This window comes from Acipenser ruthenus, chromosome 57 (genome assembly GCF_902713425.1).
Source record: "Acipenser ruthenus chromosome 57, fAciRut3.2 maternal haplotype, whole genome shotgun sequence".
Lineage (NCBI taxonomy): Eukaryota > Metazoa > Chordata > Actinopteri > Acipenseriformes > Acipenseridae > Acipenser > Acipenser ruthenus.
In genome coordinates this window covers 3,244,953-3,753,773 of record NC_081245.1, presented here as the reverse complement: position 1 = coordinate 3,753,773, position 508,821 = coordinate 3,244,953, and the positions used below count along the sequence as shown (strand labels likewise).

General features: G+C 39.6%; 31 protein-coding genes and 1 pseudogene across 62 annotated transcripts in view; 18 read left to right on the top strand and 14 right to left on the bottom strand.

Moving 5' to 3' along the window:
- Positions 1–868: 868 nt before the first annotated feature.
- On the top strand, positions 869–5,631 carry LOC117407681 (zinc finger protein OZF-like). Its single transcript, XM_059017535.1, has 2 exons — positions 869–968; positions 1,269–5,631. The coding sequence occupies exons 1-2, from the start codon at positions 869–871 to the stop codon at positions 2,549–2,551; spliced, it is 1,383 nt and encodes a 460-aa protein (XP_058873518.1). The 3' UTR covers positions 2,552–5,631.
- Positions 5,632–12,963: 7,332 nt separating this feature from the next.
- On the top strand, positions 12,964–14,747 carry LOC131724782 (gastrula zinc finger protein XlCGF26.1-like). The gene is made up of 2 exons (XM_059017534.1): positions 12,964–12,979; positions 13,328–14,747. Exons 1-2 carry the CDS (start codon positions 12,964–12,966, stop codon positions 14,617–14,619), a joined length of 1,308 nt encoding a protein of 435 aa, XP_058873517.1. The 3' UTR covers positions 14,620–14,747.
- A 133-nt stretch (positions 14,748–14,880) lies between these two features.
- On the top strand, positions 14,881–32,300 carry LOC131724857 (uncharacterized). 7 transcript variants are annotated; one of them, XM_059017817.1, is made up of 5 exons: positions 14,881–16,849; positions 20,008–20,142; positions 20,341–20,469; positions 20,662–20,771; positions 30,511–32,300. In XM_059017817.1, the coding sequence occupies exons 1-5, from the start codon at positions 16,513–16,515 to the stop codon at positions 30,787–30,789; spliced, it is 990 nt and encodes a 329-aa protein (XP_058873800.1). In that variant the 5' UTR covers positions 14,881–16,512; the 3' UTR covers positions 30,790–32,300. The 7 variants fall into 7 exon arrangements, with proteins under 7 accessions (XP_058873800.1, XP_058873799.1, XP_058873797.1 ...); XM_059017816.1 differs by adding an exon at positions 26,379–26,679 and having other exon boundaries at positions 20,008–20,469; positions 20,665–20,771; positions 29,169–32,300; XM_059017814.1 differs by adding an exon at positions 26,379–26,679 and having other exon boundaries at positions 20,008–20,469.
- A 3,023-nt stretch (positions 32,301–35,323) lies between these two features.
- On the bottom strand, positions 35,324–46,169 carry LOC117407629 (oocyte zinc finger protein XlCOF26-like). Its single transcript, XM_059017827.1, has 4 exons — positions 45,921–46,169; positions 45,286–45,483; positions 38,197–38,517; positions 35,324–37,514 (listed from the first exon to the last, which is right to left on the bottom strand). Exons 2-4 carry the CDS (start codon positions 45,443–45,445, stop codon positions 36,886–36,888), a joined length of 1,110 nt encoding a protein of 369 aa, XP_058873810.1. The 5' UTR covers positions 45,446–45,483; positions 45,921–46,169; the 3' UTR covers positions 35,324–36,885.
- Positions 46,154–56,023, top strand: LOC117967246 (gastrula zinc finger protein XlCGF28.1-like). The gene is made up of 3 exons (XM_034914671.2): positions 46,154–46,999; positions 49,658–49,978; positions 51,174–56,023. The coding sequence occupies exons 1-3, from the start codon at positions 46,708–46,710 to the stop codon at positions 51,869–51,871; spliced, it is 1,311 nt and encodes a 436-aa protein (XP_034770562.2). The 5' UTR covers positions 46,154–46,707; the 3' UTR covers positions 51,872–56,023.
- Positions 56,024–56,547: 524 nt separating this feature from the next.
- On the bottom strand, positions 56,548–96,893 carry LOC131724860 (zinc finger protein 79-like; annotated as a pseudogene).
- On the top strand, positions 71,735–87,913 carry LOC117407711 (zinc finger protein 664-like). The gene is made up of 2 exons (XM_059017787.1): positions 71,735–71,819; positions 83,489–87,913. Exon 2 carries the CDS (start codon positions 83,544–83,546, stop codon positions 84,861–84,863), a length of 1,320 nt encoding a protein of 439 aa, XP_058873770.1. The 5' UTR covers positions 71,735–71,819; positions 83,489–83,543; the 3' UTR covers positions 84,864–87,913.
- LOC131724854 (zinc finger protein 664-like) lies at positions 89,826–96,906 on the bottom strand. 2 transcript variants are annotated; one of them, XM_059017807.1, is made up of 5 exons: positions 96,774–96,906; positions 96,221–96,418; positions 93,141–93,461; positions 91,707–92,422; positions 89,827–91,104 (listed from the first exon to the last, which is right to left on the bottom strand). In XM_059017807.1, the coding sequence occupies exons 2-5, from the start codon at positions 96,378–96,380 to the stop codon at positions 91,087–91,089; spliced, it is 1,215 nt and encodes a 404-aa protein (XP_058873790.1). In that variant the 5' UTR covers positions 96,381–96,418; positions 96,774–96,906; the 3' UTR covers positions 89,827–91,086. The 2 variants fall into 2 exon arrangements, with proteins under 2 accessions (XP_058873789.1, XP_058873790.1); XM_059017806.1 differs by having other exon boundaries at positions 89,826–92,422.
- Positions 96,907–100,479: 3,573 nt separating this feature from the next.
- On the bottom strand, positions 100,480–105,927 carry LOC117407706 (zinc finger protein 22-like). Of its 3 annotated transcripts, none has more exons than XM_059017776.1 (3): positions 105,591–105,927; positions 103,717–104,178; positions 100,480–102,594 (listed from the first exon to the last, which is right to left on the bottom strand). In XM_059017776.1, exons 1-3 carry the CDS (start codon positions 105,925–105,927, stop codon positions 102,011–102,013), a joined length of 1,383 nt encoding a protein of 460 aa, XP_058873759.1. In that variant the 3' UTR covers positions 100,480–102,010. The 3 variants fall into 3 exon arrangements, with proteins under 3 accessions (XP_058873759.1, XP_058873760.1, XP_058873761.1); XM_059017777.1 differs by having other exon boundaries at positions 100,480–102,591; XM_059017778.1 differs by lacking the exon at positions 105,591–105,927 and having other exon boundaries at positions 103,717–104,309.
- Positions 105,928–106,239: 312 nt separating this feature from the next.
- LOC131724868 (gastrula zinc finger protein XlCGF7.1-like) lies at positions 106,240–110,620 on the top strand. Its single transcript, XM_059017847.1, has 4 exons — positions 106,240–106,305; positions 106,598–106,697; positions 107,676–107,873; positions 109,381–110,620. The coding sequence occupies exons 3-4, from the start codon at positions 107,714–107,716 to the stop codon at positions 110,175–110,177; spliced, it is 957 nt and encodes a 318-aa protein (XP_058873830.1). The 5' UTR covers positions 106,240–106,305; positions 106,598–106,697; positions 107,676–107,713; the 3' UTR covers positions 110,178–110,620.
- Positions 110,621–132,448: 21,828 nt separating this feature from the next.
- LOC117962815 (zinc finger protein 566-like) lies at positions 132,449–148,988 on the bottom strand. Its single transcript, XM_034919133.2, has 6 exons — positions 148,916–148,988; positions 148,493–148,671; positions 147,167–147,365; positions 144,749–144,946; positions 138,095–138,535; positions 132,449–135,647 (listed from the first exon to the last, which is right to left on the bottom strand). Exons 2-6 carry the CDS (start codon positions 148,649–148,651, stop codon positions 134,644–134,646), a joined length of 2,001 nt encoding a protein of 666 aa, XP_034775024.2. The 5' UTR covers positions 148,652–148,671; positions 148,916–148,988; the 3' UTR covers positions 132,449–134,643.
- A 787-nt stretch (positions 148,989–149,775) lies between these two features.
- LOC117971132 (zinc finger protein 90-like) lies at positions 149,776–159,056 on the top strand. Of its 2 annotated transcripts, none has more exons than XM_059017810.1 (4): positions 149,776–150,173; positions 154,305–154,601; positions 156,916–156,960; positions 157,612–159,056. In XM_059017810.1, exons 1-4 carry the CDS (start codon positions 149,846–149,848, stop codon positions 158,085–158,087), a joined length of 1,146 nt encoding a protein of 381 aa, XP_058873793.1. In that variant the 5' UTR covers positions 149,776–149,845; the 3' UTR covers positions 158,088–159,056. The 2 variants fall into 2 exon arrangements, with proteins under 2 accessions (XP_058873793.1, XP_058873792.1); XM_059017809.1 differs by having other exon boundaries at positions 154,305–154,670.
- A 3,189-nt stretch (positions 159,057–162,245) lies between these two features.
- On the top strand, positions 162,246–174,221 carry LOC131724827 (zinc finger protein 883-like). Of its 2 annotated transcripts, XR_009320333.1 has the most exons (3): positions 162,246–162,610; positions 168,391–172,865; positions 173,487–174,221. XR_009320333.1 is itself a non-coding variant. In XM_059017700.1 (2 exons), exon 2 carries the CDS (start codon positions 168,399–168,401, stop codon positions 170,412–170,414), a length of 2,016 nt encoding a protein of 671 aa, XP_058873683.1. In that variant the 5' UTR covers positions 162,246–162,610; positions 168,391–168,398; the 3' UTR covers positions 170,415–174,221. The 2 variants fall into 2 exon arrangements, 1 of the variants encoding a protein (XP_058873683.1); XM_059017700.1 differs by having other exon boundaries at positions 168,391–174,221.
- A 4,834-nt stretch (positions 174,222–179,055) lies between these two features.
- Positions 179,056–186,436, top strand: LOC131724849 (zinc finger protein 30-like). Its single transcript, XM_059017789.1, has 3 exons — positions 179,056–180,868; positions 182,622–182,912; positions 183,941–186,436. Exons 1-3 carry the CDS (start codon positions 180,541–180,543, stop codon positions 184,630–184,632), a joined length of 1,311 nt encoding a protein of 436 aa, XP_058873772.1. The 5' UTR covers positions 179,056–180,540; the 3' UTR covers positions 184,633–186,436.
- Positions 186,437–193,645: 7,209 nt separating this feature from the next.
- On the top strand, positions 193,646–203,039 carry LOC131724842 (zinc finger protein 892-like). The gene is made up of 3 exons (XM_059017771.1): positions 193,646–194,444; positions 196,332–196,790; positions 201,924–203,039. Exons 1-3 carry the CDS (start codon positions 194,108–194,110, stop codon positions 202,550–202,552), a joined length of 1,425 nt encoding a protein of 474 aa, XP_058873754.1. The 5' UTR covers positions 193,646–194,107; the 3' UTR covers positions 202,553–203,039.
- Positions 203,040–212,304: 9,265 nt separating this feature from the next.
- LOC117971124 (zinc finger protein 501-like) lies at positions 212,305–323,725 on the bottom strand. Of its 9 annotated transcripts, XM_059017790.1 has the most exons (4): positions 226,327–226,646; positions 225,544–225,629; positions 221,567–221,764; positions 212,305–216,092 (listed from the first exon to the last, which is right to left on the bottom strand). In XM_059017790.1, exons 2-4 carry the CDS (start codon positions 225,608–225,610, stop codon positions 215,056–215,058), a joined length of 1,302 nt encoding a protein of 433 aa, XP_058873773.1. In that variant the 5' UTR covers positions 225,611–225,629; positions 226,327–226,646; the 3' UTR covers positions 212,305–215,055. The 9 variants fall into 9 exon arrangements, with proteins under 9 accessions (XP_058873773.1, XP_058873778.1, XP_058873777.1 ...); XM_059017795.1 differs by lacking the exons at positions 221,567–221,764; positions 225,544–225,629; positions 226,327–226,646 and adding exons at positions 244,751–244,948; positions 323,601–323,725; XM_059017794.1 differs by lacking the exons at positions 221,567–221,764; positions 225,544–225,629; positions 226,327–226,646 and adding exons at positions 244,751–244,948; positions 245,839–246,340.
- On the top strand, positions 226,763–238,324 carry LOC131724838 (zinc finger protein 300-like). Of its 2 annotated transcripts, none has more exons than XM_059017754.1 (5): positions 226,763–227,472; positions 230,255–230,572; positions 230,674–230,805; positions 231,733–232,029; positions 232,746–238,324. In XM_059017754.1, exons 1-5 carry the CDS (start codon positions 227,145–227,147, stop codon positions 233,123–233,125), a joined length of 1,455 nt encoding a protein of 484 aa, XP_058873737.1. In that variant the 5' UTR covers positions 226,763–227,144; the 3' UTR covers positions 233,126–238,324. The 2 variants fall into 2 exon arrangements, with proteins under 2 accessions (XP_058873737.1, XP_058873736.1); XM_059017753.1 differs by having other exon boundaries at positions 230,674–230,880.
- Positions 247,095–249,133, top strand: LOC117967237 (zinc finger protein OZF-like). The gene is made up of 2 exons (XM_059017779.1): positions 247,095–247,555; positions 247,730–249,133. The coding sequence occupies exons 1-2, from the start codon at positions 247,195–247,197 to the stop codon at positions 248,746–248,748; spliced, it is 1,380 nt and encodes a 459-aa protein (XP_058873762.1). The 5' UTR covers positions 247,095–247,194; the 3' UTR covers positions 248,749–249,133.
- LOC131724865 (zinc finger protein 300-like) lies at positions 254,704–264,651 on the top strand. Of its 2 annotated transcripts, XM_059017842.1 has the most exons (4): positions 254,704–255,200; positions 261,250–261,570; positions 262,003–262,134; positions 263,185–264,651. In XM_059017842.1, exons 1-4 carry the CDS (start codon positions 254,873–254,875, stop codon positions 263,316–263,318), a joined length of 915 nt encoding a protein of 304 aa, XP_058873825.1. In that variant the 5' UTR covers positions 254,704–254,872; the 3' UTR covers positions 263,319–264,651. The 2 variants fall into 2 exon arrangements, with proteins under 2 accessions (XP_058873825.1, XP_058873824.1); XM_059017841.1 differs by having other exon boundaries at positions 262,003–264,651.
- On the bottom strand, positions 268,368–275,800 carry LOC131724861 (zinc finger protein 239-like). 3 transcript variants are annotated; one of them, XM_059017825.1, is made up of 4 exons: positions 275,077–275,253; positions 274,739–274,787; positions 269,626–269,946; positions 268,368–269,017 (listed from the first exon to the last, which is right to left on the bottom strand). In XM_059017825.1, the coding sequence occupies exons 1-4, from the start codon at positions 275,119–275,121 to the stop codon at positions 268,554–268,556; spliced, it is 879 nt and encodes a 292-aa protein (XP_058873808.1). In that variant the 5' UTR covers positions 275,122–275,253; the 3' UTR covers positions 268,368–268,553. The 3 variants fall into 3 exon arrangements, with proteins under 3 accessions (XP_058873808.1, XP_058873807.1, XP_058873809.1); XM_059017824.1 differs by lacking the exon at positions 274,739–274,787 and having other exon boundaries at positions 275,077–275,796; XM_059017826.1 differs by lacking the exons at positions 268,368–269,017; positions 269,626–269,946 and adding an exon at positions 272,174–272,872 and having other exon boundaries at positions 275,077–275,800.
- Positions 275,984–286,594, top strand: LOC117967238 (piggyBac transposable element-derived protein 4-like). 5 transcript variants are annotated; one of them, XM_059017699.1, is made up of 4 exons: positions 275,984–276,310; positions 279,110–279,307; positions 285,984–286,097; positions 286,195–286,594. In XM_059017699.1, the coding sequence occupies exons 2-4, from the start codon at positions 279,148–279,150 to the stop codon at positions 286,251–286,253; spliced, it is 333 nt and encodes a 110-aa protein (XP_058873682.1). In that variant the 5' UTR covers positions 275,984–276,310; positions 279,110–279,147; the 3' UTR covers positions 286,254–286,594. The 5 variants fall into 5 exon arrangements, with proteins under 5 accessions (XP_058873682.1, XP_058873681.1, XP_058873680.1 ...); XM_059017698.1 differs by lacking the exons at positions 285,984–286,097; positions 286,195–286,594 and adding an exon at positions 280,043–282,178 and having other exon boundaries at positions 275,988–276,097; positions 276,216–276,310; XM_059017697.1 differs by lacking the exons at positions 285,984–286,097; positions 286,195–286,594 and adding an exon at positions 280,043–282,178 and having other exon boundaries at positions 275,988–276,127; positions 276,216–276,310.
- On the bottom strand, positions 287,551–296,338 carry LOC117407712 (zinc finger protein 16-like). Its single transcript, XM_034012901.3, has 3 exons — positions 295,544–296,338; positions 292,065–292,523; positions 287,551–291,550 (listed from the first exon to the last, which is right to left on the bottom strand). The coding sequence occupies exons 1-3, from the start codon at positions 295,878–295,880 to the stop codon at positions 290,949–290,951; spliced, it is 1,398 nt and encodes a 465-aa protein (XP_033868792.3). The 5' UTR covers positions 295,881–296,338; the 3' UTR covers positions 287,551–290,948.
- On the bottom strand, positions 309,823–323,725 carry LOC117407762 (zinc finger protein OZF-like). The gene is made up of 3 exons (XM_059017733.1): positions 323,601–323,725; positions 318,894–319,085; positions 309,823–314,056 (listed from the first exon to the last, which is right to left on the bottom strand). Exons 2-3 carry the CDS (start codon positions 319,051–319,053, stop codon positions 312,585–312,587), a joined length of 1,632 nt encoding a protein of 543 aa, XP_058873716.1. The 5' UTR covers positions 319,054–319,085; positions 323,601–323,725; the 3' UTR covers positions 309,823–312,584.
- Positions 323,726–327,013: 3,288 nt separating this feature from the next.
- LOC117962881 (zinc finger and SCAN domain-containing protein 2-like) lies at positions 327,014–334,394 on the bottom strand. The gene is made up of 3 exons (XM_059017819.1): positions 333,693–334,394; positions 330,536–330,856; positions 327,014–328,597 (listed from the first exon to the last, which is right to left on the bottom strand). Exons 1-3 carry the CDS (start codon positions 334,018–334,020, stop codon positions 328,068–328,070), a joined length of 1,179 nt encoding a protein of 392 aa, XP_058873802.1. The 5' UTR covers positions 334,021–334,394; the 3' UTR covers positions 327,014–328,067.
- An 806-nt stretch (positions 334,395–335,200) lies between these two features.
- LOC117971130 (zinc finger protein 300-like) lies at positions 335,201–361,294 on the bottom strand. Its single transcript, XM_059017533.1, has 7 exons — positions 360,475–361,294; positions 356,377–356,697; positions 355,325–355,771; positions 354,391–354,575; positions 345,841–346,177; positions 338,819–339,139; positions 335,201–338,208 (listed from the first exon to the last, which is right to left on the bottom strand). The coding sequence occupies exons 1-7, from the start codon at positions 360,800–360,802 to the stop codon at positions 337,763–337,765; spliced, it is 2,385 nt and encodes a 794-aa protein (XP_058873516.1). The 5' UTR covers positions 360,803–361,294; the 3' UTR covers positions 335,201–337,762.
- Positions 361,295–363,361: 2,067 nt separating this feature from the next.
- LOC117967257 (zinc finger and SCAN domain-containing protein 2-like) lies at positions 363,362–373,261 on the bottom strand. Its single transcript, XM_059017828.1, has 3 exons — positions 372,207–373,261; positions 369,252–369,572; positions 363,362–368,667 (listed from the first exon to the last, which is right to left on the bottom strand). Exons 1-3 carry the CDS (start codon positions 372,532–372,534, stop codon positions 368,222–368,224), a joined length of 1,095 nt encoding a protein of 364 aa, XP_058873811.1. The 5' UTR covers positions 372,535–373,261; the 3' UTR covers positions 363,362–368,221.
- A 4,039-nt stretch (positions 373,262–377,300) lies between these two features.
- Positions 377,301–388,383, bottom strand: LOC131724866 (zinc finger protein 239-like). The gene is made up of 3 exons (XM_059017843.1): positions 388,056–388,383; positions 381,211–381,531; positions 377,301–380,521 (listed from the first exon to the last, which is right to left on the bottom strand). The coding sequence occupies exons 1-3, from the start codon at positions 388,381–388,383 to the stop codon at positions 380,160–380,162; spliced, it is 1,011 nt and encodes a 336-aa protein (XP_058873826.1). The 3' UTR covers positions 377,301–380,159.
- Positions 388,384–393,762: 5,379 nt separating this feature from the next.
- Positions 393,763–416,601, bottom strand: LOC117407679 (zinc finger protein 501-like). 3 transcript variants are annotated; one of them, XM_059017716.1, is made up of 4 exons: positions 416,327–416,584; positions 413,353–413,550; positions 410,281–410,844; positions 405,248–407,870 (listed from the first exon to the last, which is right to left on the bottom strand). In XM_059017716.1, exons 2-4 carry the CDS (start codon positions 413,510–413,512, stop codon positions 406,861–406,863), a joined length of 1,734 nt encoding a protein of 577 aa, XP_058873699.1. In that variant the 5' UTR covers positions 413,513–413,550; positions 416,327–416,584; the 3' UTR covers positions 405,248–406,860. The 3 variants fall into 3 exon arrangements, with proteins under 3 accessions (XP_058873700.1, XP_058873699.1, XP_058873701.1); XM_059017717.1 differs by lacking the exons at positions 405,248–407,870; positions 410,281–410,844 and adding an exon at positions 393,763–395,523 and having other exon boundaries at positions 416,327–416,601; XM_059017718.1 differs by lacking the exon at positions 410,281–410,844 and having other exon boundaries at positions 416,327–416,586.
- A 1,376-nt stretch (positions 416,602–417,977) lies between these two features.
- LOC117407687 (zinc finger protein 502-like) lies at positions 417,978–443,387 on the top strand. Of its 3 annotated transcripts, XM_059017706.1 has the most exons (6): positions 417,978–419,303; positions 421,017–421,101; positions 423,337–423,534; positions 437,413–437,730; positions 438,315–438,665; positions 443,039–443,387. In XM_059017706.1, exons 1-6 carry the CDS (start codon positions 418,887–418,889, stop codon positions 443,044–443,046), a joined length of 1,377 nt encoding a protein of 458 aa, XP_058873689.1. In that variant the 5' UTR covers positions 417,978–418,886; the 3' UTR covers positions 443,047–443,387. The 3 variants fall into 3 exon arrangements, with proteins under 3 accessions (XP_058873689.1, XP_058873688.1, XP_058873690.1); XM_059017705.1 differs by lacking the exon at positions 443,039–443,387 and having other exon boundaries at positions 438,315–441,103; XM_059017707.1 differs by lacking the exons at positions 437,413–437,730; positions 438,315–438,665; positions 443,039–443,387 and adding exons at positions 430,341–430,572; positions 432,527–433,377.
- Positions 443,388–447,035: 3,648 nt separating this feature from the next.
- LOC131724858 (zinc finger protein 583-like) lies at positions 447,036–456,425 on the top strand. The gene is made up of 2 exons (XM_059017822.1): positions 447,036–447,606; positions 452,740–456,425. The coding sequence occupies exons 1-2, from the start codon at positions 447,279–447,281 to the stop codon at positions 453,555–453,557; spliced, it is 1,146 nt and encodes a 381-aa protein (XP_058873805.1). The 5' UTR covers positions 447,036–447,278; the 3' UTR covers positions 453,558–456,425.
- A 4,647-nt stretch (positions 456,426–461,072) lies between these two features.
- On the top strand, positions 461,073–470,861 carry LOC117971029 (zinc finger protein OZF-like). The gene is made up of 3 exons (XM_059017783.1): positions 461,073–461,642; positions 468,863–469,174; positions 470,069–470,861. The coding sequence occupies exons 1-3, from the start codon at positions 461,315–461,317 to the stop codon at positions 470,767–470,769; spliced, it is 1,341 nt and encodes a 446-aa protein (XP_058873766.1). The 5' UTR covers positions 461,073–461,314; the 3' UTR covers positions 470,770–470,861.
- A 26,751-nt stretch (positions 470,862–497,612) lies between these two features.
- The window catches only part of LOC117971031 (myosin heavy chain, fast skeletal muscle-like), a 21,581-nt gene continuing 10,372 nt past the window's right edge, over positions 497,613–508,821 (top strand). Inside the window, exons 1-22 of the mRNA XM_034918959.2 lie at positions 497,613–497,821; positions 498,195–498,338; positions 498,430–498,586; positions 498,897–498,924; positions 499,010–499,124; positions 499,216–499,308; positions 499,414–499,477; positions 499,571–499,669; positions 499,762–499,865; positions 499,940–500,078; positions 501,020–501,138; positions 501,231–501,380; positions 501,476–501,646; positions 501,732–502,035; positions 502,393–502,466; positions 502,592–502,679; positions 502,765–502,882; positions 502,992–503,115; positions 506,726–506,862; positions 507,199–507,454; positions 508,345–508,587; positions 508,680–508,821. The exon at positions 508,680–508,821 is cut by the window's right edge and continues 35 nt beyond it. Coding sequence (XP_034774850.2) covers positions 497,618–497,821; positions 498,195–498,338; positions 498,430–498,586; positions 498,897–498,924; positions 499,010–499,124; positions 499,216–499,308; positions 499,414–499,477; positions 499,571–499,669; positions 499,762–499,865; positions 499,940–500,078; positions 501,020–501,138; positions 501,231–501,380; positions 501,476–501,646; positions 501,732–502,035; positions 502,393–502,466; positions 502,592–502,679; positions 502,765–502,882; positions 502,992–503,115; positions 506,726–506,862; positions 507,199–507,454; positions 508,345–508,587; positions 508,680–508,821 — 3,073 coding nt within the window. The 5' untranslated portion in view covers positions 497,613–497,617. The remainder of the gene's footprint in view (positions 497,822–498,194; positions 498,339–498,429; positions 498,587–498,896; positions 498,925–499,009; positions 499,125–499,215; positions 499,309–499,413; positions 499,478–499,570; positions 499,670–499,761; positions 499,866–499,939; positions 500,079–501,019; positions 501,139–501,230; positions 501,381–501,475; positions 501,647–501,731; positions 502,036–502,392; positions 502,467–502,591; positions 502,680–502,764; positions 502,883–502,991; positions 503,116–506,725; positions 506,863–507,198; positions 507,455–508,344; positions 508,588–508,679) is intronic.

Here is a 508,821-nt window from a genome sequence, read left to right as displayed (position 1 = left end):
GGATATCAGTCTCAAGCTAACAGTCAGTGAAGATGGTCGTCAGTGTCTCCGTGTCGTTCTTTCAAGACGAGCTCGCCTCTACCATCGAGCACGCAGTGAAAGCGGCTGTAGACACCGTCTTGTGCGAAATCACAAAAGTTGTCGGCGGCAAATTCACTGAATTCCGAATGGAAATGGCTGGAAAGGAGAAAGAGAATGAAAGTCTGAAGCTGAGATTGGAAATATCAGAGAGCGAGTTGAAAGCAGTGCGGGAATGCATGAACGCTGCAGATGCAGACATTAAACAACCTCTCAGAAACATGAACCCCGACTGCAATGAACAAGACTTTCAGAGGAACGAGAACCAGGGATTATTCACCAGAGTTCAAGGTGAGTTTAATAATGTTATGGTTCTTGTATGCCTTCCGGTCATTTAAAAATAAAATACAATTAAATACAGCACTACTGTAATGATTGTGTTTCCTTGAAGAAGGCACCGTTCACAATGTTGCATATATAATATCCATGATGTGTTATTTCATACAGTTATAAACTCCTCAGAATTACATGATTGTATTTATTTGTACAGTGAGAGTTAAAAGCATGTATAATTTTGTTTCACACAGATTCTGGAGAGAGACGTGCTTTCAGTGAAGCAGAGGAGGGTCCAGTGATAGAAGCTGTTTACACAAAAGAGGAAATCTGTGATCAGGAGTGGTGTGGAAGAATAATGGAGATTACAGACCTGACAATTGTAGAAAGTAAAGAGATCCCTGAACTTGAACCTGTCCACATTAAAGAGGAGGCTTTAGAGCTGGAGTGTGATCACATCACAGAGGAAGTTAGTAAAGAAAATAAAGTCAATACACTGGAGGAGAATATAGTTAAGATGGAATCTAGCCGCTGTGAGGATTATCCTCCTGAACAGATCTGCATGAAACCCAATCAGCCTGTCTCTGAAGACACTGGTTCTAGTGTTGGAGAAGAGGGCACTGTGCTGGGGTCCATTCAGAGGAAACATCACCCCCCTCAGGAAAGAGATGCAGATGGAAAGGAGGAAGGAGCGATGCCGTCCACGAGCAGCACAGCCTGTGAGTAGAATGTCAAAAATACAGTTTATATAAGAATTGCAATTGTTTTGTGAAGGATTAAGAGTTTATCATCTTTCTTGCTATTCATTGTTCTAATTGTTAACAGTGATGGATGTGAGGTGCAGCCTTGCAGGAAAGTGGCTGTGATTCAATGCTGTGCAGTAACCTTGGCTTCTGTTTCCTGCGCTTCTAAAGCAGATCTAGGAAGACGCACCTCCACTTCAGCACCCCAGAGCAAAATCTCTACTGATGGGAAACTGCAGCGTAAGCAGAAACACAGAGAGTCGACTCCCCAAGATGATTATGTGAAGAAACTGAGAACTCGCTCGGTTCAGAATCTTTCTGCACAAGATAGCCGACCACTTCCTGTGGGATATACAGCGACTCCACATCCTGACAGTTCTGCAACCCAGGGCAACTTCATTTCCTTACAAACTCCACAGCAGGTTCCTTCAGAGCAAATTTTGTATCACTGTTCTGAATGTGTCACCAATTTCAGTGATCGGGAAAAGCTGAAAACACACCAGCGAATTCACACGGGAGAGAATCCGTTTCACTGTGCTGATTGTGGGAAGAGTTTTAATGAGAAATGTAAACTTCCGTTACACCAGCAAATTCACACAGGAGAGAAACCATTTGTGTGTTCTGACTGTGGAAGGAGTTTTAAACAGAAACGTAGACTGCAAACACACCAGTTAACTCACACAGGAGAGAAGCCGTATGTGTGTCCAGTATGTGGGAAGAGTTTCAATCGGAAAGACAGCCTCAGAACACACCACATAAAAATCCACATGGGAGAGAAACCATACGAGTGTCCTGACTGTGGGAGGCATTTTAATCACAAATGTAACCTTCAAAGACACCAGCGAATTCACAGAGGAGAGAAACCGTTTCACTGTGCTGATTGTGGGAGGTGTTTTAATCACAAACGTAACCTTCACAGACACAAGCGAATTCACACAGGAGAGAAACCGTTTCACTGTGCTGATTGTGGGAGGAGTTTTAATCAGAAAATTGACCTTCAAAGACACCAGCTAACTCACAGTACAGATAAACTGTTTCAATGTGCTGATTGTGGGAAAGGTTTTAATCGTAAACATAGACTTAAAGCACACCAGCGAATTCACACGGGAGAGAAACCGTTTCACTGTGCTGATTGTGGGAATAGTTTTAATCAGAAATGTAAATTTCAGTTACACCAGCGAATTCACACGGGAGAGAAACCATTTGTGTGTTCTGACTGTGGGAAGAGTTTTAAACAGAAACGTAGACTGCAAACTCACCAGCGAATTCACACAGGAGAGAAACCGTATGAGTGTCCAGTATGTGGGAAGAGTTTGAGTCGGAAGGACAACCTCAGAACACACCTCATAACCCACACGGGAGAGAAACCTTTTGAGTGTAGTGAGTGTGGGAAGAGATTTGCAGAGTCAAAAAAACTAAAGAAACACAGTCTAGTTCACAGAGATGTTGTCAGGTAGGACACTTACAAAAAAAAAAAAATTCAGTTTTCTTAATGAAAGCATCTCAATCACACCAGAATACCAAAGCAGACCCTGCGTCTCTCTCGTCGGTTTCAAATGCAGAGAGCTGTGAAAATAAATGAATTCAACTCAAAAAACCCCAAGCCTGCTGTGTATGCAAATGATTGTAGCCCTGTTTCCTACAGCAGTGCTTCTGAAACTGGGGAGGCACAGAATGTATCCTGGGGGGGTTGAGAAAGCTCAGGCAAACATGTAAAAATGACCGCGCACATCTTAACCTGTATATATATTAAAACAAATGCTACTGCTGACACCTCCTGCCACACGAAGTACCGCAGACGAGAGGAAGGGTCCCAGGGTGTCAGCTTCAACAACATTACTGGGGAGTGGCTTCCAGACCCTCACCAGTCTCTGTGTAAAAAAAGTGCCTCCTATTTTCTTGTCAATTTAAGGGTCCATATTTCCAATGACAGATGTTAGAACATTAGTAGCTACACAACAACCCTGCAGTTTTGCAATTACAGACGCACACATTTCTTGGGCGAGTTCCTTCGTCAAGTAGCAGCTTTGTGAAGTTCCCGGTGATTCTAAAGAAAAATCTTTCAAGTCACTTTGCTGGTCAGAGATACTTACATCTGTCATTGAAAATATGTCATTGAAAACTTGTGCATGAATTGCATTCAGATATAAAAGATGATGTAATGAGCTTCGTATCTTCTCACGACGCCATCAGATCTAAGATGGAGAAAAGCTTCGACAGCTTTGAAAATCCATTTACAAACTTTAATACTCAAGCTAAATGGAAAAAAACAATTAAGTGAAAAATGAGGTGTAGTGGAGTCTGTTGAGATCCCTCTAGGAGTAAGATTTGACAGCAGAAGAAACCGGGATACAGGCACATATGATCACGATCCTGTAACTGACAAGTGTATCTATATTCCATTGTTAGAAACTCTAAAGTTTATATTTAGGATTCCAGACATTTGTAATCCTATTGTACAACCCTGTGAACAAAACGCGGTTTATAAAGATTTTTGGTGACGGCAGCTGCTATAGAAATCATCCACTTTTCTCTCGGCATAAAAATGCATTTCAAATACAACTTTACTAGGATGACTTTGAAACTGCAAACCCATTAGGATCCAAGCAAGGGATACATCAAATTGGAAGCTTATATTTTATTCTTAGAAATCTTTCTCAAAATGTAAATTCAGCACTAATGAATATTCACCTTGTTTCACTGTTGCACACACAAGATATTAAAAAGTATGGATTTAATGCTATATTACAACCTCACGTTGATGATTTAAAAATTCTTGAAAGTACTGGAATTAAAGTTCCCTTTTCTGAAGAACCAATTGATGGTACAGTTGCTCAGTTCACAGGAGATACCTTAGGGGTGCACACACTTCTGGGGTTCAGGGAATCTTTCAGTTCAGTTTTTTTCTGTCGACTCCGCTTGATTGATAAGAATGCGCCTGAGTCAGTATTCAGCGACGATGATTCTAACATCATATTACGTGACAGAGTTTTGCATGAACAGCATTGCAATGATCTGTTAGCAGACCCTACATGACCCTCCTCCTTTGGACTGAAGCGATATTGTTTGCTGAATGACTTACAGTTTCTTTCACATTTCTGATCATTTTGCTTTTGATATTATGCGCGATGTCCTCGAAGGCGTCCCCCAGTATGAAATGAAGTTGCTTTTTGGCTCTCTCTCTGACAGTGTCATCTCCAAGCATGACATCATAGAATTCACTCTTAGAATTATGGTTTCTTGGAGAGAAAGAATCGTCCAAGGTTCAATCTAGAGCAGTCTGGCAATGGGATAGAGCTCAGTGCTATGCGGGTAGCAGTGTGGAGTAGTGGTTAGGGCTCTGGACTCTTGACTGGAGGGTCGTGGGTTCAATCCCAGGTGGGGGGACACTGCTGCTGTACCCTTGAGCAAGGTACTGTACCTAGATTGCTCCAGTAAAAACCCAACTGTATAAATTGGTAATTGTATGTAAAATGTGATATATGTATAATGTGATATCTTGTAACAATTGTAAGTCGCCCTGAATAAGGGCGTCTGCTAAGAAATTAATAATAATAAACTCAAGCACCTAATTGCAGAACATCATGAGCTTTTCAGAGACCTATACCCACAATGCAATTCGATTCCAAAGCACCATTTCATGATCCATTATCCCAGATGCATCAGAGAAATAGATCCATTATTGCATTTCTGGGCAATGAGATTTGAGGCAAAGCACAAGTTTATTAAAAACAGTGTTAAAGAATTTCAAAACTATTATCAAATCACTGGCCCAAAAACACCAAATAGCTACAGCATGCCACTGGGAGTCTTTATCAATAAAGACTATTGAATGTGGACCTCTTAAAACACGAGCTTTAAATGATTTTCCTTAAAACGTTCCATTTGATCTTCAGACTTCATATGGCTTTGAAGAACCTGATTTGCATGCGGTTCCAGTGAGTTATTTAATGTAGATGCCAACCACAACATTGTATTTTGATTTGAAGTTCTATAGTTTTGGAATTGAAATAAGTATCGTGGCATTTTGAGGGCTGGTTATGCAATGGGAATTTCTATAAATATGGAGATATAAAGGAAGATGTAAATATCACTCCTTCCACAGAAGGTGCAGGTTTGTCACTGCTTCCATTGAATTGTGGAGATTTAGAAATCGCAGCCAAATGTGTGTTCACAAAGAACGTCCAAAATATGAGATCCAAAGGCAACCAAACCACTCACCATGGACACAAACTTTTGGCTGTGATATCAAAATCTCCCGAGTTAAAGTGAAAGAGTAACAAAATGTCATGTTCTGGAGTTAAATGCATTTGTGTGAATTACAAGTTGGGCTACAGAAATAGTACAAAATAACCCAGGATGGCAGTGAGGACATTTTGATTTGTAAAATGATATTCAAGTGTACTTTTTTTTCCTTTACCATCAGTTATTCTTGTGGATGAACACTGTTTTCTAAGAGTAACTGACATCCAAAAATTATAAACTGTACTTGGTGTCCAAAAGGTGTATTTTGTGAAATAAATGCTTTGATTTAATAGAGTCATGTGCCTGGATCCCTTTTTAGAATTTGTATGAAGTGTATTTAATTAGTGCTTTGTCTTACAAGTATTCCTATAGCATAGTATTTAATCTATGAAGCTGAATATTTCTGAGTGAGTTAAAATTACTAAATAGCAGTGTGACATTTACACTTACACCACAATATAGTTAAACTTACACTGAATGAGATGACATTTAAACTCCTACAGTGTTGAAAACTTTACTCTCTAGCAGGGTTAATTTCTTAACACTTTCCAAAGTGTTCATTTAACACGGAAATCGAGGGAGCCATATGTTCACTACAAAAGTGTCAGAGTTAATTATGGGTTAATCCGGCCTTCATTGGAGGTATATTTTAGGAACAGCTTGTGGCACTGGCAAGATACAATTAAATAAATAAATAAATAAATCCATAGTCATGGTCCAGGACGTTAAACAGAATATGAATTATTAAACACATAATCAGAAAACAAGTGATTCACATGATTGATTGTATAATAAAATTACTCTGCTGTGAACTTGCTCAGCACATCGCTACAGTTGTGTACTTATAAGCAATGTGAGTACAAAATAACAAAACCGGGAAGATAATGTTACTGTTTCTGACCGGGACAAAAACATGAAGTCTGAAAACTGGCAAGCCCGGCTTTACCGGGGCGTCTGGTCACCCTGGTCAAGGAATCCATTGCCGTTGTCATGGCAAATTTCGCCCCCCTGCCAAATTTGTCCCCCCCTGAGTCATGTGACATATTAGCGTACGAGTCACGTGACGATCAGATTTCGTGATGCAGAAATGATAGGGTAAAACATCGGCATTTTACTTACTGAAAGTTACGTTTGCTTTTTTATTGTCATTTATTCGTGTTATATTAATTTTTTTATATGTATCAATGTTTTTTGTATGATAAATGGTTGTGTATTTTATTTGATTGCTCTTCACGTGATTACATAATAGCTTTTACAGTAAATATAAAATACATTAAGTCTTGTTTAATTACATATATATATATATATATATATATATATATATATATATATATATATATATACATATATGCTAATAAATAATAATAATAATAATAATAATAATAATAATAATAATAATAATAAAGTTGAACAGCTTAAATGATCACAACTGGCAAACGTTATATTACAATTGTAACTTTTCAAATAAAAAAATGTTTATAACAAACAATAAGTTAGAAGTATAGTCTGGTAATAATTTCTACACATTTGTGGGTAGTCATGTTGATGTTTATAGTCTTGCTGTACTTATGGATCACAATCAGGGAGTTGTCATGATTACACATACAGTTGCAGACAAAATTATTTTTTTAATTGTTGTGAAATGTGGTAAGGTCGCGTAAAAGCCTTTTGTGTTTAGATGACTTTGTATAGTTATTTCATACACTGCTATACCAGATGTTTCTTTAGATCCTTGGCTGTTAATGGTGGATTTTTGCGAGCTGCTCGAACAGTTCTTTATGCTATAGTCGTACTTTTCCTGGGACGTCCATTCCTTTCCATGCTTTCAGTTGAATTAGTCTTCAAATACTTCCTGATTATTGTGGATTTTTGTATTACAATTTTTTTCCCCTCAACTCTCTTTATCGATTCCCCTGCTGCTGTAGTAGTTACTGTAACAAGTGCTTTTCTCGCATCTGGATCCAACTCCTTTGTTTTACCATGCTGTGCTGAGTGCACAAACTATTTTGCTTCAGTTTCTGTGCGTGTTTTACAACTAATGGTTTTTTTTATATATAATATTGCTAAATTGATAAGTAGTGGTTTCTAATTGATTAATAGTGACTAACTCAATTAAGACTAACCTTAACTTACACAGACTTTAATTGAAAATGTGCCAATAAGTTTGTGATTAACAAATATTGTTATTTACACCAATATGATTAATATAGGTTATACAGTAGCTTCAGTGTATATTGTGAGAAACATTTAGGGAATGTCAAAAATTAAAGGAATGAACAGGTCAAAAGATTTAATCTTTAGCATTATTCATGCATGGTCTTGCACTAAATCTGCAAACACATTTCTCTTAGTTTAACCATATAACTTGTCATTAAAAAATGAAGTAATACACCCTCATGGTATGTGTTGCCACTTCCTACAGTGTTTGTCAGATCATTGGCATCGTCCTGGAATGGAGCCTGTCATTCTCAAAGCAGGTCTGCAGATTGGTGGTTGTTCATTTGTTATCAGTAATACTGTATATGCATTTGTTAAATATGTATGAAGCCAAATTATATCATATGCTATAAAGTAAGAATGTTTCTTCCATAACTTCAAACACTCAAAAGTACAAATTTGGAACTAGAAGCAATATGATTGTTAACCACAACATATTGTCCCTGACTTTAGTGTGTATAATTCAGGCTCTTAACTAATGAAGCATACAGGATGTCAGATTTGTGTAAATGCTAGAGTAGAAGTCAATCTAGATCCGAGTTGTCCAGTCTTAGTCCTGGGGAACCCTTAACAGAGCACTGCAGGGCAAGCAGAAATCTGCACTCAGTCATTTTAGTGGGTTGTGTATCAGGTGTAGTTGTCCAAACCAGAAAGACATTCACAAAAAAGGCACATGTTGAAAAATGTAGCAAACTTTTTTTTCTGTATTCTTCACAATAAAACAAGTACATGATCAGATTGCATATTTCCATTGTAACGTGCGATCCAGGACTTAATGCGTAAGCATTAGTGGAAAAAAAAACACTAGACTGCAGGTCAGCTTTGGTAAAAAGCCCCGTCACCACGTCAAGGTCCTGACCGATGGAGTGGGGCGTTAGGAGCAGGTTTAACAGAACTTTAAAATGCCTTCTCACATAACCCTCAAAAAAAGAAGGACTTTAAAGAAGCTGCCTGTCGAAAAATGACATCACCAATTTATAGTGACGTGTGTTATCAGTAAATCATACGGACATTTCATGCTCTCAACTTCTATAATATGTAATTGTCTAATATCAGTTAATAGGAATGGAAATCGAATTTGAAATTGAAGCATTAATGTCTGAAACATGTACACGTAAAATGTGAAGTTGTTTATCACTTCAGAATTACATCTACTGTACTTTTATATCATGTTACACCCACCTTATTTGGCACAATATCACTTCAATACAGTGAATCAGCCCCTCCCCAGCTGGTTCAATATAACTACATTAAACAAGGTGGGTGTTAGAACTGACATCCAATTTACTTTTGATATCTCTGCCCTGGAAATACTCAAGTCAGGCAGTAATTCAGTAGTTCAGAAACTAAGACTACCATACCAATCAAAAATGAAAATTAAATATATATATATATATATATATATATATATATATATATATATATATATATATATATATATATATATATATATATATATATAATTACACACACACACGTTTATCATTTATTTAGATGTACATCTTCAAAAATACAGGGCGGCTTCAATAACTTATAATGTATTAATATTAATTTTCAATATTTCTCTATTTTTTTTTACCTTTCAAAACGAATGTACTGGCTTTCTTTCTGATACCCCTCTTCTCCTCTTTGGTGGCTTGTTCAGGATACTCACCTGTGCTGAGGTAGCGATATACCGCTCTCAAGTGATCCATATCGATTGATAAATGTAGTTTTCTGAGGGGGAAAAAAACACAGTATTACAAATTTGTCCTGTAAAAAGAGAAATTATTTGATTACAATTGTACGACGGCGCCAACGAACTCCAACTGTCAGTGTCAAGATCTGTGGAGCAAAAGCAGTGAAGCGCTTAGCAACAGAACGCTGACATGTCACATGACTCAGGGGGGGACAAATTTGGCACGAGACCGTCAGCTTCCATCCGGGTGTTTCCAGCAGGAGGCGCCAATCCGCTAACGTGACGTCACGACGCGCTCGTCTCCATGGGAGCAGGGAGGAAGCGGAAGTGTGTGCGGGTTTGTTTACATTGTGTGTGTGGGACTGCGTGGGGTTGTTGAGCTGCAGCAACAGAGAAACTTGCTCAATAAGTCAAGTGCTGACTGAATAACAAAGAGAGGCTCCCAATATTATTCATAATAAAAGCGTGAATACAGAAAGGATATCAGTCTCAAGCTAACAGTCAGTGAAGATGGACGTCAGCGTCTCCGTGTCGTTCTTTCAAGACGAGCTCGCCTCTACCATCGAGCACGCAGTGAAAGCGGCTGTAGACACCGTCTTGTGCCAAATCACAAAAGTTGTCGGCAGCAAATTCACTGAATTCCAAATGGAAATGGCTGGAAAGGAGAAAGAGAATGAAAGTCTGAAGCTGAGATTGGAAATATCAGAGAGCGAGTTGAAAGCGGTGCGGGAATGCATGAACGCTGCAGATGCAGACATTAAACAACCTCTCAGAAACATGAACCCCGACTGCAATGAACAAGACTTTCAGAGGAACGAGAACCAGGGATTATTCATCAGAGTTCAAGGTGAGTTTAATAATGTTATGGTTCTTGTATGCCTTCCAGTCATTAAAAAAAAAAAGAAATTAAATACACCGCTACCCAGGGCCGGATTGATCTACACGCAGATAACGCTATATTGTAGGGACCCCCAGCAGAATTGGGGCCGCCGTTTGTTTGGGACATTTGACAAAATCTGCATGTTATTTTGTTGTTTTATGACGGGTAGGCTTTCTCGAGTACAGCATACCCGATCGTCCTCAGACCCTCTCCATTCCAGTCACAAAATCTACAGCGCCATGTCCTGTGTGTATTACAAATGAAATAACAATACAACACTAACATACCAATGTTAACATTAGGATTTTTTTTTTTTTAATCCATTACAGAATAGGTCCATTTTGGCTAACGTGGCGCTGTAGATTTTTTTTTTTTTTTTTGACAGAGCGGTAAGGAGGAACATAAGTGTGTCAAATATAGATATTGTTTGAGATTTGTTCTGTATTGGGGTGCAGCTGTGGACGGAACAGAGAGTCGTAACGCCACAAGTAAAGTGTTTAGAGAGGACGAAAAATAACTGAGAGAGAAGCGTGCTAGCAAAGCTGTAACTAAATCCAACTCCTTAATAATAAACGTGTGTATCGAGTTGCCCACAACATTATGTTTCCAGATACATTAATACATAAATATGTGATTATCATTTTTAGTAGTCGTAGTAATAATAATATGCCCTGGACGTGTTTTCTCACGCAAGCAGTCTCTGTAAGTCGCCTTGGATAAAGGCGACTGCTAAATAAACAAATAATAATAATAATAATAATGTACAATACCAAATGCCCCACGCGCTCTGCCTCCTGGGAGAGATGCGTCCCTTGTCCTACTACGTCAGAGGCTTATCCAAATGCGCAGCATGCCTGTTTACATTTTAGAAACTTTTTCATTTGGGCGGTTGGAAATTTAGAAAAAAAAAAAGTTTGGGTAGAGGTGTTCACAATGCGGGAGGCTGAAGGAAATTCAAATGTGGATGTCTGCAGTTGACTAGAACGGTTTCAGTCCCTAGTGTTTGTTTCCTTCTGTAGGAGGAAATCTACAAAGAGGTCTGGAAAAACAAACAAACACTGTTTTTGCTTTAATTTTATATATATATATATATATATATATATATATATATATATATATATATATATATATATATATATATATATAATTCATTAACAACAAAGTAAACTTATCACTATTATAACACATTCATTTTAAATCACGGGAAGTAATGTTAAAACTCTACAATGCATTAGTAAGACCTCACCTAGAATATTGTGTTCAGTTCTGGTCACCTCGTTACAAAAAGGATATTGCTGCTCTAGAAAGAGTGCAAAGAAGAGCACTCCACATTGAATTGAACATCATTATATATATATATATATATATAATATAGCAACCAGAATTATCCCGGGTTTAAAAGGCATCTTGTATGCAGACAGGCTAAAAGAATTGAATCTGTTCAGTCTTGAACAAAGAAGACTACGCGGTGATCTGATTCAAACATTCAAAATCCTAAAAGGTATAGATAGTGTCGACCCAGGGGACTTCTTTGACCTGAAAAAAGAAACAAGGTCCAGGGGTCACAAATGGAGATTAGATAAAGGGCCATTCAGAACAGAAAATAGGAGGCACTTTTTTACACAGAGAATTGTGAGGGTCTGGAACCATCTCCCCAGTAATGTTATTGAAGCCGACACCCTGGGATCCTTCAAGAAGCTGCTTGATGAGATTCTGGGGATCAATAAGCTACTAACAACCAAACGAGCAAGATGGGCTGAATGGCCTCCTCTCATTTGGAAACTTTCTTATGTTCTTATTTTCGAAAAAAAAATAAGGTACTGTATATAAATGATAGACATTGACAACATGTTTTTTCTATTCTTTTTAATCCCTCGATCATTCATCCATGACCACGACACGCTTGAGTGACTGTGACTGAAGCAGATGCACTTAATTACCTAATTAGTGAGACAGTTGATTGGACACTGGATATGGAGCGATTTCAGCTGTTGAATTGCAAGCTTGAGTAAAAGCAATTAAGAAAATCACAGAAAAAAAACAGTATGCCTTTGGCTCGCCATCTTGGGTGCTCACGCTGCCAGTGCTTTCAAACCTGGCGAGACGGTATAACCAGACACACTCTGTCAATAACAGCGCCACCAACTGGGAGACCAAGAGTCACAACACCTGCCCGAGATCGACAGATCATTCTGCAGCATCTTCATGATGTCAATTGTTAATCAGCACCATAAAAAGTCACTTCACCTGCTTGAAAACAGAGTTTGTCGTTTTTCAATTACATCTAGTGAATTTTATACAAATATAAGGGATACGTTTCTTTTGATGCTCAGTGTGAGTGAGTGTGTATATATATATCATTTAATTTTTTTTTTTATCCCATATTTTCAATTCACAGGCCAAATTCTGATTTGTAATATCCAGGTAACTGACAGGACTCGTTTGAAACTGGATCTGAACACGACTCTCTCTGGCATGAATATCCATGATGTGTTATTTCATACAGTTATAAACTCCACAGAATTACATGATTGTATTTATTTGTACAGTGAGAGTTTAAAGCATGTATAATTTTGTTTCACGCAGATTCTGGAGAGAGACGTGCTTTCAGTGAAGCAGAGGAGGGTCCAGTGATAGAAGCTGTTTACACAAAAGAGGAAATCTGTGATCAGGAGTGGTGTGGAAGAATAATGGAGATTACAGACCTGACAATTGTAGAAAGTAAAGAGATCCCTGAACTTGAACCTGTCCACATTAAAGAGGAGGCTGTAGATTTGGAGTGTGATCACATCACAGAGGAAGTTAGTGAAGAAAATAAAGTCAATACACTGGAGGAGAATATAGTTAAGATGGAATCTAGCCGCTGTGAGGATTGTCCTCCTGAACAGATCTGCATGAAACCCAATCAGCCTGTCTCTGAAGACACTGGTTCTAGTGTTGGAGAAGAGGGCACTGTGCTGGGGTCCATTCAGAGGAAACATCACCCCCCTCAGGAAAGAGCTGCAGATGGAAAGGAGGAAGGAGCGATGCCGTCCACGAGCAGCACAGCCTGTGAGTAGAATGTCAAAAATACAGTTTATATAAGAATTGCAATTGTTTTGTGAAGGATTAAGAGTTTATCATCTTTCTTGCTATTCAATATTCTAATTGTTAACAGTGATGGCTGTGAGGTGAAGCCTTGCAGGAAAGTGGCTGTGATTCAATGCTGTGCAGTAACCTTGGCTTCTGTTTCCTGCGCTTCTAAAGCAGATCTAGGAAGACGCACCTCCACTCCAGCACCCCAGAGCAAAATCTCTTCTGATGGGAAACTGCAGCGTAATCAGAAACACAGAGAGTCGACACCCCAAGATGAATATGTGAAGAGACTGAGAACTCGCTCGGTTCAGAATCTTTCTGCACAAGATAGCCGACCACTTCCTGTGGGATATACAGCGACTCCACATCCCGACAGTTCTGCAACCCAGGGCAATTTCATTTCCATACAAACTCCCCAGCAGATTCCTTCAGAGCAGATCTTGTATCACTGTACTGAATGTGGCACCAATTTCAGTGACCGGGGAAAGCTGAAAATACACCAGTGTAGTCACACGGAGGAGAAACCGTTTCACTGTGCAGATTGTGGGAAGAGTTTTATTAAGAAATATGACCTTCAAAAACACCAGCGAACTCACACAGGAGAGAAACCGTATGAGTGTCCTGATTGTGGGAGGCTTTTTAATCAGAAAGGAAACCTTCAAACCCACCAGCGAATTCACACAGGAGAGAAACCGTTTCACTGTGCAGATTGTGGGAGGAGTTTTAGTCATAAACAAGGACTTCGAAGACACCAGGTAACTCACAGTACAGGTAAACCATTTCACTGTGCTGATTGTGGGAAAGGTTTTAATGAGAAATATGACCTTCAAAAACACCAGCGAACTCACACAGGAGAGAAACCGTATGAGTGTCCTGACTGTGGGAGGCGTTTTACTCAGAAAGGAACCCTTCAATCACACCAGCTAACTCACAGTACAGATAAACTATTTCATTGTGCTGATTGTGGGAGGAGTTTTAGTCAGAAACAAGGTCTTCAAAGACACCAGCTAACTCACAGTATAGATAAACCATTTCACTGTGCTGATTGTGGGAAAGGTTTTAATCTTAAAACTTTACTTCAAGCACACCAGCGAATTCACACGGGAGAGAAACCGTTTCACTGTGCTGATTGTGGGAGGAGTTTTAATCAGAAAGGAAACCTTCAATCACACCAGCTAACTCACACAGGAGAGAAACCGTACGAGTGTCCTGACTGTGGCAAGAGTTTTAATCATAAATGTAACCTTCAAAAACACCAGCTAACTCACACAGGAGAGAAACCATTTGTGTGTTCTGACTGTGGGAGGTGTTTTATTCAGAAATGTAACCTTCAAAAACACCAGCTAACTCACACAGGAGAGAAACCGTATGTGAGTCCAGTATGTGGAGAAGTTTCAATCGGAAAGACAACCTCAGAACACACCACATAACCTACCCGGTAGAGAAACCTTTTGAGTGTAGTGACTGTGGGAAGAGATTTGTAGAGTCAAATAAACTAAAGAAACACAGTCTAGTTCACAGAGATTCAGTCAGTCAGGACACCTCCAAAATAAAACAATTCAGTTTACTCAATGAAAGCATCTCAATCACACCAGAATACCAAAGCAGACCCTGCGTCTCTCTCGTCGGTTTCAAATGCAGGCAACTGTGAAAATAAACTAATTAAACTAAGAAAAATCCCAAGCCTGCTGTGTATGCAAATGATTGTAGCCCTGTTTCCTACAGCAGTGCTTCTGAAAGTGAAGTACTGCAGACGAGAGGAAGGGGGCGCAGTCAAGAAGCTTTGAGAACCGCCCATCCACAGCACCTGTGAGAGTTGTGTGTGAATATTCTGCAGTGTTGGTGGAAAACAAGCTGCAGCTTTGGACAGTTAGGTTATTGAGATCACTGCGATGTCACCGTACAAGCTGAAAATTCTTCCACTTGCTTTGTTTCTAGTGGTAAGAGGCTGTGTGGTCCAGTGGTTAAAGAAAATGGCTTGTAACCAAGAGGTCCCCGGTTCAAATCCCACCTCAGCCACTGACTCATTGTGTGACCCTGAGCAAGTCACTTCACCTCCTTGTGCTCTGTCTTTCGGGAGAGACGTAGTTGTGAGTGACTCTGCAGCTGATGCATAGTTCACACACCCTAGTCTCTGTAAGTCGCCTTGGATAAAGGCGTCTGCTAAATAAACAAATAATAATGCGTTTGAGTGAGTTTGTGGTCCCAGTTGTATTTGTACAGGACTGTATTAAAGGAGACCTTGAATCACTGCCGCTGTGCTGCGGAGGGTTTAGAAATCGAATTGCGTCTGTCTTTATTGTGTTAAAATAAAGCCATTTTGAATTAAACTAGGGACAGCTTAACTGAGACATGCTCTATCTACAGCGACGACATCACCTAGAATTTTAGGATTGAGATATAAAAAAAAAAAAACTAGATGAACATAAACATAAAGAAACTACACAATGATATCACAAAAAAGAAAGCAGTAGTTTTTCATGTTAGATTTCAAAATTTCTTTCCAGTGTGCCAGTTTTTTGCATTTAGTGTGTGGAAAACTACAAAGCTTCATGCAAATCAACATTTTGGCGTAACATTATTCAGCAGGTTTCATTTCGGTGCTTTGAAGCAACATGTGTTAATTCTATAGGGTGGTGAGGCAAAAGGTTTAGCTATAGCTGTGTATGCAAGGTCACACAATCGACAAAAACAAAACCTAAATAAAATGCTGCTCACATGAAGGTAATGAACATAACTGTGGAAAGTGTTCTTTGGGGTCAGAATGTAATGCATTTTGTGGCTGATGGTGGAAGCAGTGCACCCTGGGAGGCGGGGTGACACTCCCCCGCCTTTTATTTAATTTTTGTATAATACATCACTCTGCTGTGAACTTGCTCAGCACATCGCTACAGTTGTGTACTTATAAGCAATGTGAGTACGAAACAGCAGAACTAGGAAGATAATGTTACTGTTTCTGACCGGGACAAAAACATGAAAACTGAAGCCCGGCAAGCCCGGCTTTACCGGGGCGTCTGGTCACCCTGGTCAAGGAATCCATTGCCGTCAGCTTCCATCCGGGTGTTTCCAGCAGGAGGCGCCAATCCGCTAACGTGACGTCACGACGCGCTCGTCTCCATGGGAGCAGGGAGGAAGCGGAAGTGTGTGCGGGTTTGTTTACATTGTGTGTGTGGGACTGCGTGGGGTTGTTGAGCTGCAGCAGCAGAGAAACTTGCTAAATAAGTCAAGTGCTGACTGAATAACAAAGAGAGGCTCCCAATATTATTCATAATAAAAGCGTGAATACAGAAAAGATATCAGTCTCAAGCTAACAGTCAGTGAAGATGGACGTCAGTGTCTCCGTGTCGTTCTTTCAAGACGAGCTCGCCTCTACCATCGAGCACGCAGTGAAAGCGGCTGTAGACACCGTCTTGTGCCAAATCACAAAAGTTGTCGGCGGCAAATTCACTGAATTCCGAATGGAAATGGCTGGAAAGGAGAAAGAGAATGAAAGTCTGAAGCTGAGATTGGAAATATCAGAGAGCGAGTTGAAAGCGGTGCGGGAATGCATGAACGCTGCAGATGCAGACATTAAACAACCTCTCAGAAACATGAACCCCGACTGCAATGAACAAGACTTTCAGAGGATCGAGAACCAGGGATTATTCACGAGAGTTCAAGGTGAGTTTAATAATGTTATGGTTCTTGTATGCCTTCCAGTCATTAAAAAAAAAAAGAAATTAAATACACCGCTACCCAGGGCCGGATTGATCTACACGCAGATAACGCTATATTGTAGGGACCCCCAGCAGAATTGGGGCCGCCGTTTGTTTGGGACATTTGACAAAATCTGCATGTTATTTTGTTGTTTTATGACGGGTAGGCTTTCTCGAGTACAGCATACCCGATCGTCCTCAGACCCTCTCCATTCCAGTCACAAAATCTACAGCGCCATGTCCTGTGTGTATTACAAATGAAATAACAATACAACACTAACATACCAATTTTAACATTAGGATACTTGTTTTTTTTATCCATTACAGAATAGGTCCATTTTGGCACACGTGGCGCTGTAGATTTTTTTATTTTTTTTGACAGAGCGGTAAGGAGGAACATAAGTGTGTCAAATATAGATATTGTTTGAGATTTGTTCTGTATTGGGGCGCAGCTGTGGACGGAACAGAGAGTCGTAACGCCACAAGTAAAGTGTTTAGAGAGGACGAAACATAACTGAGAGAGAAGCGTGCTAGCAAAGCTGTAACTAAAGCCAACTCCTTAATAATAAACGTGTGCTGTTGTGTTAAAGTTGTATCGAGTTGCCCACATCATTATGAAAAGTAACCGGAAATTAAACACGTAGAAGAAAGCTGACGTTCTTTAGTTTGGTTGCCGGTTTGCTGAAGAACGTGAAACATACTTGCTTTGTCTGTGTTTCCAGATACATTAATACATACATATGTGATTATCATTTTTAGTAGTAGTAGTAATAATAATATGCTCCAGTCGTGTTTTCTCACGCAAACAGCTTCCTGCTAATGTAGCCACATAGGAGGCTGTGTGGTCCAGTGGTTAAAGAAAAGGGATTGTAACCAGGAGGTCCCCGGTTCAAATCCCACCTCAGCCATTGACTCATTGTGTGACCCTGAGCAAGTCACTTCACCTCCTTGTGCTCCGTCTTTCGGATGAGACGTAGTTGTAAGTGACTCTGCACCCTAGTCACACACCCTAGTCTCTGTAAGTCGCCTTGGATAAAGCAGTCGCCTTGCCTAAATAAACAAATAATAATAATAATAATAATAATAATGTAGAATGCCAAATGCCCCACGCGCTCTGCCTCCTGAGAGAGATGCGTCCCTTGTCCTACTACATCAGAGGCTTAACCAAATGCGTTCGGCATGCCTGTTTGCATTTTAGAAACTTTTTCATTTGGACGGTTGGAATTTTAGAAAAAAAAAGTTACAATAGAGGTGTTCACAATGCGGGAGGCTGAAGGAAATTCAAATGTGGATGTCTGCAGTCGGCTTGAAGGGTTTCAGTCCCTAGTGTTTGTTTCCTTCTGTAGGAGGAAATCTACAAAGAGGTCTGGAAAAAAAACTCAAACACTGTTTTTGCTTTGATATATATATATTAACAACAAAAGAAACTTATCACTATTATAACACATTGAATTTAAAGCACACAGGCAATAACAATGTGCATTATAAATATCATATGGGAGATACTGAAATTGAAGAAGGAATCTATGAAAAAGACCTTGGAGTTGATGTTGACACAGAAATGTCTTCATCTTGACAATGTGGGGAAGCTATAAAAAAGTCCAACAAGATGCTCGGATATATTGTGAGAAGTGTTGAATTTAAATCAAGGGAAGTAATGTTAAAACTTTACAATGCATTAGTAAGACCTCACCTAGAATATTGTGTTCAGTTCTGGTCACCTCGTTACAAAAAGGATATTGCTGCTCTAGAAAGAGTGCAAAGAAGAGCAACCAGAATTATCCCGGGTTTAAAAGGCATGCCGTATGCAGACAGGCTAAAAGAATTGAATCTATTCAGTCTTGAACAAAGAAGACTACGCGGTGATCTGATTCAAACATTCAAAATCCTAAAAGGTATAGACAGTGTCGACCCAGAGGACTTCTTTGACCCGAAAAAAGAAACAAGGACCAGGGGTCACAAATGGAGATTAGATAAAGGGGCATTCAGAACAGAAAATAGGAGGCACTTTTTTACACAGAGAATTATGAGGGTCTGGAACCAACTCCCCAGTAATGTTGTTGAAGCTGATACCCTGGGATCCTTCAAGAAGCTGCTTGATGAGATTCTGGGGATCAATAAGCTACTAACAACCAAACGAGCAAGATGGGCTGAATGGCCTCCTCTCGTTTGGAAACTTTCTTATGTTTTTATTTTCGAAAAAAAATAAGGTATATAAATGATGGACAATGACAACGTATTTTTTCGTTTCTTTTTAATCCCTCGATCATTCATCCTTGACCACGACACGCTTGAGTGACTGTGACTGAAGCAGATGCACTTAATCACCTAATTAGTGAGACAGTTGATTGGACACTGGATATGGAGCGATTTCAGGTGTTGAACTGCAAGCTTGAGTAAAAGCAATTAAGAAAATCACAGAAAAAACCAATATGCCACGTCTGTCGAGAGCAGCGTCTTCGTGCGATCGGCATGTTGGAGGCTGGACTAGGGCAGCGTGCTGTGGCTCGCCGTCTTGGGTGCTCACACTGCCAGCGATTTCAAACCTGACGAGACGGTATAACCAGACACACTCTGTCAATGACAGCGCCACCAACTGGGAGACCAAGAGTCACAACAACTGCCCGAGATCGACAGATCATTTTGCAGCATCTTCGTGATGTCAGTTGTTACTCAGCACCATAAAAAGTCACTGCACCTGCTCTAAAACAGTTTGTCGTTTTTCAATCACATCTAGTGAATTTTATACAAATATAAGTGATACGTTTCTTTTGATGCTCTGTGTGTGTGTGTGTGTGTGTGTGTGTGTGTGTGTGTGTGTGTATATCATGTAAGGGATAACACACGCCAGGGTGTGGGTTGTGTTGCATTTAACAGACGGCTGTTAATTTTAGTCATCAATAATTTCTCTCAATCAGCATTTTTCAATTCACAGGCCAAATTCTGATCTGTAATATCCAGGTAACTGACGGGACTCGTTTGAAACTGGATCTGAACACGACTCTCTATGGCATGAATATCCATCATGTGTTATTTCATACAGTTATAAACTCCACAGAATTACGTGATTGTATTTATTTGTACAGTGAGAGTTAAAAGCATGTATAATTTTGTTTCACGCAGATTCTGCTGAGAGACGTGCTTTCAGTGAAGCAGAGGAGGGGCCAGTGATGGAAGCTCTTTACATGAAAGAGGAAATCTGTGATCAGGAGTGGTGTGGAAGAATAATGGAGATTACAGACCTGACAAGTGCTGAAGGTAAAGAGATCCCTGAACTTGAACCTGTCCACATTAAAGAGGAGGCCGTAGAGCTGGAGTGTGATCACATCACAGAGGAAGTTAGTAAAGAAAATAAAGTCAATAATCCTGTGAATATAGTTAAGATGGAATCTAGCCATTGTGATTATTGTCCACCTGAATTGGTCTGCATGAAACCCAATCAGCCTTTCTCTGAAGACACTTGTTCTAGTGTTGGAGAAGAGGACAGTGTGCTGGGGTCCATTCAGAGGAAACATCACCCCCCTCAGGAAAGAGCTGCAGATGGAAAGGAGGAAGGAGCGATGCCGTCCACGAGCAGCACAGCCTGTGAGTAGAATGTCAAAAATACAGTTTATATAAGAATTGCAATTGTTTTGTGAAGGCTAAAGAGTTTATCATTCTTGCTTTTCAATGTTCTAATTGTTAACAGTGATGGCTGTGAGGTGAAGCCTTGCAGGAAAGTGGCTGTGATTCAATGCTGTGCAGTAACCTTGGCTTCTGTTTCCTGTGCTTCTAAAGCAGATCTAGGAAGACGCACCTCCACTCCAGCACCCCAGAACAAAATCTCTACTGATGGGAAACTGCAGCGTAAGCAGAAACACAGAGAGTCGACACCCCAAGATGAATGGGTCAGTATGAAATACCTGCTACCAGTAGACACTGTAACATTGGTCCAAGCTTATCTTTATTATTAAAACCTATTTATTTTTAAAAAGAGAAGTCATTATTATTTAGTCATTTAGCAGGTGCCTTTATCCAAAGCGAGTTAGAGACTTGGGGGTGAACCGTGTATCACAGCTGCTGCTGCAGAGTCTTTTATAATAAGACCTTGTTTGTTTGACGTCTCATCCGAAGGACGGAGCACAAGGAGGTTCAGTGACTCGCTCAGGGTCACACACAGTGAGTCACTGGCTGAGCTGGGATTTGAACCCGGGAACCTCCTGGTGTATCAAGCCCCTTTCTTTCTTTAATCACTGGACCTCCAAGCCTAAGTTAAGCCCGTGTTTTTGATTAAAACTGTACCCTTTCTGTCTGAAGGTTTCAGCTCAAGTATCCCATTCTACTGAAAGGTGCCACAGTTGCAGAATTAGGATAATCTGATTAACAAATGTATCCATCTTTTTTTTTTCAGTTTATTTCGTGTATAATTTATGTCACAACAGTTTGGGACTGACAAAGACAATGTTTGGGAGTCCTATTTCAGAAACACACACATTCGCTTCCTCTTAATCATGTTATCAGTAATTATAAGTAACTTGGTTGCAGGGTAGACATTGAGCTTCTAGTTACTGTTAGAACTGTTCACTGCATTCTTCCATAGTTTACCCTTCTGTGCGCACAATTTCTGTAGAATGCAGACTGTGCTTATATTCCAGTTTGTTTATACCTCCCATATCTAATGTAAATGACCCACAGTTGTGCACACTCATGTGTGTAATGTCTGTCTACTGTTTCTGTCTGTCGCAGTGAGTGCTGGGTGTGGATGGGCGGAGGTGGAGGTGTGTGTGTGCAGTTCAGTTAGCTTTTATTTGTGGTATTTACTGTTTCTGCTCTGAGCTGACTTTTTTTTTAATCAGCAAAGCAGTCAGGATGGCTGGGTCAGGGGAGAGGAAGCTTGTTTTGAAAAGCAAGCTCATCGGCATGGTGTTAAAGTCTAATGAGTCCATACCTCTTGAAGGGTGTACTCTATCTGTGGGAGGTGTAGTGTAGTCTGATGAGTCCATTCCTCTTGAAGGGTGTACTCTCTCTGTGGGAGGTGTTGTGTAGTCTGAGGAGTTCATTCCTCTTGAAGGGTGTGCTCTCTCTGTGGGAGGTGTAGTGTAGTCTGGTGAGTTCATTCCTCTTGAAGGGTGCGCTCTCTCTCTCTGTGGGAGGTGTAGTGTAGTCTGAGGAGTTCATTCCTCTTGAAGGGTGTGCTCTCTCTGTGGGAGGTGTAGTGTAGTCTGAGGAGTTCATTCCTCTTGAAGGGTGTGCTCTCTCTGTGGGAGGTGTAGTGTAGTCTGGTGAGTTCATTCCTCTTGAAGGGTGCGCTCTCTCTCTCTGTGGGAGGTGTTGTGTAGTCTGATGAGTTCATTCCTCTTGAAGGGTGCGCTCTCTCTGTGGGAGGTGTAGTGTAGTCTGAGGAGTTCATTCCTCTTGAAGGGTGTGCTCTCTCTGTGGGAGGTGTAGTGTAGTCTGGTGAGTTCATTCCTCTTGAAGGGTGTGCTCTCTCTGTGGGAGGTGTTGTGTAGTCTGAGGAGTTCATTCCTCTTGAAGGGTGTGCTCTCTCTGTGGGAGGTGTAGTGTAGTCTGAGGAGTTCATTCCTCTTGAAGGGTGCGCTCTCTCTGTGGGAGGTGTAGTGTAGTCTGGTGAGTTCATTCCTCTTGAAGGGTGTGCTCTTTATCTGTGGGAGGTGTTGTGTAGTCTGAGGAGTTCATTCCTCTTGAAGGGTGTGCTCTCTCTGTGGGAGGTGTAGTGTAGTCTGAGGAGTTCATTCCTCTTGAAGGGTGCGCTCTCTCTGTGGGAGGTGTTGTGTAGTCTGAGGAGTTCATTCCTCTTGAAGGGTGTGCTCTCTCTGTGGGAGGTGTAGTGTAGTCTGAGGAGTTCATTCCTCTTGAAGGGTGCGCTCTCTCTGTGGGAGGTGTTGTGTAGTCTGATGAGTCCATTCCTCTTGAAGGGTGTGCTCTCTCTCTGTGGGAGGTGTAGTGTAGTCTGAGGAGTTCATTCCTCTTGAAGGGTGCGCTCTCTCTCTGTGGGAGGTGTAGTGTAGTCTGGTGAGTTCATTCCTCTTGAAGGGTGTGCTCTCTCTCTGTGGGAGGTGTTGTGTAGTCTGGTGAGTTCATTCATCTTGAAGGGTGCGCTCTCTCTGTGGGAGGTGTTGTGTAGTCTGAGGAGTTCATTCCTCTTGAAGGGTGCGCTCTCTCTGTGGGAGGTGTTGTGTAGTCTGGTGAGTTCATTCCTCTTGAAGGGTGCTCTCTCTCTGTGGGCGGTGTAGTGTAGTCTGAGGAGTTCATTCCTCTTGAAGGGTGTGCTCTCTCTGTGGGAGGTGTAGTGTAGTCTGAGGAGTTCATTCCTCTTGAAGGGTGCGCTCTCTCTGTGGGAGGTGTAGTGTAGTCTGGTGAGTTCATTCCTCTTGAAGGGTGTGCTCTCTCTGTGGGAGGTGTTGTGTAGTCTGAGGAGTTCATTCCTCTTGAAGGGTGTGCTCTCTCTGTGGGAGGTGTAGTGTAGTCTGAGGAGTTCATTCCTCTTGAAGGGTGCGCTCTCTCTGTGGGAGGTGTAGTGTAGTCTGGTGAGTTCATTCCTCTTGAAGGGTGTGCTCTCTCTGTGGGAGGTGTAGTGTAGTCTGGTGAGTTCATTCCTCTTGAAGGGTGTGCTCTCTCTGTGGGAGGTGTAGTGTAGTCTGGTGAGTTCATTCATCTTGAAGGGTGCGCTCTCTCTGTGGGAGGTGTAGTGTAGTCTGGTGAGTTCATTCCTCTTGAAGGGTGCGCTCTCTCTGTGGGAGGTGTAGTGTAGTCTGGTGAGTTCATTCCTCTTGAAGGGTGTGCTCTCTCTGTGGGAGGTGTAGTGTAGTCTGAGGAGTTCATTCCTCTTGAAGGGGGTGTACTCTCTCTGTGGGAGGTGTTGTGTAGTCTGGTGAGTTCATTCCTCTTGAAGGGTGTGCTCTCTCTGTGGGAGGTGTAGTGTAGTCTGAGGAGTTCATTCCTCTTGAAGGGGGGGCTCTCTCTGTGGGAGGTGTAGTGTAGTCTGAGGAGTTCATTCCTCTTGAAGGGTGTGCTCTCTGTGGGAGGTGTAGTGTAGTCTGATGAGTTCATTCCTCTTGAAGGGTGTGCGCTCTCTCTGTGGGAGGTGTAGTGTAGTCTGAGGAGTTCATTCCTCTTGAAGGGTGTACTCTCTCTGTGGGCGGTGTAGTGTAGTCTGAGGAGTTCATTCCTCTTGAAGGGTGCGCTCTCTCTGTGGGAGGTGTTGTGTAGTCTGAGGAGTTCATTCCTCTTGAAGGGTGTGCTCTTTATCTGTGGGAGGTGTTGTGTAGTCTGAGGAGTTCATTCCTCTTGAAGGGCGCGCTGTCTCTGTGGGAGGTGTTGTGTAGTCTGAGGAGTTCATTCCTCTTGAAGGGTGTGCTCTTTATCTGTGGGAGGTGTTGTGTAGTCTGATGAGTTCGTTCCTCTTGAAGGGTGTGCTCTCTCTCTCTGTGGGAGGTGTACTCAGTGAAATTGAGAGAGGTTGTTGAGAGAGGAATCGTATTAGATCATGTATTTTTCCCCAGTTACCCCCCTTTGCAGTTCCTGCTAGAAAAATGACCTTGTCAAATGTCCCCCGTTTTTTTTTTCTTTTGATTTACGGGACATGTATAAATAATATATTTCGCGGCACGTTAATTTAGATTTTTAATAAACGCGAAATTTGCAAACATTTCTCGTTTTTGCAGTAATGTCAAGTTTAAAACGTCTTCCGCTGGGCTGCAAATCTCAGCAGCTGAAACATGTTGTTTCATTCAGGAGACTGGTGTTTTATGATTTTAAAAAACGTCGAAGAGGATCTTTAACATTACGCTCTTTTAAGTGGGATGGCAGTGGTTATGTCAGTTAAGCAACTTCCGACTCGATGAAGTGTTTCTGAGGGGTGATTGAAGGTGACGTTGTTAAAAACTGTCCCAAGAAAGAGAGTAGGGAGCAATTATGTCATTGATGAAGGCAGTCTTACCGATTCCTCCCTCGCTGGGCTCGCACAAACCCCGGGAGGGTACAGTGTTCAGAGTATTAAGGATTTCCTGGAGCAGATGAAAGGAGGAAGGGGAATTGATGAATTGATGTTGAGGATTCCTCCCCACCCCCCTTGACATTAACCCTTTGTGGTTCATTGTCGGACTGGGTCGGAAAAAAAGGCTTATTTCATGAATAGTCATACATGGTGTCAGGTATCAGATAATGGGGCGTTCATAGTAAACAAGCTGGCTGAGTGCGTCAGCGCACAGAGACTATCATGGACATTTGCAGAGCTTTTTTCAGATGTTATAGTAATAAAATAATGACTTGGATCACATTATTGAGGAGTTTGGTGATAAAACGAGTGATCCGGAGATGATCGATCGGTATGTACGACTATTATTATTATTATTATTTATTTCTTACACAGCTGAACGCTATAGCAAACGAAAGGGTGGGGCGGGGCTGGAGATGCCTAGTGTGTGCTTTGTTGATATGCAGGGCCATTTAAACCCGTTTGACTGTGAAAAAAAATACTTTTAAACAGCGCGTATAAAATTAACTGCGCGTGTGAAAATTAATTAGACCTGGCGTGCCTGATGCGCGATTAATAAATGGACCGCAAAGGGTTAAGGGCTGTAGAATTGCTCTGAAAAAAGGCACGCTTCTTGAGTATATCTCGCAGAAAAGTCTCACATAGACTGCTGGGGAAATCGGGTTGATTTGGGGGAAAAAAGAATAGAAAGGAAATGTTGTTTTTTTTTTCAGTAATTTAACCAATGTGAGGGCTGAGGCGGGCATTTTGTTTTCTGTGTGGTTTAAACCGAGCTCTGTAATTGTCTGCTACGTTCTACATGGACGCCTACTCAAAGTCCAGGCGGTTATTGACGGTAGAGCTTGTTTTTATTAATGTTTATGCACCCACTGATGCCAGGGAGAGAGTAAGCTTCCTCTATACGAGGACGTTTTTGCAGCGTGTAAAAAAAATAAAAAGGAAGATGTGTTATTTTTAGGTATACAGCTAATCGTAGGTTAGATAGGAACCACATTGAGCCTCATCCCCGGTCTGCCAGCATATTGAACTGGTTTTTAATGAAAAGGATAGGCAATGCACTTGGGTTAACACTAGAACTACCAAGGAGGTCAATTTGACCTTTTTTTTTTTAAATGTCATTTACTCCGCCTGTCTGGCAGAGACGGGGCTATGCGTTTATGACTTTTCCTAAATATATGTATTCATTATCCTGACAAAGAAAGTATGAGACTTGCAAAAATAAGGGAGATATAATACCTTCATACCTAGAACTACCAGACTGGTCAAATTGACCGCTACATAGAAAACAATTAGATTTTGCTTATACAGTACAGTAATTATTTGTATTAGTCAAGACTGGGCTGGTGGTGTATTGAACTGTGATTTAAATCAGTCTGCAGTCCTTCCAGGAATGTCTTCTTTTAATCTCTAACGGAAATACTCGGGTCTCGCAGGTGGCCTGTGTGTTTTTACAAATGTATCGGATCTTGCAACCATCAACTCTTTCATTCTTTACAAGGAACGCAGGGGCAAGAAGAGAACGAGGAGAAAACACGTACTGCCGCTAGCCTCCGAACTTCGCCACAAACGTTTTGAGCAGAAGAGGAGTGGAAAGAAGGTGCCGGCAGCTGTGGGCAGCGACCGCGGCGCAGGCCGCAAGCGACGCCAATGCCAGGTTGCCAAATGCAACGGGAACAAGACTGTTGAACGCTGTGCCCAGTGCGCGAAGGCGGTGTGTGGCACGTGCACTGCCTACGTGGAGAAGCGCAGCTTCTGTGTGGATTGTACAGACGCCTAGGCTTCTTTGAGAACGTAACCATGTACGATCCCCTTTTTACTTCACCTTGCAGGGCAAACAGGTTATCAAATCTTAATCTAATCCCTAGGTTCAAAGGAGAGCGGTTATCTAGTTCAGCGGTACCCTGCTTCCAGGAGAAATAGAATGATTACAATACCGTTTAAATAGACAAGCAAGACTTGTGTGATCAGTCGGCCAAATCCTTTATTTTTTTATATTTCAACACAATATTAAATTTCAACAAATGCGCATTTAAATGATGAGATCTCATAGGGGGGATATAGTATCAAAATAAAAAGTTAAATAGTGTACAAAAAACATTTTTGTACACTTTGTTCAATTGTTCCTACCACCTGGTGAATATGGAAGCCGTGTATTTGTTTCAGCAAGTTTGATCCTCCCTGATGAAGCAGGAGTGAAGCTGAGTTGAAGTTTAACCTCTAGAATCTGATTAATTCTTACTTTACCTCCGGGGGTAAAAAAAAACAAAACAAAAAGACATACAGGACAATTATTCAGTGCAGATCGCTTTAACCATTTAATATATCATGAATCTACATCATGGATCACATTCATCCTGTTCACTTAATCAGTATTCAGGACAAAACATCAAATATGCTACTGCCTTTATGCAACTTAGTTAAAAGTTTAACTTTCTTCTTACAGTATTTGCATTACTTGTATTTCTCTTTCATGTTCGTATATATGCACACAACTTATTATTATTATTTATTTCTTAGCAGACACCCTTATCCAGGGCGACTTACAATTATATCACATTATACAGATATCACATTATTTTACATACAATTACCCATTTATACAGTTGGGTTTTTACTGGAGCAATCTAGGTAAAGTACCTTGCTCAAGGGTACAGCAGCAGTGTCCCCCCACTGGGGATTGAACCCACAACCCTCTGGTCAAGAGTCCAGAGCTCTAACCACTACTCCACACTGCTGCCCTAACGTATATACATCCTTAAAAAGACTTTATACTTTCTCGTTCCGTTTAAATAAACTATTAGTAGACAATACCGTTTGCAATATCCTTTGTTTTCTTTGAAATAAAAATGATTTGTTAACGTGTGCTGGTAAACTCGGCTCAAGATACTATACCGTATTAATAGTATCCAATACTATTAGTAATAATAACACATAGCTGGTTTTTCAACCACATGTATGAATTACAGAAATAAAGCCCCTTTCTTTAAGCTTGTTACACATTAACACACGCATTTCACGTGTACGTTATTCCATCTCTTACAGAAAATATAATACAAAGTGTCCATTGTTTCTTTTCATTGGTTTATATCGTTTACACAATCCTGAGTGGTTTTAGTATTGACACTTCAATCTACTAGCATGTGTTATATACAGAAGAAAAAAAAAAACACGCGGAAAATATAAATTACCGGGACTCACTCCCCCCCCCCCCCCCCCCCAAACCTCCAAACTTGGCTCAGTGTTCATCATATTACTCTATTTTTTAATAATCTTTAAGGATTACTTTGTTTTTGATTATTTTCTACTTTATTTTAAACTACTTCCGCTCACCACGCGTTCAGGAACGGAAAGTGAAAGAAATTAATTTTTAGGAGGCCTTCAACCGTTTTTTTTTTCTGTAAGGGACCGTCAATAAATTACCGACTGCAAGAAAATTCTGATTACTTAGGGATCATCTCACAAAGCACAAAGTTACCAGGGTTACAATAACGTGCTGTGCCGTTGCGATTGTATATAAAACCCATTTTTTTATTTATTTCCATAGTTTCGGTTGCATATTTGCACTTTTAAGTCTGTATATAAACCCATTAATTAATTAATTTTTTTTTTTTACTTTAATTATATTGTTTCGGTTGTATTTATTATTATTATTATTATTATTTATTTCTTAGCAGACGCCCTTATCCAGGGCGACTTACAATTGTTACAAGATATCACATTATACATTATTTCACATTATACAGATATCACATTATTTTACATATTATACCCATAATATAACCCATTTATACAGTTGGGTTTTTACTGGAGCAATCTAGGTAAAGTACCTTGCTCAAGGGTACAGCAGCAGTGTCCCCCACTGGGGATTGAACCCACAACCCTCCGGTCAAGAGTCCAGAGCCCTAACCACCTCCACACTGCTGCATTGTACATATATAAATAATATACCTGCATGTACACTTATTTCTTTTCAAACGTTTATTTATTTATCGTTTTTTTTTTTGCAGTTGTGCTTTATATAATATGTCTGTATATAAACCTGTTGAAATTTAATTTATTTAAAATGTTTCGATTGGGCAGATGTTTTAATACAAGGTGCCTGAATAAAACTAAAAAAGATCAGATTGTTTGTCCTTTCGTTATAAAATTTATGATGTTTTTAATACAGCGGTTACATTGACAGCTCATGGTACTTCTAAGTATGTGTTCAAGTCTTAAAGCATTTGGCGATGATGTCTACCTGATCAGACATTTTTAAACTCTTATTTTCTTCACTGTCTTATCACAGCTTGGTTTCTGTTCGTGTTCTGCTCCCTTCTCTGAGACTACAAAGTGCATACCGGCATTTTAACACTGCGTTAATTCATGTGGAGTGAAGTCCAGCCCAAACCAAACGGCTCTTTGAGGGCCTCAATTAGCGGACACAAAGCTGCAGGGGGCGCTGGTGAGATGGCGTTTTCCAGAGCTCGGTGCACCCACTCGCTATTTCTTTGGGCTGGGGGAGGAAGAGTGCAGAGAGCAAAGTGATTGCCTGAGGACGGAGGCTGGGCAGAAGCTGACTGGAGTTTTATAAAGGAACCAGGCGGTGAGGTCGCCGCGTTTCCTGCAGAGTCTCCCTCAGCTGCCCGAAGAGGAAGCCAGCGGCAGGACAGATCGTGCCAGCTTGGAGAGCCCTGTATAAACCACCAGCGGCAAAGATCAGGGGATCTGCAGAGGAGAATCTTCCATACCATCATGGCCATTCGCTCCTTTGTGAGCATCATAAACCCTGGGGGGGACAGAGTCCTGTCCTTTCTGCACACAGAGGAGAGACTGTTTAGCATTGCTTTTTTAATACTGCACCAGATTAAACCCTGGGTTTACTGCTCTGAAAGGGTTGCTTGTTTGAGTGAGGTTTCTTTTCTGTGAGATGTTTTTATTTGTGGTTTTAAGTAACTTCATTATAACAAACTCCCCCCCTGTTCGGTCTATCAGGTTGTTCATTATAATAGGGTGTGGCAATTTGCTGTATCAGAATAATGAGGAAACGTCCACATTGAATTGAACATCATTATATATATATATATATATATATATATATATATATATATATATATATAATATAGCAACCAGAATTATCCCGGGTTTAAAAGGCATCTTGTATGCAGACAGGCTAAAAGAATTGAATCTATTCAGTCTTGAACAAAGAAGACTACGCGACGATCTGATTCAAACATTCAAAATCCTAAAAGGTATAGACAATGTCAACCCAGGGGACTTTTTTGACCTGAAAAAAAACAAGGACCAGGGGTCACAAATGGAGAATAGATAAAGGGGCATTCAGAACAGAAAATAGGAGGCACTTTTTTACACAGAGAATTGTGAGGGTCTGGAACCAACTCCCCAGTAATGTTGTTGAAGCCGACACCCTGGGATCATTCAAGAAGCTGCTTGATGAGATTCTGGGATCAATAAGCTACTAACAACCAAACGAGCAAGATGGGCTGAATGGGGCCTCCTCTCGTTTGTAAACTTTCTCATGTTGTTCTTATGTTCATATAAAGTCTGCATTCTAAAGAAATTGTGTTTCCAAAAACAGTGAAGTATATTTAAGTCGAATGAAATGATTTTTTTTTTTTTTAAATTTCCAGGCTCCACTGCAATTGAAACTGAGAATTCAAGAATGCACGATTGCTAAGAAGAGGAGGAGCAACACAACCAGGCAGTGGAGACACAAAATAAAGCAGAACCCAGAACTGTATGAAGAGCACAAGAGGAAGGAGGCGGCCCGGGCGCGTTTGTACCGCTTAAACCAAAGCCCAGGAAAAAAAGAGCTAGAAAAGGAGAAAGCCAAAGAGAGAGCGAGAAAATGTAGAGAACGACAGAAGAAAATAAAGACGTTATCTTTCCCAGAAGTCAGCAGTGCGTAGCGTTTGCATTCCCGTATGCTAATTCCCCATCCCGGGTTTTATAGAGAAGAGAATCTCGGGATTTGGGAAATGCTTTTGTTTTTTATTCATTATTTCCCTGGTTTCGTTATGTGTGCCACTCTGTTCCATTTAGTATCCAGGCAACCAAACCCTGCTGCTGAAATTAAAACAAAAAAAATAAATCAATTTGGAAACTTTTTAAAAGATAAATTTATGTACCGACAAAGGAGACCAGGCAGGTGAAAAGCGATCTGTCCGACGCCTTTAGCGTCTGAGCGATTTCCGCTTCATGAGAACGACTAGCCCAAACTTGGGTGCGAGTCGCTGTGCTTCTGAACAGGTGATCGAGGCAGGAAGACAACCCCGAACCACTACAGGTTAATACAGAGCATATTATAAGTTTTTGTTCGAACGGTATGTTTTAACAATGTGTTTAGTATTTCTTCTGGCTTTACATTCTTTAAAACACAGTACAGTTATTACAACATTTTAACACACATGCAGTTTCACAAATGTTCAATTTGTATCCCAAAGATCAGCCTGCTTCCAGTAGCTGTAACAGACCTGGGTCAGTTTCTTCTCTCAGTGGGTCTGTCAAAACCACCACAGGTGTGTCTTTAATAGCCTGATACCTGCAAAAACTTAAATCTTGTTAGCAGAGCGTCCATCTCTGCATTCCCATTCCCATCATCAGTGGGAAGACTTCAAATAAAACTGTTTCTATCAAAGAGACATCAATCTCTGCCGCATAAGCCTTTCACTCAAAAAAGGTGATCGCACCTTGTGCAAGGGAAGACAGGTTTAAGATTCATTCATTCCTGACAATATATATTATATAATATTGTAACCAGGCAGGGAGGGGGTTAAAATCCCCCCCCTGCCAAAAACATGTGCGCATGCATGTTTGTTTAGTTTAATTATTGTTTTATTATTAATTATAGCAGCAGTGTGGAGTAGTGGTTAGGGCTCTGGACTTGACTGGAGGGTTGTGGGTTCAATCCCAGGTGGGGGACACTGCCGCTGTACCCTTGAGCAAGGTACTTTACCTAGATTGCTCCAGTAAAAATCCAACTGTATAAATGGGTAATTGTATGTAAAAATAATGTGATATCTTGTAACAATTGTAAGTCGCCCTGGATAAGGGCGTCTGCTAAGAAATAAATAATAATAAAAATAATAATAATTATTCCCTGTTCCTGGCTATCATTGTAAATTAGAGCCAGGTGCAGGGTATTTAAGGGAAGCAGCCAGTCTCTTTAGGGCTGCTGTGTGTGAAGAAGCCTGCCTGTACAGCTGTAATTAAAAACAAAGGTGGTGTGTAAACCTGTTTGTTTTGTGAGTAAACTGTGTTTGTTTTGTTTTGTTTGTGCCGGTAAACAGCTTAGCTGTCCGGCTTATTACAGAAGGTTCCAGTTTGTGTTTTAGTTCGTGCTTGTAAGAGCTAGGGGTTTGTTTTCAGTTTTCATATTTTTGTTATTAAAAATAGCGCATCTGCACTTTAAAACCTTCAATCTTGTGTCTGGGTCTGTATTCAAAAGGGCAAAACGAAACTGAGCCACAAATATTATATATATATATATATATATATATATATATATATATATATACACACACACACACACACACACACACACACACACATTATTACAATCATAACCACACCTTCCTATTGCCTTGTCTTTAAAAATATAAACCTTTCTTTTTAATGCAACACTGAAAAATATTAAAGCGACCTTTATTTGATGAGTATCTGCAGCCAGGACCAACTGAAACAGATTACAGTTCTGCATTACTTTAGATAATTGTATATACATTTACCCACATTGGTGAAATATACATAAAGTGCACGCCAAATAAATATCAATTCTCAAATGAACGTGAAATACAAAATATAAATCACAGTAAAGAAAATAAAACTCACCCCTCCAAAATATCCTACAGCGCTGGGAGAGGCACAGGGAGAATTGACTTTGCCTTAATCATACACACACACAAAACCATTACAAACCAGTTGGTGATACTGCAACACATCCTCCAGGAAGATAATAAAACTAGTAACAGTACCAGTAGTATGAGCACAACCAAAGTTATGTTTTTATAAAGTACTAAATTATCCTGATTATACAGAGAGCTGTAAAGAGTCACCTTATAGAAAACAAATAACCTACACAGCTGGTATAAAGACACACACACAAACTACTAAAAGACTAAGAAACAGTAACAAAAACACGTGTATAAGAAACAGTGGCTGTGCACACTCCTTGGCGAGTTCTTACTGTGGCGACACAAACGCAGGAGTAGTTACACCGGGTCACCCTTCTCTGGAGGAATTCACAAACGTGGACGTATGCTGGTAGTCCTAATCACAAACAGCGTTGTGGTCCAAAGCAACAATGAACACAGTTTTTATAAGGTGAGCAAATTGGATACAATGAACACACAATGAAGCAGTAGTCCTACCTGCTACATTTGTAACCGAACCTTCACACATACCGATTATTATTAATTATTTCTTAGCAGACACCCTTATCCAGGACGACTTACAGCTGTTTGTATCTTGTGGCTGTGCAGTAGTGCTGCGTGTGTGAAGACCGCCCAATACCAACTGAGCTACCAAGCGATTAGAAATTGGAATAAACAGTATATAATATGCAAACATAGAGCTGGGAGTGTTAGCAACATGCACGCTGCTTCAGGACTGTGTTATTGCAGGGTGCGGATTTACCCTTCTTCAAATAACTTCCACCCGAGCTCGGCAGCAGCGCTTCCTGCCTATGCGACACCGCACTGCGCAGCCAGACTGCTGGAATTGCACATGTGTGATTTCAAAGAGAAACGGACAGGAAATAGCAGCAGTAACTGAGAGCATTAGCTACTATACACACAGCAGCAGCAGGGAATACAGTTAAGAGTTAAGCAGCGCCACCTTGTGGGGTGATTGAACAGTAACCACGAGAGCCCGGAATCCGGGAAGGGGTTAGAATATATCCACGCTGTGAATTTGAAAAGAAAAAACAGTTTTAACCGCAGACGTTTTTACATTTTCTCCGGTCTACTAGAAACGAGTTTGAGATCGACTGGTCGACCGCAATCGATGTCCTGGGCACCCCTGATCTAGAATATTGTTGGGACCAGATTGCCTGTATACTTTAACTACTCCATAACACTAACACTAACTCTCCTCTCTCTTACCTTGATACACTGTAATATCAACACCCCCATGTGACTGTTTTTGACCAATCAGGAGAGATTTTTTAAAATACCCTCCTCCCTCCCTCCCTCATATTGTATCTTCATGAATTAAATGGAAAAAGCAGCCCTTCCTTGGAAGAGTAAAATGTATTTTTTTAAAATGTTTCTGTTAATTTTCAATATGTATTTCCCTCCCAATCACGTTCTGACTGTCATTATTATTATTATTATTATACATCCCTATTGTTTATCCTGAACACATTGGGCTAGTCCAGTTTTATAACTGCCTTCACAGGGCAAATTCTGAGAGGGGCAGAGCTAGGCCAGAAGAATGGAAACATTCTCTTAGTAAATCTGGGAGAAAACGAAGGCTTCAGCCAATTGAAATTGTTCTATGTTCCATTGAGGCTTCACACAATGCAATTGGCTGGATGTTTCAGTGCTTCATTGGGGATCAGTTGATTGAGTGATTTATTGGGGTTCAGGTGATTGAGTGGTTTATTGTGTGGAGTGGTGGTTAGGGCTCTGGACTTTTGACCAGAGGGTTGTGGGTTCAATCCTCAGTGGAGGACACTGCTGCTGTACCCTTGAGCAAGGTACTTTACCTAGATTGCTCCAGTAAAAACCCAACTGTATAAATGGGTAATTGTATGTAAAAAATAATGTGTAAAAAAATAATGTAATTGAATGTAAAAAATAATGTGATATATTGTAACAATTGTAAGTCGCCCTGGGTAAGGGCGTCTGCTAAGAAATTAATAATAATAATAATTGGGGTTCAGGTGACTGTGGTTTATTGGGTTTCAGGTGATTCAGTGGTTTATTGGGGTTCAGGTGATTCAGTGGTTTATTGGGGTTCAGGTGATTCAGTGGTTTATTGGGGATTCAGGTCATTCAGTAGTTTATTGGGGTTCAGGTGACTCAGTGGTTTATTGGGGCGTCAGGTCATTCAGTAGTTTATTGGGGTTCAGGTGATTCAGTGGTTTATTGGGGTTCAGGTCATTCAGTGGTTTATTGGGGATTCAGGTGATTCAGTAGTTTATTGAGGTTCAGGTGATTCAGTGGTTTATTGGGGTTCAGGTGATTCAGTGGTTTATTGGGGTTCAGGTGATTCAGTGGTTTATTGGGGTTCAGGTGATTCAGTGGTTTATTGGGGATTCAGGTCATTCAGTAGTTTATTGGGGTTCAGGTGACTCAGTGGTTTATTGGCCAGACTTCATGTGTGACAGGCTTCCACAGTGCTGTCATCAACCACTGTGCCTCCAAACAGTATAATTGTTCCTTTGAGGACATGCAATTGTATGGTTTGTCTTCTTTACAATAAAAATAGTCTGGGCAAAGATTGTCAAAACTATCAAAGTCTTTATTGTGGAAACAGCAGAGAACAGAATAGTCTCTTCAGTGGCTGCAGAGTAGATCTTATTCAGAGTATAAGTTTAGTTTCTGAGTGCTTCTCTGGCATGAGAGATGTATTGGCGTCTGCAAGATGGTATGTCTGAGCACAGAGTCATAGCAACATACACAACATATATGCCAACTTTGCAACCACATTTCAAGTCTAAATGCAGATAGCACATAACAGTTGCAACACATTTGAATTGCTTCACTCTGCTCCCCTATATCTCCTCACTATCTACTTTACTATCTCCTAGCAATCAGCCAATAATGCATTGCCCATCTCTCAAGTCTATACCTTACAAGCCAAGTGTCATATAATTCAAACACATCTATCTACCTCCTTTTACACACAAGACCCAATGTTATGACCTGTGATACATTCCAGGGCATCTGCTGAATTCATGTCAATTAGAACCAATAAACTTTTAATTCTAAGCTTACACAATCAACATTTATTTAAATCTAAAATATTTCAACAACATCTCCAGCACACTAAATTCAGCTCCTTGTTATATTTATTAATCTGGTTATTTAGAGTTTCTCTTGCAGCATTTTAAAACAAATGCATGAAAGGATCAGGCAACACATCCTGAGAACAACTACAGTGCAACACAGACTTTCCTGTGTTTAAAAAGGAGGGTATACTCATGTGCACAAGGTTTTTCAAGAAGTTTTTTTCTGTTTATTTTGGATTTATTTCATAGGAGGAAAACACAACATATGAAGGTAATATTTCAGTTTTTGGAGTAATTTTTTTAAAATGATTTTTTGTAAAGCAGAATATGGGGATGGTTTGTTCAGTGAGTTGAACTCTATATTTTAAGATGGTGTCCCTTTGTATGTCCCCCTAGATGTGATCTATAATAAAACACTTTCATTATTTGAATTATAATTCCAAAAGGGGGCATTTTCAAGGTGTGCACCTTTGGCATTAATTCTCAGGTTACTGACAAAAATCACTTTTCTGATTTCCATTGTGAAACTGTATATTGGGAGGGATTATATTGCAGTCAGAGCCTGTCAACAACAAAACCATGTTTGTTTGAGTTATGAAATTCAGAACTGACTCGAAAGTTCTGGAGACTTGGTCACTAGTGGGGAGTTACAGATAATAATCCTAATGTTCAAACTGAGAGACTCAGCAATGCAGGAGACGAAAGTGTAATCTTGTAGATGCAATTACAATCTATTTCATAGATTACTAATGTGATCTAACAAAATCCTAATGGTCAACAAGATGATGAACGGTCCAAACAAGATGCAGTAGTTCATATGTTCCATCCTTGAGTGTAAGTTTTTGATCTGAAGGGATTAGGAGTATTTGTCAAGCAAGTTTATTCTTTTGTTTTCAATAATTTTTTTTTATTTTTGGCAGATTTACTCCTGGTGTTTAGGTGTCCTCAAGTGGCTGAAATTCTGTGAATTCTCTTCAGTGTAGGGATAGGACTTCACTCTTGTGTGAATTTGATGCTGTATTATAAGTGACTGAAATGCTTCAGACATTCACTACATTGATAAGATTCCTTTCTTATGAGTCTGTTGGTGGACTTTCAAGGACCTATAATTTGTGAAACTCTTCCCACATTCAGTACAGTGATAAGGTTTCTCTCCAGTGTGAGTGCGCTGGTGTGATTGAAGATTTCCTAACTGTGTGAATCTCTTCCCACATACAGTACAGTGATAAGGTTTCTCTCCTGTGTGAATGCGCTGGTGTGATTGAAGACTTCCTAATCGCGTGAAACTCTTCCCACACTCAGAGCAGTGATAAGGTTTCTCTCCTGTGTGAATGCGCTGGTGTGATTGAAGACGTTCTAATCGCGTGAAACTATTCCCACACTCATTGCAGTGATAAGGTTTCTCTCCTCTGTGAACACGCTGGTGGATTTTAAGGTTTGATAAACGACTGTATCTCTTCCGACACTCAGTGCAATGATAAGGTTTCTCTCCTGTGTGAATACGTTGGTGTTGTTTAAGATTTTGTAACTGCGTGAAACTCCTCCCACACTCAGTGCAGTGATGCGGTTTCTCTCCTGTGTGACTGCGCTGGTGGATTTTAAGATGTGATAAATGACTGAAATGCTTCCCACAATCAGCACAGGGAAACAGAGTCCCTCCTGTGCGATTCCCTTTAGCAGCTAGAGAAAAAAAAGAGACCAAGGTTATTGTAAAGCATTCTTACACAATCACTTCTGCAGGGCTTCCCCTCATAACCATGACCATCTCCTAGAGTGAACTCTGATGAGAATACAGTCAAACCTGCTTAATATCACTCCTGTTAATACCAGCCTCCTTTTATTATCATCACATTGAAATTTGCTGGGCATAATATAGTGGGTGTCAATAAGTACAAATGCTTGAGAATATCACTTTGATTATTAACACAGTCCGGTTAATATCACTCACATGTACCAGTTACTGATTTCCACACCACTTAATATCACTTTGAGGAATAAAAGTATAAGATCAGGTTTACATGCAAGTGCTGTATTGAAATGTTTCTTCTGGTGACACTTAGCAACCCGACTGGATTTGGCATCACCCATTGATGAGTCATGTGATCCCAGCACCACTATAAAGCTGTGGGAGCAGCACAACTGCAAACAGCATTGGAAAGAGGAATGATAGTGGGTGCACATCTAGCAGATGCCACAGTAACAAGGACAGTTATGTTGCAACTTGCAAGCCATTGGCATAGTTGTTAGGTTAAATTGAGCGAGAATGACCAAACATGTCAATCTTCAGCACACTTCTACAGTTTAGTAACCAATTTCTGCAAGGTTAATAGACAGCTCAATGTTGCTTGTTTTGTAGAATTACCTTTAAATCCCAGTTCACGTGCAGGTGGACAATCATCACACAGGCTGGATCCCAGCTTGTTGTTCTCCTCAAGTGTACAGACATTATTTTCAGTAGGAACTTCCTCTGCGATGGGGACACATTCCTGTTCTATGAATTCCTCTTTAATAGGAACACATTCCAGTCGAGGGAACTCTTCATCTTTTACAAATGTCAGCTCTGTAACCTGCTTTAGACTTGCACACCACTCCTGGTCAAAGGACTCCTCTTGTGTGTAAACTGCTTCTATCCTTGGACCCTCCTGTGCTTCAGATTCAGGGACAGCACGGCTCTCTTTGGGATCTGTGTGAAACAAAATTGCAACTCTTGCAACCCTTGTCACTGGATCATTCTGATGGAACAATTTACAAGGACAATGCCTGTTTATTTATTCATGAGTACTTTCAATAAATACCAGTCATACTTTAATGCTAACATATGGGGTTACATTAACCGCAACCTTAAATTTGAACTACTGTACAAATACTTGGTCTTACAATATTGTAAAACAGCGCTGATCACAATCTCTATTAGCTGAATTTCTACCAAGGCAGTATCCTGACTGCTATCATTGGCCGTTTCAAAAGCTACTCATATTAAACAGCCAATAATAATATGTTCCACGAAGGTAAACCCACCAGTTACACTCAGACGTCAATCTCCCAGTCATTATTTGCTGTTTCAAGTTCTACTCAAATGAAACAGAACTGAAATGTGGCTCGAACGGTTGTGAAGGTGGCTCAATTTTTATCATACTGTATTTTAATAATTTGACAATTCAACAATGTTGCATTTTACCACCTTGACAGAATTTGCGCAAAAATGGCAAGTGAAATCTGATGTGTGGGATTAATCTGTATACGGTAAAAAAAAACAGAGGATCAGCTATTTAAAAAAGTGTTTGGCAGCCAAATAGTGATCTGTGCCGGCTCGAGTCAGTGTTTCAGATTTGGGAAGCGACACAGATACAGGTACGCCACTCAACACACTTTCCAACACTGGCCCAATTTACAAAGGAAATGTTATGTACAGTGGTCAATGTTTTGTTTTATGTTGGGATTACATATTCTGTATGGGGAATGTAAAAATAAGAACCAAAACAGTGACATTCCCCTCCTCCCCCATTATACAACACCCCCTTTTTCACATACATTTTATTCAAAGGTTAAATTGTACAATACATTTTTTTAACTTAAACCATTGTACTGTGATAAACATTTTATATTTAAGTAAAGTGCCATGTCTTTCAAATAATACTTAGCAACAGTCTTTCCTGTGACTGTCTCTACTGCTGATGCAAACAGTGTCATTTAAGGTGTGGTATTCTTTTGTCAAAATAAATATATATATATATATATATATATATATATATATATATATATATATATATATATATATATATATATATATATATATGCTTAAATAATTTTGTTGACACACTGTGTTATTTGCAAGATTTATTGTGATTATTTTTAAGTTCACTTAGAAAAATATTTTCTTGACTGGTGGTCAAAGTGGCCACCTCCTCAAACAGTTCATTTCCAACCCTGCTTTCAAGGTCATTTTAAGTCTCAAGGCTTGTTGCCTTGAAATTGTTTAACTGTTTTACTTTGTATAAAAGTTGTGGGTCTCTGTCAGCTCAGAAATGACATTAGGTTCAGTGTATGTTAGATACATTAACTTTGAAAGTTCCCTTCATTTTTCCTGTTCCATCTAAAACAGCCCTGAGAGCTCTCTTTGGTTGATTTGACCAAAAAATAATCTGTTTTCATGTATATGTGCCTTGTGTATTCTGTAAACCCAGCTTCCACACCATCAAAAACAACACATCCATCTCATGCAGTGGAAGTTTGACTCTACTGAGCAAGCCTAGCAGTTCAACATCACCTGCTTTAATATTATTTATTATTTTTAGCTGTATTTTGTATTAAGTTGCAGAGTACTGAAAGAAGAGAACTCATCTGAGCTTTAACAACTCATTTCAAAACCTTTTTTGTGTGTGTGCAAAATTGTGTCTAACATATTTACCTTTAAGTATTGTAATATAAAAAGCTATGTAGATCATTGTTTTATTTGATTTCTTTTTTGACCTGTGATCACAGGTGGTCATTATTTAAATGATGTTTTTTATTAATGTAATGTCTATTTTGTATTTGAATTAAGAGATATGGAACAGGAAAGCACTGTGGATTCTGTGTCATTCTCTTATATTCGTTCTGCGTTGCTAAACCTGACCACCAGTGTTCTCAGTTCTGTTTTGGACACACTCAAAAACCTGGGTGTAGAAAACTTAGATGATTTAAAATTTTTAACATAAGATGATCTCCTGGTGATCCTCAAACCAATAAAAGTTTGAAAACTCATCACCAGCTTTACAGTCACATGTGAGTATATTAAGTTTTTTTATTAAGTCCTAAACTGTCTTCTAGAAGCAACAAAAAATAAATGATACGACTAATCACGAATGAAGCAACAAGGATCTGCAAGAGACCTTCAAAGAAAAATCTTACGATGAAGCAACAAGGATCTGCACGAGACCTTCAAAGAAAAATCTCACGATGAAGCAACAAGGATCTGCAAGAGACCTTCAAAGAAAAATCTTACGATGAAGCAACAAGGATCTGCACGAGACCTTCAAAGAAAAATCTCACGATGAAGCAACAAGGATCTGCACGAGACCTTCAAAGAAAAATCTCACGATGAAGCAACAAGGATCTGCACGAGACCTTCAAAGAAAAATCTTACGATGAAGCAACAAGGATCTGCAAGAGACCTTCAAAGAAATCTCACGATGAAGCAACAAGGATCTGCACGAGACCTTCAAAGAAAAATCTTACGATGAAGCAACAAGGATCTGCACGAGACCTTCAAAGAAAAATCTTACGATGAAGCAACAAGGATCTGCACAAGACCTTCAAAGAAAAATCTCACGATGAAGCAACAAGGATCTGCAAGAGACCTTCAAAGAAAAATCTCACGATGAAGCAACAAGGATCTGCAAGAGACCTTCAAAGAAAAATCTTACGATGAAGCAACAAGGATCTGCACGAGACCTTCAAAGAAAAATCTCACGATGAAGCAACAAGGATCTGCAAGAGACCTTCAAAGAAAAATCTCACGATGAAGCAACAAGGATCTGCAAGAGACCTTCAAAGAAAAATCTTACGATGAAGCAACAAGGATCTGCAAGAGACCTTCAAAGAAATCTCACGATGAAGCAACAAGGATCTGCACGAGACCTTCAAAGAAAAATCTCACGATGAAGCAACAAGGATCTGACAGAGACCTTCAAAGAAAAATCTTACGATGAAGCAACAAGGATCTGCACGAGACCTTCAAAGAAAAATCTTACGATGAAGCAACAAGGATCTGCACGAGACCTTCAAAGAAAAATCTCACGATGAAGCAACAAGGATCTGACAGAGACCTTCAAAGAAAAATCTCACGATGAAGCAACAAGGATCTGCACGAGACCTTCAAAGAAAAATCTTACAGCGATTTATTTTCAACTTTTGATTGAGGAATGGTGGACAGCTACGCAGTTATTTTATAAAACCTTTAGCTAATAAAGTATCAGAGTATAGTATATTTTTTTTATTTGGTATTTTTTAGCAATATACCAGAAACATATGACTAACAAGAAATGTCTTGTGAAGACGATCTGAATTCAGAATTACATTTTTAATAATTGTACACAGTCTATATCTTGAGTGATTTTCCATGTTTTCATGTTATAGTGTATGTGTGTGTGTGTGTGTGTGTGTGTGTGTGTGTGTGTAATAAGAACATAAGAAAGTTTACAAACGAGAGGAGGCTGTTTGGCCCATCTTGCTCGTTTGGTTGTTAGTAGCTTATTGATCCCAGAATCTCATCAAGCAGCTTCTGGAAGGATCCCAGGGTATCAGCTTCAACAACATTACTGGGGAGTTGGTTCCAGACCCTCACAATTCTCTGTGTAAAAAAGTGCCTCCTATTTTCTGTTCTGAATGACATGGTCTATACCTTTTATGATTCTGAATGCTTGAATCAGATCACCACGTAGTCTTCTTTGCTCAAGACTGAATAGATTCAATTCTTTTAGTCTGTATGCATACGACATGCCTTTTAAAGGCATGATAATTCTGGTTGCTTTTCTTTGCACTCTTTCTAGAGCAGCAATATCCTTTTTGTAACGAGCTGACCAGAACTGAACACAATATTCTAGGCGAGGTCTTACTAATGCATTGTAAAGTTTTAACATTACGCCCTTATCCAGGGAGACTTACAATTGTTACAAGATATCACATTCTTTTTACATACAATTCCCCATTTATACAGTTGGGTTTTTACTGGAGCAATCTTGGTAAAGTACCTTGCTCAAGGGTACAGCAGCAGTGTCCCCCACCTGGGATTGAACCCACGACCCTCCGGTCAAGAGTCCAGAGCCCTAACCACTACTCCACACTGCTGCCCAATAACGCAATGGTTAGAACCCCCATTCAGCCTATCAGGACACAGATATTTCCCAACCCATTTTGTAAAAAAATAAGTACGTTGTAGTTTGATAAGCATTATGACCTGTTTACATTACTGGGGCATTCAAATATCTCTGAAACCTTTATGACAGTAATAATGCTCAAGATATTTATCCCTGTTAAAAGTAATCAGGAAATTATCTAAAGTAGCAGTTAATGCTTTTTTTTTTTATAGAAATAATTTTGTGATTCATTTTACTACATAAATGTTAAATTACTCACACTTCTACAGTAGATATCTTGTGATTTAATCACTGTCTATTTATTTGCTTATCTTTATTGCCTTGTCTTGTTGAGAACAGTCATGTACTGCAATTTCTGTGATTTTATTTTTTTACTGTCTTTAACAATGTGAATGCCTTACATATGTTTTGTACATGTATTGTGCCATGTACAATACAATCATGATGAATGTTAAAATATATTTGCAATAAGTAACCTTTATCTTGTTAGAATCTGAAAATTAAATTGTAAATTTCTTAGCATGTGTATAATTACAATCTATTTTAAGCCATTCATTTGAAATATACCCTAGCGCTCGTTCTACGTTTAATACGTTATACAAGTGGGAAAGAATATGCAAAATATTTGACTGTATTATTTTTTCCTGTCTAATAGGTGCATCTTCAAAATAAATCCAGACAAAGGGACCAAAGCTGAACACAAGCCATCAAAGAGACAATGTGCTGTGAATCCCAGAGTTCTTTCCCTCATTTCTGCAATTGCTGATTCTGAATGGAGAGAATGGAAATAGAATTGCCTTAGATCAGAGGTACAGCCTGGAAGTAAGCAGTTAGTACTGAAATCGAAGGTTCTGAATTCAGTGTTCCGAGTTCCGAGTTCCGAGTTCTGAGTTCTGAGTTCCGAGTTCCGAAACCAGAAGCGTGCCATAGATGTGTTCTTTAAAGATCTTACTACCAATTATTAATGAAGTCTCAGTTTTCTTGTTGGTTTGTGTTTGGCTCTTCCTTGCTGCTCACAGCACACAATGGACCCTCAAAACAGAAGCAATGTTGAAACTGACTATTTGCATAACAAGTAATTTACAACAGAGTTCCAGAATGTGGAAAAGTGCAAAATCTACACAGGGTATGAAAATGAACGAGGAAACTGAGATGCAAGTCATGACATTTAAAATGTAGTTTTAACTTGACACAGGACATTTAGAATGGTGGGGGTTTTGTTTTTGCTTATTATTTGGTGTGACTACGAATGTCGATAAAGGTTATGAGTTACTGGCTTCTGTAGGATGTTGTCTTTCCATATTGGGCACTCAGATTGATATTTGAAGCACTCATATGTTGTCACTGCAAGGATGAAAATAAGACTCCCATTGCATAGCAGTTTGATCCATTCCAGGTTTTATGAGCTGTAGGCTTCTGTATATAATTAAATACCAGGTGCTGAATATTTCCTTATTTTTAGTACATTTGCACAGATAGACATGTGGAGTTCAAATATTACAAATATATTAGCTTATCTACATCAGTACAGTTTTTACAAGAGCCCTGCAGCTCATAAAACCCGTACTGGATCAAACTGCTATGTAATGGGAGTCTTATTTCCATCTCTGCAGTGTTATGGTTCCAGAACGCACCACTGTCCTTTCCAAAGTACATGTGTTACTAAGGCCCAGATTAAAACTTAAACCCATCCGCTAGTAGCAGATTAAACCTGTACTCAATGGTGTTTTCTTTTTTTGTCAGAATTTGTGGGTAGGTCAAAGTTTTGATTAAATCTGGGCTTAAATTCAGGTGGAAAGAGAACACTGCAGCTCTTGAAGACTACGGTTGCCCCCCCCCCCCCTGTTACACACCATGCTTCGTTCATTTTTCTCCACTGGTGGACAGTTATGGCGGCACTCAAATAACACAGTTCCTATGCCTACCTTTTATGAGATGTTATTATTATTATTATCTTTATTTAGCAGGCGCCTTTATCCAAGGCGACTTACAGAGACTAGGGTGTGTGAACTATGCATCAGCCGCAGAGTCACTTACAACTACGTCTCACCCGAAAGACGGTGCACAAGTAGGTTAAGTGACTTGCTCAGGGTCGCACAATGTGTCAGTGGCTGAGGTGGGATTTGAACCGGGGACCTCCTGGTTACAAGCCCTTTTCTTTAACCACTGGACCACACAGCCTCCTCAATATACAATGTGTGACCCTGAGCAAGTCATTTAACCTCCTTGTGCTCCGTCTTTCAGGTGAGACGTGGTGCGTTGATGTGGTAAACTTACTTTCTAATCACCCTGTATTTCATTGTAATTAAAATTCTGAATATGGTACCAAAATAAAAGTGCATCTTCGTCTTGCTAACAGGTGAAATTGACCATGTTGTGCCAGTACTGGCATTTGCAAAAGGATTTAGGGTCTCTTTAGTGGGGAATGTCAAAAGCTTTCTGATGAAGTACAGTGTGCAGAATGTTTAACTACAGAATAATATAACAAACAGAAGACATGACTCCCTCACCCCAAATGTAATACATTCCACAGGCGTTCTTCCCCTCTTTCAATAAAGCCCCCCTCTATAGATCTGCATTCCAGTGTCACTCACCTCTCTCAGTGATGCTAGAAGGTGGCGTTTCCTCCTGCAGGATCCGCTCATTGGCCTGGTCACACCCCAGCTCAGTCACTTCCTCCTTGATCTCAACAGTCCCGTCTGCAGAAACAACCCATCGAATAGGAAGCTCTGGGCTGATGTGAGCTGCTTCCATCTCAGAAACTTCCTTTGAGTGAGGCTGATCCGCTCTCACTGAAGAAAAGGAGACAAGACTTTTTAAAATTTTAATTTAAATTCCCCTGTACTTTGGTTTGCGCACCAGGCTGAGATAGCTCACAAAAGGCATGCATATGGGTTTATTCCATCCCTACACCACGGGACCATTCTACAATAGATATGTCAGTTTTATTAGGTAACCACACATACCAGACTGGTTGACAATGCAGGTAATAAATTGCAGCCCTATTTGCCACCTTTCGTGCAATAACTGCAATAAATTGTTAACATGTAGAAGTTATTATGGAATAAGACCCACATTCCTCCTGTGTTATCTTTGACTCTTTCTAGCTGTACCTGAAGCCTCATCAAACTCAGCTGACTTTTTCTGAAGTAGGATGTCTATTGTTTTTTTCCTGCGTTAAATGTTTATTGCCACCCTCGTAAATTACGCTAAGTTAAGTGTTGTTTACCTCTCTCTGCAGTCGGCGTAAGTAGTTGATGTTTCTTTCTTTAATCGATCACAAGGCTAACTTTTCACATCTAAACCGCCACCTGAACTAAAGCAATAAAGATTTTTGTTTTTAAAAAATCAAAGAAAACCCGTTGAAATACGCATATAGCATTCAAAGCTTATTGAAGACGCGCAGTACAAAGAGAAACAAAACTGGCGCCATTTCGGATCCAAAACCGGACATTGCATTGGAAAAACACAACGTGGATCCTCCGGTATCCGGTTTCATTACCTCTTCTCCTCGCCACGACCCACGGCAGGGAGGCCAGCCAATCAGTCTCGCAAGATGGGTGAGAGAGTGTTTCTGCAGCCAATAATACGCGAGGAATCCAACCAGGCACGCCTACTTCTAGTGTCGTTTCCATTTCGTTACAGGAAATTGAAACTTGCTTTGTTTATGCAGGGGAGAGAGATATAGAGAGAAATGGGTGTAGCCGCTATTGATAGTACATAGTTTTATATCACCTGCTCTTTGAAGTGTTTAGGTTGGGTTATAAGGTTGTGTGTTAGTTTATTTACCTGCACTGAGTTCTGACACAAAGAGTCTGTTTTCTGTGTCATTTAAGAACCGCAGCTACACAGAAGTTGGAACTGAGAAACAGGGCGACAGGATTCAGAAAAGTAGACGTCTGTTGTTTCTTTAACACATCAGAAAAAGTGGTGATTTTATATGAATGGAAATTATACAGTAAATTAAAAGCAACGAGGATTCTGCTACTCGAGTCTCAAGCTAACAGTCAGTGAAGATGGACGTCAGTGTCTCCGTGTCGTTCTTTCAAGACGAGCTCGCCTCTACCATCGAGCACGCAGTGAAAGCGGCTGTAGACACCGTCTTGTGCCAAATCACAAAAGTTGTCGGCGGCAAATTCACTGAATTCCAAATGGAAATGGCTGGAAAGGAGAAAGAGAATGAAAGTCTGAAGCTGAGATTGGAAATATCAGAGAGCGAGTTGAAAGCAATGCGAGAATGCATGAACGCTGCAGATGCAGATCTTCAACACCCTCTCCAGAGGAATGAGAGCCAGGGATTATTTCAAGGTAAGATATTTTTTATTTATCTTTTTGTATCAACTGTTTGATGTGCAAATGCTCGAGTGGTAGCGTGTTGCACGTTAGCGCAAATATTATTGGGCCACATTATGATTCATATACAGCAGGCGTGTGTGTCATCTTTATTTAAGAACATAAGAACATAAGAAAGTTTCCAAACGAGAGGAGGCCATTCGGCCCATCTTTCTCGTTTGGTTGTTAGTAGCTTATTGATCCCAGAATCTCATCAAGCAGCTTCTTGAAGGATCCCAGGGTGTCAGCTTCAGCCTCTCCATTTGTGACCCCTGGTCCTTGTTTCTTTTTTCAGGTCAAAAAAGTCCTCTGGGTTGACATTATTATTATTATTTATTTCTCAGCAGACGCCCTTATCCAGGGCGACTTACAATTGTTACAAGATATCACATTATTTTTACATACGATTCCCCACTTATACAGTTGGGTTTTTACTGGAGTACCTTGCTCAAGGGTACAGCAGCAGTGTCCCCCACCTGGGATTGAACCCACGACCCTCCGGTCAAGAGTCCAGAGCCCTAACCACTACTCCACACTGCTGCCTCATAATACACTGAAGTTTTTTATTTAGACAGACTGGGATTTTATCGTGACAGGTATAGGTGGTTAAAAGGTTTATGGTGCGATGTGTTCTCTGTGAAATATTTTTTTTAAACGTATCAGTAAACAACCATTTATCTGTGAAAATAACACATTATTTAGTAACATGCATTATTATGCTAAACTTTCAAGATACATTTCATTCTGTAATAAGCCAATTAGGCTGAGTTTATTGAATTTGAACTGGAGTGTGAGTACGCAACAGTGTTAAAAAGAGGAAGTGAAAAAAAAAATCACTGCTGAAGTGACTCTCTAAAGAGCAGCGCTGTGCAAGCATTTCTCTCACAGCGGCCCCCCCCAATACCCAACAACACTCAATCTATCATTTTATATAGAAAAAAGCAAAAACGGTTCTTTTCGACTGCCTGAAACCGTGCACTGCACTGTGGTAGAAATCGGACAGCGTCTGGGAAATCATTATGTTTCATTAAACGTCAAAGGATTCCTAAAATGAACCGAATTAATTTGTGACACTGTTTGCCTGATTTTGGTTTATGTACGGTTGAACCCGTCATTCCTATCGCTAATATATCCATAAATACAACATAGGAAATACATGAATTCTGCATTTCTCAATTTATTATGATGCTATTATTGCACTAAAATATACATACAAATAGAAAATGTATATAGTGGTTATTTAAACCATACATTCTCGGTATAACTGAGAACATTACTAATTGCTTAACTTGTATCCAAAATATATATTGGATCAGTGCCTTCTCTGTAAACTAATAGTGTAGTTGTACGTAATGGCAGTTTATTATTGATAGTTCGGTTACATTTTAACAATGCCTTGACTTTAAAGGCAACGAGTTATGCAGATCTACCATTAGATGGCAGTAAAGAGCATGAAGCGCTTCATGTGATTTCGGATCAGTGAGCCTTTCGGTGAACCAATGGTTCAGAGGGCTCAGCGATTCACAAGGCTTCACTTTTCCCATCACTAGTGCAAACTAAACTGCTTCCCTTTCTGTCAGCTGGCTAATCTTCTTACTGACAAAATCCAAACATTCACAATAGTAAAGTTACAGAAACACAGATTCAAGTTCACTGATTCACAGTCTCTTTGTCAGGACTCGGCTCTAAACAGGTCCTCACCCTCGCACAGCCACACAGGCTTGTTTACTCAGGATTTTTATACCCACCTTCTCACAGTAAATTACACACAGCTGTCTCAGGTTAGCTGATCACTTAAACTGTCAACTCTTTACCTGTTGTGAGGCATTCTGGGAAACAAAGTCTTCTCACAGACTTTAAAAATGGTAGGACGGTATTTTTTTACAATATTGTTTGGAATGAAAAGTATAAGGGTCAGTTGAACAGAAAATGCTTTTAAAATTCCAGTCTAACACGTACGAATAATTGAGGGGTTTACTTTGATACAACCCCTGATCAAGGCAAATAAGGTTGATAGGCGTTGTAATGCATTTGATAACAAATATAAAACATGGAAATGTGGGTAGGGTGAGGTGTTTTTTTATTTTTTATTTCAGCCTTAATTTGAAGCATTGATCACCCCTCTAACACAAATACTTTAGAAGCAATGTTGGATCCAGCCTCATTCCCAGCTCCCCATCCTGTAGTGTCTGTAAAAGTAGAAGTCTCTAGAGGCCATCATTCCTGATTTGTATCTATTGTCCAGGAGCCCAGTGAGCTCAAGCAGACACCTGCAGGGCTGGCCTTTGTCTTCCTGGTAGCTCGCTGTCCACTTTCACTGTCAAGCTCCTGGGTGTAAAGAGTGTATTCACTTGGTTGTGTTATTAGAGGACACTCACTGTATTCCTTAGCTGTTGTGGGGTTTGCTCCAGTGAGGGTAAATATTTTTTATTGGGGAATTAAAAACAGGGTAATATAAATGGGCACACAATATCCATTTAAAAATAAATAAATAAAATAAAAAACATCTCCTCATAAATTGTTCCACCAGAATGACCCAATGACATCTCTCAGTAGATTCTGACAAGGGGCTGGCTTTGTAGAGGAACCTGGCTAGTAAGTAAGAGTTATTGAGTACAATTTCCTTTCACACAGATCCCAAAGAGAGCCATGCTATGCCTAAATCTGAAGCACAGAAGCGGCAAAGGATAGAAGCAGTTTACAAACAGGAAGAGCCTGTTGACCAGGAGAGGTGTGCAAGACTAAAGCAGGTTACAGAGCTGGTGTTTGCTAAAGATGAAGAGGTCCCTCGACTGGAATGTGTTCCTATTAAAGAGGAATTCATAGAACAGGAATGTGTCCCCATCGCAGAGGAAGTTCCTACTGAAAATAATGTCTGTACACTTGAGGAGAACAACACGCTGGGGTCAAGTCTGTATGATGATTGTCCACCTGAATATGAACTGGGATTTAGAGGTAATCGTACAAAACAAGAACATTGAGCAGATTATTAATCTTGCAGAAACTGGTTACTAAACTAGAAGTGTGCTGAAGATTCATAGTTTTGGTCATTCCAGCTCAATTTAAAGAGTAAGTAGCAGGTTTCCGAAAAAATAACGTTACACGTCCCCACGTTTTGCTACAACTGATTAAATAATGAACCTGTAATTTATTGTCATTGTTAACACCCTGACAACTTTTTACACTTAGACCTTTAAAGTCTGTTTCAAAGCTCTTTTCAAAGTGGCCGCTCTAGTCCATCGATAGTGTCAAGATTATTGCCCACATTGTCAAACAGGTAACACAGCAATAATCACCCTTCCTGCATTGATTTAGAGAAGTGGTTTTCAACCCCGGTCCTGGGGACCCCCTGTGTCTGCTGGTTTTCATTCCAACTGAGCTTTCAATTACTTAACTAGACCCTTCATTGAAATGATAATTTGCTTAATTAGACCTTTTTAATTGTTTTCAATGCTTAAACAGTTGCAGAGTTCAAGTTACTTATAAAATGTAATAGCTAACTTAACAACACGTGAGGCGATATATTTCGGAACCCCGCTACTTACTGTATAAGCTATCAAGGCTGCCTAGCCACTATGTCAATGGCTTGCAACATAACTATCCTTGCTGCTGTGACATCCACTGTCATGCCTCTTTCAAATGCTGTTAGATCTTTGCATGTCCCTGTTTCTGGTAGACTGTTTGCAGTTGTGCTGCTCCCACAGCTTTATAGTGGTGCTGGGATCACATGACTCATCAATGGGTGATGCCAAATCCAGTCAGGTTGCTAAGTGTCACCAGAAGAAACATTTCAATACAGCACTTGCATGTAAACCTGATCTTATACTTTTATTCCTCAAAACGATATTAAGTGGGGTGGAAATCAGTGACTGGTACATGTGAGTGATATTAACCGGAGTGTGTTGATAATCAAAGTGATATTCTCAAGCATTTGTACTTATTGACACCCATTATATTCTGCATGGCAAATTTCAATGTGATGATAATAAAAGGAGGCTGGTATTAACAGGAGTGATATTAAGTGGGTTTGACTGTATCTCATCAGAGTTCACTCTAGGAGTTGGGCATGGTTATGAGGGGAAGCCCTGCAGAAGAGTGAATGTGTAAGAATGCTTTACAATAACCTCTCTCCTTTGTTTTTTTTCTCTAGCTGCTAAAGGAAATCACACAGGAGGGACTCCATTTCCCTGTGCGGATTGTGGGAAGAATTTCAGTTGTTTATCACATCTAAAAATCCACCAGCGCGTTCACACAGGAGAGAAACCTTATCACTGCACAGAGTGTGGGAGGAGTTTCACTCTGTTACAAAATCTTAAAAGGCACCAGACCAGTCACACAGGAGAGAAATCTTATCATTGCACTGTGTGTGGGAGGAGTTTCACTCTGTTGCAGAATCTTAAAAGGCACCAGCACAGTCACACAGGAGAGAAACCTTATTACTGCACTGAGTGTGGTAGGAGTTTCACAGTGTTACAGAATCTTAAAAGACACCAGCAAAGTCACACAGGAGAGAAACCTTTTCACTGCACTGAGTGTGGGAAGAGTTTCACACAGTTAGGAAGTCTTCAATCACACCAGCGCAGTCACACAGGAGATAAACCTCATCACTGTGTTGAATGTGGGAAGAGTTTCACGCGATTAGGAAGTCTTCAATCACACCAGCGCAGTCACAGAGGAGAGAAACCTTATCACTGCATTCAGTGTGGGAAGAATTTCACACGATTAGGAAGTCTTCAATCACACCAGCGCATTCACACAGGAGAGAAGCCTTATCACTGTGCGGAATGTGGGAAGTGCTTCACATATTTAAGTTCCTTGAAAATCCACCAGCAGACTCACAAAAAATAAATCAGGACCAAGCATTTTTCAGTGAGATGCTCCCCCAGGACCAGGTGTTTTTTTGGCTGTAGTTGACTCTCTTCCTATCAAAATTCACAAAAAATCATTTTTTTACAGTAGCATCTTGCAAATGGGTGTCTCTTTTTTCAGAACACTCTGGGGAACATTTTAAAGTACTTCTGAAACCATATCATCTTTTTTTTTTTTTTTTGACACAATGTATTTTGTTTTTATGTGATTTCTATTATGTATAAAAACACGTTATTCTATGACCCGAGGGACCTTACAATACTTCCTGAAAGCTTTGTTGAAAAATATTGATGTTTGGGCAGATTAGAAGACATAGTTTCACCTGAGTGAATGCAATGACATCATACACGTTTATTCTCAGGGTCTTTGTAAGCAATAATGGACACTACTCTCGATTTTATTTTCTCAAAATAAATATTTATAAATAATAGTTACTCATTCGATTATCAGTAATAAGAAAAAAATGCATGCGATACATTTAGTTAATGAAATAGTGTGCTTTATCCACTCGTTTCTTGATATTTGTAAATGTTGTAAATGCATATATATATTAAAGCATAAGACAGAATAAATGTTCTAATATAATTATAAGTCAAATACATCAGATTTGCAGTGTTTCCTGTAAACGATTACTCCAAAAACTGAAATATCCCCTTCATATGCTGAATGAAATTTAATCAAAAATAAACATAACATAGCCTGGACGTCGCGAGTTCGAGTCCAGGCTATTCCACAGCCGACCGTGGACGGGAGCCCCCAGGGGGTTAATTGGCCGAGCGTCGCCCTGGGGAGGGAGGGTTAGGTCGGCCAGGGTGTCCTCGGCTCACCGCGCACCAGCGACCCCTGTAGTCTGGCCGAGCGCCTGCGGGCTTGCCTGTAAGCTGCCCAGAGCTGCGTTGTCCTCCGACGCTGTAGCTCTGAGGCGGCTGCACGGTGAGTCTGCAGTGTGTAAAGAAGCGGGCGGCTGACGGCACACAGCGTGTGTTCATCTTCGCCCCTCCCGAGTCAGCGCAGGGGTGGTAGCGGTGAGCTGAGCATAATAAAATAATTGGGCATTTCAAATTGGGGGGAAAATAATAAAAAATAATTGGCAACGACTAAATTTAAAAAAAAAATAATAAATAAATGAATAAATAAATAAATAAATAAATAAATAAACATAACAAATGTAATGCAGGAAAGGCTGTGTTGCACTGCAGTCGTTATGAGGATGTGTTGCCTGTTCCCTTCATGCATTTGTATTAAAACGCTGCAAAAGAAATAACCTGATTAATAAATATAACAAGGAGCTGAATTCAGTGTGGTGGTGTTGTTGAAATATCTTTTTAGATTTAAATAAATGTTGATTGCTTGCCCTCAAAGGAAAAGTAATACTGTTTGAGGGCGCCGTGGCTGATGCTAACACTCTGGAAGCCTGTGATGCATGAAGTCCGACCATGAGAGAGCTTCTGAAGATAGGTTAGGATGGAGGGGGATTTGATTCATTGACTTGCTGTCTGAACTGATACAAGTTACAAATATAAACAATCCCAATGGTGTATATACAGTTATGGGTAATGGGGATTCTCCAGGTGTAAATGTTTGCCAGTCCATGTTGGAGCCTGGCAGGTTCCATATGCGTGCTTCTGTATGTCTTGTTGCTCTACAATAATACATGAATGATAAGTTAGGCTACAGCACTACTGTTCAAATTTGTCCCCACCTCTCCAGTCTCAGGTACAGTCGTTGCTGTCCCCTCTTCAGCGCCAGGGATTAACATTTTTCACACACACACACACACACATATATATATATATATATATATAACAAGCAACCACAGACACCCATCATCAGGTAAGATAACACAAGAGACATTCTTCAGGTGTTTGAGGTCTGCTGTCATGCCAGTGTGTCAGGGGGGATGCATGCTGGCAGGTCTAGGAGACCGATGCATAATGGTAGGGGTGGCACCAACAACACACTGTACCTGTAAGAATCCCACTGCCATGGGCAGTGTATGTGGCGTCCATTTGTTTGATGTGCTGTCAGTTTGTTGGGTGAGGAACACAAGAACATAAGAAAGTTTACAAACGAGAGGAGGCTGTTCGGCCCATCTTGCTTGTTTGGTTGTTAGTAGATTATTGATCCCAGAATCTCATCAAGCAGCTTCTTGAAGGATCCCAAGGTGTCAGCTTCAACAACATTACTGGGGAGTTGGTTCCAGACCCTCACAATTCTCTGTGTAAAAAAGTGCCTCCTATTTTCTGTTCTGAATGCCCCTTTATCTAATCTCCATTTGTGACCCCTGTTCCTTGTTTCTTTTTTCAGGTCAAAAAAGTCCCCTGGGTCGACATTGTCTATACCTTTTAGGATTTTGAATGCTTGAATCAGATCGCCGCGTAGTCTTCTTTGTTCAAGACTGGATAGATTCTTTTAGCCTGTCTGCATACGACATGCCTTTTAAACCTGGGATAATTCTGGTTGCTCTTCTTTGCACTCTTTCTAGAGCAGCAATATCATTTTTGTAATGAGGCTGCATGCAGGGCAACGTGAGGGGTAGTGGAAATATATGGGCGATCGTGAGATGCAGGTGACTCAATGAGATATCATTGCGTAACACAGTTTTGCATGGGTAAAGTGGGTGCTGGGCCAGCACTCGCATTAATAGTAACATGGAGACTGGGGGGAAAAAACAGGACACAATTATTATTATTTATTTCTTAGCAGATGTCCTTATCCAGGGCGACTTACAATTGTTACAAGATATCACATTATTTTTACATACAATTACCCATTTATACAGTTGGGTTTTTACTGGAGCAATCTAGGTAAAGTACCTTGCTCAAGGGTACAGCAACAGTGTCCCCCACCTGGGATTGAACCCATGACCCTCCGGTCAATAGTCCAGAGCCCTAACCACTACTTCACACTGCTGCCCAATGATATCACCACCAGCAAAATTGAGGTGGACAAGGTCCACTGTTATGAAACTTTCTTTACATGGGCCAGTGGAATATGCTGTGTCATGTCAGTTTGAGAGGGCAGCACCAACAACATGAATCAACCAACAGTCTTCCAGTGTCATACTGGATGAGCAACAGAATACAAACAGATATTTAATGGGAGGGATGGCCTCACCATCACTAGATACACAGTGCTGTCATACCAGTATGTTCTGTGTTCACCATTTCTCCAGTGTCTTAAGACTATGTTGGCAGATTGCACACATGTGCGTTCTGTAAATAGCCATCCTTATGCCGTGCACCTTCCCCATGACACTGGCAGCCTCCCAGTAGGTATTGTCTTGTTTTGCATGTACAGTGCTATTTTGGGGGCTTAAGGGGTTAATGGAAATGCAGTCTGGGTTAGATGGAGCGCAACTTTCAAACTGGCACCTCTATTAGATTTTCAAGTTACTTTTATCATTTATACTTCCTCAAGACACAATATACTCAATCACAGAGTCACAGATAAACGTATTGGCACCCTATGCTTATTACACCACAGTCCAAGGTAACAGATTAAGGACAAGATCAAACAAAAGCAACATAGACAATTTCTAGTAATTTAACAAATCATCTTTATAAAAAAGACAAACTTATTTAATGTAAAGTATTCGTTCATTACAAAAAGTATTGGCACCCCTGCTTTAGTATTGTGTGTGTGTCCTCCTTTTGCTTTTATTACAGCTTTCAGGCGTTTATGATAATTCGTAACCAGTATGTTACACCTTGTAGGTGAAACCTGGGCCCATTCTGTCTTGTATATTTCTTTCAGCTCAGCCAGATTGGATACACAATGCTTGGCTACAGCTTTTTTTTTAGATCAGTCCAAAGCATGTGGATGGAGATGTTGTGATTGCGAAGGCTAATGTTCACTAAATGCTTGTGTTTAATATGTTTTCTTGAATGATCTTATTAATTGTAGGGTGCCATTGAAGACATTGGAAAAGACGTCTAGTCGACATAGTTGGGTTCATATATATATATAAGTTAGCTCGGTTTATATATATCAGTTATTATTATTATTATTATTTATATTTTTATAGTAAATACATAGTATAACTATGTCATCGTAACCCTGCTTCCCAAGATATAGAAGGTTTGGTGGTACAGTGGTTAAAGAAAGGGACTTGTTACCACTTTCAATAGAGAAACACAACAAAACACTGGAGCAAACAAACAGGCACGGTGGCCAAAATAATAGGTTCAAACAAAAGAACAATAAACACACCCTGATATCACTGATATTACTTTAAAATTTAATTAACAAACCAAGAATTGGAAGAAGTATAACGAATCAAATAAAGAAAAACTACACCTTCAGTGGCAATGTTAAATTCAACAGCTATAAAGTTGTTTAAGGCAGAAGGATATTTGATACAAATTACTTTTTTCTTAATTAAAAAAGTTTTACGTTTTTTTTTTTTCAAATTAGTTAGTTAACCCATTTTAGAAGCGCAATAAGGTACAATATCACACTTCAGGGTGTGTGATATACTGTAATATCACCAAACCCTGGGTGGTTGAAGCCACTTAGATAAGATCACACACTCTGTTGTGCCTTATTGCTTACTTAGAATGGCTTAAATTAACAATATATATATATTTCACACCGTGGGTTCCACTAAATGCTTGATAGTGCTGTTTAACAAACAAAGGAAAAGAATAGACTACTTGAGAAATAAAAAGTTTATTAAGAAGCTAAATACTTTGAAAAAAAAACGACTAGATATGAGCAATACTTCAGAACCACCTACACATACTGTATATAGACAACAAATATCACTACAAGCATTTAAACAACATTATGATTCTAAGCTATGCACTGCAAATTCAATAAATCATATAGTTACCTTCCTTTATGACTTGGAGGGATGTATAAGTCTCTTTTCAAGAACTAAAGCAGTCCTATAAGTAAGAAGAATACCAATCCTGTGATGGTCGTTGCTCCGCGGTCCAGCCAGGGGTTTAGACGTGAAGAAGCCAAGTCACAGTCCTGCCTTTGTAGCGCTGCAACAGTCTTTCCCTTCTGGTTTTAATAAAGTGTTTAGCAGTTGACAAACAGAGTTTCCTGGCAGTTTCCAAGTACAGGCATTAGTTACTGTGCTAATGCAGACAGGAAATGGCGAACTTTCAGTGACCTGTATGTAACTTCAAGATTCACCCTCTTCTGTGGAAGAGACGTGGCTTAACCAATCATATAAACACTATATACTTTTTTTTTAACAAACAGAGGGAATATTTGTTGAAACAAAGGCAATTAAGTCCTGGCACAGAGCCATGTGTCCCCATCAATAGAGGTTTATTGATTAATTAATAGTTGCAGTTTCAGTCTCTTACCAGCGGGGGTGAGAAATAGTGAGTGCTTCTTTGGAATGTGTTAAAATTTGAAATTCTGATGTCTGATTGGAGTGTTATTATTTTGTCTATTTCAAAGTCTAAAACGCAGGATTTTTATATATATAAGGCAGGCTTGTTTGTTAAAGGATTGTTAACTCAATGCGTTATAAATACCTTTTAAAATCACATTAATCTCCTCAGTGGCAAGTTTTTTGTCTTGTGAGAATTTCCTGGTTTTTAAGGTGTTCCACCAGACTAAGCCTTTCTCAACATTCAGCATTCAGGGTTTCACTGCTGTGTAAATTCATTGGTGTTTTCCTTCCTAATTCAGGAAAGCGCTTCCCACAATCATTACAGTGGTGTGATTTCTCTCCTGTGAATTCGCTGGTGATTTTTAAGATGTTCTAACCGAGAGAACCTCTTGTCACATTCAATACAGTGGTGTGGTTTCTCACCTGTGTGACTGCGCTGGTGTCTTTTAAGGCTCTCTGTTTGATTGAAACTCCTCCCACATTCATTACAGTGGTGTGGTTTCTCTCCTGTGTGAGTTTGTTGGTGTTTTTTAAGATGTGCTAAATAATTGAAACGCATCTCACATTCATTACAGTGATATGGTTTCTCTCCTGTGTGAATTCGTTGGTGTTTTTTAAGATTTCCTAATTCAGTGAAGCTCTTCCCACAATCATTGCAGTGGTATGGTTTCTCTCCTGTGTGAATTCGTTGGTGATGTGTAAGATGTTCTAATCGAGAAAACCTCTTCTCGCATTCAGTACAGTGATGAGGTTTCTCTCCTGTGTGACTGAGCTGGTGTCTTTTAAGGTTTGATAAACAACTGAATCTCTTCCCACAATCAGCACAGGGAAATGGAGTCCATCCTGTGTAATTTTCCTTGTGAGTTTTAGGAGATCCTAATTGCCAGGAACTATTCCCATCTTCAGTAGAACAAGGCAGGGTCTTCAAGTTGCCCTGGGTTTCAGAATGGTTCAGACACACAGAATGTGCAGTCTCTGTACTCTCCAGAGTAAGTGGTTGTCTGTCTTGTACAGAGGGAATTTGAACTCTCAGTTTGTCTGCATTCTCTTCTTGTGGTATCGTCTCTCTGCGTTTCTTGCGCTGCGGTTTGCCACTAGAAGAGTTTTTGCAGTGGAGTGATGGAGTGGAGTCATGATCTCCTTCATCTATATTACAAGCTAAAGAAAGAAAGAGAGACAAAGATTATTGTAAAGCATTCTTACACATTCACTCTTCTGCAGAGCTTCCTCTCATAACCATTTATTTATTGTACATTACAATTTTTCTAACAAACTGCAGCACTGTATGTGGCAGTACAAAATATATTGTACAACTTTAGGGTGTTGTTTTAAAGTTTAACAATTCGTATTGTCGTTTAAAAAAAAAATTGCTATACATTTTTCCTGCTTTTTGTCCAAATGTAAAGCATACTGTGAAAGCAAGTGTGATTGCGTGTTAAGTTACAGTAATTTTAGTAAGTTACAGTTTTATTTCTCCATTGGTAGTATGCTTCCATATAATAATGTGCCTCATCGTATACCGTGACATTGATGTTACCATGGTATTTTTTTTTTACGGTTCATACAGTTGACATTTTATTCCAGCCCATCTTAGCAAGATGTTAAACCCTCTGCAGCCTCCATTGTGTTCGACTTCCCTAGTGGTTTCTGGGTAGCTCCCATTGGCTAGGTATCCCTTCAAGGCTACGTAACCATAGCAACCAAACTGCACCAAACTTGGTATAGACAGAAGGCCATTACGATCCTGCCAGACTCTGTTTACTTACACAGCTTGATTGACGTTCTGTTAACTTTGATAGCTTGTGACACCCGTCACACAAAATAAATATTAATTGAGTGGTCCGTTGAAGAGCACCACTGTCATCCTGGCCAGGAATTCAGAATTTGTGTCCAAGAATAAAAAAAATAAAAAAAAAATAAAAGTATGTTTGCTGGTTCCCTTTTAAGGTTTTGTTTTCATGTAGAACTGCATTAAGTTAAAATGTTCAATGTGTTTGCTTAGATTTTTTTAGTTTTAAAACATAGGAGGCCAGTGGTTAAAGAAAAGGGCTTGTAACCAGGAGGTCCCCAGTTCAAATCCCACCTCAGCCACTGACTCACTGTGTGACCCTGAGCAAGTCACTTAACCTCCTTGTGCTCCGTCTTTCAGGTGACGTAGTTGTAAGTGACTCTGCAGCTGATGCATAGTTCACACACCCTAGTCTCTGTAAATCACCTTGGATAAAGGCGTCTGCTAAATAAACAAATAATAATAATAATAAAACATTTTCTTCTACTAAGCAACTTTGCTGACAGTGAGATTCACCTTGCTGTTTATCTGGAACAAGCCGTTGTTTTTTTTACAATTCTACTGCAAGCTGTTTCATCTTGCAGATTTTTTGCTGCTGCATGGAACCTATTTCGTTTCACATTTTTTTGCCAACTGGATCGCCTACGGACAGCCACGCAAAGCCGGCGAGACCGAACTGATTGCTATTATTATTTTTCCGACTAGTTTATGTTGTGCATGGTTTTGTTTCTTTACAGCATGGAATTATAATCAGTCTTCAGATAGAACTGCACAGCGTTGGCAGCTACAGAGAGACGTATTATGAGCAAGATTCTGAATATCCAAATACATAGGCTCCCGATGATGAGGCAATTCACAATGCAATCCCATTAGAGACCGAGGCATGGAGTCACATGACAGTACCTGTAGAGGAGTCACCTGTTGAGTTCCAGTGTGAACCTTCATCCCCAGCTGCTACATCACCAAATCAAGGAGTAAAAATAGCAGTTTTATGTCAAGATTACTGCCAGGCAATTCTGCATCTGTTTTAGGGTTGGTACATACTTCTGTCGCAGGTCAGTGATATGTCAGGCACAGACAGCTATAAAAGCTGTGGAGCTTCACTCCGACCATGCAACAAATGTTGACCAAATGCGATTTCAGGTCGCAAAAGGCTGTACGACTTTCCAAAAAAGACGCATGTCGCAAGAGTGCGGATGACTGTATTGTATTACTTGTATTGTAACACTTGAATGTATTTGTATTTGCTTGCGATTGTAAGTCGCCCTGGATAAGGGCGTCTGCTAAGAAATAAATAATAATAATAATAATAATAATAATAATAATAATAATAATAATGACGTAATACAGCAGTGTGGAGTAGTGGTTAGGGCTCTGGACTCTTGATCAGAGGGTTGTGGGTTCAATCCCCAGTGGGGGACACTGCTGTTGTACCCTTGAGCAAGGTACTTTACCTAGATTGCTCCAGTAAAAAACCCAACTGTGTAAATGGGTAATTGTATGTAAAAATAAAATAATGTGATATCTATATAATGTGAAATAATGTATAATGTGATATCTTGTAACAATTGTAAGTCGCCCTGGATAAGGGCGTCTGCTAAGAAATAAAAAAAAAAACCAGTTGCACATGAACCAACCTTTACAGATCGATACACTCCTATGTGGATTACTTCAATTCCGGTCTCCATCTTTGAGCTGGCAAAGCTGGGAATGCAGTTAGCTTGTTGCTCTGCTTTGACATTTTCACAACAACTAGAAAGGTACAGTTCAAACTACATGCATAATATCAGTTGCTGAACAATAGTGAGCTGATGTATGCAGTCTTAGCATTGCTATCTACCTGGTGCAACATTATTTTTTAAATATTTAGATAAATGTGTTATGTAACTGTGTCTCAATGCTGTTTGTTGTACTCTGAAGACCTATTTAAATAATAGACATTTAACATCATGAAAAACCTGTCGAGCACATTTCAGGATATTTACATGTACATTAGGTCCTGTAAACAGTAAAACCTATGTTAGTCTGATCATAAAAATAGTCCAGTATCATGTGTCACAATAGCTCCGGTTTACATTATTTTAGAGAAATAAACACTGTTTCCATGTAAATTAGGTAATCAATAGTATTGTCATACAGTGACATGATGTTGCCACAAACAGGTTCCAAAAAAAGGGGGTGGGGGTAATTATTGATGGGGAATGTAAACAAACTGGACTGTCAACAGCTTTCTGGTGTAGTATAGTGAAGATGGCAAACTAAAATGAATGACTCCCTTATATAGTGTATTTCACAGGCGTTCTTCCCCTCTTTCAGTAAAGCCCCCCTCTATAGATCTGCATTCCAGTTTCACTCACCTCTCTCAGTGATGCTAGAAGGTGGGGTTTCCTCCTGCAGGCTCCGCTCATTGGCCTGGTCACACCCCAGCTCAGTCACTTCCTCCTTGATCTCAACAGTCCCGTCTGCAGAAACAACCCATCGAACAGGAAGCTCTGGGCTGATGCGAGCTGCTTCCATCTCAGAAACTTCCTTTGAGTGAGGCTGATCCATTCTCACTGAAGAAAAGGAGACTTTTAGTTTGTCATTTCAGACTGCATATAAAGTGCTTTTATTTCAATTGGTCACAAAACTCACGCATTTTGGAAATTATGTATGAATCCCATTTATTAAACTTCACATATCAAGCAACAACCTTAATGTCTCTACATGCATAAGACTTTCCCTGTAGTTAATGCAGTAGACCGACAAATTAACAAAAAGTATACACTTGAGGCTAATCTGATAGAGAAACGTTTGTTACACGAATCCCTGACCACTGAATTGCTCTACTGATTGTATTGTATTTTATAACTGCTCTTATCCGGAATGTGATATTTTGCAATGTAATATTTTGTAACAACCATAAATTGCCCCAGATTAGCCCCCTAATCTGCCAAGTGTTTAACCTGTAGTACTTTGTATTTAATCACATCCTGATGTAACTATCACTATTTAATCACATCCTGATGTAACTATCACTATTACCTGCTGTATTATTGAATTGTGGTTTGTCACACTTGTACTTTGCTTGAACAAAAGTTATTGTATTACTTGCTCTTATTGTATTACTTGTATTGTAACACTTGAAATGTATTTGCTTGCGATTGTAAGTCGCCCTGGATAAGGGCGTCTGCTAAGAAATAAATAATAATAATAATTAGGGCATCTGCTAAGAAATCAATAATAATAACAATGAGGTAAAGTATATAATGACCTGTACGTGTTGGCACAGAGGCCGTGTCCGAATAAATCTCTTGTACTTGTTAATTTAGAGGTTGTGATAAGAATCGCTACGTTAATCGCATACGTTGTCATGGATGAAGCACAACATTTTAACCACGCTGCCGGCATGCATGTTCAAGTAAACATGTTGTAAGAGAGTAAAACAATGCGATATGCAACATTGTGAACAGTGCCTTCTTCACAGTGTTAACATTTTGATGTGAGCTGCTATTACACTCTTTACGGTACACATGCAGACACTCTGCAAACAGCTCATCTCTCCAAGGGGGAAAGAAATAAACCCGAAATCAAGTTCGTAAATAACTTATTTTATTTCATGTAAATGTACAATCCCGACAAATACAGGTCAATAATTATTCTGTATATATACAGTACCGGTCAAAAGTTTTAGAACACCTCCATTTTTCCAGTTTTTATTGAAATTTAAGCAGTTCAAGTCCAGTGAATAACCTGAAATGGTACAAAGGTAAGCGGTAAACTGCCAGAGGTTAAAAAAAAAAGTTTAGGTTACCAAAAACTGAAAAATAATGAACATTTCAGAGTTATACAAAAAGGCCTTTTTCAGGGAACAAGTAATGGGTTAACAACTTACAGCTGTTCTGCAGCAATGGAAGTAAATTAAGCCTTGAAAGTTGATGCTAACAATTCCTACAGGTGTCCCAACTTTTGTTGATTACTTACAAACCCTCTGTCTGTATAAAAGCAGTGTTGGAACAGACTGTGTTACTACACCCTCTTAAGCATTATTTGGACAGTATTGTACTGCAGGAAGTAGTATATTGCTCTCATTATGGCGAGAAAAAGGCAATTAACAAAGGAAGACAGACAGACCATTATAACCCTTCAAAGTGTAGGTCTTTCCTTTAGAGAAATTGCAAAGAAAGCCAAGGTGTCAGCGAGTACAGTTTCCTACACCATCAAAAGGCACTTGGAAACTGGAGGAAACTCTGACAGGAAGAGGTCTGGCAGACCCAAAGCCACAACAGAATCAGAAGACAAGTTTCTGAGAGTCAACAGCTTGCGTGATAGGTGGCTCACAGGACAACAGCTTCAAGCACAGCTTAACACTGGTCGAAGTAAGCAAGTCTCAGTTTCAACTGTGAAGAGAAGACTTCGAGCTGCAGGTTTGACAGGTCGAGTGGCAGTAAGAAAGACATTGCTAAGATGGCAAAATAAGAAAAAGAGGCTTGCCTGGGCCGTGAAGCACCGCCAGTGGACTACTGAAGACTGGAAGAAGGTCTTATGGACCGATTAATCAAAATTTGAAATCTTCGGTTCATTCTGCAGGGTTTTTGTACGCCGTCGAGTAGGCGAAAAAATGGTTCCTCGGTGTGTGACACCAACTGTCAAACATGGAGGAGGAAGCGTGATGGTCTGGGGCTCTTTTGCTGGATCCAGAGTCGGCGACTTGCACAGAGCGAGTGGCACCCTGAACCAAAACTGCTACCACAGCATTTTGCAGCGCCATGCAATACCCTCTGGTATACGCCTAGTTAGTCAGGGGTTCATCCTACAGCAAGATAATGACCCAAAACATACATCCAGGCTATGTCAGAACTACCTTAGAAGAAAACAACAAGACGGTAGGCTTCAAATCATGGAATGGCCAGCACAGTCTCCAGACTTAAACCCCATCGAGCTGGTTCGGGATGAACTGGACAGAAGGGTGAAAGCAAAGCAACCTACAAGTGCAACACATTTGTGGGAACTTCTGCAACAGGTTTGGGAAGAACTTTCCGAACAATATTTGATTTCCATTGTAGAAAGAATGCCACGAGTGTGTTCGGCTGTTATATCTGCAAAAGGTGGCTACTTTGATGAGTCAAAAATTTAGATTAAATTTTGTTAAACAAAACGATTCCATAATTTCTTTTTTATCTCCAATTGTTTATTTGTTCTATGCTTTAATTTCAGAGTACATTGAGACATTAAACTGCGTAAATTTTAATAAAAACTGGAAAAATTGAGGTGTTCTAAAACTTTTGACCGGTAGTGTATATATATATATATATATTAGCTCAAAGAGCCAGCTGCCCAACGTTTCAATATGTTGTAAATACTTTCTCAAGGGAGCCTGTGTTTGAATCAAAACATTGGAGGTATTTATAGGTTTTTGACAGTGTAGTATAGTGAAGATGGCAAACTAAAATGAATGACTCCCTAACGCAGTGTATTCCACAGGCTTTCTTCCCCTCTTTCAATAAAGCCCCCCCTCTATAGATCTGCATTCCAGTTTCACTCACCTCTCTCAGTGATGCTAGAAGGTGGCGTTTCCTCCTGCTTGTTATTGTTTACATTCAAATCCATGATTTATTCTTACATGATGTCATGGTGTTCTATATATTGTGACATCATTTTTACTTCTATCTTTGAATCTGTATTAATTCTAATTAACACTACTTTATATAAACGCATATTTTTATTATATCATGCGATGCTGGCTCTGAGGATCAGTCTAGATTTGGCCTCCCCAGCGCATCAGCATGCACAACTTTTGAATGAATTTTGTTTATTTATTTAAATGTTATATATTTATTTAAGTTAATTAGCTCATTTTTTCTGTTGAGTCCCGCTGGCATAATCGTGTTCAGTCTATTTATCCATTTACTTTCTTTTATTCTTCTATATGTCGCATTGTCTAATTTTAGCTATTCTTTATATATATATATATATATATATATATATATATATATATATATATATATAAATTAAATCGATCCTGAATTCCGATTCCAGATTCCCGGTTTCTAACGTTCATCCTGTCTTCTAATTCTACACTGCATGCCTGTGACAATACAAATCAAACTTGTGTGTGTGTGTGCGTTATTCAGTTTCTGTTTTGAAATGGATGTGTACAGTGCTGTAAAATCAAAGTGAATTCAGTTTTGTTTACCTCTTTCTCTCTTGCAGTCGGCGTAAGTTGCGGTTTCTTTCTACTTTCAAGTCTTGCGTTTCATATCTAAAGCGGCTCTTTATCTAAAACAATTCAGTTAAAAAACAAACAAACAGTACAACCCGTTAAGATAGCAAGCAGTTGCACAGTCTCATCCAAATACAATGCCGCACACACGAGGAGCAGCAGCCTTTGGAAAAACAGAACCAAGAGAGAGCGCGTTTACTATGCAGAACAAACTGAAGCCATTTGGGATCCAGCTCAGCGTGATCTTACATAGTGAAACACAGCGCTGTAGGAGCCAACGTGGCGATCCCGGTATCCAGTTTCATTACCTCTGCTTCTTATCATGCTCCCGCCCTTTTTGACAGGGAGGCCAGCCAATCTGGGTTCAGGGTGCTTCCGCAGCCAATAATACGCGACGGTTCTAACCAGACACGCCTACTGCTAGTGACGATTACATTTAATTCCAGAACGTAGAAAAATATGCTTTGTTTCTGATCTGTAAAAGGTACAGTAAGGTGTAATAGATTATGGAAGCCAAGTTATATAGGCAGCGAGTTAGAGCCAGTTAAAGAGTTTAGAAGCGGTTCAGGCACAGGGATTAAGATTGTGTACAGGAACAGAGAGATCATCACCAATCGAGGGTTTGCAATGACGTGAGAGATGCCACGACGATTAAGGAGAACATTTTTTAATACAGTATAAGGGCAGCAGTGTGGAGTAGTGGTTAGGGCTCTGGACTCTTGACCGGAGGGTTGTGGGTTCAGTCCCCAGTGGGGGACACTGCTGCTGTACCCTTGAGCAAGGTACTTTACCTAGATTGCTCCAGTAAAAGCCCAACTGTATAAATGGGGAATTCTATGTAAAATTAATGTGATATCTGTATAATGTATAATGTGATATCTTGTAACAATTGTAAGTCGCCCTGGATAAGGGCGTCTGCTAAGAAATAAATAATAATAATATAAGGTTTTGGAATGAGATTACATGTTTTAGTGAACCCACCTGCTGTACCAGTTAAGCGGTGTGTGCAGCGACGGCCTTACATGACAAAGTCCCGTCTTTGTCGGAATTGTCAACTCTAACTGTCAAGAAATCTTTGTTATTTTGTGTTTAATACCCATTCTTTTTTCACTGGAAGGCTGATTTTTAAAACATGATATTTATGTGCAATGGAAAGTAGATCCCTCCATTTAGATTGTAGTCCTCTCTGTATTTCAAAGGAAATTTTTGGTTTTCTATTATCTGTGTGCTTGTTTTAAATACATAAATAAATATCATGTTTGTATATATCACCATAATAATAATAATAATAATAATAATAATAATAATAATAATAATAATAATAACTTTGACCAAAGCGTTTTCATCACTTCATGTAAAAGTGAGATTTAATTATTCTCCAGGGAAAATAATATAAATAAATAAACACGTTATTACTGTAATAAATATTTTGCAGACCGTTTTTTCTTCTAAGTGTGAATGTGTCATATAGTTATCAAATGTATTTTCTGACAGAAATTAATGTTTTGATAATCAGTTTTACTAAAAACATAAAACCGGATCCCTGATGTTTGTATCTGGTTCGTATCTCTCTCTCTCTCTCTCTCTCTCTCTCTCTCTCTCTCTCTCTCTCTCTCTCTCTCTCCCTCTCTCTCTCTCTCTCTATATATATATATATGAGAGAGAGAGAGAGAGAGATACATAGATAGATAGAGATTATTTGAAGTGTGGATTTGTTGAATAAGTTGCTCTGTCAGTTTTCATGTTATTTCTCAGCTCTGTACTGTAGTGAAGCTTGGACCCTGGAAAGGAGGGGGAGTGCTGTGTATTATTGTGACTTATTAGGGTTGAATTGAAGAAACTCTTGTTTTTATTGAATAGGTATCCCAGCTACAGTACCGCTTAAAAACGCTCGGTGAAGCTGCGTGATGACGTCATCACCAGCGTGCTCTCACAGGTTAAGGGTTATACAGTGCTTGACAATATTCTCAAATCGCATGTTGTTTTCTCATGCTGTTGTCTGTGTGATCGTGTAACAGCAGCGTGTGGGTGTGAGTGCAGATTCAAGTCAGTAACTGTTAGATCATTTTCACAGGCCAGTGTTTTACTGGAATGTTTAGTTTGTTTGGATTTTGTGCAAAGCTGCCTGCACGTTTATTTCATGTGTGTGTTGTTTGACCTCACCTGGGCAACAGAACTGGCAAAAAACATACGCATTCATTAATTTAACATTGTAAACTAAGTTTGTATACATGTATAAAAGTGTGACTTGTTTACAAGGTACGGTTGTTTGTGAAGAACACATTCATGAATAGAGTTACAATAATCTGATGCTTGTAGGTCTTTCACCATTGGGGCTTTTTGCTTTCAAAAATGTTACGTTGTGTAAAATATAAGTTATAGACAGACCAGCAAAGAAAATATAAACTAAACCATATATATATATATATATATACAGTATGTTCTGAAAAACGCTCGCTCAGTGCTGCCTAACATACCAGGTCCTCATTTATTGTTATTTATTTTATCTAAATGCTGGATTGCTGTTATTTTCCTTTTTTTAAGCTCTTGTTACATGGATAAAATGTCTTTGATGTGACACCGTTTTTAACCATAGCCTGCTGAATGCTAGCGCTCTGCGACATCCAGCAGAATTTAAAACAATCAGCTAGCAGTAACCTCGCCCTCTCGGTCACACTGCGTTCGGACCCCCTTTGACTGACGTTTGTTATCATTCGAGTGTCCTCCCACCAAACTCCAGCCTTCTCTCATTAATGCTCCCTCCCATTTTCTTATCTGTCTCTCTTTATTCATTTTTCTAGCATGAAAAAGAGGGGAAACATTTTGTTTTGAAAGGGAAAAACATCACCAATTATTTCCCTTTCTTTTCTGCCACGATTACCCATGCGGTTGAGACTGCCATTAATTTCAGTAATTCTTTACAGTTTGGCCAGTCTCGGCCCAGAATAACTGGGTGTGGTCACCTTTCCGCCACCCCCACTACGAGGTGACGTTTTATCGGTCCTACCCATAAATATGCTTTTATGGTGGGGTATGTCATCTCCTGTATGTCATGGATACAGGAGATAGCCACCTGACCTTGTGGCTTCCATGACACACCGCCTAGGAGAGCTGTCCTAATTAAGGTCTGCTCACACCCTGTGTCCACTAATGCGTGGGTACCCACATTCCCTAAAACCACATTAACAATACAAGGCCCCTCCTGACCATTTTCCCCTCGCTTACCTATTTCAGGTGCCCAATTACATGCGGCTGTGTCACACTCCATTACAGCAGGGCATGACCTGGCCAGGTGTCCCAGTTGATTGTACCTAAAACAAGCTGGGGTGACAGAGGGCACATTGGTTAAATATCTGTCCCGTTGCTGGTACTGGCTCCCGATCACCGCTCGCATCCAGTTCAAGACTCTTGTACTAGCCTACAGATGCCTTGACCAGACTGCACCCAGCTACCTCCAGACCCTCATCTCTCCCTACACCCCCACTCGACCTCTCCGCTCCGCCTGCACTAGAAGACTAGCTCTACCTCCGCTACGCTGCCCTGCCTCCAGAGCCCGCTCCTTCTCCACCCTTGCTCCGCAGTGGTGGAATGACCTTCCTACAGATGTCAGGACTGCCCAGTCCCTGACCACATTCCGGCGCCTCCTTAAGACTCACCTCTTCAAACAGCACCTGTAGAACTCCTCTGTTTGTATCCTGGGACACTATCACCCTTCATGTAAATGTGCTTTATTTTGCTCTTATCAGCCCCTATTTTACTGCATTTAAGTACTTCAGAATACTGTAATCTGCCAAGTGTTTAACCTGTAGTACTTTGTATTTAATCACATCCTGATGTAACTATCACTATTTAATCATATCCTGATGTAACTATCACTATTACCTGCTGTATTATTGAATTGTGGTTTGTCAAACTTGTACTTTACTTGAACAAAAGTTATTGTATTTCTTGCTCTTATTGTATTACTTGTATTGTAACGCTTGAAATGTTTTTGCTTACGATTGTAAGTCGCCCTGGATAAGGGCGTCTGCTAAGAAATAAATAATAATAATAATTAGGGCATCTGCTAAGAAATCAATAATAATAACAATGAGGTAAATAATAATAATAATAATAATAATGGCATGGGGCAGGGGCAGCACCTCTACCCCAGCTGCGGATCAACCTTGGTCTCCATGAAGGGGAGGCAAGGGGGCCCATTGGGGTCGGCGGTCTCGGAGGTCAGGATCCCGGGGCTGATGTTGGTGGAGGAGAGAGAGGAGGAGTTGTTCGGCTGCACTGGTGGATGGGAGCAGTGAGTATCCCTGTCCGGGCGGAAACCAAGGAGTCTTCAAAGTCCTTGGGCCAGTTTCGAGGCTTTTTCCAGGGTGTCAGGGTTGTGGCGTCGTATCCAGACTTGGGTTTCGGTACCAATAACATGGCAAAGCTGCTCCACTACCACTGCCTCCCCCATTTGCAGACTAGTCATCTTGGCAGGGGTCAGCCAGTGCACCATGTGGTCATATAACCTTTCCACAACCACCCTGGGGCGTGTATCTGGGGATCTTCGGTACTCCCCAAACTGTACCTGGTGAGTGTCCGCGGTGATGTTGAGATAACGGAGAATGGCCAGCTTCACCAGGTCGTAATTGTCCGCGTCCGCGTTGCTCAGTGCCTGGTATGCTGCCTGAGCCTCTCCGATCAGGCAATGTCTCAGCTGGCTCACCCAGAACTCCTGCGGCCATGACGTGGTGGTGGCTAGCTGCTCAGATGCGACCAGGTACGCCTCTGGGTCGTCCTCTGCCGTCATCTTCAGCGCCCGAGCTTTCGGAGCCGTCATTGTGGGTGCTGCTGTAAGGTGTGGCGTTAGTGCCACCCCTACCTTCTCAAGGAGCTCAATGTATCTCTCCTCTCTCCTTCTCTCCTCTGCCTCCCGTCTGCTATCCAGCGCCTCCAGCAGCTCTGCCAGTGCATTGCGGTCCATGATCCCGTGTTCTGACACCACGTCTGGCAAAGTGGTTAACAGTGTGCAGGTGATCAATAAACAGATAATTATAATCGAGGTGCAATGTGTGTTTAATGGTTGTATTTTGTAATCCAAATGCCTGATGGCGAACAACAGTAAATGATCTCCGGGTTGGCCCCAAAATAATAACAGTCCAGTTTTAATTCACCTTCACGTAACACAAACACAAACAACCGTCCACATTGCGTGCTCTAGTGCTTGTGATGAAAATACAGTGTTGTCCAGGTTTGTGCCTTTAGCAACAGCTCCTGGATCATGTTTAGCTATCTAAATAATCACAAACAGTATTATTTTGACACGACAATAAACAAAACAAAACACTCACGATTTTCTCCACACAAAACACCTTCCAGGTTGCTCTCTAACCAAAACGAAGGAACAGATAGCATTGCTTTGACCCCTATTTATACCTTCACTCATGACCCCTTGGTAAACGATTGCAGCTGCTCCTCCCACGGCTGCCACATAATTTCCCTTCCCTAAATGACCGACTTCCTTTTAACCCCGGGAACGAAATGTTAGGCCACGTAGTCCAGAGTACTCTGTTCCTGTTACTTAGCACCCTCACAGGTCAAGAGGGAGATTTGCCAGCAAGCACCGTTGTCTTTCTGTCACAGGAAGCACTGTAATCTCTGGTTTGTTTTGATCGTTTTTGATCAGTATATGTCAAACGAGCTGTTTAAATTCCGTGCTCTATCAAACTGTAATCCGCCATGGCTGGCAATCCCTCCTGTGATGTCACTGGCTGGAGAAGGCAGAGGGAGAAGCACGTGGCGTGTTTTGAAGTAAGTGATTTCTCTCATGCAAATTGTTTGGAAAATGTCACATTTTAACATGAGATTCAGAGATTTGTAGTTGTGACTTACTGATAATGATTATAACAAAGTAATGTATATACGATTTACATTTAGCTTTTACGTCAGTTGTCCAGTGTCCAGTTTCCTAGCCGGTTTGTAATCCTAACAATTACAATAGGGCTCCAGCAACTTTGTTGCTTGGACCCCTAATAATATTATTATTATTATTTATTTCTTAGCAGACACCCTTATCCAGGGGACTTACAATTGTTACAAAATATTACATTATTTTTACATACAATTATCCATTTATACAGTTGGGTTTTTACTGGAGCAATCTAGGTAAAGTATCTTGCTCAAGGGTACAGCAGCAGTGTCCCCCACCTGGGATTGAACCCACGACCCTCCGGTCAACAGTCCAGATCCCTAAACACTACTCCACGCTGCTGCCAATAATAATAATAATAATAATAATAATAATAATAATAATAATAATAATAATAGGTTTCCAGCTATTCTTGTTTGGAAGCCTAATAATATGCTGAACTGTACCCGAGTATAGATGCCCCTGTTTTCTTGTAAATACGGTATAATTCCACAGAGCTGAGGCTAGATTGGTTAGGAGCGCCCCAGCGCGTCCAATCACCGGAGGCTTCCTCAGGACAGAGTGACCCAGCAGCCAATGGCAGGGGCGAAAGGGGGCGGGTTTGCCTTCGCTTCGGTGCCTCACAATATTTTTACCTGAAGGACCGAGAGGAGGGCCGCATAGCTGAATTAACGAGTAAGTTGTTTTTAAATACAAATTATTTTTATTCCATTTGTTAACAGGTACATAGACTTACATCTTATTGTACTGAAAACAACTTGTTTCATGTATTAATATTTTAAGAAAGAGAGTACTTTTTATTTTTTCGTGGTTAAAAATAATAATAATTGTGTGTGTGTATCTCACTAATATGTAACGCGCAGACATAGTTAAGGTTTGAAAGAAGTTCCTGTTTAAAGTCGATTTTACAACCAGCTCAAAAGGGGAATAAACTGAAAAATGTTTGGCAGGCTGAACAAACCCTGTGAACGGGTTAGCATTTGGTTTAATACTTTTTGAGATACAGAGTGGCGTAAGAAAACAGATGATTTTATTTATTTATTTATTTATTTATTTTTAGAAGTGAGTAAGACGGGTTTTTATACACCTGTATCTCAGAAAGTATAACAAATTAAAGAACCACGCTCGCATACACTTTGTCCCGGGGGTGTAGATGTGCGACGGGGTATTAACATTTTTCGGAGGAGTCCTAGTTTTACAGAAATTGAACCCCAAATATAACTATCTGACGTCATTGCTAGGCAGAGTGACTTGTGACTGTTCCATTGCACTGAATAGGGAGACATGGAACATATAGCTCAGCACACACGGGTCACATCTGTGTTTCTGTCTGGATTAAAACTGCTAATCAGTGATAATGTTGTTTTTTTTGTTTGTGTGCTTTCAACACTTGGGAAAACTAGTAATATGCTTTTAATTTAGGACATACTATTTTCATTTCCCCCCTCTCTTTTGTTGTTATGGTACGGTCGTGGCGTTCAATGATTCTGTTCAATTCCACAAACACATCTATGCTGCTATCGGTATTAAAACTGTGAACTTATCTGTGCTTTTAAATAATGCAACGTGAAAAATGAAAGTGACCCTGTTGTATAGCGTTACTTATTATACAATTAAGATTAAATTAAACAGGTGGGGACGCAACCTCAAGCATGTAGCTACTACAGCAATTACAAGCAACGACAATGTTACAGTACAGATTTCATTCAGAGGTACGTACTGATGTCCACATTTAGCAAAGTTTAACAGTAACACAATGCTGTTTGACAACAAGACATGAATGATAACATGCTCCTGCTTACAGTTTTTAAAAGAATATTTCGAAATGAAAATGATTTTGTAAAGACATGGATGCGTTTTATACGTTTATTCCTACCAAAAATGACCTCTCTGGAATGTCACTTGTGCTGCGTTAGAAAATAAACATACTGCTCCGTATCACCTTTAGTCTTTTCATGACTAGCTCCAGTTGTGTTTTTTATGTACTCGTGCTGTATTCGTGTCGTTTGCTTCGCTCCGTGGTGTGCATAGCCCTTAAGTGAGTGGCGTAGCTGTCAGCCACGTGCAAAAATCTTGATCCGTCACCAGCGCCCCCCCCCCCAAAAAAAACCAAAAAACATACACAAAACATAAATAAAATATAGTGGTCTAGGGTAAGGTTTTTCATTAATCGCCAGGTTTTTCAGCAGGGGTCTCCCTCGTATGAACACTTAGGGGTTGACATGTATGTTAATAGTTTATTAAAATGATATGATATTGCAATTAATACAGCGCTTGCCAATTTCAAGCATGACGTAGGGCAGCAGTGTGGAGTAGTGGTTAGGGCTCTGGACTCTTGACCAGAGGGTTGTGGGTTCAATCCCCAGTGGGGGACACTGCTGTTGTACCCTTGAGCAAGATACTTTACCTAGATTGCTCCAGTAATAACCCAACTGTATAAATGGGTAATTGTATGTAAAAATAATGTGATATCTGTAAAATGTGAAATAATGTATAATGTGATATGTTGTAACAATTGTAAGTCGCCCTGGATAAGGGTGTCTGCTAAGAAATAAATAATAATAATAATAATAATGACAGAGTTGTAATTGATAGGAAAACATTTTAAACTCTGGCAGTTGTGTTCCACAAAGGGAAGACCATCAGCCATGGTCACTATGTATCCTGGGTGTGAAAAGATGAGCAATGGTTTCAGTGTAATGATACGCAATGCACACAACGCATCAGACTGCCTAAAAACCTGCAGGATTCTTACATGATTCTATCTAGAGAGAGTGGACAGAGCCATACAACATGAAGAATCACTGCCCTCAGCACTGCTGTTCAAAGTTGACCCCCGCCTCTCCAGCCTCGGGTATTTTCGTTGCTGTCCCCACCTCTCCAGTCTCAGGGACAACATCAATGACATCAGCAATGACATCACTAAGCACATGAGAAATTCTCCTCGAAGACTGGCCATACAGACATAACACTGGGAAATCATAGTCCTTGTGATTGGTAACATGTTCGGTAACTGCTGTCACAGATGGTTCCGGCACGTCCCTTCTGTGCTGTAAGTCATTAGATCCTTTTGCATGGAAGGCCTCGGTTGCAAGGGTGTGCGGTTCTTTGATGGACCCAGATTCAGTTAAAATGTGTTTGCCCACTGACGATGGGAATGAAAATGTAGAGATGGGAGCCCAGCTAGCAAGATTGAAGTTTTTGCAGGTATCACGTAAAGTCCCTGGTTGCCCACACCTGTGATGTAAAACGCTGGATACACAGGCCTGTCGTGGTGTTTGCAGAACCAGTCCGAGTTGAGCCTGGTGCAGAGTTCCAATCCTGCTGGGAACGTGCAGAGTCATTCGACATGAATTGGATGATTTAAACCGGCCTGTATTGATTGAAGTAATATGATATGTGCTTTGTCAATAATTATAATAATACTGTATATGTTCCTTTTAAAAAGATCTGCATACTCTGTAGAAAACAATGGATAGTTTTCACACAATGAGCCACTGACTCATAGTGTGACCCTGATCAAGTCACTTAACCTCCTTGTGCTCCGTCTTTCGGGTGAGACGTAATTGTAAGTGACTCTGCAGCTGATGCATAGTTCACACACCCTAGTCTCTGTAAGTCGCCTTGGATAAAGACGTCTGCTAAATAAACTAATAATAATAATAATAATAGTTGTTGTGTGCAGTCTATGAAAGCACCTGCTGGAAGGAGGCAAACTTGGCAGGCTCTTATCATAAGGCCTTGTTAACATATTCCAGTTTTATGAGAAAAAGCAGCTTCTTTTGTTACTTTACTTTCATTACTTCATGTCTCCAAATAATTGGCAAAAGGCTAGGATGTCTTAAAACCTGGATTTTGTATGAACAGAGAAAGAGGTCAGACTTAATTCAGTAAAATAATATTACCATTTCTAGGAGCAACTGTTATACTGAAGAAACTGAATTAGAAATACATGTTATAACATCATTTAGTGTTATACAAATAACATTATTATTGTTGAAAGAACATATTACAGAAGTTCAGTACTAACAGGGCAGCAGTGTGGAGTAGTGTTTAGAGCTCTGGACTCTTGACTGGAGGGTTGTGGGTTCAATCCCAGGTGGGGGACACTGCTGCTGTACCCTTGAGCAAGGTACTTTACCTAGATTGCTCCAGTAAAAACCCAACTGTATAAATGGGTAATTTTATGTAAAAAATAATGTGATATCTTGTAATAATTGTAAGTCGCCCTGGATAAGGGTGTCTGCTAATAAATAAATAAATAAATAAATAAATATAATAATAATAATAATAATAATAACTGACACTGTCAGAATATTGTAATAATTGTACTGTGTTTTAAAGAATATAAAACCAGCATACATAATATTGCAGCAAATTCTGAACAGGTTACAATGATTTGAACTAAGAAAACTGAACAAGTGTTAATGTTAGAAAAAAACCTTGTCTATGTGCCTTTGTTATTAGTGCACATACACTCGTGGAAGTCTGTAACCTTGAAAGAAAGGCATCTTGGGGAACTAAACATGGAGGCTAGGTATTGCAAATTAGCAAAAACAAAAGGGTAGCCCTTTTTAGACAGAACAATATTTGAAACTAAAAAGACCTATTTGATTTTATTTGATTGTGTTGTTACTAAGCATAGAGGTTTTAAATAAAATATTCTGGTCTAATAATAGAGTGACAAAACTCTGAAGAGAAATAATAGGTTTTAAGTACTTGGATCTAATAAGAAACATAACATTTAAACTAACAACTGTTTGCTTGTTTAAGGCTCAACTGTAATACAATCAGACTGTAAAAGCAGGAGCGAGCATTTAATTTAATCAATTGAAGAATTAGTTCAGTTTCTCCAACTAAACAAAAAATCTTTTAGACATTACAATATCCATTAAATTTTAGAATATAAATGTTTCGTTTACATAAAGGTTTTACTGGAATAAAAAAACAGGAACTGTTAGATTGGAATATTAGACAAATAAAGTGTAAACTGTATTCAATCATTTTAGTACACAAAAAACCTACAGAAAAATAGCCGCGCCCTTATGTGCTTGCAAGCAGAGCGGTGCTAGATATGGAAAGTTATTTTTGGCAGTGAAAGTGAGATTTACTTGTAGTCCGCAGTTTTGAATCCAAGGTCTTTCTATAATAAGAAAACCTAATAGAATTCCATGAATTAGGGGAGTTGTGTCCAGTCACAGTTCTTATCAAATAAGTAGCGACTTTCTTTTGGAGAAAACTGACTTCATGCGGTGAATTTGGAGAAGTGCTTTCAATGGTGTTTCATATTAATCAAAACAATAGTCTTGGCAAGTAAAAGGGTTTCTGAATCCTGCTTGAGCAGGCAACTTTTAGAAACAGAGAGAGGTCGGGCATACGAGAACGACACAGTTGAATAAGGCTATTATACTTAACATGTTCATTATAGTTTAAAATTTAAATGAAACTAACTGAACTGACCACTGTATGCTTATTCAAAGACAGTCTTTGTCCCATATTTTGTTAACACACATTTGTATATGAAGTAAAACTGGCCCATTGACAACACACTGAAAAGGTAACATAATATACGGCTAAGAGGGACATATATTTTTTAGAGCTGGTGTTACATGTTAAAAACATCTCTCACATATACACATATACTTGCATTATATTATAGCAAGGATTCTGTGAACTTTGGTCCACCTGACTTTTTAGAAAAAGGAGGAGTTGGAAAAAGAGAGCGATGAAATCATGTTCCAATGTTTTTTGACAAAAAGTTATATCCAATCAGTTTTGAAAAGGAGTTGACCAGGTCCTTCTAGAATGTATCATTAACTTAAAGGTAAGAAATGTCAAGGCTGAGTGCTGATTCGATATACTTGGGACTTCTGATGTATTCAATGGAGAGAACATCCTATATTAGCCCAGAGCAAGACCCCATTAAATACCATTGATCTTGCAAGCTGACGTGATCCATGCTCTGAAGATCTCTGAAAAGCCGATTGCTGTTTGGTTGTATTCACAAGTCTCTGCCTTTTGAAGACAGTTCTTATTTTTCAATATATCCTACACTACACTTCCATATACTGGAAGGTAAGCATATGTCCTGTAGTGACTGTCAGTGGCGCATTTGAAAGGTAACAGCTTGGATTAATTACCTTTCCTTTGTGTATTTATTTAATATTTTCTATCCTTTAAAAAGAAAAAAAAAATTACATTTTTACAGAAATTCCTCTAGTCCTAGACGCGCCCCCCACTTTGCACATTATGGTCTAATGTACGCGCTGTCAAAACAGTAGTCGTTTATTTGAAATATACAGAGAGAAACGCTGCCTGTGTGTTTATGACTCACACTGTCGGTGTACACCTCAGTCCTGCTCTATGAAAGCATTTCCCACTAGTTTTTATTTGGAAGTGTGGATTTGTTTAAGTTGCTCTGTCAGTTTTAATGTTATTTCTCAGCTCTACTGTAGTGAAGCTTGGACCCTGGAAAGGAGGGGGAGCGCTGTGCATTAGTGTGACTTATTTGAGTTGAATTGAAGCAAGTCCTGTTTTTACTGAATAGGTATCCCAGCTACAGTACTGCTTTAAAGCGCTTGGTGAAGCTGCGTGATGACGTCTTGTGGCAATGTGGTTAGTTGGGTACAGATGTAGGAGTGATGTGGTGCGCAAGGAAGAGACAGACAGTGATAATCCAATCAGAAAATAGATTTAATTTGTAATCCAGGTCTGGTGACCAAACAATAATTTCAGACAATGCACAGCAATGTGTATTGCACTGTTCAAAACAAAGGGTTTGCAGTCCCAAATAATTAGTAGGGTTACATGCATCTGATGCTTGTAGGTCTTTCACCATTGTGACTTTTTGCTTTTAAAAATGTTAAGTTGTGTTAAATGTAAGTTATAGACAGACCAGCAAATAAAATATAAACTAAACTCTTTTGCACAAAAGAGCCAACTTTGTCAACGGAAAGTGTGTTTGAAAACAAACAGTGGAGGTGCTTATAGGCTTTTGATGCTGTGGTGACTACACTCATTTCTATTTAAATCTATTAATGTGTTATTATTATTATTATTATTATTATTATTATTTATTTCTTAGCAGACTCCCTTATCCAGGGCGACTTACAATTGTTACAACATATCACATTATTTTGACATACAATTACCCATTTATACAGTTGGGTTTTTACTGGAGCAATCTAGGTAAAGTACCTTGCTCAAGGGTACAGCAGCAGTGTCCCCCACCTGGGATTGAACCCACGACCCTCCGGTCAAGAGTCCAGAGCCCTAACCACTACTCCACACTGCTGTGATGTCATTTCCTACATAGTTAATGATGTAACGATCTACTATTCCTTTCTATTTAAACCTCCAGGCATCGCGGTATTGATTCTATTTATCCATTTATTGTCCTTTATTCTTCTGTATTTAAAATGATCTAATTTCTTCTAAAACTACACATTGTAGCTCATTCATGGTATGTTCAGTTTTTTATAAAGTGTTGAACTATTGATTAATTTACTTTTTATTTCTTATTTTTGATAGGTGATTCTGTATTTTATATTATTATTATTATTATTATTATTATTATTATTATTATTATTATTATTATTATTATTATTATTATTTCTTTCTTTCTTTCTTTCTTAGCAGACACCCTTATCCAGAGCAACTTACAATTGTTACAAAATATCACATTGTAAAGTATCACATTACAAAATATCACAATACAGATAAGAACAGTTGTAAAGTACAATAAAATCAGTAGCAAAGATCAAATTCAAATAAGAGCAAAAGATAGAGAATGCAGTAAATAATTACATGCAAGAGCGGGTTCAACAAAGAGCAGTTAACTTATATTACAAATATATTAATGTTGAACCTGTCTCTCGTACAGATTTTACGTGGTTACATTTTTGGCAAAATATACCATGACGTTTTGCATGATGAGTTTCTTATGACTGAATATCTATTTTCTGTATTTGCGATTTTGCTTTTATCTTTACAAATGTATTTGCATACATAACCTGTAAAAAGCAGGTGTGTTAATGTCCTTTTAATGTGTCCATACAGTACTAACACGTTTATGTTTACTATGGACCACAATGGTGGATTTTCCATGCGTGTTGTTTATAGCTCGAGAAATATGTCTCGTGTAAAATGCTTTTTTTGGTTTCCATTCGCTCAGTTTATTTTACTCGAGTAAACCTGGCTTTTCACGCGACGTCATGCAAACGAATAAGAAAGGTGGGGGTTGATATGTAAATTAGCTATGTGTAAAGTACGCTGTTTTTGAAAATTACTTGTGATATTTTGTGAAAATGTGGTTTCCATGCGCAGAAAACGGGTACACATGTGAATATAAGCTGCTGTAATAAAGCTAAATACCCTGTGCATATTTGGTTAATAATGTGTTTTACTACTCTTGCCAAAACATTTTTACCCAGAGAATTGTGAGGGTCTGGAACCAACTCCCCAGTAATGTTGTTGAAGCTGACACCCTGGGATCCTTTAAGAAGCTGCTTGATGAGATTCTGGGATCAATAAGCTACTAACGAGCAAGATGGGCTGAATGGCCTCCTCTCGTTTGTAAACTTTCTTATGTTCTTAAATTGTTTTTTAAATGTAATTTGCGGGGTGTCATGTCGTTAGTACTGAATCCGTTTAACATAATTTATCTTACGACTCATGTATTAAAAATTAACTGGGAGGTATAAAATGAAACTACCAATACAGGTATTGCAGATCACCATGGCTGAAAACCGGTGGAGACATAGGATTCTAAACCTCTGTGCCACACATCTTCCACGTATGCTCCAAAGGCTGTCTGGATTAGGAACAGTGGATGTTTTCCCTTTGTTTTGGAAGCTTGAACCTCCAAACATCCTCTACCAGCAACTCTTTTGTTATCTAATGCCACTGGCTAACGAAAGGATTGTTAGGACACATACTTGTCCATCTTGCTGGTTGGAAGAGGTTGTGCTTCATCATTCTTTCACAGATCTGCAGTGGATAGAGTCATTTCGCGTCACCACGGCAAAATTCAGCATTATAGCGGAACTGATAAAGGAAGATCTGCAACCAAAAAGGAATTACATACTGCCTCCTGTGCCAGTGGGAAAAAGAGTGGCGATTGCTCTGTGATACTGTCTAGGCTGGCATCCTCAGCTGAGTGCAGGGTTAGGGTTACTCAGCTGAGTACAGGGTAGTTAGCAATGTGTTTGGGGAGCATAAAACCACAGTTAATCGCTGTATTTACAAGTTTGTCAGCTCCCTTGCTCAGAGGCACTGCAACATGTACATAGCTATGCCAGATGTAACTGAAGCAAAATGCATTGCTCTGCTGGACCGTCCTGCTTCTCCCAAACGGCACCTCCTTGCTCGTTCCAGCAGGTAGGACTGCTTCCGTTTTTTTAAAATTTGTTCCTAGCATTAAGGGGCGTCACTGTATTATAATCCTTAGCATCATATTATCCATTATCCATTCTGGTTCTTTTACACTTTACTGCTGCATTTGACCGTTTGGAAAGTTGTGTTGGGATTTCTGGTGCTGCTGTTCGTTGGGTCAGATCCCATATGTCTGAAAGAAAGCAATTCGTGCCAATGGGAGGTTTTGAGTCCAATACTTGTTTGGTGTCCCTCAGGGCTGTATATTGGGGCTTCTTATTTAGCATTTGTTGGAAAACATGGATCGAGAATTGATTAGCAGTTTGCTACGCATGTGGACTGGCAGAGCTATACTGGTGTTCTTTTCTGAAAAGAAACTAATATTGCAGATAGCAGACTGTTTGGTTCAAATTGCATGTACTGCTAACAATTGATAAGAGACCTTGTGTCTACAAGCTTCTTGTCCAACATTGACTGCAAGCTAACAAGATAACAATGCTGTGGACCAGAAGGTGCCAGGCTCTAAGACTTTTGGGAATACAAAGCATAAAGGAGCTAAAAGGCTCCCAGGGACTGCCGTTGGACCCAAAGGTTCACAGGGAGAGTAAGTGATAATGCCACTGGACTCAAAGGGTCTAAGGCAAAAAGGAGAGAAAGGAACAAGGAAGATGACAAAAACCAGATGTATGGACCTTTTTGAGGCACCAGGGGTCTGAAGAATGCACTGAGTTCAGAGGTCGTCACACTAGGCTACACACACAGACACACACACATCACACACACACACTCACACTAAATGAAATATATGGTAACAGGATAATGAGTTGTACCTTTTCTATTGGTTAAGTGTCAGAGAAAGAGGAGGAGAGAGACAGACACCTATGCAGAAGGGTATTTAATGTCATGCAACAATTGTAAGAACGAGTATTCTGTTTGTCCTGTACCTGGGACCAGACTCCCTGCATATTTCAATAAACCTAACAACTGATTGAAGAAAAGGACTCTGTGCAGTTTCTTGAATCTACTTACTCACCATCCTTTTTTAAGTTACATCAGCATTTATATGCTACCACTCGACCAGATAATTTGTCATCATGGTGTCACTTTTCATTCTTATGCTGACGATACTCAAATTTACCTGCAGACTAAACCTGGCACTGATTTCACTGTCTCTGGACTTGCAGATTGCTTAACAGAAATTCAACTATGGATGCAACATACCTTTTTACAGTTGAATGGTGATAAGACTGAAGTAATGGTACTTGGCTCTCAGCATTAATTGAGTAAACTCGACAACTGTAGTGTGGTTATTGATGGGCTTGAGATTAGGTCTAGCTCTGAAATGAGAAGTCTTGGTATTATTGTTTACCCTAGTCTAGCCTTTGCGTCCCATGTGCAGAATGTCACCAGGCTGTCATTTTTTCATTTACGTAATATTGCCCGATTACGTTCTATCCTGTCTTTGTCTGATGCCGAGAAGTTAGTACACGCCTTTGTCTTTTCTAGTCTTGGTTATTGCAAAGTATGCTTGCTGGTGTCTCTTAAGAGTGTTCTCAACACCGGGGACCTCCTGGTTACAAACCTGTTTCTTTAACCACTGGACCACACAGCCTCCTGTGTATGTTCTGTATTTTAATGTGGTAGCCAACTGGCAGCACGAGAGGTGACACCGAGGCAGTTTGTGAGGTTGAAGAATAGGCAGTTTTATTATTTCCTTAAAGTTCAAAAGACTCAACAGAACGTTTATGAAAATAAACAAAACAAAAGAAAACCTGCCCACTAATTTCACTTCCTCTCTATTGCTTGCACGAGCTGTCCTCGTTGCAAGGAAAAACGTATTGCTTTAGCAAACAGAGTCCAGTCAAAGTTCCATCCAGTCACTGCTGGTAACAGTAAATCTGGTCTCGGAACAGAAAGTCTCACCAGGTAATTGTCACTTGTTCACTTTCTTTATAATCCACAAGGGCTGTCGGGAAATGTAGTTTGCAATCGTTTTCTAGGTGAACAGGTAAGTCTTCCAAGTAGTATATCTCTTGGTACCAAAAAGACCGCACCCCGTGTGGTCCACACAGGAACAACAGGTGAGGATGCTCCTTTAGCGCCCGCCTCACAGTCTTTGCGATTGCCACAGCACCTTGTGTTCTTTTGGTTCCTTTGTCGCCCTCTGCTGGTGAACACTGACACCGACAGCCTGCTGCTTGGCTGGTCATGTGACGCTACCAATGCACAGAGGACACAGAAGACTGTACAAAAGGCAAAATAAAACAGTACAAAAACTACAAATAAAAGGTGCCCCAGAGGGCGAGCGCTAGCCTTGTAAACAAGGCGTCCCGCTCCAGGAACCGGCTACACTGCGTAACCTTCGCTATACATCACATGGGATCACAATCCCCTAATTAACCTACTGATGAGTCGGTATTCATACAACGACTCCTGCTGCTTCACACGGCCGGGCATTGCCTTCACAAGCACCGTTTGCAGTTTCAGGGTTGTGTAGCTGTGGTTCCTGCAGAGCGGACTCTCTCCTCCTGAGTGTACGCAGCGCCCCTCTGTGTAGCATGGCGTTGCAGTCGCCCAGAACGATCCCCACCCGAAGTTTTTATGCTAACAGACATTTAGTTGAGACCCACCCACATGATTAGTTCTGTGGGTGCTTACAAGCACCAAAAAGTTTACATGCAAATCTTTCGTTGTACTAAGGGGAAACTAAATTATCAAATCTGTCAAATTTTTCTACAATAACCTTTGTCTTGTGTGAAAGAAATGCTGTAATTTTATAAGCATATCTGAACATATTTGAATATTTCTCTGTTTAGAACTGTCTTTGTTTCCTTGATTTTCGTCCATCTCCTTCATTTCACTCAGTACAGCACATTTGTGAACATGGTAATGAATGGAGTCTGGAGTTGGTAAGTCAGGTTCATAGAATTTAACAAAGGGATTGTAACAGGTTGAATTTTTTTTTTTTTTAGGAAATTTGTTCAGAAGACAATATTGGGTTATCCTTGTGAAAGAGAAGATTCAACAATGGAGCCTGTCCATATTAAATTGGAGAGTCCTGCAGTAGAATTAGTCCATATTAAAGAGGAGAGTCCTGTACTAGAATCAGTCCCTATTAAAGAGGAGAGTCCTGTACTAGAATCAGTCCATATTAAAAGGGTTATTCTCAATTCTAAACCCTTAAGCAGCTTGCAGGGCTCTCTTCCCTGTCCTGGATGTGGGGAGAGTTTTAATCCTGAAGGAATCCTTGAAACATCTCCTGGAAAGACTCTGCATCGCTGTGCTGGATGTGTGAAGACTTTCAGGGAGTCAGGAATCCTGAACGGACAGCAGCAAACAGGCACTGGAAAGACTCCATATAACTGTCATGAATGCGGGGCAGATTTCAGACACCACAGCACCGTGAAACACCACCTGCGAGTTCTGAAGGTACAGCTGGGTTATCCTTGTGAAAGGCAGGATTCAGAGATGGAGCCTGTCCACATTAAAGAGGAGCTTCCTGAACTAGACCCTGTCCATGTTGAAGAGGAGGGTAACCATTTTAAAACAAGCAGCTTGCAGGACTCTCTGTCCTGTACAGAATGTGGAAAGAGTTTCAGTCAGTTACAAAACCTGAAACTTCACCAGCGAATCCACACTGGAGAGAAACGATATGTCTGTGCTGACTGTGGGAAGAGTTTCAGATGGTCACAAAGCCTGAAACGTCACCAGCAAATCCACACTGGAGAGAAACCAAATGTCTGTGCTGACTGTGGGAAGAGTTTCAGTCAGCCATTCAGTTTAAAAATACACCAGCAAATCCACACAGGAGATAAACCGCATCTGTGTAGTAAATGTGGGAAAAGTTTCAATCGGTTAGCACATCTTGAAAACCACCAGTTAATTCACACAGGAGAGAAGCCATATCACTGTGCTGACTGTGGGAAGAGTTTCAGACAGTCAGGCAACTTTAAATTGCACCAGCAAATCCACACTGGAGAGAAACAGTATATCTGTGCTGACTGTGGGAAGAGTTTCTGTCAGTTAAGATATCTGAACAAACACCAACGAATTCACACTGGAGAGAAACCTTATGAATGTGCTGACTGTGGGAAGAGTTTCAGAGATTTACAAAACCTGAAACTTCATCAGCGAATCCACACTGGAGAAAAACTGCATGTCTGTGCTGACTGTGGGAAGAGTTTCAGATATTTACAAAACCTGAAGCTTCACCAGCGAATCCACACAGGAGAGAAACCACATGTCTGTGCTGACTGTGGGAAGAGCTTCAGCCTGTCAAGCAATTTGAAAAGACACCAGCGAATCCACACTGGAGAGAAGCCTTATCACTGTTCTGATTTTGAATAGAATTTCAGCCTCATAGACAGCTTGCAGATACACCAGCGAATCCACACAGGAGAGAAACCAAATGTCTCTGCTGACTGTGGGAAGAGTTTCAGTCAGTCAAACACATTGAAATACATCCGTGAATTCACACAGGAGAGAAACCTTATCGCTGAACGTGCTGTGGGAAGTCTTGGATGTCTTCCTGTTCTCTTTAAAGACACAATTGCAAGTTGTGAAAGTTTAGGCAGAATGTGAGTGTGTGTACACCTGCACTCCAAAATTCCAGTTTTTAAACAGCATCTTAATATAAAAACTGTGGTTAATGTCTACAGATGATACAGATCTATCAATAGTAAACTGTTCTGAAGCCGTTACATTATAAAGTACATTTCTAGTATGCAATAATGCTGAGAGGGTATCTGTGTACATTGAATATACAGACGCTTCGGGGCGTTGTGTGATACGAGGTGAAGCCGAGTGCCTCCAACCCCTGAGAAGTCTGTATATTCAACCCATACGGTGTGGGAGAAATTCATAGTTGTAATTGAATGTACTTTGTAAAAATGACATTTGAAATCTGAAACTATGAGGCTTAAGATACTGTGATGTTAATTAAGTTTGCCTTCCCCCAACCTTCTCCCATAACATTCTAGGTATAATTCAAAGGACTAGATATTAGTAATGGGGTTGTACAGATCTAAACTGGTTTTAGTTTTGATTACTTGCTGTTTCTTGATAGCTGATTCATATCTGTTAATTAAGAATGTCTGTCTGAAAGCCAATATACCATTTTCTTCCTATAAAGGGTTAAGAAGTACGACACCTGGTGGTTACGAGGTGCCATGACTTTCTCCCATGACTTGAATTGTTACCATGAAACATGGAACGTTTGTCCTTATTTTAAAAGTTTAATGAAAAACAAACCTTTACAAGGGCATAATGTGAACTTGTTTAACAATCTCAGGGTTTTAGATTTACTAAAACTATCAGATTGAAACGTAACAAACAAGTAATATCTGATTTAAATTGGTTTTAGAAGCATTTTAACAAATCTTGCGTACACAAGTTTAAGAGTTGTTTAAGTATGTTACCCAAATACAGTTGAAATGTTTATTGTGTTTCAATGAAGTTTAAAGTGAAAATAATTCTTACATTATTTTACTTTAATTATTTTATAACGTGTTTAACATGCTTGTAACAGTAATTTAGTTAGGAGAATGAAACTGACATTTTTATCATTCTATGATCAATATAACTAGTTTTGTTCTATAAATGCTTTGAATCCTGGTCTCTCTCTCTCTCTCTCTCTTTCTCTCCATGGAGGAGGGTCGCTCCCCGTGTTAATGACACACATTGCTTGTGTAAAAGAAAGTGTCATTTAAACTTTGAAAGCCAAATGAAAGGACTGATTTCGGTCAGGGATTAGCTTCCTGGTCTTACCCGGAAGTGATTGGATCACCAAAGTAAACTCTTCCTTGGGCGCTATATTTAAAGAGAAACATGTATTAACTTGTTCTGTTTGGACTCTTGGATTCGGACTCATCTCGCCATGAAGTAACCATTGAGCCTTCGCTTGCAATGGGGACCCATTCAAGCATCGTACGTATCTTCATCCTGAAGAAGACTCCTCGCCGCTACATCCTGCAACTCTACACGTTACAACTGCATTCCAGCTTTGTTTTTCAACAAGGACATAAGAACATAAGAAAGTTTACAAACGAAAGGAGGCCAATCGGCCCATCTTGCTCGTTTGGTTGTTAGTAGCTTATTGATCCCAGAATCCAATCAAGCAACTTGAAGGATCCCAGGGTGTCAGCTTCAACAACATTACTGGGGAGTTGGTTCCAGACCCTCACAATTCTCTGTGTAAAAAAGTGCCTCCTATTTTCTGTTCTGAATGCCCCTTTATCTAATCTCCATTTGTGACCCCTTGTCCTTGTTTCTTTTTTCAGGTCAAAAAAGTTCTTTGGTTCTACATTGTTAATACCTTTTAGAATTTTGAATGCTTGAAAATTATGATTGATTTGAGATCCTTAAATATATATATCTATATATCCAGTTTGAACTACAGGTCCCAGAATGCATACCAAACGTGTCAGTCTGTAATACAAGGTGAATGAGCATTTAAATATACTGTATACTGTGAGTGCAGCAATAAATAACGCTTAAACCCTAGCTGTTGGACGTACCTGGTATGCTCTTTTTTATTATTTAAATAAATGCTGGATTGTCATTATTTTGCTTGGGGTTGTTCATCGAAAAGCTCTTACTGGGTTTGGTATTTCCAATTTCATTATGTTAGCGCTCTGTGACATCTAGCAGAATTTAAAACAATATGCGTGAAGCTTTCGTTTCTGTTAAATGAAGATTGATTTAAAAAAAAAAATCAAAATATATATTGATTATCAGGTTTATTACTTTCTTGTGTTTCATGAATTAAGTGTTAAGGATTATAATTAGTTTTTCTGTTAGCAACACTGGCATCTGAGCAGTGTGTTTTGTAACAATAAAATGCAAATTGCCCTTTTTAACAACATTTTTGTGATATTTTCAACAGAGATGCAGAATCGCATTGTAAGTGCTGTTTAAGATTACATTTAATAAAATCACTTTGTAACTGCAGTTTAATACCAATGTTCAATGTCCCGCTGGTGACCAGGCCCTTTAAATCTTTTTACTCAGGCACTGTGAGAGACAGCTCTGCTTGCGATACGTCATTGGAAAGAGGAGATGCAGACCTTTAAAGGGAATAGGAAACACTTTTCGGTTTGTTTGTAAATGATAAAATAGATATGGAAGCAATGTCATCTCGGGTTTGTTTTGATTGTCTATCAAATTGTAATCCACCATTCCAAATAAATAAATTAGTATTTGTATTATAAAGTATTATAACTTATTACTTTTGGGAAAAAAATGACATATTAGTAGTTATCATAGATATAGAACCTTTTTATATCTATGGTAGTTATACTTCACTATAAAAAAAGTCAATCATGAGGATAGAGTCGAAATAGTCGGGTGTATTTATTTTATTTAGTAATATGACAAAATCAAAAAGCCTTGGGGGGGGGGGGGGGGTTGTAAAAAAGTCAGTCTCCTAAGCTGTTCATTAGCTGTCAGACCTCCTCTATTACCCCCCTTCAATCTGGGGTTTTATTTAACAATCAAAACACAGCCGTTTCGTAAATCAATATCTTCACGTAATGTTAGTGACTGTATTACTGGAACAAGTCAAAGTTTAAACCACAACTAAACACCTCTTCTCTGTCTCCACTCCTATGTGTTACCTTATAGAGAATGAGGTTCCTTACCTAGGCAATATGGCCGCCCGGGTTGCATACTGCTGCTGCCATGGGCGTGTCCAGCCGAAGCCTTCTATATCCATGAGCTATTGATAATAACCTGTTTGCAAGGCCGTAGGCAGGCACCCGAGGCGCGTGCCTCGGCTAAAATCATACCACAGTAATGAGTATTTATTTAGCCCCTTTTACACGTTGATTTGCTGCAAATTAAAATGCATTTCATCCCCTTTTTGCATTTGAAGTAAGTGGGATGCTTCAAGGTTTATTTCAGACAGTGCGCGACTGACACTGGCAGTTGAGTTGAGGATGTGTCGAGTTAATTGGGCTGCGGTTTGCAAGGAGCCTGGCAGCTGGCCAACAACATTTGGGAACTCTTTTTTTTAAAAAAACAACAAAAAAACAAACAAACGTTTGACCACCCTGCATTTTCCTGGAATTAAATGAAAGTGTCGCTAGCAGTAGGCGTGTCTGGGTGCTACAGAAACACCCTAATCCCAGGGTGTGTTCACAGAGATAATTCTGCGTAGATTCTGGATTAGCCATGTTGGCTCCTACAGCGCTATGTTTTCTATGCAATTTAACAGTAAAATATATTATCAAATTATTTTTGCATATTTTCCGCATATTTTTTTGCCATCAACAACCCTAAATCGGAGCTGGTGGTGTTAAATCTAATATTCTTCAGGGTGATTTGTCCTGGTACAACCCATTTAGCACATCGACACTTAATCATAATATTGACATCATTTATTTGATAAATAATTGACTGTCATTTGTCTTTGTTTTGTGTTGGGGATGATTCCACCTCATCTGAGGAAGGTTACACAGAACAAACAGAAAGCAGCCTCTTATCCAACTCAATCAACAGCAATACACAAACATGTCCAGACAACAACACCAATACAAAACACACATGAGCAAAGAGACTAAATAAAGTGTGGTACAGCAGAACGAAGCAGACAGGAAATGGAAAGGAGTTTAAAAAGAACAAATAAACCGCTGTTGCCTAACTTATCATTCATGTATTACTGTAGAGCAACAAGACATACAGAAGCACGCATATGGAACCTGCCAGACTCCAACATGGACTGGCAAACATCTACACCTGGAGAATCCCCATTACCCCATAACTGTATATACACCATTGGGATTGTTTCTATTTGTAACTTATATCAGTTCAGACAGCAAGGCAATCAATCAAATCCTCCCCCCTCCTAATCTTTTCATTGTTCTGGAGCAGTGGTTTTCAAACTGGGGTAAGAAAACTCCTGTAATGGCGGATAACGCATTTTTTACCAGTTTGTAGTACTTAGCAATCGAATCAACAATGTTGAATCTCCTTTCAAATAAAACCACAGCCGTACTGGTGTACGATTCCTTTCTGCTGGACGAGTTTAACTCTATAAAACTCAGCCAGCTGCTGACTGAGCGTTGAGCGCACATGGCAAATTTACATATTTAAATAGCAGGGCGGTGGTGACTACAGGGCTAAAAACAGAAACACAAAAAACTGAAAAGATTGATGTTGCTTCTTTTAAAATGTGTAGAATTTACTCAGTAAGTTTACTAATGTTCAGTGTTAACAGTTTAATCAGATCAGTGTTTTATCTATGTTTTTGTAAATAATAGTGTGTGGCACAGTGGTTTGCAGTGCTCATGAATAACAGACACAAGACAGTTCACAGTGAAAAACAGCTCTTTTACTTGAATGGTTGCTTGAAGGAAAAATAATAAAATAACTGGCCCTACACAACGATGTGTATGGCACAGTTAAAACCACGGGGTTCAGTCCTGAAATAATAATACCACACACTATACACACACGATCACAATATCCAACAGCGAGTGCTCCTAGTGCAAGTGGTGAATTACACAGCAATTAGTGAAACAGTAGTGCAGTGTAGCCCGGGGTTGGTGCTGGCTGATAGTGACAGCTCCCGAATTTTAGTTATAAATTACAAATGTGACAATTAATAGACAGAGGTTATAGAAAACACTCACAGTTATTTTTCACTCGCACGTACTTTACAGGTCTTTTCACAACCATAACAAAAGCAAGATTGCTCTGCCACATCCCCTGATATACCCTCAGTCACGGCCCCTCCGATAGCGAGTGCAATCGTTTTTCCTCCAATCCACGATTGACACATCGCCGACCGCATTAAGGCGATGACTTCTGGTATTGTGACTCCGCTCCCTTTCTGGATGGCCGACTTCCGATTTCCCCTGGAATGAATTGCCAACCCATCCAGTCCGGGGCACACTGTTCCTGTTCTTTGGCAGTCAAGTGTAATCATGTAAAAATAACTAACCCAACAGGTTAGCAAGCTAAAAGATACAGACATTCACCACTGAACATGCTGCAAAGTTCAGAAAATAAACCATATGCATACATTACAATATGGTTTGCAAATGCTAGAAAGCAAACGTAAAGTTCAAAGCCAAACGATGAAAGAAAAAAAGGAAAATAAAACACTAACAAAACTACAAAGAAAAGTGCTGCTATAAGCAGGGTTTCGCCACCTCCGCTAACCTGCGAGCTACAGGATTATGTGATGTTCTCCTATTCCCTCAATACTTTAGTGGGGTTGCCCAGATCCCCCATGAGCTAAAATAAATAACGTCCCAAGGACTCTACTTTAGCAGCATGGGTATGTGATAACTTATAGTATAGATGGCATCTTCAGCCATATCTGCTTTTCTGTTTCTCTACTGATTTCTGATTCCCTGCCGATTTCTGATTCTCTGCTGATTTCTGGTTCTCTACCAGCTGCTGTATCAGGAACCGGCAGTTTCTTTTTATTCTCCGTCCGTAGGCGTCTATGACAATTCTCCGGTCAGAGCTTCCTCTTTGTGTCATCAGCATGATTGGCAGGCGATCCCCCTCCGCAGGATCACACATGCGCCCGATAGCCAGCACAAACCTCCCGTCACAGGGGTTGTTATATTGCAGTCAGAGCCTGTCGACAACAAAACTATATTTGAGATGTGAAGTTCAGAAATGACCAAAGCTTAGCATTGATAGGAGGCTGTGTGGTCCAGTGGTTCAAGAAAAGGGCTTATAACCAGGAGGTCCCCGGTTCAAATCCCACCTCAGCCACTGACTCATTGTGTGACCCTGAGCAAGTCACTTAACCTCCTTGTGCTCTGTCTTTCGGGTGAGACGTAATTGTAAGTGATTCTGCAGCTGATGCATAGTTCACACTCTAGCCTCTGTAAGTCGCCTTGGATAAAGGCGTCTGCTAAATAAACAACTAATAATTGACTTGAAAGAGCTGGAGACTTGGTCACCAATGGGGAGTTACATATAATAATCCTAATGTTCAAACTGAGTGACTCAGCAATGCAGGAGACAAAATTAATATTTCAGATTGCTAATGTGACATAACAAAATCAGAATGGTCAACAACATGATGAATGGACCCAAACAAGATGTAATGGTTCATATTTTCCATCCGTGAGTAAACGTTTTTGATCTGAAGTGATTAGGAGTAACACTTTAATCAAGCAAGTTTTATTATTTTGTTTTCAGTAAATATTTCTGTATTTTAGTCAGACTTACTCCTGGTGTTAAAGTGGCTGAAATTCTGTGAATTATTTTGTGTCCTTCAAAACCCAGGAAATGACTGAACTTCTTCCCATTTTCAGTGCAGTGATGAGGTTTCTCTCCTGTGTGACTGTGCTGGTGCCTTTTAAGGCTTGATAAACGACCGTAGTTCTTCCCACAATCAGAACAGCGATGCGGTTTCTCTCCTGTGTGACTGTGCTGGTGTCTTGTGAGGCTTGATAAACGACTGAATATCTTCCCACACTCCGTGCAGTGATAAGGTTTCTCTCCTGTGTGACTGCGCTGGTGTCTTTTAAGATTTTGCAACAGGGTGAAACTCCCCCCACACTCCGTGCAGTGATAAGGTTTCTCTCCTGTGTGAACTCGCTGGTGGATTTTAAGATTTTGCAACAGCGTGAAACTCCTCCCACACTCAGTGCAGTGATAAGGTTTCTCTCCTGTGTGAATGCGCTGGTGTGATTGAAGATTTACTAACTGTGTGAAACTCTTACCACACTCAGTGCAGTGATAAGGTTTCTCTCCTGTGTGAATGCGCTGGTGTGATTGAAGACTTCCTAACTGTGTGAATCTCTTCCCACAGTCTTTACAGTGATAAGGTTTCTCTCCTGTGTGAACACGCTGGTGAATTTCCAGCTGTGATAAACAACTGAATCTCTTTCCACAATCAGCACAGGGAAATGGAGTCCCTCCTGTGGGATTTCCTTTAGCAGCTAGAGAAAGAAAAGAAACCATGGTTATTGCAAAGCATTCTTACACATTCACTCTTCTGCAGGGCTCCCCCTCATAACCATGACCAACTCCTAGAGTGAACTCTGATGAGAATACAGTAAAACCCGCTTAACATCGCTCCTGTTAATACCAGCCTCCTTTTATCATCATCACATTGAAATTTGCCAGGCAGAATATAGTTGGTGTCAATAAGGATAAGTGCTTGAGAATATCACTTTGATTATCAACACACTCCGGTTAATATCACTCACATGTACCAGTCACTGATTTCCACCCCACTTAATATCGCTTTGAGGAATAAAAGTATAAGATCAGGTTTATATGCAAGTGCTGTATTGAAATGTTTCTTCTGGTGACACTTAGCAACCCGACTGGATTTGGCATCACCCATTGATGAGTCATGTGATCCCAGCACCACTATAAAGCTGTGGGAGCAGCACAACTGCAAACAGTCCACCAGAAACAGGGACATGCAAAGATCTAACAGCATTTGAAACAGGCATGATAGTGGGCGCACATCTAGCAGGGTCACAGTAGCAAGGACAGTTATGTTGCAACTTGCAAGCCATTGGCTTAGTTGTTAGGTTAAATGGAGCTAGAATGACTAAACATGTCTATCTTCAGCACTCTTCTACAGCTTAGTAACTCATTTCTGCAAGGTTAACAGGCAGCTCCATGTTGCTTGTTTTGTAGAATTACCTCTAAATCCCAGTTCACATTCAGGTGGACAATCATCACACAGGCTGGATCCCAGCTGGTTGTTCTCCTCAAGTGTACAGACATTATTTTCAGCAGGAACTTCCTCTGCGATGGGGACACATTCCTGTTCTATGAATTCCTCTTTAATAGGAACACATTCCAGTCGAGGGACCTCTTCATCTTTAACACATGTCAGCTCTGTAACCTGCTTTAGACTTGCACACCACTCCTGGTCAAAGGACTCCTCTAGTTTGTAAACTGCTTCTATCGTTGGTTCCTCCTGTGCTTCACATTTAGGAACAGCATGGCTCTCTTTGGGATCTGTGTGAAAGACAATTGTACACGTTTTTAACTCTAATGATGTCACTACTATCTCGTGCACGACTTACTATCTTGTGTGCATTTTGTGTTATCGTGCTGACAAGATAGTAAGTCGTGCTGCCGAGACAGTAGCCTCCCTTTCTAATTTACACCATGTCCCTTTAGGGATTCTAGTAATGAGATCATTGAAAGGAGACAATATGTTACACAAGCATTTTCCAGCCAATCAACCCATGAACTTTATACATCTTTCTTATTCATTTATGACAGTGACTCGTGTAAACTTCTAAAGGATATCTATGAGGATATTTCAGAGAACTTTTGAGTCCCCAGCAACCCACTGGTGACTACACATGTTGTCTGAAGTGAACCCACCTACTGTACCAGTTAAGCAGTGTGTGCTGGAAAGCCTGGTCAGAACATGGGTCAGGTAAGAGCGCTGTGGCGGCCTCACCTGACAATTTCCTGTCTTTTTACCGTCAAGAAAAACATAGTTTTGTGTTCAATATCCATTCTTTTTTCACTGAAAGGCTGATTTTTAAAACATGACATTTATATGCAATGGAAAGTAGATCCCTCCATTTAGATTGTAGTCCTCTCTGTATTTCAAAGGAAATTTTTGGTTTGCTATTTATTTTTTATTTGTTGTGCAACTCTTAGTTTTTGTATAAGAAATTATCTGCTATTATAGCTGTGGGGAAGCTATAAAAAAGGCCAACAAGATGCTCGGATATATTGTGAGAAGTGTTGAATTTAAAACAAGGGAAGTAATGTTAAAACTTTACAATGCATTAGTAACACCTCACCTAGAATATTGTGTTCAGTTCTGGTCAGCTCGTTACAAAAAGGATATTGCTGCTCTAGAAAGAGTGCAAAGAAGAGCAACCAGAATTATCCTAGGTTTAAAAGGCATGTCGTATGCAGACAGGCTAAAAGAATTTAATCTATTCAGTCTTGAACAAAGAAGACTATGCAGCATGATAAGTTCTGTGCTAACATCATATAATGAGTTAAATCTGATACATTCTGACTCAGCACAGTCAGGACAGCACAGGACACAAGACTCAGCACAGTCAGGACAGCACAGGACACAAGACTCAGCACAGTCAGGACAGCACAGGACACAAGACTCAGCACAGTCAGGACAGCACAGGACACAAGACTCAGCACAGTCAGGACAGCACAGGACACAAGACTCAGCACAGTCAGGACAGCACAGGACACAAGACTCACTGACCTGTGCTGTCCTGTACTGTCTTCTGAACAGCGCTCTGCATACCTTGTGCCACAGAACACAGCAAACCCAACTGTAAACTAGTGCTGCTGGCACAAATATCCGAACGAATATTTTTTGACATGTATTCGGATACAAAAATCATGTGTTCGTATTCGCTAGAAATGATAAAATACCTTGCACTTATTTACCGTCTCACCAGAATTTGCGAGACAATTTCAAAAAATGGCAAATGAAAAAGAGCTCCATGTGATATGTGAGATTAATATATCTAAAAAAAAAACACAGCAGCTGAGGAGCCTCTATTTAAAAGTTTTAGACAGCAAAAAGTAAAGAAACCAGATTATGCGTGCTCACCTTTAGTGACCTCTATGGAACGCCATCTGGGACAAAAATGTGTTGTGCTGCTTTAGAATGAGTCAGAATCTCATAGGACAGAAAAAAGGCTTTTTAAAGTTGAATTTCAGTTTTCGTTCAGCTACAAAAAGCCACAAGTAAACCCCATGTTATTACTTTATGAAAACGCGTCGATGGCCGCTGTTTACTGTGAAGAAACGGCAATGGCAAGGAATGAAAAAAAATGCGTTGTCAACTTTATGTACTATTTATTTCAGGAATAAACAAAACAACGTTTAACTTGAACTGCTAGTTGGCATCCTTTGTTTTGTAGTTAATTCACTGGGGTAAAGTAAGCCCTACACATTTTATTCTTTACTCCTGGGATATTTTTCTATTTTAACATGTTAAGTATTGTAAGGTCTTGATGTAAAATAAAGGCACACACACACATACAGAAGCCACGCCCCCTGCTGCTATGCTGTGTCTGTCTGCGTTCAGAGCAATATAATGGCTTTTATTACTTTTTGAAAAAACGAACTAATATCCGAATGAATATTTAAATTATGAGCGCTTATCCGAACATGTTCGTCACAGCACTACTGTAAACACTGCCCATTATATCACTGTGAAGAAGCAATAGGCAGATCTGCCTGTGACTGTTTTTGTGGGTAATCCAGAGGAAGACTGCTTTGACATGTTCACAGCTAGACAGGTACAATCCAAACTACATGCATAATATCAGATGCTAAAATATTGAGCTGATGTACGCTGTCCTGGCATTGATATCTACCTTTGAAAAAATTTTCCGGTGCAAATTATTTTAAACTATTATTTAGTGTTATATAAATAAAATGCATTTTACTTAACTCTAGAAATATTAACCATATAGAACTAAAATAATCTGAACATAATTTATTTTATCTTGCTAAGATAAGACTTCATTTCAATTGAAAAAAATAAGCAAGAGAGTACATTTGGTCATGTAGGCCTGAATATTAAACCCTAGGTTAGCCTGAATGGGAATGTAAACAAACTGGAATGGCAACTGTGTTCTAATAAAGTAAAATAAACAGAAGGTTTAACTAGAGGAATGTAGATCCTCTGCAAAATGAAGAAGCCAAAACAGAAATAAATGACCCCTTAATGTACTGTATTCCCCTATTCCCAGCATTCCAGTGTCACTCACCTCTCTCAGTGATGCTAGAAGGTGGCGTTTCCTCCTGCAGGATCCGCTCATTGGCCTGATCACACCCCAGCTCAGTCACTTCCTCCTTGATCTCAACAGTCCTGTCTGCAGAAACAACCCATCGAATAGGAAGCTCTGGGCTGATGTGAGCTGCTTCCATCTCAGAAACTTCCTTTGAGTGAGGCTGATCCGTTCAGACTGAAGAAAAGGAGACAAGACTTTTAGTTTGTCATTTCAGACTGCATATAAAGTGCTTTTATTTGAATTTAGTAAACTATATCATGTATTAATCCAATAGCATTTAAAATCACACATCAAGCCTTATTTGAAATGTTCTTGATATCTGCTGCACCTTTGTAATATGAATTCCACTGTGTGATGCAACAGACTGAAGCAACTTGCAAAATACATGCATGTGGTGCTATTCCACCCTTAAAAAGGTGCCTCCTATTTTCTGTTCTGAATGCCCCTTTATCTAATCTCCATTTGTGACCCCTGGTCCTTGTTTCTTTTTTCAGGTCGAAAAAGTTCCCTGGGTCAGCATTGTCTATACCTTTTAGGATTTTAAACGCTTGAATCAGATCGCCGCGTAGTCTTCTTTGTACAAGACTGAACAGATTCAATTATTTTAGATTCAGTTTGATTACACGACGTCAGTTGTTTTTGAATTCCGTTTTGAAGTGTATACTGTAGCATGAATGAAAAATCAACGTGAATTAAATTAACAGCAGTTCAGTTGTGTTTACCTCTCCCTCTTTCTCTCTCCTCTCTCCTCTCTCTCCCTCTCTCCCTCTCTCTTTCTCTCTTTCTCTCTCTCTCTCGTAAGTCGTTGTTGTTTCTTTCTTTAATCGATCTCAAGACTTCCGTTTCGCATCTAAACCGTCAATTTAACTAAAATCATTCAGATAAAAAAAAAGTCCAATCCGTTAAAAAATTAAACAAAATACAATGACCCGCGCACTCGCAACAGCTCTGAATACAAAGTTCATTGAACACGCGCAGTACAAAGCAGAGAGACGAAACCGGCGCCATTTCGGATCCGCAACAAGCACGTCGCATTGGAAAAGATCGCAGTTCGGAGCCAACATGGCGGAAAGCGCGATCCAGCTTCAGAACCTCCCGTCGCAATCCCGCCTTTGTTTCGACAGGGAGACTAGCCAATCAGGCTCGAAAGCTGGGTTCGGCTTGTTTCGGCTTGTTTCGGCACGCCTACTACAAGTGACGCTACCATTACGTTAACAGGGAATTGAAACGCTTGCTTCGTCAACGCTGCAGAGAGAGAAAGTGCTATGCAGCCACAGCTGATTTTAAAGTACTGTATTTAAGTTGGCTAAAACTGTTAACTAATGATTTATATATATTTTTTTGGTTCGTTTATTACCTGCATTGAGTTCTGAAACAAAGAGTCAATTTGGAGCGCGTCAGCTGTACACATTTAAATTGGCAATATGATTCTGAGAAAAAAAAAAAAAAAGTGCTTTAAGTTTTATCAGAGCCCTGCAGGATTCTGAAAGACTGAAAGTTATTCCTTGCAAAGTAAGGCGAGACTGTCCTGTGTTTTCTTTATCACACTAGAAGTAGTGCTGATTGTATATGCATGTTAATTCTGCAGCAAAACATAAATACATTTAAAGAAAAGAGGATTCCGCTACTCGAGTCTCAAACTGAAATCAGTGAGGATGGACGTCAGTGTCTCCGTGTCGTTCTTTCAAGACGAGCTCGCCTCTACCATCGAGCACGCAGTGAAAGCGGCTGTAGACACCGTCTTGTGCCAAATCACAAAAGTTGTCGGCGGCAAATTCACTGAATTCCGAATGGAAATGGCTGGAAAGGAGAAAGAGAATGAAAGTCTGAAGCTGAGACTGGTGTATTGGGTGCCATTTGGTGTATTTGGTTTCTAACAGGGTAGGTTATTTCTGTGACATTCTTTTTAACTTCCATTTGTTCCAGGTGCGTCAACAATATTAGTTTTTCTTGCAGCTTTTTCTCAGCATCTATAAAGAATCTGTCCTTATATCTTGGGTGGACTAAATTTCACTGATCTATATTTCTCTGGCCCCCAGCCATGTGTTCTTCACAGTTCTAACTCCACTGTCTAAATCTGTATCTGTGCTCAGAAGTCTATTTAATGCTACCATGCATGGGATAACATTCAATGCAGATGCTGACGACGCAGATACTTCATGTGTTAATTCCTCAAAAGGTGCTAAGACTAGCACTGCCTTTTCAATCAACCCCCACTGACACATGGTGATGGTTGCAGGAATTTCATTGTCGACAGCATGACCTCCTAGAGCACGTTTCTGCTCCAAAAGGCTTTGTAGCATATAGAAAGTACTGTACCACCTAGTATTTCCATCCTGCTGTAACCTCTTTAAAACGCATTCCCAGTTCAGCATTTACTCCCTGTAGACGGGACTAGGCCAGTGAAGAGTATTTGAAATGTCCAACAATTTTATGTCCAAAAGCCGGTTTGTCGAAACGTTGTGATAACTTCCTTCACAACAAGCTGAACTCCATGTGCTACACAAGGTAAACTTGGCAAACCAGAGTCTAACATTGCCTTTTCCATGTTTCTTCCATTATCTCTGACAATCACATTTGGAATTTTGGTCCACTGAATTTTCCAGTATTCCAGTATAAGTGGCCGGGTGGGAGTCGCTAAACTCCAGGGCACTGAGTACTGCCTTCTGTAAATTGTAATTCTTGTCAATCCATTGGCCTGTTAAGTTCAGCATTGACATCAGCGAAACATTGGAGCTCAAAACATCTATCAAAGCTTACAGAAAATATATCATCCCTTTCAATGAGCATTTGGATGTTTATTAAAACAGCATTGTACATTTCTGGCAGTGCAGTATCGGATATATACCTTCTGCTGGGCAGCTTGAAATGAGACTCCAGACATTCAATGAGATGGTGAAATCCAGTGTCTTTTACAATTAAACAAATGATCATCCATCCATCCATTATCATTAACTGCTTACTCCTTTACAGGGTCGCAGTGTAAATAGTAACAGGATTAATTATTCAAAAAACACTAATTCCATTCATACATGCTGCTTCTCCTTTATATGTATTTGTTTAACCTGAATGAATACCATCTTTATTTACAAACACGATTGTTATACTATTCTACTGTTTACTCATTATTATTATTATTATTATTATTATTATTATTATTATTATTATTATTATTCACAAGTCCCTAACTGTTACCAATAAAAACTGAAAATTAGCATTACCATTTTCTCTAATAAGATTACCGAACATATGGCTACAACAAAACCCTTGTCCCGCACGTCAAGCTACGGTAACTTCATTAAGGGAAGTGCCCTAATCTAAATACAGCAGTACACCGTCATATATCAAATACACTTGCTCAACAGCATTGCACCATACACAACAAACCACCAGCAGAACAATAACAGTAAAACACAATAACATGCATTTAAATATTACAGTCAGGGTCTCGCCCTCACGTTTCCCTTCACCTCTCCTTTTTTTGTTTCGTTGCCTGCAGGGCACAAACCAAGTCTGCAGGGCATGAAACAAAAATCACTGGGAAACACAAGGTCAAAAGTCCATCTTTATAAAAAGTCCTGAACAGCGTCCATGTCCCATTGCTACAGTAAACGCACCTTGTCTCTTTGGCCTCATAATCCCAAGCACAAGTGAACTCTGTTGTCCTCCACCGAAAAGAAAAAACTTCTGCAATGACCAGGTTTCCTGCTCTCCGACTCTCTACTGAAGTCTCTCCAGGTGGAACAAAGCATTCACACCACCCGTGTTTCCACCATTATTCAGACGCCTTACAGCAATCTTGGAAGTTCTAACAGTAGCCTCTATGGTCCTCCCGATGACTAAACACCCGCCCCATGACCTCTCGCCAGTTAGCTGGCTGCAGTCCAACACAGACTTCTTTAATGCATTAATTATGCTGTATGTCTCGGGTTTAATTGGTCCACCACAGACGCACATATTCCAAGTTAAAATACAGTTTCTTATTTCAGCAGGATCAGAGGTTCTTACTCGGGTGTGAATGTGTATTTTTTCTTCAAACACGTGAGATATTGTTATATTAGAATGGCTCAGTTTAACAATATCTTTTATGTCTTGGGTTCCACTAAATGCTTGATAGTGCTGATTAATACTAGAACCGCTGCAGTTATACTCGTATCTAAAACCAGGGCCGGGTGTCATTATGAAGGTTACATTTTAATCAGCATCAATATTAAAATAAAAGACAAACTATCAGATACAAACAAAAGTTTTATTCAAGCACGTCATATCAAACATCGGCACAGCCGAAACACTGTATTTACATGAACAATTAAACATAAAAGGGTTTATTTTCTAACGTTCCATATATAAAGCACTACTTCAAAAAATGAAAAACTATATATATATATATACAGTACTGTGCAAAAGTTTTAGGCAGGTGTGTAAAAAATGCTGTAAAGTAAGAATGCTTTCAAAAATATACATGTTAATAGTTTATATTTATCAATTAACAAAATGCAAAGTGAGTGAACAGAAGAAAAATCTACATCAAATCAATATTTGGTGTGACCACCCTTTGCCTTCAAAACAGCATAAATTCTAATTAGTTAATTGATAAATATAATCTATTAACATGTCTATTTTTGAAAGCATTCTTACTTTACAGCATTTTTTCACACCTGCCTAAAACTTTTGCACAGTACTGTATGTATAAACATTTCAAAAGAAACTAGTGTGTAAACAGGTGTACACAGGTATTTGTACACACAAAACTGTAAAAACTATTTTTTGAAATTTAAAACTGAAGTAACACATGTTTTCTCCTGTGTGTTAGTCGGTGCAGCACTGAATCCAGGCTGAGCTGCTACAGCCCGCTACTTCTGATGAAAATGTTTCTGCCGAAGCTCTGTGGCTAGCTTCAAGATGAAATCTCTCCTACTGATATTTTCCCCGGTGCATTCCTTGTACAAAACAAAGGAATTGATGTCTGCCAGATCCAGCTGAGATAACAACAGGCTTGTATATGAAAATAAAATAGAATATTATAGGTTACATTCAAAATAAAAACATGTATTGTAAAAGGCAGTCACAATGACTGCTTTTGAAGTTCTAGGTGGGCGGGATTATAACTTCCTTATTTTTGCGATCCTGCCTTTCAAACGCTGTCAGGGTATTTAATGCATGTATTTAGTTAAAGTCATAAACAGACAACTGCATAACTTTCAGACACGCAAAGTAATTTAAATTTGAAAACCGCAAACTGTCAAAATGACTGCCGTGGCGATTCTAGTGTTAACAAGGAAAAAGACTACTTGACAAAAAAAAAAAAGTTTATTCAGAAGCTAGATAGTTCTGATACTACTTGATATGAGCAATACTTCAGAAACCTACATCGAGTATCACCGACACATGCTGCATGTAGACAACAAATACCATTACAAGCATATAAACAACATTAGAATTCTAAGCTATGCAATGTGAATCCAATATATTGTATGGTTGCCTTCCTGTGTAACTTGGAGGGATGTGCAAAAGTATTTTTTGATGAAATAAAGCAGTACAGGCATTAGTTACTGTGGTAATGCAGACAGGAAATGGCGAACTGTCAGTGACTCATACAGAACTTCAACATTCACGTGGTATGGTACACTTAACTCACACACTCAAAAAATACCTAATTTCTCACCCTTCACCTTTATTAATATAAAGGGCAGAACATAAAACAATTCTAAACTTATTTACAAAAATAGTCAAACAAAATACTATACAGCTGTACCACACATACAACTACAGCACGGTTTCTCTCAAGTGAATTCGTTGGTGTTTTCTAAGATTTCCTGATTCAGTGAAGCTCTTCCCACAAGCATTACAGCGATATGGTTTCTCGCCTGTGTGAATTCGTTCGTGTCTTTTAAGACATCCGAATTCAGTGAAACGCTTCCCACAATCATTACAGTGATGAGGTTTCTCTCCTGTGTGACTGCGCTGGTGTCTTTTAAGGTGTGACAAACGACTGAATCTCTTCCCACACTGAGCGCAGTGATGCGGTTTCTCTTCTATGTGAATGCACTGGTGGATTATCAGCTGTGACAAACAATTGAATCTTCTCCCACAATCAGCACAGGGAAATGGAGTCCGTCCTGTGCGACTTCCATTCAGAGTTTTAGGAGAGCCTAACTGATAGAAATGTGCAGTCTCTGCACTCTCAAGAGTCAGTGGTTGTCTGTCTTGTACAGAAGGAATCTGAGCTCTCGATCTGTTCACATTTTCTTCTTGAGGTGCCGTCTCTCTGCGTTTCTTGCATTGAAGTTTGCCGCTGGAGGAGTTTGTACAGCGGGGTGATGGAATGGAGTCGTGTTCTCCTTCATCTGCTTTAGAAGTTAAAGAAAAAGAGACAAAGGTTATTGTAAAGCATTCTTACACATTCACTCTTCTATAGAGCTTTCCCTCATAACCATGAACAACTCCTAGAGTGAACTCTGATGAGAATACAGTCAAACCCGCTTAATATCACTCCTGTTAATGTCAGCCTGTTTTTATATAATGGGTATCAATGAGGACAAGCAGAATTCATTTTAAAACTACCTAAAACATCAACAACGTTCAACAGCAGATGATTGGGGAAGCAGTGACAACGTGATTGAAAATGGATTTTCACTGCTCCCCTTATTGTTTAGTGAAACTTTTCCTTAAAGGTGTTGTTGCTGAGGTTTTAAAATCAATGATCTTAACTGCCATTTTCACTGCTCCCTTATCATTGAATGCTACCCTGCCCATCACATCTATGCTAAAAGTTTAATCTTGGAAACACCTGTTTCTACTGCCTCCGATTGAGGATTGCTATGGATTCATCTTCCCCGCTGGAGTGAGCAGCAGCGTGTGCGGCAATCGTGCAAGAATATCGGGAAAGGACACTGGCTATTTTGAGGCTGTTCTGGGGTGTTTCTGTGTTCTTATGTCAGGTTTTTTTATTTTTTTATTAATTAGTTAGTTGTGTATTTTAAATATTTATAATTCTTCATTTGCTTTGATATGTCTTCTATGTCTTTCCATCTGTATTTTTATTTTAAAATTTTATTTTTTCAATTTAAGACTTAAATATTATATTTTGTTTAATTTCTGTAAGTTGCTTTGGATAAAAGTGCTAATAATAATAATAATAATAATAATAATAATACTAATAATAATAATAATAATAATAATAATAGGTATGTTATACAAATACCAGCTTAAAGATACATTTACTAATGTAAATACAGGTTTACAATTAGGTAACATAAAATTGACCAATTTGCATCATAAGAAAACTGTGATTTCCCCAAGGAACTGAACCATCCCCAAACAAACAGCCTAAATCATTTATTCACTGTTCTAGTTTGAATCTAGATGTTTGCACGAAAATGTGTAGTAAAGCAAACACTCTCCAGTGTGCACAGTCCATCTCTGTTTGTTAATACTCATGTGACTGCATTGCTGTACTCAGCTTTACTCACAGGCTGTGCTGCTCGTGGACGGCATCGCTCCTTCCTCCTTTCCATCTGCAGCTCTTTCCTGAGGGGGGTGATGTTTCCTCTGAATGGACCCCAGCACAGTGCCCTCTTCTCCAACACTAGAACCAGTGTCTTCAGAGACAGGCTGATTGGGTTTCATGCAGACCAATTCAGGTGGATTGTCATCACAGCGGCTAGATTCCATCTTAACTATATTCTCCAGTATACTGACTTTATTTTCTTTACTAACTTCCTCTGTGATGTGATCACACTCCAGCTCTACGGCCTCCTCTTTAATGTGGACAGGTTCAAGTTCAGGGATCTCTTTACTTTCTACAATTGTCAGGTCTGTAATCTCCATTATTCTTCCACACCACTCCTGATCACAGATTTCCTCTTGTGTGTAAACAGCTTCCATCACTGGCCCCTCCTCTGCTTCACTGAAAGCAGGTCTGTCTCCAGAATCTGCGTGAAACAAACGTGCACAAGTTTTTAACTCTTCCCTTCCTGCACAGGCTTTTCAGAACTCTACTGATAAACACACCAGGGTGAATCCAAGCTGATCGCATTCTGAGGAGGCGGTTGCTCAAACCAAACAGGACTTTTATGAAATAAGAAATCACAGATATTAGGTTGAAGTCTGAAGTATTGTTTACACATTCAGTGTCTTATTAAAAATACAATGTCTACTTTGAAAATAGTGTCTATTATTAAATGCTGTGTATATTTAAGTCTTATGAATTAAAGCAACTGCTTCATTTAAAAAGATGGAAATGTACGTCTCATTTTTAAATGATCAGCTTGTATTTATATTCTAAGCGCAGTTCTCAGTTGCAGTTCATGACTGAACAGTACTGAATACTCTAACAGTAGTAGTTCTTAATGTATTATGTATGTTTTACTTATATCCTCCTAAACTTTATATTTGATTTACGGACATTTGATTTTTTTATTTTTTTACTGTGTTGACACAATTAAATGCGGAACACCTCCGAGGTATTAGTACTATTTGTAGTAGTGATTGCAATAATAATAATAATAATAATAATAATAGGCCTAATCTACCTGCTACCAAACCAGTCATATTCATGACTGCTCATGAATATGCATGACTGCTCATGAATATGCATGGTAGTGGCAGTTTCTGACAGCACTTCGGCGATAAAGAGCTCTCGACAGGCCAGGTGAAAACATCGATCATAGAAATAATAACACGTATGTGTTTAGGAGGGGTGTCTAAATAAATTTATGTGAATCGTGTTTAAAAATGCAATCGTTTTAAAAAGAGAAAGTTTGGAATAGGAGAGATTTCACATTATACAGATAGGGGACATGATTCACTGGTTCGACGGGGACAGAAGAGAAGGCGGAGTTTACTATCTTGTGTTATAGAAGATCTTTGACAGCAATCACTCAGTCAGGCAAAACAAGTCGATAGATAGATAGATAGATAGATAGATAGATAGATGCATGCTATTTTTAGGGTTATCATCCCGTGGACTTTATACCTTTCAACCCCTAAGTGAGGATTAACCTCTCAAAATGTGTAGATCTAAAACAAAACACAAAATAATGTAGTGAACCTCAGTTCCCGCAGGCAGGCGCACCACACAGGGCAAGACAATCCACACACAGGCGGAGGGCAGGCACAAACCCGGGTCCTCTCGCACTAAAGCATAGCGCCGATACCGCTGTAGAAAAGAGCCGGCTCCTTTGCAAGGAGCGTATATCGGGCTTATGTCCTTATGTGTGATGACGTCACCTACCAGCCCTGCTGCTGCCTTCCCCGTGTACGATGCAGTATTAAGGCTCTATATCTGATTTTAGTTGTGGTCTACAATTTAAAATACAGATGCTAACCAATAGCTTCAATTTACCTTTAACTCTGGTGAATAATCCCTGGTTCTCATTCCTCTGAAAGTCTTGTTCATTGCAGTCGGGGTTCATGTTTCTGAGAGGTTGTTTAATGTCTGCATCTGCAGCGTTCATGCATTCCCGCACTGCTTTCAACTCGCTCTCTGATATTTCCAATCTCAGCTTCAGACTTTCATTCTCTTTCTCCTTTCCAGCCATTTCCATTCGGAATTCAGTGAATTTGCTGCCGACAACTTTTGTAATTTCCCACAAGACGGTGTCAGCAGCCGCTTTCAGTGTATCCTCGATGATAGAGGCGAGCTCGTTTTGAAAGAACGAGACGGAGACACTGACGTCCATCTTTACTGATTTTTAGTTAGACTGGGAAAGTCGCATTCAGATATATTGCAGCAATTCTTCTGGTGTGATAAAAAAGCGCGTACACAACAAACTCGTCTTACTTCCGTCTTTCACAATCCTGCTGCAGAGCTCCGCTAGAAGCGGGTTTGTTTTCTCAGTAAGTAATTATGCTGACAAGTTAACTTCTCTTCAGCTACGGCTCACACGCTGACTGTGGATAAAACTTCAATGCAACCTAAATAGTCTAAACAGCAGGAGACGCAACACTGTAAATTCACCAGCGACCGCTGCAATGCTCCTCAGCGTAAACAAATCACTAAGTTCTGTTTCCTGTACTGAAATGGAAGCGTCACTGGCTCGCCTCCCAGTTGAAGCAAGGTGGGATTGCGATGAGAAGGAGGGTGAGGGAGTATGAAACTGGATACGAGGGTTCGCCATATTGGCTCCTATTGCAATATGTTTTACTATGTAATGAACTGTTGTTTGTACAAAATGGCGCCAGTTTCACTGCTCTGTGTTTGCGCTGCGCTTGCTCAATTGGTTTTGTGGTTCCAAAGCTTACGCTAGGCGCATGGGGTTTGTAGTGTTTGGTTGGGGCTTTAATTGTTTTGTTTATTTGTGGACCGCACTGTATTTTTTTTTTTAAGTAACTGAGCAGTTTTCATTGTAGATACTATTTGAGACGGATCTGATCCGAAACAGAAGACTTGAAATGGAATAAAGAAAGAAACAGCAGCCACTCCACGTAAGCAAAGAGAAATAATAAAGAGGTAAGGATGAACAAATAATTTATTTTGAAATGTAAGTCATACTAGTACAGTAAAGTACAGCACACTGTCTGCCTATCCATTTCGAAACGAAACTCAAACACTGAACAACAGCAAAACGAAGCCCGGTTTTAGTTTGTTATTCATTTTTACAGCGTATCCATGGAGGGTCGGGTTGGCATTAAACATTTGATACAGTAAGCAACACTAGACATCCTAGGAGGCTGTGTGGTCCAGTGGTTAAAGAAAAGGGCTTGCAACCAGGACGGTCCAAATCCCACCTCAGCCACCGACTCATTGTGTGACTCTGAGCAAGTCACTTCACCTCCTTGTGCTCCGTCTTTCGGGTGAGACGTAGTTGTAAGCGACTCTGCAGCTGATGCATAGTTCACACACCCTAGTCTCTGTAAGTCACCTTGGATAAAGGCGTCTGCTAAATAAACAAATAATAATAATCCTACTTCATAAAAAAGTCAGATGAGTGTGAAGAGTCAAAGAGAAGATGGGGGATGCGTGCTGTGCTCTAGAATCACCACTGCTGATGTGTGGTTTATTCCATAATAACTTTATTTTCCATGTTAATACTTTACTGCAGTTATGCACGAAATGCGACAAAAACCGCAAAAATAGTGCTACTATTTATTACATGTGTTGTTAAGCAGTCTGATGTTAATGGTTACCTAAGATAACAAACATTTCTATTGTAGAATGGCCCCATGTGCTTTTTGTGAGTTACCTAAGTTTGCTGCATAAACCAAAGTGCAGGGGAATTTAAATTAAGATGGAAATGAATATCAGGAACATATAGAATATAGTTTGATATGTAAAGTCTAATAACATTCGAATGATTCTTATTGTCTTCTAAAGCGGAACAGTCAGTCTTTTGGATGAGTGGGTTAGAGTTTAGATTAAAATGAGTGCACTTTATATGCACTGACCAATTACCAGATTTCAGTGTAAGTCTTGTCTCCTTCTCTTCAGTGAGAGCGGATCAGCCTTACTCAAAGGAAGTTTCTGAGATGGAAGCAGCTCACATCAGCCCAGAGCTTCCTATTCGATGGGTTGTTTCTGCAGACAGGACTGTTGAGATCAAGGAGGAAGTGACTGAGCTGGGGTGTGACCAGGCCAATGAGCGGATCCTGCAGGAGGAAACGCCACCTTCTAGCATCACTGAGAGAGGTGAGTGAAACTGGAATGCAGATCTATAGAGGGGGTCTTTACTGAAAGAGGGGAAGAAAGCCTGTGGAATACACTGAGTTAGGGAGTCATTTATTTATTTTTGGCTTCTTCCCTGGACTTCAGCAGAAAGCTCTTTACAGTTCAGTTTGTTTACATTTTCCATCAGTAATTTGCATATTCCCCAAAGATAATTCTAGCTGTTGGGACACAAGCTTCTTCCACCTTGACACCTGTATGCCACTCAGTGAAGCAGATAGGCATGCTCTGTGTACTGCCTGCAGCAGAAGGAGGTTATAAACATTGTCACTCAGTGAAGCAGAAAGGCATGATCTGTGTACTGCCTGCAGCAGAAGGAGGTTATAAACAGTCACTCAGTGAAGCAGATAGGTATGCTCTGTGTACTGCCTGCAGCAGAAGGAGGTTATAAACATTGTCACTCGGTGAAGCAGAGGCATGCTCTGTGTACTGCTTGCAGCAGAAGGAGGTTATAAACAGTCACTCAGTGAAGCAGATAGGTATGCTCTGTGTACTGCTTGCAGCAGAAGGAGGTTATAAACATTGTCACTCGGTGAAGCAGAGAGGATGCTCTGTGTACTGCCTGCAGCAGAAGGAGGTTATAAACATTGTCACTCAGTGAAGCAGAGAGGCATGCTCTGTGTACTGCTTGCAGCAGAAGGAGGTTATAAACATTGTCACTCGGTGAAGCAGATAGGCATGCTCTGTGTACTGCCTGCAGCAGAAGGAGGTTCTATGTAATTCAATATTCAATATTTGACTTTATGAAGCAGAATTAGTTCATTTCCACAGGGTGATGCCAAACATTTGGCCACAGCTGTTGATCCAAGGCTGCGAGGACACAGCTTCCTGTGCTGAAGCCAGGCATTGGCTTCTATCACTAATCCATGGGACCGTTTATGTTCAATTTTAATAACATATATTCTACTCGGCTCAACATAAACTAAACTCAGAAATCTCGTTCTCGTGTGTAACATATAAAATGCTGCGGTGTTGTGTTGCATTTATGGATACAGTTACCAACGTTTCCAAAGCATAAATTATAAAACTCTGTTTAATAGAGTTTTGTTTGCGGCGCTTGTCTACAAGACAAGACTCACGGTCAGCAGACTGTCAGGAAACATAATTTAGAACATAAGAAAGTTTACAAACGAGAGGAGGCCATTCAGCCCATCTTGCTCGTTTGGTTGTTAGTAGCTTATTGATCCCAGAATCTCATCAAGCAGCTTCTTGAAGGATCCCACGGTGTCAGCTTCAACAACATTACTGGGGAGTTGGTTCCAGACCCTCACAATTCTCTGTGTAAAAAAGTGCCTCCTATTTTCTGTTCTGAATGCCCCTTTATCTACTCTCCATTTGTGACCCCTGGTCTTTGTTTATTTTTTCAGGTCAAAAAAGTCCCCTGGGTCGACATTGTCTATACCTTTTAGGATTTTGAATGCTGTAAGAATGCTGTACAATAACCTTTTTCTTTTTCTCGTTGTTTCTCTAGCTGCTAAAGGAAATCTCACAGGATGGACTCCATTTCCCTGTGCTGATTGTGGGAAGAGATTCAGTCGTTTATCAGACCTTAAAAAACACCAGCGCTTTCACACAGGAGAGAAACCTCATCAGTGCACTGAGTGTGGGAAGAGTTTCAAACAATTAGAAAGTCTTGAGTCACACCAGCGCATTCACACAGAAGATCAACCTTATCACTGTGCTGAATGTAATAAGAGATTCAGTTGTTTATCAGGCCTTAAAAAACACCAACACAGTCACACAGGAAAGAAACCTCATCACTGCATGGACTGTGGGAAGAGATTCAGTTATTTATCACAGCTTAAAATCCACCAGCGCAGTCACACAGGAGAGAACTTCCATCACTGCACTGAGTGTGGAAGGAGTTTCACACGATTAGAAAGTCTTCAGTCGCACCAGCGCATTCACACAGGAGAGAAACCTTATCACTGCTCTGAGTGTGGGAAAAGATTCACACAGTTAGGAGGTCTTCGATCACACCAGCGCAGTCACACAGGAGAGAAACCTTATCACTGCACTGAGTGTGGAAGGAGTTTCACACGAGTAGGAAGTCTTCAATCACACCAGCGCATTCACACAGGAGATAAACCTTATCACTGCTCTGAATGTGGCAAGAGTTTCACATATTTAAGTTCCTTTAAAATCCACCAGCGGTCTCACCAAAAAGATCAATATTATCAATGTAGTGAATGTCAGAAAAGTTTCAGTCACTTATCAAGCTTTAAAAGACACCATGAAATTCACACAAGAGTGAAGCCCTACCCCTGATCTGGATGTGGGAAGAAGTTCATTCAGTTACAGGGTCTTGAAGGACACGAGAGAATTCATATAATTTTTGACACTTGAAAACACATTAACACCAGGAGTAAATCTGACTGAAATACCGAGATATTTGCTGAAAATGAAAGAATAAAGTTTCTTGATAAATAGGGTTCTAACCTTGTCTGGTGCACTCCACATATTGGGAACTCCTGGTCTCCATATTGCTGATCTATAACCCAGAGATCATTGATATAATATTTTCTGATGCCAAAGCCCAAGTCATGTGGGGGACACTGCTGCTGTACCCTTGAGCAAGGTACTTTACCTAGATTGCTCCAGTAAAAACCCAACTGTATAAATGGGGAATTGTATGTAAAAATAATATGTAAAAAAAATAATGTAATTGTATGTAAAAATAAAGTGATAAGGGCGTCTGCTAAGAAATTAATAATATAAATATATTTGTTTTTTTGTTGCCTTTCTAGTTTCAGTGAGTTATGCTTATTTTATTTAACAGCCCCTCCACTCCGGGGGTTAGTGTGTTGTCCTGCTCTTTGTAGCAGTGATTCATGTTTGTGTGATAAAAATAAACAAAGTTCCAGACAAGGGCTCCAGGGCTCCAGCATGACCACACAAGACGGTCATCCTCTTTAAACACAAGAACAGAATGGCAACATGAGTTTACTGTTTACTGAACCACTCCCTGTGGGAGTGGTTCAGTAAATTTCCCTGTACAGCTGGAGGAAAAAAAAGAGATTTCCTGCCTACGCTGATCTGAGGCAGTGTCCACTGTGTTAAGGTATGAAGTTTTTTTTATTTTTTCACAGGCACAGTAGCCGGTAATCAGGCAATCAGCTGTGCTCTGCACGCAGCAGCTAGTCTGGATGCTGTCACAGACTCCTGTCCGGAGGAGGCTGTGCTTGAGTACACCGCTGTGTCTATACCAATGCTGGCTCTGTGGGAGAGGTTTCACCCTCTCCTGAACGTTAAAGAGTTCTGAGGGGACTATTCATGTAGTATATAGTGCTGCAGAGGATAAGCAAACCTCTGAAGGGTCCATTGGAAACCATTTACCAGTTAAAACAAGGGTAGATAATCAATAAACATCACAATCCAGACAGCCTTCTTGCTGGACTCAACAATAGCATTCCAGATATACTCGGCACAGAGAGTACTCCACGAGTAATAGATCCAGTCTATGGCTACACCACGTGGAGTAAGACTGATCTCATCTGATCCCAGAAGCTAAGAAAAAAAAACAGTTGCAAGATTATTATTATTTGTTTATTTAGCTGACGCCTTTATCCAAGGCAACTTACAGAGACTAGGGTGTGTGAACTATGCATCAGCTGCAGAGTCACTTACAATTACATCTCACCCGAAAGACAGAGTACAAGGAGGTGAAGTGACTTGCTCAGGGTCACACAATGAGTCAGTGGTTGAAGTGGGATTTGAACCGGGGACCTCCTGGTTATAAGCCCTTTTCTTGAACCACTGGACCACACCACCTCGATTACTAGTTTACAAGATTATTTTGTTTCTCTCAATACAGAGTAACACCATCTACCACAATTGTCAGCATGGATCAGCCATGGCACACAATCCAATCAATTGTTGAGTGGGATATATAGGCATACTCGTCCATGACAGTTCTTATTGTCTTGTTCTTAGCTCCTCACTGAGCCTAAGGTTGGATTTCTGAGATACTGGAAATAGCGGAAGTGGTGCTCTGCACCTGCAGTGGAGCAGTGATCTGCTGTCCAGAACAACAGGATGATGTTTACACCATACTTTGCTATTGATGATAGCTGCAGAAGACTGAACGGCAACACTAAAGAGCTATAGCTATCTGAACAAGTACAAACCCTACTTGGTTAAAATAAATAAATAAACACATTTTAAATTAAAGGTCATACAGATGAATACAGAAGTCATCCTCTGAGTCTTTCCATCCACATTTATTATCATACCTCAGCTACCTGCTTCACAAGGGTTCTACCTAACCCCAATCAATGTTTACATTGCTCCAATCTCCAACTTGCTACTTTGCTGGCAAGTTCTGCAGGTCCCACCCTAGGGTGGCTAGAGGGGGGCTTAGGTCGTCCAGGGTGTCCTCAGCTCACCATGCACCAGGGACCCCTGTAGACTGGCCGGGCGCCTGCGGGCTTGCCTGTAAGCTGCCCAGAGCTGCATTGTCCTCCAACGCTGTAGCTCATGGTGGCTGCATGGTGGGTCTGCAGAGTGAAAAGAAGTGGTCGGCTGATGGCGCACGCTTCGGAGGACAGCGTGTGTTCGTCTCCACCGCTCCCGAGTCAGCCCGGGGGTGGTAGCGGTGAGCTGAGCCTAAAAATAATTGGCTATTCTATATAGTTCACTCAGTGTGGAGTGCATTATACTACAAAGAAAGCATATTACAGGTAATCTGAGTTTTATTCCTAGTCACTTCTGTAGGACCATATGTAAAAGGTTACACTTTGCTGTAATGATCTAACACAATAAAGAAAGTTAAGAAGTTTGTAACACTGTAGCCTGGAAAGGGGAGACCGGCTCGCCAGAATTCCTAAACCTTGAACAGGCCTCTGAATAAATAAGACACAGCTGAGCATGGATACACCTGGTTCTCAAGGTCGGATGTTGGCAGAACAAGTGTTCTCACGGAACAGTGAAGATGTTCTTTGATCCAGTGAGTTGTCAGAAAAAAGAAGCGTGTGGAGTAGTGGTTAGGGCTCTGGACTCTTGACCGGAGGGTTGTGGGTTCAATGCTAGATGAGGGACACTGCTGCTCTACCCTTGAGCAAGGTACTTTACCTAGATTGCTCCAGTAAAAACCCAACTGTAAAAATGGGGAATTGTATGTAAAAATAATGTGATATCTTGTAACAATTGTAAGTCGCCCTGGATAAGGGCGTCTGCTAAGAAAGAAATAATAATAATAATAATAATAACATCTAGCAAGCAAAGTCACAGAATGGGAAGAGCAGGTGTAACATCTTAACTGCAACGCTGCCTCCAACATTAAGAAAAGTCACAAAAGAGGAGAGCAACGGACAACAGCCTAACATATTAGCTCATCGCCATATAACTTAAATACAAAAAAGAACGTAAAGAGAACTGTACCAACTGGATCGCCATCGAAGAGAGGAAAGGTCAACAAACACTGAACCAATAGATTAATGAACTGATTTGGTCTGCTGGCACTGGTCAAATTTACAGCAAGAGATTCCCACCAAGATAAATATTATCAATGTAATGAATGTCTGAAGAGTTTCAGTCACTTATCAAGCCTTAAAAGACACCATAAAATTCACACACGAGTGAAGCAATATCCCTTTGCTGTCCCGTATTCCTAAGCCTGGATGAATAAATATGAGACAGCCGGGCACGGGCTGGCTCTCAAGGTCAGATGTTGTAAAAGGAATAATTCTGATTAAGAGTGAAGCTGTTCTTTGTTCCAGTGAGTTATACAGTCAGTCAGAAAAAAAGAAGCGTGCTATCAACACCTACCAAGCAAGGTCACAGAATGGGAAGAGCAGGCGTAACATAGCTCATCGCCATATTCAGAAGGAACACCCCAGAATTTGGTTGAAATTGTAAGAAACTTAAATACAAAAAAGGATGTAAAGAGAACTTGACTGTCGGCTCATGTCAAAATTACAGCAAGAGATCCCCACCAGTCACTGAGTGTGACTGGATTAGTCTGACCAGGAATACAGACAAACTACTGCAAGTGGAACCACAGAAGACTTAATCATAACCTGGATCAACTGCAAGACAAATTGGGTATTCCACGTTCAACCAAAAGAAATTTGACAGAATCTATATGTGGGAATGTAATACATGTGTAAGCAGAGAGAGAGAGAGAGAGAGTTATAAAGTAAAACAAGGTGTGGCCATAAGTCGCTGTACTGAAAAGACTAGGGGCAAGTGTAATAGCTGGTGGAATCAATTTAATTTAACAATTTAAATTGGTGATAGAATAGATATAGAATGACTAAGAACAAATACAATGGGTGTTAAATTTAGGTGCTGTGGATTCTAATTAAGGGATATAATATAATCAAACAGATTGCTAAAGATTGATTATGATTTCGTAATACAGTATCCTGTTAATTAGAATTTACTGGGTTTGTATTTTTAAAATTGTCCTGCCTCCTATATATTCAAACAGTCAAACTATTTTCATGTTATATTCATGCTACTTGCTTACTGATTTAAGAACATTTCTGTTTTAGAAAAATGAATATAAATGTTGATGAATGCTTGCTTTTACTTATAATTGACATGTCACATTGAAGCTGAATTATTACCTGATTATCATCCATTGTTAAACTTAATGTATTCATTACACCGTGTAACAAATTTTTTTTTGGTTCCTGGGTAGTAAGTGTTATTTCCTAATTGCTTATGCCTCAAAAGTATAGAAAATGGCCATTATTCCCCACAAACTTTGCTTTTGTGACCAGGACAGTGATATTTTGAAATTTACCTATTTTCCAGAACATTCCAGATAGATTCAGTGCTGGGTGAAATAAATATATTTTTGTAGGATGGTACAGAGGGGAAAAGAGAGCCATGAAGTTCGCTATCCCAAGAATTTGGCGGGAACCCACTGACCACTCAAGCAACTGCTACTTCTGCATGGTGGACCCTTCCAAGCGGACCGAGTTTTCTGTGGGGAGGAACAACGTCAAGTGGGAGCCACTGGTGGACCCCCGGAAGGTGCTGATGCCACCACTGCACATCAAATTGGGCCTTATGAAACAATTTGTCAGAGCTCTAGATAAGGAGTCGGCAGCCTTCAAGTACCTTCAAGACTTCTTCCCTAAGCTGTCTGAGGCAAAGGTCAAAGCCGGTGTCTTCGTCAGACCACAGATAAAGAAGATCCTGGAGTGCAATGAATTCCCCAAGAAGCTCACTAGTAAGGAGAAAGCGGCTTGGAACAGCTTTGTCGCAGTGGTTCGGGGCTTCCTGGGCAATCACAAGGCCGAAAACTATGTGGAGCTGGTTGGGACTCTGGTGAAGAACTACGGCACAATGGGCTGTAGGATGTCCCTCAAAGTCCACATCCTTGATGCTCATCTTGACAAATTCAAGGAGAACATGGGAGCGTACTCGGAGGAGCAAGGCGAGCGCTTCCACCAGGATATACTGGACTTTGAACGCCGCTACCAAGGACAGTATAACGAGAACATGATGGGAGACTACATTTGGGGGCTGATTCGTGAAAGTGATTTACAGTATAATCGTAAATCTCGAAAAACTACTCACTTCTAAATCTTTTGTAGTCATTTTTGTATTACTTTAGTATAAATACATGTTAATTTGGATTCATATGTTGTTTTTTTCTGACTTTATGTGAACGAAAAGACACAAATTCGCCCGTTTTCTCATTGGAAATAGGTAAATTTCAAAATATCACTGTCCTGGTCACAAAAGCAAAGTTTGTGGGGAATAATAGCCATTTTCTATACTTTTGAGGCATAAGCAATTAGGAAATAACACTTACTACCCAGGAACAAAAATTGTGTTACATAGTGTTATTCTGACATTAATTAACTTTCTTACTTCTGTACCATATTACTTCACTCACTTTGATAAAATGCATAGACTATATAACTGTTGTGTTTTTGTTCAACTGCGTTTCATTTTCTGATCTTGAGCTTGGTTGGAAGTAATTAATAATTAAGAGTGCTAATTAATTAAAACCATTACACGTCAGCTATTTACTCTTGTGTATTGTAAATGTATTTACTTTTAATTCTTCCTACACTTCAGATGAAAAACTCATAGATGGAAAATATAAACTGCCGTACTCCTTCGAATTAAGACACCCTCGAATTTAAAATGCAGCCCAAATTTCCTACTCTCAATTTGAGGGAAAAATAAAACCTAAAATAAATATGTATTTACAAAGAAACAACCTCAATCACGCATATAGAGGCAGTTTGAGGCTGTCTGCTGTCACACAGAGCATTACAGTGATGTGCTGTTTCTCATTTCCAGTCATGATTACTCACACCTGTTTTAATCCCAGTTTGTGAACTGTGGTATTGCTTGGCATGTCGATAAATACGGGGGTATGATCAGCATTTCCAATCTGTCCAAGCTGGTGCTGTTTGTTAGAAATGCTGAAATCATAAAAGCTTCTCTATGAATTCCTCAGGAAGCGAATGACACTTCTTTGAAAATGTCTGGTTGTATGTCATGGATGATTCGAGTTTGGGCAGTAACGTTTTGGTTTGTCGGTTCTTGGCAGTATGTCACGTTGCTGTACTAGGGTAGTCACATATTTAGTTGGTGATTTTAATCCATACATCACTACTGTACTCAAATTTAAGACACAGGCTATTTTTGAGAAGCAGAAAATGGTTAAAGTGTCTGAAATTCAAAGGAATATGATACTACATCTTGTTTGGACCATTCATCATCTTGTTGACCATTCTGGTTTTGTTATGTCACATTAGTAATATATGAAATAGATTCAACTTTTGTCTCCTGCATTGAGGAGTCTCTGTGAAAATTTGGATTATTATGTGAAAAACTGCACTAGTGAACAAGTCTCCAGCTCTTTCAAAATCAATGCTAAGCTCTCGACAATTCTGAACTGCACACCTCAAACATGGTTTTGTTATTGACAAAGGCTCTGGAACACAATAGAAATTGAAAAACTGATTACTATCAGTAACCTGAGAATAAATGCTAAAAGGTGCATACCTTGAACATGCCCCCCTGTTGGAATTTTAATTCAAATGATGAATTTTGTTTTAAGTGTTTTATTTTAGATCACATCTATGGGGCCACACAAAGAGACACCATCTTAAATTGTACAGTACAACTCACTGGACAAATCATCCCCATATACTGCATAGAAAAACAATTCCTTTAGGGTCCGAGCTATTTTCATCTGTTTTTTTTTCTATTTTTACTGCTGTTGATTTGAGGCTATAACTCTTTAACTATAAAGACTATAGGTACATGTCATACATGAAATGAATGTGCACAGACTAGGCTTCCATAAAACAGAGATTCTGAGACTCGCCCAGTTCAATACAGATAACAAAAAACACAGAAAAAAGAGACGCTTCTTAGAAGAAAACATTATTGTTTGTAAAAATTATTTTAGCATGGCCAGCTCAAATCTGACAGTGTACAATGAAATTTCATGTAGGGAATGGTGGGGGGGGGGGGGGAATGAACAAATTGGATAATAAATACAATAATTATGGTCATATGTACAAAAGCAACCAACCAATGTCCTTTTTTGTATTTAAGTTACATGACGATGAGCTAATGTTAGGCTGTTGTCCGTTGCTCTCCTCTTTCGTGACTTTTCTTGCTTAATGTTGGAGGCAGTGTTGCAGTTAAGATGTTACGCCTGCTCTTCCCATTCTGTGACTTTGCTTGCTAGGTGTTGATAGCATGCTTCTTTTTACTGACTGACTGTATAACTCACTGGAACAAAGAACAGCTTCACTCTTAATCAGAATTATTCCTTTTACAACATCTGACCTTGAGAGCCAGCCCGTGCTCTGCTGTCTCATATTTATTCATCCAGGCTTAGGAATACGGGACAGCAAAGGGGTAGGGCTTCACTCTTGTGTGAATTTTATGGTGTCTTTTAAGGCTTGATAAGTGACTGAAACTCTTCAGACATTCACTACATTGATAAGATTTCTCTTTTTGGTGATCAGAGTGGTGGACTTTGAAGGACCTCAAATACGTGAAACTCTTGCCACACTCAGCACAGTGATAAGGTTTCTCTCCTGTGTGAATGCGCTGGTGGATTTTAAGGTCTGGTAAACAACGGAATCTCTTCCAACACTCAGTGCAGTGATGAGGTTTCTCTCCTGTGTGAATGCGCTGGTGTGATTTAGCACTTTCTAATCGTGTGAAACTCTTCCCACACTCCGTGCAGTGATAAGGTTTCTCTCCTGTGTGACTGCGTTGGTGTCTTTTAAGGCCTGATAAACAACTGAAACTCTTCCCACAATCAGCACAGGGAAATGGAGTCCATCCTGTGTGATTTCCTTTAGCAGCTAGAGAAACAACGAGAAGAGACAAAGGTTATTGTGCAGCATTCTTACACATTCACTCTCATCTAGGGCTTACTCTCAACCACACATTCAAACCCGCTTAATATCACTCCTGTTCACACCAACCTCATTTTATTATCACTAGAATAAAAGTATGAGATCAGGTTTACATGCAAGTGCTGTATTAAATGTTTCTTCTGCTGACACTTAGCAACCCGACTGGATTTGGCAACATCCAGTGATGAGACATGTGATCCCAGTGTGAGAAAGACTGCCAGTGCATTCTCACTAGTACCTAATCTCCTACATTAAACAACCACATTAAATCCAAGCAGAACTAAAAAAAAATAGCATTGATAGTAAGGGAAAGCAAAAACGTTCTTACCAGTGTGCTGTCTCGCTGGAGTGTGGTCCGGTGGAGCGTGCATTCCTGTAACAAAGAAAAAAAATACAATAAAATTAGTGTTTAAAAAAAACAAGTCATTTTAACATTTCATATGACAAGGTACCGTTCCCATGCAATGTTCTGTCACTGTATTGTGGGTTACGAGTTATGCTTGGAAAGGTAGTTTCAGTTTTGTTTGGGGTGGTAATGGTGACCGCGGTGGCCGGTCTGTGCACAGCTATGCGAGTGACGCACTTTAGCATCTAGTTAAAATAGTGGGCGCGTGCCCACTGAAATGGACAATTCACTGTAATGTTAATTGAACACAGTCTTCAATACCGTATTCCTTCAAATTTAAGACGCACTTTAAGCATTCTTTTACTTCTCAAATATCCTGCGTCTTAAATTCGAGTACAGTATCGTGATGCATGTATTAAATTGGCAACAGACAGGGGTTGTTTTATTTCAGCCTGAGCTGAAACCTAATCAGAAGTGTCTGTATAATGATTAATTAACAGTGCTGTGACTAACTGCCTTCAGTAGGTGATTAAACTAGAGCTATTGGTTGGTACTTCTTTCTTGTTTCTTTATTTTCTTTGTTCCTGTGTTTCGGTCCTTCTCCTGACTGGCCAGTTTAAATAAAATCTTTTTTTTTTCATCTCTGGTTGTTCGCCTCCATCCTTGGAACTTTCTGCCTTCTGCATCACTAATCTGTAAGCTGCTCATCTCTGAACATAATATCTAGCAGACAAGACTGAGCACACCTACCTCACACCCAGCACCACTATAAAGACTGAGCACACCTACCTCACACCCAGCACCACTATAAAGACTGAGCACACCTACCTCACACCCAGCACCACTATAAAGACTGAGCACACCTACCTCACACCCAGCACCACTATAAAGACTGAGCACACCTACCTCACACCCCAGCACCACTATAAAGACTGAGCACACCTACCTCACACCCCAGCACCACTATAAAGACTGAGCACACCTACCTCACACCCAGCACCACTATAAAGACTGAGCACACCTACCTCACACCCAGCACCACTATAAAGACTGAGCACACCTACCTCACACCCAGCACCACTATAAAGACTGAGCACACCTACCTCACACCCAGCACCACTATAAAGCTGTGAGAGCAGCACAACTGCAAACAGTCTACCAGAAACAGGGACAGGCAAAGATCTAACAGCATTCGAAACAGGCATGATAGTGGATGCACATCTAGCAGGGTCACAGCAGCAAGGACAGTTACGTTGCAACTTGCAAGCCATTGACATAGTGGTTAGGGTAAATTGAGCTACAATGACCAAACATGTCAATCTTCAGCACACTTCTACAGTTTAGTAACTCATTTCTGCACGGTTAACAGACAGCTCAATGTTTCTTGTTTTGTATAATTACCTCTAAATCCCAGTTCACATTCAGGTGGACAATCATCACACAGGCTGGATCCCAGCTTGTTCTCCTCAAGTGTACAGACATTATTTTCAGTAGGAACTTCCTCTGTGATGGGGACACATTCCTGTTCTATGAATTCCTCTTTAATAGGAACACATTCCAGTCGACGGACCTCTTCATCTTTAACACATGTCAGCTCTGTAACCTGCTTTAGACTTGCACACCACTCCTGGTCAAAGGACTCCTCTAGTGTGTACGCTGCTTCTATCCTTGGCCCCTCCTGTGCTTCAGATTTAGGTATAGCACGGCTGTCTTTGGGATCTGTGTGAAAGAAAATTGTACAAAATTGGAACTCTTAATCACTAGCCAGTTTCCTCTACAAAGCCAGCCCCTTGTCAGAATTCTACTGAGAGGTCATTCCAGAGGAACAATTTTAGTTACGTTAGTATTTTTGTAAAGTTGATGTGGTTCTGCAGTCTGAAGTGGGTGTGTGTGTTGAAGTGTACATGTATATCCATTGCTACAGCACCAGTCATCTGGAAAGAGTTGCATGTTCTATGTCTTAAATGATGATGGCAGTCTGCGGTTGCTTGTGTTGTCTGGTTCCTTTGGTTGCTTGTGTGGGGGTGGGAATGGTGAGTTAGGGTTTAAAACCCCAACGCCACATTTCCTTGCTTTTGTGGCAGTGAGTTCAGCCCTAACTGATGCATTAACATATTTTTTTGCAATGAATTTCCTTGCTTTTTTGAGGAGTTTTTATTTTCATTGTAAACTACAGCACTTCTGTAGAGGTGTTCCATACAGGACTGCTGCATTTCACCACATTGTATTAGACACTGTGACAAAGCACAACTCACTCGGGTTCGTTGCCCCTTTAAAAATACGACCCAGAACAATGAAATGGATTTTTAAGCGCTGGTGCGCTATTTTTAATAAACACAAAAATCAAACACACAAAACCAAATAAACACCTAGCTCTTATCGAGCACTAACTACACACACAGGAACCTAACTAACACAGGACGGCTAAGCCGTTTCCCTGCCCCAAAACTTAATTAAACCACACAGGTTTGACACAGCACTTACTTCTGTCTGACTGCTTGGAGACAGAGCACACTATCTGCCTCCTTCCATACAACAGCCTAGAACAGACTGGCTGCTCTCTTTAAATACCCTGCACCTGGCTCTGATTTACAATGATCACCAGGTGCAGGGGATAATTAAATAATAAAACAAAACAATTACATCAACCAATGTGCATTTGCACATGTTTTCTGCAGGGAGGATTTAACCCCCTCCCTGCTGTCTCACACATCCCCCCCCATGTCTTTTCAAGACACCGGCCATACCACGGCCACCTCCCTCCACCCTTAAAAGACCACCCAGCCTCAAGTCCAGCAATGTCCATTGCCGCCCTCTTCCACGGGCGGGCTTGAGGATGGGTCGGTCCTTCCGGCGCTGCCAGGAAGGGACCGCAAACCGGCGACACGGGACCCCACCGGGCTAACAGGGCCGACCGAAGCGTAGGCCGGGGCACTGGAGGATGCCGCAGTGGACACAGGTCTTCCCCTGGGAACTGGCGCAGTGATGTCCGATCACCCAGGGGGAGCGAAGCAGCTAACAGGGGGAGCAACAGCGACGTCTGGCAGCAGCCCAGCGACGTCTGGGTGCTCGGGGAGAGCGGAGCAGGTAACCAGGGGCAGAGCTGAGGCCAGTGCTGCAGACTCCTGGGCTCCAGGTCCAGCACAGGGAGGTCCAGGAAGACCGGCAGGGTGTCCAGGAGCAAGGGGTGAGGGACTGGACGCAGCGGCGCCGAACTGGACTGTAGGGGTGGTGGTCGGGGCTGTGGTGGAGGTATGCTTTTCACCTCCTCCCCTCTGGGCTCCGGAAGCGGCGGCTCCTCCCCTCTGGGCTCCGGAAGCGGCAGCTCCTCCCCTCTGGGCTCCGGAAGCGGCAGCTCCTCCCCTCTGGGCTCCGGAAGCGGCAGCTCCTCCCCTCTGGGCTCCGGCAGCGGCAGCTCCTCCCCTCTGGGCTCCGGCAGCGGCAGCTCCTCCCCTCTGGGCTCCGGCAGCGGCAGCTCCTCCCCTCTGGGCTCCGGCAGCTCCTCCCCTCTGGGCTCCGGCAGCTCCTCCCTTCTGGGCTCCGGCAGCGGCAGCTCCTCCCCTCTGGGCTCCGGAAGCGGCAGCTCCTCCCCTCTGGGCTCCGGAAGTGGCGGCTCCTCCCCTCTGGGCTCTGGAAGCGGCAGCTCCTCGCCTCTGGGCTCTGGGGCTTGAGTCAGTGGGGCACCCCCTGCCTGCTCCCACCTTTGGAGCAGCAGGTCCAGCTCCGTCGGCTCCGGATCCGGTAGCCCCAACTCCTGTCTCCACTTCTTTGTCTGCTCTTTCTGAGCAGCGGTGTTATGATTGATCATTGCGATCAATTCTTTAAAATCCATTTTCTGGGTCGTAGGGGTGCCCACACTCTCTGCCCGCATTCTCCACCATATGTGACAAAGCACAACTCACTCGGGTTCGTTGCCCCTTTAAAAATACGACCCAGAACAATGAAATGGATTTTTAAGCGCTGGTGCGCTATTTTTAATAAACACAAAAATCAAACACACAAAACCAAATAAACACCTAGCTCTTATCGAGCACTAACTACACACACAGGAACCTAACTAACACAGGACGGCTAAGCCGTTTCCCTGCCCCAAAACTTAATTAAACCACACAGGTTTGACACAGCACTTACTTCTGTCTGACTGCTTGGAGACAGAGCACACTATCTGCCTCCTTCCATACAACAGCCTAGAACAGACTGGCTGCTCTCTTTAAATACCCTGCACCTGGCTCTGATTTACAATGATCACCAGGTGCAGGGGATAATTAAATAATAAAACAAAACAATTACATCAACCAATGTGCATTTGCACATGTTTTCTGCAGGGAGGATTTAACCCCCTCCCTGCTGTCTCACAACACGTTAATGCAAAGAGTGCAGACTCAGGAACAAAATAGTAAAACAATGTTGATCGTCTGTATCTACACTGATGCACAATGAAAATACAACAGTCTAGGTTTTACATCAATAGCTCAATGGGCACATACATAATGTTATTTGCATTTTAAATAGTGAGCAGATAGGTTTGTTGATTGAGTAGTATTGTTCCTTGGGATAACAAAATACTGAGCTCAAGTCATGTGATTTCATAAAAATGACAGGTCCTCAGTATTTCAGTTGAGTTAATTGCCAAAATGAGAATCTGTATAACAAGCCATTCAAAGACATGATTTTAACTAACACAAGAACAGCAAAAGATACGACCATGCCCTGCTTGAGTAATGAAGATCGTCTGGTTGCTATCGGCATGAGTGAAGGCAGGTTTGTCTAGTGTGGGCAAAGGTACCTATACCAGGGATAGCTCATTCAAAAGGGAGAGGTGACAAACTGACCGGAAGAGTCCAGTGACTAGCTGTGTTACAGTCCTGTGTGCCCACAGTTTGATATTATGAATAGGATATTATAGGATCACATCGTAAGGGAATCCAGCCGGAGACCCAACTAGACCGTACTTTCCACCAGTATGAATTGGCTCTTGGCATCGTTGAGGGCGAGACAGCTGCTTCGACACAATCGCTGTGTGGGCCACTGCTCCTTCCTGTGGACTGGGAACAGATCAACCAGCCGTCCAGGGAGTTCACCACCCTGATCCCTTGCAGCCGCAAGGGAGCTAGGATGGCATCCATGCACTCTGAAACTCTGGAAGACGCTCCCCTGAAAGACGAAGTGGAGACACTTCCTGTGCACTGGACGAATAGGGACGTGGAAGTACGTGTCCTTTCGGTCCACTGTTGTAAACCAGCCGGCTGGCCGGACAGACTGGAGAATGCGACTGTGTGAACCGAGCCACTGAAGTACCAAGGGCTGAGCGTGCACAGAGTTAACGAAGCACCGGGGGGAAACTAATGCAGCGGTGCCTACCCGAACCGCGTGTAGTCAGCTGGTCAGTACGCGGCACGTACCAGGGGAGACACACAGGCAAAAGCCACAGTGGGCGAAAGCTCAATTAGTAAAGAAAAAAAGGAGTATGGAGAACACACCTTTTTATTTTTAAGGCCCGATTCACCAAGGTGGGCGGGGCAGTTGGAGGAACATACAGCTGACTGGATGGTTTTTTCTGCAGCGCAGCAGAAACTCAATCACAGACACAGGCAAAGCAGGGTTGTTCAAGATGGTCAACACACAGGTGGACGCCCAACAACAGCACGTAAATGATTTATTTATTTCGACCAAGTTGCGTGAACCACAGCTGGCAGAGTCGCTCAACAGCAGCAAGCTGAGCCCCAGCGGAGGAACGGTGTTCTCCCTGAAGGTGTAGGTTGAAAGACAACAAACCCGCACCCTAATACTGCACAGCCAGTCACAGACAAGACAGCAGGCCATGAAGAAGAAACAGACCTTCAAAATTGGAGCTGCTGATTCCAGGACAGCGGCATGCCAGCTCTCAGCACGAATGCAAGGGAACTGCAGTCGACTCAGAACAGCTCTTTCAAAAAATACACTCGGGTTAGTGACACAAAACCTTACTGTAGGTGAGAAGCGAAAGAGGAAGTGAGCTCCGCGGCAGGCGGGACCGAGGACGTCACTGCACGGAAGAGCCTATCAGCAGCTTGACAAAAAATGCTCAGAGAACACCGACCTATGGCAGGCATATTCCACAAGTATTGGTTGGTGGTCGTCGAATTTAAAGGGAACGCATTTAAATCTGAATTATACTAGGTGGGATTTGCAAACACAGGCAAGTACTTCCTTATAGCCTGGATAATTAGTTAGACTGGTATAAATTAGGAACATTTAACGGACACTTTAAAAGCGTCTTAAGATACATTCTAAACATGACCGCACCAATACAATTTACTAAAAAGTCATTTAAAGAGATGAAAGCAATACCATAAATAAAATAAGCAAGCTTACGTTGTAAGATACGACTATTAATGCAGGCATCGTGCAGGCATCGCAAAGTCCAGAAACAAAACAAAACGTTATAACGTTTTGCACCTTATAAAAAGTTTGAGAACCACTGGTCTGGAGGACGAATTGGACTGGTGTAATATTAGGACAGTTGAGTTATTAACAACACTCATTAACACTCTAAATGTTTAAGAAAAATTCTCACCAGTAAAATTTACTAAAAGGTTATATACAGAGTTGGAATGACCAAGCAATACCATCAATAAAATTTTACCTTACCTTGAAATAATCCCTGGTTCTCATTCCTCTGAAAGTCTTGTTCATTGCAATCGGGGTTCATGTTTCTGAGAGGTTGTTTAATGTCTGCATCTGCACCGTTCATGCATTCCCGCACTGCTTTCAACTCGCTCTCTGATATTTCCAATCTCAGCTTCAGACTTTCATTCTCTTCCTCCTTTCCAGCCATTTCCATTTGGAATTCAGTGAATTTGCCGCCGACAACTTTTGTGATTTCGCACAAGACGGTGTCTACAGCCGCCTTCACTGCGTGCTCGATGGTAGAGGCGAGCTCGTCTTGAAAGAACGACATGGAGACACTGATGTCCATCTTCACTGGTTTTAGTTTGAGACTCGCGTAGCGGTTGTACTATAGCTGCAATTTTTACAGTGGGGTGCTGAGAGCCATTGAACAGAACTGTATGGAAGCCATGCTATCGGTTTCTATTGTGTTAAAATGTTAATAAAACGAAGCCAGCATCAACACCTGCTTACAGTCTACGAGAAAAATGGGTCAAAATATAAAAATCTGGGTCAACATTATCAACAAACGAAGGCGACAGAGAGCACAGAGGAGAGCAGCAACGACAACAACTGATTAAAAAGAAACGCAGGTCTACGTTGTGGTGTAAACTTTGTTTTCAAAGTTTCTGTATGAGGCAACAATACATTTCCCGACAGCGTTTCAAAACAGCTATTCTGTTCATCAGTATTACCACCTTGTTCTGCCTTGTATAGCCTATATACATAATTGTATGATGTGTAAGTGCAATTTTTGATTGTTGTGATAGGCTAAGCAGCCACATTACCACTGAAGAAAAAAGCCTGAACACACACACACACACACACACACACACACACACACACACACACACACACACACACACACACACACACACACACACACACACACACATTATATTATATACAGTATATATATATAGGGAGGCTGTGTGGTCCAGTGGTTAAAGAAAAGGGCTTGTAACCAGAACGTCCCCGGTTCAAATCCCGGCTCAGCCACTGACTCATTGTGTGACCCTGAGCAAGTCACTTAACCTCCCTGTGCTCCGTCTTTCGGGTGAGACGTAATTGTAAGTGACTCTGCAGCTGATGCATAGTTCACACACCAGAGTCTCTGTAAGTCGCCTTGGATAAAGACGTCTGCTAAATAAACAAATTTATATATATATATATATATATATATATATATATATATATATATATATATATATATATATATATACTCTGTGACACCTAGTGTGCCAAATGCAGTCCAGATCAGTTTTGAAACGACCGAGAAAACATACTGCAACTCTATAATGCACCGTATTTAACAACTGTAAACCTAAATTGTAAATATTCTAACAAAAAACATCAGAAAAATAAACACGTAATAATACTACACACCTACAGTCTGTTTACCGTAGCAACAACAGTGTCCCTAAGACCAGCAATATGAGATTATATATATATATATATATATACAGACGTGCTCAAATTTGTTGGTACCCCTCCACAAAAAACGAAGAATGCACAATTTTCTCTGAAATAACTTGAAACTGACAAAAGTAATTGGCATCCACCATTGTTTATTCCATATTTAATAGAAATCAGACTTTGCTTTTGATTTTTTATTCAACATAATATTGTAAATAAGAAAACAAATGAAAATGGCATGGACAAAAATGATGGGACCGCTAACCTAATATTTTGTTGCACAACCTTTAGAGGCAATCGCTGCAATCAAACGTTTTCTGTAGCTCTCAATGAGAATTCTGCACCTGTTAACAGGTAGTTTGGCCCACTCTTCCTGAGCAAACTGCTCCAGCTGTCTCAGGTTTGATGGGTGCCTTCTCCAGACTGCACGTTTCAGCTCTTTCCATAAATGTTCGATAGGATTCAGATCAGGACTCATAGAAGGCCACTTCAGAATAGTCCAATGTTTTGTTCTTATCCATTCTTGGGTGCTTTTAGCTGTGTGTTTTGGGTCATTATCCTGTTGGAGGACCCATGACCTGCGACTGAGACAGAGCTTTCTGACACTGGGCAGTATGTTTCGCTCCAGAATGCCTTGATAGTCTTGAGATTTCATTGTGCCCTGCACAGATTCAAGGCACCCTGTGCCAGGTGCAGCAAAGCAGCCCCAAAACATAACCGAGCCTCCTCCATGTTTCACTGTAGGTATGGTGTTCTTTTCTTTGAAAGCTTCATTTTTTCGTCTGTGAACATAGAGCTGATGTGATTTGCCAAAAAGCTCCAGTTTTGACTCATCTGTCCAAAGGACATTCTCCCTGAAGGATTGTGGCTTGTCAATATGCATTTTAGCAAATTCCAGTCTGGCTTTTTTATGTTTTCCTTTCAAAAGTGGAGTCCTCCTGGGTCTTCTTCCATGGAGCCCACTTTCGCTCAAAAAACGACGGATGGTGCGATCAGAAACTGACGTACCTTCACCTTGGAGTTCAGCTTGTATCTCTTTGGCAGTTATCCTTGGTTCTTTTTCTACCATTTGCACTATCCTTCTGTTCACTCTAGGGTCAATTTTCCTCTTGCGGCCGCGCCCAGGGAGGTTGGCTACAGTTTCATGGACCTTAAACTTCTTAATAATATTTGCAACTGTTGTCACAGGAACATCAAGCTGCTTGGAGATGGTCTTGTAGCCTTTACCTTTACCATGCTTGTCTATTATTTTCTTTCTGATCTCCTCAGACAACTCTCTCCTTTGCTTTCTCTGGTCCATATTCAGTGTGGTGCACAAAATGATACCAAACAGCACAGTGACTACTTTTATCCATTTAAATAGGCTGAATGACTGATTACAAGATTGGAGACATGTGTGATACTAATTAAAGAAACTAATTAGTTTGAAATATCACAATAATCCAAGTATTTATTATCTTTTCTAAGGGGTACCAACAAATGTATCCAGGCCATTTTAGAATATCTTTGTAGAATAAGCAATAATTCATCTCTTTTCACAGCTTCTTTGCTTTATTCTATGACATACCAAAGGCATGCAAGTATACATGATAAAATAGCTTTTAATGTCATCACTTTTCAGGAGGAATGAAGCATTATTTCAATGAGCTGTAAGGGTACCAACAAATTCGAGCACGTCTGTGTATATATATATATATATATATATATATATATATATATATATATATATATATATATATATATATATATATATATATATATATATATATATATATATATATATATATATATATATGGTCCAGTGGTTAAAGAAAAGGGCTTGTAACCAGGAGGTCTCCAGTTCAAATCCCACCTCAACCACTGACTCATTGTGTGACCCTGAGCAAGTCACTTAACCTCCTTGTGCTCCGTCTTTCGGGTGAGACATAGTTGTAAGTGACTCTGCAGCTGATGCATAGTTCACACACCCTAGTCTCTGTAAGTTGCCTTGAATAAAGGCATCTGCAAAAAAAAACATTTACTGTATAAAATTGCAGTTAAATTTTAGTTTTTTTTCTTTAAATTAGCTTAGTTTCAAATACTACAACTGCAAATGAATAAATAATAATAATAATAATAATAATAATAATGTGTTATACAAGTACACTACTTAAATTGTTTGTAATTATTCAAAACATTTCGTTCCTTTTTTGAAAAACGAAATGACAGGGACCGCAAATACTTAAAACAATATTTATTTAAAACTCAGAACATAACATGTAAAATGCAATTGTGTAACAGAACAACTATAATAATAAAAAGTGCAGAGAGGGGGTTGCACAGATCTCTCTTTTCTAAAGTGTTTGAGAGACAACTTTCACAGATAATGTCAGGTGTGAGGGGAGGCTGGCATATGTATATACTTCATGTGTTTCCGCTTAGTGCACTCTGAATTTGAATTTCGCCCCACAATGCTGTGCGAGCTCTCCTTTCTTGCTGTCCCCAGTTCACACCTCGGTTGTCAGACATTGTTTTAGAAAAACAAAATAAAAAAAGACTATTCAATGTTTTTAAGCTAATCATGGGTACAATCAAAATATTTATTTAAAAACAACCCAAACCAATTTCTATGCTGAACAATATCTGGCACAGCTGGGAACATGACAGTATTGGTAACCAACAAACAGAGTACAATCCAATGGTCTGATGACACAAAACACAGTGAATAATAATGATAACAAGCAGTACAGCTGTGTGTTTTGCTTCGTTGTAATCCACAAGTTGGTCCCGAAATAATAATAGTTTTAACGTTACTTCGCTTGATTTCAATTCAACTTTTCACAATATATCCGAGCATTTTGTTGGCCTTTTTTACGCCGAGGTTACGAGCAGAGGGGGAGGGAATGAGGGACAATGGAGGGAATGAGATGGTGGGGGAAAGAAAGAAAAGGATTTCAGTTTTTGATGGGTTGATGAGGAGGAATCGGCGTGCCATCCTGGATAGCAACCAAACTGATATACGAGAAGCAAGGTCGAGGGTAAAGGACGGAAATGAAAAAAATCTGTGTGCCATCAGCAAATGAATAATGGGGGAAGTTAAATAAGGAAAGAAGAGCTTCAAAGGATGAGGTGCACAGGGAGAATAGCAAGGGTCTGAGGCCCTGGGGGACACTGACAGGAAGAGGGGAGGGGGGGGGGGGGGGAGGGAGGTGAGACTGTTGAAAGAAACAGCAGAGGTGCGTGAAGATAGTTATGACTGGAGCCAGCCAAGGGGAGTGCCAAGGTTAGAAAGAGTGGAAAGGAGGATGGGGTGATCGACTGTGTCAAAAGCATAGGAAAGATCAAGGAGAATGTGAATCGAGGAGAGGTCAGCATGGGAGGAGTTAGCCATTCTGGACAGGAAGTAGGACAGTCTCAGTGGAATGGGAGGGACAGAAACCAGATTGAAATCAAGAGTAGACGGAATTGGAGAAATAGGGGAGTAGAGAGATTGGGCGGTAATTAGCACGGCAGGCAGGGTTGAGAGAGGGTTTTTTTAACAGCGCGATGATGATAGCTGATTTGAAGATGCAAGGAAAGAAAAGGCATGATTTCCATTACACGAGAGTAGATGTTAAAACTTCATGCTGATTTGAACTCGACTCTCACCAAGATAAGCACCAACTAAGACGTAGCATGTCGTATGCAGACAGGCTAAAAGAATTGAATCTATTCAGTCTTGAACAAAGAAGACTACGCAGTGATCTGATATAAGCATTCAAAATCCTAAAAGGTATAGACAATGTCGATCCAGGGGACTTTTTTGACCTGAAAAAAGAAACAAGGACCAGGGGTCACAAATGGAGATTAGATAAAGGGGCATTCAGAACAGAAAATAGGAGGCACTTTTTTACACAGAGAATTGTGAGGGTCTGGAACCAACTCCCCAGTAATGTTGTTGAAGCTGACATCCTGGGATCCTTCAAGAAGCTGCTTCATGAGATTCTGGGATCAATAAGCTACTAACAACCAAACAAGCAAGATGGGCTGAATGGCCTCCTCTCGTTTGGAAACTTTCTTATGTGCTTATACCAGTGGAGAGAGAGGAGTTAATGAGGGAAACTAAGTAAGGGAGGATAAGAGGGAGGAGTGAGGTATGAGGGAGGCAAGGGGGGGGGAAGAGGTAGGGTGGGCCATCGAGAGTTCAGGTAAGGATGTGGGGGAGAAAGCAGTAAAAAGGGCATTACAAGCAAGTGGAGGTGGGATGGGAAGCTGGGGTAGAGGCTAGCCTGGGGGGCAGTCAGGAGGGATAGGCAAATAGTACTGATTTTGGTGGTTAAATAGTGAAAGAGTTCACTCGCAGTGAGGGTTGGGAGGGATGAGGATTGGGATGAGAGAGGGGACGGAGTAGATTTTTGAGGGTTAAGAAGACCTGTCGGGAATATTGAAACTACTAAGGGATTTCTATGGAAATGTAAGTAATGCCCAAGGAGAAGAATATACAATTTCAAGCTACATTAGTCTCTGAGCTGGAATAAACTGCTATCTAAATGAAAACAAAACTGGGGAATTTGTCAATATACACACTAACCCTGACTTTAAGTAATGTATTTTTAGCGGTTTATAAACGCTACAGAAAACACAAAAAGGAACTTCTGCACATTATCCAACCCTCTCTTATACAGACCTTGAAAAGTTATGAAATCTGAGACGGCATTGAATACATTTTTTTCTCCCTCCATTCTGCTGAAACAGATGAGAGAACAAAAAAGGTTTCAGTGCCGTCTCAACACCGCCTCCTGGTAGATCGTTTCAATACCAATGTACCAATGTAATTCAATACATTTAAAAGATAACTATTTACTTACTTTTGCATGTTTCAAATAAACAAAATGTACTCAGTTTTACTTGGTGTGTAGTTCAAAGTTATAAATAGAACCACTTTTTCGGTCCCTTTATTGGTGTAAGGATATTTAAGACAGAAAAAAAAAAAACTAAACATTTTTTGCCCTAGAAATTATTTCTTTTTTTTCCAATCCCACTGTTTGACCTGGATTGTAAATGCAGTAAGGCCCTTCAGGGTGTCTGTATACATCCAGCAAATGGACTTCTCGGGTGTTGGAGGCACTCGGCTGACACAGAATATTTGCATTTGAACTTGATTCAGAATGAAGTATTGTTTTATATAGTAAACCAATGCTTCTGGCATGGCAAGTATTTTGCATACAAAATACTTGCCTTCAAAAGAACAGTACTTTTCTTTGTTTGTTTAACACCTTTCTTTAATAAACAGCATGTGGGAATTCTAGGTGTAGCACTGTACAGAGATGCCATAGGTTCTGGTTGTGCCATTTGCATGCATTTTGTAATTAGTGTTCAGTAAGTACATATTGAACATTTTATGCTGAAACACCTGTCCGATTGTCGGTTTGCAATTACTAGAACTGTAACTTCACAACAGCAAGGTTTGCCTGGTTTCTTAGAGCTTCTTAATTGTTAATATGAAGTATTGTGGTGTACATCTCTACACTCAGCAGTTAACCTTAAGTTTGCCACCCACTTTTTAAAGTTAGGCGCCTATGATTAAGACACAAAATTCTAGGACTATTGCTTCTGACATGGATTAACACTGAATTGTTGTACTGCTTTAATAATGAAATACTTGCCTATAGGTACAAAAACTGACTCAGTGTTATTGAATAAGCAAGTGTACTGGTCCAGAGCCTATTTATATGTGAAAAGTGAGTATGATTTACATTTTAGCTATTATGTTATCATAAAGTTAAATAACTTAATGCAAAAGCTTTATTTTTACAGTTGCTTATTAGTTATCAACACTGAAAATGGTCAAACTCCTTAAATTAGGTCCTTCAGTATTGTCAAAATGGTCCTTGAAATTTGTAACAGAAAAACTGTATGAACCCTGTAAATAGTAAGCAATACTTTATTTTGAGAAAACATTCAAATACAATTTGTATGCATCAAATTTTAGATTTCTGTAATATATAAATTGACCTGCCTTACACAATCACCCTTTTTCAAAAACAGAAAACGTTATAAGAGACATATTCAGTATTTTGAAACATACATATACAATTTATATTATTCCATGGTTCACTTACAATCTAATAAAAACAATTAAAAAAAACAAGAGTTTAATGAGAATGCATGAAGGGGGCTCCCGAGTGGCGCATCCAGTAAAGGCGCTCCGCGCGGAGTGCAGGATGTGCCCTATAGCCTGGAAATCGCAGGTTCGAATCCAGGCTATGTCACAGCCGACCGTGACCGGGAGTTCCTAGGGGGCGGCGCACAATTGGCTGAGTGCTGCCTGGGTAGGGAGAGCTTAGGTCGGCAGGGGAATCCACGGCTCACCGCGCATCAGCGACCCCTGTGGCCGATAGGGCGCCTGCGGATCTGCAGCGGAGCCGCCAGATCTGTGTTGTCCTCCCGCACTATAGGTCTGGTGGCATTGCTGTGGATCTGCAGTGCAAAAAATGACGGCTTGGCAGGAGCACGTTCCGGAGGATGCGTGTTCCAGCCTCCGTTTCCCGAGTCGGCGGGGGGGTTGCGAGCGGTGAGCCGAGAATACAGATAATAATTGGGCAAACTAAATTGGGGTGAAAAACCAGGGTAAAATAATTGACGACTAAATTTAAAAAAAAAAAAAAGAGAGAATGCATGAAGGGAACAGGCAACACATCCTCAGAACAACTACAGTGCAACACAGCCTTTCCTGCATTTAAAAAGGAGGGTATATCATGTGCACGGTTTTTCAAGAAGTGTTTTCAGATTCATGACATAACATATGAAGGGAATATTTCAGTTTCTGGAGTAATTCTTTGAAATTATTTTGTAAAGCAGAATATGAGGATGATTTGTCCAGCGAGTTGTACACTACAATTTAAGATGGTGTCCCTTTGTGTCTAAAATAAAACGCTTAAAACAAAAAACATTATTTGAACTACAATTTCAAAAGGGGACATTTTCAAGGTATGCAGTCATTCATTCTCAGTTTACTGATAAAAATCAGCTTTTTTATTTCCATTATGAAACTGTTTATTGGGGGGGGCGTTATATAGATCCTGTCAACAATAAAACTATGTTTGAGCTACGACATAACTGACCAAAGCTTAGCACTGACTTGAAAGAGTTGGAGAGTTACATATAATAATCCTAATGTTCAAACAGAGAGAATCAGCAAAGCATGAGTCAAAAGTGGAATCTTGCAGACGCAATTCCAATCTTTTTCACAGATTACTAACGTGACGTAACAAAATGAAAATGGTTAACAAGATGACGAATGTTCCAAACAAGATGTAGAGTTCATATTTTCCATCCGTGAGTGTAAGTTTTTGATCTGGCGTGATTAAGAGTAACACTATTTATCAATCAAGTTTATTCTTTAATTTTCAGTAAATATTTATGTATTTTACTCAGATTTACTCCTGGTGTTTAACCCTTTGTGGTCCTATGTCTGACCCTGTCCGACATCATCAAAAAGATGTAAAACACAGGTCTATAACCGTTTTTTGGAAAAAGCTGAGAAAACCATTCAATGGCCGAGTGAGACTGATAGGAGCCGAAAAAAAAATAAAAAAAATAAAATAAGGGGCAGATCTGAGCAATACACATAGCCCCGGCACCACAGAGATAACACGGACATAAACAAATAAGATAGCTGCTTCTGCATCCAGCGCTCAAAGAATATCACAGACTTTTGCAGAGCCTTTTGAGATAGTAATAAAATAATAACTTGGATCGTATTATTGAGGAGTTTGGTGATAAAACGAGTCATCAGGAGATGATTTATCAGTATGCATGACTATGAAGAGGTATGTGAAAAATACAGCGAACAAGGTGTGGGGCGGGGCTAGAGATGCAGTACCAAGTGTCCTGTTGATATGCAGTGCCTTTTAAACCTGTTTTATTGTGAAAAAATACTTTTAAAACAGCACGTCTAAAATAAACTGGACCCGACGCGCTGAATAAATGGACCGCTAAGGGTTAGGCGTCCTCAAACGGCTTCAATTCTGTGAATTCTCTTGTGTTCTTCAAGACTCATTAACTGACTGAACTTCTCCCCACATTCAGTGCAGGGATAGGGCTTCACTCTAGTGTGAATTGTAAGGTGTTTTTTAAGGTGAGATGAGTGATTGAACCTCTTCTCACAATCACTACAGTGATATGGTTTTTCTCCTGTATGAATTCGTTGGTGTATTTTAAAATTTGATGATTGAGTGAAGCTCTTCCCACATTCATTACAATGATAAGGTTTCTCTCCTCTGTGACGTCGCTGGTGTGTTTTAAGATGTTCTAATTGAGTGAAGCTCTTCCCACATGCATTACAGTGGTGTGGTTTATCTGCAGTGTGAGTTTTTATGTGTTGTCTAAGATTTCCTAAATCATTGAAGCGCCTCCCACAAACATTACAGTGGTATGGTTTCTCTCCTGTGTGAATTCGCTGATGTCTTATAAAGCATTGTAATCTACTAAAAGCCATCCCACAATCACTACAGTGGTTCAGTTTCTCTCCTGTGTGAAAGCGGTGGTGGGTTTTAAGGGATGAGAAATGACTGAATCTCTTCCCACACTCAGTACATGGATAAGGTTTCTCTCCTGTGTGAACACACTGGTGCATTTTAAGGTGTGATAAATCACTGAAACTCTTCCCACATTTAGCACAGGGAAATGGAGTCCCTCCTGTGTGATTTCCCTTGTGAGTTTCAGGAGAGCCTAACTGACGGGAACTCGTCCCACCTTCAGTGGAACAAGGCAAGATCTTCAAGTTGCCCTGGGTTTCAGAATTGTTCACACACACAGAATATGCAGTTTCTATACTCTCCAGAGAAAGCGGTCGTCTGTCTTGTAAAGAAGGAATTTTAACTAAACAAGTTCCCAATTTGTTCACATTTTGGGGTGTCATCTCCCTGTGTTTCCTCTGCTGTGGTTTGCAACTGGAAGAGTTTCTGCAGGGGGGTGATGGATTGGAGTCGTGTTCTCCTTCATCTACAGTAGAAGCTAAAGAAAGAAAGACAGGCAAAGGTTATTGTAAAGCATTCTTAGTCATTTCACTCTTCTATAGAGCTTCCCCCTCATAACCACGAACAACTCCTAGACTGCATATTTTACAGAATAGGGTCAAATCAGCTTAATATCACTTGTTAATGTCAGCCTCCTTTTACATAATGGGTGTCAATGAGGACAAGAAAACTAACTTTTTAAACTACCTTTAACAAAACATATGAACAAGTGTCCACAGTATATGAAGGATTTTCATTGCTCCCCTTGGGTGGTATGGCTTTTTATTTTTAATTTAAATTTTACTTTTCATTGTTTGTTTTGTAGTTAATTCAGTGGGGTAAAGCAAGGCTGTCACAACCTATTCTTACTTCTGTGACATTTTAAAAACTAATAAAAGTGTTGCATATAATGCTTTGATAAGGTTTTGCAAATTAACGAACACTTGTCTGAATCTTGAACGGATTTCCGAACATGACAGTTCCATGTTCGACCCAGCACTATGTCCGCATACAAGATACCAGTGTCGTAGGAAATAAGTTGACCAGGAAAAAAGTTGATCGCGCAAGCACAGTAAAGCAAAAATAGACAAAAGTAAGGCGGGGCTACAGTTTGATTAAAAGGGGCGGTTCACTGCATGGCTTTTTATTTTTATCTGGCCGTTTTATTTGCTAACCTGTGTATGTTGGTGCGTGTTCGTGCCACTGTCTTTTCGTATGAACTTTAAAATGTGTGATCGACGGCTCTTTATACGGTAAAATGTTTTAAATCTGTCTTTTTATGTTTCTATAACATCGTTGTCAATCAGACGTAGTTTACGTGTGATCGCGGAGTTTATTTATATATAAAATGATTTTACACGTCAAAATGTTGTCAATCTTAAAATGTTTCAGTAATATAATCTAATGACATGCTGCATCTATAATATTAGTATGACAAGGTCGTATTTTTACATTTTAATATTAGTATAGCTGTAACTTTACTACAGTTTAGACGTGGCTAAACTTAGACATACCACTGCCAATTTAAATAAAAAAAAAAAGGTTTTAAGGGTTGTGGTTTTTAAATTGGGATAGGGTGAAGAAAATTAACCACAAATAGCCAGACTAAAGTTTTTTTTAGAAAGGAATTGTGTCGTGTTCTCAGGTTGGGAATAAAAAAAAACAAAATCTCATGTTGTTTGCACACAATACATTAACATAAATGCATTCATTCTTCGTAAATGTGACAATTGTATTCCTTGCAGTAGTATATAGTATTACTAAGAGATAAGATTTGTGAGGAAGAGAGATCATACAGTATGTGTATATCTACATGATTTTAAATCGTGATAAATCACTTTGGTTATCATAGTGATAATGACATTGAACTAGTCTCCTGTTCCTTTTCTGTCCTAATTATACAAAGTACTGTATGTAAAAAATAAATGAAAGAACAAATATAAAATAATAATGCTGTACAACAACGTTTTTCAAGTACATCATGTGATTGATGTGCACCGTGGCCTAGTTAGTAATCGCAGCATGGAGCTTAACTTTTTCCATGATTGAAACTCATGCTTTAACTTTTGGACAATCGCTCGCATACCTGCTGTCCATATTGTAGTGCTTCCCAAAACAAAAACACCTCCAGAAATGCAAAATAACGTCAATATGTAACACATTTTGCTAGTTAACGTTTGTTACACAAACAGAAATACACAATCAGAAATGTACAATCATACAATTCATTTTAAATTATTTATTTGCTGCTTATATTACAGTGATATTCACATCCCCTTATCTAGCGTAATACTGCCGAATGTATCCGATCTACATGTTAATGTAAATTATACGTACAAAAGTCATTTTAAATTATGCATTTTTGTTAGGCTAATATATCGGATCTAAAGCGATATTCACATCATCTTATCTAGCAGCATACTGCCGAATAAATCCGATCTACTAATCGATATAAATTATACTTACAGTCATACAATTCATTTTAAATTATTTATTTGCTGCTAATATATATTACAGCGATATTCACATTCCCTTATCTAGGGTAATACTGCCGAATAAATCAGATCTACTAATTGATATAAATTATACTTACAACATTAATTTTAAATTATTTATTGTTCATTAATATATCCGATCTACTTATTTCCTGGCTCGATCTACATATTTCCTAGCCTAGGCTCGTTTACATTAGAAACAATGGAACCTCCCCTTTAAATTCTAGAGCTTGATCAACTTTTTTCCTGGGACACCGGGAGTAAAGAAGAGTTTCATGAGGGATAGGGGGATTTTGATGACAACTCAAAGTAAGTTTTCATTTTGTGAAAATGACGATGATGATGATGATGATGATGATGAAGTGGTGGAGCCGAAGCCATACAACAACACACCCCGCCATTCATCTCTGCATGCATACAATTATTTATTTTTTTAATTAATTTTTTTTACTTGAAAGGTGGTGTTCACTTTCTGCCGATTCCAGCACAGGACTTTCCTCTTTAATGTGGACTGATTCCAGCACAGGACTTTCCTCTTTAACATGGACATGTTCCAGTCCAGGGGCCTCCTCTTTAACATGGACATGTTCCAGTCCAGGGGCCTCCTCTTTAACATGGACATGTTCCAGTCCAGGGGCCTCCTCTTTAACATGGACATGTTCCAGTCCAGGGGCCTCCTCTTTAACATGGACATGTTCCAGTCCAGGGGCCTCCTCTTTAACATGGACAGGTTCCAGCACTGTGACTTCTTTCTTAATGTGGACAGGTTCTAGTACAGGACTCTCCTCTTTAATGGGGACAGGTTCGAATTCTGGGGTCTCCTCTTTAATGCGAGAAGATGCCATTTTTGATGCTTGTCCTCTACCAAGATGTACCAATTTCATATCAGTACCTGGAAAAAAAAAGAAGAAAAAAAAATGTTTTTTTTAAATGTCACATACGATTCATTACACATCTCGTACAAATTTGTCCTAAATGACTCCTATTGACCAAAAATAATTTGTTTTCAATTTTGTTTGCATTCTGATCTGGTATGCACATTACAACATGGCATCTAATGCAAGATGCATTGGTGGTTACCATGCACTCCTTAAATCAAAGTAAAAAGAAAATAAGTATAGAAGCAAAGCCTAATAAAGCTGTAAATAGAGCTGAAGTGAACCTCGACAACAATACTGCTGAAGTGGCCTTAAGATTTAAAGAAAAAATACAGCCTGAAAGAAAAGAGCATGGGATATCAGTCTTCAGATAGAAGTGGCTGTGCTGCTGAACAATGTTGGCCGCTACAGAGAGACATAAATAAACAAAACAATTTCAGGACTATCAAAAACATGGGCTCCTGATGATGAGGCAATTCACAATGCCATTCCATTAGAGACTGATGCATGGAGTCACAAGACAGTACCAGCTGCTAAATCACCAATCGTGGAGTAAAAATAGCAGTTATGATTGCTGCCAGGCAATTCCCGATCTGTCTTACAGATCGAAACAACTCAATGTGGATTACTTCAATTCCGATCTCCATCTGCAGATCTGCAACATCTTTGATGTGACAAGGAAACAGAACAGGATCCTATTGTATGACAAGCACACAGCTGGCAAAGATGGGAATGCCTGTTTGCTCACTGCGGTGGTTTTATCACTGCAATTTACTCAAGCAGCTACTTGCGCAAAACATTGACATTGCAACAATGGTGATTACAATACTAGATAACTGTGTTGGACAAAACAAGAGCCAGACCACATTGATGTTGGACTGCCTGCTGAATAATTATTTGTATTTATTTATTTTATTTTTAACAGCCACAGAATAGAACAAATACAAACATTTTCTTTGGGGATTGTGCCGAAAGACAGATTTGGTCCAAGTTATTTCTAACTGTGTTACTCAATGGACTTTGGACTAGCTCTTTCTAGTTGTGTCAAAGCTCCCACTATAAACATGGAATCCGAGACCTGAATAACTCTGCTTTAAAAGCAGGTGCAAGCATTTGGTAACTGTCGAGATCCAGGCCGTCTCTGAAACTGTGTTGTGTGCTTTCAGTTAAAGGAGGTGCCTAGAAAGAGTGGAATTCCTATGGGGTTTTATTTTTTGGCCACCCACAGTCTGCACCCGTTCATCTGATTATTATTATTACATTTCTTGGCAGATGCCCTTATCCAGGGCGACTTACAATTGTTACAAGATATCACATTATGTTTTACATACAGTTACCCATTTATACAGTTGGGTTTTTACTGGAGCAATCTAGGTAAAGTACCTTGCTCAAGGGTACAGCAAGTGTCCCCCACCTGGGATTGAACCCACGACCCTCCAGTCAGGAGTCCAGAGCCCTAACCACTACTCCACACTGCTGCCCTATCCATCACTCTCATTTAGCGTTCAGTCAGCACTACAACAGATTGATTCTATTACAAAATACATACAAACGCATGGGTGAAAGCGGCCAATGATTATTTTGACTGAACCTCCTGCAGAAAACCAATCTTGTGGCCAGGGGGTCTGGGGGCCGCCCAGGCTCTGGGGTTGTATATGTTCACGGATGCATTCCGAGCCATTTTGGACCACTTTCAGAAGCAAACTGAACTTCACTTTGTAGAAAAAAAACTTACAACTTTCACTTACTACTTGTCATTTGACCAGATGGATCAACCTGATAAAAATCACACATGAGGCGAGTTAACAAATAGTTTTTGAAATGTTACTCAAATATTTTACATATATGTAATTTTATAAAACCTCAGCTGCATAAATCACACAATCGCTGCTTAACTCAATCCAATGTCGTAAATACAGGGCTGTGGTAGTGTGTCCCGCCCCTGTGTGTATTTTGTGTTTTATGTTGTCAGTTATATGTGAATATAGTGGTGCACGGGATATAAATGGGTCATATAGTTGTATTTAGGCACAGGAATTGCACAATCACTTCACGTGCAGATAAAATATGTATTAATAACAAATTAGTTCACGTGCTGGGATTCAAGTGAATAATTAATTAGTAAATGAATCCCAGCACAACTGTATAAACAGTTGCACAATTCACTCAATCAGGGTTATGTGTTCGTGAGTGGAGAACGGGTGTAGAGAGATTAAAATAAGAAAAATAATAACAATAACAAATGCTACTTGTGCAAGTCCTCTCGCACGATACTTGTTTAGTGTTCGTCCACCGTTTGTCTGTCTGTTCGTTTGGCCATTGTGTCCTTTATTTTCAGTGTTTTGTTTTCTGTTTAAACCTTTTATTTACAATAAACCGACTCAAGCAAGCTCACACACATTTTCACCTGGCAGTACTGTGTGTTTCTTCCGGGTCTGACGTCACCTACCAGCCCTGACCCCTACCCCCGTGCACGCTACACTCTGCCCTGCCAGCCTCAAGTGCGCCCTCAGACTTGCTCACCAGGCTACAGGCTTTCAACTCTATATGTCACAGGATGGCTTGAGCGGTGACGTCAATTTTCAAAGACCTAATTTAAGGAGTTTTCTCGATTTTCAATGTTGATAACTAATAACCAACTGAAAAAATAAAGCTTTTGCATTAACAGTTTACTTAACTGTATAATAACAAAAATCTAAATTACACTCACTTTTCAATTATAGATAAGCTCTGGACCAGTAAACTCTAATTCAGTAACGAGTCAGTTTTGTTACCTACAGGGGACTGTTTTATTTTAAAAGCAGAACAATGCCGTGTTTTAATCAATGTCAGAAGCAATAGTCCAATCATTTTAATGTCTCAATCCCAGGTGTCTAACTTTGTTAAAAAGTGTGTGTGTGTGGGGGGGGGGGGCAAACTGAAGGACTAACTGCTGAGCATAGAGAGGCACATTTCTGTCTATATAATTTTTTTTTTTTTTTTTTTTTTTACAATTAAGAGACTCCAAGAGACCAAACAAACCTTGCTGTTGTGAAGTTACTGACACATTTGGACAGGTGTTTCAGCATAAAACGTTCAATGTACTGAGCATACATTCATTACAAATACATGCAAGTAGCACCAAACGGCACAATCACAATCACTACTAATGGCATCTCTGCAGTGCTACAACACAAACTCCCACATAGTGCGTTAAAGGAAACTGAGAAACAAACAAAGAAAAGCCGTGAGTAAGGTAGTGTGGTAGAATCCTGGTATACTTGCCTCAGGCGGCCAAGGAGAACACACAAGAGACTGGGGTAGAGAGATTGACGTTGTTACACCGACACAGGCGCGCAGGATTTAATTAATAAACACAAACAAAAAGTAAACAATAATGTCATGTGACGCTACCAGCAATGGTAGTGCACAGAGGACGGTACAAGACTGTACAAAAGCAACATCACTTAAACAATTAATTAAATCAATCTCTTTACAACAATCAACCAAAAATATACAATAAAACTACATATTTCCCATGTGCAGGGCTTCCACCCTGCCACAGGTAGTTCAAAATACTGATTTACTATATGGTTTTGCTGAATAAAACAAATTTCAACACTATATATTTAATAGTGCTGGGACAAACATCCTAATATTCGTGTATTCAGATACAAAAATCAGATGTTCGTATTCGCTAAATGACAAAAATACCTTGTACTTATTTACCGCCTCACCAGAATTAGCACGACAATTTAAAAAAAACAACAAAATAGAGCTTTGTGTGACATTGTATAATATATATATATATATATATATATATATATATATATATACACACACACACACACACACACACACACACACATATATACACACACACATACACACAGCAGCTCTTGAGCCTCTATTTAAACATTTTACAGAGCAAAAAGTAAACAAACTAGATTATGCGCACACGCACTCCTAGTGATCTCTATGGAAAGCCACCTGGGACAAAAATGTGTTGTGCTGCTTTAGAATGAGTCAGAATATCATAGGACAGAAAAAAGGCAAGCAGATCATTCTGAAATGCATCGCTTAAACAGTACCCAACTTCCTGAAAATGTTGTGTAGCAATTTTCACATAGATTGTATATATTATCAAGGCTTGAAATTAACGTATATTTGGTAGCATTTTGCTACCCCAAACTCTTAATCTTCTACTAGTTTTTTTATGCAGTAGTATTTTTCTGATACCTTACGCTGCAATATATGACCGACCGAGTGAACATGTACATAATTACTAATACTATTTAATTATTATTTTTTTTAACACATACATTTAGTATCTTTCATAAAACGGGAAACCATTGATAACAGAGCTTCCTGATAGATGACTGAGGTTTGTACCGCCCCATGTAGATACGCACAAGGCACACAATGCAATAGACAGTGGAGTACAAATACCTACAGTACTACAGAACAACGTGGATACAATTTAAAAGGTAGGAAGTTTATTTTATAGCCCAAAAGTCAAATTAAATAACTGTTAAAAACATCACAATTTTATAAGATAACAGGTAATGACCTAACAGGATATTACATTTATTCAGTGTCTATAAAATACTAAATTTAATCTGTTAGTGAGATTATTTTGTTATAATGTTAACCCTGGTTTCACCCACGCTAAACATGAACACTACAATTCTATGAAAACAAAAAAAAGAAACAGGCGCAAATAGCTAGTTAGAACGTTACCATGGACCAAGTAACGTCTTCCATGTTTTATCAGTACGAACAATAAAATAATCTCGAGGTGCATTCATTAATCTATCCGATTTCTTTTTATAATAGATTATCACTAACAAAGTATCGCTCCCGTCTTTCAGTGGAAGAGGACTTCTGTCTCTTCTGCTTACCATTTCTTAGCAGACCATTTCTTAGCAGCCGCCCTTATCCAGGGCGACTTACAATTGTTACAAGATATCACATTATACAGATACCACATTGTTTTTACATACAATTACCCATTTATACAGTTGGGCTTTTACTGGAGCAATCTAGGTAAAGTACCTTGCTCAAGGGTACAGCAACAGTTTCCCCCACCTGGGATTGAACCAATGACCCTCCAGTCAAGAATCCAGAGCCCTAACCACTACTCCACACTCTTCCTTTCTACACTGCAACCCTGATGGCCACACCTGTGATTGTTGGGAGGGGCAGAATTAACCACATCCCTGCCAAATCTTAAATTCACCCACACACTATTTACACAAGCAGGGCTTTTGTCCTGCCATAGACGTTAAAACTTGTATACTGTGTAGTTAACAGTTTCCTTCAAAACCATCATCAACGTAACTATCAGTTCACAAGTAGATCTTCCCCCGACACGTTGCTAAGGCTGCAAGTATCATCACCTGGTTCAGAAGCATGTTTGCAGTAGAAAAAATGCAAAGGCAAAACGGCGGTGATGATGGGGATTGGCAGTAAGGTGGGAGTGGATGAATGTTCAAGTGTGAGGCGGGCTGAGAAAGCGCAGTAGTACTGAGGACTTGTTTCGTACAGGACGTTGAATTAAAAGTTGGCATATGAAAGGGACCCTTTCCTTCGCTTTGTTCATAGAGATACAGACATAGCATTAACCGTTTCATACCGGAATTATGATATTTGCAGTGTAGGAGAACAGGAACGGTATTAAACCCTACTGTAAATGCTGCCAATTACATCATTGTGAAGAAATATGCTGATCAGCCTGTGGCTATGTGGATAATTCAGTGGAAGACTGCTCTGACTTTTTTTTTAATATGGTAGAGCTATTGAAAGATATTTAACATAACTCTGTAGAAAAACGTTACACACTTAAAATTTGTCTAAAATAACTAGTCTGAGCATAATTTCTATCATGTTTCCGAGACATTTCTAAATTCATTTAAATTTCAATTGTGTAATCTTTAAGCAGGGAAGTATATTTCAAGATATAGACATCTGGTCTTGCAAGCATTAAACCCAATGTCAGCCTTATCAAACAACAATCCAGTTACTCATATATAATAGTTCCAGTTTACACAATTTTAGAGAAAGAAATGCTGTTTCCATACAAATTACTGATGGGAAATGTAAATTGAACTGTAAAGAGCTTTCTGCTGAAGTCCAGTGAAGAAGCCAAAAATAAATAAATGACTCCCTAACTCAGTGTATTTCACAGGCTTTCTTCCCCTCTTTCAGTAAAGACCCCCTCTATAGATCTGCATTCCAGTTTCACTCACCTCTCTCAGTGATGCTAGAAGGTGGCGTTTCCTCCTGCAGGCTCCGCTCATTGGCCTGGTCACACCCCAGCTCAGTCACTTCCTCCTTGATCTCAACAGTCCTGTCTGCAGAAACAACCCATCGAATAGGAAGCTCTGGGCTGATGTGAGCTGCTTCCATCTCAGAAACTTCCTTTGAGTGAGGCTGATCCGTTCTCACTGAAGAAAAGGAGACAAGACTTAGTTTGTCATTTCAGATTGCATATAAAGTGCTTTTATTTGAATTTCTGCAGAAATCACACACTTTTGTAAAACTATATTATGTATTAATCCAATAGTATTTAAAATCACATATCAAGCCTTATTTGAAATGTTCTTGGTATCTACTGCACCTTTGTAATATGAATACCTCCGTGACCTGCAACAGACTGAAGACACTTGCCATGTGGGGCTATTCCACCCCTAAAACATGGGGATTCTTCTATGTAAGTTTGTTACATTTGGCAAACCTTTATTATCAGACAAATATCTACAACATGATACTTTATTAATGAACATATCAAGGGGGTTGAATATCCCTACCTAACCCTACATTGCATACCTATGAGGGGTGTGGCAGCACCTCCTGGCTTGAAATACAGGGGTGCTGTGCACCTGCTGGTGCAATGACAAATCCTGCTAGTTCTGTGAATCTGATGAGCTGTGTGTGCAGTGCACTGCGCCTTTAACATTGCGTTGGGACACAAACGCTAATAAATCAATCAGTGCTGAATGTCACAACAGGGGCGGGATAGTTTATAAACCACATGGTTGCAATCTCATTGGAAAGCATTAGAAGCGTGTATACAGCAGAACGGTGATTCCAGAAAGAAATGATTTTTTTTTTCTTCTTTTTTTAAAACTTTCAGTGGCACCACATGCTACAATCAGCTCACCACAAATGGCGCCAACTAGGGGTGCTGCTTTGTACAGCAATATTAAAAACAGGTCAGTGTGTCCGTGTGGTATTCTGGATGCGCGAGATGAAAAAAATGATCAGCATGACACCAGAGCGCAAGTCAACCTTCGGAGCCTTCTGACTGTCCTGGTCTGCGACGACTACTATGAATACAAACTGTTCAGCCTGTCTTTACCATATACTGTTATGATCCACATAAATACTGCAATTTCGAAATGTTTATTTGTACTTTTATTTGTTTACTCTAAACCTTTAAAGAATGTTTTTTCATTAACATCTTTAAGATAATAGAAACCGAATGCACGGCTTCCATCATATACAGGGGTTAGAGGTTTGATCAGTGGCTCATCATTTATGGAATCATAATGGAAACTATCATAATTTATGGTTGCTAAGGAATAAAAAAATAAATACAAAAATAAACATCTATCGGCTCCAGAATTGAATGCTGCTTGAGTTATACGAGGTACCCTGGCACTAGAGCGCTACACTCGCACCCTTGAGCGTTTTGCGGTCGCGTAACGAACATATTAAAGAGCCCAGGACATGGAATTTGACTTTTACCAAAAACATAAAAAAAATAATATGAACAGGTCTCACTTGAACATATAACTCACGTTCATTTAAATTATGTTTAATCACGCTACAATTAATCAAATAATACCCGCAAATACACAGAGGGCAATCTCCATTTCCTGGTTTGGGGGCCAGTGACATCACAGAGGGTACCCACAGGATACTTCCATCTGCCAGTATGGCTGACAGCGACAGTGAAAGTGAGAGTAGCATCGTTTTATCAGTTTCAGACCCCTCTTATGAATGTGAATCATGTAGTGACGGATCTGACGCAGAGAGAGGGATTGTCTCCTGTATCAGAGTCGTATGCCTCTGAATCAGAAGGGTCAAACTCGGAGAGAGACTCCAACAACACCAACGCGGACGGACCAGAGGGACAGCAGATGTCCGAGGAAAATAAGCGTCTTGGCAATGCAGAATGGTTAATAAAAACCCTTGTGTTTAACATAGATTGATACTTAAAAATGTTTCATATTACCCTTAACTGTATAGTTATGTCAGTCCTTTAGTTAACAATATTGATACATTAATTATTGATACTAGGAAAATAAAAAAAAACTGTTAAAAACGATGCAATCTCTAACATTGACAACTAATTTGAGGCTGTGTGGTCCAGTGGTTAAAGAAAAGGGCTTGTAACCAAAAGGTCCCTGGTTCAAATCCCACCTCAGCCACTGACTCATTGTGTGACCCTGAGCAAGTCACTGAACCTCCTTGTGCTCCGTCTTTCGGGTGAGACGTAATTTTAAGTGACTCTGCAGCTGATGCATAGTTCACACACCCTAGTCTCTGTAAGTCGCCTTGGATAAAGGCGTCTGCTAAATAAACAAATAATAATAATAATAATAATAATAATAATAATTTCACCCTTAGTCATTTAAATAGCCCAGCAGTTCGATACTTACCCCCTCTCATTCCTGGCATGACTGTCTGAACTTTCACACTTTCTTTTGTATTTATTTTTTTCTGAACTGGCTCTGTCTGGCATGTTGATGATGAAAGATTTGCTGGTTGTTCCAACACAGGACCTTCCATGGCTTCACCCTGACACCATTCTGAAGTACCATCATCCTCTCTTTCATTCGACAAAATTGAGTCCACAACCTGAAACGAATCACTGTCACAAACACAAACTAAAGCAAAAGTATGTTATGTATTCTTTCACTATTGTTGTATCGACTCAAAATGAAAATTAAGTATCACTTTCTGATACCGCATCAGTACCGCCACAGACAAGGCAATTTGCTTCTGTGTAAAGATGCCTTGAATCCCAGGACAGCCCCCCTATGATGTAACACTACTGCTGTTTTCACCAACATGTGAAACTCTAAACAGTTGTTTTTATATTACCGAATGTATACATTGCATCATTATGTTGCACATTGTGCTTATAAAGACCCTGTGCTGGCACTAAGTTTAGTTTTTTCAGAAAAAAAAATTAATTACTAGTAGCATACCGGTGTAGTGTTAGAAAGTGGTACATCGTCAGAAAGTGGTACGCGTACCAAAATATGACCCGTGTAATGTCAGACTTTGGTACATGTGCAATCAATTGCGATCTGATGGGTGTTTCGTTAATGTGAAAAGGAGGTACACTGTTCACTTCCTAATGAGTGTTTGGCAGCTGTGCATAAGTGGTGTATGCTTATTTAACTCTTTTAGGACCAAACATTTCAGTGGGATGCTACCCCAGGACCAGGCATTTTGGCTGTATTTGACGCCTATAAAATTACACAAAAATTGTTTTTATTTTTTTACAGTAGCATCTTGAAAATTGGAACATTATAAAGTACTTCAGAAACCACAATTTGTAAAGTATTTTTTATTATGTATTCTGCTTAGAGATACACGTTATTCTATGACTTGAGGGAACTTGCAATACTTCCTGAAAGTTTAGTTGAAAAATATTCATCTTTGGGCAAATTACAAGACATTGTTTCACCTGAGTGATTGCAATGACGTAATACACGTTTATTCTCAGGGTCTTTATGAGCAATAATGGCCATTACTCTGGACTATTTACTCAAAATATCTCTTCTAATGGTGGAAAAATTATAAATTAAATTTAAAAAGATGAAAAATAACGAAAACAGCATAGCGTACCAGATTTGAATGGGCAATTCCGTGTTTTCAAAGCGGGAGTTGTTCAGGCTTGCGCAGTGCGCCGAGTACCACTTTATCCGCGTACCTGAAAATAATACTACACCAGTAGTGTTTAATGCAAAACTTACCCGAGACTTCTCCCGTTTCTCAAACGCCTTTCTTGGTCGTTTCGCTTGGGGATCCACATCAATGCCAGCAGCTTGTGTTTGCTTCAGAATGGTTGGAACCGCGGTTGGTTTTAAAATACGCCTTCTTTTGACATCCAGGCCCATCTCTGCCATCATCATCGGTCTTTCTTCAAAACTGTCTGGCGGGAAATGCACACTACATATGTAGGTGTACTGCCAGTTTGACGCACACCACTCCGCTCGGGTTGTTTGGACTTTTGCCTCCCATATGCGCTGCATTTTTGTGTCTTTCGGAAAACGGTGAATACTAATATTCTTTTGCTCGTTTGCCTGATTGGAGCAACCAGCTACAACGCAAATACGAGGCATTTTATTATTAAAAATTGGCCTGACTGTGTGAATGTCAATCTGTCTTCTGCTCACCTTCTCCCTCTGTGATGTCACTACCGGTATCCTGAGGCTGCTTAAAAAAAGAGACAGGAAGTTGCACGTCACATTAAAATTTGAATTGTATTAAAAATAAAAAACGGTATCACTGCCAACAATTATATATCGCGTTTGCGAATACTTATTTAGTCATACATTATGTTTCTTAAAAATGGTTCGGAGGGTGTCCTAGACACTTTAAATCACACGGTTACGCGGTCCTAACCTGCTCTACGTCTTTGGCGGCCGCCTCGCCTGTAGATATAAATGTAATTCAGATTAAAACTGTATTTTTATGCAGTTCAGTTTCCAAATTGACACACACTGTACTGTATTGTATTGTAGTGTGTCTATAAAAGCAATGTGAATTTAGTTAAGGTAAGATAAGTTTACCTCTCTCTCCTCTCCTTTCTGTCTCTCTCTCTGCAGTCGGCGAAAGTTGTTGTCTCCTCTTTCTCGAGTCTATCTCAAAACTTTTGTTTCACATCGAAACCGTCACTTTTAACTGAATCAATTAAGATTTTAAAAAGCAAACAAACAGTTCTATCCGTTAATATTCAAAAAAAAAATACAGCGACCCGCAGCGCGCGCAAACGCCGTTGGAATACAAAGCTCCTTGAGCACGCGCGGTACAAACAGTAGACGAAACTGGCGCCATTTGGGATCCTCAGTAAGTTATTACATAGCAACGCACAACACAGGAGGAGCCAACATGGCTATTTCAGTATCCAGTTTCCCATAGGGAGCCAATCAGTCTCGCAAGATGGTTTTGAGTTTTTCTGCAACCAATAATACGCGACGATTCCAACCAGAAACGCCCACTACTAGTGACGCTTTCATTTCGTTCCTGGCACTGCACACTTTACAGCATTTTATCAGCTGCAAAACTAATTCAGCTACTCGAGTCTCGAATTAAAATCAGTGAAGATGGACGTCATTGTCTCCGTGTCGTTCTTTCAAGACGAGCTCGCCTCTACCATCGAGCACGCAGTGAAAGCGGCTGTAGACACCGTCTTGTGCGAAATCACAAAAGTTGTCGGCGGCAAATTCACTGAATTCCGAATGGAAATGGCTGGAAAGGAGAAAGAGAATGAAAGTCTGAAGCTGAGATTGGAAATATCAGAGAGCGAGTTGAAAGCAGTGCGGGAATGCATGAACGCTGCAGATGCAGACATTAAACAACCTCTCAGAATCATGAACCCCGACTGGAAAGAACAAGACTTTCAGAGGAACGAGAACCAGGGATTATTTCAAGGTAAGCGTGTTTTATTTTTTGATGGTATTGCTTGGTTATTCAATCTCTTTAAATAACTGTCAATTTTATTGGTGAGGTCTTGGTTAGAAAATGTCTTAAGACACTTCAAAGTGCGTATGAGTGCTGTTACTAAGTATTGCCCTAATTTATACCAGTGCAAAATTCTCCATAGCAAGCAAGATACAAAATACAGTGACTTCAGTCCTAATAAGAGCAAATACAAAACACAGTACGATTTGATATCGGGGCAGTTCAAGAGCAGATAAGTGTTGATAGTTACATCAGGGTTAGATAAGAGTGCAGGTGAAATACAAGATACTACAGATTGGGTTCAATGCAGGATTAAATACAGCAAAATAGGGAGCAGATAAGTGCAAGTTAAAGTGCATTAAAGGCAGAGTGCTATATTGTCCAGAAGTGAAGAGTTGAGTTTTACAGGTGTTGTCTGAAGCAGTGTGTCTTGAGGAGGTGCTGGAAAGTGGTCAGGGACTGGGCAGTCCTGACATCTGTAGGAAGGTCATTGCACCACTGTGGGGCGAGGGTGGAGAAGGAGTAGGCTCTGGAGGCAGGGGAGCGTAGAGGAGGTAGAGCCAGTCTTCTAGTGCAGGAGGAGCGGAGAGGTCGAGTAGAGGTGTAGGGAGAGATGAGGGTCTGGAGGTAGCTGGGTGCAGTCTGGTCAAGGCACTGGTAGGCGAATACAAGAGTCTTGAACTGGATGCGAGCGGTGATCGGGAGCCAGTGGAGTGAGTGGAGCAGTGGAGTAGCGTGGGAGAAGAGAGGCAGAGAGAACACCAGGCGAGCAGCGGAGTTCTGGTTGAGCTGGAGCGGACGGGTGGCGGACGCAGGGAGGCCAGCCAGGAGGGAGTTGCAGTAGTGCAGGAGAGTACCAGGGCCTGGACCAGGAGCTGGGTGGCGTAGTTGGTGAGGAAGGGTCAGATTCTTCGTATGTTGCTCAGGAAGAAGTGGCAGGTGCCTGCCAGAGTGGAGATGTGCTGGGAATTAGAGAGGCAGGGGTCCAGGGTGACTCCAAGGTTCTTGGCTGAGGAGGAGGGAGAGAGCGTGGTGGATTCCAGAGGAATGGAGATAGAGAGATCAGAAGAGGGGGAAGATGAGGAGGGCAAGAAAAGGAGGTCAGATTTCAAGAGGTTGAGTTTGAGATAGAGCAGACAGACAGGTAGAGATACAGGAGGGGGTGGTGGGGTCAGAGGGGGGGGAGGAAGATCTGAGCATCATCAGCATAGAATTGGTATGAGAAACCATAGGATGCGATAAGGGAGCCCAGGGAGCGGGTTCAAAGAGAGAACGTGAGAGGACCCAAGACTGATCCTTGGGTGATCCGTGCTGAATTACTGTATAGTGGAATGATGATGTGCAGAAAGTAGACTTTTAAGACCATAACAGCGCTAAAATAAAAGTCGATAAACTTTCAAAAACTGTAGAGACTCGGTACGTAAAATAAACAAACGTACAAATGTGTTTTTAATTTTAGTGAAATAAAAAAATAGAATAATGCAATGCTGTTATCGAACAACAACAACAATACTACAAATATAATTATATATATATATTGTGAGGAAGCAGGTGGAGTGAGACAGCAGGGAGGGGGTTAAAACCTCCCTGCGAGAGAGAAAAGATGTGCGAATGCACATTGGTTTAATTTAGTTTGCTAATTGCTTTATTGTTTTGTTTAATTGTTTTATTATTAATTATCATCCGCACCTGGGCGTTATTAAAAATTAGATCCAGGTGGGGAGTTTAAAAGGAGAGCAGGCAGTCTGCTCGAGGCTGCTGAGTAGAAGGAGGCAGAAGAGGTGCTCTGTCTCTGAGTAGCCAGAGAGAAAAAGTAAGTGCGGTGTCAAACCTGTGTGTTGAAGTTTGTGGTTTTGGGAAGGACGGGAAAACAGCGTAGCTGTCCCGCGTTAGTCAGGGTGTTCCTGAGAGTTGAGTTAGTGCTCCAAGAGGAGTTAGGTGTTTATTTTGTGTATTTTGTTTGATTTTTGTGTTTATTAAAAATAGCGCACCAGCGACCCCACCGGTTTGTCAGGGGCGACCGGAACGACAACCGGGGCACTGGAGGCTGCAGCAGCGGGCAGAGTTCTCCACCTGGTCCCCTGCTCCGCTCCTCCCGGACACTAAGACGTCGCTGCGCTGCTCCCAGACGTCGCTTATGCTCCCCCTGGTCACTGCTTCGCTCCCCCTTGCTGACCGGACGTCGCTGCACTGGGTCCCAGCTGCAGACCTCTGCCCGCATTCTCCACCATATGTGACAAAGCACAACTCACTCGGGTTCGTGCCCCTTTAAAAATACGACCCAGAACAATGAAATGGAGTTTTAAGCGCTGGTGCGCTATTTTTAATAAACACAAAAATCAAACAAAATACACAAAATAAACACCTAACTCCTCTTGGAGCACTAACTCAACTCTCAGGAACACCCTGACTAACGCGGGACAGCTACGCTGTTTTCCCGTCCTTTCCAAAACCACAAACTTCAACACACAGGTTTGACACCGCACTTACTTTTTCTCTCTGGCTACTCAGAGACAGAGCACCTCTTCTGCCTCCTTCTACTCAGCAGCCTCGAGCAGACTGCCTGCTCTCCTTTTAAACTCCCCACCTGGATCTAATTTTTAATAACGCCCAGGTGCGGATGATAATTAATAATAAAACAATTAAACAAAACAATAAAGCAATTAGCAAACTAAATTAAACCAATGTGCATTCGCACATCTTTTCTCTCTCGCAGGGAGGTTTTAACCCCCTCCCTGCTGTCTCACTCCACCTGCTTCCTCACAATATATATATATATATATATATATATATATATATATATATATAATATATATATATGTATATAAATACTAATATCAGGGTTTATGTAGTTGTAAAACTCAATACAAATAATATATTTACTGTTTTAGTAGCTGAAGTAGTATTTTTTTTGCATTGTACTTCTAATATTATTTTTGTTTTTAGAGATGGAGTAGCTGCAGTGGGATTTATTTTATTTCTAATGCATTATAAAATTACACTTTAAAAAAAAACAAAAAAAACCAGCTATACCAAAGAGAAACAGTGGATTTTAAAATGATCAAAATACTGTTATCGTTATATAATAATAATCATAATAATAATAATAATAAAGTTCTTTTGGTTAGATAACAGTATTAACTGCTTTTAAAAAAGAAAAAAAAAACTTTTGTTGCTTATCTGACAAATAAAAAACCGTGTTGACAGGGTTAGTATTATTAAGGAGTTAATGATAAATTAGAAATAATACATTATAAAACTAAAGTAAGGTTTAACCTCAACCACTGTGTCATTTCCTTGTGTTGAGGGGTAAAGGGGTAACGGATTTGCGATAACAAAACAAATTAATACATAAATGCAATTAAGTGTTTTTAATAAGGGGGTTCACTATAGGTTTTTTACAGGTACTTTTGAATTTTCTGCATATACACCTCCAAAATTATTCCACAGAATAGAACTCACACAAAACAGCTAGTTGCATTTTCAAATCACTTGACTCTCACACAGGCAGCGCAGTGCAAAGGAATATCTCCTAGAAAGTGTCCTGAGGGCATCAGGTGATTCTTAAGGGTTAGGTTTAGGGTTAGGTTTTAAGGCTGGGGTTGCTTAAGGTTAAGGTTGGGTTTGGGTCAGGGTGGGTTGATTTCGTAGAGTTGCCGAGCTCTGGAAGTGAAAGGTGGGAGTGCTTGGCAAATGCCCTCCAATCATCTGATGCCCTCAGGATATTTTCTAGGGGATAATCCTTTACACTGCCGCCGCAGCAGAGACAGACTAACAGCGCCACGCCCACTGAAACGCCCATAAAACCACCTGATTTCTTGGTATCCAGTGGCCAAATAGCATACAGGCGTCATCGCTGGGCTTCTGGGTAGTGTAGTTTTCAAAGCAATCCATTATTTTTAATAGGAGAATAACAACGGTAAAGACAGCGTGCGCAGATCGACCCGTACATAATAAAAGCAACACTTGGACCGATTAAATTGTTCCAGTGGATGGATCCAATGACATCTTTCAGTAGAATTCTGAACAAGGGGCTGGCTTTGTAAAGCAAACTGACTAGTAAGTAGGAGATCTAATTTTGTGCTCTTTTCTTTCACACAGATCCCAAAGAGAGCCATGCTGTCCCTGAATCTGAAGCACAGGAGGGGCCAAGGATAGAAGCAGTTTGCACACTAGAGGAACGTCTAAAGCAGGTTACAGAGCTGACATGCGTTAAAGATGAAGAGGTCCCTCGACTGGAGTGTGTTCCTATTAAAGAGGAATTCATAGAACAGGAATGTGTCCCCATCGCAGAGGGAGTTCCTACTGAAAATAATGTCTGTACACTTGAGGAGAACAACACGCTGGTGTCAAGTCTGTATGATGATTTTCCACCTGAATGTGAACTGGGATTTAGAGGTAATCGTACAATACAAGAAATCTATCGCTTCCAGCAGGTTCAGAATACAGCTGCACGAATTCTGACAGGTACAAAAAGATTTGAACATATTACACCTGTTGTTGGCTGTTTGCATTGGCTGCCGGTGAAGTACAGAGTTATTTTTAAAATTTTGTTAATGACATTTAAGACTGTCTCTGGAAATACCCCTGCTTACATTAATGATATGCTTTTAACTGATATGCTTGTCTCTGGACGCCAGCTGAGATCTGCTGATGCAGGGCTTCTGGTGACTACAATGATAAAACGTAGGTCTTGTGGTGGAAGAGCCTTTAGTCATAATGCACCTGTATTATGGAACAATCTTCCAATTGGAATCCGTAAAGCTTACTCAATAAATGCATTAAAATCAAAGCTTAAAACACATCTTTATGCAGAGGCCTTTTTGTAGATTGGGATGGCCTATTTTAGAATTTTATTAGTATGTAATGTATTTATTTATTTATTTTCCCATTTGTTTTTTGATATTTTATTGTATATTATATTAGATTCTATTATTGTATAGTATATTTATTTATAATGTGAAGCGCTTTGGGATGCCTTGGCATGAAAGTAATGTTGTAATGTTGTTGAAGCTGACACCCTGGGATCCTTCAAGAAGCTGCTTGATGAGATTCTGGGATCAATAAGCTACTAACAACCAAACGAGCAAGATGGGCTGAATGGGGCCTCCTCTCGTTTGTAAACTTTCTTATGTTCTTAAAGGCGCTATACAAAATACATTTGATTGATTGATGAGTTGATTATTAATCTTGCAGTAACTGGTTACTGAGCAGCAAAGTGTGCTGAAGGTTCACATTTTTGGTTATTCCAGCTCAATTGAACCTAACCATTATGTCAACGGCTTGCAAGTTGCAACATAACTGTCCTTGCTGCTGTGGCATCTGCTAGATGTGCATCCACTAACATGCCTGTTTCGAATGCTGTTCGATCTTTGCCTGTCCCTGTTTCTGGTAGACTGTTTGCAGTTGTGCTGCTCTCACAGCTTTATAGTGGTGCTGGGTGTGAGGTAGGTGTGCTCAGTCTTTATAGTGGTGCTGGGTGTGAGGTAGGTGTGCTCAGTCTTTATAGTGGTGCTGGGTGTGAGGTAGGTGTGCTCAGTCTTTATAGTGGTGCTGGGTGTGAGGTAGGTGTGCTCAGTCTTTATAGTGGTGCTGGGTGTGAGGTAGGTGTGCTCAGTCTTTATAGTGGTGCTGGGTGTGAGGTAGGTGTGCTCAGTCTTTATAGTGGTGCTGGGTGTGAGGTAGGTGTGCTCAGTCTTTATAGTGGTGCTGGGTGTGAGGTAGGTGTGCTCAGTCTTTATAGTGGTGCTGGGTGTGAGGTAGGTGTGCTCAGTCTTTATAGTGGTGCTGGGTGTGAGGTAGGTGTGCTCAGTCTTGTCTGCTAGATATTATGTTCAGAGATGAGCAGCTTACAGATTAGTGATGCAGAAGGAAGAAAGTTCCAAGGATGGAGGCGAACAACCAGAGATGAAAAAAAAAAAAGATTTTATTTAAACTGGCCAGTCAGGAGAAGGACCGAAACACAGGAACAAAGAAACAAGAAAGAAGTACCAACCAATAGCTCTAGTTTAATCACCTACTGAAGACAGTTAGAGTCACAGCACTGTTAATGAAAATTTATACAGACAGTTCTGACTAGGTTTCAGCTGAAATAAAACAACTCTCTCTCTCTCTCTCTTTCTCTCTCTGGAATCACCTCATCCTTACATACCTCTTGTCCATCCTAGCCCCTCCCTGCCACAAACCATTTGACAGGTAATCTAATAAATAAAGAGAGACATTAGACCAATATTTATACCAAATACATACTCAGCAATATGAGAAAGTGCATCACTCGCATAGCTGTGCACAGACCGGCCACCGCGGTCATCATTACCACCACAAACAAAAGTGAAACTACCTTTCCACGCATAACTCGTAACCCACAATACAGTGACAGAACATTGCATGGGAACGGTACCTTTTATTATTATTATTTGTTTATTTAGCAGACGCCTTTATCCAAGGCGACTTACAGAGACTAGGGTGTGTGAACTATGCATCAGCTGCAGAGTCACTTACAATTACATCTCACCCGAAAGACGGAGCACAAGGAGGTTAAGTGACTTGCTCAGGGTCACACAATGAGTCAGTGACTGAGCTGGGATTTGAACCGGGGACTTCCTGGTTACAAGCCCGTTTCTTTAATCACTGGACCACACAGCCTCCTTTTCTAAATGGCCTGTTTTTTCTTTTAAAACACAAATATATTTTCTATTTTTCTTTGTTACAGGAATGCACGCTCCACCAGACTACACTCCAGCGAGACAGCACACTGGTAAGAATGTTTTTGCTTTCCCTTACTATCAATGCTGTTTTTGTTTTTTTAGTTCTGCTTGGATTTAATGTGGTTGTTTAATGTAGGAGATTAGGTACTAGTGAGAAAGCACAGTCTTTCTCACTCTGGGATCACATGTCTCATGAGCTCATTATAATAAAAGGAGGCGGGTATTAAGCGGGTTTGACTGCAGTCTCATCGGAGCTCATTATAATAAAAGGAGGCGGGTATTAAGCGGGTTTGACTGCAGTCTCATCGGAGCTCATTATAATAAAAGGAGGCGGGTATTAAGCGGGTTTGACTGCAGTCTCATCGGAGCTCATTATAATAAAAGGAGGCTGGTATTAAGCGGGTTTGACTGCAGTCTCATCGGAGCTCATTATAATAAAAGGAGGCGGGTATTAAGCGGGTTTGACTGCAGTCTCATCGGAGCTCATTATACTAAAAGGAGGCGGGTATTAAGCGGGTTTGACTGCAGTCTCATCGGAGCTCAGTATAATAAAAGGAGGCTGGTATTAAGTTGGTTTGATTGTAGTCTCATCAGAGTTCACTCTACAAGGTGGTTGTGGTTATGAGGGTAAGCCCTACCTAAGAGTGAATGTGTAAGAATGCTGTACAATATCCTTTGTCTTTTTCTCGTTGTTTCTCTAGCTGCTAAAGGAAAACTTACAGGAGGGACTCCATTTCCCTGTGCTGATTGTGGGAAGAGATTCAGTCGTTTATCAGCCCTTAAAAGACACCAGCGCATTCACACAGGAGAGAAACCTTATCACTGCACTGTGTGTGGGAGGAGCTTCACGCGATTAGAAAGTCTTCAATCACACCAGCGCATTCACACAGGAGAGAAGCCTTATCACTGCTCTGAGTGTTGGAAGAGATTCCGTTGTTTATCAGACCTTAAAATCCACCAGCGCATTCACACAGGAGAGAAACCTTATCACTGTGCTGAGTGTGGCAAGAGTTTCACATATTTGAAGTCCTTGAAAATCCACCAGCGGGCTCACCAAGATAAATATTATCAATGTAGTGAATGTCTGAAGAGTTTCAGTCACTTATCAAGCCTTAAAAGACACCATAAAATTCACACACGAGTGAAGCCCTACCCCTTTGCTGTCCCGTATTCCTAAGCCTGGATGAATAAATATGAGACAGCCGAGCACGGGCTGGCTCTCAAGGTCGGATGTTGTAAAAGGAATAATTCTGATTAAGAGTGAAGCTGTTCTTTGTTCCAGTGAGTTGTACAGTCAGTCAGTAAGAAGAAGCGTGCTATCAACACCTAGCAAGCAAAGTCACAGAATGGGAAGAGCAGGCGTAACATCTTAACTGCAACGCTGCCTCCAACATTAAGCAAGAAAAGTCACGAAAGAGGAGAGCAACGGACAACAGCCTAACATATTAGCTCATCGCCATATAACTTAAATACAAAAAAGGACGTAAAGAGAACTGTACCAACTGGATCGCCATCGAAGAGAGGAAAGGCCAACAAACATTGAACCAATAGATTAATGAACTGATTTGGTCTGCTGGCACTGGTCAAATTTACAGCAAGAGATTCCCATCAGTCACTGAGCGAGACTTGGTGTTTCTGACCAGGAATGCAGACAATGTAATAATGTATAAGCAAGGAGAGAGTTATAAAGTATAACAAGGTGTGGCCATAAGTCGCTGTACTGAATAGACTAGGGGCAAGTGTAATAGCTGGTGGAGTCAATTTAATTTAACATTTGGAATTAATAAGAACAAATACAATGGGTGTTCCATTTAGGTGCCGTGGATTCTAATTAAGGGATATAATATAATTAACACTAGCACTGCCATAGCTGCTTTTTGAACAGCTTTTGCAATTCAGATTTAAATATCTCTGCGTATGTGAATATCTCGTGCATGTCTGTTCTCAAGTGTTACTAAATATTTTAATTGAACACTTTTCAGGATATTGTTTTTTCTCCCTATCTGTAATAAACAATTTGATTGTAATTATTGGTTTGATCTTTTCTTTCTTCAAATTAAAAAAAAAAGAAGCTTTGTTGCTTATATGAAAATGTAAGTTTGTTACTCCGGGTCCATAAAATAAAGATGTAGAAATTGAATAATAGTGTTTTTGAAGTCTACCGTGTTCATTAAATTCACAAATTGTTATAGATATTGCTTTAGATTTATTATTACGAAAGACAATATATCTTTTGACACCAATCTGTACTGGAGATCCGGACAGGGTTCTCAATTTGTATTTGATGAAAATCAAACATTTACATTATTAACCACTTGACTACTATTTGACGTACCTGGTACATCCTCTAAAACATTCGCTCTATGCTGCCAGACATACCAGGTACCTCCTAATTAAAAACATGTTTTAAAAAAAATAAATAAATACTTGCGATCGATCATAGAGAAGTTCTTACAAATGTCGACCCAGGGGACTTTTTTTGACCTGAAAAAAGAAACAAGGACCAGGGGTCACAAATGGAGATTAGATAAAGGGGCATGCAGAACAGAAAATAGGAGGCACTTTTTTACACAGAGAATTGTGAGGGTCTGGAGCCAAGTCCCCAGTAATGTTGTTGAAGCTGACACCCTGGGATCCTTCAAGAAGCTGCTTGATGCGATTCTGGGATCAATAAACTACTAACAACCAAACGAGCAAGATGGGCTGAATGGCCTCCTCTCGTTTGTAAACTTTCTTATGTTCTTAAGTCATATTTGTTTGGTGGTTCCAATTTCATTATGTTAATGTAATAAAATACATTTGATGTGACACAGTTGTGAAATGTAATTTCAGTCTGTTCCAATAACGACTCTGGCGGCTACGGCTGTGTGATACATCAAGAGTGAAACTGTGCGCAACTTTTGTTTCTCTGCAATGAGGATCAATAATAAAAAAAGTTTTCCTTTGATTCGGAGCTGTGGTACCGTCTAGCATTTCATGAAATCAGCTTTGAAGTGACGCATCTTCTGCATTTTGTTTTGTTGATGTTACAGTACAAGAAAGTTATCTCCTTCTGAGGCTATCATATCGACACCGTTGAAACTTACCGTGTGTGGTGGGGAGCAGTGGCGGCTAGTGAGGTCTGTGGCAGGGGAGGCGGGAGCACGAGTGGAGAATTAGTGAGTTTAAATTGTGAGTTTTAATTATGTGCGTTGGTGTGTGTTGGTGTGTGTCAGAGGAGCCTACCTGTGTATATAAGGGTGTCACAGAGCAGCTCACAGGTTGATGGTGTCAGTGTGGAAAAGGCTTCCTAGGTGGGTGGTTTGCTGAAGACGTATTATTCTCCCTCCCTTTCTCTGATCACAGGGCGTCACACAGCAGGGCAGACTGGGTGGATGGCTGTTTGAGGTCTACTCTGTCTTTTTCAATCCATCCTTTTCTCTCTCTGGTCTGTCTCCCTGTCTTTACTGTTTCACTGCTGGTAATCTACTGTAATAAACAAAATAATAATGTAATATAATCTACTGTATTAATAAAAAAAAAATCGCTTGTTTGTTTTAAATAGTTTTTTTGGAGAATTATAGGCAGGTGGCAGTGGAAGAAGCATCAAGTTTCAAGACAGCCTTTGTTTCGCACTGAACTGTTGCAGTTCCTTGTTCTTCCATTCGGATTGTGCAATGCGCCAGCCTCAATCCAGCAGCTCATGAACAACGTTCTAGCTGGACTCCTCTACAGATGTTGGGTGGTGTACCTAATGACATTGTGATTGACTCCCCCACCTTCGAACAGCACCTTAAGGATTTCCAAGAAGTATTGAGCAAACTGCAATCTGCAGGTCTCTGTGAGAGCTTCTTTTGCTAGGTTCCTTCATTATTATATTAAGAATGAGCAGGTGATACACTTATAGGAGGCTGTGTGGTCCAGTGGTTAAAGAAAGGGGCTTGTAAGTAGAAGGTCCCCGGTTCAAATCTCACCTCAGCCCCTGACTCATTGTGTGTCCCTGAGCAAGTCACTTAACCTCCTTGTGCTCCGTCTTTCGGGTGAGACGTAGTTGTAAGTGACTCTGCAGCTGATGCATAGTTCACACACCCTAGTCTCTGTAAGTTGCCTTGGATAAACGCTTCATGTGGCTGCTGCTGCCACAACCTACTTCATTCAGTTTTTAGATTTTGCTGTTCGGACTTTACAAAAGAAAATGCTATTTAAAATCACAAACACCTTGAAATAAATTAAAACATCTTATGATTGTAAAAACTACTTAGTTTGTGTGGTAGAAATTCTATGAGAAACCAGTCTTGTAAATCCATATAGTCTCCCAACTAAAATATTAAGGTCATTATAGAGACAGTATTTAGAATATGTAGTTAAAATGTGGTATGGCATAATTGCAAATATTTTTAAAAAATGGCTTTACCTGTATTGGCTTTTAAAGTTGCTGTTTTAACTGATTAAAGTACCTTTTGTTGATAGTTGAAATGAAATGTAAAAAACATGACCACACTGAAATAAACTTAAATATCCTACATTTAACCCTGTACTTTAGAGTACTGTAATCTGGGGCCAATGTTGGAAATCCTGAGGTATTTTGAAGTGATGTATGCGCATCTGCACCCCCCGATTCTGACTCGAGTTCTAAATCTCAAGCACTGATTGTAGTCGCCAGAGATCACTATTTGGCAGCTTGGGTTGCATGGACGTGCTAATCTGGACTGTTTACTTCTTGCTGCCAAAAAAAAGAGCAGCTCTGTTGAGTCTCTTTTTTTTTTTGGTTTGTGTATATTAATCACACACATCAGACAGAGCTGGATTTTCAATTGACGTTTAAGAAACTTTCGCGCAAATTCTGGCAAGCTAGTAAATCGTTTCAAGACAAAACACAAATATTTACAATTTCTGTCAACTATGTAATGTATGCCGGACACGGGCATGGATTTTTGCCTTCATGTACACGTGGAATAACCCAGATGGGGTGTACGATGTAGCTTAACAGACTGCACATAAATGAATTTGCTCGGGTGAAATAGACTGAAAACATCTCTAACCTAAAGAGCCTTCCCAGTTGAAAGCTAAAATGGCTAATTACCATTTCTCATCTAGAAAAACGTGTTGCAATACTTGTGATGTTTTGTATCTTGAATAACCAATGAATGCAACCAAGTGTAATCTCGTACCGGATATCATTATTTGTGCAGAATCGTCTTTTATTAACCCGACCTAATACTTTAAATAGCTGCTGATAAATTGCAGTAAAATCAGCAGCGGCAACGTCATAGTAGTGGGCGTGTTTTTTTGAAACCGCCGCTTATGATTGGTTGCAGAAACGCTCCAAACCCAGCTTGCAAAACTGATTGGCTAGCCTCCCCGTCGGCGAGTTGAGAAGGGCGGAGAGGGGATGTGAAACTGCATACTGGAGTAGCCATGTTAGCTATTATTGCGTTTTATTTTACTAAGAAATATCCTTACTGTGGATCTGAAGTAGCGTCAGTTTCGTCCCTCTGCTTTGTGCGGCTCAACGAGTTTTGTATTCCAAAGCTGCTGCTCGCCATGTGTGGGGTCACTGTGTTTTCTTTGATCTATTAACAGATTGCACTGTTTTCTTTTTGTTTATCTGAATGGTTTTAGTTAAAGTGACGGTTTAGATGTGAAACGGAAGTCCTGAGATCGACTAAAGAAACAACAACAACTTTCGCGCCGACTTGCAGAGAGGTACAGAGGAGAGAGGTAAACCAAACTTAATTTATCGTAATTTAATTCACATTGCTTATTTTTAAAACGTACTGCAATACAGTAGACTGCATATCAATTTCAAAACGGAATTTGAAAACGGGACTGCTCAAAAATGAAGTTTTAATTGTAATTACATTTATACGGGGACGTCGTTTCAGAAAACTTCTGCCGGGGGGTGGGCTGGGGTCACGGAGGTCATTCTGTGTGTATTTTCTCAATAGCATTATGAATGAGAACAAAATTAAAATAAAAACAGGCTTTGGGACCGTTTACAACGAGGCAGCGTGCTGCGGTTTGTCAACATCGTTCTTATTCTTAAAATAAATTACAAATGTGTAATGCAGGTATTTTTAAAGCACGCCACTGGTTTATAACAAACTCGGAAAATGTCGTTCCACTAGATCTCGTTTTTTGGTAATGAAGTGTGTAAGGTTACGACCGTCGTGTTCACAGAAACTTGTATGTTTTAACGCTAACCTAATTGTTCTGCGGCCAGCTTCCGATGTCAAAATCAAGTTACGTTTTGAAAACTGTAACAGTTACATACTGTAACTACTGCTACATTAAACACACAGCGGTACAATATCACGTTATAAAAACATTTTAGAGTAGCAGCTAGTGGCATTATACTACTCATTTCAGATCATTATTTTTATTTATTTATTATTTTCTCATCGGGCCAATTCAGTTTAACAATGTATTTTACAGCGTCCATCCGAATGCATCCAGAGGCTTGCAATCCAATACCAGCGCTCAATAATCTTCTATTGAGTAATACATGATCAACCGTATCAAAAGCCTTGGAGAGATCAATAAACAGAGACATGCCTGTTGATTTCTTATCTAGAGCCATTGTGATGTCATCCGTGACTTTCAATGCTGCAGTCCTGGTACTGGGACTCGACCTGAAACCACACTGCATATTGCATCCAAATAACATTTAATTGATTACTGACCAAGGATTCTAAAATTTTTGCCAAAATTAACAAATTTGAAATTGGTCTGCAGTTATTCAAGTCGGATGGATTTCCAGCTTTTAACAGAGGAGTAACTTAAGCTGATTTCCATACATTAGGCAGTTCATAGGACTGAAAAGTTATAAATACAAGTAATAGGTTCTGCAGTAATTGCAAGCAGCTGTTTTTAATACAATTGGATCTAGACCACCAGGACCTGCAAGCTTCCTACAGTCAATAGCTTGTAGAGATTTTAAAATAGCAGTAACCTGAAAAGAACAACATTGAAAAATGGTAGACCATGGCGAGGATAGACTGTTGCTTTCTGAGCTGATAAAAGTTCAGAATTAGAGGCTTCATTATTATTTAGCAGACGCCTTTATCCAAGGCGACTTACAGAGACTAGGGTGTGTGAACTATGCGTCAGCTGCAGAGTCACTTACAACTACGTCTCACCCGAAAGACGGAGCACAAGGAGGTTAAGGGACTTGCTCAGAGTCACACAATGAGTCAGTGGCTGAGGTGGGATTTGAACCAGGGATCTCCAGAAAGCTATTGACAGTTCAGTTTGTTTACAATCCCCAGCACTAATTTATCAAACTGACTTCGAGGTATGTTTTTAATGGATTCAAATACTTAAGTTTTTTTTTTTCAGAACTTGAATTATTCAACGATTCAGACACTCAGTGTTTACATAAATCACAATTCGGTTTTTTTATTGTGATAAAATGGCTGCCGTTTCTTTTTTTTTAAAATTGTGTTGGCGTATGGATATCTACCAGTGATTTGCCCCTTTCTTAAAAGAAGTGCTGACCATGCTGTAATATCAACACCCCATGTGACCTGTTTTGACCAATCAGGACAAAGTATTCAAAAAGACCCATTTTATAACTCTGAAATACACTTCTGTGCTTAAAGCTTACACATTTTAAATTAATTTAGCTATATCTCAGAGATTATGCACAGACAAGTTATTTTAGACATATTTTGTTAAGTATCTATTTCAATAGTTCAACCATATCTCTTCGTCACAATGATATAATCGTCAGTGTTTGTAGTAGGGGTTGCTCTGTTCTGTGGTCCAATGCAATCAAAGCACTGAATCTTGTGTCCTTTGCTGTCCTGACTGTATGCTGAGTCTTGTATCCTGTGCTGTCCTGACTGTGCTGAGTCTTGTGTCCTGTGCTGTCCTGACTGTGCTAAGTCTTGTGTCCTGTGCTGTCCTGGCTGTGCTGAGTCTTGTGTCCTGTGCTGTCCTGACTGTGCTGAGTCTTGTGTCCTGTGGCAGTGCCCTAGCGCTCTGGTGTAGGTTCTGCATACTTTGTCAGAGTCCTGATTAAGATCCAGATCTTGGAACACACAGTTTTATTACCATATGAATTTGATTTTCTTTAATTATGCAATCAATAGAGATAAATGCATCAAATGCAGCAAATCACTTAACCTCCTTGTGCTCCGTCTTTCGGGTGAGACGTAATTGTAAGTGACTCTGCAGCTGATGCATAGTTCACACACCCTAGTATCTGTAAGTCGCCTTGGATAAAGGCGTCCGCTAAATAAACAAATAATAATAATAATAATAATAATAATAATAATAATAATAAATTAGAGCCAAGTTGCCAGATTGCATTAAAACATTGATTATGTAGTTATACGCTGACAATAGTGCTAGTATGAATGCCAATGTGAATCTAAAGCCTGAAGGTTTTGTATCCTAGCAACGCCCTGATGTTGGTAGACAGCCTTCGAGGCAGCACCAGCGTGCGTATAGGGATGCTCTTCTGCAGCCAGATCCTCCTTTTTTTCAAACCTCATTGAGGAAGGTCATGGTAGCCTAGGGATCTTTTTTCTATTAACACATGTTGGAGCCAAATATAAAGTCTACTGTATCTTATTCTAAAGACCAGTGTAATACATTTTTGAATTGTTTCAAACCAAAGTTGGTAATATTAGACACCAGCTTTCACGCCCCTCTATACCTGTACTGTCTTGTTAAACTCCATGCTTGAGTTTGCTGGGATCCTCCTTTCTGATTTTGTTCAGGTTACTCCATCAAGCCTGACTGCATTTGTTATTAAAATGCGACCCACAGCATGCTTCTTAGACCCTGTTTCCACTATCTAGCTTTTCAGTTCTTTGCCCATTGGAAACTCAAATCATAAATGATTCCTTGTGTTCTGGGGTTGTGTTTTCGGCGTTTAAACTAGCTGCTGTTAAACCCTTGATTAAAAAAAAAAAAAAATCAGTGATGTGTTAATGGCTACTGATTCAGGTGCATTATCCATTCTGGTTCTTCTAGACTTTAGTGCTGCATTTGATTCTGTTAACCATGATATTCTTTTCGAAAGTTGTGTTGGTATTTCTGGGTGAGAACTTTTTTTTTTTTTTTACAGTTGAATGGTGATAAGACTGAAGTAATGATACTTGGCTCTCAGCATTAAATGCGTAAACTCGACAACTTTAGTATGGTTATTGATGGGCTTGAGATTAGGTCTAGCTCTGAAATGAGAAATCTTGGTATTATTTTTTACCCTAGTCTAGCCTTTGAGTCCCACATGCGGAATGTCACCAGGGTGTCATTTTTTCTTTTATGTAATATTGTCGATTTCATTCTATTCTGTTTGTGTCTGATGCTGAGAAGTTAGTACATGCCTTTGTCCCTTCTAGACAATAAATAATAAATTAGAACATTAATAAATGTTCTAATATAATTAAGTCAAGTAGATGGGATTTAGTGTTTTCCCGTTTTCTTAAACAATGTGATGTTTAGTTTCTGCGTGGTGCTTGAAAATGTCTCCACACTTAAATAAAATACACAATCTCTGTGACATCACACGAAGAATAAAAAAACAAGCAGCCAGTGAAATGCAGTATCACTCCCCTATCCAATGATATGTGTTCTCTAACAGAAGGACTTCAGTATGATCATGTTTACATGATCACGGTCCTTGAAGGGTTAAGGAATGTATCGCTAGAAAATAGCTTTGAGCTTGTGATGCAGAGGAAATGAATTCACACCAGTCTGTTTTATTTGTAGTAAGGAAAAGCTTTAATCACGAGCTTGTGAGGTTACACAGGTGATAAAACACAGGGTAAGCTCTCCAATCAACAGTTTACAACTCCTTTTATACCTCATTACAGTTACAAATTCAGTCCCGCCCCCCTCCCCGTTATTGGGTAAGTTTTGCCGCATAGGCGTGCATCTCCAGTTGTCATCTGTTGATTGGTACTACTTCTACTGCAAGGGCCGGTCTCCACCTGTAACAAGGGCAGGTTGTTCTAGAAGGTTCCTTCTTGCCCCCTAAAGTTGTTTGACTCTGTTTAAGCGTTCAGTCTGTCACGTACACAGTTTGGTTTCGGTAAGGCTTCCTGTTCTGCTCTATGCAGACAGCCTGTGGTTAAGCTTGGCTTCCTGTTCGTGCTAAACTAGATCTGTGCAGACAGTTAATCGTACAATGTTTAACTGCCTTTGCTACTGCAAAAGCTTATAAGTACTTATGTGGAGTAGTGGTGAGGGCTCTGGACTCTTGTCCGGAGGGTTGTGGGTTCAATTCCAGGTGGGGGACACTGCTGCTGGACCCTTGAGCAAGGTACTTTACCTAGATTGCTCCAGTAAAAACCCAAGTGCACAAATGGGTAATTGTATGTAAAAATAATGTGATATCTTGTAACAATTGTAAGTCGCCTTGGATAAGGACGTCTGCTTAGAAATAAATAATAATAATACATTAACATTTGGCTGACCTAAAATCCTACTTCAGCTTGTTTCTTCATTGTCAGATAATCTAATTTAAGAAACAGCCATGGTTTAACATTGCTAATTATAGCTTTATTAAAGGCAGGTAGCGGGGAAAGAAATAAACTCAACAGTAATTAAATACGTAATTAATTTGGCTTACTTACTTAGGGAAAGCCCAGCCTTCGGTCTGAAGAATGAAGAATGCAGTGCTTTGCATTTCTTGTTCTGTACATGTTTGAGTGGCAGTGTGACCTTTTAATGGTGTTGTCTCGTACATTATCAATGGAATTACAGCAAAACTGGAATAGTATCCCACCATCCTCCCTATAGATGATACGTTTTTTAGCTCTGTCTTGTACTGAAACATTGCATTATTTTTTCATTGGTGCAGCCGCTGTATTGAGTTTCAGCAGAGACACGCGAGTGAAGTCACATGATGAAAACTCAACTTGGCTGTATGCAGTGAAAAAAAAAACCAATGCCTTGTATTATAATAAGTAATTTACAATCTCTAGAAACCACAGCAAAAAAATACTACAAACTGAGTTCAATACTCAAATATTTTTCTAAGGTTTAAACACCTGCCTGGCTTAATAAGACTAACATAAAATATATGCTTATTCAGATGCAGACCTACGTAGGCTTGCCCACTGATGCAGTTTAGTTTTACAGCTTGCTAGCAATAGAGATAATGAAGCAATGGATTACAATCCCAGGGACACAAAACGCTTGCATGACTAATCCAGAAACCCTTATTTTTGTTTTTCAGATCAGTTTATATTTGTACCTGACAATTTTAATTTCTGATCGTTTTTTGAGGTCATGAAACCATTGCTGCTAAAACAAAACCGATGGTCACACCGTGGAGCCCACTATACAATTAATGTTAAATACATTTCATTAATTTATTTTCTTTGAGATGCACTATGGTTTAACGTAATACATTCATTTTCCTTCTAAATAGTAAATCTACTAAATAACCAATGACTTTTAAAACAAGTATTTGTACTGGTATATTTAAAATAAATGTATTTATGGAATATGTGAAATTATACAAAAACATGCATTGTGTTTTTCAGGTACTGATATGAAGGTGGTGCATCTTGGTAGAAGGCAAGGACTAGATATGGCATATTCTCATATTAAAGAAGAGCTTCCTGGACTGGAACCTGTCCATATTAAAGAGGAGGCCCCTGGACTGGAACCTGTCCATGTTAAAGAGGAGGCCCCTGGACTGGAACCTGTCCATGTTAAAGAGGAGGCCCCTGGACTGGAACCTGTCCATGTTAAAGAGGAGGCCCCTGGACTGGAACATGTCCATGTTAAAGAGGAGGCCCCTGGACTGGAACCTGTCCATGTTAAAGAGGAGGCCCCTGGACTGGAACATGTCCATGTTAAAGAGGAGGCCCCTGTGCTGGAACATGTCCATGTTAAAGAGGAGGCCCATGTGCTGGAACATGTCCATGTTAAAGAGGAGGCCCCTGGAGTGGAAGCTGTCCATGTTAAAGAGGAGGCCCCTGGACTGGAACATGTCCATGTTAAAGAGGAGGCCCCTGGACTGGAACATGTCCATGTTAAAGAGGAGAGTCCTGTGCTGGAACATGTCCATGTTAAAGAGGGGGCCCCTGGACTGGAACATGTCCACGTTAAACAAGAGGTAGCCAAGCCTGATGATTTATTACATAGAGAGTCCTCTCAAGCCATGTATGCTAATGGAGAGGAGGGGACTGAGCTGGGTTCCATTCAGAGGAACCATCACATCTCCCAGCTGGAGGCTATCCAAATAAATCCTGCATCACAACATGCACCAAGGTCACCTTCACCCTGTGGGACAACAATGTTAGAAAAAGAACATGAATGTGGAAAGAGCTTCACTCATTTAGGAAACTTCAAACACCAGCAACTTCACACAGGAGAGAAACCACACCAATGTATACATTGTGGGAAAAGTTTTGGTTATTTAGGAAGCTTCAAAAAACACCAGCAAATCCACACGGGAGAGAGCTCACAACAGTGTAATCAATGCGGGAAGAGCTTCTCTCGGTTAGGAAACCTTAAGCAACACCAGCAAACTCACACAGGAGAGAAACCACACCACTGTATACTTTGTGGGAAGAGTTACGGTCATTTACCAACCTTTAAAAGACATCAGAGAATCCACACAGGCGAGAAACCACACCAGTGTAATGAATGTGGAAAGAGCTTCTCTTGGTTAGAACACTTTAAGCAACACCAGCGAACTCACACAGGAGAGAAACCACACCACTGTGTACTTTGTGGGAAAAGTTTTGCTCAGTTAACAACCTTTAAAAGACACCAGCAAATTCACACAGGAGAGAAACCACACCAGTGTAACGAATGTGGGAAGAGCTTCGCTCGTTTAGGAAGCCTTAAAAAACACCAGCCAGTTCACACAGGAAATAAACCACACCAGTGTAATGAATGTGGAAAGAGCTTCTCTTGGTTAGGACACTTTAAGCAACACCAGCGAACTCACACAGGAGAGAAACCACACCACTGTGTACTTTGTGGGAAAAGTTTTGCTCAGTTAACAACTTTTAAAAGACACCAGCAAATCCACACAGGAGAGAAACCACACCAGTGTAACGAATGTGGTAAGAGCTTCGCTCGTTTAGGAAGCCTTAAAAAACACCAGCGAGTTCACACAGGAAATAAACCACACCAGTGTAATGAATGTGGAAAGAGCTTCTCTTGGTTAGGACACTTTAAGCAACACCAGCGAACTCACACAGGAGAGAAACCACACCACTGTGTACTTTGTGGGAAAAGTTTTGCTCAGTTAACAACTTTTAAAAGACACCAGCAAATCCACACAGGAGAGAAACCACACCAGTGTAACGAATGTGGTAAGAGCTTCGCTCGTTTAGGAAGCCTTAAAAAACACCAGCGAGTTCACACAGGAGAAAAACCACACCAGTGTAGTGAATGTGAGAAGAGCTTTGCTGAATTAGGAAACTTTAAAAAACACCAGCAAGTTCACACAGGAGAGAAACCTCACCACTGTATAAATTGTGGGAAGAGCTTTACTCGGTTAGGAAGCCTTAAAAGACACCAGCGAATTCACACAGCGGTGAAACCATAACCATTGTGCTGAATGTAGGGGAAAGGTTTGATTTGGTGGGACACCTTAAACCACCAGAAAACTCATGTAAGACAGAAACCCTGTAACTGAAGAGATGAACTTCAATTGATATGAAAACACATATCAATTATATTGGTTATTACACACACACAGTACCTTGGAAATGTTATTTAAATACGGTATGCTGGAATAATTCAGTATTGTTTAACTGCATTTAAAACATGTAACACAGCAGCTTGCAAGATATTGGATTTCAAAGTCCTTTGTATGATTTTACAATTTAAAAGTGCAAATGAAGATTAAAATCACAAACATAAATTTATTATATTAATATGATTGTATAACCAATTAATTTAGGAGGTATACGACCTACAAGAAAAGTCTAATAAATCCATAAGAACTGAAGGTCTCCCAACTAGTATAGATTACAAAAAAAAAAACAATAGTCATAATATGTGTTGTACAAAAAGAAAAAAAATGACTTGGAGTTGTTCATTGAAGTGAACATGTTTTTGTGAAACAGTACCAGGCCATAAAACTCACAAGAGCTGCTGCATTCCTGTAGGTTCATACACATTCGTGTCGCTGGCACTGAAACTGTGGAATTAGCTGCCACCATCTGCAGGAGGCACCACACATAAGACCAGCAAAAGAACAGGAGATATTTGACACATTATTATTACTATTATTATTATTATTTATTTCTTAGCAGACGCCCTTATCCAGGGCGACTTACAATTGTTACAAGATATCACATTATTTCACATTATACAGATATCACATTATTTTTACATACAATTCCCCATTTATACAGTTGGGTTTTTACTGGAGCAATCTAGGTAAAGTACCTTGCTCAAGGGTACAACAGCAGTGTCCCCTACTGGGGATTGAACCCACAACCCTCTAGTCAAGAGTCCAGAGTCCTAACCGCTACTCCACACTGCTGCCCCACATAAATTAAATATTACACTTCATGAAAAGTCATAAGACTGGATTCTGGAATGGAAATGGAAACAGTCATTTTTATAGTAAATACTAGCCAGCCTGTGTTTTTACTTCCTTTCCCATTGGAAAGGCTGTGCATTTGAGACCACATAGTTCTCATGAGAGTGTGCTAGCGACAGTACAGTAGGAGTCTCTGATAGTATGTGGTAGATACAAAGTGAACGCTATGAATGAAACACAATCGACAGCCATGGAAACGAGTTCAGCATCACCCTATAGAATAACTCACTGTGCTTCATAAAGTCGAATGAAACCTGCTGAACAATGTTAAGTTAACATATTCAATTACATAGCGCTTTGTAGTTTTCCATAGTACTTGTAGAAGAACTGACACAAATCTAAATGTGACATTTCTAAATCTTACATGATATGCCATTATGGTTTCCGGTAGACTTTCTGTATCATTTTGTAGTTTCTTTGATTACATGATGTTAAATAAAAGATCTAACAAAAAGTGCGTGCATCAACTGAGAAACAGGATCATATTTTATAAAAGGGATACACACCTAAAAACAAACTTAACACACAAAAACATAACAAACAGGAAAATCAGCTTAAATAATCCAGATTTCCTTCCATTCAGAATGTGCTTTGCCTGGTCAGGCTTGCTTCTGTTCAAAATAAAAACAGCAGGTGGTACATTTTATGGTCCCACATTATGTGGTACTCGCCACAATGTGCCTCTTGATTTTTCAGACTCCTTTGTTGTTTCATCGCAATCCTTTTGTAGCTGTTCACGCATGCGGTTGTCAAGAGATCGATCCATTGGCAAAACTGGAGTTGCTTTTCCCTGGCTTTCCAGCTCTGACATCATATTTTTGAAATTCTTCAGTTCGTGCTGCTGCAGTTGTGAGGAGAGCAGTTTTGATTTTTGTTTAAAAGCTGTCACAGAAGTAATCATTTCAACAATGTTGTCTCGTTTCCTTGCAGCTCTAAATTGAGTTTGTTCAGCTGAGCAGCAACTTCAGTCAAAAAATCCAAATCTAACAGCCACGCTTCATCTTCCAGCTGCTTGTATTAAGCATCTCGAGGCCAGAAACTCCTTGATTTCAGTTAATAGACCCCTAAATCTCTGCAGAAATGTTCCTCTACTAAGCCAACTTACATCCATGTGTAGCAAGAGCTCTGCGTGTTCAGCTTCACTTTCTTCCAGTTGAGACCTGAAAGGCGTCCCTGCAGACAGTGAAAGAAAGGGTATTGTTCATTTCCAGACCCTTGCCAGAGCACACTACTGCATTACACTGTAACAAAGCATTTATGTTTTTGGCAAGTTGATAAAATACAAGTGTTTTCATTTTATTATATTATACCTTTTAGGAGGTCTTTTTTCAACAGGAGTATTTTTTTTTAATAAATTATGTTACCTTAGGTACCCTAGGGTAAACTAAAGGGATTTCTTCACAATTCAACTTTAATTATTAAACCTGTAGTTATTATACTGTGGAGGTGTGTCACAAAGACAGCAGGAGTGGGTGGCGTCAGACCAGAAGCAGGAAATAAAACGACAGAGAGGTGTGGTTTGGTGGAGCTGAGCGAATGGTTTCGCTCTGCATTTAATAAACAGAACAGAAAATAAAAAGGTTGAACAAACAAACACAAACACAAAACAGGACACGGCACTTACGCCAAAGTAAATAGACAAACAAAACGAACTAACACTTAACAAACGGTGAGAACAAACACTTTACGTTTTTATTTTGTTTTTATTTTGCTTTTCTTTCTCCTCCTCTCTCTCTCCCGTTCTCCACTCTCGAACACCCAACCCCGAGTGAGTCAAACGTGCATCTATATATACTGTTGTGCTGGGATTCAATTACTAATTAATTATTCACTTGAATCCCAGCACGTGAATTAATTCTGTGCAACCCCGTGCTCACATACTATACTTTAAATGCACGTGAAGTGATGTGCAATCCCGTGCCTAAATACAATTATGCAATTTAAATACTCGTGCTGCACACACCCATTTATATCTCGTGTACCAATGACTATACACCAACATTAACACACGCAACATACAACATATAACACAGAAAATACACACAGGGGCAGGCACTTCGTCACAAGGTGGAATTTATATTTTCTGAATATTTGTGTATCTAACTTTTAATGCTTAATCAGCAGGGAGCATTTGCGTTCATAATCTGCTTAGCTACAGTAATTTAGTATCAAAATAACTATAAAGTTTATATTTGAAGTTTTTTATGTTTATGCTAAGCTGAAGCAAATTTCAGAAGGAACATTTTGTGGCTTTCTTTACAGAAGTAAAGCAGACACCTCCATCCTGTCACAAACTCATGAGATGTCTGGGCAGACAGTCAAAAGTGACAGGTGTCTAGTTTAGATACAAAGAGAGATGGAAAATAAGTTTGTATGTGCGGGTAAGGTGTGAGCTAACAGGGTGAGCATATTGGATATTGAACAAAAAGATGGGAGGGAATCACCCATGAGGTTTGTGTATAGATATGTGTTTTTATTAATTAAGTATTTGCTTATAAGTTTTCATTTTATTCCATATATAGAATATTGCTTCGGCTTAGGACTCAGGGTGCAGTTCCGCTTAAATGTGTCTATAAGATATGTTTCTACTTCTGTAAAATCATGGCATGCCATGACAGCGAGTGAGGAAATAAGTCTTGGTAAAAACAACCCCTTATATGGAAACCTCCTGAAACCGTCTATGTGATGTAAGTGACTGTATAACTGCGTGCTGAAAGGCTGCATCATTAAGTCAGACTTGTGTTTTGAACGCATTTGCTGGCTTCCTTTGCACATCGTATTAAAGGTTGTTGTAAGACCACTGCTCCTGGTTTCCTGTGTCAAGTCCTTTCAAATACCTACTACAATACTCAACATAACAATTATATAATAATTCAATCATGAATCGGTTAATTAACATATATAACTGAGCTTATATATCAAAATAGTACCACCCCCCCCCTATTTCCTAATTATTCTGCAAACACATTTATTATTATTATTATTTATTTCTTAGCAGACGCCCTTATCCAGGGCGACTTACAATTGTTACAAGATACCACATTATACATTATTTCACATTATACAGATATCACATTATTTTACATACAATTACCCATTTATACAGTTGGGTTTTTACTGGAGCAATCTAGGTAAAGTACCTTGCTCAAGGGTACAGCAGCAGTGTCCCCCACTGGGGATTGAACCCACAACCCTCCGGTCAAGAGTCCAGAGCCCTAACCACTACTCCACACTGCTGCCCTATTTACATAGTTACTATAACACAGATCTAGATTTATAAAGGAATAAAATACAAACTATTGCACTAACATAATGAAATAAAAACACAGTATAAAGCAAATAGTTATTTTCACAGATTATATCAAATAAATGGAAAGCATTAATATATCCAATGAAATACAGATTACTGTACATGCAGGTACAGTTCATACATCGATAAACGTATTTCTAAAGTTTAAAATATCACAAAATGAATTGCTTTCATGTATTTGTATTTTTATTTCAAAGGACAACGAAGACATCGAATACAGTTTTTGTTGGGCTGAGAGTGACAGCTGCAACCCCAATCAAATCCACCATCTTCAAAGTGAACAGCCTGTCAATCAAGCTGTGCAACACTGCAAACGCTTATATAGATGAGAGGGAAATACTTTTAAAAAAATAACATTACAATTACAATACACCCTCGCTATAAAGAACATGCTGGGGTCCAAGCCTTTGTTCGTTATATCGAGGGGTTTGTTATAGCGAAAGTACAAGCAAAATAAACGATAAACTGTTGGAATAAGTTACAGATGTCAGTCCTACAGATGTCAGGACTGCCCAGTCCCTGACCACATTCCGGCGCCTCCTTAAGACTCACCTCTTCAGACAGCACCTGTAGAACGCCTCTGTTTTTCCCCTGGGACACTTATCACCCTTCCTTAAATGCGCTTTACTTGCTCTTATCTGCCCCCTATTTTACTGCATTTAATCCTGTACTTCAGAGTACTGTAATCTACCAAGTGTTTAATCTGCAGTATTTTGTATTTAATCATATCCTGATGTAACTGTCAATTTTGCTTTGCCGCATGTTTGCTGAACAAGCCAGAAAAACAGCGCTTTTTGACAACCTACATTCACGACAGAGATATGCCTGCGTCACCGCTTCTTTCAAACGATCAATACAGTTTCCAGCTTTGTTGTAACATCAATTATTTACAGCGCTCTCTTTTTATTAAGACAAAACAATTGACTTCACTGCGGAGGGGGCATCCCATGCGTACAGACCAGGATGTTGACAGTGTGTGTTTATATGATCTTTTTAATATATTTTATTTGGGGTCCAGGGGCCAGGTCCGTTATAGCTGAATGTTAGTTATAATGAAGGGTGTTAGCGAGGGTGTGCTGTATTTAGTAAATCCCCAAATCCAATGGAACCCTCACTTTTCTAATTAGTTAAAAAAAACAATCTGACTTAATTGATTCACTGTATAGAACTAGCGAGGAGAAATTACGATGTAACCAACTTAATTATTTTAACCTACCACCGGCCTCTCTATAATATTTGGTCAGTTGTACTGCAGTTGTAATGTTTATTTTGAGTATGAGAAGAGATAATGGCAAAACTAAAAAAACACCCGATACGCATGCCAGCGTCAGTGACACACTGTTGCTGGAGGTGAAAAACACTCGGTGTCTCCTGGCGCTGGTGTGTAACACCTGTAACATGTTAAACCAGCGCTCAGTGTGTAACACCTGTAACATGTTAAACCAGCGCTCAGTGTGTAACACCTGTAACATGTTAAACCAGCGCTCAGTGTGTAACACCTGTAACATGTTAAACCAGCGCTCAGTGCCGCACCGCCGCGGACCAGCAGACCATTGCGAGCTAGCAAGCCAATATAGAAAGTGTCACATGACAAGTGTTCGTGTGGTGTTTTTGCTTGCTGAAATCATCTTTAGAAACTTTATTTTTATTTTTGATGGCGCACATTGTAAGTGATATTCTGGAAGACGAGGCTCCCTTTTCAAAGCGCGTAGAAATAAGCAATCATCAGCGACAGTGCTTCCCGGCAGCTTTTGTCGAAATTCTCTTTTTATATTTATTTTCTGTTAACATTAGTTTATGGATAATCTTGTTTGCTTTTAAACCAATTAAATTGTTACAAAAAAATAGACTATTCTATAGTCCATTCATTTTAATTCCGTACATGGTCTTGTTGTACTAGTGCTCAAATACACACTCCCTTTTTTCTTTATATATTTACCCGAAACCTTCTTAATATAATTTTAGGAAATTACATGTCAGCGCCGTGCTTGCATCCAGAGCGCGTCTGCCGATGAAAATAAAAATACGGCTAAAAACAAAACAGTATTCGGTTCAACAGAGACAGTTAGTAACTTAAAAACACATAAGCCAAGTGCTCCGTGTCTGTCTGTACAGTTTGAAATTTGAATGCGCCGCCCCTGCTAGCTCTGCGACGCTCAGCCAATAGGCAGGGACGGGGCGTTGAAAAGCATTGTGGGAAATGTCGTTTTAAGACCTTGAAATATTCCTTTGCTTCTATGCCTGATCCCACATTCCCACAATTCTTTTCAACGTCCCGTCCCTGCCTATTGGCTGAGCGTCGCAGAGCTAGCACTGTCCATACCATACTAAATCCTGAGCCAATCACAGCCCACTACGTTTGTTTATCTAAGAGCTGTTGTATCCTTGGGTTTTTCATCACAGTGTGTACCTGGAAAATTCACATAATGACATCACTGCATTGAGAGCCAGAGCGGCGACTTCAATGATATTTTTAAATCCCCTACATGTCTGTTTAGCATTTCTGCCACGCTGCCACTAAGGGAATTGAACACAGCTGATGGAAGCTGCAAAGGGGTTAACCTCTCCCCACATTTAGCAGTGTGGAGCAGTGCTAGGATGCTCTCATTTGCCAGCTACAGCGCCTGTCATTCAAAGTGCCTACTTTGAAACGAGCGGGTTAAGTGATACCTCTGTGATCCATTAATAATAACGGTGTGGCTTCCAATACAGAATGCTTTATCTACAGTTATTGCGCAGGTATAGTTTCTTACCAAAAAGATCAAAGAAGTCGCCTTTATTTAAAAATAAATAAGCAAGTCCCCGGTTCACATCCCGGCTCAGCCACTGACTCATTGTGTGACCCTGAGCAAGTCACTTCACCTCCTTGTGCTCCGTCTTTCGGGTGAGACGTAGTTGTAAGTGACTCTGCAGCTGATGCATAGTTCACACACCCTAGTCTCTAAGTCGCCTTGGATAAAGGCGTCTGCTAAATAAAATAATAATAATAAATAAATAAAATAAAAATAAAAATAATGTGGAGCACATTAAGTAAGTGTGCTTCCTCCTTTGATTGAAACATTTCCTTGGCAGAGTTTGCAAATTCCGTTTTCTCCTGCTTGTTAAAGAAATACCACCCAATGCTTTGCTTGGATGCCATTGCTGTGTATTCACAAGGCAGGATTTAGTGATCAGGAACGGCACTTTATTGTTACAACCAAACAGACGCACATTTCCCACTAACTTTTGCAACTGGCGTCAAAACCCAGCTGGATCAATTTACAGTAGCTATTGGGACAGCCCATAACGTAATAGCGGTGCTGTACTATTGCATTAGTTTAAAAACTGAACATAACAGCCATGTTAACAACAAGAACAAAAACAACAGCGGAATACGGCCACTAGGGGTCGACTGGAGCCTTCCAGTGACTAAATCCGCATCAAGTGGACTAAAAAGCAGTCTAGCAAATCCTGCAGATCTGTACTGAATTAGTCCTGATTGCAGCGTACCAAACAGCAAGTGGTTTAGCTAGTCTGAACAAGTGGAACAAGTTAGCGAGACCATGAGGACGAACCCAAAACAAGCCTCTACAAGGGCGGATGGAAATTCACAAGTTAAGGTGTAAAGACAAACTCAGACATTTTGTACATCGTCATTACCAACATTTGATAAATACAGTAATACACATAGGTCTATTAATGATAAACGCGTGTTTATTAGGCTGCATTAGGCGTGGTTCAGGCAAACTCATTTAAAATACATATTCCTAATCTATATCGATAGGCCTAATTGTATTTTCTGCGCACACTCCACACTAGCGGATCATACTTGAATTTGAACCCTATTGCTGCATGGACACTTTGGTGTTTATATAATACTAATTGTACATGTGACGTTTCAGTCGGTTAAATTGACTACATCAATCGTGCATTTGTTTGTATTATTATTATTTAAATATAGGAGTATCTTACTGTGTGGCGCTGTATTACAGTTTTTGCAACATTTTTTACGAATAAAACAAAACCAGTCTCTTCAGAATATTTTGTTCCTCAACCCTAATAAACGAGAAAAAAGGAAAAACGCGCCTCACATTTAAATTCCAGGCTACATTCTAGAACCTAGAAAAATGTAGAATTGCTTAATACTGTGTATCAACGGTACAAGGTAATGATATAACGTACATAGTGCAATTGTCAATTTTATATGATAATTTAAAATACTGTATATAGTTCTGTATTCAGTTACATTGTAGTGATGCTTTTCACTTGAGACACTGGGTGATGCGAGTCTACAGTACCGTGCACTGAGCATGAATGGCTTCATGTGACTCGGCATCGGCGAGCGAACCTTACTGAAGGCTTCACTTTTCATTTTAATAAAGTCGTCATTTCAGAGAATAATGGAGGCGTCTGTTTTAAAATGTGCTGTATACACGTAGGGCGAGCAAACGTATTAAATTAGTCATAGTACTAAGTTAGTCCTCCTGATCAGGATCATCTCACGTCCTATTTGGCACGCTGCAATCAGGATGTTGTTTAGTGTGATTTAGCGGATGATCCACCTGTGGTGATTATCTTCTGTTACCCTGCAATCGGGATTAACAAGTGTACTAACTTTAGTCCAAGCAATCCGAAGAAGTACTCCCTGGAGTGCAATGCAATTTATTCAACACCAGAGGGCAGCAAAACACTTTAAGGTCTCATTTAAGTAATACGTTTTTGCACGCAATAGATGGTCCATTTCCATTGAAGAGAACTATGACTGTGTATCTATCCTCAAATGAAGAAACCACGCATGAGAGGATTACATTTAAAACACGTGGAAACTTTAAAGTATATTTCAAGATATTTGCATGCTAATTTGGTCCCGCAAGCATTCAATCCAATGTCAGCCTGATCATAAACCATAATCTTAATTTCTGAACGGTTATGAAGTTGATATTTAGTGTACTGTACTGTAGCATGACTGAAACATCAATGTGAATTGAATTACGGTAAGCTCCGTTGTGTTTAGCTCTCTCTCTCGCTGTATCTCTTCAGTCGTCGCGTAAGTTATTGCTGTTTCTTTCTTTAAACGATCTCAAGGCTTCCATTTCACCTCTAAACCGTTATCATTCAGATAAAAAGGTACAATACGTTAATAAATTAAACAAAACACAATGAACGACACACTCGCAGAAACTTAGGGATAGAAAACTCATTGAGCTCGCGCAGTACAGAGCAGAGACGAAACTGGCGCCATTTCAGATCCATAACAGGACATTGCAGAGTAAAACACAACGCAGAAGGAGCCAACATGGCGAACTCTGGGATCCAGTTTCATAACCTGCGACAGGGAGGCCAGCCAGTCAGTCACTCGCATGCTGGGAGAAGGTTGTTTCTGCAGCCAACCAGGCCCCGCTTGTAAGAGTGATGCTTTCCTTTCGTTACAGGAAATTGAAACGTTTGCGTTTGTTTTTGCAGAGAAAGAGATATTCAACTGATTTTTTTTTTTAAATATGTAGGTTGGCTAAAAACCAATGATTTATATATATATTACCTGCATTGAGTTGTGAAATAAAGAGTCCATTTGGAGCGCGTCAGCTGTAGTACACACAGAGATGTTTAACTTGACAATATGATTTTGTTACTGATAAAACAAACGCGCTGTAAATTCTAGCAGAGCTCTGCAAGATTCTGAAAGACAAAAAGTTACTCCTTGCAAATTTAAACCAGTGTGTTTTCTTTCTTTACCTCACCAGAAGAAGAACTGCTATTTTATGAATGTTAATTTTGCAGTTAAAAAAATAAAAATACATTTGCTACTCGAGTCTCAAACTAAAACCAGTGAAGATGGACGTCAGTGTCTCCGTGTCGTTCTTTCAAGACGAGCTCGCCTCTACCATCGAGCACGCAGTGAAAGCGGCTGTAGACACCGTCTTGTGCCAAATCACAAAAGTTGTCGGCGGCAAATTCACTGAATTCCGAATGGAAATGGCTGGAAAGGAGAAAGAGAATGAAAGTCTGAAGCTGAGATTGGAAATATCAGAGAGCGAGTTGAAAGCAGTGCGGGAATGCATGAACGCTGCAGATGCAGACATTAAACAACCTCTCAGAAACATGAACCCCGACTGCAATGAACAAGACTTTCAGAGGAATGAGAACCAGGGATTATTTCAAGGTAAGATTGATTTTATGGATGGTATTGCTAGGTCATTCCAACTGGAATTCATTGATTTTTTTGTAGTTGGTCAGATACCATGTGTGTTCTTGTGCTTCTCTTGTTAAATGCAGCCCTTATGCTGTCAGCTTGTGCCATTCTTCTGTCTCTGTGTCCTATTTTCTATTAAACTTTCATGCTGTTCTGTGGCGTTACACAAAATAAAGATTTGTTCATTTAAGTGCCTATCTTTTCTGTCATCTTTAAAGATCTTTACATCTGCTGCCTCACTGTCCTTTTCAGGGCATGCAAGTACAATTAAAAGTAAACCTTGATACAAATGTTTAAATTATTGTGATATATATATATATATATATATATATATATATATATATATATATATATATATATATATATATATATCGTTTTCATCTATAAAGTCTTAAATACCGTGATATTATTTGTAATGCATATCGCCCACCCTTACTGTACTGATGGCATATCAAATGCTTAGATGACAGATATGGTTGCTTTCTTGTAGAACTTAAGGCTAAAACAAAATACATTTCGACAAGGAATTGCATTCGTTTCATTACTTAGTTGAGCACAAGGTGGTTTCAATAAATACTTTATGATTTAAATATAGGCATATTATATGAAGGTTTGGGGTATTCAGTCTATTTAAAATGGTAGTTAGGTGCTTATTTTTTAAATGTATTTTTATATATAATTTAGTCGAAAAAACCGCCACTGAATAAGACCATTTTGCTACCTATTTTCCAGGCAGGAAGCAAATCCTCACTACTGCCTTAAGTTAACTTCTTTCCCTGATGTTATATATTTTTTGTTGCGACTTTTTGTTATGTGGAATGCAATAAATGAGAAGCAAAACGGCATCCTTTGTTTTGTAGTTAATTCACTGGGGTAAAGTAAGCCCTACACAACGTATTCTGTACTCCTGGGATATTTTTCTATTTTAACATGTTGCATATTGTAAGGGCTTGCTGTAAAATAAAGGCTCACACACACAGGGGCCACAGCCACGCCCCCTGCTCCTGCTGCTATGCTGTCTCAGAGCAATATAATTACTTTTTGAAAAACAAACTAATATTTAAATTATGAGCGAATATCCGAACAAAGGTTGATAGGAGTTGTAATACATATTTTATTTAAAAACACAAAAATATAAAACATGGACATGTGGGTGGGGTGAAGTGTTTATTTTATTTTAATTAAAAATGTATTTCAGCTTCAATTTGAGGGTTTGAGCGCCCCTCTGCCACAGATGCTTTAGAAGCAATGTTGGATCCAGCCTCATTCCCAGCTCTCCATCCTGTAGTGTCTGGAAAATAATCTCCATAGGCCGTTATTCAGAATTTGTATCTATTGTCCGGGTGCCCAGTGAGCCAGGGCAGCAGAATGTCCAAAGTCTTCAGGGCACAGAGTTAGGTGGGGCCCAACATACTTTCCCTCTAGCTTTTCTATACTTTACCACACTGGTTATGCACCACCTACTGGAGGCATTGATCACCAGAAATACTTGAGAAGATATGTTGGATCCGACCTCATTCCCAGCTCAGGGTAATGTAACTGGGCACACTATGTCCATTTAAAAACTATAAAAAATAAATAAAAAAAAGAAAACGCCTCCTCATAATAACACCGGAATTATCCAGTGCCTTCTCTCAGTAGAATTCTGACAAGGGGCTGGCTTTGTAGAGGAACCTGGCTAGTATGTAAGAGTTCTAATTGTGTACAATTTACTTCCACACAGATCCCAAAGAGAGCCATGCTATGCCAAAATCTGAAGCACAGGAGGGGCCAAGGATAGAAGCAGTTTACACACTAGAGGAGTCCTTTCACCAGGAGCTGACATGTGTTAAAGATGAAGAGGTCCCTCGACTGGACTGTGTTCCTATTAAAGAGGAATTCATAGAACAGGAATGTGTCCCCATCGCAGAGGAAGTTCCTACTGAAAATAATGTCTGTACACTTGAGGAGAACAACAAGCTGGGATCCAGCCTGTGTGATGATTGTCCACCTGAATGTGAACTGGGATTTAGAGGTAATTATAAACATTGTGTTGACCATCAATCGTGCAGAAACTGGTTACTAAGCAGTGCAGTGTGCTGAAGATTCATATTTTTGGTCATTACACCTCAATTTAAGCTAGGGAGGCTGCTCAACCACTATGGGGCAGCAGTGTGGAGTAGTGGTTAGGGCTCTGGACTCTTGACCGGAGGGTTGTGGGTTAAATCCCCGGTAGGTGACACTGCTGCTGTACCCTTGAGCAAGGTACTTTACCTAGATTGCTCCAGTAAAAACCCAACTGTATAAATGGGTAATTGTATGTAAAAATAATGTGTAAAAAATAATGTAATTTTATGTAAAAATAATGTGATATCTTGTAACAGTTGTAAGTCGCCCTGGATAAGGGCATCTGCTAAGAAATAAATAAATAAATAAATAAATAAATAAATAAATAAATAAATAAATAATAATAATAGTCAATGGCTTGCAACATAACTATCCTTGCTGCTGTGGCATCTGCTAGATGTGCACCCACTATCATGCCTGTTTTGAATGCTGTTAGATCTTTGCATGTCCCTGTTTCTGGTAGACTGTTTGCAGTTGTGCTGCTCCCACAGCTTTATAGTGGTGCTGGGATCACATGACTCATCAATGGGTGATGCCAAATCCAGTCAGGTTGCTAAGTGTCACCAGAAGAAACATTTCAATACAGCACTTGCATGTAAACCTGATCTTATACTTTTATTCCTCAAAGCGATATTAAGTGGGGTGGAAATCAGGGACTGGTAAATGTGAGTGATATTAACCAGTGTGTTAATAATCAAAGTGATATTCTCAAGCATTTGTCCTTATTGACAGCCAGTATATTCTGCCTGGAAAATTTCAATGTGATGATAATAAAAGGAGGCTGGTATTAACAGGAGTGATATTAAGCAGGTTTGACTGTATTCTCATCAGAGTTCACTCTAGGAGTTGGTCATGGTTATGAGGGGGAGCCCTGCAGAAGAGTGAATGTGTAAGAATGCTTTACAATAACCTTTGTCTCTTTCTTTCTTTCTTTAGCTTCTATAGTAGATGAAGGAGAACACGACTCCACTCCATCACTCCACTGCAAAAACTCTTCTAGTGGCAAACTGCAGCGCAAGAAACGCAGAGAGACGATACCTCAAGAAGAGAATGCAGACAAATTGAGAGTTCAAATTCCCCTTGTACAAGACAGGCAACCACTTACTCTGGAGAGTATAGATACTGCACATTCTTTCTATATGAACAATTCTGAAACCTGGGGCAACTTGAACATTTTGCCTTGTTCTACTCAAGGTGGGAAGAGTTCCCGTCAGTTAGGCTCTCTTAAAACTCACAAGCAAAATAACACAAGAGGGACTGCATTTCCCTGTGCTGTTTGTGGGAAGAGTTTCAGTTGTTTCTCACACCTTAAAAGACACCAGCTCAGTCACACAGGAGAGAAACCGTACGAATGTAATGAATGTGAGAAGAGGTTCTCTCAATTACCACATCTTAAAAATCACCTCCGAATTCACACAGGAGAGAAGCCATACCACTGTAATGTTTGTGGGAAGCGCTTTACTGAATTAGGAAGTCTTAAAAGACACAAAAGAATTCACACAGGCGAGATACACAAATACACAAACAAATTCACACATGAGAGAAATGCTGAATGTTGGGAAAGAGTTCCTTTGGAGGGACACCTTATAAACCATAAAGTTCTCGCAAGACAAAAACCCTGTCCCTGAAGAGATTAATGTGATTTTAATATATACTGTATATATATATATATATATATATATATATATATATATATATATATATATATATACTTCAATGGAAAGATTCCATGCATTCTAAATACGGTTGAGCTAGAGGGATATAATCCCTGATATGTGCCCTTAGAGTCTTTGTTACCGCATCACAAAAACAAATCAAATAAGATCACTCCGTCAGATTTTAACACAATGTTGTTTAAAGTAAATTTCAACCTTTTTAATAAGATGTCCATTGAGGAATGGCTGAATCAAAACATCCCAGAAAATATGAGCACCTCTGAGATGTCTACAGTCTCTGTAAGTAACACAGAGAGAAGTACTGTCGGACAAACTGAAAAAAAACTACCATCAGTACTACTACAAGTAGTCCTAGACATGGGAGTGTTACCCAACAGTGACTTGATTTAATTCAAATAGAAAGAACTGAAAAAAATACCAGAAAACAGCTTGGGCAATTAATGTTTTTCAATGAATAAAAACACAATTTTTTAGGAAAACACTTGCCAGAGAATTTTATGCAACCGCCAAAAATAAAGAGGGACAACAGTCCGGTATATCAAGTTATATTTCTTTGAGAGCTGGGATACACAGACATTTAACAAGCTCTCTGTACTGCAAACAAAGAAAAATAATAAAAAACTCCAATTTTACATCTACAAATAATGTCTTTACCTCGATAACAAAACAGCCCAGGAGAGAGTGCAAGGGTGAGAGCATACATCACCCAGCCATTACTGGATCAGATCTGATAAAAGGAAAGTCTTCTAATGTTTTAAATACGAACACTCCACAAGGCCTGCTGTATAAAGTGTGGTTTGACATTCAAATACATTTTGGGCAGAGAAAGCTCAAGAGAATTACCTCATAATGCTTTCCTGATCAAAACTGACGTCAATGGTTTAAAGTGTGCAAGTCTCTGTTTCAATGAAGCTACAAAAAATCATAACAACCCCACAGACATCTTAAAATCCAACTACGGAGGGAGAATGTATGAGTGCCCCGATGATCCAAACTGCCCCATCAAGTCACTGGAGAAATATATAATGAAATGTCATAAGAATCCATCAGCTTTCTGTCTTTATCCACGAACCGGACTAGATCCAACCAATGTGAGCGATCACAGTATCTGCTATACTTGCAGGCCATTAGGAAAATACAAAAATTAGTATTGCTGCAGGTTTGAGCCGTCGCTGCACAAATCATTCAATTAGGTCCACAAAAATCCAGTTATAGTCCAACTTTGGTTTGCAAAGCATGGAAATAATGTTTGTGATTGGTCATCAATGTGAAAGGAGCCTTAAAAATGACTGGACCGTCAACGTAGAGTAATGCAAAACCTGATCACACACTCTGTCGGCAGCAGGAAACGTTCATTCCCATCTTCATCGAAAACTTGAAATATTCAAATCAATAAACAAGGAAAAGACTTATTATTATTATTATTATTATTATTATTAGTCGTAGTAGTAGTGGTATTATTATTATTAATAATAATAATAATAATAATAATAATAATAATAATAATAATAATAAATCTTTTTTCACAATCTTTTGTTCTCTGTTTATTCAAATAAAAGTATACAGTTGTACATATTTTATAGAGAAGATTGTTGTTATGGAGGACTATATTTATGGAATGTTCATTTTAGAGTGCTTATGTGGAAGGATATGTTTAAAAAAGGAAAATCTAAATAAATGTAGTTAAAATCACTAAAAAATTATAGTTAATTGTGCTGTAACATTGAAGTATATGAGCAATAAGACCCTCCACATCGGGCATTGCCAGGCATTATATGACCGTTTTGTTGTAACAGCGACTTTGTCTCGGGCCCCATTACCCAAATGGTCATATAATGCCTGGTGATGCCCTCTGTGTCATAAGAACATAAGAAAGTTTACAAACGAGAGGAGGCCCCATTCGGCCCATCTTGCTTGTTTGGTTGTTAGTAGCTTATTGATCCCAGAATCTCATCAAGCAGCTTCTTGAAGGATCCCAGGGTGTCAGCTTCAACAACATTACTGGGGAGCTCGTTCCAGACCCTCACAATTCTCTGTGTAAAAAAGTGCCTCCTATTTTCAGTTCTGAATGCCCCTTTATCTAATCTCCATTTGTGACCCCTGGTCCTTGTTTCTTTTTTCAGGTCAAAGAAGTCCCCTGGGTCAACATTGTCTATACATTTTAGGATTTTGAATGTTTGAATCAGATCACCGCGTAGTCTTCTTTGTCCAAGACTGAATAGATTCAATTCTTTTAGCCTGTCTGCATACGACATGCCTTTTAAACCTGGGATAATTCTGGTTGCTCTTCTTTGCACTCTTTCTAGAGCAGCAATATCCTTTTTGTAACGAGGTGACCAGAACTGAACACAATATTCTAGGTGAGGTCTTACTAATGCATTGTAGAGTTTCAACATTACTTCCCTTGATTTAAATTCAACACTTATCACAATATATCCAAGCATCTTGTTAGCCTTTTTTATAGCTTCCCCACATTGTCTAGATGAAGACATTTCTGAGTCAACATAAACTCCTAGGTCTTTTTCATAGTTCCCTTCTTCAATTTCAGTATCTCCCATATGATATTTATAATGCATATTTTTATTGCCCGCATGCAATACTTTACACTTCTCTATTAAATTTCATTTGCCATGTGTCTGCCCAATTCGGAATGCTGTCGATCATTTTGAATGACCTTTGCTGCTGCAACAGTGTTTGCCACTCCTCCTATTTTTGTGTCGTCTGCAAATTTAACGAGTTTGCTTACTATACCAGAATCTAAATCATTAATGTAGATTAGGAATAGCAGAGGACCTAATACTGATCCCTGTGGTACACCACTGGTTACCTCGCTCCATTTTGGGGTTTCTACTCTAATCAGTACTTTCTGTTTTCTACATGTTAACCACTCCCTAATCCATGTGCATGCATTTCCTTGAATCCCTACTGCGTTCAGTTTGAGAATTAATCTTTTATGCGGGACTTTGTCAAAAGCTGTCGGGTCTTAATGCTTACATAACCCATATAAATATTAAAACCCTTTAACAAACAAGTCTCTCTTTTATATATAAAAACAATTATTATAAAATTCCTTCACAAAGACACCTCAGAAGTGTTTATTGCACTGGACTGCATTTACACTTTGAAACAGACAAGAGGATGACAGTCTGATCGGAGACATCAGAGCTTTAAACAAAACACTTAACACATTGCAAAGAGGGAGACACTATTTCACCCCCTCGCTGGTAAGAGAGAGACGTGCTGAGATGTTTAACTCATGGGAGGTGTTGCTTTCAGATATCCCACTGACTGAGACTGCAATCACTAATTCAGCAATAAACATCTATTGATGGACTCCATTGCCTGTGACTTTAACAGCTGATATGATAGTAAGGGAAGACAGCGTTAGTGCTTCAGGCTCCGTAACTCTAGTCAGCCGTTTTTGTAAACACCTGAACAGGTAGCATTTGTGTTTGGCTGACAACACATTCACAGATATACTAGAATGCCAAATGTATCATTATACATGCAGTGATTGACAGTGCATATTCCAATTCTCACATGTTTTCCATCTATGGCACCTTACACATAGGATAGTTCCAGTACACCCAGAAGTCTTGTGCACAGGGGTGCTGGAACTAGGGGTGCTGGGAGTGTGGCAGCACCTCTGGCTTTGCATGGCTTCCGTCATATACAGGGGTTACAGTTTTGTTCAATGGCTTTCAGCACCCGCACTATCAAAATTGTTCCAGTGCCTCAGCTTCTGCAATATCCTTTCATTGTCTGCCAGAAGGAAAGAAGAGAAATTCATTTTCAAGAGAGCTTGCCAAATGACTTGACAGTTATCATCCGAAATACCACAAACTGTTGACTTTCCAAGTTTGTGACTTTCTGCTGCACTTTGCTGTGAATTTCCAGACGGCAGAATTCTGAGAGTAACTGTCAGTCCGAGCAGGTGAAATTGTTAGGCTGTGATATGCTGGATATGAGGCTCAATGGCAGACATGCTGGAATACTGAAACACCCTCTACTATGAACAAACCAACGCACAAATGTAAGCGTGGTTTCAATTCCTCTGCCAGACTGGGAATAGCCCTTAACAGCGTAAAACAACGGAATATGCAACACGGTGAACAGTGCCTTCTTCACAGTATTAACATTTCGAAATGCGCTGCTATTACACTCATTAAGGTACAGTTGAACGCACTCCGCATGGAGCTCATCTCTCCAAGGCAGAAAGAAAGAAAGCAAGCAATCTAAAAACAAACTGGTAGATAACTCTTATTGCATTTAGTATAAATATATCATCGCGACAAATACAGTTAAACCATTATTCTCAGATACTGACAATCTTTTTTTTTTTTTTAATCCCTGATCCCCGCTTCTAAATTCTAACTTCTATGCGGTCTCCTAATTCTACACTGCAAACCCCATGCTAGTTATTAATGGTGCTGTTCTGTGGATATTAGTCTAATTAAATATAAAACGTATTTGTGTTGTTTAGTATTCAGTTTCTGTTTTGAAATGGATATGTACAACTGTACTGTAAAATCAAAGTGAATTGAGTTTTATTTACCCCCCCCCCCTCTCTCTCTCTCTCTCTCTCTCTCTCTCTCTCTCTCTCTCTCTCTCTCTCTCTCAATTCAATTCAATTCAAATTGGCTTTATTGGCATGACAATAAAAATAATTGTGTTGCCAAAGCACATACATGGCATAACCAACTCAAATATACAGACAAAGAATTTTTCTTAATACTAACAGTATCCCTCCTCCCTCTATATTAATACAGTAAACAGGATCCCTCCCTTCCCCTCTATATCAAACAGTACCCCCTTCCCCCCTCTATATTAAACAGAATCCCCCCTCCCTCAATTATACAATACCCCCTCCCTCCCTCCCTCCCTCTTTCTATATTAAACAGAATCCCTCCCTCCCTCCCTCTCTCTTTTCCCTCTCTAGTGTGACGTGTTCACGGTCTGTCCCTCAGGCTATGACAGGTCTCCACGTATTGACCAGCCAGTCTGGCTGTGTGTTTGTCTTCCCCCAGCAGGATTGACAGCTTCTGGGTATCACACATTTTTGGGAATTCTGGGACTAAATCACAGAATTTGGGGAAGAAAATGTCCCTTATGTTTTTATATTTTTCACAGTGTGTCAGGAAGTGAATCTCTGTCTCGACCTCTCCTGTCTCACAGTGACCACAGTGCCTGTTCTCCCTGGCCAGCCAGGTTTGCCTCTGTCGGCCTTTTTCAATGGCCAGGTTGTGGTCACTGAGCCGGTATTTGGTCAGGATCTGCCTCTGCTTTGTGTTTCTGACAGTTACCAGGTATTCTGCCAGGGTGTAATTTCTATTTAGGGTCCGATAGCACTCTAGTTTGTTTTGTGTTTTAGTATTTGTATCCCAATGGTCCAGATAGGAGTGTTTCAGGTGTTTTATAATTTGGTTTACACTAATTGGAATTGTTTTTGCAGTGCTGTCCTGAAGCTGACTGATGTCAGTGTTGCTCAGCTCAGTGAGCTTCAGGACCAGCTGGCTGAGGGGACTCTTTTCTGGGCTGAGCTCTTGGTATTGCAGGGCTTTATGATGGAGTGAGTTTGGATCACTAGTTTTTAGATGAATCCAGTATTTTAATGCTCTTTTTTGGATGTTAATAATCAATGGATAAAGGCCTAATTCAGCCCTGCATGCATTGTTTGGTGTTTTTCTTTGTAATCTCATGATGTTTTTACAGAACTCTGCATGCAGGGTTTCTGTGGGGTGTTTGTCCCATTTTGTGTAGTCCTGGTTGGTGATTGGACCCCACACTTCACTGCCATAGAGAGCAATTGGCTGAATTACACTTTCAAAAATTTTGAGCCAAATTTTGACGGGGGGATTTATATTGTAGAGCCTCCTCTTTATGGCATAAAAAGCCCTGCGTGCTTTCTCCTTTAGTGCATTCACTGCCAGGTTAAAGCTCCCTGATGCACTGATGGTCAGACCCAGGTATGTGTAGCTGCTGGTGTGCTCTAGGGTGGTGTTACCTAGAGTGAAGTGGTACTTATTTCCCTGAGATCTGGCTTTCTTCTGGAATATCATGACTCTGGTCTTGTTCATGTTTACTGTCAGGGCCCAGGTCTGACAGTACTGCTCTAGCAGTGCCAGGCTCTGCTGCAGCCCCTGCTCTGTGGGTGACAGCAGGACCAGGTCATCTGCATAGAGCAGAAACTTGACTTCAGTGTCATGTAGAGTGAGGCCAGGGGCTGCAGACTGCTCCAACACTGTGGCCAGCTCATTGATATATATGTTGAATAGTGTTGGGCTCAGACTGCAGCCCTGTCTCACCCCACGCCCTTGTGTGAAGAATTCTGTTCTTTTGTTGCCAATTTTCACACCACACTTATTTTCTGAGTACATCGATTTTATGATGTCATAGACTTTACCCCCTACACCACTTTGAAGAAGTTTAAGAAATAGTCCTTTATGCCAAATTGAATCAAATGCCTTTTTAAAGTCTATAAAGCAAGCGAATATTTTTCCTTTATTAGTTTGATGGACGTGTTTATTGATTAGGGTGTGTAGGGTGTAAACATGATCAGAAGTGCGGTGTTTTGGTAGAAATCCAATCTGACTCTTACTCAGGACACTGTGTTCGGTAAGGAAGGCCAGTATCCGGGCGTTAATGATACTGCAGAACACCTTCCCCAGATTACTGCTCACACAGATGCCCCGGTAGTTATTGGGGTCGAATTTGTCTCCACTTTTATATATGGGTGTTATAAGCCCTTGGTTCCAGGTCTCAGGGAAATACCCAGCTCTCAGTACAAGATTGAGGAGTTTGAGCAGGGCCTCCTGCAGCTTGGGGCTGCTGTGTTTGAGCATCTCAGCGTTGATGCTGTCAGGTCCACTTGCTTTTTTTGATTTGAGGGCCTTGAGTTTATCACTCAGCTCCTCCACCGTGATTGGGGTGTCGAGGGGGTTCTGATTGTCCTTAATACAGGATTCTAAATTTTTTAGTTTTTCACAAATGGCATTTTGAGTTTTTTGTTCTTTGTTTTGTATTTCTTTGTAAAGGTTTTCCAAATGTTTTTTCCAAATGTTTCCATTTTGGATGGCCAATTCTTCTTTTTTTGTTGAATTTAGGTTGTTCCAGGTTTCCCAAAAATGATTTTGGTTTATTGACTCCTCAATTTCGCTGAGTTGTTTATTAATATGGTCTTGTTTTTTATTTCTTAGAGTTTGTTTGTATTGATTCAGTGCCTCACAGTATCTGAGGCGTAAATCTGGGCTGTCTGGATCTTTATGTTTTTGATTGGATAGCTGTCTTAGTTTTTCCCTTCTAGTTTTACATTCTTCATCAAACCACTTTTCTTTGAATTTATTCTTTTGGTTGTTTTTCCGATTTACTATTTTTAATTTAGATTTTTCTGCTGCTTTTCTAAATATGTTATTCAAATCTTTTACAGCCAGAGTTACTCCTGTTTTTGTGTGTTGATACTGTGTGTTTTGAAATGTGTGTATTAGGGTTTCTATTTCATTGGTGCCAATTGCTTCTTTGTATATTTCTGTGCTGTTTGGAGCCCATCTGTAGGAATGGTTTAGATTGTACAGCTTACAGGGCTGTGTCTGTGTGTTGTTGATCTGCTCTGTTCTTTTTATGAACACAGTGATTTGACTGTGATCTGACAGGGGGGTTTGTGGTCTGACAGTGAATGCATTAATAAAGGAGGGGTCCAGGTCAGTGATGGCATAGTCCACCACACTGTTACCAAGAGCTGAGCTGTATGTAAACCTACCTAAAGAGTCCCCTCTGATCCTGCCATTCATGATATATAGGCCTAGGCCTTGACAGAGATTCAATAATTGTCTCCCATTTTTATTTACCACACTGTCATGGCTATTCCTGTTTGTAGTCATGTGCGTGTGGTATAGAGGGGATTGTCCGAATATGTGGCTGTTCCCCTGTGAGTTCATGAAGTCAGGCAGAGTGCCTGTTCTGGCATTAAAGTCACCGCAGAGCAGCACACTTCCCTGGGCCTGGAAGTGGCAGATCTCTGTCTGGAGATCATGGAAGGTGTCTTCCTTGTAATAAGGGGAGTCCGATGGGGGGATGTAGGCTGCACACAGGTAGATATCTGTTTGGCAGGTGACAATGCTACTACTCATTTTTAGCCACAGGTGGGTCTCTCCTGTTCTTATTGGTCTAATAGAGTCGGTGAGCTCCTCTCTGTACCACACAATGATCCCCCCTGAGTCTCTGCCACGTTTTACGTGTGAGTGTTTCAGGGAGGGCACTATAATCTCCCTGTAGCCTGAGGGACAGTGAGTGGACACATCAGCACGGCACCACGTCTCGTGGAGAATAATTATATCTATGTTATTTATATTTCTGATGAATTCAGGGTCTGTGCTCTTCAGCCCAAACACTGACGAACACAAACCCTGAATATTCCAGGAGCTAATTGTAAGCGATCTCATATTTATAATTTAAGCTATTTATAATTATTATCTAGAATAAAATATAATGTCAGAAACATTGAACACAAATCAGTAACATGTTTTACACTATTAAGTATTTTCTTATTATTTGTATTATTTTCTTATTCTCTCTCTCTCTCTCTCTGCAGTCGGGGTAAGGCAGTTGATGTATCTTTCTTTCCAGCAGGGGCATCAATGCAAATACTTGCATTGCACATGTTGTATAGACCTAATGTATTTCAGCTCTTGCGTTTCATCTATAAAACCGCTTCTTTAACTAAAGCAGTTCAGTGAAAACACAGAAATAGCCCAGCTCTTTAAGTACGCACCCAATTATACAGTCTCGCAATGACACGAACCAGCAGCCTGTGAACAAACTAAACCAAGAGAGAGCGCGCATTACCGAGCAAGGTCGAAACCGACGCCATTACGGATCCATCAGTTAAGCTTGCGTAGTAAACATAGGGCAGTTGGAGCCAACATGGCGAACTCTGGTATCCAGTTTCATAACCCTGCTCAGTGTTTCTGCAGCCAATACGCGACAGTTTTAACCAGGAAATGTTGTTTATTTATGCTGCTGATTTTACAGTATTGTATCAGCTGTTGTCTAAACTATTTGATTTGGGTTAAACAGTGTTCGAGTAATTTTACGTTCTTGTTGTTTTCGTTTATTACCTGTGTGGAGTTCTGAGACAAAGTCGCTGTTCTGTTTAATTTAAAACCTCAAACAGTGTGGAGCGTGTCAACTGTAGCTACAGAGAAGTTGAACTTGTCAACTTGAGAAACCAAACGCGCGATAAATGATGCAGAATACTGAAAGAGGAAAGTTACTCCTTGGAAAATAACATTGTGTGTGTTGTTTCTTTGTCACAACAGGAGTGCTGATTATATATGAATGGAAATTTTACAGAAAAAGTGAAAACAAAGCAGGTGTTTGTAACTCAGAAGAGGATTCCGCTACTCGAGTCTCAAGCTAACAGTCAGTGAAGATGGACGTCAGTGTCTCCGTGTCGTTCTTTCAAGACGAGCTCGCCTCTACCATCGAGCACGCAGTGAAAGCGGCTGTAGACACCGTCTTGTGCGAAATCACAAAAGTTGTCGGCGGCAAATTCACTGAATTCCAAATGGAAATGGCTGGAAAGGAGAAAGAGAATGAAAGTCTGAAGCTGAGATTGGAAATATCAGAGAGCGAGTTGAAAGCGGTGCGGGAATGCATGAACGCTGCAGATGCAGACATTAAACAACCTCTCAGAAACATGAACCCCGACTCCAATCAACAAGACTTTCAGAGGAATGAGAACCAGAGATTATTCATCAGAGTTAAAGGTAAGGTTTAATTATTGGATTTAAAAAACAATCTGCAGACCTTAATTAAAACATTTGCTCTGTCTACTTTGCAGATACCTTTATCACAGTGTATCAAATATAGACCCCGAACACAGACCTGTAAATGAACCTTGGCACGCCTGCATCATTGTAACTGAGTTGTAATTACACCGTGTAATTGATTGAGTTGTAATTGTACCGTGTAATTGTTCAATTACAGTTCAATTATTTGTCATACCATCATTATTCTTGTATTTTCACTACATTTTAGTGGTGCAATTTGTTTGGACAAAACAAAAATAAGATAATATAGTGTTTCAGATTGCTGTGTTTTATCCTGATTTTTATACTCTCTGTAATATGTTTTCATAAAAAATAAGAAGTCAGTCTTCAGGTAATCAAAATTGTTTTATTCCGGAACAAAGCAAATCCAAAGACAGCACAGGACGCAATCACAGCAATACTGTAAGCGTAGTTACAGCTCTCAGCAGATTAAATCTTGAACAAAGATGCAGGTAAAAACCTACAGGTCTCGATTGAGCAACGAAAATACATTTTTCAAATATTAATATACTCAGCAAATTACTGCCTACTGGGAGAGGGACAACACCTAGAGGCAGTGGAACTCTCCCTTCACTAATGAACAGAGTTGGCTCCACTTCACTGGTGGCTTGCCAGCAGGCTCTCTGAGACACGGTGCCAAAAGCACAGTTCGCCACTCCTAGCAGAGGTTTGTGGGTTAGATCCAGCTTTAGCTGGCTTGATTATGGACTGTACCTTATGAAACATGCGTAAACAAGGATCATCAGCCCTAGGCCACAACTGCTCTTTGAGTCATGGAAAAACAGTTTCTTATCATGATTTTCAGACATGGAGGCACTTGGAGCTGGGTGCAAATTTACATAGCTAAGGATGGACCAGCGCTAAGCAGTAGATTTTAAAAAAAACCTTACAGGAAAACCACACAATGTTCAGATCCAGAGTTTCAATGATTTAAGAGGCACATAAATCATTTATATAAAACCTTAGATCTCCTTTAAGAATGCAATTGATCCCTGTTAAACCATTCATGTTTCTCAATCACAACTGAGAAACATGTTAATTGTATAATTGATTTACTAAAATAAAAAATGAGGAGGCTTGGTGGTCCAGTGGTTCAAGAAAGGGGCTTGATACCAGGAGGTCCCTGGTTCAAATCCTACCTCAGCCACTGACTCACTGTGTGACCTTGAGCAAGTCCCTTAACCTCCTTGTGCTCTGTCCTTCGGATAAGACGTACAGCCAAGGTTCTATCATAAGTGACTGCAGCAGCAGTTGTTGATGCATAGTTCACCCCCTAGTCCCTGTAAGTCGCTTTGAATAAGAGTGTCTTCTAAATAACTCATTTATTATTATTATTATTATTATTATTATTATTATTATTATTGGCCAATCCTTCATTTTTCATTTACAAGCAGAGTGTACAAACGAGACCACAACATGTTTGTTACATTTCAGTGTGAAGATAATTGTCATGGAACAAAATATCATTGTCACTGTAATTACAGTTTCAGCAAACAATTCTGCTGGGATTATAATTGACCCCCGTCTGCCAGGCATCCCCACCAACACTTCAAGAATTACCAATGTTTAACCACAGCTCACAGGTCAAATTATTAATTTTCTGGTAATCGTTAGGACAGACTTCTGTCTGTGTGTAAATCTGGATGTGTGTAAGCCTTTCTAGGGGATCTATATGTGATTTCTTATTTCATAAAACTGAGTGGGCTGAGCACCGACCTCTCCAGAAGGAGGTCAGCTTGGAGTCACCCTGTTTATGTATCAGTTGAATTCTGAAAAGTCTTTGTAGTAAGGGAAGAGTTAAAATGTGAAATGTGTTTCACGCAGATATTGAAGAGAGACGCGCTTTCAATGAAGCAGAGGAGGGGCCAGTGATAGAAGCTGGACAAGAGGACATCTTTGATCAGGAGTGGTGTGGAAGTATAATAGAGATTACAGGGTTAACAATTGTTGAAAGTATAGAGATCCTTGAACTTGAACCTGTCCACATTAAAGAGGAGGCCATAGAGCTGGAGTGTGATCACATCACAGAGGAAGTTAGTAAAGAAAATAAAGTCAATATGCTGGAGGAGAATATAGTTAAGATGGAATCTAGCCCTTGTGATTATTGTCCATCTGAATTGGTCTGCATGAAACCCAATCAGTCTGTCTCTGAAGACACTGGTTCTAGTGTTGGAGAAGAGGGCACTGTGCTGGGGTCCATTCAGAGGAAACATCACCCCCCTCAGGAAAGAGCTGCAGATGGAAAGGAGGAAGGAGCGATGCCGTCCACGAGCAGCACAGCATGTGAGTAAAGCTGAGTACAGCAATGCAGTAACATGGGGGATGCAGTGGTTTCCTTTAGTGTTTGTGCCAGCAATGTCTGTCTTTTACAACGTATTAACCCTATAAGGACCAAGCTTTTTCAGTGGAATGCTATACTATATATATATATATATATATATATATATATATATATTCACTATATATATATAAGGAGGTCCAGTGGTTAAAGAAAAGGGCTTGTAACCAGGAGGTCCCCAGTTTAAATCCCACCTCAGCCCCTGACTCATTGTGTGACCCTGAGCAAGTCCCTTAACTTCCTTGTGCTCCGTCTTTCGGGTGAGACGTAGTTGTAAGTGACTCTGCAGCTGATGCATTGTTCACACAACCTAGTCTCTGTAAGTCACCTTGGATAAAGGCATCTGCTAAATAAAGAAATGATATATATATTTACAGTAGTATCTTGGAATTGGTGTCCTTTTTTTCAGAACACTCCGGGGAACATTACAAACCATACAAATGTTTAGCTTTTTTTTAACACAATTTTTTTTTTGGTTTTTAATTATTTTTTTATTATGTATTCTTTATATAAAAACATGTTATGCTATGATCCGAGGGACATTACAATACTTCCTGCAAGTTTTGTTAAAAAAAATTGATGTTTGGGCAAATTACAAGACATTATTTCACTCGAGTGATTGCAATGCACAATAAACGTTTATTCTCAGGGTCTCTTTAAGCAATAATTACGGGGGCCCTGAAGTGCAAAGCACAGATACAAATCACAAAAGACAAATACAAATCAACACAACAGAAATCACTTCCCAACAGAAATACATCACTATGAAGGCCACTCCCCCAGATACCCCAGCACAGCCTCCACCTGCTTCTGGAGAAGCTGAAGCTGTTTAGAAAGCATAAGCTGAGTCTTTAGTAACTTAGTTGGTCTGTTATAATTGGTATTGCAAAGGGAAGCCATGCCCTCTCACTTTGACAGAAGAAACATGTGCACAGCTGGGGGGAAAGGTGCTTGTAAGTTGCACAGAGGCGCCGGAACAACCAGTGCTACAGCATCTAGAGACCCCAAAATAATGTTTCTTCAGGTTTCAAAATGTGTCATGACTGCATTAGGACTGTGGGACAGGGATACGTCACCAAGCTCAGTGAGATAGACAAGACAGACCGTCTTTCAGTGCGCAGAGCCTTTACTTTTGCTGTGAGATTTTTTTTTTTCCAGCATGCGAAATAGACTTGAGGAAATATACAGATAACTTGGATAATTACAGAACGGAAAAATAAGCGCTTTAGAAGGCGATAATATTGTGGATGAAGCAGCGAAAATTATTTCTCCACCACCAAAAAATAAAATAAAACAAGGCAACATATTAAATGATTCCTGCGGAAGCCACTCTTAACAGCAAAGCACAAACACTGACACATTTAAAATGCAGTGATAAGCATACACCAAGACAGAACTATCACCGTGAATGCTGGGGGAAAACAAGGTAATTATTAGTGGTGCAATCGGCATCCTAATTGTGTATTCGATTATTATATATTATATAGTTAAGGTTTGAATGAAGGTACAGTTTAAAGTCGATTTTACAACCAGCTCATAGGGGAGGGGGAGATGGGGGTAAAAACCCCACTAATATGCATGAAATGTTTTATGTGTGGTTGGATTGGCAGGCTCAGGGAAGCATTTGGTTGAATACTTTTTGAGAGAGAGTGGTGAAAAAAACAGCTGTTTTTTTCATTTATTATTATTTTTTTTTTAGAAATGATTAAGGTGCTTTTTTATACACCTGTATCTCAAAAAGTATAGCAAATTAAAAACATTTTCAGCTGTGGTAATTGTGTTCCACAAATGGAAACCCGTGGTTTCAATGTAATGATACACAATGCACACAACGCATCAGACTCCCTAAAATCCTGCAGGATTCTTACATGATCTTTCTAGAGAGAGTCGACAAAGCCACACAACATGAAGAATCACTGCCCTCAGCACTACTGTTCAAATTTGTCCCCACTTCTCCAACCTCAGGGGCAGGAATTAACATTTTTCACATTTGATTTGGCATCAATAAATCAGTTTTTTTTAACTTTACACACTTGGTGTGTGTCTCTTTCTTCTGAGATATTTAGTGTCTCAAGTTGTGTTTTCACCACTGCATTATGTGGCAGATGTGGTTGTTTGATTTTCCAGGATGCCTTCTGCAAAACAATGGAAATTCAATGGCAAAGACTTTAAGTAACGTTAAGGTTTCGTTGCAAAAGTCCAAAAGGTTTGGAAATTGCAAGTTAAGGTAGCCACGCAACCTTAAGTCTACACCCTTATGTGTATATTTCCCGTCACACCTGACATCATCAATAACATCACTAAGCACATGACAGATTTTCCCTGAAGACTGGCCATACGGACGTCACACTGGGAAACCATAGTCCTTGTGATTGGTAAGGCCAGGCGCTGTATAAGCATTTTCATAACAGATCGGTAAATGTTCTTAGGTTCATTCTTAAGTCTTGGTTCTGCCAATTGAATGAAGTCCCGGAAAGGCATTCCGGCTTGGCTGGCTCAGCTCACAAGTGTGCCACTCTGGCTTTTGTCATGCTGGACACAAACCGTGCAGAACCTTGCAAGGAAGCTATAAAAAAGGCCAACAAGATGCTTGGATATATTGTGAGAAGTGTTGAATTTAAATCAAGGGAAGTAATGTTAAAACTTTACAATGCATTAGTAAGACCTCACCTTGAATATTGTGTTCAGTTCTGGTCACCTCGTTACAAAAAGGATATTGCTGCTCTAGAAAGAGTGCAAAGAAGAGCAACCAGAATTATCCCGGGTTTAAAAGGCATGTCATATGCAGACAGGCTAAAATAATTGAATCTATTCAGTCTTGAACAAAGAAGACTATGCGGTGATCTGATTCAAACATTCAAAATCCTAAAAGGTATAGACAATGTCGACCCAGGGGACTTTTTTGACTCACAAATGGAGATTAGATAAAGGGGCAATCGGAACAGAAAATAGGAGGCACTTTTTTGCACAGAGAATTGTGAGGGTCTGGAACCAACTCCCCAGTAATGTTGTTGAAGCTGACACCCTGGGATCCTTCAAGAAGCTGCTTGATGAGATTCTGGGATCAATAAGCTACTAACAACCAAATGAGCAAGATGGGCTGAATGGCCTCCTCTTGTTTGGAAACTTTCTTATGTTCTTACATCTTATTTTTTGAAGGCACAGCCAGTCAAATTGTACAAGTCAAGTTACTTAAAAGTGTGCTCCTTTTTTCTCTGTCATAGTCCTTGTGTTAGCGATTCATCATTCTTTTGTTCTTTTGCGGTGGGGGGTTGCAGCCCGAGATAAAACCATGTTTGTCAAATTACACTTACTTCAAAGATACAATACGCTGTTCACTTTATTAATCACTGTGGTTTAAATGTAAACTTTCAGTATTATAAATGAAATCTACTTTTTAGACATTAAAGCAGCATAAAACTGTCAAAACACAAATTAGCTCAAGTGAATTGCCATTTCCTCACTTACGTTTCTTTGAAACGGACCATACGAAATTGTTGTTCTAATATTTTACACTAAATCTGTTAGTGATAAGACATAGTTAAGCAACCATCCCTTAAAGCTATATAGTTTTAAATACTGTCATATTTTAAACTGATTAAAGATCGACCAACCAAATAATTGTGTTGTGTTCAAGCAATTGGGCTTTTTCAAAAATAATTGAAAAATGAAACGGAATGTGAGGAAATGGCAGTTTTTATAGTTTTTTTATACTGTTTTGATGTCTAAAAAGTACATTTGGTTTATACTGAAAGTTCACAGTTAAACCACGGCTATGAATAATGAGTAGGGTAAGTAATTACACAGACAAAATTCAATGAAATGCTGACGCATTCACATAATGCAGAATTCGGCATGGCAAGGGAGATGAAGGGAGGGTTCAGTTCTGAGTTTTTTAAGCATTATGAATGTTTGTTCACCACTGCTACACACTGTTAGAAGCCTGTGAACATGAGAGTATATTTGTACATTTTTTTAACCACTCGCCCACAGGAATACTGAGACAGACATTTAGTCCTCATAAGTTTTAATTCACCTTGGGCGAACGGGCGAGCGTTTAATTTCTAACCCTGTTGTTTATAAATCTAATCTTAAAATATCTGCAGTATTAATATTGTAGTTCCGTTTTAACATGACAAACAATGTAATTAATGTAGCTACTGTATTCCTTTGAATTTGTCACACTTTTTAACCATTTTTTGTTACTCAAAAATAGCCTGCGTATACAGTAGTGGTGCGTGTTTTAGAATCGCCAACAAAAGACTACCCAAGTACACAAACAGCAACGTGACTGACTGCCGAAAAAAGTTGAACAAAGCCGTCACTGCCCGAATACACAAGCAGCAACTTGACCTACTGCCAAGGAAAGATGAACCAAAACGTTACAGTCTGATCTCGAATCATCCATGACATACAGGCAGCCAGTTTCAAAGAAGCGTCATGAGCTTCCTGAGGAATTCAAAGAGCTTCTACAATGTCAGCGTTTCTAACTAACAGGACCAGCTTGAACAGATCGAAATGCTGATCAGACCTCTGTATTTTTTGATTAGTCAAGCAATACCACAGTTCACAAATTGGGAGAAAAACAGGTGTGAGTAATCGCAACTGGAAATGAGAAGCAGTACATAATTGTAATGTTCTGTGTGATCGAAGACGGCTGCAAACTGCCAACCATATGTGTAACAGGTTGCATCTTTGTAAATGCATATTTATTTGATGTTTTATATTTTCCACAAATTCAGGGTGTGAAATTTGGGCTGTCGGTAATATGAAAAACAAATGTGCTACTAAATGTAATACAAATAAAGAAAGAGTAGATTTAAAAGATGTTGTTATGTTTCATTAAGTATGCAATTATACTACAGTAGGACTGTGTTCATAGAAACAGTACATTATTAATGTGCTGCAAACATACTCGTGTCAGAAAAGACATACTTTGCTTGTACACTCATAACAATTCTGAAGAATTTCTACCAAATGTTATTCTGCAGATCTCTGTGAAAACAGTTGTTTGTAATGTAAGAGTTTATCTGCTATACTATATAAAGGCTTCATTTCTTTTATATTCTGTTTTTCAGGTGCTGGAGTAAAACTGAAGCAGAGGTGGGGCGTGGAACCTGTCCACAAAAAAGAGGAGGCTACTGAACTGGAACCTGTCTACATTAAACACCACCAGCAAATTCACAAAAGCAAGAAACTATACCACTGCAATGAATGTGGGAGGAGCTTCACTCAATTCGGAAATCTTAAAATACACAAACAAGTTCACACAGGAGAGAAACGTTACAAATGTAATGAATGTAGTCAGAGCTTCACGAAATTGCAATGTCTTAAAAAACACCAGCGAACTCACACAGGAGAGAAACCGTACTACTGCAATGAATGTGAGAAAAGTTTTGCAGTAATAGGAAATCTTAAAAAACACCAGCACATTCACAAAGGGGAGAAACCATACCACTGTACTGAATGTGAGAAGACTTTCAGTGACTTGGGAAATCTTAAAAAACACAACCGAGTTCACAAAGGAGAGAAGCCCTACCACTGTATTGAATGTGGGAAAAGATTTATTCAGTTAGGACACCTCAAAAAACACCAGCAAATTCACTTGGGAGATAAACCATATCACTGTACTGAATGTGTGAGGTGTTTCAAGTATTTAAAGAGCTTTAAAAAGCACCAGCGAAATCACACAGCAGAAACAAGCTAACTAAATGTGGGAAGAGGTTAACTTCTCTGCAGCTTCCATCGGCTGTGTTTGATTCCCGTAGTGGCAGCGTGGCAGAAATCCTAAACGAACGTGTTGGCAATTAAAAATATCATTGAAGTCGTCGCTCTGGCTCTAAATAATTGAGTGATGTCATTATGTGAATTTCAGAAAGGAAACTGCATTTCCCAGGTACGCACTGTGCTGAAAACCAAGGATACAAGCGTGCTTGGATAAACCAGTGCAAAGGTAGCGGGCTGTGATTGGCTCAGGATTCTGTATGGTATGGACAGTGAGCTTAGTCAAGGGGTTTCAGTGAGTTTGTAGCAATTCCCATGCTACATAATGTGGGTGTAAGTCTCACCCACCTGTCCCTTTAATTAGGGTCAGTAGCCTGGCCAGGTTAAAACTTCATTTCCCATAGTTCCTTGCAACCACCCTCTGTTCATCCTCTCCCCATTGGCTCATTCAGATTTCCACCCCTCCAATCTCAGAGCTCCTTAGTAGCCAGCACTTGTATTAAAACTGGCTAATCAGGCCTGAGGGAGACTCCCTTTCTCAGAGGAATCCATTAAACTACAGCATTTTCTTTACTTAAATTTCAGTGAATCCATTACCATCCTTAGATAATTCCAGTGCATCCATTCATTTTCTTTTGTTGCTGCACTTTGTCTAAACTGCTCTTTTTGTTTTCACTGTTACTTGTTTAAGTTTAGCTGTTTTTCTAGGTCTGTTTAGTGTTTGTTGTTTTATGTGTGACAGCCTCCATTTTTTCCTGATCCTCCTGATTTTTTCCAAACAACTGTTCACCATTCAACTCAACACTACTGGACAGTCTCAACAATTTCAACGTACTCAATGTTTTCACCATTCTACAATCCCCATCATTTCGGGACACTTTGCTGGACTGCCTTATTTGTGGGTGAGATCATTTCTTTTTTGTTTGGATTTTTCTACTTTAATTTGATACTTTGTTTCCTGTATTTTTTGTTATTTTGTTACTTTGTATGGATTTCAATTACCCTGCTATTACTGGACTTGTTGGGCCTACCTGTCATTTTCCCACCATTGCCATAGAGACTGTTAAATGTAATTGTTTCCACAAGTCACTGTTTTTCATCTGTATCTATTTATTTATCCTTGGTCTTTATCTGTGTGTGTTGTGTTTGAGAGTGTGGGTTTATTGGAGACCCTCCAGACACTACATTCATTTCTACTTGGTGATACTGTTTAGCCTTCTGTTTGTCCCTACATACTTATCTGTACCAGCTTTATTCTTACCTGTTACCTGCAATTATTTGAATTCCTGTCTTATCATTATTCATTTAATTCAGTTGTTCATTTTTTCATTTGTTGACATTATTGTTCACAATAATAAACCGATTGTTCGTGAAATTGACACCTCTGACGTCCCTGCTTTTGCTGTCTGTCACTCTTGCTGACTTATTTAGCTATAGGAATAGGGCCAGTAGTATCTCCTTAGGGAGGACAGTGCAACTGCTTCTCAGTTGTGCAGAGTGATCGTTACAAGTTGTGCTTGGAGTGTTATTGCAAATGGAATGTGTTCACTTCTGAAGTGAATGTGAAATAAAATCTTTAGTATTCTACATTTCAAATCTATAGGTATTCACAGAATATTCGTTATTTTTTAAGACACCTGTATCTTAAGAACATCAGAAGAACATAAGAAAGTTTACAAACAAGAGGAGGCCATTCAGCCCATATTGCTCGTTTGGTTGTTAGTAGCTTATTGATCCGAGAATCTCATCAAGCAGCTTCTTGAAGGATCCCAGGGTGTCAGCTTCAACAACATTACTGGGGAGTTCTCAATTCTCTGTGTAAAAAAAGTCCCTCCTATTTTCTGTTCTGAATGCCCCTTTATCTACTCTCCATTTGTGACCCCTGGTCCTTGTTTCTTTTTTCAGGTCCCCTGGGTCGACATTGTCTATACCTTTTAGGATTTTGAATGTTTGAATCAGATCGCCGCATATTCTTCTTTGTTCAAGACTGAACAGATTCAATTCTTTTAGCCTGTCTGCATACGACATGCCTTTTAAACCCGGGATAATTCTGGTCGCTCTTCTTTGCACTCTTTCTAGAGCAGCAATATCCTTTTTGTAACGAGGTGACCAGAACTGAACACAATATTCTAGGTGAGGTCTTACTAATGCATTGTAAAGTTTTAACATTACTTCCCTTGATTTAAATTCAACACTTCTCAAAATATATCCGAGCATCTTGTTGGCCCTTTTTATAGTTTCCCCACATTGTCTGGATGAAGACATTTCTGAGTCAACATAATCTCCTAGGTCTTTTTCATAGTTCCCTTCTTCAATTTCAGTATATCCCATATGATATTTATAAGGCACATTTTTATTGACTCAGTGATCTTGTTTGTTTTAAGTGTGTTTATTATTTGTTTGTACGTTTTAGTTTTATAACATGAATGTGAATGGTACATAACGAGATCCAAACAGCTGAGTTTGCCCAAAATATACGGCGTGTTTATCATGGTGTAAACGATGACTTTGCTATTGAAATCAAAGGGAATGGCAAATGGAAAACGCTATTTGTCCGTGTGACAGAGTAGCGTTGCGGGCCCAGATGGAATCGGCTGTGAAGGAGACTCAGAGGCAAGGAAGCTGTAGTTTAAGCGCTGCTGCACCGTTTAATAAACAACAAATAGATCAAAAAGTTGAACAAACAAAAACACTGCTCACAAAGCTAAATAAAAAGGTTTAACAAAACAAGTAACAAACACAATAAACAGGAACAAAATAACCAGCTCAAGGACCAAAACAAAAGGTTTAAACAAAATAGAAAAAACACAACCACAACCACAACCTTCACCTTCACCTTCACCTTCACCTTCACCTTCACCTTCACCTTCACCTTCACCGCTAACAAAATAATAACACCACAAACCCTTACCAAAAACTCCTCCACCAAACAAAGGATTTTTTCCCCTTTTTTATACCATCTGGCTGGAGCCTAATTATCATCAATGATTCAATTAGCTCCAGCCACATTCTCACATGTATTTTGGCAGGGCTTGGAAATTAACCCCATCCTGCCAACCACCACCAAATCACCACAAAACAATATTATTTACAGGCAGGGCCCTGCCCTGCCACAGTTCGATATAAACGCTGCCCGCAGTAACCCTGGACGGTGTAAGTGGTGGGTACTGTACTTACACAGCTTGGTTGTCTTGCTGTTCACTTTGAAGAGAGTGGATTTCATTGGTGTTGTAGCTGGCACTCTCACACATCCAGTCTCAGATCAGCCCAACAAAACTTTATTATATGTTTCATTGTCCTTTTGAAAATGAAAACATATGCTACATGTAAGTAATTCATTTTGTGATATGCAAAACTTAAAAATGTGTTTATTTAGAAGTATATGTATATATAAGATGTAACATCCCATGTATAGTAATCTCTGTATTTTACTGTATATATTCATTCTTTCCATACATTTGATATAATCTGTGAAAATAACAGTAACTGTATTTGTTTCATACTGTGTGTTTTTCATTGTTAGTGCGATCATTTATTATACAGACATAAACGTGTCAAACACAGACCTAATGTAATGTACAGTAAGTATGAGGAGGCGCTATCAGATCAATGATTAATATTTTAATCTAATATGAATCTGTAGTGTGGACAGACATATACTGTAATAATCAAATGTAGAAAGTAAGGAATTATATATATATGTAATAACTGTATTATAATAACTATGTAAATATGCTTGCTAAATGATTGGGAAGTAGTGTAGTAATGGCTTTCTGCATAAGGTATTAATTAATTTTATAGTAAGTTGCTTTAATATGCTTTTATATTAAGTTTCTATACAGTATTGTGTAAGTTTCGAGTTCTTTCATTTCCCATTGGCAAAACCAGCTACATGCAGTTTTGCATGGTCTAACATGACTCAAAGTCACAGATGGGTGTCTGAGCTAAACGCCAAAAGGCAGGAGACTAGCATAGACAGTGTGAGATGGAGGAGGGGAACTGAAAGACAAGATGGGTGCTTCCTGCTATGTACAACGTGGCACACAACACATCATGGACAGAGCACACCCCCTTTCCCTCTTTCCCCCGCAGAGGGAATGTGCAATGATAGAGTGGAAACCCTTATCATTGGACAGAAGTAAGACAAACGGGAGGGGAGTCACCAGTTGCTTACGACGTTCTAAATATCAAATCTTGTCAAGTTTGTAAGTCTTTTTCCTCCCTTTTTGAACTGACTCTATGGATATCTGTGTTTTCTGATACAAACATATGCACTGAGCTGTACTGAGGCCTGGTCCAAATTCAGTTTGTAACTCATGCTTATATGATTGTATTGGAGATACACCTTTCTTTTATGTAAAGTGTTTTTGAATTAGAGACGCTGCTGCTCCTCAATGCATTTCTACTACAGATGCATGGCTCAAGGCTGAGGCCGGTTGCATACTACTCATGGAAACAAAGTCCATTTGAGAGAGGGTATGATTGATGCCTTAAGCAGCTGTTGTGTGTGCATTGGGCCATTCTTACAACTGAACCCTTTGTAGGGTTTAATAAAGTTATTTTACACACAACACACACACACCCATTAAACTCCTACTGGACGGGCAGATCAGAGGTGTATCTGCCCAACGATTGGTCTGCTGGATAGCGGGCCTCCTGCACCGCAATATGGACACAGTTAAGGATGATAAACTCATGATTGCAGACATGCTCCTCACTGATGGAGAGCCACATGAATGCACATACCAGCCTGATGAACCAGATATCGTGTCTGACCAACAGGAACTGAGCCAGGTCCCCTTGTACAGTGATGGTTCCAGGTATTGGCTGGATGGGCATTTCAAAACAGGCTTTGTGGCTTACCAGCCAGACACTAATGAATGCCACGCATTCCAGCTCCCTAGGGATCAATCGGAACAAGTTGCTGAACTCACAGCCCTCATAGTCGTCCTACAGAACACAACGGGCCCCATATGCATAGTCGTCACGTATTCAGCACAGTACATGATTATATTGCAGAATGGGCCTGACGGAGGTTTGTGATATCATCAGGTGAGCGCATCAAACACCATACACTGATCCAGACAATATGGGACTTGGCACAGACACACACGGAACTTTCAGTCATAGAAGTCAATCTTTCATTCATTAAGTCACTAGTATCATGAATACTATCACGGAGGGTTAATGCTACTTTGACTCTGCTGCAAAACCACTTTTGGTGGCCTAACGTGCATACTAATGTGGTGAATGTATGTAAGCTGTGTTTGATTTGTGCTCAAGTTAACTCTGGCCGCCCAGGCAAAGTCCGTCTGTCTAGACCAGCACCCCCTTGTGGCCATTTGGAAAGGTTATAAATTGACTTCATTGGACCTTTAACATGGCCAAGGGGGATTACAATAAGGTCTTATGATACTGGACCAATCCTTCCAACCAGAAACAACACTGCACTGACGGTGGCATGTATCCTATGGGAAAAATGGATACCCATATGGGGGACGCCCCTGGAGATCAATTCTGACCAGGGACCACACTTTACCGGAAAAGAGTTTAAAGCATTGTGCAAAATGCTAGACATAAAACAAAAATGGCATGTCTCCCACCATCCGTCGAGCTCAGGGGTGGTTGAACGCATGATCCGGACAGTCAAAGAAAGCATGACAAAAATAATGCTACAAAAAGGAAATAATTGGCCTCAAACCATTCCAATAATTTGGCCAAAATATGGGCCACACCCTCCAGATCAACAAGGATCAGCCCACATGAAATTATGACAGGAAGAATAATGAGGCTACCATTAGATCCTAATCCAATTGACCTGGTAGGCGCTCAAATAAAACAAAACCAAATTGAGTACTTGACACAGGTGCAGAACATATTAGCACAGCTCAAAATCAAAGCTGGTGTTCAACAAAAATTGATAGAAGCTGAAAATGACCGCAAATATGCAACAATTAAAGAAACTGAAATTAACGTAGGAGAGCGCCTAATAACCAGGGTATGTGTACCAAAGAGACCCCTCAGTTAGAGGTAGGGCTATAGTCCAATAATGATGCTCCCAATTTTTTTTAAGGTCAGAACAGTATGAAGGAACGTATGAGGGGGGTCAATGCCAGCCACCAAAAGAATGGTTGGATAACACCTATCTCTTGAAAAATAATGAAACATTTTATGTAGAGGAATAACTATAACATGAGCAGCCAAAATTGTATTTGGAAATCAAACTGAAATATAATACTCACCTCCTGCAAAAATAACCAACCAAAGGAGTGCCCAAAAATGCAGTCACTCCAATTAATACAAACATAACCATTCACCTTGTATTTGAAATGTTTGCAGTTAATTAATGACTTTCGATATCATTTGATGGACTTAATCCAAGGCCATAGTGATCAAACAGTGCTGTGGCCACGACATTAAAGAGTGTCACTTAAGCTATGGTTGGCAGACAAAATAGAAATATTGCACATCATTTTGAAAATCCTGATTCAATAGACTGTAGGTGGAAAGGAGGTGATGCAGTGCTCCAGCAATAACACACAGACCGAGTTCACGGTGCAAACAGTTCTTTTTTTTCCCAGTTTTGCACCGTTCAGTAATAGTGCTGGCAAGTTACACAGCAATGTGTTGTCTGCACAGCGAAATAATACTGGGTTTCAGTCCCGAAACAATAATAAACAATAATAATACAAATAAACAGTTATAAACACAAACAAAATACAACACTCACAGTTATCTTATCTGTACTCCTTTTACAGGTACGTCCGTAACCATAACAAAGAAACAGATTGCTTGGCCACATCCCCTGACATACCTTTAGTCACGCCTCCTTCGGTGACGAGTCCAATCATGTATCCTCCAATCCGTGACTGACACATCACCTACCGCATTACGGTGATGACTTCTGGTTTTGTGGCTCCGCCCCCTTTCTGGATGGCCGACTTTCAACTGAACCTGGAATGATCTGTCAAACCATCCATTCCGGGGCACTCTGTTCCTGTCACACAGCGCCCTCACAGGTCGGGAGGGAGATTGTTGACTAGGATTCATTCTCTCTCTGTCACATGGAGGTATACCTTTCTTTCATACAAAGTGTTTTTGAATCAAAACCATTTGTCAGCTTATTTTTCCACTATAGTAAGGTGTAAGGTTTTATATAAATTATAATAGTTTTATGTGCCCCTTTAAATCATTGAAACTCTGTATCTGAACATTGTGTTGTTTTCCTGTGTTTAATGTAAGGTTTTTTTTTAAATCTACTGCTTAGTGCTGGTCTATCCTTAGCTATGTAAATTTGCACCCAGCTCCAAGTGCCTCCATGTCTGAAAATCATGATAAGAAACTGTTTTTCCATGACTCAAAGAGCAGTTGTGGCCTAGGGCAGATGATCCTTGTTTACTCATGTTTCATAAGGTACAGTCCATAACCAAGCCAGCTAAAGCTGGATCTAACCCACAAACTTCTGATAGGAGTGGCGAACTGTGCTTTTGGCACTGCATCTCAGACAGCCTACTGGCGGGCCTCCAGTGAAGTGGGGCCAACTCTGTTCATTGGTGAAGGGAGAGTTCCACTGCCTCTAGGTGTTGTCCCTCTCCCAGTAGGCAGTAATCTGCGTGTAATCTTCTTTTGATTGAAGATTACCCGAGGAAGACTGGTTTATTGTTTTGAAGAAAACCAACCTATTACATTATTTTTTTATATACCGAGCATCAAAAGAAACTTATTACTATTATAACACATTTATTTTCGAAAAAAATAAGGTATATAAATGATAGACATTGACAACATGTTTTTTCGTTTCTTTTTAATCCCTCGATCATTCATCCTTGACCACGACACGCTTGAGTGACTGTGACTGAAGCAGATGCGCTTAATCACCTAATTAGTGAGACAGTTGATTGGACACTGGATATGGAGCGATTTCAGCTGTTGAATTGCAAGCTTGAATAAAAGCAATAAAGAAAATCACAGAAAAAAAAACCAATATGCCACGTCTGTCAAGAGAGCAACGCCTTCGTGCGATCAGCATGTTGGAGGCTGGACTAGGGCAGCGTGCTGTGGCTCACCGTCTTGGGTGCTCACAGCCAGCAATTTCAAACCTGGCGAGACAGTATAACCAGACACACTCTGTCAATGAAATGGCCATGAACTGGGAGACCAAGAGTCACAACACCTGCCCAAGATCGACAGATCATTTTGCAGCATCTTCATGATTTCAGTTGTTAATCAACACAATAAAAAGTCACTGCACCTGCTCTAAAACAGAGTTTGTCATTTTTCAATCACATCTAGTGAATTTTATCCAAATATAAGTGATAATTTTCTTTTGATGCTCAGTATATATAAACTCCTTTTATATGGAATTAATGAATGTTTGTATTGTTATGCAACCTGTTGACTTTTTCATTGTAGTTGTTTACTATTTTACCATGTGGAGAATTTGTTTATGTTGAGTACAAATATAGGTTTAATAAATAGTGATAAATTATGAATAAAATCCCTTTAGTTTATCCCAGGGTACATAAGATAACATTATTTATTTTTAAAAAGTGGACTTGTTGAAAAAATACCTCCTAAAGTTAGAAAACAATATAATAATAATAATAATAATACACTTTATTTTGAGGTCCGTTTTTTTGTTTATTAACTGTTAACAAACATTGATCGTATGATCGACTGGGTATTGATCATCTATAGGGCTCTGGTGTATGATTGGTCATCCATAGGGCTCTGGTGTTTGATTGGTCATCCATAGGGCTCTGGTGTTTGATTGGTCATCCATAGGGCTCTGGTGTTTGTAGTTTTAGCTGGCATATTATATATTATTAACTAACAGTTAACAAAAAATAATGTACATTAACATGTTTATTAGCTGTTTGTTAACAGTTAATAAACAAAACAAAAAATGACCTTAAAATAAAGTGTGACTAATAATAATAATAAAAATAATAATAATAAAATAATAATAATAATAATAATAATAATAATAATAATAATAATAATAATAATAATAATAATGAACTTGCCAAAAAAAATGTTTTGTTAGGTTGAAAATGTGGTAGTGTGTTCTAGCAAGGGTCTGGAAATAAAAAATCATTTTTCACTCTACTGTCTCCAAATAACTTTTTTATAGCAACACAAGACTGTGGTAAAATCGGTCATAAAATGTTTGGCTGTGGGGTGACGTCTGACAGAAACGCTGGGCTGTAAAGGGGTTAAAGGTGTGCTCACCATCTTGATTTATTTTTAACTATTGATTATTGACTAACAATTATCATGATAATCATGATTGTCTTGAAAGGATTGTAGTAGGGTGGTCAAACATAATTTTAGATTTCAACAAACAAAACAATGGGAAATCATAGTCCTTGTGATTGGTAACATGTTCAGTAACTGCATTAGCATTCCCACAATGCCTAGTAATAACATTCCTACACCAAATCAGAGCAACTGTTTCAACTCTTCAGTTACTAACGACGCTTCAGGACACACACATGCTAGTGGTGCAATTTTTGCAGGATGTACATTTGTTTTTAATAAGTAGTTTCGTCACGTTTAACTAGTCTGAAAACACAGAACAGACCGGCTACTGTAGGTCAGTTATGGTCAATCCTGGACCAAAACTATTTTTAGACGAAGAAGGGGGGTTGAATGTTATATTCAGCAGCATGAATATATAAGAATATATATATATATATATATATTCAGCAGCATGGATCTGGACAGATGGTTCCTTGAATTTTTAGGTCACAGAACAAAGACAATCTATTCATTTGATAATTGTATACCCCCATATTTGGGTGTAATCAAATATCTTCTCCTAGATAGTTGTTGGACAATAACCCCCGCCTCAAAGGCTGCTGGTGTCACTTGAGTTGTGCTCATCAAGTTATAACTCTTATTAATATAGTTTTATAACATCTACATGTTTATTCACAGTTTCTTGTAAACTGTATTGTTGTTTCACTGAGGAAATGATCAATATGTTGCTACTAAATGTGAATGTGCAGTACAGTTAATTGCATTTCAGAATATATAAATAGCATTTATGACTCCATACCCGAAAACACATAGCTAGACCATTTATAGAGGCGTAATAGCTCCCATTATAAAAATAACATCTGAGATCTGCATGCATTCTTGTATGTCTGTGTTAGCAGACCCGAACATCGTGTTTCACCACCGCAAAAACAAAACCACTTGTTGCAAACCAGCTTGAAACACAAGAAAAAATAAATCTCTGTGCTTTCTCTTTCAAGTGAATTCAAATGAAAAATAAAAACTTCATTTTGCACGCGGTGCGGTTATAACAGGTGAACAGTGGGAGAAGTGGCAGGTACTCAGCAGCCTTGAGTCACAGGTGAGCGCAGTACGAGCAATGCAGTTTGCATCATCACAACAGAACAGTGATATTAATAATGTGATCTGCAGAAACATTTTACGTGTTGTAAGGCTGACTTGGATCGCACAATTTAACACTTTTTAGTCACCAGTACATCAACAGACTAATAAGCTCTGCACAAACCACGATAGCACCAGTACTCAAAACCCAAACAGTATGGAAGGTATGGAAATTGGATCTTAATTGTGTATTTCCAAATAAACTTACTCGTGACTGTTTTATTAGCCATAGAGAAGGGAAAGTTTGACACCTGCAAAATGCACACTACTGGAATTTCACTTGATTTTAGCTGCTAATACTGTTGTACACCTATGGCCAAAAGTTTTGCATCACAGCAGTGTGGAGTAGTGGTTAGGGCTCTGGACTCTTGACTGGAGGGTCGTGGGTTCAATCCCAGGTGGGGGACATTGCTGCTGTACTCTTGAGCAAGGTACTTTACCTAGATTGCTCCAGTAAAAACCTAACTGTATAAATGGGTAATTGTGTGTAAAAATAATGTGATATCTTATAACAATTGTAAGTTGCCCTGGATAAGGGCGTCTGCTAAGAAATAAATACTAATAAAATATAATATTAGGATTGAGACAATTTAAAAATAATAACAACACAATATATGAACATAATTTAGATCTTTTACTTAACTTTATGTAATCAAAGAAACTACAAAATGATATTGCAAAAGTCTAAACAGGAGCCATAATAGTAGGACAGTAGTATTTCATGTTAGATTTCGAAATGCCACCTTTTTCAATTTGTCAGTTTTTCATTAAGTACTATAGAAAACTACAAAGCGTAATGTAATTGAATATGTTAACGTTACATTGTTCAGCTGGTTTCATTCGACTTTATGAAGCACAATGAGTTATTCTATAGGGTGATGCTGAACTCGTTTCCATAGCTGTCGATTGTGTTTCATTCATAGCGTTCACTTTGTATCTGCCACATACTATCAGAGACTCCTACTGTACTGTCGCTAGCACACTCTCATGAGAACTATGTGGTCTCAAATGCACAGCCTTTCCAATGGGAAAGGAAGTAAAAACACAGGGTGGCTAGTAGGAGGGGTATACCGCTGGTATTTACTATAAAAATGAGTGTGTTTCCATTTCCATTCCAGAATCCAGTCTTATGACTTTTCATGAAGTGTAATATTTAATTTATGTGTCAAATATCTCCTGTTCTTTTGCTGGTCTTATGTCTGGTACCTCCTGCAGATGGTGGCAGCTAATTCCACAGTTTCAGTGCCAGCGACACGAATGTGTATGAACCTACAGGAATGCAGCAGCTCTTGTGAGTTTTATGGCCTGGTACTGTTTCACAAAAACATGTTCACCTCAATGAACAACTCCAAGTCATTTTTTTCTTTTTGTACAACACATATTATGACTATTGTTGCTTTTTTTGTAATCTATACTAGTTGGGAGAGCTTCAGTTCATATGGATTTACTCAACTGTTTTCTTGTATATATTCTACCACCTAAATTAATTAGTTATACAATCATAAAATCATAAAAATAACTTTGAAATTCAATGTCTTTCAAGCCAGTGTGATACATGTTTTAAATGCAGTTAAACAATACTGAATTCCAGCATACCATGTTTAAATAACATTTTCAAGGTACTGCGTGTATAATGACTAATACTATTGATATGTGTTTTACTAGTTTCCAATATACTTAAGTATTGAATAGTATGACAAAAAATGTGTTTGTTTTCATCACATTTAAATGTTTTCACTTGATTCAAACAAGTTCATCTCTTCAGTTACAGGGTTTCTGTCCTACATTATTATTTCTTTATTTAGCAGACGCCTTTATCCAAGGCGACTTACAGAGACTAGGGTGTGTGAACTATGCATCAGCTGCAGAGTCACTTACAACTACGTCTCACCCGAAAGACGGAGCACAAGGAGGTTAAGTGACTTGCTCAGGGTCACACAATGATGAGGTGGGATTTGAACCGGGGACCTCCTGGATACAAGCCCTTTTCTTTAACCACTGGACCACACAGCCTCCTACATGAGTTTTCTGGTGGTTTAAGGTGTCCCACCAAATCAAACCTTTCCCCTACATTCAGCACAATGGTTATGGTTTCACCGCTGTGTGAATTCTCTGGTGTTTTTTAAGGCTTCCTAACCGAGTAAAGCTCTTCCCACAACTTATACAGTGGTGAGGTTTCTCTCCTGTGTGAACTTGCTGGTGTTTTTTAAAGTTTCCTAATTCAGCAAAGCTCTTCTCACATTCACTACACTGGTGTGGTTTTTCTCCTGTGTGAACTCGCTGGTGTTTTTTAAGATTCCCTATTTCGGTGAAGCTCTTTCCACATTCATTACACTGGTGTGGTTTCTCTCCTGTGTGAATACGGAGGTGTTTTTTAATACTTTGTAATTGAGTGAAGCTCTTTCCACACTCGCTACACTGGTGTGGCTTCTCTCCTGTGTGAATTCGCTGGTGTTGTTTAAGGTTTCCTAATACAGTAAAGCTATTCCCACATACAGTACACTGGTGTGGTTTCTCTCCTGTGTGAGTTCGCTGGTGTTTTTTAAGATTTCCTATTTCAGTGAAGCTCTTTCCACACTCACTACATTGGTGTGGTTTCCGTCCTGTGTGAATTTGCTGGTGGTGTTTAAGTTTTCCCAATACAACAAAGCACTTCCCACAATCATTACATTGGTGTGGTTTCCGTCCTGTGTGAATTTGCTGGTGTTGTTTAAGTTTTCCCAATACAGCAAAGCATTTCCCACATTCATAACACTGGTGTGGTTTCTCTCCTGTGTGAATTTGCTGGTGGTGTTTTAGTGTTCCTACCTGAGTGAAACTCTTCTTACAAACATTACAGTGGTATGGTTTATCTTCTGTGTGAATTTGATGGTGTGTTTTTTCTAATGTTGTTGTCCCACAGGGTGAAGGTGACCTTGGTTCATGTTGTGATGAAGGATGTATTTGGATAGCCTCTTGCTGAGAGATGTGATGTTTCCTCTGAATGGAACCCAGCTCAGTCCCCTCTTCTCCATTAGCATACATGTCAAGAGATTCCTCTCCTTCATTTAATAAAGGCTCAAGGTTGATTACTTCTGGTTTAACAGGGACAGGCTTCAGTTCAGGAAGCTTCATATCCAGACCTGAAAAACAGAATCAAAAGTTGTTTTTTTTCACATGATGCATTTTGTGGTACACTCCTCATAAACTAATGCCGACCGCCTCCTGCAGACCACAAAGCAAATCTCTTTCAAATTTAGTTTTAGCATTTGAAACGGGGCGAGGAGCCCTGTACATGATTGTTTGTTTATTTTTAGACCGGGGTCTCCCCCTCCGCTCCTGTGTCTCATTTGTGTTATTTTGTATTTGTGGTTTATGATTTGTGTATTTATTATATAGGACGAGCGAGGTGCCATCCTGCAGTGTTTTGTCTTTGTTTCGTTTTGTTAAATGTGACGGCGAAGAGACGTGTGTTTTTGGTTTGGCAGCGTGGATGGGAAGCCCCATCCACAATTAAAAACCTTGTGTAGAAGGTGGCCATCTCCCGAATTAATTAAGTGATTAATGGTCATCTGTTTAAAAAGCCTGTAGCTCTCCATGCTCGGGGTGGGTTGTTCAGAGGAGAGAACGGAGTGAGAGAGAGGAGAAAGAAACTAAATGTAACGTAAATAAATAATAACGGAGTTTGGCAGTATTCACTGCGATTGTTAATTCTGCATTGCATTTTGTCATTTCTTAAATGCTACTTTTACCTATTGCAATCCTTATTTAACTCATAGGATTAATTGGATAGTCAAGGGTTTATTCCCCTAAACTGCACAGAATTACTTTGATAAAGGTGGGATGTTGTATTTTGTATTGGTGGCCACCAAAAGGTACGGGTTTTGTATGAAATCGTATACATTGGTTACACTGAATAACCAGGGCATTTATACTGCATTACTTAAAGCCTTAAATGCTTAATTGCCACTGGTTAATTGCCCTAATTAGCAGTCCAGACCTACTTTATGTATTTCTGTTTTCTTTGATTTCTTTTTTGGGTCTTGTTTGATATTTGATTAAGGGGGAGGAAATTAACCACTGAATTGTCTAGTCCTTTGAGATTAAATATTTTGGACAGTATACCACTCTGCTTCCATTTGCTGTTTGCTTTGTCCCCACATATCTTGGCTGACTCTAGATGGCGTTGGTTTAGATGGCGTTGGTACATTTGAGTCCTGGTAAGGTGTGTCAGACATTTTAGTAGTTGGTAGTGCAGTGTATTCTGACTCTACCTGGCACCCCAATAATTGACTGTGTTACAACAGTTTAACTTAATAATAACTATTCATTTGCTTAATTGTTGCACAAGCTGCTTCTGTATATTTCTAATTGTATCTATCCTGTGTAGATACTGTAATACGATTGTACCACTCTCAGGTTTGTTGCCCCTTTAAAAATCAACCCAGGACACAGAAATAGATGTTCTCGCGCGGTCGCGCTATTTTTAATTAACAAAAACAAAACAGAAACAAACGCCTAACTCCGTTTTTGGAGCGCTGACTACACAGGTAAGTCCCTGACTAACTCGCAGGATGGCTAAGCCGTTTACCTGTCACAAAAACACAAAACAAAAACCACACAGGTTTAACACAGTACTTGACGGCTAAGACAGAGCACACTATCTGCCTTCTACTCAGCAGCCGCCTCATGCAGACTGGCTGCACGTCTTAAATACCCTGCACCCGGTTCTAATTTTCAATCACCCCCGGGTGCAGGGGGTAATAAACAATAAAACAATTAGCCACTGGGGCATATGCACGTGTTTTGTGCAAGGGAGGATTTTAACTCCCTCCCTGCTGTCTTACAATACATATTTATTTGGTAGGATTAAAATAATGCCTGCCTGGCACCCTGGGCAAACTTTGTCACACATTATTGGAAGATGAATGTTTGTTTGGAAATGACATTTTATACAAAAGCGTGGGTGCGTTTGGTGATTATTTCTGGTATAATGGTGTAATATATATTTGATGTGGTTCAGCATCGTAAAGCCGTCACTCATTTATCCCTCAGGGGAAACAATGATAGGAGGGGATGGATAAACGAGTGCTGACTGTAGCTAAAAAACTGCGAGGTGCATCAACATGTTCAGCACTGACACACTCCTAACAGGAATCAAGCCTTCTGGCAAGCCAAAGTGAAAAAAAAAATGTTTTAAAAATGTAATCTGGACCAGGTGTCATAAATGGAGATTAGATAAAGGGGCATTCAGAACAGAAAATAGGAGGCACTTTTTTACACCGAGAATTGTGAGGGTCTGGAACCAACTCCCCAGTAATGTTGTTGAAGCTGACACCCTGGGATCCTTCAAGAAGCTGCTTGATGAGATTCTGGGATCAATAAGCTACTAACAACCAAACGAGCAAGATGGGCTGAATGGCCTCCTCTCGTTTGTAAACTTTCTTATGTTCTTATGTGCAGATCATTCAAAATTTGAAAAAATTAACTATGAAAATGCCAAAACCTAACAGACCCTGTCAATCTTTGTTGGGCCCGTGACTGTACATTTTACTAAATAAAGAATACATCTAGTATCTAAAATGAGTTTACATTATGGGAGTGCTGTAATTCTTTCTGTATCCTTTGCCAACTTCTCATCTTTCAAGAAAAATGATTGCTAGAAAATGTATTTCATTGCCCATGGTCTGATTCAAAACAATGTCAGGAGATATTTTGTTATTTGCTGTTTGGTCAGGTATGATTCTGCAAGGTCTGGTAAGGTTTCCAAGTAAACCAGACTAGTGGAGAAGCAGAAAATAACCCACCGATTCAAGCCCTATTGTGAAAGCATACTTCTTGGGTATTTTAATCTCCAAAGCTGCTGTTTAAACAGAGAGAGAGTTTGGAGCAGGCTGTGTCCTGTGGAGACACGCAGAGTGCTGATCTGTCACGCTGTCCTGAGGACAGTAGAGGACAGTCAGTTTTGTGTCCGGTGGCAATGTCCTGGCTCTCCTGTGAATATGTTCATAATTTGCCAGTGTTCTGATTACATTTTTACACTACACCAATCTTAATAAGAGACATGTTCTAAAGAGGCATTGCTTCACAGACAGGAAAAGTGTTTGAACATCATGTGAAAAGGTAGAACCATATGTTTTGCTATGTGGTTTTATTTATTATATCAACTTGTTTGTAAGGTCCACAGTTGTGAATGCTGACCACGTATTCCACATGGGTATGTGGTCAGACATTCTCAGTCTTGTATTTACTTTTTTAATGTAATATTTTTACAAAATGACGGCAATAAAACAGTTTTTTTTACAAAGCCTCCTTTTTTCAATTGTTGTGGCTGTAGGACTAAATTACAGGTTAAGCTTGTACGATGTGAGTTAATACAGGCCCCAGTCAGAGCACTACAGATATTGTGTCACATTAATATAATGTTGTGCTAACCTGCACATATTAATTAATATACACTTTATGCATTTTAATTTGTTAAGTTTCTACATTTTGTAAACGCTACATTTTCGGTTTCTTACAAGTTTACTTTTCAGGACTGCATTTCAAGTTTCCAAATTTCATTTCAAATGTTATTATTGTTTAAAGCTGCTTGTCATTATGATTATTATTATTATTATTATTATTATTATTGACAACTTTTTTTAAATCAATGATGAACTGCCAGTGTTGCAATCGGCAACCTAATTTCTTCATCTATCACATATGATAGTAATCGATGCATCACAAGATTTTATTTTTCAAAATAAACATGTTTATCAGAAAATCACATCTTACATTCAAGTGGGAACACTTCCGATTATAAAATACATTACCAAACATCGCTTTTCCGTCCTCCCTCTCCTTAACCCCAAACCGTACATAGTGTCTGACTCTTCAACTTTTACAATAATTGTGCAGCTTTCATTTTTAAATCATGAAAATGTAGATCAAACATTTGTAACGGATGTGACTTGTCCAATGTGAATCCAAAGGCAGACAGGTCTGTATTCCAGCAATGCCTGTACGTTGGCTGTCTACCGTACTTGCACTATATCAGTGTATAACTACAAAATCAATCTTTTAATGCAAACTGACAATGGGTAACTTCAAACTGGGCTCTGATTTGATGCACTGATTCACCAATATATACTTGAAGCTTGGAAAGTTTAAGGACCATGATCAATAATCGATGCATTGATTAGTTGCTGCATTTCTATTAATTGCCTAATGAAAGAAAATAAAATCCAATTATGGTAACAAATTATGTGTTCTAAGATCTGGCTTTAATAAGGACTCTGGCAAAGTATGCAGAACCTACACCAGACACTCACGAGAGCGCCAGGGCACTGCCACAGGACACAAGACTCAACCTAGCCAGGACAGCACAGGACACAAGACTCAGCACAGCCAGGACAGCACAGGACACAAGACACAGCACAGCCAGGACAGCACAGGACACAAGACTCAGCACAGTCAGGACAGCACAGGACACAAGACTCAGCACAGCCAGGACAGCACAGGACAGCACAGGACACAAGACTCAGCACAGCCAGGACAGCACAGGACAGCACAGGACACAAGACTCAGCACAGCCAGGACAGCACAGGACGCAAGACTCAGCACAGCCAGGACAGCACAGGACACAAGACTCAGCACAGCCAGGACAGCACAGGACACAAGACTCAGCACAGCCAGGACAGCACAGGACACAAGACTCAGCACAGCCAGGACAGCACAGGACACAAGACTCAGCACAGCCAGGACAGCACAGGACACAAAACTCAGCACAGCCAGGACAGCACAGGACACAAGACTCAGCACAGCCAGGACAGCACAGGACACAAGACTCAGCACAGCCAGGACAGCACAGGACACAAGACTCAGCACAGCCAGGACAGCACAGGACACAAGACTCAGCACAGCCAGGACAGCACAGGACACAAGACTCAGCACAGCCAGGACAGCACAGGACACAAGACTCAGCACAGCCAGGACAGCACAGGACACAAGACTCACTGACCTGTGCTGTCCTGTACTGTCCTCGGGACAGCGCTCTGCATGCCTCGGGTCACAGAACACAGCAAACCTACTGTAAACACTGCCCATTATATCATTGTGAAGAAATATGGTAGAGCTGTTTAAATAGATATTTAACATAACTGTACAAACATGCATATGCATTTAAAGCTTGTCTAAAATAAACTTGTCTGAGCATAATTTCTATCATGTTTCTGAGATTACTTAATTTGAATTAGTGTATTTTAAAATATGTACATGTTCATTTGGTCCTGCATTAAACTCAATGTCAGTTTGATCATAAACAACAATCCAGTTTCTAGTGTAGAATAGTTCCAGTTGAAATAGTTTGAGAAAGAAATGCTGTTTCCATGTAAATTAGGGCACCAATAGTATTGTCATATAGTGACATGGTGTAACAAGCAGGTTTCAAAGAATGGGGCTTTAAAATGAGTGTTGGAGAATGAAAACAAACTGAACTATAAACAGCTTTCTGCTGAAGTCCAGTGAAGAAGCCAACTAAAAATAAATGACTCCCTAATGCAGTGCATTTCACAGGCTTGCTTCCCCTCTTTCAGTAAAGCCCCCCTCTATAGATCTGCATTCCAGTGTCACTCACCTCTCTCAGTGATGCTAGCAGGTGGCGTTTCCTCCTGCAGGATCCGCTCATTGGCCTGGTCACACCCCAGCTCAGTCACTTCCTCCTTGATCTCAACAGTCCTGTCTGCAGAAACAACCCATCGAATAGGAAGCTCTGGGCTGATGTGAGCTGCTTCCATCTCAGAAACTTCCTTTGAGTGAGGCTGATCCGTTCTCACTGAAGAAAAGGAGACAAGACTTTTAGTTTGTCATTTCAGACTGCATATTATAGAAACTATATAATAGATGAATCCAATATTATTTAAATTCACATATCAAGCTTTATTTAAAATGTTCTTGATATCATCTGCACCTTTGCAATATGAATTCTCCTGTGTACTCTAACATATTGACACAACTTGCAAACAATATGCATGCATGGCTATTCCAGCCCTAAAACACGGGGATTATTCTATTAAGTAATATTTGTTACATTAGGTAAACCTTTAATAGCAGACAAATATCTGCATGAGAAGTTATTAATGAACATATCAAGGGGGTTGAATATCCCCACCTAACCCTACATTGCATACCTATGAGGGGTGTGGCAGCACCTCCTGGCTTGAAATACAGGGGTGCTGTGCACCTGCTGGTGCAGTGACAGATCCTGCTAGTTCTGTGAATCTGATGAGCTGTGTGTGCAGTGCACTGCGCCTTTAACATTGCGTTGGGACACAAACGCTAATAAATCAATCAGTGCTGACTGTCACAACAGGGGCGGGATATTTTATAAATTTCCCATTTAGTAGTTGGAAAACATTAGATGGTTACAGAAAAATATCCCACAGGCCTGAAAATATCCCAAAAAAAGAATATCCCATTCTTCTGACTGTCCTTGTTTACGACTAAATAAAATAAAATTGGGGTTGGGACGATTTCCAATAACATCATATGGAACAGAAGTCACCATGAAATGTACGATATTGTATTCATTATGACGATTTTTAATGCCAGCTGAATTTGCGATTTTTCATTTAATTATTCCACAAGTAATTTCATCTGCTCTAGTAATATTTAATTAGTATGTCTTGTAGTGTATTAGAGCAGCCGCTGTCATGTGACATCACGTCAGCGTTCTGTTGCTATGTGTGTCACTGCTTTAGCGCCATGTGACACTGTCAGATCGAGTTCATTGATGCCGTCATACCATGGTCTACACCAGTGCTGCCCCAACACGGTCCTGGAGAGCCCCTATCCAGTAAGTTTTGTAGGTCACCCTAAATTGCTAATTTCTAAAGACTGGGAACACATGTAAGTTATTGATCAATTAAGCAAATAACTAAGCAATTAAGGGAACTCTGGTCATTGGGCCAGTTTACATGCTGGGAAAATGTCATGACTCTTTTACTGTCATGACTTCTATAAGGTGGTACGGTCTGGATTACAATTTTAGTTAGTTTTGGTTTATGTTTGAATACAAATGTAATACATTATACAAAAATCAAATACAACATGAAGTTTCAAAGCAGGAATTGTTAAATTAAACAAACCAAAATGACCTAAATGTATAATTCAGCCGTACCACCTTAAATAAGTCATGACAGTAGACAGTTAAGTCATGACATTTTCCCAGCATGTAATCCAGGCCATTGAGGGCAGTTCATTTTTTGTACCAAATGTTCTCTAAATGACTTCATTTAATAAATCACCTGCTTAATTGATCACAATGAAATTGCTTCAGGTGTTAAGAAATTGATGATTAAAGGTTACCGGTAAAACCTGCTGGATAGGGGCTCTGCAGGACCGGGTTTGGGCAGCAGTGGTCTACACAGATGAGAAACTAAACTACATGAAACAATTGATCATAAACACACACATTAAAAAGTTTATTTTGTACCGTAATTAAACAATATTTAATGTATTTTAAATTTACTGCAAGAACTCTTGCGTAATCACACGATGATTAATCAAATAAAAAAACATTTATGATAAAAGCATTGATAAATATAAAAACATACGATTACATGTCAATAATCCTATTGAGGAAATATTAAGCCATAAAATACCGAGATATGTTTTACCCTATCCTCTCTTTGCATCACGAAACCTACTCGTCACGTGTCTTTCAAAACAAAAAATTAAACGCTACAAGGTCAGTATCCACTTCGATATTCATGGAGAAAATGGAGGTAGCCTATGTGCAAAATATGCTACACTAAGGTTATCTTACCATCAGAAAACAATTGTACATTTAAAATGTATCTGTTATTTCTTTATTGTGTGCAGTATATGTAAGGTACTGTATGGTATCATAACTTGTTAATGCTGTAGCTTGTGCCCAGTCCCTGACCACCTTCCAGCGCCTCCTCAAGACACACCTCTTCAGACAACACCTGTAAAACTCAACTCTTCCCTTCTGGTCAATATAGCACTCTGCCTTTAATGCACTTTAACTGCTCCCTATTTTACTGTATTTAATCCTGCACTGAACCCAATCTGTAGTATCTTGTATTTCACCTGCACTCGTATCTAACCCTGATGTAACTATCAACACTGTTATCTGCTCTTGAACTGCCCCGATATCAAATCACACTGTGTTTTGTATTTGCTCTTATTAGGACTGAAGTCATTGTATTTTATATCTTGCTCTTATCTTGATATGTATTTTTTGTAGACAACTGTAAGTCGCCCTGGATAAGGGCGTCTGCTAAGAAATAAATAAATAAATAAATAAATAAATAATGCAACATGCACTGTTGTTTTGTGTACTATTGAGTACGATAGTTGGGTAAAAAGGAAGTGTGTTAAATTCCTTTAGTGTGAACTTAAAATACTGTTTTATTATTTCCTAATGCTACAGAAATGTGTACAGAGAAGACATGCTACATCTTGTGTTACAATTATTATTTATAGTAGCCTATAGGCTGAAGTGAAACAATGCACGGGGTATTCATTTGATTTTACTATTTGTATAGTGTATTCTGTACAGTCATTCTTAACGTCATGTGTACAAAGAACACAACACAGAAATGGTATTTTAGCAAACAAGGGAAATGCATTTAAAATAAATGGAGCAGTATAACTGTGCATGTGTTTTAAATCGGACTCTTAATTATCCCAGGTAACCTGTCCTCAGTTTAGCGAGGCACTCCTGTATTTTACATTTGTACAACCAGTGGAATCTAAGTGAGCAAACACCACGGTAATTGGAATTATCGCACTTTTCTGTCCCGCAATTATTTCCGAGATTTTCAATATTGTCCCAACCCTAAATTAAAAAACAACTCTTCAACCTGTTTTTACAAACATTTCATAAGTGGATCATAACTGTATATGCTACTTTGACTTGTTTGCTATAAACCTTTATAGCAAGCATGATAAACACCTCTAACATAATAGCAACCGAATGCATGGCTTCCATCCTATGCATGGGTTACAGTTTTGTTCAACTACATACAATGTCTATAGACATTTTCAGATAGATTACTATGTATAACGTTTTATGTACGGTGCGGCCCACCAAGTAAACAATCTTATGGCCCTTCCTGCCAGCGGAGTTAGACACCACTGCACCCAGCGTGAACACAGGGTGCGTTCACGACACTTTTTTGCCGGCTAGATTGCAAACGGGAGTCTGTGCGTGACGTCACGGTCTGTGCAGACGCAGCGTGGACAGCTTTGGTAGATGAACAACAGTTCTGAGCAGAACCAAAATGGAGGTGGTGTTGAGAGAAATTCCTATCGCAGAAGAAGTGGATGCAATCGAAGATCCCTTTGTGCTCCACCAACTTCATAATTTACAGCACGGTCAGAAAATGTGTAGTAGAAACAGTCCCTGCTATAAAGAGATAATATAAACGTATGTTTTGTGATGCAAGACAAATTAATGAGTATTATAACGGGCAGGATTCCTCCCCGCCCTCTCACAAAGGGGTTGTTAGACAGTACTGTATTTTGATCTGGGCCAAAAATACTTCAAATACTTGCACATAAGGTCACATACCTCACTTCAACTACCTGTTATTAAAGCCGATTTTCTCCTTAATTCAAAGTAGGTTATTCCCTGTCCCCGATAGCCTTTCATCAATAACCAATTACACCTGCTGAAAATAACAGAGCAGTTTTAGGTTAATTTCAACCTTCTACCATTTTTTACGTTTAAACCTTTAGAATAAATATCTGAATATTTGAAAAGTAAAATAACTGTGTGGAAAAGGAGTCAAATCATTTTAATTTGTATTACAAATCATTCATAAGATAATTAATGACCTGACTGGAAGGTGATTCACACCCCCTGACTCGGTGGCAGTAGCACATGCAGTGAGGATTGTATCTGCTTGCCTACACGCTTCTTTGTCAGCCAGCGCTCGTCTATTGTTTTGCGCCGCGGCTGCTCCAGCGCAGTACCTGTCAGGAGATGCGCGATCTGCGCAGAATCTGCGCTCGGGAGATGCCTGATCTGGTGACGTCTTTTCAGGATGAGTTCACGCAGATGGCGAACTTGGACAGGTTTTGATCACTCTGCGCAGCATTAGGGAAAATATGCGTACGTGAACGCAGCCACAGTCTAAGTAAATATCTTTAAAAAAACACACATTAACTATAATTGTTTTCAGAATGCCTTAAATACCAAGACAAAAGATGGAAACTTTTTTTTTTTTTTCCTCAGAAACAAAGTCATGCAGCAGAGGGTTCAAATTAACTGTATTTCTGTGCAGTTCATTTTGAAGTTGACATGTTGTGTGCTGTGCTGGAAGTACAAATGAAAAATCAGTGTGCATTAAATTAAGTTTTGTTTACCTCTCTGTATCTCACTCTGCTGTCAGCCTAAGTTGTTTCTTTCTTCAGTCGATCTCAAGACTTCCGTTTCACATCTAAACCGTCACTTTAAATAAAACCATTCAGATATTTTTTTTAAAAAAAACAGTCCTTCCCGTTGGTATTCATACAAAATATAATGACGAGCAGCAACTTTGAAATACAAAGCAGAGAGACAAAACCGACGCCATTTCGGATCCACAGCCGGACATCATAATAAAACACAAACCAGCTTGAGAGGCAACATGGCAACTCTGGCAGTCAGCTTCACAACCTCCTCTTCTCATCGGGATGCATCGACAGGGAGGCCAGCCAATCAGTCGCGCAAGATGGGTTTAGGGTGTTTCTACAGCCAATAATACGCGAGGATTCCAACTAGGCACGCCTACTACTAGTGACGCATTCATTCGTTACAGGAAACGTTTGCTTTGTTTCTGCTGGAGAGATAGAGGTGGCTGCAGACAGTGCTGTCAGCACAACAGTGTATTACCTGCTGTCTAAAGTATTTAGGTTGGGTACAACTGTTTCCTAATGATTTATGTTTTTTTTTAGGTCGTTTATTACCAGCATTGAGTTCAGAAACAAAAAGTCAATTTTCTGTTGATTTAAGAACTCAGACAGACTGGAGCGCGAAAGTTACTCCTTGGAAAATTAAAACTAGAATGTTGTTCGTTTTCTTTCATTATCAGACCAGAAGAAGTGCTGATTGTATATGAATATTAATTCCCAAGTAAAAAAAAAAATTAAATTAAACGCAGAGGATTCCTGCTACTCGAGTCTCAAGCTAACAGTCAGTGAAGATGGACGTCAGCGTCTCCGTGTCGTTCTTTCAAGACGAGCTCGCCTCTACCATCGAGCACGCAGTGAAAGCGGCTGTAGACACCGTCTTGTGCCAAATCACAAAAGTTGTCGGCGGCAAATTCACTGAATTCCGAATGGAAATGGCTGGAAAGGAGAAAGAGAATGAAAGTCTGAAGCTGAGATTGGAAATATCAGAGAGCGAGTTGAAAGCAGTGCGGGAATGCATGAACGCTGCAGATGCAGACATTAAACAACCTCTCAGAAACATGAACCCCGACTGCAATGAACAAGACTTTCAGAGGAATGAGAACCAGGGGATATTTCAAGGTAAGATTGACCTTTTTTGATGGTATCACGTGGTCATTCCAACTCTAAATAACTTTTTTAGTCCATTTTATTGTCGAGGTATTGGTTTGAATTTCTCCACAGACACCTTTAAAGTGCTTATTATGAGTGCTGTTAATAACTCAGCGCCACTGTCCCAATATTACACCAGTCTAATTGATTCCCCAGACTATAAAAAAGTACTGGTCTGTGTTTGTAAATCCCACCTTGTCTAATTAAGATGTGAATGGATATAACTTGTATAACTTAACTGTGGCTAGTACAATTTCTTTGATCTCTAGCTAAGTTAAAAAAAGGCAGCGAGAACTGCCAGTGACTCAATACAGCAAGGATACTTTACGTGTATTTGGGGTTTTGAGGAGGCAAAACTAAATCAGCCAAAAACATCATTCCACTTTTAATATGTAGTTAACAACATTCTACAATAAGTCGCCAAAGTAAGGTAAGGAGGCTGTGTGGTCCAGTGGTTAAAGAAAAGGGCTTGTAACCAGGAGGTCCCCGGTTCAAATCCCACCTCAGCCACTGACTCATTGTGTGACCCTGAGCAAGTCACTTCACCTCCTTGTGCTCCGTCTTTCGGGTGAGACGTAGTTGTAAGTGACTCTGCAGCTGATGCATAGTTCACACACCCGAGTCTTTAAGTCGCCTTGGATAAAGGCGTCTGCTAAATAAACAAGGTAAACATCTCTTTCTTTTTCTTGTTCTTCCATCATATTTTTACAGACCCCAGGCACTTTTATCCACCCATATTTATATTACAGAACATCCGAGTTTAATGACAATTAAATAAAAACAAATGTATTTTATGGAATAATTTTAAAACATGACAATATATATATTTTTAAAGCAATGTTCTATCCTAGTAAAATGTTGAACTATTATTTTTAAATATGTTTTCTATTTTTTTTAATAAAAAGCCATTGAAAACCTGTCCCTAGGTTTCTAAGCAGATTTATAATGTTGATTTTAGTCAAAATGAACAAACAATTCACAGGTGGTGCGTCAGTTACAATGAATGTAACGTCAGTAAACTTACTATCAATAAACATTATAGTTTGGCAATCCATTTAATTTTGTTGTTGCAATAAAGTATTAAAGGTCGACAACATATCTATGTAAATATATAATAATTCAGACTTATAACTTCAGAGAAATATGACTTGAACAGTAGCATGTCAGATGTTGTGTCTGTTTTGTGTTGTGTCAAGTATGGCTGTTCCATTGCAATTAGAAAAGCTCTCAGATTGTACTGATTTAAATTCGTGCAAATGGTATGTGATGACAAACACAATTAAATCATAACTACTCCTGACAATTCAGCTCTTTGCCTTGTTGTTGAGGCATTTTTAAATGTTAGTGCTACATTTTTCTTCCTATCATTTTATCACAGTATTTAAGACATGGGATACAGACTTTGGATCACGCAGTGCACAATATACTTCCCCTCTATAACTTTTCTATATAGGGCTTGAACTTTTCAGTTTTTATTTTCCAAATCTCTGCCTCCCTTGTTAATTGTTAAATGTTAATTAGTAGTTGTTAAGCTGTCTCTGCATTCCAATAAAGAGAAAACTACTAATTTAAAGACTGGGTTTAAGATAAATACTTTTTTTTCTTTGCTCCAAATTAGGAGATTTTAAATGATGGACTTGCTGTCAGTGTACACTCCATACTGGGCATTTTATGCTGATAAGAAAATCTGTCAGGACAATTCTGTTAAACAAGTGAAAATCGCAAAAGCACAATGATAAACTAGGTGACCGCGTGAATGAAATGCAATTTGGATCAGTGATGAGCAATTAACGTAATTTGTTACGTTTGGTTTAAATAGAAATGAAGTGGAATAGAATCAGATTCAGTCCAGATATGAAGGTAAAAACAAGTGACATTGTTTTGTAATTAACAGCTTTTTCTGAGTTTAATTAGGAAACTGAATCGGCTCAAAATAATTTTTTTAGAGGGACGTCATGTGATCACAAATAAAACCTGAACATTTCCATATACTTTACCACACCATTTATACACCACCTACTGGTTTAGAAACGGTATTTTAAAAGATACTTGAATTTGAATGTTATATACATACCCAGTGTCATACATTTAGCCATAGATATTTTAGAATATTTTTTATAATGACAAGTATAAGGGTCCGTTCTACAAAAAAAGAAGCTTTTAAAATTCCAGTCTAACACATGCAAGAGGTTGATCAGAGGTACTACATATTTTATTTAATAACATACAGATATAAAAGATGGAAATATTGGTGGTATCAAATTAGCTTTATTTTATTTTTTTATTAACAAAATCAGCTTAATTTGAGGCATTGATCACCCCCCTACCACAAATACTTTAGAAGCAATGTTGGATCCAGCCTCATTCCCAGCTCCCCATCCTGTAGTGTCTGGAAAAGTAGAAGTCTCTAGAGGTCATCATTCATGATTTGTATCTATTGGCCAGGAGCCCAGTGAGCTCAAGCAGACACCTGCAGGACTGGCCTTTGTCTTCCTGGTAGCTCGCTGTCCACTTTCACTGTCAAGCTCCTGGGTGTAAAGAGTTTATTCACTTGGTTGTGTTATTAGAGGACACTCACTGTATTCCCCAGCTGTGTGGTTTGCTCCAGTGAGGGTAGACCATTAAACAAAACTCCTCATAAATTGTTCCAGTGGAGTGATCCAATGACATCTCTTAATAAATGGCTTTGAGAGGAACCCCTGGCTAGTAAGTAAGAGTTATAATGTTGTACAATTTCTTTTCTTTCACACAGATACCAAAGAGAGCCATGCTGTCCCTAAATCTGAAGCACAGGGGTCAAGGATAGAAGCAGTTTACACACAAGAGGAGCCCTTTGACCAGGAGTGGTGTGCAAGTCTAAAGCAGGTTACAGAGCTGACATGTGTTAAAGATGAAGAGGTCCCTCGACTGGAATGTGTTCCTATTAAAGAGGAATTCATAGAACAGGAATGTGTCCCCATCGCAGAGGGAGTTCCTACTGAAAATAATGTCTGTACACTTGAGGAGAACAACACGCTGGTGTCAAGTCTGCATGATGATTGTCCACCTGCACGTGAACTGGGATTTGGAGGTAGTCATACAAAACAAGAAACATTGAGCTCTCTGCAGAACAGTGAATGTGTAAGAATGCTTTACAATAACCTTTGTCACTCTTCTCTTTTTTTCCTCTAGTTCCTGAAGGGAATGACACAGGAGGGACTCCATTTCCCTGTGCTGATTGTGGAAAGAGTTTCAGTCATTTATCACAGCTTAAAATCCACCAGCGTATTCACACAGGAGAGAAACGCTACCACTGTAATGAATGTGAGAAGAGGTTCTCTCGATTGGACCATCTTAAAAATCACCAGCGAATTCACACAGGAGAGAAACCACACCACTGTAATTATTGTGGGAAGAGCTTTATTGAATTAGGAAATCTTAAAAAACACCAACGAATTCACACAGGAGAGAAACCTTACCAATGTAATGAATGTGGGAGGAGTTTCACTCGAACATGGAGCCTTAAAACACACCAACGAATTCACAGGGCAGTGAAACTCTGAATGTTGGGAAAGATTTAATCTGGTGGGACACTTTAAAAACATAAAGTTATCGCAAGACACAAACCCTGTCACTGAAGAGATTAATGTGATTAAAAAAAACTATTTAGAATTAAAAATCCTTTCTTAAGAAACATCTTCTATGTAAAAACATTTATAATAAATATTCCTTCACAAACGCACCTCAGAAGTGTTTATTTCACAGGCTGCGTTTACACTTTGAAACAGACAAAAGGATACCATTCCGGTCAGAGACATCAGAGTTTCAAATTAACTTTTAACTCGTTCCAAAGAGGGAGACATTATTTTACAGTCTTGCTGGTAAGAGAGAGATACTCGTGGGAGATGTTGCTTTTAAAAGATTCCACTGACTGAGATGGCCTTTGACTTCCTGGTAGGTCGCTGTCCACTTCCACTGTCGAGCTCCTGGGTGTAAAGAGTTTATCGACTTGATTGTGTTATTAGAGGACACTCATGTTGTCCTCAGCTGTTCTGGGGTTTGCTGCAGTGAGGATAAACTATTTTAATTGGAGAATTAAAAACGGTAATCTAAGTGGGTGCACTATATCCATTCAAAAATAAACAAATACAATTAATGACATCAATAGAATTCTGACAAGGGTCTGGCTTTGTAGAGGAACCTGGCTAGTTTAGTAAGAGTTATAATGTTGTACAATTTTCTTTCACACAGATCCCAAAGATAGCCATGCCAGGTCAAGGATAGAAGCAGTTTACACACAAGAAGAGCCCTTTGACAAGGAGTGGTGTGCCAGTCTAAAGCAGGTTACAGAGCTGGCATTTGTTAAAGATGAAGAGGTCCGTCGACTGGAATGTGTTCCTATTAAAGAGGAATTCATAGAACAGGAATGTGTCCCCATCGCAGAGGAAGTTCCTACTGAAAATAATGTCTGTACACTTGAGGAGAACAACAAGCTGGGATCCAGCCTGTGTGATGATTGTCCACTTGAATATGAACTGGGATTTGGAGGTAATCATACAAATAAAGCAACATTGAGCTGATTATTAATCTTGCAGAAACTGGTTACTAAGCACTGAAGTGTGCTGAAGATTCATATTTTTTATCATTTCACCTCAATTTAAGCTAGGGAGGCTGCCCAACCACTATGCCAATGGCTTGCAACATAACTATCCTTGCTACTGTGGCATCTGCTACATGTGCATCCACTATCATGCCTGTTTCAAATGCTGTTAGATCTTTGCCTTTCCCTGTTTCTGGTAGACTGTTTGCGGTTGTGCTGCTCCCACAGCTTTATAGTGGTGCTGGGATCACATGTCTCATCACTGGGTGATGCCAAATCCAGTCAGGTTGCCAGGTGTCACCAGAAGAAACATTTCAATGCAGCACTTGCATGTAAACCTGATCTTATACTTGTATTCATCAAAGCGATATTAAGAGAGGTGGAAGTCAGTGACTGGTACATGTGAGTGATATTAACCGGAGTGTGTTAATAATCAATGTGATAATCTCAAGCATTTGTCCTTATTGATACCCATTATATTCTGCATGGCAAATTTCAATGTGATGATAATAAAAGGAGGCTGGTATTAACAGGAGTGATATTAAGCAAGTTTGGCTATTTTCTAGGAATTGGTCGTGGTTATGAGGGTAAACCGTGCAGAAGAGTAAATTGTGTAAGAATGCTGTACAATAACCATTGTCACTCTTCTATTTTCTTTCTCCAGCGGCTAAAGGAAATATCACAGGATGGACTCCTTTATCACAGCTTAAAATCCACCAGCGTGTTCACACAGGAGAGAAACCTTATCACTGCACAGTGTGTGAGAAGAGATTCAGTCGTTTAGCAGACCTGAAGAGACACCAGCGCATTCACACAGGAGAGAAACCTTATCAGTGCACTGAGTGTGGGAGGAGTTTCACACTGTTACAACATCTTAAAAGACATCAGCGCATTCACAGTGGAGAAAAACCTTATCACTGTAATGACTGTGGGAAGAGATTCAGTCGTTCATGGCACCTTAAAAGACACCAGTGCGTTCACACAGGTCCGAAACCTTATCACTGCGCAGAGTGGGAAGACATTCAGTCATTTATCGTACCTTAAAAGACACCACCACTGTCACGCAGGAGAGAAACCTTATCACTGCACTGAGTGTGGAAAGAGATTCACACAGTTATGAAGTCTTCAGTCATACCAGAGCATTCTCACAGTAGGAAACCTTTTCACTGTGCTGCGTGTGGGAAGTTTTTCACACACTTAGTTCCCTGATAATCCACCAGCGGAGTCAGAAAAATGAGAAATCTGTAGTGAATGTTTGAAGAGTTTCCATCACTCAGACCTTAAAAGACATCATAAGATTCACACAAGAGTGAAGCCCTGAAATTCACAGAATTTCAACCACTTGAGGACACCTAAACACCAGGAGTAAATTTGACTAAGGCTGGGTCCTTTTTTGGGGGTTTTGATCCTCACTCTGTACGGTTGGGTACGTTTGATGTGAAGTGTGAACAATGAAGTTTGCTTGGGAAATGAACAGGTGGACTTGGTACGGTTGACAAACAAACCGATCAATGTATCGATTTGCTTGCTGTTCACATTTATCTGCAAGTAAAGGGACCAGGTTTGTTTTGGATGTGAGCTGAAGTTAGTTTTTGTTTGGTTCTTTTCCATTTTTTCAGGACTGAGCTCGTTTGTGTTGACAATGCAGGTTTCAAGTGCAATAGGTTCGGTCTGAATCAGATGTTTTCAGTATCCTGCAAGGCATATTGAAACATGGCAGCTATTGATCTCTGGTTTTAATAAATCATGTTTTAGATTCTTACATATTGCTGTGGAAGAAAGCAATGGGGGACCACTTTGCTAATTTAATTAATAGGTTACATTTCTTGAATGCCTACAGTAAGATAATGCAGTTTACGCAATTCTGCATGGTTCTCCACTGCTGGCATTAACCAAGGTTGAGAAAAGACTGAAAATATTTTACTATTTTTGTGAGTTTCGTCCAGTTCGGCTTGGATTTTGGTGTAGGACCAAATTTCTATAAGAGCTTCAGTTTCTCACACTGTCCATGTAGTTTAAGATTTATGAGATTTCCACAGTGAAAAAATGGGGCGTTTTTTTCCTTCAATTTATGGATGCTGAACTCTGAAGCCGTAAAAATAACAGTATATAATAAAACAAGAATAGTTTAAAAATTAAACATCTGGTGGTTTTTATTGCAAATCATAACAACTTTCTGTTTTCTTTATATTGTCATCCAGTCAAAACATGTTAAATGTACAAAAAGCCAGATTTAAAAAATAGATCAGCTATTACCATTTAAACACATTGTTATACAGATAATGAGAATGATTAAAGAAATAATCCATAATATTGTTTATTTTATTTTTGAATGGTGCTACAACTAATATATTTCTCTGCTATTAACTTGCAGAGCACAGTGATACAGTTTTGAGCTTAATAAATAAATAGATAAATACAATAATAGCAAAATCAGACAATATGCATTTTTACTCTTTCCATCCGGGAAATTAAGGCTGAAAACTGGGACAATCACAGTTTTGCCGAGAAGTCTGGTAATGTTATCTTTCACCAGTCAAATCGCAGAGTGCCTAAATAAAGTTTTCAGTCAGCACAAACAGATTTGTTTCATCTGTTGCAGCTTGCATTCCAGATATAATAGGAATCTATGAAAAAGACCGAGGAGTTCATGTGACTCAGAAATGTCTTCATCTAGACAATGTGGGGAAACAATGCATGAGTAAGAAGACCTCACCTAGAATATTGTGTTTTGGTCACCTCGTTACAAAAAGGATATTGCTGCTCTAGAAAGAGTGCAAAGAAGAGCGACCAGAATTATCCCGGGTTTAAAAGGCATGTCGTATGCAGACAGGCTAAAAGAATTGAATCTGTTCAGTCTTGAACAAAGAAGACTACGCGACGATCTGATTCAAACATTCAGAATTCTAAAAGGTATAGACAATGTCGACCCAGGGGACTTTTTTGACCTGAAAAAAAGAAACAAGGACCAGGGGTCACAAATAGAGATTAGATAAAGGGGCATTCAGAACAGAAAATAGGAGGCACTTTTTTTACACATAGAATTGTGAGGGTCTGGCACCAACTCCCCAGTAATGTTGTTGAAGCTGACACCCTGGGATCCTTCAAGAAGCTGCTTGATGAGATTCTGGGATCAATAAGCTACTAACAACCAAACAAGCAAGATGGGCCGAATGGGGCCTCCTCTCGTTTGTAAACTTTCTTATTTTCTTATTTAGTTTTCCTAACTGAAACTGCACTATTCTACCTACTGTAGGCATTCAGCACATATATTAATTAAATTATCTAAGTGCTCCCCCAGTGCTTTCTCCCACAGCAGTATGGAAGAATCTAAAACATGCTATTAAAAACTGGAGCAATACATTAATCGCTGCCATCTTTCAAGATGCCTTGCAGGATATTGTTAACATCCAGTTCACACAGACCATATAAGTTAACTGAATGCATTTGCAAACTCCATTGTGAACACAAACGGACTCGGTCCTGAAAAAAAATGGAAAAGGACCAAATAAACTTTAGCTTGCACTTTGGTCTCATGCATTGCTGAGTTTGAACATTAGGAATATTATATGTAACTCTTCATCAGTGACCAAGTCTCCAACTCTTTCAAATCAATACCAAGCTTTGGTCAATTCTGAACTTCACACCTCAAACACAGTTTTGTGTTCACAGGCTTTGACTGCAATATAATACCCCCAATATACAGTTTCAAATAATTAATTTTGTTTCAAGTTTTTTTTATTTTAGCTCACATCTAGGGGACACACAAAGGGACGCTTAAATTGTAGTGTACAACTCACTGGACAAATCATCCCCATATTCTATTTTACAAAGATAATTTTAAAGAATGACTGAAATATTCCTTTCATATGTTGTATTTTCCTTGTATTTAATAAATTAAAAAAAAACAAAATCCTCTCATTTTTAGATTTGAAGTTAATTGTGTATATACATAAATGGGGATTCCCAGGTGTAAATGTTTGCCAGTCCATGTTGGAGCCTGGCTGGTTCCATATGCGTGCTTCTGTTTGTCTCGTTGCTCTACAGTAATACATGAATGATAAGTTAGGCTACAGCGGTTTATTTGTTCTTTTTAAACTCCTTTCCATTTCCTGTCTGCTGCGTTCTGCTGTACCACACTTGATTTAGTCTCTTTGCTCATGTGTGTTTTGTGTTTGTGTTCTTCTCTGGATGTGTTTGTGGAACACAAGATGGGTGTGAAAGGTTGACTGAACTGGTTTCATTGTTTTAAAATAAAGCTAATATTTAAAGAAATTGTCAGGGTTTTTTTTCCATTAAAGCATTAGACATGTTAGCAGGTCCCATGTAATGTTTAAGCAATAAGGCATGAGAGAGCATGGGTTGTGCTGTGTATTGTCACTTCTTGGTGCGTTGTTGGCACGAGACGCAGTTGAGTTAAACTGATTTATAAACATTTTATAAAAAAGAAAGGAGAAATCTATAGTTTCTAAAGATGTGTTAATATTTTGAGGTATAACCTTCCACAGTAGAAAATAGCCCTTATGAACTAAAAATAATATTTAAGTAAAACATTTTCATTTTTTTTTTCAGTAAAAGCAATATTTTTTAAATGGACTTTAAATAACTATAAAAACCTTGCTTAGATGTGTTTCAGTTGATTGTTCTGACTTTAAATAACTATAAAAACCTTGCTTAGATGTGTTTCAGTTGATTGTTCTGACTTTAAATAACTATAAAAACCTTGCTTAGATGTGTTTCAGTTGATTGTTCTGACTTTAAATAACTATAAAAACCTTGCTTAGATGTATATCTGTGAGACCTTCCTGCATATTCTATGTAACATTGTTGCTAGGTAATTCACTCCCATTGGCTCTAGCGCCTACCAAACAGCGCAAGAGTTTAAGGTGCTTTGTTGGGATGAAGATTATTAATTATTAAGTAATTAATTTAGTCAAATTGTATTTTTTTTAGAAAGCCAGTCATTTTCTAGCACATCAGTGTTACATTTTTGTACCTGTAAAGAGTGAGTGAGCAGTAGTGAAGGAGAAGGGAGAGTGAAGGTGAGAGTCAGGTGGTTAAGATATCAAGTGTAGTAATGTAAGTGCTGTCAAAAAATATAAAAATATCCACAGCTAAAAATGAATGAAGAGTCAGTTTCACAAAATGACGGCTGATACCAACTAAAGGAGGAAAATAAAACTGAATATCTGACCGAAGGTACAGCAAATGACTGGTTGTACTACAAATAAAATACCTAACCAGCGTCTTGTTTAAAATAGCAAACTGGTTCGTAGTGCAAATTAATATAAACTGAAGATATGACAAGACACCTTGATGTATCTTCCATGACAGCAGGTATTCTGACAGGTTTTTTCTTTGATTTTGGTGGTGCAGTGATATGTGGTTAGCACAGGTGCAGTGATTTGCCTTTGTTGCTAAGTAGTTCCTAATCGTGACATTGTGCAGGATATTGTAACGGCTTAGAACACTGATGGACCAACCAGCATGCAGCATTCTAACACTCCGTTTTATAAATTACTGTAATCACCATTTGTACTGCTTAAAAAAAATAGAATCTATGTAAGTAATGCATTTGTATGTGTTTATAAGGGTAGGAGGCTGTGTGGTCCAGTGGTTAAAGAAAAGGGCTTGTAACCAGAAGGTCCCCGGTTCAAATCCCAGCTCAGCCACTGACTCATTGTGTGACCCTGAGCAAGTCACTTAACCTCCTTGTGCTCCGTCTTTCGGGTGAGACGTAATTGTAAGTGACTCTGCAGCTGATGCATAGTTCACACAACCTAGTCTCTGTAAGTCGCCTTGGATAAAGGCGTCTGCTAAATAAACAAATAATAATAATAATAATTACCTCTGCTATATATATTTATCTGTAACTTGGAAGTGAAAACAAAATGTGAGTGTCTGCATTATATTATATTTTGAAGTGCAGAATCATGTTGTTTGTTATCCCATTGATGATTATTGTCTACCTGCTGTATGAAAGTACACTTTTTGTTTTTCTTTTGAAATTAGGGGTACCCTATTTAAAACTGACAATGATATACTCTTTGCTTTGGCATTCTTTCAACACCAGTTGGTCTCAATTATCATGCACGTTATTTTGTGTCACTATTACCTGTAAGATATTTGTATTTTTTGTATGTTTTTGCAGAACCAAAATAGTCAGTTTTTTTTTAATTCAATAGGAGAATGGGGGATGTTATTAAACACTATCACATCAGCTGTTTATCATCTATAAAAGGAAAAAAAAAAGTTTAATTTGTTTATTTTTTCTGTGGGGTATAGGGCGCCTGAGAAGAATGATGAAACAAGTGTGTAATGCAGCTTTAACTGACAATGATGTGTGGGGAATATAGAGGTGGCAGGGAGGGAGTAGAAATCCTCCCTGCAAAAACACGTGGTAATGTGGCTGGAGCCGTGAATTGAATAAGTGATTAAATAATTAATTAAGGCTCCAGCGGCAGGTGTATAATTAAGGTGATCACGGGTGTTAGCTTAGTTAGGGCTGGAGTTAATGTTGGTGGAGATGTTTCGCAATATGTTTAAAAACAGTCCAAATACAGTATGCATAATAACTTGGGATAAGAATATAAGAAAGTTTACAAACGAGAGGAGGCCATTCAGCCCATCTTGCTTGTTTGGTTGTTAGTAGCTTATAGATCCCAGAATCTCATCAAGCAGCTTCTTCAAGGATCCCAGGGTGTTGGCTTCAACAACATTACTGGGGAGTTGGTTCCATACCCTCACAATTCTCTGTGTAGAAAAGTGCCTCCTATTTTCTGTTCTGAATGCCCCTTTATCTAATCTCCATTTGTGACCCCTGGTCCTTGTTTCTTTTTTTCAGGTCAAAAAAGTCCCCTGGGTCGACATTGTCTATACCTTTTAGGATTTTGAATGCTTGGATCAGATCACCGGATACAGTAGACTCTGCATATAGGAACACCTTTTAAGAGAACACTTCACCTAAGGGAGATCACCCTTGTAGTGAAACAGATTTTACCCCATTGTAAATGCTCCGGCTAAACGAACAGGAACTTTTCTTAAAAGAACACCCTCTTGGCACTGATAGCGATTCGTTCACCATGGATACACGGCGATAGCTCTGGAATCATGTTAGCCGTCTAGTCATATATAAGAAAACAATTACAGACAACAAATACCACCTCAGCCACTGACTCATTGTGTGACCCTGAGCAAGTCACTTAACCACCTTGTGCTCCGTCTTTCGGGTGAGACGTAATTGTAAGTGACTCTGCAGCTGATGCATAGTTCACACACCCTAGTCTCTGTAAGTCGCCTTGGATAAAGGCATCTGCTAAATAAAATCTGCTAAATAAACAACACACGGTACGTATAAATCACACCGTCTCTCACGGTCCATTCAGGTCTCAAATTACAAACCAAAGCGAAGGAACAGATTGCATCTCTCCGCCTCCTTTTATGCCGTCACACATGAACCATTGGTAAACGAGTGACTGCCACGTCGTTTCCCTTCCGAGTCAATGCGTTAATGCAACAGTGTTCCGCCCCCTTCCTAGCTGGCCGACTTCCCTTGAACCCTGGGAAAGAACTGTCAGGCCAGCCCGTCCAGGGAACTCTCTTCTCGCTGTTTAGCGCCCTCACAGGTCAGGAGGGAGATTTACAACCAAGAATCATTGTATTTCTTTCACAATAGCGATTAAGCTTTCTGACCATTTTGTTTTGCTTTAGTTTTATTAGCGTTAGTTTGTTTGTTACTTTTATTATTATAGTTTATTAACATACACTTACCTATTGTTTTACTTTTACTTATTCAGTTCATTTCATATGTTGATGCACATGCGTCATGACAAGTAATATATATGTATTTATTTATTAATTGATTCCTATTGTGTCTGGTGGCTAACTCCGTCTTGGAGAACACTTCAGCTATAAGAACACTTTGCTTGCTTCCCGAGGGGTGTTCTCTTAGCTGGAGACTACTGTACATACATATTACTTGCATAAAATGCAGCATTCACAAATGTTCATTTGATTTTAATAAGTTAATGTATTAATTGGTCCACCACAGATCGATGTATTGTAAGTAAAAATACACTTCTTATTTTAGCAGGATCACTGGTTGTGAACAAATATTTTTACTTGGAACACATGAGATATTAGAAGGGCTCAGTTTAACAATATATTTTACGCCTTGGGTTCCACTAATTTAACAAACCAAAGAAAAAGAACAGACTGCTTGGAGAAAAAAAAAGTTTATTCAGAAGCCAAATACTTTTGAAAAAAAAACTACTATTTATGAGCAATACTTCAGAAACACCTACATCAATTATCACCTACACATACTGTATATAGACAACAAATATCACTACAAGCATTTAAAACAATATCATTCTAAGCTATGCACTGCAAATTCAATACATCATATAGTTACCTTCCTTTATGACTTGGAGGGAAGTGCAAAAGTCTCTTTTGAAGAAATAAAGCAGTCTTATGAAGAAGAATAACAATGGCGCGATGGTCATTGCTTCTTGGTCCAGCCTGGAGGGATGCAAGGAGAAGTCCAGCGTTTGCCTTTGTAGCGCTGCAACAGTCTTTTAATCCAGGTTTTAATAACTTTTTAGCAGTTGACAAACAGTGTTTCCTGGCAGTTTCCAAGTACAGGGAATAGTTACTGTGGTAATGCAGACAGAAAATAGTAAAATTTCAGCGACCCATATCGAACTTCTAGATTCACCCGCCTCTGTGGAAGATGCACAGCTTTCATTATCAGCAGATGGGAGGACATGTGGCATAGCCAATCATATAAATGTTGTATTACTGTTTAGTTCTGTGACACGCCCCTAGATTGAAACAAAGGCAATGAAGTCCTGGTACGGACCCATGTGTCCCCATCAATAGATGTTCATTGCAGTCTCAGTCAGTGGGATAGCAGAAAGCAACATCTTCCATGAGATAAACATCTCGGCACGTCTCTCTCTTACCAGCGAGGGTTTGAAACAGTGTCTCCCTCTTTGGAATGTGTTAAGAGTGTTTTGTTTCTAGCTCTGATGTCTCCGATTGGACTGTCATCCTTTTGTCTGTTTCAAAGTGTAAGTGCAGGCCCAGGGTTAGAAACTCACGCTCGCCCAAGGCGATTCCGTGAGTGCTCGGGGCTCAAGCACCAATGGGGGAAAAATAAGGTCCCGCATAGTGTAAATAAATCGCCTGTTCTGTCAAATTATAGTGTGGATGCGTCACAATCAGAACTGTTATTGCAGCGTTTAAAAAGTAAAACATTCACTGGCGGCTCTGACAAACCGGAAGGCGATCCTTCACATATTCAAATCCATGTATACAAAGTCCCCCAGCTTTCTTGAAAAGATCAGCATTTATCTTTTGTATTTGTTATGCTCTCATTCATATCCAACATAGTAGATTCAGTGTCCAATAGTTATGGCAGATTCCACTGTACTTGCTGAAGCGTTTTTCTCCCACTGCTAATTTTAAAACAACATTTCCACCTAGCTAACAATTTCATCCCGAGAGCTACAGTGAAACATACTGTGTTTAATTGGGACTTTAGTGAAGACCGAGTGTGTACTTTGTTTCTGATGTAGAAATAAAGACAACTACAAGCTGTCAGTGAATCAAAGCCATTTTGAACAAATGATACACAAACAGGGGCAAAGGTACAAAACACAGGAAGTGGTATAACAATGAGCCACAAGGTGGCGCACACCTGCAATCTAACATCCATGACATACATGAGCAAATTAATTATTGTAGGTAGTAATTCATAGTTATTTAATCACTCACAGGCTGTAACCCCCAACTCCACAAACCAGCCAGCATTTTTGCAAATAGCAACACATGTAATTAACAATAAAGTAAACATTTTATTTGTGTCATCGGTGTCAATTGCAGGCGGAGCTTCATGGTCGGCAAGGCGACACGGCTGAGAGATTTTTTTCCTCTGTCATCTCGTCTGGTGTTGTCAGTTTCTCACACACAGTACAGTAGTCGTTCAGTAACGAGGTACAAACAGGTGATTGATTGATCTGTAGGAGTGTTTACTAAGGTGCCTTTGTTAAAAAAAAAAAAAATGAATAAAAAAAATCAAAATTTATAACGGTGTTTATTTTTTTTTATTGTTGATTCCAACTTAGACACTTCACATAAGGACTAGTAAGTTTACATCAGGACTAGCACATTTCAAAAGGTACTAGTCCCACAATATTTTTAGTTTCTAACCCTGAGGCCTCTGCAATAAACACTCCAGAGGTGTCTTTGTCAAGTAATGTTGTGTTTTTTTTTTTTTTATGAGGCATGTTTGTTAAAAAATGATTTTTTTAGAACTCCAAATGCATTAGAAATAGGGTTTTAATCACCTTAATCTCTTCAGTGACAACGTTTTTGTCTTGTGAGAATTTCCCAGTTTTTAATGTGTTCTACCAGATTAAACCTTTTTCAACATTCAGGCCAGCACTGCTGTGTGAATTCGTTCGTGTCTTTTAAGACTGCCTAATTCAGCGAAGTTCTTCCCACAATCATTACAGTGATATGGTTTCTCTCCTGTGTGAGTTAGCTGGTGTCTTTTAAGGCTCTCCGTTCGATTGAAACTCCTTCCACATTCATTACAGTGGTGTGGTTTCTCTCCTGTGTGAATTCGCTGGTGGCCTTTAAGATGTTCCAATCGAGAGAACCTCTTCTCACATTCATTACAGAGGTGTGGTCTCTCTCCTGTGTGAATTTGTTTATGTCTTTTAAGACTTCTTAATTCAGTAAAGCGCTTCTCACAATCATTACAGTGGTGTGGTCTCTCTCCTGTGTGAATTCGCTGGTGATTTTTAAGATGTTGCAACTGAGAGAACCACTTCTCACATTCATTACAGTGGTGTGGTTTTTTCCTTTTGTGACCATGCTTGTGTCTTTTAAGGTTTGATAAATTACTGTATTTGTGTTTCTTGCCCTGCGGTTTGCCACTGGAAGACTTGTTGCACTGGGCTGATGGTGTGGAGTCGTGTTGTCCTTCATCTACTTTAGAAGAGAAAGAAAGAAAGAAAGAAAGAAAGAAAGAAAGAAAGAAAGAAAGAAAGAGAGACAAAGGTTATTGTAAAGCATTCTTACACATTTACTCTTCTATAGAGCTTCCCTCATAACCCTCAAAACTACCTTTAACAAAACATAATAATCAACAGAATCAGATTTAGTGTTACTTGCATGGCATTTTTGGAGTTAAAACAAAAGCCATTATGATAGTAACTGAATAATAAAGAAATGTGTTCACTTCCCTGGAATTTACATAGTTATCTTCCCTGACATTTAAGTAATATCGTTACATTTCCTGGTATTTTATATACTGCATATAGTTCTATAATGAGTGAAAATGGTGACTGCAGTTAACGTTAGTTCAAGTTGATAAAAAACAGCAATGTAGTTTCATGTTAAATAACCCATTTGATGGCAGTTTCCACATGATCATTTCTGAAAATATACCAGGTATACTGGTTTACGCAGTATTGATACCGTTCCTGTTATGTTCATGTTCCTATGAACATGTGACGGAAAAGGTCACTTTATTCAATTATTCAATGTCCTGTACAAAAAAGTCTCAGTGCTGTGTGGAGGCTGTGTGGTCCAGTGGATAAAGAAAAGGGCTTGCAACCAGGAGGTCCCCGGTTCAAATCCCACCTCAGCCACTGACTCATTGTGTGACCCTGAGCAAGTCACTTAACCTCCTTGTGGTCCGTCTTTCGGGTGGGACGTAATTGTAAGTGAATGCAGCTGATGCATAGTTCACACACCCTAGTCTCTGTAAGTCGCCTTGGATAAAGGCGTCTGCTAAATAATAAAACAAATTCTCAGCTTTCTCAGCCAGCCTCACACTGGAGCATTCCATCCACTCCCACCTTACTGTCAATCCCCATCATCACCACCGTATTAACTTTGCATTTTTCTACTGTAAAAATGCTTCTGAACCAGGTGATGATACCTGCAGCCTTAGCAAAGTTTCTGAGGAAGATATTTCAGTGAACTGATACTGTACTAAAATAATGGTTTTGAAGGAAACTGTCAATGACCCAGAATACAAAGTCTCAATTAGAGACAAGCAGCTGCAGTGGGAGAGTCTACGTATTTTCTTGTCTTGGTAAACCCTCTATAGTACACACCACAATAAATACAACAGAATTGTTTTTTTAAATTGTGAATATTTATTGATTTAGGTCCTAGAAACATAAATTTGGGCACATTTTGGACATTGTTTTGAGCATTTGACATTTTGGACATTTTTTGAGCATTTGACATTTTGGACATTGTTTTGAGCATTTGACATTTTGAACATGATTTTGAAAATTTGTCGTGAAGCCTAATTGGCTCTGGAGGTGCAGAACTGAGCAAGCCGTTAAACTGGTTCTTTCACTGAGCTGCTCAGTTACTTAACGCACCCACAGTGTGAAGTGGCTCATTAGTATGCGAGCCGTGCGTATACGCTATATATATATATATATATATATATATATATATATATATATATATATATATATATACGGTCATGTGATGCTGTTTAACCAATCAGAGGTTGTTATTTTTCCAAGCTGTTTTATAAACAGAAATAAATGACCACCTAACACAGTGTATTCCACAGGCTTTCTTCCCCTGTTTCAATAAAGCCCCCCCTCTATAGATCTGCATCCCAGTGTCACTCACCTCTCTCAGTGATGCTAGAAGGTGGCGTTTCCTCCTGCAGGATCCGCTCATTGGCCTGGTCACACCCCAGCTCAGTCACTTCCTCCTTGATCTCAACAGTCCTGTCTGCAGAAACAACCCATCGAATAGGAAGCTCTGGGCTGATGTGAGCTGCTTCCATCTCAGAAACTTCCTTTGAGTGAGGCTGATCCGTTCTCACTGAAGAAAAGGAGACAAGACTTTTAGTTGGTCACTTAAGAATGCATATAAAGTACTTTTATTTGAATTTCTGTAGAACTCACACTTTTGAAAACTATTATATGAATCCAAAATTTGAAATGTTCTTGATATCTACTGCACCTTTGTAATATAAATTCCTCTGTGTCCTGCAACAGATTGAAGAAACTTTCAAAAGGCATGCAAGGCTATTCCACCCCTAAAACACGGGTTTGTTACATTGGATAAACCTTTAATATGCATGAGAAGTTATTATGGAACATATCAACGAGGTTGAATAGTCCCACCTAACCATACAGATGTGTCCAAAAGTTTAGCATCACCCTATAGAATTAACTAAGTGTGCTTAATGATGTTATGTTAACATACTGAATTACATTATTGTGTTCTAGTTTTCCATATACTTAATAAAAAACTGACAATGAAAGAAAAATGTGACATTTCAAAATCTAACATGAAATTTCGTACTACTGTTATGACTTCTGGTATATTTTTGCGATATCATTTTGTAGTTTCTTTGATTACATGATGATAAATAAAACATCTAAATTACGGTTACTTTTGTTTTGTTTATTATGTCTCAATCCTAAACGTCTAGGTGATGATAAACTTTTGGCCAGAGCTGTAGCTAAAAACGTAATAATCTACTTCGGATTTTGTTTGTTGAAATCTAAAATTACGTTTGAACCTCATCCTCCTACACATTTAATACATATGGGACAACCGCATCAAAAAGCTCTCCTGTAACTACACATGTAAATACAATTAAAACTTCATTGTGGTGCAGTTCAGTTTTCAAATTGCGTTTTGAAATTGATATGTAGTGTATTGTAGTATGTCTAAAAAAAAAAAAGCACAATGAATCAAATTACCTTGAGTTTTGTTTACCTCTCTCCTCTGTATCTCTCTCTCTCTCTCTCTGCAGTCGGCATAAGTTGCTGTTTCTTATTTTAGTCGATCTCAAGACTTCCGTTTCACATCTAAACCGACACTTTAACTAAAACCGTTCAGATAAACAAAAAAAAAAGAAAACAAACAGTCCCATCTGTTAATAAATCAAAGAAAACACAACACTGACCCGCGCTGTCACGGTTCAAGCAGCAGCTTTGCAATACGAAGCTCGTTGCGTACTGGAAGATCAAAGTCGAGATACGAAACTGTCGCCATTTCAGATCCGAAATAAGACATGGCGAATTAAAACACAACGCAGTCAGAGCCAACATGGCAAACTCAGGAATCCAGCTTCATAACCGCGTCTTCTCAACGCGATCCCGCCCTTCTTTTGACAGGGAGGCCAGCCAATCAGATTCGCAAGCTGGGTTAAGAGATTTTCTACAGCCAATAATACGCGACGGTTCAAACCAGGTACGCCCTCTGCAGGATTCAGAGACAAAGTTACTCCTTGCAAAGTAACTTAACGTTGTGTGTTTGTTTTCTTTCTTTATCAGTCCAAGTGCTGACTGTATAAGAATGTTAATTCTCCAGTGAACAAACACAAAACTAAATTAAAAGCAAACAGGATTCCGCTACTCGAGTCTCAAGCTAACAGTCAGTGAAGATGGACGTCAGCGTCTCCGTGTCGTTCTTTCAAGACGAGCTCGCCTCTACCATCGAGCACGCAGTGAAAGCGGCTGTAGACACCGTCTTGTGCCAAATCACAAAAGTTGTCGGCGGCAAATTCACTGAATTCCAAATGGAAATGGCTGGAAAGGAGAAAGAGAATGAAAGTCTGAAGCTGAGATTGGAAATATCAGAGAGCGAGTTGAAAGCGGTGCGGGAGTGCATGAACGCTGCAGATGCAGACATTAAACAACCTCTCAGAAACATGAACCCCGACTGCAATGAACAAGACTTTCAGAGGAATGAGAACCAGAGATTATTCATCAGAGTTCAAGGTGAGATTAATAATGTTATGGTTCTTGTATGCCTTCCAGTCATTTAAAAAAAAAAATACAATTAAATACAGCACTACTGTAATGATTGTGTTTCCTTGAAGAAGGCACCGTTCACAATGTTGCATATATAATATCCATGATGTGTTATTTAATACAGTTATAAACTCCACAGAATTGTATTTATTTGTACAGTGAGAGTTAAAAGCATGTATAATTTTGTTTCACACAGATTCTGGAGAGAGACGTGCTTTCAGTGAAGCAGAGGAGGGGCCAGTGATAGAAGCTGTTTACACAAAAGAGGAAATCTGTGATCAGGAGTGGTGTGGAAAAATAATGGAGATTACAGACCTGACAATTGTAGAAAGTAAAGAGATCCCTGAACTTGAACCTGTCCACATTAAAGAGGAGTCCGTAGAGCTGGAGTGTGATCACATCACAGAGGAAGTTAGTAAAGAAAATAAAGTCGATACGCTGGAGGAGAATATAGTTAAGATGGAATCTAGCCGCTGTGAAGATTATCCTCCTGAACAGGTCTGCATGAAACCCAATCAGCCTGTCTCTGAAGACACTGGTTCTAGTGTTGGAGAAGAGGGCACTGTGCTGGGGTCCATTCAGAGGAAACATCACCCCCCTCAGGAAAGAGCTGCAGATGGAAAGGAGGAAGGAGCGATGCCGTCCACGAGCAGCACAGCATGTGAGTAGAATGTCAAAAATGTTTTGTGAAGGATTAAGGGTTCATCATCTTTCTTGCTTTTCAATGTTGTGATTGTTAACAGTGATGGCTGTGAGGTGAAGCCTTTCAGGAAAGTGGTTGTGATTCAATGCTGTGCAGTAACCTTGGCTTCTGTTTCCTGCGCTTCTAAAGCAGATCTAGGTAGACGCACCTCCACTCCAGCACCCCAGAGCAAAATCTCTTCTGATGGGAAACTGCAGCGTAAGCAGAAACACAGGGAGTCGACACCCCAAAATGAATATGTGAAGAAACTGAGAACTCGCTCAGTTCAGAATCTTTCTGCACAAGATAGTCGACCACTTCCTGTGGGATATACAGCGACTTCACATCCAGACAGTTCTGCAACCCAGGGCAACTTCATTTCCCTGCAAACTCCCCAGCAGATTCCTTTAGAGCAGATCTTGTATCACTGTACTGAACGTGGCACCAATTTCAGTGACCGTGGAAAGCTGAAAATACACCAGCATAGTCAAACGGGGGAGAAAGCGTTTCAGTGTGCTGATTGTGGGAAGAGTTTTAATCAGAAATGCAACCTTCAAAAACACCAGCTAACTCACACAGGAGAGAAACTGTATGAGTGTCCTGACTGTGGGAGGCGTTTTACTCAGAAAGTAAGCCTTCAATCACATCAGCTAACTCACACAGGAGAGAAACCGTATGAGTGTCCTGACTGTGGGAGGCGTTTTACTCAGAAAGCAAACCTTCAATCACATCAGCTAACTCACCTTACAGAAAAACCATTTCATTGTGCTGATTGTGGGAGGAGTTTTTGTCAGAAACAAGGACTTCAAAGACACCAGGTAACTCACAGTACAGATAAACCATTTTATTGTGCTGATTGTGGGAAAGGTTTTAATCGTAAAACTTTACTTCAAGCACACCAGCGAATTCACACGGGAGAGAAATCGTTTCACTGTGCTGATTGTGGGAAAGGTTTTAATCGGAAATCTTACCTTCAAACACACCAGCGAATTCACAAGGGAGAGAAGCCGTTTCACTGTGCTGATTGTGGGAGGAGTTTTAATTGGAAAGGAAGCCTTCAAACACACCAGCTAACTCACACAGGAGAGAAACCGTATGAGTGTCCTGACTGTGGGAAGAGTTTTAGTCATAAATGTAATCTTCAAAGACACCAGCTAACTCACACAGGATAGAAACCGTATGAGTGTCCTGACTGTGGGAAGAGTTTTAGTCATAAATGTAATCTTCAAAAACACCAGCTAACTCACACAGGAGAGAAACCATTTGTGTGTTCTTAATGTGGGAGGTGTTTTAATCAGAAATATAACCTTCAAAAACACCAGCTAACTCACAGAGTATAGAAACTGTATGTGTGTCCAGTATGTGGGAGGAGTTTCAGTCGAAGACACAGCCTCAGAACACACCACATAACCTACCCGGTAGAGAAACCTTTTGAGTGTAGTGAGTGTGGGAAGAGATTTGTAGAGTCAAATAAACTAAAGAAACACAGTCTCGTTCACAGAGATATAGTGAGGTAGGACACTTACAAAAAAAAAAAAAAAAAAAAAAAAATAACAATTCAGTTTACTCAATGAAAGCATCTCAATCACACCAGAATACCAAAGCAGACCTGCGTCTCTCTCGTCGGTTTCAAATGCAGGCAACTGTGAAAATAAACTAATTCCACTAAAAAAATTCCCAATCCTGCTGTGTATGCAAATAATTGTAGCCCTGTTTCCTACAGCAGTGCTTCTGAAACTGGGGAGGCACAGAATATATCCGGGGGGGGGGGGGGGGGGGGGGGGGGGAGGAAGCTCATGCAAACGTGTAGAAATGACCGCACACATCTTAACATGTATATATATTAAAACAAATGCTACTGCTGACACCTCCTGCCACACGAAGTACCGCAGACGAGAGGAAGGGTCCCAGGGTGTCAGCTTCAACAACATCACTGGGGAGTGGCTTCCAGACCCTCGCCAGTCTCTGTGTAAAGAAAGCGCCTCCTATTTTCTTCTCAGTTTAAGGGTCCATATTTCCAATGACAGATGTTAGAACATTAGTAGCTACACCACAACCCTGCAGTTATGCAGTTACAGACGCACACATTTCTTGGGCGAGATCCTTCATCACGTAGCAGCTTTTTGAAGTTCCCGGTGATTCCAAAGAAAAATCATTCAAGTCGTTTTGCTGGTCAGAGATACTTACATCTGTCATTGGAAATATGGAGGAACTTGTGCATGAATTGCATTCAGATATAAAAGATGATGTAATGGGCTTCGTATCTTCTCACGACACCATTAGATCTAAGATGGAGAAAAGCTTCGACAGCTTTGAAAATCCATTTACAAACTTTAATACTGAAGCTAAATGGAAAAAACATTTCAGTGAATAATGGGGTGTATTTGTATTTTGATTTTAAGTTGTATAGTTTGGGAATTGAAATAAGTATTGTGGCATTTTGAGGGCTGGTTATGCAATGGGAATTTCTATAAATATGGAGATATAAAGAAAGATGTAAATATCACTCCTTCCACAGAAGGTGCAGGTTTGTCACTGCTTCCATTGAATTGAGGAGATTTAGAAATCGCAGCCAAAAGAATGTCCAAAATATGAGATCCAAAGGCAACCAAACCATTCACCGTGGACACAAACTTTTGGCTGTGATGTCAAAATCTCCCGAGTTAAAGTGAAACAGTAACAAAATGTCATGTTCTGGAGTTAAATGCATTTGTGTGAATTAAAAGTTGGGCTACAGAAATAGTACAAAATAACCCAGGATGGCAGTGAGGACATTTTGATTTGTAAAATGATATTCAAGTGTACTTTTATTTTCTTTACCAGCAGTTATTCTTGTGGATGAACACTGTTGTCTGAAAATCCGAAAATTATAAACTGTACTTGGTGTCCAAAAGGTGTATTTTGTGAAATAAATGCTTTGATTTAATAGAGTCATGTGTCTGGATCCCTTTTTAGAATTTGTATGAAGTGTATTTAATTACTGCTTTGTCTTACATGTATTCCTGTAGCATAGTATTTAATCTATGAAATATTTATGAGTGAGTTAAAATTACTAAATAGCAGTGTGACATTTACACTTAGTGTCCAAATTCTTCACTGAGAGAGTTTTTGTTTACACCACAATATAGTTAAACTTACCCTGAATGAGATGACATTTAAACTCCTACAGTGTTGAAAACTTTACTCTCTAGCAGGGTTAATTTCTTAACACTTTCCAAAGTGTTCATTTAACACGGAAATCGAGGGAGCCATATGTTCACTACAAAAGTGTCAGAGTTAATTATGGGTTAATCCGGCCTTGATTGAAGGTATATTTTAGGAACAGCTTGTGACACTGGCAAGATACAATTAATTAAATAAATAAATACATAGCCATGGTCCAGGACGTTAAACAGAATATGAATTATTAAACACATAATCAGAAAACAAGTGATTCACACGATTGATTGTATAATAAAATCACTCTGCTGTGAACTTGCTCAGCACATCGCTACAGTTGTGTACTTATAAGCAATGTGAGTACAAAATAACAAAACCGGGAAGATAATGTTACTGTTTCTGACCGGGACAAAAACATGAAGTCTGAAAACTGGCAAGCCCGGCTTTACCGGGGCGTCTGGTCACCCTGGTCAAGGAATCCATTGCCGTCAGCTTCCATCCGGGTGCTTCCAGCAGGAGGCGCCAATCCGCTAACGTGACGTCACGACGCGCTCGTCTCCATGGGAGCAGGGAGGAAGCGGAAGTGTGTGCGGGTTTGTTTACATTGGAGGTATGACACAGGCCCGGTTTTTGGGATGGAACCGCAACATGAATATGTCGTCACACGAGTGGAAAAGCGTGCAGGCATTTTTAACATTGTGATCAGAGAGAGAGAGTGATCTGCTTTCCACAACCTTACCATTAAAATATGATGTGGTATTACACTGTACTGATTACAAACTATGGGCGATTACTTTATATAAATTATCATGTTATGCACGAATGTAAGAATTGGCTTTCTGTGGTGGTGTACTTTTTTCTTTCAAGTAGCATATATCTATAATCGTTTTTGCGATATATTTTAATATAAAACATATACGCTATTGCAGTTTTGTTACAGGATACATTAGTTTATCTCTAATGTAATCACAATTTTACATATAGACTGCCCCTGTTTTCATTTACGTCGCAAATTCTGGTCCGCTTTACTTTTCAGATAATGTCGCAAATTCTGGGCCGATTTGGTTTGCGGATAACGTCCCAAATTCTGGGCCGCTTTGATAACATCCCAATTTCTGGGCTGCTCTGGTTTTTAGATAACTTTCCGAATTCTGCATTTTCAAATTCAGGCCAGTTTTTTAGATCTTCTGCTTAGCTGACAGCCGAGTTTCTAAGTCATGCATGCACAGTTTACCATAAACTGGACCGTTAATTCATTTAAGAGTACATGAATCAAAGTTAATGTATTTTTTACTCTCCTCAGAAAACATTTAGGAACATAGTATACCAAAAAAAAAAAAAAAAAAAGGTAATCTCATTTGCTTATGTAATGTCCATCAATATATAGTGAGGCATAGGGGTTTATCAGAACTTCTGGGTTTAAGAGACCAGTGCCCTTCAACAACTTCAAATAAATCCTATTGTATTGTATTAGTCAGCATTTCCCTTATCTATTCCTGATCATTTATACTGTAGGTCAGGGGTTTTCAACCTTTTTTTGAAACTGTACCCCTTCTATCTGGAGGTTTCAGCTCGAGTACCCCTTTACAATTTTCGCTCAACTGAACGGTACCTCAGTTACAATAAAATGGAGAATAATCTGATGACCCCCCCCCCCCCCCCCCCGTTTATTTAATACATCTGGGTGACAAACTGCTGGTTTAGGACAGAACAACAAACAGTAAGCTTAATTCTTTAAACTTTTAACTACAAGTATTTGGATGCACAGAATTAAAAAGACAAGTATTGGGTTAGGAGCACACCTATTTTTTTGTAACTTTGACGGCCTTTTGTAAAAGTTTGAAGGCCTTTGATACCCAGCATACACTGCAATTCCCATAGACATTTTTCAGGGTGCTGTATCTCGGGTTCCGGGGGTCCCCAAGACTTGAAAATCGGTATGGAGGTCCACCTCGGGGCCCCTGTCGATCCCTCCAAGTGATGTGTCCCCAGCTAGAAAGGACACCAGTTTAGACTTTTTTTGCCAACCTGGAGCTCAAAAGCTATTGGAAATGCAACCTTGACATTCCATCATGCTGAAAATGTGAAAATTTGTTGAAAATGTAGCATTTAAAAACGGGTGGCTCCCTGTGAAAGAGGGCTCCCAGACATGACCCTAGGAAGTTCAACCCGGTTTCTAGGCCCCGGGGTCATGGAGATATGACCATGAAAAGGGTAGTTTTTGGACATTTTTGACAGGGCGTATCTCGGGTTCTGTGGGGGTTAGGAACTTGATTTTTTTTTGCGTTGGTGCCCCATGGGGCCCCGCACAAGGAGTCCCCATTTTCATGGTTCAAATGCCAGGACGGCTTGGCAAAGTGAATTTTTTCGTCATGACATGAGTTTTTGGGTGAACCACCACACCTTTTTAGGGGGTGGTTTGGGGTGCTCCCCTGAGTCTATATCACTTTGAATGGTGTTTCTATGTGCTCGGGTTCGAGAGATATGCCTGAAAATGTGTTTTTATAACACTGCCATAGACATGAATGGGGCTGAATACCCGAAAATATATTTTGCAAAGAATTGCTAAGGTGGGTGTATGCGTGCAGGGGTTGCATGGTAGTGTGTGCGTGCAGGGGTTGTATGGTGGTGTGTGCGTGCAGGGGTTGCATGGTGGGTGTATGCGTGCAGGAGTTGCATGGTGGTGTGTGCGTGCAGGGGTTGCATGGTGGTGTGTGCGTGCCAGGGTTGCATGGTGGTACACGTGTGTGGAGGGGAATTGGAGTTCAGGTTTTGCGCACAAGAGGGGCGGGGAAAAGACTGGGAAGGGTAGGGTAAAAGAAAAATTACTACAATCATTTATTTTCACTTTCGACTCTCAGTCTCCTTTCCCTCACTTTATGATTTTATTTTGTGATTATTTAATTATTGTCAAAATAAACGGCCTTCATCTACTCACAGTTGCAGTCTCATTTCTGTCCAAAAAGAACCTGAAACACTACAATATATTGATGGACGTTACATAAGAAAACGAGATGTCCTTTTTTCGGAATACCATGTTCCTTCCCAAAAATGTGTTTTAATATTAGCCTTTAATAAAGGAAAACGACTGCTTTAATTAATTTTCATGTATCTATTTCAGTGCAATGTAGTTTCTTCATGTAATAAGAAATACGTTTTTTAACAGTTACATTTTTGTTTTTTTCATTAAAAAAAGATTTCTGGGGAGAGTGAAAAATACATGAACTTTGATTAATGTACTAAGGGTTACTCTCAAATGAATTAACGGTCCAGTTTATGGTAAACTGTGCATGCATGACTTAGAAACTCGGCTGTCAGCTGATTCCCCAAAACTGGGCTGAATTCGGAAATGCAAAGCGGCCCAGAATTTCGGATGTTATCTAAAAACCAAGGCTGCCCAGAATTTGGGACGTTATCTAAAAACCAAAGCGGCCCAGAATTTGTGACGTTATCTAAAAACCAAAGCGGCCCAGAATTTGGGACGTTATCTAAAAACCAAAGCGGCCCAGAATTTGGGACATTATCTGAAAAGTAAAGCGGCCCAGAATTTGCGACGTAAATGAAAACAGGGGCAGTCTATATGTAAAATTGTGATTACATTAGAGATAAACTAATGTATCCTGTAACAAAACTGCAATAGCGTATATGTTTTATATTAAAATATATCGCAAAAACGATTATAGATATATGCTACTTGAAAGAAAAAAGTACACCACCACAGAAAGCCAATTCTTACATTCGTGCATAACATGATAATTTATATAAAGTAATCGCCCATAGTTTGTAATCAGTACAGTGTAATACCACATTATATTTTAATGGTAAGGTTGTGGAAAGCAGATCACTCTCTCTCTCTGATCACAATGTTAAAAATGCCTGCACGCTTTTCCACTCGTGTGACGACATATTCATGTGACAGACATGGACCAATCAAAACGCGAGACTGTTATGCGGTTCCATCCCAAAAACCGGGCCTGTGTCATATGGGACTGCGTGGGGTTGTTGAGCTGCAGCAGCAGAGAAACTTGCTCAATAAGTCAAGTGCTGACTGAATAACAAAGAGAGGCTCCCAATATTATTCATAATAAAAGCTTGAATACAGAAAGGATATCAGTCTCAAGCTAACAGTCAGTGAAGATGGACGTCAGCGTCTCCGTGTCGTTCTTTCAAGACGAGCTCGCCTCTACCATCGAGCACGCAGTGAAAGCGGCTGTAGACACCGTCTTGTGCCAAATCACAAAAGTTGTCGGCGGCAAATTCACTGAATTCCGAATGGAAATGGCTGGAAAGGAGAAAGAGAATGAAAGTCTGAAGCTGAGATTGGAAATATCAGAGAGCGAGTTGAAAGCAGTGCGGGAATGCATGAACGCTGCAGATGCAGACATTAAACAACCTCTCAGAAACATGAACCCCGACTGCAATGAACAAGACTTTCAGAGGAACGAGAACCAGGGAATATTTCAAGGTAAGATTGATTTTTGTGATGGCATTGCTTGGTCATTCCAACTCTAAATAACATTTTAGTCAAGTTTATTGGTAAATTCTTGCTTAGAATTTCTCTTTAGGGTACAAACTGTGTTCGTCTTTTTTTAGATGTGTGCCTGTAACGCTTTAACTATAAAGGTTACAGGTAAATCCCATACATTAAATGAATGTGCACACACTGGGCTTCCGGCTTCCATAGAAAAAAGTCAGACACCGTGTTTAATACTTTAATACCAAAAACACAGATAGAGATGCTTTTTAGAAAGAAAAAAACACGTTTATTATTTATAACATTTATTTTAACATGGCCAGCTCAAGTCTGACAGTGTACAATGTAACGAACATGGACATTTTTGTTTGTTTTAACACATTGGACAATAAAGGAGTTATCACCATATATACAAAAGGTACCAAAAGCATCCACAAAAAAAATGAACCACTCTAAACATTTGCAAAAGAAAAAAATATTGCCAAGTCATGAGAAAAGAAAGAAAAAAATCATGCCAGGGACCCTGATCATGTGGTGCAAGGTGTAACTATTCACTGTGGCTACAAAGCCCTGCAAGATGGCAGCTAACCGAAACAGCTGGCTTGGTCCATGCATCTGATCCACAAACACGAAAAACACACATATATAAATGGGAAAATAGGTCGTTGTGCCTTTTGATGTTGCCATTTTTCTTCTTTTGTAAAGATTTTGTGTTAAAATGTTTGTTTACTGCACTGAGATAGGTCTGCCTTACAGTGCTCCAGTAACATTGCAAAACACTCGTATTCAGTGTTGCCCGGTTTGGTAGCCAGTTTATAGCCCATTCAAAGCTAAAATCCAGTGCAAAGCTCCCAAAACTAGCCCAATCACTGAGTAAGTACTGTAGTAGAATAATGGGGGAGAGGGAGTGGCATACAACCCTATACACACCACCTAATACATTTGTATTAACAGCAATACTAATAGCAATTACTAGTCTATATTGATAAGCCATAACCAGCCTAATTAATAAACTTAAATGGCTATCCTGATAAAGTGATGTCTTATATGGAGTAAACTGTGGCTTGTAAATTAAATAAACCTATAGTCCCATAGAGACTTTAACAAACCATATTGCAGAGGGTTAGGATAATGATTTGTGAGCTTTGATATCAGTATACAGCAGCAAATTGAGTTTTCATGCTTGATTAAACTGTTTGCCTGCAGATATATTTGTAGATAAATGATTGATATTTAAGTCTGGGTGACTGTCATATTTTTGGGGTCCTGATGCTGAATGTTGTCTGACACAACACACTGGAATAATACGCTTGTATTTGTCAAACACTGCACTTTGTGCCTTAAGTTTGATACTTTTAAGGAAAATCAAACTTCTGGGAGCTCTAACTAACTATATAGTTTCCCTTTCTAACGGTCAGTTAAATAATCTGCTTACTGACAAAATCCAAACATTCTCAGTAATAAAGTTACAGAAACACAGATTCAAGTTCAATGATTCAATAATACAGTGTCTTTCACGACTTGGCTCCAAACAGGTCTTGTTTACCCAGGAATTAAACGTACAGAAGGCAGAGGTACAGTATCTATTAAACTGAGTGACCAGCTATCAGCAAAAAAAAAAAAAAAAAATCCCAAAAGTATTAAGTAGACATACCGATTTGGATTGTGAAGGAGTGGAAAATCCTGCAACCTCCTCTCCACTACAGTCACGTCAACCAGAGCCTGGAAATCACTGGAGACTCACCACATTGGTGTTATATGTAGAGAAAATAGAATGATTATTTATAGCACAGGATATAAACAGTTATGAGCACAGCTTCACAGAATACAAATATAAGGGTTTCAGGCACAGAGGTACAAACTATACATTCTCTTTCCTCTCTCCTAGCACTACTATTTGCCACCCTTATTTTCTGTGACCCACTGGCTTCCCGAACATGTAAATGATTTTGTTACAATGTTTGAACTGCTTAAATCACACTCCTGACGAGCAGACCAACTGAACACCTCCCTTTCTTTCTCCCCTGCTAAACCACTGTGCTTATATGCTGTTCAACCCTGCCCACTAACACACAGATAGTTTACTGGTTACATTTTACTCGTATGCAATTTTGTACACAAATACATTAACAACAATCAAAACAATAACAAAATTATATTGCATTTTAAAAACATTTAACCCATCATCTGGGTAAACTTTTATTTATTTTAAAACAGTGACAGAAAACCATCACATGGATGAAAAATCAATTAAATGAACTGGAAGATAGCAAAGCAGGAAAAAAAACTTCAAGCTAAAACAGAAACAGATTGTCTCAACTGTGGAAAATGCACATTAAAAAAAATCTTAATACAGTACTGTAAGGTTCATATATTTCTCGAAAATAAATAAATAATTCAGTCCTTTAGTTTAATTCCAGAACAGAGAAAAATCCAAAGATGCAGTCCAAAACCTAATCAGAGGTAAACTGCAAGCAAAATCCTAAAACAAGCAAAAGGACCCTTATCAATAGTGAAAAAAACATTCCGTATGCTTCAGTGGGGTTTTGATAAGGGTCCGTAATGAACTGTAAGTTATTTTTTACCTAAGAGCAGCATGCTATCTCCTGGACTCGAATGTTGGTTGTGAGTGCGTACCAGTGGCAGAGGAACAGAAATTTACACGTTTGTACTCCACTTGTGTGTTTTGGAAGCATGTATTTACAATTTAAAATACACTATTGGAAATCACAAAATAAATGAGATTGCATATGGTGTAAAATCGCAAATGGGATTCAAGCTGTCTTCACTCACCCTGTTGACCGTGTTGCGCCTGTGTCCGCCACCCGTCCGCTCCAGCTCATCCAGAACTCTGCTGCCCGCCTGGTGTTCTCTCTGCCTCGCTTCGCCCACGCTACTCCACTACTCCGCTCGCTCCACTGGCTCCCGATCACCGCTCGCATCCAGTTCAAGACTCTTGTACTAGCCTACAGATGCCTTGACCAGACTGCACCCAGCTACCTCCAGACCCTCGTCTCTCCCTACACCCCCACTCAACCTCTCCGCTCCGCCTGCACTAGAAGACTAGTTCTACCTCCGCTACGCTCCCCTGCCTCCAGAGCCCGCTCCTTCTCCACCCTTGCTCCGCAGTGGTGGAATGACCTTCCTACAGATGTCAGGACTGCCCAGTCCCTGACCACATTCCGGCGCCTCCTTAAGACTCACCTCTTCAAACAGCACCTGTAGAACTCCTCTGTTTGTATCCTGGGACACTATCACCCTTCATGTAAATGTGCTTTATTTTGCTCTTATCTGCCCCCTATTTTACTGCATTTAATCCTGTATTTCAGAATACTGTAATCTGCCAAGTGTTTAACCTGTAGTACTTTGTATTTAATCATATCCTGATGTAACTATCACTATTTAATCATATCCTGATGTAACTATCACTATTATCTGCTGTATTATTGAATTGTGGTTTGTCACACTTGTACTTTGCTTGAACAAAAGTTATTGTATTTCTTGCTCTTATTGTATTACTTGTATTGTAACACTTGAAATGTATTTGCTTACGATTGTAAGTCACCCTGGATAAGGGCGTCTGCTAAGAAATAAATAATAATAATAATAATAATAATAATAATAATAATAATAATAATTTTAATTTCGCATCGAGTCCTGAGGCCCTGTCAGATCTGCAGAAAGGAGAACACGCCCCGTAGAATGAATGAATAAACAGATTATTAAGTGAATAATCACTGAGGTGGATGGCCCTGAAAATGAATACATTGATTATATAATGATTTCAGCTTTTGAATTTACCTGCTGGCGCCCCTTAAGTGCGCGGGCCCCTGTGCAACTGCACTGGCTGCACCGGCTATTCCTCCACCACTGGTCCGTACTACCGATACATACATTTATAGTGGAAATAGCACCTTGAAAACAAGGGTCTTTCGCCTGGGTTCAAAGGGTTCTTTGAACTACAAAGTAACAATCTTCTATCCTGTTTTTCAGACAAACAGGAACACTTTTGATGGCGGTGAAATTACACAGGTAGACAGCCTTTAAAGATTTACTGTTCCCTTGCTGTCCAAAGGAGTACACACAGAAATTATTATAATTTAATGTAAAGCTTTACAATACTAAGGGATTTCTATGGAAATGTAAGAAATGCCCAAGGAGAAGAATATACAATTTCAAGCTACATTAGTCTCTGAGCTGGAATAAACTGCTATCTAAATGAAAACAAAACTGGGGAATCTGTCAATATACACACTCACCCCCGACTTCATCACTAATAATGTATTTTTAGCGATTCGTAAATGCTACAGAAAGACACAACAATTATCCACCCCTCTCTGACACAGACCTTGAAAACATTCTTGAAATTCGAGATGGTACTGAATTTATTTTTATTCCTCCTGTCCTTCCATTCTGCTCAAACAACAGTGTCTTGCACTGAGAGAAAAAAATAATTCAGTGCCGTCTCAACTCCGCCTCCTGGTGGATCTTTTCAATGGCAATGTACAATTCAACACATACCAAAATTAAAGATTTACTTACTTTTGCGTGTTTCAATTCCTTTTCTTCAGTTTATTTTGTTTTGGTCCCTTTATTGGTGTAAGTATATTTAATAAAAAAAAAAATCATTTTTTGCCCTAAACATGATTTCTGCTTTTTTTTTTAAAAAATCCACTGCTTGACCTGGATTATAAATGCCATAAGGCCCTTCAGGGTGTCCTTATACGTGCAATATATGGACTTCTTGGGGGTTGGAGACACTTGGCTTCGCCTCGTGTCGCACAACGCCCTGAGGCATCCATATAGACGTATACGGACACCCTGTCGGGCCTTCTTGCATACTTATCATCCACTTATACAAATGCATGATTTTGATTGGATGGATTTCCACTCTGATTAGGCGTGGCTGCATTTTAAGAATTACTGTATGCTATTATATCATTAACCAGCAGATTATCAGTCCCAAACTGTTACATGAAGTATATATTAAATAATGGGGAAAAATAATAATTGGTTAATCAGATTATTCCGCCTTTTAGTTTTATTGCAACTGCAGTACCATTCAGTATTGAGAAAATTGCAAGGTACTTGAGTTGAAACCTCCAGACAGGTGAAGTTTAAACTATCAGCTCTTTACCTGTTTGTTGAGGCGTTCTAGGAAGTCAAGTCTTTTCACAGTATTTGAAATGTTAGGACTACATTTTCTTGGGTTATGCAAGACCAATATACTTCCCCTCTGTTACATTTCCATATACTTTACCACACCGGTTATACGGCACCTACTGGATTAGGTTTTGTTACGTTGTTTTAAAAAATACTTTATTTTGAATTTTGATACATTAGCCATGGATATAGTAGAATATGTTTTTTTGTAATGAAAAGTATAAGGGTCAGTTCTACAGAAAATGAAATGGTTTTAAAATTCCAGTCTAAAGCATATTAATAATTTAGAGGGGTTTACTTTGATACAATTCCTAATCAAGGCAAATAACCTGGAGGTTGATGGGGGATTGTAGTATATATTTTATTTAATAACACAACAATGTAACACAAATTAGGGTTATTTAAAATGTTTTATTTCAGCTTCAATTTGAGACATGATCATCCCTCCACCACAAATACTTTAGAAGCAATGTTGGATCCAGCCTCATTCCCAGCTCCCCATCCTGTAGTGTCTGGAAAAGTAGAAGTCTCTGGAGGTCATCATTCATGATTTGTATCTATTGGCCAGGAGCCCAGTGAGCTCAAGCAGACACCTGCAGGGCTGGCCTTTGTCTTCCTGGTAGCTCGCTGTCCACTTCCACTGTCAAGCTCCTGGGTGTAAAGAGTTTATTGACTTGGTTCTGTTATTAGAGGACACTCACTGTATTGGGGTTTGCTCCAGTGAGGGTAAATCATTAAACAAAACTCCTCATAAATTGTTCCAGTGGAGTGATCCAATGACATCTCTTAATAGAATTCTGACAAGGGACTTGCTTTGAAAGGAACCTGGCTAGTAAGTAAGAGTTATAAAGTTGTACAATTTTTTTGTTTCACACAGATACCAAAGAGAGCCATGCTGTCCCTAAATCTGAAGCACAGGAGGGGCCAAGGATAGAAGCAGTTTACAAACAAGAGGAGTCCTTTGACCAGGAGTGGTGTGCAAGTCTAAAGCAGGTTACAGAGCTGACATCTGTTAAAGATGAAGAGGTCCCTCGACTGGAATGTGTTCCTATTAAAGTGGAATTCTTAGAACTGGAATGTGTTCCCATCGCAGTGGAAGTTCCTGCTGAAAATAGTGTCTATACACTTGAGGAGAATAACAAGCTGGGATCCAGCCTGTGTGATGATTGTCCACCTAAATGTGAACTGGGATTTAGAGGTAATTATACAAAACAAGCAACATTGAGCTGCCTGTTAACAAGTTGCAACATACCTGTCTTTGCTACTGTGGCATCTGCTAGATGTACACCCACTATCATGCCACTTACGAATGCTGTTAGATATTTGCCTTTCCTGATTTCAGATTGCTAAGTGTCACCAGAAAAAACATTTCAATACAGTACTTGCATATAAACCTGCTCTAATACTTATATCTTTATACTCAATGTGATATTAAGTGGGATGTAAATCAGTGACTGGTAAATGTGAGTGATATTAACCAGAGTGTGTTAATAATCAAAGTGATATTCTCAAGCATTTGTCTTGATCATATAAGAGTTGGTCGTGGTTATGAGGGGAAGCCCTGCAGAACAGTGACTGTGTAAGAATGCTTTACAATAACCTTTGTCACTCTTCTCTTTTTTTCCTCTAGCTCCTGAAGGGAATGACACAGGAGGGACTCCATTTCCCTGTGCTGATTGTGGAAAGAATTTCAGTCGTTTATTACAGCTTAAAATCCACCAGCGTATTCACACAGGAGAGAAACGCTACCACTGTAATGAATGTGAGAAGAGGTTCTCTCGATTGGAACATCTTAAAAATCACCACCGAATTCACACAGGAGAGAAACCACACCACTGTAATGATTGTGGGAAGAGCTTTACTGAATTAGGAAGTCTTAAAAAACACCAACGAATTCACACAGGAGAGAAACCTTACCAATGTAATGAATGTGGGAGGAGTTTCACTCGAACATGGAGCCTTAAAACACACCAACGAATTCACAGAGCAGTGAAACCCTGAATGTAGGGAAAGATTTAATCTGGTGGGACACTTTAAAAACATAAAGTTATCGCAAGACACAAACCCTGTCACTGAAGAGATTAATGTGATTAAAAAAACTATTTAGAATTAAAAATCCTTTCTTAACAAACATCTTTTATATAAAAACATTTATAATAAATATTCCTTCACAAACGCACCTCAGAAGTGTTTATTTCACAGGCTGCGTTTACACTTTGAAACAGACAAAAGGATACCATTCCGGTCAGAGACATCAGAGTTTCAAATTAACTTTTAACTCGTTCCAAAGAGGGAGACATTATTTTACAGTCTTGCTGGTAAGAGAGAGATACACGTGGGAGATGTTGCTTTCAAAAGATTCCACTGACTGAGATGGCAAACATGAATTAAGCAATACACATCTACTGATGGGGACACATGGGTCCTTGCAAGACTTAATTGCCTTTGTTTCAATCTAGGGGCAGATCACAGAATTAAAAAATGTGGCCTATATTAAACAAATACCAATAATAATACAATGTTTATATGATTAGCTAAGTCGCGTGTCCTCCCATCTGTTGGTAATAAAAGCTGTGCATCTTCCACAGAGAAGGGTGAATTTTAAAGTTCTATACAGGTCGCTGAAAGTTTACCATTTAGTGTCTGCATTACCACAGTATCTAATGCCTTTACTTGGAAACTCTGCTTTTGATTAAAACCAGAAGGAAACGACTGTTGCAGCGCTACAAAGGCAGGTCTGTGACTTGGCTTCTTCACGTCTAAACCCCTAGAGCAAGGTGTAAACGCTGGGCTTCTCTTTGCATCCCTCCAGGCTGGACCGCGGAGCAACGACCATCGCAGGATTGGTATTCTTCTTACTCCTTCATAGGACTGCTTTATTTCTTCAAAAGAGACTTTTGCACATCCCTCCAAGTCATAAAGGAAGGTAACTATGTGATGTATTGATTTTCCAGTGCATAGCTTAGAATTGTATTGTTGTTTAAATGCTTGTAATGATATTTGTTGTCTATATACAGTATGTGTAGGTGATGCTTGATGTAGGTATTGAAAAAACAGTATATGAATTGGAGAGCTCTACTTAATTTCAGAGGCAGAATATCTACAAAAAACAAGTTTCTAATGTAATTATATTCAATAAATGTAATTTATTGTATTATTATGACTGCGGTCGCACAGACGTAGTTAAGGTTTGAACGAAGTTCCTGTTTAAAGTTGATTTTACAACCAGCTCAAAAGGGGGATTAAACTCCACCGATATGCATGAAAATGTTTACGTGTGGTCGGATTGGCAGGCTGAACAAACCCTGTGAACGGGGTGGCACTTGGTTGAATACTTTATGAGATAGAGTGGCGTTAAAAAAACAGCTGTTTTTCTTTTTTCTTTAGAAATGATTGAGATATCATTTTGTATCTCAAAAAGTATAACACATTAAGTAACCGTGCTCGGCATGCACATAGTCCAACGAGGTATTCATATTTTTGGGTGGGTCCTAGTTTTACAGAAATTGAATCCCAAAGATAAGTCTGACATCACTACTACCTGACGTTGTTGTGCTTTTTAAATAATAAAATGTGAAAATTGAAAGTGACCCTGTGTATAGTGTTACTTAATGTACAATTAAGATGAAATTATACTGGTGGGGAAGCATGTAGCTAGTACAGCAATTGCAAGCAACGACACTGTTACAGTACAGATCTCATTCAGAGGTATGTACTGACGTCCACATTTAGCAAAGTTTAACAGTAACACAATGCTGGTTGACAACAAGACATGAAGGATAACATGCTCCTGTTTACAGTTTTTAAATGAATATTCCAAAATGAAAATAATTTTGTAAAGACATTAATGCATTTTATATGTTTATTCCTACCAAAAATGACCTATCTGGAATGTCACTTGTACTGCATTAGAAAATAAACATACTGCTCCATATCACCAGATTTATATAACACCATTTTAAAATTCAAACACAGAATTAATTACCCCCCATATTGTTTATTAGTTTATTAAAATTCTAGACACTGTTCATATTATTTGTATATTAATATCAGTATTATATTTGTTGTATTATAGCATATTCTTTGGATCACCAGATTTATATAGCACCATTTTAAAATTCAAACACAGAATTAATTATCCCCCTGTGGCAGAGCAGGGCTCTGCCCTTGTAAATATTGGCAGGGATGGGGTTAAATTCTCCTCCCTGCCCAGGTTTATTGTGTCAGGTGGGAATCATTAACAGTCAATCAGCACCCAGCCACCTGACATAAAAGCTCAGCCTGGAAGATAGAGATATATATATATATATATATATATATATATATATATATATATATATCTATCTCTATCTATATATATATATATCTAATTGATAGTTGTAATTGATAGGAAAACATTTTAAACTGTGGCAATGTGTTCCACAAAGTGAAAACCATCAGCCATGGTCACTATGTTGCCTGGGTGTGAAAAGATGAGCAATGGTTTCAGTGTAATGATACACAATGCACACAACACATCAGACTGCCTAAAAACCTGCAGGATTCTTACATGATTCTTTCTAGAGAGAGTGGACAGAGCCACACAACACAAAGAATAACTACTCGAGTACTCGAAGCTCAGGAAGTTTAAAAATAGATGATCAATAATCGATGCATCCATTAATTGTTGCGTCTCTATCAATAACCTAATTAAAGAAAATAAATTGATAAATGTATTATAATAACCCATATGTGTTCTGAGATCTGGATTTTAATAAGGATACAGGCAAAGTATGCAGAACCTACACCAGACACTCAATACAACTTTCTGTCTACTACACGTCTGTCTTAAAAGTAGTTTTGTTTACAGAGCTCTTAAGCCACTACATATCTCAAAAGACAATGAAACCTGTCGCATTAAAATAATTTCTCAAAATATTATATAAATCTCAGAAAATATCATTCAATTCACCTAGATTACTTTCCACACACAAAAAAAATCTTTATAATTGTCACGAACTGTGTTGAGCACCTGTATAAAGTATAAAATAAACAAAAATAAAAAATATTTTTGTTAAAATAAAAAACACATAGAGTTCTTTCTCTCTTGTTATATCGTTATCTTCTTCCTGTCTGTTCTATTTCCTGTTTTTCTATTTCTTTTAAAGCAAAGGCTTTTGGTCATTGTAGTCGTTCAATAAAGTTGAACTTCTTAACAGAACCTTAAAGAAAGTTGCAACAGCCACAGCACCATGTCTGTGGCACCCTGTGTTTCGGTTGCAACGTACCTATTTTTCGACAAAACGACACCGACTTCATTATACTACTGTAGCAAAGTGGTTAATAGTGTGCAGGTGCAGGTGATTAAAGAACAGACAGACAATTGTAATCCAGGTGAAAAGGTTTGTTTTGTTTGTTTTTGTCCAGTGCCTGACTGCGAAACAAACAGTAAACAATAATGACCGTAAGTAATACTGCAGCGTGTATTACTTCATTTATAATCCCCGGGTTTGCCCAGCAAATGATAGTCCTGTTTTTACACCCACACAAAACACATACACAAGTCTGTTAGTGCTAGTGGTGCAAATACAGTTATAGTGATACGAGTGCAGTGCTGTTCTCTGTGCTGGCCTCTGGTGACAGCTCTGGAACGTGTTAGCTGTCTAGTAAATACAAACACTTGCGATTATTTCACCAAACACAGGTCCTTCCGGGTCACTTATTAATAACCAATTTATCCCGTCACTCATGACCCCTTGGTAAACGATTGCAGCTGCTTTTTATGATCTGCAGCTGCCACATCATTTCCCCTCCGGTCAATGAGTTACTGTACCGAAGCTCCACCTCTTTTCTACGTGACCGACTTCCTTTTACCCCTCGGAACGAAGTGTCAGGCCACGTAGTCCAGAGTACTCTGTTCCCGTTACTTAGCACCCTCAAGGTCGAGAGGGAGATTTACCAACAAGAATCATTGTCTTTCTGTAATGCTTACATTTTTGGAAAAAGCAGTACAAGTTGAGATCACAATAATAAATTGCATGGAAACTTCTAACATGTCTAGTGCTTTAATAAATAAATAAAAAAAACCTATAAATGTCTTTTAAATATTAGCAATTTATTTTAAAACCATGTAAACCCGTTCAGTCAACCTTTCACACCCATCTAGCATTCCACAAACACAGAGAACAACATCAATACAAAACACACATGAGCAAACAGACTAAATCAAGTGTGTGGTACAGCAGAACGCAGCAGATGTGAAATGGAAAGGAGTTTAAAAAGAACAAATAAACCGCTGTAGCCTAACTTATCATTCATGTATTACTGTAGAGCAACGAGACAAACAGAAGCACGCATATGGAACCTGCCAGGTTCCAACATGGACTGGCAAACATCTACACCTGGAGAATCCCCATTACCCATAACTGTATATACACCATTGGGATTGTTTCTATTTGTAACTTATATCAGTTCAGACAGCAAGGCAATGAATCAAATCCCCCTCCATCCTAACCTATCTTCAGAAGCTCTCTCCCCATGGCCAGACTTCATCTGTGGCAGGCTTCCACAGTGCCCTTATCAACCACTGTGCCTCCGAACAGTATAATCTTTCCTTTGAGGAAATGCAATCAACATTTATTGTCATCTAAAAATACATTTCAACACCACCACCACACATAATTCAGCTCCTTGTTATATTTATTAACACTAGAACCGCTACGGCAGCCATTTTGACGGTTGGAGGTTTTCAAATTTAAATTACTCTGCGTGTCTGAAAGTTATGCAGTTGTCTGTTTATGTCTTTTCTTAAATACATGTATTAAATACTGACAGCGTTTAAAAGGCAGTATCACAAAAATAAGGAAGTTATAATCCCGCCCACCTAGAACCACCAAAGCAGTCATTTTGACTGCCTTTTACAATACATGTTTTTATTTTGAATATAACCTGTAATATGTTATTTTTTTATATACAAGCCTGTTGTTATCTCTACTGGACCTGGCAGCCATCAATTCCTTCGTTTTGTACAAGGAATGCACTGGGGAAAATATCAGTAGGAGTGATTTCATCTTGAAGCTAGCCACAGCGCTTCGGCAGAAACATGTCGATCAGAAAACTGCAAAGCAGCAGGCTGCTGCAGCTCAACCTGGATTCAGTGCTGCACCCAGCGACACACGCAAAAGAAAACACGTTACTTTCATTTTAAATTAAAAACTCCTTTCGTTTTTACAGTTTTGTATGTAAATATACCTGTTTCCACTCTAGTTTCTTCGAAATAAAATGTTTTTCATTTTTTGAAGTAGTGCTTTATATGTGGCAAGTTAGAAAATAAACCCTTTTATGTTTAATTGTTCATTTAAATAACGGTGTTTCGGCTGTGCAGATGTTTGATATGATGTGCTTGAATAAAACGTTTGAGTCGTATCTGATAGTTTGTCTTTCATTTTAATATTACTGTTTAAAATGTAACCGTCATAATGACTGCCGGTGGTGGTTTTAGGTATGAGTATAACCGCGGCGGTTCTAGTGTTAATCTGGTTATTTACAGTTTCTCTTCCAGCATGTTACTGCAAATGCATGAAGGGAACAGGCAACACATCCTCAGAACAACTACAGTGCAACACAGCCTTTCCTGTATTTAAAAAGAAGAGTATATTGTGTGCAAGGTTTTTTTCCGTTTATTTTGGATTCATTTCATACAAGGAAAACACATGAAGGGAATATTTCAGTTTTTGGAGTAATTCTTTCAAATGATTTTCGTAAAGCAGAACATGGGGGTGTCAGAGCCTGTCGACAACAAAACTATGTTTGAGATGTGAAGTTCAGAATTGGCCAAAGCTTAGCGTTGACTTGAAAGAGCTGGAGACTTGGTCACTAGTGAGGAGTTACAGATAATAATCCTAACGTTCAAACTAATAGAAAAGTGGAATCTCGCAGACACAATTACAATCTATTTCATAGATTACTAATGTGACGTAACAAAATCAGAATGATTCAAGATGATGAACGGTCCAAACAAGATGTAGTAGTTCATATCTTCCATCTGGGAGTGTAAGTTTGTGAGCTGAAGTGATTAAGAGTAAAACTATTTATCAAGCAAGGTTATTCTTTTATTTTATTTTCAGTAAATATTTCTACATTTTAGTCAAATTTAGTCCTGATGTTAGGTGTCCTCAAATTCTATGAATTCTTTTGTGTCCTTCAACAGTCAGAAACCGGCTGAACTCTTGTGTGAATTTTATGGTGTCTTTTAAGGTTTGACAAGTGACTGAAGCTCTTCAAACATTCACTACATTGATAAGATTTGTCTTTGTGAGTCCTCTGGTGGATTCTGAAGGAACTTAAATATGTGAATCTCTTCCCACACTCAGGGCATTGATAAGGTTTCTCTCCTGTGTGAATCCGCATGTGTGATTGAAGATTTTCAAATCGTGTGAAACTTTTCCCACACTCAATGCACTGATGAGGTTTCTCTCCTGTGTGAACACGCTGGTGGATTTTAAGATTTTGTAACTGTGTGAATTTCTTCCCACACTCAGGGCAGTGATGAGGTTTCTCTCCTGTGTGAATGCGCTGGTGGATTGTAAGTTTTGATAAACAACTGAAACCCTTCTCACAATCAGCACAGGGAAATTGAGTCCCTCCTGTGTGATTCTCTTTAGCAGCTAGAGAAAAAAAGAGACGAGACAAAGGTTATTGTACAGCATTCTTACACATTCACTCTTCTGCAGGGTTCCCTTCATAACCACGACCAACTCCTAGAGTGAACTCTGATGAGAATACAGTCAAACCTGCTCAATATCACTCCTGTTAATACCAGTCTAATTTTATTATCATCACATTGAAATTTAATATGATGGGTGTTAGTAAGTGGAAATGCCTGAATATAGCACATATTATTGTCTTTGGAAGAAATGGTTACACTGAATCATAGGCCTGAGTGACCTCCCATTCACGACATACAGGTCATCAAAGCTTGACCTGATTTAGTGCTGGTGTCGTTTTAAAGCTCTCAAATAGGACTGTATACTCATATCAACATTGTGTGAAATACAAGATAAAGTTGAAACAGGCATGATAGTGGGTGCACATCTAGCAGATGCCACAGTAGCAAGGATAGTTATGTTGCAACTTGGAAGCCATTGACATAGTGGTTAGGTTAAATTGAGCTGGAATGACCACAAATGTCAATCTTCAGCACACTTCTACAGTTTAATAACCAGTTTCTGCAAGATTAATAAACAACTCAATGTTTCTTGTTTTGTACGATTACCTCCAAATCCCAGTTCACATTCAGATGGACAATCATCACACAGGCTGGATCCCAGCTTGTTGTTCTCCTCAAGTGTACAGACATTATTTTCAGTAGGAACTTCCTCTGCGATGGGGACACATTCCTGTTCTAAGAATTCCTCTTTAATAGGAACACATTCCAGTCGAGGGACCTCTTCATCTTTAACACATGTCAGCTCTGTAACCTGCTTTAGACTTGCACACCACTCCTGGTCAAAGGACTCCTCTTGTGTGTAAACTGCTTCTATCATTGGCCCCGTCTGTGTTTCAGATTTAGGCATAGCATGGCTCTCTTTGGGATCTGTGTGAAAGACAATTGTACACAATTATAACTCTTACTTACTGGCCTGGTTCCTCTACAAAGCCAGGCCCTTGTCAGAATTTTTTTTTTTTTTTTTTAAATTTTATTTCTTAGCAGAATTATACTGAGAGATGTCATTGGGTCATTCCGGTGGAACAACTGATGGAGATACTTTTTAAAATTGTATTTATTTCTTTTTCAATGGATGTCGTGCACACACTTACATTACCCTGTTTTTAATTCCCCAAATTAATAAATTTACCCTCACTGAAGCAAACCCCACAACAGCTAAGGACAACAGTGGAAGTTGCCAGCCAAACTACTAGGAAGTCATGAATTATGGCCTACAGACTTCATCCTGCAAACACCCTATGACCCTTAGAAGTACCCCCATGTTTTACGCAAATCATTTTGTAAAAAAAGAATGACATTTTCTTGATATCTGGATCTCACCAGGCACAAATATATTTGTCAACAGAAGAGATTATATATATATATATATATATATATAGAACATAATAAAGGTTGCTCATAAGAAGCCCATAAGTGTTACTTATGTTTGTATGAAAGACAAAAAAAAAATCCATTCTCAGTCCTTGTGCATTATATTTTGCTATTAAACTTAAGCACCGTCAGTTGGTTAACCCAGTCTTTTTTCATGGATTGACGTTGCTCTGTGAAAATGTCTCCATATGAAGAAACACTTATTTTAGCATCCACAGCATTGGTAACAACTGAAATATATTGGAGCCTTTCTTGCTAAATTGGGAAATAGTTCTTCTGCATTTCTCCAAAATTCAGTCAAAGAAATTCCACTACTGTTTCCTTTTGCATATAGTTGATATCCCTCCATTTCTGATTTGCAGTCAGCATCAAACACTGGAATACAATCTAACGGAAGGGTTCTTTATCCAATCTAGCGTGGTAGATTCCAGAGGAATGGAAATAGAGAGATCAAAGTAGGGGGAAGATGAGGAGAGGAAGAAAAGGAGGTCAGATTTAGAGAGATTGAGTTTGAGGTGATGTGAGTGCATCCAGGAGGAGATAGCAGACAGACAGGTGGAGATACAAGAGGGGGTGGTGGGGTCAGAGGGGGGGGGGAAGGAGAGGAAGATCTGAGCATCAGCAGCATAGAAATGGTATGAGAAACCATAGGAAGCGATGAGGGGACCCAGGGAGCCGGTGTAGAGAGAGAACAGGAGAGGACCCAAGACTGATCCTTGGGGGACTCCTGTTGAGAGAGGGTAAGCTTTTTCTTCAAACACATCAATTTATAGAATGGCAATAATTGTCCCTCTTATTTAGGGGGTGTTTTCTAATTAGCCAGAATCTATGGGTTGATAACTTAATTATTCTTTTGATCAGTTTAGCTGGTGTTACTACTTGGACATCTGTGATGTTTAGGACTGAATTGCAGGTTTAAAAAGTCATGAATACTCATAATAAGCACTTTAAAAGTCTCAAGATAAATTAATTAAATTAAATTTCCTTCTGTTACCGGCAGGAAAGAGACCCAGAGACAGAAAGCTGCAGTTTAAGCACTGGTGCGCAAGATTATTAACAAATCAAACACAAAAACAGGAACAAAATAAACACGGCATGAGGGCCAAAATAAAAGGTTTAAACAAAAGAACAAAACATGTGTAGGCTGGGCACTAGCCTTCACCACAATGTTGCAAAACCATACAAAAATCCTCTCCCCAAACTCCTCCAGCAAACGGCTTCCTTTTGTACATGTGGTCACTCCCAATCACCATTAACTACCTAATTGAGGAATGGCCACACCTGTGTTTGCTGGCAGGGACATATTTAACTCCATCCCTGGCAACCTTGGTCGCAATCGGCCACCTCCCTCCTAGTCTGTTTTCTTCCCTCCAGATTCTTGTGGGTTGGGTGGTGGGCGGGTTGGTCGGGGTTGTGATGGAGGTGGTCCCCTCACCTCCTCTTTCGGCCATAGTGGCCCTGGGACTTCTGTCAGGAATGCCCGTTTAGCCCCTCAGACTAAAGAGTAGTAGCAGTAAAGAGACTCAGAGACAGAAAGCTACAGTTTAACACTTTCTGACGGCTGTATTCAAAACACTGTAAAGAGTATAACGAAAGGAGAAACAGTCGGATGTAATTAGTTTTTTTTTTATTATTGAGTATGTTACATAAACATCTGAACAACCAAAGCATATTTTATATACAAATCAAAACAAGAAAATGTAAATAAATAAACATCTGAACAGACATCGGTTTACAACATAGCTATTTATAAAAATGAAACAACAGCAATACATTTAACTTTGGTTTATTACCAGATGTGCAAAAGCAACTGAACAACGTAGATAAATACTTTGAAGAAAACATTTTACAGAAGCGCACAGCACAAAAAGTCTAATTTATTTTTCTTTTTTTCGACAAAATGGTATTCCTTTACCTTGAGTCTAAGGCTGTTCACAATCAACACAGATAATGCGCTTCTCCACGCTGCCTTTCTGCACAGGGCACAGCTGTCCGAAGTTTTATTTTTATTGCACTTGCCAACCTGGCATTGGCGTCTCTTGCGGCTCTCAGCGGGGTTTGCCAGCTTCAGCTGTGGGTACACGCTTGGCAGTCTCCTTCTGTTCCAAATACGTCTTGCAGAGTTCCTGTGGTAACTGTAAAATATATTCTCACCTTGGTAAATTCTTCTCTGTGCATTCTTTGTAAAGTACCCAGGAGATGATGGCTGCTAGGTCCAATACATTGGAAAACACCTGAACAGACCACCGTCGGGAGCCAGCTTTCACGTAATACTTCCATGTCATCTGATCCAGAACATCAACTCCATATTTTCCTGCGTTGTAAAACTCCACGGTCTCTGGTATTTATTTTCACAAGTCCCGATGATAATTGACTGACCAAAACAGCACAGCTGGCAAACAGGCGCCAGCCTTTGAAAAGGCTGATTGAAAAACAATAGACTGTCAGTCATTCACTCAGGCAGAGAGTACAGACTAATCTAATTACAGCTAAACACATTGTGGACTGTGTGGCCGTCAATGTGACTGCTCCTGGGGCTTTTAGGTATAATGTAATGTATCTCCTTTATTTCTGCACTCCCGCATTTCATGCTTTGTGAGAATATTTAATACATACGGACAGAAAGGTACATGAACGCACAGCCCCATATGTGTTACACGACTGGAGAAAATTACATTTTAAACCCAAAAACCGCCAAAATGACTGCTGCTGGGCTTCTAGTGTTAAGTGCATATGCACACGTTTATTTAACAAAACAAACAAGGCACGAGAGCCAAAATAAAAGGTTCAAACAAAGATACAACACACTTGGGGTCAATTGCAGTGTACCAAATTGTCCACTTGATGTGTCTAACTAGTGAATTAAGCAGGTTTAATCCACTTGATTGGACTAAAGCTGGTACACCTTCGAATCTCATTTGCAGGGTACCAGAAGTTAATCATCACAGGTAGGATCATCTGCTAAATTAGACTAAACAAGATCCCGATTGCAGCAGCGTGCCAAATCAGATTCGTGACGATCCTGTTCAAGTGGGTTAACTCAGTACTGTGAGGGAAAAGACTAACTTAGTACGCTTGCTTTTCCTAAGCATTTACTGCTTTTGTTTTGCAGAGACAGCTACATGTTTTCTCTGAAATGTCAGTACGCCTGAAAACTTTATTCCATACCTTTCCTATGTCCGTGACGTTTGGGCACTCGCATCCGTGAGAATAAAGTATTGCGCTATATATACCCTACATTTAAAATAAGCTTTTCAAATCATGTACCGTTTTCAGTTTAACACAATACAATTTCAATTAATATGCTTTAACTATAAACAACTAATTATCATGCAGTTAAACTGTTCTGTGCCTATCGGTGTCGGCAGCTTAAATGCAAGTATGATCTGCCGGTCTGAAATGTGCATTTTTATTTTTACTTAAATGTTTTATGTAATAAACACGTGTCTTTCTTTTTGTACAGGGATCCCTTTATATATTTATCTGACACTGAATTCCACATATCGGACTAGCAAAGAAGGGTTTATACAGCTACCTGTATGTCCAAATGTTTTGCATCACCTAGAATTTTAGGATTGAGAATTTAAACAATAATAATAATAATAAAAAAAAAACACTATGTGAACATAATTTAGATATTTTACTTAACATCATGTGATCAAAGGAACTACAACATGATATTGCAAAAGTCTACCGGAAGCCACAATAGTAATACAGTGTTTCATGTTAGATTTTTTGTTAAGTATATGGGAAAACTACATAGCAGTACGCAATTTAATATATTAATGTAACATGATTTAGCAAGTTTCATTCATCTTTATGAAGCAACATGTTTTATAGAGGGTGATGCAAAACATTTGGCAATAGCTGTAGGTTAGTCCTCATTACCAGTCTCTCTTGTTCCGATCAGTTAAACCAATTACCGGGATCATCTGTTTGGTACATTGCAGTTAGGATTAAATTAGTACAGACTTGCAGGATTTTCTAGTTTGCGTTGTAGTCCACTTGATGGAGACTAAATCACTGGTATGTTGACCCTCGTAGGCTGGGCATTAACCTTCACCACTACGTTGCAACACCCATACAAAAATCACAGCACAAGCCCTCACCCCCAAACTCCTCCGGCAAACAAAGGGGGTACGGTTCACTTAACTGACACACTCAAAAATAAAAAAATAATAATTCTGCCAACTTGTTGCTCGGTAAGCTTTAATAGGTCATTTAAACAACAATACAGAGGTTGTGAATTTATTTCTGAAATATAGGTGAAAACATTACTGCGTATTACCTTTCAGTTCAGGGCGGTAAGCATCGGATGTAGTATCCACTAGAGGCCGCTAGAGGATGCAAAACAATAACACAACTCACACACTCAAACACACAATTCTACCAAGTTTCTCATCCTTGACCTCTATTATATTAAATTAAAATATAAAATTCAAAAGTTATCTACAAAACTATAGTAAAACAAAATACAACTGCAGATTTAACCCCAATCCTGCCAACCTTACATTCCCCCCCCCACACACACTATTTACAGAAGCGGGACTTCTGCCCTCCCACACTAACCAATAAAATGTACTAAAGAGTTTGAATGACAAAGCAATACCACAAAAACAATCTTACCTTGAAATAATCCCTGGTTCTCGTTCCTCTGAAAGTCTTGTTCATTGCAGTCGGGGTTCATGTTTCTGAGAGGTTGTTTAATGTCTGCATCTGCAGCGTTCATGCATTCCCGCACTGCTTTCAACTCGCTCTCTGATATTTCCAATCTCAGCTTCAGACTTTCATTCTCTTTCTCCTTTCCAGCCATTTCCATTCGGAATTCAGTGAATTTGCCGCCGACAACTTTTGTGATTTGGCACAAGACGGTGTCTACAGCCGCTTTCACTGCGTGCTCGATGGTAGAGGCGAGCTCGTCTTGAAAGAACGACACGGACACGCTGACGTCCATCTTCACTGGTTTTAGATTGAAACTCGAGTAGTGGAATCCTCTGCTTTTATTTTTTTACAGGAGAATTAACATTCCTATAAAATCAGCACTTCTTCTAGTGTGCTAAATAAAGAAAACAAACAGCAGACTCGTCTTACTTTGAAAGGAGTAACGTCTTTTAGCATTACTTAAAGCACGTTTGTTTCCTCAGTTAAACATCTCTGTGTGCACTACAGCTGACAGCCCCACTATCCGAGTTCTTAAATAAAACAGAAAAGGGGCTCTTTGTTTCAGAACTCAATGCATGTAACAAACGATCACAAGGTCTTATAAACCATTAGGAAACAGTTTTACTCAACCTAAACAGCAGGTAATAGCCTTATAAAATCAACAGCAGCTCCAGCCCTCTCTCTCACTTCCACCATATAGAAAGCAAACTGTTCTACTTCCTGGAATGAAATAGCGCGTCACTAACAGTGGGCGTGTCTGTCTGTCTTGATTGGCTGTAGGAACTCCCCCTACACCCAGCTTGCGAGACTGATTGGCTTCCCGTCGATGGAAGGGCGGGATCGCGATGAGAAGACGCGGTTATGAAGCTGCATGGCGGAGTCCGCCATGTTGGCTCTTACCGCGCTGTGTTTTAATACGCCATGTCCTGTCGTGGATCTGAACTGGCGCCGGTTTCGTCTCTCTGGTTTGTGCTGCGCCTGCTCAGTAAGCTTTGTCTGCTGGTGTTGTGAGAGCGTGGGTCGTTTTTATTTTGTTTGTTTGTTTTATTAACAGATTGGAGTGTTTTTTTTTTATTATTATTTTTGTATCTGAATGTTTTTAGTTAACGTGACGGTTTAGATGAAACGTAAGTCTGGAGAGCGACTAAAATAAGAAACGACAGCTTACTGCAGAGAGAGAGAGATACAGAGGAGAGAGGTAAACAAAACTTCACTTATCGTAATTTAATTCACATTGCTTTTTTTTTTTAGACATACTACAGTATATATCAATTTCAAAGCTGAATTTGAAAACGGAACTGCACAAAAAATAAGTTTTACATTTAAATCTACAGGAGAGCACTTTGATACACTGCGTTTACATGGTAGAAGTATTCGGAATTGTAAGTATTCGTTATTTATTAGTTGGAATGTATATTCTGAATGCTCCGTTTACACGCATCGGAATTTCTCATATTCCGCGTTTCCATGGTAAACGAGATATTCCTTTTTATGCCATTAACGCATGCGTACCTTGCTTCCCACAGCAGACCAGGAGTGCCGATTGGAGAATAGTTTGTTGTTTACTGTAAAGAGCTGGTGGTGTGGACGTATATTTCTGTTTGTTTTTTTCAGAAATGGAATCTGATATTTTGAGATTGTGTAGATGTTTGTGTGTGTGATATATATATATATATATATATATATATGCATGCGCAACAAAACAAGAAGTGAAGCCAGATTACCAGTTTGAACGGCTTACCAAAAGGTTTTCGTAGAGACATTCATGGTCGCACTCTAGGAAAACTTTTTGGTAAGCCGTTTAAACTGGTATTCTGGCTGAAAGAATTCTAAACTTTTGTTTTTCAGTATAGACTTCACTTCTTGTTGAATGTAATTACCTTATACTGGTCAGCACCTCGTCAATATTAAGCATTGTAGTGCACAAATGCCTTTTTTGATTATATATACAGACATACACGCATACATACATAGGCATTGGGTAAACTTCTGCGATATTATTATTATTATTATTATTATTATTATTATTATTATTTATTTCTTAGCAGACGCCCTTATCCAGGGCGACTTACAATTGTTACAAGATATCACATTATTTTTACATACAGTTACCCATTTATACAGTTGGGTTTTTACTGGAGCAATCTAGGTAAAGTACCTTGCTCAAGGGTACAGCAGCAGTGTCCTCCACTGGGGATTGAACCCACGACCCTCCGGTCAAGAGTCCGGAGCCCTAACCACTACTCCACACTGCTGCCCTGCTGTAGTTTCTTTGACTACATGATGTTTCATGGTCGAGGATCAATGATCGAGTGATTAAAAAGAAACCAAAAACATTTCATCAATGTCCATCATTTATATACCTTTTTTTATGTGTTAGAATAGTGATGTTTGTTTTGATGCTCGGTATACATTATACGTCGTCTTCAATTGCTATACAGTCGGCGCTGCTTTATCGGGACGCCTCGGGAGAAGTAAAAGTATCCCGAATAAGCGGCTGGCTCAATTAAACGAGAGAAATTTGAGAATACGTTAGTCACACTTTTTTTTCTAAATGAAAAGTAAAAAGAATGAAATCGCATCACGTTATAATTAAATACAGAATTTAAAATACGAGTCAATTTTTTTTATTTATTTTTTTATTCCTAAACAAAATTAATCGCAGTTTTTTTATTCTTATATGAAATGAAAAATGAAATCTCATCTTATCACAAGGCAAGTGTGGCAGGTTGGCTGTGTGGTGTGATGTCACAGCCCTGGAAGATAGACAGACACAACAGCACTGGGGTATGAATGCGCTGCCTGCGTGTTTTAATGAACAAGTAAAAGATTTGAACAAACGCTTTTTTATAAAACAAAAGGCACGATGACCAAAACAAACAGGTAAAATAAATAGTAGCATACTGGTGTAAATCCTGCACGGGTAGCAGTTGTTATTAATTTATGTTTGAATTCTCTTAACTCCTGGCTCTCGTTCCACCTTTTGAACACACCACCATGCTCCGTCACAGCTGCAGGTTTCTGTACATGTGACCCTCTCCAAATTAGCAGTTAATGAATTAATCTGGAGAAGGTCGCATTCTACACGACTTTAGCATGGATGTGGAATTTTAACCCCATCCGTGCTGCAAAATAAAAATAACAAACATTGTGATTTTACAAATTAAATAATACATTTTAAATAATAATACAACAAATACAAAATAACACACAGAGGGGCAGGGTGTACCATGTCCCAGCGAGGCACCTGTGATGTTGACATGCCAGCTTTCTTTGCAACAGCAGCCTGAGAAACCACAGGAGACTCCAGCAGCTCCTTCAAGAGTTCACCGTGGTTTACGCAATTTATACCACAGTGTAATCACATATTCACTGTCCTGTGCTACTCAAACCTGTCTTGCTCTGGAAAGTGATCTCCGTTCATCATTTGAAAATACTGTATCCCAATTAAACGAAGTGACGTCCCATATTAAATGACATAAATAACATTGTGAAGAACCGTCCCCCAGATTTGTGTCCCATTTAAGCAGAAATCCCAATTATCAGGATCCTGATTAGGTGCCATCGACTACTATACTTATAAATTAATACTTGATTCTGTTTACCTGTTTCAAAATGCTTAAGTGATATTTTTTGAAATGGTAGCTTTTAAAGGGAAATAAAAACACAAAACATCAAAATATGAGTATTGTGATTATTATTTGTTTACCGGAGCATTTATACTTCTGAAATGCAGAAAGATTGTGCTTCATTGATTAGTATTTAATAATACGATGAGTGACAACTGTAAAGTTTATGAGCAGCACAGACTGCTCCCAGCAGAACTCTCCATAGAGCCAGAGAACATTTCAAGTAAAGTTTTAGATATGATTTTAAATGCCATTGGATTCATACATTATATAGTTTTTTAAAGTGTGAGTTCTGTGGAAATTCAAATAAAAGCACCTTATATGCAATCTGAAATGACAAACCAAAAGTCTTGTCTCCTTTTCTTCAGTGAGAACGGATCAGCCTCACTCAAAGGAAGTTTCTGAGATGGAAGCAGCTCACATCAGCCCAGAGCTTCCTATTCGATGGGTTGTTTCTGCAGACAGGACTGTTGAGATCAAGGAGGAAGTGACTGAGCTGGGGTGTGACCAGGCCAATGAGCGGATCCTGCAGGAGGAAACGCCACCTTCTGGCATCACTGAGAGAGGTGAGTGACACTGGAATGCTGGGAATAGGGGAGTACAGTACATTAAGGGGTCATTTATTTCTGTTTTGGCTTCTTCATTTTGCAGAGGATCTACATTCCTCTAGTTAAACCTTCTGTGCATTTTACTTTATTAGAACGCAGTTGCCATTCCAGTTTGTTTACATGCCCATTCAGGCTAACCTAGGGTTTAATGTTTAGGCCTACATGCCCAAATGTATATGTAAACTTAGCATGATACAAGACATTATGTTCAGACCGATTTGATTATTTTAGGGAATTTCTAAATAGTTAACACTAGAACTGCCACTGCAGTCATTTTGACGGTTTGAGGTTTTCAAATTTTATGACTTTTAAAAAAATAAATAAATAAAATAAAATAAAATAAATAAATACAAGTAGTAAATACCCTGACAGCGTTTGAAAGGCAGGATCGCAAAAAATAAGGAAGTTATAATCCTGCCCACCTAGAACTGCCAAAGCCATCATTGTGACTGCCTTTTACAATACATGTTTTTATTTTGAATACAACCTACAATATTCTATTTTTTTGTTATCTCTACCCCCACTGAGCTTACAGCACTATGTTTTTGAATAGAATATGGCTCTTGAAGTCTGGACATGTGTTATCCAAAGAGATATTGTAATCCTATCAATTCCTTGTATAACTGGCGTCTGGCTGTCTGTGTGAGCATATGTAGTCTGCTGTCGTATAGTTTTACTATTTTACTCTCACAGGTACACTGACAGAGACCAGGCTGAAACTCAAAATGGCCCAAAGAAGACGGATGACCACTCAAGAAAGGATTGATATGCTTACCGCTTTGTCCGAAAATGATTCTGATGCAGGGAATGTGAGTGATTACGACAGCGATGAATCCTGGATTTGTGATACAGTCAGTTCCACCAGTGAAAGCGAGGAAAGTGCCACTGAAGTGCCACGATCACACAGAGGGTTCCCCAGGGGCAGAAGAGGTCGTGGCAGAAGCAGCAGTCTTGGGGAATCCTCTGCAGTGCCAGCCGCTTTGCCTGTATCGTCTCCTGCAGCAGCTGCAGGCGTGCCAGCCCTGCCAACCGCTTCACCCACAGCAGTACCAAGGACAGTGACTCCAGCTGCATCGCCAGCACAAACAGGCATTCAGGAGACTGGGAAAGATGGCACTGTTTGGGAAATTATAAGTCCCGGTGTTGACGCTGTGGGAAGACGGGCTGCACAAAATGTTTTGACTGAAACGTCAGGTCCCACGCCGTACGCAAAACGCAACATCAATAGCATTCTCAGTGCTTTTCATTTATTGATTGATATGCGAATGCTACACCACATTCAACGCTGTACTGTAGCAGAGGCACATAGGATACAAAATGATGATTCCTGGGCAATGTCGTTGGAGGAATTAGAAGCGTTTATTGCAATCCTGTATGTTCGAGGAGCGTATGGTGGTAAAAGCCTTTACCTGGAGAGCCTTTGGTCTACACAATGGGGAATTGCTTTTTTTATAGAGACAATGTCACGGAATCGTTTTCGAGAAATCTTGAGGTTTTTGAGTTTTGATTTTAGAGCAACGAGAAGGGCCCGCCTTCAGACAGATAAATTTGCTCTGGCATCAGAAATTTGGAACGGCTTCATTGAAAACAGCATTGCCTGTTACAAGCCCGGAGAGAACCTTACAGTGGATGAGCAGCTGTTTTCCACAAAAGCACGGTGTCGCTGGACACAATACATGCCAAGCAAACCTGATAAATTTGGGATCAAGTTTTGGCTGGCAGTGGACGTGGAGTCCAAATATGTGGTGAATGGTTACCCCTACCTGGGCAAAGATGAAACTTGCCCAGCTGGTCAGAGACTGGGTGACAATGTGGTACTTAGGCTGATGGAACCGTACTTAGGAAAAGGGAGGAATGTTACCACTAACAATTTTTTTACTTCACTGCAATTGGCAAAAAAGTTGAAGAAAAAGAAAACCAGCCTGGTTGGAACAGTGAACAAAGCAGGAAGAGAGCTTCCACCATCTGCGCAAAACTTGCAACCACAGCTGTACTCCAGTACAATTTTGAAACACAATGACTGTGCTACGCTAACTGTTTACAAGTGCAAGCCGAGAAAGAATGTCATTATTCTCAGCTCCCGTCATACGTCCGTTGCCATCGGGACTGTTGACAAGAAAAAACCAGAGACCGTGGATTTCTACAATGACACAAAGCACGGAGTGAACGTTATAGACCAGATGGTCCGTCAGTACTCTGTGAAAGCTGGTTCTCGACGCTGGCCAGTTGCTGTGTTTTACAATGTGCTGGACCTGGCAGCCATCAATTCCTTCGTTTTGTACAAGGAATGCACCGGAGAAAATATCAGTAGGAGAGATTTCATCTTGAAGCTGGCCACAGAGCTTCGGCAGAAACATTTCGATCAGAAAACTGCAAAACAACCTGGATTCAGTGCTGCACCCAGCGACACACGCAAGAGAAAGCAATGCAAGGTAGCTAAATGCAATAAAAATAAAACTTCTGATATCTGTGCCCAATGTGAAAGAGCAGTATGTGGTAAATGCACAGGAAAAGTTGAGAAGCGTTACATCTGTGTGGATTGTGCTACTTAGGGGGCTACTTTGAAGTCCATTTCCCTGAAAGCACATTCATGTTACATAATGGGAGTTGAGATCTTTTTAATGCTATTTTGTATGTACATATACCTGTTTAAACACTAGTTTCTTTTGAAATGTTTATTTTATTATAGTTTCTCATTTTTTGAAGTAGTGCTTTATATGTGGCAAGTTGGAAAATAAACCCTTTTATGTTTAATTGTTCATTTAAATAAGTGTTTTGGCTGTGCAGATGTTTGATATGATGTGCTTGAAATAAAACTTTTGAGTCGTATCTGATAGTTTGTCTTTCATTTTAATATTGAGGTTGTTTAAAATGTAACCGTCATAATGACTGCCGGTGGCAGTTCTAGGTATGAGTAACCACAGTGTTAATGTTTCTACAGAGTTGTACGTTAAATTAATTGAGTAGCTCTACTAAAAACACTGATTGAATTATGATAGACATAACAATAAATAATAGTTTGAAATAATTTTTTTCAAAGGTAGATAGCAATGCTAAGACTGCATACATCAGCTCAATATTGTACAACATCTGATATTATGCATGTAGTTTGAACTGTACCTTTCTAGTTGTTGTGAAAATGTCAAAGCAGTCTTCCACCGAATTACCCACATGAACAGCACACAGGCAGATCTGCATATTTCTTCTTCACAATGATATAATGGGCAGTGTTTACAGTAGGGGTTGCTGTGCTCTGTGACCCGAGGCATGCAGAGCGCTGAGGACAGTACAGGACAGCACAGATCGGCGAGTCTTGTGTCCTTTGCTGTCCTGACTGTGCTGAGTCTTGAGTCTTGTGTCCTGTGTCTTGTGTCCTGTGGCAGTGCCCTGGTTCTCTCGTGAGTCTGGTGTAGGTTCTGCATACTTTGTCAGTGTCCTCATTTAAATCAAAATCTTAGGAGGCTGTGTGGTCCAGTGGTTAAAGAAAAGGGCTTGTAACTAGAAGGTCCCGGTTCAAATCCCACCTCAGCCACTGACTCATTGTGTGACCCTGAGCAAGTCACTTAACCTCCTTGTGCTCCGTCTTTCGGGTGAGACGTAGTTGTAAGTGACTCTGCAGCTGATGCATAGTTCACACACCCTAGTCTCTGTAAGTCGCCTTGGATAAAGGCGTCTGCTAAATAAACAAATAATTATAATAATAATACTTTTATTACCATAACTGCAGGAATGTTCTTGAATTAAGCAATTAAATAGTAACAACAGCAATATATGCAGCTATAAACAATAATTCATTTAAAAAACAATGTAATGTTAAATTTGGCAATGCAAACCCACAAAACTAGGGAAATTGGGGTTCGGTTTCTACACTGCAGTAATCTTGAGATGTTCCACCTTGGCATTGCAGAATAGACATTGTAATGCTATCGAAACATAAATAAAGCCAAATACTGACATTACAGCCTATTTAAGAGTAGAACCAAATAAAGTGAATATGCTGATTACAACCCTGTAACCCTAAGAGGAGTCCTGGTATATGCTGCAAGATAATCTACTTCCTGGGGACTGAGGAAACTGGCACAATGTTTCTGGAGACACTAAAAGATTTAAATCATTGTAAATGTTAATGTCAAGAAGTCTAAAATACACATTATACTGTTGTATAGACATTGGAAATATAGGAAACTTTATTTGGAGTAAATATAAATTGGTAAAACTATAGACACCTTGTCTTTTTGCGTCCGCTCTTACCTTCACATGTTTTTTCACAATCTAATATTTCACAGCGTGTTAAATTCAGCTAAACGCATTTTTTTATGGCTGTTTTTACCACTATGTGTTTAAAGTGCTATAAAAAAAACCTATTTTAGACAGTGGTTATATATTGGTATTCCAAATCCTTGTCATAGTCATGCATTAGAAACCCTACAGAAGTGCAAAAAAGTGAATACATTTTTTCTACCTTTTTATGGGGGTATTTGTATAATATAATTAAAAAAAAGGTTACCCAAGGAACCTTAGTTAACCTAAAGGTTTTTGTTTTGTCAATTTAACATTATTGTGCTTAGTTATAAAACTCAGCAATAACCAAATTCACCACATAGTGAACAGATGCAAGGCAAACTTCAACTAGTTGCGTAACAATGCAAACATTGTTTAACTGCCAAAAGTTGTGTCATTATGGGTTGCAAATGTCCATCTAACAATGTCAATGCTGTTTGTGTTTTACAGCGTGTGTCTCTTTTATGGTCTGTGAAGAGACAAAAAAATCAAGTGGTGAGTTTTGTTTGAAATCAACAGGCACCATGTTGATCACTAATTACAACAAGCACTGTAACACAAAGATGTGGACAATTGGAAAAAAACGAGGTTCATGACAATAACAGAAGAATTTAAACAAATGTTTTTAAAAGAGCAAGACAAATGAAAATACAAGCAAAGAAAAACACTGACTTAAACCAAAAAATGCTGTATTTGCGTTCAGTGGGAGAAACGAAAGAATTTCACCAGATACCTGAAAGACCCGGTCAAACGCTTTTGGAATTTCATCTTGTCAGTAAAAAAAAAAAAAATGGTGACGACTTTGAGCCAGATTCTCTCCGGAGCATTTATACCATCACCTCCACAGACATGACTATGAATGCAGCATTTTCTAGACCAGCCGTTGCAGTTTACACAAACAAGAGACCATTGCCTGGGCCACTTGTGCATTACGGCGCAAAACCAACTCGAGGCATATTATTATTATTATTATTATTATTATTATTATTATTATTATTATTTATTTTTTAGCAGACGCCCTTATCCAGGGTGGCTTACAGTCGTAAACAAAAATACATTTCAAGAATCACAGTACAAGTAATAATACAATTAAGAGCAAGATAAATACAATGACTTTGGTTCTAGCAAGTACAAGTAAGACAAAATACGATTCAATAACGGAGCAGATAACGGTGTCAGTGATAGTTACATCAGAATATAATTAAATACAAAATACTACAGATTAAGTATAAGTGTCCAGAGGGGAAAAAAAGAGGAGTTCTACAGGTGCTGTCTGAAGAGGTGAGTCTTGAGGAGGCGCCGGAAGGTGGTCAGGGACTGGGCAGTCCTGACATCTGTAGGAAGGTCATTCCACCACTGCGGGGCGAGGGTGGAGAAGGAGTGGGCTCTGGAGGCAGGGGAGCATAGAGGAGGTAGAGCCAGTCTTCTAGTGCAGGAGGAGCAGAGAGACGAGGGTCTGGGGGTAGCTGGGTGCAGTCTGGTCAAGGCATCTGTAGGCGAGTACAAGAGTCTTGAACTGGGTGATCGGTGATAGCTTCTTTTACTGTAAACCAATGTGATCCACCTGCGCTTCCTTCCATCTGATGATGTAGATATCCTTCTGTCTGGTTTTGATGGCTGAAGTGTAATGCTGGCTCCAGGGATCAGCCTATTTTGCCTCCCTGGTGCATCAGCACACACAACGGCTGCAGTACTGGCTCCAGGGATCGACCACTGTGCAGCCTTCCTAGCGCATCAGCATGACAACCGTCTGGCCTTAGCTGAGTAGGGTACTTCTCTGGGGTCTTCAAGTGGGCACCTTCCATCCTTGGTGTTTCATCGACTAGCCAGCATCACCTTAAGAGGGCTCGACAGCGATTCTGGCATTCCAGCATCACCCCCCTCCGTCCCACTGACAGACTGCAAACATTAATTAAGCAATCTATTGATGGGACACATGGGTCCTTGCAGGACTTAATTGCCTTTGTTTCAATCTAGGGGCAGGTCACAGAACTAAAACAAATATGCCCTATATTTCTTATAAAAACAATAATATAATTTGTATATGATTTGGCAAAACCACATGTCCTCCTATCTGTTGGTAATAAAAGCTGTGCATCTTCCACAGAGGAGGGTGGATCTTGACATTCCATATGGGTCACTGAAAATTCACCATTTCCTGACTACCACAGTGACTATCGCCTGTACTTGGAAACTGCCAGGAAACTCTGTTTGTCAACTGCTAAACACTTTATTAAAACTAGAAGGAAAAGACTGTTACAGCACTACAAAAGCAAGACTGTGACTTGGCTTCTTCACGTCTAAACCCCTGGAGCAAGGTGTAAACGCTGGGCTTCTCTTTGCATCCCTCCAGGCTGGACCGCGGAGCAACGACCATCGCAGGATTGGTATTCTTCTTTCTCCTTCATCAGACTGCTTTATTTCTTCAAACGAGACGTTTGCACATCCATCCAGGTCATAAAGGAAGGTAGCTATACAGTTTATTGAATTTGCAGTGCATAGCTAGAATTATAATGTTGTTCAAATGCTTATAATGATATTTGTTGTCTAAATTGCTATTTCAGGTTTTTCACTCCATCTTATTCGTATGATTCTGTATGATGCATGCATCCACAATGTTTAGAATTCACATCCTAGCCCTGTATTTAATGTAATATGCCTGTAGTTAATGTGTTTGCATTGTAATATGTCTATTTACTGCATTTGCATAGTTTTATACTGTTTGTATTTAATATACTATGCCCTGTATTTCACTGTATTTAATGTATCATGCATTGTTCCTCACTATCTTGTAAAGCACTTTGTGATGGTGGTCCACTATGAAAGGCGCTATATACAATGAAGATTGATTGATAAATACAGTATGTGTAGGTGATGCTTGATGTAGGCGTTTCTGAAGTATTGCTCATATCTAGTAGTTTTTCTTCAAGGTATTTAGCTTCTGAATAAACTGTATTTTCTCAAGTAGTCTTTTCTTTTTCTTTGTTTGTTAAACAGCACTATCAAGCATTTAGTGGAACCCAAGACATTGTTAAACTGAGCCATTCTAATATTACAATATCTCACATGTTTGAAGTAAAAATACACATTCACACCCGAGTAAGAACCTCTGATCCTGCTGAAATAAGAACTGTAATTTAACTTGGAAAATGTGTGTCTGTGGTGGACCAATTAAACCTGAGACATCATTAATACATTTCCATCACATTAACTTATTAAAACCAAGTGAACATGTGTGAATGCAGCATTTTAAAATGTAGATATTGTTAAAACATTATTATTATTTATTTCTTAGCAGACACCCTTAGCCAGGGTGACTTAGAATTGTTTCAAGATATCATTATTTTTTACACAGTTTTTTTACATACAATTACCCATTTATACAGTTGGGTTTTTACTGGAGCAATCTAGGTAAAGTACCTTGCTCAAGGGTACAGCAGCAGTGTTCCCCCACCTGGGATTGAACCCACAACCCGCCGGTTAGGAGTCCAGAGCCCAAACCACTACTCCACACTGGTGCCCACATTTGCTTCACTCATTTGTTGTATTGTAAACTTGTAAAATGTATGTATCCCAAGTTAGTATGCATACATGTTATTAATGCTATGATGGGTTGAACATTTGACTCAATAAATGTAAAAAATGCAGGAATGTCTACAAAGACACCTATTGGATTTCATTTTTATCCAAATCCTTGAAATTAAAATATCTTGGATCGTAAAAATCTTGAGTTTGGCTGGTAGAATATCTACGAGACAAGTCTAGTAAATCCATATAGATTGTATATCTCCCAATTAAAATATCATTGTGTATAAAGTATTAGGAACATGTTCTTAAAACACGGTTAAAAAACTGTTTGACTGAATGAGAAGAATGTATGAATGGCTCCAAAGTTACCGACCTTTTGGATTTCAAAGTTACTGTTTAAGTGGTGGTGGTTGATGAGCACTGGCGCTGCAAGTGTCCCGGATGTCCACAGCCCCAACACAGGTGTGCGCAGGGACCGGCCTGTGGTGATAAAAGTTAGAAGTCTAGAGTGTTTGGGCTACCACGTTAATATTTAAATTAACTTAATTCAAAATGTTCTTAACATAAATGCTAAAACTATATTTTAATTATACTTTCCGGATATATTTCAAATTTCTTAATAAAAAATACTAAAAATATGCTTTCAGTTATAAATTCAGGGTTCATTCAAAGCACTTGACCAGTGCATTCACATACAAGATAAAAAGGGACAGACTCAACTAAGAACAACTCTTTAATTTGTAATCGGTGCAAATGGTTCTAAAATTATTTACAAAAATGTAATATTAAGTTAAAATATCATTCATTTTTTTCTGATAAATGCCCAACAAGTTCTACTTAGTTAAAATCATCTAGATTATAGAAATCTTAGAAGTAATTTAAACAGTTAATTTGCACAGCATATTTTATAATGAAATGTCTTAAAATAAGCTAAATAAATTTAATAATTGTATCAACACATTCTAAATTTATTTAAGCAGGTTACATCAAGCATTTAACAAGTTTAATACATTTGCAAATAATATTACTATGGAGGCACCATCAAGACGTTATGAACTATATATATTTACCACGACAGCGTGTGTAGTTATTTGAAATCAGCTTTGCAGAAAAGCTTGTAGTTGTTATTGAGTAGTCTGGCAAAGAGATTTCACGTAATTGAAGAGAAGTTTCTTTAGTCCAAAAGAAAGAAATAGGCAGTCTTGAAGTTCACTTTCTTTCTTAGCGAAGCATTCAAACAAGCAGTCTTTTGAGTTCACTCCAGCACAGGGAAACACCAACCAGGAATCAATAAGTGTTGATGGTCTTTGATGTTTTGATGAGAGATCCAGGGAGACAGAGATAGTGATTTCTATATGTGTAAGGTATAAACCACGACGGGCCGTCCGGTTCCCATGATGATATATACCACGCCTGGGGTGGTATACCACACCTGGGCCTTTCTCCACCCCAGAAGTGGTATATATCATCGGAACCGCATGCCCTGAAGTGGTTTACATCGCTTATAAACATGGCTACCTGTCATCTGGGGGAATTCAAATAATTTAAATAATTAAAACACATTTTAAAATAAGACAAAACCAGAAACTTATATTGTGTATACATCTGCAGTGTAATATAGTCCCACATTTAATTTATTGTTCACTTATTAAAAATAAATTGCATGTCTCTGTTTATTGTGAATTTATGCATCAAAAGTGGCATCTTGAAACTAGAGGAAACTGAGCACAAGCTAATGATGTTGATGGTCTGGGCGGAGTTTCAGATAACACTGAGGAAGGCAGGAGAGCAGCTGCGATGGATGCTGAAGCCGGATCTTGAGGGGAGTTTGTGTCCTCGTTACATGTGAGTGTGACAGAGAGCGAATGAATCCCTCCCGATCTGTGAGGGCACTGTATAATCAGAGCAGAGTGCCCCGTAATGGATGGTTCGGCAGTTCATTCCAGGGTCAGTCGGAAGCCGGCCATCCAGGAAGGGGGCGGGTCCACGATACCAGAAGTCATTTCCTTAATGCGGTAGGTGATGTGTCAGTCACGGATTGGAGGAGACGTGATTGGCCACGCCACCGAAAGAGGGAGTGACTGAGGGTATTTAGGGGAAGTGGCCCCAGTGATCTGTTCATTTTGATGTGGTTACCACTTGGACCGAGAAAGGAAGTGACCAATTTGTGAATCGTGAGTGTTAAGTGTGTTGTTTGTTTCTAAATGTCTGTGCTTGTCATTATAGAAGTCTAACCTAAACCGCCAGCAATTAAACCCAGACTCCACTGCACCATTCTACACGAATAAACCTGTAAATCACCACCTTCACTAAGAGCACTGACTCTGGACTTGTGACTGTGTTGTGTTTCTGTGCGTCTTGTTTAGTGTATTTTTTCGGGACTGAACCCCGTGGTTTGCCTGAGCGATACACATCGTTGTGTAGAGCCAGGTATTATTATTTGTCAGCAAATAAAGAGCTGCTTGTGTCTATCATTCCTGAGCACCGCATCACCACTGCCCTATAAATTACTTTGCCACAAACATACCCAGTCTATATAAAAATCACTACACAGCATTTTCAAGACGCTGGGTACTGTTTTATCAAGGCATTTCTTTCCAATGAGATTCTGACTCGCTCTAAAGCAGCACAACGCATTTTTGTCCCAGATGGCGTTCCATAGAGATCACTAAAGGTGAGCACGCATGATCTGGTTGGTTTACTTTTTGCTGTCTAAATCTTTTAAATAGAGGCTCAAGATCTGCTGTGTTGATGCTGTTATGTGTGTGTGTATATAATCTTAAAAATCACATAGCTGTTTTTCATTTGCCATTTTTTTAAACAGTCGTGCAAATTCTGGTGATGCGGTAAATAAGTGCAAGGTATTTTTGTCGTTTGTAGCGAATATGAACATCTCATTTTTGTATCCGAATAAATGTCAAAAAATAGTCATTCGAATATTAGGATATTTGTCCCAGCATTTAAAATAAACATTTATTTAAAAAAAAAAACTGTGTGAACAGGTATATGTACATACAAAACTGTAAAAACGAAAGTAGTTTTAAATTTAAAACTAAAGTAACATGTTTTCTCTGTGTGTGTCACTCTGTGTAGCACTGAATCCAGGTTGAGCTGCGTTTCCCTGCTGCTTTGCAGTTTTCTGGTTGAAATGTTTCTGCCGAAGCACTGTGGCTAGCTCCAAGATGAAATCTCTCATACTGATATTTTCCCTGGTGCATTCCTTGTACAAAACGAAAGAATTGCTGGCTGCCAGGTCCAGTAGAGATAACAGGCCTGTCTATCTAAATAAAATAGAATATTGTAGGTTATATTCAAAATAAAAACATGTATTGTAAAGGCAGTCACAATAACTGCTGTGGTGGTTCTAGGTGGGCGGGATTATAACTTCCTTATTTTTGTGATCCTGCCTTTCAAACGCTGTCAGGGTATTTAATACATGTATTTAGGAAAAGTCAAGAACACTCCAAGCACAACTCACTGAAACCACTTGACTAAGCTCACTGTCCATAACATACAAAATCCTGAGCCAATCACAGCCTGCTACCCTTGCACTGGTTTATCTAAGCACGCTTGTATCCTTGGTTTTCAGCACAGTGCGTACCTGGGAAATGCAGTTTCCTTTCTGAAATTCACATAATGACATCACTCAATTATTAAGAGCCAGAGCGGCGACTTCAATGATATTTTTAATTGCCAACACGTTGGTTTAGGATTTCTGCCACGCTGCCACTACGGGAATCAAACACAGCCGATGGAAGCTGCAAAGGAGTTAACCTCTTCCCACATTTAGTTAGCTTGTTTCTGCTGTGTGATTTCGCTGGTGCTTTTTAAAGCTCTTTAAATACTTGAAACGCCTCACACATTCAGTACAGTGATATGGTTTATCTCCCAAGTGAATTTGCTGGTGTTTTTTGAGGTGTCCTAACTGTATAAATCTTTTCCCACATTCAATACAGTCGTAGGGCTTCTCTCCTGTATGAGTTTGGTTGTGTTTTTTAAGATTTCCTGAGTCGCTGAAAGTCTTCTCACATTCAGTACAATGGAACGATTTCTCTCCTGGGTGAGTTTGCTGGTGTTTAAGACATTGTAATTTCGTGAAGGTCTTCTCACATTCATTGCAATGGTTTGGTTTCTCTCCTGTGTGAAATCGCTTGTGTATTTTAAGGTTTCCTAACTGAGTGAAGCTTCTCCCACATTCATTACAGTTGTATGGTTTCTCTCCTTTGTGCATTAGCTGGTGTTTTTTAAAGTTTCTTAATAGAGTGAAACTCTTCCCACATGGATTACAGTAGTTTAGTTTGTCTTTAATGTGGACAGGTTCCAGTTCAGTAGCCTCCTCATTACTGTGAACAGGTTCCATGTCCAATTCTCGCATCGGTTTTACTTCAGTACCTGAAAAACAGAATATGTTAAAAGAACATTTTAAATCATTATATAGCAGACAAGCTCTTGCATTTTAAACATCAGTTTTCATGCATACAGATATTTAGTAGAAATTCTTCAGAATAGTTACAATATGAGAGAAAATCACTGTATGTCTTTCCTGAAATGAGTCTGTTTGCAGTATATTAATTTTGTATTAATTCTAGAAGCACATTTGTTTTTCATATTAACTACGTTATTACATTAAATACCAGCTTGAAGATAACTATTAATATAAATAGTTTACAATAGGAGTTTGTTACGAAAACTGCAATTCAAGGAACTGAACAGCACAGATTTTCAAAACCCTGCCCAATCAATAATGTGCTCATGTTGTTCCAATTTGAATCTAGATTTGTGACAAGAAAGTATATCAAACACTCTCCAATTTGCATAGTCCACCTTTCCATTTCTTAATACATTGTTAAAAGAGACATTGCTGGAACCCCCATGTGACTGCATTGCTGTCCTCAGCTTTACTCACATGCTGTGCTGCTCGTGGACGGCATCGCTCCTTCCTCCTTTCCATCTGCAGCTCTTTCCTGAGGGGGGTGATGTTTCCCCTGAATGGACCCCAGCACAGTGCCCTCTTCTCCAACACTAGAACAAGTGTCTTCAGAGACAGACTGATTGTGTTTCATGCAGGCCAATTTAGGTGGACCATCATCACAATGGCTAGATCCCACCTTAACTATATTCTCCCCCGTCATATTGACCTTATTTTCTTTAGAAACTTCCTCTGTGATGTGAACAGACTTCAGTTCCAGGGCCTCCGCTGTAATGTGGACAGGTTCAAGTTCAGGGACCTCTATACTTTCAACAATTGTTAACCCTGTAATCTCCATTATACTTCCACACCACTCCTGATCAAAGATGTCCTCTTGTCCAGCTTCTATCACTGGCCCCTCCTCTGCTTCATTGAAAGCGCGTCTCTCTTCAATATCTGCATGAAACACATTTCACATTTTAACTCTTCCCTTATTACAAAGACTTTTCAGAATTCAACTGATAAATAAACAGGGTGACCCCAAGCTGACCTCATTCTGGGCAGGTGGTTGCTCAGCCCACTCAGTTTTATGAAATAAGAAATCATAAATATTGATCCCATAGATAGATTTATACACAGATTTCAAGTGTGTCCTAATGATTACCAGGAATGTCATAATTTGGCCTGTGAGCTGCGGTCCAGCATTGCTAATTTCTGAAGTGTTAGTGGGGATCCCTCAAAATATATCAAACTGAAAATGTTCAGGTAGACCTGGGATCTATTATATTTATAACTACCATTACAATTCCAGCAGAATTGTTTACTGAAATGACAATTGCAATGCTATTTTATGCAATGGCAATTACAGTAAAGCATTGAGGTATGAAGGGATGCATCGACATGATATAAATTGCACACATAAGGCAATATAAGGTACAATGCAAAGTGGAGGTCCTTTAACTCTTAAGTGTGCGATTATATCATGTCAACCCATCCCCTGTCGTGCATTTATGCTATTATAAAAATGATTAGATGCGTGTGCTTTTTAAAAATTAACACAGCAAATAAATAAATAAATCTAATAACAGCGAATACCACAATGCACAAGAAATTAGTTCGAGTGAAAAGTAAACATTAGTTTAAATGGGTCTTATTTGAATGATCAGTTTATTAATACATACAATATTGATTAACACTAGAAGCACCAAGCTGGTCAATTTGACCATTTGGGGTTTTAAAATTTAAATCACCCTGCGTTCCGGAATGTAACGCACACGCCCATTTGTGACTTTTCCTAAATATATGTATTAGATATACTGACACCATTTGAGCCACATATAATTATAAGTATGTTAACCTAGAATCGCCAAAACCGGTTTTAACTGGTTATTTCAATACATATTTGGGCAGCTTTTTTTATTTTTGATCACATCTCGCATGATTAGGCAGGTACGCAGCGTGGATGATGCAGGAAACACTGCATTGTTTGTAATCAGACAGTGAGTGCGTCACTGCATTATACAGGTATGTTTTTGTGTTCTCTGTAAGTGAAAATTGTTTGAATAAAGTGAATACACATCCATTGAATACATAGGGAGTACAGCATTTATTGTGCGATATGCATGCGAGGGAGGGGGGTTGCGGCACCAGATACGCATGCCAACGTCAGTGACACACTGTTGCTGGAGGTGAAAAGTACTCGGTGCCTACTGGCGCTGGTGTATAACACCTGTAACATGTTAAACCAGCGCTCAGTGCCGCACCGCCGCGGACCAGCAGCCCATTGCGAGCTAGCAAGCCAATATAGAAAGTGTCACATGACAATTGTTCGTGCGGTGTTTTAGCTTGCTGAAATCATCTTCTTTAGAAACTTTATTTTAATTTTTGATGGCGCACATTGTAAGTGATATTCTGGAAGACGATGTTGAAAAGAATTGTGGGAAATGTGGGATCAGGGATAGAAGCAAAAGGTATATTTCAAGGTCTTAAAACGACATTTCCCACAATGCTTTTCAACGCCCCGTCCCTGCCTATTGGCTGAGCGTCGCAGAGCTAGCAGGGGCGGCACATTCAAATTTCAAACTGTACTGACAGACACGGAGCACTTAGCTTATTTGTTTTTAAGTTACTAACTGTCTCTGTTGAACCGAATACTGTTTTGTTTTTAGCCGTATTTTTATTTTCATCGGCAGACGCGCTCTGGATGCAAGCACAGTGCTGACATGTCATTTCCTAAAATTATATTAAGCGAGGTTTCGGGTAAATATAGAAAGAAAAAAGGGAGTGTGTATTTGAGCACTAGTACAACAAGACCATGTACGGAATTAAAATGAATGGACTATAGAATAGTCTTTTTTGTAACAATTTAATTGGTTTAAAAGCAAACAAGATTATCCATAAACTAATGTTAACAGAAAATAAATATAAAAAGAGAATTTCGACAAAAGCTGCCGGGAAGCACTGTCGCTGCTGATTGCTTGTTTCTACGCGCTTTGAAAAGGGAGCCTCGTCTTCCAGAATATCTCTTACAATGCGCGCCATCAAAAATAAAAATAAAGTTTCTAAAGATGATTTCAGCAAGCTACAACACCACACGAACACTTGTCATGTGACACTTTCTATATTGGCTTGCTAGCTCTTGGCTGCTGGTTATATATATAAATTACTGCTAATATGATGTTGTTAGCATTGTTAAATTCTGCGTCTTTCGCTAAATTCACCTTTCTGCTGTAATGGTGGGTTATTCTAAATGTGATTAACACCAGCTCACAGACTTGTAACGCGTGATCGCTGTAATGCGCTCCATCTTTATTCCTCATGGAGTTTTCAACTCCTCCTCAGAAAGTGCAGTGAATGAAATGCAAGTCTAGCTTTTTTCTTGGTGACAGTTTTGTAGGATATACGCAGCCCACTTAGAAGCCTTTACTGATTTAGTTACTGGTTACTTTATAGATATATAAAATTAGGATACGGCAGTGACAGAGGAATGTGGATCCAAGGTGATGGGCCTGTTGAAAAGTTGTGTGGGATTAACGTATGGTTTATAGAACGCAGCTAACAAATCAGAGACTGATTTATAATTACAATTATGATGCAGTAAGTACAATTGTAATTACACAAAATTTAACAAAAACCTACTATATAACTTTTTTTCTTCTAACAAATAGTGTCACGGAATGTGTGGAAAATACAAGAGTGATCGCAAGACAAAAATGCGTAATTGAACTGAAATTATAATTACAACTGTAATTGGTATAATTACAACTCAGTTACAATTATGCAGGCGTGCCAAGGTTCATTTACAGGTCTGTGTTCAGGGTCTATATTTGATACATTGTGATAAAGGTATCTGCAAAGTACAGAGCGCAAATGTTTTAATTGCGCTCTACTTTAAATACATTCTAACCAAAAATGTAAAAGAGGGATTTTAATTGCGTTCTTTGCAGATTCCTTTTAAGTCAATAATTAAAACTTACCTTGAAATCTGGTCAACAATGCGCGATTCTCACTGATTTGAACGTCTTGTTCATTAGAGTCGGTGTTCATGTTGCACAGAGCTTGTATAATGTTCGCATCTGCCGGGCTGAAACATTGTCGCAGTGCTTTCAACTCGCTCTCTGATATTTCCAATCTCAGCTTCAGACTTTCATTCTCTTTCTCCTTTCCAGCCATTTCCATTCGGAATTCAGTGAATTTGCCGCCGACAACTTTTGTGATTTGGCACAAGACGGTGTCTACAGCCGTTTTCACTGCGTGCTTGATGGTAGAGGCGAGCTCGTCTTGAAAGAACGACACGGAGACGCTGACGTCCATCTTCACTGACTGTGTGGGGGCAGGTCTAGCGGAATCCTTTTATTCGGAATCAAATACTTCGGTTTTTATTTGGTATTTTTAAATGTAGAATTCCCTTTCAAATAGTCAGAACTTCTGGTGTGACAAAGGAAGCCAAACCGACTTGCAAGGAGTCACTTTTCGTTTTTCAGAGCTCTGCTAGAACTTAAACGCGTTTGTTTTCTCGGTAAATCACGTTGACAAGTTCAAATTCTCTGTAGCTACGACAGACACGGTTAATTCTGTGCGAGATCTTAAACAGAAAAAAAGACTATTCGTCACAACTCAATGCAGGTAATAAACGAATAAAAAAAAACATTAATGATTAGAAAACATTTCTACCCAACCTAAATATTTTAAACAAGTGATACAATGCTGTACAAATCACCATTGATCGCAGCCATTGCTCTCCTCCAGCACAAACAAGTGAACCTTTTGCCTGCACGAAAATGAAAGCTTCACTTGTAGTGGGCGTGCCTGGGTGGAAGCGTCGCGTATTATTGGCTGCAGAAACGGTTATGAAACGGGATGCCAGAGTTCGCCATGTTGGCTCCTACAGCGCACCGTTTTACGACGCTATGTTTGATAGTAGATCCAATTTGTCTCCAGTTTCATCTCTCTCTGCTTTGTGCTGCTGGTGCTCAACGGGTTTGGGGATTCCAAAGCTTTGTAGTGTTTGGTTGGTGTTGCAACACTACACGTTATTTCTTCTTGGTGTCTCTGTTAGTTTACAGCATCCTTTCAGAGTTTTGTTTTATTAAAGATGCAGACTGACAAGCAGACAGAGCCCCACAATCCTGTTCAGTTTGACACTACAATATAATCCCTGCTTGGTGCCTGTGTTAGTTTTTTTTAATTAATTTAAATGGAAGAAAGATTATTAAGTCTCCAAACAGTATCTTGAAAGTTAATACTATATGTTTGTATTATACGTACAATTTATAAAACATATTATTATATATTAACATACTACTTAAACATCTTGCAACTGTAATTTAACATAACTATAGTATGAACAACAATAATAATTTAAAAAATATATAATTATTAGTTCTGCACTTCACTTGCATTGTATCATCACTGATTGTATCAGTGTCTCCATTATTAATACTATGGAAACATACTTGTAATATAAACCTATATATATATATATATATATATATATATATATATACTCTGTGACACCTAGCGTGCCAAATGCAGTCCAGATCAGTTTTGAAACGACAGAGAAAACATACTGCAACTCTATAATGCACCGTACTTAACAACTGTAAACCTAAATTGTAAATATTCTAGCAAAAAACATCAGAAAAATAAACACGTAATAATACTACACACCTACAGCCTGTTTACCATAGCAACAAGTGTCCCAAAGACCAGCAATATAGATAGATAGATAGATAGATAGATAGATAGATGTGTGTGGTCCAGTGGTTAAAGAAAAGGGCTTGTAACCAGGAGGTCCCTGGTTCAAATCCCACCTCAGCCACTGACTCATTGTGTGACCCTGAGCAAGTCACTTAACCTCCTTGTGCTCAGTCTTTCGGGTGAGACGTAGTTGTAAGTGACTCTGCAGCTGATGCATAGTTCACACACCCTAGTCTCTGTAAGTCGCCTTGGATAAAGGCGTCTGCTAAATAAACAAATAATAATTATATATAGTGTAGCGATCCTGGCTTTTGCGAGAGCTGGACTAGAGTCGCTGGGATGCAGTATTGTAAATGCGTTGTTATCTGTTCATTCCCTGCGTTGTGTGCCCGGCCACGCCATTAAGAGAATGTATACGGGGAGGGTATAAGGGTGTGAATGCAGGGTGGGAAGGTCGTTTGGGGACCGTAGTTTAGGGGGTGAGTGTGTGGGTGTATAGGGAGGCTGTGTCATTGTTTATGGAAGTTAATTGAGGAGGTTCTTTTGTTACAGGGAATTAGCCAGTTCCCCCCCCCCTCTCTCCTCCTCGTCTTCGAGGGTTGGTTTAGCCCTGAGGGATGAGGACGATGGGAGCTGACGTCAGCAGGCTCGGAGAGACTTTTTGGGTGGATTTAGACGGAGCGGAGGGTGATCGAAAACCTGTTATTGTTAAAGACGAATTCGCCAGTTTAGATAGATTGCCGATTACGCTGATATACTGAATACCCCTGTTGTGTGTGAGAGGTATCCGCTGTTGCTGTGAAAGTGAAGTGGGTAGGCATAGACACTAGTAGGGTTTATTATTTTGGCGTGGGGCTGGGCCGACAAAGTCCTGTATAACTGTGTTAACAAAACAAAAGAAATAAACGACTGGCTGTTTTATTATCCTTAACATGGCTTCTGGAACCGTTTCTTTATTACTTATTTTAAAATAAGTCTCATAGCGACGGCAAATCGCTACACTGGTGTCAGAATAAAGGGATTAGAACCCACTCGCTAAAAAAAAAAAAAAAAAAAAAAAAAAAAAAAAATGACATCGCCACCGACTAGGACAGATGAGCAACGGCTGGGGGCTATTCCAAGGATCCTCCCGGAGGGGAAAAGCGTCCAAAAGACACTGGACGAGCTACAGAGGAAAGCCACAGTGAGACAGGAATTGGAAAAGAGGGGTCTGATGCAGGACGTGGTGGAGTTGTGGAGACGGGAATACGCCACGTGGGAGGAGAACGCTGCAGGTGCAGCAGCTAGACCTGCGCATGCCACGTGCACGCAACTGGACGTAGGGGGGCAGAAGGTCGGCCATTTGGAGACACAAGGCGACCAGGACAACGCGACCTACACCGGAAGCGGAGATACGGGTAAGCCTGCAGCACAGATGTTACACCTTATCAAAGAACTGAGCCTAGAGGAATTAAGCACTGTGCTGCCAATAATTAAAGCCCAGCCTGTGTGTCACGAGACTGTTAATGAATGTATGACTGTATTGGGGAAAAGATTAGATAGGCTCCGGTATGAGCACCGCTCCGATAGCGGTAGGGGGGAAGACTGTTATAACGTGCAACCTGCGATGGCTCAGGCGCCGTCCCTACATTCCCCTGACCAGGCCGTAGCGCAAAAGGAGACAGTGCAGGCACAAACAGACAAGGCCCAGGGCCAGAAAGAATTGAAAATTGGAGGGTTTGATGGGAAAGCGTCCTGGGAGGCCTATCGGACTAAATTTGAACTCGTGGCTGAGATTAATGGCTGGGATGCAAAGCGTAAAGCTGATAGACTCATCGCGGCCCTAGAAGGCGAGGCCCTCCACACCTTGCTGGAGGTTAGTAAACCGGAAAGGCGCAGTTATGAGGCTGTTGTCCAGGCCCTGGACTGTCGGTTTGACGGGACTGAAAACCCCCTCACCCTGCGCCAGCAGCTTAAAGACCGCTTCCGCCGCCCCGGAGAGCCATTGGGCCAGTTCGCCGCCGATGTCCGCTACCTGGCCCGCCAAGCTTACCCTGAGTTCCCCACAGCCATACAGGAAGAGCTTGCCACTGATGCCTTCCTCCATGGGCTCACCCCCGGTGCTGTACGCAACCAGGTCCGCCTCGATACACCCCAGACCCTCGATGCTGCCCTCGCCCGTGCCAAGCTAGCTGAAGTCGTCCTGGGGGAACAGTCACCACTCCCCAGCACTGCCAAACATCCTCCTCGGGCCAGCACCCGCCGCATCCAAAGCACCCCAATGCGCTCCATGGAGCTGGAGCCGCCACCAGATGCCAGGAACGATCAGAGCCTACCCGGGAAGCCTGAGACCCGCATCTGCTGGCGGTGTGGACAGCGGGGACACCTCCGGCACAACTGCGGCACCCTCTCTCCTACCTCTCCTTCCCTACAGCCGGGAAACGACATGGGACCGATGTAGAAGGGACACCACCGGCCCCAAATAACGTCCCATGCTCTTCCTCATCCACTTCGTCACCCTCTTCACTGCACCCTGCAATGCCCCTTCCATCGTCCTCTCGCCGCACTAAACGCCAACCTCTACCCACTGCCCCTGACCACGCCACCCCCAAGGTCAACAGCATCCGCCCCTGCCGGCCCACGGCTCAACTGACACCAGGCCACCTTGGGCGCAATGACTGCTATGTGGCGCTACGAGTGGACGGCGCCCCCTGCTATGCCCTGCTGGATACTGGGTCCACCGTCACCCTGGCACACCCCGACCTGCTCCAAGAGGGCGTGAGCTTGGAACCAGCAAAAGTAGCTCTGACCACAGCCAGTGGTGAACAGGCTGCCATGAAAGGCTGTACCCGGATGCGCATCGACGTGGGCGGTCGCACCTTCTTTCACGTGGTGTGGGTGGCTGAGATCCAGGAACCTTTCATTCTGGGGCTGGATTTCCTCCAGTTTGCCGGCGGGCTGCTCAACTTCCAGACCAGCTCTGTACAGTTTGGTGAAGGGCCGGTCATTCCACTCCAGGCCCGAAAACCACTGCCTGGGGACCCCAGTGCTCTAGCCCAGCGTGCCCAGGTCCTGTCCCCAGTGCGGCCCCCAGAGAGCCTACCCGCTGCTGAGGAAGCTGCCATCACCATTGCCCGGCAAGTGTGGACTGCGAATTGTGAAGGCCTGGAGGAAGGGCAACGCCAAAGACTGTGGGTTTTGCTACAGGAATTCCGCCACAGTTTTGCCACTGCCCCTGCCGGCGCTGGAAGGACCCACGTCGTCCAGCATCACATTGATACGGGGGATGCACGCCCCATCAAGCAACGACCCCGCCGGATCCCACCGGCCCGCCAAGCTGCCGCTGACCAAGCCCTGGAGGAGATGAGAACAGGTGGCATCATTGAGCCGTCTGGCAGCCCTTGGGCCTCGCCCGTGGTCTTAGTTCCAAAGAAAGATGGGACGTGGAGGTTCTGCATAGATTACCGGCGGCTGAACGATGTCACGCTCAAGGACTCCTACCCGCTGCCTCGGATAGACGAGTCCCTGGATCTGGTTGCCGGCTCCTCCTGGTTCTCCTCCCTCGACCTCAAGAGCGGCTACTGGCAGGTGGCCTTGGCCCCTGAAGCGCGTCCCAAGACGGCCTTCTCCACTGGCCGGGGGTTGTGGCAGTTCCGCGCCATGCCCTTCGGCCTCTGCAACGCGCCCGCGACTTTCGAGAGGCTCATGGAGAGGGTGCTGTCTGGGGTACCACCAACCCGGTGCCTTGTCTATCTTGATGACCTCCTGGTTCACGGAAAGGACTTTGAGGAAGCCTTGGAAGCTCTGAGGGAAGTGCTGACACGGCTACGGCGGGCGGGTCTTAAACTGCACCCAGAGAAGTGCCGGCTGCTCCGCCGGGAAGTGTCCTTCCTGGGCCACCAGGTCAGCGCCGCTGGCATCTCCACTGAAGCGGACAAGGTCGCCGCTGTGCGAGACTGGCCCCCACCAGCCAATTTGCGCCAGCTGCGGGCCTTCCTCGGCCTTGCCTCTTACTACCGGCGATTTGTTGCCGGTTTTGCCACCATAGCTGCCCCTCTCCACGGCCTGACCCGGAAGGGTGCTCCCTTCGACTGGACCCCTGCCCACCAAGAGGCCGTCGACGCTCTCAAAGAAGCCCTGTGCACTGCCCCAGTGCTCACCGCACCTGACCCCCAGCAACCCTTTGTGCTGGACACGGACGCCAGTGACGAGGCCATCGGCGCCGTACTGGCTCAGCAGACCCAGGAGGGGGAGAAGGTAGTGGCTTACTTCAGCAGGACACTCAGCAAGCCAGAGCGGAATTACTGTGTCACACGTCGGGAGCTGTTGGCAGTGGTGGACGCCATCCGCCACTTTAAGCACTACCTGTGTGGGCTGCCCTTCACTGTCCGCACGGACCACGCTGCCCTCCGCTGGCTCATGTCATTCCGGGAGCCAGAGGGACAGGTGGCTCGCTGGATTGAGCAGCTCCAGTCCTACAACTACACCATCCAACACCGGGGGGGAACGGCCCACCAGAACGCGGACGGGCTGTCCAGGAGGCCTTGTGCAGCAGACCACTGTGCCGGATGTGCTCGGAAGGAAGACAGGGAGCGAGAGCTTACCGCAGAGTCTACGCCACGGTGCCGAGCAGTGTTCTCCGGAGAGGGACCGGACTGGCAGGCACGTCAAGAGCAGGATCAGGAGGTGAGCACGGTCAGACAGTGGGTCACCGAAGGTCGAAGACCTGCCTGGGAGGAGGTGGTCGCCCAATCCGCCCTGCTCCGAGGCCTGTGGTCACAATGGCCTGGACTGGCCATCCAAGATGGGGTGCTGAAGAGACGCTGGCTTGAGCCTGCTACGGGAGAGGCACAGTGGCAGATTGTTGTCCCCAGGGCCTACAGGGACGAGGTGCTGGAACAGAACCACGGCACTCCGGGCGTTGGTCACTTTGGAGTCACTAAGACCCTCCGCCGCCTCCGCCAGGCCTTCTACTGGGGCCAGTGCCGCCGGGATGTGGAGGACCACTGTCGCCGGTGCGATGCATGTACTGCCCGCAAGGGACCCCAGAACCAGTCTCATGCCCCTCTCCAGCAGTGCCCTGTCGGTGCACCCATGGACCGAATTGCCGTGGACATTCTGGGCCCCTTTCCCCGCACTACACGGGGTAACAGGTTTGTGCTGGTGGCGCTGGACTATTTTACAAAGTGGCCAGAGGCCTACGCGTTGCCGGACCAGGAAGCCGAGACGGTGGCAGAGGCGCTGGTGCAGGGCTTTGTCAGTCGCTTTGGGATCCCATCAGAGCTCCACTCGGACCAGGGCAGGAACTTTGAGTCCCGGGTCTTCACTGAGATGTGTGCCCGGCTCGGGATTCACAAAACCAGGACCACCCCTCTGCGCCCTCAGAGCGATGGCTTGGTTGAGCGGTTTAACCGCACCCTGGGTGCTCAATTGGCTCTGGCGGTTGCCGCTGATCAGCGAGACTGGGACCTCCAGCTTCCCCTGGTACTCATGGCTTGCCGCACTGCTGTACAAGACTCCACCGCTTGCACCCCCGCGCTCCTTATGTTGGGGCGGGAGCTGAGGACTCCGGTGGCCCTGACTTTTGGTCGCCCTCCGGACTCCCCTGCAGCTGTCGCCGGACCGGAGTATGCCCGGAAGCTGCAAGACCGGTTGGAGACGGCCCATCAGTTTGCTCGACGGCAGATGGAGGTTGCAGCGGTCCGGCAGAAGAGGGGCTATGATGTACACACCCGAGGACCGCACTTTCAGGCCGGGGATCTGACCTGGGTCTACAGCCCCAAGAGAGTCAAAGGACGCTGCCCGAAACTCGACAGTAAATGGGTGGGCCCCTGTCCGGTGCTGGCGCGGTTGGGAGAGGTGGTCTACCGGGTCCGCTTGCCACCAAAAGGTAGGGCTGTCGTCCTGCACCGGGACCGCCTCGCCCCCTACCGTGGTCGGGCCCATCCTGCCTTCCTTGCTTCTGCCCCTGGACCCCCCGTTTCTGCCCCTGACCTTCCACTTCTGCCCCCTGGACCTGTGCCCCCTGCCTCTCGCCCTTCACCACCAGCCCTAACCCCGGAGAGTCCCCCTCATTTGCCCCATGGACTGGATTCACAAGCCAGGGGGGTCCAATCTCACGACCAAGGGGAGCAAGACGCTGTCCCGGGTGCCCCCTCATTTCCCTCCGCGCGCCCCTCCCGGCAGCGGCGATTGCCAGATCGCTATAGACATTTCGTCCTCCCTCGGGGACGAGGGACTGAGGGGGGGGCAGTGTAGCGATCCTGGCTTTTGCGAGAGCTGGACTAGAGTCGCTGGGATGCAGTATTGTAAATGCGTTGTTATCTGTTCATTCCCTGCGTTGTGTGCCCGGCCACGCCATTAAGAGAATGTATACGGGGAGGGTATAAGGGTGTGAATGCAGGGTGGGAAGGTCGTTTGGGGACCGTAGTTTAGGGGGTGAGTGTGTGGGTGTATAGGGAGGCTGTGTCATTGTTTATGGAAGTTAATTGAGGAGGTTCTTTTGTTACAGGGAATTAGCCAGTTCCCCCCCCCCTCTCTCCTCCTCGTCTTCGAGGGTTGGTTTAGCCCTGAGGGATGAGGACGATGGGAGCTGACGTCAGCAGGCTCGGAGAGACTTTTTGGGTGGATTTAGACGGAGCGGAGGGTGATCGAAAACCTGTTATTGTTAAAGACGAATTCGCCAGTTTAGATAGATTGCCGATTACGCTGATATACTGAATACCCCTGTTGTGTGTGAGAGGTATCCGCTGTTGCTGTGAAAGTGAAGTGGGTAGGCATAGACACTAGTAGGGTTTATTATTTTGGCGTGGGGCTGGGCCGACAAAGTCCTGTATAACTGTGTTAACAAAACAAAAGAAATAAACGACTGGCTGTTTTATTATCCTTAACATGGCTTCTGGAACCGTTTCTTTATTACTTATTTTAAAATAAGTCTCATAGCGACGGCAAATCGCTACAATATTATATATATAATAACCATCAACAGGCTGTAGCAGATAAGCAAAACATTACATATTAATGCAATTTTATTTTTTAACTCATTCAATAATTCTTACCTTTTCAGATGTTTCCAAAGCACTGACTGCGTAAAGTTGCGTAATCCATTTTTTAGATCCACAGAATCCGTCAGATGTTTATGAATGTGAAGGAAAAGCAGGTGGTGCATGGATGATCGTAGGTACGTTTTCATCCTTCAGAGACATGAAAAGCTGCGCTCAGCAGTAGCATTAGACATTGTGATAGTAAGGAGCTCGCATTACTTGCTGCTAACGATGGAGATGTACCAAAAAAATTCAAGTTAGACTGTGTCAGCTTTTGTTTTTTACTGGGGGGGTCCAAGTTTTTCTCGCCTTTTGTTCATGTTTGCTTGTCTTACGCTGTTCGCAAAGGACCAGTATATGTCAGACCTCGCGTGAACTCTGCATATCAGGATCCTTTGCGTACAGTGTGGCGGAAGTAAAGGCTTAGTTTATTGCTCCGAGGATATTGACTATGTTTTACCAAAGCGGACATATTTATTTTGTTAACAAGTGGGGGGGCCTGGACCCTCCCACTTTTAAAAGTGCAAGGGCCATGGCCCCCTGGACCACAAGGCTCCGATGCCCCTGCTGACCGCTAGTGAGGCATCAGAGGGAGGTATTTAATTTCGCCTTTGTCCATGTCCTGAGGAGTAACATTTTCTTAAAAGAAAATAAATAAATAAAAACATATAATGTCAATTAAAAAAAAAAATCAAAAACAAACATTGTTATTGCCTGCATGCAGTGCCTTACACTTTTCTCTATTAAATGTTATTTGCCATGTGTCTGCCCAGTTCTGAATGCTGTCTAGATAATTTTTAATGACCTCTGCTGCAACAGTGTTTGCCTCTCCTCCTATTTTTGTGTCTTCTGCAATTTTAACAAGTTTGCTTACAATACCAGAATTTAAATCATTAATGTAGATTAGGAATAGCAGAGGACCAAATACTGATCCCTGTGGTACACCACTGGTTACCTCACTCCATTTTGAGGTTTCTTCTCTATTCAGTACTTTCTGTTTTCTACATGTTAACCACTCCCTAATCCATGTGCATGCATTTCCTTGAATCCCTACTGTGTTCAGTCTGAAGATTAATCTTTTACGTGGGACTTTGTCAAAAGCTTTCTGGAAATCTAAATAAACCATGTCATATGCTTTGCAGTTATCCATTGTCGATGTTGCATCCTCAAAAATATCAAGCAGATTATTTAGACCCGATCTCCCTTTCCTAAAACCTTTTGGTCCCTTTTAAACGCTTTGTAAAGTGCCTTTTGTTAGCTGAATATATTTTTTAATTGATCTATTAAACCACTTTGGCCATTTTGTTTTAGATTTAGATTTATCTACTTTTGGGATGTAATTATTTTGCGCCTCTATTACTACATTTTTTGAAAACAGCCATCCTTTTTCTGTGGATGTTTTCTCTATTTTACTCCAATCTACTTCTGTTAGTCTCTTTTTCATACCTTCATAGTTTGCTTTTCTAAAATTGTAAACCTTAGCTTTAGTCATTACTTTTTGGGTTTTAAAAATCGCTTCAAATGAGACCATGTTGTGGTCTGAGTTTGACAATGGTTCTCTGGCCTCTGTTTTAGTTATTCTGTCTGTTATTCGAAAAGACTAAATGAAGGCATGCCTCCCCTCTATTTAGTGCCTTGACAAATTGCGTTAGGAAGCAGTCATTTGTCATTTCCACCATTTCAATTTCGTCTGTCGTGCTCCCCACCGGGTTTTCCCATTTTATATGGAGGAAGTTGAAATCCCCCATTAGTATGGCTTCTCCTTTGCTACACACATTTCTAATGTCATTGTATAACAGATTATTTTGCTCGGTGTCTGAATTTAGCGGTCTATAGCATGCTCCAATTATTATGTCCTTTGATTTTTTGTTATTCTGACCCATTGGTTGTCATGACTGGCATGCCTGCAGCTTTTGCAGGAGACGATACAGGCAAAGCTGCTGGCACTGCAGAGGATTCTCCAGGACTGCTGCTTCTGCCATACAATGGCACCTTCCTCGCTTTCACTGGAGGAACTGCCTGTATCACAAATCCAGGATTCATCGCTGTCGTAATCACTCACATTCCCTGCATCAGACTCATTTTCGGAGAAAGTGCTAAGCATATCAATCCTTTCTTGAGTGGTCAAGCGTCGTCTTTGAGCGATTTTGAGTTTTCAGTAACTTTTTAAGATTGCATGATTCTGTAACTTAAAAACTACCGACTCATTTTCACAAAATTGAGAAAAAAATTCTCAACGCTGTTAAAATAAACATCTGAAACTTTTTCAACATTCAGAAAAGTGATAAGGATTCTCTCCTGTGGATTATTTGATGCAATTTATTTAGTAGTCGCCAATTGATTATTATTATTATTATTTATTTATTTATTTATTTATTTATTTATTTATTTCTTAGCAGACATCCTTATCCAGGGCGGCTTACAATTGTTACAAGATGGTATTTTTTACATACAATTACATTATTTTTTTTACAAATTATTTTAACATACAATAATACAGTTGGGTTTTTACTGGAGCAATCTAGGTAAAGTACCTTGCTCAAGGGCACAGCAGCAGGACAATGCAGCTCTGGGCAGTTTACAGGCAAGTCCGCAGGCGCCCGGCCAGCCTGCAGGGGTCACTGGTGCGCAGTGAGCTGAAGACAACCTGGCTGACCTAAACCCTCCCCACCTGGGCGACGCTCGGCCAATTGTGGCCACCCCTAGGGAGCTCTCGTCCACAGTTAGCAGTGGAATAGCCCGGACTTGAACCGGAGACCTCCAGGCTATAGGGCACATCCTGCACTCCATGTGGAGCCCCCTTAGGTGAAATTTATGACTGACACACCTCCCAGACATGCATCCCTCCTGTGTGAATTAACTGGTGGGATTTAAGATTTCGTAACTGACGGAAACACTTCCCTCATCTAATTTATGTCCTGTGTGTAGTTTTAAGTTCCGCAGGTGATTGAAACTCTTCCCACAGTCAGCACAGTGATATGGTTTCTCTCCTGTGTGTATTTGTTGGTGGTCTTTAATATTTCCTAATTTAATTAAACTTTTCCCACATTCACTACAGGTATGTGGCTTCTCTAAAATGTGGATTTGTTAGTGAAGCTTCAGGTTTTTTTAACAAACTCTTTCCACATGTTGTACAATCTGTTAAACATTTTAGAATGATGATCTGCCTCTTTGATATGGACTGATTCTAGTACAGGACTCTTCTTTAATTTGGACAGGTTTCAGTTCAGGAAGCTCCTATTTAATAGAGACAGGCTCCATCTTTAAATCTTCTTTTTCACAAGGATAAATACAGATTTGTCTTCTGAAGAACTATCCCAGAAAAATAATTCTTTAATTCTACTGCATTCCTTATGTTCACAAATGTACTGTACGGAGGGACATTCATACTTATAAGCACTCACAGGATTAACCAGGCAAGAGATTCAATAAACATGAATATAAAGTGTGTAAACTTCCATTCCCATGTAAACCCCCACATTAGATTTGTTTAAACAGTTCTGCCTGCCAGCATCATGTAGAGCTCCTTGAAACTAAAGCATGAACCTGAAAGGTCTCTACATGCAATGAGAGAATTAAAGATTACTCCACACCACTATTTTGATCTATAACTTAGTCAGACTCGTGTTCAATAATAATTTGTATACAGATTCCAGCTATTTACAGCTAGAAAGAAAACACAACCTCCCAAGTGTAGGATTAGTTATGAAGTCATTAAAAGAGACCAGCATGTAGGCTTAATCAAGGGCAAGACCACACTTCTCTAGCCTCTCTCTCTACAAAATAACATTTTCACTCCAACCTCTCCTTTTTATACTTGAACTCAAGTAACTCCTCCCCTTGGAACCAACCAAGAATGGAGAAATACAGTTAACATTATTTATTTCTTAGCAGACACCAGTATCCAGGGTAACTTACAATTGTTACAACATTACTTTTACATACAATTACCCATTTATACAGTTGGGTTTTTACTGGATCAATCTAGGTAAAGTACCTTGTTCAAGGGTACAGCAGCAGTGTCCCCCACCTGGGATTGAACCCACGACCCTCCGGTCAAGAGTCCAGAGCCCTAACCACTACTCCACACTGCTGCCCTTATTGTTTATTTAGCAGAGGCCTTTATCCAAGGTGACTTACAGACTAGGGTGTGTGAACTATGCATCAGCTGCAGAGTCACTTACAACTACGTCTCACCCAAAAGACAGAGCACAAGGAGGTTAAGTAACTTGCTCAGGGTCACACAATGAGTCAGTGGCGGAGCAGAGATTTAACCACAAGACCACACAGCCTCCTGTATACTAAAACTACTCAAATCTGTATACAAATAAATAACAGTAGACACTTAACTAAACAATTCAAAAATTAGAATACTTCCTGAAATCAGTGGCTATTCAAAACATGTGTCCTCCACATCAAATGTATTATTTAATTGTGTTGTACACTATGAAGGAACATCTGCTAAACTAATTCAGAAAGGAAAGGGTAAGTCTCCAAATCCCAATGATTGCCTACAGTGTAAACCCTGATAAGTCAAGTTCACTCCAAAAAATTGAGTAAACACATTGCCTCAATATAATTAAGTTTAGCTACTCATTTCGTTTTTGTTACAACAACTTTCTCTGGGGCTGACTAAACTCATCACACGTGTATAGTCATGTAACTTAATCCATTTGAGTTAGATTTACTTTTTAATAGTCAAGTTAGTTTGAACATTTTTATTTAACTTAAACAATAAAAAATTAGTCGAGGCAACAGAATGTGCAATCAGCAAGGTATTTTATTAGATGCCAGTGCAGCACTTCTGCTTATGCGCTTATGGCAGCATTTACAAGTGCTGGAACCAGGCAGATGCAGAGATGCAGACAAGAGGGAGAAGGGAGGGAGGTCACATCTGCAGACTGACCACCGAACAGGGGTGGCCACACACACAAGGAGAACACATGTAAAGGGAGCAGGCAGGGGCACAAGAGACAAGCAAAAACAAACACACGGACAGCAGAAAACCCGGACAACAGAGCACTAACTGTTCACAAATAAATTGTAGGTGACCGTGTTTGTGTTTGGCGTGTTTGGACTTTGTAATTGTTTATGAGACTGCAACTCTTCATAATTCCCTGTGCAGTACACATCGCTGTGTATTGCCAGTCCTCCTATTTCTTTTGTTTGCTCATCAGACCCCTGGAGTAAAATAAACACTAATCATTTTCACCCGTACTTGATTGTCGGATTACTACACTGCATCTACCACTTACCACACATTGCAGTCAATTCCTGTGTCTCTCGTCTGTGAGTGGATACCCACCACACTCTTTTATGGGCTGTAACAAGGGTCTGAATTTAAGCACCAAAAAAGTGTCATTTTAATTTATCTCCGTGGCGGTAAATATTCTTTATCTTCATTTTCCAGTTTTCACCTAACTAAAGAAGAGAATGTTGTGGTCCCGAAAGCTAGTTTATATAATTTGTATACCTGCTTTAGCTGGTCTCATTAAAAAGGCATCACCAAAAAAAACATATTGATACACCTTAAATAAAATGAATAATACATTTAATTTATAGAGCACTTTTCCAAACCCAAAGCACTTAACATAGCCGAGGCAAGACAAAACACAAGACGAAAGGGCAAGATAAAATACAGTGATAAAATACATTCAACAAAATAAGGAACAGCATTAACACAGATCCTTGAAGGCCAGTTTAAAAATATGTGTTTTGAGACAGGTTTTAAAAATCTCACCAGTCTCCGAGTCTCTTAAAGCAGGGCAGTGCATTCCAGAGACATGGAGCAGCACTGTAGAAGGCTATCTCCCGGGGACCGAAGCTTAGTTTTAGGTGGTCGAGGATAACCAGAGTTGGAGGAGCGGAGAGTATGAACTGGAGAGTAGACATGAAGCAGGTCTCGCAGATATCCTGGTGCATGCTGCTCACATACAAGTCACTCCATGATCTTAAAGTCCACCCTGTATCGTATTGGGAGCCAATGTAATTTAAAAGCACAGGTGTAATGTTCCCGAGATGCAGTATGGGTTAAAACATGAGCAGTAGAATTCTACACATATTGGAACTTGTTTAAAGCTCTTATGCAGACTCCAGATAGACGCGCATTACAATAAATCAAGCCTAGTAGTAACAAAAGCATGAATCAATTTGTCAGCATCAGAGAGAGATAAAAGGGACCTTATCTGTGCAATATTACGGAGATGGAAGAAGGACACCCTAGTGCCATTTTTAATATGGGTTTCAAAAGGTCAGAGTGGAATCAAAGATAACACCCAGGCTACGTACTACATTGAAAGGAGATACATTTATATTATCAATATCCAGATTAAATTGACCAATTCTGTGAACCAGGGACTGGGAGCCGATGAAAATAATTTCTGTTTTGTCACAATTATTATTATTATTTTTTTAAATGTAGTCGTTGCCAATTAGTTTTTATTGTTTTCTCCCCAATTTGAAATGCCCAATTATTTTTAGGCTCAGCTCACCGCTACCACCCCTGCGCTGACTCGGGAGGGGCGAAGATGAACACACGCTGTCCTCCAAAGCGTGTGCCGTCAGCCGCCCGCTTCTTTACACTCTGCAGACTCACCGTGAAGCCGCCTCAGAGCTACAGCGTCGGAGGACAACGCAGCTCAGGGCAGCTTACAGGCAAGCCCGCAGGCGCCCGGCCAGACTACAGGGGTCGCTGGTGCGCGGTGAGCCGAGGACACCCTGGCCGACCTAACCCTCCTAATAAAAGAAGAATGTTAAGGGCCCCTGTGTCTGCAGTCATAAACAGGTCATTGGCTTCTCTTACCAAGGCTGTTTCAGTGCTATGCTTAACTCTAAAGCCTGACTGAAAAGGTTCAAGTAACTCATCAGTCAGCAAATAATTTTGAAGCCGAGACAAAACTATTCTTTTAAGTATCTTAGAGAAGAATGGTAGATTAGAAATAGGACCTGTAGTTGTTTAGTATATCGGGGTCAAGGCCAGGCTTTTTTAAAACTGGCGTAATAGCAGCAATCTTCAACACTGATGGAACAGTCATTGTATTTAATCATATCCTGATGTAACTATCACTATTATCTGCTGTATTATTGAATTGTGGTTTGTCACACTTGTACTTTGCTTGAACAAAAGTTATTGTATTTATTGCTCTTATTGTATTACTTGTATTGTAACACTTGAAATGTATTTGCTTACGATTGTAAGTCGCCCTGGATAAGGGTGTCTGCTAAGAAATAAATAAATAAATAAATTATAATAATAATGATGATAATAATAATAATAATAATAATAATAATAATAACAGAACCAGATACCAAGGAGTCATTGATTAATGTGGTAACAAAAGGACCTAGAGCTGGAAAACAGACCTTAACTAAAAGTAGTGGGAATAGGATCCAAAAGGCAAGTAGTGGGTCTCATTTTGCCGACAAATTTATAAATATAGGCAGTATCGACAATAGAAAAGTGAGATAGCCCAGACACCGGTGAAGGAGGACTTGACACAACAGTAAAGTAAGGACAAGGAGAAGAGCGCAGCTGATTATTGATGTTATCAATCTTATTCTGAAAAAGCTTTAAGTATATATATTGCACTGGTCAACAGATGCTGAGGATGCAGTGTTGTGAACAGGGTGTAACAGCTTATTAAAGGTGGTAAAGAGAGCTTTAGGATTTCCGTTCCCTCTTTTAATACAGGAATAGTATAAAGATCTAGTACTGCCAATAGCAACTCTATAAGCAACCTGGTATTGTTGATAAATCTGCGCATGGATAGTCAAGCCAGACTTCTTCCACTGTCGTTTTAGAAGACGGCCGGTGGCCCTTGCAGAGCGTAGCTCTTTAGTGTACCAGGGGCTGGCGCATGTAAACGAAACCACACAGGTTTTAACAGGAGCAAGGTCATCCAGAATAGAAGTTAATGCATGATTATAGTGAATAACAGATTCCTCGATCGAGTAGACCTGAGGTTGATGAAAAGGCCAGTTTATGAATGCATCAGGATCAACTGACTTAATATTACGAAAAGTGATAGTACGGTTACTAGGAGGAGGCGGAAGAGGAATAGCTATATTCAGAAAGATGGCCTTGTGATCAGAAAGCCCCAAGTCAATCCCATCAAGTCTAGGAATTACCACACCAGGAGAGCAAACTAGATCCCCTATGGTTTTTTAAAGGTGTCCCTTCAGATTAAACATTTACCCCACTTTCAGTAAAATAGATAAGCGTTTCACTACTGTGTGAATTCGATTGTATGATTTAAGTCAAGTCTTGTCTACTCAAGTGAAGCTCTTCCCAAATTCATTACACTAGTGTTTCTCTTGTGTGAACTCGCTGGTGTCTTTTAAGATTTCCTAATTTAGTGAAGCACATCATACATTCCTTACAGTGGTGTGGTTTCTCTCCTGTGTGAATTCGCTGGTGTTGTTTAAGGTTTCCTAATTCATTGAAGCTCTTCCCACATTCTGTACAGTGGTGAGGTTTCTCTCCTGTGTGAATTCGTTGGTGTCTTTTAAGATGTCCCAATTCACTGAAGCGCTTCCCGCATTGATTACAGTGGTGTGGTTTCTCTCCAGTGTGAATTCGCTGGTGTTTTGTAAGACTTCTTAATTCACTGAAGCTTTTCCTGCATTCATTACAGTGGTGAGGTTTATCTCCTGTATGAATTCGCTGGTGTTTTTTAAGACTTCCTAATTCACTGAAGCACTTTCCGCATTCACTACATTGGTGAGGTTTCTTTCCTGTGTGAGCTCGCTGGTGTATTTTAAGACTTTGTAACTGAGTGAAGCTCTTTCCACACTCATTACACTGGTAAGGTTTCTCTCCTGTGTGAAGACTATGGTGCTGTTTAAGTTTTCCTAATTCATTGAAGCTCTTTCCACATTCATTACACAGGTAAGGTTTCTTTCCTGTGTGAGTTCGCTGGTGTCTTTTAAAGTTTGGCAATTGACTGAAGCTCTTTCCACATTCCTTGCAGTGATGTGGTTTCTCTCCTGTGTGAGTTCGCTGGTGTATTTTAAGTCTTTGTAACTGAGAAAAGCTCTTCACACATTCATTACACTGGTAAGGTTTCTCTCCTGTGTGAGTTCGCAGGTGTATTTTAAGACTTTGTAATTGAGAGAATCTTTTCACACATTCGTTACACTGGTAAGGTTTCTCTCCTGTGTGAAGTCGATGGTGTTGTTTAAGTTTTCCTAATTCACTGAAGCTCTTTCCACAATCATTACACTGGTAATTTTTCTTTCCTGTGTGAGTTCGCTGGTGTCTTTGAAACTTTACCAATTGAGTGAAGATCTTTCCACATTCATTACAGTGGTGTGGTTTATGTCCTGTGTGAATTTGATGGTGTGTTTTTTCTAACATTGTTGTCCCACAGGGTGAAGGTGACCTTGGTTCATGTTGAGATGAAGGATGTATTTGGATAGCCTCTTGCTGGGAGATGCGAGGTTTCCTCTGAATGGAACCCAGCTCAGTCCCCTCCTCTCCATTAGCATACATGTCATGAGATGCTTCTCCTTCATTTAATAAAGCCTCAAGCTTGTTTACTGCTGGTTTAACAGGGTCAGGTTCCAGTTCAGAGGCCTCCTCTTTAATATGGACCGATTCTAGTGCAGGACTCTCCTCTTTAATATGGACCGACTCTAGTGCAGGACTCTCCTCTTTAATATAGACTTGTTCCAGCGCTGTGACTTCTATCTTAATGTGAACAGGTTCTAGTTCTGCGGTTTCCTTTTTAATAGTGACAGGTTCCAGTTCAGAAAGCTTAATACATGTACCTGGAAAACAGAATACATTTTTATTTTTTATTTCACGTGATGCATTTTGTGGAACACACCTCATAAACATTAGTGCGGACCGCCTCCTACTGACCATGAAGCACTTTTCCAAAAATATATATTTGCATTCTAACCTGGTGTGCTCATTGCAACAGAGCATCTAATTCAAGAGGCACTGACAGTTAGCATGCACTCCTTAAATCAAAAACTACAAACACATAATTAGAGAAGAAAAGCCTAATAAAGCTTTAAATAGATCTGAAATGAAACCTGCAAAAATGCTGCTGAAGTGGCCTAAAGAGTTAAGGAAACAAACAGCCTGAAACCAGAGAGTATGTAATTATCAGTCTTCAGATAGAAGGGAGACCCTGATAGAAGTGGCTGCGCTGCTGCACAATGTTCAGCTACAGAGAGACATATAATGAACAAAGCAGATTCAGAAGTCACCTGTTGAGTTGAGTTTTATGTCAAGATTACTGCCAGGCAATTCTGCGCCTGCCTATAGACTGACACTCCCATGTGGATTACTTCATCTCTGATCTGTATCTACAGATGTTCACCATGTTTAATGTTGCAAGTTAATAGAACAAGAACCTAGTGAATGACAAGCACACAGCTGGCATCGTATATCAAAAACGAAAGCCCCGAAAAAAAACGATTTACATAAAATTTGAAAATAGTTAATAAGCACCGAAAAATACAATTAATAAAACCCGAAAAAAAGAAGCCCTAAATATAATTAAGCGTTAGTGCCCGTCGATGATGGCTCTACCATTTGTCTCCAGAATCTACAGTGCTGTGAAAAAGTATTTGCCCCCTGTCTGATTTTCTGCATTTTTGCACATTTTTCACATTGTATTTGGTCAGATTTTTTTGTGGGTTGTAGTACTATATAGAGGGAGTCTGAGAGAAAAAATGACACCAAAGTTTGGTGCTTCTTTCATTTGTTTGGTGTGCAAGATAATCAAACATGCAATCTTCAGGTGTGAAAAAGTTATTGCCCCCCTAGTTAACTCAACCCAATTAAAGGGATAATTAGGGTCAGCTGTTTGAGTACTTTGCTTAAAAACCAGGCCTGATTGGGCCTTGCTCAATATAAATCTGACTAACTCTGGCCCTTACCATCAGAGTGAAGTTGTCAGCACACAGGTTCTAGAGGCACATCATGCCACGAACAAAAGAAATTCCTGAAGACCTCCGGAAAAAAAGTTGTTGATGCCTATCAGTCTGGAAAGGGTTACAAAGACATTTCTAAGGCTCTGGGGCTCCACCGAACCACAGTCAGAGCCATATTGTCCAAATGGAGAATGTTTGGGACAGCAGTGAATCTTCCCAGGAGTGGCCGTCCTGCCAAAATCTCTCCAAGAGCAAGGCGTAAAATCGTCCAGGAAGTCACAAAGAACCCTAGAACAACATCCAGGGATCTGCAGGCCTCTCTCGCCTCGGCTAAGGTCAATGTTTACGATTCCACCATCAGAAAGACACTGGGCAAAAACGGGATTCATGGCAGAGTAGCAAGGCGGAAACCATTGCTCACTAAGAAGAACATGAATGCTTGTCTCAAGTTTGCCAAAAAGCACCTGGATGATCCTCAAGAGTTCTGGAACAATGTTCTATGGACAGATGAGTCAAAAGTGGAACTTTTTGGCCGACATGGGCCCTGTTATGACTGGCGAAAACCAAACACTGCATTCCACAGTAAGAACCTCATACCAACGGTTAAGCATGGTGGTGGTAGTGTCATGGTTTGGGGATGCTTTGCTGCATCAGGACCTGGATGCCTTGCCATCATTGAAGGAACCATGAATTCTGCTCTGTATCAGAGAATTCTACAGGAGAATGTCAGGCCATCCGTCTGTGAGCTGAAGCTGAAGCGCAGCTGGGTCATGCAGCAAGACAATGATCCGAAACACACAAGCAAGTCTACATCAGAATGGTTGAAGAACAAGAAATTTAAAGTTTTTGAATAGCCTAGTCAAAGTCCAGACCTAAACCCCATTGAGATGTTGTGGCAGGACCTGAAACGAGCAGTTCATGCTCGAAAACCCACAAATGTCACTGAGTTGAAGCAGTTCTGCATGGAGGAGTGGACCAAAATTCCTCCACAGCACTGTGAGAGACTAATCAATAACTACAGGAAGCGTTTGGTTGCAATTATTGCTGCTAAAGGAGGCAAAACCAGTTATTGAGTCTAAGGGGGCGATTACTTTTTCACACGGGGGCATTAGGTGTTGCATAACTTTCTTTAATAAATAAATGAAATATGTATCCAATTTTTGTGTTATTTGTTCACTCAGGGTCTCTTATCTAATATTAGGTTTTGGTTGAAGATCTGATAACATTCAGTGCCAAAAGTATGCAAAAGATGCAGAAAATCAGACAGGGGGCAAATACTTTTTCACAGCACTGTATGTATATGTATATGTATATATGTCTATATACACACACACGCGCACACACACATACACATACTTTTTGAGATAGTGGCGAACAAAACAGCTGTTTTTCTTTTTTCTTTTTTAAATGACTCTGACTCTTTTCATACACCTGTATATCTCAAAACGTACAGCAAATTAAGGAACCACGCTCGGCATGCACATAGTCCCGGGGGTGTAGATGTGCAACGGGGTATTTATATTTTTTGGGGGGTCCTAGTTTTACAGAAACTGAACCCTAAAGATAACGTTCTGACGTCACTGCTGTCTTGACGTCGTTACTAGGCAGAGTGACTTGCGACCGTTCCATTGCACTGAATAGGGAGACATGGAATATATAGCTCAGCACACACGGGTCACATCTGTGTTTCTGTCTGGATTAAAACTGGTAATCAGTGATAATGTTTTTTTTTGTTTTTGTTTGTGTGCTTTCAACACTTGGGAAAACTAGTAATATGTTTTTAATTTAGGACATACTATTTTCATTTCCCCCCTCTCTCTTGTTGTTATGGTACGGTCGGGAGTTCAATGATACCGTTCCATTCCCCTGTATCTTTCTAAACAATGGATTTAGGTGAACTCCCTAATAAAAGCTGAATCTCAAAATAATAATATAATAGAGTAATTGTCACTTTTTACAAAGCTGCCCTTACTCTGGTCCCATCGCAGTCGGATACGTGACGGATGACTGTACTTTTTATTACAGTCATAGGTTTTAGTTCATCTTTATTAGTGTAACGAGTGCCTTAACACTAGAACCACCATGCGGGTCAGTTTGACCCACTTTACATTTAAAATGTTAATTACTCTTCTGTTGTAAATCGTATGTGTGTGTCCGTTTTTGACTTTTCCTAAATATATGAATTAAATATCCTGATGGCGTTTGATAGCCAGAATCACAAAAAATTATAAAGTTATAAACAGTGCTACCTAGAACCGCCACATGGGTCAATGTGACCCATGCATTACAATACATGTCTTTTTTTAATAAAGAAGATACTCTATTTTTTTGTAAATGCAGCAAACAAGACGCCTCCTCCTCTTGTAGACTGACTACGAGACAGAGATTGCTATGATTGTGGATTTGTCAAAATGCCAACTCAGTGAAAGCCTAGTTTCTTATTTTTCGTTGTACCTGGGAGACAACAATCCTTCGTTTTGTTACTCAAATGCAACTGGGAATATATCAGAAGGAAATGTTTAACCTTGAAAGTAGTCATTTTGATTGGAATACGGCAAGCTGCACTCTGATGCATACAGCAAACTGAAATGATAACAACTTATGTGCCTAATATGAAACGTATGTTATACATTCTTTTTTTTTAATATTACTTTTAGAAAAAAAAAAACATTTTGGTTTTACAGGTTTGCATGTAACAGTTTACACATGTTTACACAATAGTGTTCAATGGAACTGCGTCTGTGTTTACAACACAGCTCCTGGATGCAGGCACAGTCAGCTGGCAGACGCGTACGCTCCTCCATAGAGTACAATGCAGCCGTCATACCGGAAGTAGTGTTATATTTTCTTTTTATGTAGTATTAGAAACGATGATTTCGGTTTTATAGTTTTGTGTGTACATGTACACCTGTACACGGGTATATGTACATACCTGTTTCTTTTTAAATGTATATTTTATTATATTTTTTCACTGTTTTGCTGTATATGCACTCATTTTAAAAAATAGTTTAATTTTCCATTTAAATACAGTGTTTCTGCGATGCAAATGTTGGATATGACGTTCATGAATAAACCTTTTCAGTTGTATCCGACAGCATGTCTTTCATTTTCATAACGAGGCAGTTTAAAAATGTATGGGTCACAGTGACCCACGTGGCGGTTCTAGGCAGTTCGAAAATCTGGCGGTTCTAGTGTTAAAGATTTTTAAAAGCATACACACTTGTTTGTTACTGTACTGGTGACTGGGGGACATTTTGAATGTCAGGTTTATACCGTCCATCGCTCACTGCGGGTGAATCACGGTAACACAAACGTGCCCGTTCTAAAGCGGTGGCGACTGTAGCACTATTATCAGCATACAACTACATGATCAATGTTTTAATGCAAACTGGCAATGGGAGACTGACTGGCAATGGGAAGCTCTAATTTGATGCATCAATTCACCAATATGTAGGCTACTCGAAGATCAGGAGGTTTTAGGATGGATGATCAATAAATCAATACGTTGATTAATTGTTGAATCTCTTTCAATTGCCTAATTAAAGAAAATTAAATTCAGTTGTGGTATAAAAGTATGTGTTCTAAGATTTGGATTTTAATAAGGACACAGGCAAAGTATGCAGAACCTACACCAGACGCTCGCGAGAGAGCCAAGGCAATACCCCTTCCCCTGTTTCAATAAAGCCCCCCCTCTATAGATCTGCATTCCAGTGTCACTCACCTCTCTCAGTGATGCTAGAAGGTGGCGTTTCCTCCTGCAGGATCCGCTCATTGGCCTGGTCACACCCCAGCTCAGTCACTTCCTCCTTGATCTCAACAGTCCTGTCTGCAGAAACAACCCATCGAATAGGAAGCTCTGGGCTGATGTGAGCTGCTTCCATCTCAGAAACTTCCTTTGAGTGACCTGTTCTCACTGAAGAAAAGGAGACAAGACTTTCAGTTTCTCATTTCAGATTGCATATAAGGTGCTTTTATTTGAATTTCCACAGAACTCACACTTTAGAAAACTATATTATGTATTAATCCAATAGTATTTAAAATCACACATCAAGCCTTATTTGAAATGTTCTTGATATCTACTGCACCATTGTAATATTAATTCCTCTGTGACCTGCAACAGACTGACGCAACTTGCAAAAGGCATGCATGTGGGGCTATTCCACCCTTAAAACATGGAGATTATTCTATTATGTAACATTTGTTACATTAGGCAAACCTTTAATATCAGACACATATCTACATGCATGAGAAGTTATTATGGAACACATCAACAGGGTTGAATAGCCCCACCTAACCCTACATTAGGGTGGGTGAAGCAGGCGTCTGGTGATTCTGGTTCTATGGAGAGTTCTGCTCAGAGCGCTCTGTGCTGCTCAGGAACTTCTTTTCAACTTGTTGTATAATTAAAAAATTAACTTTATTTCGCTTTAAAAATGACCGTTTCAGAAGATATCCTTTTCAAGCATTTGGAAAACTGGTAAAAACTGAATAAAAATATTCATTTAGTCAAACACTAATTTAGCTTAAGTATAGACATTCCACGTGTAATTTAATTTTTCCTTTTACGTGTAGTATTGTGTGGTCCAGTGGTTAAAGTAAAGGGCTTATAACCAAGAGGTCCCTGGTTCAAATCCCACCTCAGCCACTGACTCATTGTGTGACCCTGAGCAAGTCACTTAACCTCCTTGTGCTCCGTCTTTCAGGTGAGACGTAATTGTAAGTGACTCTGCAGCTGATGCATAGTTCACACACCCTAGTCTCTGTAAGTCGCCTTGGATAAAGGCGTCTGCTAAATAAACAAATAATAATAATAGTATCTTCTATATTGGTCTCAAAACGCCGCGTCAATGAAAATGTGTCAGTGGTGACAGTGTGAAATATGCATTCGCAGCGGATCTGTGGCAACAAGGTTTTTAGTTGCTATGCTACTATTCACATAGTAAAATAAATTGCCAACATAGCATACTTCTATATATAATTTCATAGTAAGCAGTTGTATTCGATTTGTTGAAATAACAAACCTACTATTTCAGTGACATATGGATTAAATCAATATGTAGACTATATTAATTCTAATAAACACAGTGCTATTGGAGCGTTTTAACCTCTAGCACATTAGCGCCCACAGCCGTACACACCTTTGATTTTTCATCTTGATAAGCGTGGACTCGCATGCAGCGGTCCAGATAAGCTGCGTACTTGCCGTTTTTAACCATTAAAAAATCTATCCATTTTAATAAATGCGTAAAAATGTGCATAGCAATTTTGCCTCACAGCTTGTCTGCCTCCCCTACAACTTCCACTAACAACTACATCTCCCAGAATACAATGTTTTCAGTTACTAGGAAACTGTACACAAGAAAAACTGACCCAACAAAACATAATCCAATCTCTGGTTAGCTCTGCTGTCTTTGCAGCCAATCACAGTAAAAATAAGAAATTCAAAGCAAGTTGCGTAAACACCCCAGTCCAGCTACAAAGAGAATTATAAAGTGCAACGCCAGTCACATTCAATATCATTTTTTTTAATGCAATTCACAAGTCTGCAAAACATTAAAAAGTGCCTAATTTTGGTTTGAAACTGGAAAATGAATGGTTACCATGCACAGGCATGATGGTAAATACTGTGCAGTAACTGCATCTGTGTTCGTCACCACCTTTATTTTTTGTGCAAACTCCACGGCAGAACATGGATTTAAGAAAAATAAAACCGTGCTTAGTTCTACTCAGTGCTGTGAAAGAGCGGGCCTGAAATGTCCGCTCCAGCAACTACCCTGCTCCATACACAACTGGCTCGCTCCGCCGACACTCTCTGTCCCCAACGCAGGGCTGGATATGCCAATAACACCGTTCGCCATAATACGCATAGGGTCCCCAAAAAATGGGTTAGCATAGGGCTCCCACATCCTTTAATCCGGCCCTGGGTGACATGGATCCTCCACCTTCGGTCTCGTCATTTATCTTACCACGAGAGTTTATTCCTTATATTATTATTATTGATGTTTTATTTTTTGAACTGCCTGTTCAGTCATGAATGATGTAAAATAGTTCATGCTTTGGGGATGAGTAATGATTTGTTGTAGTTGTGAGAGTAAAGTGATTAGAAGCATAAGAATCGTAAGCTAGTTTTTCCTCCTAGTTTAGGTCTGTATTTCAAACTCAAACAGGTTTATTTATAGCTTTTATTGTTGTTGTGGACTATTTGGCCGTCACTGTAGTTGCTGTTCTATCTCAATGGCAGCGCGCTGTGTTTATTCATTTTTAAAAAGGGAAACTCAGGAAATAACAGACATGCAGCACTATTTGGCTGAAACACTTTCCAGCATGTTGATGCAGAGTCAGTATCGGCATGAGATGGGATGTCGGTGTGGTTCAGTTGTGCGGATCATGGGAAAGATTTCTGGGGGTGCGCCTGCTCTATAATATATTGTAAACATTGTTGCAGCACAGGGATAATAATATATTCTTAACAGACTAATGCATCACATTTTAAACAAGGCTTTAATAATTGTTTCAATATATAGTAAACATGACCCATGCATTTAAAAGTGACACATACACATTTATCTACAGTAGGGCAGCAGTGTGGAGTAGTGGTTAGGGCTCTGGACTCTTGACCGGAGGGTTGTGGGTTCAATCCCCAGTGGGGGACACTGCTGTTGTACCCTTGAGCAAGGTACTTTACCTAGATTGCTCCAGTAAAAAAAACCAATTGTATAAATGGGTAATTGTATGTAAAAATAATGTGATATCTGTATAATGTGAAATAATGTATAATGTGATATCTTGTAACAATTGTAAGTCGCCCTGGATAAGGGCGTCTGCTAAGAAATAAATAATAATAATAATAAAGACTTTGTTCACTGGCAGAACTGCTGTGTCCTGGCCATGCCTTCCTGGCAGTCTGCTCACAGCTGTGAGGTGTGTTTTCAGGAGGCTTGTTTGTATGCCTAAAGCTTCAACCTTTCCATTTAAAACCACCATCTAACTTGGAAGTATTGATCCTTTCCTATACATATACTGTATATTTTTCATTATGAAGGCTCAAAGTCAGAAGAGGGCATAACTCAAAACCAAGCTGGCCATCGGGTTTAAAACTAAATGTCACACGATTAAACACGTTCTTTGGGCATTTTGATTACGGCTATGTTTAAGATAGGTAAAAACAAAACTAAATAATCGATTAATAGAAAATACGATTCATTTCCGATAATTTTTTTCTTTACACATTTATCAATTACCTTATTAATGACGCTTCATTCCACAAGAGAAAAGCGGCAGATATTAAATATAATTATTATTATTATTTTCTTAGCAGACGCCCTTATCCAGGGCGACTTACAATTGTTACAAGATATCACATTATTTTTACATACAATTACATTTTTTTATTTTACACATTATTTATTTATTTTTTTACATAAAATTCCCCATTTATACAGTTGGGTTTTTACTGGAGCAATCTAGGTAAAGTACCTTGCTCAAGGGTACAGCAGCAGTGTCCCCCACCTGGGATTGAACCCACAACCCTCCGGTCAAGAGTTCAGCGCCCTAACCACTACTCCACACTATAGGGTCAGTCCATGTAAGATCAATCACCCTCGGAACCGAAGGTTCATGGATGTTGATATAAATGTGTGTTTATAAGTGAGCTACTCAAAGTTATTGTATGTGCATAATTCCCTGGGGTGTGAGGGGTTCAAAAGAGCTTAAGAGAAGAGTCCAGGCAATTGAGCGCAAGAGCGTGCAATGTCAGATTGTGCTTTTCTTCTTTATTTAAAAATGGTTTCTGTGAAGTGGTGTTGTTTATATATTCGTTATGCTGCTTTAGTACCGACTTTGATATAATACACACTGTATGTTTTGTAGGTTTGAAAGTGCTGTTGAAAAAAGTTATTGAAGTTTTATTGTAGCTTTTAATTAGAAATTATCATAAAGAATTATGTTATTAGAATAATCGATAATCGTAATCGGTTATATAAAAATGGCTGTTTATCTAGACACAAATAGGACTAAAGGCTGGCGGCATTACCAAGTTTTTTAAAAAAAACTAGACACGGTCTAAAAACGTAAACAGAATATGAACTATAAACAAACAATCCATACAACAGCTTATTTTGTTTTTGAATGTTGTCAACACAACCTGATAAAATGACTCTGCTGTGAACTTGCTGAGCACAATGCTAGTTCCCCAAATGTTAATACAATAGCAAAACCGGGACGACTTGGTTTGAACACCCTACCTACACTGCATCTGTAGCAGTACAACAGCACAAAGTGCTCTCCTGTAGATATAACTGTAATTCAATTAAAACTTTATTTGTATGCAGTTCAGTTTTCAAATTCCGTTTTAAAGTTGATATATGGTGTAGTGTATTGTAGTATGTCTAAAAAAAAATCAATGTGAATTATATTACGATAAGTTTACCTCTCTCCTCTTTCTGCAGTCGGTGTAAGTCGTTGTGTTATTATCCCTTCCTTTAGTCGACTTCAAGCCTTCCGTTTCATATCTAAACAGTCACTATAATAACTAAAACCACTCCGATAAAAAAATAGATGAATAAACAGTCCAATCCGTTAATAAATCAAAACAAAACGCAGTGTGACCCGCAGCACGACCACCACCCTTTGAATACAAATCTCATTGAGCACGCACAGCAGAAAGCAGAGAGGCGAAACTGGAGCCATTCGGATGCAAAGCAGAACATTTCATAATAAAACACAACGCAGCAGGAGCCAACATGGCACAACTCCGTTATCCAGTTTCATAACCTCCCCTTCTCGACTCATCGCGATCCTGCGCTTGGTTTCGACAGGAACCAGCCAATCCCAGCACAAACAAAGAAACCATTTCCTGTAATGATATAAAAGTATCATCTCAGTGGGCGTGTCTGGACCGTCGCGTATATTATTAGTTGCAGAAGGGAAGGGCGATATTGCGAAGAGAAGAGGAGGTTATGAAACTGCATACCAGAGTTCACCATGTTGGCTCTAATTGCGTTGAGTTTTACGATGCAATGTCCTGTCGTAGATCAAAATCTATGGGTGCGTTCACGAGAGGCAGACTTTGCTAAGTCTGCGCAGATTCTGAAAATGCATTGGCTACTTGCTCCGATTCTGTGCAGATTCTGCGCAGAATGACGAAAGTCTGCGTGTCGTGAACACACCCTATGAGTTTGCAGTCCAAAGCTGCAGCTCGTGTGGGGGTCATTGTATTAACTGATTGGACTTGAAACATAACTTATCGTAATTTAATTCACATTGCTTTTTAGACATACTACAGTGCACTTCATAGCAATTTCAAAACGGAATTTGAAAACTAAACTGCACAAGAAGGAAGTTTTAATTTGAATTCCATGCATATCTACAGGAGAGTGTTTTTGAAGCAGATGTACCATAGCTATGCAATGTAGGTAGGGTGTTGAAACATAACTTTAGATTTCAACAAAGTAGATTATTAAGATTTGCATCACCTAGAATATTAGGATTGATACATAATTTAAAAAAAAAAACTTTACTAACATAATTTAGAAATTGCAAACAAATAAACTACAAAATGATATTGCAGAATTCTACCGGAAGCCATAATAATGCAATATGTCATGTTAGAGTTTGATATGTTTCTGTCAGTATGTGGAAAACAACAAAGCAGTATGCACTTCAAATTGTTAAGGTAACATTATTAGCAGATGAGTTAATTCTATAGGGTAATGCAAAACGTTTGGCCATAGTTTTCTAAAGTTTGAGTTCTGCGGAAATTCAAATAAAAGCACCTTATATGCAATCTGAAATGACAAACTAAAAGTCTTGTCTCCTTTTCTTCAGTGAGAACAGATCAGCCTCACTCAAAGGAAGTTTCTGAGATGGAAGCAGCTCACATCAGCCCAGAGCTTCCTATTCGATGGGTTGTTTCTGCAGACGGGACTGTTGAGATCAAGGAGGAAGTGACTGAGCTGAGGTGTGACCTTCTGTCATCACCATCACTATATGCCAAGACTGTTGATGGCCTAATTTACATGGAAACCATATTTCTTTCTCTAAAATAGTCACTGGAACTATTTAACACATGAAACTGGATTGTTTTGTGATCAGACTAACATAGGTTTCAATGTTTGCAGGACCAAACGTACATGTAAATATCCTGAAATTGCTTTGTTGCTTAGAAAATGTAGATACATTTTTCATTATCTTAAATGTCTATTATTTGAATAGATCTCCAGGGTACAACAGACTGAATTATGAGACAGCATACATCAGCTCAATATTGTTCAGCAACTGATATTATGCATGTAGTTTGGACTGTACCTTTCTAGTTGTGAAAATGTCAAAGCAGTCTTCCACTGAATTACCCACATAAACAGCACACAGTCTGCGTATTTCTTCTTCACAATGATATAATGGGCAGTGTTTACAGTAGGGTTGCTGTGTTCTGTGACCTGAGGCATGCAGAGCGCTGTCCTGAGGACAGTACAGGACAGCACAGGTCAGTGAGTCTTGTGTCCTGTGCTGTCCTGGCTGTACTGAGTCTTGTGTCCTGTGCTGTCCTGACTGTGCTGAGTCTTGTGTCCTGTGCTGTCCTGACTGTGCTGAGTCTTGTGTCCTGTGCTGTCCTGACTGTGCTGAGTCTTGTGTCCTGTGCTGTCCTGGCTGTGCTGAGTCTTGTGTTCTGTGCTGTCCTAGCTGTGCTGAGTCTTGTGTCCTGTGCTGTCCTGGCTGTGCTGAGTCTTGTGTCCTTTGCTGTCCTGACTGTATGCTGAGTCTTGTGTCCTGTGCTGTCCTGACTGTGCTGAATATTGTGTCCTGTGCTGTCCTGACTGTGCTGAGTCTTATATCCTGTGCTGTCCTGGCTGTGCTGAGTCTTGTTGTTCTGTGCTGTCCTGACTGTGCTGAGTCTTGTGTCCTGTGCTGTCCTGGCTGTGCTGAGTCTTGTGTCCTGTGCTGTCCTGACTGTGCTGAGTCTTGTGTCCTGTGCTGTGTCTTGTGTCCTGTGCCGTCCTGACTGTGCTGAGTCTTGTGTCCTGTGCTGTCCTGACTGTGCTGAGTCTTGTGTCCTGTGCTGTCCTGGCTGTGCTGAGTCTTGTGTCCTGTGCTGTCCTGACTGTGCTGAGTCTTGTGTCCTGTGCTGTCCTGGCTGTGCTGAGTCTTGTGTCCTGTGCTGTCCTGGCTAGGTTGAGTCTTGTGTCCTGTGGCAGTGCCCTGGCTCTCTCGTGAGTGTCTGGTGTAGGTTCTGCATGATTTACCGGTGTCCTGACTTAAATGCAAACCTTAGAACAGATACTTTTATTACTATAACTGAATTTAATTTTTGATAATTATACAATTAATCATAAATTACATAAACCAATAAGCCTACACTAACAATCATATGCAGCTATAAACAATAACAATTGAAATTAGAGTTGGAAACTTTAAATGCAGTGCTGAAAAGTACACTTATGAGAAGCTGAAAATGTTGAGAAATTTAACAAATAAAAATGTAGGGTTTAAAGTGTATATTGATAAGTAAGTACAGGTTAATAGAAATGTATGCTGATCTGACAGAATTCCCATTGTGCTCTAATTGTGGCCTGTAGTAATTCACTCCTGGTTTACTGTGAAACCTTACTGGACCTTGCAGAATCATACCAGACCCAACATCACATACATTCAAATAATGTTCTATAATTAATATTTAAAATTAGGGGTGGTCAACGATATGAAAATGGTATATTGATATTGTGCACGTATTTTCCGAAACACAGAGATCTATAACACAATTGCAATTAGTAAGAAAACAAGGCCTAATCATTTCTTAATATCTATTGAGTCCTGAGAGTAAAAATGACCAGACACGACAAACAATTTCAAATCACAGTAATCAGGTTTTATTATTAACACACAGGTACAATTATACAGAGAAACACACTACTGCCAGAGTTTACGAATTAACCCATATTTTTAAAGGTAGCAGCATGGATTATTGCACAACCATGAGCCGATCTACATAATCTCTTATTTCAAATACAATTCCATCAATTTGGAAATCTGCACGTTGTCCCTATTTTAAAGGTGACCGTTCGAACTCCAACAATTGCAGACCTATATTTGTACTTAGTTATTGCCACATTATTTGAGAGTTTAGTAAACAACAGCTAAAGAGATTCTTAAAACAGACTAATATCATAGCAGCTCATGAGCCTGGAATCCATTTGAAACACAGCACACAAACTGCAGTTCTCAAGGTGTTTAATGATTATTATTTGTTTCTTAGTAGATGCCCTTATCCAGGGCGACTTACAATTGTTACAAGATATCGCATTAGTTTTACATACAATTGCCCATTTATACAGTTGGGTTTTTACTGGAGCAATCTAGGTAAAGTACCTTGCTCAAGGGTACAGCAGCAGTGTCCCCGACCTGGGATTGAACCCATGACCCTCTGGTCAAGAGTCCAGAGCCCTGCCCACTACTCCACACTGCCTGGTCATCAGCCCATTGGATTATAATAAAAAGAAACCATTTCACCTGTACTTTGTTGTCTGTCTGCATCACTGGATTACTGCACCTGCGCACTAATTACCACTTTGCCACAATGAGACAAAAGTGGAATTTTGCAGATGCAATTACAATCTATTTCAAAGATTACTAATGTGATGCAACACTATTTATCAAGTAAGTTTATTCTTTTGTTTTCAGTAAATACTGTATTTTAGTCAAATCTACTCCTGGTGTTCAGGTGTCCTCAAGTGGCTGAAATTCTGTGAATTTTCTCGTGTCCTTCAAGACCCTGTAACTGACTGAACATCTTCCTACATTCAGTGCAGGGTAGGACTTCACTCTTCTGTGAATTTTATGGTGTCTCTTAAGGTTTGATAAGTGGCTGAAACTCTTCAGACATTCACTACATTGATTAGATTTATTTTTTGTGAGTTTGCTGGTGGGTTTTCAAGGAAATTAAATATGTGAAACTCTTCTCACATGTAGCACAGTGATAAGGTTTCTCTCCTGTGTGAAAGCGCTGGTGTGACTGAAGATGTCCTAACTGTGTGAATCTCTTCCCACACTCAGTACAGTGATAAGGCTTCGCTCCTGTGTGACTGCGCTGGTGTCTTTTAAGATTTTGTAACACTGTGAATCTCTTCCCACACTCAATGCAGTGATAAGGTTTCTCTCCTGTGTGAACACGCTGGTGGATTTTAAGATTTTGTAATAGTGTGAAACTCCTCCCACACACAGTGCAGTGATAAGGCTTCTCTCCTGTGTGACTGCGCTGGTGTCTTTTAAGATTTTGTAACTGCGTGAAACTCCTCCCACACTCAAAGCAGTGATAAGGTTTATCACCTGTGTGAACACGCTGGTGGATTTTAAGCTGTGATAAAGAATTGAAACTCTTCCCACAATCAGCACAGGGAAATGGAGTCCCTCCTGTGAGATTTCCTTTAGCAGCTAGAGATAAAAAAGACAAAGGTTATTGTACAGCATGCTAACACTTTGGCTCTTCTGCAGAGCTTCCCCTCATAACCATGACCAACTCCTAGAGAACTCTGATGATAATACAGTCAAACCTGCTTAATATCACTCCTGTTAATACCAGCCTCCTTTTGTTATCATCACATTGACATTTTCCAGGTTGAATATACTGGGTGTCAATAAGGACAAATGCTTGAGAATATCCCTTTGATTATAAACACACTCTGGTTAATATCACTCACATGTACCAGTCACTGATTTCCACCCCACTTAATATCGCTTTGAGGAATAAAAGTATAAGATCAGGTTTACATGCAAGTGCTGTATTGAAATGTTTCTTCTGGTGATACTTAGCAATCTGACTGGATTTGGCATCACCCATTGATGAGACATGTGATCCCAGCACCACTATAAAGCTGTGGGAGCAGCAGAACTGCAAACACTCTACAAGAAAGAGGGACATGCAAAGATCTAACAGCATTCAAAGCAGGGATAATAGTGGGTGCACATCTAGCAGATGTCACAGCAGCAAGGACAGTTATGTTGCAACTTGCAAGTCATTGACATAGTGGTTAGGATAAATTGAGCTGGAATGACCAAAAATGGTAATCGTCAGTAGAGGTCGACTGATATATCAGCCAGCTGACAATATCGGCCGAGTTTTCCCTTTGAAAAAATATCGGCATCGGCCTAAGCGAGGCCGATATTACTTCTCATAATTATTCCTGAAAATTACAAAGAAAAAATGCAGAGCTGCGATTGGTCGGTCTATTCTACAAGCCAGCAAATAGGCAACCTTCCCACAATCCCTGTAAAAGATTCTGCTTCAGAACTGCTGGGGATCGAGTACAAGAACAGACGTATCCATTATTCACAGAAGCAACATGTGGATGAGAGAAGGTAAGGAAATAATGACTTATTCATTAATACTAACATTTACTGTATTTCTGTGAGCAGTCCAAACAAGAAATGGTGCAACACTCGCCTGACAAGTTAAAATATGTACTTTATTAGATTAAAATCATGAAAAAAAACTGTCATTTATGTGGGATGTAAATAAGTGCCTTGTTTTCACTCTCAGAAGCATAAGAAATCTGTGCTTCATTATTATTATTATTATTATTATTATTATTATTATTATTATTATTAATAATAAGTAACAGCATCGCTTAGCTATCAGCATTTATTTATTTATATTTTGCTTATATTATTATTATTTGGTTATTTAGCAGACGCCTTTATCCAAGGCGACTTACAGAGACTAGGGTGTGTGAGCTATGCATCAGCTGCAGAGTCACTTAACTACGTCTCACCCGAAAGACGGAGCACAAGGAGGTTAAGTCACTTGCACAGGGTCACATAATGAGTCAGTGGTTGAGGGGGGATTTGAACCAGGGACCTCCTGGTTACAAGCCCTTTTCTTTAACCACTGGACCACACAGCTTATAAAGGGACACTATCAGATAATCTTAGTATAGGTTGTGATTTAACCCAGAGTTTTGCTTGTGTTGAAAAAACAAACAATAAAGGAGTGTGGCGTAGTGGTTAGGGCTCTGGACTCTTGACCGGAGGGTTGTGGGTTCAATCCCAGGTGGGGGGACACTGCTACTGTACCCTTGAGCAAGGTACTTTACCTAGATTGCTCCAGTAAAAACCCAACTGTATAAATGGGTAACTGTATGTAAAAATAATGTGATATCTTGTAACAATTGTAAGTCGCCCTGGATAAGAGCGTCTGCTAAGAAATAAATAATAATAATATCGGCAATCGGCTGTGTGTTTTTTTAAATATAGGTATCGGCCTGGAAGAATTCACATCTGTCAAGCTCTAATCTTCAGCACACTTCTACAATTTAGTAACTCATTTCTGGAAGACTAATAGTCAGCTCAATGTTGCTTGTTTTGTATAATTACCTCCAAATCCCAGTTCACGTGCAGGTGGACAATCATCACACAGGCTGGATCCCAGCTTGTTGTTCTCCTCAAGTGTACAGACATTATTTTCAGCAGGAACTTCCTCTGCGATGGGGACACATTCCTGTTCTATGAATTCCTCTTTAATAGGAACACAATCCAGTCGAGGGACCTCTCCATCTTTAACAAACGTCATCTCTGTAACCTGCTTTAGACTTCCACACCACTCCTGGTCAAAGGGCTCCTCTTGTGTGTAAACTGCTTCCATCCTTGACATTTCATATGCTTTAGATTTATGCATAGAACGGATGTCTTTTGGATCTGTGTGAAAGAAAAGTATTCAAAATTATAATTCTCACCTACTAGCCATGTTCCTACTGAACCCGAATCACAACAACAGTTAGTACAGCTCTTATAAACGTTACCATAGAGAAATGCATTGCAAACTTAATGCTGCACATTGAAGCAGTGAGGTATGGTACAGCATATTAAAACATGATAAATGCACAGGATAACTAGTGGAAAACTGCAAAATCACTGTGCAAATTTACCATGGAAATGTTTAATTTAAGGGAGCCAAAACACACTTAAGTACTTGCTTACAGTTACAGTACGATAGGAACGACGTTTTTGAAGCAGAGTAAGCGTCTGTCAGAGTGATTTTGATCACACACAAATATAAATTAGAACGAACATTTTTTTTAATTACATTGATTTTTTTGCTAAAAACATTTAATTAAATATTCAGATACAGCCACTTGTTAAACAGTGAAAACGGTATGCATTGAACGGTACGATAGATCTTCTGAAGATAAAAATAAATTAAACATGAATTTACTTTACACCTAGATAATATGATGACACGTCACATTTTTAAACAAAGTCCTGTAATCTTCATTGAATTTCCAATGAACCCTCCCTTAATTTCAGAATGGGCCCTGCATAACTCAAGGTCTGTACACCATGGCTTAAATACTGTCATAAAATGGTAGGGAAAAAATGCAGTCCGTAATACGTAACTTCATAAAATGCATTAACAGGTAAAGAGCTGATAGTTTAAGTAATCAGCTAACCTGAGTCAGCTGTGTGTAATTTACTGGGAGAAGGTGGGTATAAAAGTCCTGAGTAAACAAGCCTGTGCGAGGGTGAGGACCTGTTTAGAGAGCTGAGTCCTGACAAAGAGACTGTATTACTGAATCAGTGAACTTGAACCTGTGTTTCTGTAACTGCAATATTGTGAATGTTTGGATTTTGTCAGTAAGTAGATTAGCTAACTGACAGTTAGAAAAGGAATCTGTATAGTTTAGTTAGCGCTCCCAGAAGGAGTTAGGTTTCATTTTGTTTCTTTGCTTTTCCTTAGAAGTATCAAACCAAAGGCACAATATGTCGTGTTTGACAAATACAAATACGGGTATTGCCCAGTTAAAAAATACAAGAGGGGGTCCCTGAGTGGCTCATTCAGTTAAAGCTCTGCCACTGGGAGCGCAGGATGAGTCACACAGCTTGAACGGCGCCAGTTCGCGTCCGGGCTGTGTAAAGAGGCCGAACTTTGCTGGGGACTCCGAAGGGGGCGTCACATTGGCTTTGACACTCCCGGGGTGAGGGATGGGAAACCTCATCGCGCAACAGTGAAACCTACTGGCCAGACACAGAGCACATTCAGAGTGGATAAAAAAGCAGGGCTGATCTCCGGGATCGGTAGCTCGCCCACCTCTGCTCTGGATTGCTCAGCGTTAAAGTGGCTTTAGGCTTGTGAGATCGGAGGACGCTCACACGCCCTCAGAACGTCTGTGCTGTGTGGGGACTCGCTGCGCTGAGGAGTAATAAACATAATTGGATGTTCCAAATTGGAAAAATTAATACAAATAATTGGCCACTCTAAAATAAAAAAATAAAATGTCTTCAACCAAAATGACACCAGCTGCATTGAAAATAAATAAAAATATACTTGGATATAATTCACTATATGTGATCAAAAAATGACAAACTCTGTTTTAGAGCAGGTGCAGTGACTTTTTATTGTGCTGATTAACAATTAACATCATGAAGATGCTGCTGAATGATCTGTCGATCTCGGGCAGGTGTTGACTCTTGGACTCCCAGTTCGTGGCCTGTGATTGACAGTGTGTGTCTGGTTATACCGTCTCGCCAGGTTTGAAATCGCTGGCTGTGAGCACCCAAGATGGCGAGCCACAGCACGCTGCCCTAGTCCAGCCTCCAACATGCCGATCGCACGAAGGCGCTGCTCTCGACAGACGTGGCATATTGTTTTTTTTTCTGTGATTTTCTTAATTGCTTTTACTCAAGCTTGCAATTCAACAGCTGAAATCACTCCATATCCAGCGTCCAATCAACTGTCTCACTAATTAGGTGATTAAGCGCATCTGCTTCAGTCACAGTCACTCAAGCGTGTCGTGGTCAAGGATGAATGATCGAGGGATTAAAAAGAAACGAAAAAACATGTTGTCAATGTCCATCATTTATATACCTTATTTTTTTTTAAATAAATGTGTTATGTTTCGTTTTATGCTCGGTATAAAATTAAGGGGACCAGAATTCAGGCAAGATATGAAGGTAAAAACAAAGATTGTTTTGTAATTAACAGCTTTTTGAGTTTAATTATGAAACAGAATCCGCTCAATTTGTTACCTGATTACAAATAAAACCTGGAAACTTCAAGCCCTACTTGTGTGTTTGCATTGACTTTTTCCAAAATACCATATTAATTTTTAGTAATATGGACTTATATGGGGCATAAATAAAATACAGTGCATGGTGGTGTAGTGATGGCTTTCTGCATGAGGTATTAATTATGTTATTACTTATTAAGTTGTTTTTAATAATTATGTTTAAATTGTGTGTGAATGTGTTTTAATGTGCTTACTAATTCAGCTGCTTTAATATGCTTTTATATTAAGTTTCTATACAGTATTGTCTAAGTTTCGAGTTCTTTCATTTCCCATCGGCAGAACCAGCTACGTGCAGTTTTGCATGGTCTAACAGGACTCAAAATCACAGATAGGGGTCCCAGCTAAAAGCCAAAAGGCAGGAGACTAACAGAGACAGAGTGGGATGGGAGAAGGGAACTGAAAGACAAGATGGAGGCGCCCTGCTAGGTACAACGTGGCATGCAACCCATCAAAAAGATCAGTCTTACCTTGAAATAATCCCTGGTTCTCGTTCCTCTGAAAGTCTTGTTCATTGCAGTCGGGGTTCATGTTTCTGAGAGGTTGTTTAATGTCTGCATCTGCAGCGTTCATGCATTCCCACACTGCTTTCAACTCGCTCTCTGATATTTCCAATCTCAGCTTCAGACTTTCATTCTCTTTCTCCTTTCCAGCCATTTCCATTCGGAATTCAGTGAATTTGCCGCCGACAACTTTTGTGATTTGGCACAAGACGGTGTCTACAGCCGCTTTCACTGCGTGCTCGATGGTAGAGGCGAGCTCGTCTTGAAAGAACGACACGGAGACGCTGACGTCCATCTTCACTGACTGTTAGCTTGAGACTCGAGTAGCGGAATCCTGTTTGATTTTAATGTATTATTTGTTTAAGAATTCCCGTTCATATAAAATCAGCACTTCTAGTGCGATAATGAAAGAAAACAAACAGCAGACTCGTTTTACTTTTCCAAGGAGTAACTTTCGCGCTCCAGTCTGTCTGAGTTCTTAAATAAAACAGAAAAAGGGACTCTTTGTTTCAGAACTCAATGCAGTTAAAAAAAACGAACAAAAATAAACATAACTTATTAGGAAACAGTTGTACTCAACCTAAATACTTTAAACAGCAGGTAATACACTGTTGTGCTGTCAGCTCTGTCTGCAGCCACCTCTATCTCTCCAGCAGAAACAAAGCAACGCTTCAATTTCCTGGAACGAAATAAAAGCGTCAACAATAGTGGGCGTGTCTGGATGTAATCTTCGCATATTATTGGCTGCAGAAACTCTCTGAGAGGCGGTTGTGAAACTGGACACCAGTGTTCATCATGTTGGCTCTTGCTGTTTTGTGTTTTACTTTGCAATGTCCTGCTATGGATCCGAAACGGCGCCGGTTTCGTCCCTCTGCTTTTAGTGCGCGTGCGCAATAAGGTTTGTATTCCAAAGCTGCTGCTCGTGCTCAGAGTGTTCGGGTCATTGTTTACGTTCCTGTGACGTCACATTCGAGGAGATTGTTGCTAGGTGGTTCCAAACAAACAGGCGCGTCTGCAGTAAAAGTAACCAGTGCGTTCTAAAACATCTGTAAAATGCTACAGTAACAGGTCGTGTTTTTAATATGTCAAAGTGTAACTAGTAAACAGCATGATGCAGTGTTTTGCGGCAGACTGCAGCCACTATTCAGAAAGAGAAAACTGAAAAATGTAGTCCGAACTCTCTCAGCCATATCTGTAAAATTAACATTTCAAGGATTGAAATAAGACCCCCATTTCATAGCAATGTGAGCCACTCCGGATTCATAATCATCCAGACCCAATTAAGCAGTCACTTTAGTCAGGATAGGTTTTTAAAGTTGCTCCTAAATTAAAACAAATTAACATGTACAGTAAGTGTTAAACATTTGCTAAATTAATACTGTTGCTTAATTGCTGGAAGGCAGCATTTCAGGTAAGAACTGGCGAGCTTAACGAGACGATTTTATTTATTTTTTTATTTGCTTAGAAGCTCTGGTAAACCTCATTTTTACTGTTCAATCTTTTTCAAGTTAATGTTTTTGTAATAGTAAACCCACAAAATTGGACAGGTGTTTCAACATAAAATATAGAATATTTACTAACTGAGCATTTATTAAGAACAAACACAACAGCACCAAATGGCAGAACCAGTTCCAGTGGCATATCTGCACAATGCTGTACAGTACCTAGAATTCCAACATGCAGCTTATTAAAGGGAACTGCGAAACAAACACAAACAATATGTTATAATATGTCTGGTTTATTGATAGATATATTATTAATATCTTTGGTTTTGTATAACGCTTTCATAGTGGACCACCATCACAAAGCGCTTTACAGAGGTAGGCTGTGAACTGTGCATTATATGCAGAGTCACTTCCAATAGGACACTGATTTAACATCCCATCCGCAGGACGGAGCACAAGGAGGTGAAGTGACTTGCTCAGGGTCACATAGTGAGTCAGTCAGTGGCAGAGGTGGGATTTGAACGGGTGACCTTCTGGTTACAAGCTCTGGACTTTAACCACTGGACCACACTGCCTCCTTACATTGACATGTATGTTAACAGTTAGATATTCCTCGCTTGGTTTTGTTTTAAATGTAGTGCTGGATGCTAGAGAATGTTTTTCACGTATTATCATCAGACAATACTGAACTCAGATATCACAGCGAAACCAGCTGCTACGAGTGTTTGTTTTGTTCTGTCTGTTTGCTTGTTTGTATTCACTAGACAGCTAACACTTTCCGGAGCTGTCTCCAGAGGCCAGCACAAACCCGTACACTCGTATCACTAACTATATTTGCACCACTAGCACTAATTCACTCACTAACGGACTTGTGCATGTGTTTTGTGTGGGTGTATAATAAAAACAGGACTATTATTTGCTGGGTAAACCCGGGGATTATAAATGAAGTAATACACGCTGCAGTATTACTTACCTTCATTATTGTTTACTGTTTGTTTCGCTGTCAGGCACTGGACAAAAACAAACAAAACAAACCTTTTCAACTGGATTACAATTGTCTGTCTTCTTTAACCACTTTGCCACAGGCTGGTTTGGTATTTGATGGATCTATTATACAGATGTCGTCCGGTTCTGTTAAAACCAAGGATCAATCAGACATTGATTCTAATTTAGCTGAACAAAGACAGCAAAAGCTTACAGCCTTTCATTTTCATACTATTAAAGCATACAAGGTACTTAAACTATTACTGTGTCTAGATCAGAAAAAAATGAGCTGGCCCAGATGGACTGGAGCCATATTTTTAAAGGTAGCAGCATGGATTATTGCACAACCATGAGCCGATCTACATAATCTCTTATTTCAAATACAATTCCATCGATTTGGAAATCTGCACGTTGTCCCTATTTTAAAGGTGACCCTTCAAACTCCAACAATTACCCACCTATATCTGTACTTCGTTATTGCCATAGTATTGGAGAGTTTAGTAAACAACAGCTAAAGAGATTCTTAGAACAGAATAATATCATAGCAGCTCACCAGCCTGGATTTCATTCGAAACACAGCACACAAACTGGAGTTCTCGAGGTGTTTAATGATATATCATATGCTCTGGATACTGGTAAATTCATAGGTGTTTTGTTGCTGGATTACTTTGATTCTGTTCATCATACAATTCTGTGTAAAACATCAGGTTTAGGATTTAGTGAGAGGGCTGTGGATTGGTTCAAGGATTAGCTAAGAGATCGAACACAAGCAATACGATCTGATGGGAATATTTCCACCTTTGAACCTCTATGTCAGGGGGTACCTCAGGGGTTCATTCCTTGGACCAATCCTTTTTATCCTCTATATAAATGACCTGAGATATGACATGGGTAATATTAATGTACATTTACATGCTGACGATACCGGCAGACTGCATTTAATATTGTACAACAGACTTTTCCAAGACAAAAACAATGCTATTATATTCTAATAGGAGGAAAATAAGCAATCTGACTTGGGTTATTGTTACATTACATGGAGTTTCTTTTTTAGAAATATCTAGGTATATGGATTGATGAGCGTCTTACTTTTAATTACCATATTGATAAATTGGTTTTAAAATTGGGACCCAAGACAGGTTTTCTTTTTAGAAATAAAGCTGCTTTTCCCAGTCTAGCAACTAAAGTTAGTGACTGCTACTATTTTTCCTGTTTTAGATTATGGTGATTTATATTTATCAGTTTGCTTGCAAGCGTGTACTGTGTTATCATTATTATTTATTTCTTAGCAGACACCCTTATCCAGGACTACTTGTTACAAGATATCACATTATTTTTACACACAATTACATTATTCTTTACACGTTAGTTTTACATACAATTACCCATTTATACAGTTGGATTTTTACTGGAGCAATCTAGGTAAAAGTACCTTGCTCAAGGGTACAGTGTCCCCCACCTGGGATTGAACCCACGACTCGCTGGTCAAGAGTCCAGAGCCCTAACCACTACTCCACACTGCTACCCAGTGCAGGGTAGGGCTTCACTCTTGTGTGAATTTTATGGTGTCGCATAAGGTTTGATAAGTGGCTGAAACTCTTCAGTCATTCATTTTTTGTGAGTCTGCTGGTGGGTTTTCAAGGAAATTAAGTGTGCAAAACTCTTCTCACATGTAGCACAGTGATAAGGCTTCTCTCCTGTGTGACTGCGCTGGTGTCTTTTAAGATTTTGTAACACTGTAAAACTGCTCCCACACTCAGTGCAGTGATAAGGTTTCTCTCCTGTGTGAACACGCTGGTGTCTTTTAAGATTTTGTAACACTGTGAAACTCCTCCCACACTCCGTGCAATGATAAGGCTTCTCTCCTGTGTGACTGCGCTGGTGTCTTTTAAGATTTTGTAACTGTGTGAAACACCGCCCACACTCATTGCAGTGATAAGGTTTATCTCCTGTGTGAACACGCTGGTGGATTTTAAGCTGTGAGAAACGACTGAAGCTCTTCCCACAATCAGCACAGGGAAATAGAGTCCCTCCTGTGTAATTTCTTTTTGCAGCTAGAGGAAAAAAAGAGAAGAGACTAATGTTATTGTACAGCATTCTTACACATTCACTCTTCTGCAGGGCTTCCCCTCATATCCATGACCAACTCCTAGAGTGAACTCTGATGAGAATACCGTCAAACCCACTTAATATCACTCCTGTTCACACCAGCCTCCTTTTATTGTCATCACATTAAAATTTGCAAGCATAATATAATGGGTGCCAATCAGGACAAATGCTTGGGAATATCACTTTGATTATAAACACACTCCGGTTAATATCACTCACTAATTTCCACCCCATTTAATATCACTTTGAGGAATAAAAGTATAAGATCAGGTTTACATGCAAGTGCTGTATTGAAATGTTTCTTCTGATGACACTTAGCAAGCCATCTGGATTTGGCATCACCCATTGATGAGAAGATAATAGTGGGTCCACATCTAGCAGATGCCACAGTAGCAAGGATAGTTATGTTGCAACTTGCAGACCACTGACATAATGGTTTGGTTAAATTGAGCTGGAATGACCAAAAATTTTAATCTTCAGCACACTTCTACAATTTAGTAACTCATTTCTGGAAGACTAATAGTCAGCTCAATGTTGTTTGTTTTGTACGATTACCTCTAAATCCCAGTTCATATTCAGGTGGACAACCATCATACAGGTTGGATCCCAGCTTGTTGTTCTCCTCAAGTGTACAGACATTATTTTCAGTAGGAACTTCCTCTGCGATGGGGACACATTCCTGTTCTATGAATTCCTCTTTAATAGGAACACATTCCAGTCGAGGGACCTCTTCATCTTTAACACATGTCAGCTCTGTAACCTGCTTTAGACTTGCACACCACTCCTGGTCAAAGGGCTCCTCTTGTGTGTAAACTGCTTCTATCCTTGACCCTTCATAGGCTTTAGATTTATGCATAGCACAGCTCTCTTTTGGATCTGCGTGAAAGAAAAGTATTCAAATTTATACTAGCCAGGTTCCTACTGAACCCAAATCACAACAACAGTTAGTACAGCTCTTATAACCGTTTACCATCGAGAAATGCATTGCAAACTTAATGCTGCACATTGAAGCAGTGAGGTATGGTACAGCATATTAAAACATGATAAATGCACAGGATAACTAGTGGAAAACTGCAAAATCACTGTGCAAATTTACCATGGTGACTTTTAGTTTAAGGGAGCTAAAAAAACACTTAAGTACTTGCTTACAGTTACAGTATGATAGGAACGACGTTTTTGATCCAGAGTAGGCGTTTGTCAAGGAGTGGTTTTAACCATAAACAAATACATACCGAGCATCAAAAGAAACTTATCACCATTACAACACATTTATTAAAAATAAAAATAAAAAACAAGGTATATAAATGATGGACATTGACAAAATGTTTTTGGTTTCTTTTTAATCACTCGATCATTCATCTTTGACCATGACACACTTGAGTGACGACTGAAGCAGATGCACTTAATCACCTAATTAGTGAGACAGTTGATTGGACGCTGGATATGGAGCGATTTCAGCTGTTGAATTGCAAGCTTGAATAAAAGCAATAAAGAAAATCACGGAAAAAAAAACAATATGCCACGTCTGTCAAGAGAGCAGCGCCTTCGTGTGATCGGCATATTGGAGGCTGGACTAGGGCAGCTCGCCGTCTTGGGTGCTCACAGCCAGCAATTTCAAACCTGGCGAGACGGTATAACCAGACACACTCAATGACAGAGCCACGAACCGGGAGACCAAGAGTCACAACACCTGCCCAAGATCGGCAGATCATTTTGCAGCACCTTCGTGATGTCAATTGTTAATCGGCACAATAAAAAGTCACTCCATCTCTAAAACAGAGTTTATCATTTTTCGATCACATCTAGTGAATTTTACCCAAATATAAAAGTGATAAGTTTATTTTGATGCTCAAATATAAGTGATACAGTTCTTTTGATTCTCAGTATACATTACAACTAACATTTTTGTTTTTTAAATGACATTTACTTTTTGCTAAAAACATTTAATTCAATATTTAAATACAGCCATTTGTTAAAGAATGAAAACGGTATCCATTGAACGGTACGATAGATCTCCTGAAATAAAAATAAATTAAACATGAATTTACTTTACAGCTAGATAATATGATGACACGTTACATAAAAAATAAATAAATAAATAAAATAACTTAAAAAATAACTATTGTCGTTTTGGTCCTGTGATCTTAATTGAATTTCCACAAACCCTCCCTTTAATTTGAGAAGTATATTGGGCCCTTGTGGCAAAGTGGTGAGTGGATACAGGTGAGTGCAGTGCAGGTACGAATCACACAGACAATTACTAACAGGTGCAAGGGTGTTTATTGATAAATTACAATGTCCACAGCCTTAAATGCAAAACACAGACACAGTTCCTGCGGTGCGTGATTTAAGTGCTTGTGTCCGGATTTGTTGCTGGCCTGCGTCTTAAAACGACACAAACAGAACAATGTTACAAGACAGACTAACAAATACAACACTCACGGCTCTCACAAATTACAGGGCTTCCTTTTGGTTCTTTCTCTAACCATTCACAAAGGAACAGCTACCCCCCTATTTATATACTCGCTCATGACCCCTAAGTTAACGAGCGCATCCGCTCCTCCAATCCTCGGATGCCACACCGTTTACCGTCGGGGTCACTGAAATTGGATACAGTAGCTCCGTCCCTCTCCTAAATGACCGACTTCTACCTACCCTACGGAATAAATTGTCGTGCCATTTAATTAATGGTACTCTGTTCCTCTTACACCGTGCCCTCACAGGTTGAGAGGGAGATCTAACACCAAGAATCATTCGATCTCTGTCACAGCCCTGCATAACTCAAGGTCTGTACACCATGGCTTAAATGCTGTAATAAAATGGTAGGGGAAAATATGCAGTCCTACCATTTTTACAGTCTGTAAAAATATGTAATTTCACAGAATGGCTTAACAGGTAAAGAACTGATAGTTTAAGTAATCAGCTAACCTGAGACAGCTGTGTGTAATTTACTGGGAGAAGGTCGGTATAAAAGTCCTGAGTAAACAAGCCTGTGTGGCTGTGCGAGGGTGAGGACCTGTGTAGAGCCGAGTCCTGACAAAGAGACTGTATTATTGAATCATGAATCTGAATCTGTGTTTTTGTAACCAGGATAGTGTCCACACAATTTTAAAACGTACGGAGCTAGGGAGAGGCCGATTGGCAGCACAGCAAACTCATACGCTTCCTTGAAAAGAGAAGCGGAGATACTGTGCTCTGGACGAATGGGAATGTGAAAGTACGCATCCTGTAAGTCCACGCTGGTGAACCAGTCACCTGGCCGGACAGACTGGAGAATGTGACGGTGCGTCAGCACCTGGAACCTCCTTTCTTTCAAGAATCCGTTGAGGAGCCTCAGGTCTAGGATGTGGCGAAAGCCGGCATCTTTTTTGGGTACCAGAAAATACCTCGAGTAGTATCCCTCTCTGTGGGAGGTGGGGTCTACGAGACAAATGGCTCGCTTGCACAGCAAGGTTGCCACTTCCTTCTAAAGTACCGAGGCCTGGAGAGGGTCTGTCACGAAAGTATTTGTGATACCTTGAAAGGGAGGAGGTCCCAAGAGGAACTGAAGCACGTAACTGTTTTGCACGGTGGCGAGCACCTGGCGTCTGAGGTGCAAGCTCGCCAGTACTGCAACTGTTGTGCAGAAAAGGGGGTCCAAGGCCACCAGCCTTCAGCGGCCCAGCTCGGGCTGCTGACGCTGAGGTGGGGCAGCTAGGAGTGGCTGTTTAGGGCGTTGGCCCTGGAAACGCCTCCTGTAATGCTGGTGTATGGGCTGGCCACGTCCTGCATTCCTTCTGCCTGCCAGGTGGGCCCGGTTGTTTGCCGCTGGTGTGCCCTGTAGACGATGCCTTAGGTCATCCAGCGGAGCCATGGGAACTGGAACTGTCCTGGTGACAGTCTGCGTCTGATCGACCTGCCCCACGCGGAAGCGCGGGGAGGGAGCAACACAGCCACCTGCCGGGACGCCTCGCGTTCCCGGTGGGATCTCTATAAGATCTCCTCCACAGCTGGCCCAAAGGTATGTCCTGGGGATATAGGTGTGTCTAGCGGCACGGCCTTATCCGCATCAGGAACTCTGGCATGTGACAGCCACAGCTGTCTACAAGCCACAATCAAGCTAGCCAGGCTCCGGCCAAGAGCTTGCCCTTGGAGACCAGAGATCTGCAGCAGCGTGCTGGACAGGATACGTAACTCTGTGGCCACCAGCTCAGGGAGCGGGGCCTTACGCAGTACACCGTCCATATAAGCCGTGAGCACACTCGCTGTGTTTGAGAGGCGAGTTGCCTGTGCCTGCTTGAGATGCGTCTCCATCACCTTGCATTGAGGGTTCGGGCACGCCGGGTCTCTAGCCAACCAACCCACCGGCGGGGCCTTAACCAGGGCCGTGATGGTGGAGTCTACCGGGGGGAACCCCGCTTGGCCAAGCTTTTCCATGCCTTCTAGAGAGGCAAGCAGTGCGGCCTGCTTTAACACACTAGGACCTGAGGCCGGACGATCCCAGGAGGAGCGTACCTCCTCCATGAAATCTGGGAAGGCCGAGAACTTTTGACGGCGGAAAATGGACCGGCGTGGTTCTGCCGCTGGCATCCAGGGGACCTGCAGGAAGGCTGCAGCGCATCACATAAGTGCCAAAACTGAGCTGGACAACGGGGGAGCACTGGCTTCCGAGGCTACCTCGAAGCCAGGTTCTTCCTCAGCAGGGGGTTCGAGCTCCCCTTGTACCTGCATGTCAGAGGAGAAGGAGGCCCCCTCCCCAGAGGTAATTGAGGCTGCAACAGAGCCTGGACTGCGACCGGGGCCACAGGTGCCTGTTTGGCCAAAAGCTCCAGGACCTGGGCCATCTGGGCTTTGAGGTCCATAATGTTCCTCGCCTGCGGAGATGGGGAGCGACTATGGGAGGCCTTCGCATCGGGGATGTCCAGCAGGGGGTCCTGAAACAGGTCATGGAGGAGGAGCTCTGGGGCTCCAAGAGCCACCGACGGTCTGGCCATTCAGGACACGGAGCTCGTCTTCTCCAACCTAGCTTCCTTCACCCGGGGCTAAAAAGCTGCACAGATGCTGCAGGCCACATCCCTCTCAAGGGACAAGGTGGTATGTTGGAAGCCCAAGCACCGTGTACAGAGGGTATATTTATCCTCCTGCGGGATATTCGCACTGCAGGCTGTGCAGGGGTGGAACCCCGACTTGCCTGACACGAGTCTGGTGTTGTGCATGAGACAGTATAGGGGAGGGCACACTATTTGTTTGTTTACAAGGCTCGACTCACCGAGGTGGGTGGGCCTATGCAGCCGGTGAGGTCTACTCAACAGCGGGGATGCGGCAAGGCCTAGCCCTGTGAAGGAGAGCACGTCTGGAAGAGTCACTCAACAGCGGGGATGCGGCAAGGCCTAGCCCTGTGAAGGAGAGCACGTCTGGAAGAGTCACTCAACAGCGGTGATACGGCAAGGCCTAGCCCCGTGGAGGAACTGCATATAGAAAGAAATAGACAACCACTAGTGGATGACTGCACTGGCAGTCGCTCACACACGACAGACAGATAACAAAGAGCAGCCTACCACGCAAGCGGGGAGGCTGCTGATAGACAGAAAGACAAAAGGCTCGGTCTTTTCAAAGTCGTTGATACCGGGAAAGTGGCGAGCCAGCTTTCAACACGAATGCAAGGGAAATACAATCGACTCGATTTAACTGGAGGAGCTCTTTTCTATCAACACGCTCAGCTCAACACAGAGGTCTTACCGTACTGTCTTGAGAAGGAAAAAGAGAAATGGCTTCCTTGGGATGACATCCCTCGGTGGGCGGGACTGAGTGCATCATCCCAGTAAGGGGCCTATCGGCAGCTGTGGTATAGAGAGCTCAGCGATACCTACCCAATGGGCAGGCATATCCCATACGTAATGTCATTGGTAGTCGTCTTGGAATTGAAAGGGAATCTATCATTTATCTAAAAATATATTTGCATGACAACAGTTTAAATTTGCTGCTGTATATGGATATCAAATGTCACAAATCATTATCCTAACCCTCTGCAATATGTTTTTTCTTTTTAAATTTATTTTATTATTATTTACTAGCCACAGTTTACTCCATACAAGATATCACTTTACCAGTATGACAGCCTAAAGTCTCTTCATTAGACTGGTCAAGGCTTACAGATATAGACTAGTACTTTCTTGTAGCTTGCAGAATACCCATTAGAATCTTAGGCCCTGTCCACACTATGTCTTGAAGCCATATTAGTTGCCATTAAACCGGTTTAAACAGTGCTGAATACGGTTTGCGTCTACACTACGCAGCGTTTAATACCGTACTCTAGAACTGGACTTGAGCCCACCTCAGGAGGTAGTCTCGAGTCCGGTTCTAAATTAGATCGCATCAGGTAGTGCGGTTTGTCAGAAGTGTGGTCGCTGTAATACCAAACTACATTTTTGTGTATATCCTCCACTATCCCAGAATGCTTTGTGGTATGTTTGGTTAAATACTCGGAGCAGGCGTCTGAAGGACTTGCTATCAGTGTGCACTCCGCACTAGGTATTCATTTTTATGCTTAAAAAAAACACCTGTCAAGACACCTCTGTTAAACTAGTGGGGAAAATAACAAAAGCACAACGTTAAATTAGACGACTGCAAAAATGAAATGCGAGTTAAAAGTAAGGTCTGGGATGAACACTTAACATAATTTGTCAGCTCTGTTTGAAATAAAATTAAGGGGACCAGAATTAAGCTTAGGCAAGACATGAAGGTAAAAACAAAGACTGTTCTGTAATTAACATCTTTTTCTGAGTTTAATTATTTAACAGAATCAGCCGAATTTGATTAAAAATAAAACCTGAAAACTTCAAGCCCTACTTGTGTGTTGGCATTTACTTTTTCCAAAATACTTGTTTTATTTCTTTTAGCAATATGGACTTCTGTTAATATGGGACACAACACATTATTTTAAAATAAAATACAGTGCATGGTGGGATACTATCGTATTACTTTCCATTGTTCATTGCGCTGCTAGGAACTGTAACCAATCTGTTTTAATGGTGTGTGGATGCATTAAGCCGAACTAAAACAGTACTTCAGTGAGGAAGCTTTGAGCTGGATTCATTAAAACTTTTTTGAGTATGGTTCTCGAAATCTCGAAATGTAGTGTGGACAGGGCCTTACAGTCTGGATAATTAATTAGACTGGTGTAATATTAGGACAGTAGAGTTGAGTTATTAACAGCACTCATGAAGCATAAGAACATAAGAAAGTATACAAAGGAGAGGAGACCATTCAGCCCATCTTGCTCGTTTGGTTGTTAGCAGCTTATTGATCCCAGAATCTCATCAAGCAGCTTCTTGAAGGATCCCAGGGTGTCAGCTTCAACAACATTACTGGGGAGTTGGTTCCAGACCCTCACAATTCTCTGTGTAAAAAAGTGCCTCCTATTTTCTGTTCTGAATGCTCCTTTATCTAATCTCCATTTGTGACCCCTGGTCCTTGTTTCTTTTTCAGGTCGAAAAACAATAAAAGTGGCTGAAGAGAAATTCGAACCAATAAAATTGATAAAATCTATTTAAAGAGTTGAAATGACCAAGCAATACCATCAGAAATATCAACCTTACCTTGAAATAATCCCTGGTTCTCGTTCCTCTGAAAGTCTTGTTCATTGCAGTCGGGGTTCATGTTTCTGAGAGGTTGTTTAATGTCTGCATCTGCAGCGTTCATGCATTCCCGCACTGCTTTCAACTCGCTCTCTGATATTTCCAATCTCAGCTTCAGACTTTCATTCTCTTTCTCCTTTCCAGCCATTTCCATTTGGAATTCAGTGAATTTGCCGCCGACAACTTTTGTGATTTGGCACAAGACGGTGTTTACAGCCGCTTTCACTGCGTGCTCGATGGTAGAGGCGAGCTCGTCTTGAAAGAACGACACGGAGACGCTGACGTCCATCTTCACTGACTGTTAGCTTGAGACTCGAGTAGCGGAATCCTGTTTGATTTTAATGTATTATTTGTTTAAGAATTCCCATTCATATAAAATCAGCACTTCTGATGCGATAATGAAAGAAAACAAACAGCAGACTCGTTTTACTTTTCCAAGGAGTAACTTTTGCGCTCCAGTCTGTCTGAGTTCTTAAATAAAACAGAAAAAGGGACTCTTTGTTTCAGAACTCAGTACAGGTAATAAACGAATAAAAATAAACATAACTCATTAGGAAACAGTTGTACTCAACCTAAATCCTTTAAACAGCAGGTAATACACTGTTGTGCTGTCAGCTCTGTCTGCAGCCACCTCTATCTCTCCAGCAGAAACAAAGCAACGCTTTCCTGGAACGAAATAAAAGCGTCAACACTAGTGGGCGTGTCTGGTTGTAATCTTCGCATATTATTGGCTGCAGAAAGTCTCTGAACCCAGCTTGTGAAAGTGATTGGCTGACCTCCCTGTCGAAGCATGTCTGCATCACGATGAGAAGAGGCGGTTATGAAACTGGATACCAGAGTTCGCCATGTTGGCTCTGACTGCGTTGTGTTTTGCTATGAAATGTCCTATATTATATCCAAAATGGCGCCAGTTTCATGCTCAATGAGCGTTGTAAATCTTTTGTATGGAAGGCCGTCTGGGTCAAAAATGTGTGCTGTTGGTAGACGTTTCAAATAAATTACTATGTGTAGTACTGCGATACACTGTGTTTTCTATTTTGTTAACTACACGTACTATTTTTACTATATCTACAAATTTGGGCCAATCAGTTCTTTAGAAATGAAATAAGAGCCAATGAATTTAAAGAAAACAGTACGTGTACTAAATGATCCAATGAAAAGTCTTGCATGTAAATAAAATGTATTTGTTTATTTTGAACGGGTGTTAGCATTTTGTGTTTATGTAAAAACGATGTATTAGGATTTACAATGTATAGTTTTGTGTTAGTTAAAACGAGTATTTTGCTTTGTTATTGTTTTGTTATGGTTAGTATTGATTTAAAATACCAAGTGTTTGTGTGTTATTGTTTGGCAGCGTGGATGAGGAAGCCCCATCTTAACAAAACCCTGTGCAGAAGGTGACCATCTCCCGAGTTAATTAATTGATTAATTGTTGCTAATCGAGGTGGGTGTTCGAGAGGAGGAACGGGAGCAAGAGAGGAGAAAGATAAACTTAAAACAACTAAAAACAACTGCTACGAGTTCTGGAAACCACAGCACCTGTATACTGTACTGTATAATTGAAATAAGTTGCATTCACATTTGCCTCCGTGCTGTCAATTTCAGTTTCAGCAGTTGTAGTACTATGTGGCACTACATTATTTGCATCGCCAGCATTTTATTACCTAATGTTTGATTAAACTTTTTTTTTAAATGTTCTCATGATCGCTGTTTAACTGTAAACAGCAGCTAATGCGTTTGTGACCTCAACGTGACCAGCGCAGAGTTTTGTGTGATATCGAGTTTTCTTAAACGAAATTGGGTAGCTATTGATAAAAAGGGGGTTGCTAGTCTTGAACAGACTAGAAACACACTGAAGTTTTTTTTTTTTTTTTTTTTTTAATTGTCTCCAAATGCAGAATTCTGTGTAAACGTGACTCTGTGAAAGCTTTTCATTGGGATTTTTTTAAAAAAAAAAATTTAAATCGGGCCTACTACAGACACACACATAATATTATTACTGGAGAGTGCACATCTGCATAGCAAATAACGTGTACAGTACAGCAATCTGTGACCCCTGTTTATAGCCTACAGTGTCCATTTTCTTAACCTATTAGGTAACACTTTATATTAAGGTGCTGCATATTAATTTTATAAATATATAATATATGTTTAATAACTATGTTGTAGAGTGTTAATAAAGCATTATAGATTATTTATAACCATGCAATAGCCGTAGACAGAGTTAAACATCCCAAAGTACAATAGGTGACTAAAAACTGTCCCCTTTATAAAACTGTAATTCCGTCTATGGGTCAAAGGGTCTGGAACCAACTTCCCAGCAGTGTTGTTGAAGCTGACACCCTGGGATCCTTCAAGAAGCTGCTTGATGAGATTCTGGGATCAATAAGCTACTAACAACCAAACGAGCAAGATGGGCTGAATGGCCTCCTCTCATTTGTAAACCTTCTTATGTTCTTATGTTCTTAAGAAAAGCCCAACTATCTCGGTAATTACTTGATTGATTTTGTTGGTTCCACAAAAAGGCACTCCTCGTTAATGAGTTCTACCAGCCTACCAAAGGAGGTATTTAAACTCGCAGCCGTTTTTTAGTTATTTGAGCGCAAAAAAAATGGTCTGAATAAATTGTAAAAACTAATTTTTACAAAATTCTGTAATTTTAAAACTAATGAACGGATTTTCACAATCTATACCAAAAACAATTATCAGTGACACGGACATTAAGTGTGCCAAATGGCGTCCCAATCGGTTTTGAAACGGCTGTGAAAACATACCCCTCAAGATCGTGTTTAAACAAGAAACTGTCCGTCACTCTTTCTATGAAGGCACGATTGTTCCATTATAATAAAGTTTTACTTTTTATTTTTGGGATGCTTCTCACGCTTCCCTTTGGATTGCTTCGCTCCCCCCTAGAGGGCGCACATTTTTTTAGACAACCTTTACCTCTATAGGGCCAGCCCAATGTTAACTATCCTGTCAGCAACCTTTGGAAAGAGGAGAGACAGAGCTTTAAAACAAGGTCCTATTTGTGTATTTCCAGTAGATGACCATGTTAGGAGATAGCCATGAAAGTGAGTGTTTTGCAATGTTACTGCTGCGCAGACCTACCTCAGTGCAGTAAACAAACATTTTCATACAAAATCTTTACAAAGTAAGATAAATGGTGACATCGAAGGCACAAGGACCTATTTTCTGATAAATATATATTTGTTTGTCATGTTTGTGGATTTTAACATGTTTCGTTGTATAACAATGTACAAGTTTGAGATTAAACAATTCTTTTTGATAATGATACATATTGCTTTTATTGTTCATTTTTAAAAACATTTTAGAAGTTTGCACTATTATTATTATTATTATTAACAATCATGGGGTTTCCATGCAAGTTTTTTTTTTAACTCGAGACATTTACACGAGAAAAATGTCTTGTGTAAAATGCTTTCTTGGGTTTCCGTTAGCTCAGTTTTTTTCACTCGAGTAAACCAGGCTTTTCACCTGACGTCATGCAAACGAATGGGATATGTGGGTGTTGCTATGTAATTTAACTATGTGTAATGTACTCGTGCTGTTTTTGAAGATTACTAGTGATTTTTTTTTGAAAATGTGGTTCCATGCTCAGAGAACTGGTACAACTGGTGAATCTAAACTGCTGTAATAAAGCAAAACAACTTGTGCCTGGTTGGTTAATAATCCCTTTCATTCAGGCAACACAGCATATAGGGGATCAGGTGATGCTGCATATACTACTCTGGCTCAGAAACCCTACTCGTCCGGACGGCTGACAGCTGCTGAGAAAGCATTCAACACCACGCTTGCGAAAATACGGGTAGTGGGCACTTCAAAGGGAGGTGGCAGATGCTGATGAAACGGACTGAAGTGCATTAATTCGTTCCCAAATTGCCAGTGCCGGCTGTAATCTGCACAAACTCTTGTCAACAACAAAATGAGGTGTTCAGGAATCAGTGGCTGCCTTGAGACAGACGGGGAAGGTTACAGTCTCACGAGAAAAAAAAAGCAGCACTGCCTTTCACACAAGCGCAAACCATGTTAGAATATGGGTGTTTATGTAAATTACAACCCGCTGTCACCCTTAGGAGATACTACTGGCCAAATAATTAAAACTAAATAAGTCAGTAAGGGTGACTGACAGTAAAACAGGGTCGTCACAATGCGTCGATTTAACTAAACAAACTCTGGTTTATTCCAAAGAACACAAAGCTTGACAAAAAGAATAAGACTAAACAAGGACAGAAGAAAACAACTCAATTAGGGACAGAGTGACAAGGAAAAGAATATAGTGCAAACAAACCCAGGAAAACAGATTATAAATGAAGATACACAGCAGAGCTTAAGAATATAACCACAACAATTTAACAATTACTGACACGGAGGATGATTAATATACGGAATGAATAAACAATGCAACACAAAATATAAATCAACAAAATAGTAATGAAGTCCCAAAAAGTAACAAAAGAAAAAAAACAAACACGATGACACAGTCAATGGAAAGAGCTCACCAAACCGGTATGGAAGTCCAGTTAATTACTTGGGATGAATGTGAACGATGATGTAGAGGTCTTCAGGAGATGAAAAACATTGAGCGATGAAATGGATGTTTGACGAAAACTGAAGTTGAAAACAGTCCAGAACAGATGCACAAAAACATACAACCACACACTCCAGCAAAACACACAAAAGAAACTACCCCACCTAATTAAGCAAAAAACGGTAACTAGACAATAAACTAAAGCAGCAGACAAAAAGAAAAACAAAGGCTAAAGAATAATATCTAGCTAACAGTATAAAGATTAGGTTTTCAAAAGGTAGACAGACCCTCTCACCAAGGTGCTAGCTACAGGAAAAAAAAACACACTCCCAACCCCCCACAATTAGAGAAATAAGAGACAGGTGAAGATTGACTGTGTGAGAGGATTGGTGGATGAAATTTTGAATGGACCAATGGGGTGAAAGAAAGAAAGAAAAGGATACTGGGAAATGTAGTTTTTATAGGTTGGCCTGGCCAGGCTACTGCCTTTACTTAAAGAGACAGGTGAGTGAAAATTACACCCACATATGTAGCAACAGTGCTACACCGCTACTCTGAAAAACAAGCCCAATTCTGCTTATTATAAGTAGACTTGGCAACTGTGAAGGTTACCTCAGCCACCAGTTTCAATTGGACAGCAGCGATCCGAGGAGGCTCGTGCTGTCAGAGATTCTTTCTTTTCTTTACTGTTGTGTTAAATATTAAATGATGCAAATAAATAAAATACAATCAATACGTTAATTTGAAATTTTATTTGGTCCCTTCTGAGAGGACATCAACAACTTGTTGGATGTTTGTTGTGCTGTTTTGGGCGATCGAGCTGGCTCATGATATTCAGTTCACAAACTATAGTTATTAAGGTGGAGGGCAGACACATGTTGCCGTTTTATACAGAACTGTAAACCCACAAGAGATATACAACATGACATACCAGACACAGCAAAAAACAATAATAAAAAAGCCGCCCGCATTATCATTAAGGTGAACTACACCACTGTGAACCAGAAAATCACCCTTCAGCCACTACTTTCTGCCGTCTTGGAATCCACAGTAACAACTGACCTGCTCCCTTACAATATTTATAGTTAAGGATAAACACGCTCATTAACATTTGCATGTGAAATGAGGGTTTCCTTGCGAAACTGGGCTTGGATTTTCCTGTGTGTTTCGTCAACTACACGAATAAATGATTTCCCCTATCCCTCTCTTTGGCCATTTTTTTGGCCTGAAACCTGATTTACACGAGCATCGCCATTTCACGTGTAAATTGCCCTGCATGAAAACCCCATAAATGTTAGAGAATTGTGAAGGTCTGGAACCAACTCCCTAGTAATGTTGTTGAAGCTGTCATCCTGGGATCCTTCAAGAAGCTGCTTGATGAGATTCTGGGATCAATAAGCTACTAACAACCAAACGAGCAAGATGGGCTGAATGGCATCCTCTTGTTTGTAAACTTTCTTATGTTATTATGTTCTTATGTTAACAGTTAGAAAAATAGTATTCTTCCTAAATTTACTAATTTACTAACCTAAATTCTTCCTAAACATTCAAAATGTAGGGTATTAACCCTTTGTGGTCCTATGTCGGACCTTGTCCGACATTGCAATTATTCCTATCCGGTCCAATGTCGGACCCTGTCCGACATCAACACAAAAATGCAAAAAACGGGTTTCTAGTCGTTTTTTTTCTCCAGAAAAAGCCGATAAAACCATTCAATGGCCGAGTGGGAGCGACAGGAGCCAAGACAAGCCGAAAAAAAGGGGCATATCTCATGAATAGTCATACTTGCCCCTGGGATCAGATAGGGGCGGCCATAAGGAAACAAGCTGGCGGATACTGAATCAGCGCACAGAGAATATCACAGACATTTGCAGAGCTTTTTTGAGATGTTATAGTAATAAAATAATGACTTGGATCGCATTATTGAGGAGTTTGGTGATAAAATGAGTGATCAGGAGATGATTGATCGGTATGTATGACTATTATTATTATTATTTATTTCTTAGCATATGTGAAAGCGATAGTGAACAAAAGGGTGGGGCGGGGCTGGAGATGCCTAGTGAGTGCTTTGTTGATATGCAGGGCCTTTTAAACCCGTTTGACTGTGGAAAAAAATACTTTTAAACAGTGCGTCTAAAATTAACTGCGCGTGTGAAAATAAATTGGACCTGACGCGCCTGACACGCACCTAATAAATGGACTGCAGAGGGTTAAAAGTCTTACTTAAATAGTTAAAAATGAAGTAATTTATCATTCAGGAAATTGATTAAAATTGAATTAGTTCATTAGAATCATAACTATGGGACTTGATTTATGATATATTTTGGTACTGCATTGTCTGGAATCACATCAAGAAAATAGAAATGTAATTATCAAGTAAAAATGAATAACAGCTATTTCACAAAAGGGTATTTTAACTGAATGCATTTTCTGTGATTTCACAAACCTAAACTAACAAACTGGACAGCTAAGCTGTTTACCAGTTTTCAAGTACAAAATAAATTTAATTACGAACTAAACAACAAAGTACCTTTTTGCTAAATCTTCACTGTGACAGCCTCGTTTCACACAGCCTGCCAAAAAAAAAAAAAAACATTTCTTCTGGTTTAAATACCTGTCTGCTAATTGCAGGCAGGTGATGATTACAGGCTGCAGCCAGGTGAACCCCAAACTGGGACCTAAATTAAATTTTCTATTTAGAAACAAGCCTACGTTTACCCTGTCTAGCAGGCTAAAGTTAGTGACTGCTACAATTTTTCCTGTTTTAGATTATGGTGATTTATATTTATCAGTTTGCTTGAAAGCGTGTACTGTATGATTCATGTTGCAGATTTATATTCCAGACTGTTCCCCTTTGACACATCACTATCATATGTACATACAATTAGGCTGGCTCACACCTATGAACCAGAGGCTTTTTATTGGTTTTGATTTGTGTTTAAAGTTTTGTAATGGTTTGGTACCTCCTTATTCGAGTGCTCTGATACAAAGAACAAGCATTAGCTATAGTTTACACTCTCAGGATGCTGGTAATTTGGCTGTTGTAAGGGTTCGAACACGTATGGGCAAATTACCCATTGCATTTCAACTCCCGAAGACGTGGAATTATGTCCACCATACTATGAAGATGGAATATGATAATCTTTCTTTCTATGGTTTTAGAGTGCATTTGGGAATTGCTTAGAAGCTCCTGCCCATGCTTCTCCTTCAGTCCACATTAACAAATTCATGATATTCTTTGATCTCTGTATGCTGCCGATTTTTAAGTTTGAACCACACATGTACTTTATTGTGGTGTTGGTACATTCGGGCTCAAGCTCAGTAGGCAAATCTCCTGTTTAAATTAATAAATAAATCAACATTTATTTAATCTAAAAAATATATTTCAACAACACCACACTCAATTCAGCTCCTTGTTATATTTATTAATCAGGTTATTTAGAATTTCTCACAGCATTTTAATAAGAGTGCATGAAGGGAACAGGAAACACATCCTGAGAACAACTACAGTGCAACACAGCCTTTCCTACATTTAAGAGGATATATTGCACACAATAATAATAATAATAATATCTTTATATAGCACCTTTCATAGTGGACCACCATCACAAAGCGCTTTACAGAGGTAGGCTGTGAATTGTGCATTATATGCAGAGTCACTTACAATAGGACGGAGCACAAGTGACTTGCTCAGGGTCACACAGTAAGTCAGTGGCAGGGGTGGGATTTGAACCGGTGACCTTCTGGTTATAAACCCTGGACTTCAACCACTGGACCACACTGCCTCCTAGGTTTTTCCAAGTAGTTTGTTCTATTTTGGAATAATTTCAAAACACAACATGAATATTTTACCAGTAATTCTTTAAAATGATTTTGTAAAGCACTTAAAACATTTTGTAAAGCACTTAAAACAAAAATAACTTTAACAAAAATAACAAAAATGACAGTGAGAACCCTGTCACTGGTTCTTGCATGGATGTGTGCAGCTGGGACGTTTCAGGAGACGCATTGCTAGGCAACCAATTAAGCAGGTAGATTCGCCCGGTGGTGAGCGGATCAAGAGGTCCGGATTGGCTGGGGGGCGTGCCCGGGCAGGCTGCATGTGGCTCAGAAGGCATCTGTGCCACAGTTTGAGGTGCCTGCACCACTATGCGACACAGAGGGGTGCTTTATTAACATCAAGGAGGAGAGCGTCCGGTCTGCAGGATTAACTACTACGGGAACCCTTCAACTGCAAGACGGTGCCTGTGAAGGCTTGGCCCAGCCAAGACCGTTGCAATGACCCGGAGTCCCTGGGAGGCCGGGACTTCGGGAGCAACAGTAGTAGGTTTAGGGGATGTTGATCTCAAACAGTATACAGAGGGTTGCAAAGTGTAGTAGGTTCCTGGAGTGGGATGTCTTCTTTTAATAAGGCTAGTGCTCGCTTTGTGGGCAAACTTCTATTTTTAGCTTTGGTTTGTTTTCTTTATTAAATCTGACACTAGGGCTACCATTGCTGGTACCCTAATGGCAGCCCCTGTGTTGAATTAAATCTGCAATGCAATGCTTTGTCTGCCTCATTATTATTCAGTGATGAACCAGAAACGTAAGACTTCCCTCCGTTACAGGGACATTTTCAAGGCATGCACCTTTGGCATTTCATCTCAGTTTACAGATAAAAATCAGTTCTTCAGTCTCCATTCTGAAACTGTATATTGTGGAGGCGTTATACTGCAGTCAGAGCCTGTCAACAACCAAGCTATTGTTTGAGGTGTGAGCTTCAGAATTTACACTAGCACTGACTTCAAAGAGCTAGAGACTTGGTCACTAGTGGGTAGTTACATCTAATAATCCTACTGTTCAAACTAAGAGACTCAGTCATACATGAGACAAAAGTGGAATCTTGCAAATGCAATTACAGTCCTGAGTGAATGCACTGGTGTGACTGAAGATGTCCTAACTGTGTGAATCTCCTCCAACACTCAGTGCAGTGATAAGGCTTCTCTCTTGTGTGACTGCGCTGGTGTCTTTTAAGATTTTGTACCACTGTGAAACTCTTCCCACACTCAGTGCACTGATAAGGTTTCACTCCTGTGTGAATGCGCTGGTGTGACTGAAGATGTGCTAACTGATTGAATCTCTTCCCGCACTCGGTGCAGTGATAAGGCTTCTCTCCTGTGTGACTGCGCTGGTGTCTTTTAAGATTTTGTAACTGCGTGAAACTCCTCCCACACTCATTGCAGTGATAAGGTTTATCTCCTGTGTGAACACGCTGGTGAATTTTAAGCTGTGAGAAACGACTGAAACTCTTCCCACAATCAGCACAGGGAAATAGAATCCCTCCTGTGAGATATCCTTTAGCAGCTAGAGAAAAAAAGAAAGAGACAAAGGTTATTGTACAGCATTCTTACACATTCACTCTTCTGCAGGGCTTCCCCTCATAACCATGACCAACTCCTAGAGTGAACTCTGATGAGAATACAGTCAACCCCGCTTAATATCACTCCTGTTAATACCAGCCTCCTTTTATTATCATCACATTGAAATCCGGTTAATATAACTCACTAATTTCCACCCCACTTAATATCACTTTGAGGAACAAAAGTAGAAAACATCAGGTTTACATGCAAGTATTGTATTAAAATGTTTCTTCTGGTGACACATTGATGAGACATGTGATCCCAGCACTACTATAAAGCTGTGGGAGCAGCACAACTGCAAACAGTCTACCAGACACAGAGAAAGGCAAAGATCTAACAGCATTCAAAACAGGCATGATAGTGGGTGCACATCTAGCAGATGCCACAGTAGCAAGGATAGTTATGTTGCAACTTGCAGGCCATTGACATAGTTGGTTAGGATAAAATAAGCTGGAATTACCAAAAATGAAAATCTTCAGCACTACAGTTTGGTAACTAATTTCTGGAAAATTAATAGTTAGCTCAATGTTTCTTGTTTTGTATGATTACCTCTAAATCCCAGTTCATATTCAGGTGGACAATCATCAGACAGATTTGACCCCAGCGTGTTGTTCTCCTCAAGTGTACAGCCATTATTTTCAGTAGGAACCTCCTCTGCGATGGGGAGACATTCCTGTTCTAAGAATTCCTCTTTAATAGGAACACATTCCAGTCGAGGGACCTCTTCATCTTTAACAAATGTCATCTCTGTAACCTGCTTTAGACTTCCACACCACTCCTGGTCAAAGGACTCATCTTGTGTGTAAACTGCTTCTATCCTTGACCCTTCATATGCTTTAGATCTATGCATAGCACAGCTCTCTTTTGGATCTGTGTGAAAGAAAAGTATTCAAATTTATAAACTCTCACCTACTAGCCAGGTTCCTACTGAACCCTAATCACAACAACAGTTAGTACAGCTCTTATAAATGTTACCATAGAGAAATGCATTGCAAACGTAATGCTGCATAATGAAGCAGTGAGGTGTGGTACAGCATATTAAAACATGATAAATGCACAGGATAACTATTGGACAACTGCAAAATCACTGCAATTTTATCATGGTAACATTCAGTTTAAGAGCCAAAAAACACTTAAGTACTTGCTTACAGTTACAGTATGATAGGAACTACGTTTTTGAAGCAGAGTAAGTGTCTGTCAAAGAGTGATTTGAACCACACACAAATATGCATTAGAACTAACATTTTTTTTTAATATATATTTTGTTTTTTGCTAAAAAAAAAAAAACATATTTCATTAAATATTAAAATACAGTCATTTGTTAAAGAATGAAAATGGTATGCATTGAACAGTACGATAGATCTCCTGAAATAAAAATAAACATGAATTTACACCTAGAAAGATAAGATGACACGTGACATTTTTAAAACAACGAAAAAAAACCCATTGTTTTTGTATGTGAAAAATAACTATTGTAGTTTTGGACTTAATCTTAATTGAATTTCCAACGAACCATCCCTTTAACTTCAGAAGTATATTGGGTTCTGCATAACTCAAGGTCTGTACACCATGGCTTAAATACTGTCATAAAATGGTAGGGGAAAATGTGAAAATATGTAATTTTGCAGAATGCCTTAACAGATAAAGAGCAGATAGCTTCAGCTAATCTGAGACAGCTGTGTGTAATTGTGAACGTGGTTTGCAGTGCTCAGGTGTCCAGGTGATGCAGGTGCTTTAACAAGGGCAAACACAAAGTTCAAGGTTCAAAACAACTGTTTTATTTCTCCTTTTTGTCTGCTTAGACCGTTAAATAATAAACGCTGCCTCTACACACCAATGTGTATTGCCAGCTTTAAACCACGGGGTTCAGTCCCGAAATAATAATCACAAACAACACACAACACAGACACAGTCACTTCTTCTGACAGCGAGAGCAGGTGCTGGTGCAAGGAATGCAGTGACAAGTGGTGTGAGTGCAGTCCGGGCTCGATGCTGGCCTGTAGTGACAGCTTCCCGGCTCACGGTAGCCGTCTATGTAGTAACGAGGGCAGCAGTGCGGAGTAGTGGTTAGGGCTCTGGACTCTTGACCGGTGGGTTGTGGGTTCTATCCCAGGTGGGGGACACTGCTGTTGTACCCTTGAGCAAGGTACTTTACCTAGATTGCTCCAGTAAAAACCCAACTATATAAATGGGTAATTGTATGTAAAAATAATGTGTAAAAAATAATGAAATTGTATGTAAAAATAATGTGATATCTTGTAACAATTGTAAGTCGCCCTGGATAAGGGCATCTGCTAAGAAATAAAACAAACAGACAGTTAAATTCCACAAACACACAAAACACTTAACACTCACGATATGTTTACACAGTCCGTTTCCTTTCTCGGTCAGTTTTGTAACCACATCAAAGGAACAGATTACTTCGTCACATCACCAATTATACCCCGAGTCACGCCCCCTGCGATAGCTAGTCCAGTCACGTCTCCTCCAATCCAAGACTGACACATCGCGTACCGCTTTAGGGCGAGGACTTTGGTCATTGTGACTTCGCCCCATTCCTGGCGGGCTGGCTTCCGACTGACCCTGGAATGAACTGCCAGACCAACCAGTACGAGGCACTCTGTTCCTGTTAAACAGCGCCCTCACAGATCGTGAGGGAGAGTGTTGACTAGGATTCATTCTGGGACAAGGTCGGTATTAAGTCCTGAGTAAACAATCCTGCGTGGCTGTGTGAGGGTGAAGACCTGTTTATTGCCGAGTCCTGACAAACAGACTGTATTACTGAATCAGTGAACTTGAACCTGTGTTTTTCTAACTTTATTATTGTTAATGCTTGGATTTTGTCAGTAAGCAGATTAGTCAACTGACAGTTAGAAAAGGAATTTGTATAGTTTAGTTAGCACTCCCAGAAGGAGTTAGGTTTAATTTTGTTTCTTTGCTTTTCTTTAGAAGTATCAAACCCAGGGCACAAAGTGCAGTGTTTGACAAATAAAATACGGGTATTGCACGGTAAATATAAGAGGGGGGTCCCCCGAGTGGCTCATCCAGTTAAAGCGCTGCCACTGGGAGTGCAGGATGAGGCACACAGCTTGGATGGCCCCAGTTCGACTCCGAAGGGGGCGTCACATTGGCTTCGACACTCCCGGGGTGAGGGATGGGATGGGAAACTGGCAGCGATTGCTTCTCTTCATCGTGCAACAGCGAACCCTACTGGCCAAACACCGAGCACATTCATAGTGGAGAAGGGGAGCCCTCAGAACGTCTGTGCTGTGTGGGGACTCGCTGAGGTGAGGAGAAAAGCATAATTGCACATTCCAAATTGGGGGGAAAAACAAATAAAAACAATAATTGGTCACTCTAAATTTTTTTAAAAAAATAGAAGAGTATTGTTGCAGTGTGTTGTATCAACCACCATCTGCAAAAATATATGACAAAATCACCCAGACTTAAAAGTCTATCATTTATCTACAATATATATTTGCAGGCAAACAGTTTAATCCCATGAAAACCTATATATAGATATCAAATGTCACAAATCATTATCCTAACCCTCTGCAATATGTTTTATTATTATTATTATTTACTAGCCACAGTTTACTCCATACAAGATATCACTTTACCAGTATTATAGCCTAAAGTCTCTTCATTAGACTGGTCAAGGTTTACAGATATAGACTAGTACTTTCTTGTCCACACTATGCCTTGAAACCATATTAGTTGCCATTAAACCGGTTTAAACAGTGCTAAATACGGTTTGCGTCTACACTAAGCAGCGTTTAATATCGTACTCTAGAACTGGACTTGAGCCCACCTCAGGAGGTAGTCTCGAGTCCGGTTCTAAATTAGATCGCATCAGGTAGTGCGGTTTGTCAGAAGTGTGGTCGCTGTAATACCAAACTACATTTTTGTGTATATCCTCCACTATCCCAGAATGCTTTGAGATATGTTTGGTTAAATACTCGGAGCAGGCGCCTGAAGGACTTGCTATCAGTGTGCACTCCGCACTAGGTATTCATTTTTATGCTTAAAAAAACACCTGTCAAGACACCTCTGTTAAACTAGTGGGGAAAATAAGCACAACGTTAAATTAGACAACTGCAAAAATGAAATGCGAGTTAAAAGTAGGATCTGGGATGAACAATTAACGTAATTTGTCAGCTCTGTTTGAAATAAAATTAAGGGGACCAGAATTAGGCTTAGGCAAGATATGAAGGTAAAAACAAAGATTGTTTTGTAATTAACATCTTTTTCTGAGTTTAATTATATAACAGCTCAATTTGTTTAAAGGGACGTCACCTCATTAAAAATAAAACCCAGAAACCTCAAGCCCTACGTGTGTGTCTGTGTGTGTGTGTCTGTGTGTCTCTGTGTGTGTTCGTGTGTGTGTCTGTGTGTGTCTCAGTGTGTGTGTGTGTGTGTGTGTGTGTGTCTGTGTGTCTGTCTTCGCATTTACTTTTTCCAAAATACTTGTTTTATTTCTTTTAGCAATATGGACTTCTGTTAATATGGGACACAACACATTATTTTAAAATAAAATACAGTGCATGGTGGGATACTATCGCATTACTTTCCACTGTTCATTGCGCTGCTAGGAACTGTAACCGAACTGTTATGACTAATCAATACCATCAAAAAGATCGATCTTACCTTGAAATAATCCCTGGTTCTCGTTCCTCTGAAAGTCTTGTTCATTGCAGTCGGGGTTCATGTTTCTGAGAGCTTGTTTAATGTCTGCATCTGCAGCGTTCATGCATTCCCGCACTGCTTTCAACTCGCTCTCTGATATTTCCAATCTCAGCTTCAGACTTTCATTATCTTTCTCCTTTCCAGCCATTTCCATTCGGAATTCGGTGAATTTGCCGCCGACAACTTTTGTGATTTGGCACAAGACGGTGTCTACAGCCGCTTTCACTGCGTGCTCGATGGTAGAGGCGAGCTCGTCTTGAAAGAACGACACGGAGACACTGACGTCCATCTTCACTGACTGTTAGCTTGAGACTCGAGTAGCGGAATCCTGTTTGATTTTAATGTATTATTTGTTTAAGAATTCCGGTTCCAGATGATAAAATACTGTGAAATCAGCAGCGGCTACAGTTTCCTCTCTCTCCAGCAGAAACAAAACAAACGTTTCAATTTCCTGGAACGAAATAAAAGCGTCCACAGTAGTGGGCGTGTCTGGTTGTAATCTTCGCATATTATTGGCTGCAGAAAGTCTCTGGACACCAGTGTTCACCATGTTGGCTCTTGCTGTATTGTGTTTTACATTGCAATGTCCTGCTATGGATTTGAAACGGCGCCGGTTTCGTCCCTCTGCTTCATAGTGCGCGTGCGCAATAAGGTTTGTATTCCAAAGCTGCTGCTCGTGCTGCGAGTGTTCGGGTCATTGTTTACGTTACTGTGACGTCACATTCGAGGTGATTGTTGCTAGGCGGTTCCAAACAAACAGGCGCGTCTGCAGTAAAAGTAATCAGTGCGTTCTAAAACATCTGTAAAATGTATAACTAGTAAACAGCATGATGCAGTGTTTTGACTGCAGCCACCATTCAGAAAGAGAAAAAAGAAAAATGTAGTCCGAACTCTCTTGTCATCTGTGCCCCTTCTGCCCCATGGGTTAGGCACCTATGCATTACAGCACATGTACAATATTCTGAGAACAGAGAAGCGTACACAGAATAAGCAATCGGTGTCAGGTATTCCACGTCTTTATAGTAATATTATTATCTACTTCTATTTTCTTGTTTAAAAATTGTTTGTTTGTTTTTTTAAATCATTTTACAGTGTGTATAGTAAGTATTCACCCCCCTTGGACGTTTTCACAGTTAGTTGTGTTACAACCTGAAATCTTGATGCATTTAAATTGATTTTTTTTTTCTTCCTTTGATTTACACAAGCGACTCAACACTTTGAAGAGGCAAGAGAATTGTCTTGATTAGATAAGTATTCACCCCCCTGAGTCAGTACTTGGTAGAACCACCTTTGGCAGCAATTACAGCTGTGAGTCTTTTGGGGTAAGTCTCTACCAAGTTTGCACATCTGGATTGTGCAATATTCACCCATTCTTCTTGGCAAAATTGTTCAAGCTCTGTCAAGATTGTTGGTGGACAGCAATCTTCAAGTCTTGCCCCTGTAGGCCACTGTAGGACATTCACTTTCTTGTTTTTAAGCCACTCCAGTGTCGCTTTGGCTGTGTGCTTGGGGTCATTGTCCTGCTGAAAGGTGAATCTCCATCCTAGTCTTAGGTCTTTTGCAGACTGAAGCAGGTTTTCCTCAAGGATTTGCATGTATTTAGCTCCATCCATGTTGCCCTCTATCCTGACAAGCTTCCCAGTCCCTGCCGATGAAAAGCATCCCCATAGCATGATGCTGCCATCACCATGCTTCACAGTAGGGACGGTGTTACCTGGGTGATGTGCTGTGTTGGGTTTGAGCCAGACATAACGCTTTGCATTTAGGCCAAATAGTTCAATTTTTGTTTCATCGGACCACAGAATCTTTTCAGAGTCTCCCACATACATTTTTGCAAATTCCAAGCAAGATTTTACATGGGCTTTTTTTCAGAAATGGCTTCCTTCTTGCCACTCTTCCATACAGGCTAGATTTGTGGAGTACCTGAGCTATTATTGACACATGGACAGTTTCTTCCATCTCAGCCATGGAACGCTGTAGGTCTCTCAGAGTTGTCATTGGCCTCTTGGTGGCTTCTCTGACCAATGCCCTTCTTACCCGGCTGCTCAGTTTGGGAGGACGGCCTGCTCTAAGCAGATTCTGGGTGGTGCCGTATACCTTCCACTTCTTAATGATCGATTTGACTGTGCTCCAAAGGATATTCAATGCCTTTGAAATCTTTTTATACCCATCACCTGATCTATGCCTTTCCACAACTTTATCCCAGAGTTGTTTTGAAAGCTCCTTGGTTTTCATGGTAGTATCTTTGCTTTGAATGCACTACCCAACTGTGGGACCTTACAGAGACAGGTGTATTTAATCTGAAATCATGTGAACCCCCATTTTTTCACACATTGAAAGCGTTGAGTAGGTTTGTGTAAATCAAAGGGGAAAAATCATATTTAAATGCTTCAAGATTTCAGGTTGTAACACAACAAACTGTGAAAACATCCAAGGGGGGTGAAAATTTACTGTAGGCACTGTGTGTGTATATATATATATATATATATATATATATATATATATATACACACACACACACGAAGAAAGTCTGTCGTGTGAGGCAGGATAGGCAATAAGAATTGACTTTTTTTGCAGAAAGAACGTTTCCTGTTTCCTATAAAGCTATTTATTATAGATGACAAAATATATCGCATTTCTTAGGAGTTTTATTTGATATTTTCTCACCTTTCAGTGCCCCTGTGGCAAAGTGGTTTGCAGTGTACCTGTGCAGGAGTGATGCGGTGCGTAGTGAACAGACAGAGACTTGTAATCCAGCTGGAAAGTGCTTTCTTTTATTTTATAATTCCAGGTGACCAAATAATAATCCCTGTCAATACACAGCAACGTTTAGAGCACGGGGTAAATAATAACGGGGTTGCAGTCTCAAAAAATAAACACACGTATCCTTCACACAATATACAAACACGGTCACCAGTCCTGGGTGTGTGCAGTAGTGCTCGTGGTGGGTGATACAGGTTTATACTTGACAGTAGTGCAGTGCTGTTCCGGGTTTGTGCTGGCCCTCGACGACAGCTCTGGAACATGTTAGCCGTCTACTAATACCAAACAACAATAATTAGTAACACAACAAACAAAACACTCACGATACTTTATCACAGGTATTCCTCACAGGTCCTTCCGGTTCTATCATTAAACCAATGTGAAGAAACAGATTTCGTCTCTCCGTCTCCTTTTATGCCGTCACACGTGACCCCTTGGTAAACAAGTGCAGCCGCCCCTCCAATCTGTGACTGCCACATCGTTTCCCTTCCAGGTCGATGAGTTAATGCACCAGAGTTCCACCCCCTTTCTAGCTGACTGACTTCCCTTGACCCCTGGGAAAGAACTGTCGGGCCAGCCCGTCCAAGGTACTCTGTTCTCACTATCACTGTGTTTCTGTCACAGCACCCTAATAATGTTTTTATTTGGTTGAATAACCCTTGGACTTAGATTTGATTGAATATGTTACTTTCTTTAAAGAAATGTGTTAATATTGATGAAAATGACTTATTTAACACTCATTGTATCATTATTTTTAATCTAATAATTTAAAATGATTTCTAACCACATTTAAAAACAGCACAGTGTAGAATAGCATACAAAATACAATAATATACTCAACCTTAACTTCAAAAATACAAATAATTATTGATAAAATATATGGTATAATAATAAAATAAAATAATCAAATAATATTAATAATGTCTTATAATAATTTATTGAGTTAGTTATGTATGATGCAAACAAAAACGCTTTTTAAAAATATTGAAATTGTTATTGATTAGACATCACAACTTAAAAACTTCATATTTAGATTTTTCTAAAGAAACACATGAACAAAGTTTGTACTTTAACAGTTATCAAACACATTGCTTAGTATTTTTTTTTTTCCTTTCACAGGAATGTGGTAAGGAGATTTGGTTAATTCAGCTAAAATGGATATCCCAGGAACAGTTGTCTTTAAATTCAAACTAGTGGTTTACTACTTTATGGGAAATAAATATAATTTATTTTGAATTGAATCTGTGTCTATATGTGGCAAAGTGGTTAACAGTGTGCAGGTGCAGATGATCAATCCAGGTGCAAAGTTGTTTAATGGGTTTGTATATCCAGTGCCTGATGACAAAACAAACTGTAAACAATAAATGAGGCGAAGTAATACAGCGCCGTGTGTTACTTAAATTGTAATCCCCGGGTTTGTCCCCATTCTTTATACACCCACACGAAACACAAAACACATACACAAGTCCGTTAGTGAGTGAATTAGTGCTTGTGGTGCAGATACAGTTATCTGTGATACAAGTGCAGTGCTGTTCCTGGTTTGTGCTGGCCCTTGGCGACAGCTCCGGGACGTGTTAGCCATCTATTATTATTATTTATTTCTTAGCAGACGCCCCTATCCAGGGCGACTTACAATTGTTACAACATATCACATTATACAGATATCACATTATTTTTACATACAATTACCCATTTATACAGTTGGGTTATTACTGGAGCAATCTAGGTAAAGTACCTTGCTCAAGGGTACAACAGCAGTGTCCCCCACTGGGGATTGAACCCACAACCCTCCGGTCAAGAGTCCAGAGCCCTAACCACTACTCCACACTGCTGCCCATCTACTAATAACAAGACACAATTAGAGACAAAGAAACACACACTCACGATACAGTTACACAAAACTCAGGTCCAGGTTGTTTTCTCTAACCAAAATGAAGGAACAGATTACGTTGCTTCGTCCCCTACTTATACCGTCACTCATGACCCCTTGGTAAACAATTGCAGCCGCTCCTCCAATCCGCAGCTGCCACATCATTTCCCTTCTGGGTCGATGAGTTAATGCACCGAAGCTCCGCCCCCTTTCTAAATGACCGACTTCCTTTTAACCCTAATGTAAAAGGGTTGGCTGAGTGGTGACGACAGGCCAGATGCAGGAAGAAAACAAACAAGTACGTACTGCAAGGCAAAAGACGCTGCGGCACCGTTTATTTAAACAGAAATAAAATAAAAATATTCAAACAAAAACACTTGCTCACAGAGCAAAACAAAAAGGTTACACAAAACAATTATCACTAACACAATAACAAAAAAAAAATGATCCAGGTCAGGCTGGGCACATCGCCTTCACTGTTCCTAGATTTATTTTTAATTTGATTTCTCTCGTCTCCTCCGCTCTCGTTCACTCCTCCGAACACCCACCCCGAGTGCAGAGAGCTGCAGGCTTATATGCAGGTGACCATCTCCCAGTTAGGAACAATTAATTAACTCGGGAGATGGTCTCCTTCTGCACGAGGCTTTTAATGTGGATGAGGCTTCCCATCCACACTGCAAAACAATACAAAACATACAGCTCTTTGCCGTCACATTTACAAATAATAATAATAATAATAATAATAATAATAATAATAATAATAATAATAATAAAACAAAACAAATACAAAATAATAAATCGCACATGGGTGGAGAAATAATCATGTACAGGGCTCCTCGCCCTGTTACACCTGGGAATGAAGTGTCAGGCCAAACAGTCCAGGGTACTCTGTTCCCGTGACTTAGCGCTGTCACAGGTCGGGAGGGAGATTTACCACCAAGAATCACTGTCTTTCTGTCACACTATAGAATTGAAATTGTGATTATTTTCAAGTCTGTCAAGTAGAGATTAGTTTTTCATTAGTATCGTGATACGTATGGTATCGTGGTACGTATCATATCGTAACCTTGGTGCATCGTCTCAAAATTGAGATTTTTTGCAGTCCATACTTGTAAACACAGACCAAGATGCATATCAGAGTTCTTCACTGGAAACAATTTGCAGTAATGCAGCCCACCTGTACTGCACACTTCTGCACTTGCATTACTTTTTGGCACTTATTTTTTATTACAGTCATAGGTTTCAATACATTTTTTCATATGTACATACAATTAGGCTGGCTCTCACCTATGAACCAGAGGCTTTTTATTGGTATTGTTTTGTGTTTAAAGTTTTGTAATGGTTTGGTACCTCCTTATTCGAGTGCTCTGGTAGAAAAGACAAACATTGGCTATAGTTTACACTCTCAGACAGACGCAGGTATCAGTATCATTTTCCTTTCAGAGATCCTGATGGGAGAGCAAGTACCGGTTACTTCTACCTGCATATATTTAGCTACTAACGCAATAATTATTTTTGAAACGCTGCATTTTTTGTTTACTAATTACACGTAATTTTTGCACACACTCTGTTGCTTGTTATTTCCCGCAGCAGTCTTGTGCCCCGCGTGGAGCCGGTGGCTTCTGCTGCCCCTTCCAGGGATCAAGCAGCTTAAGTCGGCTGACTTGTGCTCTCCTACAGACTGCTAAAAACTCCAGCTGGAAATAAATCAGTAAATACATTTGGAATGATTTTTTCTGAACTGTAATTGTTTACTACTGTTTTTTGTGAGAATATTTTCTTGAGTGTTTTTCTGTCTTTTGCACAGACAAGCACAGCTGCTGGGCTCAGTAAAAACGCTGCCAGAAAAGCTCGCTGGCCATTCAATCAGGGGCATGGCAACTTCGTGGGCTTTGTTCCAGGGTCTGTCAATGAGATTCGTAATGCAGTGGTTTGGGCTACTCCCCATACCTTTACAAGATTCTATCGACTGAATGTCATGAATCCCCAAAACCCTGGCTTTGGAACTAAAGTGTTTGGGGTCAGCTGCATTATTGCCCTTACGACAGCTTTGGTACACTCACCCATTCGGTAATGGTTACATTTCATATTTGATCGGGAACGTTGGCTTGTTATCATAACCCTGGTTCCCTGAAATAGAAATGTAACCATTAACCTTCAAGGTCGCTGTGTCCATGACTGCAGCATGTCTGAAGGATGCTGGCACCTGTATCTGCAGTCCTCTTCTGCTCTCGGGGGCGAGCACGGCAGCGACACAGCCGCTTGCGTGCCGCTTTGGAATTCTATTCAGGTTTCGGGATCTTTACAGGTAAATACCGATTCGTTAATGGTTACATTTCTATTTCAGGGAACCATGGTTATGATCATAACCCAGCGTTTTCTTTATTAAATTATTATTATTATTATTTATTTCTTAGCTGACGCCCTTATCCAGGGCGACTTACAATTGTTACAAGATATCGCATTATTTTTACATACAATTACCCATTTATACAGTTGGGTTTTTACTGAAGCAATCTAGGTAAAGTACCTTGCTCAAGGGTACAACAGCAGTGTCCCCCACTGGGGATTGAACCCACGACCCTCCGGTCAAGAGTCCAGAGCCCTAACCACTACTCCACACTGCTGCCCATTGCTGGTACCTTAGTGGCAGCCCCTGTGTTGAATTAAATGTGCAAGCCTGTGTGGCGTGTGAACACCCCATGCTCTGTGTCTGCCTCATTATTATTCAGTGTAATGCATGTAACACTTCCCTGTTATAGGGACATTTTCAAGGTATGCACCTTTGGCATTCATTCTCAGGTTTTTTCAAGTTTTTTGATTTCCATTCTGAAACTGTATATTTTCAGTAAATGTTTTTGCATTTTAGTCAAATCTATTCTTCTGATTTTTAGGTGTCCTCAAGTGGCTGAAATTCTGTGAATTTTTTTGTGTCCTTCAAGACCCTGTAACTGACCGAACATCTTCCTACATTCAGTGCAGGGATAGGGCTTCACTCTTCTGTGAATTTCATGGTGTCTTGTAAGGGCTTATAAGTGGCTGAAACTCTTCAGACATTCACTGCATTGATAAGATTTATTTTTTGTGAGTCCGCTGGTGAGTTTTCAAGGAAATTAAATATGTGAAACTCTTCTCACATGTAGCACAGTGATAAGGTTTCTCTCCTGTGTGAATGTGCTGGTGTGACTGAAGATGTCCTAACTGTGTGAATCTCTTCCCACACTCAGTGCAGTGATAAGGCTTCTCTCCTGTATGAACACGCTGGTGTCTTTTAAGATTTTGTAACACAGCAAAACTCCTCCCACACTGAGTACAACAATAAGGTTTCTCTCCTGTGTGGCTGCGCTGGTGTCTTTTAAGATTTTGTAACTGCGTGAAACTCCTCCCACACTCATTGCAGTGATAAGGTTTATCTCCTGTGTGAACGCGCTGGTGGATTTTAAGCTGTGATGAACGACTGAAACTCTTCCCACAATAAGCACAGGGAAATGGAGTCCCACCTGTGTGATTCTCTTTAGCAGCTAGAGGAAAAAAAGAGGAGACAAAGGTTATTTTAGAGCATGCTAACACATTAGCTCTTCTGCAGGGCTTCCCCTCATAACCATGAACACAATAGAGTGAACTCTGATGAGAATACAGTCAAACCTGCTTAATATCACTCCTGTTAATACCAGCCTCCTTTTATGCACAAACATTCACGTGCATTTAACGTATGCAATAGTATGTGAGCACGAGATTGCACAAATTAGTTCACGTGCTGGGATTCAAAGTTAATAATTAATTAGTAATTGAATCCCGGCACAACAGTATATATAGATGCACGTTTCACTCACTCGGGGTTGGGTGTTCGGTGAGTGGAGAATGGGAGAGAGAAGGAGTAAAATAATAATAATAATAATAATAATAATAATAATAATAATAATAATATTTTTTTGTTTTTATTTAGCAGACGCTACAGAGAGGCTTAAAGGCTATTGACATAGTGGTTATGTTAAATTGAACTGGAATTACCAAACATGTCAATCTTCAGCACTCTTCTACAGTTTAGTAACTCATTTCTGCAAGGTTAACAGGCAGCTCGATGTTGCTTGTTTTGTAGAATTACCTCTAAATCCCAGTTCACATTCAGGAGGACAATCATCATACAGACTGGATCCCAGCTGGTTGTTCTCCTCAAGTGTAAAGACATTAATTTCAGTAGGAACTTCCTCTGCGATGGGGGCACATTCCTGTTCTATGAATTCCTCTTTAATAGGAACACATTCCAGTCGAGGGACCTCTTCATCTTTAACACATGTCAGCTCTGTAACCTGCTTTAGACTGGCACACCACTCCTGGTCAAAGGACTCCTCTTGTGCGTAAACTGCTTCTATCCTTGGCCTCTTCTGTGCTTCAAATTTAGACATAGCATGCCTCTCTTTGGGATCTGTGTGAAAGAAAATTGTACACAATTATGACTCTCACTTATGAGCCAGGTTCCTCTACAAAGCCAGCCCCTACAATTCTACAGAGATGTTATTGGGTCATTCCGGTGGAACAATTTAAAAATGTTTTTAGGCATTTACTTATTTTTAAACCAATAGTACGTCCAGTTACAGTACTCCGAGATGGGAATGCGGTTGGATCCAACTGTGCTTCAAAAGTATTTAAAATATAATTAATAAATGCATGTATATGTGACTAATCATGCATTTACCATGCGATTTATTTTCATGTGCAATGTTAAAATGTTTTATCTTTTTATACTAATTTTACAGGAGTTTGTATGACCCGCTCTCAATACAGTAATCCATTGCATATTATTATTATTATTATTATTATTATTATTATTATGATATATAATATATATCCGACTGCGGTGGGACCAGAGTAAGAGCAGATATGTAAAAAGTCAGATAAATGAATCCTGTTTTAAATATCATTATACACAGCTGTAACAATGACTATGTTCACACAATTATTGTTTTGAGATTGGGGTTTTATTAGGGAGCTCCTCTAAATCCCTTGTTTAGAAAGATACAGGGTATTAATGCTTGTGACAGAGTAGCCGTCTGCAGTGTGGGTGCGTGCATTCACTGCTGAGTGACAAGCAGGAGATCAAGATGGAGGTTCAAGTTGATACGCCCCGCAGGTAAACAGGATTTATTTACATATCAACACACTGAACAGCTCATTTGACACTACCAGCAATGGTAGCGCACGGAGCACATACAACACAGTGTACGAAAACTTTGGTAGGATCTACAATCTGTGAACTAATATTCTCTGTTCAACAACAAACTGATGTTGCTGGAGAGCTTGAGCACGGTGGATAAATGGTTAGGGTGGATATGCGACGGGGAGATACACAACTGATTACTGTACAGTTGAGTGGATATTATCTCCATTATTTTTTAAGTTGTATTATTTGTTTATTTAGCAGACGCCTTTATCCAAGGCAACTTACAGAGACTAGGGTGTGTGAACTATGCATCAGCTGCAGAGTCACTTACTACTACGTCTCACCCGAAAGACGGAGCACAAGGAGGTGAAGTGACTTGCTCAGGGTCATACAATGAGTCAGTGCCTGAGGTGGGATTTGAACCGCGGGAACTCCCGGTTACAAGCCCTATTCTTTAACCACTGGACCACACAGCCTCACATAGTCTATATATCAATACTAAAACGTATTCATTATTTTTGTTGATAAATGTATTACACATATTGTATGTCAATCAAATTAGCGTGTTATCATGCATTTACAACAAACATCCATGCAAAACAAATACAATCACGTTTCATCTGCAGTGTTACTCACCTCTGCTGAATTAATATTTACTGAACCCCAATCACAATAACAGTTAGTACAGCTCTTATAAACGTTACCATAGAGAAATGCATTGAAAACTTAATGCTGCACATTGAAGCAGTGAGGTATGGTACAGCATATTAAAACATGGTAAATGCACAGGATAACTGGTGGAAAACTGCAAAATCACTGCAATTTTATTGTGGTAACGTTTAGTTTAAGAGCCAAAACACACATATTATTATTATTGTTATTATTATTAGTACATAAGTACTTGCTTACAGTTACAGTACGATAGGAACTACGCTTTTGAAGCAGAGTAAGCGTCTGTCAAAGAGTGATTTCAACCACACACAAACATACATTAGAACTAACAATTTAGTTTTTTTGTATTTATTTATTGCTAAAAACACATTTCATTAAATATTCAAATATTTGTTAAAGAATGAAAACGGTATGCATTGAACGGTACGATAGATCTTCTGAAGATAAAAATAAATTAAACATGAATTTACTTTATACCTAGATAGATAACATGACACGCCACATTTTTTAATTATTATTATTATTATTATTTATTTCTTAGCAGACGCCCTTATCCAGGGGGACTTACAATTGTTACAAGATATCACATTATTTTTTTTTATTTTTTATTTTTACACCTAACCCCTAAACTTAATTCCTAAATCTTACCCCTACCCCTTAATCTAACTCTAACCCTAACCCATAAAACTAACTCTGTCACTATCAAACTAACTGGAAAAAGAATGGTTAACATGCAAAGACATGATGGAAAATACGGTTAATACTGCATCTGTATGTCACTTCGTTTTTGTTTGTTTTTAAAAAAAAACAAAAAAAAAAAGGTTTGTGCAAACTCCATGGTCGAACATGTATTTAAGAAAATAGGCACTTTAAAGGCGTCTTTAAAGAAAGCGCCTATAATAATTAATAATAATAATTTATTTCTTAGCAGACGCCCTTATCCAGGGCGACTTACAAGATATCACATTATTTTTACATACAATTACCCATTTATACAGTTGGTTTTTTTTTTTTACTGGAGCAATCTAGGTAAAGTACCTTGCTCAAGGGTACAGCAGCAGTGTCCCCCACCTGGGATTGAACCCACGACCCTCCGGTCAAGAGTCCAGAGACCTAACCACTACTCCACACTGCTGCCCTAACCAAGACCTCGCCAATAATATTGACAAAATGCATTAAAACGGAGTTGGAATGACCAAGCAATACCATCAAGAAGATCAGTCCTACCTTGAAATAATCCCTGGTTCTCGTTCCTCTGAAAGTCTTGTTCATTGCAGTCGGGGTTCATGTTTCTGAGAGGTTGTTTAATGTCTGCATCTGCAGCGTTCATGCATTCCCGCACTGCTTTCAACTCGCTCTCTGATATTTCCAATCTCAGCTTCAGACTTTCATTCTCTTTCTCCTTTCCAGCCATTTCCATTTGGAATTCAGTGAATTTGCCGCCGACAACTTTTGTGATTTGGCACAAGACGGTGTCTACAGCCGCTTTCACTGCGTGCTCGATGGTAGAGGCGAGCTCGTCTTGAAAGAACGACACGGAGACACTGACGTCCATCTTCACTGACTGTTAGCTTGAGACTCGAGTAGCAGAATCCTGTTTGATTTTAATGTATTATTTGTTTTAAGAATTCCCGTTCATATAAAATCAGCACTACTAGTGTGATAAAGAAAGAAAACAAACAGCAGACTCTTTTTACTTTTCCAAGGAGTAACTTTCGCGCTCCAGTCTGTCTGAGTACTTAAATAAAACAGAAAAAGGGACTCTTTGTTTCAGAACTCAATGCAGGTAATAAACTAACAAAAAAACATTTTAACTCAACAGCAGATGATAAAATGCTGTAAAATCAGCAGCGGCTACAGTTGCCTCTCTCTCCAACAGAAACAAAACAAACGTTTCAATTTCCTGGAACGAAATAAAAGCGTCAACAGTGGTGGGCGTGTCTGATTGTAATCGTCGCATATTATTGGCTGTAGAAACTCTCTGAACCCAGCTTGCGAAAGTGATTGGCTGACCTCCCTGTCGAAGCATGTCTGCATCACGATGAGAAGAGGCGGTTATGAAACTGGATACCAGTGTTCTCCATGTTGGCTCTGACTGCGTTGTGTTTTAGTTTATAATGTCCTGTTTTGGGTCCTAAATGGCGACAGCTTCGTCCCTCTGCTTTGTACTGCTCATGCTCAATGAGTTTTTGTATTCCAAAATTTCTGCGAGTATGGAAGGCCATCTGGGTCAAAAATGTGTGCTGTTATAACGTATACAATTTGGGCCAATCGGTTCTTTAGAAATGAAATAAGAGCCAACGAATTTAAAGAAAATAGTACGTGTATTAAACGATCCAATGAAAATTTGCCTTACATTCTTCACGCTCTACCAAGTGTGATCAGGGAATCCGAGCATGGAATATTTTAAAAAGCAAGCTTTTTTAAACGTGTCTTTCAAATAATAATAATAATAATAATAATAATAATAATAATAATAATAATAATAATTTATGTCACTGTAAAACTTCCAATAATCGCCGGGTCTTTTGTAAGTAGACGTGCATTGTATAATAATGAATTGCTGGATGCAGTTCAGTTTTTCAATGCAGATTCGTTCTTCTGCTTCTTCATTTTGTAACATTTTGCATATCCTTGTTTACTGTTGCTTCATACTTTGGGGGTATGCAATACAGTGGCATTGTTATAAAACTGTTACTTAATACCCACTGACACAACCTTTTAACGATGTTGCGGGAATGTTGCAATTTAGTTCTGTTAATGCTGTAAGGGTGTATGTTAGTGGCTTCTCCATGACTGCATGTAAAGTATTTGAAGATGTTAGTGATGTTACATAATAAACGCTGGGTCTCAATAGTCGGCGGGGCTTCTGGCAAATATTGTACAGAAACGTCCCCAGCACTATACAAAATAAAATAATAATAATAATAATAATAATAATAATAATAATAATAATAATAGCTTGTGATGACCCTTATTATTTTTGACAGTAAAGCAGGAGACAGAGATAACAATTATTAACAAATGTATCACTTGATAATAAACAAGATCTCTGTCCGATCCAGGACCACGCCACGTCAAATAACAAATGCTAAACCTCAATGAGACGGCTACACTCAGCTCGGATATATTGTGAAAAGTGTTGAATTTTTTAATCAAGGGAAGTAATGTCAAAACTTTACAATGCATAAGTAAGAGTTCATCTAGAATATTGTGTTCAGTTCTGGTCACCTCGTTACAAAAAGGACATTGCTGCTCTAGTAAGAGTGTAAAGAAGAGCAACCAGAATTATCCTGGATTTAAAAGGCATGTCGTATGCAGACAGGCTCAAAGAATTTAATCTGTTCAGTCTTGGGACTTTGTCGGAAGCTTTCTGGAAATCTAAATAAACCATGTCAAATGCTTTGCAATTATCCATTGTCAATGTTGCATCCTCAAAAAAATCAAGCAGGTTAGTTAGACACGAGCTCCCTTTCCTAAAACCATGCTGACTGTCTCCCAGGATACTGTTACCATATAGGTAATTTTCCATTTTGGATCTTGTTATAGTTTCCATAAGTTTACATATAATAGAAGTCAGGCTTATTGGTCTGTAGTTATCTGGTTCAGTTTTATCTCCCTTTTGCTATTAAGTATTATGTTTGCTATTTTCCAGTCTGTCAGTACAACACCTGTGTCAAGAGACTGTTGCATGATCTTGGTTAGCGGTTTGTAAATAACTTCTTTCATTTCTTTGAGTACTATTGGGAGGATCTCATCCGGCCCAGGGGATTTGTTTATTTTAAGAGCTCCTAGTCCCTTTAACACTTCTGCCTCTGTTATGCTAAAGTTATTTAAAACTGGATAGGAACAGGTCGACATGCGGGGCATGTTGTCCGTATCCTCCTTTGTAAAAACTTGTGAAAAGTAATCATTTAATATATTTGTTAAATAATGTGTGTGAGAATGTAAGGTTGGCAGGGATGGGGTTAAATCTGTCGCTGCCAGCAATCACAGACATGGCCTTTCCCCAGTTAGGTAATTGAGTGCTAAACTGGGAAGTGGCAGCATTTATTTCAGGAGAAATCCTTCGTCTGGGAGAAGGTACGTGTTGTATTGCGTGTTGGTCAGGGAAGGCGAATGCCCATCCTGACATTAGTGTTTGTGGTCAGTATTGTTTTGTTTAAATCTTTTATTTTGGCCCTCGTGCCCAGTTTGTTTGTTCCAGTTTTATTTGTGTTTCTTTAATAAACGTACACAACAGCGCTTCAACTTTAGCTTTTCTTGTCTCCAAGTCTCGTTCCTGATGCTATCCTGCCACAGGGACCGTGTAGAAAGTTCATACCATTAGGAAATGTGTCTAATCCAAGTTTGTTTTAAGCAGCAGGAGTGAATACCGGCTCATCAGTAGGTTAGTTTAGGGGATAGTGATCCCATGTGATGTATAGCGAGGGTTATGTAGTGTAGCCGGTTCCTGGAGCAGGACGCCTTGTTCAGTAAGGCTAGCGCTCGCCCTGTGTGGCACCTTGTATTTGTAGTTTTTGTACAGCTTGCTGTATGTGTCCTCTGTGCGTTACCATCGCTGATAATGTCACATGACATGAGCACACCCTTTTAAAAATAATCCTTCAACAAGCCCTAATTATAAGTGTAAACTAGGACTTGAATATATCTCAGTGACACACACAAGGATAAAAATAGTGATTCTGTGCTCTCTGGATATTTGATTTCTTACCTGCGCCACATAGTCTGGATGTCTGGAAGGAGGAAGGAGGAATTGCCTGGGACTGTCTTCAATGTAAGTCCTACATTTGTCATGTTTCTCTCCTGTGTGAATGCGCTGGTGTGACTGAAGATGTCCTAATTGTGTGAATCTCTTCCCACACTCAGTGCAGTGATAAGGCTTCTCTCCTGAGTGAAGACGCTGGTGTCTTTTTAGATTTTGTAACTGAGTGAAACTCCTTCCCACACTCATTGCAGTGATAAGGTTTATCTCCTGTGTGAACACGCTGGTGGATTTTAAGCTGTGAGAAACGACTGAAGCTCTTCCCACAATCAGCACAGAGAAATAGAGTCCTTCCTGAGAGATTCTCTTTAGCAGCTAGAGAAAAAAAAGAGAAGAGACAAAGGTTATTGTACAGCATGCTAACACTTTGGCTCTTCTGCAGGGCTTCCCCTCATAACCATGAACACAATAGAATGAACTCTGATAAGAAAACAGTTAAACCCATTCAATATCACTCCTGTTAATACCAACCTCCTTTTATTATTACCCCATTTAAATTTGCTAGGCCTCCATCTGATCCTGGTTGTTTATTTTTACCATCTGAGTGACGTGGCTTCGGGCTTGTCTATGTTAACAATTAACGTTTATTACCCAAATTAGATTTGTTTAAATCATGGCTGAAGCATCTTAATCTTAATTTTGCAGTATTGACAGTAACTTGGTTAAGAAATCTATCCCTGTTTGTGACAGTTCAAAATGATAAGCTCTTTCGAGCTAACAAGGCATCCAAGGGTGGGGGAGTAGCAATTTATGTTTCCAAGTTGAGTTTAAGCTAATAGACTGTTGTAAAGGGCTATGGAAGCATTGGTTTGCACTTATACTTGCCACACACACAGACTTTGCTTCTACTAGGTTGTTATAGTAGGTTGACATTATCTCAAGACTCTCAACTTTTTTAGGCACCAGTGAACTGGTACTCATGGGTGATTTTAATTATGACTGGCTTTCTGCTACATCTAATGCTTTAAAACACTTAAGCCTGGCTTTGGGTCTAACCCAGCTGATAGACATTCCAACTCGTCCCAGTTAAGTCTTCTGTAATTAATTTGTGTTTTACAAATACTGCTCATAAGTACAACTGGGCTGGTACATTTGTAATGCTTTTAGCGATCATAATATGATGTATTCGAGATGCTCGTATTTCTAAACTTAAATCTAAATGTATCTATAACAGAATGTTCAAGAATTTCAACAAGCAACGTTTTCTGTCTTCCTTGGCTCGTATAGACTAGCCTGTAATTTCAGCAGTTCTAGATATCCACTTTGCTTGGAACTTTTTTGTTGGCTGTCCCTGGTTTACTACTGAAATAAACAAAGACAGAGCATGACAGGCAACAATGTTGTGCTTTTAGGAATAAATGTACACATTTAATACAAAAACAAAACCTAATTATTACCTGAATTACTACTAATCATGTGAACGACCCACATACGTTTTAGAAACTTCTGAAATGCATTCAAGGTACAGATGTCTCATCAGCTTTGCCCCAATAGGTGACTTTTAATGAGTGCACTTATGCCAAGAGACAACACATTGCTGATTGTTTTAACAAACATTTTATTAGGGCTGGTTTGGCATTTGATGGATCTATTATACAGATGTCGTCCGGTTCTGTTAAAACCAAGGATCAATCAGACATTGATTCTAATTTAGCTGAACAAAGACAGCAAAAGCTTACAGCATTTTATTTTCATACTATTAAAGCATACAAGGTACTTAAACTATTACTGTGCCTATATCAGAAAAAAATCAGCTGACCCAGATGGACTGGAGCCATATTTTTAAAGGTAGCAACATGGATTATTGCACAACCATGAGCCGATCTATATAATCTCTTATTTCAAATACAATCCCATCAATTTAGAAATCTGCACATGTTGTCCCTATTTGAACGGTGACCATTCAAACTTCAACAGTTACAGACCAATATTTGTACTTCCAGTTTTTGCAAAAGTATTTGAGAGTTTAGTAAACAACAGCTAAAGATTCTTAAAACAGAATAATATCATAGCAGCTCACCAGCCTGGATTTCATTCAAAACACAGCACACAAACTGGAGTTCTCAAGGTGTTTAATGATATATCACATGCTCTGGATACTGGTAAATTCATAGGTGTTTTGTTGCTGGATTACTTTGATTCTGTTCATCATACAATTCTGTGTAAAACATCAGGTTTAGGATTTAGTGAGAGGGCTGTGGATTGGTTCAAGGATTAGCTAAGCAATCGAACACAAGCAATACGATCTGATGAGATTATTTCCACACTTCAGCCTCTATGTCGGGGGGGGGGGGGTGTACCTCAGGGGTTCATTCCTTGGACCAATCCTTTTTATCCTCTATGTAAATGACCTGAGATCTGACATGGGTAATACTAATGTACATGTATATCTTTTGTATACGGCAGGATTCTCAGCACAGGCAGTACAGGGGGGTTTGCAGGCTGCATTTAATATTGTACAGCAGACTTTTCCAAGACAAAAACAATTATTATTTTTTTTTTTTTAAATCGTCCTTTTGTGGTCCGGGAGTAGTGACAGGAGGTATCCATGTTAGATTTGCAGTACCGTTTCCAGTGGTAACAAAGATGTTTGCATTTTGAAATACTCAGACAGTGGCATAAAAAGGACACCCGATGCCCAGGCAGTGGACTTCAGTGTTTCCTTTTCTTTTTCTATGTCCAGAAGCTGTGCTTCGGTAAGTTCAATGCCTAGCAGCATTACTTTTTTTTTCGCCACTTGAATAAGTGTTGCTGTCTGATTCAGACTCACCCAAAATCTCATCGAGTTTGGTTTCCCAAAAGATCAAATTTGACAAACCTCATCAGTCATCTTTATTGCAAATTTAAATATGGCTACTGTTTTTTTCAAAATTATACATTAAATGTGCTTAGTCATGTAAATAAATTTAAATATGGCTACCGTTTTTTTTCCAAAATTCTGGTGCGTATGAATATCTACAAGTGATTCGCCCGTTAGTGAAAGAAAGTTTCAATCCAAGGGAATACGCTGTAATATTTACTCCCCCATGTGACCTGTTTTGACCAATCAGGATAGAGTATGTAAAAAACCCCATATATATATATATATATATATATATATATATATATATATATAATCTATCTCAACAACACCTCCAGCACACTAAATTCAGCTCCTTGTTATATTTATTAATCTGGTTATTTAGAGTTTCTCTTGCAGCACTTTAATACAAATGCATGAAAAGGATCAGGCAACACATCCTGAGAACAACTACAGTGCAACACAGACTTTCCTGTGTTTAAAAAGGAGGGTATATCATGTGCACAAGGTCTTTCAAGAAGTTTTTTTCTGTTTATTTTGGATTCACTTCATGCAAGGGAAACACAACATGTGAAGGGACTATTTCTGGAGTAATTATTTCAACTATTTTGTAAAGCAGAATATGTGGATGATGTGTCCAATGAGTTGTCCACTACAGTTTAAGATGGTGTCCTCTAGATGTTATCTAAAATAAAATACTTAAAACAAAATTAATTATTTGAATAAAAATTCCAAAAGGGAGCTGTGACAGGGAGAGTCCTGTCGCTATTTCTTGCGTGGATGTGTGCAGCTGGGACGCAGAAGAGAAGATGTGTTGCTAGGCAACCAGTTGAGCAGGTAGGCTTGCCCGGTGCTGAGCTAATCAAGAGGTGCTGATTGGCTGGGGGGCGTGCCCGGGGAGGCTGTGCACAGGCATCTGCACCACAGCTCGAGGCGAATGCACCGCCATGCTACACAGAGGGGTGCTTTGTTGATATCAAGGACAGCGTGCGCTCCACAGGATTAATTAATACGGAACCCTTCAACTGCAAGATGGTGCCTGTGAAGGCTTGGCCCAGCCAAGACCGTCACAGTGACCCGGAGTTGCTGGGAGGCCGGGACTTCGGGAGCAACAGTAGTACGTTAGTTTAGGGGATGTTAATCCCAAACAGTATAGAGAGGGTTTCGTAGTGTAGTAGGTTCCTGGAGCTGGACAACAAAAGTATTGTTTGAGGTGTGAAGTTAAGAACTGACCAAAACTTAGCACTGACTTGAAAGAGCTAGACTTGGTCACTAGTGGGGAGTTACATATAATAATCGCGACATGTTCAAACTAAGGGACTCATAGATTTCATAGCTTACTAATGTCACATAACACTATTTATCAAGCAAGTTTATCATTTTGTTTTCAGTAAATATTTTTGTATTTTAGTGAACTGTACTCCTGGTGTTTAGTTGTCCTCAAGTGGCTGAAATTCTGTGAATTTTCTCGTGTCCTTCAAGACCCTGTAACTGACCGAACATCTTCCTACATTCAGTGCAGGGATAGGGCTTCACTATTCTGTGAATTTCATGGTGTCTTTTAAGGTTTGATAAGTGACTGAAACTCTTCAGACATTCACTGCATTGATTAGATTTATTTTTTGTGAGTCCGCTGGTGGTTTTTCAAGGAAATTAAATATGCAAAACTCTTCCCACATTTAGCACAGTGATAAGGTTTCTCTCTTGTGTGAATGCGCTGGTGTGACTGAAGATGTCCTAACTGTGTGAATCTCTTCCCACACTCAGTGCAGTGATAAGGCTTCTCTCCTGTATGAAGACGCTGGTGTCTTTTAAGATTTTGTAACTGTGTGAAACTCCTCCCACACTCATTGCAGTGATAAGGTTTATCTCCTGTGTGAACGCGCTGGTGGATTTTAAGCTGTGAGAAACGACTGAAGCTCTTCCCACAATCAGCACAGAGAAACAGAGTCCTTCCTGAGAGATTCACTTTAGCAGCTAGAGAAAAAAAGAGAGGAGACAAAGGTTATTGTAGAGCATTCTTACACATTAGCTCTTCTGCAAGGCTTCCCCTCATAACCATGAACACAATAGAGTGAACTCTGATGAGAATACAGTCAAACCCATTCAATATCACTCCTGTTAATACCAGCCTCCTTTTATTATTACCACATTTAAATTTGCCATGAAGAATATGATGGGTGTGAATAAGGAGAAATGCTTGAGAATATCCCTTTGATTATTAACACAGTCCGGTTAATATCACTCACATGTACCAGTCACTGATTTCCACCCCACTTAATATCGCTTTGAGGAATGAAAGTATAAGGTTTACATGCAAGTGCTGTATTGAAATGTTTCTTCTGGTGACACTTACAACCCGACTGGATTTGGCATCACCCATTGATGAGACATGTGATCCCAGCAACACTATAAAGCTGTGGGAGCAGCACAACTGCACACAGTCTACCAGAAACAGGGACATGCAAAAATTTAATAGAATTCAAAGCAGGGATAACAGTGGGTGCACAGCTAGCAGATGTCACAGCAGCAAGGACAGTTATGTTGCAACTTGCAGGCCGTTGACATAGTGGTTAGGATAAATTGAGCTGGAATTACCAAAAATGTTGATCTTCAGCACACATTTAGTAACTCATTTCTGGAACATGAATAGTCAGCGCGATTACCTCTAAATCCCAGTTCACATTCAGGTGGACAATCATCACCCAGGCTGGATCCCAGCTTCTTGTTCTCCTCAAGTGTACAGACATTGTTTTCAGTAGGAACTTCCTCTGAGATGGGGACACAATCCTGTTCTAAGAATTCCTCTTTAATAGGAACACATTCCAGTCGAGGGACCTCTTCATCTTTAACAAATGTCAGCTCTGTAATCTGCTTTAGACTTGCACACCACTCCCGATCAAAGGACTCCTCTTGTGGGTAAACTGCTTCTATCCTTGGACCCTCCTGTGCTTCAGATTTAGGCACAGCATGGCTCTCTGTGGGATCTGTGTGAAAGAAAATTGTACAAAATTATAACTCACTTACCAGCCAGGTTCCTCTACAAAGCCAGCCCTTGTCAGTATTATACTGAGAGATGTAATTGGGTCATTCAGGTGGAACAATTTGAGGTGATTTTTTTAATGTATTTATTTATTTTTGAACTAGTGGGTCAAGTTACTTTACCCTGATCTGGGAATGAGGTTGGATCCAAGGTAGAGGGGTGATCAATGCCTCACATTGAAGCTGAAATACATTTATAAAAAAAAAAAAAAATACAAGAAAATAAAAAAAAAATACATTTCACCCCACCCACATGTTTTATATTTTTGTGTTGTTAACTCTTTAGCATCCACCCAATGTTAAATAAGGTCCTACTTGTGTATTTCCGGTAAAGGACCATGTAAGGAGATAGCTGTGAATGCGAGTGTTTTGTTACTGCAGCGCTGTAAGGCAGACCTACACCTTTGGTGCAGTAAACAAACGTTAACACAAAATCTTTACAAAATAAGAGAAATGGCGACATCGAAGGCACAAGGGCCTATTTTCTGATAAATATATATTTGTTTTTCGTGTTTGTGGATCAGATGCTCAAGACAAGAGCTGTTAGGGTTATGCTGCCATGGTCGCCACCATGCTGGTCATTCAAGCCACAGTGAACACAGTGAACAGCGCCATCGTGTGCCACGTGATCAGGGTCTCCGGGATGAATCATTTGTTTTCTTTTTGCACGTTTTCAATTAATCATTTGTTTGTTTGCTTTTGGTCCCTTCTGGATATATTACTATAATTCCTCTATTACCCAATTTGTTAAAAAAAAAGGATGTCCGTGTTCCCTACATGTTGAAGTTTCATTGCACACTGTCAGATCTGAGCTGGCCATGCTAAAATATTTTAACAAACCACATCTCTCTTTTTCTGTGGTTTTTGTCCACTCTGTATAGAACAGGGTGAGTTTCAGACTACTTCACTTTTTTATGGAAGTCTAGTGTGTGCACATCCATTTCCTGTATGACATGTAACTGTAACCCTTACAGTTAGAGTTATTGCCACAAATCTAACAAAAGTTAAAAAAAAATAAAACAGACGAAAATAGCGCAGACCATAAAACGTACAACTCCTGTCAACCTCCTGTGTTATTTGCCTTGATCAGGAATTGTATCAAAGTAAACCCCTCTAAATTATCTCTGTGTGTTAGACTGGAATTTTAAAAGCATTGTCTTTTCAACCTTTATACTTTTCATTTACAAAAATATTCTGTATATACCCTGTACGACACAAAAATAGGAGGAGTGGCAGACACTGTTGAAGCAGCAAAGGTCATTCAAAATGATCTAGACCGCATTCAAAATTGGGCAGACACATGGCAAATGAAATTTAATAGAGAAAAGTGTAAAGTATTGCATGCGGGCAATAAAAATGTGCATTATAAATATCATATGGGAGATAGTGAAATTGAAGAAGGGAACTATGAAAAAGACCTAGGAGTTTATGTTGACTCAGAAATGTCTTCATCTAGACAATGTGGGGAAGCTATAAAAAAGGCTAACAAGATGCTTGGATATATTGTGAGAAGTGTTGAATTTAAATCAAGAGAAGTAATGTTAAAACTCTACAATGCATTAGTAAGACCTCACCTAGAATATTGTGTTCAGTTCTGGTCACCTCGTTACAAAAAGGATATTGCTGCTCTCGAAAGAGTGCAAAGAAGAGCAACCAGAATGATCCCGGGTTTAAAAGGCATGTCGTATGCAGACAGGCTAAAAGAATTGAATCTATTCAGTCTTGAACAAAGAAGACTACGCGGCGATCTGATTCAAACATTCAAAATCCTAAAAGGTATAGACAATGTCAATCCAGGGGACTTCTTTGACTTGAAAAAAGAAAAAAAGGACCAGGGGTCATAAATGGAGATTAGATAAAGGGGCATTCAGAACAGAAAATAGGAGGCACTTTTTTACACAGAGAATTGTGAGGGTCTGGAACCAACTCCCCAGTAATGTTGTTGAAGCTGACACCCTGGGATCCTTCAAGAAGCTGCTTGATGAGATTCTGGGATCAATAAGCTACTAACAACCAAACGAGCAAGATGGGCTGAATGGCCTCCTCTCGTTTGTAAACTTTCTTATGTTCTTCTTATGTTCTTATGTCGTTGTTTTTAAATTGTTTACAGAGGGTGGTAAGGTGAATTGACTCCAGGACTAAATGCCAGGAACTGTATTTTACTGTTTTTCGTGGTAGAATTATTAAAATAAAACAAAAAAATGTATGAATATTTGACTAATCATGCATTCATCATGTGATTTATTTTCATGTGCAATGTTAAAATGTTTTACCTTTTTATACAAATTGTACAGGAATTTGTATGACCACTTCTCAATACAGTCGAGTGGAAATTAAGTTGTAATATAGTCAGGGGTTCACGTAAATTTTAACATTAGGGGTCAACATCCAGATCCCTGTCTAGCTCAACCCCCTCCTCCAACAGTTCAAACAATTGGGATGGCAGTGTCAGAGACCACAACAATAGTTTCTGGAAGTTAAAGTTAAGTAGGAGTCCAGATTGCTGGTTATTACAATTTTTAACAGATCATCACGCAGTCTTTTTTTTATTTCGATACTCTTATCACCATACCCTGGGCATTCAAAAGCAAAAACCCAAACACTCTGTGCCTTTATTAAATGTTGTTGAACATGTTAGCTTAACGGCACAACAGTGTTTAAGGATATTACTTAAGTAAAATGGTTAAGTAATTTTTTTTTTTTTTTTTTTTTAAACTCTGACATCGACACCTCCTCACCCCCCGCTCAGTTTGGGGAAGCGAAGCGTCAGTGAGCTTCCTTAATGCCACCACCCGTAACTGCATCCCGTGGGTTCAATCCCAGGTGGGGGACACTGCTGCTGTACCCTTGAGCAAGGTACTTTACCTAGATTGCTCCAGTAAAAACCCAACTGTATAAATGGGTAATTGTATGTAAAAGATAATGTGATATCTTGTAACAATTGTAAGTCGCCCTGGATAAGGGTGTCTGCTAAGAAATAAATAATAATAATAATAATAATAATAATAATAATAATAATAATAATAATAATAATAATATAGCTCGAGTTGTTTTTACACTAGAGAGAGGCAAGCCGAGCTGAGAGGCGTCACACATAACGAACGTGCCGAGTCTAAAGTGTATGATGCATTACGCAGTGTTTAAAGTGGTTTAAAAAAGGTGCCGGTAAGCACAAAAATTTTAAAAGAAATCAGCGTGGGTTGGATGATTTTACCACATTCAGCAAGAGCTATGGATTATGTGTTGTTTTTAAATCTACAATATGTTAAGGTTTTTTTAAAGGACATGTTTAGTGTTTTAATGTTATACATACACACAACGAAAACATCAAATTGTCAATTGTTTTTAGATTTAAGAATTGTTTTTATTACCGTGTTCAAAATGAAACCGTATATATATTTTGTCTTCAATGATAAAGAACGAGACGTTTGTGAATGGTTGTTTGAGTAGCCTTCTACAGCAGGGCTCCTTTAAAAAAAATAAACAAAGAAACCAGAGTTGAAAGGTCACAGCGCACACCTCTACAGCGTCCATAAAATGGGTTATCAGAAAGCTCAGAAAAAAAGACTGAAAAACAGATAAACCTCTCTTTCATCTAAAGTTTGCAGGAAATAAAAAATATGTTCAACGGCACTCGAAGTATTTCTTTTTTTAGCCATGTTTAGTTTTGGAGAAAATATTCGTTTTCAAAAGACTACTTGGGTAGACTGCATTGTGTGAAAAGTTTCAAGAAATAAAATCTAAGTGTGCGCAAGCCCACTTTGTTTAAAAAATAAATTAGCAGGCGCTGTGTGTATACAAGGATCACAACCAGGAGTTTACAGTAACATACACAGGTAGAAAGCAAGCACTGTGCATGTACATGTGTCAAAAGGGAAGACACAACTTTCAACAGTGAAGACGTACAGACTGCTTTAAATATTTATATCTGCAGTTTATGAATACATTTTCTCGTTTCGAATGCTTGACTCCAGTGCTTGCATCCCAAGCCTTCACTTTCCTCTTGTCTACATCAAGTCAGCCATTGTTTCTCACTTTTTCTTAGAATGACGCTTGAGTGTGATGATGAAATGCAATAACCCCACCCACAGCCTGCTTCGGAGTTTCACGGTACGGGTCGGCTCGGCTCAGGTCGGGTACCTTGCTAGTGGAAAACCATCCATTTTTATTTTATTTTATTTTTTTATGTATTACACGTATTGTATGCCAATCAAATTAGCTTATTGTTATCGTGGATTTAAAACAAACATGCATGCAAAATAAATAGAATCGCGTTTCATCTGCAGTGTTACTCACTCCTGCTGAATGAATATTTACTGAACCCCAATTACAGTAACAGTTATACAGCTCTTATAAACGTTACCATAGAGAAATGCATTGCAAACTTAATGCTGCACATTGAAGCAGTGAGGTATGGTACAGCATATTAAAACATGATAAATGCACAGGATATCTAGTGAAAAAAGTATCACACCTTAAGGCACAAAGTGCAGTGTTTGACAAATACACACAGGTATTGCCTTGTTTAAAAATACAAGAGTATTGTTGCAGTGTGTTGTCTCCACCACCATCGGTTATTTACAAGCCACAGTTTACTCAATACAATATATCACTTTACCAGAATGACAGCCATTCAAGTCTCTTAATTTAGACTGGGCAAGGTTTACCAATATAGACAAGTACTTTCTTGTAGTTTGTAGAATACGCATTTAAATCTTAAATGGGTCAACTGCACTGAACTGAAAGCAGCGTACTAACTGGGGATGATCCCGGGGTTAGTACGCAGCTCCGTACTATACTAGTGCGCAAGTTAAATACCAATTGCAACAAACTTGGCGGCTTAAGTTAGTCCCCAGCTGCGTACTAAAAAAGGTCTCAATTGCAATAAACCCAAAAATAACTGCTGCTGCCCTCTAGAGGATAGTAAGTACAGGGCTAACTTAGTCTAACTCTTGCTATGGACTAAGAATTTTAGTATCGTACTAAGTGGAATAGTGGAAGACATGTGAAAGTCCCAGAATGTACTGGCAGTTTAATTTTGCTTAAATAATAATGTGTGCATATAATACACACATATATATGTTGTCACTATATTTGAAGCATCTGCTGCCTGTACGGATATTGTAACAGTAAAATAAAATTACATTACGACTACAATACTGTTAACACCTAATAATGAAGAAAATGTCAGCAGCATTACAGTCATGCATGTAGAGCCTGTAGTGTGCGATAGTAGCTTTCACATTTGAGAGACATATTTATTTATTTTATTTATTTATTTATTTGGGGGGGGGGGGGGGGCAGCAAGTCTTTTCATTCCCTTTAATTTGAGGGGACTCGACACTGGTGGTTCTTAGGGGCGAGCAGGGATATTGAGGAGTAGGGACACAGTGGGTAGAATGTGAGTTAAGTGTTATTTTACGTAGTAGGACCTGGGGGCACATTGACAAATAAAATAAACCAGTACTCTTCTCAGGGTGTTTCTAGAAGTGATTATCTATGATACTTCTTCGGAATACCACCCCTTCCCTGTTTTGTACTCGTTGTGGTCCAATGTGTTGACCACGGTTAGTTATCCTTTACTCCCTTTAAAACAGCCTGGGCCGCACTGCACGAGCTGCAGCTGTCTGTATCATGTATAAAGCTAATGTTGTAATCAAAAACAGAATTCAAAATTAAACCAGCTTTGCTAGTTTATTTCATGGCGTTGCACTTGGTTGAGTATTTTACAGGCAGTCCGTGTGCCCTGATATGGAGTATTTTACCATGCATATATATATATATATATATATATTAAATAAAAAAATGATTATGTGCACACATATAAATATATGTTAGAGACGAATTAATATTTATGAATAAATGTCGGCCTATTTGTAACATTGTAAAAATGATTATTAGCTCATAATATCGTAAAATACATACATTACTGTTACAAATATTTCAAATGTTCTGATTCAGAGCCACCCCGCCTTGCACCAGGTCTGGCACCCTGTAAAAGGATGAAGCGGTTCTGATAATGAATGAATGAAAGAATGATTCAGAGCCCCCTTCAGTTCCTGTTTGGTAACAACAACAACAGTGCTTGATCCTTAGTACCGTACTAAAGCTGGTGATCAGCTAGTCTCCAACTTGTTTTTTCGATGCAATTGGTACTCACTTAGTACACAGCTGGGGGTGATCCCGAGATAGCACCATACTAGCTACTACGCAGCTCCGTATTAACGCTGCAAGTTCGTTGCAATTGACCCAATTAGTCTAGGTGAGATTTACAAACATAAACGCGTACTTTCTTATAGTACGGAGAATTAATTAGACTGGTATACTATTAGGACAATAGAGTGGAGTTATTACCCATAAAGGCACTTTAAAAAGTGTCTTAAAAGAGAAATTCTAACCAAGACATCACCAATAAAATTGACTAAAAAATTATTTAAAGAGTTGGGCGGACCAAAAAGATCAACCTTACCTTGAAATAATCCCTGGTTCTCGTTCCTTTGAAAGTCTTGTTCATTGCAGTCGGGGTTCATGTTTCTGAGAGGTTGTTTAATGTCTGCATCTGCAGCGTTCATGCATTCCCGCACTGCTTTCAACTCGCTCTCTGATATTTCCAATCTCAGCTTCAGACTTTCATTCTCTTTCTCCTTTCCAGCCATTTCCATTCGGAATTCAGTGAATTTGCCGCCGACAACTTTTGTGATTTGGCACAAGACGGTGTCTACAGCCGCTTTCACTGCGTGCTCGATGGTAGAGGCGAGCTCGTCTTGAAAGAACGACACGGAGACGCTGACCTCCATCTTCACTGACTGTGTTAGCTTGAGACTCGCGTAACGGAATCCTCTTTACTTTTAATTTACTATTTGTTTTAAGAATTCCCGTTCATATAAAATCAGCACTTCTGGAGCGATAATGAAGGAAAACAAACAGCAGACTCGTTTTACTTTTCCAAGGAGTAACTTTTGCGCTCCAGTCTGTCTGAGTTCTTAAATAAAACAGAAAAAGGGACTCTTTGTTTCAGAACTCAATACAGGTAATAAACGAACAAAAATAAACATAACTCATTAGGAAACAGTTGTACTCAACCTAAATCCTTTAGACAGCAGGTAATACACTGTTGTGCTGTCAGCACTGTCTGCAGCCACCTCTATCTCTCCAGCATAAACAAACCAACGCTTCAATTTCCTGGAACGAAATAAAAGCGTCAACAGCAGTGGGCGTGTCTGGTTGTAATCTTCGCATATTATTGGCTGCAGAAAGTCTCTGAACTCAGCTTGTGAAAGTGATTGGCTGACCTCCCTGTCGAAGCATGTCTGCATCACGATGAGAAGAGGCGGTTATGAAACTGGATACCAGTGTTCTCCATGTTGGCTCTGACTGCGTTGTGTTTTACTTTGTAATGTCCTATTGCGGTTTCGAAATGGCGCCAGTTTCGTCTTCTCTGCTTTGTACTGCGGGTGCTCAATGATCTTTGTAATCCAAAAGCTCTTGCTCGTGCTGCGAATGTGCGCGTTATTGTATTTTGTTTGTTTTATTAATGGATTGGACTGTTTTAGTTTCACGGGACAATTTTTGTCGCCGGTGTACTGCCACAATATGCCTCCCTGCCAGTAATTTGTGGCAGATATAATTGCCAAAATGTGCCACCTTCCCAGAAATTGCCACCCTTGTATTTTTTCTTGCGTTTTGTATGTGTATTTAATCTTAATGTTGATACGTTTGTTCTTTATCATCTCTGGATGCTTTACATGATTAAATACATAACCTTCACAGTAAAAAAAAACCCCATAAAATATAGTTAATTACTCTCTCTCTCTCTCTCTCTCTCCCTCTCTCTCTCTCTCTCTCTCTCTCTCTCTTCATCAAAATTTAAGAAATATGCATAATTATTTGTATGCAATATTAACCTTTAAACAAATGTATTTTATGGAATCCTTTTAAAACATGTTTTTAAAAAGCAATGTCGTTTCTTAGTATAATGTTGAACTATTATTTTTAAACGTTTTCTATTTTTGAATAAAAAGCCATTAGTTTTCAATGTCATTACCGTAACAGCATTGCCCTCTAGTGAAAATATTTCTTTGATTAGTGATCATGAAAAGAGATTGTATCATTTCTAACGTGGCCACACTTCAAGTGTCTGAAAATCATTGATTGGGTTTATTATTACGTCATTGCCGTAATATCCTATTCTGTTATGATTATATGTTTTACTAAACACATGATTATAGGTTAGAATTATTCCGTGATTTATATGTTCAAAGTTAGGTAAGGTCAGAATGTGCAGGCTTCATATTTTTACCAATTCATAAAAATGCTTAAAATTGTCATTACTGTGACAACTTATTTTTTTTCGGTAATGACGGAACTGTTACAGTAACGACACTTTTACAAATGCAGAATGACTAGGGGAGGGGCATTAATACCCTTTAACACTAGAAAAACCGGAGCGGTCTTTTTGACTGATCGCAATTTTTAGATGCATTTCTCTCCACTGATTTTGCAGCTAGGCATCTGTGCTTTTTTGACCTTTCCCAAATACATGTTTGTGGAAGGGTGGGGGTATTCACTGACACGGGAGACAGAAGCTGGTATTTGAGAACACCGCACAGGTGCCTAGTTTTATTTATTTATTTTATTTTTTATTTATTTTAGCCCGCAGAGGGTGCTGTTGTCTGTGGCCTGTATACCGGTAATGGTAATCAGGACCAAAGGGTTACCAACACAGGTATACACAGGAGCAATCACAGGTGCTCAATAATAATAATAAAAACCAAAGGCGAAATGAAAAGGGGAAACAAAACACAGTAATAAAACTATAAAACAAAGGTGCTGCTTAGTGCCCCACTGCCACTATGCCGGTCAGTTCGGGTCTCCGTCCTATGCCTGGCTGTTCTCTATACACTGGGGTGGCCAGTTTTCCCCGTATATCTACACACGTCCCCTCGGGTACGTAATAATTTATTTTAATTCTTGTTTGAGACGGGCTGTCTTCCTCAGCCGTGCTTGCCTGTTTCGTCCTCTCTTCAACCGCTGGCGTTCCTGCCTGGTCTTTATTTACACCGGCGTCTTATGGAAGCGTCACGGGGTATCCCGTTAGGCCACCCGAATGCATAACCAAGCGCAGTACTTACGGGCAGAGCAATCCCCGAAGGTCCGCCTCTCAACCAATTAGAGAGAGGGAAAGTCAACACACCCTCTTCCCCACCTCTCCGTGTCATCGCCATGACTGACAGGTGGGTCTTACGAGGTTGCTGCCCTCTTCCTGCAGAACCATGCATGCACCAGACAGTCAGCACAGATCTCCCCTGTTACAATGTATTAAACATCTCAAAGCATCAGTAGACCCAGGGTTGCAGAAACTTATGGAGAAGATAATACGTTATACCTAGGGGTCTACCTAAATCAAGATTTTGCGGAAACCGTGAAATTGAGGGGTCACCGCAAAATTCCCCTCTTAGGGGCCAATGCATGTACAAACAAGTACAGAGAGGAGAAAAAAAGAAACCTTGTTTAAATGAACTACTGCACAGTGCAAGCGGCGCAAACTATGTATCTTCCTTCTGTAGATAGCTCTTTTTTATTCCTTTGCCGTACTGTGCAGTAGGGGGTAGGACAAGGTTGGTGCTGCATTGTTTTGATTTAGTTTGCTAAAATATAGTTTTCAGCATTGGAGGTAAAATACCAGAAATGGATGACAAAAAAAGCAAAGTATATTTCGGCTGATGATCGTGTCAAGATATTTCCCAAAGAATCTGTACAAGCAGCCTGAAATAATTGTTTTGCATATCTTAATGTGTCTTTGGAGAAAATAGGATTGATCGCTATTTAGCTTCAGAATCACACATTAAACAAAAGGCTACTTCAGAGGCTGCTGAACAGAACGTAAAATAAACAGCTTTCAGAAACCAAACTGGAAAGTCAGCCCAGACGAAAAGTATTCCTGCCTGCAAGTTAAATCAGTACTAAAACGATCCAGCACAGCCACCTCGCTTCAACCTGCTGCTTACTTTTTCGCAGTTGGAATTTTAGACCCGAATAAAATTCAGGTCAAAAAAGTCCCCTGGGTCGACATTGTCTATACCTTTTAGGATTTTGAATGTTTGAATCAGATCACCACATAGTCTTCTTTGTTCAAGACTGAATAGATTCAATTCTTTTAGCCTGTCTGCATACAACATGCCTTTTAAACCCGGGATAATTCTGGCTGCTCTTCTTTGCACTCTTTCTAGAGCAGCAATATCCTTTTTGTAACGAGGTGACCAGAACTGAACACAATATTGTAGGTGAGGTCTTACTAATGCATTGTAAAGTTTTAACATTACTTCCCTTGATTTAAATTCTACACTTCTCACAATATATCCGAACATCTTGTTGGCCTTTTTTTATAGCATTCCCCACATTGTCTAGATGAAGACATTTCTGAGTCAACATAAACTCCTAGGTGTTTTTCATAGTTCCCTTCTTCAATTTCAGTATCTGCCTTCTACTTTAATTGATAGTCTTCAGTTCTGGCCAAGAAACTTAACTGAAGTGTGCAAAGATGTTTCCAATATTCTGTACAATGTGAGGGCTGTCACCAAATCTTCTGATAGATTTATTAATTAAAAGTCTTGCTGTAAGATTCCTTATAAGAATTAACAGGTATGATAACTTCCCCCCCTTTGTATCTGTATTCAATTTCACAAACAGACTGGTAACCGCTATGGGATCCAGTGTCTCAACATCAAACAAGCAGCAGAGATGAAGTCCTAGAAGGAACAAATGAGAGTCCGCAGCACTGCAGCTTCCAGACGAAGGGTGATAGAAAAGAAATAACTTTCTATTACTTTTTCATTAAGATTTCCATTACACGAGAGTAGATGTTAAAACTTCATGCTGATTTGAACTCGGCTCTCGCCAAGATAAGCACCAACTAAGACGTAGCTTTACAGTAAACTAATGTGATCCATATGTGTCTCCATCCATTTACGTTTCCTTCCATATGATGATGTAGATATCCTTCTGTCTGGTGTTAATGGCTGAAGTGTAATGCTGGCTCCAGGGATCAGATTATTTTGCCTCCCTGGCGCATCAGCACACACAACAGCTGCGATGCTGGCTCCGGGGATCAACCACAGTGCAGCGTCTGGATTGAGCTAAGTAGGGTACATCTCTGGGGTTTTCAAGTGGGCACCTTCCATCCTCAGTGTTTCGTCGACTAGCCCACGACACCTCAAGAGGGCTCGACGGTGATTCTGGTGTCCCAGCATCACCCCCCTCCGTCCTCCACTCAACTCGGCCCAGCTTACTTACCTGTACATCAGCGTTTCTTTCTTTCTATTGTGCTTGAGATCCCCAGCCAGAATCTTTCCGTCTCAACCACAGCCAGTTGCTGCTCCTCTCTGCTGCTAAACCTAATTACACCAATACCCCTGCTCACCACAGGTCTTATTGCCTCACATGTCCCATCAAGTATTACTTTCACATAAGAATTGCTACTTCATACCATGCTATCCTTTATAATCAACTGAAAACCGTTGTAACCTCAAGGCCATGCATCCTTGAGACACAAACTCCCTAAAACTTTCCAGTTTCACACACACAGCACACAATGTTGTGGACCAGCTTGTCCCAATGACAGGTTAGTTTCATAAAGCCATGTTCATTTGTCTTGACAGGATATTTAAGGGCCTATGTTACTACACCAGGTACCTTCCACCCAGATACAACCCCATGAAGAAAGGAAAGCTCCAACACCAGTTCATTCTTCATTGTCCCTAGGTAGCAGAAACCTTGAGAATTAATAATATTGACTTGATAAAGACAACTGGTAGGTTGTGGTGGTTTATGCAAATGTATTATTATTTTTTTATTATTAGTTTATTTAGCAGACGCCTTTATCCAAGGCGACTTACAGAGACTAGGGTGTGTGAACTATGCATCAGCTGCAGAGTCACTTACAACTACGCCTCACCCGAAAGACGGAGCACAAGGAGGTTAAGTGACTTGCTCAGGGTCACACAATGAGTCAGTGGCTGAGGTGGGATTTGAACCAAGCCTGTTTCTTTAACCACTGGACCACACAGCCTCCTATTAAATAATGACACACAATTTTACTTTTCATTTTTTGCAACATGATATTGCCAGTATTAAAACCTACTGTAGAATATTTACAAATTACAAAAGAGTACTTGGAGGGGGGGGGGGGCTGAATATACTACTTTTTTTTTTTTTATCTGTTATGTATTTAGTAGAGATGAACAAGCTGCTGGCATTGCATTAGTAAAAATGATTTTGTAATGAATGGACAAGGTGCAAGTTGATCAAAAACTGTGCAGCGTTGCAAAGTCAATTCCTGTGTCTCTCCCTTCTGTCAGTGGATGCCCACCGCCCCCTTTTACAGGTTGTAACAAGGGTCTGAATTTAAGCACCAGCATATTCAGATACCATGTTAGTCTGCTTAGTTCAAATATGTAGATCACTTGCTGAGAAAGTTTAATTTATCTCCATATCTTCAATTTCCAATTCTCACCTAAGAAAATAATTTTGTGGTCTCCAAAGCTAATTTATATCATATTTTAGCTGGTCTCATTAAAAAGATATTACCAAAAAAACCCCAGTAAGTTTCACTCTGTGACTTTGCTGGTGCGATTTAAGTCGTGTCTAATCGAGAAAAGCTCTTCTCACATGCATTACAAAGCTGTGGATTTTCTCTTGTGTGATTGTTGGTGTCTTTGAAGATTTCAGAATTCATTGTGGTTTCTCTCTTGTGTGAGCTTGCTGGTGTCTTTTAAGATTTCCTAATTGAGTGAAGCCCTTCCCACATTTATTACAGTGATGTGGTTTCTCTCCTGTGTGAACTCGCTTGTGTTGTTTAAGTTTTCCTAATCGAGTGAAGCTCTTCCCACATAGATTACACTGGTACGGTTTCTCTCCTGTGTGAATTTGCTGGTGTGCTTTAAGGCTTCCTAATAAAGCAAAGAGCTTCCCACATTCATTACAGTGGTATGGTTTCTCTCCTGTGTGAACTCGCTGGTGCCTTTTAAGGCTTCCTAACACAGCAAACTGCTTCCTGCATTTATTACACTGGTATGGTTTCTCTCCTGTGTGAACTCGCTGGTGTTGTTTAAGTTTTCCTAATTGACTGAAGCTCTTCTTGCATTCATTACAGTGGTATGGTTTCTCTCCTGTGTGAATTCGTTGGTGTGTTTTAAGACTTCCTAATTCATTAAAGCGCTTCCCACATTCACTACACTGGTGTGGTTTCTCTCCTGTGTGAATTCGTTGGTGTGTTTTAAGACTTCCTAATTCAGTAAAGCACTTTCCACATTCATTGCACTGGTATGGTTTCTCTCCTGTGTGAACTCGCTGGTGTTGTTTAACTTTTCCTGATTGAGTGAAGCTTTTCCCGCATTCATTACACTGGTATGGTTTCTCTCCTGTGTGAACTCGCTGGTGTTTTTTCAGACTTCCTAATTCAGAAAAACTCTTTCCACATTCATTACAGTGGTGTGGTTTCTCCCCTGTGTGAATTCGTTGGTGTTGTTTAAGGTTTCCTAAATCATTGAAGCTCTTTCCACATTCAGTACAGTGGTGAGGTTTCTCTCCTGTGTGAACTCGCTGATGTCTCTTATAGTTTCCCAAATGAGTGAAGCTCTTTCCACATTCATTACAGTGGTGTGGTTTATCCCCTCTGTGATTTTGCTGGTGTATTTTAAGACTTTGTAATTGAGAGAAGCTCTCTTCACATTCATTACGTGAGCCCTGCAAGTTGTTTAAGGTTTTCGGATTGAGAATAACTCTTTGAATATAAACTGATTCTAGTACAGGACTATCCTCGTTCATGTGGACAGGTTCCAGAGCTGTGACTTCTTTCTTAATGTGGACAGGTTCTAGTTCTTTTGCAGTCTCTTCTTTAATGGGGACAGGTTCCACCTCAGGACACTTCATATCTGTACCTGAAAAATAGAACACATTTTTTTTTATTTCACATATAATGCATGTTGTGGTACACATCTCAAACATTAGTGCTGACCGCCTCCTACTGACCACAAAGAACATGTTTCCTTAGTTTTAGCATTCTAACCTGGTGAGCTCATTGCAACACGGCATCTAATGCAAGAGGCACTGGCGGTTACCATGCATTCCTTAAATAAAAAAAAATAAAAACGCATGGGTGTTTACCTCTTGAAGACCCTGAACTTTAATAGAATATCAAAGCTGCATGCAGTGCCTGTGATGCAGTCTTGCCCACCCAAGATGGCTTATAAGGACTGCCCTCACAGATAACAGTATAATTTTTCCTTCAAGCCTGCTGCAATCATGGACGCAGCGACCTTGAAGGTTAATGGTTACATTTCCATTTCAGGGAACCAGGGTTAACCGGGTAATAACCTAACGTTCCCTATCAAGTACGAAACGTATCCATTACCATATGGGCGAGTGTACCAAAGCCATCACAAGGACAATACTGCAGAACGACTGGAATGCTACAAGGCTGGCCGAGAGGCTGTCTTGTGTGTTATCATCTGAAATAAAAGCACATTTGAAATGGGGCAACCTTGGCCAGCACCAAGCAAATAGGCACAACTGTACAAGCAGTGGGGGTCAAGGTTGTTGTTTCTACTAACTTGGCTTGTGTTTTTCATACATTCGATCCACTTTTATTGTGCCTGAAAAACACAAGCCAAGTCAGTAGAAACAATGCCGCCCACCACTTTTACAAGGTTGCCCCAATTGTTGTACTTAGCTTCTGATTTTGATACAAGTTAGAAGAAACAATTGGGGCAACCTTGGCTTGTGTTTTTGATATCTCCACTTTAAATGGCTGGGCACTTTTGATAACTTGGCTTTTTTTCCACATTTCCAATGTGTTTTTGCTTCAGATTAAAATAACGCTAAATACTTTATCAATTTTTTCGGTTCCAAAAAAGGCTCCCCTAGTAAATGAGTACTATCCGCCTGCCAGATATGGTGTTTAAACACACAGACGTTATTTTAGCGCAAAAAAAAACCTCTGACTAATTTATCAAAACTAATTTTTTCACGGTTCTGTAACTTAAAAACTTCCGCACAGATTTTCATGAAACAGAAAAAGCATCCGTCACACAGACACGGAGCATATGAAATGCCACCCCGATCCAGTTTGAAACGGCCGTAAAAACACACCCCTTAAAACTGAGTTGAAACAAGGCTCTGCCAGCCACACTAACCTATAATGGTGCTATCATGCTGTATAATATACTTTAAATTCAGCATTTTAATTTATTTGTCACGTTTCCCAATTTTGTATTTCTAAACACTGCATTTTCACTTTCTCATACGTTTGCTTTTCAGTATTGCATTTAATGTTTCCCACTTTAATTTCAAATGTTATTACTGTTTATAGCTGCTTTGTTATTATTGTAGCAACAAAAAAAGGACAAGCAATGATTAATTGCAATCTGCAAACTAATTTCTCAATCAATTATCACATACACATTATCGTCAACAATCAATGCATTGACATTTTATTTTCAAAATAAAGAAGAAACATTTGTATGTTTATCAGAAGATCCAATAACTAAAAAAGCTGTTGTGTATATAAGTTAAACAGCAAGACACACCTGACATTCAAATGAGGACAACTGATTTAAAAAGGGCTCGAATTTAATTAACTGAAAAGAACATGCATGTGTCCGCACCACACCACATCTAACACTTTAATAACAATAACAAAAATCAATACTATTTTAACAGAAGTCATTTCAATATGAAATGTCCTTGTTAATTCACATTACATTTAACATTTCATGTCAAAAGCAAAGCATTCATTATTCTCACAAAGCCAGATAGGCTCATTTAACTACTAAACATAATCTATTTATCTGACATGTAATCGAAACACAACCTGCGTTGAAACAAATACTTCAAGAAACTAATCTTTTAAAATGATTACACAAAACAAACAGGTATGCTTGTGTACTGTTCACTTTTCAGGGCATCTACACAAAATTCAATAAACTTTTCCCTTTCCTTTCCTCAAAAAATTACCAAACATTGTGTCATATTCTTACCTTTTAAAAATAATTGTGTAGCTTTCATTTTTGAAATCAGGAAACTATAAATACAACATTTGTAACGGATGTGACTTGTCCAATGTGAATCCAAAGGCAGATAGGTTTGTATCCCAGCAACATGCTGGCATTCGCTATCTACCGTACTAAGAACATAAGAAAGTTTCCAAATGAGAGGAGGCCCCATTCAGCCCATCTTGCTTGTTTGGTTATTAGTAGCTTATTGATCCCAGAATCTCATCAACTAGCACTATGATCAGTGTATAACGACATAATCAATGCTTTAATGCAAACTGGCAAATAATTGTTTCATCTATCAATTGCCTAATTTAAAGAAAATGTAATTCAGTTATGGTAATAAAATGATGTTCTAAGATCTGGATTTTAATGAGGACTCTGGCAAAGTATGCAGAACCTACACCAGACACTCACGAGAGAGCCAGGGCACTGCCACAGGACACAAGACTCAGCACAGCCAGGACAGCACAGGATACAAGACTCAGCACAGTCAGGACAGCGCAGGACACAAGACTCAGCACAGCCAGGACAGCGCAGGATACAAGACTCAGCACAGCCAGGACAGCACAGGATACAAGACTCAGCACAGTCAGGACAGCACAGGACACAAGACTCAGCACAGCCAGGACAGCACAGGACACAAAACTCAGCACAGTCAGGACAGCACAGGACACAAGACTCAGCACAGCCAGGACACCACAGGACACAAGACTCAGCACAGCCAGGACACAAGACTCAGCACAGCCAGGACAGCACAGGACACGAGACTCAGCACAGCCAGGACAGCACAGGAAACAAGACTCAGCACAGCCAGGACAGCACAGGAAACAAGACTCAGCACAGCCAGGACAGCACAGGACACAAGACTCAGCACAGCCAGGACAGCACAGGACACGAGACTCAGCACAGTCAGGACAGCACAGGTCAGTGAGTCTTGTGTCCTGTGCTGTCCTGGCTGTGTCAAGTCTTGTGTCCTGCAGCAGAAATGCTGTTTCCATGTAAATGAGGTCATCAGTAGTATTGTTATATAGTGACATGGTGTAACAAGCAGGTTTTAAAGAAGGGGGCACTAAAATTATTGTAGGGGAATGTAAACAAACTGAACTGTAAATAGCATTCTGCTGAAGTCCAGTGTAGAAGCCAAACAGAAATACATTTCCCTAACGCAGTGTATTCCACAGGCTTTCTTCCCCTCTTTCAATAAAGCTCCCCTCTATAGATCTGCATTCCAGTTTCACTCACCTCTCTCAGCGATACTAGAAGGTGGCGTTTCCTCCTGCAGGATCCGCTCATTGGCCTGGTCACACCCCAGCTCAGTCACTTCCTCCTTGATCTCAACAGTCCCGTCTGCAGAAACAACCCATCGAATAGGAAGCTCTGGGCTGATGTGAGCTGCTTCCATCTCAGAAACTTCCTTTGAGTGAGGCTGATCCGTTCTCACTGAAGAAAAGGAGACAAGACTGTTAGTTTGTCATTTCAGATTGCATATAAAGTGCTTTTATTTGAATTTCCACAGAACTCACACTTTTGAAAACTATATTATATTAATCCAAAATTTGAAATGTTCTTGATAGCTGCTGCACCTTTGTAATATGAATTCCTCTGTGTACTGCAACAGACTGAAGCAACTTGCAAAAGGCATGCACGGCTACTCCACCCCTAAAACATGGGGATTCTTCTATTATGTAACGTTTGTTACATTGGATAAACCTTTAATATGCATGAGAAGTTATTGTGGAACATATCAACAAGGTTGAATAGTCCCACCTAACCCTACAGCTGTGTCCAAAAGTTTAGCATCACCCGTGGAGCAGTGTGGAGTAGTGGTTAGGGCTCTGGACTCTTGACCAGAGGGTCGTGGGTTCAATCCCAGGTGGGGGGACACTGCTGCTGTACCCTTGAGCAAGGTACTTTACCTAGATTGCTCCAGTAAAAACCCAACTGTATAAATGGGTAATTGTATGTAAAAATAATCTGATATCTTGTAACAATTGTAAGTCGCCTTGGATAAGGGCATCTGCTAAGAAATAAATAATAATAATAATAATATGTAATGAATTAATTTTTGCTTCATATAAAGTCTAATGAAACCTGCCGAATAATGTAACGTTAACATATTTAATTAAATACCGCTTTGTAGTTTTCCAAATACTTTATGAAAATCTAACAAATTGAAAAATGTGACATTTAAAAAAACTAACATGAAATTCTGTACTACTGTTATGGCTTCCAGTATACTTTTATGTTATCATTGTGTAGTTTCTTTGATTACGTGATGTTAAATAAAATATCGTAAATATGTTACATATACATATATATATATATATATATATATATATATATATATATATATATATATATATATATATATGTGTGTGTGTGTGTGTGTGTGTGTGTTATTTTTTATTTTTTGCATGTTATCTCAATCCTAAAATGCTGGCTGATGCAAAACTATTAGAGATAGCTAAAAAACGTAACAATCTACTTCGGATTTTGTTTGTTGAAATCTAAAATTACGTTTGAACCTCATCCTCCTACACATTTAATACATATGGGACAACCGCATCAAAAAGCTCTCCTGTAACTACACATGTAAATACAATTAAAACTTCATTGTGGTGCAGTTCAGTTTTCAAATTGCGTTTTGAAATCGATATGTAGTGCACTGTACTGAAGTATTCTGCAGTACGTCTAAAACATCAACGTGAATTAATTTACATTTCAGTTGTGTTTACCTCTCTCTCTCTCTCTCTCTGCAGTCGGCGTAAGCTGTTGTTGTTGTTGTTTATTTAGTCGATCTCAAGCTTTCCGTTTCACATGTAAACTAAAACCATTTACATTTAAAAACAAACACAAAACCGCAATCTAATCTGTCTGTAACACAATGACCCACACACGAGCAACGGGATACAAAGCTCGTACGGCACACTCCGCGCAAAGCCGAGAGACGAATCTGGCGCCATTTCGGCTCCAAACAGGACATTGCATTGTAAAAACACAACGCAGTCGGAGCCAACATGGCGGACTCTGGTATCCAGTTTCATAACGTCCTCTTCTCAACGCGATCCCGCCCTTGCTTCGATAGGGAGGCCAGCCAATCAGTCTCCCAAGCTGGGTTTTCCAGAGTGTTTCCGCAGCCAATAATATCCGAGTATTCCAGTCAGGCACGCCTGCTAGTGACGCTTTTATTTCGTCACAGGGACCTGAAATGTTAGCTTTGTTTATGGTGTTGGAGAGTGAGTGACACGAGTGAAGGCGCTGCTGATAGTAAAGCATTGCATTACACGCTGTGTAAAGTGTGTAGGTTGGGTGAAACTGTTAACCTGCATTGAGTCCTGAAACAAGTGTCCTTTTTTTCTGTTTGATTTAAGAAAGTTACACCTTGCAAAAGTAAAAACGGGTCTGTTGTTTTCTTTCTTTATCACGCCAGAAGTGCTGATTTTATATTAAAGGTAATTCTCCATTAAATAAATAAATAAATAAATAAATAAATAAATAAATAAATAACTAAGAGGATTCTGCTACACGAGTCTGTTGAAAGCAGTGCGAGAATGCATGAACGCTGCAGATGCAGACATTAAACAACCTCTCAGAAACATGAACCCCGACTGCAATGAACAAGACTTTCAGAGGAATCAGAACCAGGGATTATTTCAAGGTAAGGTAAGGTTGATCTTTTTGATGGTATTGCTTGGTCAGTCCAACTATTTAAATAACTTACTATTCAATTTTATTGGAGAGGTCTTGGTTAAAATGTTCTCTTCAGACACCTTTAAAGTGCTTATTATGAGTGCTGTTAATAACTCTACTCCACTGTCCAAATATTACACCAGTTTAATTCATTCTCCAGACTATAAGAAAGCACTGGTCTGTGTTTGTAAATCCCACGTAGACTAGTTAAGATTTAAATTGGTATTCTAGGAACTATAAGAAAGTATTAGTCTGTATTGGTTAACTTTAACCAGTCTAAGTAATAAACTTAAATGGCTGTACTCCTGATAAAGTGATGTCTCATATGGAGTAAACTGTGTCTTGTAAATTAAATAAACCTATAGTCCCATAGAGACTTTAACAAACCATATTGCAGAGGGTTAGGATAATGATTTGTGAGCTTTGATATCAGTATACAGCAGCAAATTGAGTTTTCATGCTTGATTAAACTGTTTGTCTGCAGATATATTTTTAGACACTGCAACAATACTCTTGTGTATTTAAACGGGGCAATACCTGTATGTTTATTTGTCAAACACTGCACTTTGTGCCTTAGGTTTGAAAACACCCAAACAAAACCTAACTCCTTCTGGGAGTGCTAACTAAATTATACAGATTCCCTTTCTAACTAATGTGCTTACTGACAAAATCCAAAACATTCACAATAGTACAGTTATAGAACACACAGATTCAAGTTCACTGATTCAGTAATACAGTCTCTTTGTCAGGACTCAGCTCTCTAAACAGGTCCTCACCCTCGCACAGCCACACAGGCTTGTTTACTGAGGACTTTTATACCGACCTTCTCCCAGTAAATTACACACAGCTGCCTCAGGTTAGCTGATCACTCAAACTAGGGCTTTTCAACCAGGAAGACGCATACCCTGAGAGGAGGCTGAGGGAAATGGAGGTATAGGAAGTCAATATAAAGAACTTGCTGGGAAAAGGGAAAGAGGACTGGAGACTGAATAGAGAAAGGATACCGACGAAATATATAAAGAAAACAGGAAAAGAAGGGAAGTTATAATAAATAAATATAACAGAAAAATAAAGTAAAACAAAGACAGACAAAGGACTACAGATACTCATCTAAAATAATAGATGGAATGCACCCTATATATTAACCAGAAGAACAAGATGCATACCCTTCGTGGTAGTTCAAAGGTCATAGGGGGTATGCAGGATGACTTGGGAATGCAAAAATGAAAATAATGGTCTTCAATTGATTTAAAAAAATATATATATTATATATATATATATATATATATATATATATATATATATATATATATATATATATATATATATATATATATATATATATATATATATAATCTCTAAACCACTTAGGAGGCTGTGTGGTCCAGTGGTTAACGAAAGGGGCTTGTAACCAGGAGGTCCCCGGTTCAAATCCCACCTCAGCCACTGACTCACTGTGTGACTCTGAGCAAGTCACTTAACCTCCTTGTGCTCCGTCTTTCGGGTGAGACGTAGTTGTAAGTGACTCTGCAGCTGATGCACAGTTCACACACCCTAGTCTCTGTAAGTCACTTTGGATAAAGGCGTCTGCTAAATAAACAAATAATAATAATACAGCCTGACTATTTCAAATGTATCATCCACCTCTACACTTGAGTGATTTCCATTGGGTGAATTTCCTCTCTGATTAGGTGTGGCTGCATTTCAGTGACAGAAATAGCGACTGGTTGAATTTGTTTTTGATAAATTTCTTACTTGCAAAAGTAAAAATGAATAAAGAAAACACAACTTCATAAAGTTAAAAGAAACAAAGTATACAGAGTCACTTTGGATACTGTTTATGTTGTCTTTAATAAAAAAAAAAACGTTTATCATATCATAACGTTATTAATAATGTTTTTGTAGGCAATATGTAAAAAGTGGAAGTAAGGGGAAGTTTGTTTATTTATTTATTGTAAAAACATTCTGACAGCTCACTGGACAGAAAGACGCTAACTTGTATACTGTCAAAGTGAGTTCCAGTAATCACACACCGTATCACACGAGTACATCTAGTCTGCTGTGTGCTGAACCCGCCCCTTCACTTCTCAAAATACACGAGCAGCTCTTCTGCTACAGACAACAACAATATCACAACACATTAAACCCACCAGTTTCGACAGAAATTCAGGATCGCTGCAAGCCCACGAATCAAGCTAAGTATGATAGTGTTTTTATTATTATTATTATTATTATTTTATTCATTTTTTAAATTTTCTAAAAGAGTAGGCCAGGGGCGTACCCAGTTAGCACACAGTCCCAACCAAATCTGTGCCTATGTGAATTCCAAGTAAATTTACATATTTTTATTTATTTATTTATTTATTTATTTATTTAAAACTGTGCAGCCCGAAGGCGGGGGCTCAAGTTTAGGACAAAAATGCTATTTTTAAAAATGTTGTAGGCTTTAGCCCAGGGGTGTCCAATCCTGGTCCTGGGCCGGTGTCGCTCCTGGTTTTTGTTCCAACTGTACTCTAAATTACACCCCTGCTTTAGCCAATCAAAGCAAAGTAGTTATTGTGATGCTGTGTTTAGGTGGGATCTTTCTCTCACACAACAAATCACATGCAGGCTGTGTTTGATTGACAGCTTGTGAGGCAGCTGACGCAGATCTTTTTAAAGTCCCAGACGTTTCAATATTCCAAGCACAAATCGACTGTGGCAAAAAAATATCCAACACTAATTTACGTTTTAGATTATTGCCACTTGCATATCTTTCCAAATACTCACGCATGTTTAAGAGTTTTGATCCCAAATAACCACCTGTACACCGTGAACAGGATTAAAACAGCTTTTGCGAGCCTCAATGCTGACAAGTCGCTGAAGAACATGCTGTCTCTCCTATGGTTTGAAAGACCATTAGGCATGACCTGTGCGATTTTTATTATTATTTATTTCTTAGCAGATGCCCTTATCCAGGGCGACTTACAATTGTTACAAGATATCACATTAAACATTTTTTCTCAGCAAGTGATCTACGTGTTTTAACTAAGCATCCTAACATGGTATCTGAATATGGTGGTGCTTAAATTCAGACCCTTGTTACAGCCTGTAAAAAGGGGTGGTGGGTATCCACTGACAGATGGGAGAGCCACAGGAATTGACTTTGCAAAATCATTTTTACTAATGCAATGCCAGCAGCTTGTTCATCTCTACTAAATACATAACAGATAAAAAATAGTCTAGTAAATCGCCCCAATTACTCTTTTTGTAATTTGTAAATATTTATTTATTTCTTAGCAAATGCCCTTAACCAGGGCGACTTAAAATTGTTACAAGATATCACATTTGTTTTACATACAATTACCCATTTATACAGTTGGGTTTTTACTGGAGCAATCTAGGTAAAGTGCCTTGCTCAAGGGTACAGCAGCACTGTCCCCCACCTGGGATTGAACCTACAACCCTCCAGTCAAGTGTCCAGAACCCTAACCACTACTCCACACTGATTTTCCGGAGTATGACTATATATAATTGCAATATTAAATAGCAAGCCCGACGTCTTATCCTATATGGTGGAGAAGAGACGAGAGGATACTAACTTGGCGATGGCAAGTCACTGACTAACTTTCATTGGATTTAAAAATTGCTTAAAGTGTAACATTACTGTGTTCTTGCTGGTCTGGCTTTTTAAAGTGTAACATTACTGTGTTCTTGCTGGTCTGGCTTTTTAAAGTGCATTCACTGCAGATATTTGTACATTTATTTTTTTGTTCACTTCAAACATTTTAAATGGATTTACAGAGGAAATATTTGATGTATTCAGGTTTTTTTTTAAATGTAAACTATTTCCTGTGCCGTCAGACCTTTTGTTCATTGCCTGTCCACCCTAAATTGGTGCCCACCCACATTTCCAAGCCTAGTTACGTCACTGGAGTAGGCTGCAATTTTTTTTTTTTTTTTTACATAATATGTACAGCCTACCAATTTTGTTAATTTGCAGTTTTTGAATATGATGACAACGTTCTTTCATGTTCTCTTCACAATTAACAGTTCATTTCCTACATACCTATAATTTTATTTTAAAAAAATTAATTTCAGTCCACAGTCACATTTAAAAATAGATATGCTATTTATTCTGTTTTCTGATCTCCCTGCTGCTGATCAAGCTTGAACTGCATGTTTTATTATGTTTGTTCTATTTGTAATTTCTGAATTATTGCCCCTAGTAAAATTTGGTCACGGTCTCGGTGGGTAAATTTCCTGATTAAATAAGTACATTTTAAATGATTTTATTTACAGTTAAGGATAATAATAATAAATAATAATAGTAGCATCAGTAATAATACAAATTTAAATTACATGGATGTAGTAATTATATCAATTTAATATGCGATTAAAACCAAGATGAACAGATTAATTTTTTTAATCGTGAGATTAATCATGATTATTTTTTTAATCGCTTGTCTGTGGCTGTTTGTTGCCTCTCCTTCCACTGCTTGTAAGAGAGTGGGAGGGCATGCAGGGTTAAAAACTCTACCATCACATCTCCCTACTCTTGTTTCAATATCAACCCTAACTGATGCAAGTTTTTGGTAAAAAAAATGTCCTTCCTTTTTGAGAATATATTTATAGCTAAAAAGCCTGTATATTTTATTACGGAGCACAGAATTTGTAAACTTGATTAAACACAGGTGTATATATGTTAAACACTGACCTGGTTAATATATAATCCACATGATTAGTTTTTCTTCACACAAAGTGTTTAGCGATCTTAGCCCCGCCCCCCACCACCACTACGATTTACTGGGCCCTGGAGCAAGACTGTGGAGACCCCCGATCCCGCAGCACAACATAAAGAAAACCTTTTGAACTATTATCCACTTACATGATATAAACCCTGCGCTATCTTTTGTTTCACCCAAAAGCATGTATTTTTTTTTAATACTGAATTTTGACCATCCGGTAGTAATATTCAAAGTTGATGGAATTTTGTGAGATAGGAAGACTCCAACACGTTCAGCTTGTTCGATGTGGAACATGAACAGATTTTAGCCTTTTGGCTGACAGCGATGTGGGGATGCTGTTTGTGCATCGTGGAGATTTTGTTTAGACAAAAAGTTCCAAGCAGTAGTTTACATCATATGTAATAAACTACAGCATTAATATTATGGGTCAAATATACAAACACATCTTGCTATACTGTGCAGACCATTGTAAATCGAGGCTGTGTTTATTGTATGTTGCCAGTATTGCATGTATATTTGTAATTTGTAGTGTCTCCCTCTTTGCAATGTGTTAAGTGTTTTGTTTAAAGCTGTGATGTCTCCGATCAGACTGTCATCCTCTTGTCTGTTTCAAAGTGTAAATGCAGGCCGGTGCAATAAACACTTCTGAGGTGTCTTTGTGAAGGAATGTTACGAGAAGCTTGTTTGTCAAGAAAGGATTTTAACTCCAATTGCATTATAAATTGTTCATCACATTAATCTCTTCAGTGATGCAATAATTTCCTGGTTTTTAAGTTGTCCCGCCAGATTAAAACTTTCCCAACATTCAGGATTTCTCTCCTGTGTGAATTCGTTCGTGTCGTTTAAGACTTCGTAATTCAGTAAAGCTCTTCACACAATCATTACAGTGGTATGGCTTCTCTCCCGTGTGAACTCGTTTGTGTCTTTTAAGATTTCCTAATTCAGTAAAGCCCTTCCCACAATCATTACAGTTGTGTGGTTTCTCTCCTACGTGAATTTGTAGGTGTTTTTTAAGATTTCCTAAATAATTGCAGCGCATTCCACATTCATTACAGAGGTGTGGTTTCTCACCTGTGTGAATTAGTTTATGTCTTTTAAGACTTCCTAATTCAGTAAAACGCTTCCCGCAATCATCACAGTGGTATGGCTTCTCTCCTTTGTGAATGCGCTGGTGATTTTTAAGGTCTGATAAATGACTGAATCTCTTCCCACACTCTGTGCAGTGGTAAGGTTTCTCTCCTGTGTGAATTCGTTGGTGTTTTTTAAGACTTCCTAATTCAGTGAAGCTCTTCCCACAATCATTCCAGCTGTGACATTTCTCTCCTGTGTGAACTCGCTGGTGTCTTTTAAGGGTTTTTACCAAACTGAAACTCCTCCCACACTCAGTGCAGTGATGAGGTTTCTCTCCTGTGTGACTGCGCTGGTGGATTTTAAGCTGTGATAAATGACTGAAACTCTTCCCACAATCAGCACAGGGAAATGGAGTCTGTTCTGTGCAATTTCCCTTGTGAGTTTTAGGAGAGCCTAATTGACGTGAACTCTTTCTTGGTTTAGTAGAACAAGGCAGGGTCTTCAAGTTGCCCTGGGTTTCAGAATTTTTCACACACACAGAATGTGCAATCTCTATACTCTCCAGAGAAAGTGGTTGTCTGTCTTCTAAAGAAGGAATTTTAACTGAGCGAGTTCTCAATTTCTTCATATTTCTTTCTTGGGGTGTCTTCTCTCTGTGTTTCTTGCACTGTGGTTTGTCACTAGAAGAGTTTTTGCAGTGGGATGATCGATTAGAGTCGTGTTCTCCTTCATCTACTTTAGAAGCTAAGGAAAAAAGAAAGGAGAGACAAAGGTTATTATAAAGCACATTCACTCTTCTATAGAGTTTCCCCTCATAACCAACAACAACTCCTAGAGTGAACTATGATTACTTAATATTTAGAGAACAGTCAGACCCACTTAATATAGCAGTGTGGAGGTAGCAGTGTGGAGTAGTGGTTAGGGCTCTGGACTCTTGACCGGAGGGTCGTGGGTTCAATCCCAGGTGGGGGACACTGCTGCTGTACCCTTGAGCAAGGTACTTTACCTAGATTGTTCCAGTAAAAACCCAACTGTATAAAATGGGTAATTGTATGTAAAAATAATGTGATATCTTGTAACAATTGTAAGTCGCCCTGGATAAGGGCATCTGCTAAGAAATAAATAATAATAATATCACTCCTGTTAATGGCAGCCTCCTTTTATAGCATGGGTGTCAATGAGGACAAGCAACATACATTTTAAAACTACCTTTAACAAAACATTCGTTCAAACAGCAGGTGATGGGGGAGCAGTGAAAATGGAATTGAAAATGGATTTTCACTGCTCCCCTTATTGTTTAGTGGAACGTTTCCTTGTTAAAAAGGTGTTGTTGCCAAGGTTTTCAATTCAATTTTTATATAGCGCCTTTTGCAACAGGTCGCCACAAAGCGCTTTACAAAGACAAAAACAATACATATTACTGAACAGTAAACATTTAAAAAAAGAACAAAATAAAAAAAAAAAACAGAATATATAAGCTGTATTATAAAAACATGATTTTAATCTAAATAAAAAAATAAAATAAACAGTGGGAACAATATGGGGGCAAGAGGATATCAGCTCACCTGGATGAAAATGCCAGGCTATAGACATGGGTTTTTAGTCTATACTTGAAGGCATTGACTGAAGGGGCTTCTCGAATTGTGATGGGCAAGTTGTTCCATAATTTAGGTGCCATACAAAACTAAAAGATCTACCACCTGAAGTGTTTTTCTGAATAGAATTCCACAAAGCAGCAGTAATAGTTGGCAAAGATTTTGTGTCTGTGATGCAACAAACTAAAACACCTGTACATCAGGAGCTGGATTCAGCTTATAGAGAAAGATTAAACAAAAAAAAAAAAACAGACATAAGCTATTTATAGATTTGAACAACTCCCAAGTACAGTAGATGCCTGTTATTAGCAACCCCGATAGACAGCGTTTGGTTACAAGCATGCCGCTTATTGACAGCTTTATTACTAGTTTCAAGTGCTACAGAGCGAGTTGCATGATTTATGCACATACTTCAACAGCTTTTATAACACACTGCGTATTTCTGGCGGACCGAGGCAGAATCGTGGCTTCGAAACTGGCTACGATGTGGCACGCAAAATTTAGATGGAGACAGAGAACGTTGGACAATTTCTTATTTTAAAATTGTGTTTCTTTAGAATTGATTGTAAGTACAACACATTTTTTTTGTTTGCTTTACTCATTGTCAGGACGCTGTGTAGTACTATTTAAGCCTACTATTGTTTTTGTTACACACGCGTGAAGTAAACAGTTCTATGTCTGGGTATTTTGTGTTTCTCGTGTTAATTTTTTTAACAGTAACATTTAAAACACATGTATTTCAGTGCTATATTTGTACATCTACAGTATATATAATTCCATACAAGTACAAGTGAAAATGGGGGCTTTTCACTTTTTGGCAACTTTCGGTTAATGGCAACTTTTTGCTGGGAACCGGGAGGTTGTTAATAAGCTGCATCTACTGTATTCCTTATTATAGTTGTACTCTTGGTATGTTACTTAAATTTACTAGCAAATGTGTTCAGGTCCGTTTCTGTCTGCAATATGATATGGGTCAGGTATATCACTCAGTCATTGATCAAAGTTTTATTTTTTTTCATTTTGTGATGCGATCCTAGTTTGTTATGCGGAATGTAATAAAAGACCAATAAAATGGTGAGTAAGGCAGTAGGTATTTGCGTACTGTGTCCTGAGTGGCTGGAGAATGAATGGACTGATTTGCATGAGAGTGTGTGAACGTGGCCATGCTGTGTGAGCGTTGTGTATAAATGTGGGTGATTAAGCGATGCGGGGGGAGAGTGACAGAGATCGAATGATTCCTGGTGTTAGATCTCCCTCCCGCAATACACCCCGCCATTCATCTCTGCATGCTTTCAATAGAGCAATACACCCCGCCATTCATCTCTGCATGCTTTCAATAGAGCAATACACCCTGCCATTCATCTCTGCATGCTTTCAATAGAGCAATACACCCTGCCATTCATCTCTGCATGCTTTCAATAGAGCAATACACCCCGCCATTCATCTCTGCATGCTTTCAATAGAGCGATACACCCCGCCATTCATCTCTGCATGCTTTCAATAGAGCAATACACCCCGCCATTCATCTCTGCATGCTTTCAGTCTTTGTTTTACTTTACCTGAAAGGTGTTCACATTCTGAATTTTCTAGTACAGGATTCTCCTCTTTAATGTGCACAGGTTCCAGCACTGTGACTTCTTTCTTAATGTGGACAGGTTCTAGTTCTGGGGCCTCCTCTTTAATGTGGACAGGCTCTGAATCCTGCCTTTCACAAGGATAACCCAGCTGTACCTTCAGAACTCGCAGGTGGTGTTTCACAGTGCTGTGGTGTCTGAAATCTGCCCCGCATTCATGACAGTTATATGAAGTCTTTCCAGTGCCTGTTTGCTGCTGTCTGTTCAGGATTCCTGACTCCCTGAAAGTCTTCACACATCCAGCACAGCGATGCAGAGTCTTTCCAGGAGATGTTTCAAGGTTTCCTTCAGTATTAAAACTCTCCCCACATCCAGGACAGGGAAGAGAGCCCTGCAAGCTGCTTAAGGGTTTAGAATTGAGAATAACCCTTTTAATATGGACTGATTCTAGTACAGGACTCTCCTCTTTAATGTGGACAGTTTCTAGTTCTTCTTGGGCCTCATCTTTAATGGGGACAGGTTCCAGTTCAGAAAGCTTCATATCAGTACCTGAAAAACAGAATAAAAGTGTATTTTTTTATTTCACATATGATGCACGTTGTGGTACACACCTCAAACATTAGTGCCGACCGCCTCCTACTGACTTTTTCCAATGAATTTTTTTAGCAATCTAACCTGGTGTGCTCACTGCAACTGCTGTTTACCATGCACTCCTTAAAAGTAAAAACTAAACAATTACAGAAGAAAAGCCGAATAAAGCTTTAAATAGAGCTGAAGAGAAACTCTGCAGAAATGCTGCTGAAGTGGCCTAAAGAGTTAAGGAAACAAACAGCCCGAAACCAGAGGGTATGTAATTAGTCTTCAGATAGAAGTGAGCCCCTGATAGAAGCAGCTGTGCTGCTGCACAGTGTTGGCAGCTACAGAGCATAGGGGTGGATGATGTACATGAATAAATATATCATGATATTTTAGATGTAAATAGGAGGCACTTTTTTTACACAGAGAATTGCGAGGGTCTGGAACCAACTCCCCAGTAATGTTGTTGAAGCTGACACCCTGGGATCCTTCAAGAAGCTGCTTGATGAGATTCTGGGATCAATAAGCTAACATTACTGGGGAGTTGGTTCCACACCTTCATAATTCCCTGTGTAAAAAAGTGCCTCCTATTTTCTGTTCTGAATGCCCCTTTATCTAATCTCCATTTGTGACCCCTGGTCCTTGTTTCTTTTTTCAGGTCAAAAGAGTCCCCAGGGTCGACATTGTCTATACCTTTTAGAATTTTGAATGCTTAAATCAGATCACTGCGTAGTCTTCTTTGTTCAAGACTGAACAGATTCAATTATTTTAGCCTGTCTGCATACAACATGCCTTTTAAACCCGGGCTAATTCTGGTTGCTCTTCTTTGCACTCTTTATAGAGCAGCAGTACCCTTTTTGTAACGAGGTGACCAGAACTGAACACAATATTCTAGATGAGGTCTTACTAATGCATTGTAAAGTTTTAACATTACTTCCCTTGATTTAAATTCAACACTTCTCACAATATATAGTTATTGTATTTCTTGCTCTTATTGTATTACTTGTATTGTAACACTTGAAATGTATTTGCTTACGATTGTAAGTCGCCCTGGATAAGGGCGTCTGCTAAGAAATAAATAATAATAATAATAATAATAATAATAATAATAATAATATATCCGAGCAGTTTGTTGGCCTTTTTAATAGCTTCCCCACATTGTCTAGATGAAGTCAACATAAACTCCTAGATCTTTTTCATAGATGTATTTATAATGCACATTTTTATTGCCTACGTGCAGTACCTTACACTTTTCTCTATTAAATGTTATTTGCCATGTGTCTGCCCAGTTCTGAATGCTGTCTAGATCATTTTGAATGACCTGCATGTCGCACTGTAAACTTGATCAGCTATGAACCGGACTTCAAATAAATGAGCAAAATGATGCAGCAGCAGAAGCCACATTAAAGAAGCGCACGGTAAGAACAATAATCTTTATTTTATTTTTTTTTGCACTTTAAAGTTCATCAATTGTGCATTTATGATTGGCTCTTTTTAGACCACTTGCTCTAAATTTCCATTCAGTTTGCCTCTCTTGCACAAAAAGGTCACCAAACCCTCAAAGTAACTAGTCTGAGCATAATTTCTATCATGTTTCTAAATTAATTTAAAATGTGTCAACTTTAATCATGGAAGTATACTTCTAGATACACAGAGGCAGCAGTGTGGAGTAGTAGTCAGGGGCTCTGGACTCTTGACCGGAGGGTCGTGGGTTCAATCCCAGGTGGGGGACACTGCTGCTGTACCCTTGTGCAAGGTACTTTACCTAGATTGCTCCAGTAAAAACCCAACTGTATAAATGGGTAATTGTATGTAAAAATAATGTGGTATCTTGTAACAATTGTAAGTCGCCCTGGATAAGGGTGCCTGCTAAGAAATAAATAATTAATTGATTTTTGAGGAGGCTGTGTGGTTCAGTGGTTAAAGAAAAGGGCTTGTAACCAGGAGGTCCCCGGTTCAAATCCCACCTCAGCCTGACTCATTGTGTGACCCTGAGCAAGTCACTTAACCTCCTTGTGCTCGGTCTTTCAGGTGACGTACTTGTAAGTGACTCTGCAGCTGATGCTTAGTTCACACACCCTAGTCTCTGTAAGTCGCCTTGGATAAAGGCGTCTGCTAAATAAACAAATAATAATAATAGATATGTACATGTTCATTTGGTCCTGCATTAACCCCATTGTCAGCCTGATCATAAACAACAATCCAGTTTCTTGTGTAGAATCGTTCCAGTTTAAACCATTTGAGAGAAAGAAACGTTGTTTCCATGTAAATTAGGTCATCAATAGTATTGGCATATAGTGACATGGTGTAACAAGCAGCTTTCAAAGAAGGGGGCTTTAAAATTAGTGTTGGGGAATGTAAACAAACTGAACTGTAAATAGCTTTATGTTGAAGTACAGTGAAGAAGCCAACCAGAAATAATTGCCCCCTAACGCAGATCTATAGACCCCCTCTACAGATCTGCATTCCAGTGTCACTCACCTCTCTCAGTGATACTAGAAGGTGGCGTTTCCTCCTGCAGGATCCGCTCATTGGCCTGGTCACACCCCAGCTCAGTCACTTCCTCCTTGATCTCAACAGTCCCGTCTGCAGAAACAACCCATCGAATAGGAAGCTCTGGGCTGATGTGAGCTGCTTCCATCTCAGAAACTTCCTTTGAGTGAGGCTGATCCGTTCTCACTGAAGAAAAGGAGACAAGACTGTTAATTTGTCATTTCAGACTGCATATAAAGTGCTTTTATTTGAATTTAGTAAACTATGTTATGTATTAATCCAACATAATTTAAATTCACATATCAAGCTTTATTTGAAATGTTCCCAATATCTACTGCACCTTTGTAATATGAATTCTCCTGTGTACTGCAAAAGACTAATGCAACTTGCAAAAGGCATGCAAGGCTATTCCACCCCTAAAACAAGAGGATTCTTCTGTTATGTAATGTTTGTTACATTAGGTAAACCTTTAATATCAGACACACATCTGCATGCATGAGAAGTTACTATTGAACATATTGATGGGGTTGAATAGCCCCCATTTAACCCTACAGGCTATGGCCAAAAGTTTAGCATCACCCTATAGCATTAACTAATTTTGCTTCATAAAGTCTAATGAAACCTGCTGAATAATGTTACCTCAACATAACAGTTAGTCTTAGCTATTTTCAAGACCCCCCCCCCCCCCCCATCCCCATAGTGACAACGCGATTGTCATTCCATCGTGTTACTTTCACTGGAATGGTAGAACTGTAGCGGCAGTCTGCACTGCCCCTAGAACTTTTAGACATTGACTTTGTATCTAAAACAGGACAATCCTGTGCTCTGTTAGCTCTCGGTGTGCCAGTAGCTCCCATTCCTTTGTCACCCATGTCCTGCAGCAGTGGAAGTGATGTAAATAGACTGTCAAATGTCAGCTTGAAATGTCACATTCTTAGGTAATGTAGAGATCAGCCCTGTCATCACAGAGCCACCCAGGCCAAGTTCAGGTAATGGAACACCTTTACCAGCATAAGGTTCGCACTGAAAGAGGCATCCAAGTGTGAACAGGATGGCTGGTGGATGACGTCAGACCAGGAACTGAAACCAGGCAACAGTAGCAGACTGGGGTATGAAAAGCGCTGTGGCGCGTTTATTAAACAAATACAAGATTTAAACAAAACAAAAGGTAGCAAGTATCGTACTGGTTTTACAGCCAGCTCAAGTAGCAATTGTTTACTTTTAGTATCTGTTCTTACTTGTCTCTTCTTCTCTGGACAGCTCACCCCGTGCAGCCCAAGCTGCAGGTCTTTTATATTATGGCTGAGGGATTAACTGGCTATTAATTATCTTATTAACCCCTCGGCCACAGTCTGCACGAGTTTAACAAGTCTGCGTGACTGTCAGCAAACTCAATAATTACTGAGCCGACAGTCACGCATTCTCACAAGAGGTATTTAAAAATAATAACATATAATGGCAGGCGAGTTTTCGCCCGTCCTTCAAAACATAATAAAAACACAAATGAATACATAACATGCACAGGGGCGAGGATTCAGACACCACAGCTTAGAACCAAACTTGTTTAGCAGAGTGCTTCCCATCATAAGGAATCATGGCTTCATCCACACACAGATTGTGCTCGATTTGGAAGGCCTTGAGGAATCTCTCATTCAACATTTCATGAATGGCCTTATCTTGCCAAGCTTGCCTCCAGCAAGCAGTCTGCTGTTATCAGCAAGGTGGAAACATCTGAGGATCTATATGAATCCGTCACATCCTCACTCTGTGCCCACATCATACGTCTCTGCGGTACAACAGCATAGCCACTTAAAGCAGCGCTGCTAAAAAGTGCCCCGATTCATAATCAGTGGATGATTCAGAATCAGACCACAATAAACATCTTGTTTAAATTTAAAGCAAATTGTTGAGATACTTGTGTTGGAATATTGTTTCAAAATTGTATAATGCAACAAAAATATATTAAAAGGGTTAATGCATGGCTGAAGGTTTCTCACTGATAATGGACCCTTTCTCAGTCAAAACGGCAAGTTTCTCAGTATCTAAAAAGCTTTGAGGGAGCGCTACTCGTAAAGCCAGGGTCAACTGTGTATATGTGCTTATATTTACATCTGTACATTCCTATATAGAGTTAACATGTATAGTACAAACACTACTTTATCATCTAGCTATAGCCAACATAACACATCCAATGTTGAGTGCATGGTATACAGACACACAGGCAGCATGCATAGACACCTCATTTAATACAATGAGTCTATATTCTATCCATCTGTTTAAACGAGGCAACACAATCACATGTAAAAATAATGTAGATTCCACGACCTTAAATCTGCATATTGTTTTAACGCAATGTTAAGGTCTGTAGCAACTTATCAACACGACTAATGGTTTTGAAATGTATATATTTAAAGCAAGCATACACCAGTAGCCTATTCAATACTTTCACATTGTACTGTAGACGATACCGCTATCAGTGCATATATTTAAAAACGAGAATAAAATAATACCAACAGGTGCATAAACTGGCATATGCATTAAAATACTTGAAATACAAACGTACGATTTTCTGACCTTACACGGGTCATGTTTTGGTATGCATACCACTTTCTGGCCCTACACAGGTTTTGCGATATAGGCCTATTGCTGTAGTTTCTTTGACTGCATGACGTCAAATAACAATTCTAGTTGTTGCTAAACTTGTGTCCATAGCTGTAGCTAAGAAAAGTAATAATCTACTTTGGATTTTGTTTGTTGAAACCTAAAATTACGGTTTAACACCCAACACTGCAAACCTAAGGTACTAACACAACCGCGTCAAAGTGCTCTCCTGCAGAAATGTAATTCAGATAAAAACTTGTTGCGCAGTTCAGTTTTCAGATTCCGTTTCGAAATGGTTATGTAGTGCGCATGTCTAAATCATCTATGTGAATTACACTGCGCTAAATTAAATATTGTTTACCTCTCTCCTATAATATCCCTCGCTGTCTGCAGTCGGCGTGAGTTGTTGTTTTTCTTTACTCGTTCTCAATATTTCCGTTTCACGTCTAAACCGTCACTTTAACTAAAACCGTTCAGATAAAAAAAAACAAGAAAAAGCTCTTAATAATGTCCAAGCTCTTAATAAATCAAACACAACGCAACGAGCCACGCTCTCACAGGAAGACAAAGCTTACTGAGCACGCGCAGCACAACGCAGAGAGACGAAACTGGCGCCATTTGGGCTCCAGAACAGGGCGTTGCGTAGCAACACACAACGCAGAAGTTGCCAGTATTCGGTTTCATCATAGGTTGCGTTCTCGTATCCCAGAGCTTGCGCCGGCTGCTCGTGGCTGCGTGTCTGTCTGACGTCACACGCTGCTTCTACAGAAACGCCGTCTCCAAACCTTAGCGCAGCGCAGAGAAGAGGTTGAAAACACAACGCGACATCCCCTAATAACACTTGCAATGCATTAAAAGTTATGACATTAAGGATATGACATTATTATGTGTTGATTTTATTTTGTTTTATTTGACTTTATTATTTATTTCATCACCAACTGCCATGACAACACACTTATTTATGTATTATTATTATTATTGTTATTATTATTTATTTCTTAGCAGACGCCCTTATCCAGGGCGACTTACAATTGTTACAAGATATCACATTATACATTATTTCACATTATACAGACATCACATTATCTTACATACAATTACCCATTTATACAGTTGGGTTTTTACTGGAGCAATCTAGGTAAAGTACCTTGCTCAAGAGTACAGCAGCAGTGTCCTCCACTGGGGATTGAACCCACGACCCTCCGCTCAAGAGTCCAGAGCCCTAACCACTACTCCACACTGCTGTAGTACTTATTTTAAGGTAATACATAAACACAATTGTCTAGGGATTTTTTTTTTATTATTATTATTATTATTATTATTATTATTATCATCATTATCATCCGGCAGCAGTGTGGAGTAGTGGTTAGGGCTCTGGACTCTTGACCGGAGGGTCGTGGGTTCAATCCCCAGTGGAGGACACTGCTGTTGTACCCTTGAGCAAGGTACTTTACCTAGATTGCTCCAGTAAAAACCCAACTGTATTAATGGGTAATTGTATGTAAAAATAATGTGATATCTGTATAATGTGAAATAATGTATAATGTGATATATTGTAACAATTGTAAGTCGCCCTGGATAAGGGCGTCTGCTAATAAATAAATAATAATAATAATAATTACTATTATTATCATTATACATCTCATTAAATTGTGTGTGTGTGTGTCTGTCTGTCTGTCTGTGTTGAATAATTTTCACATCAAATTAACCATTAAGAGTAAACCCCAATATAAACAATATTCAATGTATTAATACAGTACAGCAGGTGTGTCACAGCACAGCCAGCCTCCCGCAGCAACTTTTCAAAGCAGGGCTGGGCTGTGCTGGATCTGCACGGATTTTTGAGGGTGTTTTTTCATGACGTCACGGCGTGCAGAACTGCGGAAACCTGTGCTACAAGAACGCACCCATTGGGTGTAGAAACCCAACTTGCGAGAGGGATTGGCTGCCTCCCTGTCGAAGCAAGGGCGGGATCGTGAAGGGGGGGGGGGGGTTATGAAACTGGATAGCAGTTCGCCATGCTGGCTCCTACAGCGCTATGTTTTACTATGCACGTTTACACTGTGTTGGATCCGAAATGCCGACAGTTTTGACTTGCTCTGCTCAGTGACGCTGCTCTCGGTTTGTTATTCCACAGGCTGCTGCTCCGTGTCTGCGGGTTACTGTACCTGGATGATTCTATGTAATCGGTTGCTTTCTAACGGTGGACGGTTTGTTTGCTTTTTTTTAACGCAATTGTTTTAGTTAAGAGGCGCTTTAGCTATAAAACGCAAGACTTTAAAGAGACAGCAGCTTAGACTGACTGCAGAGAGAGAGGTCAACAAAACTTAACTACGGTATTCTCATAGGAAAGCAGTGTAGAGTTAGGAGACTGCAAGTTAACTAGAACCTATAATTGGGAATTAATCCAGAAGCGGGGATCGGAGATTCTTAAAAAACAGACACAGTATAATTTCAGTGTCAGAGAAAAATGGTTTAACTGTATGTATATGTCGGGATTATAAATGTACTTGATATAAAATAAGAGTTATTTACCAATTTGTTTGCTATCTTTCCGCCTTGGAGAGAGGAGCTGCGTGCAGTGAGTACAACTGTACCGTAATGATTGTAATAGCAGGGAGTTCACGACTGGAAGCAGAATAAATTGGCTATGACACCTCAGCCACAACTTGTACAAAATAAATAAACCTAAACTCCAGTAAACCAACGCAGGTATTGACACATCACTGCGCTCAATATTTTTCACATAATTTGTAAATAAAACAGCGTTTTCAACTCCGTGCTCGAGTGGACTACGCTTAGTTCCGGTAAAGGCGGATATGACGTCATCGAAGGACGGTCAAGGCGCGAATTGACTGGTTAACATTGAAATCTCGTGTTTTCTTTATTAAAAAAAAAAATCTCTTCAAAAATAAGGCAAAATGCCAAACATGTGTGTGGCGTATGGATGTTCTAAGTCACCTAAAGACAACGTGACTGTATTTAAATTCCCAAAGGACTTGGTCTGCTTTCGTAAATGGGAGCAACAGGTGCAGCAAACGAGAGCCAATTGGCACGCAAAGCCATCGTCGGATTTGTGTAGCGACCACTTCGAGTTGGACTGTTTCGAAGTTAAACCATTTTTTATGCTGCAGTTGGGTGTCAGTCTTAAATGTCCTCTAAGATTAAAAAAAGGAGCAATACCGTCTATTTTTGTGTGTCCTCCGTCTGTCACCCCAGGGTGCGGACAGACAGCAGGGAATTCTAAGCGCTCCACGAAGGATGATGAGCCGACTACATCATGCACCCCCAAAAGAAAGAGGGGCGGAGTTGCGTTTGAAAAGAGGGAGCATGCAAGGGTAAGTAATGTTAGTACTGGATTATGATGAAAGAAAAGTGTGTAAAATCTATAGCATATTTTTGTAAGCAATGCTAGCGCCTCAAATAGCTTTGAACCCGGGAGTGTAACGTGAATAGTTTTCTAATACATGAGCTTGAGCTGAATGTGATTCCGAGGACAGGTGTAACGGAAACAGAAACCAGCGGAATCAAATGTGTTCGTTGCAATATGAGAGGTACTGTGTTTTTTGCGCAGTTATTCCAGTGATAATGAGAAGTCTTCTTCAGTCTGAATAGATTACTACTCTGAGGATTGTAGTCTAATTTCTGCGATCAGGGCTGAAGATGATAATGTTGTGGTTCTAATAAGGAAGCTTAAATCTACAATTTTGTTTTCCTAGTAATACATGCTGTCGTTTACTTAATTAACAGTAAACCTGATCATTAATTGGAATCTCATCATGGAGTTATACCACAAAGGTTGCTGTGTATACATAAGAACATAAGAAAGTTTCCAAACGAGAGGAGACCCCATTCAGCCCATCTTGCTCGTTTGGTTGTTAGTAGCTTATTGATCCCAGAATCTCATCAAGCAGCTTCTTGAAGGATCCCAGGGTGTCGGCTTTCTAGAGGAGGGGAATTTCATTTTATACAGCAGCATCTGGATAATTCCACAAATGGTATTGTTCGTTTACTTTTAAACTCTTAAAACTAACAGTAGATGTACTATTTAATCTGATATATTTTCAAAACTCCGTAAATTTGAAAATAAACCAGAATGCAGCAGCTCTCGTTTTGCAATGACATTTGATTATTTTTGCTTCTGTTTCTAAGTAATACCTGTCGGTGTCAAACAACTTTAAGAGTAACGTTTAAATGCAAATTGGCACTTACTTTAGCCCTGGGTTATCCATATATAACTTAAATATATAGCCCTATTATTATTATTATTATTATTATTATTATTATTATTATTATTATTATTATTATTTTTCAAAAAGTGCTGTATATGAATAGTCCATAGGTTTGTCATGTCTATGGATCGTCTTGGGACATTTTTTTTTTAGTTAATTAACATCTATACAACAAACCAAGTCTTAGAATATACCTGACATAAACAGGTTCAAAACATGTAGCTTAGGATGGTCATAGATGATGCTTAACATGAGGCTGTGTGGTCCAGTGGTTAAAGAAACAGGCTTGTAACCAGAAGGTCCCCGGTTCAAATCCCACCTCAGCCACTGACTCATTGTGTGACCCTGAGCAGGTCACTTAACCTCCTTGTGCTCCGTCTTTCGGGTGAGACGTAGTTGTAAGTGACTCTGCAGCTGATGCATAGTTCACACACCCTAGTCTCTGTAAGTCGCTTTGGATAAAGGCGTCTGCTAAATAAACTAATAATAATAATAATAATAACATTGACATGAAATGTAGTGGAGGGACATTAAATGGAAGGCTTCTGGTCATTCCCTCAGGATCAGGAAAGATACGGCTCGACAGTACCATCTGCACAAAGCAGTGCCGATATAAAGGATGACATCCTTCCACTGCTGGGGTGTGACGCAGTTCCACAGCTAACCCACAGTACACTGTAGTCAGAATTGTTTTTTTCAATGTATGATAAGTTACTATGCCAGTCATGTTCTCCTTCTTGACATGATGACAGTAATATTTAGTGACAGACATGCTTTGTTGCCTCATCTCTGTTCTCGTTGCTTCTGTTGGTGACACAGGATGCTGGCTGTCAGACAACAAAGCCCCATGGACCCTCCAGAATAAGTAAACGGACACAGACAAGGTTTTGTGGAAAAGATAAAGGTCTGTATAAGAAGTGTAATTTATACAGTGGTTTGCAGAAGTATTCACCCCCCAACAATTTCACATATTGTTGAATTACAAATAATGTGTGCACAGTTATTCAAAGCTGTAGTGGTTAAACTGAACACTGTTATATGAGGAGGAGGTTAAATGTCAGCACAACTTGCAAAGAAAATGTACAAAATGAAATTTACTGGTTGCATAAGTATTCAGCCCCTTGGTTAGTACAAATGTTCTTGTACCCTTCTCCTGCTCTGTGCCTCTCTTCCACTTTATCCCTGACTTGTTTCGAAAGCTCATTGGTCTTCCTGGTTGCTTTGTTGGATCACTATGTGAGTTGCAACTTGAAAGTCTTTATATACCTGAGGGAAATGATCTACAAGTTAAACCACTTTGAGTACACACAGGCTGAAACCATTTCACTCATTTTGTGACCTTTCAAACAAATCATTTGCAGCTGAGCTGATTTAGGGCTGCAGTAGCAAAGGGGTTGAATACTTATGCAACTGAGATGAATCTGTTTTTCCCTGTAAATCTTACTTATTTATATTCTATATGCATTTTTTAACTTTATCAGTGTGGAGTAGTTTCTGTAGATTCTATTCGTAAAGTCTAATTTGAAAGCGTTGTGGAGTACGGTCAGGTGCCAACAAAATGTGAAACCTTTGCAGGGGGTGAATACTTCTGCAAACCACTTTATGTGTGTATGTGTGTGTGTGTGTATATATACAGTATATATATATATGTGTGTGTGTACAATAACACACTAGTCTTTCTTTCTGTGATGCACATGATGCAGTTTCTCTCTCAGCACACAGTAATGGCAATGCAGAACATACTGGGAAGTACATGGTCTGCATTGCCATGGTGAGTTCAATCATTACGAACACGTTTGGGTTGTATGTTTTCTCTGCTTTGTAGATATGTTTATTCCCCTGGCACATCAAGCCCAGCTGCCTGAAGCTCTCAAAAGCTCATTCAGAGTCACCGCCAATGGGTACTTTGGACTAATACTGTTTTACAATCGTTTTCAAATAGATTTTCTCAGTCAGTTGATCTACACTACATATATTATTTGATAAAGTATGTAACTGGAAATACATTTACAAACCATTCAGTGTTGTTCAGGCATTGTAGATCTCTTTTCGAGGTGGCAAGTCCGCCATTGCTGTCATCTTCGCTGCTGTCTGAGCTTTGTGCGTCTGAAATGTATGGCTCATATCTAATAAAGAAGACAATCATGATCATCTTGTATTGCAGCACCTTCGTGTCAGAAACATCACACTCCTACAAGCTCTCACACACAGATAAAACCAGACTTATCAAGCTCTCACACACAGATAAAACCAGACTTATCAAGCTCTCACACACAGATAAAACCAGACTTATCAAGCTCTCACACACAGATAAAACCAGACTTATCAAGCGCTCACACACAGATAAAACCAGACTTATCAAGCTCTCACACACAGATAAAACCAGACTTATTTCACTGTCGTCCAGCGAGTTAGAACATAAAGTTTACAAATGAGAGGAGGCCTTTCAGCCCATCTTGCTCGTTTGGTTGTTAGTGGCTTATTGATCCCAGAATCTCATCAGCAGTTTCTTGAAGGATCCCAGGGTGTCAGCTTCAACAACATTACTGGGGAGTTGGTTCCAGACCCTCACAATTCTGTGTAAAAAAGTGCCTCCTATTTTCTCTTCTGAATGCCCCTTTTATTTAATCCCCATTTGTGACCCCTGGTCCTTGTTTCTTTTTTCAGGTCGAAAAAGTCTCTTGGGTCGACATTGTCTATACCTTTTAGAATTTTGAATGCTTGAATCAGATCGCCGCGTAGTCTTCTTTGTTCAAGACTGAATAGATTCAATTATTTTAGCCTGTCTGGATATGACATGCCTTTTAAACCCGGAATAATTCTGGTCGCTCTTTGCACTCTTTCTAGAGCAGCAATATTCTTTTTGTAGCGAGGTGACCAGAACTGAACACAATATTCTAGGTGAGGTCTTCTCATAGATAGTAAGTTTCCATAGTAGATTAGCCTCAAGTGCATTCCTTTTGTGAGTCCGTCGGTCTGTAGCATTAACCACAGGGAAATCACATCAGAAAAGTGCAATACATATCAAGACGTTAAAAATGATGCTTGCTATGTTTGTGAATTCTGTGGAGATTCAAATAAAAGCACCTTATATGCAATCTGAAATGACAAACTAACAGTCTTGTCTCCTTTTCTTCAGTGAGAGCGGATCAGCCTCACTCAAAGGAAGTTTCTGAGATGGAAGCAGCTCACATCAGCCCTGAGCTTCCTATTCGATGGGTTGTTTCTGCAGACAGGACTGTTGAGATCAAGGAGGAAGTGACTGAGCTGGGGTGTGACCAGGCCAATGAGCGGATCCTGCAGGAGGAAACGCCACCTTCTAGCATCACTGAGAGAGGTGAGTGAAACTGGAATGCAGATCTATAGAGGGGGGGCTTTATTGAAAGAGGGGAAGAAAGCCTGTGGAATACACTATATATAAGGAGTCATTCTGTTTAGTTTGGTGTCTTCACTGTTCTTCACCAGAAAGCTGTTGACAGTCCAGTTTGTTTACATTCCCCATCAATAATTTAATGGAACCTGCTTGCAGTGTTTGCGCTAGAGCGCGCCACTGTGCCAATGCCCCCCTGAAATAAAAAATGTCCCGCTGAATTTCTCTTAATGCGCCCGTGTGTCCCAGACGAGACTCAATACCAATACGCAGTAAATTAATGCATTTTGTATTACCATGACATGTCTGACGACAGGCTAATCTTTTTTACTTGTTTGTTTACACTTGCATTTTCATAATTAAACTCCCATACCATTATTCTCCAGTCCAGTAGCACCCGCTCTGGTTACAGTGAGATTCACAGTAAATCCTGGACGACAACATCAGGCTTAACAACATGGCCCGGCGCAAATATAACCTTGTATCCCTGTTACACCCGACCATTACTTCTGGAAGAATAAGTAATCAGCTTCGGCAGTGACTGCTTGAATGTAGGCTATTATTTGTGCTTAAAAATACTGTGAAATTCATCAGCTGATAACTTATCTATTTGCTAGACAAAATATCTGTCTGATGTTTGGAGATATGGAGTGATCTAGCAAGTGAATGGGAAAAATTTGAACGTGTGCATACTGCAAAACAGTTTATAGATGAAGTGCAGTAGATTTGTGAAACGAAAACCGCATCGATTTAAAAAAAAAAAAAAAAAAGTAGCCTACGGTAACTTTATCAAATATGTGAAATGTGTCTTTTCTATGACAGAAAATGCTAAAAATAGTTCACTAACTGTCTCTTGGCCATTTTGCCAGTAGACCTATAACGGCATGATAAATATATATACAGTGTATTTGATTTCATACACTGCATAGCACTGTATATAATACATCATGCATTGCGATAACACCACTGCAATCGGAATAAAGGAAATGATGTAATACAGTTCACGTGCTGTCACGGTTTTGGTAAGTAGCATTTTCAAAACCATATCATTATGTGCAAGGTATTAAAATATAGCAAATCCACAAAACCAACAAAATACATATTGTATATTTGACATTTTATTTTTAGTGTTCTGTGTAACACGGGCCATTGTTTAACCTTAAAAAAAATTCAATAGAGTACCTGAAGCAGATACGCGTTTATCATATCAACAACACCAACGTGTGTTGCAAAAATTGCTTTGAAAACTGTTCAAAATATTTACTTGGGGGCTAAGAATGAAAAATGTGAAAAAAAGCAATTTTTGATATGGGCAGATGGAAGGTAAGAATTTACCAGTCAGGACAATGGCATTTAAATACGACTGTTAAACTGTATATGTTGGTAATGTGGTTTCTTCTAATGCAGCGGTTTTCAAACTGGGGTACGTGAGAAAAATTCTGAAATGGCAGACAACGCATTTTACTTGGTACCACTTCCCAATCTATTGCAAACTTTTATCATGTAATCAACGTTTAATCGCTAACACCAGACTGATGTGCTGTGACAGAGCGTTCAGTGCACACACGGCTAATTTACATATTAAATATGTATGTTATAAATAAACCTTGTTGTTTAAATGTCATATAAAGAGTTGGGCGGTTACTGCAGTCTGTCTTTGGGATTAAAAAAATATATTATATACATATTTTAAAAAACTAAAAGCCTAGTCTTTAACTCATTGTATTTCCTGTGTGTGTTCATGCCTGCAAGTCGATATATATTTTTCAATGAAAAGTTTATTGTAACTTAAGTACTATTGGTTCATTTCAAAATACATAATGTATGGCCAATCAGAAACCGAAGTATTGCCATGTGGTCTAATTTGACAAGCAGTTACGTTTGATGTGAGAGTAAGAGTTTTTAGCTTTCAATCCAGTGAACAAATATGGATTGTTGGCTCATGTTGGAAAACATGGAACAAGTATTGAATAGCAGTTTGCTACGCATGAGGAATGACGGCTGTATTCATGTTATTTTTCTGAAAAGTGATTTAACATTGGATAGAAAAAACTGTTAGTTCCAAAAATGCAAGCACTGCTGTGATAGATGAAAGCTGCAATATGGTAGAGAAGTTAAGATTCATTTGTGTCAAAGCAAATGGCTGGCCAGCAGCACACGGCTGTACAAACAAGTCCTTTGATCTCCAGCCCTGACATGAAAGAAGTTTGCCCTTCGGGAGTCCACTGGGTTATAAAACTAGTTAACAGGTTTTTGCTTAGAAAATACAGCTGGTTTATGACGGGGTCATAAAGCTAGTTTTCAAGGGGGACCGAAGAGCCAAAAAGAGATAATGAAACTGGGATCAAAGTGTCTTAGGCAAATCGGAGAGATAGGAACAAGGAAGATGACAAAAACCAGATGTATGGACCTTTGTGACACCAGGGTCTGAAGAAAGCACTGAGTTCAGAGATCTTCACACTAGATCACACACACACACACACACACACACATAATGATAATGAGTTGTACCTTTTCTATTGGTTAAGTGTCAGAGAAAGAGGAGGAGAGAGACACCTATGCAGAAGGGTATTTAATGTCATGCAACAATTGTAAGAACGAGTATTCTGTGTCCTGTACCTGGGACCAGGCTCCCTGCATATTTCAATAAACCTAACAACTGACTGAAGAAATGGACTCTGTGCAGTTTCTTGAATCTACCTACTCATCATCCTTTTTTTTAAGTTACATCAGCTCAATACTAGTACATTACTAGCAAAGGGCGATCAAGACGAAATACCGTCAAAGATTAAAAACGCCAAAAATGTCTTGCGACTGAAGCTCTCTCCAATTTCTCTGCCATCATCAGTGATTTGTGTGGTAACACATCACACAGCGTTTTATTATTGTTTTTTAATTGGCATCAGTACTGTACGTTTTAGTCACCAAGAATTAAAAAATGCCAATATGTTTTTGTGATGAGGTCAGCTATAGAGAGGCATGGATAGTGACATTTTCTTTGCCGCCTTTTCTGTAATTTAATATCAATAAAAATGTTTGCCATTTGCTATCATCAAATAGTCCTATGACATTTCTGAGTGACTGAGTTTAGCACGGAGGCTTCATTGATTTCAGTTAATTCGTAATTACAATAAAATTATGTTGATGTTTCCAACAACTAGAAACCTGTTTGAGGGACTATTTTTATCCAAAAGTAAATATAATATATTTTTTCCATTATAATACTGTAACTTGTGTGTATCCATTACACACTCCAAGGCTTGTGCGTTTTGTTGTCTCATGTTATTGTACAAACCTTTTTTGAGTTTTCATTTTATTATGACTCTGTCTCAGATGGGGGTATGCGGTGGACTACTTTTTTTGGAAAGGGGTACGCAGCTTAAAAAGATTGAAAACCCCTGTTCCAATGTGATCTGGTACAATGAATGTCCTGTACTCAGTGATACACCAGCATCATTGTGACACATTTCCCAATATTTTCCCCAAAAGTGACAGTGAGTATTGTAGAGACACCTTGGTTGTATCTACAGCTTTACAGTTTTATTTTTTGTTCTTCAGAAACAAAAGATCAGTAAACTCTGCTGGCATATTTAAAAACAAACAAAAATAAGAAATGGCGGTTGGTTTTGAATTATCAAACATATTGACCCCCTCACTGAAGATAATGTCCCCCTAAAATTTAGAGTGGGGGCCACATTGACCCTCAGTCTGCAAGTCCTGGAGCAAACACTGTGCTTGTGGCAACACCATGTCACTATATGACAATACTATTGATAAAATTTACATGGAAACAGTATTTCTTTCTCTAAGCTAGTCTGAACTGGAACTGTTGAACACATGAAACCGTATTGTTTTCATGATCAGACCAACATAGGTTTTAATGTTTGTAGGACATGTCAGTATCTTGAAACATGCTTTCTTGCTTAAAAAAATCTTCAGACAAATTAAATGTTCAGTTAAGTTTAGTTACATGTCTTGTTTGAATAGGTCTTCAGGGTGCAACTGACTGAATTGAGACACACACTTCTTCTTCACAATGATATAATTGGCAGTGTTTACAGTAGGGTTTACTGTGTTCTGTAACCTGTGACCCGAGGCATGCAGAGTGCTGTCCTGAGGACAGTACAGGACAGCACAGGTCAGTGAGTCTTGTGTCCTGTGCTGTCCTGGCTGTGCTGAGTCTTGTGTCCTGTGCTGTCCTGGCTGTGCTGAGTCTTGTGTCCGGTGCTGTCCTGAGTCCTGTGGCAGTGCCCTGGCTTTCTCATGAGTGTCTGGTGTTGGTTCTGCATACTTTACCTGTGTCCTTATTAAAATCCAGTGCTTCTGCAGCCAGTACTTCTTTTTTTTATCATAACTGAATTTTCTTTTCTTTTAATTAGACAATGAGTAGAAATGCAACAATTAAAACTAGAACCACCGGATTTTCGAACTACCTAGAACCGCCACGTGGGTCATTTTGACCCATGCATTTTTAAAGTGCTTTGATATGAAAATGAAAGACAAACTATAGACAAAGTTTTATTTCTAAACATCATATCAAACATTTGGACCGCAGAAACACAGTATTTAAATGAAAAAGTAAACTTAAACATGAATCAGTAACATAAAAATGTATATATTACAATACTTACAGGCATGTAAGCCTATGCTGAATACGCCTCTGTACCTCCGCAGCGTTTGCCTATTGCACTGTAGCCTGTATTCTACTGCGTTTCCTCTTCCTGTATTACTCTCTGTTTATTTCTTGTATTTATTCATAAATTGCACTTCTCATACACTTGTAAGTTGCTTTGCATAAAGACATCAGCTAAATACAGTAATAATAGTAATGTGCAGTTGGGGGCAAACGAGGCACACCTGTGGCTATTCGGTCCTACTTGATCATTCAAACACCGGTGTATGTAACGCGAATTGCATCACAAACAGCACCCAAAAAAGCACAATCCTCACAGATGTAAAGCAAAAAAGAAAATAACTAAATTCCTGTTCAAAGTTAGCGAGTACAGCGGACTACAAAAAATGTGCAAACAGATGTAAATGGGTAGGTCTATATACATGTGAAACTGTAAAACCAAATTTTTTTTTTCTAAAAGTAATATAAAAAAAATATATGTTTCATATTAGGCACAGATGTTGTTATCCTGCATGCCATTTCCCTTTCCTGTGTTTATATGAGTGCAGCTTGCAGAATTCCAATCGAAATGGCTGCTTTCAAGATGAAATATTTCCTTCTGATATTTTCCTTGAACAGAATGAAGGATTGATGTCTCCCAGGTACATTAATAAAGCTAGGCTTTCACTGAGTTGGCACCTTGGTGCAATTGTACAAATCCACAATCATAGCAAATCTCTGTCTCATTGCTCTCTGATAATCTACAAACAAAGAAAGACTTGAAATAAAAAAAACATGTGTGCTAGGAGGAGGAGGGGGCGTGTCTTGTTTGCTGCATTTCCCCCCAAAAAATCTTACGGTATATTTAAAATATATATATATATATATATATAATATTGTAATGCATGGGTCAAATTGACCCACGTGGCGGTTCTTGGTAGAACTGTTTATAACTTCCTCATATTTGTGCTTCTGTCTATCAAACACCGTCAGGATATTTAATTCATATATTTAGGAAAAGTCAAAAACGGACACACGCATGCGATTCACACTGGGAGAGTAATTAACATTTTAAATCCAAAATGGGTCAAATTGACCCGCATGGCGGTTCTATTGTTAATCGATGCATCCAATTAGATCCCAGTTTGAAGGCTCCCCAGTGTCAGTTTGCATTAAAGTATTATGTAGTTATACACTGATCATAGTGCTAGTGCAGTAGATAGCGAACGTCGGCACGTTGCTAGGATACAAACCTGTCTGCCTTTGGATTCGCATTGGACAAATCACATCAGTTACACAATTAGAAATGGAAGAATGAGACACAAAATTTGGAACTTTTTGGGGTGAAGAAAAGGGAGGATGGAAAAGCTGTTTGGCAATTTTATTGAATTGTATAAAGTGACCAGAAAACAGCATACATTATTTATTTATTTATTTATTTATTTATTTATTTCTTGGCAGACGCCCTTATCCAGGGCTACTTACAATCGTAAGCAAATACATTTCAAGAATCACAGTACAAGTAATAATACAATTAAGAGCAAGATAAATACAATGACTTTGGTTCAAGCAAGTACAAGTGTGACAAAATACAATTCAATAATACAGCAGATAAGTGTCAGTGATAGTTACATCAGGATATGATTAAATACAAAATACTACAGATTAAACACTTGGCAGATTACAGTACTCTGAAGTACAGGATTATATTTTGTGTAATCATTTTAAAAGATTGTTTTTTTAAGTATTTGTTTCTAAGCATGTTATGTTTAGTTTACATGTCAGTATTCTAGAAAAACAAGCTACATTTAGTAGTTAAGTTAGCCTACCTTTGTGAGAATAATTAAAAGCTTTGCTTTGACATAAAATGTTAACAGTAATGTAAATTTAAAACAACATCGAAATAACTTCTGTTGAAGTAGTATTGCTTTTTGTATTGCTATTAACCCTTCTGCTATGGGGCCGCTAGAAATCGTCCATTGGCTGCTTAACAAACAACTGGCATCTCCAATGGCTTCAGCAACCAATCAGGGAAGGTTTCATTTAGTTGTAGCCAATAGAGCAAGTTTCTGAAGTTGAGTAAAGTGAGAGCCGGAAAGGTAGACGAGTGAGTGGAGCGCGAGTGTTGAGCTGCAGCTAAAGGAAAGACTTGATTCTGCAGGGCGACCTTTTGAAGAAGGTGAAGAAGATGTTTTAGACATTTTCTTTGAAGAAACTGGTGGTTTAAACCCACAAGAAGAAGATGAGTTGGACGAAGCTTTGCTTGGCTGGGAGTCTGACTTGTGTTCTTCAGATGAAGAAGCCCCAGAGAGAGAGGGGGTCTGCACAGCGACCGGGTTGTGTCACAAGGGCACCACACCAAAAGCCAAGAGGAGATTCACTGACCGCACAAGGTAAGATTATTGATATTTTCACTGGCTCTTGTATTTTATTATAGCAGTGCAATAGCGTCGTTATAAGGAAGAGCGGCTGGCAGAGCCTTGTTTAAACTCAATTTTGAGGGGTATGTTTTCTCTGCCATTTCAAAATGGATCGGTTTGCGCTAAAATAACTCAAACGGCTGCTTAAACTTAAACACCATATCTGGCAGACGGATAGTACTCAGTGGCTAGGAGTCTCTTTTTTTGTGCGGTTTATTTTTGATAACTCAAAAATTACACATCCACAGTCGGGGTCCACCACCAAGAGTAAGTTAGTGGGTATTTGTCAGTTTAATAATTCTCTGTGGGTAATTTAATTTGAATACCTTACTTCACTTATGTCTTGTGGATCCTGACTTTATCCATTTAATTTTAAGACTTCTTATTTATTTTTTTAAATGCTTCAGACCTTAACTCAGTCTGTGAAGCTAAACCACAGAAGCAGTACCATGATTGACAGCGCTATCTCCAATGGGGACTCAAGACGATGTAGCAACGAATGAAACCTCTTTCAAATATTTACAGCCAACATATTAGTCAGTATATATTTAGTTTTACATTAATTATATACACTTTAAAACATAAGCACCAAATATCTATATTCGTAATACTAATTTTGTGAACGATAACGTATTACACACAATATAATGTGCATGATAATTAATATTACCAAATGTTTGAGGGTTTGTTTCCTAACAATCATGTAATAAATTGCTTGCATATAAATATCATGTTTTAAAATCAGCCTTCCAGTGAAAAAAGAATGGATATTAAACATGTTTTACTTGACGGTAAGAGCTGACAATTCCGAAAAAGACGGGAAAATTGTCAGCTAAGTCCGTCACTGCACCCTTACCTGACCCATGTTCTGACCAGGCTTTCCAGCACACACTGCTTAACTGGTACAGTAGGTCGGTTCACTTCAGACAGCATGTGTTGTCACCAGTGGGTTGCTGAGGATTTAGCCTAACAGATATACTTTAGAAGTTTAGAAGAGTCGCTGTCATAAATGGATAACAAAGGTCTGTACAGTTAATGGACTGATTGGTTGGAAAATGCAACTGTAACATATTATTTGTCTCCTTTCAATGATCTCATTACTATGGAACCCCTAAAGGCACATGGTGTAAATTAAAAAGGGAGGCTACTATCTCGTCAGCATGACTTACTGTCTTGTGAGCACGAGATATTATAGTAAGTCGTGTACATGAGATATTATGTCCTGCGTATGAGATAGTAAGTCATGCGCACGACATGGTAGCCTCCCATTTAAATTTTTACACCATGTACCTTTAGGGGTTCCGTACATGCATTACATTTCTTTTCCAGCATAACAAACACATGGTTTTGTGTCCCTCATAAACCAAAACAAAATCCCCAAAAGCTGACATGGTTATTACAGTTGTAAATGTTTGTATTCTTGGGAAAGTACGTAATAAATAACTTGTGTCACTCCAACTATTCTAATTGGCTTTTCTAATTCACATATAATTCTATGACCACATTAAAACAACCATGGTTGTTCTGGTTTTAGACCTGACCTGACCTGCCCACTGGTGACTACACATGTTGTCTGAAGTGAACCCACCTACTGTACCAGTGAAGCAGTGTGTGCTGGAAAGCCTTGTCAGAGCATGGGTCAGGTAAGGGTGCAGTGACAGCCTTACCTGACAATTTGCCACCTCTTTCGGATTTGTCTTATCTTACCGTTAAGTAACTTAGTGTTTTGTGTTGAATAATAATATTAGCACAAGTATAAATAATGTGTGTGGTTTTTATAGTTTTGCTAATTGATTGAAAGTTCTCTGAACTTTAGAACTTGTTGGTATAGCCTACTTATAAAATGTGTGTACGGACTGTAGGGGATAAGTAGTATGTGCAAACTTACTAATCTTTTACTTTCTCTTGTTGTACTTGTTTTCAACAGCTTTTATTCACATGATGATGAGCAGCCTGCTCCAGAATTAGCATCTCTTTCGACCACGGAGACCCACAGGACTTGACTTCGGTCGACTGACCCGCACTGCAAACGAAACGCTGTCCAGTGCGATGGACTTCTTCCTGCTTTTCTTTACTGCTGAGGTGGTGCACTGCATTTGCAGGTTCACCAACGCATGCGGTTGGCGCCACATGATCGAGAAGCCATCCTACGGTGATGCAACTGGTGCATGGGCTGATGTGACAGTAGATGAAATGTACAAGTTCATCGGCCTCCTCATTTACATGGGTGTCACTAAAATCTCTCGGATTTCAAGTTACTGGAGCACAGAGTCTCTGCAGCGTGGCCTATGGGCTCGTGCCTTCATGTCAAGGGATCGGTTCCTGGCAATCCTGGCAGTGCTGCATGTTGTCGATCCTGATACTGAGGCAGAAGGAGACTGCCTACAAGAGCTACACTACCTGCTTGACCACATGAAGGCTACGTGTCAAGATCTCTACCAGCCTCCGCAAAACATGGCAGTTGATGAAAGAATGGTGCGGTTCAAGGCACGGTCTGGAATGAAGCAGTTCATGAAAGCGAAACCAACACGATGGGGCTTCAAACTCTGGGTACTGGCATGCTCAGATAGCGGGTACACATATGACTTTTACGTGTACACAGGAAGCAAAGAGGGACGGGTTCATGGTCTTGCCCAAAGTGTTGTATTGCAGGTTGCTGAGCCCCTGGAATTTCAAAATTACCACCTGTGGTTTGACAACTACTACACTTCTCCTGAGCTTTTAGTGGCACTGCAAGAACGTGGAATTCGAGCCTTGCGGAACCTGTAACCCGAACAGAAAACAGTTCCCACAGTCCATGAAGGACCACAAGAAGTGGGGAAAGAAGGCACAGCGTGGGGTTATGAGGTGGCAAATAATTCAGGAAGGAAATATCGTGGCTCTTCAATGGAAGGATTTGAGAACTGTTACGGTACTGTCCACCATCCACAGTGCCACCGAGTCCGTCACAGTTCAGAGGAGGGCTAGAAGCCACGGCAAATTGGATGTAGTGAATGTGAGGCAACCTTTGGCCATTCATGAATACAACCAGCACATGGGAGGAGTAGACAGATCAGATCAGTTGATACAGAAGTACAGTGTTCTGATCAGCTCACTGAAGTGGTGGAAGACACTCTTCTTTCAGTTTGTCGACATTGCTGTTGTCAACGCCTACATTTTGTTTCAGGAGTGGAGGGCTAGTAATCCACAAAATGAAGACCTTAGAAGGACTGCCAGATACTGCCAACTGGAATTCAGAGAAGAACTAGCACTTCAACTGGGAAGCATCCCAAACAATGCTGACGTGCCTTCACCTGCTCCCAGAGTCAGCAAAGAAAGACCATCCAATGCGTCGGCTTCTTTCCATCTCGGCCATGTTCCAGAAGTGTCGGAGCAAAGAAGAAAATGTTTCCTTTGCTATAAAAGTAAAAAAAAGAGGTGAAGACATACATCTGATGCAGTGGAGCAGGATGTGATGGGAAGTCCTTCTGTCTCAATAAAACAAGAAACTGCTTCAAGGCGTGGCACTCAACAGAGGGAGAGAAACCCAGAGACATTGTACAAGTCTCATAAAACCTGAGTCAGCTGCAGTTTTTTTTTTTTTTTGTTATAGCGTTGTATCGTTTATTTTTATTAGTTATACTCATGGGTTCACATAACTGGTATGCATGCAAACCAATAAAGAAATGCGGACTAAAAGAACACTACCTTTAAATCGAGAATAGCTGAACATCGCAGTACAATTAGGTGTAGAAATGTAGTCTATCCAGTAGCTGCTCATTTTTGTCCGACATCCAGTTTCTTCTCTTCAGTATTTAGGAATAGAGAAGGTTCAATTTCCTAGGAGAGGAGGCGATTTAGACACTATTTTACAAAGAGAAGCTTTTTGGATTTAGTATTTATAAATAAGGCCCTGTATATGTCGCGATTTCACGGGTTGCGCGGCAATCGTGAAATTAGCCCAATACCGTGATTTTTACAATATTAAGAAATAAAAATACATTTTCATAATTATTTGTATTTTATATTAAAAAAATCACATTAAGGAAACTGTACAGCTCTGCTGTGTGCCTGTGTGTACTATTAACCATGCACAGTGCTGTGCAGTGATTGTCATGTGACTATGCAGTCTAGGCGGGAAATTAAAATACTACACACTGTAAACAAAGTGGATGTCTCTAAAAAGACAAAAAATGTGTCTGCAGCAGATCAGGTATAGCAGTATCCAGCAGGAGTTTTACACAGCGATGGAGGTAAGCTCTTCTGTACGTCCTGCAACGTTACTGCAGATCGCTACCTAGACTCGGCTGTTGACAGGCGTTTAGATTCAAGTATTCACCGAAAGAGAAAGGCGGAAATCCAGAGCAGTACTCTGACTGCTTTACTTCCAAGGAAACAAAAAACAGTGACTTCCGTGTCCCAAAAGTTCACTTCAAACCGTGAAGCACGAAACACATTACATTTTGACCTGACAGAGGCGTGCGTTTGTGCAAATATCCCTCTTGAAAAATTGGACAACCAAAGTGTAGCAAATGGTGGAGTGATTCCTTCATCAGCCCGGCTGAGACATGAATACTTACCTAAAGTTGCCGAGTATCACAAGCAGATTATGGAATTGGTAAAACCAGTCTGGTTGCTTGTCAGTGGTCACACTAACGAGTCGACTGATGCCCAAGATCAGTATGGGTTACACATTGTATTTGTTTTGCAAGACCTAAATGGTGAACATGCACCTGACACACTAGAACTGAAAGCTGTCCTTGCAGATACACTTTACCTACAGGCTGTTAATTACAACACCGTTTCACAAGCTATTGTAAAGTGCTTGACTAACTTTGACGTTGATTTTGATGATGTCAGTGCATTTGTCTATATTTGATTTAAAAAAAAAAAAAAAAATCATCTCTACACATAATTTATAAAATAGTTCTGTGCACATTCCGCGAAATACAATACTTAACCCGTGACACTGCCGTGAATTTTAAAGAAATTCCACGATTTTCATAGGGCGTTATTTATAAACTATGGTTCCTAATAGAATGAATGTGTAATTTGACTTGAGTCCTTCTTATGATCTTTGTCAACCTCCATTAAGATATATGAATTTATACATCTGATTATGTGGTTTCACATTGTCCCTCTTGTGCATTGCTGTATTTATTATATCTACAAGGTTTTATTAACTTGTTATTTTCTCTTCAATTGGGAGTTATGTTGAATCTAGTGTTCATAAACTTTATACAAGCCTTTCGTATTGATTGCTATTTACAATGAATTATTTCATTTTTGTGGAAATTCTAATACTGAAACACTATTTTTGCGACATTAGATAACTATTGATCAATAAACACATGAACGTACTTTACTAATGTGTGATTTTATATTCATATGCTGTTTATAGTTAATAGTATTGAACTCTAATCCTACACTTGAGTTTTACACTCTGACAGGCATTTCTGTGTCCATCAGTGGAAGTGATCAAACAAACTGCAGTGATGACAGACACTTGAACTCCTGCCCAGCCCCTCTCATCTCTTACATTTGAAGCCCTCCCTTCTCCTTATCATAGTCAACCATCTGAAATGCATACTTAGCTGCCGTAAGCTGTTTAGAAATGTTTAAGAAAATGAACACAAAAAAAGTAAAGTGTCGCGCCTTTGGGGGAAGCCATGAAATCATCGTTATTTTCAAAATCTGGTTTATCATACATTTCCAGTGTACTGTGATGGTAACTGAAAGACTGAAGCCAGTCTGTGCACTTACTGTTATTATTTGTTTATTTAGCAGACGCCTTTATCCAAGGCGACTTACAGAGTCACTTACAACTACGTCTCACCCGAAGGACGGAGCACAAGGAGGTGAAGTGACTTGCTCAGGGTCACGCAATGAGTCAGTGGCTGAAGTGGGATTTGAACTGGGGACCTTTTGGTTACAAGCCCTTTTCTTTAACCACTGCACCACACAGCCTCCTATATATTAAGAAACACCTGTAACAGTGCTGTGCTTTCATCCACATTACTATGCAAATGATCTATATCTAGATCCTGGTGATTCTCCGTTTCTATACCTGACGCCATTTGAGTCGGTGAAGATGAAATATCTCCAGATTGTTCGATTTGCCTCATTGTTTCCATGCTGGTTAACGTCCCACTCTGGCACTGACTGACTTGTTTATGCAGCTATTTAAAAAGAGACCCCTTTTGGCTCGTTACAAAAGCCTCTTTTTTATTTTCTTTTGAGGTATTCCGCCTTTGACAGTCGCCGTCTTCCATGTGACGTGTTGAAAGTTGAACTCAGTTTTTTAGATTTCGAAGCATACATTCAGGGAAAAAAAAGAAAACAGTTTCTGTTAGAGAAGGAAACGAACGACTCTGAGCAGATCTGAATACTTGGTTGTTTTTGGAATGACTCGCATGGAAGGCATTGCACTCATACAAAATGACAGTGTTAAAAAATAAAAACAACATAAGAACATAAGAAAGTTTACAAACGAGGGGAGGCCATTCAGGCCATATTGCTCGTTTGGTTGTTAGTATCTTATTGATCCCAGAATCTCATCAAGCAGCTTCTTGAAGGATCCCAGGGTGTCAGCTTGAACAACATTACTGGGGAGTTGGGTCATTCCCATACAGTTTTGTAACACATTTTTATATATTTATCAGGCATCAGAGTATAATTCAATCCAGATTTTTTTTCCCGCGGCCTCCTCATAAATTGTTCCACCGGAATGATCCAATGACATCGCTCAGTAGAATTCTGGCAAGGGGCTGGCTTTGTAGAGGAACCTGGCTAGTAAGTAAGAGTTATAATTGTGTACAATTGTCTTTCACACAGATCCCACAGAGAGCCATGCTGTCCCTGAATCTGAAGCACAGGGGCCAAGGATAGAATCAGTTTACACACTAGAGGAGCCCTTTGACCAGGAGTGGTGTGCAAGTCTAAAGCAGGTTACAGAGCTGACATGTGTTAAAGATGAAGAGGTCCCTCGACTGGACTGTGATTCTATTAAAGAGGAATTCATAGAACAGGAATGTGTCCCCATCGCAGAGGAAGTTCCTACTGAAAATAATGTCTGTACACTTGAGGAGAACAACAAGCTGGGATCCAGCCTGTGTGATGATTGTCCACCTGAATGTGAACTGGGATTTAGAGGTAATTATACTTTAGTCATGCTAGCTCAATTTAACTTAACCACTATGATTTTGGCTTGCAAGTTGCAACATAACTGTCCTTGCTACTGTGACCCTGCTAGATGTGCATCCACTATCATGTCTGTTTTGAATGCTGTTAGATCTTTGCCTTTCCCTGTTTCTGGTAGGCTGTTTGCAGTTGTGCAGCTCCCACAGCTTTATAGTGGTGCTGGGATCACATGTCTCATCAATGGGTGATGTCAAATCCAGTCGGGTTGCTAAGTGTCACCAGAAGAAACATTTCAATACAACACTTGCATGTAAACCTGATCTTATACTTGTATCCCTCTAGGTGATATTGTTAATAATCAAAGTGATATTCTCAAGAATTTGTACTTATTGACACCCATTATATTCTGCCTGGCAAATTTCAATGTGATGATAATAAAAGGAGGCTGGTTTTAACAGGAGTGATATTAAGTGGGTTTGACTGTATTCTCATCAGAGTTCACTCTAGGAGTTGGTCATGGTTATGAGGGGAAGACCTGCATAAGAATGAATGTTTGAGAATGCTGTACAATAAACTTTGTCTCTTTCTTTCTTTAGCTTCTACAGTAGATGAAGGAGAACACGACTCCACTCCATCACCCCACTGCAAAAACTCTTCCAGTGGCAAACTGCAGTGCACGAAACACAGAGAGATGATCCATGAAGAACATATAAAGAAATTCAAAACTTGTAAAGAATTCATTTTAACCGAGCAAGACAGACCACCACTTACTCTGCAGAGTACAGAGACTGCACCGCCTGTGTGTGTGAACAATTCTGAAACTCAGGGCAACTTGAAGACCTTGCCTTGCTCTACTAAAGGTGGGAAGAGTTCCTGTCAAATAGGATCGCCTAAAACTGACAAGAGAAATCACACTGGAGGGACTCCATTTCTCTGTGCTGATTGTGGTAAGAGTTTCAGTTGTTCATTCCATCTGAAAACACACGAGCGTGTTCACACAGGAGAGAAACCTCATTACTGCACTCAGTGTGGGAAGAGATTCACACAGTTGGGACATCTTCAATCACACCAGCGCATTCACACAGGAGAGAAACCTTATCTCTGCAATTACTGTGAGAAGAGATTCACTCGGTTACAACATTTAAAAGCACACCAGCGCATTCACACAGGAGAGAAACCTTATCACTGCAATGATTGTGAGAAATGCTTCCGTGAATTAGGAGATCTTAAAAAACACCAACGAATTCACACAGGAGAGAAGCCATACCACTGTAATGACTGCGAGAAGAGTTTCACTCAGTTACAACATTTAAAAAAACACCAACGAATTCACACAGGAGAGAAGCCATACCACTGTGATGACTGTGAGAAGAGTTTCACTCAGTTACAACATTTAAAGAAACACCAGCGCATTCACACAGGAGAGAAACCATACCACTGTAATTAATGTCAGAAGCGCTTCAGAGAATTAGTAAGTCTTAAAAAACACCTCAGAATTCACCCAGCAGTGAAACCCTGAATGCTGAATGCTGGGAAAGGTTTCATCTGGTGGAGCACATTCAAAACCAGAACGTCTTAGCAAGACAAAAACCCTGTCACTGAAGAATAATGTGATTTAAATATATATTATATATAAACATTCCTTCACAAAGACATCTCAGAAGTGTTTATTGCACCGGCTGCATTTACAGACAAGAGGATAACATTCCGGTTGGAGATATCAGAGCTTCAACAAAACTGACACAGTGTGAGACACTATTTCACACCATCGCTGGTAAGAGAGAGACATGCAGAGATGTTTAACTCATGGGAGGTGTTGCTTTCAGATATCTCACTGACTGAGACTGCAATCATTAATTCAGCAATAAACATCTATTGATGGGACACATGGGACCGTGCCAGGACTTCATTGCCTTTGTTTCAATCTAGGGGCGGGTTTCAGAACAAAACAAATATGACTGAACTGCCGTTTGGCTGTCTTCATGAGCATATATAGTCTGCAGTCTTATAATATTACTATTACAGTAATTTTTCGAGAAATCTTGAGATTGTTGTGTTTTGATTTGAGAGCAACTACAGATATTTGCCTTGGCATCAGTGCCAAGGCAGCAGTGTGGAGTAGTGGTTAGGGCTCTGGACTCTTGACCGGAGGGTTGTGGGTACTTTACCTAGATTGCTCCAGTAATAACCCAACTGTATAAATGGGTAATTGTATGTCAAAATAATGTGATATCTGTAAAATATGAAATAATGTACAATGTGATATGTTGTAAAAATTGTAAGTCGCCCTGGATAAGGGCATCTGCTAAGAAATAAATAATAATAATAATCAGAAATTTGGAACAACTTAATTGAAAACAGCACTGCGTGCTTCAAGCTAATCATAAAACATTACATGGACACGCAGCTGTTTCTGATAAAAGCACAGTGTCAATGGACACAATACATGTCCATCTGCAAAACTTAATACTCAGTAAAAGCAATCACTGATGTCCAGTTGCTGTATTTTTAAAATGTACTGGACATGGCAGCCATCAATTCCTTCATTTTGTACAAGGAATGCACCGGGGAAAATATCAGTAGGCGAGATTTCATCTTGATGCTAGTCATGGAGCTTTGGCAGAAACATTTCAATCAGAAAACTGCAAAGGGCAGGGAAGTCCAGTTCAACCTGGATACAGTGCGCACGAAGTGACACACACAACAGAATACAAAGCCAGGTAACTAAATGCAATAAAAATACAACTTCTGATATCTATGCCCAAGGTGAAAGAGCAGTATGTGGTAAATGCACACAAGAAGTTGATAAGCGTTACATCTGTGTGGATTGTGCTAATATGAGGGCTACTTTGAAGTATGTTTCCCTGAATGCGCAGTCAAGTTACACAATGGGAGTTATTTTCTTTATGTTATTTTTTAGAAATAATTCCTTTGTTTTTACAATTTTGTATGTATATATATACCAGTTTACAGATATTTACACAATTATCTTTTCAAATGTTTATTTTATTATAGTTTTATTTTTGTTGTTGTCATGTGTTATGTGCTAATTTTGAAAATAAAGCCTTAGTTAAATAGTGTTTCTGCTATGTTAGATATGATGTTCATGAATACATCTTCTGAGTTGTATTTGAAAGTTTGTCTTTCATTTTCATAGCGTAGCGAAGATTGCTGTGAGGAAGATGTTAGTAGTGTTAAAAGGTTAGCACTTCTGTCTTGCATACACGGACTAATTAAAGTTACACTGCAAAACTACCAGTGTGCTCTCACCTTTCATGCTTTTCCTGGAGACTCCATTTAGCGAAGTCCTCAGTGGTAAGCAGCCTATTCTAAATCATTGCACCTGCTACTGTTTGAAATGTACCTGCTGAAGCGCGGAGGCACGTCTTGAGCTGTTTAAAATGTATCCGTCAAACTGACTGCTGCTGGCGGTTCTAAGTAGGGACGTCACAGTGATCCGTTTTTAAATGGCTATTTAAAGAAATACACTCAAGTCAAGTGAACAAGAAAATTGCTTTAATTTAAATTTTAAAACAAATACAACACATTGGTACTACAGTTCTGTCAGGCTACTACCTAACTGGAAGTAGTGCTTACTCCAGCTCACACAGGCTCAGCAAAATAATTACTGTGGAGAAACACCAAAATATTGGTCTCAGTCTGGAATGATAGGGGGTAAGGATATGAACACTGCAACTGAACACCCTCTTCATTTTTCAGTTTGGACGGCATCCTATTATTTAAGAGAAGCAAAGTGTTACTGAGCATTAGCCAATCGAGTGTGTTTTAAGACATGCAGCACCCGACTGCATCTTAACAGCGAAGAAAACATAAGCGGCATTGTGGCAGGATGGCTTGCAGTGGTGAGGTGTGGTGACGTCACAGACCAGAAAAACAGACACACAGCAGCGTCAGGTTAAAACCGAGACACAGAAGCGCTCGGTTTCTTTATTAAATAATAATGGAAATAAAAGAGTTGAACAAAACAAATTGGCATAAGGGCCAAACAAAACAGTAAACAAACACAAACGGGACAAAACGGACAAGCAAGTATCGTGCTGAAGGAATAGCAATTGTTATTTTTTAGCTTGAGTCTCCTCTCTATCTCCCCGTACCTCCTCTCTGTACACCCAACCCCGAATGAGTGACAATGTGCGTCTTTTATGCAGTTGTACCAAGACTCGACTGCTAATCAACCATTCAATTAGAATCTCGGTACAACGGCACATGGATTAATTACGTGTCCTTCCCGGTGCTCACATAGTATTACATTTTAATCAGCACGTGAAGTGATGTGCAGCCCTCGTGGCTAAATACAAATATACATTTAATCACACGTGTTACACAGACCCATTTATATCCCGTGTACCAATGACTATACACCAACATTTAACACACTACATACAACATATAAACAAACAACACGCACAAGGCGGGGTCACACTGCCACAGGCATCTAGGGGGCTTGACGAGTGCAACATCTTTACAATACCGTTTAAAATAAAAATACAAATGCCTGTAGCATCTTAGACTTCGTTATATAGTAGGAAATAGACTTTTTGATTCTCTGCATTGGTGTGTGCTTACTGAGTTTCTATTGACTGATACGATAGATAATAGCTGCTGTTACTTCTTTGGTTTGGTAAATGAATAGGTAGGCAGTGATGAAACGTTGCAGTGCCTTGTTCCTGCTGATGTTTGAGTATGTGTTTTTCATTTACTGACAATCACGTTTGCTAGCGATCATTGTTTAGCAGGGCGGTTTATATTGAATAGGACGTCGCTTATTTAATATCTTACTCGGATCATCTCATGCATGGCAGTTTTCAGAACTTGAGATGTCTGTGTTCATTAGTTAGTTCTAATGAACACAGTGCCTCACCGATGGACAAATGGTGAATAAAAACCGTGTCCGTATCACCTTAAACCGTGTGAACCCGGTAATCATGTGTGACAAAGAGAGAATGAACTCTTGTTTTAGATCTCCCTCCCGACTGGTGAGGGCGCTAGGGAGGAGGAGCAGACATCCCCAGGAAAGGTGGAAGGCGGCCACCTGGAAAGGGGGCGGGACCACGGTGTGCAACGTCATCAACCCAGATGGGAAGTGCGGATTGGTTGACGGCGGTTGCCCTCGCTGACCAATGGGGACGGGACGGAGCGTACAAAAGGGGGCGTGGCCCAGGGTTCTGTTCCTTCTGGCAAGGTACACTGTGAGAGAGAGACGAGCAGGACATTAAACAGGGACAGGGGAATGAGAGGAGGTCGTTTTCTTTTGTATTTTTCATACCTGCTAACCCCTGCACCTTTTGTCTATTTGTAGAGCACTAACGGGACGCTCCGGGAATATGCCGGAGGAGCGCGAACCTGGAAGTGCCGGAATTGTTTCCCGTCCTGGATGAAGGAAAGACAGACTGTGTTCTATTGTTTTTTTTTGTTTCCGTTTCTCTTTGTTTGGGACTGCGAACCCTCGTTACATTTTTGTTTGTCGGCTTACACATCGCTGTGTATCCCGGCGTCATTATTATTGTGTTTGGGTTAAATTAAACCCTGGACTTGTGCATTGAAACTGGACTGGTCTGTCAGTTATTTACACCACACGCTCAGCCAACCTGTCACATCATGCTATAGAAAAATGGTTGTGGTTTCAAAACCGTGGCGGTTTACCATTAAACCGGTATACCGTGACATCCCTAGTTCTAGGGAGCAGCATAAACCCGGCGGTTCTAATGTTAAAGAAAAGTTAGGCTGTAGTGTTAGCACCACTCTTCAATGGTATAATGTTATAATTAATCATAAACACATGGACTATATACCCTGAACGTCTCCACAGCAACGGGAAACTGCAAGTTCCTGACTACTGTCCCTTACACCTACCAAGTGCCTGTCCTGTTAACACTGATGGTTATCCAGATTAAATACATTGTGAAAGCAGTTAATGAAGTCATATATATTATACTAAATAATAATAATAATAATGTTGTGGCTTGTTTGTTTTATACAAATAAAAACATACGGCCTTTCGTAAATCACATTTTCTTCTTCTAATGAAGCATTGCTGTCATCACTCACAATGATAGCTGCAAATACCGCAGTGTAGTTACTGACAAAAAAAAAAAAAGAAAAAAATAATCTTTAAAGTTAACGTATTACCATAAACATGTTATAATTAATTTAGTTAGGAATGTTTCTCTAACATAGTATTAATATATTACCCACATGAGACCACATAAAAACAAGGGCAACAACTCAGGTAAGACAGCCATTAAATGTATTTATCTAAATGCTAGAAGTCTCAGAAACAAAATGTTAGAACTTGAAGCTACTGCACTAACAAGTAACTACGATGTGATAGGTGTTACAGAAACTTGGTTGTCTGAGAGTGATGGAGACGAATATAATATTAGTGGGTACACACTATATAGGAAAGACAGGCAGGACAGAAGAGGCGGAGGGGTAGCACTATACATAAGAAATAATCTTGAAGCCCAGGTGTTAAATCAGGACAAAGAAAACAATGCAGAATCAATATGGGTCAGAATAATGGACACAAATTCAAAGGGCATAATAATAGGAGCATGCTATAGACCACCAAGTTCAGACGCTGAGCAAAATAAGCTGTTATACAATGACATCCGTAATGCGTGTAGAAAAGGAGAAGCCATACTAATGGGGGATTTCAACTTCCCCCATATAAAATGGGAAAACCCAATGGGGGGCACGACGGACGAAATTGAAATGGTGGAAATGACAAATGACTGCTTCCTAACGCAATTTGTCAAGGCACCGACTAGAGGGGAGGCATGTCTTGATTTAGTCTCTTCAAATAATGAAGACAGAATAACTAAAACAGAGGTCAGAGAGCCATTGGCAAACTCAGACCACAACATGGTCTCATTTGAAGTATTTTTTAAAAACCCCAAAAGTAATGACTAAAGCTAAGTTTTACAATTTTAGAAAAACAAACTATGAAGGTATGAAACAGAGACTAACAGAAGTAGATTGGAGCAAAATAGAGAAAACATCCACATAAAAAGCATGGCTGTTTTTTAAAAATGTAGTACTAGAGGCGCAAAACAATTACATCCCAAAAGTAGACAAATCTAAAACAAACTGGTCAAAAAGGTTTAATAGATTAATTTTAAAAAAAAAATCAGCAAAAAAAGGCACTTTATAGAGAGTTTAAAAGGGACCATAAACAAAATACACAGAAAGAGTACTTGCAACTGCAAACACAAGTCAAAAAGGAAGTTAGAAAGGCCAAGAGAGAGATAGAAATCAATATTGCTAAGGGGGCTAAAACCAATTCCAAAATGTTTTTCCAATATTATAACAGCAAGAGAACATTCAAAGAGGAGGTTAAATGTCTAAGAGACACAAATGGCAAAATCATAGACGAAGAAAAAAAAAATAGCAAATATATTAAATGATTACTTTTCACAGGTTTTTACAAAGAAGGATATGGGCAACATGCCCCACATGTCGACCTGTTCCTATCCAGTTTTAAATAACTTTAGCATAACAGAGGCAGAAGTGTTAAAGGGTCTAGGAGCTCTTAAAATAAACAAATCCCCTGGGACGGATGAGGTCCTCCCAATAGTACTCAAAGTTATTAACAAACCGCTAACCAAGATCATGCAACAGTCTCTTGACACAGGGGTTGTACTGACAGACTGGAGAATTGAAAATGTAATACCGATCCACAAAAAGGGAGACAAAACCGAACCAGGTAACTACAGACCAATAGCCTGACTTCTATTATATGTAAACTTATGGAAACTATAATAAGATCCAAAATGGAAAATTACCTATATGGTAACAATATCCTGGGAGACAGCATAGTTTTAGGAAAGGGAGATCGTGTAAAAATGGAGAGAGGTAACCAGTGGTGTACCACAGGGATCAGTATTAGGTCCTCTGCTATTCCTAATCTACATTAATGATTTAGATTCTGGTATAGTAAGCAAACTTGTTAAAAATTCAGACGACACAAAAATAGGAGGAGTGGCAAACACTGTTGCAGCAGCAAAGGTCATTCAAAATGATCTAGACAGCATTCAGAACTGGGCAGACACATGGCAAATGACATTTAATAGAGAAAAGTGTAAAGTACTGCACGCAGGCAATACAAATGTGCATTATAAATATCATGTTTATGTTGACTCAGAAATGTCTTCATCTAGACAATGTGGCAAAGCTGAAAAATGTTGAATTTAAATCAAAGGAAGTAATGGTAAAACTTTACAATGCATTAGTAAGACCTCACCTAGAATACTGTGTTGAGTTCTGGTCACCTCGTTACAAAAAGGATATTGCTGCTCTAGAAAGAGTGCAAAGAAGAGCAACCAGAATTATCCCGGTTTTAAAAGGCATGTCGTATGCAGACAGGCTAAAAGAATTGAATCTATTCAGTCTTAAACAAAGAAGACTACGCGGTGATCTGATTCAAACATTCAAAATCCTAAAAGGTATAGACAGTGTCAACCCAGGGGACTTTTCACATGAAAAAAAGAAACAAGGACCAGGGGTCACAAATGGAGATTAGATAAAGGGGCATTCAGAACAGAAAATACGAGGCACTTTTTTATACAGAGAATTGTGAGGGTCTGGAACCAACTCCCCAGTAATGTTGTTGAAGCTGACACCCTGGGATCCTTCAAGAAGCTGCTTGATGAGATTCTGGGATCAATAAGCTACTAACAACCAAACAAGCAAGATGGGCTGAATGGGGCATCCTCTCGTTTGTAAACTTTCTTATGGGTGTACTGTATATAAAATAAATATATAAACAAGTATCTGTAAACAATAACGTTATATGTAATGCATTATGCATTTTTAATATCATTTACACGACTCGTGTTTATTCCAAACATAACACAACACAAACCACACAGCAACAACATTCCTGAAAACTTTCGTGAGCTTTTACTTTCGACTTTCAAGTTTTGAAATCCCAAAAAAATGTATAAAAAATAGGCTACTTTGAAACCGGCACAATAATTTATAAACAGGTAGATCGCGTAGTTAAAGGTTATTTTAGCCGCGCATGTCAAAGACGTTTTTAATTAAAAAAAACAAACTATAACTGATTGTACACATCACAAATAAATCATGTCGTCCTGTCGAAAAAGTTAGTAAATGTCTTAGCATGCACGTTAAAGAAGACGTTTCTGAAGACACGGTTTTTTTTTTGCATACATTTAAGCTACCTGTGAGAGTTGCGCTGTTCGAGTCCGCGTTCTGGATGAATTCCCCTCTCCCCTTCGGGGCCACCGTAGGGGTTTACAGTGTTTCTGTAGCCTTTAACACGTGTTCCAAAAAGCCACGCCCACTATTACCGACTTTTTCTTTTCAGTAGTCTCTTTTCTGTTTTATTTAAGAAGTCAGACAGCGTGCAGCGTGAAAGTTATTCCTCGCAAAAGTAAAACGAGTCTGTTTTTTTTTTTTTTTTTATCACACCAGAAGTGCGGATTTTATATTAATGTTAATTCACCAGTAAAAAAAAAAATACTTCAAAACCAGAGGATTCTGCTACGCGAGTCTCAAGCTAACAGTCAGTGAAGATGGACGTCAGCGTCTCCGTGTCGTTCTTTCAAGACGAGCTCGCCTCTACCATCGAGCACGCAGTGAAAGCGGCTGTAGACACCGTCTTGTGCCAAATCACAAAAGTTGTCGGCGGCAAATTCACTGAATTCCGAATGGAAATGGCTGGAAAGGAGAAAGAGAATGAAAGTCTGAAGCTGAGATTGGAAATATCAGAGAGCGAGTTGAAAGCAGTGCGGGAATGCATGAACGCTGCAGATGCAGACATTAAACAACCTCTCAGAAACATGAACCCCGACTGCAATGAACAAGACTTTCAGAGGAACGAGAACCAGGGATTATTTCAAGGTAAGATTTTTATCTATTTATTTATTTATTTTTATGGTATTGCTTGGTCATTCCAACTGATAATACAGTAAATGATTAGATACATGTATTATATATTATGCTATTAAATTATTATTATTATTATTATTATTATTATTATTATTATTATTATTATTATTATTTATTTCTTAGCAGACGCCCTTATCCAGGGCGACTTACAATCGTAAGCAAATACATTTCAAGTGTTACAGTACAAGTAATACAATAAGAGCAAGATAAATACAATAACTTTTGTTCAAGCAAAGTACAAGTGTGACAAAACACAATTCAATAATACAGCAGATAATAGTGAAAGTTACATCAGGATATGATTAAATAGTGATAGTTACATCAGGATGTGATTAAATACAAAATACTACAGGTTAAACACTTGGCAGATTACAGTATTCTGAAGTACAGGATTAAATGCAGTAAAATAGGGGGCAGATAAGAGCAAAATAAAGTGCATTTAAATGAAGGGTGATAGTGTCCAAACAGAGGAGTTCTACAGGTGCTGTTTGAATGAAAGCGTTATAAACTAAAACATAATGTTTTATCATAAAGCTGACCATGTGTTTTATTTATTTTTCATGCATTGAACACACCTCAATCTCAATGCACGTATCTGATCGTAAGATTTAATTTTCTCATGAATATATCTGCTATTGTTAAGAGCAATGCTTTGTACACGTTAGCAGATGATGCATCAGAATTACTGGTATGCAAATAGGCAAAAATAAAAACAAATACCCTGATGGTCATATTTCTCCGAGATTCATCGTGAGAAGCTTTATTACACGAAATGAAGGTTGCTGGGGATAGCTGTTTAAATGTATGAATAATAATAGTATAAATAGATTTATAAAATCGACAGTAACATAAGAGGGTTCTCATGTAAGTAACAAGCATCATACGATTTTATAACGATAAAGAAATCCAAAAAAAGGTGCACACTCAAAAATTAAAGTATTTCCTTTTATTTTAAATTAAAAACATTTTTAGCAAGATGTGCAGTTCTCAGTCATGACCGTGTTTCACCTGTAGGCTTCATCAGTGTTCACAGGTGCCTGTGATACTGAGCTCTTTTGAGTATGTATAATTACTCAGAGAATCATTTTACAGTCAATAAATAACATCTTATATTCAATATAACACGACATGCTTTACATTTGAATAATCCTTGTCATTTGTTACATGAACAAAAAATGAATGGCATATTATACAATGTATTTATCAAACAATATATCAATATCATATTTAGGCTAACAAAGGTTAAAAAGAGTTATACTAATAACCCAGAGAATATAGATTGGATCTGAATGTATACAATTAAACAATTAATAGCAGTCATTATTGAATATTAAACAGTCAAGTAAACTAACTAACGCATGGGCAGCAGTGTGGAGTAGTGGTTAGGGCTCTGGACTCTTTGTGGGTTCAATCCCCAGTGGGGACACTGCTGCTGTACCCTTGAGCAAGGTACTTTACCTAGATTGCTCCAGTAATAACCCAACTGTATAAATGGGTAATTGTATGTAAAAATAATGTGATATCTTGTAACAATTGTAAGTCGGATAAGGGCGTCAGCTAAGAAATAAATAATAATAATAATAATAACTAGAGAGATTGAGAATTCAAAGTCTTCATTGAGTCCCTTGGGCAATAATGTGTTTAGTTTAAAAATCCAAAAAGTTTATCTTCTCAATAATTTAACAGCAACATCACCTCCTCTTCTACATACAGAAACGATTTCTATTCCTATGCATTTCAAAGAATTGCATTATGCGCAAACTCGCTGAAATGCCTGGCTATCGGGGATGTAGGGTCATTGCACCTTACTGCACTTTTATATTTGCTAGTCTGGTTTTGAGAGGTCTGAGGGTTTTGACAACATATCCACGGCCACATGGAAAATTAATAGATAGACTACGTTAGCTGTAATACAAGTAATCCTTTGTTTGATGGAAAAACGTTTACCTATTAAAGGATGTGTGAAACTACCTGTTTACACAGCGTGTTACACTGAGCACAGCCTAACCAGGCATAGCATCCTGCAAGAGGACTAAAGAAGGGGAGAGGGGGAACAAAATGATCTGCTTTAACCACACAATGTATTTTGTAAATGTATTCATTTTAGTAATTTATCATCAGTAGTCCGTCGCGTATCCGACTGCTGTGGTGCCACAGTAAGGGCGGATATTATAAAAAGGAAGGGGGTTGGCAATTGCCTCCAAGTAGCTTTTCTAATTGGTGCAACAGTAAGATTGACACTGGGGCGGTGTGAGAGAGAAAGAATGATTCTTAATTATAAATCTCCCTCCCTGGATGGTCTGACAATTCATTCCAGGGGAAGGTGGAAAGGGGGCGGAGCCACAGTACACCATGTCATTGCCCCAGAAGGGAAGTGATCTGGCAACCGTGGATTGGAAGAGAAACGGCTGCACTCGCTAACCAAGGGGGCGTGACTGATGGTACAAAAGGGGGTGTGGTTATGCGATCTGCGAAGCAATAAGAATCTCGCAGCCCCCCCTGCCCCCCCCCCTGGGTTGAACCACTGGGTAAATGTGATGGATTCGCTACTACAACACTTCATATTAGCTGCTCATGTATAGTTTACTTTGAGTTTTTGAAGATTCTGATCAACGTGAATTAAAGATTGCTAAATGACAAACTTGGTTTCTTCTCACCCAAACTAAGCTGTATTAATAAGTCAAAGTTGTTATAATAGTGGAAAACACTAGTGGAGGCTTTGAGTAAATTGTTGATGCTCATAACATCAGTATATATTGTAACTCCTGAATGAATCCAAGAGTGTGTCTATAAGATTACTCAAAAAATATTGAAATATGAAATATTAATATTTCAAAAATGTGCAAATTCATATTTTTCCAAACACTCTAGTAAAAAATTAGAGTATATGGGAGATGTGGAATTTTGAGGATTTCAAATATGTAATCAGAACTGGATTTGCTTTTACAGTTGCAGAGCTACATAAGGTTTTCGAATGCAAAACAATGTGCCAATAGAGCCGAAATGGCGGATGTAGACTGAAAGTGAAACTGAAGGAACCTGGAAATATAATATAATCCACTATGTGATTAAAGTAAATTATTTGTGTAGAGTTCTCAATGTGTATGCCACACAAGATGTTGAGTATGATTATTATTATTTATTTATTTGTTTTTTTAAAAGAAGAAACTTGCGAATACTGTATGTATAGGGTAAAAAAAACTACCAATAATAAACAGCTAAATAATAATAAAAGTAATGACTACAGCTAAATACTTACCCATCGTTTACACACAGAGAAACGAAGTACACTGATAAGCAACAAAATAACGATAAAAACAACATTTACACTAAGTTAGCTAGCTAGAGATCAGGCAGATGTCATATTTACTTTCGCCTCCGTCCAGAATAACATTTTCAAAACAGGACACGAAATAAAAAATGTATAGAATTAAAAATAACAGTAAAACATTTACAAGAGGGCTATCTTAGATGTCTTTTCAGTAATTCGTTTTTTGTCTCAGTTTTTTGTCTGGTGTGCCCTGCAGCTGCACGCATACGCACACAGACACACATTCCGGAAGTAATTTTTAAAAAGCATAGTAACAGGAAAAAATAAAATGGCAACTAGTTAGTCCCAGTTCTTAGCTTTCGGATGAGTTATAGATCAGCACTTTTGGGCTTGTAGAATGGGAGATATAGACGTTTCAAACGGGTGTCAATACAATTTTCCATTGAAGTCAAAAATGAAACACAAATTTAAAAAGAGCCACACCCATTGCAGCCCTAAACCAATTACATGGGGATATCCAGCGCAGCCATGGCTATGGCCCAATGAAAAAAAAACAAACAAGATAGTTGATTGGACGGCTGATATATCACGTTTCATCATCGTAACAAAAGCTATGAAATTAGAGCGCGTCGGCAGCAAAGGGTTAATGCAAGTGGAGGTTGTGGCAAAGTGGTTAGCAGTGTGCAGGTGATCAATAAACAGACAGGCAAGTATAATCCAGGTGCAATGCTGTTTAATGGTTTTTAAATCCAATGGCCTGATGGCAAAACAACAGTAAATAATAACAATGGTAATGAAGCAGTACAGTGGCGTGTTTTGCTTATTTGTAATCCATGGGTTGGCCCTGAAATAATAACAGTCCCGTTTTTAGTTCACCCACACAGAACACATACGCAAACACAAACACCAGTCCACAGTGCGTGCTCTAGTGCTCGTGGTGAACACAGTTCTTTAGTGTTAAACAAAAGTGCAGTGTTGTTGATTCGGGTTTAATGCTGGCCTTTTGCGAAAGCTCCGGATTGTGTTACCCGCCCACATAATTACAAACAGTATTATTAACGACAAACAAAAACAAAACACTCACGTTTCACCATACAGGTTCTCCTTCTGGTCCTTTAATATAACCATGACCCCTTGGTCAACAAGCGCATCCGCTCCTCCAATCCGTGGATGCCACAGCGTTTCCCTTCCGGGTAATTGAGTTTGTATACTGTAGCTTTGCCCCCTTTCTAGATGGCCGACTTCTTCCATCTAACCCTGGGAATAAACTGCCATGCCATTTAGTCCAGGGTACTCTGTTCCCTTTATGCAGCTGCCTTGCAGGTCGGGGGTGGGAGGGATCTAACACCAAGAATCATTCGATCTCAGTCACAAGGTGCAACACCATAATAATAGATTGTAGGTCAAATTTCCATTATTTTATTAATTATTATTTTAAAAGAACAAAGTTAAAAACAGAAATGTTTCAGCCTAACTGCCTTCATCATTAAGCCATGGGGTACAAACTTTGGGTTATGTGGGGCCCAATATACTTCCCCTCTATAGCCTTTCCATATACTTTACCACACCGGTTATGCTGCCTAGTGGAGGCATTGATGCATTGATCCAGCCTCGTTCCCAGCTCAAGGGAATGTAACCGGGTCCACTATATCCATTTAAAAATAAATAAAACAAAATAAACCCCTTCTCATAAATTCTTCCTCCAGAATGATCCAATGACATCTCTCAGTAGAGTATTGACAAGGGTCTGGCTTTGTAGAGGAACCTGGATAGTATGTAAGAGTTCTAATTGTGTACAATTTTCTTTCACACAGATCCCACAGAGAGCCATGTTATGCCTAAATCTGAAGCACAGGGGCCAAGGATAGAAGCTCTTTACCCACAAGAGGAGTCCTTTGACCAGGAGTGGTGTGCAAGTCTAAAGCAGGTTACAGAGCTGACATGTGTTAAAGATGAAGAGGTCCCTCGACTGGAATGTGTTCCTATTAAAGAGGAATTCATAGAACAGGAATGTGTCCCCATCGCAGAGGAAGTTCCTACTGAAAATAATGTCTGTACACTTGAGGAAAACAACAAGCTAGGATCTCCTAAAACTGACAAGATAAATCACACTGGAGGGACTCCATTTCTCTGTGCTGATTGTGGGAAGAATTTCAGTTGTTTATCACATCTGAAAACACACAAGCGTGTTCACACAGGAAAGAAACCTCATCACTGCACTCAGTGTGGGAAGAGATTCACACAGTTAGGACATCTTCAATCACACCAGCGCATTCACACAGGAGAGAAACCTTATCACTGCAATTACTGTGAGAAGAGCTTCAGTGAATTAGGAAGTCTTAAAAAACACCAACGAATTCACACAGGAGAGAAGCCGTACCACTGTAATGACTGTGAGAAGAGTTTCACTCAGTTGCCACATTTAAAAGCACACCAGCGCATTCACACAGGAGAGAAACCTTATCACTGCAAAGAATGTGAGAAGTGCTTCAGTGAATCAGGAAGTCTTAAAAAACACCAACGAATTCACACTGGAGAGAAGCCATACCACTGTAATGAATGTGAGAAGAATTTCAGTCAGTTACAAAATCTCAGAAAACACCTCCAAATTCACACCGCAGTGAAACCCTGAATGCTGAATGCTGGGAAAGGTTTCATCTGGTGGAGCACATTAAAAACCGGAACATCTTAGCAAGACAAAAACCCTGTCACTGAAGAGTAATGTGATTTAAAAATCATTTCTGAACAAACCTCTCATACATACATACATATATACATACATATATATATATATATATATATACACACACACACATACACAGTGCCTTGAAAAAGTCTTCACACCCTTGAACATTTTTCACATTCTGCTGCCTAAAAAATACAATTCAAAATGCATTAAAGTAAGAGTTTGTTTCACTGATCATCACAACATCATCTACACTTTCAACGTGAAAGAACAATTATAGAAATATTCAAAAAGTAATTAAAAATAAAAAACCAAAAAGTCTGTATATGTATAATATAACTTCACAAAGACACCTCAGAAGTGTGTATTGCACAGGCTGCATTTACAGACAAGAGGATAACATTCCGGGTGGAGATATCAGAGCTTCAACAAAACATACACAGTGTGAGACACTATTTCACACCATCGCTGGTAAGAGAGAGACATGCTGAGATGTTTAACTCATGGGAGGTGTTGCTTTCAGATATCCCACTGACTGAGACTGCAATCATTAATTCAGCAGTAAGCATCTACTGATGGGACACATGGATCCATGCCAGCACTTAATTGCTTTTGTTTCAATCTAGGGGCAGGTCACAGAACTGTGATAGTGTAATCTAGCACTGCAGAAGCGCAAATATTTGTTGACGGAAAAATTTACCCATTTCAGTCGTTTTACACATAAGAAGATAAGAGAGTTTACAAACGAGAGGAGACCATTCGACCCATCTGATCCCAAAATCTCATCAAGCAACTTCTTGAAGGATCCCAGGGTGTCAGCTTCAACAACATTACTGGGGAGTTGGTTCCAGACCCTCACAATTCTCTGTGTAAAAGTGCCTCTTATTTTCTGTTCTGAATGCCCCTTTATCTAATCTCTATGTGTGACCCCTGGTCCTTGTTTCTTTTTTCAGGTCGACATTGTCAGTACGTTTTAGAATTTTGAGTGCTTGAATCAGATCACCACGTAGTCGTCTTTGTTCAAGAATGAATAGATTCAATTCTTTTAGCCTGTCTGCATACGACATGCCTTTTAAACCCGGGATAATTCTGGTCGCTCTTCTTTACACTCTTCCTAGAGCAGCAATATCCTTTTTGTAACGAGGTGACCAGAACTGAACACAATATTCTAGGTGAGGTCTCAGTAATACATTGTAAGGTTTTAACATTACTTCCCTTTATTTAAATTCAACACTTCTCACAATATATCTGAGCATCTTGTTGGCCTTTTTTATAGCTTCCCCACATTGTCTAGATGAAGACATTTCTGAGTCAACATAAACTCCTAGGTCTTTTTCATAGATTCCTTCTTCAATTTCAATATGTCTCATGTGATATTTATAATGCACATTTTTATTGCCTGCGTGCAGTACCTTACACTTTTCTCTATTAAATTTCATTTGCCATGTGTCTGCCCAGTTCTGAATGCTGTCTAGATCATTTTGAATGACCTTTGCTGCTGCAATAGTGTCTGCCACTCCTCCTATTTTTGTGTCGCCTGTAAATTTAACAAGTTTGCTTACTATACCAGAATCTTAATGTAGATTAGGAATAGCAGTGGACCTAATACTGATCCCTGTGGTACACCACTGCTTACCTCGCTCCATTTTGAGGTTTCTCCTCTAAACAGTACTTTCTGTTTTCTACATGTTAACCACTCCTTATTCCATGTGCATTATTATTATTATTATTATTATTATTTATTTCTTAGCAGACGCCCTTATCCTGGGCGACTTACAATCGTAAGCAAATATATTTCAAGTATCACAGTACAAGTAATAATACAATTAAGAGCAAGTTAAATACAATGACTTTTGTTCAAGCAAGTACAAGTGTGACAAAATACAATTCAATAATACAGCAGATAAGTGTCAGTGATAGTTACATCAGGATATGATTAAATACAAAATACTACAGATTAAAGACTTGGCAGATTACAGTACTCTGAAGTACAGGAGTACATGCAGTAAAATAGTGGGCAGATAAGAGCAGTCCTGACATCTGTAGGAAGGTCATTCCACCACTGCGGAGCGAGGGTGGAGAAGGAGAGGGCTCTGGAGGCAGGGGAGCATAGAGGAGGTAGAGCCAGTCTTCTAGTGCAGGCGGAGCAGAGAGGTCGAGTGGGGGTCGAGTGTACATGCATTTCCTTGAATCCCTACTGCGTTCAGTTTGAGAATTAATCTTTTACGTGGAACTTTGTCAAAGGCTTTCTGGAAATCTAAATAAACCATGTTGTATGCTTTGCAATTATCCATTGTCGATGTTGCATCCTCAAAAAAATCAAGCAGGTTAGTTAGACACGATCTCCCTTTCCTAAAATCATGCGGACTGTCTCCCAGAATACTGTTACCATATAGGTAATTTTCCATTTTGGAAAATACCATTCATTGAGTGAAAATGGTAAAGGGTACTGTGGCAGGGCTCTGCCCTTGTAAACCGGCAGGGATGGGGTTAAATTCTCCTCCCTGCCCAGGTTTATTGCATCAGGTGTGGAGCAATCAATTATTCAGTTAACACCCAGCCACCTGGCATAAAAGGAGGCCTCAGCCTCCCATTAAGAGGAGAGTAGTTGAGGAAGCAAGGGTGTTTTTCTTTGTGTACTGTTTTTTTGTTCATTTGTTTGCAATCCAGTGAAGGTAACGCTCAGCCTGGAAGCCTTATTCTTGTAAGTTTCATTTTGTGTTTATTTTGTGTTTTAGAAACCTTTTGTTTGGCCCTCGTGCAGGTTTATTTTGTATGTTTTGTGTATTAAAAGCTTTATTTTTGAACTTTTCACACTGTCTCTGAGCCTCAATCTCTGTCATCCTGTCACATTTGGTGTCAGAACGGGATAGCGCCACCTGGAGGCTCGGCAGTAATTTTTTAATTTATTTTTTTTATTATTGAGAAGAAAAGGAAGAGAGGATGAGGTGGAAGAAGGACCGGGAAGCGAGGGACAGGGAGAAGGAGGAGCACATCCGGGCCAGGTACCCGAGGAGCTGTACTGTCACCACTGTTGTTCCCCCACTGTAACCAGCAATATCAGTTTGCTGCCTGTCCCTTCCGGTACTATGAGGAGCCGCTGTGTCCAGAGTCTAGAGGGGAGGAGCTGTTGCCGCCGCTCCAAAAGCCCGAGTGGGAGGAGCCCGAACGTCCACGGCCCGAGTGGGAGGAGCCTGAACGTCCACGGCCCGAGTGGGAGGAGCCCGAACGTCCACGGCCCGAGAGGGAGGAGTCGGTGCGTCCACGGCCCGAGAGGGAGGAGTCGGTGCCACCTCCACCAGCAGGGGAAGATTACCTGCTGTTCCCACCTCCACCAGAGTGGGAGGTCTGCCTGTGGCTCCCGCCTCCACCGTTGTGGGAGGACTACCCGTCGCTCCCACCGCCACCAGCAGATGGAGAATACCTGCTGGTGCCACCTCCACCAGCAGGGGAAGATTACCTGCTGTCTCTTCCTCCATCGCCGCCACCAGCAGAGGGAGCATGCCTGCTGGTTCACGTGGAGCTGCCGTCCCGAGAGCCAGAGGGGGTGGAGCTGCCATCCCGAGAGCCAGAGGGGGTGGAGCTGCCGTCCCGAGAGTCAGAAGAGGTGCAGCTGTTCCTGAGGGTCCACCGTCTCCGCCTGCTGTTCCTGAGGGGCCACCGTTCCTGCCTCCGCCACCAGAGGGAGACGGGCCCTCACTATTGAAGAAAGCTTGGGGGATCCGACATCAACCCCGCCCACCACCGCCCGCTGAAATAGCCTACCCAAGGGACATAAGGGGACTGGGGGGGTGGGGAGTTTGGCCAATTGCGGCCTGCGTACTTTGTACGCGGGGGGAGGTGTGTGGCAGAGCAGGGCTCTGCCCTTGTAAATACTGGCAGGGATGGGGTTAAATTCTCCTCCCTGCCCAGGTTTATTGCATCAGGTGTGGAGCAATCAATTATTCAATTAACACCCAGCCACCTGGCATAAAAGGAGGCCTCAGCCTCCCATTAAGAGGAGAGTAGCTGAGGAAGCAAGGGTGTTTTGTTCATTTGTTTGCAATCCAGTGAAGGTAATGTTCAGCCTGGAAGCCTTATTCTTGTAAGTTTCATTTTGTGTTTATTTTGTGTTTTAGAAACCTTTTGTTTGGCCCTCGTGCCTGTTTATTTTTTGTATTTTTGTGTCTCAACCTCTGTCAACCTGTCACAGGTACTTTAGTTGAAGCCCCTGAGTTAAGAGAAGAATAGTGTTACCTAGCAATAGCCAATCGAGAGCGTTTTAAGACATGCAGCGCCCGCCCACTGATCTTGCAGCAGAGTGCAAAACTTAATGATGAGAAGACGGTGCCTGCAAATTATTTTATTATTTTTTTGGATTGCATGTTAAAAGCAAAGGAAAGAAGAAAGGTTAAGGTGGGTGTAACACTGTTGCAAAGTTAAGCGGCATCAAGGGGACTTTTTTTTTCTTAAATGGGAATAAAATTGTACTAAATTTTGAATACATAAAAATCAAAATCCCTACAACACTATCAACTCGAGGAGACAACATCTTTACAATACCGTTTAAAATAAAATTATACAAATGCCTGTAGCATCTTTGACTTAGTTATATAGTAGGAAATAGACTTTTTGATTCTCTGCATTGGTGCGTGCTTACTGCGTTTCTCTTGACTGATATGATAGATAATAGCTGCTGTTACTTCTTTGGTTTGGTAAATGAATAGGAAGGCAGTGATGAAACGTTGCAGTGCCTTGTTCCTGCTGATGTTTGAGTATGTGTGTTTCATTTACTGACAATCACATTTGCTAGCGATCATTGCTTAGCAGGGCTGTTTATATTAAATGATGTCACTTATTTAATAGCCTACTTGGATAATCTCATGCATGGCAGTTTTCAGAACTTGAGATGTCTGTGTTCATTAGTTAGTTCTAATGAACACAGTGCCTCACCGATGTAGAAACGGTGAATAAAAAACTGTGTCCATATCACCTTAAACCTGGTAATCATGGTATAGAAAAATGGTTGCTGTTTCAAAACCGTGGCAGTTTATACCGCGGTTTACCGTTAAACCGGTATACCGTGACATCCCTAGTTCTAGGGAGCAGCATAAACCCGGCGGTTCTAGTGTTAAAGAAATGTTTGGCCGTAGTGTTAGCACCACTCTGCAATGGTATAATGTTATAATTAATCATAATCGCATGGACTATATACCCTGAAAGTCTCCACAGCAACGGGAAACTGCAAGTGGGTTCAATCCCAGGTGGGGGACACTGCTGCTGTACCCTTGAGCAAGGTACTTTACCTAGATTGCTCCAGTAAAAACTAACTGTGTATAAATAGGTAATAGTATGTAAAAATAATGTGATATCTTGTAACAATTGTAAGTCGCCCTGGATAACGTCGTCTGCCAAGAAATTAATAATAATAATAATAATAATAATGATAATAATAATAATAATTAATACTGGGTGTGTTCGCCATTCTGCACAGAATCGGAGCAAGTAGCCAATGAATTTGCAGAATCTGCGCAGACTTAGCAAAGTCTGCCTCTCGTGAACGCACCCCCTCTGTCCGAGTAAGGCAAACTTCTTGACCGCAGCCGGAACTGACAACAGAGGTCAAGCATCCTCTGGGCGCAGAGTCTGCGCATCCCCAGCAGATTTTAAAAGGTGCTGCGCTGGAGCAGACACGTCTTCAAAACAATGGACGAGCGAACCACGTGCAGGATTAGTGATCGTGGTAGCGCCATCTAGAATGGGGGTGTGAAGAACACCGAAAAGAGCCTGTATAAATTATAAATATTGTATTGTGAATGACAAATACCCAGGGTTAGACTCCTGCAGAAAATAGTGAGTGGACTCTGTAGGGTTACGCAATGTGGACCAATGGTGCTAATTTTCCTTTGTGCAAGGGGTCTGGAACCTATAGGCCCCCAGCGGGGTCCAGGGCATTTCCAGCGTCACTGCAGTCAATTTTACACCTAAAATGATGACAGTATTAATAATAGGGGAGCCGGGTTCATGAAAAATCGCACTGTTAACTGGATGGGGAAATGTAAATACGCATGTAAAGAATTATACTCTGTGAAGACGGTTTTAGGCTACCAATAATCTGTATAATAATTAGAACTAATGGTAGCACATGCTAAACTGGAAAATGCTGCAATCTCACTGTTGGGTAGATTGTCTATGGAAAGTTCCCAGCCCAGAATAAAGAAAAGGAGACTCTCTCACTCTAAACTAGGAGGCCTATCCTTGCCTGTTCTTGAGAAATATTTTTTTCAGCTGCAAGGCTATATTCGGTCCAATACTGGACTTTCAAAAATGTTAATGTCTGTTTGCCCACATCATGAAATCATTTGGAAAACAATCTGGTCCCAAAGAAAAGTGTTTAAACATTTATAATGAAATGTCTGACAATGTTTTTTAAAAAAATGTTAGGATTACACAATGATTATTTAAAACTGCTCTTGTGTCATATCGTCTTACCGACAGGAACAAAAAAATCTTCTATAGGCCTACTCCTCCTCTTCATCGTATATTAATGGTCGTAACAGTTAAATATTCTAACGTTCATAAAATACACGATGGAGGTTTTACGGTTGTTGACGAAGATAAAAAACAATGGACTGTTTTATTTCTTATTGGTGTGTGTGTGTGCGTGGGTGTGTGTGTGTGTGACGGGTGGGGGCGTGTTCACTTTGTCAGGACTCATACAGAAGTCAGCACCGAAAATCCATGCTATTTGAAGTTATTTATGGTGGGGCATGCACTTCATATAGTATTTTATATTTTATTCATTGATTTTTGTTAAAAGAAAATCGTATTGAAAAATCCCCCCCCCCCCCCAAAAAAAAAAGTCAAAAGCGAGTGGACAGCGTCCACCTGCGTTCACCCTCGAGGGTACATCTATTATGCGTTTGCATTTAATTTTCAAACAAGACTAGTAAAACTATGGAGGATATTCCATGCCAAAATTAAAAATAAATAAATGCAATAATGAATAAATAAATGAATAATTGTCCATGTATTTATTTATTTCAACATGTATTTATTTACTTATTTATTTCGACATGTATTTACATCTTCATGTATGTATTTGTTTATTTATAATTTTGGCATGGAATATCCTGCATATAAAACTGATGTTCATAACTGTAATTGCTTTAAACAGATTCCTAACAAAAGATGGTTTTGGAGTTGCTGAAATAAGTCTTTGTGTAATTTATTTACCAGTCTAGTTATGAAAAATATATATCTGCAGTCAGAAAATCAATCTAGTCGGTCAGTCGACTGTGCTGGGAAACCTCCCAAAGCTGTCCTCACTCCGTCTACGCAGCCGTGACGTCAGGCGCAGACTCCCGTCTGCAACGCAGACTTTTTAGGAGTAACGCGAACGCAGCCAGTATTTCTGTAGCCAATAACACGCGACGATTCCAAAAAGCCACGCCCACTCCTACTGACGCTTTCATTTCCAGTGACGCTATCGTTTCGTTACAGGAAATTGAAACGAGTTCAGAAACAGAGTCCATTTTCTGTTTTGTTTAAGAACTCGGGCAGAGTGCGGGGTGAAAGTTATTGCTCGCAAAAGTAAAACGAGTCTGTTTCTTTTTTTTTTATCACACCAGAAGAAGTACGAATTTTATATGAATGTTAATTCTCCAGTAAAATAAAGAAAAATACATTAAAACTAGAGGGTTATTAAACTAAAATAAGCGAAGATGGACGTCAGTATCTCCGTTTCGTTCCTTCAAGACGAGCTCGCCTCTACCATCGAGCACGCAGTGAAAACGGCTGTAGACATCGTCTTGTGTGAAATTACACACGTTTTTGGCAGTAAATTCAATGAATTACAAATCGAACTGGCTGGAAAGGATAAAGAAAATGCAAGTCTGAGGCTGAGATTGGAAATATCAGAGAGCGAGTTGAAAGCAGTGCGGGAATGCATGAACGCTGCAGATGCAGACATTAAACAACCTCTCAGAAACATGAACCCCGACTGCAATGAACAAGACTTTCAGAGGAACGAGAACCAGGGATTATTTCAAGGTAAGAATGATTTATTTATTTATTTATTTATTTATTTATTTTTATGGTATTGCTTGGTCATTTCAGCTAACTTATTAGTCGATTTTATTGGTGAGGTATTGGTCAGAATTTTCTCTTAAGACACTTTTAAAGTGCTAATTGTGAGTGCTGTTATTAACAGTAATAACTCAACTCCACTGTCCTAATAGTATACCATTCTAATTAATTATGAAGACTATAGGAGGCACTTTTTTCCACAGAGAATTGTGAGGGTCTGGAACCAACTCCCCAGTAATGCTGTTGAAGGTGACACCCTGGGATCCTTCAAGAAGCTGCTTGATGAGATTCTGGGATCAATAAGCTACTAACAACCAAACGAGCAAGATGGGCTGAATGGCCTCCTCTCGTTTGTAAACTTTCTTATGTTTTTATAAGAAAGTACTGCATGTGTTTGTATATCTCAACCGAGATTATTAAGATTTAAATGAGTATTCTATTAAATATAAGAAAGTACTAGTCTATATTGGTAAATCTTAACCAGTTTAATTAAGAGATCAATGGCTGTCCTTCAGGTACAGGGATATCTTGTATGGAGTAAACTGTGAGTAGCAAATTAAACAAGCCTATAGTCCCATAGAGACTTTAACAAACCATATTGCAGAGGGTTAGGGTAATGATTTGTGAGCTTTGATATCAGTATACAGCAGCAAATTGAGTGTTCATGTTTGATTAGGGCAGCAGTGTGGAGTAGTGGTTAGGGCTCTGGACTCTTGACCGGAGGAGCGTGGGTTCAATCCCAGGTGGGGGACACTGCTGCTGTACCCTTGAGCAAGGTACTTTACCTAGATTGCTCCAGTAAAAAAAACCCAACTGTATAAATGGGTAATTGTATGTAAAAATAATGTGATGTCTTGTAACAATTGTAAGTCACCCTGGATAAGGGCGTCTGCTAAGAAATAAATAATAATAATAATAATAAACTATTTGCCTGCAAATATATTTGTTGATAAATGATAGATTTGTTAAGTCTGGGCGACTTAATCATATATTTGTGGGTTGCTGATGCTGATGGACACACACAGTGCAACAATACTTGTGTGTTTTTAAACCCTGTGTGTTTATTTGTGAAACACTGCACTTTGTGCCTTGAGGTCTGTGGCAGGGAGGAGTTCTGTCGCAGGTTCCTGTGCATGTGTGTGCAGCTGAGGCGCGTTGCTGGGCAACCAGTTGAGCAGTTAGGCTCTGAGCTGATCGGGATGTCTGGATTGGTTGGGGGCGGTGCCCGGGAATGCTGCGTGGAGCTCAGAAGTAGGTTAGTTTAGGGGGTGTTGATCCCAGTGTACAGAGAGGGCTTTTATAATGTAGTCAGTTCCTGGAGCGGGACATTTCTTTTAGTGAGACTAATACCTCTGGTTACAACCATGAACCGTGCTACAAACCCAGTTCACTGGTTCAGTGGACCCATGACCGCTAGGTCAAGTGACCGCATCGTGAAAACACACAACCAGACGACCTGACGACCTGGTCATAGAGCGAAGCAGCCCAGGTCTTCGCCCTCGCACAGCCCCACAGGCTTGTTTACCATTAATACAAACTGTGTTAATTTTATTAAGCCTGAGGCAATGCATCGATGCATTCTATCGTTTGACAACTATCGATAGTCAAGCCTGTGCGGCATTTTTGTGTAAAGGGTTTAAGCAAAGGACAGTTTTGATTGAAATTGGAATCAGTTATTGCATTAAGCGCAGAGCTTCTCTGCTCCCTTCAGGTCTGACTCTCTGAATCTGCATGCGATTGAGCTCACCTTCTCCCCCCTGCCCCACCCCCTGTGAGTGTTTACTGATGGGATTGCATCTGTGCAGGAGTCTTCAAAGTAACAGAGCAAGTTAAGAGCGTTGTGATAGAACAAATACTGTATCGAGCGAGCTACAAATACAATGCCTTCCAATGTTGGGCAATTGTTTTCTAAAAGTAAGATGGAAAACAAGTAAGGTAAAGGAAGTAATGTTTGGGATACTTCGGTAAAACAACTAATCTGCGTAACCATTTAATGAGATGACACCCTACAAAACTTCAAACAAAATCTGCATTTATTCATCTGAACTACCCCGGAGTGAAAATGAAGAAAAATAACCAAGATCGTTCCAAACGTTATGTCTTTGGTCAGAAATATTAAAGCATCCTGGACTCGTCAGTCCCCAGTGAGCAGGTATTCAGTAATGCTGGGCAGATTGTAAGCAAGTGCCAGTTATTTCTTAAATTAAAACAAAATGTGGATTATTTTCCATAACACAATTCAAATATAAGCCATGGACAACGCTGTTTTTACTACACTGCTGTGGATAGTGATAGCTTTTTTAAAAAATATTTTTTTCTCTTGATTTGTTATGGATTTAAACAACTTTTTTATTTTGCTTTGACCCCCCCCCCCCCCCACTGGTAGGAATCAACATGAATAAGTTAAATAAATATATATATATATATATATTTAATTACTATATGCATAAACAGATGTAATCAACTTAATATGCAGAATAGTTTTAAAAGCGTTACTAGCAATGCTACACAGTAATCCACAGCTCCACATGTATTACATGTATTTTTTTTACGCATATTTTTTAAATGTATTCATTTGAGTAATTTATCATCAGTAGTCCGTCGCATATCCGACTGCTGTGGTGCCACAGTAAGGGCGGATATTATAAAAAGGAAGAGGTTTGGCAATTGCCTCCCAGTAGCTTTTATAATTGGTGCAACAGGAAGATTGACACTGGGGCGGGTTTTATTCTCAGTCGATCTGGCGCTTTATTGGTGCAGTGGGCGTGGTATGGTTTCAACTCCACGGAGTAATAAAGTTAATGACAAGCATTTTTTTCTGAAGTTTGTTATATATTTTTAATAAAATGGCATCTCTAAACAAAGGAACGATGCAAAGCCACGTTTGGAAGTATTTTGAGGAACCAGACAAGAAAACCGTGGTATGTAAATAATTATGCCAGACAAAATCGACATACCAGAAAAACACGTTCAGTGCTTCACCATTTGAAATGAAAACATTCAGAAATTACTGTGGACGTCCCCAATAAATATTTGATCACAAAAATGAAATTTCTGCGGATGGAGTTACTGTTAGCTGTAAAAAGCAAACATCCATAACAAACAGAACACACCAGATGGCGACTGACATTCATTTAGCCCTTACATCCCTGTGAGTACGCATAACACGATTTTATAAGGACGGTTTCAATATTAATTAAAAGAACGCATATGTGTAAATAAATTATGTATAGGCTTTAATTTACCAGTACACTTTTACGCAAATCACTTGTTTGAAAAAATATGTTCTCTGTCTATGCTATGGGATATTTTATATATACACACACATACACACACACACTGCTGTGCAAAAGTCTTACATTTTGAGGGGGGGGGGGGGCGGGTTATACTACCATAGAATCAACCCATGCCATCTACAGAACATCATGGCATGTATACATTTATTTAAAAAAATTTTTTAAAAAAATACACATTTTACACTTTTTTTTTTTTTTTGGATGCTTCTTGCGCCCCCATTTGGACTGCTTTGTGCCCCCCCCTGTTGAGAACCACTTGGTAAATGTGTGATGGATTAGCTACTACAAAACATCATATTAGCTGCTCATGTATAGTTTACTTTGAGTTTTTGAAGATTCTGATCAACGTGAATTAAAGATTGCTAAATGACGGACTTGGTTTCTTCTCACCCAAACTAAGCTGTATTAATAAGTCAAAGTTGTATAATAGTGGAAAACACTAGTGGAGGCTTTGAGTAAATTGTTGATGCTCATAACATCAGTATATATTGCAACTCCTGAATGAATCCAAGACTTATGCGCAGCAGAGTGTCTGTAAGATTACCCGTTTGTGGCACCGATCCCTGAACAGTAGCGTTAATATAACAATGTAATGGAATCTGTGCATTTGATAGATTCTGTAACACATGCAGCTGTTGTTGTAGTAGTAATAATAATAATAATAATAATAATAATAATAATAATAATTAGTAGAAGTAGTGGTGGTAGTTTTGTTTTGTTCTTTGATATAATATAATGAAAAAAAAAGTTTATTTTATTTTATTCTCTTTGTGCTCACAGGGCCAGCGCAGGTACATCTCAATAGTGCAGTACAAATACAGAGACACATTTATCAAGATAAAATATAATAATACAAATGCTTTTGAAAATATCAAATTCCCATTGGGCATTGATTTTTTAGTACTGCATGCAGGACAGCCGTTATAAGATTGTTACCTTAATTAAAAATGTGCCCCAATTTATTACACAGGTTAATCAACTAATGCCCATAAATAAATCAATCAAAAATTTAAATCGAGTGACAGCGCTAATTTCAATGGTGTGTGTGTTTTTTTTTTTGGTACATCATAATATAATATAAACCCTGTGTGTGTGTATGTAGATATGGTTTAAACGCTGACACCTGCATAGCATTTAAACGTGTATAAAAATGTACCAAAAGCACATCCCTAATAACAAGATTACCATTTACAGTGGATTATTTATAATAACTTTGCAGAATAGAAAGCAAATACATGTGTTTCCAACAAGATTCCCAAATACTGTCTTTTTATTCTGTGCATCCAAAGACTTCTTATTAAAAGTTTAAGCATCACTGTTTAATATTCTACACTTAACCAGCACTTTGTCAGTCCCAAACCTTTGTGGCATAAATTATATATTAAATAAACTGGAACAAATTATTGTGTGAATCAGATTATTCTGCCTTTAGTCTTATTGCAACTGTGGTACCATTCAGTAGTGGAAATTGTAAAGGGGTGCTTGAGCTGAAACCTCCAGACAGAAGGGGTACAGTTTAAAAAATAAAAAAAAGGTTGAAAACCACAACTTAAGCTATCAGCTCTTTTGTTGAGGCATTCTAGGAAATTAAATATTTTTTTCACACTTTTAAATGGTAGGACTACTTTTTTTCTACCATATTATCACAGTATTTAAGTCCAAAACATGCAGGTTATTTTCGCACACTGACTATTTTATAAAATGACCTGTATTTCCATTTTTGGGTGCTACCTCCAGGTCTCTCAAATATCCCAATATTGTTCACATTTTTTATTTATTTATTTTATTTATATAGTGCGTTTCATACCATGGTATCTCAAAGCGCTTTACAGACAGTATGTATCATGATCAAGAAACAAGACCGAATATAATCACACAATTAACAAAATACAATGATATTAATAACAATAAATAGCAAATATCTAGATAGGACAAAAATAAAATAAATAAGAATAACAAATAAAATACAAAGTTAGCAGATAAAAATAGATAACAGAAACTTTATATCTAGATTAGGTTAAAAAAAAAAAAAGCTGATCTATAAAAATGAGTTTTTAAGTCTTTAAGCCGACCTTAAAGTGCGCAGAGGTTTATATGGGGACAGAATCTCTCTTAGGTACTCTGGTGCCATTTAGTGCTTTATATGTTAATAATAATGCATGTAGATGTGCAACACCATAATAATAGATTGTAGATCAAATTTCTATTCGTTATTAATTATTATTTTAAAATTTTTGACCAAACTGCCTTCATCATTAAGCCATGGGGTACAGACTTTGGGTTATGTGGGACCCAATTTACTTCCCGTCTATAGCTTTTCCATATACTTCACAACACCGGTTATACATAAGAGCATAAGAAAGGTTACAGACTAGAGGAGGCCATTCGACCCATCTTGCTCGTTTGGTTGTTAGTGGCTTATTGATCCTAGAATCTCATCAAGCAGCTTCTTGAAGGATCCCAAAGTGTCAGCTTCAACAACATTACTGGGGAGCTGGTTCCAGACCCTCACAATTCTCTGTGTAAAAAAAGTGCCTCCTATTTTCTGTTCTGAATGCCCATTTATCTAATCTCCATTTGTGACCCCTAGACCTTGTTTCTTTATTCAGGTCAAAAAAGTCCCCTGGGTTGACATTGTCAATACCTTTTAGAATTTTGAATGCTTGAATCAGATCACTGCGTAGTCTTCTTTATTCAAGACTGAATAGATTCAATTCTTTGAGCCTGTCTGCATACGACCTACCTTTTTAAAGCTGGGATAATTCTGGTTGCTCTTCTTTGCACTCTTTCTAGAGCAGCAATATCCTTTTTGTAACTAGGTGACCAGAACGGAATACAATATTCTAGATGAGGTCTTACTAATGCATTGTAAAGTTTTAACATTACTTCCCTTGATTTAAATTCAGTGCTTTTCACAATATATACAAGCATCTTGTTAGCCTTTTTTTATAGCTTCCCCACATTGTCTAGATGAAGACATTTCTGAGCCAACATAAACTCCTAGGTCTTTTTCATAGATTCCTTCTTCAATTTCAGTATCTCCCATATGATATTTATAATGCACATTTTTATTGCCTGCGTGCAGTGCCTTACACTTTTCTCTATTAATTTTCATTTACCATGTATCTGCCCAGTTCTGAATGCTGTCTAGATCATTTTGAATGACCTTTGCTGCTGCAACAGTGTTTGCCACTCCTCCTATTTTTGTGTTGTCTGCAAATTTAACAAGTTTGCTTGCTATACCAGAATCAAAATCATTAATGTAGATTATGAATAGCAGAGGACCTAATACTGACACCCTGGGACCCTTCAAGAAGCTGCTTGATGAGATTCTGGGATCAATAAGCTACTAACAACCAAACGAGCAAGGTGGGCCGAGTGGCTTCCTCTCGTTTGTAAACTTTCTTATGTTCCTGTGATTCCTGTGGTACATCACTGGTTATCTCGCTCCATTTTGAGGTTTCTCCTCTAATCAGTACTTTCTGTTTTCTACCTGTTAACCACTCCCTAATCCATGTGCATGCATTTCCTTGAATTCCTACTGCGTTCTGTTTGAGAATTAATCTTTTATGCGGGACTTTGTCAAAAGCTTTCTGGAAATCTAAATAAACCATGTCATATGCTTACATCACCTAATTGAGGCATTGATCACCCCTCTACCACAGATACTTTAGAAGCAATGCTGGATCCAGCCTCATTCCCAGCTCAGGGGAATGTAACTGGGCACACGATATCCATTTATAAATAAAATAAACACCTTCTCATAAATTGTTCCACCGGAATGACCCAGTGACTTCTCTCAGTAGAATATTGACAAGGGGCTGGCTTTGTAGAGGAACCTGGGTAGTAAGTAAGAGTTCTAATTGAGTACAATTTTCTTTCACACAGATCTCACAGAGAGCCATGCTATGTCTAAATCTGAAGCAGTTTGGACAGAAACAGTTTACACACAAGAGGAGTCCTTTGACCAGGAGTGGTGTGCAAGTCTAAAGAAGGGTACAGAGATGACATTTGTTAAAGATGGAGAGGTCCCTCAACAGAAATGTGTTCCTATTAAAGAGGAATTCATAGAACAGGAATGTGTCCCCATCACAGAGGAAGTTCCTACTGAAACTAATGTCTGTACACTGGAGGAGAACAACAAGCTGGGATCCAGCCTATGTGATGATTGTCCACCTGAATGTGAACTGGGATTTAGAGGTAATTATACTTTAGTCATGCTAGCTCAAGTTAACTTAACCACTATGTCAGTGGCTTGCAAGTTGCAACATAACTGTCCTTGCTACTGTGACATGTGCTAGATGTACACCCACCAGTATGCCACTTTCAAATGTTAGATATTTCCCATTTCCCTGTTTCTGGTAGACTGTTTGCAGTTGTGCTGCTGCCACAGCTTTACAGTGATGCTGGGATCACATGTCTCATCAGTGGGTTGCTAAGTGTCACCAGAAGAAACATTTCAATACAGCACTTGCATGTAAACCTGATCTTATACTTTTATTCCTCAAAGCGATATTAAGTGGGGTGGAAATCAGTGACTGGTACATGTGAGTGATATTAACCGGAGTGTGTTGATAATCAAAGTGATATTCTCAGGCACTTGTCCTCATTGATATTCTGGCCGGCAAATTTCAATGTGGTGGTAATAAAAAAAGGCTAACATTGGGGCAGCAATGTGGAGTAGTGGTTAGTGCTCTGGACTCCTGACCGGAGGGTCGTGGGTTCAATCCCAGGTGGGGGACACTGCTGCTGTACCCTTGAGCAAGGTACTTTACCTAGATTGCTCCAGTAAAAACCCAACTGTATAAATGGCTAATTGTATGTATAAATAATGGGATATCTTGTAACAATTGTAAGTCGCCCTGGATAAGGGCATCTGCTAAGAAATAAATAATAATAATAATAATAATAATAATAACAACATTAACAGGAGTGATTTTAAGTGGATTTTGATTGTATTCTCTAAATGTGCAGTTCGCTATAGGAGTTGTTCATGGTTATGAGGGGAAACCCTGCATAAGAATGAATGTTTGAGAATGCTGTACAATAACCTTTCTTTCTTTCTTTCTTTCTTTCTTTCTTTCGCTTCTACAGTAGATGAAGGAGAACACGACTCCACTTCATCACCCCACAGCAAAAACTCTTCCAGCGGCAAACCGCAGAGCAAGAAACGCAGACCCATGACCCATGAAGAACATATAAAGAAATTCAAAACTTGCTCAGTTAAAGAGACTGCACAGTCTGTGTGTGTGAACAATTCTGAAACTCAGGGCAACTTGAAGACCTTGCCTTGCTCTACTAAAGGTGGGAAGAGTTCCTGTCAATTAGGCTCTCCTGAAACTCACAAGGGAAATCACACAGGAGGGGCTTCATTTCACTGTTATGATTGTGGGAAGAATTTCAGTTGTTTATCACATCTGAAAACACACGAGCGTGTTCACACAGGAGAGAAACCTCATCACTGCACTCAGTGTGGGAAGAGATTCACACAGTTAGGACATCTTCAATCACACCAGCGCATTCACACAGGAGAGAAACCTTATCACTGCAATTACTGTGAGAAGAGCTTCAGTGAATTAGGAAGTCTTAAAAAACACCAACGAATTCACACAGGAGAGAAGCCGTACCACTGTAATGACTGTGAGAAGAGTTTCACTCAGTTGCAACATTTAAAAGCACACCAAAGAATTCACACTGGAGAGAAGCCATACCACTGTAATGACTGTGAGAAGAGTTTCAGTCAGTTACAAAATCTCAGAAAACACCTAAGAATTCACACAGCAGTGAAACCCTGAATGCTGAATGCTGGGAAAGGTTTCATCTGGTGGAGCACATTAAAAACCTGTCACTGAAGAGGAATGTGATTTAAAAAAAAATATATATATATATATATATATAATATATATATATATATAACAAACAAGCCTCTCCTATAAAAAAAAAAACATTCCTTCACAAAGACATCTCAGAAGTGTTTACTGCACCGGCCTGCATTTACAGACAAGAGGATAACATTCCAGGTGGAGATATCAGAGCTTCAACAAAACAGACACAGTGTGAGACACTATTTCACACCCTCGCTGGTAAGAGAGAGACATGCAGAGATGTTTAACTCATGGGAGGTGTTGCTTTCAGATATCCCACTGACTGAGACTGCAATCATTAATTCAGCAGTAAGCATCTACTGATGGGACACATGGATCCATGCCAGCACTTAATTGCTTTTGTTTCAATCTAGGGGCGGGTTTCAGAACAAAACAAATATGACCTCTATTTAAAAATAAAAATTAATTGGCTAAGTCACGTGCCCTCCCATCTACTGGTAATAAAGCTATGCATCTTCTACTGAGAAGGGCAAATCTTGAAGTTCCATATGGGTTGCTGGAAGTTAACCATTTCATCCTGCCTGCATTAACACAGTAACTAATGCCTATACTGGGCAAAACCGCTGGCTCAAGATAATAATAAATAATAATCTTCATTTTATAAAGCGCCTAATGCACACATCTGAAAGCGCTGCACAAACACAAAAACACACAGAGAACCATCTATACATGCATCATATTAAGAGTATCCCTAATATAAAAAGAAACTACACAAATCAAAAACCAAATCATGATAAAAATGCCTGAACGTAAAATTGTGTCTTTAACCCTTTGCGGTCCATTGTCGGACCTGGTCCGACATTGCAATTATTCCTATCAGATCCATTGTCGGACCCTGTCCGACATCATTATAGAAACGCAAAAAACGGGTTTTAGTCGTTTTTTCTCTGGAAAAAGTCGAGAAAGCCATTCAATGGCCGAGTGGGAACGAGAGGAGCTGAGACAAGTCGAAAAAAAATAAATAAATAAAAGGCGTATACATGGCCCTGGTATCGGATAACGGGGCAGTCATAAGTAAACAAGCTGGCTGATAGTGAGTCCCCGCACAGAGAACACGGACATTTAAAAAGCTTTTTTGAGATGTTATAGTAATAAAATAATGACTTGGATCGCATTATTGAGGAGTTTGGTGATAAAACGAGTGATCCGGAGATGATTGATCGGTATGTACCACTATTATTATTATTATTTATTACTTACATAGGTGAAAGCTATAGCGAACGAAAGGGTGGGGCGGGGCTGGAGATGCCTAGTGAGTGCTTTGTTGATATGCAGGGTCTTTTAAACCCGTTTGACTGTGAAAAAAAAAAAACTTTTAAACAGCGCGTCTAAAATTAACTGCCCGTGTGAAAATAAATTAGACCTGGCGTGCCTGACGCGCATTTAATAAATGGACCGCAAAGGGTTAACTGTTTTTTAAAAGCATCAGCGGTCCCCTGATAGATTGAGGAAGGTCGTTCCAAAGTTTGAGCGCATAGCGGCAAAAAGCCCCATCGCCCATGGAGTGAAGCTTAGTTTGGGGTATTGCCAATAAACCCGAGGATGAAGAACGTAGATTACGTACGGGTGCGTAAGCAATCCAGCTATGTAACATGGAGCGAAACCGTTCAGAGCCTTATAGGTTAACAACAGTATTTTAAAATCAGTCCTGCTCTCAACCAGCAACCAGTGCAAAGAAGAAAGAACCGGTGTAATATGGGCATCCAGTTTAGTTCCAGGTAAAATGCCAGCAGCGGAGTTCTGAATATATTGTAGGCTGCTAATAGCAGCCTTGGAGACACCTGCAAACAATGTGTTACAATAATCGAGCTGGTAAGAAACAAAGGCATGAACTAGCCTTTCTGCATCAGGCACAGACAACATAGGGCACAGACAAGCAATGTCACGAAGGTGAAAAAAAGGATACCTTGGTGACATTGCAGATGACTCGAAAGTAAGGCTAGGGTCAAAGACCACACCAAGTTTCCTAACTGGTGTAAATACTGGACTTCTTTGCATCCCTCGAGGCTGGACCATAGAGCAACGACCATCGCATGATTGGTATTCTTGTTTCTTCTTCATAAGAGTGCTTTATTATTTCAAAAGAGACTTAAGTCAAATTAAGGTAACTGTGCTGAATAGCTTAGAATTAGGATGCTTTTTAAATGCGTGTAATGATGTTTGTTGTTTAAATATGTGTAGGTGATACTTGATGTAGGTGTTTCTGAAGTAGGGGTGTTAATCGATTCATCACACCTGTGGACTTTGATCGATTAAAAAAAAAAAGTGATTGATCGATTTAATCTTGTCTACACGAGTGCGGTATCCAAAAACGGTGTGCGATAAAGAAATCTTGAAAAATGGTGAAGGGTACTTCTAAAGACCTTGGCAAAAGGGCAACTGGAAGATATACCCAATATTCACAATATCAGAATGAAGAAAAAGAGACTGCAACTTGCAACATTTGCTCATCGTTGCTTTCCTCTCATTGCAGTACTACAAATCTATCGTATCATCTTCGCCACAAGTAAGCTGATTTTTCTTTTTATTCAATGTATTTCTTTCAAATGGTATCAGACAATTAACAGCTCTATCGTACTGATTTAACTACAGTGTATATAGGTAGTGTTTGCTGTCAGGAGCATCAAAACTAAAGGGTACATAAGGACCTTTTAATTTTATTGTGTTACATGTTCCCATGTGTGTTTTTTTTTTTAACATTTTGACCACTTTTTTAAAGTTTTAAATTGCATTCCCTGCCTCAAGATGGCTTCACATGTACCTGCACGGGCCTCTCAGAACTGCATTTCCCATCATCCTCCTGCTCACATATGTAACTGAGATGGATTTACCAGCGAGCAGGAGGATGATGGGAAATGTAGTTCTGAGAGGTTGAAGTGTATGTATCCCAAGTTATTATGCATCCTGTATTTTGGAGCATTTTATAAAATACTATGGAAGGTTGAAAAATTGTTTGGCTTGGTAAATGTGAAAAAGGTTGGAATGGCTCCAAAGATACCTATTGGATTTCAAAGTTACTGTTTTCTTATGATTTTACAAATGAAAATGCAAATTAAAACAAATTGAAATACCTTACAAAAACTAGTTTGGGTGGCAAAATAAACAAGAAAACAGGAAGTCAGTATACATTGTATGTCTGCAAACACAAATTTAAGTCATATTTATATATTGTATATAGGGCTTCTGTTTTTTTGAGTTTTATTAATTGTGTTTTTCGGTGCTTATTTTTAGCTATTTTTGAGTTTTATGTAGATCGTTTTTTTGGGGGCTTTCGTTTTTGATGTACTCTATGAAATTAGTGTTTTCGGTTACTTTCCAAAATGCTTGAGCGTTTTTCTTTCTGTCAAAATATGTATAGTAACTGGACAGTACTTGCACACTTAAGTTCCTTCTTTCCTTTGCTGTCTTCCACAACGAAATCCCTACGGTCACTGGCACATTCATCTGGGGTTTTTGTGTGGAGGCATCTCTGTTCATTTCGCCACAATTCTGTTTCAAATTCTCCGTATCTTAACTGTAATACAGCTTGAAATCCCGCTAACAAGCCTCCAACCTGATTGTAATCTCGTTTACAATCTCGCCAGCGGCGTCTCCAATAGAAATGTAGGAATGTGTTTTCTCACTCAGTAGTTGGGGCGGGTTTAAATTATTGAGAACGAATCACTGACAGGTGCAAGTCAGGAAGGCGGGACATTGCCCAACAACACTGGGAAATGTGTTTATTATTTTTTTATTTTTTAATGGGAAAAGGGTAAAGTCAATGTGAATTGATAAAGCATTTCCACAGTTATTTTCCAGTGTTTTCTGGTGTTTATTGGCTATCCACCAATTTTAATTTTTTTTTGTATCTGGTGTTTTATCGGTTAAAACCAAAAATCAGAAGCCTGAATTATATGAAAGATTCCAGTTGTACCCTTTAGAAATCAGACACTCAACAGTACTTTAAGCACTTTATTTACAAAAACAAACAAACAGCAAAACAAAAACCTAACTCCCACGTGGAGGACTAAACTGTACTTTTCTTCCAGTTCTAACTAAAACTGGACAGCTAAGCCGTTTACAGACTTAATAAGGTTCACACAGTACCTTTACTCAGGATTCATAATGTCTGCGTGACTGGTTTTATACCAGCTCGAAAGGGAGGTAAAACCCCACCAATATGCACAGACATTTTTATGTGTGGTCAGATTGGTGATCTCAACATACGCTGTGAACGGGTAGCATTTGGTTGAATACGTTTTGAGATACAAAGTGGTGTAAAAAACAGCTTTTTATTTTTTTTTTTAAAGAAATGATTAAGATGCTTTTTTGTACAATTTTATCTCAAAGTATAGCAATTAAGGAACCACGCTCAGCATACACATAGTCGCGGGGGTGTAGATGTGCAACAGGGTATTCATATTTTTTTGGGGGGGACCTAGTTTTACAGAAATTGAACCCCAAAGATAATGGTCTGACGTCGTTACTAGGTAGAGGCACTGAATATGGAGACATGGAATATATAGCTCAGCACACACGAGTCACATCTGTGTTTGTCTGGATTAAAATTGGTAATCAGTGATAATGTTTTTTGTATTTGTGCCTTAAACACTGGGGAAACTAATGTGGAGTAGTGGTTAGGGCTCTGGACTCTTGACCAGAGGGTCGTGGGTTCAATCCCAGGTGGGGGACACTGCTGCTGTACTCTTGAGCAAGGTACTTTACCTAGATTGCTCCAGTAAAAACCCAACTGTATAAATGGGTAATTGTATGTAAAAATAATGTGATATCTTGTAACAATTGTAAGTCGCCCTGGCTAAGGGCATCTGCTAATAATAATAATAATAATAATGTTTTTAATTTAGGAAATACCATTTTCTTTTCCCCCTCTCACTTTTGTTGTTATGGTACGGTCTGGAGTTCAATGATACCATTCCATTCCACAAAGAAATCTGTGTTGCTGTTGGTATTAAAACTGTTAACCTATTCTCTCTGCTTTTAAATAATAAAACATGACAAATGAAAGTGACTCTGTGTATAGTGTTGCTTATTATACAATTAAGATTACATTAAACAGGTGGGGATGCAACCTCTAGCATGCAGCTACTACAGCAATTGCAAGCAACAGCATTGTTACAGTACAGATTTCATTCAGAGGTACATACTGACGTCCACATTTAGCAAAGTTTAACAGTAACACAATGCTGGTTGACAACAAGACATGAATGATAACATGCTCCTGTTTACAGTTTTTAAATGAATATTCCAAAATGAAAATGATTTTGTAAAGACATTAATGCATTTTATATGTTTATTCCTACCAAAAATTACCTATCTGGAATGTCACTTATGCTGTGTTAGAAAATAAACATACTGCTCCATATCACCAGATTTGTATAACACCATTTTAAAATTCAAACACAGAATTCATTGTCCCCCATATTGTTTGTTTATTGATTATATAATATTGCACTTATAGACATCGTGTGTGCGCGCTATTTGTATGTATTTATAATATTTGTATATTATCTGTATATTATCTGTATTATATTTGTTGTATTACAACATACATATAACCAGATTTATATTGCGCCAATTTAAAATTCAAACAGAATTATACCCATATTTTTTTTATATAGTTTATTAGATTTTTGTGATATTGCAATTAATACAGCACTTGCCAATTTCAAGCATGACAGAGTGTAATTGATAGGAAAACATTTTCAGCTCTGGCAATTGTGTTCCACAAAGTGAAAACCATCAGCCATGGTCACTATGTTGCCTGGGTGTGAAAAGATGAGCAATGGTTTCAGTGTAATGATACACAATGCACACAACGCATCAGACTGCCTAAAAACCTACATGATTCTGTCTAGAGAGAGTGGACAAAGCCATACAACATGAAGAATCACTGCCCTCAGCACTACTGTTCAAAGTTGACCCCACCACTCCAGCCTCAGGTACAGTTGTTGCTGTCCCCACCTTTTTTTAATTTCAATGTCATAATTGGCTTGCAGCATAACAGTATGTTAGCAAACATTCAGTCAACTGTAAAGTTTGAAAGAAGAATGGTTAATCACAGTGCAAACATACACACTGCAGAAAATGCAGTGACTCCTTTTGCCATGTGAAACACTGCAGTCAATACAAGAAAGCCAATGTTGCAGATTTGAGAGACAGAAAAATTCATACATTGTTTATATGAATATTGCTGATTTGCGTTTGGAGAAATATGGCTTGTTTAACATTAGTTCCAGTAATACATGGAAGGTCCCTAATTAATTCTATAGCACTGCTGTATTCTGAGTTTATTGGTTTTACTTAGAACATTGGTGAAATAATTTGCTTGACAGCAGACACTGTGGGAATGCTAATGCATTTACTGTATATGTTACCAATGACAAGGACTGTGATTTCCCAGTGTTCTGTACACCAGTCTTAAGGGAGAATTTGCCATTGAATATATACATACAGTTGTCCTGTGTTATACTTTTATAACACTGACTTTGCAACTGCAGACAACATTGGACAATTTCTTTTAAAAGTGTACTTTTTAGAATTGATTGGAAGTACATGTGGCAAAGTGGTTGACTGTGTGCAGGTGAAGGTAATGCAGCAGTGATCAAGACACAGACAGACCGATGTAATCCAGGTGCAATGTTGTTTAATGGTTTGTAATCCAATTCCCTGATGGTGTAAGAACAGTAAATAATAAACAATGTTAACAGGCAATACAGCGGCGTGTATTGCTCCGCTTAAATCCACGGTTGGTTGCCAAAGAATATACAGTCCCGTTCTTATTCACCCACATGTAGCACAGACACAAGTCCACAGTGCGTGCTCTAGTGCGCGTAGTGAAAATACAGTTCTTTAGTGATACAAAGTGCAGTGATGTTGATCCTGGTTTAGTACAAGCCTTTGGCGACAGCTCCGGATCGTGTTAGAGAGAGGAGGGGGTGATGCAACACTTGCAGTTTGAACAGCAACTTCCATCACATTACAAACATGCAAATCATAACACTAATAACACAAGGATTGATACATACAGGAAATTATTAAAATGTACATATTATAAAACATACATTTAGTGCGAGTGAAAAAGGCATAAATAAATTAGAATGTATCACATGTTATCCAATTAAAAAATATATAGCATGTAAAGAATAATTCTTGAAAGCAAGGCACTCGCGGTGCTCCATATAAATACACTTGAAAATGAGGGCTTTTCACTTTTTGGCAACTTTCGGTTAATGACAACTTGCTGGGAACCGAGAGGTTGTTAATAAGCGGCATCTACTGTATATAAAAAAAAAACGTATTCTTATTTTTTTGTCTGTTAACACAGTATATATATATATATATATATATATATATATATATATATATATATATATATATATATATATATATATATATATATATATATATATATATATGGTACAGGGATCCTGGGATATATAAGGCAGCGCAACAGTAATTAGGTGGCGTGTTCTGTAAGGCGATTACCCAGCCGGAATGAGACACGCGAGAGGGCGGCCGTGAAGGTTGTTGTTCCTCAGCCTGTCGGAAGAAATGTGCATTCAGTGAAGGCGTTTGCACAGCCTGGATAGAACAGGAGTAGACTGGAGAGGAAGCAGTCTTGAGTACAGCGCATGGTGAATTGCAGCAAGAAGACAAAGCAAAGCGGAGTGTGCGAGTGCTGTCGGGAGGCTTGATTAAAAAAGCTTCCATTTCCAAGGCTACCCTGTTCGGGAGGACTTTAATAAAGTAAGAAGTGTTACAGTTATTGTCGTGCTGGGGACAACTGTACCACAAAGTCAAGTTAAAGCAGCAGAACGAGCCTGTCTACTGTTGCGAGTAATAAAAACCTGTTCAAATATTATTCAGCCAGAAGCTTCTGGTTTCACTTTATAACTGCGTGCAGTAGTCACCTGTTGAAGAGAAAAGCACTGAATAAAAAGGACTGTTTTGGAGAACGGTCTGCACTTCACTTTTGCAAAATGAATGTCTGTTAAAGCCAAGCCAGGACGGCGAGGTATTTTTAGAAACAAAGTAAATGGTGCCAGCGCACTATCAATAGGGACGTTGTTTTGTATGCAGTGCATAAACAGTTGCTGAACAAACAATCTTACTTGAATGGGCTTTATAAATATTAAATGGCTGTGTTTGAACGGACTGTTTAAGTGTAAAAATGAACTGTGCTGAAATGCACTGAATAAGCTAACACAGGCTGCACTTTTAAGGGACTGTCTAAAAATTTCAGAGCCTGTTTAACGCCTAAAATTTAAGGGATGATCTAAAAACGTCAAACGCTTGCTTAAAAACGAACTGTGTAAAATCAAGCTGGAGAAATTACCTGGTGGAGATCTTCCAAAGAAAGGTGCAAGCAGGATCAGGAGTCAGCCGGGGGCAACCAGGAAACCCTGGAACGGATTTACCAAGACTGCACGGGACTGTGCAGTAAAAGTACCACAGAATACTGTGAGCATCAGTACGAACTGTTTCTTTTTACTTACCTGGAGTTTAGCTCGGGTAAGGCTGAGTCAGGGGAAGTGAAAGTGGTAGTTAGCGCCCAGAGTGGCAGGTTTTGTTTTCTTTTGTCTTGATTACATCACACCACAGTATTATACTTTAATAAAACTGACCGATTTCAACTTCTTCTGTTGTTCTGCGTGTCTCTCTCACACCACCAGTTGGCTACCACATAGAAATACTGAACGTCTTGTTCTTGTGTGTGTGTGTGTGTGTGTGTGTATATACACAGTACTGTGCAAAAGTTTTAGGCAGGTGTGAAAAAATGCTGTAAAGTAAGAATGCTTTCAAAAATAGACATGTTAATAGAATATATTTATCAATTAACTAAATGCAAAGTGAGTGAACAGAAGAAAAATCTAAATCAAATCCATATTTGGTGTGACCACCCTTTGCCTTCAAAACAGCATCAATTCTTCTAGGTACACTTGCACAAAGTCAGGGATTTTGTAGGCATATAGTCAGGTGTATGATTAAACAATTATACCAAACAGGTGCTAATGATCATCAATTCAATATGTAGGTTGAAACACAATCATTAACTGAAACAGAAACAGCTGTGTAGGAGGAATAAAACTGGGTGAGGAACAGCCAAACTCAGCTAACAAGGTGAGGTTGCTGAAGACAGTTTACTGTCAAAAGTCATACACCATGGCAAGACTGAGCACAGCAACAAGACACAAGGTATTTATACTGCATCAGCAAGGTCTCTCCCAGGCAGAAATTTCAAGGCAGACAGGGGTTTCCAGATGTGCTGTCCAAGCTCTTCTGAAGAAGCACAAAGAAACGGGCAACGTTCAGGACCATAGACGCAGTGGTCGGCCAAGGAAACTTACTGCAGCAGATGAAAGACACATCATGCTTAGTTCCCTTCGCAATCGGAAGATGTCCAGCAGTGCCATCAGCTCAGAATTGGCAGAAAACAGTGGGACCCTGGTATCTAAAGGAAACAAAAAAGACGCGCAATTACTGATCACTTTATTAATTAGAAACAATACATGGAATACAATTAATGAAAGAACAGTAGATCTTGCAGTTAAATTGTTGCATTTTTTGTCTCTATTTTAAATGATACCTGTCAGCGTTAAACAATTTAAAGGAGAAATACTTTTTTTTAAAAAAGTAGCAAAGCTTAAAGAATGCTGTAATATATAAACTCACCTTTAGTCCGTGTGGACTGCACATCGATTCCGGAAGACAAGTGATTCGGGGTGAGGTTCGGACAGTATGAGTTAACCGCATCCCCAGCCCCGAGCCAGTACCAGATATCATGCGAGGCCAGGGTTTCACGGTTCAGGCTCTTCTCGGCTCGACAAAATGAACCATGTGAAACTAGCCGTACCGTGAGGGCTTGGGTGTGCAAGTGTGAAAAGCCTATGAGTCTCAGTAGGGTAGGAAAGAATAATCAAATAATTGGAAATAGGCAATCATTGATGTACCAGGTGGTTGTAACGTTTTATGTGGGATGTGTTTCAATCTATAAAAGTTTGGCTGACAGAGGTAAACACATTTTGCCATCTGCTTGTCCCGAGCAGAACCTGTCAGAAAAATATTCTAAGATTCTGTCACACATCCAAATGTAGAGTGCCGTCAAGGGAACAGTTTTTTATGGCCGATATTTCCAACCATGTATGGCAGTGGAAAGTTAAGCCCCTTGAAATGTACGGTTACTGCCAATTACAAACTACAAAACATGCTGCTGGTATTTCAGTAAACTGTGGACTCATCACAGGTAGAATTACAGCTTACCATATGAAAATAAAATGATTTTATTGATGGAGCATTTAATATAACATGGCTGTTTAAAACTGCAGTATAACATAATTTCAGTTTGAATGAAAAAACAAATTATGCTATTCAATTCTGTTTCAATTAAATCCATATTCTCATGGCTACCTACTGTATATGGTTCTACAAATGTTCAAAATAAATGAAGGACAGTAGAGTGTTGTTAATTTTAACTAGAAAATGTGTGAAGTGTGACATGCCTACAACTGTTTCCATTATATTATAATTTGTGTATTTTGCAGATGCCTTTATCCAAGGTGACTTACAGAGACTAGGGTGTGTGAGCTATGTATCAGATGCAGAGTCACTTACAACAACATCTCACCCAAAAAATGGAGCACAAGGAGGTTAAGTGACATGCTCAGGGTCACACAGTGAGTCAGTGAGAGAGGCAGGATTTGAACCCGGGACCAGAGATGGAGTCTCGAGACCTGGCCTTGGTCTCGAGATCGCATTTTGAGTTCTTGGTCTCGATCTCGGTCCCGGCACGTCGGTCTTGACAATACGCTCGGGTATCTTATCTCCTCATTTTCACCCAAATCCACAAGCACTCATAGACATAAATAGTTATTAATGACAAAAAATATGGTTTAATTACAAAGAAAAATTTAAAATACACTCTAGTAGCATTTAGTAGCATCCTCTCAACATAGACAGGGCAGCAGTGTGGAGTAGTGGTTAGGACTCTGATTGGCTAGAGAGATTAGAAGATGTGCCAATCCTGTACTAGCAAAAGAGAAGGCGAGCGTGACGTTTCCTTTTCTGTTTGTTCATTTGTAATATTTTACTATGAAAGTACTGATAGAGTCACTGTAGCACCCGATTTGACTGTAATCAGTGTATTCCATAGGCGTAATCAAGACACATCAGACACATTTGAATTGTCTATGTGTTCCCCCATGAGCCACACATGGGGTCTGTAGGTGATCATTAACACATTAAATGGTGTTCACAGAATTTATCTTTTGTAGTTTTTAAGATATTATTGTTTTGTAAAATAAATGCTTGTGGCAGAGCAGGGCTCTGCCCTTGTAAATATTGACAGGGATGGGGTTAAATTCTCCTCCCCGCCCAGGTTTATTGTGTCAGGTGGGAGTCATCAGTAATCAATTAGCACCCAGCCAACTGACATAAAAGGAGGCCTCAGCTCCTCAGTGGAGAGAGGTAGCTGAGGAAGTAAGGGTGGTTTTTCTTTGCGTACTGGATTTTTGGTTAATTTTGCAATCCAGTGAAGACAAAACTAAGCCTGGAAGCCTTATTTTTGTAAGTTTTACTTTGTGTTTATTGTGTTTAAGAACCTTTTTTTTTGGCCCTCGTGCCTGTTTATTTTGTGTTTTCTATTTAGTAAAAGTATTTTGTTTGAACTGCAGTCTGTCTCTGAGCCTCATCCTGTCACAATGCTGTTTAGCTTATTTGCGTATGTGTCGCTGACGTCACTGAGACGGGCAGAAGAGTCAGGCTTGAGGTTTACTCTGTCCTGTACCAGCGTCCCCTGGTGGGCGTTTTCCCGAAGGTGTTTTTGACAAAGTTGTATATTGAAATTATCAACACCAACAAGTATCTTTTTAATTTAGCCAGCAAAATATTTTCTACACAATTAAAACAAACTACACTATTGTAGTAAAATAAAAATAATACATGACTTTTCTCGGAGCATCTAAATATTTTATTGTGGTTACTAGTTCTATTCATAGAAGGAGGCTGTGTGGTCCAGTGGTTAAAGAAAAGGGCTTGTAACCAGGAGGTCTCCGGTTCAAATCCCACCTCAGCCACTGACTCATTGTGTGACCCTGAGCAAGTCACTTCACCTCCTTGTGCTCTGTCTTTTGGGTGAGACGTAGTTTTAAGTGGCTGCAGCTGATGCGTAGTTCACACACCCTAGTCTCTGTAAGTCGCCTTGGATAAAGGCGTCTGCTAAATAAACAAATAATAATAACAAGCTACCTCACTGAACATGGCTTCTTTTCTGACAGCAATATACACGTGCCATGAGATAAATGTTTTATTCAAATATATTTGTATAAAATTTAATTACATATATATTATCAATTGACCTTGATTCTTTTTGTTTTCTGTTTTTAAGGAACATAAAGCAGACAGACTATCACAGAACCAGCTGGCTTGCTACACAATGCAGACACTGCCTCTTCCTCTGTTTGGCTGCTAGCAAGATCTTTACAGCGATTTGCTGAAAATAATTCAATAGCAGCATATATTAAATTATATAGCTATCAGAAGCTTAAATTGTGCAGCTTATTGTGGTGACGTCAATTTGTCCAACTCTCCTTATTTTAGCAACAGCAATTGATAATTAAAGGCGCAGCAGTCTGTAACAGTATGTAACACTAGCACAGAGCCTCTTCGACAACTTTTGTTAATGGAGTGTTAACGGTCAATGCGTGTCCGGTTTTCAGTGTACTAGAAAGGTGGTCAGCAAGTTTAAAATCCGGACTGTCCGGGCTAAAACCGGACAGTTGACAACCCCACTTCAGATAGCTGCTGCATGGCAACCAAACAAGTCACAAACCTGAGCCTCTAGATAGATTATCTAGACACACTGTTATGCTATAAACATTCTCTAAGTTTCCAAATCTTTCTCCATTTGAGGAGTTATAAAACAAATTGTTTTCTATGGGAAAATACAGCCTTGAGGCTGATGTAAACAAATCACTTTTTGGTTACTTCTCTCTCTTGTAACTTGGCAACCCCTGGGAGTTTTTCATGTGGGTGGTCTCTTTAGATGCACAAGGGTCTAAGGAAACAAAAATGGTGGGTGTTTTTCCGAACGCGTTTAAGTTCCACAAAATTGGACTGTTTTTTCATAGAGATTCATGGTCGGGGAGGGGCTTGTATTTTATCCTGTAGCTCAAAAACCCATGGGGCACCAAGCTAGAAGGAGGTCTATATATGTCCAAGGGTCTAAGGAAACAAAAACGTTTTCCAGAAGGTGTTTATAATGCGGTTTGCCATAGACATTTCTGGGAGCTGTATCTCGGGTTCTGGGGGACCCCGAGACTTCAAATTCACCACAGGGGTCCCCCTCCGGCCCCTAGTCAATCTTTCCAAGTGACATGCACCCAGCTGGGAAGGGCCCCAATTCTGACTTTTTTGAAAGGCTATTAGAAATCTATGATCACAGGTCCACTTGAGGGTGAAAATGGGAAAATTTGTTTAAGAACATAAGAAAGGTTGCAAACAGAATCTCATCAAGCAGCTTCTTGAAGGATCCCAGGGTGTCAGCTTCAGCAACATTACTGGGGAGTTGGTTCCAGATCCTCACAATTCTCTGTGTAAAAAAGTGCCTCCTATTTTCTGTTCTGAATGCCCCTTTATCTAATCTCCATTTGTGACCCCTGGTCCTTGTTTCTTTTATTCAGGTAAAAAGTCCCCCGGGTTGACATTGTCTATACCTCTTAGGATTTTGAATGTTTGAATCAGATCACTGCGTAGTCTTCTTTGTTCAAGACTGAATAGATTCAATTCTTTTAGCCTGTCTGCATACGACATGCCTTTTAAACCCGGGATAATTCTGGTTGCTCTTCTTTGCACTCTTTCTAGAGCAGCAATATCTTTTTTGTAACGAGGTGACCAGAACTGAACACAATATTCTAGATGAGGTCTTACTAATGCATTGTAAAGTTTTACCATTACTTCCCTTGACTTAAATTTTACACTTTTCAATATATATCCGAGCATTTTGTTGGACCCATTTATAGCTTCCCCACAATGTCTAGAAGATATTTCTGAGTCAACATAAATGCTTTGATCTTTTTCATAGATTCCTTCTTCAATTTCAGTATCTCCCATATGGTATTTGTAATGGAAATTTTTATTTCCTGCATGCAGTACCTTACACTTTTCTATAATAAATGTCATTTGCTATGTGTTTGCCCAGTTCTGAATGCTGCCTAGATCATTTTGAATGACCTTTGCTGCTGCAGTGGTGTTTGCCACTCCTCCTATTTTTGTGTCATCTGCAAATTTAACAAGTTTGCTTACTATACAAGAATCTAAATCATTAATGTAGATTAGGAAGAGCAGAGGACCTAATACTGATCCCTGTGGTACTCCACTGGTTACCTCGCTCCATTTTGAGGTTTCTCCTCTAATCAGTACATTCTGTTTTCTACATGTTAACCACTCCCTCATCCATGTGCATGCATTTCCTTGAATCCTTACTGCGTTCAGTTTGAGAATTAATCTTTCATGCGGGACTTTGTCAAAAGCTTTCTGGAAATCTAAATAAACCATGTCATATGTTTTGCAATTATCCATTGTCGATGTTGCATCCTCAAAAAAATCCAGCAGGTTAGTTAGACACGATCTCCCTTTCCTAATATCATGCTGTCTGTCTCCCAGGATATTGTTCCCATATAGGTTAGGGGTGTCAAACTCAGCTCCTGGAGGGCAGCAGTGTCCTCTGGTTTTCGTTCCACCCAAGCTCTCAATTACTTAAATGGTCTAATTATTTGATTAACTGGACACATTTAACACTTCTCTTCAGTTCAGTTTCACAGGTAGTGTACCTTGAATCAAGTGCATTTCTAAAACCATCAACTGAAAAACATATGCCAAATTCAACAAATAATTAGATCAATTATGTTAATTGAGAGCTTAAGTTGGAAAGAAAACCAGAAGACCCTGTGGCCCTCGAGGACTGGAGTTTGACACTCCTGATATAAGTTGTAATGGCGTCAAGCTCTAGGGTGCCAGATAGTAATAAATGTCCTATCAAATTATTTAACTTAACCACATTACCAGGACCAGAAAACCCATGATCCTATTCAAGTCCTATATAGTCAACCAGAGTAAAAGGGGACTATTAATTAATTGAATGACCAAACAAGTTGCTTATGAGGTAATTATATATATATATATATATATATATATATATATATATATATATATATATATATATTAGATGGCTCCCGCTTTAAGTCCATTTACCCAAAATAATGAAACCAAAATTACAAAAGCAAAATAAAAAAACCAAGTTTTACAAAACAAAGAAACAAAACATGTACAGAACAAAATATTAATTAACCAAACATAAAAAAAAGTTAATTGCTGTGGTAGTAACAAACAGTACAAGACAATGAAAAGCTTTTCATCCCTATTGGAAACCTGCTTTAAATACGGTCCTTCCAAGAGACAAACTAACTTTACCATCGTGTTACCAAAGACACCTCTTTAGTAATCAACGCCAGTGGTTGCGGGAATATACCCTCACGAGCCAATTTACACTATTAAACTGCAAGCCGGGTTTCAATAGTCTCAGCGAACACACACAACGCAATATACATACCCAACAATTAATCAACAAAGCAAAAGTTAATTAACAATTTACTAAAATAAAATACAGAAACAAAAAAAAAAAAACACCAGTATACTATAAAGCAATATTTATAATTATTTACTGGTCAAAACAAAATAAATAAATAAATAGAAGAAAAATAATAAAGTAAGGAAAATAACACACGAGTCTGTAACACACAAGGATTGGCGGTAATACTATAGCAGTTCTGATAGACAGAGTAATGTTCATTTAATATGCTGCAAGTCAGTTATATTCGAATTATTTTCTCTTCCTTACAGGGACTGTATTGGATATTTAACCAGTCACAAAAATGTCAATTTCCCTTTAGCAATCGAAACAACGATGCGGGAATCCTTTCAATGACCTAAACCCAAACTACCCAATTTCAAAGCTGTACGACCTGTTCCGCTGGAACAAACAGGTTAGTTAACCTTGTTTGTTCATCTGGCCTCCGGCACGTAGTTTGTTCCAAATACTTGACAAGTAGTTTAGGTAACGTTTTCCTCATGCAGCCGCTGATAATATAGAAAACTTTTTCCCTTTCAAATTGTTTCGTTCGAACACACCATCACAGTCACAGCCCTCAGCTCCAAACTTCCCGATGACATCACACAATGCCTTCCATCCCAGACTGCATAGCAAACAGGAACCGCCAACCTCCATACAGCACCCGTAGTGACCTCCAGCAAGCCTCCTCAACAAGCTAATTGTTCAGCTTTTATACGCAAGTGGCTCTCTGTTAAACGTGCAGTCTCGATAGGTCATGTTTGCCACAAAGTTCCATTTTGGATATTATTATAATTTCCATAAGTTTACAAATAATAGAAGTCAGGCTTATTGGTCTGTAGTTACCTGGTTTGGTTTTGTCTCCCTTTTTGTGGATCGGTATTACGTTTGCAATTCTCCAGTCTGTCGGTACAACGGCATGATCTTGGTTAGTGGTTTGTAAATAACTTATTTAATTTCTTTGAGTACTATTGGGAGGATCTCATCCAGCTCATTTGTTTATTTTAAGAGCTCCTAGTCCCTTTAACACTTCTGCCTAAGTTATTTAAAATTGGATAGGAACAGGTCGACATGTGGGGCATGTTGTCCGTGTCCTCCTTTGTAAAAACCTGTGAAAAGTAATCATTTAATATATTTGCTATTTTTTTTTCTCTGCATCTATAATTTTGCCATTTGTATATCTTAGACATCTGACCTCCTCTTTGAATGTTCTCTTGCTGTTATAATATTGGGAAAACTTTTTGGAATTTGTTTTAGCCCCCTTAGCAATATTGATTTCTATCTCTCTCTTGGCCTTTCTAACTTCTTTTTGTGTACTTTGTTCTTGGTCCCTTTTAAATGCTCTGTAAAGTGCCTTTTTTCTCTGAATATTTTTTAAATGTATCTATTAAAACATTTTTTTACCATTTTTAGATTTAGATTTGTCTACTTTTGGGATGTAATTGTTTTGTGCCTCTAGTATTACATTAAAAAAACAGCCATCCTTTTTCTGTGGATGTTTTCTCTATTTTACTCCAATCTACTTCTGTTAGTCTTTGTTTCATACCTTCATAGTTTGCCTTTCTAAAATTGTAAACCTTAGTCATTATTTTGGGGTTTTTAAAAAGCACTTCAAATGAGACCATGTTGTGGTCTGAGTTTGCCAATGGTCCCCTGACCTCTGTTTTAGTTATTCTATCTTCGTTATTTGAAAAGACTAAATCAAAGCTGCCTCCCCTCTAGTCGGTGCCTTGACAAATTGTGTTAGGAAGCAGTCATTTGTCATTTCCACCATTTCAATTTCATCTGTCGTGCTCCCCACTGGGTTTTCCCATTTTATATGGGGGAAGTTGAAATCCCCCATTAATATGGCTTCTCCTTTGCTGCACGCATTTCTAATGTCATTGTATAACAGATTATTTTGCTCAGCGTCTGAATTTGGCGGTCTATAGCATACCACTATTATTATGCCCTTTGAATTTTTTTTCATCATTCTGACCATATTTATTCTGCGTTGTTTTGCTTTTTTTTCTTCCATATTTAACACCTGGGCTTCAAGACTATTTTTGATGTATAGCCCTACCCCTCTGTCTCTTCTGTCCTGCCTGTCTTTCCTATATAGTGTATATCCACTAATATTATATTTGTCTTCAAGTTTCTGTAACACCTACCACATTGTAGTTACTTGTTAGTGCAGTAGCTTCAAGTTCTAGCATTTTGTTTTTGAGACTTCTAGTATTAAGATAAATACATTTAATGGCTATCTTACATGAGTTGCTTCCCTTGTTTTGATGTAGTCTCCATTCTGTTTTTTTGTTGATTTCTCCCCCCTTTCTAGTTTAAATGCTTCAGGACCTCCTCGAGGATCCTTTCTCAGAGTAGATGGGTTCCATTTTATTTAAGTGCAGTCCGTCCCTCCTATATAGATAGTTATTGTTGTAGAATGTGGTCCAATCTTCAATGAAGGTGAAGCCTTCCTGTGTGCACCACGATTTCAACCATACATTTAGCTTATTTATTTCCAGCTGTCTGTATGAACCTTTTGCAAGGTGCCGGCAGTATCCCAGAAAATACCACAGTTTTGGTCTTGTCTTTTAATTTCCTTCCTAGATCTCTGAATTTGTTTCGCAGGGATTTTGGCCTGTCTCTTCCAATGTTGTTTGTACCGATGTGGACAACTACTACCGGGTTGTCTCCTGTTTGTTCTAGGAACCTGTCCACGTTCTCAGTGATGTGCGTGACAAAGTCTCCTGGAAGGCAGCACACTGTTGTAGTAACGGGTTCCAGACTACACACTGAACTTGCTGTGTTTCTCAATATGGAGTTCCCAACAATCATGACCTCCCTTCTTTTTGCTGTCTGGCCAGCACTGTTTATAGGCTTCTAGGTGCCAGGATGACTCGGCAAAGAGCATTAACATCCTCACGGCTTGAGTTTTTAGGGCACACCATTTTAGGAGGTAGTTTCTGGCATTCTCGTGAATCTAGAACACTTTGAATTGTGGTTCTAGGTGCTCAGGTTCAAGAGTTACACCCCAAAAACTGTGACTGCTTTTTGGTTATTTCTCTCTCCTGTTGGGAGTTTTCACTGTGGCTCTTTAGATGCACAAGGGTCATAGCAAAAGAAAGAGACCCTCTGTGTTCGTAGTACTTACAGCCGTGGAGTTATGAAATATATTGTTTTCTATGTAAAACTAGTTAGGCCTGAGGCCTATGTACACAAATCACTTTTTGGTTACTTTGCTCTCCTTTTACTCAGCGACCCCTGGGAGGTTTTCACTGTGGTTTGTCTTGTTAGATTCCCAAGGGTCTTAGCTAATGAATGAGACCACACACCAGTGCCAAAATGTTATAATGGGATTTCCCATAGGCAGTGACATACACCCCCCCCCCCCAACACTTTTTTAAAGGATTGCTCTAGAACAGAAGCACCTAGAAACGCCATTCAAAGTGTTCTGGTATCAGCACAGCAGTGTGCAAGTGTTTCCAGAGCTTCATAATGATCTATACATAGGAAGATTTTTAAGGAAAAAAAGAGACGGAAAACTGTATTTTTCATTATATAAAAATAAGACCATCTATACCAGGCTGTCTGAATGTCCTATAAAGCTGGAAACGGGGCACAGAGTATCAGGGGACATGTAGAGACTCAGGATTGTGGCTTGTTTGGCTGCCATGCAGCACCTAGACACTCAGTTGAAAGTGTTTTGTGATCAGAGTAGCAGCCTCAGTGTAGCATGCCCAATTTCATAGCAATCCTTTAGAAAAAGTATTTTTGGGCTTATGTCACTTTAAAAGCATGCTTTATAATGGTGTCTATAATCTGAATATACCGCTTTGTCAAAAACACCTTCGTGAAAACGCCCGCCAGGGGACGCTGGTACAGGAGAGAGAAAACCTCAAGCCTGACTGTTCTGCCTGTCTCAGTGACATCAGCGAAATGTACTCAAAATAAGCTAAACAGCATTTATTTTACAAAAACAATAATATCTTAAACTACAAAATCTAAATTTCAGATATTTTCAACTTTTGTTCTCCGCACCTCCATGAAATGTATGGTGTTATGTTTGGAATTACTATTTAATAAAAAAAATACACAAGGTATTTTAATAATACCTGACATCATGCATATAATTCATGTGTAAGAGAAGTTTAATAATAATTGTCTCTGGATTGAGTATAACACGTTTCTATAATTATTTTGCTACAGGGTCTAGCCTGTCTCTCTGTGCACACCATTCAGTGTGTTAATGGTCACCTACCGGCCCCATGTGTGGCTCATGGGGGACCACAGAGACAATTCAAATGTGTCTGATGTGTCTTGATTACGCCTATGGAATACACTGATTACAGTCAAATCGGGTTCTTTACCACACCTCTCTATGATTTACAGTGCTTACCTACTGTATACTTTAACATGCTTTCACTATGGCTTATTACAATTTGCTATGCTTTTACTGTGGGAAACTTTTATAATGGTATGGACAGGAGGGAAGGAAAGATTAATCAATTAACTGGAAATAGGTAAGCATTGATGCAAAAGATAGTTTTAAAGTTTTATGTGGGATGTGTTTCAATCTATAAAAGTTTGGCTGACAGAGGAAAACACATTTTCCCTTCTGCTTGTCCCGAGCAGAACCTGTCAGAAAAATATTCTAAGATTCTGTCACACATCCAAATGTAGAGCGCCGTCAAGGGAACAGTTTTATGGCCGATATTTCCTACCATGTATGGCAGTGGAAAGTTAAGCCCCTTGAAATGTACGGTTACTGCCAATTACGAACTATAAAACATGCTGCTGGTATTTCAATAAACTGTGGACTCATCATAGGTAGAATTACAGCTTGCCATATGAAAATAAAATGATTTCATTGATGGAGCATTTAATATAACATGGCTGTATTAAAACTGCAGTATAACATCATTGCAGTTTGAATGAAAAAACAAATTATGCTATTCAATTCTGTTTCAATTAAATCCATATTCTCTTGGCTACCTACTGTATATGGTTTTACAAATGTTCAAAATAAATAAAGGACAGTAGAAAGTGTTGAGTTAATTTTAAACGGGAAATGTGTGGTGTGACATACCTACAACCGCTTCCATTGTATTATTTTCTGTTTATTTAGCAGACGCCTTTATCCAATGGTGACTTACAGAGACTACGGTATGTGAACTATGCATCAGATGCAGAGTCACTTAAAACAACATCTCACCCAAAAGACAGAGCACAAGGAGGTTACGTGTCTACTCAGGGTCACACAGTGAGTCAGTGAAAGAGGCAGGCCTTGAACCATGGACCAGATATGGAGTCTAAGCCCTAAGCCCTTTTCTTTAACCACTGGACACACAGTCTCCTCATTATATCCCATTGGTACAACGCAATCGCAATATCTGAAATGTGTTCTGCCATTGTTATAGCTATCCAGATGTTTTGACATCTGCACTGCTGGACCCATGCATTTTGGGAAGCTGGTATTTCACGTTGCAAAATGATATTGCCATGTGAAAGAAATCCAAAAGGCTCCATTGAAACTTCAGCAGGAAAAATTATTTCATTTCCTGCTTTAACGATTGGACAGTGATCAAAACACCTTGTTTCGTATAAGCAGCGTCACTTCTTATGAAATCAGCTTGTGTCAAGTCCCGAGTCAGATTTTTAAAATGTTTTTGCTGTGACTATGTAGAGATCCAGTGCATTCAAAGTGTCTGTTTTAACCTGTGGGCCTAGCCGCTGTTTTCACATCTCACAAACACAGGAGCTCTGAAGCAGAGTTCAGTCTGACTCCTTTCATCTTGTTTAAGAACTCGGTCAGTGAACAGGCCCAGTTTGTAGTATTGTTTATATTATGCACATATTTAGAGGTGAACTCTCGACTGCAATGTTATTTTCCAGTAGGATTCTGGGAAGGAGAAGGACTGAATCATTAGGGACTGTACATTCACACGAAAATGGGGCGGAAATCAGGAGTTCACTGATGAACAGAACAGTATAACGAGACTTAAATATATGATTAGTCAAGTATTAACACAGTGGTGGGCAACCTAAGCTAATCAGAGGGCCGCATGTCGAGCCCTCAAACAACTCCAAGGGCCGCAAGACCCCCTTTACCGCAATTACAAGGCAAAATGATACATTTTAATTTAAAGAGCTATATATTACATTATATAAACATTAAGAATGAATAAAGGACTGAACACATCAATACAAAAGAAAAAGCATATAAAGTCATAAATATACTACTTACTGAATGCGACTTCTCTGTGATCATATTTTCTACCAGCTTTTTGATATTAGGAGTAAGGCAGACAGCTCCACTGTTAGCAAAGTCAAATCCGAACCGGTTTGTAAGCAATGACATAACTGGCTTCAGCTCATTCAGTGATGAAAACCGTTTCTCAAAATGCTCCTCCAGTCTAATAAGCATGCCTGTGTGAACGGATGCATCATACTCTATCTCGCTGGAATCAGAGCTGTTCATTGTCAAGTTCAGCCTGTGAATGGGAACGTGTAGTGTAGTGAAATGTTCCAGTACCTTTCCCTTGCTTAGCCAACATACTTCAGTGTGTAAGATGAGGTTCCCATATTCAGTATCCAGTTGATTCAGAAGTTTGATAAACAGCCGATGGTGCAATGGTTCACATAAAATTAACAGTATGCACCATTTTGTTCATAACAGCTTTCAGTCCATCTCCCTAGTCTAGCTTTGCACAAAGTGCCTCCTGGTGGATTATGCAATGCACTCTGAAAGTTAGGTATGTGAGATCTCAACAATGTCACAAATCAATCCATTTATTTTTTCTCCTTCTTTTGAAACTATAATAATTACCACAGAGAAGAATTCAAATAAACTGGTGGGTTTAACCAGCAACAAAACTCTTGCGTGAACTGAAATGTCATACCTTGCAACAGCACTCTGTTAACACAGTAAATGATTCACTTTTTAAAGAAGCAGTGTACATTCTTGTTTTGATTTTATATTCAACAATGGAAGAGAGCATAAACTCACTTTCGTTCTTACAGATTTTTTTTTTTGGGCAGGTAGAGGGGTTTCACTTTTTTTTTCAGCTGGACGAGGGGGCCACAGGTACATGCGTTGCCGGTTGCCGGCTGCAAGCGGATCACAGGCAGTGGGTTGCCCACCACTATATTAGAGCTAGAAATGTCTTCTTGTTCCGTAGCTTCACTAACTACTTCAGGTAGTTCTAAATTGGAACAACCAGCGACCCAACAGCTTAGTATGGGACTAGTACCAAGACTGGGTAAAGTTACAGGGTAATTAAATTGAAAATATCAAGACAATTCTGTTTGGGTAGGCTGACAAGATTCCTTTTGAGTGAATGTGTGTCTGCTAATGTCCAAAACAGCTGTTTGACTACATTACAAGAAGTGTAATATTCATTAGCCTTGCAGTTCGCACATAATCAGTACAAAATGAAGTTATTTTAATGTAATGCTGAAATGTTTCTAATAAACTAATGCAGAATTTTTTTTCCTGAAATTGAAAATAATTATTCCTTAATTTTTCATTAACTACAATGTACTTCTTTAATAAAGTGGTGACTTACACCATTTTGGACAGTATAGTTTCATACATTTCACTTTCTCAGTTAAAACAAAATCTGCTGTATATAGGCTGAAGCTATCCTACTAACGAGGAGTTCCACACCGTATCGATGGGATTCCTATTCAGTCAGCAGTCGGTACAAACCCTTTTGTTTCCACAATTCTGTTATTATTTGTTCTCTACTTACCGTTTGTCGATTCCTATTTACCTCCATGGAGATTTAAGCTGCTCGGCTTCTCCCAGCCTGTTCATTCTCACATTGAACGCTCCTTGGGTGTTACACAGATCAAAGCTATGAACCCCCTTTCTTTCCAATTCCCCGCTCACTTTTAAACTTGAGGGTCACTCGAGTGCCCACCTGCTGGATGAATATTATTATTATTTATTTCTTAGCAGACGCCCTTATCCAGGGCGACTTACAATCGTAAGCAAAAACATTTCAAGCGTTACAATACAAGTAATACAATTAATATTGCTGTACTTCAGCATCCCTGTTGAGCTGCACACATGTGACACTAACTTTCTCACATTCACACACAGCCTGAGGCCAAGTTGCCAAACATAGGTAAAAGTTAACTCTTTCTTAGAGTTCCTATAGCAGGTAACAATAGGTAACTTCCTCAAATCTGTGATGATCCATGGAAAGGAGGCAACCCTAATATCTATAGAATTATAAAAAATACAGCTTCATGAGTAGTAATTGCATCCTCATGTATGTTTTCAATGTGCATGATCATGTTCTAAGTGATTGTGTGTGAATGTGTTTAATATTGAATTAAAATAAGAAAGAAGTGAAAAGTTGAATGGTGTCTGTTCTGTTAATTTGGGTAAGTTCTTCTTTATAAGCTATATTTACTGGATGCATTTAGTTTAACCTGATGAATCCGATAGGGGCCTCAGTCATTAATGGCACAACATCTAACTCCCAATATGACCTGCCTATGAGGCATAAATAGAAGATCATATGAAATAAGAACTTAACTGGATCAGTTTCAATAAATATTGTGTTATCATCTTAACCTTTAGCCAAATCTTGTGGACACACGCAAATAGTAAATGGAGTAAAGTTTCATAAGGGTTTGTGGGTATCTTTAGTGAGTAAAGTTTCATGACCTTATACAGAAGCCAGTTTTGCTGAGCTGGCAAAATGTTCTTAATAAAATCAGAAGAGCAGAGCCTTCACCCTCACTGATAGGCGTGTCAAGTAGTGGTAAGTTGCGTTAGGTTTAAGTGTCTGTATTATCTTCATGTTGTTGTACTTTGATGGCAGCCTTAGAATAAGCAGCACAGCTAATAATACAGAGTGAATATGTTAATATTAGAAACATATATGGATTCGCATTTAAACATGATTAGGACAGAAGTGTTTACATGCTAGGAAGAAGAATTTGCAAACACAAACAAGTAGCACAGATTACTATTTGTTAAACTGTTAAAACTGAATCTATTTAGCCTAAAACAGAGAAGATTTTTAAAAAGCAGATATAAATAGATAAACACATAGATTTATCTCACATTTTTATAATTCAGGGCTTTAAACATTTGCTAAATAAATGAGATTTTTTTACAAGAATGCTTTTTTGAAATGATAAAATAATGAAAACTCTTTCAATACAATGAAAGAAAAAATAAAAGAATATATAAGAACATAAGAACATAAGAAAGTTTACACACGAGAGGAGGCCATTCGGTCCATCTTGCTCATATATCTATATATATATATATATATATATATATATATATATATATATATATATATATAACCTTTGTGGTGGTATAAATAGCAAATTATTGTATTTGTGGAATAAAGCTACAGGTTGATGAGACACCCATAAGAAGAGGTAAGTAATTAAGTTTAGCAACAAACTTGTAGTTCTCTGTTCATAGCAGCCTATTCATGAGAAAATGCTCAAAATGTAGAATGCTAAATTAGAAAATATATGTATCATTTTTTTTATATATGAATTTCTTTACATCAAATTCCATAATTTCTTTAAATGGTCCAGTATTGGATTTTAATCTCTAGATATTCCTGCTAATATAATCCCACAACACTGCATAATTGCTAATTCGACAACCATATTTTTTGTTATGATTTACTTTTTTGTTCTTTGTAAGGATAGGTCAGCTCATTGTGGATTAGACTTGTGTTATGAATTTCGTTACTAGACATTGTAAATAAATACATTATTGTTATACCTTTTGATACGACTAATAATGTCACATTAATATTGTTTTTTTTATGGCCATGCTCTAAACATTTCACACAAACTTGTGTGTTTTAATTGGGTTTCATATCACTGGCGTGTTGTGTTGTCTTCATTTCAGTGGTCTAGTGGAGTCCAGTGAAAACCTCTATTGAGTGTTATCTACAGTGACAGGGAGTCAGTATTAGTGCACTGAATGAATGCTTAGGGAAGCCCAGAATGAGCAAGATAAAAAAAAAAAGAATCAGAACAGGAAGAATAAATTGCTTTTCTCTTTTCTCAGTGCTGTGGAGTATCAAAATTATCTTCTTCCTGCGCTTGTTGTGAAGGAAGGTAAGGAATATTTGTAAAATCTGCCTTGTGAATGATATCATTAATAAGATCATTTGTGATGAGTCTATTACAACACCAAGGTCTTTGTCTTGGTGAGCCTGTTCCAGTTGTATTTGGAGCTTATATTTTTGTGACTGCCATTCAACACGTTAATGCCAAATGTTTTTGTAGTCCTGGGTTTGCTGAAATCGTATCAGCCATTCCCCCAAACTTTGTGTCATCTAAAAATTTGACAGACTTGCTAATTATCAACTGATCTAAGTAGCTGATGCAGATAAGAAACATCAGTGGTCCAAGGACAGAGCCATGTGGCACCCTAGTTTGTACATTGCCCAGAGAGAGGTTTCACCTCTTAAAGATACTCTTCGCTTCCTATGTTTTAACCAGTTATGTATCCATTTGCAAGTACTTACTTGTATTTCCATGGCAAAATCCATATGTTAAAGGCAATACTTCATTTTGTATTCAGTGATTGGAATGGAAACATCTCCTTTTCATCTGCAGAGTTCTCAAGTGCTATATGTTGCTGAATAGTGTTGCTATTTTTTAACACAAGAACATAATAAAATGTACAAACGAGTGGAGGCCATTTGGCCCATCTAGGCTCATTGGGATCCTAGTAGCAGATCACGGAACTTTGTCAAACTGGGTCTTAAAGGATCCAAGTGATTCTGCCTCAACAACATGACTAGGTAGCCCTTTCCACACACACACACACCACTTTGTGTGTCTCATTCTCTTTATCTTATGTCAATCTCCAGCTGTCATTTTCAACTCTGTCCTCTGGTCCTTGTTTCTGTACTGCACTGCTTGGTTTTGGTTAACATTTTCCATGTTTGAGATCAGATCTATTGGCCTTGGCAGGAGGGTGTCAATGTTACACCAAGAATGGAACCACATGGTTTAAATCAAAACAATTGAATTAACTCGTTACACCAGCTTACCACTGATCACTGGGTTTTACATTACTGTACTCCAGATATAATATAATAATGACCAACATGTTCAGTTAACTGTCTTCATTATGCATTCCCACAGTAAACCATCATCATGAGTACAGACGCAGAGATGGAGATATACGGGGAGGCGGCCATCTACCTCCGGAAACCCGAGAGGGAAAGAATTGAGGCGCAAAGCAAACCCTTTGATGCAAAAACTGCCTGCTACGTAGCAGATGCCAAAGAGATGTACTTAAAAGGTGTTATCCAGAGTAAAGAAGGTGGCAAAGTCACTGTAAAAACTGATGAAGGACAAGTAAGTCACATTAGAGTAAAAACAGCATCTTCTTATTGGCTTAGATTTCTGTTATTTACTACTGCATGTGTAGAAAATGGTAACCTGCTCTTTCCCATTACTTGGGGAGCATGCACTTTCCTTTTATATTTTTTAACAAGTTTTCTAACTATATGTTTAAAAAAAAACATGAAAATTGCATATTAATGAGGATATAGCCCAATATTCTGAGTACCAGCAAGTATAATATCTTGATACGAAACACATAAAAATGCTTAAACTTACATAGACAGTTACACCAATAGTGTTGTAAATATGTATGATGTATTAAACCCTTGCCTTTCAAAAACTTTTTATTTCTCAGGATTTAAGTTTGTCCTTTTTTGCATTCCAGACTGTCACTGTTAAAGAAGATGACGTCTACCCTATGAACCCTCCCAAGTATGATAAAATTGAGGACATGGCCATGATGACCCACCTCAGTGAACCATCTGTGCTGTATAACCTCAAAGAGCGTTATGCCGCATGGATGATCTACGTAAGAGTATTCATACAAAATAAATAAATACAATCAAAAGACTATTTTCTTATGAATGAACTATATTTAATATTCCATTATACAATTTCAGACTTACTCAGGGCTGTTTTGCGTTACTGTGAATCCATACAAGTGGCTTCCAGTGTACGACCAGTCTTGTGTTAATGCATACAGAGGCAAGAAGCGTATGGAGGCTCCCCCACACATCTTCTCTGTCTCTGACAATGCCTATCAGTTCATGCTTACTGGTAAGTATTTCAAAAACATGTTGTTTTTATCTGGATTAAATACATTCAATTCATTCCATCTGTTTCTATATCTCATGCCTTTTGGTGAAGTAATGGATTTCATATCATGCAGTTCTGATCCTAAATGGAATGAGTTATGAAAAGCATTGTTTTTGTAAATACTAATATCATGACAGGGGAAAGAAATTAAAATATGGACATTGATTTACTGTGACCCCACACTGGATCTGTTACTCATTATTATCAGTTAAACTAAATAATAATTCAGATACCATCTTTAATCAAATTCTTAATATAATTACCTTTACAGATCGTGAAAACCAGTCAATCCTGATCACGTAAGTATGCGTATAATTACAAACATTATTAAAACATAAACCTCTCCAGAAATATCATCTTAACATGTTTTTCTGTTGTATTCAGTGGAGAATCTGGTGCAGGAAAGACTGTGAACACCAAACGTGTCATCCAGTACTTTGCGACAATCGCAGTGGCTGGTGGTGAGAAGAAGAAAGAGGTGGCTCCTGGAAAAGCCCAGGTTGGAAACTATTGCCATTGACATCAAATAGTATGGAACATTCAACGGGTTCCAGTTCCATTAACTAACTCTAGGATTGTGTCTTATATAGGGAACCCTGGAGGATCAGATCATTTCAGCTAACCCTCTGCTGGAAGCTTTTGGTAATGCCAAAACTGTGAGAAATGACAACTCGTCTCGCTTTGTAAGTGATGCTTTTGTTCCCATTATATTACTACATGTTTGGACTTTCATAAACCATTAACAGTGCATTAACATATGTGCGTGATTTCATTTTATTTTCATTAAGGGTAAATTTATCAGAATTCACTTCGGAGCAACAGGAAAACTGGCTTCCGCTGATATTGAGACATGTACGTTTATTTTTTCTACTGTAGTATCTCTTTTACATCTGTGTCTTATTTTTAGACATTTCAAATTCTGACTGTAATACTTATTCATCACAGACTTGCTGGAAAAATCCAGAGTAACATTTCAGTTGTCAGCTGAAAGGAGCTACCATATCTTCTATCAGATCATGACCAACCACAAGCCAGAGCTTATTGGTAGGTGAAAATAAATCATTCTGTTAACTGGCTGATTGATCTGTCTCTCTCGAAATAATCAATTTTGTGTTTGTTGCTGTTCTTCCTTCCAGACATGCTTCTCATTACCACCAACCCCTATGATTTCCCTCTGATCAGTCAAGGGCAGATCACCGTCACCAGCATTGATGACAAAGAGGAGTTGGATGCCACAGATGTAAGTTCCATCGATTAGCTTTGTTTAATGCGTTTGTTACCCTTTTATGTGCCTAATGTTGTTTTTTTATCCAGTCTGCCATTGACATTCTTGGGTTCACCAATGAAGAGAAAATGGGCATCTACAAACTAACTGGTGCGGTGATGCACTACGGTAACATGAAGTTCAAGCAGAAGCAGCGTGAGGAGCAGGCTGAACCAGATGGCACTGAAGGTAACTTTGATTTACAAACACAGGCAATATGTGTGCTTTAAATCATACTTAAAATTTATCATTTATCATTTATCAACTTATCATAGCTATCTTAATTCATGTTAATTTGCATATAGCAGTAAACTGAATATGCATTATTTTGTCAGTAACATTATATTCAATATAATTAGTTCTTATGTTGTGATCACAATATTAAAGAAAGCACTGCTTGTTCCTGCTCATAGATGTACCATATTTAGTGTAAGATCATTTGTTACACATTTCAATACAATAATATGTAACTACTACATCAATTTATAGATTAAAATTGATTTAGGATCTAAACTGCAAAGTACAGAAAATATCTTTTGTTTCACTGGTTGATAAGTCAGTTATCTAGTGGGACAAAACTCAGCCGACTTGCTGAAAGCCTTATGCTACCCAAAAGGGAAAGATATCGCTATTGCTTTATTCGTGTACTTGATGGAACACTCACTTGTATCATGAGCCTTTGGATGAGAAGTAAAACTGAGGTCCTATTGTAAGTGACTTTGCAGCAGCAGTAGTTGTGATGCATAGTTCTCACCCTGGTCTCTTGTAAGTCGCTTTGGATAAAAGCATCTGCTAAATGAGAAATTAATAATAATAATAATAATAATAGTAATAATAATAATAATAATAATAATAATAATAATAATAATAATAATAATAATAATAATACAAAGTTGGAAACTAAAACAACCTGATTAATTACTGAACAGCCGTGATTCTCTAGAAATGCCCTGCACAGCCCAAAATATTTACACCACAAAACATTCAGCTTACATGACAGTTAAAAAGAGTTTGAGAAACACATGGGCTAACAGCTATGAAATACAGATGTAGATATTCTATCAATATCAACCCATTTAAACATCGAAGATTACCAGATGTCATCAACAAGATTTTGTGTTTGGTTTCAGTGGCTGATAAAGTCAGTTATCTGATGGGATTGAACTCAGCTGACTTGCTCAAATCCTTGTGCTTCCCAAGAGTGAAAGTGGGGAATGAGTATGTGACCAAGGGGCAGACTGTCCCCCAGGTAATGTGTTTGCTCTCAACCTCCATGCACATTGCACACAATTCAACTTCATAGTATTTTCATTTAACAATTAATCTTGTATCTTTTATTAGGTCAATCACGCTGTTGGCGCTCTGTCTAAATCTGTCTATGAGAAATTGTTCTTGTGGATGGTTGTCCGTATCAACGAGATGCTGGCTACAAAGCAGACAAGACAATTCTACATTGGAGTCCTGGATATTGCAGGATTTGAGATCTTTGATGTAAGTTTAATTTGTCATACTGCTTATATATTTTTTTACTACTTTGTTTTATTATTGCTACTGTTAATATTCATATATTTCATACATGTATTTAGTACAATAGCTTGGAGCAGCTGTGCATCAACTTCACCAATGAAAAACTGCAACAGTTCTTCAATCATACCATGTTTGTACTGGAACAAGAAGAGTACAAGAAAGAAGGGATTATTTGGGAGTTCATTGACTTCGGTATGGACTTGGCTGCTTGTATTGAGCTTATTGAAAAGGTATGTAAAAGAACATAGTAACCATTGCACCATCCTTGGTCTCTTGCTATTCTCTTTTTAACACTTGAATTTTAATTCTCACTAGCCTATGGGAATATTCTCCATCCTTGAAGAGGAGTGCATGTTCCCCAAGGCCTCAGACGCTTCTTTCAAGAACAAGCTGTTTGACCAGCACCTTGGCAAGAGCAACGCCTTCCAGAAACCTAAACCAGTCAAAGGCAAACCTGAGGCTCACTTCTCCCTGGTGCACTATGCTGGCACTGTGGACTACAACGTCACTGGCTGGCTGGACAAGAACAAGGACCCACTGAACGACACTGTAGTGGGGCTGTACCAGAAATCATCCATGAAACTCCTGGCCCACCTTTATGCCGCTTTTCCAGCTGCAGGTGCTTGAAAAATGCCATACCTTCATTCACCTTTGAAATCACATTATGTGTGACTCGTTTCATTACAGTAACACTTTCACTTATTATAATGAATGTTCATTGCTGTTTAGGGCTTTGAGTGTTTTTTCTTTTTGACAGAGGCTAAATGCTATTGTTATTCATAATATCTAAATTTGTTTCAATGCATCTTAGAAAAGTAGCATTATTACCCCTCTTTTCAGGTAGACACTTGTTCACTTCAAGCACCCCCCCCCCTAGAAATAGGAACAGATATTAGGAATCAATTTTGGAGTATTAAAGATTGTTTTAGAATCATTTTTATTTTATCAGTCTGAAGTTTATTCTTTGTATTTAAAGAGGCTGCTGCTGCAAAGGGGGGTGGAAAGAAGAAGAAGGGAGGCTCCTTTCAAACAGTGTCAGCTCTTTTCAGGGTATGTGTTTTTGCTTTCTCTTCTGCAGTCTTGTCAGTTTATTTCTGTTCCTCCCACCATTTAAAGTCTGTGCTAGTTATGTAAATTACAAATGTTAAATGTATCATATATTTGTCACTCTACAGGAGAACTTGAACAAACTGATGACCAACTTAAGAAGTACCCATCCACACTTTGTGCGTTGCCTAATTCCCAATGAGACAAAGACTCCAGGTAATTATAATATGATCATGTATGTTTGTGACAGGTATCATGATTTTAAAATAAGTTTGTGACACACTTATAATTGTAATTTTAGGTTTAATGGAAAACTTCTTGGTCATCCACCAGCTGAGATGCAATGGTGTATTAGAAGGTATCAGAATTTGCAGAAAGGGATTTCCAAGCAGAATCTTATATGGTGACTTCAAGCAAAGGTATCAACACCATTGAGTTTACCCTCTCATTCATGTTTTTTCTTTCTTTTACAATTCTCTTTGCAACTATTAAAAGTATATCATCACACATATTTGCTATTTTTGACAGATACAAAGTGTTAAATGCAAGTGTCATCCCTGAGGGTCAGTTCATGGACAACAAGAAAGCATCAGAGAAGCTTTTGGCCTCAATTGAAGTAAATCACGAGGAGTATAAATTTGGGCACACCAAGGTTAGTATACATAAATATATCTTTGCAATTAGCATTACCTTGAGAATATTATTGCATAGTGTAACAGGGTTGGAACAGAGTCTGGAACCAACTCCCCAGTAATGTTGTTGAAGCTGACACCCTGGGATCCTTCAAGAAGCTGCTTGATGAGATTCTGGGATCAATAAGCTACTAACAACCAAATGAGCAAGATGGGCTGAATGACCTCCTCTTGTTTGTAAACGTTCTTATGTTCTTAAAGTCTGGAAAGTAAGGATTTATTTTGCTTAAACCTTTTATTTTGAACCTTGTTCTTGTGTTCTTTATTTATTTATTTTTTTCATTCCTTGCCATTGCCATTTCTTCACAGTAAACAGTGGCCATAGACATGTTTTCATAAACTAATAATACGAGGTTTACTTGTGACTTTTTGTAGCTGAACAAGCAAATGAAAACTGAAATCTAAACTTTAAACACTTCAAATAAAACAAACGTTGGAAATGGAGCTGTAAAATTAAAGGTAACAAAAAAACTCAATTTTGCTTCTCGTTTGTTACATTCCATATAACAGAAAGTCACAACAAAAAACAGCAGTGAGGATTTGCTACCTGCCAGGAAAGTAGGTAGCAATATGGTCTTATTCTGTAGCGGTTTATTCCACTAAATTATATATATAAAAAAATAAAAAATAAACACCTACTAACTGTTTTAAATAGTGAATAACAGCAGTGTGGGCAGCAGTGTGGAGTAGTGGTTAGTGCTCTGGACTCTTGACCGGAGGGTTGTGGGTTCAATCCCCAGTGGGGGACACTGCTGTTGTACCCTTGAGCAAGGTACTTTACCTAGATTGCTCCAGTAAAAACCCAACTGTATAAATGGGGAATTGTATGTAAAAATAATGTGATATCTGTATAATGTGAAATAATGTATAATATGATATCTTGTAACAATTGTAAGTCACCCTGGATAAGGGCGTCTGCTAAGAAATAAATAATAATAATAATAATAATAATAATAATAATAATAATAATAATAATAATAATAATAATAACCCAAACTATCACATACTTCACAGAATAATAAAACTCTGCAACAAATGTACAAAACAAAACATCTGTCAGATTGCATGAATAAACCTAGTGAAGCAGAGGATATCGTTTAGGCTTCATGTCAGATATCAGCAGAAGCACCAGTTACTACAGCTAGTAGTCCAAAACAAAGATATCAGCCAGGACATCAAAATCAAGCATTTTTACCAATGATTTTTCAGTTGCCATACAAGCAGATCACTCAGACGAAGATTGGTCATGTTCGTAAATAGGTTTTAACCAAACTTAAAACAGAAAACAGACACTCATTGCTTGCAGTGGTTACTGAAAGAGTGATGACTACCTTGATGATTTTAATAATATATAAGTATAAGTAATAGCAAGTATCCTTTTAGAGTTGTACCAGCTCAAAAAGAGAATAAAAACTACCGGTGGCGCGAGTTTAGTTTTTTGTTCCCCTCTTCAACTCAGTAACTTCTTAATTAGTTAAAATGGCACTGCTATTATCAGGGCTGGCACCAGGCTTTTGTGGGCCTGGGCAATGGACCTCCAGTGGGCACCACCTTCCCCCCACCACCATCTTCACCACCAAATCAAAAATATTTTTCTATCAAAAAGGTTTTCATACTCAGTAGTCCCTCGCTAAACTGGACATGTCTGGAGACATGAGTTTTACAGCAGGCCAATACACAAATCAAGTGAATAGAGATCACTAGGAGTGTGTGTGCATTAATCTGGTTTGTTTTTGCTGTCTAAAACTTTTGAATAGAGTCTCAAGAGCTGCTGTGCTGATTCTGTGTTTTATATACTATATATATATATATATATATATATATATATATATATATATATATATATTAATCTCACTTATAAAATGGGTTTTTAAATATCCTATCCTGATTGGTCAAAACAGGTCACATGGGGGTGTGGCTATTACAGCATATCCCCATGTGTTGGAACTTCTTATTTCAATTTATATTAATAAACATGACTAACCACATGTAATATAGATTTTTGATAAAAACATAATTTAAAAAATGGTAGCCATATTTAAATTCGCAATAAAGATGTGAGTGACGAGATGTAAATACAAAAAAATACACAAAAGACACTATTTGACTGACTAAAACAAAAAACAAAAATCATCAAATATTGATTTCAATGTAATTCCTCTCCCTGATCTAAATCATTTGCTATGAGAGTTTTATGTCACTGTCCGTAGCTCAGAGGGACGGGAGTATTAAATCTCAAGCTATGTGTCTTAATTGTTTCTTAAATAGTTCAGCAATAAACTGCAATGCGAATTTGATGAGTGACCAACTATTTCAAAATGCAACATCTTTGTTGCCACTGTGAAGCGGTACTGCAAATCTGGCATGGATACTCTTGTCAATACCCCTGGATCGACGAGGACGATTTAAAAAAATTAAAACCTTCCCAGCACTGTCACCTGACAGAGCCACAGCTCTTGTGAGAAAGGTTTGGTTTGATGTGCAACTAAATATGTCCAGACGTGGTTTGTGTGATTTAAAAGCAGACTTGTTTGTGTTTTGCCATGATGAAAATGCCAGAAATATTTCACTTTCAAATTTAATGAACAAACCAAGAATCACAAGAATTATAATGAATCAAATAAAGAAAAACTCACAGGTTTCATTTACTCCATCCCTGGAAATCCTCTCTGCCCCGTAAGTTTGAAAAAATATATTAGTAAAATCCCTGAAGCCAGTGCCCAGAGATTCTGAAGCAGTATGGTATTCAAGGGAGCCCATGGGAATAAATTATCTGTCCACCATGATGCCAAAACTAAGCAAACTAGCCGGACTGAGTCGCCGATAGACAAACCACAGTGTTAGGTCCACAGTGGTGCATTTCCTTTGCGAAGCCAAGCTTAATATCTGTCACTGATCACAGGTGTGAGGGAAGCCAAAAAATTACTGGGCACCATCTTCAAATGATCATAGACAGTGGAGCCACACTGTGCCCTGCACTTCCTTAGACAACGACAAGGACAACAATGATCAAACACCATGTTGCTCGAAATTGCATGTACGGTCTCCATACTGGTTGATCCACTTTATAAGCGCAATAAGACACTTCGGGGTGTGGGATATACTCTAATATCACCACACCCCGGGAGGTTAAAGCCACTCCGCTTCGCCTTGTGATTTATAACGCACCTGGGGTGAGATGATATTAGAGTATATTCCACACCCTGCCATGCCTTACTGCTTAAGTATCACACATAGCTCTTTTTCATTTGCCATTTTTTTAAACAGTCGTGCAAATTCTGGTGAGGCGGTAAATAAGTGCAAGGTATTTTTTTTGTCATTTGTAGCGAATACGAACACCTGATTTTTGTATCTGAATACATGTAAAACAATATTCGTTCGGATATTCGGATATTTGTCCCAGCACTAATTTATAGGTCAATGTAAAGCACATTACACTTATGAAAATCAATCATTTTCAAGATAGAGACTCTTTGTTTATTACATGATTAAGTGAACTCCCTTCTCTTAATTGAATGTGGTGCCATGCTAAGACAAAACCATATTTTACTGTAAATCTCTTGAATACAGGTCTTCTTTAAAGCTGGTCTGCTGGGTGTACTTGAGGAGATGCGAGATGAAAAATTGGCCGCACTCATGACTACTACCCAGGCTCGCTGTCGTGGGTTTCTGATGAGAAGGGAATTCCAAAAGATGATGGAAAGGAGGTGAATGAAGAAATACTGTAACCTCAGAAGAATTGCAAAAACATTTGAACTGCTTGATATATTTGAGTTACTGAGGAGATTCACTTCAAGAGATAATTAAAAAAGTAAACCCCTCATATCAATGTAACTATGTAATATGACTGAAAGCAGGTCATAAGAGGTATTAATTTTTACTTTTTATTATTTGGTAATGTACTTGTTCACAACAGCCCAGCTTATGAAGTAGCCATATGGTGCATTTATTATCCAGACTGCATGTAGTATTTAGTCAGCATTTGCACTTAAGTAAAATAAGTAGTCTAGAACTGAAGTTATTACCTTGTTCTTGTATTATAGGGAGTCCATTTTCACCATCCAGTACAACATTCGTTCATTCATGAATGTGAAACACTGGCCATGGATGAAGCTCTACTTCAAGATCAAGCCACTCCTGAAGAGTGCCGAATCTGAAAAGGAAATGGCCAACATGAAGGAAGAATTTGAAAAGTGCAAAGAAAATCTGGCCAAAGCAGAAGCAAAACGAAAGGAGCTTGAGGAGAAAATGAATTCTGTGATGCAGGAAAAGAATGACCTGCTGCTTCAAGTCCAGTCGGTACGAGTCTATTTTGTACTATGGCTTTTTAGTCCACATACATAATGTTACTTTCAATGTTAGTCACAGCCTAGATAAATTAGCGATGCACTAGATTTAAAAGTGTCTTCTTATGGACTAAATAAGTACAATTTATGGACAGGAGTCTGCTATTTGAAGGTAGAGACCCATAAAAAGTAGGGCACAATGGGCCCCATTGTACAGTATTGATTAAGGCAAGAGTTACTCAATTAAGTGAAGTCAGGTTATAATTGAGCTTTATTAACTATTTTATATACTTTCTCTTAAAGTAATTCAAGCACTTCCATTAGCAACATAGGCCATAAATGTGCACTTTTGAAAGAAACACATTATAGCACACAGGTATTTTCTATTTAAAACATGAAGCTGGAAGCTCTCGGTTTCTAGCCTTATTCTCCGGTTATCTGTTTGCATTTCTTGGGTCATTTCACCTCAATAGTGTTTCTGGGTTAAAGCAAGTTACTGTCTGAAAGCATGTCAATCAATAGGGGCAGAAGCTGATTGGTTATTTACAGGAAAGAAGCCAGTGAAGGGGTGAGAAAACATACTTTAGAAAACAAAATTTGATTGTTGAGATAGTGAATCCCAATCTCTAGCAAAGATGCTCTCTGTGGATTTAATAAAGTGTCTTCTGTTACACTTGCCTACTATTAAATGGGTGGCAGTGTTTGCATCAGCATGATCCCATTACTAGTGCCATGTAGTGGCTTTGTACTGAAGATTCATTTTTGGAAGTGGGGAATGGGCCCATTTTAACTATGGTACCTCAGGAGATTGCTGTATCAGTATCATGTAAATGTGCTGTGCTAAATAAGTTATGCATTCAAATCTACATTTGTTGATAACAATACTTTACAATGTCTTAAAAGGAAGCGGAAAGTCGCTCTGATGTTGAAGAAAGATGTGAAGGGCTTATCAAAAACAAAATCCAGCTTGAGGCTAAAGTTAAAGAGATTACTGAGAGATTGGAAGATGAGGAGGAAATGAATGCTGAGCTGACTGCCAAGAAGAGGAAACTGGAAGATGAGTGCAGTGAGCTCAAGAAAGACATTGATGACCTAGAGCTTACATTGGCCAAAGTTGAGAAGGAGAAGCATGCCACAGAAAATAAGGTTAGGATTTTAACAAAAGACATACAATTATTTATTGAAAAAACTGGACAGCAAATACATCAATTTATTTGGTTTCGAACCCTTTCATATAGGTTAAAAACCTTACTGAAGAAATGGCTGCTCAGGATGAAAGTCTTGCAAAATTAACCAAGGAAAAGAAAGCCCTCCAAGAGGCACACCAACAGACCCTTGATGACCTGCAAGCAGAGGAGGACAAAGTCAACACTCTGACCA

What these genes read in the sequence shown, in the direction of transcription:
- LOC131724857 (XM_059017812.1), top strand. Translation starts at nt 16,513, where the DNA reads ATGGACGTCAGTGTCTCCGTGTCGTTCTTTCAAGACGAGCTCGCCTCT. An exon ending in GTCCACGAGCAGCACAGCCT is followed by an intron (nt 20,470 to 20,661) that starts GTGAGTAGAATG and finishes GTGCTTCTAAAG; the next exon opens with CAGATCTAGGAAGACGCACC. An exon ending in CGACACCCCAAGATGAATGG is followed by an intron (nt 20,772 to 30,510) that starts GTCAGTATGAAA and finishes TTAAATTTCCAG; the next exon opens with GCTCCACTGCAATTGAAACT.
- LOC131724866 (XM_059017843.1), bottom strand. Translation starts at nt 388,383, where the DNA reads ATGGAGGTCAGCGTCTCCGTGTCGTTCTTTCAAGACGAGCTCGCCTCT. An exon ending in GAACCAGGGATTATTTCAAG is followed by an intron (nt 381,532 to 388,055) that starts GTAAGGTTGATC and finishes TCTTTCACACAG; the next exon opens with ATCCCACAGAGAGCCATGCT. An exon ending in ATGTGAACTGGGATTTAGAG is followed by an intron (nt 380,522 to 381,210) that starts GTAATCGCGCTG and finishes TTTTTTCTCTAG; the next exon opens with CTGCTAAAGTGAATCTCTCA.
- LOC117407706 (XM_059017776.1), bottom strand. Translation starts at nt 105,927, where the DNA reads ATGGACGTCAGTGTCTCCGTCTCGTTCTTTCAAAACGAGCTCGCCTCT. An exon ending in ATTATTCACCAGAGTTAAAG is followed by an intron (nt 104,179 to 105,590) that starts GTAAATTGAAGC and finishes TGTTTCACGCAG; the next exon opens with ATTCTGGAGACAGACCTGCT. An exon ending in GTCCACGAGCAGCACAGCCT is followed by an intron (nt 102,595 to 103,716) that starts GTGAGTAAAGCT and finishes TAACTTCTAAAG; the next exon opens with CAGATGAAGGAGAACACGAC.
- LOC117407681 (XM_059017535.1), top strand. Translation starts at nt 869, where the DNA reads ATGGAATCTAGCCGCTGTGAGGATTATCCTCCTGAACAGATCTGCATG. An exon ending in TTCTAGTGTTGGAGAAGAGG is followed by an intron (nt 969 to 1,268) that starts GCACTGTGCTGG and finishes CTTCTAAAGCAG; the next exon opens with ATCTAGGAAGACGCACCTCC.
- LOC117407629 (XM_059017827.1), bottom strand. Translation starts at nt 45,445, where the DNA reads ATGGAAGCAGCTCACATCAGCCCAGAGCTTCCTATTCGATGGGTTGTT. An exon ending in TTCTAGCATCACTGAGAGAG is followed by an intron (nt 38,518 to 45,285) that starts GTGAGTGACACT and finishes TGTTTCACACAG; the next exon opens with ATCCCAAAGAGAGCCGTGCT. An exon ending in ACGTGAACTGGGATTTAAAG is followed by an intron (nt 37,515 to 38,196) that starts GTAATTCTACAA and finishes TTTTTTCTCTAG; the next exon opens with CTGCTAAAGGGAATCGCACA.
- LOC117407711 (XM_059017787.1), top strand. Translation starts at nt 83,544, where the DNA reads ATGGAGCCTGTCCATATTAAATTGGAGAGTCCTGCAGTAGAATTAGTC.
- LOC117971132 (XM_059017809.1), top strand. Translation starts at nt 149,846, where the DNA reads ATGGACGTCATTGTCTCCGTGTCGTTCTTTCAAGACGAGCTCGCCTCT. An exon ending in AGCTGCACGAATTCTGACAG is followed by an intron (nt 154,671 to 156,915) that starts GTACAAAAAGAT and finishes TCTTTGTTACAG; the next exon opens with GAATGCACGCTCCACCAGAC. An exon ending in TCCAGCGAGACAGCACACTG is followed by an intron (nt 156,961 to 157,611) that starts GTAAGAATGTTT and finishes TTGTTTCTCTAG; the next exon opens with CTGCTAAAGGAAAACTTACA.
- LOC117967238 (XM_059017698.1), top strand. Translation starts at nt 279,148, where the DNA reads ATGGAAGCAGCTCACATCAGCCCAGAGCTTCCTATTCGATGGGTTGTT. An exon ending in TTCTGGCATCACTGAGAGAG is followed by an intron (nt 279,308 to 280,042) that starts GTGAGTGACACT and finishes TTACTCTCACAG; the next exon opens with GTACACTGACAGAGACCAGG.
- LOC131724865 (XM_059017841.1), top strand. Translation starts at nt 254,873, where the DNA reads ATGGACGTCAGCGTCTCCGTGTCGTTCTTTCAAGACGAGCTCGCCTCT. An exon ending in GAACCAGGGAATATTTCAAG is followed by an intron (nt 255,201 to 261,249) that starts GTAAGATTGATT and finishes TGTTTCACACAG; the next exon opens with ATACCAAAGAGAGCCATGCT. An exon ending in ATGTGAACTGGGATTTAGAG is followed by an intron (nt 261,571 to 262,002) that starts GTAATTATACAA and finishes TTTTTCCTCTAG; the next exon opens with CTCCTGAAGGGAATGACACA.
- LOC117962815 (XM_034919133.2), bottom strand. Translation starts at nt 148,651, where the DNA reads ATGATGATGGCAGAGATGGGCCTGGATGTCAAAAGAAGGCGTATTTTA. An exon ending in AGAAACGGGAGAAGTCTCGG is followed by an intron (nt 147,366 to 148,492) that starts GTAAGTTTTGCA and finishes GATTCGTTTCAG; the next exon opens with GTTGTGGACTCAATTTTGTC. An exon ending in CATGCCAGGAATGAGAGGGG is followed by an intron (nt 144,947 to 147,166) that starts GTAAGTATCGAA and finishes CCTTTTCTTCAG; the next exon opens with TGAGAACGGATCAGCCTCAC.
- LOC117407762 (XM_059017733.1), bottom strand. Translation starts at nt 319,053, where the DNA reads ATGGAAGCAGCTCACATCAGCCCAGAGCTTCCTATTCGATGGGTTGTT. An exon ending in TTCTAGCATCACTGAGAGAG is followed by an intron (nt 314,057 to 318,893) that starts GTGAGTGACACT and finishes TCTGTTTTCCAG; the next exon opens with GTACATGTATTAAGCTTTCT.
- LOC117971130 (XM_059017533.1), bottom strand. Translation starts at nt 360,802, where the DNA reads ATGGACGTCAGTGTCTCCGTGTCGTTCTTTCAAGACGAGCTCGCCTCT. An exon ending in GTGCATTCACTCAGGACTGT is followed by an intron (nt 354,576 to 355,324) that starts AATTGCATTTGC and finishes TGTGTCGCATAG; the next exon opens with TGGTGCAGGCACCTCAAACT. An exon ending in ATATGAACTGGGATTTAGAG is followed by an intron (nt 338,209 to 338,818) that starts GTAATCGTACAA and finishes TTTTTCCTCTAG; the next exon opens with CTGCAAAAAGAAATTACACA.
- LOC117971124 (XM_059017790.1), bottom strand. Translation starts at nt 225,610, where the DNA reads ATGAAAGGCTATCGGGGACAGGGAATAACCTACTTTGAATTAAGGAGA. An exon ending in AAAATCGGCTTTAATAACAG is followed by an intron (nt 221,765 to 225,543) that starts GTAGTTGAAGTG and finishes CCTTTTCTTCAG; the next exon opens with TGAGAACGGATCAGCCTCAC. An exon ending in TGCTAGCATCACTGAGAGAG is followed by an intron (nt 216,093 to 221,566) that starts GTGAGTGACACT and finishes TCTGTTTTTCAG; the next exon opens with GTCTGGATATGAAGCTTCCT.
- LOC117407679 (XM_059017716.1), bottom strand. Translation starts at nt 413,512, where the DNA reads ATGGAAGCAGCTCACATCAGCCCAGAGCTTCCTATTCGATGGGTTGTT. An exon ending in TTCTAGTATCACTGAGAGAG is followed by an intron (nt 410,845 to 413,352) that starts GTGAGTGACACT and finishes TCTGTTTTTCAG; the next exon opens with GTACTGATATGAAGCTTTCT. An exon ending in AGAATGTGAACACCTTTCAG is followed by an intron (nt 407,871 to 410,280) that starts GTAAAGTAAAAC and finishes TTTTTTCCTTAG; the next exon opens with CTTCTAAAGTAGATGAAGGA.
- LOC117407712 (XM_034012901.3), bottom strand. Translation starts at nt 295,880, where the DNA reads ATGGACGTCAGCGTCTCCGTGTCGTTCTTTCAAGACGAGCTCGCCTCT. An exon ending in ATTGTTGACCAGATTTCAAG is followed by an intron (nt 292,524 to 295,543) that starts GTAAGTTTTAAT and finishes TGTTTCATGCAG; the next exon opens with ATATTGAAGAGAGACGCGCT. An exon ending in GTCCACGAGCAGCACAGCAT is followed by an intron (nt 291,551 to 292,064) that starts GTGAGTAAAGCT and finishes TCTGTTTTTCAG; the next exon opens with GTACTGAAGTAAAACCGATG.
- LOC131724842 (XM_059017771.1), top strand. Translation starts at nt 194,108, where the DNA reads ATGGACGTCAGTGTCTCCGTGTCGTTCTTTCAAGACGAGCTCGCCTCT. An exon ending in ATTATTCATCAGAGTTAAAG is followed by an intron (nt 194,445 to 196,331) that starts GTAAGGTTTAAT and finishes TGTTTCACGCAG; the next exon opens with ATATTGAAGAGAGACGCGCT. An exon ending in GTCCACGAGCAGCACAGCAT is followed by an intron (nt 196,791 to 201,923) that starts GTGAGTAAAGCT and finishes TCTGTTTTTCAG; the next exon opens with GTGCTGGAGTAAAACTGAAG.
- LOC131724854 (XM_059017806.1), bottom strand. Translation starts at nt 96,380, where the DNA reads ATGGAAGCAGCTCACATCAGCCCAGAGCTTCCTATTCGATGGGTTGTT. An exon ending in TTCTAGCATCACTGAGAGAG is followed by an intron (nt 93,462 to 96,220) that starts GTGAGTGACACT and finishes TCTTTCACACAG; the next exon opens with ATCCCAAAGAGAGCCATGCT. An exon ending in ATGTGAACTGGGATTTAGAG is followed by an intron (nt 92,423 to 93,140) that starts GTAATTCTACAA and finishes TTCTTTCTCTAG; the next exon opens with CTGCTAAAGGAAATCCCACA.
- LOC131724861 (XM_059017824.1), bottom strand. Translation starts at nt 275,404, where the DNA reads ATGGACGTCAGCGTGTCCGTGTCGTTCTTTCAAGACGAGCTCGCCTCT. An exon ending in GAACCAGGGATTATTTCAAG is followed by an intron (nt 269,947 to 275,076) that starts GTAAGATTGTTT and finishes TCTTTCACACAG; the next exon opens with ATCCCAAAGAGAGCCATGCT. An exon ending in ATGTGAACTGGGATTTGGAG is followed by an intron (nt 269,018 to 269,625) that starts GTAATCGTACAA and finishes TTTTTTCTCTAG; the next exon opens with CTGCTAAAGAGAATCACACA.
- LOC117967246 (XM_034914671.2), top strand. Translation starts at nt 46,708, where the DNA reads ATGGACGTCAGTGTCTCCGTGTCGTTCTTTCAAGACGAGCTCGCCTCT. An exon ending in GAGCCAGGGATTATTTCAAG is followed by an intron (nt 47,000 to 49,657) that starts GTAAGATATTTT and finishes CCTTTCACACAG; the next exon opens with ATCCCAAAGAGAGCCATGCT. An exon ending in ATATGAACTGGGATTTAGAG is followed by an intron (nt 49,979 to 51,173) that starts GTAATCGTACAA and finishes TTTTTTCTCTAG; the next exon opens with CTGCTAAAGGAAATCACACA.
- LOC117962881 (XM_059017819.1), bottom strand. Translation starts at nt 334,020, where the DNA reads ATGGACGTCAGCGTCTCCGTGTCGTTCTTTCAAGACGAGCTCGCCTCT. An exon ending in GAACCAGGGATTATTTCAAG is followed by an intron (nt 330,857 to 333,692) that starts GTAAGACTGATC and finishes TCTTTCACACAG; the next exon opens with ATCCAAAAGACATCCGTTCT. An exon ending in ACGTGAACTGGGATTTGGAG is followed by an intron (nt 328,598 to 330,535) that starts GTAATTATACAA and finishes TTTTATCTCTAG; the next exon opens with CTGCTAAAGGAAATCTCACA.
- LOC131724827 (XM_059017700.1), top strand. Translation starts at nt 168,399, where the DNA reads ATGAAGGTGGTGCATCTTGGTAGAAGGCAAGGACTAGATATGGCATAT.
- LOC117967257 (XM_059017828.1), bottom strand. Translation starts at nt 372,534, where the DNA reads ATGGACGTCAGTGTCTCCGTGTCGTTCTTTCAAGACGAGCTCGCCTCT. An exon ending in GAACCAGGGATTATTTCAAG is followed by an intron (nt 369,573 to 372,206) that starts GTAGGACTGATC and finishes TCTTTCACACAG; the next exon opens with ATCCCAAAGAGAGGCATGCT. An exon ending in ATGTGAACTGGGATTTAGAG is followed by an intron (nt 368,668 to 369,251) that starts GTAATTCTACAA and finishes TTTTTCCTCTAG; the next exon opens with CTGCTAAAGAGAATCACACA.
- LOC131724858 (XM_059017822.1), top strand. Translation starts at nt 447,279, where the DNA reads ATGGACGTCAGCGTCTCCGTGTCGTTCTTTCAAGACGAGCTCGCCTCT. An exon ending in GAACCAGGGATTATTTCAAG is followed by an intron (nt 447,607 to 452,739) that starts GTAAGATTTTTA and finishes TCTTTCACACAG; the next exon opens with ATCCCACAGAGAGCCATGTT.
- LOC117971029 (XM_059017783.1), top strand. Translation starts at nt 461,315, where the DNA reads ATGGACGTCAGTATCTCCGTTTCGTTCCTTCAAGACGAGCTCGCCTCT. An exon ending in GAACCAGGGATTATTTCAAG is followed by an intron (nt 461,643 to 468,862) that starts GTAAGAATGATT and finishes TCTTTCACACAG; the next exon opens with ATCTCACAGAGAGCCATGCT. An exon ending in ATGTGAACTGGGATTTAGAG is followed by an intron (nt 469,175 to 470,068) that starts GTAATTATACTT and finishes TCGCTTCTACAG; the next exon opens with TAGATGAAGGAGAACACGAC.
- LOC131724849 (XM_059017789.1), top strand. Translation starts at nt 180,541, where the DNA reads ATGGACGTCAGTGTCTCCGTGTCGTTCTTTCAAGACGAGCTCGCCTCT. An exon ending in GAACCAGGGATTATTTCAAG is followed by an intron (nt 180,869 to 182,621) that starts GTAAGATTGATT and finishes ACTTCCACACAG; the next exon opens with ATCCCAAAGAGAGCCATGCT. An exon ending in ATGTGAACTGGGATTTAGAG is followed by an intron (nt 182,913 to 183,940) that starts GTAATTATAAAC and finishes TTCTTTCTTTAG; the next exon opens with CTTCTATAGTAGATGAAGGA.
- LOC131724838 (XM_059017753.1), top strand. Translation starts at nt 227,145, where the DNA reads ATGGACGTCAGCGTCTCCGTGTCGTTCTTTCAAGACGAGCTCGCCTCT. An exon ending in GAACCAGGGGATATTTCAAG is followed by an intron (nt 227,473 to 230,254) that starts GTAAGATTGACC and finishes TCTTTCACACAG; the next exon opens with ATACCAAAGAGAGCCATGCT. An exon ending in AGGAGAGAAACCACACCACT is followed by an intron (nt 230,881 to 231,732) that starts GTAATTATTGTG and finishes TCTTTCACACAG; the next exon opens with ATCCCAAAGATAGCCATGCC.
- LOC131724868 (XM_059017847.1), top strand. Translation starts at nt 107,714, where the DNA reads ATGGAAGCAGCTCACATCAGCCCAGAGCTTCCTATTCGATGGGTTGTT. An exon ending in TTCTAGCATCACTGAGAGAG is followed by an intron (nt 107,874 to 109,380) that starts GTGAGTGAAACT and finishes TTGTTTCTCTAG; the next exon opens with CTGCTAAAGGAAATCTCACA.
- LOC117407687 (XM_059017705.1), top strand. Translation starts at nt 418,887, where the DNA reads ATGCCAAACATGTGTGTGGCGTATGGATGTTCTAAGTCACCTAAAGAC. An exon ending in AAAAGAGGGAGCATGCAAGG is followed by an intron (nt 419,304 to 421,016) that starts GTAAGTAATGTT and finishes TTGGTGACACAG; the next exon opens with GATGCTGGCTGTCAGACAAC. An exon ending in ATGTGAACTGGGATTTAGAG is followed by an intron (nt 437,731 to 438,314) that starts GTAATTATACTT and finishes TTCTTTCTTTAG; the next exon opens with CTTCTACAGTAGATGAAGGA.
- LOC117967237 (XM_059017779.1), top strand. Translation starts at nt 247,195, where the DNA reads ATGGAGATTACAGACCTGACAATTGTAGAAAGTAAAGAGATCCCTGAA. An exon ending in GTCCACGAGCAGCACAGCAT is followed by an intron (nt 247,556 to 247,729) that starts GTGAGTAGAATG and finishes CTTCTAAAGCAG; the next exon opens with ATCTAGGTAGACGCACCTCC.